A 514,333-nucleotide genomic window follows, 5' to 3' on the forward strand; every position below is an offset into this window, starting at 1 on the left:
TGTCAACAACTGAGAATCCACATATCAGTCTGGAAAGATAAGTCACATACAGAATATTTTCTTTTTGTAACCTAAATATCTGCACTAGTTGACTAGACAATACTGTCAGTTCCTAATTTTAGAGGCCTTGGACTCATTTTTACAGTATAGGCATAAACTAAATATGAGGTTCAAAACAGCTAGCTTTTTTGAGAACATAACTAAAAGTCCCTGTCAGAAGCTGCTTGTTGTTAATGAAAAGCCTGTTGGAATAGAAGAATATAATAAAAACCAACTGTCCTTCTCAGCTGACTTAATTTTTGAAGAAAGCTGAAGAAACACTGACATGTGACCTGTGGTTTGAGAGATTCCCAAATAAACTCCTCGAATGTATTTAGATACAAACTTGACCCTAGGGAGATTTGCAATTTCTGTTTCATAGATATGATGGCTCATGGAAGGATTCATACACATTTTCCTTTGACTGGGACTCTGGAAGTCAGTATGTTCCCCTGTCCTCCATCTGCATTAATCATCTCAGAGCAGCCCAAAAAGATTCTGTAAAGATTCCACAGAATTTACAATCCTACCAGCCCTTTTTTGCAAAGCCCTTTGATACTATTTGCAGACTTTGGGTTCAGAATGAGAAGGCATAGGACATATGGCTTCTTCCTGGAATGTTCATAGTTTTCCTTTTGCTGTTTAGGAATAGGAAGCCTTTATTAATTTAAAGCAAATGTCCACAAGAAGCATATCATCCTCTAAGAAGTTTGGTAATACCTATCAAATTTTTAAATCAGGAGAGGATTCTTGGAAGATGGCAGAGGAGGAAACATCAATGTAAATTTCCCTAGATCCCTTTACAAAAAGAGTAACTAAATAGCAAAGACCACAACTCTTGGAAATATATATGATAAAGCTAGGTGACAGAGTATCTCCATAAACTTCAGAACACTAGCAACAGGGGATGGCCACAAGACCTGCATGCTGTTAACACCTGTGCAGGAAGAAGCAGAGGGTAAGAATAGTGTATCTAAAAGATCTGGGAGCAGGTAAGCTATGAATATGATAGGTATTCATTGGAAGGCACAGTGGGCCGGTGTGATAACAGTGGCTGAATCTGGAGGAATTTCACCCTTTTCAATAGTGGATGAGTGCATGGAGTCCACAGTGAGAAGAACTGAAGGTGGTTGAAGCAATGTAACCCCTATGAACTCTCAAGACTGAAAAGTCAGAGCATCTTTCCAAGGTAGGGCCCCCACACTGAGGAGAAACTTTTGAGAGTAGAACCAAAATTGTGGTTCTACTACTTTTGGAGTCGAACCAAAAATTGGATTAGGATAATAGAGACAAAGGAAGATAAATTTCTGATTTAAAAAGGGGAGAAGAACACAGCCAGACATCTCAGAAAGCTGGCCACTGTGTTTTTGAACACCTCACAAAGGTTACAAAACAGGGACCTCTGTGAAGTTAGCTTTTCTAACTCTGAGCCATGACTTTTTTTTTTTTAAGAGATGGGATCTCACTATGTTGCCCAGGCTGGTCTTGAACTTCTGGATTCAAGTGATTTGATTTTCCTGCCTTGGACTCCCAAAGTGCTGGGATTACAGGTAAGCCACTGCACCCATCCTGATCCATGTCTTTTAACTAAACATGCCCCCAGATAAAAATTTAGGAACACTAATTTTACATAGAAATGAACAACAGAAAAGGATCCAGGTTAAATCCCATACAAATTTTATTAGAAAAAAGAGAATAAGGAGCTCAATAGGGCAAGTCCTCAAATACTAAATAAGATCAAAACTGTAACCTACCGTTTCAAAATGAAATGAAAGACACTAGGAAAGTTATATAACATACGAAAGAATAACACAAATCAAAATTAGAAAAGCTCAGAAATGAGGCAGAACTCAGGAAAGACTTACAAATAAAAGAAAAATTTAGTTCAAAAATACTAAATAAAAAGGAACAAAAGAGCAAATAAATACAACAAATAATACTTTAAAATACATACCAGGCAAAAAGGAGGAAAATCTTTAAAATCCATATGAAATGAAGAAAGAAGTAAAAAGATCCAAGAGAAAGTGAGAAATATCCATGGTAGGCAAAGAAGACACAACATACAATAATAGGAGTCTCTGAAGAAGAAACTCAAAGCATGGGAACAGAATAAATATTTTTAAAAGGAATATTCAGGAAACTTTCCTGAAATTAAAAAGATACCTATCTATCTATCTATCTATCTATCTATCTATCTATCTATCTATCTAAAACTATGTGTAGAAAGAGCACACCATGTACCTGAGAATTGACTTAGAGTGATGAACCAAGACATATTCTAATAAAATTACTGAATATTTAAAAAAAGGAAAAAGTCTTTTGGTATATAGTTCTAAAAGACAGTGACTTGTAAGGGAAAGAAAATTAAGTTAGCATCATATGTTTCAACAAGAACACTTATGTCTAAAAAAATGGAGTAACATATTTAAGATTCATAAGAAAATATGATCTGAGGATTTTATATGTGGAAAAACTGACTTTCAGTTACAAATAATACAAACTGCTATCAATATGCAAGAATTCAGGAAATATTGTTCTTGTGAACCATTCCTGTGTATCTACTGGAAAACAAACTTCAGAATGACTAGAGACACATCAATGTAAAGACTCCTGGTGAGCATTAAATATGTAGAATTAAGATTAAGGCCAGGAGCAGTGGCTCACGCCTGTAATCCCAGCACTTTGGAGCCCAAGGTGGCCAGATCCCTTGAGCCCAGGAGTTCGAGACCAGGCTAGGCAACAAGGCGAAACCCTGTTTCTTAGAAGAAAAAAAAAAAAAAGATTAAGTGAGGGATAAAAGAGATCAAGTATTATGTGTAATGGCTACATACTCTGACAATGTAGATACAGTAAAATTACTCTTAGAAAATAGAGGCAAATGCGGAGAGCAAATTAAAAAATGTATCTCTTAATAATTAAAAAATTTTTATTATAATTTTATTACAATAGAGACAGGGTCTCATTATGTTGCCCAGGCTGGTCTCAAACTCCTGGGTTCAAGCAGTCCTCTCACCTTGGCTTCCTAAAGTTCTGGGATTACAGGCATGAGCCACCACACCTGGGCATAACTCTTAGTAATCATATTGGTTGAGGTACTGCAGCATTGTTGTTTTGAGCCTGTTGCATTTATAAAAACCAATGAGACTAAATTTGAATTGGAATATAAAAATGAATTCAAAAGCTATTTTATATTTAAAAACATATAGGTATTTTTGGGCTGGCTACCGTGGCTCACACCTATAATCCCAGCACTTTGGGAGGCCAAGGCAGGTGGATCACGAGGTCAGGAGATTGAGACCATCCTGGCTAATATGGTGAAACCCCATCTCTACTAAAAATACAGAAAATTAGCCAGATGTGGTGGCACGTGCCTGTAGTCCCAGCTACTCGCGAGGCTGAGGTAGGAGAATCGCTTGAACCCAGGAGGTGGAGCTTGCAGTGAGCAGAGATCGTGCCACTGCACTCCAGCCTGGTGACAGAGCGAGACTCCATCTCAAAAAAAAAAAAAATAAATAAATAAAATAAAATAAATAAAATAAAATAAATAAATAAATATATATATATATATATATATATATATATATATATATATATATATATATGGAGAGAGAGAGGGATTTTCTAGCTCTGGCCACTGAAAAGGCTTAGAAACTGTAACTAACACGGTAATGATGAACATGTTTAGTGCCTGGATTTTGGTTTTGAAATACTATTTCCCATGAAAAGAAATCAGGGTTTGTTGGAGAAATGACAGATTCCAGGTCTGGGGTGTGAGATGCACAAGATGAGCCTGGAATATCTGGTCATGTCAGATAGCAAGGCAGCTATCAAAGGCTACTACAGTCAAATCAAAAGGATTCAAGTGCCAGTGGGAAAGGCTCTCACTATCCAAAGATGGGTCAAATTGAGCTGCAATAAAGATAATGATTGCAATGGCTTAAAACCCATAAAATATGTTGAATGCATGTGTTAATACATACATATGTGAGATCAGGATAACTAAAATGAAAGGTCACCTTTGTAGGATGATAGGAAAAATTCATTGTCTTGAAAACTGGTAAATAAAATCAAGCTTTTACTTTGCCTTTCCCATCTGAATTGTACCACTGATTAAACAAATAATAGATGAAGGGAAGTATCTTTTTATAGAACTATTCCAACTAGTAAATGAAAAAGAAATAATGGAATTGGAATATTCTATAGCCCACAATAAATTAATAAATCCAGACATTGAGCATTGATGTCTGCTAATGTCATGAAGAGAGACAACCAGATGTTGTGTGCCCTTAGAGGTACCACCCATCACTGTCTTGCCAAAGGAATCAAACCTGAGTCTGGTTAAGCCTCTGAATCCAGCTGGCAGGTTGCAGGAAATATGTAAAAGACAGAAAAATGTGTTGAACTGCATCAGGAGTAAGCAACCAGCCCCATCCAGACTGCAGGAAACTCTAGGCCAAATGCTCTAGGTACTTCAACAGATAAGTTGCATGGAAAAGAAAAGTTTGAAGAGGAAAACTGTAGGTTTAAGAGATGTTAAGGACATATCAAAGTTTTCAAAAATGGACAAAACTGAACTACAGTGTTTAGGGATGCCAATTGGGTGATAAACCACACACACACAAAAATAGAAGGAAGTGATTTCTGTAGATGTCAGTATAGTAGTTACTTATAGGGGAGGGAGACAGTTGCGTTCACAGCAGAGCACTTGGAGAACTTCTGGCTTCTTATGTGGCGGACAAAAGTTCTGTTTTTGGCTGGGTGCGGTGGTTCACACCTGTAATCCCAGCACTTGGGAGGCTGAAGTGGGCAGATCACTTGAGGTCAGGAGTTTGAGACCAGCCTGGCCTGCATGGTAAAACCATCTCTACTAAAAATACAAAAATTAGCTGGGTGTGGTGGTGGGAGCCTGTAATCCCAGCTACCTGGGAGGCTGAGGCATAAGAATCCCCTGGACCCAGGAGGCGGAGGTTGCAGTGAGCTGAGATTGCGCCATTGCACTCCAGTTGGCCAGGTGCCGTAGCTCATGCCTGTAATCCCAGCACTTTGGGAGGCCGAGGCAGGTGGATCACCTGAGGTCAGGAGTTCAAGACTAGCCTGGCCAACATGGCGAAACCTCGTCTCTACTAAAAATACAAAAATTAGCTACGTGTGGTAGTGCGTGCCTGTAATCCCAGCTACTTGGGAGGTTGAGGCACAAGAAATGCTTGAAACCTGGAGGCGGAGGTTGCAGTGAGCTGAGATGGTACCAGTGCACTCCAGCCTGGGTGACAGAGTGATACTCTGTCTCAAAAATAAAATAAAATAAAGTAAAATAAAATAAAATAAAATAAATTGATGTTATCTTTCCAGGCAATGAGTTTTTTCAATCTCATGTTTTATTTAAAAACTTTGAGAGTAATTTAAGAACCACCTCAGACTCTGCTTTATGATTTTATGCACTTGTTAGGGATTTTCTGTACTCCTCTGCTTTTCTCCATTGTTCACATTCTTCTCCCTTGCTTTAGAGCTTTTCTTGATTCTTCCAGCATTTGGTTGGAGTATAAGGATCTACTTGAGTACAATCTCACATTGTTTCCATTTTCAACATTTTTTTTCTGACCAGAACTACATTTTTTAATATTATAGTCATTGCTCTGAAAGCTTGTGCATGACTTCCTTTTATTTCTCATTTAATTAAGAAAGAAGGAATATATTCTACTTTGAGAGGTAGGCCATGTGACTATTTTAGTAGTTTCTATTGGGAGAAGACTATTTGCATTATTTTTTTCGGTAGAAATTTTAGATTACTTAGTTCCTTGAACAACATAAAAAAATCTAGATTTAGAAGGACTTAAATTAGAGGGAGGCTTCCTCCCACCCCCCAAGAATGGCAATTCCTTGGCTATATGGGAGAATTTCGAGGATAAGAGGAAAGAGAAGATTTGGGGTACCACTTTACTTTGTTTTCCAAGTTCTGAGAAAGCCTATTTGGCAAGAAATACAAATTGATCCAAAGATTATTTTGACTGAATCAACAACATAGGCGCTCTAAATTACAAAAAAGAAAAAAAGAATAACAAAACAAAAAACACATTACTTTTCCTCCTGAAAATATTTAAATAGAGAAGCAAGGAACAATAGGAAAATGTTCTTAGAAGAACATGGCAATTTCTGTCTTCTACCCAGAAAAAGATACAAGAGATAATGTCAAATAAGTGCTTTCAGAGTTTAAGCTGGCAGCCCGGGACCTGGGTTTTCACTTCTGCTAAGTATTTTCTCCCTTTCCAACTGCAACACAGTCTTGAAACTACAGAAATATTTTTCTTTTTCTGTTTTTTTTTTTTTTTTTTTTTTTTGAGACAGAGTCTTATTCTGTCACCTAGGCTGGAGTGCAATGGCGCAATCTTGGCTCACTGCAACCTCTGCCTCCCGGGTTCAAGCCATTCTCTTGCCTCAGCCTGGGATTATAGGCACACGCCACCACACCCGGCTAATTTTTGTATTTTTAGTAGAGACAGGGTTTTGCCATGTTTGTCAGGCTGGTCTCAAAACTCCCGACCTCAGGCGATCTACCCGCCTTGGCCTCTGAAAGTACTGGGATTACAGGTGTAAGCCACCACACCCAGCCTACAAAAATACTTTTCACCAATCAAACCATAAAACAGCAACAACAAAAACAACTGTATAAGAGATGTTTTATTTTAAGTTTGTATTTTGCTTTGTATTGTTTGTTTTATTAGCAACTCCCAAAACACACATGGCCCCAGAGAATAAGAGGACCACAGCTGAGTTGCTTTTCAGACATCAGACAGCTGTCCTTGTGGATGAAAGAAACTCCTTTCCAACTTTGAAGAAAATGTCCAGGGATCGGGGAGCAGGCATGTGATATTCTTCAAGGTGCCACCAGCCTTTCTCAATAAAACATCTCCAGTGGGAAAACATGGAACCCAGAAAGGGCTGGTGTGGGAAAAATATGACAAGGATGGCCGGCAAAGTAAACCCATGGTGAATTCAACCCTGAGAAAGCAGATTTCCTGGAGTGTGCAAGCTTTGCTTAGGCTTAGTTTTAATAAATAATAAAGAGACACAATTAAACAAACTAAAGGTGATCTTGCCCCGGATGGCTCCTTAGGATCTTTAGAACATGGCAATTCAATTTAAACGCGGAGCCCCTACTCTGCTGGACTGACAGGAAATTGAACTGTCCAGGTCATGACTCCCGTGTATGAAGTGCAGCTGTCCAGGTCACCCCTGGAACATCTTTCACAACCTTGCTGAGGGCCCTGCTAGGAACCAGGCATCTTAAGAAGCACTAGGTCATCTGGAGGCCCTTCCCATCATTAGTTCACATGAGCACGTCCCAGTCTGCATGGTCTCCTTGGGGTTACCCCTCTGCTATTAAATATTTTCTAGAAAAAAAAAAAAAAGACTCTTTGGCAAAGACCCAGCCTCCCTGAGGCACATACAGCGAGGGGGTACCACCAAGAAGCAGGTGACATCCTTGAGGCTTCTGGATTCACAGACCTTTTTAGTTTAGGAAAATACAGCCCTCCTCAAACCCTATTCTTCTCTGCAGGTTTATTTGAAATGAAAGCCTGGAAGTCCAGCCACAAGTCTCTCCTGAGGCTGAGACACAGAGCCAGCCAGAATGAAAAATGGAAAGGGGAAAATACAGAGAGAGAAATTAAATCAGTATCTCAAAGGTTTTCCTCTTTTTTCTAAAATGAAATTCCTTTCATTTTAGTGTTTATTTTAGAGTTGAGGCAACTGAGACATGGGCATAATGACCAAAGGCACACAACTAGTTACAAACAGTGACACAACCAGTTACTGACACCTACTAGTTACTGACAGATACTAACAGCCAACAATAGCTGGCTCTTTCTATTATACCATGGTGCCTCTTCATTTTTTCTGATTTCCAACCTCTTTTCTATTCTAAACTGCCCTTGTTGATAGGCACTTAAGTCTCTGCACCTACAGTCTTAGACATATTTGGAAACTTCTCTTAAGCATGTTGATCCATCCAGGGCTGAATTATCTGTGATCAAAAGAATTACTCCACCCTGGGGCATATCCAACAAGATGAAAGATTCAGAAATAAATTACATTGTGCTCCATTCTTCCTGGCTCTCAACATCTTCCCGCATAAGAAATCAGTTTCCTGAGAGTCTCCAGGCTCCAAAAGGCCATCCTAAGGGATGAAGGCAAAGTCTCATGGGTCCAGCCACCCACCACAGACATCTCTAGGATGACTTTGGGGACCTGATTGTTCCTGTGGCAATGATGCATGTGGCCTGGGAGTTTTGGGAAAGGTAGGTTCATGAGCTATTTATGTGTAGTTAAGTGTTTGGTCTTTCTGAGCATCAGCTGGCAAGGCCATGTCCTCATCCCACTGCCTCTGAGAGTCACTGCTTAGCTGTGTCTAAGCAATGAGGGGAAGAGGGGGTGATATTGTATCTAACTTTGAGAGTAATCATTACTGTGTCAGTGTGCAAATGACAAGTTCCAGTGGGTAGTGTAGAAGGTTTTCTAGTTATTTTGTCTATTATAGGCATGGTCCAATACTTCCTCTTCCTCTTTCTTTTAATAAAGGACTGCAAGAGAAAAGGATGTACTGTTATGCTTTATAATTCAGGCAGACAATACAGGTATTGGCTAACTTGATTTGCCATGATCAGCTGCCTTTTTTTTTTTTTTTTTTTTTTTGAGACGGAGTCTCGCTCTGTCGCCCAGGCTGGAGTGCAGTGGCGGGATCTCGGCTCACTGCAAGCTCCGCCTCCCGGGTTCACGCCATTCTCCTGCCTCAGCCTCCCAAGTAGCTGGGACTACAGGCGCCCGCCACTACGCCCGGCTAATTTTTTTGTATTTTTAGTAGAGACGGGGTTTCACCATTTTTTAGCCGGGATGGTCTCGATCTCCTGACCTCGTGATCCGCCCGCCTCGGCCTCCCAAAGTGCTGGGATTACAGGCGTGAGCCACCGCGCCCGGCCTCAGCTGCCTTTTTTTTTAAGCCAATCTGGCAGAAAAGAGTTGGACTGTTGTGAGAGTTGTATCGGCCCTTCCATTGCTTTTCTGTCCAATCCATTCATTAGCAGCAGAATAGTCAAGGGACCACATTACTTTACTGTAGAACAGAGAGGTCTGTTGTTGTGAGTGGGTTGACTGGGAACAAAGTTCTATCACTCCAATTCTGATTCTGGATTCTGAAGTCATTGCTAAGTTACTACCAGTCCTCATCTCCACAAATCACTTGGTGGACAATTAAAACTAAGTTAAACAAAGTTGAGCCTACTGAATACAATTTTTTCTTGCAGTCGGGGGCAGAGGTATGGTGGGAAGGGGGGCCAAAACTAGACCTAACCAAATAAGTGAAGAGCAAACAGCCACAGTGGAGGTTCTCATGGTGGCTCGGGTACTTCCTCATGCCCCGCCTCTGCACCTGCCATCTCTCTGCAACCAGAGTCCCTCTGAATGCTACCGCCACAGCCACTCTCTTCTGTCACCCTTTGCTCCCTCCTCACAGATTCCCAGGACTTGCCAGACAGAATTATTGCCTTTTCAAATGATTTAAACCTCCTCTCTCAAGGCTTTCCTCCCCAAATTCTCCACCTCCCCTCAATTCCTCTGACTCCCTTGTACATTCCATATTGTTCTCTTTGTCACTTTCTTTCTCTCTTTTTTACCACTCCCATGTCCAGGTATGCTCGTGTATGGAGAGACAACATTCTACTTAGGTTAAATGATCTCCTTTTCAAAAATGTGGAGTGTATTTCCACAAATCTCAGACACTGAGTAGGTAGGATATTAGAGTTGCAAGAATGTTTGGACAGTAGCAACTTTAAATATTGCTTTTCTGTTTGTGGTTCTTTGAGACATATCCAAACAACTAATGGAAACAATTTTTTTTCTAAGTTTTAAGTAAGCTCTGTTGCTTTGGTGTCAGCAGCCTCTACTGCTGCCTCTTGCCAGCTTTCCACTTGGTAGAAGATGCTTCCTAAAGATGCACTTTGTGAAGTCTCTGCAGAACCAGCATAGACCAAGCCAAATCATGATGAAAATTCTTGTTGTCTGCTCCTTCTCCCAGTGCAGTCCTGTGTTTCCACTTGTTGGAAATATATCTGCCTGTCAATGTCTGAGAACGCCAGCACCTTTTCGATGTTACGAACTCACAGTGCTCCTCTTCCAGAATGCCAGCATTCATAATTTTTAAGCCTCAAACTTTCAAGAAATGGAAGCAATTGAATTACACTGCATTTAAAAGTAGAAATGGTACTATTACATAGCTAGAAATTTCTGTCAGGTATGTATTGGCAGTAACATTATTTATGCTTAAAAAATGAGTCCTTCTAAATTTACATTTGTGTGCCAGTCACAAGTTATGTTTCTAGAATGTTCTTTAGCTTCAAACAACTTTCTTTTTGTCCCAGAAATTCTGATTGCTGTGATACAGAAATTTACAGAAGTTTGAATTGAAACAAAAAGTTTCAAAACTCAGCTGGACATAAATTATATTTATTACTGTGAGGAAAACACTTAGTTGTAACCTCTCTTACAGGAAAGTTTTTGAATTTTTAAGATATGACTAATAACGATTTATGAGGTACAACTTCACAAGGAGAAAAAGGATTTGAGTGAAAACTTTTGGAGGTAAAATAGAAAATCACAAGTGTAACTATAGATGAACTCCTATAGAAATCATCTGCTAACTTAATTGAGCAAGTGAAATCCATTAAACTTTCAAAAATCAAACATGCATGATTGAGTTCTTTTTATTTACCTGCAGAGTTGTTTGTGGAATCTATTATTTTCAAAGCATGCTATCATAACATGGGTTGTCAATAACTTGATTCTAGTAATATGGTAGAAAGGGCATTGAATTAGGAATCAGATAACCTGGATTTTATTTTCACCCTGCTATTTACCAGGTTTGTGACTATGGTCATGTCTCTTCAATACTTTGGATCTCTGCCTTCTCATCTCTTCAACAGGAATAATAAATACCCTACACCTCCTTGCCTCTTAATGTTGTTGTGAGGATCAAATAAGGTCCTAGTTGTTAAATAACTTTGAAACTATAAAGTGCTATACAATATAACACATTCTGCTCATTATTACCTCAGAATTCCTCTCAGATTACATTGCCTCAAATGCATTATTTAGGAAAAGTACAAACTTGAATGCCATATGGAGTCCTTGTTGACACTGCAGATGTTGGTTAATTTTAGATTCTAAAAGAACAAAAGAACAGAAGCACTACCAAGCAAATTAGCCTCTCTTTAGCTTTTTCTTCGAAATCTCATATTATACGAATACCAAACTAAAAATGGCAGGCTAAATATTATAGACAATTACATCATTTGAAGCATTGAAATTCTGTATATCCAAGCCCTTTTGCAGAACATGAGTTTATTCCCTCCAAAGCAGATTGCCAATGAATTTAATGCTATAAGATTAATTATGGTTACTCTTTTGAGGGCCAAGTAAAAGAATTTTAATCTTAAACTTTAACTGTAAATAATACAAAACCAAGGAACACTCAAGAATCTCAGAACCACAAAAAGACATGCAATCCACTTTGGTAGCCATAGTCTCTCTTGAGCTAATGGAAAAGTGAACTAAGCTTAGCTAACCTTGGGCCTCTCTGAAAATTTGGTCATATTTACAAGAGGGCATTTCTTTGCAGAAGAACAGGTGTGACAGACGTCCACATATTCATGACAACTGTTTTGATGGCTCCATCAGTTTGGGAAGACCTGTCCTGCTAACATGTACCATCTGTAAGACATCTTTTTGCATCTTGTCAAATCCAACTTCTGCTTACACATGCATAAGCAAGAGGTGTTTTTGTAAAATATATAGATGGCATCTGTCATTCTATCTTTTGTTTGCATACCACCCACTCACAAAATATATGCTAGAAAAAGCTGAGCATTTTGTAAGTGTCTTGAAATTTTAAAAAAATTATGGAAGCAATGGAACAAATGATCCTTCATATCAAAGCATATTCAATAGATTACCTGAAGTAGTTTAAAGTGGTCTATTTGATATTCTGAGCCTATGTTTTTAATGACATTTCCCAGAGAATAATTCTGTCCCAAGACTGCACACTAGGTCTTAAGGCCTTAAGATACTGATGAAATATCACTCTAACTAGAAATAATTTTCAAATACAGGCTATCAATGTTTCACCTATAAAAATCTTGTTCCTCTAAAAGAGGCAAAAATGACAAAAGATGTTTTAATTTATATTTTAGTAACTTAGTGGCCGCTATAGGATGTATTTCAAAGTATGCTCTCATGTGGATTAGAAATATTAAAAGTAAATCCAAAGGGCAGGCTTTATGACACTGCTTATTTTGGATGCAGTCTAGACTCACTTTTTGAAGTGTTAACTATGTTATCAATGTCCCTCTACCCTGCTCATATGCGTTCAGTACTAAAGACCTGGTAAGACAGGTGCTACCTGATTCCATGTTTCCTAGTTCTCTCAAATTGGAATAACATTTTAACCCTCCAAATATTTGTCCCACGTGAAGAATTTTGTATCCGTCCAGATGATTACAGGCCTGAACCAGAAACTGATTCAAACAACTTCATTCACTGCTGAATGTGAACTGCAACTGACCCCTAAAGTAAATTGGCTTAATTCCCTCAGGTTACCATCTGTTCCCTTCCTTCTTTAACTTCACCAGTGGGCTGAGTTTAATCATAGACCTGGAGGAGTCCTCGGAGGAAGGGGAAGGAATTCTGGCCTGGGTTGGTGTTCAGTCCTTGGGCAGGGCTGCAATAGTAGCATTATTCCTACCATGAAAAGCAGACTCTGGGAATTACCTAGAGAAATCATTTGTCAAACCATGGGAACACCATGAGTTTAATTTGCCTAATTTTGCTTGAAGATATTACATCAACTAAAAATCCTCTGCCAGAGATTTAAAAACGTAATCCAAACTAACTTAATGGAAAAGGTGAATTTGGCTGGGCACAGTGGCTCGTGCCTGTTATCCTAGCACTTTGGGAGGCCAAGAAGGGGGGAATCACTTGAGCTCAGGAGCTCGAGACCAGCCTGGGCCACATAGCAAGATGCCCATCTCAAAATAAATAAATAAATAAAAATAAATAAAAACTTAAAAAGGAAGAAAAGTTCAAAAAGGTTAATTTATTGGTTCTTGTAACTGAACAATTTAGGGCATCTGATTGAGGTGAAGCTTGATCTAGGGCTCCAACAGTGACCCAGGACCTGATTTCTCTCTCTCCATTCTCAATTCAGCATCTTCAATATTGGTTCCATCTTTGGGCAAGTTCACCTTTTGTATGCCCAATATGGATGCAAGCTACTCCAGGGACTACTTGCACCTAGGCTCAGACCCAAGTTGACTTTTTCTTGTGAGTCCAGAATGGATTATTGTGACTGGGGGAATAGGACATACTAGATGGTATAGGCCAAAGTCACATGCTTCACCCCTAAGGCAGGCAGGGAAGGATTAGATGTGGGGACATCACTCCCCTTGTCAATCCCATGGACCGTGAGTAAGGGAGGACCATAGTTCCCTGAAGACCATGAGAGTGTGGTCAGTAGAACTGATATTCTCAACAGACATTGGGACTATGTGCACAAATAATTTCAGAAAATACTATTTTTCACATAAGGGGGAATTCTGGATAGATAAAGTCCAAGTCTTACCAGCTGAGGAAGAAAAAAAGGTAATAGGTAAAGGATAGACTGTACCATTTAAAAAATGGAAGATAGTTTCAACTAGAATTGGACTAGATACTCTTCAGAGAGTTTGGACCGTTCTATAATTTGTAGATTTTGTGATTTCTGACGTGCACTGGAGCTAAGAAAAACTTTCTGGATGGTTATTTGCTGTATCTTGTTAACCTCATTTTCTATTTTTAAATACTTTCTCTTATGCTATAATTAAACAAGAAAAACACAAAACAAAAAAACCTCCATACACATGAAACAGAACCAAAGAGAAATTCTATGTGGAAAGATAATTTTATTTTCTAATAATGATAGTGGCCAGGCGTGTTGGCTCACGCCTGTAATCCCAGCACTTTGGGAGGCCAAGGTGAGTGGATCACTTGAGCCCAGGAGTTCAAGACTAGCCTGCACAACATGGTGAAACCCTGTCTCTACCAAAAATACAAAAATTTAGCCGGGTGTGGAGGCACGTGCCTATAGTCCCAGCTATTGGGAGGCTGAGGAGGGAGGGAACCTCGTGAGTTCAGGAGGTTGAGGCTGCAGTAAGCCATGATTGCACCACTGCACTCCAGCCTTGGTGACAGGGTGAGACTCTGTGTCAAAAAAATAGAAAATAAAAAATAAAATAAAAATGATAGTGATGTGGCTGGGCTAGCTTCTTAAGATGTATATATTTTTTAAATGGCAGCTCACACTACCACATCACTCATGCACATTTCTACATCTGTATATATTCTCGCAAAGAACTCATGTAAGTTTAGGATCCTTCTATCCTCATCTTGTATATCTGTAATCTGATAAATAAGAAAAGGTCTTTTGGGAGTAGAGGGGGGAACTAATGTAAAGATAGAATACCTGCTCTACATGGCCCAGTTATAAAGCACATTTACAAAAGTCTACCCACTTCACCAAGCCCTAAAATCTATTTTCCAAAAGCAACTATGGGAAAATGAAAAATTACTAAGGGAAATGAGAAGGAATGCTAATGAAAAATGGTCAAAGGGTATTTGGCCCTGGGGCTAGGGTAGCACTAGAGCTGTTTCAGGTGGGGAATACCTTACAAGTTTTCAATTCCAAACCCATCAATCCTATTTGAGACTTCATTCCAGAGATGCTTCTATATGTTGAATTAAGAAAATGCAAGTTTTCTAGAGGATGCAATTCATTAGCTGGGGCGTAATCAAATTGAATTTTATTCTCTCTGAGTTTTTTTTTTCTTCCCTTTTAAAGCATCATTCCAACTATTACTGGTTGCAGGAGAGGCAGATTAAATATTTTTAAATGTTCCTTATTAGAAAAAATATGGCTGGGTGCGGTGGCTCATGCCTGTACTCCCAGCACTTTGGGAGGCCAAGGCTGGTGGATCACTTGAGGCCAGGAGCTTGAGACCAGCTTGGCCAACATGGCAAAACCCTGTCTCTACTAAAAATTCAAAAATTAGCTGGGCATGGTGGTGGGCGCCTGTAATCGCAGCTACTCAGGAGGCTGAGGCATGAGAATCACTTTAACCTGGGAGACAGAGGTTGCAGTGAGCTGAGATGGTGCCACTGCACTCCAGCCTGGATGACAGAGCAAGACTCTTGTCTCAGAAACAAAACAAAACAAAATCAAAACAAAACCCATAAAGAATGTACAGGGTACTCTTTTTTTTTTTGACGGAGTCTCACTCTGTCACCCAGGCTGGAGTGCAGTGGCACGATCTCGGCTCATTGCAACCTCTGCCTCCTGGGTTCAAGCAATTCTTCTGCCTCACCCTCCTGAGTAGCTGGGATTACAGGCACACGCCACCACGCCTGGATAATTTTTGTATTTTTAGTAGAGACGGGGTTTCACCACATTGGCCAGACTGGTCTCGTACTCCTGACCTCGTGATCCGCCTACCTCAGCCTCCCAAAGTGCTGGGATTACAGGCGTGAACCACCGCGCTGGCCTGTACAGGGTACTCTTAATGAAATGAGAAAGTTAATTCTTGGAAAACTGAGGTTCTAATTTGGAGTCCCAACATCTTAGAACATTCCTTTGGAAGATGTTATCAGTTTATTACAGTTTGGGAGACCTCTGGGGATTTATCATAAGGATATATTTGCAGAGATGTGCCAGGTTATTCACTACAGAATTGTTTGTAAGAAATAGCAACGACTGGAAACAACCCAAGTGTTCGTCAAGAGGGGAACGATTAAATAAACTATGGCACATCATGCAGTGTAACGCCATGCAGATGTTGAAAGAATGAGGAAGCTCTCTTAGTATTGATATAAAAGATCCCCAAGGAACATTGTTAGAAAAGCAAGATACAGATCAGGGATACAATATGCTACCTCCTCTGTAAGAAGGGGGAAGAGAAGAAATGTAAGAATTGCTTGTACTTGTATGAAGAAACACCGAAAGGATATACAGACAAACCAATATAAATAGATAGCTCTACCTATGAGAGTGTGTTAAGGGGGAGAACAGAGTGAAAGGGCAGGGTAGGAGAGAGACTTTTTTATTTTTCATGGCCAGCTCTTACAAAGAAGGAGAGAGACTTTCCACTCCACCTTTTTACAGTAGTCTCCCCTGATCCCCCTTGGGGATGTGTTTCAAGACCCCCCGTAGATGCCTGAAGCTGCAAATGATACTGAACCCTATATATACTATGTTTTTTCCTATAAATGCATACCTATGATAAACTATAATTTATAAATTAGGCACAGTAAGAGATTTGAACAACTAATAATAAAACAGGACAATTACAATATGCTGTGATACAAGTTATGTGAATGGTCTCTCTTTTTCTCTCAAAATACCTTATTGTACTGCAGATTTGAGCAACCTCAGCCTACTATTTTGTTTTCTTTCTTTGAGAATTTTCACCTTTTTACTTAAAGGAGCATTTTTCAGCTTCTCTTTTGACATATCTGAATTTCCAGCTTCCCTACTCTTGTGCTTTGGGGCCATTTTTGAGTAAAATAAGGGTTCTTTGAAGAGAAACACTGCAATACAGCGATGGTCAATCTGATAAGCGAGATGCTACTAAGTGACTAATGGGTGGGTACAGGGATGATTCACATCCTGCTGGATGGGATAGAGTGGGATGATGGGAAATTTTATCACGCTACTCAGAACGACGTGAAATGTAAAACTTTTGAATTGTTTATTCCTGGAATTTTCCATCGAATGTTTTCAGACCACAGTTGACTAGAGGTAACAAATCACAGAAAGCAAAACCATGGATGGGGTTTTGATTTGTAAAATGTGAATGTATCAGCTGGTTAAATATAAATAAATATTAAAAAGGAAAATGCTTGAAAGAAGTCATTAAAGGAGTCAGAGGGAAACTTCACAGGAGCTGTAGTTGCTTTTAAAACCACAACAGAAAACCTGAATCCACCCTCCACAACGAAAGGCATCTTTTCGGTAGGGGTCAAGTTGGGGGCTGCAACAGAAACCCAGACCATACTGATTCCCATTCTCTGAGTGTCCCATTCGCTGAGCACCTGGCCTGTCTAATATCTTCAGTGCACTTGGCTATCTTTTCACAGCTTTCTTTCCTCTAAGAAATCAGAGATTCTGGAAGATGCTGATGACAATGATTATACTTTATTAATATAATAAAGAGTTAAATTAAAGCTTTACTAAGAATGTGGGTTATTGCATATATTCATAAATGCCAAGATAGTTCCCTAGTTATCTTCCCAAGAGGGTGAGACTCCTGGTTCACGTGTCTGGACTGGGTTCCTTCTCGATGCCCTCATGATCACCTGTGTGTAGCTTAGTTATTGAGCTTAAAACATTCCATGGGAATCACTGGGGTATGAGGCAGTCTTTTCCACTAGACTGAGTTTTTTGAGGGCAAGCAATGTGTCTTATTCATTGAGTTTTGTATTCTCAGAATCTATCACAGTGCCTGCCACAAGACTGGCACTCTACAAACTGGTATTTCATCCACCGAATTGCTTAGGCCAAAGTCCTAAGAGTCATATTGAATGTCTTTCCCTCACTCACCCCATTAAATAAGACTTTTCGGTTCTACCTGCAAAACATACATTAAAACCCACTTCTCTTCACCATTTTCAGTGTTACCACCCTAATCCAGACCACTGACATCTGTAGTCTGAACCAAAACAACTAATCTTCCTTCTGATCCTCACTCCCAAAGACCCCAGGATGCATTCTCCATATGCAGATGAAGCAATCTTTATTGTTGTTTTAGAGACAGGGTCTTGCTCCATCACCCAGGGAGGAGTGCAGTGGTGTGATCACAGCTCACTGCAGCCTCAAACTCCTGGGCTCAAGGGATCCTCCCATCTAGGCCTCCCAAAGTGTTGGAATTACAGGCATGAGCCACTGTATCTAGCCCAGAGCACTCTTTTAAAAAATAAGTCATATCACATCTCTGCTTAAAACCCTTCAATGGTTTCCTGTTACAATTAGACTAAAATTTAAACTATTCACCCTGACCTTCAAAGTTCTGCATGATCTGGCCCCACTTGCTTCTTTGATTTCAATTCCTACCACTGCCCCTTGCTTCTGTCATGCCACAAAGATCTTCTTTCAGTTTCTCAAATCTACTTTGTGCGCTCTTGTCTCAGGGTCTCTGCACTCTTCCCTTTGCCTGAAATGCCCTCCTCTTGATTTTCGTATACTTGCTTCCTTCTAGTCATCGATGCTCAAACACCACTTCCTTAGTGAAGCCCACCATGACCACTCCAGTTACATTATTGTTCTGTGCTATTTGTAGCACCTTTAACTATATAGATGAAAATCTTGGTTGGTTTGTGCTTATTGCCCCCACTATCTTGTAAGTTTGATGAAGACTCGTGATCATCTTTGCGTGCCTGATGCCTAGAATAGGGCCAGGTATATAATGCTCTAAAAAGTTTTTGTTGAGTAAATAAAGGCCTGTAAAATTAAACATGGATAGAATATTTATTTAATTTCTTTAGAGACCTTTTTATGTCACTATTTAATTATAAAGGCAATACACGATTATTAAAATAAATGAAGATGTCATGATTGGTTTTTGAAGAAACATTGTAGAAAGTAAGCTAAGAAGCTGGGCATGGTGGCTCATGCCTGTAATCCCAACACTTTTGGGAGGCTGAGGCGGTAGGATCACTTGAGTTCAGGAGGTGGAGACCAGGTTGGACAACATAGGGAGACCCTGTCTCTATAAAAAATACCAAAATTAGCTGGGCATGATGGTATGTGCCTATAGTACCAGCTACTCGGGAGGCTGAGGCAGGAGGAATGCTTGAGCCTGGCAGGTTGAGGCTGCAGTGACCCATGACTGCGCCACTGCACTCCAGCCTGGGTGACAGAGTGAGACCCTGTCTCAAAAAATAAAAAAAAGAAAGTAGGCTAAGAGAGTTAATTAAAGGACTAATTGGGAGAATACGATTCTACAAAAAACAATAATTTATGTCATAAACCAATCTAGGGAGGCCCAGGCACTATGTCAGGTAGAAGGCATATAAAGATGACTGGACAAGCTGGGTGCAGTGGCTCACCCCTGTAATCCCAGCACTTTGGGAGGCCAAGGCAGGTGGATCACCTGAGGTCAGGAGTCCGAGACCAGCCTGGCCAACATGGTGAAACCCCGTCTCTACTAAAAATACAAAAAATTAGCTGAGCATGGTGGCAGGTGCCTGTAATCCCAGCTACTCGGGAGGCTGAGGCACGAGAATCACCTGAACCTGGGAGGTGGAGATTGCAGTGAACTGAGATTGTGCCATTGCACTCCAGCCTGGGCAACAAGAGCGAAAAACGCCGTCTCAAAAAACAGAAAAGCAAAAACAAAGCAAACAAACAAAACAAAGATAATTGGACACTGGTTTTTTACTGAAGGCACTCAAAATCTATCAGGAGATATAGTTCTGTAATTATAATATCTAATATCTGCATAAAGCAAATCATGTTCATATTTATAATTACTTTATTTGATCACCACAAGGGTCCCATGAGGTAAGGTATTACTATGGTTTTATTACAATTTTATATGTGAAATAACCAAGGCTCAGAGAGGTTATGTGATTTGTCTTGGATGACATAGCAAATAACTGAGATTTTAAATTTAAGCCCAGATCTTCTGACTCAGGTCTCCTGTTCTACTTCATCACCATGTCTATTTAGTGTGATAAATGTATGTGCAACCTGTTATAGGAGGTTAAGTGTAACTGAGAGGACTATTTTTATTGGAAAAGTCTGGAAAAACTTTGCCGAGGAAAAGTCATTTAAATGGGGCTGTGAAGGACAGACAGGAGTTTTTCAGGTAAAGAAGGAGTCGCATTTTAAGCAAAGATTTGATGAAAAAGCAGAAAGATGACAATGAACAGCACATTCTATGTAGTGGGTAGCGGAGAGGTCCAGTAGGGAAGGTTGGGGCAATTTTGTGCCGTTTTGTATGCAGTTGGGTAGTCCATGAAAGCGGGGGACTGAAACAGTCAGATCTGGGCTTTCAAAAGAAAATTAGAGTGGCAGATTGGTAGATGAATTGGAGCATGAAGAAACAAGTTAGGAGTTTTTGCGATCTTGCGAGGTAAGTGTCTGAATGAGGATAGTGAAAATGGAAAATACTTACTAAAAAATGTATGTGTGAGTTAGAGTCACTTATTGACCTTGGGAGGTGGCAGAGAGGGAAGAGAAGATTATTTTAGACAACTTCTAGCATATGTGACTTTGATAAATGATGATTAGCTCAACCATATGGGAGAGGACAGAAAAAGTGGTTTGAGAAGGAAATGGTAGGTGAGGGATGGGAGTTTTCTTGTAGTTAAAGCATTTACCATTAGCCATGTTTGGTTTGAGATGCTTGTTTGTAGTATGTAGGTCGAGCAGGTAGCTAAAAATATGGTTCTAGACTTCGAAAACAAGGTTTAAGCTGGAGATCTAAATTTTAGAGTCGTCAAAATACAAGTTTTATTAAAATTCCTACTGTAAACGGGCACAAGGAAACTTTTTGGTGTAATGCAAATATTCTATTTCTTGATTATGGTAGTAGTTACAGGGTTATGTATGTCTCAAAACAGATTAAACTGGTACACTTAGAACGTGTCTATTTTACTGAAATTTAAATCCCTTAGAAAACCCCACTAAAATTAGTAGAAGTAAACTGCCTTGTACAACATATAAGTACTGAAGAGTTTAAAAATTGACAAACATTAAACTATTTAAAGATGAAATTAACTACTTAAGTTATATAGTTAACTAAGTTTAAATTAGCTATATAACTATTTAAGGGGAAATTGTTCTACACACATCAGTTAAAAACAAGTGATTGGCAGCAAAGAAAGTTGCCATGGTTTCAGTTGCTTCAGAAGCCACTGCTAGATGTGCCAGTTTATTGGCCATTGGGGGATCCCTCCATCCAAAGACCTATTCCCTCCCCAAACCACCTGCCTCCACCCTGAGCACACTCTTCCTCAGCCTATGCCTGCCAACTCAGTGCCACATGGGTTGGCTTCCCCATTTGCTGTGGCTGAGACAACAAAAGTACTTGAAGAACACAATGTGACTCATCGCTGAACAAGAAATGTTTCCTTATTGATTAATTTTAGGCTTATGGCCAATTTGGCCTCCTCATTTGGCATAAATCCCTCAGCATCACTTATGAACTGTCCTTTCAATGCTCAGCTTAAACTCTATTTTGTACAAGAAACCATTTTTACTTTGATAGAAAGAGGTAACAGAAATCTGTTACCTCTATTCAGCTACCAGTATGGACATATCCACTATGAGTATACAATCATCAAACTTATATAAGTATGTTGGCATCTTGGTTCCATCACTTACTAAGTCTTTGTGACCTTGAAGAAAATGGGGATAATGAAACCTACCTTGCAGGGTGGTATGAATTAAGTCAGATAGTATACGTGAAAATGCCAGTGGCAGCATTGAGTAGGTGCTCAATACATGGCAAATTTCTTGTCAAACCTGACTATCCTTTCCTGAATATTTAGTCTCTTAAGTTTCTTGAACGTGAAAGCACTCTTTTCTGTGCTTTGTACTTTCACCCTAATACAGTGGGATATATTCTCAGGAGTAATTGTGGAATGATGTTTACAAAGCTAGCAGGTCAAGGATAAAATTGAAGAAGATTTATGCAATAAATAGGTGGATGAGGAGAGATCATTCTTAGGGAATGCAAAAAAGGAATTTGATTCAGAGGCGGTGGCAAAGGTCTTTCTTTACATTTCCTCTTTCCATTCATTTACAATTTTATTTTGCCAAAAAGAGGGGACAGAAAGTCTAATCTTGATGAGTGTGAAGCTGCAGGATGATGTGCCAATACACCTGGTATTGGTTCACGCCAGCTGGGAAAGGAGCTTGGCTTCTCAGTGTTTTACTACTGTGGTTTCCTGGGCTGGGCAGCTGGGTGCCTAATAATGATAAAAACCATAATACTTCATAATTACGCACTGCCCTTTGCCAGAACTTGGATTTAATTATGACTATGACAGAACTGGCAACATCTTGCTCCCTATTGGGGTGCAATACCCAAGGGCCTGGAAATACAAAGTGAAGTGGCAACTGCACCCTTCTCCTGCAGGGCCTATCCTGGCAGTTCACCCAGGGTTCTCTGGGTTTGAAGCTCATCATCAGAAACAAAGAGTACTTTTAAATTGCTTGCATGTACTTGACACTGTCAAGTAAAGTAGCGTTTATGAAGCAACTACTGCCACACATGGGGCACAGGATCATGGAATCCCAGGCCCGGAAGGGACCAAAACAGGTGACATCATTCATAATTCTGTCCCCTGCCCTCAGGCATCACCGCCACTACACTCAAGTAGGCGAGTTCACTGACCTTTTCATTCTGATTTGGGCTGGATATACTTTTGTGGTAGCCTGTTTCAGGTGTCAGGGGGCTCACCAATTCATTCAACACTCGTTTTGTGAGCACCTATTCTGAGCTAAGGCACTGTGGGGGCACAAAGATGTGTAAGATATAATCCTTGACCTCAAATAGCTTATCATCTAGTTGAGGGATTTGTATTCAGGTAGCTGTAATATAAAAATATAAAGATAGAGGAAAGTCCTGGCTGATGAAAGGGCATGGAATCAACACACTAAGTGAAAGGATCAAGGCAATTTCTTCTTGGAGAGTAAGAAGAAAGCAGAAGGAAGGGGGAATGGACATCAGTGAAGAGCTGAGCAACAACTTGGGAAGTTCTTATCGGTTTCCCTGCTTTATTGTCTTCATAATACTTATCATTCCCTGAATTATCTCATTTATTTACTAATGTACTTTTACCATTTGTCTTGTCCCACTCAGGAACTTTGTCTGTTTTGTTCACCACTACATCCTGAGCATCTCAAACAATGCCTGGTGCATAGTAAGGTGCTCAGTTAAGTACTGGCCTAATAAATAAATGATGCAGGTGAGGCAGTGGCAGTGGCAGTAGAAGTGAACAGAAGAAAGCATTTAGTAAATATTACCAACACGATAAAGTTAGAAGAGGTAGGGAGATGTTAGAGCAGTGAGGAAGTGGCATGAAAGGTTACTTCAAGGTTCCTGGCTTGGGCAAATAAGTGGATGGTGGTTATCATCAAAAAAAGATAAGGAACAGATGAGAAGGAGGAGCAGGTTTTGTGAACCTCAGAGGGTATATGAGGTCCCATGTGGAGACATCATGGCTTGCAAGTGCAGATGCCCAAGAGGCACTTATACCTGCAGATCTGGACGTCATTAAACATACATTCAGCTGTTGAGCCATCAGAATGGTCAGATCACCCAGTGGGCAGAGAGAGAAACGACTGCATGCCCACTAAATAGAGGACTGAGGGTCAGATCCTTGGGCGTAGAGTCAACAGAGAACAGATTTAGAAAGGCTAACTGAACAGAAAGACAATCTGAGGGTTTAGGGTGTTAGAAAAGTGGGCTGAGGGGTACATCAGGGAAGAGAAAAAGGCTTCATGTAGTCCACAAAATCCACCGCAGGAGACCAAGCAGGATGACTACAAATCGACCTTTGAACCCGGTCATACGGGTGTCACTGCGAGCCTTAACAGAAGCACTTTTTAGTGGATTAGTTGGGAGAATAACTTAGCCAGTACTTGAGGGATGAATTGAAATAAAGGATGAGAGCTAGACAGTCTCACAGGAGAGCTTTTTGGTTTATTAAGTTGAGGCGCTGGAACATGATCAAGGTTATGTCTAACACTTAAGAAGTGACCGGTACGTTTGTGAACGACGACAAGGTTTCTAAAACACTAGTGGGGCCGGGCATGGTGGTTCACGCCTGTAACCCCAGCACTTTGGGAGGGGAGGCCGGGGTAGGAGGATCCCTGGAACCCAGGAGTTCGAGATTAGCTTGGGCAACACAGGAAGACACTGTCTACCAAAAAAAAAAAAAAAAAAAAAGCCAGCGGGAAGAGCCCTTGCAGGCGTGAACTATGCTTCTCTTCCTCCACCCTTTCAGCCATTTCCAGGGAGGGGGCCCTTCCATATAAAATGCAGACAAAACGACGGAGACCGACACCCCTCCCTCCGATTTGTGAGTCATTTTTGTGGCAGCTGGGGGCGGGGATAGGAATACTTGAATTGCAGGAGGTGCCCGGTTTCCCGTGGATCTTGGAACTTGCTAACTGGGTGGCTCCATGCTGAAGGGCGCTGGAGAGACTCATTCACATTTTCCTACTCGGCACTCACGCCCTCCATTCAGCACTTTCCTCTCCTTCTCCCTAAGACTTGAAACCAGGGACAAAGCTTTCCCCCCACTCCTACTTCAGGTTCACCTTCCACCCACAAGCCCATCGCTTGCCCTTCTCCGACCACGTGACATTCCCCCTCAATCCCCGAGACTCCCCGCCGTCGACCCCTCCCTTCGGGCCGCAGCCCGCTTTACCCCGCCTCTCAGGCCCACGTGACCGCCTCTCTCCCACCTGACTGGCTCCTCCCTTTCCCCGGCCGGACACGGCGCCCGTCGCAGCTGCCAGACTCCAAAATGGCAGCCGCGCAGAGCGCGCACCCAAGCGGCCGGACCTCCCCGACTCCCGGGCCGCCCCCGTCTCGCGCCCTGCCTCCCTCCTTCGGCCTTCACCTACCCGCCTCCGGATTGGCCGCTAGGAATCCCGCCCCTCTAAAGCCCTGCCTGCTATTGGTCACGGTAGGCTGCCCTTCAGAGAGGCGTGCCCCTGCCCGCCCCCCGCCCCCCGCCCCGGGAGGTATTTTCCATTCTGGTGGGGGTTGGGGGGAGGGGGGAGGGGAAACGGGTGAAGAAGGGGAGGCGGCAGGGAAGGGGGTGGGGGCCTGGCGGGGGCATCCGGCGGAGCTGGGGTCCCCGGGCTCCGTCCGGAGGAAGCGACGCTGCGCTCGCTGGGCAGTCGGAGGGGACGGGACGCACCGGAGGGCAGGCGGACTCGCCCTGTCGGTGACTGCGCCGTCCGGGCCCGTCCTGCCTGGCCGCAGGTGCCCTGGATGAGGCCGCCCCGCGCGCCCCAAACGGTGAGTGTCCCCGCGGTCGCGCCCGGCCCGCCGCCTGCTCCCCGGCCCCCGCGCCGTCGTCCGCGGCCGCCTCTCGGTGCCCCAGTGCCCGCGCCCGGCGCATTCCGCCCCCGGCTGTCGCCCCCGCACCGCGGCGGAGGCAGCGCCGGCCTCTGGCTGGGATGGGCTGGCCGGGAAAAGGACTGCTAGCCCGGGCCGCGAGCCCCGTGCAGACCACGCCGCTCACAGTGGGAGCTTGCGCTTAGTAGGCTCTCGATGCATTTCTGTGGAATTGTTTTTCTGGTTGGAGGAACGTGGGGTTCCTAAGGGGAAGGGGGTCGTCCGGGGCCAGTAGGAGGGCATCCGTGATCGGGGTCGTGGTGGGTCGCGGGGAGGCCACCGGAGACTGAAGCAGTTACACAGGCTGCAGGGAAGGGAGCACCGACCAAGTCACTTGGGGCTCCAAGAGCCCGATCTGGGGGTCTTCAAGGTCGAGGAGAAAAGATCCTCTTGGGGATGAGGGAGGGAACCAATGAGTACATATGTGGGAAATGAATTGAGTGCCCCGGGAGGTTTAACTAACCAAGGTGGGTAAGGGATGCGGAGGCGGGAGCTGGAAGACCCCTCTGCAACTACTTGGGCTCCTAAGAGTCTTTGATGTGGGGTTTGGGCATCCGAGTAGCAGAAGCGGAGTGATTTTTGTGGAGAGGGAATTGCATTTAAAGAAGGATGCTAAAAAAACAGTGTAAATACATCTTGGTTTGGTTCCGAACTTTGAAAGGCTTGAGGGATTGGAGTCACAAGGAAATTTTGACATTTTCTTGTGGCATTCCAACTAAAGGGTGCCTGGCTGCTGGACTTTGTCAGTTATCTTTTATTGAAAAATATATGTGTATGTTTGATGGTATTCTATCAGTCACAAGTTTTTCTGGAAATTATCATAACTACACCTTGAAATTCTTGTAGCAACCTCTCTATCCATAGTGGTGGCTTACTTCTTCCCTATTTAACGTTTAGAATGGATTGTGCTATTATGTACTACTGACTTTTATTCTAGAAGACTAATAAGTAATTCACATTCTTTCTTTTCCTTACTTTCGTTTCTCTACAAGATGATGCAAAATTGAACTACGGATTCTATATAAGTTTTAAAATATTTTAACTTGTGTTGACTGGGAAGGAGGTGGTAAGCTAGCAGCTCTATTAAGCAATACTAAAATCAGGTTGAGTTTCTTAACAATTGGTAATCTTAATGTCAGTTGTTTAGTTTAATTTTAATAATTTTTCCTTTATATAGCACTCTTGAGAACATAGAAAATGCACACCGGGTTTAGGCAGTGGTGGTCTCCAGAGTGCACCTCCATGGCAGTCCGTGGCGGTTCTTCATTTCACTGAGATCTTTAATCTTATGAATATTTTCTTAATTTTATATATGTTAGTAATTTTTTACATTTGTAGCGTACTTTACGGTTTACAAAATGAAAGCTGATTAGTACTTAAACATATTTTGGAAAAATTTGTATATCATATTTTGGCCCTTTTATCCATCAGAGAAAACATTTCTGCAAAAAGGTGTTAATATTTTCAGTTGGCACCTTCTTAGTTCTTGAATAACTAATGGATAATTATATATATTTTCTCCTTATTGTCCTTGAATTTTACTATTCGTCCTCAGGGAGAATGTACTGGCTTACAATACAGTAGCCTAAAATATTGAAACCTAACACCTTTTAACATTATAATAGCTTCTACATTATTCACCTTGAGAATCATCTATGGCAAACCAGTGATTAGGGAAGCTTTCCCCTATCACCTTTGTTTAGATTGGGCTGTTTTCTCCTTTTGTAGAACTAAGGAAAAGTAAGACTCACTGGCTGTGAAGTAGTAGTAATAGCTAAACAGAATGAGAATGGGAGGCTTGGAAAAAAGATGTATGTGTATGAGTCACGTTTCTTCTAGAGCTGGAAGGGTAGACCATGGAGATGATATTTTGCAGATTAGGAAACCAAGGCCCAGAGCAGTTGAAGGGATTAAATTGCTATTTAATGGTGGGGCCAGGATTGGTGGGCAGGTCTGTGGACTCCAGTCCAGAGATTGCTTTATCACTTTCACACTGTTTATTTCTAAAGCATTCTCGTGCCAACTGTTAATGGTTTTTGGATTATTTGTGATTTGTTCCCTTCTAAGGATGAAGAAGTTTGAGTTGACTACTTTTATCCATGAAATTTTGTAAAACTGGGTGAGCTTTTATTTAAAAGTTTAAAACAATATGCTGCATTGTTAGCGTTAGTGCTGATAGTTCCCTGTCATTGGAAAGAGACAAACTGTCATTTAGGTGAAAATATTAAATGAATGCCCTAGAGTAGTTTAGCATTCTATAATTTTTATGCTAAAATTAATTGCTTAAAAGATTTTCAAAATTCAGAAGGCTTCTATATTTTGAAAGTAAATTATGTGAACATTATTATTTTCAGTTAGTGTGGCGGTTTTGTTAAAATGGGTTTAGTACCTTTAAAAAGAGAGTAGAATTACATGATCATTATGAATACATCATTCCTATCATAGTTATAATAGAGAAAGACAGGATTTGTATCCCAGCCCCTTCACATGATCTTAGGCAAGTGATTTAACCACTGTGTACCTGAGTTTACTCGTTTGTAAAGGGAGGGTGTTAAAAGTACCTACCTCACAGCATAGTGGTGAGGTTTAACTGTGCCTACCTACTACATAGAAAGGGTACAGCAAATATTAGACATTATTCTCTGTGGTTCGTTAGATGTAAGCAGGCAGTTGTGTGCCCATTTATTTCCTTGCTGTACACGCACTTTCAAGTTACAAAAATTCCTAGAAAAATGCACGATCAAATCATACTCTTTGGTAAGGGGGTACTTGGTACAAATGATGCTCTGATTTTTGGTATTGCTCTCCTTCCTCTGCTTACCTTGGACCTTTAATTAGGTCTGCATATCAAATTAGAGTGAATGTGTTACTGTTTCTGAATGTCATTGGGAGATCCTTGTTGCAGTTTCATTATTCTAGAACAAAAATATTAATAATTGATTTGCAGATATTCCAGTGAAAATACAGTACTAGAGTACTAGAGACCTGCTGGGTACACTTAGGTGAGGAAGTCAGGAATTTATAAGGTCTATTATTGATCTCAGCTCTTCTCTGCCAGTGGAACCATGGGAAAATCATTGAACCCTGTTTTCTATTAAACGAATATTTTGATGACTTCATTCATTAAGCTGTGAGATTTTAGTGATAAAATGTGTGTGACTCCAATTTTATAACATATGGTTCTTTTTAATTTGCTGTAACCCAGGTCCAACTAGTGTCATGACCATGTGTTTTAGCAAATGTTTTTGACGGTGACAGTTTGAGTTATAAGTTATCTCAGAATCCTTCTTAATGGTGTATCACTTAAAGAATGGTGAATTTCTCTTGGTGTTCTGTGCTTCTGCCTTCTCAGGTTTTTCTGTTGCTTTTGTAACAGCCCTTCTTCCATTTGTGGTCCTTTCAACTTTGATTCTCATGCATCTTTGTGGTCTTTCCTTAAGCATCTTTGCCTTCTGTCACAATATGTAACTTCTTATCTGTCATGCAAGAGCTCTATTTTAATGAGTATGTTTTAACATTCATTTTCATTATTTTTTCAATGTATCTCACATAATGTCTTTTAATTGCCCTTATTTGTAGAGTTTCATTGAAGTGAGTATTTTACAGGTGAGGGATTAAAATTAGAAACAAGCTATAGCTCGAAAGCAATGTTACTGTACTAGTAATAGTCTTGCTATTGTTTTAGATCTCAGGCAGGCATGCTGTTGGTGGTACTTCAGATGATAAATACCTGGGCCAGCTATTGAGTCCAAAGTGATGCTAGCAGGGCTAAGAAAGCCACATGTAGCCATCACAAGTTTTCACAGTTTTTTTTTTTTCACTGATGCAGAATTTTAGTGTTTGAAGAGTGACCAATTTCTAATATTCTTTTGGTTAACTCTCATAATAAGGATTATGAAGTTACCACAATTTATTGGACATTTATTGCATTCATGACATACTTTTAGGAATTTCATAGGTACTCTCTTCAAGTCTATTACATAATCTAATCATGTGAATAAATTAGTTAAATATGGTTTTAGAAGGCATGTCATGTTAAAATATAACCAACCATTGCTCATTTTTTCATTAGGTTGGAGTTTTCTTTATACATTTAAAGATAATTATGCCATTGTGAATGGACTGTTATTCATATTTAAAATTCATGGTTATGTGAACTGAGTAGGTGTAGACTGTACAAATTACTTTCTTAGTTTCAGTGCAGTTGTTAGAGAATGAAAGAGGGAAAATATGAATTATTTGCATTGTCCATCTTAACAAATTCTTCATCTGAGTCAGCCAGCTATCCTACTTTCAAGGGGAGTGGGGAGGGCTTTTGAATCTGGTTAGAGCAGAAGTAATCTTGAAAGGGTAATTAGGCTGGATTGTTGACTCATGTTAATATTGGATAAATTTGCATCTTAGTGACCTGAAAATTAGTTGCCTGCCTTTACATGTAGGTGAAAAATTGTAGGGAATGATTTCAGAGAGACCATACTGTATTATGAAATATAATATAGCAAGAATATATTTTCACAGATTCATATGCTGCTTAACACCAAAATTAAATTTACCTTACTCTGATGAGCTTTCATACAGTAATCTTTTTATCAAAGCTAGTAAGAGGAAGCAGTGATGAAGATAATTTTTTTAAAATTGTATTTGAAATGGGCTTATGTGCTCTGGGATTGTCTTTAAATTGACTTCCTTATTTTATTTGAAGATGACCATAAACAGGAACAATGTCCAGTCTTCCTATTCTGAGCAGTATCCTTGAGTTAGAAGTATTTCAAGCAATTTTAAAGGGTGGAAGCTTATTTAAATAATAGATATAGGGAAAATGGAACAATGAGAACTCCAATGATGGAATGGAAATGATACGGGAACTGCAGGTTAGACCTGCGTATATGGTAGGTAGTTGGAGGAAGGGGAGTTAGGATGAGAATCGGAGGCTGGGTAGAGAAAAGTGTTGAGGTAAACTGAATTTTGTAGGAATTTAGCCCTAGTGTAAATCCTGAATACCACAGGTTGGCACGTCTTTGTATCAGGATGTAATACTATTATGTACTGTATACAGTTTGCTTTTCGGTGGTGGTTCCTGGCTCAACACAGGTCTTGTAAGCCTCATCATTTCTTAAGTGACTAGAGCAGAAAGAATATCTTTTGTTGAAGTAGTTGGCCTCTTATCCTTGGTTCCTGAAGCAGCTCTGAAACAGCTTCTGAGCAATAAAGGTGAAAGATAGTCTTTTGTTATTTACAACAAGCCCTTTCAAACACACCTGGGCATATGTTAATGAGGCTATTTTTGGAAAGTCCCTAGGTAAGCACTGTTTGGAGGTGTTGATACTCCAGGGAAATCAGCATTGGGCTCTGAGGGTTGGCACTTTCAACTCCACCTCCCAACCACTGGGGAGAAGAGAAGGGCCAGACATTTAGGGGCTTCCAGGAAGGTGAACAAGAACACATCCATGTGCTGGGAAGATGGCACACTCCAACACCATGGGGACAGAAGTTCCTGCACTCCAGACCTTGCTGTAATTGTCACTATTTCTGACTGTTTATTTGTATCCTTAAAATATGTTTTGTAATAACCAGCAAAAGTGTTTTAAAACACTTTTACTTACTTTACAGTGTTTCCCTGAGTTCTGTGAGCTGCTCTAGCAAATTAATCAAACTCAAGGAGAGGGCTGTAGGAGCCCCAGTTTATAGCCGGTTGGTCAGAAGCACAGGTAAAATAATTGAGCTTGGGATTGGCATCAGAAGTGGGGCTCAGTCTTTTGGGTCTGGGTCCTCAACCTGTGCAATCTCACGCTGTCTCTAGGTGTAGCTGGTGTCAGAATTGGTTTGAATTAGAGGGCAGCCAGTTGGTAGCTGCTTTAGAATTGATTGCTTGCTTTTCGGTAGAGAGAAATCCCTACACATATGTTTTGAGGTCACAAAAGTCTTCTGTGTTGATTGTTGAAGGACAGTGTGAAGAAACTGAGTTTGTTTTTTCCTAGATTACCAGACAGGAAAGCGCCTGAAATATGCTTAACGCTAAAGGATAAACCCACTGAATGTTAAATATAATCTGTTAAGGAGAAGCTCAAGCACTTTCTTATGGGTTAAAATATGCATGTGGCCAAAGGGGTGCTCATTTATCTAATTATTTAGTTTTTGACATTGGCTATTTACATGAGAACAGCAGTCCAACCCCATTATCCTTCAGGTGATCAGTACTGGGATGAGTTTTATTTAACATTTTTATAAATGATTTAAAAGACGGACTGGCAGTGACAGTTGCCAGATTTGCAGCTGACTCCATGTGCTGTTCCAGGTAGTTAAAAGCCAAGCCAGCAAGGAGAAGCTACAGGAATATCCTCTGATGAGTTTTCATGTGGCACAGAACAAGATAATGCATTTAGGGGAAGATATTCCAAATTATATTTATAGGACCTGAATTGTGACCCAGGAAGGGGATCCAGAAGTTATGTAGATGACTTCCTTGAAGGCATTTATTGTGGTTGTTGCCGGGCCAGAAAGTCCAAGAATATGTTAAACATTGTTGGGCATGGTTCTGAAAACAAAAATGATGTTATATAAAAATTATAAAGGGGTTATCATATTTTGACTGTTTATTATGTTCCAGGCTAAGTGATTTATTATGACTGCTCTTTCATTTAATTCTCTTAGTTCAGAAAGGTAGGTGGCATTATCCCATTTTATAGAAGAGCAAGTTTGACACGGGAAGGTTAAGTGACTTTCCCAAGTCAGCCCATGTGTGGTAGAGTTGGGACTAATGTGCTAGTCTTTTGATTGTTAATCCTAGACATTTCCCAGGATATTAGGAGGCAGCACTTAAAACTTGTAATAATTTAATTTAGGGTTTGTGAAGTGCTCTTTTACTCTTTGCTATGGTCGGCTTTGGTTGTCATTTTACCACAAGGATGGTATCTAAATACTTTGAGAGGATTTAGAGACATTCCTTAAATTCTTGATTTTTAAGGAAAGCTAGGAATGTCTTGGTGTACAGTTTTAGTCACCTCTGGTGACCCCTGACATTTCTCCCCTTGACTTTATAAAATGCTGAATGGTTACATTAATAAAAGGAACATTAATTAACAAGGAAAATATCGTTTAATAGAAAAGTCACCAGAATAGGAGTCCAGAGACCTGGATTGTTCTAGTGCTATAAAGTAGTAATGTGAAAAACATTAGGATGGCATGGAAATAAGCATAACATTCTTCTTGCCCTGGAGGTAGAGGAAAGCTTGAACTGTCTTGAGAGATCAGCCGGTGAAGAGGGGTTGTGGATTGCAGGCAGAGGGAATAGTAGTATATTAGATGAGTCACTGAACTTCTTTGAACTTCAGTTTCCTCAAAATTGAGATAAAATATAAGAAAGTACCAACGGCAGCATTTGATTTTGGAATCTCAGAGTGAGATTATAAGGATCACGTGAGTAAGTATATGTAAAAATGCTTTAAAAATTTTTAAATGCTGTACAAATGAGGATGGAGGAATACTGATGTTCCTTTGAAGAGTGGACAAAGAGGATGCAGTGAAAATTTAGGTGGCAGGACTAGCACAGAAGGTAGAGGAGGAGAAGTGGGGAAGGGAGGTGTTAAAGATGAGAGGAAAAGGACAAATGTGGAGAAAGTTGAATTATGGTTCTCTTTGTGCCTGTCAGTCAAAAGGTGGGTATTACATCTATAACGGAAGAATTTTAACATCAATTTACTGTAAAGTGGAAGCTCAGGAGATAGTTGAAACGTTTTAATCATTTTCATTTAGTCTGTATTGACCATGTTAATAAGGCTATGAAAATAAGCTAATTGAGAGTTGGTGTGTTGTCTGATTGTTTCTTCACTCATTACTTCTGTATAGGTTTAGCTAATGATTGTAAATAGTATAAGAGCGCTCATAAAATGAAATAAGCTGGACTGAGTTACTATTTATTGTAGATGATTAGAAATGAAAGGACATAGAGTGTTTAAGGAGGAAGATGCTATTTGATTTTTCTAAACTAGTGCAAAAGAAAATTAGGAAATCAGACTAGGACCGAGGCAGGAGGGGAACAAATTGTGAAGGGTTTTGTATGTAGCCATATAGGAGTTTGGATTTTTATTTAGTTTTATAGATGGGAAGTAACACAAACACTTTTGTGTTTTAGAAAATTGATCATAGCAGTCATAAAGAGAATAGTCTGGAGGAGAAAAGATTGGAGACATTTACCAAATAATTACTGAGCAAATACAAATGCTCCTCGACTTACAATGGGGTTAGTCCTGATAAACCCATCCTAAGTTGAAAATATCATTAGGTCAGAAATGCATTTAATATGCCTAACCTACCAAACAACATAGCTTAGCCTAGCCTACCTTAAATGTGCTCAGAGCACTTGCATTAGCCTATAGTTGGGCAAAATCATCTAACACGAAGTCTGTTTTATAATAAAGTGTTGAATATCTTATATAATTTAATGAATACTGTACTGAAAATGAAAAATAGAATGGTTGTGAGTTTAACCAAATTGTAAGTCAGAGACTGTTTGTAATACACATGGCAAGGTGAGTGAATGAAGCAATTCTCTTTGGCTTGTGGTAGATAGATGACAGTCAAGGATGACATTTAAGGCTCTGCTCTAGTTCAAGAAAGAGACTAATTATATGATGGTCTGAATTAAGGAATTTGTAGTGGGGTTGGAAACAAGAGCACTGCTGATTTCAGAGATACTTAAAAGTTTGAGTCCTCCAGATTTTGTTAATGTTAGAAGGTGTTAGAAGTTGAGTATGAGTCTAAGGTTCCTGGCTTGGCAATAGAATAATATATGCAAGTTTGGGAGAGAGAGAATACTGAGTTTAATTTCAGATAAGTAATAATGCTTTTTAGGTAAGTAATGATACCACAATATCAGTTGGAAATACGGGTCTGGATCAGGAGCGTGGTCAGGATTATAGATATGATTTTGAAGGCATATATTTTGTAGCTGAAAATTATGAAAATAGATGAGTAATGCCCATAATATCTAAATGATAATGCGTTCAGAACAAAAAGTAACTGCCATTGCTGGTACTTAGTTCAAGAGTTTCATAATATTTACCTATTACCCATTGCCACCCCAAACTCTGTTACAAAAAATGTAGAAAAATATTTGCTGCCAGAAAGCCAGAAATATTTGAGTGTCCTTGAAACACTGTACCAGTTGGGATCTTTCTTCCTGCCTTCGGAATCCTGGCTAGCCATCCAGTACAACACAGGATTCTTAGGCAAATGCACTTCCTTATCCCTCAACTAGAGTTTCTTTTTGGAATCCATGTTTGCTTCTTTGGGCTGGTGAAGTGGTCTCTGAACAGATACTGAATCCTGAAGCCTTTTTTTTTTTTTTTTTTTTTTTTTGAGATAGGGTCTCGCTCTGTTGCCAGGCTGGTATGCAGTGGTGCCATCTCGGCTCACTGCAACCTCCACCTCCCAGGTTCAACAGATTCTCCTGCCTCAGCCTCCCAAGTAGCGGGGACTACAGGCATGCACCACCACGCCTGGCTAATTTTTGTATTTTTAGTAGAGATGAGGTTTCACCGTGTTGGCCAGACGGTCTCAATTTCTTGACCTCGCGATCCGCCCGCCTTGGCCTCCCAAAGTGCTGCGATTACAGGCTTTCACCTTCTTTACTATCTATTCCAGAGCATCCCTAAGCAACTAGCACTTTGCCTCTTTGCCTCTTTACCTTTCCAGCCCCTTAGAGCAACTCAAAGAGGGAAAAATAAAAACAGCTTGAGAGAAGAGGCTGTAATCTTTTCAGTTCTCCCCCAAAGGTTCTGCTTTCTAAGCAAAGGATGGAGTTAATTTGTCATAAAGATGAGGTGTCCAATTTCAGTAAAATAAATGTGTCTGTTAGGAGGAAGATCTTCAAGTGCTGAAGGGAATTTGGAAAGAATCTGACTTAGGTGGTGTTTAGCACTTAGTGGAAAAGATGAGTTTTGGGTTTGGTTTTAGAGGAGGTAGAAAGACAAGGCTGTGCAGAGAAAAGTAGGAATAACACTATTAGGAGTTGGGAAAAACAGTACCAAGAAAGTAATAGAACATTAAGGGTGGAGCAGCAGGGGGAAGTGAAGGACCTGGTGAACAAGATTTCCTATCTAAAATGCCTATTTTGAGTTGGGATTAATGAGAAATTTGGGTAGTTAGATGATTCAAGACTAAAATTTGGAATTGCAACTCCCTAAAGCACTGAGTAGAAAATTGAACATGAACAGAGGATACTATAACATAATTTAAATAGCAATTTAGGACTTCAGTGACAACTGTTATAGTTTATGATGTTTGTAGCACTGATTACTTAATTTACATACTATTTTAAAATCCCTTGTATCTTTTTGTTTTCTCCTTACATACTTCTATAACAGCAATTCTTAAACTTTCCTAGACATGAGAATTACCTGGGGCTCTTTTTTAAAATACAGATTTCCAGTCTCCACCCCCCATGCTTGAATTCTGGTTCAGTAAAAGTTAAGGCAAGGGTTCAAGTGATTCTGATATATGTAGTCCTCAGACCAAAGTTTAGGAGATACTGTTCTAGAGGGTGGGCAAAGAGTAAGGAGATAGAATTTCAGTTTTTGGTGGTTGTTTTCCTTTATTTTATTTATTTATTTATTTTTTATGTAGCATCTCGCTCTGTTGCCCACGCTGGAGTGCAGTGGCGCAATCTCGGCTCACTGCAACCTGCACCTCCCAGGTTCAAGCAATTCTCCTGCCTCAGCCTCCTGAGTAACTGGGATTACAGGTGTGTGCCACCACTCCCAGCTAATTTTTGTATTTTTAGTAGAGATGGGGTTTCACCACGTTGGTTAGGCTGGTCTCAAACTGCTGACCTCGTGATCCACCCACCTCAGCCTCCCAAAGTGTTGGGATTACAGGTGTGAGCCGCAGTGCCTGGCCTCCTTTAATTTTTTTAAAAAGTGGAAGTGTAATTTACATATAGTGAAATACACAGATATTAAGTGTATGTACAGTTGCATACACCAAATATCTTTAATAACCTTAAGAAATTTAAATGTCCACTTGTGAAAAAAAACTCTAAGCAAACTAAATATAGAAGAGAACTTCTTCAGTCTGATAAAGGGCATCTATTAAAAACCTATAGCTAACATCATATTCAGTGGTGAAAGACTGAGTTCTTTCTACACTAAAAAAGAAAATTTAAAGATCTAAATAGGGATATACCAGGTTCAAGATGTACCTAAGTTCAAGATTAGTTTTGACAATTAATACATCTTTGTAATTTATGATTTCTGTCATCCAGAAAGAGCCCCTGTGCTCTCTTCCCATTGAGTCCTTGCTGTTTCTCCTTTTCCGTGGCTGCAGTCACTGTTCTGATTTATTTCACTGAAGATTAACTTTGTTCTAGAATTTTTTATAAATGGAGTCATGCAGTATGTACTCTTTTGAGTCTGGCTTCTTTTTATCAGCATGTTTTTGAGGTTCATCCATGTTACATATAAGAATTGTTCCTTTTAGTTGTAGAGTAGTATTCCATTATATGAATATTATTATTGTGGGAAAGATTGTTTCCAGTTTTCAACTGTTAATGAATAAAGCTACCATGAACATTCTTGTATAAGTCTTTTTGTGACATGTTTTCTTTTCTCTTGGGTCAATACATGAAGTGGAATTGCTGGGTTTTAAAATAGGTCTATGTTTAGCATTATGAGAAACTTGCAGAACAATTTAATTTCTGAGATAGTTTTACCATTTTACATTCCCACTAGCAATCTATGAGAGTTCTGTTTCTTATTATCATCAATATTTGGTTTAGTCATCTTACTGGGATATCTCACTGTGGTTTGAATTTGCATTTTCCTTGTGAGTATCGATGTCATGCATTTTGTCATGTGCTTATAGGCTATTTTGCATATCATCCTTAGTGATATGTCTGTTCAAGGCATTAACCAGTTACCAATTTTATGTCATTTTACTGTTAAGTTTTAGGATTTGTATATTAATTGGATGCAACTTCTTTGACACATAAATGTGTTAGAGATTTTTCTTCCAGTCTGTGGCTTGACTGTTCATTGTTTTGGTGGCATCTTTCGATGAACAAAAGTTTTGAATTTAGTGGTCTATTTTATCAATATTTCCTCTTATGCTAGTGTTTTTCTGGGTCCTGTCTAAGAATCTTTGCCACCCCCACAGTTGTGAAGATATTATCCTGTTTTCTTCCAGATGCTTTATGGTGATAATTTTTGTGTATTGAGGTGATAATTTTGTGTATTGTGTATTGGTTAAGATTAGATTTTTGCCCCCATATAGATAGCTAATTGTTCCAACACAGTATACTTCCCTTTCCGCATTAATTGCTTTGGCACCTTGTTAAAGCGCAGTTAATGGAGTAAGTGTGGATCTGTCTCTAAACTCTATTCTGTTCATCTGTTTGTCTTTCTGCCACTATGACACTGTCTTGATTTACCATAGCATTAAGTCTTGAAATAAGGTAATAGAACTTCTCCAGTTTAGTTCTTATTTTTCAAGATTGTTTAGACTTTTTTTAGGTATTGTACATTTGCACATAAATTTTGTAATCAGCTTATCAATATCTACAAAAAAGCCTTTTGGAATTTTTATTAGGGTTGCATTTGAATCTATGAATTGGAGAAAATTAACATCTTAACATGAACATAATATAGCTCTATTTAGATCTTCTTTTTTAGTGTAGAGAGAACTCTTTCACCATTGTATATGTTAGCTATACATTTTTCATAGATGCCCTTTATCAGATTGAAGAAGTTCTCTTTGCTTAGAGCTTTTTTTTTTCCCACAAGTGGATGTTTAGCTTTTTTTTTTTTTTTTTTTTTTTTTGAGACACAGTCTCGCTCTGTTGCCCAGGCTGGAGTGCAGTGGCGCTATCTTGGCTCACTGCAACCCCCGCCTCCTGGGTTCAAGCGATTCTTCTGCCTCAGCCTCCCAAGTAGCTGGGACTATAGGCGCGTGCCACCACGCCCAGATAATTTTTGTATTTTTAGTAAAGACAGGGTTTCACCATATTGGCCAGGCTGGTCTCGAATTCCTGACCTCGTGATCCGCCTGCCTCGGCCTCCCAAAGTGCTGGGATTACAGGCGTGAGCCACTGTGCCCGGCCTGTTCAGCTTTCTTAAAAAATGAGTCTGCACTATTGAGACGCTTATGTGGTATTTCTTCTTTATTCTATTAAGATGGTGAATTACATTGATTGGTATTTGATTATTAAACCAACCTTGCATTCTTGAGATAAACTTGGTTGAGATGTATTGTCGTTTTTTTGTTTTTGTTTTTGCTTTTTGTTTTGTTTCCTCTAGATTCAATGAGGGATTATTCTTGGTCTATAGTTTTTTGTTTGTTTTGGTATCAGAGTTATGCTGACTTTTTTTATGAATTAGGAGGTGTTTCCTCTTATTTTGTGGAAGAGTTTGGATAAAATTGATGTTCTTCGTTAAATGTTTGATGGAATTTATCAATGAAGCCATCTGGACCTGTAGTTTTCTTTGTGGAAAGTTCTTAATTAAGGAATTTAATTTATAAAAGAATGAATATAGGCCCAGCATGGTGGCTCATGCCTGTAATCCCAGCATTTTGGGAGACTGAGGTGGAAGGATCACTTGAGCCCAGAAGTTTGAGACCAGCTTGGGCAACATAGGCAGACCCCATCTCTACCAAAAATTTAAAAACTAGCCAGGCCTGGTGGCGCACACCTGTAGTTTCAGCTACTCAGGAGGTTGAGGCAGGAAGATCCTTTGAGCCTGGGAGGTTGAGGCTCCAGTGAGCTGTGATCATGCCACTGCACTCCAGGGTGGGTGACAGAGTGAGTCTCTGGGTCTAAAACAAATGTAAGACTACTCAGATTTTCTTTTTCTTTTTTATGTCTGTTTTGGTAATTTGCATTTTGGAGAATCTGTTGAATTTATCAGCATGAAAATAAATTATAAATTTTATGAAACAATATTTCCTTTTTATGTCAGTAGGATCTATTCCTTCTTTTATTCTTGAGATTGGATGTCTTTTTCCTTTTTTCCCCTTGATTAATCTAACTTGAGAAAGGAATATCAATTTCATAAATCCTTTCAAAGAACCAACTTTTGACATTGCTTTTTCTCTGTGGTTTATCTGTTTTCTGTTTCATGATTTGAGCTCTTTAATTCCTTCCCTTCTCCTTACTTTGGGTTTAATTTGCTCTTTTTTCCCTAGTTTTAAGTGAAAGCTTAGATCATTGATTTTCGAAACTCCTTTTAAAAAACAATTATTAACATTTAAAGCTATAAGTTTCCCTGTAAGCATTCTTTAGCTGCATCCCACAGATATTGATATGATTTAATTATTATTCCATTCAAAATATTTTTAAATTCCTCTTGGAATTTATTTGACCCATGGGTTGTTTGAAAGAATGTTTCCAAATAATTTTCAAATATTTGGTATTTTTCAGGTATCCTTTTGTTACTGTGTTTTCATTTAATGCCGTGGTGATCAGAGAACATACATACTCTTAATAACTTCAACCAATATAAACTTTTTGATTGTTTTATGGCCCAACATATGGTATGTCTTGGTGAACGTTCAATGTATACTTGAAAAGAATGGTTATTTTCCTGTTACTAGGTGGGGTGTTCTATAGATGCCAATTAGGTTAGTCTGATCTTCTTATATCTTACATCTTTACTGATTTTCTGTCTGTGGTTCTGTCAACTATTGTGAGAGGAGGGTTGAAGTTTCCAACTGCAGTTTTGGATTTGTCTGTTTCTTCTTTCAGTTCCAATAAGTTTTGTTTCCTATTTCAAGCATAGTTTACAGCATTGTTGAGTGCATGCACATTGGAGATTAAGTGTTGTTGATGAATTGACCCCTCTGTCATCATGAAATGGTCCCCTTTATCCCAGGTAGTTTCCGTTGTTCTGAAGTCTCTGTCTGATACAAACTTTTCTTTTGATTAGTATTTACATGATATATCTTTTTCATCCTTTTACTTTTAACCTATTTATATCATTATACTTGAAGTGGATTTCTTGTAGAGAATGTGTAGTTGGGTCTCACTTTTTTTATCTAGTCTGATAATCTCTCCTTTAATTGATGTGTTTAGATCAGGGTTGGCAAACTATGGCTGGCAGGTTAAATCTGGCCTGCCACCTGTTTATGTAAATAAAATTTTATTGGAACACAGCCATGCCCCCATGCCAACCAGTGGTTTAGACCATTTGCACTTAATGTAATTTTGATATAGTTGAATGAAACTGTGCCATCTTACTATTTGTTTTCTGTTGGCTGGTGTTGTTTCTTTTTTCCTTGATTATCTGCCTGTTTTTGGATGGATTATTTTTTATGATTCTATTTTATCTTTCCTGTTGGTTTGTAACTTAGATCTCTTTCAATTTTTTTTTATTGGCGGCCTTAATTAGTTAATCGTGATTTGCCTTCAACTAATATTTTACCACTTAATGTGTAGTTCAAGAATCATAATAGTTACTTCCATTTCTTCTTTTCCATATTTCGTGCTTTTGTTGTCATGCATTTTGAGTTGAAGTGTTCTTTCTGCTTTGTCAGGCAGTTACCTTTTCAAGCAATTAAAAGTGACAAAAATACTGTAATCCCAGCACTTTGGGAGGCTGAGGTGGGTGGATTGCTTGAACCCAGGAGTTCAAGACCAGCCTGAGCAACATAGTAGGACACAGTATCTATAAAAAAATAACAAAAATTAGCCAGACATGGTGGCTCGTGCCTGTAATTCCAGCTACTCTGGAAGCTTAGGTGGGAGGTATTGCTTGAGCCTGGGCTGTCGAGGCTGCAGTGAGCCTAGATCATGCCACTGTGCTTGAGCCTGGGTGACAGAGAGTAACACCCTGTCAAAAAAAAAAAAAAGAAAAGAAAAAAGAAAAATGTCTTTAATATTTACCTTCATTTAACCATTTTTTAGATCTTTATTTCTTTGTATCCATCCAAGTTTGTGTCTAGTATATTCCCTTTGCTTAAAAAACTTCCTGTTACATTTCCTGTAGTTCAACATTCCTCTCATTTTGTTTTCACTTTTGAAAGTTGTTGGTGTGGATATGGAATTCTAGGTTTTTAGGATCCCCTCCGCCCACCATCTTAAAGATATTCCACTATCTTCTTGTTTGTATAGTTTCTGACAAGAAGTTTGTTGTAATTCTTGTATTTGTTTCTCTGTATATAATATGTTTTTTTCCTTTGGCTGCTTTTAAGATTTCGTTTGTATCACTGATTGACAGCAACTTTATTATGTTGAGCCTTTGTGTGGCTTTTTGGAAGTTTATTGAGTTTCGTGGATCTGTGGGTGTATTGTATTCATCACATTTGTAAAATTTTTAGCCATCTATCTTGAAGTTTTTTTTCTTCTCAGGTGTCTTTCTCCTACAGACTCTAATCCCACATATGTTCAACCACTTAATATTAACTTGCAGTTTACTGAGGCCCTGTCCATTTTTCTTCCAATCTGTTTCTTTTTCCTTTAGTTTGGAAATTTTCTGCTGCCCTGTCTTCAGGGTAACTGATTTTTTTGTTAATAGCTTCTTTGTCTAATTTGCTGTTATGCCTGTCCAGTCAATTTTTCATGTCAGACACCCCCCCTTTTTTTTTTTTTTAGTTCTAGAAGTTCTCTTACACATGTTTGGTTTCCACTTCTCTATGAGGTATTTCCTTTTTTCTTCATTGTGTTGATGTTTTTCTTTAGGTCTTTAAACTCTTTTCTAATAGCTGTTATAAGGTCTTTTACTCAAATGTCCTTTACTTACCCCAGCCATTTCTTGGTCCTTATTGTAGTTTATTATTTATTTTTCATAGGCCTGGTAATTTTTAATGGATTTCATGATGTTGAGTGTCTTCATTTTTTTTTTTTTTTTTTTTTTTTTTTTTGCATATAGTGTTTCTTGATTGTTGAGTTTTGTCCTGGCAGGCAGTTTATTTATGGATCAACTTTTAAACATTTTTATTTAATTAACTAATTAATTAATTAAGACAGGGCTTCACTTTTTCACCCCAGCTAGAGTGCAGTGGTGCAAACATGGCGCACTGCAGCCTTGAATTCCTGGGCTCAAGACATCCTCCTGCTTTAGCTTGCTGTGTAGCTGGAACCATAGGTGCACACCACCACACCCAGCTAATATTTTGACTTTTTTGTGCAGATAGGGCCTCTCTATGTTGCTCAGGCTAGTCTTGAACTTCTATCAAGCAGTCCTTCTGCCCCAGCCTCCCCAAATGCTGGGATTACAGGCATGAGCTACTGTGCTTGGCCAATTTTATGAATCAACTTGAACTTTCAAGTTTTGTTTTCAGGGTTTTTTGTTTGGGGAATTTTTGTTTGTTTCCAGACAGATACGGAATAGCTTTTAGTTTAGGGCCTGTTTGGGCCCACCACTGAGGTGTGCACTTTTTTGTGTCTCCTTTAATTTCCCCATGTATTCATCAAGGTTTATTCATCCCAGCTGGTTATTGATCCTGGCCCTGTGTGAACTCTAAATCGTTGGAGAGTGTCCCAGTATTTGTTATTTTCTTGGACGTTTTTCTTTGTGTAGCCTCATGGAGTTACACACCACATGTATGCAGATTGGTATTTGGCCAGAAACTCGAGAAGACCCCTTTTGCATGTTTTTGGAGCACTTTCTCTGTGTAACTTCTTCCTTTGTGGTTCGATGCCCTGCAAATTCTAGCTGTCTCAGACTTTACAAATTCTGAGCTCTGTCACGTCAGCTTAGTGAGACTACTGACTCTATTTGGCTTCCTCTCCCTGTGTTTTGGTTCTAGGCAGAAAGCTGGAGCAATCACAGGGCTCCCCTTGCTTGTTTTCCTTCTTTAGGGGATCATGTTTTCATATTGCCTCTTATCTCGTGTGAAAACTATTGTTTGGTATTTTGTCTAGTTTTCTACTTGTTTGTAACTGCAGGACAATTCTAGACTTTGCTTCTGGCTCATGACTAGAATTCAGAAGTCTTCTGCCTTCATTTTTTAAGGATATTCATGCCAGATAAACAATTTCGGGTTAACGGTTTTTTTTTCTTTCAACATTTTAAGGTCATCATTTCGTAATCTTCCGGTTTATATTATTTCTGATGAGAAGTCAGTGGTATTTCTTATAATTGCTCACTTAATGCAGTATGTATTTTTTTCTCATCCCACTGCTCTAAAGATTTCTCTTTTTATCTTTGGTTTTATGCAATTTTGTAAATTTTAGGGTTAGGTTACCTCTAATATAGAGGCATGCCTTTTCAGAGTCTGTGTTGAAAGCATGGGGTATTCAACAAGGTCTTTTCACTCTAGCTTAGCTGCTAGGAATTTTAATGTCTCCCGGACCTGTGCTTACAAGCTTAGGTAGTTGTTTGGTTCATACTGTTTAGTTGCTCTTTCCCTAGATGTTATTCTTTCACTGGTCTGATGGAGTATTGCGTGCACATGTGCAGCTTAGTCTCTAGGCAAAGATTCCGGAGATCTCTCTAAAGATTTCTGAAACTTTGTCTCCACAGCTCCCTTCTTCTAGTTTTGCTGCTCAAATTCCAGCAACCTTAGTAGCCTCAAACTTCAAGCTCTATTTCCTCAACTCAGTGAGATTCTTGTGTTTTGTGTGTGTGTGTGTGTGTGTGTTTCCCCTGTATGGGGTATAAGCAGAAAGCCAGGGCATTTGTGAGTCTTTGTTTCTCTTTTCTCAGGAATCACAATCCTGTGCTGCCTCTTGTCCAATATCTGAAAATAATATTTCATGTATATTGCCGAGTTTTATAGTTGTTTACCGAAGATCTAGCCCAATACAGTTTACTCCATCATAATTGAAAGTGGAAGTTTAGGAGTTTACTTTTTCTTCTTTTTAAAAACTCTTTACAGTTTTTGGTATATTATACTTTTTAGACTATGGCTTTATTTTTAAAAATCATGTCAGCTCATATTTTAATTTTCAAGTGATACAGAGAGTTACAGAAGAAATTTTTTAAAAAAGGAAAAATAACTCAATATCCCCAAACCCAAAGTTTACCAGTTATATGAACATCATTTTGGGTATCTTTTATTGCACATCTACTCAGAAGGATAATTATTTTATTTTTAAAATGCCATTCATACTATTTCTGATATAAGGCATTTAAGTTTAATTAACAGAGCTAAATTTGTTAAATAAAAGCAATATGGGAAAAACTGCTCAACCACAGATAAATATTTACTACCAGAGATAATACTTTCTAAAAGATTTTTCTCTAGGCTTAAGAAATAAGATTACAGAAAAAGCCGAAGAGCTTAGAGTTATGATATCAATAATTGTGTGCTCCAATAGGTCTCTCACATAGAAAAGAATAAAGTATTGGCAAATATCTTGCTGGTAGGAACATACAGTGATACAGCTTTCTAAATGGCAGTTTGGCAATATTCAGAATCCTTAAAATGTTCATACCCTTTGCCCAAGTTTAATTTTTAGGAATTTATTATAAGGAAATAAGAGATGCACACAAATGTGTATGTTACTTATTCATTACAATGGTATTTATAATGTTGAAAAATTGGAAGCCTCAAATGATTAGGTTATGCTATAGTTGTGTAACCAAATACCATAAAACTATTACAAATCATGTTCTTTAAAATTTTTATTTAGTGTACTGTTCTGATTATAATAAAAATAACTGGCAGGAGATGGAAAATTAAGAGCTTTTGGATTTTGAGGGTTATAAGAAACTGTTCACAATATAGTGAATGATAAAAGCAGGATGATACATGTCCAATCCTTTTTTCCATTTTTGCAGATACTTTAGCTTGAGCTTTGTTGAGCTTTATAACTAGATTTAATGAAAGGAACACTTATTCTTACACTGTACGTGTAATATGTATCCTAAACTTTTTCCAAACTAAGGCAGTCTCTCATGTTTCATAGTTTAAAATTATGAGTTTCTATCAAACAGTTCTTTATGCACTTGAATAAATTTAATATTACTATCTTTCCTTTTTTCTTTTTTTCTAGAGCTGGTTTTAAAGAAGTTTTGATCTTGCTTTCTCAGCCAGTGTTCCTGCCCACTTCCTTGCAGGTGTGGATGTCCTTATGTTAAAGAAAGAATGGACGTCATAGTCTTCGTTTTCTCAGTAAAATATTATGTTTGACGTCTGTATCCCTGGCATCTTAAGCATATGGACCTGGTGCTCTTTAGGAACTCACTGTAGTGACTCAGCTCCACATATTTTGCTATATATAGAACATGTTGGAAACCCATAGCAGAAAATTAATAATTAAAAGTCAAAGCATTGTTGTGGTGAATGAACAAAGAAATAGGTGTGTCCTTCAGGGAAGCATCATTCATACCAGACCTGAAAGAAGAATGACCTTAACCTAAGTGGTCTAGAGGCTATTCCTCGGCAGTCGCAGATCCAGAAACTCAGTTTGGTCAGGGCACTGATTCTATTCTAAACAGATTTATGGAAAACTGATAAAGAAAGCAAAGGTAATTTAAAAAATTTATATTAAGAAACAATATCAAGCTATGATAGTCTGATGGCCCACCTTTTCATTGTAGGGTTATATCTGCTGAAAGGATGTGAGTGATTGGGTTCACTGATCAGAGCATGTTGTTCTGAAGTCTTATTATTTAACCTGAGTCTCAATGTTCTCATCATTAAAACTGTGATAAAAACTTGTACCTCATAGGATTATTGTGAGAACTAAAGATAATCCAAGTAAAGTGATTAGTACAATTCCTTGCACATCCTTGCTGTTCAGTAATTAAGATTGTTTTCTTGTACATCTGAATTTGAAGTCTTGAACTTAAAGGTTCACTTGATCTTGATTCCTGCAGACATTGCTGGGAACTGTACTGCTCTTGGTGTCATAGGATACTAACATTACTTCATTTACAAGAATATTTTTGTTCTGAATGGTAAAACTTTAATAACAAACTGTGATGAGTTTTTGCATAGATTATGTCTTACTGTGAGATCTGGCTATTTTACTACTTTGTGTCTATGGTAAGAATCTCTTAAAGAATTCAGCAGTATTTGCTTTTCCAATTTGGCATTTCTAAAACAGCTTGGTATTTTTTATAAAACCAGAAGTAAAATCCAGGTAGCAAATTTAGTAAGCTGTTTTTACTAATAACTGATAAATTTGTAAGATTAGTGTTCTGTGGTTAGTGTTTGTAATTCATTGTATTTGTAGATTGTGGTATTGTAAGGGATCTGGTCCAATTCCCTGTTTTTCAGATGAGTTTACAGAGAACCAGAGTGAAACTAAGCTAGACAGCTGATGCATCATAGGGGGTCCCTGGGACTGTGAGGTACCAGTGCAGCTGGGTGCAGGACAGTGAGGCCCTTAATATAAGTGTGTGTACTCTGGAGGAGGCAAGGAGAGGAGCCAAGTCTTCCTTTTGGGTGTCAGCATCCTTTCTTTCACACGGTTCTGAGAAAGCAGTATTGAATTAAGCAGCAAGCTTGCTGTCCCGAGGTGCAGACATCCTGAGTGAGTCCGTTCTGCTCCTGCCTGCTCCTGCTTTCTTGATTAGTCAAATCCAAATCAGAGGTGAATGAACAAATGTCCTTTTTGTGTCAGGTGTCATGTCTACTACCTAGACATTACAGCAGTTGAGACTTATCTAAGAGCATTTTCATGGCAGAGCTGAGACTCCTTTGTATTGCAGTGCCTCTCTACTTTAAATGAATTTATTTTCTCTTCCATGGAAGAGATTTATATGGGAGACTTATTAAAGAATGTTTTGACATCTATTTAGATGTTATTCCCTAACTGTACTCCATAGTACTTTATTATGCACAGTCTTGGTGTCTAATTATCTCAGATCTGCATTGTCTCCTTTGCCAAGTCTCTGAGGCCCTGTATCATTTTGATCTCTCTTTTGTATGACCCTTAGGGCATGGGATATTTTAAGCATTCAATAATTAACTTGACTAGTAGGTAAATATTTGTTATCAGTTTTTTAATTGCACCAAATTTTACATTTTAGCATAATGGAAAACATGAAGAGCTGGATTTGCTACTTAAAGCTCATATCCTCAGAAGGTTTAAGATAGAGAAGTTATCTAGTGCTGTTGTCATTTAAAAGGAGCCTAGTGCTTCCACATTAGACTTATATTTAATACGTTAAGAATTAAAATTAGGAAGAGTGAGATAGGTCACTTACTTAAATAGTTTTTAGTCATCTGGTTAGTCTACTAACTTTTATGGCATCATCCCAAAATATATGTAGTTACAAATAATGAATAGCTGTCTTCTTTGAATTATAATCCTCTGTGTGTTTTGTTGTACTGATTTGCTGTGGGTTTATCTTGGAGGAAAAAGAAATATTTCATGCCTTCTTAGGATGGTTTTACAGAGGGGTGCAACTGTGACCAGTCTAAGTACTTGATCCCAGTCCGCATTCAAAGTGCATGTTTTTGGTGTCAGAGGGAATTAGGTGAAAAAAATATGGATAGATTAGTATAAATCTGTAACTGCTATTAGAAAAAACAGGCACATTCCATATTAATAATGGACAGTATTGTCATTTCTATTTCAAGGACCCAATGAATATCTAGTATGAATATATAATCTTTATTTAAACTTCTATTTGATTGTATATACTCTGTTTGCTTTGTCTTAAATTCTCTTTTTTACATGGTGATATTAAATATTTGTGTTTAGTTGATATTAAGTGTTAATAGCCTCTATGGGTGGTTGAAAGATATGCTTGTTTCTCAGTCTAAAGTTTATACCCATGTCATATCTTTGTAAGTAATTTTTTAAAGTCTCCTTCCAGCTGTCTTCATTCTCCTGTTTCACTGATGCACACATGCTCAAAGGATTTAAGACATTTTGTATACATTTGCCAGTCAAGGGGGAAAAAAATCTGTCAACCACGTCTCCAGAGTCTGCTTTTTCAATTAGTCTGTCATTCACATTTAACTTGAGGTATATGTAGGCCAGTAGGTTAGATTAGTGAGTATATTCAAGCTGGCTTCTTTTATTCATCGTAATGTCTTTGAAAATCAGCCAGGTTGTTGTATGTATCAATGGTTGATTCCATTTTGTTGCTCAAGAGTATTCCTTTGTATAGCTGCACTAACAGTTTGTTTATCCATTCACCTGTTGAAGGACATATGGGTTATTTCCAGTTTGGAGCAATTGTGAATAGAACTGTTATAAACATTTATATATGGGTTTTTGTGTGAACACAGTTTTCATTTCTCTAGGATAAATACCAAGGGTTGGGATTGCTGGGTCATATGGCATATGTATGTTTAACTTTATCAAGAGTTGCCAAACTGTTTTCAAGAATAGCTGAAAACAGCCCCACTCACAATGTTATGAGAGTTCTAGTTGCTTTGCATCCTTGTCAGCATTTTGTGTTACCACCACTTTTTATTTTATTTGTTCTTATGTCATTTTGGCTTTAATTTGGATTTCTCTAATGTCTAATAACGTTGAATATTTTTATGTACTCAGTTGCCTTCCATCTGTTCTTTTCAGTGAACTCTGTTCAAGTCTTTTGCCCATTTTTAATGGCTGTTATATGCTTTCTTAATGTTGAATTTTGAGAGTTCCTTACATATCCAGGATACAGATCCTGTGTCAGATATGTCATTTGCCAATATTTTCTCCCAGTCTATACTTTGCTTTTCATACTCTTCACATTGTCTTTCATGGAACAAAAGTTTTTAATTTGGTGAAGTCCAGTTCATAATTTTTTTTTCTTTTATGGGTGGTACTTTCGGTGTCATGTCTAAAAATTCTTTGCTTCACTCCATGTCCCAATGATTTTATCTCATGTTCTGAAAGTTTTATAGGTTGGCATTCTACAAAACATTAGATCTGTGATCCATTTTGAGTTATTGTGTAAGGTCTTCTGAAGTTTAGGTTAAGGTTCATGTATTTTGTCACAATGATTTTATCTCATGTTCTGAAAGTTTTATAGGTTTGCATTCTACAAAACATTAGATCTGTGATCCATTTTGAGTTATTGTATAAGGTGTGAAGTTTAGGTTAAGGTTCATGTATTTTGGTATATGGGTGTCCAATTGTTACAACACCTATTGTTTAGGGAAAGACTACCCTTTCTCCCTTGAGTCATCTTGCACTGTTGTCAGAAATCAATTGGTCACATTTGTGTGGGTCTCTTTCTCAGCTCTATTCTGTTTCGTGTATCTGTCCTTTCCCTATATTACAGAATGTTTTAATTACTGTTGGTTTTTATGATGTTTTTAAACCTTATGATTTATGATTCTTTCAGTTTTATTCCTCATCAAAATTATTTGGCTATTCTAGTTCCTTTGCCTTTGGTTTCAGAATCAGTTTGTCTGTATCAGTGCAAAATATCCTGGGGAGGGGTTGATTAGAATTGTGTTAAATCTGTAGATCAGATGAGAAGAATTGACATCTTTACTGTGTTGAGTCTTCCAGGCCTTGAATGTGGTAGCTCTCTGCTTATTTACATCTTTTCTTATTTCTTTCATTGTGTTATTAGTTGTACTAAAGAAGCTCTTGTACATGTTTTGTTAGATTTCATATTTCATTATTTCAGAGCTATTATGATTGGTTTTTAAAATTTTTAGTTTCTGACTGTTCATTGGTAATATATAAAAATATGATTGACTTTTGTGTGTTGACCTGTATCCTGTGACCTTGTAATCTTACTCTTTAGTTGTAAGAGGTTTGCTTGGTAGATTCTTTGGGATTTCTGTGTAAATAAATATGTCTGCAAATGGAGATAGTTTTATTTCTTTCTAATTTGTCTGCTTTTTTTTTTTTCTTCTTGCTTCCTTTCACTGGCTAGGATGTCAAATACAATGTTGACTAGAAGTGACAAGAGTAAATATCATTGATTCCAATTATAGAGGGGAAAGCATTTTTCCCAACTATAGAGTGAAAGCATTCAGGCTTTCACCATTAAGCATGACGTTAGCTGTAGGCATGTCCTTTTATGTGATTTGGGTTTGTTTTGCTCTTTTTTTCTTCTAGCTTCTTAAGGTGGACAGTTAGATTACTGATTTGATAAGTTTCTTTTTTGTTAATATAAGTATTTAATGCCATACATTTTCCTCTGAGCATTGCTTAACTACATCATACAAATGATGTATTTTTATTTCCTTTTCAGTTCGAGATATTTTCTAACTTCATTTGAGACTTCCTTTTTGACTTGTGGATTACTTATAAGTACATCACTAAATATCTAGATTTTTGGAGATTATTTCTGTTATTTATTTGTAATTTAGGTTCATTATGGTCAAACAACATATTTTATGTTGCTTCAGTTCTTTTAAATTTGTTAAGATTTGTTTTATGGCCTAGGATGTGATCTGTCTTGGTGAACATTTTGCATGTACTTGAAAAGAAAGTGTATTTTGTTTGCTCTTCCTGGGTAGAATGTTTTGTAGATGTCAACTAGATACAGTTGGTTGATGGTGTTCTATCTTCTGGTTGATATTTTTGTCTATTAGATTTTTGTTGCATAGTTTTTTGAGAGGAGGGTGTTGAAATCTCCAACTGTCATTGTAGATTTGTCTGTTTCTCCTTCCAGTTCTGTCTGTTTTTGCTTCATATATTTTGAAGTTCTGTTGTTAGGTGCATACACATTTAGGATTATATTTTCTTGGTGAATTGGCCTTTTCATTATTATGTTGTGGCTCTTTTTATTCCTGATAATTTTCTTTGCTTTGAAATGTACCTATTTGATAATGATATAGCCAGTTCAGGTTTCTTCTTATTAATAGTTCTATGTTATATCTTTTTTCATCCTTTTACTTCTAACCTACTTATCTCATCATATTTGAAATAAATTTCTTGTAGGTGGCATACAATTGGGTCATCCTTTTCAAAAAAATCTAATAATTTTGTCTTTTATTGGTATTTTTAGGTTATTTACATTTAATATAATTACTGATACGTTTAGATTTGGCTCTGCTGTTTTATTATTTGCTTTCTGTTTGTTCTCTTTGTTTATTGTTCCTCTTTTCCCCCTTCCTGCTGTCTTTTGAGTTATTTAAACAGTTTTTAGTACTCTATTTTAACATAAGTATTTTTCCACCTAAGTGAGTTGTAGAAATCTTAACACCATATGTATTTCTCTGCCTTCTTTCTTGTTTGTTGTATTGTCTTTTATATTACATCTACATACATATAAAACCCCATCAGACAATTACATAGTTTCTGCTTTGAACCCAATGGGTACTGTTTTTTTGTTTTTTGTTTTTTTAAACCTCAGCATTCATTGGATGGTTACCATTTCTTTGTTCTTCCTTAATTATAGATAATACATTTTTTCCCTTGATATCATTTCTCTTCTATCCTTTAGTAACTCCTTCAGAGTGGATCTGCTGGTAATGAATTCTCATAATTTTACCTTTATTCAAAAGTGTCCTCATTTTACTTACTTCCCTAGAGTCTGAGTTGACAATTATTTTCTTTCAACCCTTTAAAAATGTGCTGTTTCCTTTCGAACTGCATTGTTTCTGGTTAGAAATTTATAGGCAGTCAAATTACTATTCCCCTATAAGTAATGCGTCACTTTTTTTTTTCTTGCTACTGTCAAAATTTTTCGTTTTTATTTTTTACCTGTTTGACTATGATATGTCTGGGCATGGATTTCTTTGGGTTTATTTAAAAATTTATTTATTTATTTTTTTGTAGACGGAGTCTCGCTCTGTCGCCCAGGCTGGAGTGCAGTGGTGCAATCTCAGCTCACTGCAACCTCTGCCTCTCCGGTTCAAGCAATTCTTCTGCCTCAGCCTCCTGAGTAGTTGGGATTACAGGCGTGCACCACCATGCTCGGCTAATTTTTTGTATTTTTAGTAGAGACGTGGTTTCACCATACTGGCCAGACTGATCTAAAACTCCTAACCTTGTGATCCACCCGCCTCGACCTCCCAAAGTGCTGGAATTACAAGGCATGAGCCACTGTGCCTGGCCCTCTTTGGGTTTATTCTACTTGGTTTCTCTGTGCTTCTAGAATCTGATATACACTGTATCTTTTACTAACTTTGTTAAAGTTTTCAGCCGTTATTTCCTCAAATATTTTTCTCCATTGCTGTCTTTCACTCTCCTTTCAGGATACCAGTGACACGAATGTCAGACCTTTTGATATCCCAAAGGTTCTTATGGCTCTCTGTTCACTATTTTTCTCTTTGTTGTTCAGACTAGATCATTTCTACCAGTCTATCTTCAAGTTCACTGACTTTCCTATGTCATCTCCATTTTGCTTATTAAGCCCATCCAGTGATTAATTTCAGTTACAGTATTTTTCAGTTCTAAATTATTATTATTATTATTATTATTATTATTATTTTGCAATGGAGTTTCGCTCTTGTTGCCCAGGCTGGAGTGCAATGGCGCGATCTTGGCTCACTGTAACCTCTGCCTCCTGGGTTCAAGCGATTCTCCTGCCTCAGCCTCACGAATAGCTGGAATTACAGGTGCCTGCCACCATGCCCGGCTAATTTTATATTTTTATTAGAGACGGGGTTTCTCCATGTTGGTCAGGCTGGTCTCGAACTCCCGATCTCAGGTGATCCGCCCACCTCAGCCTCCCAAAGTTCTGGGATTACAGGCATGAGCCATTGTGCCCAGCCTAAAATTTTCATTCTGTTCTATTTAATGGCTTCTACTTATTTGTTGAGACCAATTTGTTTCAAGAGTGTTTTCCCTTGTTGGAGCCTTCTTTTTTTTTTTTTTTTTTTTTTGAAACGGAGTCTTGCTCTGTAGCCCAGGCTGGAGTGCAGTGGCACGATCTCAGCTCACTGCAAGCTCCGCCTCCCGGGTTCACGCCATTCTCCTGCCTCAGCCTCCCGAGTAGCGGAGCATTTTTATAATAGCTGCTTTAAAGTCTTTGTCAGATAATTCAAATACTGTGTCATCTCAGTGTTGGTGTCTGTTTATTGTCCCATGCAAGTTGATATTTTCTGGGTCCTTCATATTCTAAGTAATTTTAGATTGCATCCTGGGCATCTTCAATATTACATTATAAGACTCTGGATCTTACTTAAATTCCATGGAGAATGTTGCTATTTGTGTTTTAGCAGTCAGTTGAGTCTGTTGGGTTCAACCTTCAAGTTGCAGCCAGCTTTCTGTGGGTGGTGATTTCAATGTCAGTTTGTTTTCAAAGCCTGTAGTGCTTCGCTGTTTGGGTCTGTCCTATATGCAGTATCAGTCTGATACTGTTCCAGTCAGTTCGAGATAGGTGGTAATCTCTCTCTTAGTTCAGTTCTCATAGTTTTTGGTTTGCTGTTTAGGTTGAGATCCATGCCATGTTCAGCTCTGGGATGAAGCCAGGAGTTTATAATCAACTTTATGGATTCACTTTGCTGTGAGTTCCTCCCTCTCAGCAATTTCCTTTATACTTTCTGCTGCCGACCTCTTTTCAGTCCTTGAGAGGAAAAGCTGGGTCTTTTTCTACTCTGCTCACTTCCTGTGATTGCACCCACATCCAGGGCTAAGTGGTAGGAGTACAGAGAGGAAAAAAAAGTTGATGGAGAGAGGTTGCCTACTCTCTTGAAACAACAGCTTCTGGGATAGTGGAGGAATGTTTCCCTCCCTCAGAGTTTTAGGTACCTGTGGGCGCCTAACTGTTAACTGCCAGGATCCTTTTCCCAGTTTCTTAAGCCTGAACTGGAGGGCTTCTCCTGGATCTCTGCATTGATTTCCACTTCCAGGTTTCCCCCAAGTCCAGGTGGCAGGATACAAGAGGAGAAAAAAGTAAACTTACCACTGGTTCCATGCTACCATTGAATTTTGATATTTTGCCATCTACCTCCCACCATTTACTTTTCAGAATCTTTAAATAGCTGCTCCAAGCATTCTGGGGTTTTATAGCTATATTCAGTAGGAGAGACAGGATGGAGTGTTTTTACTCTATCTTGGTTTGCATTGAAGCAATGTGTACTGTTAAGTATGATATTCATTTATTCATAAGCCAGCACACGTAGCTATCATTTGAGTGCTTACTATGTATTGGGCACTTATTACATATATTATTTGTTTAATTCTCCAATAATTTTCCTCATTTTAGGCATGAGGAAATTTAAGGGTAAAACTGTTTACCTGTGTCCATAGATGTTAAATACAAGCAGGGATTTTTATTTCTTCCTTTTCAAGATAGAATCTTGCTCTGTCACCTAGGCTGGAGTGCAATGCTGCTATCTCAGTCACTGCGACCTCCACCTCCTGGGTTCAAACCATTCTCCTGCCTCAGCCTCCCGAATAGCTGGGACTACAAGTGTGTGCCACCATGCCCGGCTAATTTTTGTATTCTTAGTAGAGATGGGGCTTCTCCATGTTGGCCAGACTGGTCTTGAACTCCTGACCTCAAAGTGATTCGTCCATCTTGGCCTCCCAAAGTGCTGGGATTATAGGCATGAGCCACCACGCTGGCCAGCGATTTGTATTTCTGACCCCCAAAGCTTTTCCATTTGCCTCTAAGCCAGTGGTTCTCAAAGTGTGGTACCAGGGCTAGCATCGTCAGAATCAACCTGGGAACTTGTTAGACACACAAAATTTCTGGCTCTACCTCAGATCTACTGAATCAGAAATTCTGGGAGTGAGACCCCATAATTCGTTTTGACAAGCCGTCTGTTATCCTGATACATGCTTAATTTGAGAACCATTTATCTGTGCTGTATAACTTCACAAGCACTATGTGTGGTTTAGTTTCTTAGCAAAACCTTAATATAAGAAACTAGTTTTTCACCATTGTTTGAGACATATGCTATATGCTAAAATCTAATTTTTTACTAACATCACTGACATATAGCTTGAAATTCACACTGTGTTACTCAAGATAACAGTAGTTAAAATATAAATACTGTGACTTAAAAAATTTAAATGTATGCATATAATAGGGGATCCAAAAGTAGCCATAGTTGCTTAACAACAGGGATACGTTCTGGGAAGTATGTCATTAAGCGATTTCATTGTTCGACCATCATAGACAAGACTCACACAAACCTAGATGGTATAGCGTACTATACACCTAGGCCGTATAGCGTAGCCTGTTGCTCGTAGGCTACAAACCTGTATAGCCTGTTACTGTACTGAATACTCTAGACAGTTGTATCACAATGGTAAGTATTTATGTATCTAAACATCTATACACAAAGGGTACAGTAAAAATACAGTATAAAATATTTTTAAATGGCACACCTGTATAGGGCACTTGTTTTGAATGGAGCTTGCAGGACTGGAAGTTGCCGTGGGTGAGTGAGTGAGTGAGTGGTGTGTGAATGTGAAGGCCTAGAACATTACTGTATTGTAGACCTTATAAACACTGTACAGTTAGTCTACACTAAATTTACTTAAAAATCTCTTTCTTCAATAACAAATTGACCTTTAGCTTCCTTTAACTTTTTTACTTTGTAGACTTTTTAATTCTTTATAACTTTTTGCCTATTTTGTAGTAGTACTTGTTTTAAAACACAAACATATACAGCTGTACAAAAATGTTTTTTCTTTATATCCTTATTCTATAAGCTTTTTTCTGTTTTTAAATTTTTAGCTTTTTTGTTAAAGACTAAGATACAAACACACACATTGTCCTGAGCATACACTTGGTTAGGATCATCTAGACATCATTAGAATAGGAGTTTTTCAGCTCTGTTATGATCTTAAAGGACCACCATCATATATGCCGTCTCTCATTGACCCAAACATCATTATGCAGCACATGACTGTATATGTAAAGAAATCAATCTTAGATACGGATTTTGGCCAACAAATCACTTCACATCTGGTAACTACTATGCCATGTAATGCTCGGTATTTTAAGTTTCAGGATATTAATACTGTTTGTCCTAGATTTCAGGGTAAAACTTTTGAGATTGGCTTAGATTAAGATTAGGTTGGCCAGGCATGGTGGCTCACGTCTGTAATCCCGGCACTTTGGGAGGCCGAGGCGGGCGGATTGCTTGAGGCCAGGAGTTTGAGACCAGCCTGGCCAACATGGTGAAACCCCGTCTCTACTAAAAATACAAAATTAGCCAGGCATGGTGGTGGGCGCCTGTAATCCCAGCCACTTTGGAGGCTGAGGCAGGCGAATCGCTTGAACTCAGGAGGCGGAGGTTGCAGTGAGCCAAGATTGTGCCACTGCAGTCCAGCCTGGGCGACAGAGTGAGACTCTGTCTCAAAAAGATTGAATGGCCCATATTTGGAGAATGGGTCCTATTTCATACAATTTTTTCCCATGAAATATTAAATGTATAACTAAATTTAATTTGCATATTCCTAGAAGACATTTTATATACACTTGCTAATTGATGGGAAAAAATCTATCAATCACATTTCCGGAGTCTGCTTTATTAATCAGTCTATAATTCTCATTTACCTTGAAGTATATGTAGGCTAGGATATCGGATTAGTAGGTATATTCAGATATGAAGGTTAATTATGGACCATTGTCTCTTTTGTGTTACATTTTGGGGTCAGAAACACTTGTGTTTAAGTCCGAGCTCTCCTTTTACTAATAAGGTTGGTGGGGGTTTGGAGCACAGCAGGTGTTACTAATTCTCCATTGTAGAAGTAGGCTTTATAGCCATTCTTTTTATATTCGATTTTAAGTCCATTACTCCATTGTGTCTGCATTAGCAAGATGCGTACCATCTGCTGGATACTCTTCAAGGAGTATCAGTACTAAGGTGGAAAGGGCTGCTGTAGACTGAATGTTCGTATTCCCCCCAAAATTCATATGTTGAAACCTAATCCCCAGTGTGATTATATAAGGAGGTGGAGCCTTTGAGAGGTGATTAAGTTATGAGGATGATACCCTCATGAATGGGATTCGTGCCTTTGTACGGAGCTGAAAAGATGAGAGTTCTCCTTCCACCATGTGAGGTTACAGTGAGAAGATGGCCATCTCTGAACCAGGAAGCAGGTCCTCACCAGACACCAAATCTGCCAGTGCTGTGATGATCTTAGACTTTCAGCCTCCAGAACTATGAGAAATACATTTCTTTTGTGTATAAACCACCCTGTTTATGGTGTTTTCGTTATGACAGCCAGAAAATACTAATACTAAGACAAGGACCCTGCCCTCAAGGAGTTTACTGTCTATTGAAATAAACAGGAAAGGACTTACGCAAAAATGTGATTCTTATGACACAGATATGTACAAAGGACTGTGGATGTGGTATGTTGGAGCCAGGTTTGGCCAGTAGAACTGAACTGTTGTTGGTACATATACCACAGAAACCAGCAAAATACTGCGTCCAGTCAGTTCTGCTATAATGAGATGTATACATTCTTAAAAATCACCAAGTGTAGGGAGAAATAAGATTGAGGCACAACCCATAAAAGTTTCATCAGTAACACATTTTTAAAAGAAATAGGAACCTAATAAAAATGATAGCACCATTTTAACAGTTTTACATAAGAGAAACATAAAAACTACAATAAATATGGCACTTTACCTTAAAAAAGACCTGAAGTTTGCATGTGAAGGTAGTCATGGGAAAAGTTGCCTCTTGTGAGATACTGTGAAATGGTGGAAGGACAGTTGCCTAAAATCTGAGGAAAAGTTAACACCAGATGTGGATGGCTGTGGCTGGTAACTTAAGAGATGTACTGAGGTAGCTAGGAGATGTTTGAGGTATATGTGTTGTGTATTCCTATGTTCAGGCTCTGTGGCTGGATGCAGTTTTATTTCATTCATCTAGTGTTAAATGGCACATAAGAAAATGGGATTCATGTGTTCATGTTGTGCCCTAGTGTAACCAGCACATTGAAACAAATTGTAGTTTTCAAAACAAACATTATAGTAGAACTGACTGTATCAGGGCTTTTATTCCATTCCGAGAGCACACCACTGGAAGGAGCTGTCAGTCAGCCTGGAGGAGTCTTGGATGCCTTTACAGGGAAGATGATGAGTGAACTGAGACTTGCCGAATGAGTGTAGTAATGTTTTTGCTAGGTATAGTGTAAGTAGAGGGAGGGCATTCCAAGCAGAGGGAACAGCAGCTTGTGGAATAGCATGCAGAAGGAAGCCTGGTGTCTCCAGAAAACTCCTATGTAGTTTGAACTTGGAAAGAAAAAGAAACACTGTTAATGAAACTTAGTGGTTAGGCAGGAGCCAAATTCATCATGGCCCAATGTGCCACTTGAAAGAATTTACATTTTATCCTTCAAGGGGTAGAGACCACTGAAGAATTTTGAACAGAAACTATTTCCCAGTGCTGATTTATGTAACACTCCTGGAGACAGTATGGAAGATAGTTTGAAGCAGGCCCAGCTGGGCTCTGAGAATCTGGAGGTAAGGAAGAACCAATGTGTATCTTTAATAGGCTTGACCCCTTTGAGAATATTATAAAAGCTATAGATGCTCACTGGCAACTGTGTCCTTTCTTTGTTCCTAGAAATCATTATCACTGTAATTTCATCTCTTGATATTAAGGGCCAGGGCCATGCGAGTTAGTCTTTTATATGGTGATGAGTTAGGTGAATTTATAATCAACTTTCACAATAGCTGGTTTCACTGTTAGCTTTATTCTTACAATGTTTAAAAATCGTGTGGTGAATCATAATTGGAGAGATTTTAACATCTTAATGTGTATCCACTGGCAAATAATTACGTGGGTCAAAGGCCTGTTTACATACTAGATTCCTATTTTTGCCCAAATTATTTTTATTTTATTTATTTATTTTTTGAGGCAGAGTCTCGTTTTATTGCTCAGCCTGGAGTGCAGTGGCGCGATCTCAGCTCACTGCCATCTCCGCCTCCCGGGTTCAAGTGATGCTCCTGTCTCAGCATCCTGAGTAGCTGGGATTACAGGCGCATGCCACTATGCCCAGCTAAGTTTTATATTTTTAGTAGAGATGGGGTTTCACCATGTTAGCCATCCTGGTCTTGAACTCCTGGCCTCAGGTGATCCACCCATCTCAGCCTCCCAAAGTGTTGGTATTATAGGCGTGAGCCACCATGCCCAGCCAGTCCCAGATTATTTTATAATAAAGAATAACTAGTTGGGTGTGGGGCCCATGCCTGTAATTCCAGCACTTTGGGAAACTGAAGTGGGGGGATCACATGAGTCCAGGAGGTCGAGGCTGCAGTGATCCTGGATTGCACCAGCCTAGGTGACACAGTGAAACTGAGACCCTGTCTCAAAAAAAAAAAAGAAAAAAAAAAAAAAAGGAATAACCATTGTAAGGGATGAATAAATAATAAGCAAGTAAAATTCAAGGTTAAAAAAAGCTATAACATTCTTTCAAGCAAAAGTTACAAATAGATACGAATGATTTGAATAACATCTAAATGAAGAAAGCCATGTATCTCACTCTTTAAAAAATCAGTATTTTCCCACAGTGCTCCTTAGCAAGTGTTTTGGTGCCTGTTACAGAGTAAGGTGCTGAGAAAACTCATAATCTGGTTGAAGATACTAATGACACACCAAGAGTAATTGAAAGCAGGAATATCAGGTTAAAACATAAAAACCATGTCCTACAGTTTTCTAGTTAATAAACTGTCCCACACTCCATTTAGGATGTAATCAGTATGCAGTAACTATTTATTAAAAGACTGAAATGTAGTACTTAACGGAGAGTTAGAAAGAAATAATGGAAACGTTGTGGGACTTCTTGGAATTTTCTGATCTTTGACACTTTGGACAGTATAATTAATGGATTATGGATTCACAGAGGCCATATACCCTTTCAGTAATTTGTCTCTGATACTTCTGTGGAGCAATAGTTGGTGCTGTTTTTTATTTTCTTAATAGGACACTGGTGGTTTTTTTTAATTAGAAAACTAAAATTTACAAAAATATTATACAGTCATTGCAGAAAATGAATGCCACTTGTATGAATAAAAATTAAAGCTCTTAATAACCTTTAAAAGCACTGATTTTTCTTTATAACCCTTTGAGAGGGGTCAGATCATCAAATACCAAGTTTCTGGTACTGTTCAGCTATCACTTACTAACCTATGACAGCCATTTGTGAAAGGAAACCTGCATACAGGTATAGGCATATAATAAAAAGGAATTTTATTATTGATAGATGGTTACAGTTATACAATAATTCATTGGCCTTAGTTCACTTTAATAGGCAGATATTTGAATCCTTACTTAATCTAGCCATTACCGAAGTATACATTTATCCATATTCTTCTCCCTTAACTCTCAGAATCATAATCTTTTCTTCATGTCATATTTCTTCTAGTCCTCAATATTTACTAAAATAATAATGTACCCTTCTCTTACAGAAATAAGATTTTTTTTTTCCTGAACCCCTGTCCTCATCATACCCAATCCATACTGCTTTGATTGTCTTCCAGCTGAGCCATTTGGTTCTTCTAGCATATGCAGAGAAATGAAGTCTTAGTCATTGAATAAGACCACATCCAGGAATAAAAGCACCTTTTAAACATGGCATGGAAGACGCTTGAGAGTCTCTCTCTTCCCCACTTTTCAGGTTGCTTTGTCTTTTACTTGACATCATCCGCCCCATACATCAGCCATCTGAATCATTTTCCATCTTTTGGAGAGCCAGGCCCTTTCCGGAGTCCATGCCTTTGCGGTATCTGCCTGAAATTCCATTTTCCACTTGGCACATAGCTATTCAGTCATTAAAACCTAGCTCATGATCACCTTTTCTGCGAAGCCTTTCCTGATCCCCTGCATTAGTTAGGATTAGTTGGGTACGGTAGCAAGTAACAGAGACTTCAAAATAAGGATGGCCTAAAAATGAGAATTTATTTCCTATCAAAGTTCAGAGTTTGCAGTGTAGGGCTAAAATGACAGCTCTGCTCCACGAAGTAATTTTCAGCTCATGGCTTTGGAAGCTCTCAGATTTGACCCTTGTCCTTATGGTTCAAAATTGAGGTGTCTTTGTTTTAAGCAGCAGTATGGAAGAAAAAAGAGACAAAGGGCATACACCAGCTGTTTCTTTAAAAAGCTTCCCTAAAGCCTCCCACACCATGTATCTGGTTGCATCTCATTGGCCAGAACTTAGTCCATGGCCACAAGGAAGGTTATATTATTATGGAAGAAAAGAGAACAGGTATGGGGACAATTGGCAGTCTGCCACATTACTCCAACTAGAGGTAGTTGCTTTGCACTTTGTGTTCCCAGAGCACTCTAATTATTTCACATTTAGGCTATATTGTCATTTGCCTTCTCTGCTTGATTCTGGACTTAACAGAGACTGTGTTTTTCATCTTTTTATCTCTAGCACTTTACATAAAGCTTAGCACATAGTCCATGTTCATACTTGTTGAATGAATGGATAAAGACATTTGGGAAGAGTACAGCAAAAATATCAGACATAAGCAGATGGCAGTATTTAAATACCCATGTGTACAAAGATAATTGCTTATGTAGACATTGATGTCTTTTCTTATACTTAATTTTTTTCCTATTTTCTCCATTATGTGAAAAGAATAGACACAGTCAATAGTAGAGGGCATGCCTCAAAATTGACCACACAGAACATAGAGTTATTTAAAAAGTAATATGATTCTCTGTGTTATACTTTATTATTGTAGTAAAATATACAAAACATAAAATTTGCCATTTTAACCATTTCTCTCTCTCCCCCATTCCCCTTCCCTTCCCTCCCCTTCTGTACCTCTCTTTCCCCCTCTCTCCCTCCCTCTTTTGAGACAGTCTCTCTCTCTGGCTCAGGCTGAAGTGCGGTGGTGCCATCATAGCTCACTGCAGCCTCGACTTTCTGGGCCCAATTTTGTCCTCCTGCCTTGACTTCCCAAGTAGCTGGGATTGTAGGTGTGTGCCACCATGCCCAGCTAATTTTTAACTTTTTTTGTAAAGGTGAGGCCTCACTATATTACCCAGGCTGGCCTTGAACTCCTGGGCCCAAGCGATCCTCCTGCCTTGGCCTCCCAAAGTGCTGGGATGACAGATGTGAGTCACCACACCTGGCTCATTTTAACCATTTTTAAGTGTATAGTTCAGTGGCATTAAGCACATTCACATTCTTGTGCAACCATCATCACCATCTATCTGCAGAACTTTTTCATCTTCCCCAACTGAGACTCTGTACTCATTAAAAACTAACCTCATTTCCTCCTCTCCGCAGCCCCTGGAAACTACCATTCTACTGTCTGTCTCTATGAATTTATTACTCTAGGAACCTCATGAGAAGAATCATCAGTATTTGCCCTTTTATGACTGGTTTATTCCACTTAGCACAATGTCTTCAAGGTACATCCATGTTGTAGCATGTGTTAGAATATCCTTCCTATTTAAGGCTGAATAATATTCCATTACGTATGTAGCACATTTGGTTTGTCCATGCATATGTTGATGGACGCTTGGGTTGTTGTGCTACCCCTAAACACCTATTACCCACAAACACAAGCCACATACAGGTTGGTATCCCTTACCTGAAATGCTTGGGACCAGAAGTGTTTTGGATTTCAGATTTTTTTTTTTTTAATATTTGCATTATGTTTACTAGTTGGGCATCCCTAATGTGGAAATTCGAAATGTTCCAGTGAACATTTCCTTTGAGCATTATGTAGGCACTCAAAAAGTTTCAGAGTTTGGACCATTTTGAATTTCAGATTTTTGGATTTAGGGATGCTCAACCTGTACTCACATAGCTTCTTGAAAGGAAATTTAAGAAAAGTACACTCACCTATATTAAGAACTTATTTTTCTAGCAAGTAATTTATCACCTCTCCCAATCTTAGCTTCTGAAATGTAAACTAAGAAAGTTATGAAGAACATTATCCAGGTGTTAAATCTTAAAAGTAGATCCAAGAGTGGAATTAGAGAAATACAGTGGCCTTTCACAATAAAAGACTAGATTTTAAGAGTCTCTTAATTATTTGGTGAGAGACACAGGACAGTACAATCTGTGAATTTCTATTCTTTTGAACTATGGAGATTTTATCATGACTGGACAATGAGAAGAAATGTTATAGCTGTAGCTTGATGGTTTTGCTTTTATAAAATTCTTCTGGTATTGAAGAGAAAAAGATTATTAATGGGTAAAGTAAGAAAAATTAACTCCATTCCTACTGGGTGACTTTTATTATCAGATAGCAATCTGATAACTGATTATTATTAGTTTGGTGACAATAATTATTTTTGGATGCTTGGTTGCTAATAATTTGCCTGATGCCTAGAAAATTCTGATTTGGGGTCTGTATTCTAGTGGGCATATAGCCCAAATTAGCAATCAGATTCTTCTACTAAAATTATCTGATCAAGCTTTCAGATAATTCATGCATTTACATAGAATACATATCAGTGGTTTAAACAGAATTTCACAGACGCTTTCCCATTGAAGCTGATTGTTTGGCAAAATGGTGAGTCATGCTTTACTGGCCAACTCACACACCAGTTGTTGATATAATCAGTTACCTGAGCCAAGATCAAAGCAGCAGAATAGAAGATAGTACCTTGGCTCTGATACCTTTCTGTCCTTTCTAAAAAAAAAAAAAATTGGGATGTAAATTTCCATCCCTCTCCTATGTGCTTTGGGTTTTAAGAAGCAATATAAGACCATTTTTTATCTTTAGAATCTTACAGTTGTAGAGATAAAATTGATATGCTTGAAATGATCTGAAAAGGTGAGAACAAATTGTGGTGTTAACTATAAACCCTTTTAGAGAAATCAACAGGGAGACATTTGAACTTGATGTAGATGTTAAAATTAGAATTGAATGGTAGAGGGCCAACTAAGGGAGGTATTTCAGAGTAAGGAGAAATTAGTTTGGATAAAGCAGGGCCTGATTATGGGTGGTAATGAGTGAATGTGAGGCGCAAGATGCTCAAACTGTTGAATGTTCCTAAAAGAAACAGAATCTGGCAGTATAATGAGTCCAGGAAGACAGGAGAGAGACTAAGGTGTTGTAGAAATCTAGGAATGAGACAAAAATCTGGACAAAGTTACTGGCAGTGAAAGTAGACAGAAAAGGTACACTGGAGGGACATCTTGAAAAAAGAAACTGTTGAACTAGGTAACATTAAATATGGTGGTATTAAGTGGAGGAAGAGCAAGATACTCTAAGATTTTCCCAAGAAATCAAGTACAATCCTGGTAAATAACATTTCAAGTACAAACCTGGGGAGACATATTGTTAATTTTGGATATAGTTAATTTGAGGTCCGATGGAGAATAGCCAGATTGGGACAGACTTTTAGGCTGTTAGTGGACTGAAGAGTGTGTGTTGAATGTGTGGACCCAAGTGTGTTTCCCATACACATCCAGTTGTATTTGAGGAGGTGAAAATTGGTCCTAGAGAATATTTGTTTATAACTGTAAAGGTAGGAACATATGTTCTCATAGCTTCTATGTATGTGTTAAAAAATCTTTAAGTCAAATAAAATTTTTTTCCCATTAGCATCATTTCACTTGAAGGAACTAGGTTGGTTAAATAGATGAAGTTCATCAATCACATCCAGGAAACTGAAGTTTTTTCCCATACAGTCAAATAAGAGAGCTAGTAAGCTGCATTTTGCTAGCAGTAAGTAAGATGCAGAACCAGGATAAGAACGCAGATTCTTTAAGGAACATCTTGGAATAAACATTGTGGCTGAATAATGTCATATCAATGAGCATTATATTCTTAAATATTGTAAATTATTGAACTATTTAACACGTTTAATTTTTACACCATTTGAAGTAATGTACCAGTAGAAAGTGGATGCTTCATGTTTTTCTTTGGTAGAATATTTAATTGGGTCGACTGTGCCAAATTTTATTTGTGGCTTTCTCTCTCAGAATGGCTCTTTTTGTTAATAGCAAAACATACATAACCATATGGAGTCAAAGAGAAAAAAAACTTGGCAGAAGACTATATCCATTGTTATTGGATTGTAAATTGTCATAAGATGTAATATCTTACAGGAATGATAGTTCGAAAGGTAATATAATTAGAGAAATAATAGTCTTGTGTAGGGGTGAACTATTATTGGAGTTTCACTGAAGGATACCTGAGGTGGTTGTTAGTAGCACTTTGCGAGTGCCTCCAAGTACAAGTACAGTACTGCTTTCTGCTTTCTTTGTTGTCTGTCTTGCGTATGCTGCTTTTTGGTTATTCTCCTTTTCTGTAGTAAAATGTAACCCATATATAAAAGAATAAATACATTATAAAGATACAGTTTAATGAGTAATTATAAAGCATATTTGCTACCCAGATTAAGAAATAGAATATTGCCAGTGAACCAGAAGCCTGCTGTGTGCCCTTTCCCAGTCATACTCCATCTGTCCCCACCCCATCGCATCCCCCAGAAGTAACCATATTCTTACTTTTGTGAACGTCATTTTTTCTTTCTCTTTAAACTTTTACCATCTATATATGCATCCCTAAATGGTATAGTTTAGTTTTGCCTCTTTTGTACACATGTCTACACACATATGTATACATGTCAGTATTCGTGTGTATATTTTTATTTCTCTAATCCATTGTGCATATACTATTCCATTGTATCAATATACTATAAGATATTTATTCTGCTCTACTTTATAATATTGAAAAACGCAGCTGTGACCAGTTTAGGAAATAATGCCCAGGAGGATCTCCTCTCTCAGAGAACTAAGGTATTAACGTATTCAAACGGAAGCCTTTATCTGTAGAATACTTGTTAATATCATGTGGTATACTAGAATTCTAGGGAACATGAGTTATGAAATACTGGATAAGACCTTTTGTTATTACATTTTGTCACTGAGTAATTTCAGTGCCTGCTATTCCTACAATCATGTCTAAGGAGAACATTCACTGAGGGAGTAAACTAAGGTAGCTGTGCTTTCAATCGTGAATGACCTTACCTTACCTGGCCATAGGTGATTGGACTGGCATGGGTATCCAAATTAAAGTCACCAGTGATTGGTCGGCCACTGCCCAACCAGGTGGAAGCACAGAAAGTTGTCTCCACATGGGAATGAGCTTAACCAATCAGGTTCTGACAGGCCTTACAATTGGCTATATTTGGTTAAAGAAATACAGCTTTTGCTTTTAATTTTCTGTCTGGATGTACTCCAGATAGACAAGGTGGAGTACTGGTTACTGTAAGGATACACATGATGTGTATCATAAAACTCACAAAAAGAAATAGAGATTGGCAGTTAAGTATTGGAAGCAGAATTTGAAAAATCAAGAGAGAGATAGGAGGGGCCTGTGATAGATCAAGAATTAGCAAAAGGTATGAGAAAGTGGCACCTGTGAGGAAGAAGAAGAATACAGAGTCTAGAAGCAGAGATACCAGCTGGTGGCTGGAGGTAAATCACATATCTAAAGCTGATACCCAGGGAGTTGCTGGGTCCCAGTAAGAACCAGAGTTCTAGAATGAGGATCTGCCACTGCCTACTGCTCCTCTTGCTGCTTCCTAGGGAAGCTCTGGAACCAGACCCTTCTCAGTCCCAGTATCCTTGAGGCCCAGACCCACTTGTGTCACTGATTTTGTTCTTGGACTTCTGACCTGTTTTCCTTATCAAATCCGTGCTTATTAATCAGGATCCTTCCTCAGCCATACACACCCACATTTGAGTATGTCAGAACCTTGCAACCAGAAGAGACTCATAAATGAGTTGAAATTCATTAGTGATATTACTTACCACTAATTCCTAATACTGTTTGAGAAAGTCACGCTGGCTTGAGTGGAGACCTGTATTTGCGATTCCTTTCTCCATTGATTGTGTTCTCTGCCCCTGTAACCCACCATTTATTTGTGTCTCTTCCCTTCCTCACCGTTGCTTCATCTTTAAAAAGTTTTTAAAATATTTCATTATTCATTTCTTCTGCATTTTGCATATATCTTTGAGTTTATAATATGAAATTAGATTGATCTTTTTCAAGATCGACTTCCTTTTTCTTTTATTTATTTGAAACGGAGTCTCGCTCTACCACTCAGGCTGGAGTGCAGTGGTGCGATCTCAGCTCGCTGCAACCTCCACCTCCCAGGTTCAAGTGATTCTTTTACCTCAATGTCCAAGTAGCTGGGATTACAAGCGTGCGCCACCATGCCGGGCTAATTTTTGTATTTTTACAAATCCCAAAGTGTTGGGATTACAGGCGTGAGCCACTGCACCTGGCCCCAAGATCTACTTCCTTTTTAAATAACATTTTAAAAATATTGAATCTAATATTTTGGAAAGTACAACAAAGAAAAAAAATGAAATTACAATAAATAGAAACTATCCAGAAATAACCACAGTGATATTTCCTAACTATATTTTTTAAAAAATGTTTGTGATATAGATGTGTGTTGAGGTCTGTTTAGTTGTACTATTTTATAACCATTTTTATTTAATATCATGAACATTACCAGAATATTAAATGCCCCAGAAACATGGTTTTTTATGTCTATTATTTCAGCATGTAAAGGCACCAGAATTTATTTAACCATTCTTCTATTCACTGAGCAATATGATTATTGCCAATTTTTTCCTAATATAACTAATGCTATGATGAATATTTCCTGCATATAAATCTCCATCCTTATCTGATTATGTTCTTGGAATAAATTTCTAATTGGGAAGCCTTAGATAGAAAGATGTGCATAGTTTTCAAGCTTTAGTACATAATATACAATTTCCTTTCTGAAACGTCATGTGGATCTATGTTCTCACATTAGTGTGTGACAATGCTACTTTCTCAATACCCATGCTAGATAGTACCATTAAAATGTAAAAGAAATAAAAACAAACTTTGACAGGTTGATAAGTGATAAATTTGTATCACATTTTAATTTGGATGTCTTTGACAAATTCCAAGAATGACCTTTATTGGCCAAGTATACATCTGATTTGTGATTATTCTAGAGATATCCTTTGCTGTTTTTTAATTGAGTTGTTGTGTTTTACCATTTTCTTTGTCTTCTTTTCTTTTTTAAATAGAGACAGGTCTTGCTTTGTTGCCTAGGCTGGACTTTGAGGTCCTGGGCTCAAGCAAGCATCCTCTCCATACCCCCACCCCCACCCCCACCTTCTTAGTAGCTGGTCTGTAGACGCACACCACTGTGTCTGGCATATCTTTTTCTTATAAAATATATATATTAATTTTCAACATATGACAACATTGTCATGTATCATGTCGTTTCCATATGTCATATGTTGAAAATGTTTTATTCAGCTTATCATTTACCTTTGTTTATGACATTTTTTGATATACAGAAATCTTAAATTTTATGTCATTTAGTCTTTTGATCATTGCCTTTTGGTTTATTGCTTCAGCATTTTGCTTAAGTACACCTTCCCATCTTTTATTTGAGAAGTCATAAGTTTTTTTATGTTTACTACTTCTTTTTTTTTGAGACAGAGTCTCGCTCTGTCACCCAGGCTGGAGTGCAATGGCGCGATCTCGGCTCACTGCATCCTCTGCCTCCCAGGTTTAAGCGATCCTTCTGCCTCAGCCTCCCGAGTAGCTCACATTACAGGCACATACCACTATACCTGGCTAATTTTTGTATTTTTAGTAGAGACGGGGTTTCACCATGATGGCCAGGCTAGTCTAGAACTCCTGACCTTGTGACCTGCCCACCTTGGCCTCCCAAAGTGCTGGGATTACAGGCATGAGGTTCCACGCCTGGCCTGTTTACTACTTTTTTAATGGAAGGTTTATGTTTTTACAATCCGATGAAATTCTTACCCATTCATCTTATGGGAACATTTGAGATTACTCAATTTTAGGCCCCAAAGTATAGTTTTTTAGTTTCAGAAAACTTGACTGTTAACTTTTTATGAGTTTTTCATCTACTTCCTCCCTCCTTCCACTGCATATATGTATTATATTCAACATGTTACAGGAAAGGGGTCCCGATCCAGACCCCCAAGAGAAAGTTCTTGAGTCTTGCGCAAGAAAGAATTCAGGGTGAGTCCATAGAGTAAAGTGAAAGCAAGTTTATTAATAAGTTAAAGGAATAAAAGAATGGCTCTTCCATAGAGCGGCCCCGTGGGCTGCTGGTTGCCCATTTTTATGGTTATTTCTTAATGATATGCTAAACAAGGGGTGGATTATTCATGCCTCCCTTTTTAGACCATATGGGGTAACTTCCTGACATTGCCATGGCATTTGTAACCTGTCATGGCACTGGTGGGAGTGTAACAGTGAGGATGACCAGAGATCACTCTTGTGGCCTTCTTGGTTTTGGTGGGTTTTGGTTGGCTTCTGTCATGCAGCCTGTTTTCTCAGCAAGGTCATTATGACCTGTATTTTGTGCTGACCTCCTATCTCATCCTGTGACTTAGAATGCCTTAACCATTTAGGAATACAGCCCAGTAGGTCTCAGCCTCATTTTACCCAACCCCTACTCAGTATGGTTCACATGCCTCTGGCAAACATATGTATACTTGAACATTTAGTATAATGATAATTGATTAAGCGTCATACAAGGGACTGGGGGGCATCTCCAAATATGTCTGAAATTTAAACAAAGGCCTTCCATTTGTATTTTCTGTTGGTAATAGGAAAAAAGGAGACACACAATGAGTTATATTTTTCTCATTTTCTACATAAAGGAAGCATATCAGTTTTTTAAAGAGAAACCTTGGCAGTAAAGTCAAAGAAGAATTTTTTTGTGTGGGTCTTTATATCAGGGATGATGTCTTTTATACTATTTTCTTTCTTTTTTTTTTTGAGAAGGCATCTCACTCTGTCCACCAGGCTAGAGTGCAGTGGCGCAATCTCAGCTCACTGCAACCTCCCCCTCCTGGGTTCAAGCGATTCTCCTCCCTCAGCCTCCCTAGTAGCTGGGATTACAGGCATGTACCACCACACCTGGCTAATTTTTGTATTTTCAGTAGAGATGGGGTTTCACCGTGTTGGTCAGGCAGATTGTGAACTCTTGACCTCAAGTGATCCGCCTGCCTCGGCCTCCCAAAGTTCTGGGATTACAGGCATGAGCCACCACACCCAGCCCTTTGATACCATTTTTATAGAACGTGGAATAATATAAGACCACTTATTTGATAAACTCTTAAGAAGTTGAGAGCATAACATTAAGTTGTAATTCTGGTAAAGTATTTGTGTAGGGAGCCAAAATAATACAAACCACATATATATCTTTGTGGTGAAGTAATTTGATTACAGTTAGAACATAGAAAATCAGTGTGGGTGGTGAGATATTTCCAAACTAGTTCTTTCAAAATAATAAAGACTTTTTTTTTTTTTCTTGAGATGGAGTTTTGCTCTTGTTGCCCAAGCTGGAGTGCAATGGCACTATCTTGGCTCACTGCAACCTCTGCCTCCCAGGTTCAAGTGATTCTCCTGCCTCAGCCTCCTGAGTAGCTGGGATTACAGGCGCATGCCCCCATGCCCGCTAATTTTTTGTATTTTTAGTAGAAACGGGGTTTTACCATGTTAGCCAGGCTGGTTTCAAACTCCTGACCTCCGGTGATCCGCCCACCTCAGCCTCCCAAAGTGCAGGGCTCACATGCGTGAGCCACCGCGCCCGGCTGTAATCGAGATTTTTGACCCAATTTTATTTTATGTCTATTTGTGGTTTCTATTTAGTGCTTGGGAAATAGTTGTGGAATGGTTCATCCATACTAGATCTAAGTATTGCCCCTGGAAAGTTTTATATTTTATTGTGAAAATTAGAAAATCTGTATAACAAGATGTAGAATTATCCCATTTAAGTGGATTTCCAGGATTGACCTGCAAGCAATAACAAAGGATTTTTACCCACTATGCTTCAAACAATTATGATGCAAACTGTTTAATAGTAAGTCTTAATTCATTTCAGATTTCAGAGAATGTCTTAAGAATTTTGGGGATATTAATGTAGCACTACATCCTTATCAAAGAATATTGAGAATTCTGCTTTAAACTACCAGTTCATCTTTGAGACTGTTTAAACCTGCTTTTCTTTATCTGCAAAAGAAGTCTCAATTTTAAGCCATGTTTATGGGAAATGACTATACCTTAAACTGTGTAGAAGTTCTTTTAGGGGGAGACAGGAAAGGGAAAGTTTGTGTTGGAAGAATAGCATTTCTTTGATTACATATTTTTGTAGCTGACACTACATTTACATTGTTTAAATTGAACATAAAATTGTACCTGATCAAAAACATGTCTAGCTATGGAGTATGAGACTATTTAAATAACTCAGTATTATACATTAGGATTTTTCTTTTATTTAATTGGAGAGGAGTATGATCAGAATTAGTTGTAACTGTTGTGCTATGTTAGACCTTAAATAACTGGATTCCATTTGTGGAATGCTGTGCTTATTTTAAAAATTCTAATATTAAAAGAAAAATCACAGATCTTTGAGGTTAGCTAATTGAGTTGCTTGTAGAGGAAGGACTACCTGGGCTGGCTAGAGACAGAGGGTTGTTTATCCTCTTTAACATTTCCCATGAAAGACTCTGCACAAATCTCTTTCGATTGTTTATTTACCTTTTTAACCATTTGAAATTTAATTTTTTCCTGAGAGTTTCTTTGTCTTGGTCTTTAGAAGGATTGAAGAGCGGCCAGTCAGAATTCCCATTTTTAAAGAAAGGGTCTCTGTATATGTAAAAACAAACATTTGATCACCTTCATTCTCCAGATGGCATAATTCCAACTATATTATCTCAATATTCCTAAATTATAATACCGTTAACTGTTGTTTTGCTGTACTTTTTCTTCCCAGTTTTTAAAGGGTGGAGGAGGTAGCCAGACACGGAGCCCTTTGAGTTTTTTTTTTTTCTCTGATGCTTGAAATCCTGGGATCAATATTATGAAGGATGCTCCAGAAGGGAGTGAGGGTGGAGAAAGGTAGACTGTTTAGGCATCTGATTCATCCATGCAAATGATGAAGACTGAACCTGTTAGGGGGCAGTGGAGATGGAGAAGAGGGATAGGCCCAATATGGTTGTGAAGTAGGCTATAGACTCACATTCTTATTATTCACCACTCCCCAGAGTAAGTACAAAGGCAGTGGTAACTCTAGAATATCTAGCATGTTTTCTCTCCTGCCATTTGAATCTTCTCCTTTGGAGTATAGAAATATTCCATCAGGGCCGGGTGGCTCACGCCTGTAATCCCAGCACTTTGGGAGGCCGAGGTGGGTGGATTACAAGGTCAGGAGATTGAGACCATCCTGGCTAACACGGTGAAAACCCGTCTCTAGTAAAAATACAAAAAATTAGCCAGGCGTGGTGGCGGACATCTGTAGTCCCAGCTACTCGGGAGGCTGAGGCAGGAGAATGGTGTGAACCTGAGAGGTAGAGGTTGCAGTGAGCCGAGATTGCACCACTGCACTCCAGCCTGGGCGACAGAGACTCCATCTCAAAAAAAAAAAAAGATCCCATCAGCCTGTCTCCTTTAAGGTTATATATTTTTGTTACATCTCTTTTAATTTTGGTTTCTACATGTTTGTTGTTAGTACGGTATATAGTTATGTAATTGATCTTTGTGTGTTGATCTTGTATCCTGTGACCCTGCTAAACTCACTTAGTTTACTTTTCTTTCTTTTTTAAGATTCCTTAGGGTTTGCTATGTAGACAATCACATCATCAGAAAATGGAGTTTTATTTTCTCTTTTCCAATTTGCATGACTTTATTTCTTTTTTTTTTTTTTTTTTTTTGCCTTATTGAGCTGGCTGTTGCATCTCTTTTGATCTCTTGTTCTGGCCATCAGTGATTACATATCAAGGTTGCTAGACAGATTTGTTTCTTCTGCCTAGAACAGTTTGCATGGGCTGGTGTTTTCCTTGAGCAAAGATTTTAATTACTGATTCAAAGTCTTTAACGGCTACTGATTTTTAATTTCTTCTTGAGTCAGTTTTGGTAATTTATGTTTTTCTAAAAATCTAGTCATTTCTTCTTAGTTTTTAAATTTATTTGCTTACAGTTGTTCATAGTGGTCTCTTACTTTTTTTTGAGACAGGATTTTGCTCTGTTGGTCAGGCTGGAGTGTGATAGTGCAGTCACAGCTCACTGCAGCCTTTACCTCCTGGGCTCAAGTGATCCTCCCACCTCAGCCTCCAGAGTAACTGGAACCACAGGCGCACACCACCATACCTGGCTAACTTTTGTATATAGAGGCAGGGTTTTGCCTTGTTGCCCAGGCTGGTCTCAAACTCCTGGGCTCAAGCAGTCTGTCTGCCTTGGCCTCCCAAAGTGCTGAGATTACAGGCATGAGCCACTATGCCCGGCTAGTCTCTTTTAAATCTGTTTTATATCTCCATGTGTTCCCTTTTTTATGTCTTGCATAATGTGTCCATGTAGTCTGTGGCCCTGGGCTGTTACACTTTTTAAGGTTTCTTTGTTCTTCTCTTCCTGTGGTCATTGTACTTACACGTAGTACTCCTCTATAACCACATCCCCAACCCTTCTAATTTGCAGTTTCTAAGCTGCTATGCCCTTGGTGTCTAGCAAATAAAGTTTGCTTAAATTGAAGGTCAATTTAGAGTAAATAGGCATAGAGAAAGAGCTTTAAATATTTACATCTGAGAGCTTGAACTTTATCGTCATATTGTCCACATGTGGTACTCAGCAAATGTTAAAATGAATATTTAAAAAATCTTTTCAGATTCTGAGCTTTTGATAGGTTAGGTTTAATTTTAGTTGTTAATAAACTAAAGATTTCTTGATTGTCCTATTTCTAAAAACTAAATTTGTATGTTACATGCTAATTGGTAAAACCAAAACTAAGCTGTATTACTTGGAGTTTCTAGTTGATGATTTTGTTCAACATGCTTCTCTACATTTGTTTTCTTACGTGATTAAAAGTTATCCTTATTTGCCTTTACTTCTCCCGATACCCTTCTCAAATATCCTGCTAAAGACTAATTTTAAGATGTTTCCATTGTCTTTTCTCTTTTCTTTTTCTTTTTTTTTTTTTTTTGACACAGTCTCACTCTGTCACCCAGGCTGGAGTGCAGTGGTACGAACTTGGCTCACTGCAGCCTCAGCCTCCCAGGTTCCAGCAATCCTCCCACCTCAGCCTCATGAGTCGCTGGGACCACAGATGCATGCCACTTGGCCTGGCTAATTTTAGAAAATCTTATTGTAGAGACAGGGTCTGTCTGTTGCTCAGGCTGGTCTCAAACTCCTGGGCTCAAGCGATCCTCCTGCCTCAGCCTCCAAAAGTGTTGGGATTATAAGCATGAGCCACTGTGTCTGGACAAATTTTCCTTTTTCTTATGGTGTCAGGGAGGGTAGATCCAAAAAGGGGCACGCATTGTCCTGATCAGTTTCTTTCTTTGTTTCTTTCTTGGATTCATTACAAGTTGTCAAATTATTTTCCATTAGTTTTTTTTAGAGCTAAAATTTGGCATAGGAGACAGTAGTATCTTTTAAGTTTGTTAAAGATTAGTAAATGTATTCTAAGCAGTTTTAGATAAAAAGTAAAAAAGTTGTTATTATCAAAACATTATTTTATTTATTTTAGTCCTTAGAGTCTTCATATTTCTTGTGATACTTGATCTAAACTGCTGGGGTTATAAAGTGGTTATCCTCCCTAGAGAAGGAAATGGTGCAGATTCCATTTGCTCACTTACCATTGGTAACTGAATATTATTTGTAAATTATTAGCAGAATCATAATGAGCTCACTGTTAAGTAGTTCCCCTAATCAGAGACTCTTTTCTGGATTAAGCTGTCTGCTAAATTCCTCAACTGAGAGTTGTTTTACTTTGTTGGTATTTTTGTTTATATTTAACCACCTTTTATATTAAGGGAGATTTGTGGGAAGCATTGATGCCCTGTGCTCTAGTAAGCATGATCAGTAGAGGCAGTGCTGACAGTACTAGTCACATGTGGTTATAATGCTGAGTAAAATGTTATTTACTTTACTAAGTTGGTTTGCCTAACGGAAGTAGTCTCCCTGGAGATGGGATATCAATGCAGAACTGACTCAGCAATAATCTCTCCCTAGTCATAAAACAGCCTTACTTTTTGTTACTGTCACTAACATGAACTAACATGCTTTGGATTGGTTGTATATCAGAAGCTATGATTTTTGTCGCCCTATTATATACTTAGTTGTTTTTACCTTATGTCATGTTATCCTGGAAAGGCCGAGACTTAGGTCTCTAACACAGCTAGTGGGAGCTTGAATTTGATTTTAGGTCCTGCTAAATCTAAGGCTTATGTTGTTTGTGTTATACCACAGTCTGCCAATAATGCTGGCCAAATAAGAAACATTTTGATGAATCGTGTATTTGTTAGTATATTACATAAGATATTTTCCCCATAAGAAAATGAAGCATAACCTCTTAGGATTTTAGGCTTCTCTAGTGTACAGTATCTATAGAGCAAAATTTAAATTGTGGTAGTGTTTTATAGACTAAAAAAGAATCAGAAGCCCCTCCAAATGAATAAGGACTGTGTTCCCGGACCTTACCCAGTACTGTACAGATTAGCTATCCTTAGTTTTTGTAGATGAGCTGTAGAGTCAATGGCTTAGGAACATTGAAATGTCCATAGTGTTTCTTAGGATATAATATGGAAGTTGGAGTCATGGATAGAACTTTCACTCTGGCAGATACTGTACATAGGAAAGTGACATTTGTGGCATGACCCAGAAGAACTGAAAGAAAGAAGTATTTTTTAAAAGAGAGAAAAGCTAAAGATGCTAGATAATACTGGTAACATTTTTAAAACCTCTCTGTCTTTTGAATATCTCCTATGAGCCATTTTATGTATATTATTTCTATCATCACATCCAACCCATAAGGTAGATATTATCGTCATTGTACCAAGGGGCTAATTTAGGTTCAGAAATATGAAGAAAGACATTCAAGGTTATAGGATTCTTAAATGGTAATGCTGGAATTCATCCTTTCTGCTCCTGCCTCCCAAATGTTTGATTGTTTTATTGCCTATCCGCTTTTCATTCTGGTGCCCTAAGCAAAGCATAGGCAGTATCTGTACGTGAGATTTGGGCTTAAGAATAAGATTTCTGCTAGGCTCGGCGTGCCCTCCTACGTGATACCAGAAGTTAGAATTGTGTGGATAAAACTTAGGAACTGGAAATGTAAAATTAAATACTTACTTTTTTTTTAATTAGAAAAAGAAATAGCCCTAAAATTGTCTTTTTTGGAGAGTAGGATTGCAGGGACTGTATCACACATGACTCTTAATTTGGTTCTGTGTCTTCTTTTTTCTTCTTTTTAAAAATGGACCACTATATTAATGTACAGAGAAAAATACAAGAACTTATTAAACTCCATCCCTTGAAATTAGGCATCTGATTACAAAATACATTCTTAACTGACCATATAATTAAAAGTAGTATTCAGAGAAGCAGTAGAACTTACTAATATAGAACCATTTGTTACAATAATACCAGAACATTTCTGAGCGGTATACAGGCCTACACAAGGGTCATGGGTTTAATAGTTGATAGGCATTTAAAGTACAGATACCGAAACATTGTTGGTAGGCCCATGAATATACTTGAGATTCTTTTGGTCAGAGTATTGTTTCATTACAATTAAAATAGAATAGGCTAGAAATTTTCTTTTGAGTATGCATGTGCTACCTCTGTCAACTTTTCATGTTGGAGTGATGCTGAGTTTGTATAATAATTTGAGATATATTCCATCTTTTTATGTTCTCCAATAATTCAAAATATGGATATGATGTATCCTCTGAAGTTTTAAAGAACTTAATGACACTATTGTACTTGGACTTAGAATAATTAATATACTGTTCTAAAATTGACTCAAAAAGAGGTAGAGAAGCTGAATAGACCAAATAATAATAGAAGAAATTGAAGTCCAAGTTGTTATTAATCTCTCAGATATATCGGTTTCTACATCTATAAAATTAAGATAATTATTACTCGTAGGGTTGTTGGGAGAAGTAAAATGCTTATGTCAGAGCCTGGTACATTGTTAGCCCCCAATAATGTAAATTGTCATCACAGCCATTACTGTCAAGATTATTACTCTTTTTTCAAGATTCAGCTTTTTTCCAGAGTTTTATTTCTTTGATTACTCACTTCAAAGAATCTTAGATTTACTGTTAAAAAATGTAATTGCCAGAGGTTTTTCTCTTTTGCTAGTCTGATTCCATCTCTGACATAGTTTACTTAAAAAAAAATACACTTTATAAGAAATAAAAAGGAATGTAGACACAGACATGCAAGTGTTTTTTTTTATTATAAGAGAAGATTATGTACAGGTTTTGCATAAAAGAAAACATGTGGAAAGATACTCACCAGAATATTAACAGTGATTATCTCTAGGTGGTGGGACTTCAAGTGAGGGTTAGATTTTTTAAAATATTTCTGGAGTATTTTAATTATTCTGTGTGTATATTATTTTTCTAAGAAAGTTTTCTATTTTATAACTTCATGCTCTAGTGATCATCCATTTACTTAATGCACTTAAGATGATAATCTTAGAGTATTGATCTTCAAACTGTTCCATAGAATGACTGTTAGATTTGGTAAACATAATCTTAAATGTTTTATGTAGTACATCAGGGGTTGGCAAACTATGGCGTATGGGCAAAATCTGGCCCACCACTGGTTGTTGTATAGCCCACCATGAACTAAGAATGGATTTTATGTTTTTAAATGGTTAATGAAAATCAGAAGAATAATATTTTGTGACAAGGGAAAATTATATGAAATTTAAGTATCACTGACCATAAATAAGGTTATATTGGCATGCAGCTATGCTTATTTACTTGCATGTTGCCTATGGCTGCATTCAGGCTACAGTGGCAGAGTTCAGTAGTTGCCATAGAGACTGTACGGCCCACAAAACCTAAAACATTTACTGCCTGGCCTTTTGGAGAAAATGTTTGCTGAACCCTGTACCACATTAGAGAAACCTATTTAGTTCAGTGTTTTGTTCTTTTTTTTTTTTTTCGGCGAGTATTACCACCTGAGCTCTACCTCCTGTCTAGTCAGCGGCAGCATTAGATGCTCATAGGATTCAGCCCTGTTGTGAACTGCGCACAGGGGATCTAGGTTGCGTGTTCCTTATGAGACTCTTAACTAATGCCTGATGATATAAGGTGGAACAGTTTCATCCTAAAACCTTCCATGAAACCAGTCCCTGGTGCCAAAAAGGTTGGGGACTGCTGTTTTAGAAGTCTCTGAGTGCCTCTTCTAATTCTCTACCCTTCCCCATAATAGGCAACCATTATCCTAACTTTGCTGACATCCCCTTGCTTTTGTATCTTTATTATATATGTATGTATACCTAAACAATATATTTGGGGGTTTGCTTGTTTAAAAGGTAAATTGTTTCATAATGGATATATTCATCTCTTATAATTTCTTTCTCTAAGCATTATGTTTTGAGTGTTACATTTTATATTGATACAAGTAGCTATAGTTGATCATTTCTGCTATATAGTGCTCCACTGTATGAATGTATACTAATGGACTAATTATCATTTACTTACATATCTCCATGACAGCCACAACAGCAACATTTTAAAAATTCAATTTGTTGACTGTCTTCAAACCCCTACCTGACAAAACTGTTTTATTTCGTGTTTTCTCTCTGAAACAGCATCTCTATTCATGCATTTGCCTAAGCAAGACTCCTAGTGTCATTTTCAATACCACTCTCTCCTCATTTCCCATTTTCAATTGATCTTCAATCCTATAGATTTGACATCTGAACATCTCATAGCCATCTCTCCTATCACCATCCTAGTCAGGTGCTTGCTTGGACTCCTGCAGTAGTCTTCAGTGCCATATCAGCATCCACCCTTGCTCTCTTATCATGGATTATGAGGCTTACCTCTCCAACTTCATCTTGACACACTTCCCTTCACTCACTGGGTTGTGTTAACTTCAGCCATTGTTCATGTCATGCTCATTTCTGCTTCAGGACTTTTGCAAATGCTGTTCCCTCTGCCTATAGTACATTGTCCTGATTCATTTCTTCTTATCCTTCAGGATAAAATTTTGAAACATCACCTCCTCAGAAAAGTCTTCCTTGCTCCCCAACCCCGAAACTAGGTCACGTTTCCCTGTTATCTTTAGGACTTTGTTACTTGCTACTCAATCCTGGTACTACTACAAATTTTAATTATGATTGTTAAGGAAGGCTTATCTGATTCAGTCAGAACCAGTTGTCTGTAAAGTCTAATAAAGCAATACATCATAGAAGGGATACATACCTTAAGTAGTTTATTCTAATTTTAAGAATATAACTATGTTCATTTGCCAGTCTTTTGATTAAGAAGCTGTTATCAGAAAGGGGTTCGATCCAGACCCCAAGAGAGGGTTCTTGGACCTTGCGCAACAAAGAATTCAGGGTGAGTCAATACAGAAAAGAGAAAGCAAGTTTATTAAGAAAGCACAGGAATAAAATAATGGTTACTCCATAGGCAGAGCAGCAGCATGGACTGCTTGACTGAGTATACTTATGGTATTTCTTGATTATATGCTAAACAAGGGGTGGGTTATTCATGAGTTTTCCGGGAAAGGGGTGGGCAATTCCTGGAACTGAAGGTTCCTCCCCTTTTCAGACCATGTAAGGTAACTTCCTGACATTGCTGTGGCATTTATAAGCTGTCATGGTGCTGGTGGGAGTGTCTTTTAACATCCTAATGCATTATAATTAATGTATAATGAGCAGTGAGGACGACCAGAGGTCACTTCGGTTGTCATCTGGTTTTGGTGGGTTTTAACTGGCTTCTTTAACACAATCTGTGTTTTATCAAGGGTCTTTGTGACCTGTATCTTGTGCCAACCTCCTGTCTCATCCTGTGACTTAGAATGCCTAACCCCCTAGGAATGCAGCCCAGTAGGTCTCAGCCTTATTTTTCCCAGCCCCTATTCAAGATGGGGTTGCTCTGGTTCAAACACCTCTGAAAGAGCCAAGGCCTTTTCTTTCAGAGTAGGTCTACTAGTTATAGATCCATATTGTCTGTATTGGGGAAGCCATGCCCATAATGTATCATGTAAGATTCCAGTTTGGGTTTTTTAAGTAGAACAAGAATTTAGGCTCTTCAGATGAATTCTTAGCTTAAAATCCTTATAGATCTTTACAATATTTTTTCCATTTCTTTGAACTATTTTCTTGGCCTCTACCTAATTCAGCAGCAGAAGTATTTCACTTTTATTGAGTATTTCAGAGTCATTCAACTTTATAAAACTCCCCACTCTTCCATACTTCATTAGGTTAGTTGACATTTAATTAAATCACATAGTTACACTAATATAAATGGCATGAACAGGTTTGGAACCTAACATAACTAAAAGTGTAACTCACTGCTGGGAACTGGAAGTGTCTGGGTATACTAGATTAGAGGACTGCACCTCTTTTTGAGTGTACATGGTCTACTGTATTAATATATCATGTACACTGTAATAGTGTAACTCTAAGGTTGAATTATATGTTTATTTTTTACCCACAAAATAGCAATTTTATATGGTTCAACCTAATATTAAATAACAGTATAAAGGATAAATGGCCATCCAATTAGATAATAATAGATCCTGTCACAATATGACGTGTAAATAACAATTAAAAATAAATCATTTTTAAAAGGCCAGAGGATTCTTAGATTATTTTAAGAAGCTGTAGTTATGACAGCCACACATTCCTGAAATTCTGGGTCAGTTTTACTGTCAAACGTATTATCTTTTTCTAAAAATTATTGAAATGCCACCAAAATATCAATCAAAACTTGTCTCCTAAACTGCCTCTTGTGCCTGAATTTGATACAGAAATACTTTTAATCAGTCTACCTGTCCCAATTTTTGTTACTGTAACTGAAGGACTTTCTATTGGAAAGGTGTTACAGCTGAGAAGTCTAGATAGACTGAAGAAGAGGAAGGATTTGAGTTGTCACATTCTTCGTCTTTATGGCATTCAGCATTAAGAATATAACTGTTATGTTATAACTGTATATTTTAACAATATAACATAATTAGGTAAGTATAATAGTTCTCTCTCAATGTATTCTTAAAACATGTTAAACTTAATTTATTTCTCATAAAGCATGGGTTAAGTCCCATTGAAATAAACTCCTGGGAATTATTTCAATTATTTTGTTTTGTGTAAATTTTGTAATAGATACTAGTTGGCATTAAGAAGGACCATTGACTGTACTATTTCATTTTTATATATGTAAACTTATGTAGTGATAGAATTTGACCTAATTTTCCATAATTCTAATTTGTAGCTTATCCAGTTAAATATAATTTTTCAACAAAAGCTATTTAACTTCCAAAAGCATTATAAAATCAGTTTTAAATTATTATTCCTTCGAGGAAAGAATAACTTTTTAGAAATTTGCTTTGGATAGTTTTAAGAACAGCTAAGCATGTGTAGAAATGTAAGAGATTGTAATGGATGATAAACTTTTATTCTAGAATCAATGCAATTGAAATTTAACGCTTTTTTTAGCCCTGTATAATTTCATATAAAACCATAAAGTAGTAGAGTTGTAATTTAGATCTCAAAGGGTTTCAGCTCTATCTTAAAAACATTTCTAAAAATTTAACAAAACAAACAAAAGAACTTCGAATCTGACATTGTTAATACCAAGATAGTTGAAATGCCTTCCTGATTGTTATGTCGACTAGTCTGTGAATTACTGTCCGTATTTTTTCCTTCCTAATATTAAAGCTGCCCACATCACATTTCACATGTCAAGAAAAATCAACTATCTTTCTCCATGGAGTAAGATGCAGTCTGATAACATGCTCCAGAATAAGAATAGAGAAATAACTAAATTTCATGCTCTGTGAAACTGAACCAGGGGGTTCAGTGTTAGAAACTGCATTTTGTGCCCTGGCAAGTACAAATGTTTTCTGCATATCACACTAATTCATACAACTTATAAAGAACTATATAAGGAGATGAGTGGTTTTAGGTTAGGTCACTTTTTAAAAGTTATTTTTTGGGTATAATTTGCATGTCAGAGAAGTATCTTTAGATAGCTACAAAATTTATAAACACGGAGAAGAGAGTTAAATTCTTGGACTTCTTGAATATGGCTCTTCTAGTGTCTAGAGTGATGTGGTTTATCTTAAATAGGTGGATTAGGGTCAGTAAACTTTTTCTGAAAGGGGCTAGATAGAAAATATTTTAGGCTTTGCAGACTACATGTGGTCTCTGTCAGATGTTCTTCGTGTGTGTATGTTTAAATGTAAAAATTTTTCTGAGCTGGGATCCCTTCAAAAAACAGGCCACAGGCCAGATTTGGCCTTCAGGCTTTGGTTTGCTGGCCCTTGCTCTACATCAGTAATGTTCAATACAAATATAACCTGAATCACATATGTTACTTTTAAATTTTCTAGTAGCCACATGGTGGGTGGTGCTGTTTTTTGTTAAGAGTCTTGTAGTGACATTTGACCTTGAAACTACAAATATATGAATTAGGTAAAAATAAAAACTAATTTTAAAATAAATGAGAAGAAACTAGGCTAGAAAGGGGCTAGGATATTGGAAGAGAACATCTACAAAGATAATGGAGTCACCAAGAATACGGCAGGAATTCGACTGTATTAACAGGACTATGGGCAAGGAACGGAAATCTTAATTTAAGAAGAAGAATAAATGATAACAAGGCACGTGAAGTTCAAATGGCGTAAACCTCATAAAAAATGCTTACGAGAGAGATTTTTGCAAGACAGAGGAGGCCGTGTTCTAAAATAGACTTTACTGAGATTTAACAGTTCTGTCTAATACATTTTATTCTAATATATACCAACTACTGTACAAACTTCCTATGTGCCTGACAGTGTGCTTTTAATAAAGAATTAAATCATCTGAAAGTACATTTTATAATATCATGGACATTAATTTTCTGTGTTGTGTTTCCATTAGTCCAAGAGCCTTTTCTGTGAGAAACTAATGGGAAGACCTATAATTCATTCTAAGAAAGTTTATTCTCTGTTATTCTCTTATTCCTAGTTAACTTCTTGAAAATATAAGCGTTTATGACAAAAATAATTAGTTGAAGTTATGGCAAGATCAGCTAAAGTTTTCTGCTATCATAATGTGACAAAACCAATTGAATTTTAAGTTTAGGTTTTTCCATTTCTTCTAATGTTGACTTTTAGCTACTGAACTAGACAGTGTGCCTGTTGATACTGTAGTCTTAAAAGAATTTATTTGTAAAGTATCATACACTGCTTTAGATTTTTTTTTAAGGAACAAGAATAAAGATGCCAAATTGTATGTTTTTGGTTTTTGTTTTTGCGAGTACTACAGTATCATAGCCTTTCTCTATTACTTTATTACAGTTTCCCAACTCTTCCAGGATTAAAGAATTGGGAAGTTTAAAGACACCTTTCCTGGCCGGGCATGGTGGCTCACACCTGTAATCCCAGCACTTTGGGAGGCCGAGGCCAGTGGATCACCTGAGGTCAGGAGTTTGAAACCAACCTGACCAACATGGTGAAACCCCGTCTCTACTAAAAATACAAAAATTAGCCGGGCGTGGTGGTACACGCCTGTAATCCCAGCTACTCAGAGGCTGAGGCAGGAGGATCATTTGAACCTGGGATGTGGAGGTTGCAGTGAGCCAAGATCTCACCATTGCACTCCAGCATGAACAACAGAGCGAGACTCCGTCTCAAAAAAAAAGAAAAAGGAAAAAAGACACCTTTCCTAAATATTACATTCTTTTTCTTTCTTTTCTACTCAAACTGCTTCTTCAAAATCATGGATAAATTTGATACATTATAGGGTGGGAGGGAAGATATGGGTTTTTTATAAGTGATGAACACACTGTAAACCTTAGAATTGCAAGGAACCAGTTAAGTAAAATTGGGAAGATTGCTACTAATGAAAGGTTTTTGAACTAATTTTAATGTGTTACACAAATGTTCTAGTTACAACTTTTGAAAAGTTGAATACAAATGTGTTTCAACAATATGGAACATATTTTGCCTTTGTAATATTCAAATTAAGGAAACAGGTTGAAGCACGGGAAAAAGAAACCAGAGTTTAAGAGCGTTTATTTTCTTTCACCTGAGTTCAGAATATTCTGCCTGAAAGGACTTGGGAAGTAATGACTGGCTTGAACAAGGTCAGTGCCTAAAAGGCCCGGTGGCCTTCCTGCTGCCCAACAGAACACACGGCCTCATCACTTCAGCAGGGCAGCGTAGGTGAACGCTTGGCCAGTATCACTGAAATTCTGGACGGGAAGGGGTGTGGGCACTGCCTTAGCTACCTTCACATGCTACTTTGATTAATTTATTTTTCTCTTTTTGCTGTTTTGTCTTTAGATTTTATAATCAATGGATAAAGTGGGAAAAATGTGGAATAACTTCAAATACAGGTGTCAGAATCTCTTCGGTCATGAGGGAGGAAGCCGTAGTGAAAATGTGGACATGAACTCCAACAGATGTTTGTCTGTCAAAGAGAAAAACATCAGCATAGGAGACTCAACTCCTCAGCAACAAAGCAGTCCCTTAAGAGAAAATATTGCCTTACAACTGGGATTAAGCCCTTCGAAGAATTCTTCAAGGAGAAATCAAAATTGTGCCACAGAAATCCCTCAAATTGTTGAAATAAGCATCGAAAAGGATAATGATTCTTGTGTTACCCCAGGAACAAGACTTGCACGAAGAGATTCCTACTCTCGACATGCTCCATGGGGTGGGAAGAAAAAACATTCCTGTTCTACAAAGACCCAGAGTTCATTGGATGCTGATAAAAAGTTTGGTAGAACTCGAAGTGGACTTCAAAGGAGAGAGAGGCGCTACGGCGTAAGTTCTGTACACGACATGGACAGTGTTTCCAGCAGAACTGTAGGAAGTCGCTCTCTAAGACAGAGGTTGCAGGATACTGTGGGCTTGTGTTTTCCCATGAGAACTTACAGCAAGCAGTCAAAGCCTCTCTTTTCCAATAAAAGAAAAATCCATCTCTCTGAATTAATGCTTGAGAAATGCCCTTTTCCTGCTGGCTCAGATTTAGCCCAAAAATGGCATTTGATTAAACAGCATACAGCTCCTGTGAGCCCACATTCAACATTTTTTGATACATTTGATCCATCTTTGGTTTCTACAGAAGATGAAGAAGATAGGCTTAGAGAGAGAAGGCGGCTTAGTATTGAAGAAGGGGTTGATCCCCCTCCCAATGCACAAATACATACATTTGAAGCTACTGCACAGGTTAATCCATTATATAAACTGGGACCAAAATTAGCTCCTGGAATGACTGAAATAAGTGGGGACAGTTCTGCAATTCCACAAGCTAATTGTGACTCGGAAGAGGATACAACCACCCTGTGTTTGCAGTCACGGAGGCAGAAGCAGCGTCAGATATCTGGAGACAGCCATACCCATGTTAGCAGACAGGGAGCTTGGAAAGTCCACACACAGATTGATTACATACACTGCCTCGTGCCTGATTTGCTTCAAATTACAGGGAATCCCTGTTACTGGGGAGTGATGGACCGTTATGAAGCAGAAGCCCTTCTCGAAGGGAAACCTGAAGGCACGTTTTTGCTCAGGGACTCTGCGCAAGAGGACTACCTCTTCTCTGTGAGCTTCCGCCGCTACAACAGATCCCTGCATGCCCGAATTGAGCAGTGGAATCACAACTTTAGTTTCGACGCCCATGACCCGTGTGTATTTCACTCCTCCACTGTAACGGGACTTTTAGAACATTATAAAGATCCCAGTTCGTGCATGTTTTTTGAACCATTGCTTACTATATCACTAAATAGGACTTTCCCTTTTAGCCTGCAGTATATCTGTCGCGCGGTAATCTGCAGGTGCACTACGTATGATGGAATTGATGGGCTCCCTCTACCCTCAATGTTACAGGATTTTTTAAAAGAGTATCATTATAAACAAAAAGTTAGAGTTCGCTGGTTGGAACGAGAACCAGTCAAGGCAAAGTAAACTCTCCGGTCCCCAAAGGTTGTTAACTAGGTCCGCTTTCATGTGCATCAGACAGTACACCTATAGCAAGCACACGTAGCAGTGTTAGGCTTTTTCATACAGTATGTAAGCTTAGTGTTAGTATCTGTCAGATGCTACCTGCTGTTACTTATTCAGATAAACATGGTGCCTATTGGAACAATAGCGGATAGAGCTACAGGTGTTCAGTAAGACTACAAAAACATTTTGCCTATTTCGCTAACAGTTTGGTTTTTAATGGCTGTGGTATTTGAGTGAGGCAACTCTGGGGCATTTGTTATGAAGAATTCTATTTCTTACTGAAGAACAAATTATTAATATTGGATGAGTATTTCAACAGTGTGACTAATGTTTGAAATTATTTTTTCTAAGAGTTTTTCTATAACCTTCCAAAAGTCGTGATGTTTGTAGTTACTATAAATCAAGCTTTGGAAGTCCAAAAAGAATAAAAGACTGCCTTCCTTTTAGAAAAAAATGCAATTTTCTGGCCACAAGGGCATAGTGCAGTTCACTTACGTGTTGATGTAGTTTATAATCAGACGCCTTTTCTCTTCTGCAAAAGGTACTGTTAAGTAAACCAGATTTTCTAAATAGGCATTCTTAAAATTTCAGACTTACAAAGCTAGTAGTAGAATTTTATTGAAAGGCCTAGGTATTAATTTTTTAAATGAGTGCTTTAACTTAAAACAGGCGTTTGGAATAGCTGCTGCAATGTAGTCTTGTGTGTGATTTTTTTTTAAGTTGATGTGCAGTCTAATTGTTGTTTCATAAAAGTTGGATCTGTTCCTATGCCCAGGATGATTTTGTGAACCGTGAAGTACGTGAGACTAGAAGACGCCCAAACAAGTCAGATAATAGTAACTACAATGGTTGCTGATGTTGAGATTATTGTTGAACTATAATTAATAATTTGGATGGCAGAATTTATCTCTTTTTTGTAAACTCTCATAACTGAATTGCTTAAGTATAATTTATAGAATTTCAGTGCAGTTCATTCTTAATGGAAAATCTGAAACCTAAATTGCAGATTTAAAAGGTACTGTACAACCATTATATCTGTAAATAACTTAGCACCTTTTTGTCACTTAGAATAATATGTACTACTACTTGAGTGAGCGCTTTTGGAAGTTATATCAAGTTCTAGTGTTTGCTTCTTAGTAACTGAACTGAATTTACAGTTCTGTCCTAGACATTTTGCACTAAAGTAGCCGAATCCACTCTCATGTCTTTTCGTTAATGTGCTCTGTACCACTGGTGAGTGCTCCATAGTTTCCTTACCTGCTGCTACAGAATGTTATTTTACATCCCTATGGCTATTGCCAAGGCTACAAAAAAGGAAAGCTATATTTGTATGCAACACTAACCTTTTGACTGCTAATGTATGTTTCTGCTTGCTGTGCCTTGTTATGGCTGCTTTTTTTGTGCTAATAAAGTATGTTTGGTGTTCTCCTTGTATATCTGCTGTTTTATACATTTGCAACAATTTCTCTTGTAAATGGAATGGTTTGGGGTTTTTAAATAAGCATTAACTAACAACCTTTCTATAGTTAATGCAGAGTTAATGAACAGTCTAATATTGACTTATCAGAATAAGCTAACTCTAAATTTAATGCTCTACATCTTATCAGTCATAATTATATATACTGTGGAACAGTATCTGTAGTTACTGCAAATTACTGTACAGTTTAGGTTATAACAGAAAACTGACAGAGAAGTAATAAACCTATTGATTTCTCTGCTTATAAATGAAAGATTGAAACTATCCAATGACATATTATAGTAAATGAGTATCTGTAACCTCCCACTGCATCAGAAGCAGGTTAAATGAAGTCTTGTGAATTTGTAATAGATCAGTACCATTTATTGGTTTGGGGACCATCTTAATTAAAAATAAATGCCCAAAATGTAGAACTTTAACCAAAGACTTGTCCCTTTTAAAGCAAAATGGGGATTGAAGGGACTTATAATTTCTGTTGTTTCTAATTAAAGTCCCTGAAGATCATATACCAAAGTGTTTGAGAACTTCATCCAAACCTACTTTAAAGCATTATGTGCAATTAAGTTGTTATGACATAATTATATTGCCTAATTGTTGGGTCTTTTTTCTTGAGCTTATAATGTACCTGGAAAATAAACCTCTTGAGAAAAAGAAAAGTTCATACTGATTATTGGAAAAGGACTATATATGTGAGCAAGATTGTGTTTTAGAGAGGAAACTTGAAACTCCAAGAAAGCACTTGATGTTTTTATATGCTTGTAGCAAATTGATGTTCTAACTGTAGTTTTATAGAAAGTATTAATGCTTTTATGTATTTCAAAACTTTCATATGTTAAATGGAAATTGTTTTAAATGTGTTTGAGTTTATGTAAGCATGTATACACTGTGCTAAAAGTCACATGTTTCAGTTTGTGTATAATATTAATATGCAATTTTTGGTTTAAATTTTTGTCTTAAAATATTAGTGGCTTACATTTTAAAAAAGAAAAATCACCAGCATGAACTTGCACCTAAGTCTATATTCACTGTGTCCTTTTCTGAATCCCATTGTAGCCTGTCAACTAAATTTGAGTGTTAACGGTCTTTTTAAAGTGCATTTAAATACAAACCAGGAATTTCTTTAGAAGTTGAGATACATCTTTATAGTTGAAATAATTAACCCAAGAAAAGGTTGCTTTGATTTGTACCCATTCTCATTCATTTTCTTCATTCCCTTACACACACACACACACCTCTCCCTTCCGCATACATATAAGTGTGTATTATATATTTATGTATGCACATATATACATTTATGTTGTTAATATTACTTTAGATGGCATTTCCACCTGATACAAAAACATTTAGAGATCTTATTCTATAGATATTACCTAAAGAGTATTCTTGTACTATTCGAATTTTATTATCTGCACTAAAAGTTTAGCCTTGCTACTTTAGCCTTGTTTATAATACAGTCACCTTACAAAGAGAAAGAGTTCATCTGTATTTTGTTTTCTGGCTAAACACAGTACAAAATATTTGAAGAAAAACAGCTTGGATTAAATAGTTACTAAGAGTTATAATTAAATTTATGTTTCTTAGACAAAACTTGAGCCCAAATAATCATTCTCCACACACCAGGCTGTTTTTAGCTCTTATGTTTACGTAAGATTTATAATGGCTAGAACCGTAAGAACTGATACTTGAATTTTAAGCTTCATTTGACAAAATCGAAAGCTTAAGAATTTTTTTATTTCACATTTTGATCTGGTTGCTATTTATGTTTATTTCAAAGCTTGCTTTTCTCTCTGGCACTGAACACTAATTTGGTGAGTTTTATTGAGACTGGTCTTAGATCTCTTATTTTTATAGCAAATACTGCTTTTTGGTAGAGCCAAAGAGCCTGTGAGTGAATCAGGACCCTCCTTTTTTTTTGTTTTTTTTTTTGTTTTGTTTTGTTTTTGCGACAAGAGTCTCACTCTTGTCACCCAGGCTGGAGTGCAGTGGCCCGATCTTGGCTTACTGCAACCTCTGCCTCCCAGGTTCAAGTGATTCTCCTGCCTCAGCCTCCTGAGTAGCTGGGATTACAGGCGCCCACCACCACGCCCGGCTAATTTTTGTATTTTTAGTAGTGACGGGGTTTCACCATGTCAGCCAGGCTGGTCTCGAACTCCTGACCGCAGGTGATCCACCCACAGCCTCCCAAAGTGCTAGGATTACAGGCATGAGCCACCGCGCCTGGCCATAGGACCCTCCTAAGAAGGATGCAGAGCCAGGTCTGTCTTTGAGAGTGTTAACATAGAGCAAATAGCACCAGTTTGTTTGCTTACCTGTACCCCAGCACATACAGTTTTACTTTGATGAAATTAGATAGAAATGCATAGCAAGGGCTGACTCAAGGGTGAGAAAGTTTCGAAAGAGGGCAATGCTGCTTGGCCCGTGTGCATACAAGCTACATATTTTTGAGGCTCTGGTTTTGTTTTATAATTTTGCAACAGCTGATCCAGAACATAGGCTTTTAAAATAGTATATTCTAAAGAGGTTTGGGGTGGAATTTTTGTGGGAGGTAGCTGGTTATTTGTGGGGGACGGGAGGAGAGGTTGCTATTGCAAAGTATAGATGAGTTGGAGCAACTGTTTTGTTTTCATGCCCTGGACGCTTGATTGAACATTGAGACTCTCTTCAGCCATGCAGTCAACAAATATTTATTGAAGACCCGTGTGCCACTCACTATTTTCAGTAATGGGTGTACATTGGGGTATAAGACAAAGCTTTACTGCCTTCCAGAGTTTATTGAATTCTAGTAGATAAGACAGCAATGAAATGGTAATTTCCGAAGCTATGAGTAAAATGAGGCAGAACATGGTGGTGGAGGGACTGGGGCACAATTTTATAGGGTCGTAACCTTGAATGATATAAGAAAATTAGACCAAGACCAAAGAACAAACGTTCGAGATGAAGAGAACAATAAAACTAGTCCCCAAAGCACATATGGAATTACTCGCTGAGAAAGAAAGAATGCCAGTAAGGTAAGTCCATTGAGTGTGGAGAATAGTAGGTGATGAGGTTTTAGAGATTGGCAAGGGCCTGACCATTTAGGGCTATAAGCCTATAGTGAGGGATTTAAGATGTTGTTTTGAGTGTGATGGGAAGCCATTGGAGAGTTTTAAGCAAAGGAGATGTGTGGTGTGTTGTAAATTTCTCTGGTCAGTGGAGAAAAGACTAGTGGAACAAGGTAAGGAAGACTTTTACAGTCATCCAGGTGAGAGATGGTGGGACCTTGGACTAGGGTGATAGTCATGGGGAGAAGTCAGAATTGGGGTATGTTTTAGTGGTAAAGCTGATAAGACTTGGCGATGGATTAGATGTGAACAAGAAGAAAAAGATCAAAAGATGACTCCAGTTTTTGGTGTGAGAAGGGTGATTGAGTTTTGAGATTCCTATTAATAATTCTAACAGAGACATTGCATAGTAGGCAGTTGGATATATGAGTGTAGTGTTAAGGGGAGAAAATTAAAATGTGGAATCACTAGGCCAGGCATGGTGGCTCACACCTGTAACCCCAGCACTTTTGGGAGGCCAAGGCAGAAGAATCACTTGAGCCCCGGATTTTGAGACCAGCTGGGGCAATGTAGCAAGACCCCATCTCTACAAAATAAAAATTAGCTGGGTGGGTTGGCATGCGCCTGTAGTCTCAGCTACTTGAGAGGCTGAGGCAGGAGGATCACTTGAGACAGAGCCAGTTCCTTCCTCTAAAAAAATACTAAAAATGAAATGGGGAGTCACTGTATTGATAGTATTTGAAGCCACAGAACAGTATGCAACAGCTAGGGATTTTGCATGGGATTAAGAATTTCTTTGGAGGAAATAATTACGACAACATTTCTCTTAGTTTGTCAGTTCAAGATTCTGTATCATTAGTTGTTTTTAAAAGCCATCTGCTTTCGATAGAGGACTTGTCTTCCAAAAACTTTTAAGATACTGGAATCAAACCTTGCGCTGAATCTTCATACTACCCACATCAAATTTGGTTGTCATGCTTTCCATGTCAAATTTGCTTGTGTATCTTTTTTAGTTTGAGTTTTTATATGATAAATCAAAGTTCATTATGGAATATTCAAGAAGTACTAAAGATTATAAAAGAACCTACGAAAAAATGTTCATACTGTTGACTGAATATTTAGACTCTGACCATTCATTCCACAAATATTAATTTGAAGACCCATGTGCCAGTCACAGTTTTAGGTAATGGGTATATATTGAGGTACATTACTACCACCAACACTACCCCTGCCCTTTCCAACTCCCGTTTTGAAATTTTCCAGAGGTAACTGCTATTAATATTTGGTACATTCTCTTTCATATTTTTTCATGTATTTTTGACAGTTAAAAAAAATCACATGAAAGATAAAGTTGTACATCTTGAGTCAGTTACTGAAGGGTTTTTTTGAAATAGGATTTCAGTAGAAGATTAAGACCCTTAGTTGACTAAGTTTATAAACTGGTGGGGATGTAGGCAATTATGTAAATGTATAGTTATGAGAATATGTGGAAATAAAGTAATTAAGTAAAAACTGGTTTCACTGGTGATAAGGAAAAAACAGAAAAGTGACCCAAGTGGAGTAGGGTTGATTGGGAAGGTATTGGGTTTCTTTTATCACGAGAATGAGAATTTCATTTAGCAGAAGATGATGGAGAGGCCAGGTGCAGAAGTAGAGTGGCAGGTAGCAACAGAAGAGGAGCAGGATTGAGGTGGAGGAATCAGGTGATTGTAGCATACACTGGACTGAACAGTGTGAAATTATCTAGGCTCTGCAGCAAGGAAGAATTAGAAATTATGGCAGCAGGTGTAAGATAGCGTATAACCAAGAGGGATTGGAGTTAGGAAGTCCTGTGAAATTTGCCTAGATCAGGTCGCTAGCACTGGAATCAAACAGGAGCACATGCAGAAGAAAAATCAGCATAATTTTCAGTAAGGAAAAACAAGCAGTTCGCATGCCTAGGAGACTTCTAGTTAAATATGTCATAGTTTCTCCAAATTTAAGCAAATCATAAGCCAACAGTAAAGTAAATCGTAAACTTACAGTAAAGTAAAACATGTATATTGGATATTATGGATATCCAATTATGGATAACATTTTAGAATACATTTTAATGCAAAAAATAAATATTTGATCAAATAAGGAAAACTTCATCACTACTAACTGCTTACATGGAGAAAATAGGATGACTTTTCTATGGATAACATTTTAATTATGGATAACTTTTTAAAAGGCACATTTTAATGCAAAAAATATAAGATTTGATCAAATAAGGAAAACTATCACTGCTAACTATGCTTACGTGAGAAAATAGGAACATAAAAAAAAAGCAACATCAAAAAAACTTTTACTTGACAAAAGTGCTGAGAAAAAGTGGCACAATCTTAAATCTTAAGAGAGAGTTACTGAATTTAATCCCCAAAACACTATTATAATTGTAGTTTTTCTCATTTCTCAATTTTACTAAGTATGAAAACTGCTTTGAATTTTTTTAAAATTTATTTTTATTTTTGTTTTTTTTTTTGGAGACAGAGTCTCCCTCTGTCACCCACACTGGAGCGCAGTGGCATGATCTCGGCTCACTGCAACCTTTGCCTCCCGGGTTCAAGCAATTCTCGTGCCTCAGCCTCCCGAGTAGCTGGGATTGCAGGTGTGCGCCACCACGCCCGACTAATTTTCGTATTTTTAGTAGAAATGGGGTTTCTCTATGTTGGCCAGGCTGGTCTTGAACTCCTGACCTCAGGTGACCCGCCCACTTTGGCCTCCCAAAGTGCTGGGATTACAGGTGTCAGCCACTGTGCCAGCCCTTATATTGTCTTTGTTACCTGGCTTAGAGGGGTTAGATAACTTGTCTAAGGCCATAGAGAATGTTAGACCTAGTTTTCAAACACTGGTCTGAGGCCAGAGCCTAAGTGCTGATCCACTATACTTTGCTCTTTGAATTCTAATTGTATCAACCAAATTAACATTTCTTTCAATGTTTTGTTCTCTTTTATTGTATTTCAAAACAATAGGCTATACATAACTGATAAAAAATGGATTCTAAACCATTGGTAAAAGAACTGAAAGAACTGGCCACTAGAATCTCCTTCATTCATCTTCTGCAGTTTATTTGGGGAGTGCCCCTGCCGATTTCTCCAACCTTAATCTAGTACAACTATCCCCCTTACTCACCACTCTCCTGACACTGGCCGCCTTTCAAAGCTCCCTCATTCCAGTATCTTTCCCACCTCAGGGCCTTTGCACATGCTACCCCTCTTGAAACTGTCATCTTCCCACTGTTCCTTGAAGCAAGGTAGATTCCTTTCATTCTTTACACCTAAGCTTAAGTGCCACCTCCTCAGAGAGAGAGACCTGCTCACGCCATTTAAAGGAGATTGCCCCCTATTCTCTTATCTCTGCCCTGCCTCTGTTTTCTTTATAGTCTGTATTACAAAGACTTGCACATATTTATTTGGGCTTTTGGGTTTTGACTGTCCCTCTTGAGAAACTCTGAGGACAGAGACCATATCTATCATTTGCTGTTTTATCCTCAGTGCCTAGGATAGTGCTTCATACAGAGCAGGTATTTATTAGATTGGTGCAACGTTGCAGCTTTGGCCATTACTTCTAATGTCAAAAACCAGAATTTTGCACCAACCCAATATTTGTTAAATGAATGAATAATTAATTCATTTGTATTTCTCCTGTCTACCCACAAAAGTCATGAAACCCTTATTGCTTGTCCTTCTAAAATCTAGATTGCTTCACATATTTCCACAATCTCCCACTTATTCTATGAAAAAAAAAGATTAACCTGACATGAATTATTCTTGGTGAACCCATGCTGGTTCCTGGAGATTACACTTTCTCCCCTAAATACTCACAGGCCCTACCTTTAATAATCCATTGCAGAATGCTGCCCAGGATGATGTCAAGTTCATCAGTCTGCAGGTTGTGGAACCACCTGACTCCCCTTATTTAAAGATAAGAATCACCTCTCTCTGGTCTTCCAGCCTGCCTTTCATTTGCCTCAGCACCTCTGATGACAACCTGCAGAGACTTTATTTGGAGACTCTTAGTTCTCTGGAAGAAACTAATCCAGGCCAGGATATTGTAACATACTTATAGTAACTGTGTTTTTTTCTAGAATCCCTTCACCCATTCAGACCGTTGATTCCTTCTTGCCAGCTTTTGTTCTGCCTTTTCCCAGAAAAAGTAGAAGTGTAATAGGAATTGGATAGCTGAGCTTTCCATCATTCATCAACATTATATCATTTACCATTTCCTTTACAGTCTGTCTCAGACATAACTAAAACCCTGTGTGTGTGTGTTTATTATCAAAATACTTTCCAAAGGTAGTAAGATCAGATATCTTTATAAGTGCATTTTAAAATGTGCCACAGCTGTCTAGCAAAAACAGGTAATTCTAAAATAGTTCCTCTGGAAAAGCCTGCATTTTAAGATAAAATACAATTTTGTAGCTGCTATAAGTACAACTAGATATTTAAAAGAATGCAAAGTGGTATTTTTCACTGAAGTTAGAAAATCGAAAATTTGCCACATCTGAAACTTTACAAAGTGTTTAGGAATAGGCCGGGCACAGTGCCTCACACCTGTAATCCCAGCACTTTGGGAGGCCAAGGCAAGCGGATCACCTGAGGTCAGGAGTTCAAGACCAGCCTGGCCAACATGGTGAAACCCCATCTCTACTAAAAATACAAAAATTAGCTGGACATGGTGGTGGGTGCCTGTAATCCCAGCTACTTGGGGGGCTGAGGCAGGAGAATTGCCTAAACCTGGGAGGCAGAGGCTGCTGTGAGCCAAGATTGTGCCACTGCACTCCAGCCTGGACGACAGAGCGAGACTCTCTCTCAAAAAAAAAAAAAAGAAAAAGAAAAAAAGTGTTTAGGAGGAGATTTCATATGAAAAAAAAATATCTAGATTGTGTTCTCTACCTGAATATCCAGAATACAGGGCCTGAAGAGTGATAAAATTAAATGGACAAATCTGTTTTTCCTTCTTCACCTGTTTCCTCAATCTTGTTTTCACACTCAAATATTTTTTCTCCTTTATACATTAAGTGATTCTTTTATGTATACATATTCTTTTTCAAATTTCTTTGGGTAATTTCTTGTGAATTCCAACACAAAGAGGGGTGTATGTGTATTATAAATACAAAAATAAAAAGTGATTGCTTTTATACTAGCACCTTAAAACCATTTAGAACTTCAGTAAAACCATGAAAAAGTGCTGCTTTGGAAATGGAGAAATATTCAAAAGTATGGTGTGATGTTTTCAAGTGGATTGTGATTATAGTCTCAATTTGTTGATCTTGACCTCTAGTGGACAGGTGCAGGCTTACTCTTTGTTCAGTCTTAGTAAATGAGGCTCAAGGGAACCCTGTGTTCACATCTGAATGGATGAAATGTAGGTATGGGTACTGTGTCCTCTCTTGCAGTATGGGCACAAAACTGTCTTTAAAAAAGAGACAAGTAGATAACTAACATGTCGATCTTCCTGTGATGAATGGAGAAGCCTGTGGATAATACACAGAACAAATGAACGCTGGAAAACACTAAGGCTCATGTAATTAGAGATAACCGTATCTGTGAAACTAACTACAGGTCCTAAGTTATATGATACTGAAAGTCGTTTATTTATTTTTTAATGAAAAACAATACCCTTGAATAAACCTTGGATGAAGTTTTATGAGATCTTTGGGAGTTGAGGTATGTTGGGGTTAGGCAAATTGGGCTGACTCAAGGTTTGGGGGCTGTCACCCCCATCATCTTGATCAGATCACAGTTTCCAATGACCTTTGTTTCTTCCTCTCATGAAGAAAACAATACCTGCCTACACCACTGAATTCTATTTGGAAATCATCTCAGATAAGAAATGACAGATAAAGTACCAGTGATTAGTTTTCAGAACTGTAGCACTTGGGGAAGAATGGACATTTTGTAACATATGTATATGAATTAATATAAGACAGAGCAGATTTACTTAAAATAATTTTTGAGCTGAGAAGCTGTTCTTTCGGTAACATTTTTCTTCTGAAGAGCTCAGATTTCATCCGTAGCTGTGGAACTGCTGTCAGACTGCCTGGCTTGTGCTCAGCCCAGCTACTTATTAACTGGTGGGTTTCTTAACTCTTCCCAGGCGTGGATTCTTCATCACCTACCTCATCGTGGTGTGGAAATGTAAACTGAATAATCTTTGAGAGATACGTAACCCAGGGCCCGGCATAGCATATGTGCTTGGTAAATGTTACCGTTTTCTTTGTGGTTACATCCATCTATGCATGCTAGTCCATTCGTGGAAATGCAGTCCTGGAATCCAAGGGTCCTGATGAAAATTGCAGTCTTTCTTTTTTCTGCCTAAGCCTTGGCTAAAATATATATTCAGCAGGTAATTCTCCTATATACTATTGGTTTACTGTGGAGTTTTATTGAAGGATGGAGGCAAAATGTTGAAACATTATCTCCAAATCTTCATAGGAAAAAAAAACATCTATGAAACATCTTACCCAGAAAATTACTAGGAAGCAGATAGTATAAAAGCAAACCATAATTCTATTCAAATTTTTATTTTAATACTCATAAAATGTTTTAGTTTTCCATCAAGTGAAAGAATTTATCTTTGGAATCAATAGAAATATAGTTATTATAAATTTAGTTTATGCTTTTACATCCTGGTAGAAATGTAGCAATACACATAAAAATAAAAGTTTCATTGATTTTTTTTCTCCAAATGCACCATCCTATTTTGTAACCTTGGCTATGTGTATAGGACCAGGAAACACACACACACACACACACACACACACACACACGACATGACCTGGGGCATGGCTACAGTAGCCATAAGAGCTCTTGTACCATCTTCTCCCACTAATACTAATCATCACAGGTGTGTCATCTGTGGGAAATCTACATTGTCTTCAGCTGCTGCCTAAGACTTTGAAAACCAGTGTGCTTCCTTTTACAACAGAAATTTCTGGGAAGATTCCCAAGTGTCCCTTTTCATCTAATTTCTGTTGGTCCCTCCTTCCTTTTACACACTTGCTAGTTGTTCCTGGGAGCTCCTTGAAGGCAGGGACCTTACCGTCCTGGCCCTTGCTGCATCCTGAGAGCCCAGCCCAGTGCTCGGCTTATGGTAGGCCCTCAGTAAATATTTGTTGAAAAATGAATTAATTTTCAAAAGTAATATTTAATTATCTACTGTATAAATATTTTAAAGGCATAAAACATGGTCTTTTGCCCTAAAACTAAATCGCTTCAATTCAAAATAATTGAAAGAATAAGATAATATTATCTGCTAGTTTTACCTTGCCTCATGTCAAAAATTTTAATTAAAAGTAATGCTTTGGCTGGGTGCAGTGGCTCACGCCTATAATCCCAGCACTTTGGGAGGCCAAATCACTTGAGGTCAGGAGTTCAAGACCAGCCTGGCCAACACGCGGAAACCCCACCCCTACTAAAAATACAAAAAAATTAGCTGGGCGTGGTGGTACGTGCCTGTAATCCCAGCTACTTAGGAGGTTGAGGCAGGAGAATCCTTGAACCTGGGAGGCAGAGGCTGCAGTGAGCTGAGATTGTGCCACTGTACTCCAGCCTGGATAACAGTGAGACTCTGTTGCAAAAAATTTAAAAAAAAAAGTAATGCTTTATTCTTTTATTCTAACTCTAGATTCAATCACCTGACTACCTTATAGTTAAAAGTCTTTTCTGACCTTATTAATTTTGAAATTGAGACCCAACCTTTTTAGGCCTTATTACTTCATTCTACTGGTTATATACCCCCTTTAAACCATAAGAAATGGGATTCACATCCTTTGATTCTATAACTGCTAGAAGTTAGAAGATCTGTTTTACTTTGAAATGCCTACCATTTGTTGAGAAGTGGGAACTGTTGTGTATCAGGAAATGAAGAAAAGTAGTTCTACCTATTAACAAAGTTTTCCCCCCAAAAAGACAAGAGACAGTGGGACATAGGTAAAAGTCCACATAGCTGTCACTCCTGGATGTTTCTGTTTACACCGGATGGATACCAGAATCATGCTTTCATTCTCTAAGGCAGCATGTTTAGAGTATTGGAATATTGTCCTTAGGACCTAGATGGAGAGGCTTCTAACAGGATGTCCTGAAAACTATATTACACTTATAAGAAATGCCTCCAAACACCCAAACACAGATCAAGTGAAACAAAGTGGTCTTTTGATTTTAATGGTTTGTGACTTCTAGTGCATGTTTGTCCTTAGGTCCTGGTGTGTCACAGGTGCATGCTATTCCATGCAGAGGCACGTATTTCTTCCTGGGCTTATGCTTGTAATCCCAAATTTAGGGAGGCTGAGGCCGGCAGATCACTTGAGGTCAGGAGTTCAAGACCAGCCTGGCCAACATAGCGAAACCCTGTCTCTACTAAAAATACAAAAATTAGCCAGGCATGGTGGTGCACGCCTGTAGTCCCAGCTACTTGGGAGGCTGAGGTGGGAGAATTGCTCAAACCTGGGAGGCAGAAGTTGCAGTGAGCCAAGATCGCGCCACTGCACTCCAGCCCGGGTGACAAAGTGAGACTCCGACTCAAAAAAAAAAAAAGGCCAGTTGTGGTGGTTCACGTCTGTAATCCCAGCACTTTGGGAGGCCTAGGTGGGCAGATCACCTGAGGTCAGGAGTTCAAGACCAGCCTTGTGAAACCCCGTCTCTACTAAAAATACAAAAAGTAGCCAGGCATAGTGGCGTGTGCCCGTCATCCCAGCTACTTGGGAGACTGGGGTAGGACAATCCCTTGAACCCGGGAGGCAGAGGTTGCAGAGAGCCGAGACCACACCACTGCACTCCAGCCTGGGTGACAGACTGAGACTCCATCTCAAAACAACAACAAGAAAGAAAACCAATGTCATGTGAGTTACACAATCAAATCAGAAAAATTTTGAGGAAAGAAGTAAATAATCTTAATCTCTTTATCTCTGATTCTCTGGCTCTTTGGGTGACTAGTTCTTTTAGGTTTAAAAACTTTATATAGTCTTTGATTCTGTGGTAATTTTATTCTGCTATCAAGTGAAAGGATAAAATCTAATGGCCCAAAATATACTTAATTTGAATTTTTTGGTTAAATATATTAAGTGGCTAAAAAAATATCATCCATCTGGAATTTCTGAACCTCACATCTCAGGAAAAGGATATCTCATGCTTGCCACCTCTATGTCCAGTAAATGACTCCTCCAAGAAAGAACTTGGCCCAACCCTTGAAAGCTCTGCTCTAGTCCCCACCATTTGTAACAAGAAACACATTCAGGTGTGGCAGTTACGTGGTCTTTGGCCTGTGCCTTTTTTCTCTTGTCTCTTTCTGGAATTAGGAGGACTCACTTCTTTCCTCTAACTGATACACACCTCAAGTCACTTGAGCCCACTTCTCAACATACCCTAGGTTCCCATCAGTTTAGAACAGTGCTTCTCAAACTCTTTGGTTTCAAGACCCCATTACATGCCATAAAATTATCGATGACCCCAAAACACTTTTATTTGTGGATTTACCTACCAATATTTATCATATTAAAAATTAAAACACAAATTAGAAATATATATTTGGTTATAAATAACAATAAGCCCAACATACATTAACACAAATAACATGTTTTTGGAAAATAACCATTTTGTAAAACAAATGAGAAAAACAGCATTGTTTTAATCTTTGCACATCCCTTTAATATCTGGCTTAGGCTGGGCACAGTGGCCTATGCCTGTAATCCCAGCACTTTGGGAAGCTGAAATGGGAGGATCACTTGAGCCCAGAAGTTGGAGACCAGCCTGGGCAACATGGCAAGACCCAGTCTCTACAAAAAATTAAAAAATTAGCTGGGCATGGTAGCATGAGGCTGTAGTCCCAGCTGCTACTTAGGAGGCTGAAGTGGGAGGATTGCTTGAGCCTGGGAGGTTGAGGCTGCAGTGAGCCATGATTGCACCATTGCACTCCAGCCTGGTCAACAGAGACACTGTCACACACACACACACACACACAAACACACACACACACATCTGACTCAATAGAAGACAGCTGGATATTCTTATCTGCCTCTGCATTCAATTTGTTCCAATACATTGCTTTGGTTAAAGAATATGAAGAAAATGTGGCTTCACATATATATGTAGTTGGAAAATGAGAGGCGTATTTTGATAGCCTTTTCAAATAATTGTGGGTATTCTTCAGTGATATTAGAGCAAAACTTGACAAATCATAGTTTCTTAAAGGCCAGTTGCAAAGTAGAATCTGAAACCCTATCACTGAACTGTGAAAATGTATTACATTAAAATGCACTGGTCTATCTTGTTCTCTGAGTGGATTTTGTAGCATCATGCATTGCATTGGTCATTTAGAAAATACTGGTTCACTGAGTCACACAGTTCTCCCAAATTTTCAGTCATTTCAGTATACAATATTTTTTTAAGTCCTATTTATTAATAGCACCACTGATCTCATCCTTAAGTACTGGGAAACTCATAATATTGGATACAAATTTCCCCCAAATTCCAATTTTTGGTTGAAAACTCAGATTTTATCATTAGCAACAAATACTGTCTATTGTTTTTCTTGACACAGAGTGGTTGGAGTGCAGTGGCATGATCAGCCTCAGTTTCCTGAGTAACCGGGGCTACAGGTGTGCGCCACCAAGCCTGGTTAATTTTTGAAATTTTTTGCAGAGACAGAGTCTCGCCATGTTACCCACGTTGGTCTGAAACTCCCGGCCTCAAGCAGTCCTCCAGCCTTGGCCTCCCAAAGTGCTGGGTTTACAGGCATGAACCATCATGCCTGGCCCCAGGATATTCTTGAGTGAAGCTGGCTTGCTTTTGCTTTTGCCAGGCCATAGCAGTAACAGTTAACTCCTAGTATACTGATTTCATTGATGCTAAGGCATGACTTTTGCTGACAATTGCTTTTGCACCATCCATGCACATTTCAACACAGTTGTATCAGGATAAATCATAAGATTCAAAAAGTTATTCAACACTTTGACTATTTCAGCACATGTGTTTGTTGCCAAGCATTTATGTAATATCTTCAATCATTAAGTGGGGCTGATAAGAACAAAAATAAGAAAAATAACAAATACAGTCATATCTGTAGATGTGTCCATTTTGAAAGTACAAGTGCAATTCTGCAGATGGTATATTAGTCTTCATGTTTATAGTGAAATCCGAAATTTGACAAGGTACCATGTTTTGGGGAAGTGGCACTGGTTTCTTTTACTAACTTGTCCTTCAGCAGGCATTGAGCAACGTCAACTGTGTAAGGCTTTGTCATTCAGCTAGTATATGTACTTTTCCAGCCAATGCAATATGATAACTCACCCTGTAGGATGCTTTGGTGTCTTTTTCATTTCTAGTTTGAAAACATGAAGAAATATTTAGCTTTTAAAAAGCTCATATTGTGTACATTAAAAATATTTTTCCTTTATACTCTTATCAGTCTCAAAATGACAATCTGAAATTGTTTTGTTGCATAAGACACAATAAGGGGAATTATTAGCATCCACAAAGGGAGGGGAAGATATCTTTCATTGTGTTTTCATTTCTTCATCCAGTTTTTTTTTTTTTTGAAGTTGATCCGCCCTTCCATGAGTCAGGGAACTCTGATATTTCAGGTTCAGGTATGTCAGCATCTTATATGTAGATGCTACATGTGGGAATTGAGAAAGCAAGCCTTCTCATCTTTTGTTTTTAAGCCAGTGATCTATCCTTAATGATAAGAAAAATATTGTATAAATAACTTTTCTCTTTATTTTAGAATATTGAACTCTAAAGCAATAACAGTTTTAGATGAATTTTTTAAAACTTATGAAGTTTTGAAAAAAATTTAAAATATTGCAAAACAACACAGTATATTATTTGTTGTTGAGTTTTCAAATAGATGCAAGGGAAATTCGGGATTTCAAAGCAACAATACATTGGACAATAATGAGGTCACAGAAATTATAGCAGGTATAATGAAAGATAGATACTGCAGTGAAAGTATTAAGAACAAACTGAGTTAATCTCCGAAAATGCACATATATATATTCTAAATCTACCACCTTAGAAAATTCTAAAAAACACAAGAATACAAAAAGCACTTGTTGCCAGAACAAAGTATCCTATGTCATGTAGCCTCTGGAAGCTCTACCATATTCTTGAGAAAGGATGAAAGTAAGAAAAACAAATGATGTCTTCATATTATTGTAAAATAGTTTCGACCTCACAGTCCTCCTGAAAAGATCTTAGCGCCCCCTGGAGTCCCCAGGCTACATCTGATGAATCACTGGTCTAGGGAGCCATCAGTTTTAAATGAGTTTAAATTGTCTTAAATATGCTTATTACACTTTCTTTATTTGATGCACCTTGTAGAACCTAAAATTAGATTTCAGGAGCTGCTGACGCTTTGAATGAAGTAAGAGATATCAGAGGTTAACAATTCAAGAGCCATGAATTCTCATTTTGATCCATTAAATCCTTCTACCTTTGCAGCATGAGTCTAGAAGCCCTGATTCAGTCCTTGTTAAAAAGCTGGAAATAGGCCGGGCGTGGTGGCTCACACTTGTAATTCCAACACTTTGGGAGGCCGAGGCGGGCAGATTACCTGAGGTCAGGAGTTCGAGACCAGCCTAGCCAACATGGTGAAACCCCGTCTCTACTAAAAATTAAGAAAAAAAAAATTAGCTGGGCATGGTGGCATACGCCTGGAATCCCAGCTACTCAGGAGGCTGTGGCAGGAGAATTGCTTGAGCCTGGGAGACGGAGTTTGCAGTGAGCTGAGATTGTACCACTGCCCTCTAGCCTGGCCAACAGAGCAAGACTCTATCTCAAAAAAAAAAAAAAAAAAAAAAAAGTTGGAAATAGCTGTTTTGCTGTTGATAAATGAATGGATTTAAATTTCCACATGTTGCTTCTCCAGATCATTTCATGATCATTCAAGTGGAAACCGCAGCAATTAGAAGTGTTGCATATGGTTGGAATGTAATCACTTTACATTTTGAGCGTTCCTTCTAAAAGCAATTTCTTTTGATTCAATGTAAAAATTCATAAGTACATATCAGGCACCCATACTATCCAGGTACTAAAGGGAATACAAAAGGTGCACATCCTACTCCTCAATTATTAATTTTTGCGGCTGGACGCGGTGACTCATACCTGTAATCTCAACACTTTGGGAGGCCGAGGTGGGCAGATCACCTGAGGTCAGGAGTTTGAGACCAGCCTGGCCAGCATGGTGAAACTCTGTCTCTACTAAAAATACAATAATTAGCTGGGTGTGGTGGCACGCACCTGTAATCCCAGCTACTGGGGAGGCTGAGGCAGGAGAATCTCATGAACCCAGGAGGCAGAGGTGGCGGTGAGCTGAGATTGCACCACTACACTCCAGACTGGGATTTAAGAAAATGTGTAGTTAAATATTGCCTAAAATGCTCGAATGTAGGTTATAAACAATGAGAATAGGGCCCATGAAGAGATTTTCGTTTTTCACAGAGGTGAGACTTAAAAAGGCCTTGAAGGATAAATAGAAATAGAAGCAGAGTAGAAGGGTTATTCCAGGAGAATATTAGTTTGGATGAGGGCACAGAGGCAGGAAGATGGAGCTTAGCTTGAGGGAATGGAGGTCACTGGTGCTGTGAATATTTGCAGACAGCCATATCCAGAGCTGAGAGGTGAAAGAACAGACTGGAATAGTTCTTTTCTTTTTCACTCTCCTACCTTATTTGCTTTTGGTTTAGCAAGGAGGATCGAAAGTAAACCAAGAGAAATGGTGGGGGGCAGCAGAGGGAGGTGGGAGGGAAACTCCAGGATGAGTTATGGTCAGCCAAAAGAAGCTGTTGAAATAAAATGACCAAGAGTTAATGCCTTTATAGACGCAGGGATGCACAGCCTAGATCCCCTTCCTCTAAAGGACTTGCTGCCCATCCACTGAAAGCTTGGTCAGCAGCCAGCCCCCAGCTATCGGCTCTTTCAGGGCCTGCCTTGTTGCAAAGGGCCGCCTCCCTGCAAAGAGCTGCCTTGCTCAAAGAGCTGCCTTGCACTAGGTCATGCTCTTCTGGTGGCAGCTTGCATCCTGTCACAGAGAGGCAGGGGTGTGAAAGCACAGCCATCTCATTTGCTCTGCAGGACAATATCCACTCCAGAGTTCCTGCTAGACTGGCCAAGACCTTGTTGCCATTCAACTTCTTTCCCATTCTACTCGCTCCCTCCTTCCTTCACAGGTGTTGAGCCCTAATAAAATTTTGCACCCGAAATTCTGCTTCATTATCTGTTTCTGGAGAACCCAACCTGTAACATTTTCCCAGCCAGGGCTGAATACACACACACACACACACACACACACACACACACGTGCTCTCTCTGTATATATGTTTCTGTGTATGTATATATGTATGTATATTTTTAATTACTTTTCTCCATTCAATAGTATACTGCCTATCAATTATTAGCAAATTGTATTTTCAACCTGTTGGCTTATTTATTCTAAATATAGCCATTTTCCTCTAAAGAGAAATCTTTGTTGCCAAAAGAATTTTATAATGGCAAAATCAGTCATTTTCCCCACTAATCGCAATGTAATTTTGCCCATTTTGAGATGGGCAAAAATCATATGTTCAGAACAGTAAGGTGAGACAGAATCAGCTAATTTACTGATAACTGTGGGCACTACCTGAACTGACGTATCATGCTGCTACGCACTTTAGTACCAGGCTCTCTGGTGGCCAGTTCTTTGCAGGATAACGTGGAATAATGCTTATGTAAAATATGACTTCCAAGACTAATTCTCAACTTCAGACTCCCCACTCCCAGCATTATTGCTTTGGCATTAGTAATGTTAGTCAGAAATATGAGTAATTCTTGGCAAGAATGGGAAGCATTCAACTTGTAACTTCAAAAAGACATTATCTGAAAGGTTGAAAGCCAGTTTCTAATAGTACCTGGTATCTTGGCTTCAGGGCTCACAGCAATCCTGTGGAGAAAGTATGAGTTTCCCATTTCAACAAAGAAGGTGAGGCTTAGAGGGAAAGGAAGTTGCTCAAGATTTGCTCTGGAACAGAGCCAGGATTCCCACTCAGATCTTCGACTCTGAATCCTGCAGGCCTTCACCTGTGCGAGCACTGAGCGCCTGGCTGCCAGCTCCAGAGCTCCTCTGGGGCCTTGGTCAGTGTGGTGTTGTTTATGTCCAGCACACTTTCCGTTGGTCTACTGGAGGACAGTTCCTGTACAGGCAGATGACTTCCTTCACCAAGGACCTGTGACTCTCTCCCTGAGGGCTTTCTCTGACATCATCTGCACATGGACAGCTTAGACTGAAAGTTTCAGGGGTTCGATGCCTTCCAGAGGCACCTCTCTAACAATAAGAGCCCAGATTGAGTGGAAATACCCCAGCTTCCTTACCACTCCAGCCTCCATGCCCTTAGTGGCATGATTCCGAGGTGCATCCTACACTGACTCTTGGTGGCTCCCTGGCCAGAGCTCATTCGCGTGGCCCTCAGCAGCTCTCCTCCTTCCCTGGCTGTCTTCCTCACCACCTCTCCGTGATTCCAGGAATCAGCTCCCGAATAAACGACTTGCACCCGAATCCTTGTCTCAGGGTCTGCTTCTGGGGGCACACCGAGGAAGACAGCAATCCCGTCCTAAGGTTTTGCACATCTGAGCCAGAGGGACCCCCTGGGACCGGGTCTCAGGGCTGAGTTTTGGAGGAGTGGGAGACACTCAGGGTGCGGCTTGAGGAGGGATGAGGTGAGACTTTGAGGTCGGCAGATGGCATTTCTGGCAGGCGCCTAGCATGGAAGGTGTGAGAGGAAGAGGGAGGTTGGGGACAGTGGACATCCTTGGGGGTGGTGGGGAAGGAATCAGGGCTGGGAACCTGCCTCTGTCAGCAAAGGGAACTGTGCCAGTGGGCCCCAGGACCAATGCCAGGGAGGCCACGTTCACCCAGCGGCTCAGCCAAGTCTTTTTAAGGAGTGGAATGGGAAATGCCGTTTACTGGCTTGCTGTTGGCCCAGTATTTATTGTTTTACATTTTTGCCCTGGAATTTCCATTGTCCTTACTCCTTAGAGGAGACTACACTTTTGCAGCTAATAAAATATGTTCTCCAGGTTAAATGGCATTTCAGCAAGTGCCATCATTACATTTTTCAGCACCCAGCCACTTACATAGCTCTTCCATTTTGTCCTGATAAAATCACCCTGTGCAGTGAGCAAGGCGAGGGTTATATGCCCGCCTCTGCGATGCTGGCTAATGTGCTCACAGCGCCCCAGCTATGAGTAGCATGGGTCGGGGGAGTGCACAGAGCCTGTCAATGTGGCTTCACTCCTGCGGCAGGCCCCAAGGGTGACAGCCCTCTGCTGGCGGACTCAGAGCTATTCCAGGAGTAGGCTGGGCTGGCCCCACGAGGGGCAGAAAGCCAGCGCCTATAGATGCAGCTCTCTTCTACCCATCTGTCCTCTCGAGCCCCCACTGCAGCCGGCTGGGCTTTCCAAGTCCTGTTTTTTTCCATTGATTCTAGGGATGGCAACGTTTGGATAGAACATCAGAGCTCGGTTGGTGCCTGGGCAGTCATGACCGTGGGCATGGGCAGGGCAGCATGGTGACGTGGGGCTGGGCTCAGGATCAAATGAGACAGGCCTGAAATCCATCAGAGCCTCTTAAAGCCTGGACAAGTGGCCAGTTCTTTGAAGGGTTTATATCTGTATTGCCTAGTGCAGCTTCCAGATGTGTGGTTTAGGATGTTGAAAGCACTTGTTATTGCTTGTGTTAATATGATGAAAGCAATACTAATAAAGTGTAGTCTCTGAGGCTGATGAATGTGATCTCTGAGGCTGCTTTCCCCAACCTTGGGGAGGTGGGCTGTTGGGTGGCCATGTCAGATTCAGTTCTGGCAGGATGCTGGGGGCCTTCCGGCAGCACCGATGCCCTGGCTCAGAACCTTTTGCTTGTTGCTCCCCAGGGGTGGTCAAGGCCAGGGAGCAGCTCCAAGCCTTCCTGGCAAGGCTAGCTGTGGAGCCGGAAGCGGGGACCCTGCCCCATCCATCCTCCACAGACTCCAAGTCCTTCCAGGCCTGGCCCCGCTGCTCAGTCCTGCTCAGTCCCATGTGGAGGGAAAACTCCGAATCCTAGAGTGGCCTGAAGTCTCCCAAGTGGGGAGCAAGGAGCAGGCAAATTGGTGCCCTTTCTACTGAAATATCTGCTTCTTTGTCACATCCAACAACTCCAGGGAATTATGACCTTTCTTGACCAGCATTTTCCTCTAACCTTTCCATCTTCCTCCCAGGAAAGTGAGGACTCAACAATACAAGTTACAAAACCCTTCTGCTGGAATCAGACCAAAAGGAAGCTCTCTAATAAGAATCTATTGTGAATGTTGTGCTGTTGTGCCTAGATCTCCACAAGGGCACAGATGACTGGGAATTCACATCTCTCGCTCCTTTTAAACCCTCAAGTCTGAGTCTAGCTGCTGCCATACAGAGACCGTTTCCCTGTGAAGCCTCTAGACTTGCCACTGAATTGACCTGCCCTGTAGAAAGGACATTTCTCTTCCCTTTGGATAGAGTATTGTGAGAAGGCTGTCTTTGAAGCCTCAGAAGAGTGGCTTTTGTCTCCTTTGTTCCCATAAGGAAAAAGATGTCAGATGAGAGGCCAATCTTTTGTCACCTTCCCAGAGACCACCCCCATAGGAATCTGCCCCTCCTCCCCTCTTAGCTGTAACTAGCTAGATCAGGGTGCGCTCTGACTTAAGGGTAGCCTCTCCCAAGGCCACTGAGTTGTGGCCTGGAAAAAGATGATCTGGGCCTCTTAAGATTCATCCTTCAGGACGTAAGTTTGGGAAACTGAGCGGCTGTTGACATTTGAAGTGAGAGCCAAAGCAGAAGGATTGTGGTGCAGAAAGCAGGGAAGCAAAGAGAAACAGGTCTTCTCCATGATGGTCATGTGCAGGTGAGGGCATGAAGTAGCCAGGAGCAGAGTCAGGAGAATGGAGTAGATGCTCAGAGAGCAGGGTCAATGCTCCACACGTTCCTGGAAAGGTGGGAATGTGGCCCTAGCCAACTCAGTCTCAGATCCCACGAGAGCCACCCAGGCCAAGGCTTCTGTTCTGAGACACCATCTCTTTAACATAGATCCCTGCACAAAACCCCTCTTTTCTGAGCCAGCCCAAGGAGGAGTCTCTGTTTCTGAACCTCCGCTTATCAAGGGCAGGTCTACTGGCTAGTTGAGGATAATGCTAGAAACCTGCCTTGTCCAGTGCAGTAGCCACGAGTTACACGTGGCTCTCAAGCACTTGTAGCACTATGGCTGGTCCAGACTGAGATGTGCTGTGAGTCTAAAATTCACACTGCACCCTGAAGACTTACGGCCAAAAAAAGAAGGCAAAATATCTCACTAATAATTTTTATATATTGATTATATTAAAATGAGAATATTTTGGATATATCAGTTTAAATAAAGATATTATTAAAGTTAATTTCACCTGTATCGTTTTACATTTTTAATGTGACCACTAGAAAATTTACAGTTACATATGTGGTTCACATTATATTAAATATTTCTATTGGATACCCTGCCTTATACTGAAATACCCCAGAAACAAGAACTGTAGATATTTTAGTAATTACATTAATTAGTTCCAATACTGAAATTGAAGTCTCAAGGAATCAACACACGTAATCTCCTGCCTCCAGGCATGCTGAGCCTCAACAAGTCCAGCTAAAATGGACCTTCTTCTAAAGCCCCTCTCCACCCCAGGGAAACCCTCTCACCTGCCCCCAACAATTCTCTTCATGCCCGTTGCAGCTGCCGTGCCATAGTTGCTGTTAGCCCTAGGTGAGATTAAGTATGTAATGTTTATCATTATAAAGACCCATCACAGATTTTATTATTAAATAACCTCACACTGAATTTACACAAGATGGAGATTAAAAAAAAGAAACAACCTGGGATGTGTCATAAGATCCAAGGACACAACCAGACTCTCAGCCATGGGATGGGGCTCTCTCCATCTTTTATCTGTGTACCTCTTAAAGCACCTGCTCCATTTGTCTCTCTGCCGACCAGCAGCCTCTGCTTCCCCAGGGCGGGAAATGTGGAGACTGCCCCCCATTTGACAGAGTTGACAGCTCACAGCTCCTTTTTTGCAGAGAGACACCAATGCTACTCTAGTTCCCACGTCCAGAGGTCCTGGGGAGGGATTCATGGCCCAGCTAGAGAGAACCACTATGGCCAGGAGCCAAGCCACATAAGAATATGACTGTCCCCCTCCCCCCGAAGCTGTGTAGTGAGAGGATGGGATGGTTCCCAGAAAGTAGGGTGGGGACCCCAAAGAAAATGAGAAGTTTCCATGATATCCATGATTATTAGTGTTTGCTTAATCTGGCCTTTGGTTAAAAAGAATTGTTCTTCCATCCACGGAGGGCTCCAGATGACACCTCCCACTCCTATATCCTCCTTAGAACTTTGCACACCTGCGTGAAAACTTTCACCTCCTCTCCAACTACTAAAATTTGATAATGAAACAATCTGTGAAATTCAACATGGACCTGAGCCATGCAGTCTGTGGGTGGATCACATGAGCAGCAAGGCAGCCATTTGGAAGAAAGCAGCCACTAAATCACAGACAATGAGAGGAGCCCCTCGGCAGTGATGCCACAGATGGTGATGTGGCATCTTCAGGTGCCACAGATGTTGATGCCTTCAGTTGATGATAGGGATGTTTTAGGGAGCCTTATTTAACCAGATTCATGGCAGCACCTGAGGAAAAATCCTGTGCGGGAATGAGTTCATCCATACCTACTGGCTATTTGTGTCCTCCCACAGCCATCTGGCCCTGGCTAAATCACACTGCTTTGGAGTTCATTTCAAAAGCCCAGTCATATGTATGTTAAAGAGGTTCACATATCACTGGCTCATAGAAAGAAAGCCAGTTTCCTGTGTGCTTTTCAAGACTGCCGGAGGGCACTCCCAGCTAACCTAAAGTCATTTCTCCCACTACTCCCTATGGACCCTTCCGCTGACACCCGGTCAGCCCAGATGCTGTCTTGCTCCTGAACACGCTATGTGCAGGTCACCTGAGAGTCTATTTCTGTAGCCTGAAGATGGTCTAAAAAGGTCTAAACCCAGCTCTGCCTGTGACCAGCTATGCCCTCCTTGGAAAGTTTCTTTTTCCTTGAATAAAATTCAAGTAATTATCACCACCTGGCAGGGTTGTTATAAAAATCAAAAAAGATTTAAAGCACTTAAGCTGTATCTGGAATACTTTTGTTCTTTGAAAAAAATTCTGAAGCACATATGGCAAATTTTAACATGTTCACTGGTTGACTTTTCTCCATATTTTTCTATGTGCTTGTAATTTTTCGTTTTCTTAAAAATGATAAATATTATTTTGGGGAAACAGGGACCAAACTTGCCTCCTACCATAACCAACTACAAAAATGGACAAATTATATACCACAACTGTGTTCAGGTATTAGACAACAGTCAGCCCAGGACTATATACATGAGAGAAGAAAAATTAATGAGGTGAACCCTCTAGTTGCCCCAGGTTTCTGCCTGGGGACAGTTTCTGGGACCATGTGGCAGGGAGTAGGACCCTGGGAGAGCATGGTGGTCTTACTGAGTTGAATTATCAGAGATCAGAGTTTGGGGAGGCTGAGTCAGCCAGACTTTGTGTGACAAAGTACTATGAAGAAGAGAGTTATGCTGAGAAAGCTTCCAGAATCTGCAGAGGGGTCCCCTTGAATCTGCTGCTGAACACTAAGCTGAACTTGAGTATGGTGAAACTCCATGAGACTGAGTAAAGAAGTACTAGGCAGATATAAGCTGAACAATTCCCAGCAGTCACACAGGGCTACAAGATACTTGTATTCAACCAGCCGGAATAGAAAGTCCACAATGAGCTCCAGAGTCATTCAATTAGAGACTACAAAAGAGTCACACCTTAGCAGAAGTGCTACCAAAGCTAAAAAACAATCCTCAAAAGGGTCAAGCTAATCTGCAAGTAACTTAACTGCCTGCCAGAGCAAAGATCAACATTCTTTAAAAGAACATAACAAAATCCAACATGGAACAAAATAAAATCCACAATGTCCAGCATCCAAAAGAATATTACAAGGCATGAAAGGAAGCAGGAAAATGTGACCCATAACCAGGAAGAAAATCAATAGATAAAAATTAAGAAATGACAGAGATGATGAAATTAGCACACAAAAACTTTAAAACAGCTATTATGAATAAGTTTATGTAGTCAAAGAAAAATAAATGTAATGAGAAAGAAATGGAAGATATGAAAAAGAACCAAATGGGATTTCAAGAGATGAAATGAAAATTTCACTGGATGAGACTAACAGCAGTGTATTTGACACTACAGAAGAAAATAACAGTGAATTTGAGGACATAGCAATATGAACTTATCTAAACCAAAGAAAAGAAAGAAAGAAAATTTGAGGCGGGAGTAGGGGGAGACAGCATAGCCTTAATGACCTGTGGGACAATATCAAGCAGTCCAGTACCCATGAAACTGGTGTGCCACAAAGAGAAGAGAGAGGAAGAAATAGAAAAAAGCTTCAAAATTTTATAGTGAATTTCCCCCTAAATTTGATGAGAAATATAAATCTATAGAGCCAAATGTCTTACACAAAGATGTTATTAATATATGACCAAATTTCTGAAAAACGGCTCCAAAGAAAACATCTTTAAAGCATCCAGAGACAAAAGAAACATTTTGTACAAAGGAGAAAAGATAAAACTTAATGCAGACTTCTCATCAGAAACAATGCAGTTCAGACGACAATGGAATGTATTTTAAAGTACGGAAAGGAAAAAAGCCAACCCAGAATTCTAAGTCCAGCAAAAATATAATTTAAAATGTTGCCAATAATAATTGTGAATGCCATTATCCTGAATGTCGAAATCCCAAAGATTAAAACCCGGCCTGGCATGGTGGCTCATGCCTGTAATCCCAGCACTTTGGGAGGCCAAGTCAGGCAGATCACTTGTGATCAGGAGTTCAAGACCACCCTGGCCAACATGGTAAAACCTCATCTCTATTAAAAAAAAAAATAAAAAATAAATAAAAATAAAATAAAAAAAATAAAAAAGCTTGGCATGGTGGCACTTGCTACTCCAGCCACTCCAGAGGCTGAGGCAGGATCACCCCTTGAACCCAGGAGGCAGAGGTTGCAGTGAGCTGAAATCGCACCACTGCACTCCAGCCTGGGTGACAGAGTAAGACTTTGTCTCAAAAAAAAAAAAAATTAAAAAAAAATAAAAAAGATTAAAATCCCTAATGTCTAAAATCCTGAAAAATCACAATCCTAAAAGATTAAAATCTCAAACTGAAATTCTGAAAGCCAAATTCTGGAGAAGGGATTAGTGCATCTTCAGTTGTACACAAGATAGTTGCATCATATTGGTTGCAGCATGTTAGGCAGAACTATTACCTTGTTATTGTCTTTATTTGGAAATTAAGTCTGGTGTAAAGAGATGCGTATATGTGCCAAATTGACAAGGGGACTTGTGCACTTAATTTTAGGTGTCAATTCAACTGGATTAAGGAATACCTAGAAACCTGGTAAAGCATGATTTCAGGTGGGTCTGTGAGGGTGTTTCCAGAGGAGATTGCTATGTGAGTCTGAGTGGACTAGGTGGGGAAGATCCGCCGTCGTTGTTGGTATGCACAATTCAGTCATCCAGGGATCCAGAGAGAACAGATACAGAAGGTGAATGAGTCTCTTCTGAGAGCTAGGACAGGCTTTTTTTCTACCACTTTGGACATAAGAGATCCAGACTTGACAGCCTCTAGACTCCAGGCCTTCCATCAGCAGCCCCCGCCTGGGTCCCAAGGCTTTCAGCCTTGGACTGAGAGTTACACCATTGGCTTCCCTGTCTCTGAGGCCTTCAGACTTGGACTGAACCACACTTCCCATATTCCAGTCTCCAGCTGGCAGATAGCCTGTTGTAGGACTTCTCAGCCACTATAATCACATGAGCCAATTCCCCTAATAAATTCCTCTCATATACCTATATACATATCCTATTGCTTCTGTCTCTCTGGAGAACACTGCCTAATACAGATTTGGTATTGGGGAAGCCAAATATCATTCCTTCTTACTGCATTCCTTACAGCACAATGGAAAAGAGCTGTGAAATTGTTTCCTTACAAAAAAAAAAAAAAAAGTGAAAAGTTGAAAGTGTACAAGGCTACTTAACAGTGAAAGGTACAAATTTAAAAGCTAATTTTAGGCCAGGAATGGTGGATCACACCTGCAATCCCAGGATTTTGGGAGGCTGAGACAGGAGGATCACCTGAACCCAGGAGTTTGAGACCAGCCTGGGAAACATGGCAGAGATCTCATCTCTACAAAAAATTTTAAAAATTAGCTGGGCCTGGTGGCGTAAGCCTGTAGTCCCAGTTGCTACTTGGGAGGCTAAGGTGGCAGGATCACTTGAGCCCAGGAGGTTGAGGCTGTAGTAAGCTGAGACTGTACCACTGCACTCCAGTCCTGGGTAATAGAGTGAGACCCTATCTCAAAAAAAAAAAAAAGAAAAAAAAAAAAGTTAACTATGGCCGGATGCAGTGGCTCACACCTGTAATCGCAACACTTTGGGAGGCTGAGGCGGGTGGATCACCAAAGATGAGGAGTTCGAGACCAACCTGGCCAACATGATGAAACCCCATCTCTACTAAAAATACAAAAAATGAGCCGAGCATGGTGGTGGGCACCTGTAATCCCAGCTACTCCGGAGGCTGAGGCAGGAGAATTGCTTGAACCCAGGAGGTGGAGGTTGCAGTGAGCCGAGATCGCGCCACTGCACTCCAGCCTGGGCAACTGAGTGAAACTCTGTCTCAGGGGAAAAAAAAAAAGAGAGAGAGAGAGAGACAATTATTTTTGACGCTGCAAAAACAGAAAATTGCTTAATTGCAACAGCCAAGCAATAACCAGAATTTCAAAAGGACATCATATACTTACAAAATTTGTACACCATAACCACTCTCCAAATGCAAGTTCAATGAGTGTTTCAAAGATCATAGAAGTGAAAATGCAGGCAAAAAAGACAAGAAATCTCCCCTGCTAAATTATTCAATTGTGTGTGATTTCTGCCCCTTCACACATAGCACCAATTTGCTATGCTATGTATTTCATCTTCACATCGTTTCCAGTACTAAGTATAAATTGTATAAAGACTTTTAGTGAGTTCTAATTTGTTTTATGACATTTTTGCAAATGTAATTTCACAAAAATGCATTATCACAGCATTGACTTCGTTGTATAAGTATTGCCCACGTATGTAAAATATTGAAACTTCCTCAGTAAATGAAAAGATGTTCTTTTTGTACATCTGCACTTGAGAAGGATAAAATGTCTCAAAATCTTAGCTCTTTGGGCCACTTCATATACAATGGTGACCCACCGAGGTTTTTGATTAATATCATCAAAAGACTTAGGTTGCCCATCATGTTATTTCAAATGACAGCAGTTATAAAGCTGGGTGCACACAATTACTGACCATACTGATATGCATTTATACATTTTGCTTTTTCACCTATTCCTTTATGAATGTGATTCATCTGCTTATAACTGTTATATCCGTGTGACTGCTGTTAGTATACCTGAGAGTTTATGCTTGTAAAAATATGTATGTTATGATTGCCTATTTTATTGGGTAAAGTATGAAGTGCTCTGTTATGTCTTTATATGTTTCTCAAGTAAATCTCTCTTTAAAAATGTAAATAAATGTCTTTAAAGAATTTTTTGAAATTAGTTTTCCCAAAATTAGATTTTCAGACTTTAATGTTTCAGCATTATGATTTTCAAGACTTTAGGGATTTTGATCTCTTGGAATTTTAACAGGATTATGGCATTTAGGATTATGTCTTTTAAGATTATGGCACAAACCCAATTTAAAAATGATGGTGAAATGATGACTTTTTCAGATAGACAAAAGATGAGAGCACTTGTTTCTAGTAGTACCTGACTTTAAAAAGTATGAAAGTTCTTCAGGCAATAGGAAAATGATGTCAAGTGGAAACTTGAATCAACACAAAGAACTGGAGAGACTAGGATATGGCAAATATGTGGATAAAAAGAAAAGGCCTTTTTTCCTTTTCCTTTATTTAAAATTAGTTTTTAAAACAGTGATTTAAAACAAAAGAATATATTGTGATGTTAATAACATACAGCAGTAAAGTAAGTGTATGACAACAATATAAAAATGAAAGTATATTTTTGGAAAGTTTTTATATTATATATGAATTAGTGTAATATTATTTGAAGGTAGAAGTGATATATTAATTATGTATATTTTAAACCCTATTGCAACTACTAAAAACAATAAAACAAGGTGATATATTTTGCAAGTCAATAGTGGAGATAAAGTAGAATACTAAAAAATGTACAATGAATGCAAAAGAAGACAAAAAGGAATAAAAAGGGAACAAAGAACAGATGGGACAAATAGAAAACAAGTAGCAAGATGGTAGATATATATCTGACTTAATCATCACATTAAGTGTAAATTATCTAAACACTATAATTCATAAACATAGATTGTCAGACTGGATATAAAAGCAAGACCCAACTATACACTCTTTAAAAAAAAAAAACCCTAAAATATAAAGATACAGTTATATTAAAGGAAAGGGATGGGAAAAGATATACCATGCAGTAATACCATGCACAACATTAATTGTTTAAAAAGCCAGTGTAACTATGTTAATATCAAAGTACACTTCAGAACAAAGAATACTGTAGTACTGTGGATAAAGAGAAACATTTCATAATGATAAAGGGGTCAATAGATCAAGAAGACAAAGCAATCCAAAATGTATATGTACCCAATATGAAAACTTTAAAATACATGAAGCAAAAAAATGACAGACCTGAAAGAAGAAACAGACAAATCCACAAAAGTAGCTGGAGATCCCAAAATTCCTCTCAGTAAGTGATAGAACAAATAATCAGAAAACAAATGAAGATGTAGAAGACTTAACACTATCAACTAACTTGACAGAAATGACATATATAATACACTTCACTTGACAATAACAGAAGACACACTTTTTCGAGTGCACATAGAACATTTACCAAAATAGACTATAGGCTGAGATGGAGAGTAAGTCTCAAAAAACTTACAATAATTTAAATAATCCAGAGTACTAATACTAATATGAATGGTCATACTAATTTGAAATTAAATTATAAGTCAGTAACAGAAAGATGCGGAAAATATGCAAATTCTTAGAAATGTAAAACTCACTTCTAATAAGCCACAGGTCAAAGAAGAAATCACAAAGGGGATGGAAACATATTTGAACCTAATGAAAATGACCATACAACATGTCAAAGCTTGTGAGATGCAGCTAAGCAGTGTTTGAAGGATATTTATAGCTTTAAATGCTTATATTAGAAAAGAAAATAGCTTTAAAATCAGTGATCTAAACTTCTAGCTTAAGAGTGTAGAAAAATTAGAGTACATTAAACCTAAAGTAAGTAGAACAAAAGAAACAATAAAGGCAGAAATCAATGAAATGGATTGAAATCAATGAAATGAACAAATAATAGAATAAAATCAATGAAAAAAGCTGTTTCTTCATAAATATCAATAAAAGTAATAAACTTCTAGCTACACTGATCAAGGAAAAAAAGAGGGAAAATATAGATTACCAGTATCAGGAATTCTTTATAAATTAAAAGATCTTATAAACAGAATAATAAGGAAATACTATGAACAATTTTAAATAAATTTGACAATGCAGAGAAAATGAATAAATTTCTTGAAAGATACAAATTACCGACATTGAATCAAGAAGAAATAGAAAATCTAAGTAGCCCTATATCTATTAAAAATTCAATTTTTGATTTACAAGTTTCCATAAAGAAAATATAGCCCCTGGCAGCTTCACTGGTGAAATTCTATCCATCATTTAAGGAAGAAACACAAATGTTACACAAACTCTTTCAGAAAATATAGGAGAAAGGAAAGCTTCTCAGTTCATTTTAGGAGTCCAGCATTACCAATACTAAAGCCAGGAAAATATGTTGTAAGATAATTACCAACCAATATTCCTGATAAACACAGACAAAAATTTCCTGCAAAACATTAGCATAAAGAATCCAGCAATATATAAAATAAATAATACATCATGACCAAATGGGGCTTATCTAAGGAATGAAGAGTTGATTTAACATTCAGAAATTAATCAATGTAGTTCATCATCTTTACAAAGTAAAAAATAAAAAGCTTACAGTTATCTCAGATGCAGAAAATATGTTTGACAAATTTCAGCATCATTTATTATAAAACTCTCACCAAACTGAAAATAAAAAGGAATCTCCTCAACCTGATAAAGAAAACCTAGGGAAAACCTATAGCTAATATCATCCATAATAGTAAAGACTGAATGCTTTCTTCCCAAGAATAAGAACAAGGCAAGGATATCAATTCTCACCACTCCTATTCAACATTGTACTGGAGGGCTAGTCAGTGTACTGGCTGGCTGTTTCTGTGAAGATTTCTTTTTGGATGAGATTAACATTTAAATCAGTGGACTTTGAGTAAAGTAGATTATACACTATAATGTGGGTGGGCCTAATACTATCAATTGAAGACTTTAATGGAACAAAGACTAACCTCCTCCAAGCAAGAAGGAATTTGGGCAGCAGATGGCCTTTGAACTCGAACTGCAACGTTGGCTCTTCTCTGGATCTCTAGCCTCCTAGGCTACTCTGCAGATTTTGGACTTGCCAGCCCCCATAATTGCATAAGTCAATTCCTTAGAATAAATCTCTCTGAATAAATATATGTATGCTATTGTCTAAATGTTGATTTCCCCAAAAAAATCATGTTAGAATTTAATTCTCAATGTGGTAGTATTAAGAGGTGTGGCTTTTAGGAGGTGATTAGGTCAGGAGGGCTCCACTCTCTTGAATGGGATTAGTGACCTTATAGAAGAAGCTATGAGGTCTTGTAGAAAAAGTTACCTTGTAGAAGAAGCTATGAGAAGCCTGTTTGTCCCTTACATCATGTGAGGATGCAGCAAGAAGGCACCATCTTTGAAGCAGAAAGCAAGCCCTCACCAGACACTGAATCTTTTGGCACCTTGTTCTTGGACTTCCCAGCCTCCAGCAATACATTTATGTTGTTTATAAATTACCCAGTCTAAGTTACTTTGTTCCAGCAGCTAGAAAGGACTAAGACATACACATGTGCTCACACACACATCCTTTTGGTTCTGTTTCTCTGGAGAACTTCGATGAATACAAATAATAGTGTTTAAACTGTCAGGCTCCGCACAGTGGCTCACATCTGTAATCTCAGCACTTTGGGAGGCCGAGGTGGGTGGATCACTTGAGTCCAGGAGTTTAAGACCAGCCTGGGTAACATATCAAGACCCCATCTCTAAAAAAATACAAAAAATTAGCTGGGTATGGTGGCATGTGCCTGTAGTCCTAGCTATTCAGGAGGCTGAGGTGGGAGAATCACCTGAGCCCAAGAGGTTGAGGCTGCAGTGAACCATGATCACACCACTGTACTCCAGCCTGGGTGACAGAGTAAGACCCTGTCTCAAAAACAAAAACAGAAAAAAACAGTCAGTTATTCCCAAATTGCTTTATAGATTCAATGCAATCCCAATCAAAATCCTAGCAGGCTTTTGTATAGAAATTTATAAAATTTCTACAAAATTATTATTTTATGGAAATTATTCTAAAATTTATAAGAAAATACTAAAGATCTTAAATAGCTAGGAAAAAAACGAGAAGAAAATACCATTACATAATTTAGATGCCCTGATTTCAAGACTTAATAGTAGTGTTTACTTAAAATCACAAAATGTGTAAGTTTGGAAAGGATAACTTTATTTCTTATAAAGGGTTGCAACCTGAAGACTTGGAGGCGTAGCCTCTGGCAGAGACTGAAAGCAGGCATTTCGAGGGAGGGAGTGTGTTACAGGAGTCTCATGCTTGGTCAATTGGATAGACATACATATTTAACAGGTTACAGGAAGGGCTATGAATATGCATGAGGGGACTTTGCACGCATGCATAGTAAGCAAACGTGTTATGTATGTCCCATGTTCACTTTGGGGGGAAACTTAACATTAAAATGCAGTAAAATTAGGCTGTGCACATCAAAAGTTAAAACGAAGGACACCCACGTGCTCTGTGTGCAGCCTCCGTGGACACGCCAGAGCCAGTCCGTGGTCAGCAGTCTCTTATCAGGAAGGAATGCTGGTTGATTGTTCTGTTGAAACTGAAAGGGGAGGGAAGTCTGGCCAAGGTACCAGGTTGTTGAGTGAGTCTTCTGTTCTTGTTTTCCAGGGCTGGTTTCTGTTCAACTCTTAGGGAAAAAGTCTAATGGTGGTCAGCAAGGGAGAGGGTAAATGAGGCATGACCAACCTCCCATCTCATCATGGCCAGAAAACTTAGTTTTTAAGGTTCTTGGGGGTCTCTTTGGCCAAAAGGGGTCTGCTTAGTCAGTCAGGGAGCTTTGGATTTCATTTTTGTTTCACGGTAGTAATCACGACTATTGGTATTGGCATAAGGACAGAAATATAAATCAATAGAACAGAATAGAGTCCAAATATAGACCCACACTTATTTGGTCAATTGATTTTCAACAAGGTTGCCAAGGCAATTTAATGAGGAAAGGATGTTCTTTTCAAGAAGTGGTTCCAGAACAATAAGATATCATGTAGAAGAAGACAAACTTTGACCCTTACCCCACACCACATAAAAGTTTACTTGAAATGGATTATAGACCTAAATGTAAAAGCGAACACTGTAAAACAGCAAGATGAAAACACAGGAGAAAACTTCAGCCATCTCTGGATGGATAAAGATTTCTTAGATAGGACACAAAAAACACAAACTATAAAAGGAAAATTGATAAATTTGATTTCATAAAAATTAAAATTTTCTACTCTTTAACACCGTTAAGGAGATAAAAAAGCTACAGACTTGGAAAAAATATTGGTAATACATGTATCTTACAGTGGAATTGTATCTTGAACACCTAAAGAACTCTTACTAGTCAATTATTGGTAGGCAAATACCCAATTTTAAAGTGGGCTAATTATTTTAAACTAATTTAAATCCAGACTCTCATAGAAGATATACAAATGTCAAATAAGCACAAGAAGATACTCTACATTATTAATCATCAGGGAAATGCAAATTAAAACCACAACGAACTACCACTACACACTTACTGGAATTGCTAAATTTAAAAAGACTGACAATACCAAGTGTTGACAAGTAAGTGGGGCAACCTGAAGTCTCATACATTGCTGTTGGGAATATAAAATGATTAATGAACTTTGGAAAACAATTCATCAGTTTGTTATAAAATTTTTCACTCATCAAATGACTCAACAGTTCCACCTCTTCATGTTTATCCAGGAGAAATCAAAACATGCCTACACAAAGGCTTGCACACAAAGGTTCATAGAAACTTTATTCATTAACCCCCTAAACTGGAAACAACTCATATGTTCACAAATAGGCAGGAGGATAGCCTTGCAATGGAATGCTACTCAGTATTACGAAGGAACATCTACTGATACATGCAACGACATGGATGAATTTCAGAAATATGCTGAGCCAAACTTGCCAAACATGAAAGACCACTTACTACAGGATTCTATTTATGTGAATTCTAGAAAAAGCAAACCTCATCTACAGTGTTGGAAAGTAGATCAGTGATTGGCTGGAGGGAGGGAGCTGGTGACTGATGACACACACAAAAAAAAACATGAGAATGATGGCATTTGAGAATGATGGAAATGCATACAGTTGTCCTTTCATATCCACCAAAGAGGTTGTTTCTAGGAACCCAGCCAATGCCAAAATTCAGGTCCTCAAGTCCCTTATATAAAATTGTGTGCTATTTGCATATAACTCACCCACATCCTTCTGTATACTTAAACCATCTCTAGATTACTTAAAATAGCTAATACAATGTAAGTGGTATGGAAATAGTTGTTATGCTCTATTGTTCTTAAAATTTGTATTGTTGGGTTTTTTTTTATTTTTTTTTATTTTTTTGAGACAGAGTCTTACTCTGTAGCCCAGGCTGGAGTGCAGTGGCATGATCTCGGCTCACTGCAACCTCCATCTCCCAGGTTTAGGTGATTCTCCTGCCTCAGCCTCCCAAATAGCTGGGATTACAGGCGTGGTATTGTTATTTTTTATTGTGGTTTTTTTTTGCAAATATTTTCTATCTGCAGTTGGTTGAATTCATACAAGGGGAGCTGCAGGTACAGAATGTTGTCTTGTATGTTGATTGTAATGATGATTACACAGGTATATACATTTACCAAAACTCATTGAACTGTACACTTCAAATGTGTGCATTTTCTTATATATGTAAATTAAAACTAAATATAGTTGATTTAATAAGTGAGATAATATGCTGAAGCCCCCAGCACCATTCATGGTACACAATAAATGCTTAGCAAATGTTATTTCTCATCTCACCAGCACCACCTCTTTAATTTCTCTCTGTGTTCCTGCTCTTTTCACACACTCTCAGCGTAATGTGCTTCTCATACCTCTCTGCCTCTCCGAATTCCTCCCATCCTTCAATGTGCAGCTTAAATCCTTCTAGCCTGAATGTTTTCCAGGTTACTCCAGGTCACAGTGCAGAACCCTTAAAGCATCCACCACTTGCTTCTCCAAAATTAAGCATGGTTGTGTAGTAACATGTGTCATTCACAACTTGTTTGATGCATCTATGTCTTGCTTTACCATTGCTTTCGAATTCTGCAGGGATGAGTACTACTTTTTCTCCACTGAAACCTCACCACTGGCTGCTACAATACTGCCAGGAGTTGTTTCTCATTGCCTGGGATGGAGCCTCCCATCTTTGCTGGAACCCTGTAGATCTTCTGCCACTGGACAGAGAGCCCCTGGGGGAAAGAGGCTGGTCTGCAAAGACAGTGTGGTTGCCTTTGCAGCCTAGCTGTCCTGGTTTGCATCTCAGCCCTTCCTGCTGCCTACCTGTGTGGCCCTGGCCAAGTTACCTAGCCAAACTGATCCTCAGCTTCCTCATCCATTTCTTGGGTGGTATTGTTGGAGTGAAATGAGAGAACTGTGTCAGCACCTGGCTGCCATCTGCCGTCACTGAGAGTTGGGTGAATGGGTGCAAGACCAGGTTCGCAGTCTGGCAGGGGGTATGTGAAACTGGTATGCAGGTAACACCTTGACCTGTGTTTTTTTTTTTGTTTTTTTTTTTTTTTTTTTTTTTGCCAGTTTTAAACTAATTTCCCCTGAGAGGAGAGAAACAGGCTGGGTCTCTGAGCTCTGCATCCCTCATAAAAGCTTGGTGTGTTTCTTCAGCCCCGTCCACACATCTGGTTGTACTTACTGCTCCAAAAATGTATCCATCCTGCCTACCATGTTCACATTTCAGAACATGGGGCAGCCTCAGGGGGAAAAGACCTCATAAATACCAAGCATTAAAAAAAAGTAATGTCATGCATTTACATACTTCCAGAAGATGAAGGTCCAGGAACATAACTTTCTCTGCAAGAAGCAGGCACCATGAACCAAGGGCTGACCTGCCAGGGTCTCCCTGGGTAAGGAAAACCCCTCCAAAGCAGTGAACAGAACTTTCTGGCTAGGAACCCAGAAAATAAAAGATTCTTTTGTCTTCCTAGGAAATGCTCACTTTCAACCATGAGAGGAATAACAAGGAGAGGTCAACAGATGAGACACCTGGCTCTGCCTTTCAACTTCCTGGGTGACCAAAAGCATGTCACTCAGCATCCCTGGGCTCTCTTACCCATCTGTGCGTAATTGCTTCTCTCCACTGCAGCTGTGACTCTGTGAACAACTCTGAAGTGAGTGAGGCAGAGATATTTGTCGACGTGTTTGTATTCATGTATGTTCATGATGCCTAGAATAGTGCTTGGCATGTAATACATACTCCACAAATGGTTTTGGGTTTTCTTTTTTTTTTTTTTTTTTTTGAGACAGAGTCTTGCTCTGTCACCCAGGTATGACCTCTGCTCACTGCAGCCTCCACCCCCAGGGTTCAAGTGATTCTCCTGCCTCAGCCTCCTGAGTAGCTGAGATTACAGGTACACACCACCACACCTGGGTAATTTTTGTATTTTTGGTAGAGATGGGGTTTCACCATGTTGGCCAGGCTAGTCTCTACCACCATTCTGCTTGTTGGTTTTGCAGTGGCTGTAGGCATTTCCCCCTTTCTGTTGTCTCTTCTCTCTTCCACCTTCCCACTCCCAATGTGATGGTGTACATCCTGGAGTTTCTCACTCAAGGGTCTGTCTCTGAGGATCAGACCAAAGAGAACTGGCTTGTGTTGTAGTAGAAGGTTAGGTCCAGGCTACAGCTGAGCAAAGGCTGTCAAACTTTGAGAGAAGTTATGAAAATAGGTGGGGAATCTCTCCACAGAAACTCTATTGGGGAAAGATACAATAAATGTTTTCCTCAGCGTGGACTAGCTCCTGTGTTGACACATGAGGAGGGGCATGAACTCTACAGGCCCATGAACAGCTCACAGGCATTGTGATGAGGCCAGTGGGCTCAACTAGAGATGCTCTGTGTGTGACCTGCTCTGTGTGTGACCTGCTCTACACTGACTCACAGGTCTTTGAGGTTAAAGAGCTGCTGAAATGCAGTAGTGTTGCCTGAGGACAGAGTGAAAGAAGCAGAGCCCTGCCTGGTGCCCTGAACCAGCCCAATGCATGGCTTTGAAAGAGAGAATAGAGAAGGGCCCCCACCAAACCTGCTTTTCCATGAGTCCCCTACGTGTCCTTCAGAAACCTCCTTACAACCTTAGTTCACCTAGGGACACATTGGACACTTGCCTGGGTTCCAGCACAACTTCAATGGCCAGGTCAGTTGGGGCCAGGCAGGCAAGGCCATCAGCCTACAACAACCCCTTCTCTCCTTCTGTCCATTTCACTATGGTCTCAGTTTGCAATGGGAGGAGAGTCATCACACTCTCAGCTGAGCCGAGTTTCCTCCAGGGCTTTCCATCAGGGCTGGAGCCTTTGCCAACCATCCCGCAAATTCCATATTCACTAACAAAGCTGGGTCCTTGGACGTTGTTATGAGCACCTGCAATGGGAGAAGATGGAGGTAATGGGGAGTGGATGTCATGATTGCGGTTTGGACAGAGAGGAGATAGGAACCTCTGTTCATGTGTCTTACTTCACTAGCTTTGTCTGTGGCAGTTGGGGATAGGAAGTGATGGTCCATGACTGACAGGTAATATGAAGAGCCGGGTTAAACTGAGCTGAACTGAGCTAAAATGAGTTGAGTAGAGCTTAGTTGAACCAAGCTGAGCTGAGTTGAGCTGAGCTGGGTTGAGCTGAGTTGAGCCAAGCTGAGTGAAGATGAGTTGAGTTCAGCTGAGCTGAGCTGAGATGAGTTGAGTTCAGCTGAGCTGAGCTGAGTTGAGCTGAGCTGAGCCAAGCTGAGTTGAGCTGAGCTGAGCTAAGCTGATTTGAGCTGAGCTGAGCTGAGCCGAGCTGAGTTGAGTTGAGCTAAGCCAAGCTGAAATGAGCTGAGCTGAGCCAAATTGAGCTGAGTTGAACTGAGCCGAATTGAGCTGAGTTGAGCTGAGCTGAGCCAAATTGAGCTGAGTTGAACTGAGCCGAATTGAGCTGAGTTGAGCTGAGCTGAGCCGAATTGAGCTGAGTTGAGCTGAGCTGAGCTGAGTTAAGCTGAGCTGAGTTGGAAAGACAAATCCTACCCTCTTAGAATCCCTGGGGATGAGGCACCCTTTCTGATGCCAGAGATTGAGTTTGTTATTCTCAAAACTGTTTCTGGCAACTGAGAAAGAGTCATGCTTTACTTGTGATGAGACATCCCTGAAAAGCACATCTAGGTCCTCTCTGATCCTCAGAGGAGCACTCTCACGAGTGTTCCTATAAAGCCCCTCCCTCTGGCCCGCCCCTGGGCCGCCCCCTTGTCCTGTGCACCTTCCCACCCCTACTCCTCATCCCCACGTCTCCTCTCTGCTATCACTCCTCTTGTCCCATGGATGGGAATGACTTCCCAGAGCCTTCTCCATGGGCCCCTCAGGAACAACTCTGCTCCAAGAGCTTCTGCATTTACCCACCCATACATTATCTCCATTTGCTGTGTTTGTCCCTGGGTCGTTTTCCCTGAATAATTGTGAGTACTATGTAAGAGAGTCTTGTAATTCTTTTGTGTCTCCCAGAATACTGAGTTCCATATATAAAAGTATATAATAAGTGCTCAATAAAGGCTTACCTCATATCTTATAGTGTACTTTTAATTAATGTATTTATTTGGCTTGGGAAGTCTAAGATCAAATATAGTGTAGTTTTTTTTTTAAAGTTTGTGTTAAAACAGGTATGTCCTCAGCTTATATCTTAAGATGTATTACTGAGAAATGTGTTTTTTCTCTAACTCCAGGCTTGAGTGCTCTGAAGTTAATGAAGAGCAGTGAACTAAGAGTAAGGATATTAAGACCATGACCCAGCCCTGCCACCAATTTGTGTGCGATCTAACATAAATCATGTAACCTTTCTCCACATTTCCCTACCTGTGCAGCAGGTCAGCACCTAGTCTTACGGTGTTGCAAGCATACAATGGCACAAAGTTTTGGATGAGCTTGTTAAATGCTGAATACATGAAGGAGATTATTATTCTAAGTGGCACACGAAGAATTTATTCAACAAAGCTGTATTGATGATTTACTCTCTGCATCAGCTCCTGGGACTGCAAGTATAAAAGTGATTCAGACCTTGCCCTTGGGAAGCCGGGGAGAGACTCAAATAGCTAACAGCAGGGTAAGTAAGCCTTATAGTGAAGTGCCAGGAACAGAGGGGAAGGAGGCAGGAAAGTGTGGGAGAGGGGTATAGAAGGGAGCAGCATTTGAAGAGATATCAAAGAAGTCACCAGATGTCACCAGAAAGAAGGGGAATAGGCAGTAGCATATTCCTGACAGCGTGCTGAAGGCTGAAGGCGTGGCAGGGCAGTGAGTGGTGCCTTGTAGCTGCAGCAGCAATGATCAGGGTGATGAGGCTGTGTGGAGGTGACCAGAGGCCCAAAGAGATGGCAGCAGTGGCTGTGACGCTGCAAGCTCTGTTACTCGAGTGGGGTGTGGTGGGGCGGGAGTCGTGTGGGCTGGGGGAGGTGTCAGAACTCCTTGGGCCTCTGGCCAGGTGCAGGCTCTGGCATGGCCCGGAACTACTGGGTGAGCGGGCAGCCCAGGCTCTCTAGGGAGCTCTGTTGGCCATGGGCAGAGGCACAAGGCCTGGTCCTTCCCACTCTAAGGAGCTGCAAAGACAGAGAAGGCCAGGGGGACCCCGGGGCTTGCAGGTAGGAGGTAGAGAGGAGGCTCAGGGCCAGATTCTTCTCCTGCTTCCCAGGTAATGTGAAGGTCTCTCTCCTCCCGGACTGCACTCGCCTCGCCTTCCCTCTGCACGTGTTGAGTTCTTCCTGCCTCTCCCCGGCTAGGGCCTGGCTTCCACATCACTCTTCTGTGGGCCCTCCTTCCCCCGGTCCTCTTTGCTGTTCTCCATTCTCTATCACAGTTTGTTCCTTTCAGGGCACTTAACACAATTTGTCCGTGTTGGGCTTTCTAGCTCTTCTCTCCCCACAAAAGTGTCAGTTCCATGAGGGTGGGGACTTCATCTCGTCCCAAGGCATTGCCAGTGCCTGGCACACAATGTGTGGCATACAGTAGGTGCCAAATAACTGACTCAATGGTCTGGCCATGCAGCATGACTTCAAGAGCATAGCATTTGGACATACAGTATTGTCTCCGGGTTAAAGGAGGGATCCACATCCACTACAGTAGAGACCAAGAGATTGGGGTCTCACTGTTACTCTGAAAGATAAGTCACATTAAGTGTCAGCTCTCCTCCCCTTCTAGTACAGAGCACTCGATAATCCGGAGTGGATTCAGTCCTAAATCCAGCCTGGTTAAAGGACACCCAGGCTTGCACATATAAGGGTCTCTCAGCGGACCCCAGCCAGCTACAGAATATGGGAAGAACGGGCTTCAATGGGCAAAAGCTGCCGTTTCTTTACTTAGCAATACATGTGTCTTTCTAAATAACAGATTTAAATAAGTAAGGCAAACTGTGAAAATATGTGGTTAAAAATGTAAGGGGTGGGGTGGGAATAGAGAATCTAGCAGATGGTTGCTGTGCCTCCCTCTGTGACAGGTGGGATAGAATCATCTGCATGAGCACATCTCTAAAGGTCTTCTTTTTCATGGGCACATTTATTGGCATACTGTAGAATGAGCCCTGTACATTCAAATAGCAGAGTCGGCCCAGCCCAGAACAGCTCTGGAAAGGAAGACCTTGGCCTTGGCTGTGCCTCACTTATGACAACAGAGCTGTCCCTCATCAAAAAGAGGAAAAGGAGAGAAAATCAGAAATGCCTGGTCAAAAGTGAAGGTGGGGCAAGCAGACCTGAAGCTAGTCCTTGGGGTGAGTGGCTGAGTCACAGCATCCCACACACATGCCACCTCCTACAGCCCCTTGGCCTTCTGCCCATACAGGCTCCCAGCCCACGGCTCACTGGTCACTCTTCTTTCCGATGGCCAGAACCACACGCTGCAGGTGACCCTTGGGAAGACCCCGCCTGGGCCACTCATTGGTTCGTGTGAAGAGGCTTCTGTCCCCAGCCAGACGGTGCCCTGCTTGGAGGCAGAGGCCAGGCGATGTCCTCCAGTGTCCCCGTGGCCAGTCATCGGCTGCCCCTGTCCAAGGCATTTCCACAGGCATTTCCTGCCACACTTGGGCACATTTCCCAACATGCTCATCAGTTTGGGGACAGGCTCCATGGGTGGGGTCACTTCTCATTAGCATTTCTCCCCCTGTGGTTCCCACTGCCTGTCCTGAGCTCGCCCCCTCATCTGTGAGTGCAGAAGCCTGGAAGCCTGAGCTCATCTGCCTGGATGATGGCAGGGCGAGCTCTCCTAGGGACAAATCATGAGCTCAGGGATGCCTGCCATGTATCCTGCTCGTCTGGGCAGGCCCTGCTAAACCCTATGTGTGCACAGTTGTGTTAAAGCCTTACAACCACTCCAGGAGGTGGTGTCGTCATCACCATCCTCAATCTTCATTTCACTTATAAGAAAACAGAGACATAGAAAGACATTGGCCGAGGTCACAGAGTTGGTCATGGTGGGCCAGGATTCAAACTCCACCAGTCCGACCTCCTGCTTTCTGCTCTAAACTCCAACTAGTCTGCAGTGGTATTGTATACCGCACCCTGACCTCACCTGTCTCACAATGTCACAGGCACCTGTGTGAAGGCCACAGGACAAGTGCAGCCTCCAGGCAGGAGGCTGCCTCTTGGCGGTGGTGCCCTTGGTCAAGTCACTGCCCCCTGCTGAGCCTCTGGGCTCTAATATGGGGTTTATGATAGAAGCTGCCTCCTTAGGGGATTGGGAGAATTAAATACGCTCATCTGTGTGAAGGCTTAGAGCAGCGCCTGGCACTGGGAGCACTCAGTAGCACGCATCGTTATCACAGTTATTAATAATATGATTGTTCCCAAGGGAACATTCCAGGTCTGTCTGACCTCCTCTCCTCTCCAGGAGGAGGCATCTGTGCATTGACTACCAACATCTCTCTTTTTAACTAATCGCTCCATCTCATTCTTCCACCTTCTCCATTTCTCCTCCCAACCCTGACATGCCATTGAATCTGTTTAATTCAAGCAAATGCTCAGAGCCCCAGATCCCTGAATGCGACAGATTGAGAGGGTGGGGGTGGGGGTGGAGAATGGAGGAGCTTGTGTAATAGGACATAAATAAACTTGCACATGCTCTTCTTTTTAATTGCAGATTCTATCCCATCGCGGGGCAATTTTTATTTTGCCTTCTCTTGAATAAGTGGGAAGATGTTTTATTCATGTGTATCTTCCCAGCACGCAGCCCAGTAGGTGCTCAATGTGCGCTGAATGATTCGGTGCATTCGGTTCGGCTCCAGCCAACACGTATGCCAGGCGCTGTTGTAAGTGCCTCACATATACAAGCTCATTGAACACTCTGGTGCCGTTTTAAAGTCCTGGAGCTGAGCACTCTAAAGTCCGGCCAATAAAGGAAATGTGTTTGGTAGCCACCCTCTTGATGGACATACCACTGAATCTCCAGCATGAGCTGTGTGGCTCCCGGTTCCTCCCCGCTTGCTTGTGGCACTGCTCCCCTCTAATATTTAGGAAGAGAGTTTCAGCACAAACTTCCAGCTGGGTGAATGGTGGGGCCTGAGGGACGGTGACAAAGCTGAACACACACCTCGAGGGACCTCCACGTTTTCCAGTAGGGTTTGATTTGAACAGTGCCAAGAAATCCCCTCAGATTGCTGGAAACTGCAAACCATGGAGGCTTAACACACCATGCCACTGCCTGGCCAGACAGGCCTGGGTTCAAATCCCAGTCCCACCACGTGTGGAGCCAATTCCTCGCTGAGCCACAGCATCCTCCGGGGTGGAGCAGGGCACACACCCTGCCTCGTGGGGCTGTGGCAATATTACCCAGCTCACCGTGTGACATTTAGTGGGCACCTTCCTCACTCTGACAGCCAGCTGAGCACAGGCCACTAAGGAAAGAAGAATTCTGAGGGAGAGAGAAGAGGCCAAAGAAAGACAGAAAGGATGCCTCCTCCAAGAGCAGTCAGGCCGGGGTGGGACAGGGTGGTGGGCGGAGGTTGGCCGGGAGAGAGCCATTTACCGGCACAGTCAACAAACAAGGATTGGGAATATAAAGCTCGGCATTGTGCTAAGTGCTGAGGAAGTAAAAAGGAATTTTTATTTATAATTTATACCCCACCTACTTCCAAAGAGAATTTTGAAGGTGACTCACAATGAAAACCACATATGCCGCAAGATCACGAAAATAGAAATAGAAAATCAAGTCCATGGAGATGAAGAAAGGAAACCCACATTTATTTACCCCAGGTGCCGTGTCCTTGAATGCACTCCATCATTTAGTCCAGCAACCCCATTTTACAGATGAGGAAGACAAGCAAAGAGGCATGTCCAGGGCAGGCAAAGGTGCAAGCAGGGCTGACTTCTCCAATAGGCGCAGGGCCCAGGATACTCTTAGGGGCCCACTAAAATGTTTTAAAATTTCTTTTAAAATCAGAAGAAGAGAAGAGAACATTGAGGTTGAAAAAATGTTTTAATATATGATATTAATAGATTCGTCTTTATGCCAACACAATAGTAACATATATTTAATTTTTTAATGGAGGAGGGAGTCCACAACTATAAAAGTGCCTGGAGTCTACAAAAGTCACAATCCAGCCCAGGCCACAAACCCAGGCCAGCCAAACTCCAACTCTTGTGCCCCTTCCACACTTGTGCAAGAACATTTGTTGTCACTGAATGTAACATGCGAGTCAGCTCTGCAGCTGAAAAGAGGCCACAATGAGATAAATCTTAGTTTCATAAAAAGGATGTGCAGTGGGGAAACATTTACTCACACTACAATGCAATTGTGGGGAAAAAGTGTAACTTTTACAATTTTCTTTCTTTTTTTTTTTTTTTAGCGATGGGTTCTTGATGTGTTGCCCAGGTTGGACTAAAACTCCTGGGCTCAAGTGATCTGCCTGCCTCTGCCTCCCGAGTAGCTTACATGCCACTACACCTGGCTAAAATTTTCTTTATAATGAATGTCTTCTTATCAGTTTCACTGGGAAGCAGGCGGGTAAAATCCTAAATTGTATCCAATTTGGTAAATTTCAAGCTTGATTTAGTAATCAAAATTGTCTTTCATAGATAACTTGGCTCACTCACGTAAATGTCAGCCTTTTGGAGACTGCTCTCTCTGGCTGCTGAATCCCCGTGTGGCAGGTGATTCCTATCAGAGTCTTGCACAGCCCAGGAGGGAGGCCCCTGGGTTCCCGTGGCATTGCCTGGATCTTCACAGCCTGCTCCTTGAGCTCATGACTGCTATGATGGGATGGCCCCATCTTGCTTTCTGGGGCGCTGTGCCAGGAGCTGTCGCTGGAGCCCATGGTCCCTGCCAGCTTTCCTAGTGGTCACTCAGTCCTGTCACCAGGCCTCTGCCTTTCTGCTGGCACTCTCAACACCTGCTCAGGTGCTGTCTCAGGCTCCCCTACCTCCTACTTCCTGCGCTACCTCCAGGCCTTCATGTGGGTGCTTCTCCTGGACCCAGCGTACCTGGAGAAGGGTGCCTCCAGCCCAGACGCTCCCTGCGGCCTTCAGACATGCTTTAAAAGCATGTGTTTAAAAGCTCCCAACTTTCTAGGTTGTGCCCTGACACACTGGTGGGGAAGGTGGGGAAGGTAATAATGGTAGTGGCAGAGAAGAGCTCTGGTGCCTGATCTACCTGTTCTCTCCCTATCCCCCTTCCCCTTCCCATAGTCTATGAGGATAGAGAGATAAACTTTCCTTCATCATCTTCTAAAATGTAGTCAGTCAGGCCTACCTCTTGATGTGCTAAAAGAGGGTCAAAGGAATTTAGTAAACCTTGACTCTCTCGACATCTAGCTTTCTGTCTGAGACTCAGACATTACCCCAATGTACAAGAAACTCCAGAACAACAAGGTTTACAGGACATGAAAATGTATCTAAAGACAATTCCAGAAAGTATTAATCCCATTGCAGACATATGTTAGTTCAACAGGAGAGACTAACTATACTGACACTTAATTCCAACACAATATATTATATGAATCCTTATGTAGGGAACATCGAACAACACGATGAACACCATCTCAAATATTTATTTGGCAAACCTTCTTCCAATAGCTGTTTGTTCTATCAACCCTCAATAAAAGTAGGCCAGAACATTAGGCACTTCCCTGGTGAAAGGGCCTGATCTTGGTGAGTCTAGTTGTGCTGTATCTGGTGTTCTTACATCTGGATGCAACTTAGACACCCCAGAGACAATGGCGTAGCATAGCACATGTCGCTTCTTTCAGCCAGTGCTAGGATGTGGGAACAAAGGCACAGTCCATCTCTCTCACCCTGAAGAAGGGCAGAGAGAGCTTCAAAAAGGGATATGGGCACAGCCAACCTCTCAACCATCACAATTTTTTTTTTGACTATTAGTTATGATTCAAACTATGAAGCAGAAATGGCTTGGGAGTTTTGAGAGGAAATGACTCAACAAATACAAAATATTGGAGAAGAGATCAGACTCCAGGATCTTCTACATTCAGGCTAGAGATATGCAACTATCAACAGTCTGGATATAGCTGGGTGGTTCATGCCCATAATCCCAGCACTTTGGGAGGCTGAGATGGGAAGATCGCTTGAACTCATGAGTTCAAGACCAACCTGGACAACATGGTGAAACCCTGTCTCTATGAAAAATACAAAAATTAGCCAGGCATGGTGGTCTGCGCCTGTAGTTACTACTCGGGAGGCTGAGGTGGGTGGAAGCCTTGAGCCGAGGAGGTGGAGGTTGCAGTGAGCTTAGATTGTGCCAGTGCACTCCAGCCTGGGCAGTAGTGCCAGACCTTGTCTCAAGAATGTAAAGTCTGGATATAAATTATGATTCTTAGTCTCACTCTAGAAGGCTGTGGGTAGTTGCTTGAGCCAGAAAGAAGATGATTGTGAGGAAAATCAAGATCTTTGCATTGGAAAGAGATCATCTCGTCGAACGAGACTTTGAGGTGGAGAAAAAAATGCATGGTTACTATCACTACTTCTATTAATATTGTACGAGAAATCCTACCCATTTCAATAAAGAAAGAAAAGGACCAGTCATGGTGGCTCACACCTGTAATCCCAGCACTTTGGGAGGCCAAGGTGGGTGGATCACCTGAGGTCAGGAGTTCAAGACCAGCCTGGCCAACATGATGAGACCCTATCACTACTAAAAATACAAAAATTAGCCAGCTGTGGTGGCACGCACCTGTAATCCCAACTACTAAGTGGGCTGAGGCAGAAGAATCACTTGAATCCAGGAGACGGAGGTTTCAGTGAGCAAAGACCATGTCACTGCACTCCAGCCTGAGCAACAGAGTGAGACTCCGTCTCAAAAAAAGGAAGAAAGAAAGAAAAAGAAGAAAGAAAGAAAGAAAGAAAGAAAGAAAGAAAGAAAGAAAGAAAGAAAGAAGAGAGGGAGGGAGGGAGGGAAGGAAGGAAGGAAGGAAAAGAAAGAGAGAAAGAAAGAGAAGGCTGGGTACAGTGGCTCATGCTTATAATCCCAGCACTTTGGGAGGTTAAGGCAGGAGGATCACTTGAGCCTAGGAGTTTGAGATCAGCCTGGGCAACGCATAGAGGCTCTGTCTGAAAAAAAAAAAAGTAGGCAGGTGTGGTGTCACACACCTGTTGTATCAGCTACTCGGGAGGCTGAGGTGGGAGGATCATTTGAGCCTGGGCGATCAAGGCTGCACTGAGCCACAATTGTGCCACTGCACTCCAGCCTGAGCAATAGAATGACTGCCTCAAAAGAAGAAGAAAGAGGAGGAGGAGGAAAGAAAGAAAAAAATTAAGTCTTAAGTTTGGGAAAAAAAGAGAAAAAACTTTAAATATGTATAGACAATATTATTGGGAGAAGAAGGAGGAGGAGAAAAGAAGAAGGGAGGAGGGAAGGAAGGAAGGAAAGAAGGAAGGGGGGAGGGAGGGAGGGAGAAAGAAAGAGAGAGTGAGAAAGCAAGCAAGCAAGCAAGTTAAGGCTTAAGTTTGGGGAAAAAGAGACAAAATGTTAAATATGTAGAGACAACATTATTGTGTAAATAGAAAATCCAAGTTATTAGACCAAGTAAAAGAGTTTAGCACAATTGCTGGGTATAAAGTTAACATGCAAATAAACTTGAGTTTATTTCAATATGTGAACAGTAAACATTGAGAAAATAAAAAATTTTAAAGTGATCATTTATACTTGCAACACAAATGAAGTATTTATGAATAAGTCTAACAAAATGTATGCTAATTTTGTATAAAATATTAAATTTTATTGGGAGACATTAAAGAATGCATTAATAAATGCAGAGACTTACTATATTTATGGATGAATGAGTCTATATTGTAAATATGCCATTTTCTCCAAATTTATATGTAGATTCAATGCATCACAATCAAAATCCCAACACATTTTTGCATGTAGAATTTGGTAAGCTTATTATAAAACTCATATGAAAATGCAATAATTATAAGAAAAAGAAGGTGATGGAATTGCCCTGCCAGATATCATGACTTATTATAAAGGCATAGTAATTAAGAAAGTGTGACATTAGCACAGGCATAGAGAAATAGATCAATAAAACAGAAGAGAGAGCCATGAGCAGACCCACACATATATGGATACTTGATCAATATGACTGACTGCAGATTACAGGGGAGTGGGGAAAAGACTTTTTAAGAAATTATTCCGGGGAGGGAAAAAAAGAGCTATAGGGGGAAAAAAATTGAATCTCTATTTCACACCACATACTAAAATCTCTTTAATTTGGAATAAAGAGCTAAATGTGAAACGTAAAACTACAAACCTTTTAAAAAAAGAGAGAGAAGCACATACCTTTGTGCTCTCAGAACAAGAGTTCTTGAATGAGATATAAAAGTAAAGAAGTAGCTAGGTGTGGTGGCTCAAGCCTGTAATCTCAGCACTTTGGGAGGCTGAGGTGAGTGGATCACCTGAATAAAGCTAGAGGAGCAGAAGTTGAAAAGGTATAAGTGAAACGAGATTGTCCATGAAATTATAATTGTTGAAGCTGAGTGATAGGTACAAGGAGATTCATCATATTATTCTATCTACTTTTGTATATGTTTGGAATTTTATCATAAATTATTTTTGAGAGAGAGAGAGATCAAGGAGGGACTATAAAGAGATGAAAACAAACCACAAACTGGAACTACACATATAAGCAATGAAGGACTAATATCCAGAACACAGAAAGAACTAAAAATCAAGGGGAAAAAAACCAATTTTTTAAAGGTAACAGACTTGAACAGACAAGTCTGAAAAGTGGAAATCCAAATGGTGAAGAAACAAACAAAAAGCTCAACTTCATTAATAATCTGGGAGATAAAATGTAAACCACAATAAGATACCATTTTGTACCCCCCAGATTGGAAAAATTAAGTCTGTAATACCAAGAGATGACAAGGATGCAGATGCCTCTGGGAGTATAAATTGGTACAGCCAATGTGGAAAGCAACTGGACTTGATCTAGTCATGTTGAAGACCATGTCATCCAGCAATTTTATTCCTAGATAAATATCTTAGGGCAACCCATGCATGTGCGCACCAGGAGACAAGAAAGCTTTACAACAACAACATCAGTAAGGACCAAACACTGAGAACAACTCAAATGTCCATCAGCCATAAAATGCATTAACTGTGAGCTTGTATGCTATATGAAATCTCAGCAGTGAAAATATATACAATGAAACTATAGCTATGTCCACCAAATGAAGCAAATCATCAAAGAATGCATACAGTACATTTATTTCCAAGTTTAAAAATAGACGAGTAGGTTAAACTATATGAAGCTGTATGAATTTGCAGATATTCAGCATTTTTCTCTTACAAATGGCATTTGTCATTCACTGTAGTACTGTTTAGGGTGCATACATAAATGGTAAAACCATAAAGGAAAGCAAGGTTCAATCAGACTTTTTCTGATTAACAGAAAAGTCAGGATAGTGTTACCTCTAGGAGAAGGAAGGGAGATTTGACTGAGGAAGGACCTGGGGTGTTGCTGGTGGGGAACTTCACAGGTACTAGTGATGTTCTAGTCTATTTATTTATCTCACGGGTGGTTACAAAAATATTTGCTTTATTTATTTATTTATTTACTTATTTATTTATTTATTTTAGAGACAGGGTTTCACTCTGTTGCCTAGGCTGGAGTGCAGTGGCATGATCATGGTTCACTGCAGCATCCAGCTCCTGGGCTCAGGTGATCCTCCAGTCTCAACCTCCCAAGTAGCTGGTACCACTGGCATGTGCCACCATGCCCGACTAATTTTTTTATGTTTTGTAGAGATGGGATCTTGCTATGTTGCCCAGGCTGGTTGTGAACCACTGGGCTCAAGTAATCCTGCTGCCTTGGCCTCCCAAAGTACTGGGATTACAGGTGTGAGCCACCATGCGCAGCTAATATTTGCTTTAGAGTTCTGCTTTAAACTATGCATATGTTATATGCATTTTAAATGATTTTATTTTTTAAATAAAAAGAGGAAATAAAATTTTACCTGCCAGTTCTGAACTCAGGGCACACCAGCCAAGCAAGAGATCAGGGCACAGTTGAGAGTTAGAGAGAGCAGGCCACCTGCTGCTGAAGGATAGGGGACTCAAATCACAGATGACCTGTAGTGGTCACTCCACACACATGATTTGTCTTGCTTTGTCTTGTTTTTCCCAGATAACAATTGCTAATAGAATTATTATTCCACTCAGAATGCTAAATATGGTAAATTTATTTATCCATGACTTCACTTATAATGCTATATAATAAACTACTTAAGTGTGTTTCCCCAGCAGAGGATGAGCCCCCTGGGGGCAAGAAATGGGACGTTTTCATGCTTGTACTAAAGCAGAGTGCCTGACACTGTAGATCCTCAATTAAAAGGTCACTGAAAGGATGGACTCCAGATGACTGGATGGACAGGTAGATGGATGGATAGACATCTTAATGGTTGCAGGTCTTTGTTAAATAGGGGATTTTATTTTCAGAACTAGCGAAGGGATTTTTTAAGCCTCCCATGGGGAATACAGTGGTGTTATAAAAGTGCTAGTGTGGTATAAACAGAGAGTACAGCATATTTAATGATTTAGTGAATGGGACAACAGATTCTATGTTTTGAGTGCCCCATTATGTCCCTGTCCTATTATGCTGCTGGGATTTGTCAGCCACACAGGGTGTGCCACCTCCTTGCACAGCTCCAGGGCACCTGTTCTCTTTGTGTTTTAGGTAAATAGTGTTCCTGGAGTTGTGCAGTGGGCAAGTTCTGAGCCCACCTTTGCTGGGGAGGCTCTGCAGCGCCAGGCACAGCGATGGACCCAGGATGTGAGGTGAGCGTGCAGGCTGGCTCGACGCACCTCCCACCCCCTTGTCAAGGAGGGAAGCACTCAGATGACGTGTTTTGGGAAACGTTTTCCTTCCTCACTGTTTTTCCTTCTGTTTTCATTTCTTCTCGCCTACTTTTCTCCCTCCCTTTTTCCTCCTTTTTCTCCTTTCTCTCTTCCTCTTTCCCCCTTTTCCCTTCCTTCCCCTTGCCCCCCTCACTTCTCTCTTGGTCCCCTCGCCTCTCTCTGTTCCTGTCCTTGTCCTTCTTTTGTCTCCTTCTCCTTCCCAACCCCTGCACTCAGAAGTGATCTTTTGGGTCCTCTATATCTGTCTCCTACTCTCAGTCGGGCAGCCCAGCAGTAAAGACATTGAAACTTAATTCTGCAACCCTCATCTCCCCTCCCCAAGAGACCAGCTCTGACTGTGGTTTTTAAGAGGCCCAATTTCCTCTGGGACCTTCACCCTGTGCACTCCCCACCCCACTGCCACCCACAATGTGCAGACCCCTTTGGGTGGCCTGGAATCTGCTCCACTAGGTGACCACAAAGCCCCTTTGGGCTGGCTTGGGGGTCCTTTCCAAAGCTGGGGGCAGGAGAGGAACCCTCTTTTTACTTCTAAATTTATCCATCCTTAGCTCCATGAGCAAATGCCCCACTCTTCCTGGACCCCACAATAGAAACACAGACTTTGGCTGCCCTTCTTTTCACCCCTAAGGAGGGCTGCTTTTGCGCTAAGGGGCATTAGAAGATCATCCTCTGCCAGGAATGCATAGATGCTTTTTCTCTGCAGACTCTGCCCTGAGCTGATTTGACCTGATTGACTGGAGAGGCAGGGATTGTGGAGCAGAGCGGGAGGAGCATAGTGGGAGGGGGCTGGGAGAGGCAGAGGGAGAAGGAAAGCTCAAAGTCCAGAATTTTAGAACCGGAGGAGGAGAAGGAAGGACCCTGTAGGATCCAGCACCCCATCCCACCCATTTCTCTGCCAGAGTCACAAGCAGTCTGCCCCCTTCCTGTGTGGGTAATTGGCAAAGCCCGGACAAGCAGGCAAGTCTCCGATTCCATCCCAGCCCAGCACCGCCCACCGTCTTATTCAGGCAAAGAGAGTTGACTGTCTTGGCAGCAAAATGAAACCTTTTGATTTACGAGGAATTCTGAGATATCTTCCAGCTGACAGTCTTTGGAGAATTGCACAAGCCCACACTTTTGTGGGGGCAGCATTTAATGAAATGAACACATGAGTTATTCGTTTTTCATTAAGGATGACATGCAGAGAGTACATATCAGGATGAAAAATAGGTCCTGGCCTGGGGCTCCACAGCCTCATGATCTTGAGTGAGCAGGAGAGCCAGGAGCACCCACTTCCAGAGGCAGGGAACGGGAGGAAGGAGAGCTAACACCTTCGGAGCACTTACTGTCATCTTCATTGTCTCCCGTAATTCTCACTAGGTACTCTTGCTCCAGAGTTACAGATGAGAAAACTGAGGCTCAGAGAGAGCAAGTAACATGCCCAGAGTCACCCAGCTAGTGAGGGACAGAGGTAGGATTTCAATCCCAGGCTGCTTTGGCTCAGCTCCAACAAGCTGTCCATGCAGGAGCAGGAGGCCAACTGTGCAGGGCCTGGGGACCAGTGGTGCAGACGGGACCCACGCTGCAGACGTTCACTCCAGATGGATGCTGAAAGACAGAGGAGCCCTGAGGCCTGGCAAGGAGAACCGTAGGCTTTGGTGGTCAGCCAGGCCCGGCTGGAGGGTGGCTGAGCCTATGAAGTCTGGGAAGCAGTTGGGCCATGAAAGTGATGCCCAGCAGTCTCTGTTTTTGCTGTTTTCCAGCTTTCCAGCCTCCGAGCAACTTGGCATCTGTATGAGAAAACCCAGTCAGCCCTCATCTCAGATGCAGGTGCAACACATATGGCCGTCAAGCTGGGCAGACCTGAGTTTGAATCCTGAGCCTACCGCTCGTTAACTGTTAGACCCTGAAAAAGTGCCTCAACCTCTCTTGAGCCTCCACTTTCCATACCTGTCATGTTTATTTAACAATACCTACCTCTCAGCATTTTCATGAAAGTTTTAAGATGATATTATTATGAGTAGCAGCTGTATAACAGTAATAATAACTCATGTATACTGAGTGTATTTATATGCCCTGTACTATGCTGAGAACTTTACATACATTACCACATTACCTGACTTAACCTTCAAAACACCTCTCTGAAGAATTGCTGTTACATAACAGCCCCATTTTACCTGCAAGAAATGGAAGCTCAGAGTTCTTTGTTGCCCAGGTCACGTGGTTAGCAAATAGAGTCAGGGTCAGAATTTGAACCCTGGTCTGCGTGCGCCTGCAGCCCACCAATATGAGTCTTAATGAACAAAGTACCTACCATACAGTAGACCCTTAACAAATGGGAGTTCGAGTCCTTTCTTTCTCCCCTAAATGCACAGATTTTCACAGTGCCCTCTGAGATTTGCTTTAGAGCTTGCCCACATGGAGTTTTCAGAAAGTCAGGAGAAAGCGAGGTGGTGGGTGCATCCCCCGATCCAGGGACCCCTCCCTCCCCCCGCTCAGCCTTCCTTCCTTTTAGGGTTTGGCAAAGGCTGCTTCACTCGAGGCCTCTCATGGAGCTGGAAACAATGCGAGTTTATTTTGGCACGGCAAAGAGGGCCCGATTCCCCTTCTCTGGACGCCTCTGTGGGAAGAGGACTAGAGAATGTGGCCCAGGCCGCTGTCAGTTCCCGTTACTCTCCCCAGCACGTCCACGGCCGAGTCACAGCCATCACATGTAGCTCTGAGAAGGAAATGAGATAAGAGCTTTCTTTCCACTTCAGACTGATCATAAAATTTCCCCTCCTCTCTCCACGCTCCCCCACAAAAAGAAGTTGAACCAAGGACATGGTGCTGCCGTTAAACTGAATACTCTTAGCAGATCTCTTCTCAGTCCTGTGGGGACATCCTCACCTGGGTATTTGGCTACCTGTGGCAGATACGATAAGCAGGGCCCATGGCCAGTGTGGTGATGGAAGTCATAGACACTCAGAGTGGCAAGGGACTGTCACTGTCCTCTGATCCCAGCCCCTACCTGGCTTAGATTCAGATTCAGCCAGTATTTATCAGATGCCAACCCTGGGCCAAGCCAGGAGTGCTTTTGCATCTGTTATTTCATATTTCAGAATCCACACAACGTTCTTTTTGGAAAGGCCTTACTTTCCCATCTTTACAAATGTGGAAACTGTGGCTCAGAGAGGTCAAGTAGTTGGCTCAAGATCATGACGTGAGTAGGTCAGTGGTAGCGCTAGGATATGGTCTTCCAGCTCTGAGACCAAGCCCTGTCTGTCCCAGGCACAGGAGGAGTCTCTTCTACAACACTCCAGGTAGAAGATTCATCCAGACTTTGAATTCCTTGGGTATTCCTTATTTCTAAGGAAAGTCTCATCTAAAATGTTTTTAGGGGTTGAACTAAAACCTACCTCTCTCTCACTTTCATCTATGGGTCCTATAAGTCCTAAATCTAACTCCAGGCAAAGGGAAGAAAGCCAGAGCTCTGCCCTTGGCCATGTCTGTTCTTCAGAGATGAGAAGATGGCCCCAGATGACCCTTGGCTGCCCCACCCCTGTCCTAGAACCAGCCCTGCCACTTCCTAAATGTGGACTCATTTCTTAACATCTCTGAGTTGCCATCAGATGGGGGCGATGGTGTCTACGTTGCCAGATGGCTGAGGGACTCAATGAGAGGATGTCTCAAATGCACTTCCCCCAGAGCCTGCACACAATTAGCTCTCAGCCAATGGCAGCTATTGTTGTTTTATCGTCAATAGTATTTAACCTCTCCAAACCTTGGTTCCTTTTCTATGGAGTGGGAATTATAATACCTACTTTCGTTTCCCCCATCAACGCAAGTAGGCATTCCAATAATACCAACTTCACATGTCTGGGAGGAACGCACAACGATGCAGGCAGAGAGCGCTCAGAAACTATGAAAAGCAGGTCACGTGCTCTGGCACCCTGGCTGCCTTTTTGGGGAGCCTGTTTCCTGAGCCTTCTGTCCTTCACCAGAATTTTCAGGGTTGTGATGTTTTTCTCTTCAAAAGCATCTCCTCTGTAGCCCACTCCCCACCCCCAACAAACTTTTTTGAGCTAAAGAGAAAAAAAAAAACCATACAAATAGACAAGTGTTTAGTTGGCCAGGTGCAGTGGCTCACGCCTGTAATCCCAGCACTTTGGGAGGCTGAGGCAGGTGGATCTCTTGAGGTCAGGAGTTTGAGACCAGCCTGGCCAACATGGTGAAACCCTGTCTCTACTAAAAATACAAAAAAAGTAGCCGAGTGTGGTGGTGGATGCCTGTAATCCCAGCTACTTGGGAGGCTGAGGTGGGAGAATTGCTTGAACCTGGGAGGTGGAGGTTGCAGTGAGCCGAGATCATGCCACTGCACTCCAGCCTGGGTGACAGAGTGAGACTCCGTCTCCAAAAACCAAAAACCAAAACAAAACCAAAAGAAAAGTGTTTTGTCTCTTTTTTGCCTCTGCATGCACCCTGGGGTCAGCTGGAGTCTTCCCACCCTTTACAATATAACAAGGGTGATTCAAATCCCCTATCCTGGAGGTGGTAAAACTCAAAAGACAGTTGAGGGTAGAAGACGAAATGGCACGCATCTCAAAGACAGAGAGCAGAGAAGGTGTGCAGGTGCGGAAAGGACTGCTAGTGTCCACAGGGAACCCAAGGCCACTGACCTGGAGGGTGGGAGAGAAATGGGCGGGAATCGGAGGATGTTGGGAGAGGGAGGAAGGTGGCCCACACCTCAGCTGGGAGGCCCTATTGGAGTGCACAGGCCCCTTTGCTTGAAATCCAGGAGAAGGGGGCTCCTGAGGCTAGAATTTGTGTAGTTCTTAAAAGTTTTCAGAAGCACATTTTCCCCTGTAGATTCTTTCCTGGAACAATCCCACCAAGCCTGCAAGGTGAGGAAGGAAATTGAACACGCCCCTCCTGAGCTCCTCAGGTGCACCTCGTGCTGCTGTCCTGGGGCCATCTCCCAACTCCTCCCAACCCCTCATAGCCCTGCTCTGGAGCAGGTAAATATTCCTCACGCCAGCAGGTGAGGAGGCTGGGGCCAGATGACAGCTAGTGAGGGAGCAGAGACAAGACAAGGCGAGCCTGTGACAGAGCGAGACCCTGTCTCAAAAAACAAAAACAAGACATGTGAGCTTGGACTCCAGTGTGGAATCCCATGTCCGCTCAGTGCACCTTTCTGCCGCTGAAAGTACAAGAGGAGAGGGGAAACCCACAGGTGGAGCTGACCATGAGGACTGTCACAGGTGAGCTCAGGGGCTTGGGCGCCACCCCACAGGCCATGGGGGGCTGCTGACCAACTCTGGGAGTGACATCATGAGGAATGTGGCATTTTAGGACAGTTGCCTTCTTAATGAAGAGGACTCTGCTGAGTCTGGTGTAGCCAGGGGTGGCAGGAGCCAGCTGACATGGGTATGAGGGCTACTCCCTGACCCTCTCGGGAGGGTGTTACTAGCAGCAGCCACTGCAGCCCTGAGCCCCAGAAACACCATTGTGGAGGCTTACAGTGCCTTCTCGAAGCTACCCAGCTTTCCCTCACCAGGGGCTGGTCCTTGGTTCCCACCTGCTGCCATTCTTCCAGCTTTGAGAGGCAAATCCAGAAATCAGCCCTCCAGCTTCCTCTACCAAGAAGACTGGCGGTTACAACCCTGGCTCTGTGGGGCTTCTCTTGCCCTCTCTTCTGACTGCCCTACTTGGCTCCAGGTGAGGGTGAGAGGAAGCTGGAGATGGAAGATGCAGCTGGGGGAACTCACCAGGCAGGTCTCAGGTGAGAAGGGTGGGTGGGGAACCCGGCCCTGGCCCAGAGCACTGGAACTGTCCAGCAACCCTGGGGAAGGTGAAAAACCACCACTGAGTAGGCGGTGACCTGTTGGGTGTCGGTGAGGGGAGCCCATGGGCTGCAAAAGGCACATTGGGGTCTCCCTCTTCCCATTCACACTTCACCCTCCAGTCACCCCAGCTTGGCCCAGGGCCAGGCAGGGGAGGCGCTGATCAGTCATCAGTAGTGCCGCGATCACAGTTTTCAGAGCTCCTTCCCTGCCTTAGCCTTCTTGATCCCTCAACAGCTCCTTGCAGGAGGGAGGTAGGGCAAGCTTTGTCTTAGTTTACAGATATGGAAACTGAGGCTCAGAGAGCTCATATGACTTCTCAAAGCCATGCAGTTGATGAGGGACAGAGTGAGGTCTAAATGCAGGACCTCCCAAGAATGGTGGACTTTTCCTCTCTGCCTTGTCCCCCCACTTCCTCTGTCAACTCTAGGAAGATTGGTCTGGGGACCCCTGCAAAGGCACAGATGGGAATAAGCACCTTGGTCAAAGGATGATAAGGAAAATGGTGGACAGATGGGTTGAAGAAGGATCGCTTGATTGAATTATTGAGACCTTATTTCCCTGAGCCTCCATCAGGTGATCCTTATATCTGTCCTGGAACACTAGACCACCCAGAAACAGGTGCAGCAACCCGGGCCAGCCCAGGCCGCTCATTCTGCTCCTCCTCTTGCCTCTCCTCCTCCAGGGAACTCTTTGAATAAGAGGACACCAGATCATGCCTGCAGTTCCAGCCCAGGGTGAGGTTGAAACACTTATGCTTCCTATTTAAAGCCACATCTCATTCATCATTTCAGCACCAATCAACAATTAAACCTGATTCAATGGAGCCCTGACAGCTAATTTAAACCGAGCCTCACAATCGGCCTGACACTGGCTATTTAAAACTCTGTCCTGGCCTCTGGGGCCTTTCGGAACCAGGACTGTTTGTCCTGCCAAGAGCAAAGCCCCACCCGCTGTGGCCTGGATCCCCATGTATGTAGTGTGCAGGGTCTGTTCCAGCCATCACTGTCTCTGCCTGGCTCCCTGTAGGGCTGTGGGAGGGTTCTGGGAGAGGTCGGGAATGCCAGGAGGAGGAATTGGTGAAGCAAAGAAAAGGCAAAAGCCCACTGAGAGGTCTAATGAGCCCCAGGTGCACACACTTGTGTTGTGTGTGGCTTTCTTCAGGCCCTGGGCAAATGTGGCAGCCTGGGGTGTATTGGGAGCATCAGAACCCAGGTCAAGTCCTGACTCTGCAATCCATAAACCAGTTCCGTGACCTTGCCCAGGTCCTTCCTTAGTTTCCTCACCAGTGTGGTGAGAATAACAAAGATCTCTTCTCAAACCGTCTCCCTGGGAGTTAAGAGATTCCCCCATATCTGGTGATCCCAGGTAAAGCACATGGAAAACCACCAAGTCCTAAAGCAGAGAAGTTCTGAGCAGAGCAGGCCTGAGCTTGTATGGGGCCTGGTGCTGTGGGGCACCATGGCAGATTCCAGCCTGTGGTCATTATTGGGTTGCCTGGTGTCCCCATGGCTCTCTAGCGCTGATGGAAAACAGCCTTATATCACTAAGTGTGGACAATAACCCCTTCAGGCTGAGAACTTGGTTCAGACTTGTGTAGTCAGAGACATCTTCCTGGAGGCAGTGGACTTGAGCCAAGCTTTGGAGGCTGCAATAATTGAGTAAGTCGGCCAGGCTCACACCTATAATCCTAGCACTGTGGGAGGCCAAGGCAAGTGGATCACCTGAGGTCAGGAGTTCGAGACTAGCCTGGCCAACATGGTGAAACCCCATCTTTACTAAAAATAAAAATAAAAAAAATTAACTGGGCATGGTGGTGGGCGCCTATAAGCCCAGCTACTCGGGAGACTTAGGCAGGAGAATCGCTTGAACCCAGGGGGTGGAAGTTGCAGTGAGCCGAGATCGTGCCACTTCACTCCAGCCTAGGTAAAAGAGCAAAACTCTATCCAAAAAAAAAAAAAAAAATTGAGTAAGCCTAGAATGAGGGAAGCCAAACCAGGCAGAACCACTTAGAGCTAGTAGAGCTTCCACAGCCATTTCCTACTGGATCCTCAAACACTCCTTTTTGAGCACATTGAGAGTTTCAAAGATCAGATAGTTGTAGATGTGTGGTATTATTTCTGAGGGCTCTGTTCTGTTCCATTGCTCTATATCTCTGTTTTGGTACCAGTACCATGCTGTTTTGGTTACTGTAGCCTTGTAGTATAGTTTGAAGACAGGTAGCGTGATGCCTCCAGCTTTGTTCTTTTGACTTAGGATTGACTTGGCAATGCGGGCTCTTTTTTGGTTCCATATGAACTTTAAAGTAGTTTTCTCCAATTCTGTGAAGAAAGGCATTGGTAGCCTGATGGGGATAGCATTGAATCTATAAATTACCTTGGGCAGTATGGCCATTTTCACGATATTGATTCTTCCTATCCATGAGCATGGAATGTTCTTCCGTTTGTTTGTATCCCCTTTTATTTCACTGAGCAGTGGTTTATAGTCTCCTTGAAGAGGTCCTTCAGATCCCTTGTAAGTTGGATTCCTAGGTATTTTATTCTCTTTGAAGCAATTGTGAATGGGAGTTCACTCATGATTTGGTTCTCTGTTTGTCTGTTATTGGTGTGTAAGAATGCTTGTGATTTTTGTACATTGATTTTGTATCCTGAGACTTTGCTGAAGTTGCTTATCAGCTTAAGGAGATTTTGGGCTGAGACGATGGGGTTTTCTAGATATACAATCATGTCATCTGCAAACAGGGACAATTTGACTTCCTCTTTTCCTAATTGAATACCCTTTATTTCTTTCTCCTGCCCGACTGCCCTGGCCAGAACTTCCAACACTATGTTGAATAGGAGTGGTGAGAGAGGGCATCCCTGTCTTGTGCCAGTTTTCAAAGGGAATGCTTCCAGTTTTTGCCCATTCAGTATGATATTGGCTGTGGGGTTGTCATAAATAGCTCTTATTATTTTGAGATACGTCCCATCAATACCTAATTTATTGAGAGTTTTTAGCATGAAGGGCTGTTGAATTTTGTCAAAGGCCTTTTCTGCATCTATTGAGATAATCATGTGGTTTTTGTATTTGGTTCTGTTTATATGCCGGATTACGTTTATTGATTTGCATATGTTGAACCAGCCTTGCATCCCAGGGATGAAGCCCACTTGATCATGGTGGATAAGCTTTTTGATGTGCTGCTAGATTTGGTTTGCCAGAATTTTATTGAGGATTTTTGCATCAATGTTCATCAGGGATATTGGTCTAAAATTCTCTTTTTTTTTGTTGTTTCTGCCAGGCTTTGGTATCAGGATGATGCTGGCCTCATAAAATGAGTAAGGGAGGATTCCCTCTTTTTGTATTGATTGGAATAGTTTCAGAAGGAATGGTACCAGCTCCTCCTTGTACCTCTGGTAGAATTCAGCTGTGAATCCGTCTGGTCCTGGACTTTTTTTGGTTGGTAAGCTATTAATTATTGCCTCAATTTCAGAGCCTATTATTGGTCTATTCAGGGATTCAACTTCTTCCTTGTTTAGTCTTGGGAGGGTGTATGTGTTGAAGAATTTATCCATTTCTTCTAGATTTTCTAGTTTATTTGCGTAGAAGTGTTTATAGTATTCTCTGATGGTAGTTAGTATTTCTGTGGGATCGGTGGTGATATCTCCTTTATCATTTTTTATTGCGTCTATTTGATTCTTCTCTCTTTTCTTCTTTATTAATCTTGTTAGCGGTCTATCAATTTTGTTGATCTTTTCAAAAAACCAACTCCTGGATTCATTGATTTTTTTGAAGGGCTTTTTGTATCTCTATCTCCACTTGCCACTGAGAGCTTAAGACAGCAGGACACTGGCTGGGCTCTCCTGATATCACTTGCTCTGCCCCGTTCTGCCCCATCCAAAGAGCAGGGAATACCAGAAGTAGGGGGTAGGGAAACAGGAGATGGGAAAGTGGAAGGACTCCAGCAGGGGTCCTTCATCTACATTCCTAGTGCAGACCCTTCTGGAAGGAAAAATACATACAAAAGGTGCAGTTGGGAGGCTGAAGGGCACCACCCAACCCTATCACTGCCAGGAACCTGAGCTGCCCCCGACAGAGTGAGAGGGGTCTCATGGGTCCCCAAGCTCTCTGTGTGGCAGGAAACAATAGCCACTTTTCTGGGGCCTCCAAGGAGAGGAGGAGTGAGATCACACCTGGGGAGGGTGAAGGCAGAAATACAGGATATGAGCATCCTCCCAGGGGAGCATGGGGAGCCAGGAGCAAGGCCTGGGGCTGGCTGCCTCCTCCCCAGTGTCCCTCCTTCATCTAGGTTCCTGGGCCACACACTCTGGACTACCTGCCTCTGCTGGGATTCTTCAATGGTCTCACAGACCCAACTAGACTGTAAGCTGCTTGAAAGCAGGTCCACGGCATCAGACTGTGGTTCAGGGCTCGGGTCCTGGAGTAGGGCAGGCCAGAGGCTGACCTACTTACTAGCTGTGTGATTTTAAGCCAGTCCCTTAACCTCCTTGAGATTCTCCTGTGCAATGAAGATAAAAATAGGACCTATCTCATGAGATCATTGGGAAAAGTAAATGAGTTAATCAGAGTAAGTGCTTAACAAAAATATCTCCATTGCTTGTGCCCCCAGAGCAACTAGCACCAGCCTCAGCATGGAGCAGGACTTCAGTTCCAGCAGCGAGGACTGAGATCAGACACAAGAGAAAGCTCCCTGATGAGGAGGGGTGATTCTAAAACGAAGGGCGGAAATTATCTGGGGAATTTCCTTCCCGTGAAGCCTCAGGAACATGCCAGTCCCCCACTTCGGTCTGTCCTGGGGGGTCTCACGCCCCTGTCCTCCTAGAGAAATCTAGATCCTCCAAACTCTGCCTGGGTTCTTCCTGGGGAGTCTTGACCCCTGCCTTGTGGTTGATGTGGGATAGGGGACCCGGGAACAGGGCTGCCTTCCTCTGGCCAAGGCCTGGCAAGCAAGTGTGGGATGGGTGCTGTCTTCCTGAGAGGGACAATAGAAGTGACAGAGCCCCCTAATTCAAGACCCTGCAGAGGTGGTGTGAGATCTTATAATATCAGTCTCTAAGCCAGTGCCTCTCAAGCTCTCTTTGGTGAAGAATCAATTTTTAAAATATATAATCAGTCACAGATCAATGCTTTTGTAAAATGCAATAAAAGTTAATTTCCAAAAAAATCACATACTTGGGTACCATGGTAATGTCAATGTAAAATTGCTGTAAAATTGTTCTAAGTGCTTACTCTCAATGTCTGTGCTCAGCTTATCAGCAACCAGTAACAGTTTGTACCACTGGTTTGTACCACGACAACCATGCTACACTTGGAGCTGACACTTTCATAAAGGTTAATTTCCCTCTTTTCCTTCCTGAAGTTTGACCTCTTCCTTGATTAGATAGGAGGAGGGATTCCGACAGCCCCTCACCATCTGTTTAGAACCTCTCCCCCCATTGCAGGTCCTTCCTGGTCATCTAACACCATATGCCATATGGAACAGTCCTGATTATACATATTCTGTCTCATGGGCAATGTGTTCTGATTTGGGTCTTTTTTTTTTTTTTTTTTTTTTTTGAGACAGATACTCTGTCACTCAGGTTGGAGTGCAATGGCATGATCATAGCTCACACTGCAGCCTCCAACTCCTGGGCTCAAGCGATCCTCCTGCCTCAACCTCCCTTGTAGCTAGGACTACAGGTGTGAGTCATCACCATAGCTGATTTTTTTTTACTTTTGTTATTTGTAGAGATGAGGACTCACTGTGTTGCCCAGGCTGGTCTTGAACTCCTGACCTCAAGCAATCCTCCCACCTCAGCCTCCCGAAGTGCTGGGATGAGCCACCCATTCACACAGGCATGAGGCACTGCACCTAGCTTGATTTTTTTTTCTATTGACTGCCCTACAGTAGATGTGTTCGTGAAAACGTGAGCATAGATTCTGTATTTGATGCAAAAAAGAATGAGGAGAACTGGGTCCCAAGGCAGGCAAGCCCTTCCTGGGATGGTTATAGGAACCAAAAGTGTCCTGCTGAGTGGGACACAGTGCAAAGGCTTCTGCCTGGAATTATAACAACTGCAGTTACAATTTTTTTTGAGCACCTAAGATATGCCAGACCCTGAGCTTCACAAGCCGTATCTCTATCTTTCCCAGCAATTTTGCAAAATAGATATGATTTGTCTAATTTAAAATGAGCTATATCAACTCCATGTGGCTATGCAGGTGCTATGCAGCCTAGAAGGCTTTAAAACGGCATCTTCCAAATGCTGGTCTGGGAGCAGCTTCACAGCATCCTGAGGAGCTTTTTAAAAATGCAGACACCCAGCCCCACATCCTCGATTTTTATTCGAAGCCTGTGAGCCTTCCCCAGGCCCCCCAGGTGACTCCGAATCCTGGCTGGCTCTGGCACTGCGGTTCTGGGCTGCTAAGGGCTGGGGTCTTGTGGGCTGAGGGGGAACCATAGGAAAAGTCCAGGAAAAGCCACAATGGGAAGGGTGCCTGGGAGGGAACTTCAGTAAACTATAATACAGCCATATGGCAGCATACTATACAGCCCTTAAAAATGAAGAATTTGGCTGGGCAAAGTGGCTCATGGCTATAATCCCAACACTTTGGGAGGTCAAGGCAGGTGGATCACCTGAGGTCAGGAGATCAAGACCAGCCTGACTGACATGGTGAAATCCCATCTCTACTAAAAATGCAAAAATTAGCCAGGCGTGGTGGGACACACCAGTAGTCCTAGATACTCAGGAGGCTGAGGCAGGAAAATCGCTTGAACCCGGGAGGCAGAGGTTGCAGTGAGCTGAGATCCCGCCACTGCACTCCAGCCTAGGTGACAGAGCAAGACTCCGTCTCAAAAAAAAAGAATTTGTGATAACATTAGAACAGACATTAAGGGAACAAGACAGGTAATAAATTGCGTATATAGTTTTGCCACAGCTGTATAACAAATGCAAAAGTGCATGTTTTTTTAAAAAAAAGACTGGAAGGAAAAACAAAATGTTTTATTGGTTATCTCCACATGAAGATTCTATGTGATTTTACCTTCCTCTGTACACTTTTCTCCCTAGGGAGCGTGTTACCTTTCTAAATAGAAAAGCGTAAGTGTGTTTTTGAAAGAGAAAAGTCTGTCATCCTCTGTCACCCCAGCCAGCAGAAGTCAACTTTCACATTCTGGAGTTAGGCAGAAATTGCTGGGGTTTTTGTTTTCTTCTTCCCTCTGAGGGCAGGAAATAACTCTTTCCCACTGGGTTTCCTGCTGGAGTTGGAGGCCCAGAAAAATTCTGGCTGAAGACTGGAGGCAGGTATAAACATGCCAGGCTTGCAAGGTCCTCTGTGAGTGGCTCTTGGGTATCTCTGCGTCCCTCTCTCTCCAGCACCTGCTCTGGGAGCTGTTTCTGGAAAGCACCATCACCACTTTTGCAAGGCCGTCCTCTCTACCTGGAAGGCTCTTCCCTGCTCCTCTCTTGCTTAACTAACATCCTTCGGCCATTGTCTTAGGTGTCCATGTTCTAAGGCCCATCTTCCCTGACCCCCAGTACTGAGTCAGGACCCCCAAGAGCTCCCAGAACACCCTGTTCTCCCTGATTTGATTGTCATCATGGGTTACTTCTAAGGCTCCCCAAGGGTTGGGACTCTATATCCGGTGCATTATCAAAGCCTGGTACACAGCAGGCACTCAATAAATGTTTACTGAATGAATGAAGAAATCCTGCCTTGAGATCCAAGGTACCAAAGGAGCTCTGAGAGAGGCAGGTGTCATCCCAAGGAGCTCTGGTACCTGCCTCTCTCAGAGCTCCTTGGAGGAAAGGGTCCAGGTAGTTCTTTCTGCATAAAGCTGTTATGGCTGGTGCCATGTGATTCAAAAACCACCTCCACCACCTGCTCCAAGGGATTAGACCGGAGATAGGAAGGCAAGCAGACAGCGGGCAGGAGGGGGCTGGCCTCCTCTTCAATGGCTTGCTCAGAAACTCTGCCCCATGCAGGGACTCTGTCTAGGGTGGTGGCTAACTGGCCCAACAGCTAGCTTCTTGGGAGGAGGCTCACTGAGGGAAGCGGTTGTCCTAAGGGCCGCTGAGTTTCATCTGGTTGCTCTGGGAAGGATGCGCTTCTGCAAAAGCCCTGGAGGCAGAGCCCCTTCAGCCTCTCCAGGCCTCAGAGCTGAGCCCCGCCCCCCGATGCCCCCACCCATCTGACTCTTCTTGACAAACTAAAAAGGCTGCCTTGCAGGGGAGGGCAGCCACCCACGGTGTCACCCTCTGGCTGCTCACCGGCCACCCTTGGGCCTCTCCTCTGGGCCGCCCTTCCTTCTCGAGTGTTCTCCGTGTGAGGGCCCTGGCCCAGCTGGCCCCAAACGGGATTTGGGCACCCAACCCAGACCGGCAGGTTTGCAGGTGGTTGATGAACTCAGGGCCCTGCCGTTCTGTTTCCAGGATCCCCTGGCCTGGGGTCTAGGGGATGAGGTAATGGGACTGCCCCTGCCTCCCACACATCTCCTAGCGGAGCGAGGGGCTCACCTGGTGCACAGGCCCACTTTGGTGGGGTGGAACAGACCACACAGAGGGATTGCGGGTAAATAGAAACGTGTTACTGGTGCTTCAGAAATGTGCTGGGAGCGGGGGGTCCTGAGAGGGCAAGAGTGGGCTTCCAGAGCCTAGGAGGGACTGACCTTGCGCATCAGAGGGCAGTGACCTGCTAAGGCCAGCCCTTAGGATGTCTCGAGTTCTGCCAGGTTGTGCTTGCCCTCACCCTGCCATCTTCTCCGCCCTTTCAACACTCTTCTCCCTTTCCTTTCCCCTCTTCAGGAACCAGTGCCCTCTGGCCTCTGGCAGCCACATGTTCCAGTCTTGGAAGGATAACTCAGATCTAAAATATTCTCATTGCACATTAGCCCGTGCGTCACCATGCTGTGGCTCCCCCAAAGCCTCCTGCCACGGAAGGCTGGTGGCTGACACACTCACCCACACTGAGGTGCCAGGAACAGGGTGGCTTGGGGCAGACAGTGAGGAAGCAGGGGCAGATTTAAGAGTGGCTCATGGAAAGGAAGACTTCTGCCAAAGGAATGAGTCTCTCAGATGAGGAAGAACTGGTCCAGTGAGAGAGAGAGTGGGGGCTCCACTCAGAGTTGACCACCTTCTCTGCCACAACAGGGAGGTTCTGCCCGGGGCTAAGGGGTGGGGAGGGAAGCCTGGGGATATGAGCTTAGTGAGGGCCACCCGCCGTGAAGATGGGCCGCCTCATCACAGCCGAGGTGGAGAGAGCGCTGAGCTGGGAGCCCAGACCCCTGTCAGTGCTAGCCCAGCTCTGCCTCAGATGGCCCGAGTTTTTGCAGATCACCTATTGGGCCCCAGTTTTCCTACTGGTAAAATGGGAACAAACCTATCCACATCTCAGGGCTGTTGTGAGAGCCATTGAGATAAGACAGGAAAGACATGGGCAAGTCAGACGAGAGACACCATGAGGCAGTGGAAGGGTAGCCAACAGGGCATCAAGAGATGGACCTGGGCAAGTGCCTGCCCCTCTCTGTACACTGCAAGGGTCAGAGCAGCCGATCTCGGAGGACCTGTCAGCCCCAGCCTCTCTTATCTTCCCCTGCTCCAGGGAAGCTTCCTGAGGAGGTGCCAGAGCAGCTCCGGTCACTCGCCATGATGGCTCAGAGCCAGTGCCAAGGGCCTCGCTCCGACACTCACCTGAGGACACGTGGGGAAGCAGGCAGAGGGAGGAGGTGGCCCCACCCACTCCTGCAGGTGGACTTGCTTCTCCTCAGTCCTCACCCTCTGGCTTCTGGTGGGTTTTCCTGTCCTATTTGCTGTGATCCCCTGACAGCCAGCACCCCTACAAACACCACACACACACAAACACACACAGTGTATGTGTGCACAGTGCTGGTGCTAGACTGAGTCACACACACACACACATACACACGCTCATGCATACTCTTTCACATGCAAAAACATATACTCTGACACACACACACACATACACACACACATACACTCACACATGCAAACACACATACATGCACACACACACACACACACACACACATGCACACACACTAGTCCTCTGCCCTGCCTGGTGGCTTCTGGTCAAGTCCAGTCCTGGGTCCAGAACCAAGCTCCTGCAGTCTGGGGCTCCCCAGCAGAACTTGTGTCCTAGGAAAGCCACCTCCCTGCCCCCGCCAGGTCTGGACCCTGGGCACTGCAGGGACTGCTCTCAGGGAACGGCCTGGCCACTGATCTGCTTCAGGGTGAGCATGTTTCACAGCCACCTGGGTCAGGAAGCCCACATTCTCCCAAGGGAAGGCGACTCATAGCTAATGTCTGAGGGTGATCTGAGCACTCTTCACCACCCCGTCAGCCCTTAGCTTTCGTCTCATCTCCTTGCCAACAGCACATAAGTGTGAGTGACTCCTTACTGCCGTCCAGGCAGCCTGGGGGCTACGAGGGGCTTCAGAGGTCCTCATCCCCAGCCTGTAGGCCTGGCCATACTGGACCCATGAGATCAGCCACCCTGTCAGCTGGTACCTCGGGGTCCTACAGTCCTCCTCGCTCAAGCCCTGGTCCTCTAACTCGGAGGTGATGAGGTGTTGGGCTGGAAGAGACAGGCAGCCAGGTAAGAGTGTGGGGAGACACGGATGCCCAGTGGGCAGCTCTGCCCTGGGTGCTGCTGTTTCTGCCTCTCTTGGGATGGGTTGGGTTGAGGAAGGGACCTCTGAGATGGAGGAGGCCTCCATGCCCTTTGCCTCCCCTTCCCCGATGCCCCATCCTCCTCGTCCTCCTCGTCCTCCTTGTCCTGCCTCACTTGCCTCAAGTGCTCTCTGCATTGCCTTGCAGACCTCACCTCTCCATGTGTCTCTGTATCTCTGCCACCTTGTCCCTCTGTTTTCTATCTCTGGCTCCTTTCTCTGTGTCTATGCCTGTGTCCCCAGCTCTCTCTGGGTCCTCATGCCACTCTCTGCCTCCCTCTCACTCTGTGCCTCTCTGTCCTGTCTCTCTCTGACCAGTTCTCGGACCTCCTTCCCCTCCAGAGTCCTCCTCTTGACAATCCACTTTGTAGCAATCTCATGAAAAAAAGGAAAGAGAAGGCACTATGTGGTTTTATCATCACAATAAAACCTGGTGGGCTTGACATGCGGCTGCAGGGTCTGCCCACCCTCACAGCTGCCACCCTCCCTCCTCCAGGGCAGTCTCTGTGCATTCAGCAGAGGCACCAGCCTGGTGCAGCTCCCCTGCCTGACACTTCTAGAGCAGAAGCCCACCAGCCACAGGGCATGTCTTGAAGGGACAGCCAAGTATAGGGACAAAGCAGGAGCCCAGGACCAAAGCAGGTGTCCAGATGGAATTAGATGTCTGCTATGGAATGCATGTTGGAGATTAGGTGAAGCCCTAACCCCCAAGGTGATGGTATTTGAAGGTGGGGCCTTTGGGTGGTAATTAGGTTTAGATGAGGTCATGAGGGTAGGGCCCCCATGATGGGATTAGTGCCCTTATGAAAAGAGGAAGAGAAGCCAGAGTGCTCTCTGCCTTGCCATGTGAGGACACAACAAGAAGGCAGCCAACTGCAAGCCAGACAGAGCCCTCACCAGAAACTGAATTGGCCAGCACCATGATCTTGGACTTCACAGTCTCCAGAACCCTGTGAGGAATAAACCCCTATTGTTTAAAGCCACCCGGTCTACCATATTTTGTTATGGCAGCCCAAGATGACTAAGATGGTATTGCAACCTGATTGACCCCTCTGTAGGAGAGGCAGCAGCCTGGTGAGACTCCAGGCCTGACCTGGACCAAGGTCAACCCTGCCCTGCACTCTGCACCCCTCTACGCCCTCACCTATTGTGGCCTCTGGCTTCTGCCACAGAGACTCCCACAGGAATGTGAAGAAGGCACATGCCCCAGAGGGCTGGACCTGTTCCAGAGTCAGCCTAGCAACCTGCTGACTTGACTACAGTGGGCTCTGAGGTCCGAGGAGTGGCCCCTGGCTAGCACAGGTCACTGACACTTGGTGGTGCTTCCTGGCGGGGGTGGGAGGAGAACGGGCACTGGGACAATCCAGGTCTGCCCTCCCCCAGTTTTTCCCGTCACTGTCTCACGTCCTAGGAGTATCTGTGTGCCTTGTCTGTGCCCCACCAAAGGCTCCTATCTCTCTGCCTGCAAATCCTTCAATCACCACCCACATCCCATGCCCACCCAAGGGGATCCGCAAGTGATGAGCCACCTGGAGCAGGCGTGAGGAAGTGCTAACTCCAAGCCCTCCCCTTCCAAGCTTTGGCCTCTGTCGTGGTAACAGTTGCTTGTTTTTTGAACATCTAAAGTGTGTAGGAACTTGTGGTTTACAAAAGGGCTTCTCTTGCTCATTTCGTTTAATCCTCACAACAGGATTATTACCATGCACATTTTACAGAAGACGAAAGCAAAGCTCAGAGGACTAAGTGACTCCATGCTGATTACACAGCACAGGATTGACCCCCCCGCCTTCTAGGGCTGAGACCCAGCTAGTTACCATCTAAGCATCCCTTTCCTCCCAACACAAAGCCTCTGCATGGCCACTACAACCCTATTAACTGTCAGGCATACCTGTGCCTCCCTGGCCTGGGGCCTTTGGCCATTCCCCTGCCAGAAATGCCTTTACCTATCCTTTCGCTTTTTTACTCATTTTTCAAAGCCCAGCTCATGCCCCATCTCCACTTGAAAGTCTTCCATTGCCTTTATGGAACAAGCCTTCTTAGAGCCCATGTTGTGCTTGTAATCAGCACCATGAAGTTTAACAATTGTGGCAGAGCCAACTTGTCCCTGCACATCTACTCTCCCCTTCCTGAGTTTTACCTAGGCACATGGCTGCCTAGACAAAAGCCTGAATTTTCTAGACGCTATATGTTAGATGTAGTCAAGTTCTGATCAATGGGAGGTAAACAGAGTATCACTATGACTGTGAGAAAGTATTGATAAATGGTGAGGTACCATTCTTCTGCTGTCCTTTTCTACTTCCTTCCAGCTGAAATGTGAACATGATGGCTGGAGCTCAAGCAGCCATTTTGGGCCATAAGGTGGATGCCGTGTATGAGAATGGCAGAGTAATACAACTAAGGAACTTCAGATGCTAATACAGCTAAGGAACTTGAGATGCTGATGGTCATGGAGCTTCCTATACCTGGGCTGTTTACTTCTACACTTTGCTTATCTGAAGGGATAATCAACTTCTCTCTTGTTTACAACATTATATTTTGGGTCTTCTGTCACTTTAGCCAAATACTATCCTAACCGGTACAAAAACAACAACCAACCAATGAGTCTTTATTGAGCAGTTACTTTGTGCCACGCACTGTAATAGGCAAGGTTTTCAAAGCTGTTTTTCATTTAATTTTCACAGCAACCTTAAAACCAGGTGTTAAGACTAATTAAATTTGTGAGCTTCATCTCCCAAATGAATTTTTTGTTCATTTGTTGGCTCCTGCTACATACCAGACATTTGTCAAGGCATTGAGGGTACAGTAGCAAATAAGAGAAATTCCTTTTCTTCAAAACATTCACAGTCCAGTGGGAGAAACAGACAAGTAAGTGGAAATAACAATGCAATGTGAGGATGATAATAATATTATCATTTTAAGGTGCTATCAATTGTAGCATGCACTGTTATGTACTATCAAGAAAAAATATACTGCCATTAAACTGAATTATAATGCCTTAACGATAGTCTCACGTGACACATGAACCAGATACACCAACCTCTGCTTACTTTGAAATCGTTTATTAGCTATTCCAAGGGATTTCACAATTTCTCTGGCCCTTGGTTGCTTTGCTTGGTATGTGACAGGCCATCTTTTCAGACATATCTCAGTAACAAAACATAGCACAACTTCATCTGTTTATATCTTCGTTTCCTGTCCCATAAAGTACCTGATTGTGATTCTGGAAGAGGCATAGACTATGGTGGTGCCTCTGTTGGTGAATATTTGCCTCATTAATATCAAGTTTATGCCCTGCCACTTGGTTTCATGTTCTTCTTCACATTCAACAAATTTTCCTTTCTTTGTTGAGCAATAGCATTCTTGAAGGCAGTTTAGAGGCAGTTAAACTCAACACATAAAATATCTAGGAATGACAAAACTACGCATTCATTTACAACTCATAGCTCTAAAGAGCAAAGACCAAATTTATGCTTATTCAGGCAATGACAACTATGTGGCAACACCACAGGATAAACAATGATTATAAGATTTTTTGGGGCTGGGTGTGGTGGCTCATACTGTAAGCCCAACACTTTGGGAGGCTAAGGTGGGTGGATCGCCTGAGGCCAGCCTGGGCAACATGGAGAAACCCCATCTCTACAAAAAATACATGTGGTGGTACATGCCTATGGACCCAGCTACCAGGGAGGTTGACGTGGGAGGATCACTTGAGCCCAGGAAGTTGAGGCTGTAATGAGCTGCGAGTGTGCCACTGCACTCTAGCCTGGGCGACAGAGTGAGACCTTGCCCTGAAAAAAAAAAAAAAAAAAAAAAGATGTTTTTGATTGTAAGCACTGTGCAATCTCAAATGTTTGAAGAAGTGATTTTTTTTAAGTGTCTTCCAGAGGCTAGGAGAGGGAGGAGTAGGGAATGACTACTTCATAAGAATGGGGTTTCCTTTGGGGATAATGAAAATGTTCTGGAACTATACAGCAGTGATGGCTGCACAACACTGTGGGTGTACTAACTGCTGCCAAAATGTCTGTAGTGCGGGAGGCTGCGCATGTGTGAGGGCAGGGGGTATATGGGAAAGCTCTGCACCTTCCTCACAATTTTGCTGTGAACATAAACTACTCCCAAAAAGAGTCTTTAAAAAATAACTAAATCGCAAGCACTGTCCTTTGTGTTGTTGTTGTTGTTTGCTTCCCAAAGTGCTGAGATTACAGGCGTGAGCCACCACACCCAGCAACAAGCACTGTTCTAAGTGTATCACATAAATAGTCAAATGTAATGCCAACAACAACCATAAAACATAGCTAATAATAATCACTAACATCCATGGACCACCAATCTCTCAGTGACTTAGGACTTTATAAGCACTAGGTCATTTACCTCTCATAACAGCCTATCAAGTTCAGTCTGTTCTGCCATAATGCTTGTTTTGGAAATGAGAACCTATTCCAACATGATTGGTATATCAGGGAACAATATAAGCATAATGCAGATTTTGCATTTGCTCTTGTGTGATTTTGTCAGTGGGAAACACTGTCAGGGGTTGGTAAACTACAGCCCTCTGGCCAGTGGTCTGTTTTTGTAAATAAAGATTTATTGGAACACACTCATTCATTGAACAACAACAGCAGAGTTGAGTCATTGCAACAGATACGTCTGCAAAGTTGAAGGTATTTATTATCTGGACTTTTAAGAAAAAGTTGTGAAGCCCTGTGTTATGGGAAGCCAGAAAATGCACCCAGCTGAACCATATATCACAGACAAAACACACATGTACTTTAAAGAGTTAATCAGTTGTCTTTTCATTTCTTGATGTTATCATAACCACACAATATTTTTTAATTTTAGCATTTAAAAACAGCTTTATTGAGGCGTAATTCATGTACCATACATTTCATCCATTTTAAATGTGCAATAATTTTTAGTAAATTTACAGGGTTGTTCATTACCATAACAATCACCATAATCCAATTTTAGATAGAACATTTCCATCACCTCCCAATAACCCCTTGTGGCCATTTGCAGTCAATCCCTGTTACACTGCCAGCCCCCACCAATCACTGTAGATTTGTCTGTTTTGGACATGTCATGTCAGTGGAATCACATAACAATGTCATCTTTTGCATCTGGCTTCCTTCACTCAGCATAATGTATTTGAAGTTTGTTCACATGGAAGTATCTATCAGTAGTTTGTTCCTTTTTAATTGCTGATTAGTATTCCATTGTTTATCCATTCACTGTTTGACAGACATTTAGGTTATTTCTAGTTTGGGGTAATTATAAATAATGTTGTCATAATTTAATGTAATTGTCTTAGTTAGCTTGGGCTGCTATAACAAAATACCATAGACTGGGTGGCTTAAACAACAGACATTTATTTCTCACAGTTCTGGAGGCTGGGAAGTCCAAGATCAAGGTGCTAGAAATTTCAGTTCCTGGTGAGGGCTCTTGTCCTGGCTTGCAGAAGGCTGCCTTCTTGCTGTGTCATCAAATGATAGATCTCTGGTCTCTTTTCCAATTCTTATAAGGATACTAATCCCATCACATCTCCACCACTGTGACCTTATTTAAGCCTGATTACCTTCCAAAGGCCCTACCACCAAATACCATCATATTGGGAATTAGGGCTTTAACATAGAAATTTACAGTGGGGGACACAAACATTCATCCAATAACAGTAATTATTGATATTATTGGATTTATATCTATCATTTTGCTCTTTATTTTTTACATGTCTCATGTCTGTTTTGTTTCTATGTCACTCCTTTATCGCTTTCTTTTATGTTTAACATATATTCTTCTAGCAAACCATTTTAATTTCATTGTTCATTTTTACATATAATTGTTGAGTTATTTTCTTAACAGTTACCCTAGTGATTACAATATGCATCTTAATGTATCACAAAGTAGGAAGGTAAAATATTTGATTTGACAGTTTGTTAGCTTGAACTATTACTTTTTAATATTTAGGCATTTGGTGTGTGGTCTCCATTTGTACCCCACCCCAGGCCTTGCATACGTTGAGGAAGGCCTGCCTTTCACATATCTGTATGCATGTATTTTTTCACATAATTATATCCATACTATGAATTATATATTCTGAATACCGCAGTTCTATATTCTGCTTTTTAAAGTTAACATTTTGCCACAGGCATTTTTATTTGCCATACATTTTTATAAACTTTTTTAAAGGCTGTATTGTATTCCACTGAATGGATGGAGCAAACTTCAGTTAATCATTTCCCTACTTTAGGACATTTAGGTCATTTTAAATTTTTGCCTTAAAAAAAAAATAAAATGCTGCAATGAAGACTGGGCACGGTGGCTGATGCTTATAATCCCAACACTTTGGGAGGCCAAGGTGGGCAGATCTCATGAGCTCTGGAGTTTGAGACCAGCCTGGCCAACATGGCAAAACCCCATCTCTACTAAAAGTACAAAAAATTAACCAGGCGTGGTGGCATGCACCTGTAGTTCCAGCTACTTGGGAGGCAAGGGGGCTGAGGTGGGAGGATCGTTTGAACCTGGGAGACAGAGGCTGCAGTGAGCCGAGTTGGCACCTCTGCACTCCAGCCTGGGTGACAGAGGGAGACCCCATCTCAAAAAAAAAAAAAAATCGCTGCAATGAGGATTTTTGTACACATAACTCTTTTCACATTTTTGAATTTTTGGCATAAATTCCCAGTTGTAAAATTACTCTGTTGAATATAAAAATATGTTTATAGTTCTTGATATCTTTCACCGTATTATTTTCCTTGAAATTGTAACAATTTACTCAGGTCAGCAATGAGTAAATAGGTTGGCTAGCTATTTTATCACATCTTCATGAGTTCTGGGTGTCAAGTTAAACTTTCCACTTAACTTTGCATTTCTTTGGTGATTAGCAATGCTGCACATTTTTCTGTAAATCTATTTACTAGTTATAACTTGTTTTATGTAATTTGCTTCATTATGCTCCTTGCTTATTTGTATACATATAAGGCTTTTTATGTTTGTAACTATGAGTTTGTATGGACTCTTTATGTAATATATCCTCCTCAAAACATTTTAGGAAAGAGATAGAATATAAATAAAACCAGATTATTTTTAAACTTATCTACCTTAAATGCTGCAAATATTTTTCCCACTTGCCCCTTTTCAGTCTTTTTTTAATACAGAAAATTTACATTTCTCTGTAGTCAAACCTGCTAATCTTTTCTTTGTGATTTCTTCAATCATTTCTAAGTTTTAATAAAAAGACATTCTCCCTCCAGAGATTTGGTAACTGTTCAAGTCTCTCTTTTAGTTTGCCTTGGTTTTTAAAAAGTATGTATTAATAACTTTAATCCATGTAAAATTGCTCTGTAAAAATTCCCTCTGGTTGAAGAAAGAAGAGGATCTCAAAACTTAAGTTTCTCAAACTCAGTAGTTTCTCTTCCCTGGTTTCCTTGCCTGCATCGGACTGGGCCCTGAGCCTGAAATCCCAGAATTTTGAGAGGCCAAGGTGGGAGGGTCACTTGAGGGCAAGAGTTTGAGACCTGCCGTCCATCTGTCTACAAGGAGGAGATAACACAGAATCAGAGCTTGCCTCAACTCGCCAGCGCTGGACCCACATCCAAGGAGGATGGCCCAGAGTGGTGGGAAGAACATGACTTGGAACCCGAGTTTGGACCCTGGCTGTGTGTGAACGCTCAGGCTTCAGTTGTCCCTCTGCAGAATGGGGCAAAGGATGCCTGACTGACAGGGCTGCTGTGAACATAGTACAAGATGATGTATGGAATGTTCTAGAAAAGTACCTGACCCATCGTGGATCTCTCAGGGCCCTGCCTGTGCACTGACTTGGCTCCTGGGTCCCACCTCAAGATCAAAGGTGTTCCTGGGCCTCCTTCTCCTCTCCAAGGAGCATGGGCAGGCCTGCCAGAGCAGTCCAGAGTATCGGCACCTTTAGATGAGGAAACTGAGGCTGGGAAAGGCTAAGTGGTGGAGCAGCAGATGCTCTTACCTGCGCTGACATGCTGCCTCCTCCAGCATCGCTTTCCTCACGGCACCTCAGCCTCCTCATATGTCAAATTGAGCTAATGGCCCTTATTGGTCTCTACTGCTGAGGGGTTACTTGAGCAAATGAAAGGTTCTGAAAAACCCATGGAAAAATCAAGAGGCAAGGTAGAGTCCCTATGGGCTGCTCAGTGTACTCCTCCCGCAGCTCTGGACACAGACGAAGCCTCTGTGTTAGCTCTGAGAGGCTTTTTGCTCCCCACCCCCAGCTCCCCAGGAGAGCCCTGCAGAGACTCTGTGAAGGCTCCTTGTCCCCGTGGCTCACCAGGCAGGAAGCCCGTGGCTTGGCTGAGGCCCCAGGAAGCGGAGTCTGGGAGGTGAACCGTACCTCAGGCCCAGCCGTGTTCAGCTTGGAGTAGCTTCTGAAGTCTCAGAGAGGGAGGGTGAGGAGGAACCTCAGAGGTCACTGGGCCACCCCATTTCACAGATGTAGAAGTTAAGGCACCGAGTGGAGAGCCCATTAGTGGCGGTGTCAGCACTTGGGCTGGGGGATCCTGGCTCCCGGCATACTTTCCACTTGGCCTCCGCTGCTACAGTGGCCTCTTTAGAAGGCTCCCTCTGATCCTTCTAGGAAATTCTCTGCAACCTGATGACATTTGAGCAAAACTGCATGATGTTGAAGGATCAGAGCACTTCTGAGAAGCAGAACAAAGCATTAAGAACAAGGTGTTCCCAAAAGAGGCATGATGGGGTCAGGAGGGAATTTCCTGAGAATAGGACTTTTCAGGGAAGGGAAAAAAGTGTTTTGAGCAGGAGCTTGGCTTTTTCAGAGCAGCTGGGAAAATGTGGGGGCAGCGGCTAGAGGCAGGCAAAGGTGGTAGGGAAATCTGACATCACCAACCCACCCTGCCAATTTAGCATTTAAAATTAAAGTTGCCTTCTCTCTTGGCACTTTTTTTTTCTTAACAGAAGCCATACTGCTGGGGTGTGAGGGGTAACAACGGTTGTCAACCCTGGCTGCACCTTAGAATCCACTGGGCTGCTCTTCCAAACCCAAGCCAATTACGCGGGAGTCTCTGGGTCAGGACCTGGGCATCAGTGGTTCTTAAAGCTCCCCGGGTGATTCTAATGAGCAGCCGAGGCCAAGTGCTTCCAGCCCCTGGATCATTTTGCCGTCTGACTTATGAATCTAAAACGGAGCAAATGTGTAATTCTGTTCGCCACTCACACTTGTCCAGGCCTTCTTCACAGGGAGGCCACAGGAAGAGACGGTGCCCTTCTCTCTCCTCCGCCAGGCTTATCTTACTCTCCTCAGGGCCCTGCCTAAGGCCCACCTCCATTCCAAACCAGAATTATTCCCGTCCTCCAAATCCCTACAGAGGTCAGATTGGGCCACCAATGTACCTAGGGCTCCTTGGCCAGCCTATGAATCTCCCCGGTGGCTGTTAAACAATGTCGGTTGTTATTTCTGTTTTCAGTCTTGCGCAGGTCATCCACCCAACTCGATGTGAGCTCTCTAAGGACTAGACCCCCATACCTTCGCCGGCCCTGGGCTGGCCAGGAGGCTTCAACTAAGACTAAGACTTGTTATCAGGGAGCTGAATATATTCGTTGCATCCACTTGAGTCACAAGTACACATTTAATTCTGAAAATGGCTCTGGGAGATTGGGACTATTTTTTTTTTAATGTCCATTTTATGCTGAGGAAAACGAAGCTCAACCAAGTAAATGGTTTGTATAAGGTCACAGAATGAGGAAGCGGCAATCTGCTGGGTCCATTGAGGTTCCTTTCCTACCACACAGCATTCTACTGCTATAGGGGAGTCCGCAGAGCAGGCAGAGCTGGGCTTAGGGGGAGCTCCAGAGGTCTCTCTCTTCAGGGAAGGTCTGGTCTGACCACCTGGGGAGGCCATCTGTGAAGGCTGCTTGGGCTCCAGTTCCTCAGGCCTTAGGAGAGGGTGTAACATCATGTTAAAACGGAAGTTTCCGCTGAGATGATAAGTTGCTAGGTATCAGCTCCCAGAGTCACTGGAGCAAAATGCAAATTTTATAAGGAAATATTTAAAAACTAGGTTTTTACAACTCTTGCAGCCCCACTTACGGCTGAGGATCAGGTTGTTGGAGATTAAGGGGGAAAGGAATTGTTTATTGAATACCATGTGCCTCTTCTTGCAGGAAAGACAGTGGAAGGCACCTGCCTCTCACAGTAAGTCTATGAGGGGAGCTTCATCAGAACTTCTCTGAAAGAGGAGTCAGGATCCCTGTACTATGGGGCCCCAGTGGACTGGTGCCTGACTTCCGCCTGAGAAATTTAGCTGGGACTACAGGCGCGCGCCACCATGGCCTGGCTGATTTTTGTGTTTTTAGTGGAGATGGGGTTTTGTATTTTTAGTGGAGACCAGGGAAGAGAAACTACTGAGTTTGAGAAACTTATGCTGTGAGATCCTCTTCTTTCTTCAACCAGAGGGAATTTTTACAGAGAAATCCATATTGGTCAGGCTGGTCTCGAACTCCTGACCTCAGCTGATCCACCTGCCTCGGCCTCCCAAAGTGCTGGGATTACAGATGTGAGCCGCTGCACCTGGCCTCCACCTGAGAAATCTAAAGGGCTGGTGATGGCGTGGCCGACCAGCTGCTCAGGGGATGAGCAGAAGGGGAGGCAGCTATGCTGAGTTTAGCTGAAAGCTCTTGAGTCTTCTGAGAGAGAGGATGCATGGAGGTGTCCCATGGGACCGATGAGAGCCCCAGGGTAGAGAGGGTCTGTTGTGGGTTGAATTGTGTCCCTGAAAAGATGTTCAAGTCCTAATTCCCAGTACCTGTGAATGGGACCTTATCTGGAAACAGGGTCTTTACAGAGATAATCGAGTTCAGATGAAGTTATATTAGATTAGGGCGGCCCAGTATCCAATGACTAGTGTCCTTATATGAAGAGGGAGACTTGAAGACATAGAGACAAAGGGACACAAAGAGATAGGAGAGAAGGCCATGTGATGACAGAGGCAGAGACCAAGTGATATGAGAACAGGCCAGGGAAGGCCAAGGATTGCCAGCAGCCAACAGAAGCTAGGAAGAGGAAGGAAGGATCCCTGCCTAGCACAAACCCGCTGACAGCCTCGGTCTGCCCTTTTCCTCCAAAGTCCTGCCCAGGCTCCTCTTGGATTGAAGAGTCCTGAGCCCAGCCTTGAACTGATAACTGCAGCCAGGGAGTGAAATGTGCTGATTTGCTGCCCCAGGAGCCGATGGGGTCAGCCCTGTCTAAAGAACAGGAGCTCAGCACAGGGGAAAGGGCAACTCCCCAAAGGAAAACTGAGGTGCTATTACCAGAAGCAGAAGAGCTGCCACTTAAACAAGCAAAATAACCCATGTCCCCACACCCTTCAGTACCAGGCCCATCAATCACCTTCTAAGCTTACATATATAATGCAGATAGGACATGAGAGAGATGGCAAAGGTTTAGATAAAATGCTGTGATAATTTAGAAACATGGGGGTTTTCCCATATGAAGAGTCAGGGACTGCCTCATGGAGGAAGTAGCTTATGAACTGGACTTTCAAGGAGGAGTGGAATTTTGTGTGTGTATCCGTGAGAGGAGGGCACTCCAAGCTGGGAAAACTATATGACCAAAGGTGTGGAGGAGCAAACTATAAATGGGGAAAAGTCAGTGGTTCCATGTAGCCAGAACACAGGCCCGGCAAGAGAAGCAGTGGTCTATGTGGTAGAAGAATGAGGTGGGGATCAGATCTTAGAGGGCCTCAGGTGCCAGGATAAAGATCTTGGATGGCAATGTATAGAAAGCAGAAAACCACTGAAGGTCAGATTCATGTAACTTAAAAAGAAAAAATTAAATGGAGCACAACCAGGTAAGAGGTTCCTGGAATGGTGTATGCAAAAAAACAAAGATAATCTGAATGCCCTGTTGGCACCTCCAACCCAGCTTGTCCACGATGGAAGCCGGCCTCATTTTTCCCCATCCCTACCTGTCTGCCTGTTTCCCCTGTCCTAGTGAGCAGCATGGGCATCCCCAAGAGTCACCCAGGACTCTTCCCTCTCCCGTATCCCCCACTGCAAGCTCATCTCCAAATCCTGCTGATTATTCCTTCCAGATATTTCTTGAATGTACTTGTCTTGTTCCTCCACAGCACTTACTCTTCAGCCACCATCATCTGTCACTTGGATGGCTCCAACAGCCTCCTACCTGGCCTCTCGCCTCCAGCCTGGCCCCCCTTCAGTCCTCCACACAGTAGGCAGGGTCCTCTGTTTAAGTTATAGCCAGCTGGGGACTCCCTGCCACCCCCCTTCAGAATCTGGTATTTAGCCCCACATCTTCCTGCTCCTGGATTTGGAACACACCAGCCATCCTGAGCTGCTTTCAATTCACGAAAGTAGTGTGACCCATCTCCCCTTTGGCCCTTTGCATGTGCTGTCGCCTCTGCTGCCCTCTCTTTTCCTCACTCCCTGGTTTTGGGGCTGGAGGGCTGTTCCTGGTAGAAAGGTTTTTTAGGAGGCTGGAGAACAAGAGAAAGAAGTTGGGAGAAAGCAGGGAACTCCCTGTGGTGGACACTCATCTCTCATCTGCCCTGCACTTTCCTTCTCCTGGGAGCAGTCACCACCCTCTTGTGGAGCTGCTCCTACACACAGAGGTGTGGTCCAATGGGCGCCTCCATCTTTTTTTTTAAATGGAGACAGGTTCTCACTATGTTGCCCAGGCTGGTCTTGAACTCCTGGGGAGACTCCATCTTTCGTGATCCTTCCTTCCTGTCCCAGTGATGGGTTGTGAGGCTGGCAATCTGACCTGACCCAGACTAGTCACATTCTTCCCAAAAATTGTTCTAAATTGAGCTAAGGAGAGAAGGCCTCTTTCCTTTTCGGGTGTAAGGCTGAAAGGACAGACTGTAGACCTCCATGCTGCTAGACATCCTGCCTTGTGGAAAAAGGTGGTATACAGAAAGGTGGTATACTGAAAATGACAGGCCAAAAGACAGGATCCTGACAAGGCTCAAGTCACTTCTAAGTTCCAGGGTGACTTGTTACTTCACCATCCCCTAGAGCAGTGCTTTTCAGGCTATCTGGAGGAAAAGCCAGATTTTTTTGCCCAATTTGTTATAAAGTAATAGTACTTCTGTGGAATACACTTAAAAACTTAAAAAAAAAAACCCAAACACAGTTTTATTTATTTAATTATTTGTTTATTTTTTGAGACCGGGCCTCACTCTGTCACCCAGGCTGGAGTGCAGTGGCACCATCACGGCTCATTGCAGCCTCAACCTCCTGGGCTCAAGTGATCCTCCCACCTCAGCCTCTCGAGTAGCTGGGACTATAGGCATGTACCACGATGCCTGGCTAATGTTTTTGTTTTTGTTTTTTTGTAGAAATGGGGTTTCACCATGTTGCCCAGGTTAGTCTCAAACTCCTGAGCTCAAGCAATCCACCCGCCTTGGCCTCCTAAAGTGCTGGGATTACAGGTGTGAGCCACCACGCCTGGCCCAAACACAGTTTTAAAATCCCATTTTTTTTCCTACTGTTATAGTCAATAGACCTAATATTAGTTTGTCAATTTGTTATGAAAGTTTGTAAACACTTCTTCTTGATTTCTGTACTCACCTGCTCATTGACTGTGTCGAGTAGCTAGTCCGTGGACCAGACTTTGAGTAGCCCTATCATAGAGGTTGTCATAGAGCTCCACCCTTGCTGGCACCAGCTCTGCATTTCAGCCTGCAGGAAGAGGAAGTTTAGGGCAAGCAAGTTCCTTTTAAAGAAGCAACACAGACCAGAGCGAGACTCTGTCTAAATAAATAAATAAGCAACACGGATGTTGTACATATCACTTTCATTCTATTCCATTGGTAAAAATGTAGTCACACTTAGCTGAAGGAAGGCTAGAAAATGTAGTCTCTTGTTGGGTGGACTTGAGCTATTACTAAAAAGACAAAGGAGAGATGGCTCATGGCAGACTATAGCTTCTGCCACTCACCCCTGCTAGCTGCCTCTAGGGCCTGGCTTTGTACTTAGGGGTGCTGGGGTCTTGGCTAGGTGAGAACTATAGAACACATCTACCACCCTACAGCAAACCATCCCAAAATTTAGTGGATTGAAGCAACAATTTTACTGGCTTGCAGTTTTGTAGGTCTGCAATTTGGCTGGGCTCAGTTGGTGGGTCTCCTGCTGGTCTTGCCTGGGGTCATTCATGCAGCTGTAATTATCTGGTGGTTTGACTAGGGCTGCCTGGTCAAAGATGTCCTCACATGTCTGGCAGTTGACTAGCTTAAGGCCTCAGTTCTCCATGTGGTCTCTCCAACAGGCTAGCTCAGGCTCATTCACATCATGGTCTCTACATTCTAACCACAGCCAAGGAGAGGGTGAACCCCATGCACAAGTACTTTCAAACCTCTATTTGCATCACCTTTGCTAACGTTCCCTCGGCCAAAATAAGTCACCTTGCCAAGTTCGTATTCAAGGGCAGGACAAATAACTTCACTGTTAGATGGGAAGAGCAGCAAAGTCACATTGCGAAGGGGCACATTATGCAGGAGGAATTATTGAGGCTATCTTCATAAAGTGTCTTCCACGGTAACCTCAGGCTGAGGCACCTTTATATAGGATGAGGCATGTCTGTCTGCCCTTGTTCTGGTCAGAATCTAGTGGCCCCAACAAAAAGACTTTGCAAGTGTCTCAGGGAACTTTTGAAGGTACACGTGGCCCTCCCATGTACCTGAAGGGCTGCCAGCAACCAAATCCATCCCTGGGAGCAGCCTGTCTCTCTGGTGGTCTTCAAGATCTCCCTTGCGGCGTCTCTTTCCTCGCTGTGTGTCTCCTCACTCTCCTCTCTGCTCATTGGTTTCTTCTATTTACATCCAGCACCTGCTCCCTCGCAATTTCTGCTTCCACTGGACACACACGGAAAGCACCTTTCACCTTCTGGCCCTGGTGCAAACTGGCTCAGGCTCTTCATGTTTCCCAGCTCCTGTTTCAGAAAGGATGACCCTGATCAACCCAGCTCCTACGCTCAGTCTACACCACATCACAGGAGGCTGGCCAGGCTATGGATGAGCCACCCTGAGCTTAGAGGCTCACAGCCCGTCCAGTCACCTGGGGAGGTGTGTGTGTGGAAGGGAACTGCAGTAGGTTGAATAATGACCCTCCCAGAAGATATGTCAACATACAAATCCTCAAAACCTGTGAATGTGGCCTTTTTGGGGAAAAAGGTCTTTGCAGATATAATTAAGAATCTTGAAACGGCATCATCCTGGATTATTAGGGTGGACCCTAATTCTAATAGCAAGTGTCCTTATGAGAGTCATGCAGAGGAGAAGACAGACACAGAAGAAGCCCATGTCATCAGAGGCAGAGGTTGGAATGATGCAGCAGCAAGCCGAAGAATGCCTGGAGCCACGGGAGGCTGGAAGAGGCAAGGAAGGATTCTTCCCCACAGCCTTCAGAGGAGCACTGCCCAGCCAACGCTGCCATTTCAGACTTCTGGCTTCCAGAACTGTGACAGGAAACATTTATGTTTGTTTTGTTTTGCTTTAACATTTTTTGTGGTGAAAAATACGTACATAATATTAGCCATTTGTAAGTGCAAAATTCAGTAACATTAATTACATTAACAAGGCTATGTACCCATCACCACTATCTTTTTCTTTATTCTTTTTATTTTTATTACATTATTATTATTATTTTGAGACAGAGTCTTGCTCTGTCACTCAGGCTGGAGTGCAGTGGCACAGTCTCAGCTCACTGCAACCTCTGCCTCCCGGGTTCAAGATTGTCATGTCTCAGCTTCCCGAGTGGCTGGGATTACAGGCACGTGCCACCATGCCTGGCTAATTTTTGTATTTTTAGTAGAGACAGGGTTTTGCTATGTTGGCCAAGATGGTCTCGAACTCCTGGCTTCAAGTGATTTACCCGCCTCAGCCTCCTCCCAAATTGCTGGGATTACAGATGTGAACCACCGCGCCTGGCCACCATTATTTTTTTTTTATCATCCCCAACATAAATTCTAGCCATTAAACAATACTCTCCCTTCTGTCTTCTCCCTGTCTCCTGGTAAACTTTATTCTGTTCTGTGTCTCTATGAATTTGACTACTCTAGCTACCTCATGTAAGTGGAATCATACAATATTTGTTCTTCTGTGTCTGGTTTATTTCACTAAGCATAATGTTTTCAAGATCAATCCATGTTGTGGCATATATCAAAATTCCATTCTTTTTAATTGGTCAATAGAATTCCACTGTATATATATACCACATTTGGGTTATCCATTCATCTGGTGATGAGCACTTGTATTGTTTCTACCTTTTGGCTACTGTGAATAATGCTGCTATAAACATTGGTTTACAGATATCTGTTTGAGTCCCAACTCTCAGTTCTTTTGCTTATATACCTAGGAGTGGAATTGCTGGACCTTATGGTAATTGTATGTTTAACATTTTGAAGAACCGCCAAACTGTTTTCCAAGCAGCAGCACCATTTTGCATTCCCACCAGCAATGTGCAAGGGATCCAGTTTCTGCACATTCTTGCTGACACCTGTTATTTCTCAGTTTTTTGCTTTGCATTGTTTTTGTTTTTATGGCCATCCTAGGAGGTAGAAGGTGGTATCTCATTGTGCCTCTGATTTTCATTTCCCTGATGACTGATGATATTGAGCCTATTTTCATGTGCTTATTGGCCATTTATATATCTTCCTTGGAGAAATGTCTATTCAAGTTCCTTTGCCCATTTTTGAATTAGGTTGTTTGTTTTCTTGGTTGTTAACTTCTGTTGCTTTAAGCCAACAAGTTTGTGGTAATCTGTGACACCAGCCCTAGAAAACAAATGCGTTGCCCAAAATCCAGCCTCCTGGGCAGCAGGACCCCACGGTCAGGCAATTTCTTCCAGAAGGCTGATTAGTCATACAGGTGGCATCAGCACCGACTTTATTCACCTGCCAGTGGATGAATTCTTCAGCTCTTCCCTTCCAAGGCCTGAGACCTGCAAGCCAAGAGGGCTTGAACACCAGTCTCCTCTTCAGTGTGCGCATGCACAACTCTTTCGAGAGGTTTGGAAGTAAAAAGAAGGAGTGGGATGGAGCAGCAGTTGAAGAGAGGGTTATAAGATCCCCTCTGTCTTATAAGGAGGTGTTGCTTTGTTTGATTGTTTGTCTTGAAAGGATGCGAAGACCTGAGTACTTGTAGAGGCTGAGAGAAGAAGCCAGGGGAGAGGGAGAGGGGACATGAAACATCACATCTGGATGCCAAGCACGTCTTCTTTCTGTCTCACTAATCGGAGTCATAGGAGCTTAGCCCTGAAAGGGACCTTAGAGTTTAGCTCCTTCATTTTGCAGATAGAGAGAGAGCAGGCACAGAAGAGGACCTGCCCGGGGTACTTCCGCAGCCAGCTGCTTGCTCCTGACATCCCCTATGTCTAGGACTTCATAGTGTGCCCTCTGGAAAGACAACTATTTTTTAACTGCCTTTTTCCATGTCTCCACAAGTTGTAAAATAGCTCTTCTATTTCTTCTCTGTTCCTATGCCCTTACCCGTCTTCCCAGGACACAATGGCATATGAACCCTTTGTTCCTGCCAAATGCAGCCGAGGAAGTGGGAAGGGCCTTTGGGTTGAGCGGACCAGGAGACTATACCCTGCCGATGGGGATGCTGCCAGGCTCGGCAGGCCTCCACTTCCCCTCTGCCTGTTCCTCTGTCTCCCGGGGTAGGGAAATCCTGGGATCTTTACTCCCCAGCATTCCTTTCCATCATGGTTCTAAGTTAGATTTTGGCAGTAAGATGCACTTGCACAAGCATCAGAAGCTGAAGGCGAGAGAAAGCCCTTCTCTGAATTGGCCTGGGCAGATGCGTGGTAGACGGTGGCTTTCAAACAAGCTCCTGCACGCTGTCTGCTTTCTGCTCTGGTGCTGCAGGCAATTGAAATGATCTCCATGCCTTCTCTGCAATCCTGGCACTTCCTGATTCTGTGGGGTCTGACAGTGACTTCCCTGATCTTCCCTAATGCAGCCCTTCCGTCCATTATGAATGCCTCTAAATCCCTTGTATTAAAACCCCGTGTATTTGGAATATCTAGAGCAGCTTCCAGTATTATAACCAAACCCTGACCGACACGCTGGCATAGATAAAGAAGCTACGTAAAATGATGTGTGGGGAAACATCCTGTTCAATCTTCCCGGCAGTGCTGAGGTTAGGCTGTCATTTTCCCAGTTTCATAGATTAGAAGCCTGAGGCTAAAGAGGTCAAGGTTGCCTGACTCCCAAGTCATTCTCTTTCTACTAGATCATTCTACTCTGCTTCTCTTGATAGATAGGGAGAAGCAGGCATAAGAGGGAAAGAGAAAAGCAGCAGGGGAGGACATGACAGAGATGGACAAAGGAAGAGGCAAGGAGAGACTCATTTGAAGTAGAAAGGGAGAGAGAGAAACCCCAAGGGTTCTGGAAAGTTGGAGAAACTTCTCATCACCTCTACTCAGACGGTGCTTTACAAGGTTACCCTTGCTCTTGGGCAATAGCAATTAGCCAAGTAACCACCGTTCACAGCCCTTTGCCTGTTCTTTATTCTCAGGCTTTTGAGACTGCAGTGTGAACAGAAGACACAACAACCCACGGAGTGAAGAATTCTCTGGGCTGCCCCAGCAATGCAGAGCAGTGTTCCCCTGGAGGGTGGATGAACTCAGGCAGAGGGGCAGCCCCAGCCCTGGGCTCAGGGGGAATGGGAATCAGGTTTGCCCTTGCACCCCAGGGTAGCTGGTGAAGGCTGTCTTGGATAATCTTCGGCCTCTCCCTTCCAGACTCTTCTTTAAGCATCCCCATCCCACCTTGGTATCCTAGTCCCTCTGCTACTCCCGTGCTTGCCTTCCTGGGACAGTGATAGTTGCAGTTCCTGCTGACTTGGAGTGCCCCTCCGCTCTGTGTCCTGTGAGAAAGCGGGTAGGTTGATGAGGGAGGGCAGGGGTGGGAAGCTGGAACCCTCCTACGTGACACCCTGTTCACGGTCCCTCTATGTGGACAGGAAAGGCCAGGCCAGAGTTGGGGGGATTAAAGGCAGTACATGAGATCTGGTCCATATCCCACAATAGCCTGGACAGGGGCCTCAGATTTCCTATAAGCCAATCCCTTTATTTTATTAACAAGGAAATCACGGCTCACAGAGGTGAGGGCAGGAGTCCAAGGCCATACCGTCTGCACACTGGCTCAGGTCCTGGCGCCCAGCCCAGCGCCCTTCCCTCACCTTCTCACTGCCTGGCAGCCCTGCACCTCCCCCAGCCCTGGCGCCCAGTGAGCCAGCACCTCGCATATGATTACAATTACCGTGAGTTTGGCCTGAGCCCAGCCGTACTGCGAGCACAACCAGGCCTGGTCACTGGCCAAGTTTCCATCTCAGTAGAAAAATGAAAAAGTTCAAGGGATGAATGTTAATCCCAAACACACGAGTAGGAAGGAGTGGGGTGAGGGGGAGAGGCCCAGCCAGGATCTCTTAGGGCAACATCAGTCCAGCAAGAGCTCCAGAGACCCACCCCAGGGGCAGAAGGCCTCTGGCTGGCCAAATTTAGGCTGCTTTGTGGTTGTAAATGCTGCCGCCTCCAGGGCCCGAGATGGAATTCAGCTGGTGAGACTTGGCTGGTGGTCCCAGCCCTCCTCGGTTGGCTCCTGCCTTGTGTATTGTTCATGACCTTCTTGTTTCTGTCATTTACTTGAGCATCTCCATCTCCTGCCATGGGTAAGGAAACAGGCACAGAGACCAAGGGACTCGCCTGAGGTCAGATAGCCACTGAGGAGTGGAATGGGCTGAAACATAGGCCTCTGGGCAGCCAGGCTGTCAGACAGCCCCTCTCCGTCAGAGCTCTCCAGAGCAGCCTGGGCCTTCCTAGGATGTTCCTGCTCCCTTCTGCCTGCCACTCTGCTCAGCGTCCGAGGAGCTACCTGGCTCTATCTGCCCCACACCTTGCTGCATGGCCTTGGTGAGGCTCTGAATTCCACCCTGGCTGCTGACTTGTGCCCTTCTAATGCTGACATCTCACATCTTTGAGGCTTCCAGGCTGATGTTTTTCCAGATCTTTCTCTCTAAGACTAAGATTCCTTTTTTTTCTCCCAGACTTGAAACATTTCTGAGTAATACAACTCTCCCAGATTGCTCAACTCCCAGGAACTCCTATCTGCAAACTGTGCTTGGTTCTAGTTTCAAGAAGGGCAGCAGCATATTGGAATTTTTGATCAATGATATATGGGCAGTTACCCTAATATGTATTTCCCCCAGGTTAGATAGATATGAGGACAGCCACTGCTCCTCTGCCTTGGGGACAAAGGAGTTATCATTTTGCTGGAACTCTAAGAACACCGTGTAATATTCTTATGGAGAAAAGCAGCCATCAATTAAATATCAGCTGTCAAATGGGGAAGAGCTGTGGCCCCATAGGGAACAACGGACTTTTTGATTGCTGGTATCCCCAGGGGAATCCACTTCCTCAGAAAATGAGTTCTGTCTGAGATAAATGTGCTTATTTACACCAGCTTCTAGACTGGCTGAGGTCGGCCCAGGGCCTGCAGCCAGGTATCTGAGCAATGGAGAGAGCTCCAGAGTGCAGCTTCTTGCCGACTTGGGGATTTATAGGCTTCCTGACAGGCAGAGCAGCCTCAGTTTCGAGGCTAGAAGCGGGGAGCCAGGGGGTTGGCCAAGGTTTTCTCAGAGGCTTTGCAAGAAGCTGAGCCCTTGTTGGAAATGCCTTTGAAGCCCAGGGGTGTCATCTTCCATCTCCTCTGGAGTCAGAGCCACAGCAGCAGGGCATTTTCGGGGGGAGTTGGGGAGAGTGGGAGAAGGGCATGTAGGCAGCGGGTAGGGGAGCAGAACGTGGAAAGAAAGCATTATTTCCAAACGGTCATCTCTCTCTTTTTTCTGCTTTCCAGTGGCCCAAATGATCACTCTGTGTTTAAGACAATCTGGTCTTTTAAAAAAAAATGAAGAAAGGAAAAGATGTTTTTCCAGGTCTAATTATAAGAGTCATAAGGCTGGAAAGATTTGGAGAAAACATCTGTCTCTCGGCTCTGCCTCCACTAGGTACACACCTAAGCCAAGGGGGAGGTGTTTTTCTATGACTAACCGGCTGGCGGACTCCTTGGGTCTCAGGGCACTCCCACCCTCAATCCATCCACAGTCCCATCGCTGGAGTTAAAGTCCACTTCTTCCTTTTAATCCTCATGGGAACTGGAAAGTGGCCAAGAGCCTGGAAGAGCCAGTGATTTGGGTCCTCCTGGAATGTTAGGGAAAGCAGGTTGGGGGTCTCTGTCTGTCACCCCAGGGCACCTAGTCTTTAAAACCTGTGCTGCCCCAAGAAAGGGCAAGTCTCAGAGCCAGGGCTGCCCAAAGGTCTTCTGTCCCCAGCAGGAGTGGACTGAATAGCGTGCCCCTGGGAGGTTTGTCTTCCTAAGCAGATCCAATCGGTCTTCTTGTTCTGATGAAGTAAAACAGAGTGGATATCCCTTGAGTTAGTGCTGGTGGGAGGAAGTTTGGGGATGGAGAAAGAGTCTCATTCTCTCCCCCACCTGTCAAAACTACAAATCTCCAATTCTCTAAGGTGAGGTGGGGGTCGGGGAGGGAACAGGCAGGTGTCTGGCAGGAGTGGCTGGCCTCCAAGGGTCCCTCCAGCTCTGACTAGCTTTGTGCTCTAAGCCAGGCCCTGGTAGGACCCCTGTTCCCTTGCTGCAAGCCTCTCCTTGCTCCCACGGCTGTTCACGGCCCTGACTGCTGAAGATGACATTTTCTAAACACTGGAGACAGAGATAAGAAGCAGACGGGGAGGGAGAAAGCCCGAGAACTGGAGCTGAGCCCAGAGAGGAAAGTGGGCTCCTTGCTGAGAGCAGGCGGAGGCATGCAGACCCTGCCGCCAATGAACACGCAGGCAGGGACCTCTCGCCATTGCTTTGACACAGTGCTGAGTCAGGGTCCAACGCCACCACTAGAGCCTGACCCCTTGGTCCAGCCGGTTGTTCACTGGTCAAAACACATGCTCCCTGAGCAGCCTCCTTGCAGGCACCACCCCACCCTCTGAGGACTCCTTCATTTATACCCAGAAAGGCAGAATGGGATGGAGCTTCATGAAGTGCTGTTCACTGCTATGCCCTGGTCCCTAGATGAGGTCTGACACGTGGCTTTGTGGCACTAGGTAAATATCTATAGAAAAAATAACTTGCTGTATTAGTCTTCCTGGAATGAGCTGGCATTTGAGCTGGGACCAGTTTCCTGGAGAAGGGATTTCAGGAAAAGCAACCAGGTATCCCTCAAAGCAAACACAGAGAGGCTTGATTAGGTACAGATGGCTTGCATGGGGGAATTTGGGTGAGCTGTGCTCTTAAACCTGTCTGGGTGTTTTCGGGGAAGCCATATAACAGTAACAACAACAATAAAACCAGCGCTACCTTTATGCAGAGAGGGAGGGGCTCTTCTGACAGGGCCTCCTGAGAGTGGTCTCAAGGTCACTTCCGGGCTTCCTTGGATCCCTGAAAAAGAACCAGACCAGCCTGGCCTGCTTCTCTGCATCCCAGGGTCCCCAGAAAAGTGAGGGCTGTTTGGGGGTCCTGGGTCAGATCCTCATCCAACTCCTACCCCCTTGAACTCCCACCTCCAAAGGCAATCTAATAGCTCCTGCTGGGATCTCAAGCTCCAAGGGAGACCTTCATACCACGCACATTCTGGGACAATCTTTGGTTCTCCTCTCAGCCTGGACAAGCAGTGAAATACAGCATCCAGCCACTGCCTGGCTCAGTCAGCCATGCTATCTTGGGACAGAAACCTTGACAGGAATCCCAGCTCTAGCCAAGGAAAACATGAGTCAGGCCTGGCTAAGCCAGGTGGCTTCCCTCTCTCCACCTTCCATCCCCACACCCCCAACTCCACAGCCAATGAGCTGTTTGGGTAACCCCAAGACCCCACTCCCACACAGCCTACGGCCAGCAAAGGCATGCAGGCAGGATTCTAGAACCTTGGCCCGGCTTTGGGTTGCTGCCTTTGAAAGTGTAGCAGGTGTGGGGCTCTAGCTCCGGCCCTCCTCAAAGGAGACAGGAGCATTCCCTGTGTCTTTCCGGCCTTCCACCTACCCTGGCCTTCTCTGCACAGGGTTCCCTTTTGGGGCACTGTGATTGTTCTCAAAGGCAGAGCCCACCCTGGCCAGGAGTGGCACAAGATTCTTATCCCACTTGTAGTAGAAGACTTTTCCTGATTCCTCTTCCCAGCCTATCCAGGGGCTTCCGTTCTCCTGCCGGTCTCACCTCAGGCTGAAATGTTGATATTTCCTCGTGTCTGGGGACACTGCTGCTGGACTTTGTGGAAAAACCTTTCCTGCCTTTGTGTGGCTTCTGTTTTGTTTGTTTGTTTATGTATTTATGTATTTATTTATTTTGAAACATAGTCTCACTCTGTCACCCAGGCTGGAGTGCAGTGGCGTGATCTCAGCTCACTGTAGCCTCCGCCTTTGGGTTGAAGCCGTTCTCCTGCCTCAGCCTCCCGAGTAGCTTGGGTTACAGGTACCCGCCACCACGCCCAGCTAATTTTTGTATTTATAGTAGAAATGGGGTTTCACCATGTTGGCCAGGCTGGTCTTGAACTCCTGACCTCAAGTGATCCACCCACCTCGGCCTGGGTGCTGGGATTACAGGCGTGAGCCACCGTGCCTGGCCAGGGCTTCTGTTTTAAAAGCTTCTCCACTCTCTCTTCTCCAGAGGAAGAGGTGCAGGGTCTCACACACAGGGACCTCAGAGTCCCTTGTTTTGTACACTGTAGAACAGCGTTGTCTAATAGAAATATACAGCAAGCCATAAATAAGTCACCCATGCAACCTAGTGTTTTCTAATCACCATATTTTGTAAGAAGTAAAAAAAAAAAAGTGAGATTCATTTTAATACTATATTTTATTTAATCCAATATATTTGTATTAACCCAAATGAATATTATCAAATCAATCATTTAATTCACATAAAAAATTACTAATGAGAAATTTCACATTGTTTTTCCATACTAAGTATATTGCTTCCTAGGGCTGCTGTAATTATCACAAACTGGGTGGCTTTAAACAACAGACATGTATTGTCCCGCAGTTCTGGAGGCCAAAAGTCAGAAATCACGGTGTCAACAGAGCCATGCTCCCTCTGAAGACTCCAGGGAACGTGAAAGCAAAGTAAAAACTTGGGAGCCCAGGCCGGGCATGGTGTCTCACGCCTGTAATCCCAACACTCTGGGAGGCCAAGGCAGGGGGATTGCTTGAGTTCAGGAGTTCACGACCAGCCTGGGGAACATAGCAAAACCCCGTCTCTACGAAAAATACAAAAATTAGCCAGGTGTGGTAGTATGCACCTGTGGTCCCAGTTACTCAGGAGGCTGAGGTGGGAGGATCACTCGAGCCCAGAAGGTTGACACTGCAGTGAGTTGAGATTGCACCACTGCACTCTAGCCAGGGTGACAGAGTGAGACCCTGAAAAAAAAAAAAAAAAAAGCAAGAAAGCAAGTAAGCAAGCAAGCAAGAAAGAATGAACAAACTTGGGACCCCAATTCACTCTGCCAAAGAAAAGAAAAACTTGGGACCCCAATTCACCCTGCTAAAAGAAAAACATATTAAGCTGAAAGCTGAGTCATAGAAGAAGCTGCCTTCTTTTTTTTTTTCCTGAGCAGATAGCTACAGATAAAAAGTAAAATATCTCCACAGTAGCTACTCTGTGTTCACCTTATCTAATGGTGAGCTTGAGAGGAATACATAATTGACCATTCCCCTACCTACTCCTTTTCTCTTGCAACACATGGATTCAGTTATGTGACCTCTTTTCCCTTGAGCCTGCTTTTCTCCTTTAAATATTGAGGCCCTCAGAATCATCCTTGGAGAAAGGCACCGACCTGTCTCCTAGGCATGTGTCCTTAACCTTGGCAAAATAAACCTCTGCATTGATTGATACCTGACTCAGGCACTTTTTGGTTTACGGGAAGCACCCCTCCGTGCCTCCTCCCAGCTTGGGTTGGTGCTGGCAATCCCTGGCTTTCCTTGGCTTGTAGCTGCATCATTCCCACCTCTGCCTTCATCACCACATGGCCTTCCTCCTCCCGCGTGTGTGTCTGTGTCTTTACATGGACTTAGAGAACGGTCATTGGATTTATAACCAGCCAAACCCAGTAAAATCTTATCTAATTACATCTGCAAAGACCCTATTTCCAAATAAAGTCACATGCTGAAGTTCCAGGTGGACAAGAGTTTTAGAGGGGCACTATTCGCCCAGTACAATGTTGGGGGCAGTGACCACTCACCCACCTGATATTTGGCTCCCAAGATCCTGTTCCTGTCGGCTGTTTTCTTTGTTGTCTTTGTTCTTTATTTTCATTCTGGCAGGCCTTGGGGTAGGATCAAAGGTAAAAAGAAGCAGGTGAGATTAATTTTAATAATATTGTTTATTTGACCCAATATATCCACAATATTATTTCAATGTGCAATCAGTACAGAGAATTATTAATGAGATATTCTTCATTTTTTTTCACATCAAGTCTTCAGAATTTTATATGTATTTCACATGTACACCACATGCCAGTTTAGACTGACCACATTTCAAGTGCTCGACAACCACATGGGGCCAGTGGCCACCATATTGGACAGCACAGCTCAGGAAGTTAAAAGAAAGGGGTGAGGCTTCTGACAAAGCCAAGGACCCCTCTGGGGAGGCCGGTGGATCCCAAGGAATGGTATTCACCTGATGGCCTCACCCCCTCTAGGTTCTCTCCTGATTATATTTCATCCGTGAGAGGTGGTCTCACGGTGATGAAGGGAGGAATTCATGCAACATTAGCTCACACTGTATCAAACCAGAAGGATGATACGGTTTGGCTGTGTCCCCACCCAAATCTCATCTTTAATTGTAACTTCCACAATTCCCGTGTGTTGCGGGAGGAACCTGGTAGGAGGTGATTGAATTATGGGGGCCGTTCTTTCCTGCCCTGTTCTCATGATAGTGAATGAATCTCACAAGATCTGATGGTTTTTAAAATGGGAGTTTCCCTGCACAAGCTCTCTTTGCCTGCTGCAATCCACATAAGATGTGACTTGCTCCTCCTTGCCTTCCACCATGATTGTGAGGCTTCCCCAGCTACGTGGAACTGTAAGTCCATTAAACCTCTTTCCTTTGTGAATTTCCTTTGTGAATACCCATTCTTGGGTATTTCTTTATCAGCAGTGTGAAAACGGACTAATACAGTGGCTTTGTTCATTCACAGGAAAAGTGGTGAGCAGCTGGCTGCTCTCTCGTCCCTACATGCAGTCCCTCCCTTTCCTGTAGGCACAATGCTTAAGGAGCCAGGCCTGGGCTTCTGGGCTCAGAACCAGAGCCTTTCCTTACTGAGTGCAAATGATTGAAAATCTCAGGCTACAAAAGTGGGAGGCATGCACCTCCCCAACAGAGACATGCCATTGCCAGTGGGGACACTGGAATCCCTTTCCCCAGGCAGTGTGGGATGGGTGTGGCCGTGTGCCTAGGACTGGCTCTTTTCTACTTCTCTGCTGCAGACCTGACCCCTTCTGACTGGCATCTTTTCCTTTAGATACGCAGGTCTCACTGGCCTGGGCCCCATTCTGTCTCTTTTTAGCATGGCTTGGCCTTTGTCTGCTTTGATTTCTATGTGTCAATTTTATGGTCAAACTCCCAAAAAGCAACCTCATTCCTCTAGGGAATGGGCTCCCTCAGTTTGCTCCCTTGAAATACCTGCGATTCTTTATTCTCCTGAACCCTGCTCTACAACCTCTGTATTTTTCTGAGAAAAATCAGAAATAACCAGAACCCAGACCTGGAAGCTAGACCCCAGACATAGGTCATCCACCTCTCGGGCTCTGGGGCCTGCTCAGGATGTGCATGCTGGGGAGTGGAGCACCCTCTCCATGGGCTGGCCTGTCCTCAGGCCCCACAACAGACAGTGGTCCTGAGCCGGGACAGCAGGATGACAAAGGCTCACATTTGCACTCTGGAGCAAAAACATCACCGGATGGAAATTGAAGTAGAGAGAAAAAGAATGAGTATAGGGGATGAGGAATCTCTGATGTTAACTCAGGGGTACCATCAGTCCCCTAAAGCTGCAAATAATGTGAATCAATCCCTCTCTCTCTCTCTGTCTCTCACTCACACACACACACACACACACACACACACACACACACACACACACACACACTTATCTTGAGAGCCTTCCAATTTTTTTCTGCAATGCACGGACCTCACAAAAAAATGACTCAGCCTTACATAAGAGACGGGAATTTGAGGGGGACCAGGAGTGTGATGACTCATTGCCTTGAAATTTCCAGTGGGATACACATGTTTTCTTAGATGATTTTTTAAACATTTATCTTTAATGATTGTCCAAAATAAATGGTTGGGGAGGCAGAATGGAGTGAGAATCCCACGTCAGGGCAGGAAAGAATAGTCATGATGAAGAGGAGGGGGCAGGAGGCTGAGGACAGGGCCCTTTCAGGTCAGGTCTCAGAATGTTCTGGTGAGAATCCAGAACTCTCCTCCCAGGACCTCAGGGCATTTCAGGAACTGTAATAATACAATCACTTCGTATAGCAAGAATCAGCCCCTGAGGTCTCCAGGAAGTACCTTGATTTGAAAGAGCTGTGACCAACCTCAGTGGCATGTCCAACTACCACGCTGCAGAAGTCTGTGAGGCCGTGGTCCTCAGCCCTTTGCACAGATTAAAACCCCAATCCCAGCCGCACCCCAGACCAATCAATCAGGATCTCTGGAGATGGGGCCCAGGCATCTATATATATGTATATATATATATTTTTTTAATTCCTCAGATGATTCCAATGTACAGCCAATGATGAGCAGCTGCTGGGCTGAAGGGACTGGGGCCATTTTATACCAGGTGAGTAATTCAAGGTGTTGATGTCACCCTGCTCCTTAGAGGACTATTAGCCAATCCCTTGAGTTTCAGATACAACCAGTTATCCCTCTCCAGGGAGCTTGAAATTTTTTTCTCCCTTTTCTGTTATTGGCAAAAAGCAAATCCCTGCATGGAAGCCTGGTGTCTACATAGAGCTGACAAGGGGGCAGCTTGGGGAAGGTGGGCTAGGCTTTGGGAGCGAGTGGGCCCCTCCAAGGAGAAGGCCCTTGGATTCATCTACAGGAAGCCCAGAGTTCTCTGACACCAACCCAACTCTCCCACACCATGCCCTGCCTAGAGGCCCAAGGACTCCAGCAGGATCGTACCAGTGATCCACTGTCAGGGCAGTCCAGCCTATGCCATCCATGGCTCCGCTGGCAACAGGATAAAGTCAAGGGCTTCATGCTGGCACTTAAGGTTATACCCAATCTTCCTTCAACTTTCCTCTCTCCCCAATGCACATGGACCCTGCCCCACCAGGCTGCCCCCCTCCCTGCCCCAAATGCCCAGCAGGTTCCTACTTTCAGACTTTAGTCACACCCAACATTCTCTGGTTTACCAATGTACAAAGGTCTTCATGCATCTCCTGTGGAATGCAAATCCCCCTGGCAAGAAAACCCTCGTGTCAGCCCATACCTCGGGGGGATCTACTGGAGACTGGGTGGAGGTGCAGAGAACAGGTCCTGGGCCCCAAGGGGAGGTGAGAGAAGGAGGCTGAAAGCATCCTGGACACAATTCATCCCCGCGGCCTCAGCCTCACCCCCAGACTCCTGGAGCCTGGGCCTGACTTCTGTGTGTGGCCGCTTGATGCCTGGCACTACCTGTCCCATTACCTGCTGACCTCCACAGGCACGTTCTGCCCTCCTCACCTTTGTGTGAGAACTTAGCCTCCCCTCCAAGAGCTGCCGAAAGGGGGCTGGTAACTGGGCCATATCTGTCCACACTGTCACATACTGACTTTATGTCTGAAGGAAGGGGGTTTCATCTCCCTGAGCCTCCACTTCTTCCACTATAAAACAGAAAAACAGAATTGTAAAAGCACTAGCCGCAGAGATTTGCAGGATGAGGGTGGCCTCATTAATCCAACACTCTAGTTAACTCTCATATCTATGTCAACAATTTTCAAAGGATTATTATAAAGCAAGGACCATCTTTGATAATCGTGATCAAAGATTTCTAGGATCTTAGGGCAATGTTTCTTAAAGTCTATTCCATGGCTCTTGAGCTTTGTGAGATGTTAATTGGTGTTTTATATACATTAAAACTAATAAGTTTGGGAAATATTGGATTTTAAAAGTGAATATATTTAACTTTGGGAGGCCAAAACAGGCAGATCACTTGAGGCCAGGAGTTCGAGACCAGCTTAGCCAACATGGCAAAACCCCGTCTCCTTTAAAAACACAAAAATTGGCCGGGTACAGTGGCTCACACCTATAATCCCAGCACTTTGGGAGGCTGAAGCAGGTGAATCACATGAGGTCAGGAGTTCAAGACCAGCCTGGGAAACGTAGTGAAACCCTGCCTCTTCTAAAAATACAAAAATTAGCTGGGTGTAGTAGTGCATGCCTGTAATCCCAGCTACTCAGGAGGCTGAGACAGAAGAATCGCTTGAATCCAAGAGGCAGATGTTGCAGTGAGCCAAGATTGCACCACTGTACTCCAGCCTGAGCAACAGAACGAGACTCTGTCTCAAAAACAAAAATTAGCTGAGTGTGGTGGCGCATGCCTGTAATCCCAGCTACTCAGGAGACTGAGGTGGGAGAATTGGTTGAACCGGAGGTAGAGGTTGCAGTAAGCTGAGATCGCACCATTGTACTCCAGCCTGGGTGACAGAGTGAGACTCTGTCTCAAAAAAAAAAAAAAAAAAAAAGAATATGTTTATACATGATTCTGAGACTTCACTAAATGCATTAATGGTGGGTAAAGTGTTTTCCAAACTTCCTTGACCACTCAACACCTTTTTAGGGGAGGATACCACGTGACTGGTGTTTGTGCCAGACTTTGGGGAATTCCGCCTTTGTCAGGCTCAACACAACAAGGGTTTTCATTGCTCACTGTCTTGTTACATGAGTTGTAGGATGTTACACAGAAATGCCTGAAAAGCAAGGAGCAGCTATCAGAATGTTTGGTGACACAGCTCCTCCTGTCGTGGTTCCTTCGGCATGGACTTCACATTCAGCAGATCCATGAGGTGTTCCCTTTCGGATGAGCTCCAAGGTCTTAAGAGAGCATCTCTAGTCTGCGTGAGTCCGTCTGAACGACGGTCCTGAGCAAGAACCACCTATAACCATCTGCTCAAAATAACTCAGGGGAAGTCAAAGCTTTCTATGTGGAAGGTGACTGAAACCACATACACAGACCACTGCAGCATTCCTGACATTATGGAACTTGGAAATGATTCCAAACATGGCCATAGCTTGAGTAACATGTTTTGCTATGACAAGAACTTGGACTGTAGTCCTTCCCCCTCTCAAGAATGTGACATCACACCTTATCAGATCCTACGAGTGAGCTACTGACCTCAACCACTGAACTTCAAACTATGTAAAAACCTAAGGGTTCGACAGACACTTTGAGAGCTTGGGCTGTGGCAAGCTACACTCTGTCAGCCTCTCTTCGACAGGGCCCCACCCTGCTAGCCTTTGAACTTGGAAGCATCGCCCACAAACACCAGTGCCACCCTCTAGCCTTGAGGGACCATATATGTCTCTGTGAATCTCCGTTGCATTGGACAGCTTCTCTCCCAAGAGCTGCTCTTATAAAAGAGACACACCACATTTTAATGAGGCTTCGCTCTCCACAGAGGCCTGCTTCCATCCTAATTGAGCAAGTAGACTTTAGTAACTTTGGAACTCACTCACCCCGTGACTAATACACCCTGTCTACCCAGCGCATTCCCTGTGAGATTTGTTCATGTTGTTCTCCCCCTCCTTAAGCATTGTGAACCTAGGAAAAATATCATCTCTGTAGGGCAATAAACCATGTGATTTGTGAAATCATACTTTGAGCATCTCCTAATTTTAACCATACACAATGCCTGAGAACTGGGAAATGAAGAAAGGAGGAATTGGATCTAAAAATGTGTTTAACAAAGTATAAACGCCATAGATATCCAACAACAGGGTGCCTGGACAGATAAACAGAGGCAGGCTACCTCTTCCAAATGTCATAGACTACACAATACATAGAAAGAGGGTCATGGGATTATATGAGGTAAAAAGAGGCCATAATGCGGAAGGAGGAGAATCGCTGGTTTACAAGACGGTGCAGAGTCTCCCACAGAGAGCATCTGTTTGGCCCAGTACTAGGAGGCCTCTTTGGTGTGAAATGTGAAGCCCCCAGGGAATGGCCCTGATGGGCTAAAATGTGAAGAAGGGGGATGGCTACTGAATTAAAAGAAGTAGCAGGAATTTGAGAGACTGGGGGCTGGCAGCTGGAGGAGGCAGGAGCTGCCCAGTAGGACATCCAGGCATCGAGCAAGTGTCTGTGAAGGAGCATTCATGGAGGATTCCTCACGCCAGAGTCTTGGAGGTGCGGGACGTTGTGTTTTAGTCATTTGCTCTATTATCACATAAAGTCATGCCCCTCTTGACCTTCATGCCTTTAGTAAGTGACCAGGGCAGAATCTCCTGGCGAGGGAGAGCTGAACTGGGGGTGGCCCCCAGCCCCACCTCATGGAAATCCTCAGAGCAGCCTGGACGGCTAACATACCTGGGTGTCAGGCAGGGCCAGCAGGAAACAGCACCACTCAGAGTGGATGAGTGAGCAGAGTTACGGAGGGACCATTTTACAAAGGTATGGGTGGGCTTGGGGGAAACCAGACGCAGTGCAGTCCTCAGAGGTGGGAAAGCTCAGCACCGTTAATTCCACCTGGCTGGGGGCAGGTGGGGAAAGAGAGAAAGTGGTAGGGGCAAGGGAGCTGGGATGCTGCCTGACAAAGCTGTGACCTTCTGTCATAGGACACAGCCGGTCCTCAGTGACCCCAGAAGGAGGAAGGAGGGAGGTGATGTTATGGGGCTGAATTGTTCCCCCAAAACCCATATGTGGAAGCCATAACCCCCAGTACTTCACAATGTGACTGTGTTTGAAAATGGAGCTTAGACAGAAATGAATAAGTTAAAAATTGAGGCCCTCATCCAATCTGACTGGTGTCATTGGAAGAAGAGGTAATCCAGACATACTAAGAGACACCAGGGTCACACACACAGAGAGGAGAGACTGTGTGAGGACACAGGGAGAAGGCGGAACTGAAAGGAATCCATTTCTGTTGTTTAAGGCCCTGAGCCTGCGGTCCACTGTTATGGCAGCCCTAGCAAGCAGATACAATGAATCCCCAAACCTCCTTCCTTCCTCCTTATTGCCTCTGGCTGGGGCTCCCTACTGGCCAAACCCCACCAAGGCCAGAGGGCAGGGGTGTGAGTGGGTACAGTCAAGACAGGCCAGCCTCCCAGGTCCAGAGCAGGGTGACGAAGGTGGAGAGTAGGCCCAGAGCAGCAGACAGGGGTGTCTGCACACCTGGGAGGGGTGTGGAGTCGAGGTAATGTATCTTCAGATGGATGACCCAGGCTCCTGACAACACCAGGTTCACAAATAGGACACAGAACAGCATGGTGAAGGCAGGCCAACATCTGGACCAAGATTGGGAGAAAAGGGAAACAATGACAATGGTTGGTAGGACTGCAGCTGATTTGTTTTCCCCAAGCTTTTATTTTATTTATTTATTTTTTTCCGATATGGTTATGTTGTTTTAGACTAAAAAGAGCCAATCCAGAGGCAGACTTTTCAGACGAAACAGCTTAATCTAGCCTGAGGGCAGGGAGGCTGTTGGGGCAGAAGGGTGGTGGACGGGGGCAGGCAGCACCCTTGAATTGCTTAAGCTCCATCAGAGAAGAGATATGCGTGTCTCCTGTGCCCTTCGCCCCTGGGTTCTCTCATGATAAAGGATAGACCAAGAGCGTGACCTTCTGGGTATGATGGGTGCTTCCCCCAGCCCCGGACTCCGTCTCAACATGGGTCCAGGCACCCAAGGCACAGCTCTGAGAGGAACAAAAGCTTGGGGAGCTGTCCTAAGTATCCCTCACCCCTCGCTTCTTCCCCAGAGTCCTGGGGAGACATCATTTGTGACATCTGTTGCCTGGTGTTCTTGCCTTAGGTTCACAGGCATGTGAGTTTCCTCTCTACTGGATGAGACCGGTGGGGCTGTGGGCTGCCTGCCCCAGCCCTTCTCCCTCTCCATCTCTGTGGCTGGAGCCCTTGCTCCGGTGCCCCAGGACTGTCCACCAGCCCATCCTCCCTGTCAGCCCCTGGCCCTCCACACCTTGGTTTTGCAGACTAGGAGGTGCTGCCTGTTCTCCTCTGTTCTCATGGGGACCGCAGGCAGGACCACATGGCGGGGGGTTCTAAAGACATACCCATCCCCCTTTCACAGGGTTGCTATGGGGACACATGCTCAGCTGCCCCCAAACCTTCTTAACCTCTGGAAATTGCTCAAATGGAAACATTAACACAGGACCACCCTCCGCACAAAGCCCATATGAGGGCGGAATGAGAGTCAGGACGGGGCTCTGAGCACAAGACATGCAGGTGTGTCTGACAGACGGGGTGGGGGCAGATAAACCTCAAAGCAACCAGGTCACCAAGTCCTGGGAGAGAGCCCAGCTTTGTGATACCCACATAGTAGCTCACAACTATGCGCCAGATCCAAATGGGCTCCTGTGCCACTTTCTTTAACACTCCTGGCCACTCCATGAGGGACGCTGTGATCTCCACATTGTACAGACAAGAAGCCGAGTTGCAGAGTGATCGCATAAAGCCCAGGGACACGCAGATAGTCATGGTGCAGCCAGGATTTGAACCTAGGCAGATTCCAGAGGCTGCTGTCTGAGTTGCTGGTCTGAGTTTCCTTCTAGCTAAAGGTAGCAGGGAAAGAACTTACCGCCTATAGGAAAACAAGATCTATTTTCATAAGCAACAAGAAGCCCTCATGAGGACGACAGGACTGGTAGTGTGAAGTCCAAAAGAGCTCCCTGCCTTCTCCTGGCTTAGGTCCACCTCTGTCTGCAAGCTGATGAGTCTGGCCCTGAAGCGAGCAGATCTTTCTTACCCCACTGGGGCTTAGCTGGACTCGGAGCTCCTGCAGCCCTGACCTCCCCAGGGCATCTGCGACTCCCAGATTCAGCCTAGGACTTACAGAGCTCCCTAGAAGGAATTAATTGTGGACAGCAGTGGGGACGGTCCATTTTCAGTCTTCCTAATCTTCTCTGGGAGCTGTTTGACTTGAATTCTTTGACCTCCAGGGTTTTTACAGAAGCCTACTTGTTTAGGATGTGTTAATCAAATAAGGGATGCAAGCTGTGAGTCCTCTTGGGCAGAAATGGACTTTTTCTGACCACTGCTGCACTCCTCCCGCTCAGCATCTCAGAAGTGGACATGGGACCAAGCATCTCAGTGGTCTCAGCTGTCTGGCTTGGAGGTGGGGGGGAGAGGGAGAAGGTATAGCCCTTTAATCTTCCTCTTTTTGACACCAGAAAGTATCCCACATTAATCAGTCCCACATTAATCAGCTCCTTCCTCAGGCAAAAGCTGAGCTGGGAAAGTCCCAGATGGGGCAGTGTCCCCATCATTCATTATTACTAAGCCAGAGATATCCAGCAGGGATCAGTGGAGTTTTCAGTCCTCATCTTATATCCAGAGAGCACAAGACATTCCAAGGCAAAACTAGATAGTGGACACTTAATAATTCATCGATTCCAACACAAGCTTGCATGTAACATATCTCATAATACCAAGTAACTCATAAAACAAGCAGTGAGAGACATTTATCGGACAAACACTTCCTCAGATCACTTCATCTGCCTGAGAGAACAGACCTGCCATAATGGGCCTTATCCAGCAAAACAGGCTGCGTGTTGGGAGGGCAAAATGGCTGTTACATGAGCCCACCCATCTTGCCATCAAAGGGATGTATTTGCACCCTGAGTGGTAGCAGGGACAGCTTGCTATGTGAAAGCTATAAGACAATGACACCTCAGAGACCAAGCCACCCAGCTATGGGATCGTCTAGTGTGGGAGAGAGAACATACTTTTCCTACCCCTTTTTCAGTGAGGCAAGAAGCAGTAGGGATGTTTTTAACTGCCATTAACAGAAAACCCAACTCAAAGGGGCTTAACCAATAAGAAATTTATTATCTCCTATAACAAGAAACCGCAAGGTAGGCTAGCTCCAGAAAAGGTTAATTTAGCAGCTCAATGGCATCATCAAGGACCCAGATGCTATCCTCAGTGCTGCTGTCAGCTTCAGGCTGGCAGCTGGATGCCTATAGTGGTTCCATGCACAATATCCAGAGCGTCTCGGGAGAATGAAATGAGAAACCTTCCCAAAGTACCCCTTATAGACTTCTTCTTGAATCTCACTGGCCAGGATTGGGTCACAAGCCCATGCCTAAGCCAATCACAGGTAAGAGAAGTGGAACGGCTCTCATTGGCTTGAACCAATCGGGATCCACCTTCAGGGGCTACAGATGGCCGCAGCTGGGCTAAAGCCCGAGGCTGGCTGGGAGAAGGCGGAAGCCCGAATAAAATCAGTCTCTGTTGGTGAGGAAGAAGGTAAACTCCAGCTGAGAAGACCAACCCCAGGAGCTAACAGATAGCGGGAACTCAATACATAGAGTTATTTTCTTTAAGTGACTTGCCAAAGGGCACAGAGCTATAAGTGGCAGAACCAGAACTCAAATCCAGAAAGAGAACAAGGATGCTAAAGATAAACTGGGCTTAGTTCACAGCTGCTCCCATGACAGTCCCCATGGTGGAGGGGCCTCTTCCTCTGGGAGTCCGGCTGTTTTGTCACCCTGAAAGTGAAGGGCACAGCAATGCTTTCTGAGGTAGGGGACCCCTCCTCCACCATGGCCCCAGGAATCCCTCCTCTGCCAACATCCAGCCAGCCCAGCTATCACATCACAGCTGCATTTTTCTGCTCTTCTCTACAAAATAACTCCAAGGAGGTTGACAGTTTTTCCTCTGTCCGCATTTGATCTATAGCTGCAATTACAAGCTTTCCTTCACAATGCCTGCATGCCAACAGATGTCTTTTGCAAGTCAGCAATGCTGCCATCACAGCTGCTGGCTCAAACTCCCAGCATGTGTGCTACTGAAGACCTTTCCCTCCACATTCTGAGGGATGCCAGGCTCTGCCCCCACCCCCTCCCACACTAGCTGGGTCTGAGCTGCCTGGGATATATCAGAGTTGGGTGAGAGGTTAATGATCTATTTCAACAGAGACCCCAAAAGACAGGAGAGACTACTCCCTCCACCCAAAACCCACCTGGGATGGCTCAGAAAGCAAGGTCTGCAAACACGGGGGATAGGGGTGGGCTACCTGCCCAGAGCTTCCTCCCAAATGAGATCTTTACCATATGTTTCAGTGGGGATCCCATCCTTAAGAACAGACAAACTTGTGGGCCATGTTTGATTAGTTCTCCAACTTCATTTCTGCCCCTTCTTGCTACCTCTTCCTAAAATGGCCACTCTGGAGTCAGTATTTCTGGGTTCAAGTCTTCACTCTGCTCTTGAACCAGTTCTTTACCTCTCTGTGTCCCAAATTCCTTTTGTAACATGGAAATCGTATTTCAGGTTGCTATCACAGAGTACCATCGACTGGGTGGTTTACACAACAAGCATTTATTTCTCACAGTTCTGGAGGGTAGAAGTTCAAGATCGGGGTGTTTCATGCATGGGCAGGTTCTGATGAGGGCCTCTTCCAGGTTGCAGACTGCCAACTTCTCTGTGTCCTCACACAGTGGAAAAAGAACTAGCTAGATCTCTGGCCTCCTTTTATAAGGGCACTAACCCCATTCACAAGGGCTCCACCTTCATGACTCAATCACCTCCCAAAGGCCCCACCTCCCAATACCATCACATTGGGGGTTAGGGTTTCAACATGAATTTTCAGGAACAGAAACACTCAGTTCATAATAGATAGTATCTACCCCATAGAGCTATTTTGAGTGTTAAATAAGATTCAATTTAAGTCCTTAGTTTAGTGTCTGGCATAAAATGCGTACTCTCCCTATGTTGGTTTTTATTACTACTATCTGAGTTCCTTTTTAAATCTGGAGTAACTGCTCATTACCACTTATGGAGCATCTCACAGAGCAACCTGGACACTCTACAGGTTGTCTCCACAGTGATCCTCACAATCACCAGGAAGATAACATCCCCATCCCCTGGGATGAGCAAACGCAGGCTGCGGGAGCTAGGAACCTGTCCAGGGTCTCACTGCTAGGTATCAGGAAAGTGGAAATTGCAACCCAGATCTGAGTCAAGAGCCCACCCTTTTTCACTATGCCAACTGCTTGCAAATTCATTTTATGTGAGTCATTTTTTTTGAGGAATTTGTGGGAATCAGGAATACTCTGAGGTGTGGGAAGGGGGCATCACCAAGTAGGACACAATGCCAGGATTCCAGAGGTCACCAGGCATCCTGGGCCTTCTCTAAGGAAACAAGCTGGGGTCTGCAGAACCCTCCCAACCTCCTGCATCTGTGACGTATGTTGTCTGCTACCTGATTCTCCATCAAGATTTGGGGGAACCTGTTAAAGGAGAATAGCCTTCAAAGTCACCACGTGGAAGCAAGCCAGGCCCATTAGGGCAGGGAGTGCTGCTGTGGCCTTCTGCAGGAAAAAATGTCTCTCTGTACCTTCTCACTGTCTTCCTGGGCCAATTCAGATATCCACTGGGTCACTGCACTAGTGGGTGGGGTCACCGTGCCTGTTTAAAAACCCCAGTGCACATGGGCGTGGCCCCTTTCCTGCTCTGCCAGGGCAGTGCTGAGCCTGGGGCTGGCTCCCCAGCCCTCATCCACTTTGCAGAGTGCAGGGAGGAAAAGCCCAGGGGCTGCTCTCCCTTACAGCAGGTGCTTCTCTGTTGATGTTCCTCCCCCACCTGTTTCCAAGTAGCCCGAGACATGTCTTTCTCGCACCTTCTTCTTCCCCTGCTGCAAGCCCACTCCCGTTCAGACAGCGTGAACCTGAGTCTTTTTCCTGGCAGGCCACCTGGGCCACGAAGGCCCACACATCGAGGCACCTGCTGCTTCTTAGTGCTGGCCTTTGCTCACCTAAGACTCAGGTGTGGCCATAGGAGAAAGAGGTTCTTTGGCGCAAGGCTATGGGGCCTGACAAGCTGAGGAGAAAGGTGGCCACAGCATTGCTTCCTAGGTTGGCGCAGGGGGTCAAAGCCCCAGCTGGCAACAAGGTATCCTATTACTTTGCTTTACGTTTTTTGTAATGGATTGAGGGGTTAGGAAAGATTTGAGTACTTCTGGGTCGTCTGATGGAATATGCATCTAAAGCCATCTCCATATCACCATGACACCTGGAGTGGACAGTGGCAGCTACTGAAAAAAGAAAAGAAATTTTAAAAGAAAAGAAAGAAAGAAAGAAACAGGAGGGTGAGTGGTGTCCTTGAGCCTTTGGAGATGAAAAGGTTGTGTCTTTGGCCCTTGGGAGTGTGCAGTTGAAAGACCCACTTCCCTGGCATGTGGCCACTGACCCTAAAAGCATTTAATTTTGTAAGGGTGACAAGTCCAAGAAAGATAAGAAGCTGGAGGTTGGAGGGCAGATTATGGGGAGGAGGAGCACAGAGCAGGAGAGACAGCTATGTCTTGTGCCCCATGGAGCTAGCAAAGCACCTAGACTCAGATCCAATCCTTTCATGTTCTGTAGACAAGTCTAGTGATCCCAGGGTGGCAGGGAAGGGCTAGAAGCAGCTCCTGACAAACCACCCATGTGTCCCATAGCAGACCAGAGCCTGGTTTCAGGCCTTCGGTCTTTAGGGTGAGGATGTGATAGCCAAGGCCAAAGTCCAGCTGGCCGGGGGGAATGTGGGCCGGGTCCTCGGGAGGGAGGTTGTGGCTGGGGCTGCAAATTTGAGAGCACACATTGAACATACAGTAATGGGTGACTCTGTGTGGGGATGGAGTGGGGCTGAATGGGATCTGAGGAGAGAGAGGTGGGGAGGGCTGACCTCTGGGAACACCGCGTTCTCAGGAAACAGCAGTTCCTGTTGTAAAACCTGGCTCCTCGCCTGTGACAAACTTCCTGATTCTGAACTGTACAATGGCTCTCAGTGCTGGCACCTTCTTGGGAGGAGCAGGAAGTGGGGGTGGCGGGGGGACCTCACCTTAGTGAAGACCTACTGTGTGCTGTCGTTGTGCCTCATGACATTTACCGACTCCTTCGGAAGCAGGTGCTGCTGTTCCCACTGTGCAGATGTGTGAGGCTGATTCCTACCTCGTAGCTCCTCAGACTCAGGGCTACACCTTGGAGGGGTCAGCTTTTTTTTTTTTTTTTGAGACGGAGTTTGGCTCTTGTCGCCCAGGCTGGAGTGCAATGGAGCGATCTTGGCTTACTGCAACCTCCGCCTCCTGGGTTCCAGAGATTCTCCTGCCTCAGCCTCCCAAGTAGCTGGAATTACAGGTGTCCGCCACCATGCCCAGCTAATTTTTGTATTTTTAGTAGAGATGGAGTTTCGCCATGTTGGCCAGGCTGGTCTCGAATTCCTGACCTCAGGTGATCCACCTGCGCTGGCCTCCCGAAGTGCTGGGATTACACGTGTGAGCCACTGCTCCTGGCCCAGCTTGCTTTCTGAGGCAGCCTAAGCCCCAAGCTGGGATTGCAGGGACCTACATTCTTGTTCCGGTTGAGTCACTAACTACCTAGGTGTGCTAGGGCAGGGCCTGTCACTTCTTTGGGACTCAGATTCCTTGCCTGTAAAGAAGGTTGGCCCTCAGAGCCCCCTTGCAATTTTAAGGTTCTAGAATTCCACTTTTGGGACCAGCTGGTGCCCCATGAACAGCTTGTTGTGGTTCCTACATTAGTTTAGATTGGGGTGTCCTACAAGTCCCTGTGGTGAGAAAGGGCAGTCTTCCTCCCGCAGCGAGTCAGAGCCTACCTTGGCAGAGGCGTCGGCCTTCCTAATGGGCTGAATCTCCCTCTGCCTCTGAATTATGTTCAACTCGACAAATACTGACTGGGCCGATCAGCATGCCTGGCTCTGTGCTGAGTGTCACTGAACTCGAGGAACTTCCCTCCAGGAATTCTGAGTCTAGTAGAATAGACAGGCAATGAAACCTTACTGAGAGAAGCGCAGGGCTGGGCATGATGGCTCATGCCTGTAATCCCAGCACTTTGAGATGCTGAGGCGGGAGGATTGCTCGAGGCCAGGAGTTCGAGAGAGAAGGGCAAGAGACAAGGTCCATGAAGGGAAAAATTCACTCCATCAGGGAGGTCAGGGATGGTTTCATAGAGGAGATGGTTCCTAGGTTGGATTTTGAAGAATGAATAAGAGTTCGACAGATTGACAAGGCACGTAAACTTCTCTAGGCAGAGGAAATAGAATGTGCAAAGGCACGTCGTTACGAAACAGCATAGTACAGAGGAAAACTGCAAGGGTCTGAACTGAAATGAAGACAAGAGGAGCACCAGGAATGAGGCGGAGCGGCACGTGGGAGCAAAGCACACAGGTGTCCCTGACCACACGCCTCCTTCCTAGCGCTCTCCTGATGGGATAGTTAGTGGTCCCTCAGCCCACCCAACCCGACCTAAAACAGCTTCCAGGTTCCAAACAGCATCTCTCCTTCTGTCTTGGAGGCCCAGAGTTCTGTTTCCCATAATAAGAAGCAGGAAACTGAGGACCTGGGAGAGATGAAGGGACCCACCCCAGGATCTGCCAGTGCAGCCCCTTGGCTCATCTGTCCTGTGGCTCATCTTCACCTATCTTCCCTTTAGACCCATGGCTCTCAACAGGGGGCACCTTTGACAAAGTCTTGAGAGGATTTTGGTTTTCATGATGGGGTGCTACTGGCATCTAATGGGTAGAAGCTGGGGATTCTGCTTCCTGAAATGCACAGGACAGCCCTCAAAACAAAGAAGCCTCCAGCCCAAAATGTCACCAGTGCCAAGGTTGAGAAGCCCTGCTGTAGACAGGGGTGTCAGGGGTGTCAGGGGTGGTCCTGCCCACAGAGGCCAGAAGGAGCCCAGATGCCTGAGCAGGGCTCCCCGGAAGGCTCTCTACTGATGAGAGTAATTCTGATAATAGCAATAGTTATAGTCCATGTGCCCATGTCACCAATGAGGCTTAGAGAGGCTGTGAACTACCCAAGGTCCCTCACAGGCAGGAGCAGGGCCAGACCTGAACCCCCCGTTTCTGGCCTCCTAGGCCAAGCTCCCTGTGTGCCTCCTGGACAGTGTCCCTGCAGACTCCTGAGTCCTCACTGAAGGTCAGAGCCTGCCCGAGTTTGAGGAGGTCCTTCTCTCCCCCTTCCAGCGTCCCCAACTCCAGGCAGCCCATGGGCTAGGGGATTTTCTTCTTCTTTGGAACTTAGCACATGTTCTGAGTCTCTGACACTGTGGCCCAGCAAGGCGTCTGCCAGGAGCAGCTCCGAAGCCCACCCTCTTCCAGCCTCACTCAGGGCATGTGGCGACTTGTTCTGTCTCCAGGACATTGTTTGTGCCCCACTGTGGCTCCAATTTTATTTGTTTATAGACCAGATGAGGCCTGCATTTGCTGTCGTTTTAACCCTCACCCTCAGCTCTCCCAATTCACTCATCTGCTGTCTGGAGAGTCCCCCTCCCTTCTTCCCTCCTACTCTTTCCTTGCCCCTACTCCATGCCTGTGCCCATATCTTGCCCCTCCCTCTGCACCCTGAAGCCCTGCTCAGCTGACCTGCCTGCCTCAGACCCCCAGGGCCCCTTTGCCTGGCTGGCCTCCCCCAACTCCTAAGCCCAGGACTCCAGGGCACTGATCCCAGAGCCCCAGCAGCGCCCAGCCCCGAGTTTGGCAGTATCTTCTGAGTGAAGGACTTGCTGGCTGTAACGGAAACCCTCCAGCAGATCAGTCCATGTCCAGTTGGAGCACAGGCCCACAAGCTGGGCTGTCTGGGTTGGAATCCAGCTGCTCCCCTTCCTGCCCTGGGACCTGGGGCAAATTCCTTCACCTCTCTGTGCCCAGTTCCCCATCTATAAAACATAGGTGGCAATAGCAGGGTTGTGGTGGGATTCCAGCTGCAAAGTCCTTTGAGCAGTGCCAAGCACAAGATAAGAATGTGTTGCTATTATTATTATTATCATTATTATTATATGCCTTTGTGCTCACTTTTGAAGTCTGAGCACTAGAGTCCTGATCTTTGGCCACCTAGGGGTCCATGCAGGGGTGAAGACCACGCCCTCTCCTGGCTGGATCCCAGGTGAGCATCACTGAACTCCTCCGCCCAAGGTGCATCCAGTGCTGACTGGATGAGAGAAGGAAGGGGGACAGTTTTGATGGCAGAAGCCATTCTATTCCTCCTCTTAGCACATGCACCGCTCCGAGGAAGATCCAAGCAGCTCTTTGCTCCTGGACACGTAGCTCTAGGAAGGGTGAAAACCTGGCCCTGATATTGGTCCACAGAGAGACCATGGAGCTCACTGCCCAGTCCCTGGAGCCCATCTCTGTTCCTGCTCTAAGCCCCTGCCTGCTTCCCAGCCCCACCTTCCCCTCCTCAGCAGTACCCAGCCCCTCTGGTGCCTCAGAAGCATCCACAGCTTCCCACGGGGCTTGTGAGCCTGACTCAGAGGCAGAGGGGTGGGGGCATCAGAATCTGAGCCTGGGGAAGGCCAGCCTTCTGCTCCAGGCTGTGACCGTCTTCACTCTTGCCTTTGGCTGTCCCTGTGTATCTGAAACTCACACAGCTCACCGCAATTTCCATCTCCTGCCACAAGTCCTCCCCCTGGTCAATATACCAGACTTCTACCCCCTCATCCCAGAACTGTGATTCATCTCCTACCCACCCTAGAACCAACTGTTGGGCCCTCTCCCATTCTCAACCCCAGGAGGCGCTTTGCCCTATTCTCTTCCAGTTCCTGCGCTTCCTACCCATCCTCATCCTGCCCACCTCAGCCATCCCACTCCATTCTTTTATTCCTCCCCTCTGCCCTGTGGCTCCTCTTTTATCCCCCAGGAGCTGGCCCCACGGAAGACTACCCATCACCAGGGCAGTACTGGGCGGCCACTTGTAGGGAAAGTGGGGAGTCTAGTCCTTAACCATCCTCAGGGCCTTGACATCAAGCCGTCCAACCTGCAGGCCCTGGCTTTTGAATGATCTATTACTAATGTTGTTTTTGTTGTTTAGCACTCTCTTATCAAAGAGCTCATTTATTCCTTGCAATAACCCGGCAGTTAGATAGACCAAGTCTAAGGCTTCTCTTGTGAGTGGCCCCAGTTGGGAGGAGTGTGAAGTCCTCCTAACACCTGCTCCCAGACCATCTTGGGTTCCTGTTGCCAATTTCAATTAATTGCTATGAAGGATGAGAAACAGGATGCAGAGAAGTTCTATCTTCCCTTTAAGACCGAGAATACCCTGAAGGCATTGCCTGAGGATATCTCAAAGGGAAGGACCACATCTCCTCCACACCAGGACATCCCCAAGCAAGGCCTTGTCTTTCCTTCTATCTTCAGTACTCAGTCCATAGGACTATATTAAGACCCCCAGTTGGTGCTTTTTCTGGGTGAGTGACTAGCAGAGAAACCTAGCACTCATTTCCCCCTCTGTCTCTTTCTCTCATAAAAATGCTTTTATTTCGTTCTGGGGATGGCCTGACAGTGGGGCCCTGGGGCCCATCTGCTGGAGGAAAAAGTCAGTGAGGGACAGAACAGCACAGCTGCCAGTCTGGCTAGACCTCCTCTCTGAACTGGAACTCCTCCGGAGATGAGTATGGGTGTGATGGGCCTGCGGCCGAGGATGTTGAGGGGTCTCCACCAACTCTCCTTTCCTGATCAGGTTAATACTCGAAAACAACTTTCATCTCTGCTTGGCCTCAGCCCAGTCTTTTCCTTCTGCCCTCCCAGCATGAGTCCTGGAGCCTGAAAGAGACCACGGTTGGGAGAAGATGTAAGTAAGGAACTACTATGGCCTCCAGACCTGGTCTCCTTCCAAATCTACTGTCTCAGGCTGTTCCCTCTGGCCCATCTTCCTTATCTAATAGGTCTAAAGCTGCACTGTCCTTCAAAGTTAACCTCAGACTTCACCTCCTCCAGGAAGATTTCCCTGAATCTAGCCATGATGCTGTCTCCCTTCTCGGAATTCCTGAGGTCAATAGAGTCTGTACCAGGAATCTGCTGCACGCCATGTGCTCTGGTTAAGCACGCAAGTTATTAGGGCTGTTCACAAATACTCCAGCCCTCCCTCCTCTGGGCTCTTGAAAGGGGTTACTCCCTGCCCACTTGAAGTTAGGCCGCGCCATGTGACTTGCCACATGAGCGGAAAGGATGAGTGTTGCTTCCAGGTGGAAACTTTTAAAGTCAGCATACTCTTTTCCATGACAATTGTCCAAGTGCCACATAATAGCTGCTTGGCCCTCTGGCTGACTAGGACAGGCTGAGCACCTGAAGATCTGTGATGAACATGTCATTGTGAGCAAAAAAGAAACCTTTGTTGTTTTGAATCAGTAAGATTTTCTAAAGCTGTTTGTGACTTAGCATAACCTGGCCTGTCCTATGTGATGCATTACGTGAGCAACCAGGATCTCCCTTGACAAGCTTGAAGTTCAGAAGAAGTTCATATTTTCTCCTAATTTTCATTCAAATTAGAAAAGCTTTTGATCCTAACCTGCTAAGACTGGTAGGAAGTAGTCTTTCTCCTGGAGTTCTCACTCCTAAGCATTCACAGGCTGTTTAGTGTTACTATAAAGGAATACCTGAAGCTGGATAATTTACAAGGAAAAGAGGTTTATTTGGCTCTTGGTTCTGCAGGCTGGGAAGTTCAATAAGCATGGGGCTAGCATCTAGCATTTGCTCAGCTCCTTGTAAGGGATTTTGTGCTGCATCACAACATGGTGGAAGGTCAAAGGGGAGGTGGACATATCTGAAAAGGCAAAGCCTGAGGGGGATCCTGGTTTTGTAATAGCCCACTCTTCCAGGAACTAATCTGCTCTCATCAGAGTGAGAACTCACTTATTGCCTTGGGAACAGCACCAAGCCATTCTTGAGAGCTCTATCCTCAAGACCCAAACATCTCCCACTAGGCCCTACCTCCCAACACCACATGGGGGATCAAATTTCAACATAAGATTTGGTGAGCACAAATCACATCCCAACTATAGCAGGCCTCTAGGATGGCTTTCATGGATCATTTGAATCTGTCTCCCATTCCTCCTTCTCATCCTCAGTTACATTGGTCTTCCTGTTCGTCCTTTGTTGAATAAATAGTTGCTTTCCCAGCTCCACAACTGGGACCCTGGACAGGCCCATCTCCTGGTGGACATGCTCACCAAAACCACTGGCAGGGCAATGGTTTTGGGACTACAAAGTGCTGGGATTACAGGCGTGAGCTACCGCATCCAGCTGATGATCGCTTTTAAACTGGCAGTTTCTGCTCCCCCTGAGACATTCCTCCCCCTCAACACTCCAATCTTACTTTGCACCATCCATGGATTTCTGAAAAGATGCCAGGAAATAGATTGTGGGGAAATTATCCCCTGTTCTGAATTTCCAGTGAAGAGTGCTGTGTTGCAGCACATGTTCAGTAAATCATCTCATAAAGTAACACCCCCACCACCACCCCATTGCACAGATCTGGTGAATTCCTCTAAGCTCTCCCCTCCCCTCCTAACTGAATGAGCTCTCTCCCTCCAGGCTCCTCTGGGTTGGAGGTGGAGGCCAGGTTAGGGAGACCCCCATCATTGAAGGTTTAAAAGGACAATGATGAGACATTTGCCATGAGGACCTGAGGAGCCGCAGGCCTGTTAGTCACAGGCGATGAGTCACCCTGCATTGTTTGTGCTGGTGATCCTTCGCAGATGCAGGCAGACTGCAGGAGGAGTTGAGTTCCTCCTCTTGCTCTGGGTGTGTGGACTGGTGCGTGCACATGTGTATGCACGTATGTGTGTGTATATGTGTGTGTACATACACACATGTGCTTGGGCCTGCAGCCCAAAGTGCACATGGGACAGCCTATATCTGGGAGATTACTATTTCCTAACACATTTGGGGTAATAATTACTGTCCTTCAATCAGAAGCTTGTGTGTCAAAGATAACAGGGCACATGGGCTGTATAGGCATCAGTTTCTGGTTGGAATCATCCCTTTGAGGTTGCATGGAGATTTAGGGGCTGTCCACTCAGCACCCCACTCCACTCTTTTTCCCTGGGAAATGCCCTCCACCCACCAGCCCTCTTGGTTAGAGCCACAGAGACTTCTGGATCTTGTCCATACAGTGTCTACCTCACCTGGCCACAATTTACAAGGCCAGGAGTGGGCATTAGACATGGAAAATTGGAATTGGGACTACAATTCCAGCCTTGGACCAACTGCGCTGGCTGGAAGCCATGTAAATGGAGGGCTCTGGGTGGCTGTTTTCCCCACTCTGCGAGCTGGAAGCAGAAAAGTGCTGCTGTGAGACAGAATGAATGTCTAGATGCCCAGACACCCAGAGAAACTGAGCGGGCAGCCTCTTCCTCTGTCCATGCCATTTGTCCCGTTTTAACATCCATCCCCCGTCCTGTCTGCATCCTTCAAGATCAGCTCAGGGGTTACCTCCTCAGTGAGGCCTTCCTCTATTTCCCCACGGAGGGCACCTCTTCCCCCTCTGGGTCACCTCCCTCTTTTCTTACCAGTCACGTCAAGGTTATTTTTGTTTCCCCCTAGAATGAGCTCCCTAAGGACAAGAACTCTGGCTCTGTGACCTTTCTACACTTAGCAAAATGCATCGCACATAATGGTGCTCATAAATGCCTGGGGACTGATGAATCCAAACAGCTGTGTCCTACGGCCAGTTTTGACCTTGTCTCTTTCTCTTCTTTTTAGGAGGAAAGAGCCAGGCTTAATCTTGGTCTCTCCTGTCTCTGTGGAAGCCTGAATTCCCCTCGGTTTATGAGGTAAAGAATAGCTGGTCTCCTTCACATGCTTTCCCGACCCTATCCTGGATAAACTGAGGCAGGAAGGCATCTGCTTTCTACTCCAGTGATGTTGCGGCCGGGATGCCTTCTGGGGAACTCGAATGCTGCAGGCAGAGGGGCTAGTTTCTGAATTGCTTGTGACATGTTTGGCTACCAGTGACCAAAGTCCTCTATGGCTGGCATTCTTTAGTTTAAAGAATCGAGGGTGTCTCTTAAACCAGGGATGAGGGCCTTGGAAACCTTCCAAAAATTTTTATACAACGCGGGTACATACAACTTTTTACAAATATGAAATCATACTGTACATCCTTTCTTTTGTGACCTATTTTCATTCAATAACATTTTACAGTTTTCATGTTAATAAACCTAGCTGTACATTACTGGTACATACTAGTTACTGGTACATTGACATTTATGACCAGTTGTGTTTCCATGGTAAGGTTGTGTCAGAGCTGGATGCATGTGCCCTGTTGTTGGATATTTATCTTATTTGTCATTTTTGCGTTGAAACAACGCTATGAATGAATAGTGTTGTAAATGCGTCTGGACTGATCGTCTCTACTGGATAAGTTATTTACAGTGGCATTGCTGGACTAAAGGGTAGACATTTTTTTAAAAAGTTTTCTGATGCATAACACTGTCAAAAGACAAAATTAGGCCAGGTGCAGAGGCTCATGCCTGTAATCCCAGCCCTTTGTGAGGCCAAGGCGAGCAGAGTGCTTGAGGCCAGGAGTTTGAGACAAGCTTGGACAACATGGTGAAAACCCATCTCCACTAAAAATTAGCCAGTCATCGTGGTGTGAGCCTGTAATCGTAGCTACTCAGGAGGCTGAAGCACAAGAATCACTTGAACCGGGGAGGCAGAGGTTGCAGTGAGCCTAGAACATGCTACTGCACTCCAGCCTGGGTGACAGTGTGAGACTGTCTCAAAAAAAAAAAAAAAAAAAAAAAAAAGATAAAATTACATCAAATCTAGTTTAAAGATCTTCATTGTTTTTTATTTGCAATTCATGAATCTGGCAACACCTCTTCTGGAATGAGTGTTCAAAACAGCTGAACAGAGGAGACTGGCTTTATAGACAGAAAAGGGCTGAGGAAAGGAGACACAGTGAACAAAAAGTGGATCTCGGTCATTTTAAAGTTACTCTCCTTATAGGGTTAAAACAGAGGCTTGTTTGGCAATCTGGCTACTATCTTTCACTCTCCTGATTTCTGGGAAGGTCAGATAAACAACTTATTTTTGGCTTTCTGGGGTGGAGCTTCAGCACGAGTGACTCCATTTTGGTTTGGTCTGTCCCATCCTAGCACAGGGGCTCAGTCCTAACCAATGGGCTCTTCTAAATGTATTTGACAATACCTAACCACCAAGAAAAGACTGTACCAGTGAAACTCTTGGGCTCTTCTAAATGTATTTGGCAATACCTAACCACCAAGAAAAGACTGTACCAGTGAAACTCTCGGGCTCTTCTAAATGTATTTGACAATACCTAACCACCAAGAAAAGACTGTACCAGTGAAACTCTCGGGCTCTTCTAAATGTATTTGACAATACCTAACCACCAAGAAAAGACTGTACCAGTGAAACTCTTGGGCTCTTCTAAATGTATTTGGCAATACCTAACCACCAAGAAAAGACTGTACCAGTGAAACTCTCGGGCTCTTCTAAATGTATTTGACAATACCTAACCACCAAGAAAAGACTGTACCAGTGAAATTCTTGGGCTCTTCTAAATGTATTTGACAATACCTAACCACCAAGAAAAGACTGTACCAGTGAAACTCTTGGGCTCTTCTAAATGTATTTGACAATACCTAACCACCAAGAAAAGACTGTACCAGTGAAACTCTCGGGCTCTTGTAAATGTATTTGACAATACCTAACCACCAAGAAAAGATTGTACCAGTGAAACGCCTCCCTCTCCAGGAGCCTATAAGAGTGCACATTCCCTCACACCTGCACCAGCACTGGCCTCTATGATCCTGCAAATGCTTTTAAAGGAGTCAATTCATCCGTCATAAGAAATAAACATTGCCCTCTGCTGCTTAAAATATAGCTTCGCAGGAGAAAATCCAAACTTCCTGGGGAGGGACTGACATCTATTGAACAGATTCTACCACATGTCAGGCACAAGATAGGTCTGCTCTCATTCAGTCCTGCAAGGTAGACATGATTGTTCTCATTCAGATGAGCGAGTGAACGCTTAGAGAAGTTGAGTAATTTGTCCAAGGTCACAGAGCTAAGGAGTGGCCAGAGTTAGGCTCTGACCTCGTCTGAGGACAAGGTTCATGCTCTTTCTCCATGTGGCTTCTGTCTCTCCATCTATGACACAGAACCATCTGGCCCCAACTCCCGTCTTCCAGCCTCACTCCTTCCTCCACCCAGCCAGGTCCCCGCGCGGTAGCCACACTAGTGCCTTAGAGGAGAGTGTGCCCTGTGTTAGCCCAGGCACTGCTAGATGGTGGAATCAGAGAGATTTTAAGATTCCTTATCAGTATTTTCTACCTTGGCGATATTTTACCTATTTAATAAACAAATGGAGGGTTTTTTAAATTTTAAAAAAACCCATTGCCAAGATTCTCTTGGAGAAAAGATTCTCTTGGAGAGTTTCCTGATGTCCCCCAGACACGCGCGTGCACAAACTCTCACACACACACACACCACACACACCCACTCACACACATACACACCACACACACACCCACTCACACACATACACACCACACACCCACCACACACACCCACTCACACACACCACACCCACGCCCACACACCCACACCACACACACCCACACACACCCACTCCACACACACGCACTCACACACACCCACTCCACACACACCCACTCACACACATACACACCACACACACCACATACCCATACACACACACCACACACACACATGCACACACCACACACACACCACATACATTACGCACACACCACACACACACCACACATACACCACACGCATACACGCATACACACCACACACATACCAGACACACCACACACATACACATACACCACACACACCACACACATACCACATATACACCACACACATACACACATAGATGCACACACACATACACAGACACACCACATACACACACATACACATCACACACATATACACACACCACACACATACACACATACACACCACACACACAGTCCACGCACACCACACACCACACACATACACACATCACACATACACACCACAAACACATACACACACACACATACACACCACACATACACACCACACACATACACATGCCACACACACACACACATACACAGACACACCACACATACATTCACATGCCTCTGCCAACACCACACACACACATACACGCCATACACACCACACACTATACACCGTACATACACACCACATACATACACACCACATACACATACACACACTCACACACACACATACACAGACACACCACACATACATTCACATGCCAGTGCCAACACCACACCCACACACACATACACACACCATACATACATACCACACACATACCACACACCATATACACCACACACACCACACACCATACATACACACCACACACATACACACCACACATACACCACACACCATACACATATACACCACACATACAGACATACACACACTCACACATACACGCACACCACACACACATGCACACACATCACACACATACACAATACACACACCACACACATACACATATACTCACCACTCACACACACCACAACACATACACACCACACACATACACATACCACACACACCACACAGATACACACACACCACACATACACACATTCACATACATACACACACATATACATACACACCACACACATACAAACACGCATACACACACACCACACCACACACACACACACACACACACACACACAGTGTCCGCCTGGGCTGGGTGGGCTACAGGCTGTAGGCAGAAGAAAGCAGAGTGCCTCAGAAATATCTTGTGACCCTCAAAGGCCACAAGGGGTAGCTGGAGCCAAGCCCGCCCCAGTCAATTCTCCCACAATAGGCTACTGTCCTTTAAGCATGTCCAAGAGCTACTGCTGGTCTCTGTCCCGCAGGGCCCTGACTTCCCCCGACTCAGGCCAGCTGTCTCCAGCACAGACCATCCACCAGCCAGGCCCGAGGGAAACAGCTGGAACCAAATGACTGCAGTGCCTGCCGCTAAATGACCAGGCCTTCCAAAATAAACAAAGGAAAGTCAAGGGAACCAGGACTGCCAGCATCAACGAGGGAGTCGGCTGAGAGCAGTGAGGTGGGGGCAGAGCCTGGGAACATGTTGCTGGCGGGGGTGGCCAGGGCAGTGACAGGGACTACTCTAAGAAAAGTCCCTCAGCCAAAGGGTAGACATTGGGGAATAGGATGGAGGGCAGGGAACTCCCCCGCTATTCCCACATCCACACACATATACCAGAATGTACACTTTTTTGGAACTTCTGCAATATATTTAAGGCTTAGAGGAAATTAGGCATATATTGGGTGGATATGTAGATGGATGGATAGATGGGTGAGTAGGTAGGTGGGTGGGTGGGTGGATGGGTGGATGGATAGATGGATGAATAGATGGGTGGGTGGATGGATGGATGGATATATGAATGCATGGGTAGGTAGATGGATGGATGGATGGATGGATGGATGGATGGATGGATGGATGGATATATGGATGGGTGGGTAGGTGGGTAGGTGGATGAATGGATATATGGGTGGATATATGGATGGGTAAGTAGGTAGGTGGATGGATGGATGAATGGATGGATGGATGGATGGGTGGATGGATGGTTGGATGGATGGATAGATGGATGGGTAAGTAGGTGAATGGATGGATGGTGAGTGGATGGGTGGATGGATGGATGGATGGATGAGTAGGTGAGTGGGTGGATGGATATATGTCTGGGTAGGTAGATGGATGCATGGACAGATGGCTAAACGAAGCAATGAATGCATGCATTTATGGGTAATGAGTAAATAGGCCCAGGGTTTTTATTTAGGTCAGTAACACCAAGGTGAATCAAGAGGCATAAATTCATACTTGTTGAATCCTTAATGTCATTTTTTAATTATTCAGAAGAAGAAAATTGTTCTGGCCCCAAAAGTTTGCAGTAGCACTGCTTCTAATACAGCAAAATCAGAGTGGCCTGAGCCATGACCTGAGCTGCTGAGTAAATTAAGTTAAAATTTAAATTGTGCAGCTATTCAGATGATGTCTAGATTAGTAGTATAGAAAAGGGAACCACATTTCTGAAAATAATATTAGGTAAGAAAAGAGTTTAAAATGTATAAGTGTGTAGAGCTATGCAGAAAACCAGGGGACAGGTATTTTGGTGGACCAGGGGACACTACAGGCTTGGATATTAGAAGATCTGTATTAAGGCCACTTACATCTCAGACACGTCATTGTAATGTCTCAGCCTTACTTTCCACATCTCTGTGAAATGGGGACAATAAGAAAACCTCCATCTCCTGGTTGTGAGGACTGGGTTAGCTCTTATGTATGAGGGTGCTTTGTAAACTGTAAAGCTCAAGTCACATGCTATGCAAAATTACATATGTTTCTGGGTTGAAATTAGAAGGCAACCCAATAAATAAACTGGTGGGGTGGGGGAAGGGTAGAACTGGTATTCAGGAAAATGCAAATTACAACAAAAATAACACAACATTTCACCCAGACAACAGAAAACAAACAAACAAAAAGTGCACAGAGAATATCCTCTATGCTTGAAACCTGAAACCAGGTTGGGCTGCCTGAACCTTGCTGCCCACCTTGACCAGGCAGAACTGGGTTGTGGACATGGACCATGGAGCCGTGGGATGGGGCATCTGGAGACAGAGGGCTTTGCTGTCTCCTGCTCCCTGGAAAAGAGCCAGTGAATTCAGATTCACTGAGCAACAAGTACCTTCCATGTGCCAGCACCTTCATGGATGTTAGAATGATAGCAAACACTTACAGAGGTTTGCTCTGGGCCAGGGACTTTGCAAGTGCTTTTTATGTATTGACTCACTTAATCCTTATAACAACTCATTGACAGACATAATCAATTTCCAGATGGAAATTTGTCACTTTCCAGAGATAGTCACTTTCCAGATGGGAACACTGAGGCACAGCGAGTTAGCTAACTCTGCCCAAGATCGCTCAGCTGGTAACTGGTAGAGCCAGGCTTAGGAACCCTTCCCACCTCTGCCTAGTCCAACCTCTCACCCCTGCCATGCCCGTCCCATGCTCTCTCCCAAACATGACTGTTTCAGTGTCCTGAGATCACAAGGAGCAGCCCTGAAATCACAATGCAGGTGTCTCTGGTTCCACTCCAGGGCTCTTTCCAGGGAACAAAACTCACTCGTTTGTCAGCAATTGGCCGTTTTTTTCTGGGTCAGTAGGTGTCTGTACTGCATTGGAGCAGTAGACCTGGCCTGGACCAACTCCAGATGCTCGTAGGTGCACGATGCTGTCTCGGGAGGTGCCCTGCTGCCCCATCTCCAGCTGCTACCCTGACCCCAGCACCAGCTGTCTCCTTCCCAGGCTCCATTCCCCCAGGGAAAGGGAGGAGGATCCTCCAGGGGACACCCTGCTCCTGAATGCAGATGGCCCTGGAAAAACACTTGGAAAAGAGAAACTGACTCTGTGACCTGGCCAAATAGCTTACTTCCTCTGATGCATGTTTCCTTATCTGTCAGTACGAAGAATAATAAACATTTTATTCCCAGGTCCAATCCCACACAGGGTTGCAGATGAGGAGGAGGCAGGCTGGGAGTCGTGGGCCATTCAGCCTCAGGTGGGAGGAGGGGCAGGCCTTGTCTGGACTGTGTGCTGATGCTGATGGGTGGACAGGGAGCCTTGGCAGGTCCAGGGCACGGGCTGGAAATCCTGCAACACCAACCCTAACTCACAGCTATTTGGAATTCGGTTCCTAAGCATTTACTCTGCCGTTGCTGCAAATGAACTGTGTGCTGGTGCATGTGTTTGGGCCCCGTGGAGTATGGGGGAGGCAAGGGAATGGAAAGCAGCGGTCAGGTGGCTGAAATGAGCCATCTCTCACTATGCACCAGACTTACCCATTTATTAGTTCACTTAACCCTCATCACAACCTCAAAAAGTGAACATGCTCACCCCCTTTTACAGACAAGGATGCAAAGGCCCATTCTAAACTTCAACCAAGGGATTGGGTCTGGGAAGAGATGCTCACCAGGGCCTCTGGGATCCCGGCTGAGTCACCTGGCCTGGATGTCCATTTCATATCCTCTCTGTTACTCATTGACCGAGAATATGACTTAAATCCCTGTGGGCAATAGCCACTAGGCTCATGAGGAAATGGATAATGACTGTGACGCAGAAGCTAAAAGCCTCAATTACCCTTCATGACCGAAGCGTGGAACTTTTCTAGAGAGAGAAATTTTTGCCTCATAAATTGCACTTGTGAGAAATCAGTGCACGCAGGCTGGTGACCATGGTTACCTCTTCTACAGCCAGAGGCAGCCTGCCCTGGACAGCCGGCGGGGGTCACCTCAGCTCCCACCTGCCGGGAAAGCCTTTGGAAGGAGCACCCGGGGTTGGCCAGAGCAGGATTAGGCCAGGGCAGGCAGCATAAAGAGCCAAGTTTAGGTAAACCCCTGGCTCTCAACCTCAGCTGCTCATTGGCAGCAACTCTAGAGGAAAGGACGGCAGAGGGGCTTTCAAACATCCTGTTGCTTGGGCTCCAATCCCAGAGAATCTGATGTCATTGTTCTGGGTGGAGCATGAGCCCTGGACTTTAAAAGCTGCCCAGGTGATTCTCATGTACAGCTGAGGTTGAAAGCTAAATGGACCTTCCCCTGCCTGGCCAATCAGCCAAGCAGCAAGCTATTAGCAAGAGCAAACTGGGGAGGGAATCAGAAATAGGACAGAGTTCCTGCCCAGGAGAAGCTGACCATGTGGCTTGTGTACATGAAGCCAGATTGCTGACTCCCAGCTCCCATGGGCAACAGAGACCCTGGGAGGAGGCCAGGGTGCAAGGTGTAGCATCTTAGGGAGCAGAAGCTATATCTGATCCAAGCCCAGAGACCCAGAGGGCACTTGGGAGCCACGTGGGGATCTCACTAGTTTTCTGCTCACCACTGTCAGCTTTGGAAGTTGAGGCAATACCTGTTGGCCCAGCAAACCAGCATCTGTCCTTGCCCCTTTCACATGCATTCATTTCTCATTCGCTTAGTTCCTTGCTGGGCCTCATTCGCCAATTCTATTTTTCTTCATAGAACTTGGATCTGTTTGGGGGCTCCCACCATTGCACACAACTGTTGCCCCTCAATGCCATCATCACATGTGCACACGTCCTCTTGGTCCTGCTCTCTTTTTCCTCTGTCATTCATCAAATATCCAAAAGCAGCAGACCTACCTGCCTGAGAATCCCCATTCATTCCATTTACAAACATTTGCAGACCACCTCAGGCATGTGAGGAGCACCAGGATGGTGCTGGGCAGTGTGCTGCCCATATGAGCTAGTGACACAGAGGTAAAGGTGGCTGTGCCTGTGCCCTCAAGGCCACAGTGACTCTCATCACATAATGAGGCGAATCCATTCATTTGATGAGGAGGAGGATGCAGGAAGAGGCAGGGTCTCCCTTTGTCATCCAGGGCAGAGTGCAGTGGCATCCTCACAGCTCACTGCAGCCTGGACCTCCTGAGCTCAAGCAATCCTCTCAACTCAGCTTCCCTAGTAGCTGGGACTACAGGCGTGCCACCATGCCCAGCTATATGTATTTCATATATACGTATATAAACACATATATATATTTACATATGTATATACTAAAATTTATATATACATATGTAAATATATATGTTGCTTTTGTAGAGACAGAGTCTCGCTGTGTTGCTCAGGCTGGTCTTAAACCCTGGCCTCAAGGGATTCTCCTGCCTCAGCCTCCCATAGTGCTGAGATTACAGGCGTGTGTCACTGCACCCAGCCTCCATTTTCTATAATAAAAAAGTCTAGTTCATTTGCATATCAAAGGTCCAAACTCTCACCCAATTTAAACATCGCCCCTGCCGACTCCCAGCCCAATCAGGCTAAACTGCATGTGCTCTGGATTCTCAGGTGTGTTCAGCACTGACTCTCTTGGGAAGATTCGGTGTGTTCTTGGGAGACTCCCCATGGCTGGAGATACCAGCCTACAGTTTCCTGGACTTGACATCTTCTCCTAGAAACTGACGTGACAGGATAAGCCCTGTTTAACATTTCGTTAATTACACAATATTCAAACTTCTGTGGGTTTTTGTTTCTGATGTTGTTTTCTAACAAAAGCATTTAAGGGTATGAATTTTCATCAGAACACTTTTTAAAATTAATATTTGCATCTACTGCTTCCCTTGCCCTTCAACAGTTATGTATGCTCATTGTGCAGTGATTTTTTGAATTCACGAAGGCTTTCATTCGGTCATTCATCTGACAAATATGTATCAAGTGCCTTCTGGTTCTTAGGGATGTGGATACATCAAGAAATACAGTAGTCAAACACCCTGTACTCAGAGAGCTTACAGTTCCCCCCGAGTGTCGAGTGTCGGAGAGAAACTAATAATTATAATGACATGCAATGCAGAAAGTGAAAACAACACAAGTCACTGGTGATCTCAAAGCCCAGAGATGACCATGGTTCACATTTTAGTACATGACTTCCCAGTACCAGCAGTGTGTAGAGCATTATATTGTGAGCATTTTCCCACAGCAGCAAGCATTTTTGAACAAAATGATTTTTTTGTATTTCAAAATGTGGATGAATCATAAATATCTTAATCATGGAATCTCTAAGGCTGAAAGAGTTTTTAATGGGTGTCTATTCTACAGGTGAGTGGAGTGGCAGTAATAATTGGGAAATGGTGGGAACTCTGAATTGCAGTGGCATACTCCTTTAAGAAAGGGAAGGAGCCAGGCACGGTGGCTCACACCTGTAACCCCAGCACTTTGGGAGGCTGAGGCGGGTGGATTGCCTGAGCTCAGGAGTTTGAGACCAGCCTGGGCAACACAGTGAAACCCTGTCTCTACTAAACTACAAAAATTAGCCGGGTGTGGTGGTGGGCACCTGTAGTCCCAGCTACTTGGGAGGCTGAGGCAGGAGAATTGCTTGAACCCAGAAGGCGGAGGTTACAGTGAGCCAAGATTGTGCCACTGTACTCCAGCCTGGGCAACAGAGCAAGACTCCGACTCTAAAACAAAAAAAGAAGAAGAAGAAGAAGAAAGAAAGGGAAGGTAGCTGCTTCTACATTTCCACAAAGCCCAAGGTTGAGAGAATCCACTTTGAAAGCTAACTTTTTCTCTTTTAAAGGGAAGATACTGTCTTTCCTGGAGCTACAAGGCTGGACCCTTTACCACCTTCTTACTATGAAGGCTGGATCTGGCTCAAAGCCCCTTTTCTCAACTGCAGCCCAACTGCTGCTGAATTTCAACTTCACTTAAACTTTGGAAAGGTCCGGGGCATATTTTCAGCTGGGAGAGGTTTTCTTTTCCTTTATTTTAATCAGCTCGTAAGTCTATAAGCAGCTTGGGCAGTAAAGTTCAGACTTTGAGAAACCAAAAACTAAACCACCATTTGCATTCACACCAGGGTGGACAGTCTCAGCTCTCAAGAATTTTATGTTTGTCTTGGAAAAAACTGAGAGGCTAAGTGCAGCCAAGGGAGTGAGAAGGAAATGATGCTTCAGCCTGAGTGCTGCTTTTCTCTACAAAGATGGGGGTGACGATCAGAGAACCATAATGCAGGCAAGGAATCCAGTCAAGGAAGACGGTAGCTGTGCAGGTGGTTAGTGTGAAGGATGTGAGACTATCCTGCATGGCCCTCGATGTGTCTGGGCAAGGGAATTCACTAGCCCATCTGCCAATGGCGACCTCCAGGGCTTGACTTGGTCATCATCCTCAGGAGATTCCCATGTGGGTATTTAAGCTTTCCAACTAAACTTTAAGCTTTGGTTAGGAATTTTGTCGGTTTGGGTATTAGGTTTGTTTTAACACCACCTGCCCACCCAGGTCTCTGTACACAGGCTTTACTGTCATGGGATGGGATGGGGGGAAGCGCAGTTGGCCCTCTGTATCTGTGTTTTCTACATCCGTGGATTTCAGCTAACCACAGATCAAAAATATTCAGGGGAAAAGTGGATCGTGTCTGTGCTGAACATGCACAGACTTTTTTTCTCAACATTGTTCTGTAAACAATACAACTTAGCAACTATTTACATAGTATTTACATTGTATTGGGTATTATAAGTAATCTAGACATGATTTAAAGTACACAGGAGGATGTGTATTGATTATATGCAAATAATACAACATTTTTTATCAGGGACTTGAGCATCCATGGATTTTGGTATCCACAGTGTCCTTGGGGGGTGGGTCCTGGAACCAATCTGCTATGGACACTGAGGGACAGCAGTACATCGAAAGTTTTTGTTTCTGCCTCGTTTAAACACCACATGACTCTGAGCAAGTCAACTTCTATGAGCCTTGGTTTCCTCATCTGGAAAATGTTTGTGGTGTAAGCTTATGCCACATGAAATACAGCTTGTTAAACTGTAAAAGATTACATAAAGTTACCATTATCCTTCCTGCTAAATGCTAATCATCCACACTGAGATTTGAATTTCATCATGAAGTATGTTCATTTCATTTCATTCTCACCCTGGTAAGTTCCTAAGGAGAAAACATTATAGGAAACTTCTAGAGCGAAAGAATAAACTACTAATCACTAGAGCCTAGCACTGGGCTAGATGCTTTCTCATACTTGAAGACTCATTTATTCCACAGCTCTGTGAGGTTAGAAATATAATAATCCCCTTTCAGATGGAAAGAAACAGGCTTGAAGTGAGTTTCAGTGATATCTTCGAGGTTACCCAACTGAAGAAAAGTCACAGTTCTGTGCTGGTAAAGTGACTCTGAAGAAAGAGAGAAAAAAAAGCTTGCCCATTACTGTGGTGTAAATGCTCCCACTGTGGCTGATTTCATGCCCACCGGTATGAGCTAGCCTCTGCACACTACTGGAGGAGCTGCATTTGAATGCAAGCTCAGGTTTCCTAATTTCGGGTAAAGATCATTTCCTGAGCCCAGGGCAGTGACACTCCTCCCCAAGCAAAGAATCCCCTCACACCAGGAAGGACCCAGAGCTGGTTGGATCACTTAGGCCTCCACCCTCAGACCAACCTAACCAGATCCTCTGAGGCAGGGGCTGAGGATCTGCATTCTAGACAAAGACCTATACGTGCACTGTAATTTAGGTACCACCCAGCCCTCAGCACCAAGATCAAAGGCCTCTCCCACTCCTGTCTCCCAAAAGCACTGCAGGGAGGAGCAGACATGTCTCAGGAGACAGAAGACAGCATTCTGTAGCTGTCCCCTGTACTGGAATTCTGATTGGGTTCCTATGGGCTGAATCATGGTGGTAAGCTGATCGCTCTGTCTCTGTCATTAAACTCTCTTTATGCTTATGCTGCTTTTCACCAAATCTAAGATTCTACTGATTGTAAGTCACATCATTACTTTTTTTTTACCATCAAGAAATAAAAACTGTTGTCAAAGATGTTAAACTATGAAAAAGTACATCTAAGAATCATGAAATATGTTATCAGTGGGTGTATATACACTCCTTTATCTCCCAGTTTTACAATAGCACAGTAAATATTCTATTCTTTGAAGCCTGAGGTTGGGTCTTACTCATCTTAATTTATGTCCTCAGAGATCCAGCAGGCTTGGTTGAATGAATACATGCCTAGCAACATATCAAAATAGACAACTTATTAATTAGTCATCAATAAATGCCCCAGGTTTTGCACCAAGCACTTTCTATTTAATTTCCATAACAACCCAATGAAGTAGGTGCCAGACTTTCTCCACTTTACAGAAAAGGTAACTGGGGCTTGGAGAGGCCATGTAACTGGTAAGAACCCTGCCTGGGACTTGAATCCCAAGTCTGAAGCTCCTGATACCATTCACAATATGGAGAGATCCTTGAGGATATTGAAATGTTTTCACCAGGCCGGGTGCAGTGGCTCCTGCCTGTAATTTTGGCACTTTGGGAAGCCAAGACAGGTGGATCGCTTGAGCCTAGGAGTTCTGGGCAACACAGTGAAACCCCGTCTCTAGAAAAAATACAAAATTTAGCCAGGCATGGAAGCATGTGCCTGTAGTCCCAGCTACTTGAGAGGCTGAGGTGGAAGGATCACCTGAGCCCAGGAGGTCGAGGCTGCAGTGATCTGAGACCACTGCACTCCAGCTTGGGTGTCAGAGTGAGACCCTGTCTCAAAAAAAAAAAAAGTTCACAACATAGAATGGTACAGCACTACTATCTTAGTCTGTTTCTCAAGGCTTGACAATAAATAAACCTGTTTGATTTCTCTTTGGTGCTTGTGTTGCAAGAGGATGGATAACATTTTACAAAGCAAAGTTACCTTATTTTCTCACCTCCTTTGGACTTTTAGCTTTCTCAGACTTTTTGAAGAGGAATGGTAGCAGGAGAGTTTTCTCAGCTTTGGTAACTTCTGGAGGACTTGCTGAAATTAAAACTTAAGGATTCATGTTCCCATGGAAGCCCCAGGGAGCAAAGCAGTCAGCGCCCTCCCTCTCTCTCCCTCGGGGTCTGGCCCTTTCAATCTACCCGGTTGTCCAAATTCAGATTGTGTGCCATTGAATCCCACGTCGCTCATCTGCTCATCCCCACACTCACTGCCGCCCCTGGGGTGGCCGTCTCCGCTGGTTAGCCATCCTCATGAAAGGGTGGGGAAAATGCCTTTTCCCGTCTGCTCAGCTGCTACCAGTTTGGAATTTTTCAGGAGGTATTTGTATTGGTGCAAGAAAGCACAGTGGCAAGGGAGCTGACAGGGCGTGGATTCCCTCTCCGAGGTCTAGGTGCAAACTGCTTTGGACACTTCAGGGTTTACAGGGTCCACAGCACCACCATCACCTCTCCCTTGTCTGACCATCACTTATGTTTGGGGAAAGGCTAATAATTCCTTTCCCCAAAGCAGGTAAGTCTGAGCGTTTTGATTCTTTTCACATTCTTATTCATTTTCGAGTGATTTTGGGGTGTGTGTGTGTGTGTGTGTGTGTGTGTGTGTGTGTTGTGGAGTTTTTCTGGTGGCCATTTTATACAGGGAGAGGTGAAGAGGAGTCATTCCTGGCATTTGCAGGAATGAAAGAGAAGTGACACGTAAAAACCCTGGATGGGATACTAAGGCCTGGAAAAGGACATTCTGTGGGACACTGCCGCCATCTAGAGGTTCATCTGTAAATGACAAATGTATTAAGAGAACTAAGGGGTTCAATGATTGTCAGGATTGACAATAAAAATTTCGGCACAGTGAAACCCCGTCTCTACCAAAAATGCAAAAAAATTAGCCGGGCGTGGTGGCAGGCGCCTGTAGTCCCAGCTACTCGGGAGGCTGAGGCAGGAGAATGGTGTGAACCCGGAAGGCGGAGCTTGCAGTGAGCCGAGATTGCGCCACTGCACTCCAGCCTGGGCGACAGAGCCATCACTATTTTGAAATTACAGAGATTGAGCCCAACACAGTGGCTCACTCCTGTAATCCCAGCACTTTGGGAGGCTGAAACAAGCGGATCACTTGAGGCCAGGAGTTTGAGACCAGCGTGGCCAACATGGTGAAACCCCATCTCTACTAAAAATACAAAAATTAGCCAGGTGTGGTGGCACACAACTGTAATCCCAGCTATTTGGGAAGCTGAGGCATGAGAATAGCTTGAACCCAGGAGGCACAGGTTGCTATGAGCCGAGATCCCTCACTGCACTCCAGCCTGGGGGACAGAGTAAGACTCTGTCTCGAAAAAAAAAAAAAAGAAAAAAAGAAATGACAAGAGATTGGTAGACCTGCTACTAGATCTTACTATGCTAATTAGGAAGCACATATATTCTGACAAAGGCTTATAAAAAGAAAAATAATAAGCACATATGTTACTAAATCACTCATTTTTAAATATTTTGATGCTTACATTTCAATATGATTAATTTCTTCGAAATCCTTTGTTTTTTATTTTATGCATTTGAAAACATTGTTCTGTAAGGGGGTCCACACACACAAAAGGTAAAGGATCGCTGCTCTGGAGTCTCAGAGAAGGGACAGGTGACCATGGCTGGACAAGGCAGAGAGGGCTTCCCAGATGAGAAAAGACACAGGACTTTGCACTTTATTAAAAGAGAGCCCCAGGAGCTCTCTTTTAATAAAGAGAGCGGTGGCTCATGCCTATAATCCTGGCACTTTGGCAGGCCGAGGCAGGTGGATCACCTGAGGTTAGGAGTTCAAGACCAGCGTGGCCAAACATGGGAAACTCCGTCTCTACTAAAAATACAAAAAAAAAAAAAAAAAATAGCCGGGCATGGTGGCAGGCGCCTGTAATCCCAGCGACTCAGGAGGCTGAGGCATGAGAATCACTTGAACCTGGGAGGCAGAGGTTGCATTGAGCCGAGATTGCCCCACTGCACTTCAGCCTGGGCGACAGGATAAGCCTCCGTCTCAAGGGAAAAAAAAATTAGCTGGGTGTGTTGGTGGGCATCTGTAATCCCAGCTACCCTGGAGGCTGAGGCAGGAGAACTGCCTTGAACTTAGGAGGCGGAGGTTGCAAGCTTGTAGTAAGCGGAGACTGCGCCACTGCACTCCAGCCTGGGCGACAGAGCAAGGCCCTGTCTCAAAAAATAAAAAATAAAAAAAGACAGCCCCAGGGCAATTTCAATACAGGCCTTCTCTGAGGAAGCAGAGCCAGGCCTTTAATCAAAGTGTAAAAATAGAAAGGTTTCTGTGACTTCTCCTATGTCCAACCTAGAAAGTGGTCTCTTTGGCAAGAATCTGAGAAGGTACTTCATACTAAAGGATAAATGACTAGAAACTTTCATTTCAGGAGGATTTTCATTTAACAAGACTCAGAGCATTTATTTATTTATTTATTATTTTATTTTATTTGTTATTCAGACTAGGTCTTGCTCTGTCCTCCAGGCTGGAGTGCAGTGGTGTGATCACAGTTCAAGGCATCCTCAACTTCCCAGGCTCAAGTGATCCTTCTGCCTCAGCCTCCCAAATAGCTGGGACCACAGGCATATACCACCATGCCTGGCTAATTTTTTATTTTTTGTAGAGACAAGATCTCACTATGTTGCTCAGACTGGTCTCAAACTCTTGAGCTCAAGCAATCCATCTGCCTTGGCCTCCCAAAGTGCTGGAATTACAAGCATGAGCCACCACACCTGGCCTATTTATTTTTTCCCCTGACTCAAAACATTCATGAACACAAAGGACTGGCCCTCTGTGGGGGGCGTTTGGTTGTATGGCAAACTGCCTGATGCTCTGGGCAAGGTCAGCCTCCCCTTGAATCATACTGTCCCCGCCAGACCTGCCCGTGTGCATTGATTAGGTTTTCTTCGTTAAAAGAAATACAGAGGCCGGGTGCGGTGGCTCACGCCTGTAATCCCAGCACTTTGGGAGGCCGAGACGGGTGGATCATGAGGTCAGGAGATTGAGACCATCCTGGCTAACACGGTGAAACCCCGTCTCTACTAAAAATACAAAAAATTAGCCGGACGTTTTGGCGGGTGCCTGTAGTCCCAGCTACTTGGGAGGCTGAGGCAGGAGAATGGCGTGAACCTGGGAGGCGGAGCTTGCAGTGAGCTGAGATTGCGCCACTGCACTCCAGCCTGGGGGACAGAGTGAGACTCCGTCTCAAAAAGAAAAAAAAAAGAAATACAGAAACCAAGCTGGCCAGAGTTAGAAAAAGGCAAGTCAACAGGAGCCTTTGAATCCAAGGGAGCATGGAACCCCACTTCTCAGAGCAGTAGGAACTGGGCAGCTCAGGCCTCTTGGGGATAAGTGTTGTGGGACCTCTCCAGAGCAGAGCTTCTCAAATTTAAATGAGCATGCAAATCACTGGGGATCTGTTGAAAAGTAGATTCTTCAGTCCTGTGGGATCTGGAGGAAAAAAAAGTAGATTCTGACTCAACTGACCTGGGTGGATCCTGATGTTCCACATTCATAAACCCCTGGGTGACACTGCTGGTGTGTGGCCCACACATTGAGTAGCAAGGGCACGGAGCTCTACCACTCCTGTGCCTTCCCATGCCTCCTGCCTGCCGCTGTGCTTCTCAGGCCCTGTCAAATCCCAGGGGAGAGTATGTGTTGGCCCAGCTTGGGTAGGCATCCAGGCCTAGCTCTGAAGCTGTGGTCAGTGAGGCTGGGCAGGTCTGATTTCTTGGAGGGGATGAACTGTGAGAAGAGCAGAGAGGGAGGCACACAGGTGCCCGAGCTGTAGCCTGGAGGCCCCACCTTGAGGCAGGGGAGGTGGTCAGCTGTGGCCTTAGACTTCCCCAGCTGGACTCCATGCAGTTACCATCAGCCTCTGCTCCACCTGCGCCACCTTCTTCCCGTCCCGTGACCTGCTCCAGGACCCCAAGGCTGGGCTGTTGACGAGGTTGTCATGGATGGGTTCCTGGGTTCCCATTAACCCACAGGCTACAAGAATAGGCACTTCCAAAACCCTTTAAGAAAAGACCAGGGGCACCTGGCTTAGCATCCACCACATCTTTGTCCCTTTAGAGACGGTTACCTTGTTCCCTTCTCATACCGGCCAGAGCCCAGGAATTTAACTACAGACACCTGAGACCCCCTCATGGCTAAGCCCTTACTACTTCCTGCACTCTGATTCCCTGGCATGCGAGAGACACAGGATCTCTCCCCAAGATCTCCTTGATTTGCATGCCTGTTGGATCTCTGGTTTCAGGCTTGTTCAGTCCTGTGGGACTTGAGCCACTGAGGCCAACCCTACACCACCCCCTCAAACTCTCCCTCCCCTCCCTGGGCAGCAGGGCTCATCACTCTGGACAGGCATGACCTGCAGTCCTTCCCTAGCCACCCAGGGGGGAATTGGAAATCCATGGACAGAAAATGCCCAGCGATGAGGTTTCCTTTTGATTCTGTCAGAGCAAAGCGAATTCTCTGAAAGCCTCTGAAACAGGCTTTTATCGAGAGCACTACCAATACAGTCCCTGGGGCTAAACACCCAGTAATGGGCCTAGTGAGATACTGTCCCAGAGGGCTGAAGTTTCAAACTGCCATTGTGGTGTTGAAAAGATTATGTTGCCTTCAACACTTCTTTTTAATTTTTTTTAATTTTTAAAAATATAAATAGAAACAGAGTCTCACTATGTTGCCCAGGATGGTCTTGAACTCCTGGGCTCAAACAATCCTTCCGCCTTGGCCTCCCAAAGTGTTGGGATTATAGAGCCACGGCACCCGGCCTTAACACTTTTTTTTAAATTACACTTTTTATTTTGATTATTGTAGATTCTCATGAGGTTGTAAAAAATAATGGAGAGAGATGCTGCATACCCTTGACCTTGTTTTCCCCTAATGATAGCATCTTCCAAAACTATAATACAATATCCCAACCAGGATGTTGACCCTGGTGCAGTCAAGGAACAGAACATCCCCATCACTACAGGATCTCTCCTGTTGGTCTTTGATAGCTACACCCACACCCTCCTGTTCCCACCCCTTCCTTAATTCTTGGCAACCACAAATATGTTCTCCATTTCTATAATTTTGTCATTTGAGGAATCCAGTATGAATGGAATCATACAGTATATAACCTTTTGGGATTGGCTTTTTGTGCTCAGTACAATTTTCTGGAGATTCATCCAGGCTGTAGCGTGTTTGTTTCCTTTCTGCTGAGTTTGCTCCTTTTTATTGCTGAGTAGTGTTCCATGGAACAGATGTGCCACAGTTTGTTTAACCATTCACTGTTTCCAGGTTTGACTATCACAAATAAAACTGCTATAAACACTCATGTGCAGGCTTTTGTGTGAACATAAATGCAATTGCTGAGTCATACGGTAGTTATGTGTTTAGTTTTTTAAGAAACTGCCAATTGCTTTCCAGGGTGGCTCTACCATTTTACATGTGTCGTTTTACTACTTAAAGTGACATATAGAAAACTTACTTTTCTTTACATTCTTTTACCCTCCCCCCATTTAAATATCTCCTCTACATACATTTAGAACATTGGACTATGTTACAATTTTTGCTTCAATCACTAACCATAATTTAGAAAATTCAAGCGGAGAAAGTCTATTGTGTTTATCTGTATTGTTGCTTACCATGTTCCTGATATTCTAAGTCTCTCTTATGTATTGTTTTTCTGCTTAAAGAATTTCCTTCAGTTTGCGCCTTTAATGTAGATGCTAAGAAAACAACAACAACAACAAAACCAAAACAGAACAACAACAAAAATACAATTTCTGGCTGGGCGCAGTGGCTCACACCTGTAATCCTAGTACTTTGGGAGGCAGAGGTGGGTGGATCACGAGGTCAGGAGTTCAAGACCAGCCTGGCCAAGATGGTGAAACCCCATCTGTACTAAAAACACAAAAATTAGCTGGGCGTGGTGGCGGGCACCTATAATCCCAGCTACTGGGGAGGCTGAGGCAGAGAGTTGCTTGAACCTGGGAGGCAGAGGTTGCAGTGAGCCGAGTTTGTCCCACTGCACTCCAGCCTGGGCAACAGAGTGAGACTCTGTCTCAAAAAATAAAAAAATAAAAATAAATAAAAGAATTTCCTTCTGCCATTCTTTTAGGGTACATCTGCTAGGGACAGATTCTCTTAGTTTTCCTTTAATTGAGAATATCTTGATTTCCCCTTCATTCCTAAAGGATATTTGGAATGGACATAGGATTCTGGATTGACAGTTCTTTCAGGCCTTGAAAAATGTTGTGCCACTTACTTCTGGCCTCCATGGTTTCTGTTGAGATAGCTGCCGTCATTCCATTGTTTTTCCTTTATATACGAGCTGTTGTTTCTCTTGCACTGCTTTTAAGATTTTTTTCCTTTGTCCTTAGTCCTCAGAAGTTTGACTATGATGTGTCTTGGAATAGCTTTTCTTAAGTTTACTCTCTTGAGGGTTTGCTCAGCTTCTTAAGTCTATAGCTTCATGTCTTTTGTCAAATCTATGAAGTTTTCATCCATTTCTTTGAGTATTTTTTTTTTCAGTCACTCTCTTTTTCCCTTTCTGGAACTCTGATGACAGGAATGTTAGGTTTCTTGTTATAGGTCACAGGTCCCTAAGGCTCTGAGCATGCATTTTTCAGTCTATTTTCTCTCCGTTGGTCAGACTGGGTAACACCTATTGTTCTGTCACCCAGGTCATTAATTCTGTCCTCTGTCCCCTCCATTCTGCCATTGAGCCTATCCACTGTTTTTCGTTTGTTTGTTTTTGTTTTTGTTTTTGTTTTTTGAGATGGAGTCTCGCACTGTTGCCCAGGCAGGAGTGCAGTGGCATGATCTCGGCTCACTGCAACCTCCACCTTCCAGGTTCAAGCAATTCTCCTGCCTCAGCCTCCCAGGTAGCTGGGATTACAGGCACCTGCCACCACACCCGGCTCATTTTTTGTATTTTTAGTAGAGATGGGATTTCACTATGTTGGCCAGGCTGATCTCGAATGCCTGACCTCCTGATCCACCCACCTCGGCCTCCCAGAGTGCCCGGATTACAGGCATGAGCCACCGCACCCGGCCCCACTGAGTTTTTTATTTCAATTATTGTATGTCTCAGTTCTAAAATTTTTATTTGACTTTTCTTTATATCTTCTTTATATTTATTTGCTGAGATGTGTTGTTTTCATTTGTTTTATATATGTTCATAATTGTTCATTGAAGCACTTTTAACTATGGATGCTTTAAAATCTTCATCGGATCATTCTGATATCTGTTTTCTCAGTGTTGACATCTTTTTTCCTTTATTCATGATCTTCCTGGTTTTTGGTATGAAGACCGATTTTTATTTATTTATTTATTTTTTTTTTAACTGAAACCTGAATATTTTTGTAATATGTTATAAGACTGGATCTTATGTAAACCTTCTGCTTTAGCTGGTATTCTAGGACACCCCTCTGGCAGGGTAAAGGAGGTGTGCCACTGTATCACTGACAGGTGTCCAGGCTCCCTGCTCTGCTTCCAGTGACACTCAAGGAAAGGACTTCTCATTACTGCTAGGCAGGGGTGGGAGTTTGGGCTCCCAAGTGGTCTCTCCTGACACTGTGGTGAACATCACCTTGTTATCACTGGGCAGTGCTGAAAGTCCTGACTCTCCAGTAGGCCTCTTCTGACACCATCCAGCAGGAAGGGGAGGGGAGCCTCCCTATTGACAGTTAGGGGTCCAGGCTTCTTGTATGTTCTCCACTAACCCCGTGGGCAGAAGGGGGGCTCATTACCACCCAGGGATAATCCCAGCTCCTTCCTTGGCCTCCTCTGATGCTACCATAGCAGAAAGAAGGAGGGGTGCCTTGGCGAGGCCTGGTGAGGGTGGAAGTCTAGGCTCCCCACTCTGCTGCCATGGATGCAGGTGGGGCTGCAGCCTTCCTGTGGTGTTTGGTTGGAGCAGAGCGGTTATTATCTAGAAGCTTTCTGTCTTGCTTGTCCTTTTCTTCATCCTTTGGGTAGAGACAGCAAGTTTTTACTGGGGCCTTTCTACATCCTTTGGTGTTTCTGAGCTCCTGCTTCCTTAGCTCCAAGTCTACATATATGAGGCAAAAGGAAAAACCAGGGAACTCACTGCCATGTTGTTGCTCAGGTCGCAAGGTCCCTGGACAGTCTGCTTTATTTTCTCCACTTTTCAGAATCTTCTTGTTGTTGTTTTTATAATGTCCAGGGTTTTTGTTGTAATTTGCAAGAAAAATTAGGGGGAAGTGCCTCTACTCCATCTTCCTAGAAGCAGAAGTCCTGCTTGGTTTTTAAAGATCCAAAAAGTTCAGATATAATGTTCATGGTTTCTGCTATTAATTCCGTGGTTGAAATGATAGATAGATAGATAGATAGATAGATAGATAGATAGATAGACAGATAGATGATAGCTAGATAGATAGATAGATGACAGATAGCTAGATAGAGTTCTTAATAGAATGAATTCTCTCTTGAGGTGGAAATGTGACTTAGCTCTTTTTATTGAGGATGCTATGCAAAAATACATCTGTGTCCTCTGATGAAAATACTCTCAGGGGAAGCCTTTAAGCTGGGCATGGTGGCTCACACGTGTAATTCCAGCACTTTGGGAGGCTGAGGTGGAAGGGTTGCTTGAGCCTAGAAGTTTGAGACCAGCCTGGGCAACACAATGAGACCCAGTCTCTACAAAAAAAAAAAAAAAAAAATTAGAAACAAAAAGTCTTCTTGCTTTTTCTCTTCTTCAGAAGCTATTTAACTCCAGAGCCTAGACGAAAGAAGTTACATGGCAAACACACAATAAATATCCAATGAATGAATCAACAAATAAACAAACACACAACTGAATAAAATGGTAGATATATATAGTGCTGGTGTATACAGCACTAATGTGACCAGAAATTTAAAAGCACTAATATCTCGTTGCTCTATGTTTAGGGAAACACTTGTTGGTATATGCTATGAGTCTAGCTAAAGGAAATAGCCTCTTTATATACAATGTGAATGAAGTTTTAATTAGAGTAACTCTTTGGGACAGCAATTTAGCAATATTGACCAAGGTTTAAAATTGCTCAAACCTCAGTAACTCAATTTCCTCAAAAAATAATGGTAAAAATAGAAAAGGTTTTATGCATGAGCATGCCTTTGATAAAACAAACAAACATACAATTGTATAAATATCACGATTACAAGTATGTAAGAAACAAACAAAATAGAAACAGGAAAAAAACATCAAAAGGAGATAGACCGTAATACAATGGCTATATTGGACAATTGGATTGTATTTTCATCCCTCCTCTATTCCGTATTTTCAAATGATCTTTAATGAAAGTTTTTTTTATAATAAAACACCAGCATTTTATTCCTGTAGCACCAAGAGTGACAGAGTGAATTACAGTTGTGTAGTCAAGCACAGAGTGGGAAAAGATGTCACATTTATACATTTTAAAGAGCATTACTGTAAAAATCAATTACATTTGACATAGAAACTCCCCTCCCTTGAGTTCCCCTGCTAAATGTTCATCCTCACACAATATCCTGTAGACTTTCCCAGTCCTGTTCCCATCTGCAATTCAGCACTCTGGTGCCATCGAATCCTGGGCACAGACCAGAACATGGCTGACCTTCCCGTTTGCCTCCCATCTCATCTCTCATGCGCCTTCTTGGCATATTTCTATTCTCTCTTCCTGGCTATAGGACTTGGGTGGGTGACTTAATTTTTGTAGGCAGACCTTCCCACTTGCTCAGGAAGCATCCCCCTGAAGGGATCTGGCAGTCTCCTGGCTGCAAAGCAGGCACTCCTCCCTACTAAGGAATGCCTGGGGTGAGGGGAAGCAACCCCAGTGCAGATGCTTTGGGTTAAGAAGTAGAGAGGTGTAGATCGGCTCAAATGGCCCTTGCATAGCTGAATAATTTTTGTTTTCCTAAAATGGTTTTAGATGGGATCGTGTCTGAAAACCAGTCTTTGTTCCTGGGAGGTAAGTTTGAGTGATTCCCGGCAGTCAGGGGGCAAAACTGGATGATGATGTGCTGTCAGAAAGAATAGGGAACACAGCTTCCCCACTTGTTGATGGTGGGGGCACAGGCGAGAATACGGTGCCCACGGCCCTCTGGACTGTTCTGCTGAAGGCCCGAGCCTTCCAATACAGTATAATAATGGCCTCAGCAGAGCCATGGAGCCAGAATACCAGATAGCGGCGAGGAAGGAGATTTCTCTGAAAGAAGCAAATAGTCCATTGCCAATCATGCTATGGCATCCCGTGCAGCAGCTCCCCACCCGCCTCTTCCGGTAATTGTACCTGGATTTCCTTCTCTGAAATGCCTCCTCCCCACTGTCAATCATTTTATTACCAGTGGGGCTCCAGCCCCTCACCCAGGATGCAGCACATAACCAAGGCCTGAGCCAACTGGCCCATGTGGCATGGCCCTGGCCTCAGTGATTTGTCCAGGGGTGGACTGGGAATAATAATGCTGGCTGTCACTGAAAAAGTGCTTCCTCTATCCCGGCTTCGTTGTTAGGATTTTACCATGTTAACTCAATTAACCCTCACAGTGACCAGATGAGGTGATACCATCATTATTATCCCTATTGTCATATGAGGAAACTGAGGCACAAAGGCACTAAGTAGCATGCCCAAGCGACAGAGCTCATAAGTGGCAAAACCAGGACTGATACCAAGACAGTCTGACGCCAGAGTTCATTCTCTTAGCACTATGCCATAGAGCCTTCTAGGTCAGCCGTGGCACAGGTGTGTGGCATAGGTGTGCCGTGATAGGCTTTTTCCTGAAGCTGAGGCGCATGCTCTGGAGCGGGCGCCGCCATCTTGCCCCTACGCGGAGCCGGAGAATGCAGATCTGAAGATGGGGAGGAGAGCAGAGCGTGGTGGCACGGTGAGCTCTAGACTTGGTCTGGTCTGAAGCCAGTTCATTATTTGGCAAAAAAATTATTACGTTCCCACCTTCTGGACCCGTTTGTTTCTCATTCCAGGTTGAGTTGGTTTTGGTTACTCTCCTCCCCGTATCGCATTTTGTCTTTTCTTCCTAATAACTCCTATTGATTGGATATTAAATGTCCACGATAGATCCTCTTATTTTCTCATCCATTCTCTGTTATCACTTATCTATTTGTCTTTCTGTTCTGCTTTCTGGGAGATTTCCCTGAGCTTATGGTTTAACCCTTTTAAGAAAAAGCATGGGGGAGGGGTATCATCATTTTTATTTTTAGATTCTCTTTTCCAGTTGTTCCTTGTTTTATTGGCATCTGAATGTTGTTCATGGATGTGATGAAGTCCTACTTCTCTGAGGATACTGATTATAATTTTTAAAAGTTATCTTCTAGTCCCTGCATTATCTCCTTGATGTTTCCTTTCTGTTTGTTTTGATTTCTGCTTCACCTTAAAGCTTTCCTTCAGGCTGGGTGCGGTGCCTCACGCTTGTAATCCCAGCACTTTGGGAGGCCGAGGTGAGCGGATCATGAGGTCAGGAGTTTGAGACCAGCCTGGCCAACACAGTGAAAACCCGTCTCTACTAAAAATACAAAAATTAGCTGGGCATGGTGGCAGGCGCCTGTAATACCAGCTACTCGGGAGACTGAGGCAGGAGAATCGCTTGAACCCGGGAGACGGAGGTTGCAGTGAGCCGAGATTGTGCCATTGCACTCCAGCCTGAGCGACAGTTAGACTCTAAAAAAAAAAACCAAACAAACAAAAAATGCTTTCCTTCAGCTGTCTTATGATTCTAAAGAATCCATTTAGATTTAAGTGTGAGACACTAGAAAGCTGATCTGATGCTATCGGGGCATGGAAGGGCTCAGTTTGGTGGCTTCTCTGCTGGGGGAGGAGGCCAGCCAGATTTTTCATAGGAACTCCTAAATGTCAGGACTTGAAGATCCTTTCCCTGGGGGCAGTTCAGTTTCTCTAGAAAAAGAACATTTAACCTCATTCCTAGGGCGTGCGAACCTGGCTGCTGTGATCACATGTAGTTCATTGCTGTTCTGTTTTCACCATGGTCTCTCATTCCCGCTCTCTTTTGCTTGGTATTTCCAAGCTGAGAGTTTCTCTGGCTCACTTTCTTCAGAGACAGAGAAGTCACCTGTCAGACGAGGTGAACCACAAACCCCTTTGGTCTGGCTCCTATGTCAATACTTTTGTGTTGTTCATTGTACTTGCCGTGACCCTTAGTTCCTCCTTGAGAGAAGTCACTCATTAATTCATCCATTCATTCACTCAGCATTTATATGGAAGAATGTAAGAAGCTGAGAAGCCCCTTTGAACCTTGCCCCTAAAGAGTCATCAATTTCTTCAAAGCCCCTCCATCCCCTAGTTTGCAATGAGGAAGGGGCTCAGGCTCTTCAGCCAGGCTGGGGAACAGATGACTGTTTATTTAGCACCTACTCTGTGCCAGGCACAGCACTAGGTGCTTTATCTACTTTCTCTCATTTTGCTAATCCTGTTAATCCTCTGCAGGTAACTGTTATTATAGTTATATTTTAGATGAGAAACTGAAGTATAGAAACTTCAATGCTAAGAAACAGGCCTAGGATTTCAACTCAGGCATGCCTGAGTCCAAAGCTTGTGCTCTTTCTTCATATAAGGCTGCTTCTGCTGGATATACTTACCTCCATTTTAGAGAAAAGGAAACTGGGGTGCAGCGATGTTCCTTATACATTCTGAAGAATTCTTGAGGCAGGCTGCAAGAAGCCAAGGCCTCATGTGTGGGAGATAGAGGGCATATGCAGGGAAGGGCCCATCATGCTGTGTCCCTGATGTCCCAGGAAACTCTCCCATCAGGAGAATTTTTTATAAGGAAGGGCAGGCAAGGACCACAAAGGCCAGCATGGAATAGTTACTAACAGCAGCCAGCTGTGGAGAAGGAAGGTGTTCCAGCCTTGTCTGTTTGATGGGGTGATTCCACTATCTGAGGATCTGCTTCTCTCCCTCTCCCAGCTGCCAACAACTGGGAGCCCATTCACTAGATCCATCCAGAGGGGTAGTTCTGGATGAAGAAGGGTCAGTGCAAGGTCCGAGGGTCTCAGAGGGTACGGAGGGAGGCAATGATAATTTCCTTTTAAAAGGCAGAAAAAAGTGTGTCTTCTCAAAATGCCAGGGGAGACTTTTTTTGCTTGGGTCTGGTATGTTTTCAATAATGCTATCAAATTAAAAAACAGTCGCCAGACCAGGGGAAAACGCTATGCAGTCTCCTAGAGAATGGTGTCATAATTTAAATTTGACCAGAGAATGAAGATCCAAAAGTGATTTCATTCAGAAGAAAAAATGCCTAAAAGGGGAAAGTAACTTTGAATTCTGAGAATTGACTCCTGCAAAAGGAGCAGGGTATAGCCGAAGATAGTCACAGGAACTATGATAAGAGCAGGCACATGTGAACATTTGTAGTAAACACACCCTGCATGTGGCAGGAGAAGCTGATGTGAACAAAATCAACTGCTCGAGGTTTTGCTTCATCAGTTTTATTGGTCATATATCCAGAATTCATCATATATAAATCTTTCAAAATAATGAGCTATTACAAGAATAGTTTACAAGTCAGCTCTGACTGCACAAATACTTGACACAGGAAACCATTTTTACAAATACATATGTTTTCTTATAATACTGTAATAAAGAAAATAAGTCTGTATACATCCTACGACAAATTTTGTAGTCTCTTTTTCCCATTCAATCATCGTTTCAGGTTTTCTATTACAGAACGTCCATCACATCCAATAAACCAAATTACAATCTGCTGCTTCTTCTCATTTTCAAATACTATAAAGATTCACACTGTTAAAGGGTTTTTTGGGTTCCTTTTCTAATCTTTCCTGATTTGAAAAGAATCCATGTATCTAGGCTAAAAGAGGTAACTTCAACAATATCCCTCTTGACTAGAACTTCTATCTGATTAATCATTGTTTGGTGAATTATCTTTTCACTTCCTACTTAGGCTAGGCCAGGTGGTAGTTTTACCCCTGCTGATAAAGTCCTGACATTCCTAATAGTTCCTAAACTGCAAATAAAAAACCCTAGAAACGAGTGAAATAGAAAAGAAAGCTAAACCACTATTGATTAGAGAACACACTCAAATTCAGGGTCTCTCCCAGGTTGAAGAAGACAGAAAAGCAATAAAGTATAAGGATGTGGCAGTAGTTGTATAAAATACTGAAAATCTGAAAGAGTCATCACTTAAGCCAGTAGTGTATCATTTCCAAAATGTCAGAGGATACAGAATCTTAGACTCTGTGGCTAGGCTGAACTCAGAATCTCAGACTCTGTGGCTAGGCTGACATTCTTATGCTGTGGCTTTGAAATAGCCTAATAAATATCCACTTGCCCAGAGCAAGTAATCATTTAGGCCAGGGGAACTTTACAGAATACTGACCATGTTTGCCTGAAGAGATAGGAACCACCAGGGCAAACATTTGGTATTCACTCCACTTCACTGTTACTGAAAAGCATCCACTTGGCAAAGCCTGTTGTTTTACTTTTCAGGTGATGTGAATTAAAATTAAGAAACTAGCAGTATTCTACTACAGTCAAGTTCCTGAGTACTCAGCTCCAATTATCTAATATTCTTGAAAGGATGCTGATATGGTTTGGTTGTGTCCCCCCACAAATCTCAACTTGAATTGTATCTCCCAGAATTCCCACGTGTTGTGGGACAGACCCAGGGGGAGGTAATTGAATCATGGGGGCCAGTCTTTCCCGTGCTATTCTCGTGACAGTGAATAAGTCTCATGAGATCTGATCAGTTTATCAGGGGTTTCTGCTTTTGCTTCTTCCTCATTTTTTCTTGCCACAATGTAAGAAGTGTCTTTTGCCTCCCACCATGATTCTGAGGCCTCCCCAGCCATGTGGAACTTTAAGTCCAATTAAACCACTTTTTCTTCCCAGTCTCGGGTATGTCTTTATCAGCAGCGTGAAAACGGACTAATACAGTAAATTGGTACCAGTAGATTGGGACCTGCTGAAGAAATACCCAAAATGTGGAAGTGACTTTGGAACTGGGTAACAGGCAGAGGCTGGAACAGTTTGGAGGGCTCAGAAGAAAACAGGAAAATGTGGGAAAGTTTGGAACTTCCTACAGACTTGTTGAATGGCTTTGCCCCAAATGCTGATAGCAATATGGACAACAAAGTCCAGGCTGAGGTGGCCTCAGATGAAGATGAGGAACTTGTTGGGAACTGGAGTAAAGGTGACTCTTGTTATGTTTTAGCAAAGAGACTGGCAGCATTTTGCCCCTTCCATAGGGATTTGTGGAACTTTGAACTTGAGAGAGATGATTTAGGTTAACTAGCGGAAGAAATTTCTAAGCAGCAAAGTGTTCAACAGGTGACTTGGGTGCTTTTAAAGGCATTCCCTTATAAATAAGGGAAGCAAAGCATAAAAGTTTGGAAATTTGCAGCCTGACTATGCAATAGAAAAGAAAAACCCATTTTCTGGGGAGAAATTCAAGCCAGCTGCAGAAATTTGCATAAGTAGCAAGGAGCCTAATGTTAATCCCCAACACCATGGGGAAAATGTCTCCAGGCCATGTCAGGGCAGCCCCTGACATGTGTGTGCAGCCTAGGGACTTGGTGTCTTGTGTCCCAGCCACTCCAGCCATGGCTGAAAGGGGCCAACATACAGCTCGGGCTGTGGCTTCAGAGTGGAAGCCCCAAGCCTTGGCAGCTTCTATGTGCTGTTAAGCCTGCAGGTGCACAGAAGTCAAGAATTGAGATTTGGAAACCTCCGCCTAGTTTTCAGAAGATGTATGGAAATGCCTCAATGCCCAGGCAAACGTTTGCTGCAGGGGAGAGGCCCTCTCAGCGGCAGGGGAGAGAACCTCTGCTAGGGCAGTGCAGAAGGGAAATGTGGTGTGGGAGCCCCCACACAGAGTCCCTACTGGGGCACTGCCTAGTGGAGCTGTGAGAAGAGGGCCACCGTCCTCCAGACCCCAGAATGGTAGATCCACCAACAGCTTGCACCGTGCACCTGGAAAAGCCGCAGGCACTGAACAACAGCCGTGAAAGCAGCCAGGAGGGAGGCTGTACCCTACAAAGCCACAGGGGCAGAGCTGCCCAAGACCATGGGAACCCACTTCTTGCATCAGTATGACCTGGATGTGAGACCTGGAGTCAAAGGAGATTATTCTGGAACTTTAAAATTTGACAGCCCTGCTGGATTTCGGACTTGCATGGGCCCTGTAACCCCTTTATTTTGGCCAATTTCTCCCATTTGGAACAGCCGTCTTTAATCAATACCTGTACCCCTGTTGGTATCTAGGAAGTAACTAGCTTGCTTTTGATTTTACAGGCTCATAGGTGGAAGGGACTTGCCTTGTCTCAGATGAGACTTTGGACTGTGGATTTTTGCGTTAATGCTGAAAAGAGTTAAGACTTTGGGGGACTGTTAGGAAGGCATGATTGGTTTTGAATAGTGAGGACATGAGATTTGGAGGGGCCAGGGGTAGAATGATATGGTTTGGCTATGTCCCCACCCAAATCTCAACTTGAAATTGTATCTACCAGAATTCCCACGTGTTGTGGGAGAGACCCAAGGGGAGGTAATTGAATCATGGGGGCCAGTCTTTCCCATGCTATTCTTGTGATAGTGAATAAGTTTCACAAGATCTGATGGCTTATCAGGGGTTTCCACTTTTGCTTCTTCCTCATTTTCTCTTGCTGCCATGTAAGAAGTGCCTTTCACCTCCCGCCATGATTCTGAGGCCTCCCCAGCCATGTGGAACTGTAAGTCCAAGTAAACCTCTTTTTCTTCCCAGTCTCGGGTACGTCTTTATCAGCAGCATTAATACAGACTAATACAGATGCTTGAAGCAAGCCCTTGTCCAATAAGGTATTTAATAGCACTTAGGGACTATTAGATGTCCCATTTCTCTTCTCTTTCATTTCTCTTATCTCTTCTCACCCCAGTGTAACGAATCGCTACAGGTTTTTACCAAAATGCTGCAGCAGTAGTTGGAAATGAGTTATTTTGCATTACTAAAGTGTTCAATCACATTATCACGGGTCACATTTGTATATAACCAGGAGATGGCCAAATAACATCTACTGCAGTGATTTTGCAAATTCAGCATAGTCAATGTATCCATCATTGTTCTTGTCATCATCTCTCAAAACACCATCTATTATGTTAATCAGTTCATCTTCACTCATTAGTGGTGCCTGTTCACTCCCTTCCTACAAAATACAAATTAGACAATGATGAGTTGCGCATTTTACCGGAAGAAGTGCTTAACTAACGTCCAAAATATCCATGTTCTTTCATGGCACTGTTTATTAAAAAAAAAAAAAAAAAAAAGGAAAAACAAAACAACAAAATATCCACGCTCATATGTGTCCAAAAACTTTCAATGGAGTATGGGGCTACTTCTAGGAATCTAGATATATAGAGAGAGAATATGTATTATTGAGTCAATTTATCATAATCCAGTTTAGAAATTACATTTGCCAGTTAAAAGAAGGCCCTTCAAAATAGGCTTTTGCTTATTTGTTTCATTATGGCTCATTCTTCTTTAATTGGAAAAGTGCCAGTCCTCCTGAGGGTCAGCTCTGTGCACAAATTTGCCTGATAAAATAGAAACAGTGACGAATTGGACAACAAGTTGGCATCAAAACAAGAGGAAGAAGGCACTGCCGATGAGCAGAACCTGTTATGATCTTTGAGGAGAAAGTATTTCCCATGCTCCAAGAGCAGGGTTAGTGGGCTGAGGCTGTTCACATCCTTGGCTGGTTCTTCCTTTGCCACATCTCCCACATTCACCATTCCCTCTCCTGTCACCACCACTATCCTCATCTGCCAGGACTGCTGACCCCTAATTCCTCCGCCTAACACTAGTCTCTCCTCATGTCCTTCAGTCTGTCTCCCACAACCAAGGATCTTCCCTAAACAATGCCATTCTCCTGTGCAAAATCATTCATGCTCCCTGCTGCCTTCAAACCTCACCTGCACTCCTAGCAGCGAATGTAATCCCACTCACCTGGCTAACTTTGCCTTGCTTCCTCTCTATAGAGGGCAGTGTGGCAGAAGGGGAATGACATTAAATGTGGAGGCACGAGGATTTTTTTTTTTTTTTTTTTTTTTTTTTTGAGACAGGGTCTGACTCTGTCACCCAGGCTGGAGTCCAGTAGCACGATCACAGCTCACTGCAGCCTCGACCTCCCAGGCTCAGGTGTTCCTCCCCACTACCCTCCCACCCCGTCACCCCAGCAGCTGGGATTACAGGCAAGCATCACTATGTCCAGCTAATTTTTGTAGAGACGGGATATCACCATGCTGCCCAGGTTGGTCTTGAACTCCTGGGCTCAAGCGATCCTCCTGCCTCAACCTCCCAAAGTGCTGGGATAATAGGCATGAGCCACTGTGCTTAGCCTGGCACAAGATCTTGATTTCAGTGTCTTCACCTAGAAAATGGGAGGGTTTTGTTTGTTTTTTGTTTTCTGAGACAGGATCTCGCTCTATTGCCCAGGCTGGAATTCAGTGGCAACATCGCAGCTTGCCACAGCCTCAACCTCTCAGGTTCAAGTGATCCTCCTACTTCAGCATCATGAGTAGCTGGGACTACAGGCATGCACCACTGAAAATGGAAGTATTAACAATGCCTGCCACTGCCTACTCAAGATGTTGCAAAGATCCAACGAGATCTCTAACCTACTTGAAAGGGCTTCAGAAACTTTGGAGCACCATACAGTATCACACAAGCCCTCAATTACTGCCACGTCCCTGAATCCCTTGGTGTCAATTCACCATTAAACAACTTCTCCCTTGCTCTGCAGTTTGAATACGGTCTGTCTTTTAGGCACTGATTCTCATACTCTGGTGTGTAACAGAAATGCCTGTAGCACTTAAAGATACAAATGCCCAGCCCTGGGACTTCTGCCTCAGCAAGTTATCCTTTGCGGGAAGGATCGTTGGACAGAAAGAGGCAGAACACAGAAGAGAAAGAAGCAGCAGCACCTTTTTTTTTCTTTTCTTTTTTTCTCTTTTTGAGACAAGGCCTCACTCTGTTGCCCAGGCTGAAGTGCGGTGGCATGATTATGGCTCACTATAGCCTCGACATCCTGGACTCAAGCAATCCTCCCACCTTAGCCTCCTGAGTACGTAGAACTACGGGCATGCACTACCAGGCCTGGCTAATTTTTTAATTTTTGTTTTGTTTGTTTTGTAGAGACAGGGTCTCACTATATTGCCAAGGCTGGTCTTGAACTCCTGGCTCAAGTGATCCTTCCACTTTGGCCTCCCAAAGTGCTGGGATTACAGATGCGAGCCATCATGCCCAGTGGAGAAGCAGCACTCTTGGCACATAAGGACAACACAAGTCAACAAGACTGGGGACCAAATTAACAAAGGGAAGCCTTTCTGTGATACAGTCCCCCAAGCCACTGCCAGACCTACCTCCTTATGGACATGAGTGATGGCTGTGGAGAGTTCTAAGCCATCAAGCAAATTATTGCCATCATAATCATGCATTTTGAAGTAATGGAGCTGCAATTCTTGTGGCGACATCTCCGCCTCTGGTTTGTTGATGACACCTTCTAGATGCTCCATGATATGCCTAAAAATCAACAGTCAGGTTCAGGCCAATTGACAGATACTGGGATCATGCTGAAATCTTAAGGACTCTGAAAAGTTCAAGATCTTAAACTTCCTCCAGCTCAGAAAAACAAACACCAGCAGTGGCAGACCACACTCAAGGATTACACAGAGATAGACAAGGCCTTGAGAGGAGCAGGAAAAGTCAAATAGACCATCTGTTATGCTGGCAGGATTAGGGTATTCTTTCCTCTTTATTATTAGAATTTTGTTATAACATTTTCAGGCCATCAATTTAAAAATATGTCCTTTAAAACTTTTTTTTTTTTTTGAGACAGGGTCTCACTCTGCCACCCAGGCTGGAGTGCAGGAGCGTGATCTTGGCTCATTGTAGCCTCAACTTCCCAAGCTCAGTTGATTCTCCCACTTCAGCCCCCCAAGTAGCTGGGACCATAGGCATGTACTGCCACATCCAGCTAATTTTTTGCAATTTTTTAGTAGAGACAGGTTTTCCCTATATTGCCTAGGCTGGTCTCGAATTCCTGGGCTCAAGTAATCCACCTGCCTCAGCCTCCCAAAGCACTGGGATTACAGGTGTGAGCCACTGCACCCAGCCTTAAAAACAAAGGATAACCGAGTATAATGCGTGAGGCTAACTGGCCCAAGACAAAAGCTGCAACAAATGATTCAATGTTTGAATGTGTTGATTTAAAAAAGGTCTTGTTATAGTCAAGAAACCTTAGCTATTTTCTGGATTCTGCTACTATGACTGTGTATGTGTACCTGTGTGTCTATTTGTATGTGTGTGTGTCTGTCTGTGGTGAAAAAAAGGAGAGACCGGATTCAGACAAGTAATGTGCCCCATTTGGGCCTAAAGATCTTCCACCTGTGATACAATGATGAAAAAAGAATACCTGACTTATAGGTGGCAATAAGGAATAAGAATCATCCTTGAAGAATGTCAAGGAGCCATAGAAACAGGAAGAAGGAAAGGAGGACTGAGCATGCCCTTGCCGCTGGCTCAGCTGCAGATGATGGGGAGGCCACTGGACCACAGCCCGGGCTGAATACGTACTCTTGGTCGTGCACTGTGTTCTTATCCAGGCCCATGCTGCCGGGTTGGGAGAAGCTGGCTGCAGGCTCCTCAGCCCTGGCGCCTGGGGCACAAAAGGCCCAGAGCAGGCCACACAGGAAGGGGGTTCTGAGCAGGGATCTCATGGTCATCAATATCTGTGAGATGGGAAACACAGAAGAGGAAGGCAGAGCATCAGAGCAAAGGTTTCGTTCAGGGCTTGACATGGTATGATCCTGGGAAACCTGATGAAGCAGTAAGGTTAGGAAGAGAGCTTGTCAAACACGGCCCAATGCCAGCTCTGCTTTGAGACTGTGGGATGACCCTGGGCACTCCAAGTCACTCAAATGGCAGGGGAAGGCTCACGAGGTTTCCTGAAGTGCCTGCAGAGTGCCAAGCAACACGTGAAAGCTTGAAGGGACTGGAAGATTATTCTTGCCTCCCAGAAGTTATGGTCCCCTGAAAGAAATATTTTCTATCAAGAGCACCAGGAAAGGCAGCCAGCAAGTTATATCAGATTATCAGAGAAAGCGAAAACCCTCTAGGAGTTCAGGGGAAGAAATCTCCTCCGAGTGGAGGAAAATCAGAGAAGGCTGATAGAGCTGGTGACACTTCAGCTGGGCCTGGACAGATATGCAGGGACTGAAGGACCACAGGAATGGTGGGAGCAGAGTGGCAGGTGCCCACAAGCGGGAAAGAAACTACAAGTAGTTCAGCTGGGCTGCAGCCTAGAGGGTAGGAAGCAGACAGGACAGAGGTGGCTCCAAGGCCTAGACAGGCTGTACTGGACAGGGCTTTGCACACTAGGCCAGGGCTTGACATCTCCTGCAGAGAAAGACAGGAGAGTCACTTACAATTCATGAATGGGAGGTGAGATCAGAGCTTGGTTTCAGAATGACTCATCTGGCAGCACAGTGGGGAAGGCATGAAGTGGCAAAAGCAAGACTAGAGGCAGGAGCATGGTAGCCAAGGGAGTGGTAAGGCGGGTCAGATCAAGGTCTGCGGCAGCGGACAAGGTTCTGTACCTCCTGGGTGGTAACAGTGGCAAGTAACTACAGTGAGCGGGCACTGGAAAGAAAAGTTACAGAGAAATCAGGATGCCATCAGGAACTCCCAGGGTTTGGCCACACTTGGAATTGTGGTCAATAAGATGACAGTCAGCTACAGAGCAAGCTCTTGGAGGGCAGGGAGAACTTTAACCCCACCAGTATTACCCGCCAAGGGTCAGGCAGGCCTTTAATAATTGTTGATTCAATGGAAAGTCTTGGTCTGTCCTAGGGCTGACAGACTGACCTCAAAAAGGAAGGTGAAGGACAGCCAGGTGACCTACATACAAAAACAAAAGACCTGACCGAACACTCACTTCCCAACAGGCAAAACAGATTCTGCTAGATAACAAGGCCAGGGATTTCTAACAGGTCAATTGTAGTCCACAGCCCCAAACCAGCAGTGGTAAAGACAAACCATAAGGCACTGGTCATCCCCTTTACATGCTACACACAGGGCTCAGCTCAGAAGCTGTAGCTGTCTTTGTGCCTGGGGCTGAGAGGTAGAGGTGTTATAGTCCCTCTTACCCATCCTAAAAGGCTCTCAGGGCAGAACCCTGAAAGTGTGAGTATGCCACCCTACAACACTTAGAAAAATTTCCCAAATCCGTTTTTCCCATTACCAGTATTGCTTCCCATGGCCCCCTCCTTAAAGGGGACAATAGTCACTGGGATGTCTAACTTCCAGGATAGGCCAGGCATGGTGGTTCATACCTGTAATCCCAGCACTTTGGGAGGCTGAGGCAGGAGGATCACTTGAGGCCAGGAGTTTGAGATCAGCCTAGACAACACAGTCAGACCCCCATCTCTACAAAAAATAAAAAATTAGCTGAGCGTAGCAGTGCACCCCTATAGTCCCAGCCACTCAGGAGGCTGAGATAGGAAGATTGCTTGAGCCCAGGAGTTCAAGGCTGAAGTACACTCCAGCCTGGGTAACAGAGTGAGACCCTGTCCTCCACCACCAAAAAAAGGAAGAAACTTCCAGGGTGCTAAAAAGCACCTAGAATCTAGTCTACTTCTAAACAGTGACATCAAAATGCAATCTGTCTCAGACCTTTTATTTTTTAATTTTTATTTTTTTGAGACAGAGTCTTGTTCTTTCGCCAGGCTGGAGTGCAGTGGCGCAATCTTGGCTCACTGCAACCTCCGCTTCCCAGGTTCAAGCAATTCTCCTGCCTCAGCCTCCCGAGTAGCTGGGATTACAGGTGCATGTCACCACGTCCAGCTAATTTTTGTGTTTTTAGTAGAGACAGGGTTTCACCATCTTGGCCAGGCTGATCTCGAACTCCAGACCTCAGGTGATCCACCCGCCTCGGCCTCCCAAAGTGCTGGGGTTACAGGCATGAGCCACCGTGCCCGGCCACCTCAGACCTTTTATATCTGTAGTTTAAAAAAAAAAAAAAGCAATATGTCATACTTAATAGGAAAGAATGCTCAATATATATTGAATGAAAAAGAACAGGCTGCAAAAAAGCAATAAAGAATAATACACTTTTGTAAAATAAAAATGTGTATTTCCTACACAAACTAATAACAAAGATTATCTTGAGACATGAGATTAGAATTGTGATTTTCAGCCGGCATGGTGGCTCGTGCCTGTAATCCCAGCACTTTGGGAGGCCGAGGCGGGCAGATCACGAGGTCAGGAGATCGAGACCACCCTGGCTAACACGGTGAAATCCCGTTTCTACTAAAAATACAAAAATAAAAATTAGCCAGGCGTGGTGGCGGGCACCTGTAGTCCCAGCTACTTGGGAGGCTGCGGCAGGAGAATGGCATGAACCCGGAGGTGGAGCCTGCAGTGAGCCGAGATCTGCTACCATTTTTTATGAATATGTATTCAATGTAATCTATCCCATAATTTTGTCCCAATACTATATGGATCGGATACAAAAGGAGTTTCCGGTTAATTCTTATCTCCACAAAATAATTCAGAAACAGTCAGAAACTACACTTCCAATTTTACCAAATAAAAGTGCCCAGACCTTGGCCAGGGACAGTGGCTCACATCTATGATCCCAACACTTCGGGAGGCCGAGGCAAGTGGATCACTTGAGGTCAGGAGTTTGAGACCAGCCTGGCCAATGTGGCAAAATGCGTCTCTACTAAAAATACAAAAAAAAATTTGCTGGGCATGGTGGCGTGCACCTGTAATCCCAGCTATTTGGGAGGCTGAGGCACAAGAATTGCTTGAACCCGGGAGGCAGAGATTGCAGTGAGCCAAGATCACACCACTGCACTCCAGCCTGGGCAAGAGAGTGAGACTGTCTCAAAAAAATTTTTTAAACGTGTCCAGACCCTGACAAGGCCACTGCCACTGTACCTGGTACCACAAAACAAGGTTTCAGGTTACTCCTAGCAGTGACTGCCTAGGCCATAGCAGAACAACTTGTTCTGACCACACATCTTAGAGTTCTGGGACAGGAAGGATCAGAGAAGGGAATCAAGCTCCTCCCAAGCCTTTCAGACTCATTTACATCAAATGTCTCTTTCTCCAGTGAGGTCTTTTCAATTCCAAGTCTGGTGTAGGTATTCGTCCTGCAGGCTCCCAAGTGCTTCCCTTCAGAAGGCTCCCGTCCACAGCTGATGACAGCTGCAAATTAATTCTTTTTTTTCTTTTGTTTTCTTGTGTGTGAATGAATTCTTGAAAAACTGCCTGATTACTTGTCAGTGCCCCTTGCTGGATGGGCTTTAAGAGGACTTGGACTGAATCCACATTCCCAGTATCAGGCACAGTGCCTGGAACAGAAGCTGCTGGTTCTTAGCCTGTGTGCCATGGTCCTTGGGGAGCTGGGGGGATTACCACCTTTGCAGATATGCTGCCAATTTTTAATGTCACTGTAACTGAAGATGAAACTTTTCTTTTGGAGATATCTATCATGGAACTCATGGCACCATTTCCTCCAACTATGTGATTGGATGCTTAGTATATCAATTTGGTGTGTGTGTGTTGGGGGTGGGGGAAATTCTATTTAGATAACACCAAAAAGCAACCAAGTGATTAATCATGTAGTAACTATGAGTCCAAAATATCCCTTCTTTAAGGGAGGTGGGATAAAGGCCAAGAATCACTGATTTTGAACTTGTCTCATTTTGGTTTGCTGTTGCAGGTTTCTAATCATTGGAATGCAACAAAAGCCAAATCGATAAACATAAAGAAAAAAAATTCCTCCAAGTGGTACACTGAAAACAGGGAATCGGGCTGGGCATGGTGGCTTATGCCTGTAATCTCAATACTTTGAGAGGCTGAGGCAAGTGAATCACTTGAGCCCAGGAGTTCAAGACCAGCCTGGACAACATGGTGAGACTCCCTCTCTAATTAGAAAAAGAGAGAGAGAGAGAGGAAGAAAGGAAAGAAGGCAGGCGAGGGAGGGAAAGATAGAAAACAGGGAATCTAACTGCCACCTAACAAATTAAACTGCTGACAGTCAAGAGAAAGCATAAGCAACTCCCTCTACCCAAATAACAGGTTGCATCATCCATGCTCTAACTACTTAGCTCAAGGCCATGGGCTAACAGCCTGAAGATAAGCCCCAGCTCACTGGCCTTCTTTAGGAAATTATAAAGGCCAGGCTGAAGAAAAACCCAACGGAGGAGAAATTTCTGCAAAGGGACTTCAGGGCACAACCCATACCTTGAGACAGCCCTCACAAGGCGCAGCCTCAGTCCTGGGAGGGCAGTGCTGGACCATCAGGAGCAGTGCGCCTCCCAGTGCCTTGGCTGTCACAGTGCTCCCCTCCTGCTCTGCCAGCCTCTTCCTGTACCACAGCCTCCGCTCCTACTGGTTCCATCTGTCCATCTCCAACTTCCTTCCAGGACAGGTTCAAATGTCACCTCAGGATTCTTCCAGCCAAGACCAATTGCTCTCTCATCCGACCTCAGTCTGTAGCCTCTCACACTCATTTGACCTGAACATACGATCACAGGTTGTTCTCCTTTTCCATTTTTCTCTTTTCCTCCCTCTCTGAGAGTCAGGACCCTCTCTCCTCTGGCTCTCATTTACCTTACTGATCTCTGCTGAGCTGACCTGGCTCATCGCTGAATCAGGGAAGTGAGTCTTGGCACCTAGGTGTATTGTTCCCTATCCCACAGCGGATCTAGCCTAAGCTGGAACTTCCTTTGGAGGCTTCCAGTGGTTTGACCTGGCCCAACCCTTTCTTCCTGGTGTGTCATCAGTCCTATCAGCACTAAGTTTGGGGCCAGCCTTCCTGCCAGCAGCTAGTAGCAGCTTCTCCCTCAAGGGGCCCTTGGTTAAGAATTCAAACCCAAAGCAGCCAAACTCACCAACATCCAGACATCCTGTACCCACAGCCAATGCCAAAGAAAAACTGACCAGTACTTTGTCACTTACCCCTGTCATGGTCCTGGAATGAAGGCAAGAAAATAACCAACTTCCTAAGCTAAAGAAACCTCTACACGGACTGAGGGTTGAGAATTGGTTCTGAAAAAGCAGGCATTTAATATTAATAACTTGATCTATTTGTTCATCTAGGGAGCCCAAGGAGCACCCATGCTGCATTTATACATTTAATGACCGTACTAACAGCACAAGGTACTGAAGATAGTACTATGACCTCGACAAACTCCTCTCACACAGATTACAACCTGGTAGAAAAGAGAGACCGGCAGGCAGACACCCATGGGGTACCACGAAATCCCCAACTGACACCTGAAATAACACATAAAGGATAAGAAGGATTATTTCAACCAAAGGACAGTGCCTCAGACATAGCGAACATACTGAAGGAACATGTAAGCCCAGAAGGAACTTGTTCTGATCTAAGAACCAAAAAAGATTCAGTATGGTTGAAGACACAGTACAGTCGAGACAAATGAATCTAAAGTTAAAGGAAGACAGGTCATGAAGGGCTTTGCAAGCCCCGTTCAAGAGCTTGGAAGAGCAATGAGAATCCACCAAAGGGTGATAAGGGAATGGGGGGACGCTTCTGGTCACATGATCAGATTTCTGTTTTAAGACCATGGCTGTAGCCTCTCTGTATAGAACAAACTACAGAGGATGAAGAAGAGATGCAGGGATCATCAGGAAGACACCGAGGTAGTCCAGAGAAGAAAAGGTGGCCTGAACTAGGTAGGGCAGGGGGATGGGACTGGAGAATGAACGTATCCAAGACAACTTTGCAAGGGATTCGATGTGGGTGGGTAAAGGAGTGAAGCAAGTGAGAATGATGCCCAATTCTGGCTTGGGCACCCGGGTGGATGGCCATGCCCAGAGAGGGAATACAACAGGAGATCAGCTTCCCCCGCCGGGCCCGACAGGACCTGTGGTCTCCCCGAGAGAGGGAACAAGGAGCAGAGGGAGAGTAAGGCTTCCGGCCCGCTGCTTTTGGGCCGGGCCAGGAGCAGTGTCCACCCGACACAGCTGGTCCCACAGGCCGATCCTCGGGCCCCTAGGGACCAGGGAAGGGGGCGGAGATCTGCCCAGTCGGCCCCGTCTGGCTCCAGAGCCCCCGGTGGGGCACAGGCTTCCGCCCCGGGAGACAGGCCGTGCTCCTAGCCGGTTAAGCGTCCCGAGACGGCCTGGGGGCCCAGCCCGCGCCCCCAGACTACTCCTGCCTCTCATCTTGAGCCCAAGCCTCCAGCCCACAGGAGAGGCGCCGGGATCCCGCCCGCTGCGGAGAGTGCGCTAGTTCACTCACCCTTACGGTCTCCGAAGCAGACGCGAAGCCCTCCAACGTGAGCCTCACCAGCCCCCGTCCCCAAAACGCTCTTCCTCGGCTTCGCCCCGCCCCCCCCCCCCCCCCGACCTGCCCTGCGCACGCGCGCTCCCTGCCGCCCGCCCATTGGCGCCGCCGGGCCCCTCCCGCTGGCGGCGGCGGGCTGTGAGGACGGCTCGCGTGAGTCCACGTGTAATCGGCCCGGGCCCAGCACTGGCGGGACTGACGCAGTTCTTCTACCTGCTTTCCCAAGGGCGACACTCGGCTCCACTCCAGTTGGGCCGCTGGACGCCCTAGGGGCCCGGCAGTTGCTAGGCAACGCCGGAAGCCCTCAGGAACGTAGTTCCACGGGCGACGTAGGATGGCGGATCCGGATGGGGCGGACCCCAAAGCTGGCTCCCAACTCCGCTCACCCCCTCCTATACAGGGCTCTTGGTTCAGGTCTCTTGGTTCGTCCTGCTGCAAGTTGGGAAGAAAGATAATAGGAATGCTAATTCCTTCTTGATGAAACGACCACAACACGCTGGAGCCGGCCTTGGACCCTACGTTTCAAGATTGGCCTGCTTCCAGCGTCTGCCAGCTCCACTGCACAAGCTGCGGCAGCCGCTGTCCCCGTTCGCTTCCACGGGAGTCCCAGCAAGACTATGCGACCCAGTTCAAATACCATCTTCCATGTACCGTTCGTGAAATCAGCAGCTTTTGACATTCAAGAGAGGACAGATTACTTAAAAACAGACTCATGAACAAATAGGGAAACGAATACATCATCCCTGTATCGAATTCATCCCTGTATAATCCTGCCCTTACACCTGTGCTCCTATACAAGATTAACATTCAGTAAGTATCCATTGACCTGATGGATAAATGAGTGTAGGACGGTCGTTTTGTTTTTTTGTTTTGTTTTGTTTTGTTTTGAGACGGAGTCTCGCTCTGTCCCAGGCTGGAGTGCAGTGGTGGGATCTCGGCTCACTGCAACCTCCGCCTCCCAGGTTCAAGCTCTTCTCCTACCTCAGCCTCCCGAGTAGCTGGGATTACAGGCGCGTGCCACCTTGCCCGGCTAATTTTTGTATTTTTAGTAGAGACGGGGTTTCACCGTGTTGGCCAGGCTGGTCTCTAACTGCTGACCTCTTGATCCTCCCGCCTCAGCCTCCCAAAGTGCTGGGATTACAGGCGTGAGCCACCACTCCCGGCAGGACGGTCGTTTTTTTTAAAGCCCTTCTCCCATTTCTGTCCATAAAGGTACATAATCGTTTTTCAAATGAGCCTGGGTCCGGACAGGAAAGACAAAGAAAGTGGCTAAGTAGTTAGATGCCTTGAAAGTTGCCTAACGCCACTGCCATTGACGGTCTCATTCCTTTTCCCACCTTCATCTGAGATTGAAATCTGCCACCCCATCCCAGAGAAAAATCCCATAATCCCTAATTTTTTTTTCTTTTTTTAAAGAAAAGAGTCTCCATGGTGCCCAGCTCGTCTCGAACTCCTGGGTTCAAGCAATCCTCCCACCACCTCCGCCTCCCAAAGTGCTGGGATTACAGGGGTGAGCCACCGCGCCGGGACAAAGAATCCCTAAGTTTTGAGGAAACCCTATTAATTCAAGACCCATTCTTCTTTCCTTACTCTGAACTTTGGATTAGTTTGATCTAGTTCCTCCTTCTACCCTGCATCTGCCATTCATCCATCTCTTCATCCATTCATCCACCCCTCCCTTTGTTCATTTATTCATTCAATAACATTTCTTGAATATCTTCTATGTACTAGGCGCTCTACTAGGAGCTACTAGAGATACAAATAAGACAAATGAAGTGTCAAGAAGCTGGTGTCTGGTAGATGGATAAAGTGTCCTCATTCTAGCCAGTGCTTTCATTTTTTTCCTATGGATGTTATCCTGTGTTATGTCTCTCTTGAATCTACAGTCACTCCCTCTCTACCAGATAATTCCCATCAACATATAAACTTGCTGTATTTTCTCCCCCACCATACCACTGAAACTGCAATCTCCATGCAAATCTAGTGGTCTCTTTGATCTCTTGTTTTTATTTTACTTGCCCTCTCAACACTGTTTTATCAAAGCCAACCACTCTCACTTAGAAACACTTTCTTCTCTTGTTTTCTGACACCACACACTCTGGGTCCTTCTGCTACCTCACTCATTATCCTTTCTTGGGCTTCTTAATTGGCTTCTCAATCTATAATTATCAAAGTGTCCAGGGTTCTGTTCTGAGTCACCTTCTCTATCCACCCTCCCTATGTGAGTTTACCTAGTCCTGTGCTTTAGATACCATTTATAAATAGATGACTCCAAAATATGTCTCTCTGACAATGACCTCTCTGTGTAATTCCTGGCTCCTGTAAATAACTGCCTACTTGATGTCTCCATATGAATGTCAGACTGGCATCTCAAACTTAATGTGTCCCCCCAAAATCTTGATTTTCACCCCCAAACCTGCACCTCTCTCAGTCTTGTGCATTTTAGTAAATGTCACTGGTACTCATTCTGTTGTTCAAGCTAAAATTCTACGAGCTGTTTTTGATTTATCTCATCCCTTTACCTTTAAATCCTTCAGCAAAGCCTGTTGATGCTATCAAAATGTATCCTGAGTCTTTGACTTCTTTCCACCTCCACTAAACCATCTAGTCCAGTAGTAGATGATGCTGCTGGACTACTTGAGAGAGAGCTTCCTAACTGACCGTCCTGCTTCCATTCTTGCCCTACTGTAGTCCATAAGTGAGAAGCCACCTTTGATTAAGCCATTTTATAGGTGGGTGTTCTGTAACTTGTAGCTGAACCCATTCCTAACAGGCAAATAATTTGGTACCAGAAGCAGGATGCTAAAAACAAGACACTAAAATATGGAATTGGCTAACTGGAGGTTAAGGTAGCCAGTGTTAAAAGACTGTATGTCAAACTGGAAAGTTGGTGACCCTTATAAGCCGTAGTGAAACTGTCACTTGCTGGACCTTGGATATAGGCCACATGCCAACCAATGCTATATTTTTGGAGAAATCTCACGAGCAATATGGAACATTAGTGAGTGTTGCCTTTTTTAGTAGCTTTCAGCAGACTCCTTCAAGAGAAGGGCAACTCTACGTTGGAAATAACTGATTTGAAAGCAGAGATTAAAGAAAGTAACGACTAGGTAAGAGAGGATCTCTTTACCTGCAACCAGGAGTCTCATAACTTGGAACCTTGCTGAAATACCCCATTTACTTTGTGTACTCAGGTTGAAACTAGTACAAGTAGAGACAGAGAGGTGGCTTTATCAGGAGATAGGACGGCCATCCCAAGATACCAGAATGGCCTCTAGGTGGCATCTCTTTCCTCAGCTGTTTTGAATTGTCTCAAGACAATGTTTTACCTATGTAGGGGATTCCAGAGTGGATGAGAATAGGGGTGAAAATAAGATTTCAATTTACACCTTTTAGTATTGCTTTGATGTTGTAAACTACATATTACTTATTTGGAAAAATAAATAGAAAAATATTGAATAAAAACAATTTAAAGACTCTAGATAGGCTGGGTGTGGTGGCTCACGCCTGTAATCCCAGCACTTTGGGAGGCCGAGGCGGCAAATCACCTCAGGTCAGGAGTTCGAGACCAGCCTGGCCAGCATGGTGAAACCCTGTCTCTACTAAAAATACAAAATTAGCTGGGTGTGGTGACGCATGCTTGTAATCCCAGATACTCGGGAGGCTGAAGCAGGAGAATTGCTTGAACCCGGGCAGCAGAGGTTGAGGTGAGCTGAGATCGCACCATTGCTCTTCAGCCTGGGCAGCAAGAGCTAAACTCTGTCTCTAAATAAATAAATAAGACTTTAGGTAAGTTATTTGTGATTACTATACATGAAATTGATCAGAAGTCTAACAAATGATTGAGGTAATCCTGTGTCCCTAAAATCTCAAGCCTGGTTAACAACAGTCTCTTGCTGTTGGGCCCTGTGGTAATCTCTGAACCCTGGAATTCCTTCTAACAGGGAGTAGGATGCAAAAGGTGTGCGTTCTGCACAAGTAGAGGAAAAAACAAGGGTGCGGCTTCCAGATTCTCCAACTGAGAACTTAATACACTGCCACCAAAGAAACTGCAGTTTCTTTTGTTTAGAGAAAAGGTCTTGCTCTATCACCCTTGCATTGGATGAGGGTGACCTCAATGGGTTGCATGTTCTAGGCTCCCCTGTCAGCTGGGATGGGGCTTTGTATTTCTCTCTCCCTTATTCATATTTCTGATAAGGGTGAACTGTGGTGTTAAAAGCTTGGAATTTTGGCATGTGTTGTGTTGTTCTGAATTCAGATATACTATAAACTGGGGTGGTGAATATGATGGCCATCTGCATTTGATGACCTTGTTTCTTCCGTCCCTGACTTTATCAAAGCACACATCACTCCTAATGAAAAGTCTGACTGTTGATTTCTTCAAATTCATGTTGGGGGAAGGTATATATATTAATTATGTATACATTAATACATAATGTATGTATTAAATCACATAAATTAGCATTCTTTAGTATCCCTTTTGTCTCGCTCTCCTTTCTCATCATGTTGTTGTTGTTTGGAGTTTTTGACATTAGTTATTCTAGATAAACATTCTCTTCTTCAGTCTTAGCCTTTTTTTTGAGACAGAGTCTTGCTCAATTGCCCAGGCTGGAGTACAGTGGCACGATCTTAGCTCACTGCAATCTTTGCCTCCTGGGTTCAAGCAGTTCTCCTGCCTCAGCCTCCCAAGTTGCTGGGATTACAGGCAACAACCACCACGCCCAGCTAATTTTTTGTATTTTTAGTAGAGATGGGGTTTCACCATGTTGGCCAGGCTGGTCTTGAACTCCTGAACTCACGTGATCTGCCTGCCTCAGCCTCCCAAAGTGCTGAGATTATAGGCATGAACCACCATGCCTGGCCTTAGTCTTAGGCTTTTTTGAAAAAAAAAAAAAATAGATAAATTTATCAAAAATTTTGATCACCCTGACATCCCATATCTCTTGAAATTTTTCCTGAACTTGCCTATCTACTTGAACACTTCCTTCAAAGGCATTTTCATGATGAATTTTATGTGGCAAACTTCTGAGGTCTCCCCTGCCTGAGGATATTTGTATTACTCTCACATTAAAATGAAAATGTGGCTGTCTACAAAACTTCAGAGTTATTTTCCTTCGGTACTTAAAGAAATAAATATATGATCATAAGAAAAACTATATGATAATTTTAAAAAGGCATCTGACAAAATTTAATCCCTATTCATGATAAAAAAAAAAAAAACTTTCAGCAAACTGAGAATAGAGGGATACTTTCTCAGCCTGACAGGGCATCTGTTAAAAACCCACAGTTAATATTCTTAGAGTGAAAGACTGAATGCTTTTCCCTTAATATCAGGAACAAAGCAAGGATGTCCACCTTCAACACTATTGAAAGTGCTTTAGTATATTCATTATACTAGAGCTTTAAGCCGTTAGAGAACAAGATATAAAAGGCATGCAGACTGGGAAGAAAAAGTAAAAGTATCTTTATTCACAGATAATATGATCATGCACATAGAAAATCCTAAATAACGTAGAAAAAAGCTACTAGAGCTATTGATTTAGCACTGTCACAGGATACATTATACAATTAATGGTATGTCTATATATGAGCAATAAGCAAGTAGAAATGGAAATGCTTAAAATACCATTATAATAGCATCCCAGAACATGAAATACTCAGGGGCAAGTCTAATTCAGTTATTGAAAGCATACTTTGTCTTAATAGTCTAGTCATTCTGTTCTCTGAAGTTCTTGTGCTCTAGTCCTGCAATAGTGTCTACTCTTTTGTCTCTTGTCAAAGCATAACTCAAAGACAATAGTTATCTTCATGCAAATGATATGCTCACTTTAAAGAAAATAGTCATTAAACTCTATCAACAAAAAAAGGATCTGTAAGACAGAAATCCCCAACTTTTTGGCACCAGGGACCAGTTTCATGGAAGACAATTTTTCCATGGAAGTGGTTGGGGGAGGGACAATGGTTTCAAAATGAAACTGTTCTACCTCAGATCATCAGGCATTAGTTAGATTCTCATAAGGAGTGTGCAACCTAGATCCCTTACATGCGCAGTTCACAGTAGGGTTCGCGTTCCTGTGAGAATCTCATGCCGCCACCGCTGATCTGACACTGACAGGAGGCATAGCTCAGGTTGGTAATGCTCACTCGCCCACCCAGTGCTCACTTCCTGCTGTGCAGCTGACCCACACTAGTTGGGGGGTGAGGGCCCCTGTAAGAAATAAGGGAGATAACAATAAAAAACTAAAGACATACTGGGAACGATAAGTTTTTGGATTTTTTTGGTTTTATATTTGAGTGGAGGAAAGCTGATTAGCTGGCATCCAGCAAAGAGTCTAGTCTGTGAAGCGTGCCCTTGAGCAGGCTGGCTAGGGTCATCAAACAACAACTTTAGTTACTTATAGATTCTGATGACCTGGAGATTTTAACCGTGGAGTATTTGTGCCAGGCTGATACTATAATGTTGCATTAGGCCTATACCATTTCCTCCTCAGAATTTCTCAGCACTTACTCATGGTTGATTATTTCCTTGAGCGTTTTTATAATTTTTGATGACGAGTTCATTTTTAGTGGGGCTTTGTCTATGGGAGTCCTATGTGGCCTGGGCTGAGGCTATGTTTCCTCAAAGAGCTTTGATGTTTGCTTCTATCTGCCTGCTATACATTTTTAGTTATTTTTTTAACTTGTGGGTTCCTGGTTTATATAGGTAGTATTAGACTAAACTCCAGACCTGAGTGCGGGCAGAGTGTAATTATAAATGCTCAGGGAAAATTTTTTTTTCCCCAGTCAAGGGGGCAAGGCCAAGATATACAGCTTTACTGTGTTTCTCTGTGCATCTCTGCAAATTTTGTTTCTGGTTCATATGTACTTCAATCCCTGAAGGTGTGAGAGGTAGAAACCACTCAGAGTTTCTCCCATTCTCTCACTCAACAACAAAAAACACGGAAGACATCTCTACCAAAATGTGGGGAGGGGCGGGGGGCTCTTCCCACACTGGAGGAAGCACATCAATTCTGCAGCAGACACCAGCTGGGAGGCCTCCAATTCAATTCAATTCTGATGCCATCTACCTAGAGATAACCTCAGAAACCGCAGGTTGAGGGTTCAGTTTTACAAAACAGCCCTCTCTTTCCCACCAGTCGCAAGTCCAAGGCCCCTAAAACATCTGACTGAATAGCTTTTAGATGGATTTCCCAAGACCCCCTCTTTATTACAGTTTATTACAAAGGCTATTTTAAAGTATACGAATAAACAGCCAGATGAAGAGATACATAGGGTGAGGTCTGGAAGGGTCCTGAGCACAGGTGCTTCTGTCCCCATGGAGTTGGAGTGCACCACCCTCCTGGCCTGTGGATGTCTTCTCATTCATCTTCCTGTCAGCCTCCATGTGTTCAGCTCTCTGGAAGCTCTCCAAGCCCTGTTATTTTGGATTTTTATGGAGGCTTTATTACATAGGCACAGTTGACCAAACCATTAGTCATTGGTGATCAACTTAACCTTCAGCCCCTCTCTCCTCCCTGGAGGTTGGAGGTGGGGCTAAGAGTCCCAACCTTCTAATCACACCTTGGTCTTTCCAGTAAAGAGCTGTCATTCTGAATTACCTGGGGGCTGCCAGCCATCAGTCAACCATTAGCTTACAAGAAGACATCACTGTGGAGTCTTTAAGGATTGTAGGAGTTGTATGCTAGAAAACAGGGTCAAAGACCAAATATATATTTCACAATATCACAGAAGGTATAGGCCTTGGAGAGTCCTAGCCATATGTGAAAGTATCAGACCTGTCTCTTTACTCTTTTTAACACAAAATTTCTTCCCTTGTTGCAGTCTCCATTAAAACTCAGAATTGACCAGGTGTGATGGTTCATGCCTGTAATCCTAACATCTTGGGAGGCCGAGACAGGAGAATCGCTCAAGTCCAGGAGTTTGAGACCAGCCTGCACAACATAGGAAGACCCTGTCTCTATAGAAAAACTTTTTTTTTTTTGGAGACAAAGTCTCACTCTTGTCCACCAGGCTGGAGTGCAATGGCGCCATCTCAGCTCACTGCAACCTCTGCCTCCCAGGTTCAAGCAAATCTCTTGCCTCAGCCTCCAGAGTAGCTGGGATTACAGGCGCCTGCCACCACGCCCAGCTAATTTTCTTTGTATTTTTAGCAGAGACGGAGTTTCACCATGTTGGCCAGGCTGGTCTCGAACTCCTGACCTCAGGTGATCCACCCGCCTCGGCCTCCCAAAGTGCTGGGATTACAGGTGTGAGCCACTGTGCCCGGCCTATAGAAAATTTTTTAAAAAATAGCCAGGCGTGGTGGTGTGGGCCTGTAGTCCAGCTACCCAGGAGGCAGAGGTGAGAGGATCGCCTGGGCCCAGGAAGTCAAGGCTGCAGTGAGCTATGATCCTGCCACTGCACTCCAGTCTGGGTGACAGAATGAGATCCTGTCTCTTTAAAAAAAAAAAAAACCCAACTAAAGGAACCAAAAAAAAAAAATCTCAAAGTCCCTGTAAACCAGTAAAACTGTAAACCCCCCAGGGAAGCCTTGGTATCAGCTCATCAACATTCTTCCCTTCTCTCCACTAAGTTAGCTCCTTCTTAATTTTTTGAATATTGAGAATTTTCCCTACTTTATTGTGAGCTTAGCTCTCCAATTAACTGAAAGCTTGGGTTTTACATTTATGGAATATAATCATATTTGTGAAGAATTTATATTTTGTATTTGAGTATAATAATATTCTAAAGAAAAATTATAAAATATATTGAGTATGAGTGTTTTGAATAGAATATGAGAAGAAAACTTGAAGAAAATCTGGAATAAAAATATACCATGTGATATTCATAAGAGTACCTTACTATTCATTGGATATTTTCTTTTTTTTTTTTCCCCTGGAGATAGGGTCTTGCTCTGTCACCCTGGCTGGAGCGCAGTGGTGCGATCTCAGCACACTGCAGCCTCAACCTCCTGGGCTCAAGCCATCCTCCTGCCTCAGGCCCTGGAATAGCTGGGACTACAGGCACACTGCCAGCACGCCTGGCTAATTTTTGTATTTTTTGTAGAGACAAGGTTTCACCATGTTGGCCAGGCTGGACTCGAGCTCTGGGCTCAAGCAATCTGCCTGCCTTGGCCTTCCAGAGTCCTAGGATTATGAGCGTGAGCCAGCCTGCCACAGCCTTCATTGGATATTTTCAAGAGTACTCTTAGTTTTTGGTAAATCATACATTTGGCAAATGGGGTAGCTTGGATACTGAAGTAACTAATCCTTCAACAAATTGGCCTTTAGGGATATGGGCTGCTGCCATTCAGCTTTCAGTATTTTTCTGTAATACAGATCTGTTTGTTGCACTGCACTTGGTTTTCAATTATTTATTTATTTATTTCAGTGATGGGGGTTGTCTGGCTATGTTCCCCAGGCTAGATTTGAACTTCTGGGTTTAAGCGATCTTCCCACCTCAGCATCCTGAGTAGCTGGGACTACCGGCATGCACCACCACACCCACTTGTTTTTTTAACAATATGTTGAGCTGGGTGCAGTGGCTCATGCCTATAATCCCAGCACTTTGGGAGGCTAAGGTGGGCGGATCACTTGAGGTCAGGAGTTCGAGACTAACCTAGCCAACATGGTGAAACCCCATCTCTACTAAAAATACAAAAATTAGCCGGGCATGGTGGTGGGCGCTTGTAATCCCAGCTACTTGGGAGGCTGAGGCAGGAGAATCTATTGAACCTGGGAGGCGGAGGTTGCAGTGAGCTGAGATTACACCACTGCACTCCAGCCTGGGCAACAAAGTGTCTCAATAAATAAATAAATAAATAATATGTTGACACATGCCTGGTCAGAATAAATTAACCTGACTGTATCAACTGACTCATTTGATGTGAAAAGGCAATTCACAAACCAGTTCCTAAGCTGACTTCTCCCCTGCCACCTCCCCCAAAAAAACCCATGTTTATTTTTCATTTTTCCCTAAGCAACATTAATAATTGATTCTGGCTAGGGAAAGACCATGTTAACCCCCGTTGAAAGGGATTAAAAGTCAATGGAAGATAAAAATAAAGTGGCTTTTGTGGATACAACCCATACTTCCTATGTGTTCAGCATACCAGTTCCACAAGATTCCTTTCTTAAAAACCATTCTGCCTTGAGTTCTTAGATACACTACAACAGTGCCACCCAGGTGTCAGCTAAGATCTTATTTTTTGGAGGTCTGGGTATAATGGGATCAGACTTAACCTGGAAAGTTTGGGTTTGTCCGGTAATATCTGCTCATTCTCAGAGACTTACTCACTTGAGGTGCCCTTAGTCTCTTATTTCTGTGTCTGTTTTGCTTCCCACCCTGCCCCCTCATCAGTGAGGATGCAGAAATCAGCATTTCTTAGCATTCCCTCCACAGAAGAATCTCCTCCCACACAGAGCAGTTGTGAGTCGTGAAGACTTTACTGAAGCCTTACCATCTCCTCAGAGTGGAGCAGTGCTAGATGGTCGGGGAGACATATTTAGTTAATTTTGGTTTAGTTCCACACACTGAGTATATGCCATTGCCCAGGTACTGTGCTAAACAGTGGAGATCGGAGTAAGTGATGCTCCCTATCCTCAAGATACAGTCTAGATGGGGAGAGAATGTAAAATAATATGGTAAATGGTAAATGCTTGTTAGAGCCCAGGTCGCCATGGGAGCACACAGTGGGGGCACTTAAGCCTATGGTGAGGATAGGGAGAGTCAAGGAAGACTTCCCTCTATGATAAAATAGAGGAGTGAATAGATGAGCCTTCTCATGGACCACAGCCGAATGTCAATTGGTCTGAGTTGAGAAACTCTCAAGCCCAGATTTTTTGAATAAGGTGATTTCAGATTGGTAGAGCCCCCCCAGGTGCCTAGAAAAAGCAACTGGACGTCCTTTCAGAAGAATATAAAATTATCCTAAGCATCAGATGATTTCTACAATAATTTTTCAAATGCAATGTCCTACACAATTAAAGACAACTAGACATGAGGAAACAAGACAGTGTGAACACAAACTAGAAGAAAGAGCAATCAACGGACCTCCACAGCTTGAGACACTGGAATTCTCAGACAGAGGTTGTTAAACACTGCTTACTATCTTCAAAGAAATAAAAGCCAAATTTAAAAATTTTCACATGGGAGCTAAAAGCTACAAAAAGTAACAAAACATTAGAAAAAAGAACTAAATAGAAATTTGTGAACAGAAAAATATAACGGATAGATTGAACTACAGTTTAGACACACGAAAAGAGAGAATCAGTAAATTGGAAAATATGCCAGAGGAAACTATTGTATCTAGAATGAAGAGAGACAAAAAGATAGAAAATACAAAAGGATAAGAGTCACAGAGAATTCAGTGAGGTCTTACTTGTATGTAGTTGGAGTCACAGGAGGAGAGGAGAGAATGAGCAAAGACAGTATTTGAAGAGATAATATCTAAAAATTTTCCAGAACCAATGAAAGATTACAAGATCAGGATCAAAAAGAGTGACAAATCCCAAGCAAAGTTAATGAAAAGAAACCTAAGCTAAGCACATTAAAATAAGTCTGTAGAAAACCAAAGAAAAATAATATTAAAGATAGAGGAGAAAAAAAGATTTTTTTTTTTTTTTTTTTGAGATGGAGTCTCGTTCTGTTGCCCAGGCTGGAGTGCAGTGGCGTGATCTCGGCTCACTGCAGGCTCCACCTCCCGGGTTCACACCATTCTCCCACCTCAACCTCCAGAGTAGCTGGGACTACAGGCATCCGCCACCACGCCCGGCTAATTTTGTTTTTGTGTTTTTAGTGGAGACAGGGTTTCACCGTGTTAGCCAGGATGGTCTCAATCTCCTGACCTCGTGATCTGCTCTCCTCGGCCTCCCAAAGTGCTGGGATTACAGGCATGAGCTACCGCGCCCGGCAAAAAAAAGATTATTATTAAAGGAGCAACAGACGGCTGACTTCTCACAACAGGAACAGTGGAAGCCAGAAAACAGTATATCTTCAAAGTGCAAAAGAAAACTGCTCACCTAAAATACTACAGCCAGCTAAAATATCCTTCAAGAGTAAACGTGAGAAGACATTTTTAGAAAAAAACTGAGTGATTTATCCACCAGCAGAAACACTAATATTGGGGTTTTTTTGGTGTTTTTTTTTTTTTTTTTTTTTTTTTTTGAGACAGGGTCTCACTCTGTCACCCAGGCTGGAGTATAGTGGCACGGTCATGGCTCACTGCAGCCTCAACTTCCTGGGCTCAAGTGATCCTCCCACCTCTGCCTCCTAAGTAGCTGACCACTGGCATACACCACCACGCCCAGCTAGTTTTTGCATTTTTTGTAGAGACGGGTTTTTGCCATGTTGCCCAGGCTGGTCTCTAACTCCTCGGCTCAGGTGATCTGCCCACCTTAACCTCCCAAAGTGCCGGGATTACAGGCGTGAGTCATTGCACCCAGCCTTGTATTAGTTTTCTCTTTCTGCATAACAAATTACTACCAGTTTTGCAGCTTAAAATAACACCCATTTATCATCTCACAGTTCTGTAGATCAGAAATCTAGGCAGGTTGTGAAAAAACATTACAAAAAAAAGAAAAAGAACTCCAGGCCAGGATCAACTATGTCCTCCACACAGTATCACAAGACTGAAATCAGGGTGTTAACTGAGGCTAGAATCTCATGTGAGGCTCAAAGCCCTCTTTCAAGCTCAGGTGGTGGAAAGGGAAATTAAAAAAAAAAAAAAAAAAAAAAAAAACTTGGGCCATGTGTGGTGGCTCACACTTATATCCAGCACTGTGGGAAGCCGAGACAGGTGGATTGCTGGAACTCAGGAGTTCGAGACCAACCTAGGCAACATGGCAAAACCCTGTCTCTACGAAAAATATAAAAATTGACCAGATGTGGTGACACACACCTGTGGTCCCAGCTGTTTGGGAGACTGAGGTTGGAGGATGGCTTGAACACAGGAGGTTGAGGCTGCAGTGAGCTGTGATTGCACTACTGCACTCCAGCGTGGGTAATGTGAGACTGTTTCAAAAGAAAAAAAAAAAGTCCCACGTTTGAAATCATATAAAGTTTACTCACTGGTATAATGCAGTTACACCAGAGGGGTAGGGGGGGAAGCTTTAAAAGCCACATTTATTTTGAAATTTAAAAACACTTCTAGTCATGCCTGCAATCCCAGCACTTTGGGAGGCTGAGGTGGGTGGATTACTTGAGGTGAGGATTTTGAGACCAGCCTGGCCAACATGGCAAAACTCTGTCTCTACTAAAAATACAAAAATTAGCTGGGTGTGGTGGTGGGTGCCTGTAATCTCAGCTGTTTGGTAGGTTGAGGTGGGAGAATCGCTTGAACCTGGAAGGTGGAGGTTGGAGTGAGCCAAGATTGCACCACTGCACCCCAGCCTGGGGCAATAGAGTGGGACTCTGTCCCAAAAAAAGAAAACAAAACAAAACAAAAAAACACTTCTAGGCTGGGTACAGTGGCTCATGCATGTAATCCTAGCACTTTGGGAAGCTAAGGTAGGAAGACTGCTTGAGGCCCACAGTTCTGAGACCAGCCTGGTCAACATAGCCAGACCCCATGTCTATAGGAAAAATTTAAAAACTACCTGGCTGTGGTGGTACACACCTGTAGTTCTAGCTACTTGGGAGGCTGAGGCAGGATTGCTTGAGCCCAGAAGTTTGGGGCTGCAGTGAGCTATGATAGCGCAACTACACTCCAGCCTGGGCAACAGAGCACGACCCTGTCTCAAAATACATAAATAAATAAAGAAATAAATAGCTCTTCTAAATAACATGTAGGTCAAATAAGATATCATAAAGGAAATGTAAAAAAATTTTTGAACTGAATGTTAACAAAATTTCTGTGTATCAGTGCTTATAGCTAACACGGGGGTACAGCTAACACAGAAATATATATCCTTAAATGCATGTATCTTAAAAATAAGAAAGATTGAAAATTAATGAGCTGAGATTGAATTGCAAAAAGCCAGAAAAATAAGATATGGGATGCTATATTATTATTCACAAAGATTCACTGCCCATCTCTGGGCATTGGTATTAGGCTGAGTCATATTTCTTCCTCTGGTCAGTGGAATATGTACAGAAGTGTTATGTGTCACACCTAGACAGAAGTTTTAAGAATCAACATATGGTTCACCATATCATCTCTTCTCCTTCTGCCATGATAATTGTCAATGTTTTAGACAGTGGCTGCTTTGCTAGCTTGAGCCCCAGAGTGAAGAAATATGGAGAAAAGCCCAGCCAAGCTGGGTGGAATAGGTGGCAGGAGTGAGAAATAAACTAAGTTGGTGAAAGCCCTGAGATTTTGGGGGGAGTTTTTTACTATGTATCATAACCTAACCTTTCCCTACTGTTATTTAAGTACAGAAGAAACTTGAATACAATAAGATAAATGAAATAATAAAGATAACAAAATTAATGCAGTGGAAAGCAACATGTAATAGAGAGGATCATTATAAACAAAAACTGGTTCTTTTTTCAAAAGTAATAAAATTTATAAATCCCTGGAAAATTATCAAGAAAAATTTTAAAAAGAGATAATGCACAAATAATGAATATGAATACCAGTAATGAAAATTCAAATAGCACTATAAATTCTACGAACACTTAAAAGATAAGCAGATTTTATAATTAACTTCATGCCTAAAATGTAAAAAGCTAGATGAAACGTATTCCTAGGAAAAAAAAAAAAAACTTACCAAAAATTGACCAAAGAAGAAATGGAAATTTGAAGTCCTATAATTTTTTTTTTTTTTTTTTTTAGACAAAGTCTCACTCTTGTACCCCAGGCTGGAATGCAGTGGCGCGATCTTGGCTCACTGCAACCTCTGCCTCCCAGGTTCAAGCGATTCTCCTGCCTCAGCCTCCCAAGTAGCTGGGATTACAGGCGCCTGCAACCACGTGCAGCTAATTTTTGTATTTCTAGTAGAGACAGGGTTTCAGCCTGTTGGCCAAGCTGGTCTCGAACTCCTGACCTCAGGTGATCCACCCGCCTCAGCCTCCCAAAGTGCAGGGATTACAGGCGTGAGCCACCGCACCCAGCCTGAAGTCCTATAATTTTTAAAGAAATCCAATCAGTAATTTTTAAACCTTCCCATAAATAGCTGAATGGAAAAATAATGCTTTATATGAACTCTTTGGAGAAAAGAAAAAAATATATATACCCTCTGATTCATTTACAAAGCTATCATAATTTTGATGACCAAAAGCCAATGAAGACAGTTCCAGATGAGAAAATTTAGCCGTATCTCATGGATACCAGAATTCTAAACAAAACATTTTATTAGCAATTCAAATCAAACAATATATAAAAAGGAAAATACATATTGATCAATGTGATAGACAGAATAATGGCCCCCAAAGATGTTTATGTCCTAATCCTTGAAATCTATGAGTGTTATTTATTTAGGAGTGCAGTGGTGCAATCATGGCTCACTGCAGCTTTCAGCTGTAGCTGGGATTATAGGCATATACCATCATGCCTAGCTAATTAAAAAAAATTTTCTTTTAAATATAGACAGGGTCTGGCTCTATTGCCCAGGCTAGTCTCGAACTCCTGGCCTCAAGCAATCCTCTCGCCTCAGCTTCTGAAAGTGCTGGGCTTACAGCCATAAGCCACCATGCTCAGATTGAATGTTATTTTACATGCAAAAAGGACTTTGCAGAGGTGATTAAATTGAGGACCTTGAGATGGGGAGATTATCTTGGATGATCTCCATGAGCCCAATATAATCACAAGAGTCTTTCTAAGAGGGAAACAGGAGGGTCAGAGTCAGAGTAGAGGTGCCCATGGAAGCAAAGGTTGGAGTGATGAGCTTTGAAGATGTAGAAAGGGGTCACCAGCCAAGGAATGCAGTCGGCCTCTAGAACTGATCTTCCCTTTTCATGTTTCTAGAGGCCAGCTGGTTCTTTGGGGGAAAAAACAAAAACAGACAATAATAAATAAATAAATAAATAAATAAATAAATAAAATTGATAAATCCCTGTCAAATCATGAGTAGTAGATTTGAGAAGAAATGCAGCTCTGCCAACACCTTGATTTAGTTCATAAGACCTACTTTGGACTTCTGACCTCAGGAATTTTAAGATAATGAATACATGTTGTTTAAAGCCATTTAAATGTGTGCTAATTTGTTAAGAAGCAATAGGAAATTAATACAACTAAGTTGATTCCAGAAATGTGAGGACGGTTTAACCTTTGAAAATCAAAGTATTTCACCATATTAATGGATCTAAGGAAGAAAAATCATATGACAATCTCAGTAAGTGCAAAGAAGTATTCGTAAAATTCAATTTCAATCATAATGTTTTTAAAAAACCTTTAACAAACTAGGAATAGAAAAAACTTCCTAAATCTGAGAAAAGATATCAGAAAGCAATGTAGGGCTTCTGGGATTCTTTTTTTTTTTTTTGAGACAGAGTCTTGCTCTGTCACCCAGGCTGGAGTGCAGTGGCGGGGTCTTGGCTCACTGCAACCTCTTCCTCCTCGGTTCAAGCAATTCCTGTGCCTCAGCCTCCCAAGTAGCTGGGATTACAGGTGCCCCCACCATACTTGGCTAATTTTTGTATTTTTAGTAGAGATGGGGTTTCACCATGTTGACCAGGCTGGTCTCAAACTCTTGACCTCATATGATCCTCGCACCTTGGCCTCCCAAAGTGCTGGGATTACAGGCGTAAGCCATTGTGCCCAGCCTGAAACCTTATTTATTGACCCTAGTTGATGGTTAATAAGAGTTTGCTGTATAATGATTACATCTATGCACTTTCTTTTGTGTTATTTTACACAACAAAAAATGTTTTTAAAAGAGAAGAAAAAGAGGAAGAAAAGAAAGAGAAAGAAAGATTAATATAGAAGCAGGTGGAGGCCAGGTGCAGTGGCTCAGGCCTGTAATCCCAGCAATTTGGGAGGCCAAGATGGGTGGATCACCTGAGTTTAGGAGTTCGAGACCAGTTTGGCCAACAAGGTGAAACCCCATCTCTGCTAAAGATACAAAAATTAGCCAAGAGTGGTGGTGCATGCTTGTAGTCCCAGCTACTCAAGCAGCTGAGGCAGGAGGATCGCTTGAACCCAGGAGGCAGAGGTTGCAGCAAGCGCAGATCGCACCACTGCACTCCAGCCTGAGCAACAGAGTGAGACTCCATCTCAAAAAAAAAAAAAAAAACAGATGGAGCAAAGATATATTTTAAGGCTCAAAACTGCTATAATCTCTGAGTGGCCAGACACTCAAGGCTAGCCTTAGGAGTGATGGGACTTAAAACCAGACCAGCTAAGCTGCACTGAAAAGGCTCTGAGCCCTTGTGGGTTGGGATGGCTTCTCTCCCTCAGGATGGCAGTAGCTGGGCAGAGAACCAGCACTGGGCAAGATGGAGAAATCATGGGCTCCTGCTCTGGAGAGGGGCCCATTGTAGCAGTCTTGCAAAATGACATAGAAGCCACTAACAAGAATTAAGAGTCACCTGGGACCCCGAGGAACAGAAGGGACTGGGATGGTGGGAGGGAGGGCAGTGCCTGGAGAGATATTGGTATCTCAATCATGAAGTGAGTGGCTGGGGATAAAAAACACCCCAAAGCTCTCATCTCCAAGTGTGGGAAAATCTTCAACATTCTGAGATTCTAAAATTAATATAACAAATAATTACTGAGTGTCTACTATGTGCAAGCACAAAGAATTCATGATTCTGAAGCTTGCCTTTGTAGGACTTCATCTCTTAGCGTAATGATTACATGTAGTTTTTCTGGCAGCTGACAAAGGAAAAGACCATATAGCCAGCTCCTGGCAGAGTTTTAATGACAACATTCTGGGAGGGCTGGTTCAGTATTGAAATTAAGTAAGACATAAGATACCATGGGCAGGATGTGCTCTGAGCCAATGATCATGGTAATGAGTAAAAGTTGATTTCCGAATGTAGCGATCCTGAGCCATGCACATGACTACATAAAGTTGGGAAGGCAGTTGTCATTGTGCTCTACTTCGCATATACTGATGATCTGAGTGGCTGAAATGACTGTTGATCATGAAGCAAATGTTTAATTTATATTTAAATTTAGGATTTCTAGGGTGACAGCAAGGTGGAGTGTCATAAAAAAGTCAGAGCACTGGTCAGAAATCTAGCATGTGCTGGGAACACAGGGCTCTAAGGGACCCCACATGGTAAGTATGAAAGAAGAGGCCAGAGTGGAAGGTGGGGAGGGCATCTCATTAGGCTTGGTGCTCTACTTCTGATGGCTGGGAGCACTTGGTGACCTCCAGCCCAACTACTCACAGCCATTGTGACAACTAGTATAAGAATGATTTGATGAAGGCGAGGAGAATGTCATAATAATCATCCATAATAAATTTTTGAGTCAGTACACAGGAAGAACAGAAACCATCTACACCTAAGGTACTGTTGACCTTGACATGGCTTTACTATTGCAGGAAACTCTTACCCAGGATGATAAAAGTTGTAAATAACTTCACTGTTTTTTGCAGAAGTTTTCAGAAGAAACCATTTAAATGAACTCGATGACTTTTGTTTTTGAGACAGAGTCTTGCTCTGTTGCTCAGGCTGGAGTGCAGTGGCACAATCTCAGCTCACTGCAACCTCTGCCTTCCGGGTTCAAGCAATGCTTGTGCATCAGCCACCTGAATTGCTGGTATTATAGATGCATGCCACCACGCCCAGCTAATTTTTGTATTTTTAGTAGAGACAGGGTTTTGCCATGTTGGCCAGGCTGGTCTTGAACTGGCTGGTCTCCAACTCCTGACCTCAAGTGATCCACCCACCTCAACCTCCCAAATTGCTGGCATTACAGGTGTGAGCCACCCAACCCGGCCTGTGACTTTTCAATAGATAGACTCAAACTGCTTTTTATTCTCTAAAACACTTTAAAAACCCTCCCCTCATAGGTTGCAGTAAGCCTGGATGACAGAGGGAGACTCTGTCTCAAAAACAAAAACAAACAAACAAAAAAACCCGCACTTCAAAACCATCACTTTTGCCCTATCCCAACAATCCCAATCCTGGAATAAGGTATGAAGACTACTGCTCTTTTTTTTTTTTTTTTTTTTTTTTTTTTTTTTGAGACTGAGTCTCGCTCTGTCGCCAGGCTGGAGTGCAGTGGCATGATCTGGGCTCACTGCAACCTCCGCCTCCCGGGTTCAAGCGATTCTCTTGCCTCAGCCTCCTGAGTAGCTGGAACTACAGGCGCGCACCACCACGTCCAGCTAATTTTTGTATTTTTAGTAGAGACAGGGTTTCATCATGTTGGCCAGGATGGTCTTGATATCTTGACCTCGTGATCCACCCACCTCGGCCTCCCAAAGTGTGGGGATTACAGGTGTGAGCCACCACGCCGAGCCCTAAGACTACTGGTCTTTAAGGCCTTTGATTACTAGACCAACACCCCTGAGAAGCGTTGGTCACTAGATGGCTGAAGGCTTGTCCCTGCTGGAAAAGAGCTGTGAAGGGGTCAGGCGTGTGTGGAGGAACAGCTCATTACAAATGTGAGCCATGACAACTGTTCCTCCCCACACTCTTTCATCCTGAGCCCAGGAGTTCAAGGCTGCAGTGAACTATGATACTGTTGTATCATGATCCTTGCCCAGTCCTAATCAAGTCCCGTCATTGGAAGAGCTGCTTTAAAATAAACTCCTTTCTTGCCACTGAGCTTAAGCAAAAAAAATAAAAAAACAAAACAGACCCCAACACTTCATAACTATTCCAACTTTGCCTTCCCTATTCCAGACACTGCTATGACTCTGTCAGGGTAGTGTTCTCCCTTCCTGCCATGAGAACAAGCTAAGCTTTGCGTTATCACAAAAATTGTCTTGATGGTATTTGCTGTCACCCAAATGTGTACATTTACTTTTCTAGATAGCATTCAATTATTGAGGCCCGCAGTGATCCAACTGAGACCTCCTCAACACTGCAGTCCAAGACCCCTGACTCGGAAACAGGGTGATCCTCTGAGGCTCTTAAGCTTCCTGCTTGGAGTTCTTTCAGACTGAAACAATGAGAGATGCAAGTCTTGTATTGGACCCAAGCTCCAATTTCTTTTTTTAATTTTTCTTTTAGGTGTGATGGCTCACACCTATAATCCTAGAGACTAGGGAGGCTGAGGTGGGAGGATTGCTAGTGGCCAGGAGTTTTGAGACCAGCCTGGGCAACATAGCAAGATTCAGTCTCTTAAAAAATTAGAAAACATAGCTAGGGGTGGTGGCGTGTGCCTGTAGTCCCAGCTACTCGGGAGGCTGAGGCTGGAGGATGGCTTGAGCCCAGGAGTTCAAGGCTGCAGTGAGCTATGATTGCACCATAGCACTCCAGCCCAGGTGACAGAGCAAGACCCTGTCTCTAAAAACATAAAAAATAATAAGAAATAAATATATTTGCTTATTTAGCTTCCCAAATACTGAGCTTATTTTCTCTTCTACCAATAAAGAACTCTTTATCTGACCATATTTGAAAATCTTTTCCCCCTTGTGGATATCTGCCTTATTACTAACAACGCTACTACTTGTCTGTGTTCATCCTTGTCATTTTTTTGTTGTGCATCTGTAAGAGGAAAGTTTTTAGAGAAGAAGATAGGTGTAGGTCTCAGTCTGTCCCTTAGCTGGCCCAGGGACAAATTTTGTCTCTGATCAAAACTTTATGAGAACTTTTCTCAGACGTGTCTTATTTTGTCTTTAAGAGTTTGGTTCAGGACAATCTCTCCGGACCCTCTGTCTGCTGGGAACTGTAAATTCATCAGGATTACAGTTGGAAAAGGTCTAGCTATGAGGCTGGGGGGTCCTGAGCCACAGGATACACAAGCAACTGTCAGCTCACCATTCGCAGACTCTCATGGTTCTGTCTTAATATCAACCTGTCTATGGCTTCCTCGGGCCAGACTTCTGCTTCTTGCATGTATTTATGCTGTCACCCAAATGTGTACACTTACTTTTATAGACAGCATCATCATTTCCCCAAAGATAATTTAGAATTGCGGTAGCCACTATGAGGAATTTCTGATATGCACAAAAGTATTCACTTTAGAATGCAAAGTGAACACAATTCCAAACATCCAGTGGTCTTCTTTTTTTTCATTAGCATGAGCAAGCATACAAAAGAAACAGGATTCCAAATTTTTTTTTTTTTTTTTGAGATAGGCTCTCTGTCACCCAGGCTGGAGTGCAGTGGCACGATCTCAGCTCACTGCAACCTCTGCCTCCTGGGCTCAAGCGATCCTCCCACCTCAGCCCCTCAAGTAGGTGGGACCACAGGCACCTGCCCACCATGCCAGGCTAATTTTTGTATTTTTTGTAGAGATGGGTTTTTGCCATATTGCCCAGGCTCGTCTCGAACTCCTGAGCTCAAGTGATCTGCCCACCTTGGCCTCCCAAAGTGCTAGGATTACAGGAGTGAGCCACCATGCCCAACCCCAAAAATTACTTCCTTAACAGATTTCTTGGCCAAAGCAAAATAAAAAGCTGAACTACTTAAAACTATCTTTTAGACCTCCCCTGCCCCAATATCACAGCTGAAACCTGCTATTTCTTTTCCCCTACCCTATGCTCCTCCATCTCCCTCTGCCCTTTTCTCTCCCTCAGATCCACTCCCCTTTCCTCCTGGCTGGCTAGATACCCCAAAGCTCACTTAACTTCAGAATAGAAAAAAAAAATCTCTATGGTGGATTTTAAGCCCTGTTTTCATTTTTAGCTGAAAGCCATTGTAAAAGACTCTTCAAGGCCTAAATGGGACTTCGAATTGTTTTAGGAACATATCATCCAGAGCAGCCAGATTTATAGCAATTCATTTATATGCCAGTAGGGGCCTCAGAAGCAAAACATTGGATGAAAAAGTCAGAATGGAAAACCCCCCAATGATGATTTTTTATTTATTTTGTAGAGACAGGGTCTCACTAGATTGTCCAGGCTGGTCTTGAATTCCTGGACTCAAGTGATTCTCCCACCTCCTTCTCCCAAAGTGTTAGGATTATAGGCACGAGCTGCCATGCCTGGCCCAACAGTGATTTCAAAGGCCATGGATTGCATAGGAAGCTGAAGGGGTTTGGGGAAGCTGTGAACGTTAGTCAAGGTCTTTTGGAGGCTATCGGCAGTCTTCCCTGTGAAAGCAAAATGTGCTGTAATTAGTTCTTTGTCAAGAGAGAAGTCTGTTCAGCAGGTCATGGACTGAAGAAAACTACTGTGTATATATATGTAAAAGAGAGAAGTCTGATGGAGACTTCAGGGCTAGGTCCTTTACTATCTAGTGGCAGAATTCTGGAGTAGATCTTGAAGCAGAGGTGATGGGACTCTTTTCTCTTTTTGTGAATGGCCTTAAACCAGAAATAGGGGATTTATTATGCAAACAAAAACTAGAATGGGAAACAGCCCCATGGCCAGATCTCCAAAACCTCCTTGAACATTTTGAAAGAGCCCTAGAATTAAGAAACTAAAGAAAAAGAAAAAAGCAAAAATCAAGTCACCAATGAAGGTGTTCAATTTCCCACTCAGCCTTTAAACCCACAAGGAAACATTTCTCTAAAACGTAAAGGACAACCTTACAAACTTGATGGATATAGGAACAAAATATCAATCTTAAACTTGATCACTATTATACCTTTTTTTTTCCTTAATATCAGTAAACTTCTTGGGTCATACGCCTATCTAATAATCCTCAACACAACTTCCCTTTGCCACAGCCTAAACCTGTGCCTCGGACCTTCAACCGAGGGGGTATTCTCTTCTACTTTGTGACACTATACTTTAATAACTTAATAGCAAGGGATTCATTGTGTGAATGGAGTTACCACATGACATGCTCTCCTGAGGATTTTTTTCCTTCTAGTCCCTGAGGCCCTTCCTATCCATAATAAGGTCATAGCTAATTTGGATATTGATTTATCAGTACTTTGGTGTGTAAATCAAGCATTAAGTTGAAGTTCTCTTATAGTCAATAAATTCTATGGGCCCTGTGTGGTGGGTGGTTCATACCTGCAATCAAAGCACTTTGGAGGCTGGGCAGGGTGGCTCATGCCTGTAATCCCAGCACTTTGGGAGGCCAAGGCGGGCAGATCATGAGGTCAGGAGTTTGAGACCAGCCTGGCCAACATAGTGAAACCCGTCTCTACTAAAAATACAAAAATTAGCTGAGCATGGTGGTGCACGCCTGTAGTCCCAGCTACTCGGGAGGCTAAGGCAGGAGAATTGCTTGAACCTGGGAGGCGGAGGTTGTTGTGAGCTGAGATCGTGCCACTGCATTCCAGCCTGGGCAACAGAGCGAGACTCTGTCTCAAAAAAAAAAAAAAAAAGTACTTTGCGGGCCAGGGTGGGAGGACCGCTTGAAGCTGGGAGTTTAAGACCAGCCTGGGCAACACAGCAAGATCCCGTCTCTACAAACAAAATAATAAATTAAAAATAATAGTAAAATAAAGTAAAAATTTTACTGATACTCTACAGGAGCTAAACCCATCAAGGTTCAGACTGACCCATCTAAACCTCTACCCAAAATTGTACAATAGCCTCTAAAACAAGTCACTAAGGAAGGAATAAAATTGGCCAGGCGCAGTGGCTCAAGCCTGTAATCCTAGCACTTTGGGAGGCCAAGGTGGGTTCTTGTTCCTAGTTTTTTTACACCCCTGAGAAATGTTGGTCATCAGAGGGCTGGGGTTTTGTCCCTACTGGAAAATAGCTGTGAAGGGGTCCGGCGTATGTTGAGGAAGAGCTCATTAAAAATGTGAGCCATGAAGACTGTTCCTCCCCACACTCCTTTATGCCCACACATACATGAGTATTGGTGACCCCCTTAAAGCAACAAGCAGTGATTCCCTCTACAGTTAGTTCACTAGGTGCTCTACAACCTGGGGGCAGGGCTGGCAAAGGACTAGGAAAAAAGAGGCAGGAAAGGAGGTCTTATTTCTGCCAAGGTCGCCTCCCTCTTATCAACCCTGCTGTTCACTCCCTGCCCCAGGGCTGACTCCCAGGAATGCCAGGCGTGGGGCAAATCACAGTGTGTTCTCGGGTCACCCTAATCCAACCGCTCTCTCCAAGTGAAATCCGGTTCTGGTGACCATCAAAGGCAGCCAAAGGGTAACAAAAAGCCAGCTTGAGGAGTTGACTGGAGTAAGCCAGGAGTTTACAGACTGCTTGACTAAACTGTCTCTAAATTCCAACTGCCAGAGCAGCTTCAGCTTCCCTTCATCTACCTCCTGGCCTCTGGGGGTTCAGAACAGTCCCCAGGTGCTCAGAGCAGCACCCACCGTTAGGAAATCCTGCCCACCAAACAAGGACTGGAGCTGCATTTAGAACCCGGAGAGGAGGGCCTCCACATGGGAGTCGGGGGTCAGTGGGAACAGGAAGACTGTCTTCAACTAATCACCCTGTGTGGCTTCATGTGAAAGGCCACACGGGACTATGCACTAGGAGCCTGGGTTCTGCTTGACATAAAAACCTTCCCTCGGTTACAGTTGTCCAAAAACACTTAGGGCAGTGGTGAAGACTCCAGAGGGAGGACGTGGAGCACCTTCTAACTCTTAGGAGTCTGCTCAAAAGTTTGCCCTGACCCTGCTGTCTTTTGAGTCTTCAGTCTGGACCATACAATGTGTCACTTAAATGCCGGTGGTTTTTGGTTTCGGGTCTTGCTGTGGCTTCTCCAGCACTGGTCTGTGAGCTGCGGCGGCAGCGGGGCCGGGCCCCTGTAAGAGGTCTCCCCCCAAGGGTGGACCTCGGCTGCCCCCGCTAGGCCCCGCCCCGTAGTCCTGTGAACTTCTGGGCACCCCACAGCCCTGGGCTAAACCCTGCTAAGCACTCCATAGAGCTTTGATCACAGTCTTAGACCAGCATGAAGAAATAAATAAATACCAAGGTGGTGAAACAGCCTAAAGCCTTTAAGAAATCCAGGGCAACAGAGATTCCACAGAGGACAGGTCAACGGGTTAGGGAAGTCAAGTTGGAAAGAGGAACTCCGCTAAAATAAGAAAATACAAATGCTCCCAGCAGAGGGGCGTCCAGAGAGTCGCGGGCCTGGGAACGGGCCTGGGTCCTCGCGAGCATGCCTGGCCCGCATCGCAACAGGGCGGGGCGGACAGCGGCAGGCCAGCTCCCGGGAGGCTCGCCGTCGGGGTTGGGGCCTGTCGGCCGGCCTCTCCCCATTTTTGTGACGTGTCAGGGGCAGCAGCGGTGACGGGGCCACCACACAAAGCCAGGTCGTCGGGCAGTGGTCTCCCAGGCTAAGAGCCCCGATGGGATGGGGAGGGGGCGGGAAGCGAGGCGCCCCCGGGCGCCGGGGCTCCGCGCGGGATTAAAGTGAGCTCCGACTCCGCGGCGGGGGCGGCGGCGGGGGGCGGGTACCCGGGCGGCCGCGAGCGCCCTTCGCGCGCCTGGCTGCTGTGGCCGCGCTGGCAGCCAGCGAGCCCGGCTCGCCGAGGCCTCCCCACGCCCCCGCGGGGGTGGAGCCGCGGCCAGGGGCGGGTCCGCAGCTGGCGGCGCCGGGGCCCGGGGCGGAGGCTGTGGCAGCAGCTGCAGCGGCGGCGGCGGCGGCAGCGCCAGGAGCTGCTACAGCAGAGGCGGAGGTTGCTCCTGTACGCGTACGGGCCGCTCGGCCGGAGCCGCAGCCCGGAGGCGCCGGGCGGTGCGCTGGGAGCTGCTGGTGCTGCTGCTGCTGCTGCTGCCCACCCTCCGCCGCCCGGGCCCCCGCTGCCGCCCGGGCCCCGGCTGCCGTCTGCGCCCCCGTCGACCCCGCCCGCGAGTGCGCCCCAGCCAGGACGCCGCCCCCGGCCGGGTCTCCACTTCTTGGCCGCACCTTCCATGACAGCGCCCGCGAGAAGATGGCTGCGAAGGGCGCGCACGGCTCCTACCTGAAGGTGGAGAGCGAGCTGGAGCGCTGCCGCGCCGAGGGCCACTGGGACCGCATGCCGGAGCTGGTCCGGCAGCTGCAGACGCTGAGCATGCCCGGCGGCGGAGGTAACAGGCGAGGCAGCCCGAGCGCAGCGTTCACCTTTCCGGACACCGGTGAGTAAGGGAAGAGGCTGGCTCGCCGGCAGCGAGCGCGCGAAACGCACCGCCTCCTCCAGGAAGCGCGCCCAGACAGTCCTCGGCCGACAGCGGGCGCCTGCCAGCCCACCGTGCTAGTCTTAAGAGCAGCCAGGGCAGTTAGGAAGGTCCTTCTGCCGCGAGAGAAAAATCACATGTGGTTTGGGGGCTTGGAGGGAAGAGAAACGGCTTTTGCTCTGTGTCCTTTAGGATAATGTGGCTAACTCTGTCTACCGTGAAATGGTGGTATCTGCATATCATGAGATCAGTGCATTGGCTGGACTCTGCCCCCCACCGCGGTCCGAGGGTGGGGTGTCCCTAAACTCCATCAGGTGAAGTGTGTCTGTGTCGTCTTTGTCCATAGTTCTCGCAAGTGACGTTGAAAACGGAGCTCCGTCCGAAGCAGACAGGGGCGAGGGTTTGACGAGCTCCAGGGTGGGGTGGTGGAGAAATGGGGAAGAGGCTTGGCCAGCCTCAGTTTCCTCATCTGTGGCGATCTCGGGACACATCCAGCTCTAGCAGTCGGTGGCTTTAGCAGTAGGGCTGGTTTGGCTGGGCCGGGCTCTTGTGCTGGGGCGGGAAAGCACCCTGATGTGGCAGCGGGGAACACCCCGCCCCAGTCTCTAACCTCAAATCCTGTTCCTGGGGCCTTCAGCTTACCCTCCCTGAGTCCTCTCTGTGGGCACAATCACTTAGGAGGCTTTGTGGAAGGAGGCAGGGAATAAATGAATACAGATATAAATAATTTTTAAAGACTGCTCAGCCTGTTGAAGGCTCTGAGAGGGACAGATCGTGATAGTAATAGTAATAGTCAACGCTTACTTCGTGCTTCCTGTGTGCCAGACACTGTCCTGAGCACTTTAATCAACCCCGTGAAGCAGGTACTCTTGTTTGTCCCACTTTACAGATAAGGAAACTGAGGCACAGAGCAACTAAATAACTTGATCAGCTAGCCAATAAGTTGTGGAACCAGGATTTGTGCCCAGGTTTCTGAGTACATCCTTTAAATCACTTGCACTATTACCTCTCAAAGATGTACAGCACAAAATCCTTGCCCTTGAAGAGCTCCCACAGTGAATGGGGAGGCAAGAAAGTGATCGGAGGGCAATTGTTTGTGGGGTTTTTTTGGTTGTCTTTTTGTTTTTGTTTTTGTTTGTTTGTTTGTTTGTTTGTTTTTGAGACAGGGTCTCTCTCTGTTACCCAGGCTGGAGTGTAATAGTGCGATCTCAGCTCACTGCAGCCTCAACTTCCTGGGCTCAAGCGATCATTCCACCTCAGCCTCCCAAGTAGCTGGGACTACAGGTGCTGGCTACCATGCCCGGCTAATTTTTGCAGTTTTAGTAGAGACGGGGTTTCGCCATGTTGCCCAGGCTGATCTCCAACTAGGCTGAAGCATTCCGCCCACCTGGGCCTCCCAAAGTGCTGGGATTACAGGCATGAACCACTGTGTCTGGCCGCTTTCTCTATTTTTTAAATTCTTGTAAACAACCCTATTAGGAGGGCAGGAGTTATTGTCCCCATTTTAGACATAGGGACACCAAGGCCCAGAGAGGTCATATAATGTGTATGTGGTTAAAGCCTGTACTCAAGCCTGAGTCTCTGCCACCAAGTCTCCTAGTGTCAGAGTTGGGGACACGGAGCCTGGGCTGGCTTCACTGTGGGAACTGGCCAGTATAAGGAAGGAGATGGAGGGTCAGCAGGGTCTCTCCTGCCAGTTTTGGGGTCTGTGAATGATTTTTCTCCCAGTTAAATCCAGATACACTATCACAAAGCATGCACTCACACTGGGACACATAGTCATACATGCATATGCACACACACAAACACGAGGAACAAAAAAAAATGCCTCCCAAAGCCCATGCGTAGAGCATTGTTTGGATTGACTGCTGTTTTGGTCCTTTCTCTACAGGGTTCCTTGATCACTCAAGGGATTGAGAGCTTGTTCTTTTTTGGGGTTTGATGCAGACTCCCCTGCAGCCCTGAAGGGAGATTCTTAACATCCCACCTGGCCTGTTTGACTCTTACAAGTCAGTGATCTGAAGCTTCCACAGTTACAGAATTGGGAGAGGTTCTGAGATGGGGTTGAAACCCATTTTACTGAGGCCTTGAGGTCCAGCGGTGTCTGATATTTCCTACAGAAATGAAAAGTACCTCCTACCCAGAGGTAGATTCAGGGAGGCAGAAAGGGAAGATGAGCTGTGGGGACTCTTTCTGATCTGGAGGGATGAAAGATCAGGAGATACTTAGCAGAGTAGGCCCCTGTACCCTTTTCCTGTCTAAGGTTGCTCCTCACCACCCAACCAGGGGTAAGGTGCTTGCTACTGTCTCCTCACTCACATCCGGTCTAGATTAGGTCAGGATGGAGCAGGGGAACCCCAGAGTCCTGCTTGCTGTGCTGGGGTTTGTTCATATAGAAACAAAGAGCCCATCCAAGTGATTAAAAAACAACTTTATTATGAAGAATTTTCAAAACATTAAAGAACATGAAAGAATGAGTCCCTTGTATCCATCAACCAACAGCAGTGATACGAACTCACGAAGTCTCGTCTGAGCTATGCTCAACCCTTTTCCTTCCACATTTCAGTTTTTCAGTATGTACTTATTAAATAAGAACTCTGGTATTTTGGGTTTTTTTTTTTTTTTTTTTTTTTGAGACAAGAACTTGCTCTTTCACCCAGACTGGAGTTCAGTGGTATAATTATAGCTTACTACACACTCAAACTCGTGGGCTCAAGGGAACCTTCCACCTCAGCCTCCTGACTAGAAGGAAGGGCAGACTGGGCAACAAAGTGAGATCCCATCTCTACCCCCTACTCCCCTAAAAAATATAGCTAGGCATGGTGGCACACACCTGTAGTCCCAGCTGTTTGGGAGGCCAAGACGGGAGGATCACTTGAGGCCAGGAGTTCGAGATCAGCCCAGGCAACATACCTCAGGCACACGTCAGCAAACCCAGCTAATTTTCAAATTTTTTTGTAGAGATGGGGTCTTGCTATGTTGCCCAAGTTGGTCTTGAACTCCTGGGCTTAAGCTATTCTCCTACCTCGGCCTCCCAAAGTGTTGAGATTTCAGGCATGAGCCACCACACCTAGCAATAAGAACTCTTTTTGAAAATATAGCCACTGTACCATTATTACACCTTACAAAAATCTAACAATTACGTTTTACAATTAGTTATTAGAGTCAGGATCCAAATTAGGCGACATAACTGCATTTGATTGTTAGGTTAGGTCTCTGTACCCCACCCAACATTTTGTTATGAAAATTTCAAATATACAGTAAAGGTCAAAAAAATTTGCAGTGAACACCTGTGTACCTATTAACCTTTTGCTGTGCTTGCTTTATTACATATCTGTTCTCTACTCATCTTGAGACTTTCTTTTTAATTTTTTTTTTTATTCTTAGAGACAAGGTCTTACTCTCATAGTTCACTTCACCCTGGGCTCAAGTGATCCTCCTGCCTCAGCCTCCCAAATGGCTGGGATCACAGGTGTGTATGCCACTACACCCAGTTAATTTTTTTTTTAGATGGAGTCTTGCTCTGTTGCCAGGCTGGAGTGCAGTGGTGCGATCTCGGCTCATTGCAACCTCTGCCTCCCGGGTTCAAGCGATTCTTCTGCCTCAGCCTCCCAAGTAGCTGGGACTACAGGTGCGTGGCACCACACCCAGCTAATTTTTGTATTTTTAGAGACGAGGTTTCACCATGTTGGCCAGGATGGTCTCTATCTGTTGACCTCATGTTCCAGCCGCCTCGGCCTCCCGAAGTGCTGGGATTACGGGCGTGAGCCACCGTGCCCAGCTACCTAGTTAATTTTTTTATTTTTTGTAGAGATAGGATTTCACTATGTGGTCCAGTCTGATTTTGAACTCCTAGACTCAAGCAATCTTCCTGCCTTGATCTCCCAAAGTGCTGGAATTATAGGTGTGAGCCACCGTGCCCGGTCTTTGAGTGTCTCTTAATCTGTAGTCACCCTCCCCGCCGCCCCACTTTTTTTTTCTTCTTCTTAAGACTGGAGATTGTTTTGAACATTTCTTCCGTTTCAGTTAGAAGGGGTTTGTTTGAGGCAGATGGTCTCTTGCTAGTTTCAGCCTTTTCCTCTTGGCTGTGGTTGGCAGGTCCCAGCCTTCTATAGTCCTGGGAGGTGAGCAGCTGCAGAAACCACTGTGCCCGTTTGCCCCAGCGGGGAAGGGCCTGGTCTGAATCCTGGCCTGGCTGGCTAGACCAATGTTTCCTGACTGTGAATGGGTGGGTTGTGGAGAGGGGATCACTGTCATCCAAACATGGGGTCTTGAAGGGTATTCCTGTGACCTGGCACTCTTGGAGAGGCCGGGAGGGGATGTGAGCTGCAGGGGCTATAAGGAAGGTGGGCACTGAGGCCTTCCAGACACGATGGGGTTGGGAGACTGGGTGGCCAGTAAATGGGGCTTTGGGGCTTTGGGGCTTTGCTGAGGGCAAGGTGCTGAGCAGGGCTGCAGAATCAGCACCCAGAGTCAGATTCACTATCGGTCTGATGGCAAGGTCTTCTTAAATGCCCCTGGGTAGAGAGAAGCTGCAGCATTTCACCAGAACTGGGATAGGTAGTAGGTTTCGGACAACAGGATGATAAAAAGCAACTTGTTTTCCCTTTGGAAGGACAGGGAAGCCTTTATCCACCTGAATTCTTTTTTTTTAATTTTTTTAATTTTTATTTTCTAGAGATGAGGTATTGCCCTGTTGCCTAGGCTGGAGTGCAGTGGCACAGTCATGGCTCCCTACAGCGTTGAACTCTTGGGCTCAAGCCATCCTTCCACCTCAGCCTTCCAAGTAGCTGGGACTCTAGGCGTGTACCTCTAACATCAGCTAACTTTTTTTGTGTGTAGCGACAGAGTCTCACTATGTTGACCAGGCTGGTCTCTAACTCCTGGTCTCAATCAGTCCTACCACCTCGGCCTCCCAAAGTGCTGGGATTATAGGCATAAGCCACCACAGCAGGCCTGAATTCTTGTTTAACAACTATAAGTCTAGAACTTCTAATTCCGAAACATCCTTCAGTTCCATAGACTGAACAGTTGAGAATAGTTGGATGGAAAGAAAAGAGGAAGGCAAGAGAGAGGTAGGGCAGGGAGAGGAGAGTTGAGCAAAGGAGGAAAAGAAAGTGAATTTTTGCTGCCTGCTGAGTGTCTGGCCATGTTTGTTTACCATGGTAAACAAACAACAAGTAGATTGAGTTGGGGGCTGAAAGGGGCAGGCAGAAAGCCTTCTGTGAAGGACCTGAAGTGTCAATCAACAAAGTAGTCTGAAAGTCACAGGTATATGAAGGTAAGGACAGTTCTTATCCCTGTCCTTGGATTTACAACTAGCTTTTAACGTACTCTTTTAAGTTGTTAAGACTGTTGTTTATTTTGAAATTACCAGCAGCTCCGCTGTGCATGGGTTGCAGGAGAGACAGGGTGTTTTTGGCTCTGTTATGTTTTATTATTGTTACTGGCTGTGACCCTAACAATATTGCATATCTTTATTATCATCTATAAAATGGTGATAATACCTACCTTTCAGGGCTGTAGAGATGAAATGATGCTATATAAAAAAGTGTCTGGCCCATACTAAGCCTTCAACAAATATTAGTGCCTCTTTCGCAGCCAGTCACTCTTATGGTTTAGAGATATGTGGTGAAGGATCAATTTTGTTTTCTTTAAATTCCAAATCTGGCCAGGCATAGTGGTTCACATCTGTAATCCTAGCATTTTGGGAGGCCGAGGCAGGCAGATCACTTGAGCCCAGGAGTTCGAGACCAGCCTGGCCAACATGGTAAAACCCCGTCTCTACCAAAAATACAAAAAATTAGCTGGGTGTGGTGGTGCGTGCCTGTAGTCCCAGCTACTCAGTAGGCTGAGGCAGGAGAATCCTTTAAACCCAGGAGGTGGAGGTTGCAGTGAGCTGAGATTGTGCCATTGCGCTTCAGCCTGGGTGATAGAGACCCTGTCTGAAAATAAATTCCCAATCTGTTATGCTCTGATACTTTCATAAAGTACAATAAAAATGAATTGCTAGAAAAATAAAAGAAAAATACACAAAGTACTACCTCCCAATTTTTTAGTATTAGATTTCAACAGATTTAAAATTACTCTGTCAGATTTCTAAGGTGTACTTTTAAGTTTCTGCACTCATCTCCTTGGTATTGGATCACAAGCATGGAGAGACCCGCAGGCCATGGCCAGCCGCACTTGGAGCAGCCTGGGTCCAAAGGGGCGTGCTCTGGGGAGGAAGCTGGTTTCTCTTGGCATGAAAGTACCCAACCAAACAGCTCAACCAAGCGAGGAGCTCTGGTCCGGGCAGGTGGATGGCAGAGTGCACGGGATGGCCACTGATGGTGCCGTATCTGGTGGCACGGTGGCCCAAGGGCACGGAGTCCTGCCAGTGCACAGAGGAAAGGGGGCAACAAGGCGGGGACCAGCTGGGGGACGGGGCCAGCATCCTGAGGGGTGTGTTTCCCTCTTTAGGCTCTGACTTCAAACCCCACCCCTGGCTTTACAGAGGCAAAGCAGGTTAGAAGCAGGGAGCAACTTTCCCCAAGGCCCACAGCTCTGGAATGTGGCTCTGACTGACTGGATCTATGGGGATGTTCAAAAATAATTTTGATGTACGTTGCCAAATTACCCTAGAGGTTCTACCAACTTATAGTCTGCCAGCAATGAATGATAGTTTGAACCAGGTACTTTTTTGACCATTTCCTTAAAATGTTAATTTTAAAAGTCATGAGGTACATAGCAAAGGATCCCATAACAGGTGCCTTCAGAACGAAACCCCCCTGCGATGGTGTTCTTGGGATTCTGGGCTTTAGAACCGTTCTCTGTGGGGAATCTCCCTTACGGTGAGAGATTCTTCTTCAGAGGCATGAAGTTTTTTGTGTTTTTCTAAAGACGAGGTCTCCCTATGTTGCCCAGGCTGGTCTTGAACTCCTGGGCTTGAGCAATTCTTCCACCTCAGCCTCCCAAGAAGCTGGGACTACAGGCTTGCACTACTGTGCCCAGCTAAGGCATGCAGTTTTGGACTAGTGGCTATGAGATGTTAGCAGACTGTGGTATCCTGAGAGTGAGGAGGCAATGGCAGCCCTGTAGATCTGAGAACACTGTACTGGTAGCAAAAAGAGCACTTTGAAAAAGATGGCACCAAGCAGGCATTCCTAGGGATGTTTTTGGATTGGCACTTAACTCTCGATCCTGATGGCTTCGCTGTGGGGTAGTTGAGAGGATCCAATTCACTCAACAGGTATTTACTCAGTGCTTATATTGAATGGTGGGCCTGCTCCTCACCCCAGTTGCTGGGAGGGGCAATGAGCACAGCCACCCAAGAACCATGGTGAAACCATCTTGACCTCAGACCCTGCACACTGAACACCCGGCTCCCATGCTCGAGCCACCTCTGCTGTAGGTAGCAGGAATCTGGTGGTCACAAGACGAGTTTTCAGTGTGGTAAAGGGAGGCAGCAAATAAACCAAGCAGTATATTATCTTTATTTTTATTTTTTGAGACAGAATCTCACTTTGTTGCCCAGGCTGGAGTGCAGTGGTGTGATCTCGGCTCACTGCAACCTCCGTCTCCCGAATTCAGGCAGTTCTGCCTCAGCTTCCCGAGTAGCTGGGATTACAGGTGCCCATCATCATGCCTGGCTAATTTTTGCATTTTTAGTGGAGACAGAGTTTTGCCATGTTGGCCAGGCTGGTCTCAAACTCCTGACCTCAAGTGATCTGCCTGCCTTGGGCTCCCAAAGTGCTGGGATTACAGGTGTGAGCCACTGCGCTCACTAAACCAAGCAGTATAAAACCACCTACCAGGTGGTGAGGGATGCAAATGAGCTACCCTCATTTGCGGGTATACCCTATATGTGAGAGAACTCCAGAAAATGCAGGTATTCAACATGTTCGAGGATTTGCCTTGGCAACAAGTAGATCTGCTTCCCACCTAACTCTACTGTGGCTGCTAGGTTATCCTGAGTCATGTCAAATTACCTTAAAAACTGGATGGTATGGTGGCTGATGCCTGTAATCCCAGCACTTTGGGAGGCTGAGTCAGGAGGGTCACTTGAGCCTGGGAGTGCCATGATCATGCCAGTGCACTCCAGCTAGGGTGGCAGAGTGAGACTCTGTTTAAAACAAACAAACAAACAAAAACACTTAAAAATGGGGAAAACCAATTATGGTTACATAGAAATTAGGAGCATGTAAAAGTACATTATTAAACCACTTCATGTATTTTTTCTCTTCAATCATTTGGGGAGAATTCTTCTTGGTTTAAGAACTTATTATCCACAGCACAGCATATGTATGACTTTGTCCCTTATTTTAAATTCTGAAATTCTGGGAATTTGTCCCCGAGTCCTGGGAACTCTGTCTTCCCAACCATTAAACTACAGCAGAAAATAAATCCAAGGGGCAATTTGTATTGTGACCATAGTAGAATGCCTGTGTCTTTTCTTTAAAGGCTGTTGAAATTTATGAAAAATGTGCCTTTATTTTCTCAGACCTGAGCCATTCATGTACTGGGTATGGGTGGTTGGGTGGGTCCAGGAGTGTGCAACTCCCTCCATTATCCGCCTTGTTCGGGGTTTGCTGCTCTGACCCCTACTTTGCTTTTCAGATGACTTTGGGAAATTGCTGCTGGCTGAGGCCCTCCTGGAGCAGTGTTTGAAGGAGAACCATGCCAAAATAAAAGACTCCATGCCTTTGCTGGAGAAGAATGAGCCGAAGATGAGCGAAGCCAAAAATTATCTAAGCAGTATCCTTAACCATGGGAGGCTCTCGGTAAGTCGTCAGCCTTCAAGCCTGAGACCTCCTCTCCTCGTCTGTCTTGCCTCGCATCTGTCCAGTCCTCCCTGAGTCATTTGGTCACCTGAGCAACAAGTCTCTCTTACAAGCTGCCCTTGCACTTACAGTAGCCACTGGCTGCACATGGCCCCTTGAGCACTTGGAGTATGGCTAGTCCACATTGAGATGTGCTGTAAGTATAAAGCATACACAAGGTTTCAAAGACTTAGTACAAAACAAAGAATAGAAAAGAGCAGTAACTTTTTATGTTGATTACATGTTCAGATGGTATATTTTGGATATATTGGGTTAAATAAAACATGTTATTAAAATTAATTTCACCTTTTACCTTTTTCAGTGTGACTAAAAAAAATCTTAGTAGAAATTTTTAAATTACACATGTGGTTCACATTTGTGGCTTACATCATATTTTTTTGGACAGTGCTTGGTTGACTTAATATGTGCCTGGCCCTTTGGGCTCCTTGGGTCAGGGGGCTCTCAGGAAAATAAAACCTCAGTGAACCTGTGACCTAGTTAGAAACAGGCAAACATGCAGAGTTGGCTAGGGACAGAAGAGCTCCATAACAGGGCAAGCCCATTTAAGTCCACGTGTATTTATCAAGCACCTACTGAGTACAAGACACTGAGGGAGGTAGAGGACCCACCTCTCCCTCCCAGAAGGAGTATGGTCACAACTTTCTCTGGACTTTGCTGCTCAAAATGTGGTCCACCCACCAGCAGTGTAGGCATCATTGGGGAGCTGGTTAGAAATGCAATTAAGAGAAAAAAAAAAAGAAATGCAATTAAGAATTAGAATCTGTGTTTTAACAAGCTCTCCTGGGTGATTCATATGTGCATCCAAGTTTGAGGCTGTGGCTGTGTTAGATTACAATGTATCCTGAACTATAATAGTGGCATGGGTATGTCATTAGAAACTCAAAAGAGGAGGGGGAGGGGGTAAAAAAAAACTCAAAGAGGAAGTGATCCCTCCCTCCCTCCCTTCCTTCCTTGCTTCCTTCCCCTCTGTCTCTCTCTTTCTTTCTGTCTTTCTGTCTGTCTTTATTTTCTTCAGGGTCTCGCTGTGTTACTCAGGCTGGTCTCCAACTCCTGGGCTCAAGCGATCCTCCTACTTCAGCCTCCCGAAGCGTTGGGATTACAGGAGTGAGGCACTGCGCCCAGCTGATTTTTAAAGAGCTATTCCAAAGTAATATATTCACTTCCTTAAACCTTTTATTCCAACGTACTGTGTGCAAGGCATTGTGTTGTGCACTCTGAAGGCAATCAAGACGAATCCAGCATGGACCCTGCCCTCAAGGAGGTTGCAGGTCTCTTGGGAAGATAAGTCCTATCAGCAAGTAAATAGCCTTCCTCCAAGGTAGACCGTGATAGGAGTGCTATCCACGAGGAAGCAAGTCTGAGGGGGATGCTCTTTGGGGATAAGCAGAGAGCAGACTCTGAGTAATGGCAGTACTAGAATTGGATCCTTCTGGGGCTGGATCTAGACAAGGTTGTAAAGGTACTTTGGGGCTAGTAAGGGCAGACTGGAACACCAGGCCAGGATGTGCAGGGCTTATTTTGTAAGGGAGGGAAAGGCCAGGGGAGAGGGGAGTGTGTACTAGAAGTTTAAGGTTACTGCTTTTAGGCTCCTTGACAGGTATTGTAGCACTGGGAGGTTTGTATTGGGTTAAAATAGCTGCCTGACCCTGAGCATGCTTGACCCCACAGACCTTCCAGTTTCTCATCTGCTGGTCAAAAGGGTTGGACCAGATTGGTGGGGTTCAAGCTTTTCCCACCAAGACCGCTTTTCGTTTTAAAAATATTAAATTAATAATTAAATGTTAAATTAAATATTTAAAAATTGTTTTTAAAATAAACATGATTCAGCCTTATTGTAAAAATTCCAGTCAACAAATAAGTAATTTGAGTGATAAATAAAAGTCCCAGCTGGCCTATGGCTCACGCCTGTAGTCTTAGCACTTTGGGAGGCTAAGGTGGGAGGATTGCTTGAGCCAGAAGTTTGAGATCAGACTGGGCAACATGGTGAGACCCCATCTCTACAGAAAATTTTTTTAATTAGCTAGGCGTGGTGGCTTGCACCTGTGGTCCCAGCTACCCAAGAAGCTGCGGCTGGAGGGTCACTTGAGCCTAGGAGGTTGGGGCTGCAGTGAGTTGTGTTCATGCCACTGCACTCCAGCCTGGGTGACAGAGCAAGATCCTGTCTCACACACACAAAAAAAGTTCTTGTTTTCCAACCTCACCCTCATGCCCACACCCATCCTCAGAGTTGAGCACTGGTCAGTATTTGATGTGCATCTCCTATGCCTTTCTTTGTGCATTTACAAACATATATACACACAGATATTTCTTTTCATAGAGTTGTAAGATATATATTTTTCACCAAGAAGTTTTATTTAGAGCTTTCTCCATGCCAGTATTGTCTCATTCTTTGTATTGGCTGAATAGTAACCACATGTATTGTGACAACGGTTTTATTAAATACAAATTGTACCATATTTTGTTAAACAAAGACATATATAGGCACCAATAATGTGCAGAAATTTACTGTTATCCAGGCCAGAGCCAAAAACTTAATGATGATCTGTAAAATAATATATTAAATGTCGTTTGTGGGATTCTTTTTTGAGACAGGGTCTCACTCTGTCACCCAGGCTGGAGTGCAGTGGCGTGAACATGGCTCACTGCAGACTGGACCTCCTGGGCTCAAGTGATCATCCTGCTTCAGCCTCCTGAGTAGCTGGGACTATAGGCATGCACCACCACACCCAGCTAATTTTTAAATTTTTTTGTAGAGACAAAGTCTTGTCATATTGCTCAGGCTGGTCTTAAACTCCTGGGATCAAGCAGTCCTGTCACCTGTGCCTCCCAAAGTGCTAGGATTACAGGCGTGAGCCACCATGCCCGGCCATCATTTGTAGTATTTTCTATCTCACCCGCAAAGATCAGGTCACAGTTGGCGTGACCTTTCTTGGCAGCTGATGCAGTCTCAGGTGGATTCCTGTGCATCCAAGTAGCTCTGCTGGATGAGAAGGAGAGCTGGGAGAGGTGGGTCCTGAGGCCCCTCCTTGGGAAAGCTTGAAACCCTTTCCTCTTGGTTATCTCTCTAAGACCCCGTCCAGCTCAGTTGTGTGGAGATCAGTGAAAACAAGCCACTTGTCCTAAACTCTGTTCTGCTACTAGGTTGAGGCTTTGCACCATCGCATGCAGGCCTCCAAGGAACCTTCTGCAACGGTATTTACTATTAGCCCCATTTCTTTTTCTTTCTTTCTTTCTTTTTTTTTTTTTTCAATTTTTTGTAGAGACACAGTTCTTACTGTGTTTCTCAGGCTGGTCTCAGATTCTGGGTTTCAAGCGATCCTCTTGCCTTGGTCTCCCAAAGTGCTGGGATTACAGGTGTGAGCCACTGTGCCCTGCCAAGCTCCATCTCTTGAGACCCAAGAAAGGTGATCACAACCCAGGCCTTTAGTGTCTACAGCCCATGCTCTAATGCTGTCTCTCATTTCTTGGTACTGCCTCCCAGAGTACTGGGGTGGAAATAAAATAATGACTGGGAAAGTTGGATTCATGTGAAAGATGGTGATCACACCCCCACTTTTATAGTTCCCACGTTAGTCTGTGAAGTATTTCCTCATCCGTTCTTTCCTCATACCTGGATATCTCCATGAAGTCCTTTTTCCCCTTTTATTGACAGGGACAGTGAGGCACAAAAGGAGTAGGTGATGCGCTGATCCACACAGTAGAGGGGATTGTTCCTCTGGTAAAGCGACCTCCCCCGTGGCACCCTCCCACTGGGCAAGGGGTTCCGTTCCCTGACTGTTGTACTGATAGACCAAGAATATTTCACATTCAAATGCATGGGCCCCACAGAGTGCAGTGGACTCTTAATGTTGCCAAGTAAGGACATTAAGAAGCAAAAAATAGCAGCAAAATGATACCATCTTCTGCTCTTACTGTGCTATAACAGAAAAACAGTTTAGCATTGAAAGGGCAAGGTAGATATCCTTTCAGAACTAAGAGCCTTTTTTTTTTTTTTTTTTTTGAGACAACGGAGTCTCGCTCTGTCACCCAGGCTGGAGTACAGTGGCACGATCTTGGCTCACTGCAACCTCCGCCTCCCGGGTTCAAGCGATTCTTCTGCCTCAGCCTCCCAAGTAGCTAGGATTACAGGCGCCCACCACCACGCCCGGATAATTTTTGTATTTTTAGTAGAGACGGGTTTTACCATGTTGTCCAGGCTGGTCTCAAATTCCTGATCTTAGGTGATCTGCCTGCCTCGACCTCCCAAAGTGCTGGGATTACAGGCGTGAGCCACCGTACCCGGCCGAGCATTTTTTTAAATAGTGTAAATGTGGCTTTATAAAACATGCCCTGCATTGTCTAATTTTTCCCCAGCTTGGTGGAAGCTCTGTTGTAAACTGCCACTGGTCCTCCAGGAACCGCCACTAGCCACACCCCATCAGCATGCCTGAAATGTCCTTCTCTGCCTCACTGCCCTTGTCTCCATGTGCAGGATAATGATAAATACGCATACCCTGTATTTATCTTGCTCTTTTCCAAAGAAAAGTTCAAAGCTCTTTTCTGGACTTTGCCCTATTAATGCCTTCAGCATCGCTGTGATAGGCAGTGAGGAGTAGGTGTTATTATCTCTCCCTCACCCACGAGGAAGACGCAGCCCGAGCAGGGAGGAAATGAGCCCGTGGCTTGAGACCAGTGCAGGGAACGCAGAGTCACTGCCCAGCTTGGAAGGACTGTGGGCCACATACCTCTGGGATGTGTCATCTGTGGCCCTGGCCCAGGGAGTGGATGGCCTATCTGGGAAGACTAGCAAATCCCCTCAAAAGATTCAGCTTTGGAGAGTTAATTAATAGAGAGAGCAGGTCAGGCGTGCAGAGGCTGAATGGGCCCATTGGTAGAGGCATTGGAGGAGTTCAGCTGAAGGGAGCTCCCTGGTAGTCAAGGAGGCTTTCAGGAGAAGGTGGGCCTGAGCAAGGCCCCAAAGGATAGAAGAGGACCTGGTTAGGCCAGGGGGAAGGGGACCTGAGGAAGCACAGGCAAAAGAGGAATGTGGATTTACAAAGGCCAGAAGGACCAGTTGGGAAGGTGAATTTGGCTTCCCCAGAGCCTGTCTGTGCCACGCTTCATTTCTCTTGGCTTCTGAGAGGGCAGTAGATGGTAAGGAGTGCTGGAGGCTTGCCCTGGGGTCACAGGGACCCCAGACTCTTACCTCCCTACAGGGAGACAGGGGTAGCACCTTCCTGCCAGTGACAAATGCCAGGTGTGGGATGAGAGCTGCATCTTCGGGGAGTTTTATGGACAGATTGGTGCCTGTGTGGCGGGAGCAGTGCCCAGGGCCTGGCCCATAGGCATTGTGAGCCAGCTGAGGACAGGATCAGAGGCAGGGGGCCAGAGCAAATGGCCTGCAGAGGCGGGAGGTTACAAGGAGAACTGGGGCCATGTCCAAGGTCAGAACTCACGTGCCAGGGTGGCACAGCCCAGGGCCAGCACAGCCTCCCTCAGGCAACAGCACAGGATCCCAAGCCACAGTAGGGGTGATCATGGCTGACAAGACCACTGCAGGCCCTAAGGGAGGCCCTGAGAGTTCCTCTGTGGGATGGAGATTGAGATGTAAGCAACTTTTGAAAAAGGAGGGGAAAGAAAACACGTTTAAATTCAGCCACTCTTGGCCTCCGTGATTCTGCACTTTGACCCATTTCTGATAGGAAGAGGATGGTGACGCAGCAGGCCCTCTCCTCCTCAATCTGTCCCTCTGCCACTGTAGGGGGAGGCATAAGCTTTAGGGTCCTCACAGGCTGTTTCTAAGGCCTTTCACCTAATTATGATTTGCATATACATGTACACAAGAGGACTCCCAAAATGAGAAGCCTGGGGCTCCACAAAACTTAACTCCATCTCTGACTCCCCACTTGTGTTTAGAATAAATGCCTGAGCTTCTGAGTGCCCCCTGGGGCTGCAGTCTTTGGGGGGATTCAGGAGAGGGAAGACAGGGCCTAGTCTGCAAGGTCTCTGGAGTCTTGCTGGGGGCATAAAACGCACACACATGAAACAATTAGGGACTCATAGGAGAATTTTATTGAGAACCACAATGTAGGCTGCAGACCATGGGTGAGAGCGGGGAGCTGTCGGCATGTGCTTGAGCATCAAAGAAGGCTTTCTGGAGGAGGAGGGGAGTTCTGAGCAAGGTCTGAGGCAAACAAGGTCCAGGTTCAGTGGGGGTGTTCACCCCAAGGTAACTTTGGGGCAGGCGCTGGTAACATGTCCTTGTCATTTCAGCCACAGTACATGTGTGAGGCCATGCTGATCCTGGGCAAACTGCATTACGTGGAGGGCTCATACCGAGATGCCATCAGCATGTACGCACGGGCCGGGATTGATGACATGTCCATGGAGAACAAGCCCCTGTATCAGATGCGGCTGCTGTCGGAGGCTTTTGTCATCAAAGGTAGCTGTGGGCACCAGCCTGGGCTCCCCTCCACTGTGTGCAGCTCGTTGCACTCTGACTCCCAGGGCCCTGCTGGGCTCGTGTCCAGATTCTTCACCCCTGGTAGTGCCCATGCCCTGGCACTGGTGTCTAAGGTGGATGCCGGTGGCAACCGGCCATGTTGACATTGCCTGGTGCCTGGGACGTTAGGAGACTCAGATTCTCGCCCTGGCTCTGTCAACAACAATTACCCTACTTTGTGTACCCTTGGGCAATCACCTCTTCACCTCCTTTGGCCTCAGTTTACTTGTTTGGAAGATACGGTTGTAATACCTGACCTCCCAGGGTTACCATGACCAAGAGTCATCAGCAGAATTGTGTAGCAAGGTTGAGAAAGGTTTACAAAGTATGACCTCTCACTGGCAGGCTGGCTCTGCTGACTGGCGCTGGCCCCAGAGCAGGTGCTGGATGCTGTAGGAGTCTGCCACTCCTCAGTTATTTGTCGGGCACCTGCTGTGAGTGGCCCAGGGAGCAGGGGCTGAGACCCAGTGATGAACAGGTCAGAACCAGTTCCTGGAGGAGCTCTTAGCCTTCCAGGGTCAAGGGGTGCTCTGGAGGGGATTTAGGGACATGGGTCAGTGATGTAGGAATTTTATGAGGGGGCTGTGGACAGCCCAGCTGGGGGAATCGTGCCATTTAACTGGACCCCAAATGTGTTCAATGTTAAAGTCATCCTACCCCAAACTTTGTGCTTCAGGCTCCTTCTTCCCTGGATCCCTGGCTGCGGGAGCCCCTCTGCCCAGCCTGCTGTCCGGAATCTTGGATGTTTGATCGTCTCCCTAGTGCAGCACAAACCAACCTCCAGAGAAAAGTCTAGAAAAGATGCCTGTGGCTCAGTGGGCATTTGGTGCCTGGCATTTGTAGACTATGTGACACACTCTATTATAGATAGGGACATTCTCACTATCTTGTGGGGAAACTGAGGCCCAGAGAGGATAACTTGCCCAAAGTTACCCAGATACATGGTGGAGCCAGGATGAGAACCTCCATGCTCTGACTCTGGCCTTGGAGTGTGAGTCCTCCAAGGCCCTGCAACACACACTCAGTTTCCCCTGTCTCCCCTGGGTCCCAGGAGGAGTGACTGTGACATCTGTGGAGGGCACACCCTCCTTGACTCTGGCTGGTGGGACTTCTGAGGGGGTTCGCCCACCCAAGATCCTTGGATCCCTTTTCTGTTGGGTCCACACCATGCCAGGAAACCTGGCAAGATGGTCACTGTGGGTGGTCTTCGTCCTTTGCTCTCTCATCCCCCGCTCTGCGCCTCTGGCACAGGCCAGTCTTGGGGGTGATCTGCATTTGGCATTTGGGTCTTTCGGGTCTCTTAGAAACCCCTTCAGCCATGGACGCCCTGAGCGGAACCCCCTTCCTCGGGCTTCCTTTCCGGGACTTTCTCCTGAGCCTGGCTCAGGATGGATTGCCCCCTGTCTCCTGCTCTCTCCTCTTTCCAGCATGCCTCCGGCTTCTTGGGGGAACACAGTCCCGGTGGTCAGAGGTCCTGCAGGGGAGGTAAGGAGACGGGCGCTGCCGGCGCGGGCTGCTTGGTCTCAGGCTGTGCTAGCTCCCGTTCCCCAGTGACTGCACATGGCCTCCCCTTTGCCTGCCTCCTCTCTGCCTGTCCTCCTCCCTGTCCTGCTGCAGTGACCACGCCTGCTGCCCGGCATGCTGAGGTTTGCCTGACCCTGTGTGTGCTTGAGACCATGCACGTGGCCACCAGGGTGTGCATGATGTTGATCTGCCTGGGTTTGGGGGATCCGGTGGGTCTTCCCATGCAGAGTAGAGGCCACACCCTTCGGGGGCTGAGGACGCTGGTCATTGGTCCTGACTCCGTCTGTGAGCATGAGGGTGGTGGCAGCAGGGGCCACAGAGTTCACAGAATGCTGATATTTATTCAGCCCCCCTCCATGCCAGGTAGGCCCTCGTTGAGCCCCCTCTGTAACCCTCTGAGCTGGTGTTCCCCTCATTCTATGTCGCGGATGAGGAGTTAAGGTTGGAAGAAGTGAGGTGACTCATGCGCGGATCTCACAGGAAGTGGCAGAGGCAGGATTTGAACCCAGGCAGCTGGAGCTTGTGATACTGTTGCTGAGAATCCTAGGATGAAAGGAATCAAGTGATCCAGGCCAAGCCCTCATGTTACAGTTGAGGAGACTGAGGCTGACAAAAAGGAAGCAGCTTACTCAGGACATCAGTTAGCATGTATTTGAACTGGAGTCCTCCTTCCCAGGCAGCCCCTCGGTCTTGGGCTCCGTTTGATGCTGGGCTGCCTGCAGGAGCCTGACTGACCCACACTCAGCACTCCTTGGCAGACTATTAGGCCATGGCTTGACTCCATTTTTCACAGGAGTCTGCTCTGTGGTTCTGTTTGGTACTCTCAGGGGGTGGGCAGTCTGGGTCTCAGGCACATCTGGCTGGAGGAGGAGGACAGGGCCTGTGTGTCACAGGGGAGCCTGAGCTGGTCAGGCTAGGAGGCTCTGTGGGGGCCCCAGTGTGGAGCGGTTCCAACATGGAGCTGCTGTTCTTTTTAGGGGAGTCAGGAGCAGGCCCTCTGTCTCTTCGCCCCCACCCTCAAAAGACATAAAAACATATTCCCCTCACCCTCTTTCCCCATCAGAGCAGAGGGACTTGCACTGTGACCCTGTGAGGCGTCACTCACAAAGGCCCTGCCTTCCTCTGAAATGTGCCTCTGTGTGTTACACCCAAAGATGCTTTCTGATTCCCGGGGAGGCTTTAGACATCAACCCGGGAGCCTGAGTGAAGGGGCAGTTGCAGCAGTCTTGGGTTTTCCTTAGCCAGAGTGCAGACACATCACATGCGTATTTGTGTATATAAGGTGTGGGGGAGTACATAACCTCCACCTCCTCTGAGGGGAAAAGAGTTATTGTCCATGTCACATTTGCTTAGAAACAATAGAAAAACCACATGTTCCCCCACTAAGATAGAAAAATAAGACAACTTCATGGAAAGACCTATTGTTTCCATGTCCAGGTGGTCTGTGCCCAGCCACCAGCATTCCTGGTCCCCTAACATTTGAGTCACACATGTGCTCAGACTGACCAGGTCCAGCCAGGAGTAGGAGACTGGATTTTAGGGCCTCTTGGTAGCACCTGGGAGGTGGGCTGGGCCCTGCTGGAGGCTCTGGAAGAAGAATCACCTCTTCCCTGGTCCTGCCTTCAGCTGCTCCTGGCTGCAGAGAAGTCATCATATTGACCTGTTGCTCAGTAATGCCCTGTTCTGTGGTCAGCTGCTCCCAAGTCACCTATGGCCCTGGACAGAGCCTCCCCTGCCTGTCAGAATCCCCTGTTTGATTCTTCATTTCCCCAGTACCAATTTCCTGAGCTCCTCTGGTATACCTGATATTTGGTGGCATTCCCAGAAACATGGGGTACAGACCCATCCCTCTGGAAGCTGAGCCTCTGATGTATGTCTCTGATGTATGTGCATGTAGGGGGATGGGGGGAAGCAGGATGATCACATGTGCACCACCCAGGAGCTTGCAGGGGCCCTCCCCAAACTCACTGAATCAGAATCTACACCTTACAACTTTCCCAGGTGATGTACACGCACATTACCGTTGGTGAGACACTGCCCTGGAACACTTGTTTAATAAATATTTGTTGACTGATGGTTAACCTTCATCTCTACTCTGTAAATGGGAGGTGGCCATTTTAAGGATGAAGAAGCTGAGGAAGTTCACGCAGCCTATAAGTAGCATTGGTGGCCAGATGGATGTCTCTAAAGCTTGTGTCCCACCTGTAACAGAGGAGCCCACCAGAGGGTGCTGGGAGGCAGATTACAGTTGCCTCCAAGATGGGTCAGACAGATGAGGACTTTCTCCTCTCTGGGCCTCCTTCAGCCCTGGCTTGAGTAGGGGCTACAGCCCTGGTGAAGCCCTGCAGCCATTTTCTTGGCATTTGCTTTCCCAGGGCTGTTTTTGGGTATTTGTGGACGAGTTGTTCAGAAAATTTGCTTTTATATTTCAACCTAACATCCATCAACTTGGTCTAGAGTGGAAGCCCACTCCTCTCCTACCCTATTCCCCAGGCCCTGCCATGGCCCCTTTGTAACTTCCGCCAGCCTACGGACCCCTGACCAAACATGTCAGATCAGGGGAAGACCCTGGAAAGGAAATGTTCCCAGCCGATTCCAGGTGCAGGTGACAGATATATATTCAGATGAAACAGCTCCATTACCATTCTTGTTTGTTTGGTAAAAAGGGAACATCATCCATTTACTCTGTATTAAAAATAATCAGGCCGGGCGTGGTGGCTCACGCCTGTAATCCTAGCACATTGGGAGGCCGAGGTGGGCAGATCACGAGGTCAGGAGATCAAGACCATCCTGGCTAATGCAGGTGAAACCCTATCTCTACTAAAAATACAAAAAATTAGCTGGGTCTGGTGGCAGGTGCCTGTAGTCCCAGCTACTCAGGAGGCTGAGGCAGGAGAATGGCATGAACCCGGGAGGCGGAGCTTGCAGTGAGCCGAGATCGCACCACTGCACTCCAACCTGGGTGACAGAGCAAGACTCCATCTCAAATAAATAAATAAATAAATAAATAAATAAAATAAAAAATAATCTAGGCTGGGTGCGGTGGCTCATGCCTGTAATCCCAGCACTTTGGGAAGCCGAGGCGGGTGGATGACTTGAGGTTAGGAGTTTGAGACCAGCCTGGCCAACATGGTGAAACCCTGTCTCTACTAAAAAAAAAGAAAGAACAAAAAATTAGCTGGTCATGGTGGCATGCACCTGTAATCCCAGCTACTTGGGAGGCTGGAGAATCGCTTGAACCTGGGAGGCGGAGGTTGCAGTGACCCGAGATCACACCATGGCACTACAGCTTGGGTGACAGAACAAGACTCCGTCTCAGAAAAACAAAAATAATCTAGAATGCTTTGGTTTCAAGGCTCTTCTAGGATGGCCTGTCTGCAGTGCTGCCCACTCCCTTGGCAGAACCCTCTGCATTTGACTCCATGTGCTCATGGCTGTGAGCCCTGTCTTCCACTGAATTCCAAGCCTCTTGAGTACAGGTGGTCATTTCTTTTGTACCCTCAACCAATCTCCCTCTCTCCTTTCCTGAAGCCCCACCTGTCTGCCTAATGAGGTCTGCTCCTGGTGTCCAACATAATCTGTGAAGTTCTTCCCTTCACTTCTTCTTGGGACATTGTCCTTGCCTTTTTTCTTCACTCTGCACAAAGCTGTTTCCTTACATTCTCCTCCGACACAGTTCAGTGTGTCCTGTGCTGAGAGCTTCCCTTGGTTGTTCAGCCTGCAACATCGTCTCCCTCCTCCCAGCTCACTTGGACCTCAGCTCAGTATGCACGTCCATTCTACCCAGTTAGGGGTCAGTATGTTCCTCCACCGAGCGTCTGACCTCTTGCAGTTGTATCCCCCAAGGCTCCTGGCCCACCTCCCACAGGAGGAAGTAAAATTTGTCAGCAGTTGATTCAGCAAACACCTGCTGGGAATGCCAAGTTAGGGTCACTTCCTTTGAGGGAGTGGCAGGTGGGTGAGCAAAGCATGCTCCTGGAGGGATGCAGCTAGAGGGGAAGCAGCTGTTTGGAAGACCCCAGAGTGGCTGGTCTGCTGCTCCTGCCATGGCTCATTGGGGCAGTATGGCAGACTTCCTGCCTGGCCATGGTGTCTCGGCCATATGGCTGTCTCTAGTTCTGTCCCATGGGAAGCTCTGCCTTGACTCTTGGCCTTTTGGCCACCAGAAAAGGCCATTTGTGAAGAGTCCCCTCTGGGCTGCTGCTTCTGGGCAGCCCACCCCCTGATGGGAGTGGAACACTTGAGCCTACCTGATAGGTTGAACAGTGCAAGGGCTTGTTTGCCAGGTTTGGGGTCTGTCTGCCTCTACAGCTCCTTAAAACTCTGTAGTAATAAGCCTTTGGGCAATTGCCATTGCATCATCTTCATGGGTGAGAACCTAGAGATAAAGATGGTGTTGACTTCAAGTCCATGGATCTAGATCCAGGCCTCAAGGGTCTGTCGCTCAGCAGCAGGCCTCAGGGCTCTTCTCAGGCACCCACCCCTGGCTCTCTCGCAGTGCAGTGAGAGCTGCAGCAGGGGGTCCTTGTGAGGTTTGCATGGGGAGGGATTCAGGCCTTTCCAGCCTTGTCTCCTAATAGAATCTGGTCCCCCTGTCTCCTCTGGCACTGCCTTCAGCAAGGACAGAGAATTTTCAACTCCATTTATCTGACTTCACTCTCAGCTGTCTTGCATTGTTTTATACAGACAAAGCTTTCTTATTCGGAGAGGCTGCCAGGAGTGCTGCTTGTAAGGCTTATTTTTATAGGGCTTAGCATGGGCCCCAAGAAGCATCCGGCATAGGCCAGTATCCTGAAGTGTTCCACCACATGCCCAAGGTCTCACCTCAAGACAAAATAGGCTGCATTCCAGCCGGTAGTGCTGCTGCTGTCTATCTGGAATTCCAGTTTCTTAGCTTGGAGATGGCAAAGTCCTCACTGCCCCACCTGACCTCAGCCCAGCCAATCCTGTATTTCAGGAATTTTCCCCTCGGACATCATGCCTCTGGGGATCAGTTTCTGCATAACCAGACTTATGGTTATAATAACCAATGTACAACTCCAACTAGTTGGAAAGTCACAACAAAAAGGAGGGACTGGATATTTATGGCCCCTTGTACTAGAAAGTTGTTGGAGCAGCATGGCATCAGGCATAGCTGAATCCGGGGGCTCAGCTATTGAGGTCTGTTGAGGTCTTCCTCAGCAGCTCCAGGAGTACATGGTTCTTGCAGTATGGCACCCACAAACTCAGAAGGAGAGACTGCCTGGGGAAGCTTCTCATGGACCTGGCTTGGTCTCATGCCCACCCTGGAGCCAATTGTGCCCAGCACCTAGGATACTGGGCTGGTGTCAGGGGTGGGATTTCCCCCACCTGAATCTTGTGGACTGAGATGTGGGAATGGTTCCTCAAAGGAAAACCAGGGTACGGTTATGAAAGTAGGTAAAAGGCATGGAGGCAGAGCCCCAGAGCGCAGGCAGAAATGATTCACCTCAGGTTACACCAGTAGTTGCAGGGTCAGGCTGTGGACATCGCTCTCTCTGACTCCAGCATTCAGGCTTGTTCGATTGAAGCACTCTTGCAGAGGGAGGTGAGATCCAGCTAGTTGTGGGGCCTTCACAGGCGAGCTGGGTGGTGAGCCTGAACTTGAGGATGAATCACCTACAGTTGAGGGGAAGAGGTGCCTTCCAGCAAGGGAAGGCCAAAGGGAAGCCCCGGGGGAAACAAGGGGAGGTGGCTTGTTTGGAGGTGCAGTGTAATCATACTTCTTGGAGCCAAGAGGAGGTGTGTGTGGGATGGATTGGGAATGAGTGTGAGGGCCAGGTGGGCCCCATGAGAGGGCCCAGAGCGGAGAGCCCACAGTAAGGCTCAGGGTGTCTCTCTTCACTGGGGTTTCTAGATCTTTGGCTGTGGGTCACCACACCCTGAGGTGCACCACAGCCTGTTCCCCCTCAAATCAGGCTCACCTATGGTTCAGCACTCTGTCTGGGGCAATCTTCTCTAGGGTCTGGAGCTGAGGGGTCTGGGCCCTAGACTAGGATGAAGCCTTTGTGGATCCAGGGTAACAAATCACCCACTTTTTTGTTGGTCTGAGCTCTGAGGGTTATTCCCTGGCTTTGATTGGCATCCAGGATGTTTCGGGGCCTGCTCTTTGGACATCTCTAGCTTTAGCCCGTTCAGCCTCCCCAAGCTCCGGTGGGTCTCTTCCATTTCTCTAGCACTAGCTCAGTGTGCTAAGGGCATGGAGAGTGACTGCCATTTCTCCAGCCATTCATTCTACCTTGAGCCTGGCAGACCTTAGTCATTGGTGCCTAATTTAGGGTTCACTGTGGCTCCATGGATGGAGCACAGGCCCCTTGAGAATGGGTCCTGCCCCCAGCGTCAGCCTGGCCGGCTCGCGTTCTCCTTCACCTCACACCCAGCGCCAGGGAGGTCCTGATGCCCTGACCGTGGTGCACATGAACTGTGCAGTGCAGTGACATGCTAGGTTGTGAAGCTGCTGTGCAAAGTCAAAAGGTGAAATGCCCTCAGCAGCCAGAAGGATTATGATCTGCAGATTCTCCTCTCCCCGCCCGTTGAAGATGGGCTTCTTTTTTTACTGTTCTCTTTTGGTCAGTGCAACCCCAAGGTATTCTGCTGTCACCTGGAATTGTGTGGCTGATTAAAACTTTTTAAAAAGAAAGAACACTACGCTGCTTCCAGGACAGGATATGATAGCATACTTGGTTTTTGTGTTTTTAGCCCTGGTATGGCGGGAATTCACTGTTGATTTTGGCTTCCCTCTCCAAGGGGTGTGGGCTGTGTGCCTCACATGGACAGGAGCTCAGTCCCTGTGGCACTGCTGTCTTGGCCCCAGGTGAGAGGCTGGCTTCCAGATGGAGAAGGAGGAGCAGGCTGCTAGGGGATCAGGCCTCATCCAGCCAGAGACCTGGAGCTAGTCGACACTGATGCTTTTAGCTGAGGGGTCTTGGAATTAATCCGTTTTCCCTGGATTCATTTTTTTTTTTTTTTTTTGAGACAGTCTCACTCTGTTGCCCAGGCTGGAGTGCAGTGATGCGATCTCGGCTCACTGCAACCTCTGCCTCCTGGCTTCAAATGATTCTCCTGTCTCAGCCTCCAGAATAGCTGGAATTACAGGCACGTACTACCATACCCTGCTAATTTTTTGTATTTTCAGTAGAGATGGGGTTTCGCAATGTTAGCCAGGCTGTTCTTGAACTCCTGACCTCAAGTGATCCGCCTGCCTCAGCCTCCAGGAGTACTGGAGTTACAGGCGTGAGCCACCATGCCCCGCTTAGATTTTTTATTTGTAACTCTGGAGAAGGGTTAAACCCTTACCTAAGAGGTTATTGTGAGCATCACTTGAAAATATTTTCTAAGTGCATACTTTTTTTTTTCTTGAGGTGGAGTCTTGCTCTGTTGCCCAGGCTAGAGTGCAATGGCACGATCTCAGCTCACCGCAACCTCCACCTCCCGGGTTCAAGCAATTCTCCTGCCTCCGCCTCCCGAGTAGCTGGGTTTACAGGCATGCGCCACCACGCCTGGCTAATTTTGTATTTTTAGTAGAGATGGGGTTTCTCCATGTTAGTCAGGCTGGTCTTGAACTCTCGACCTCAGATGATCCTCCCGCCTCAGGCTCCCAAAGTGTTGGGATTACAGGTGTGAGCCACTGTGCTTGGCCTGCATACTTTCTACTCTTTATAATATTTCATCTAATTTAATGATCATGGCTACACTACGAGCTAGGCATTATTAGTAACTCTATTTTGTATTTGCGGAAACAGACTTAGCACTCTGTGAACATTTTGAGGTATATCTTTCCAGTCTTTTTTCCCTATAGGATTATATATGCTTTTAAAATGTAAGTTCATACAGTCATGTTTTATAATCTGCTTTTTAAAAAAGTATTTCATGAGTCATTTTTCAATACACCTCTATGTCACTGTAAGTAACTTCATAGCATTTCATTGTAACGTTCTATCCTAATTTTGTGAAGTCCCGTCATTGGACCTGTATGCTAAATCTTTTTTTTTTTTGCCATTATAAATAATACTGAAATGGATATCCTTGAAGCTAAATTTTGTATACATCACTTTTTTTTTTTTTTTGGTGGAGATGGGGTCTATGTTGCAAGGGCTGGTCCTGAACTCCTGGGCTCAAGCAATCCTCCCACCTTACCCTCCCAAAGTGCTGGGATTACAGGTGTGAGTCACCACCCCCAGCTTTTTTTTTTTTTTTTCGAAGATAAATTCCTAGAAAGTAGAATTACTGAATCATAGAGTATACATTTTTTGGAGACTTTGATACAGAAGCCAAATTGCCTGTGTTTTTTGTTTTTTTTTTTTCCGTTAAAAAATTGTGTTGGCCGGGCGCGGTGGCTCATGCCTATAATCCCAGTACTTTGGGAGGCTGAGGCGGGTGGATCACCTGAGGTCAGGAGTTCAAGACCAGCCTGGCCAACATGGCGAAACCCCATCTCTACTAAAAATATAAAAATTAGCCAGGCGTGGTGGCGCGTGCCTGTAATTCCAGCTACTCAGGAGGCTGAGACAGGAGAATTGCTTGAACCCAGGAGGTGGAGGTTGCCGTGAGCTGAGATTGTGCCACTGCACTCCAGCCTGGGTGACAGAGCAAGATTCCGTCTCAAAAAAAAAATGTGTTAAATATACATACCATAGAATTGACCATCTTAACCACTTTTAAGCGTACAGTTCGGTACTAAGACACTGTTGTGCAACCAATCTCCTGAACTCTTTTAACATTTGCATTATTGTGCAACCAGTCTCCAGAATTCTTTTACCTTGCGAAACCAAAATTCTATGCCCGTGAAACAGCAACGCCCCATTCCCTCCTCCCCTAACCCCTGGCAACCACTCTTCTATTTTCTGTTTTTATGAATTTGATTACGCAAGTACCTCATGTAAGAGGAATCATACAGTATTTGCCTTTTTGTGTCTGGCTCATTTCACTTAGTAAAATGTCCTCAAGGCTTATCCATATTGTAGCATGTGTCAGAATTTCCTTCCTTCTGAAGGCTGAATAATATTGTATTGTATGTATGTATATGTGGCATTTTGTTTATGTGTTCATCTGTCAATGGACACTTGGGTTGCTTCTACATTTTAACTATTGTGAATAATGCTGCTATAAATGCTAGTGTACTAATACCTCTTTGAGACCCTGCTTTCTATTCTTTTGGGTATATACCTGGAAGTGGAATTGCTGGATCATATGGTAATATCTATTTTTAAATGTTCTAATTTTAACAGAGTGATCTGTGAGGGTTCTTTCCTACCTGGCCTTTCGGTTTCCCCCCGAGAGCTGAATGAATTGCATTTTTTCGCTTCTTCCCGTGGCTGCAGGGTACCCAAGTCTGGGATTCATCTTCCGTGGGTGCTGCAGCTGTCCTCGTGCCCTTTGACAGGCTGGGTAGGTGGGAGGGAAGGGGTTCTGTTGCTGAGGATGTTTTCTGTTTTCTACCTCTGCATCCAGGGCCCAAGGCTCCAGGGTTCCAAGGGTGGGGCTTCTTGGAAGGGCGGCTGCCTTGGATGTGATGAGTCATTCAGACTGAAGGAGTTGGGACCAGCCTGGTGTTGGGCCTGAGGCTGTGCCAGGATCAGCTTGGCTCCAAATCGAAAGTTCTGAGTTAATGAAAAAGCAAGTCCTCCTCTTGCAAGGGACCTTTCCTAGAGCTGGGTATTGGCACAGAAAGGCCCTTGCCGGTGGGAATCACAAGGCAGTGCCTGCCCTGCAGGGCTGTGTTACAACCCTCCGATGCCTCAAGGACTGGGCGCAGGGCAGCCCACCTTCATCCTGGATTGAGCACTGTAGTCTGGCCGTTTGTGCAGAAGCGCTCACGGGGCAGAAGGTAAAGAAAAGAAACCCAAGCCTGCAGCACCTGGGTGGGCTTCCAGTCAGATGTTTGTGGACAGGAAAATAGACCTTATCAACCAGGGGACAAATACAAGGTTCCCGGCCCCTTTTTATGGGCAGAACTGGGTGACTGGACTGTGACCTTGCTTAGGAAAAGCCACTGCCAGCTCCAGAAACTTTTTGGCCCTGTGTATATTGGAAATTGCTTTATAGAGGACCGCCTCCGTGAATGTACCCCTCTACTTTGAACTTTTATTTCTCTGAATCATGACAGCTCCCTTCAAAAAGGCATTATCTCCATTATTTTTAGATAAATTTTCATATGGTGACATGTACAAATCTTAACTGTATAATTTCATGAATTAGGCCAGTGTAAATATCCATGTGACCAGTACCCTAATAAAGATACAGAACATTTCTATCACCACAGAAAGTCCCCTTGGGCTCTTTTCTAATTGGTCTCCACCCCAGGCAACCTCTGTTTTGTTTTTGTGTTTTTTTTTTTTTTTTAAGAGATAAAGTCTCGCTATGTTGCCCAGGCTGGTCTCGAACTTCTGGGCTCAATTGATCCCCTGCCTCAGCTCCCACAGTGCTGGGATTACAGACGTGGGCCACCACTCCTGGCCTTATTTTCTATTGATATAGATTAATTTGCTTTTTTGAATAAATGAAATCATACAGTATGCATTTTTTTTATGTCTGGTTTCTTTTGCACATGTAATTTTTAAGTAATTCATTTGTGTTATGTGTATATAAGAGTTTGTTTTAAAAAAAAAATCTGGGCCGGGCACGGTGGCTCACACCTGTAATCCCAGCACTTTGGGAGGCCGAGGCGGGTGGATCACGAGGTCAGGAGATCGAGACTATCCTGGCTAACATGGCGAAACCCCATCTCTACTAAAAATACAAAAACAAAATTAGCCGAGCTTAGTGGCGGGTGTCTGTAGTCCCAGCTACTCGGGAGGCTGAGGCAGGAGAATGGCGTGAACCCGGGAGGCAGAGCTTGCAGTGAGCCGAGATCGCGCCACTGCACTCCAGCCTGGGCGACAGTGCAACCTCCGACTCCCTGGTTCAAGTGATTCTCCTGCCTCAGCCTCCTGAGTAGCTGGGATTTACAGGCATGTGCCACCATGCCCAGCTAATTTTTGTATTTTTAGTAGAGACGGGGTTTCACCATGCTGGCCAGGATGGTCTCAATCTGACCTCGTGATCCGTCCGCCTCGGCCTCCCAAAGTGCTGGGATTACAGGCATGAGCCAGCGTGCCTGGCCCAGGAAATATTTTTTAAGTAGAGAGGGAGGAACTCCTTTGGGCTGTACACTTGGCTACGTGAATATGCTCATTCATCTATGCATCCGTCTGCATGCTTCCTAAACCCTAGGCCCTGGCCATCACTGGGGTGCAAAGATCAGTCGGAAATGGGTAGAGAGGATGATGACAATGCAGGAAAAAGGCACATACTTAGGAGATGCAGCCAGACTGTTCAACTGGTTTAGACACAGGGAGGCTTAACTCTACCTGGCAGGGTTTCAGAGAAGAGGTGGCTTTGCTTTGAGCTTTTTTTTAAATTGAAATGGGTCTTGTTCTGTCACCCAGCTGGAGTGCGGTGGCATAATCTTGGCTTACTGCAGCCTCCACCTCCCGGGCTCAAGCAATTCTCCCACCTCTGTCTTCTGAGTAGCTTGAGTCACAAGTGTGCGCCACCAAGCCCAGCTAATTTTTTCTATTTTGGGGGGGACGGGGTTTCACCATGTTCCCAGGCTGGTCTCAAACTCCTAAGGTCAAGCAGTCGCTTGCCTGGGCTTCCCAGTGTGCTGGGATTACAGGTGTGAGCCACTTCGCCTGGCCTGCTTTGAGCTTTCAAGAAGGATGGGATTTGGGGTTCTTGGAGAAGCATGATGGGGAGGCCCCTGCGGGGAGTGGAAGGAACAAATGCCACACAGGGAAGGTGGAGGCCCACAGACCATTGTTCCTGAATTCACAGCTTTGCGGTGGCCAGCCCTCTGGAGGCTTGGGGCTGGCAGCTTGAACTAGCCAGTAGCTGGCATCACCCATCCCAGTGCTGGACCCGGAGGTGTGGCAGGAGGGAGCCCAGCCTCAGCACATCTCTCCGGGGACTACAAGGCAGCTGTGTTGAAACAGATCCACTCCATGTCCCCTGGAATTGGCTGTGCCCTGCCACCTGCAGTTGGTCTCCTGGGCCAGGCCTCTGAACAGTTCGTAGGTTCGCCCCACCTTCCTGCAAGGTGGATAGGCTGCATGTCTGGGGAGCAGGGGCTGGCCTAGCTCTGGCAGTGAGCAACGAGGCCTGCCTCCTTGATTCTTTCTCGGTTCCTCTTCCCCCTTTAGTCCTCTGGAATAAGGATCCTCCCCCTCCTGGTTGTGAGTCATTTGGCAGTCGTTGACACCCAGTGTCCTGGGCACCTGGGTCTTTGTGTTGAGCAAGGACCTTCATGTTCTCTGCCCGCTTTCCTCCAGGCCAAGGCAACCGAACTTTGGATCTGGTCACACCCCAGCCTGGCAAAGGGACAAGGTCACTGAATCTGTGTGCATGGGAATGTGGCTAAGAAAAACAATAATAATTCCTTACCTTATATTTGCAGAGCACTTTGCACTTTGTCAGACATGACCAGGCTTGTGTTTTTTCATCCAGCCAGCAAATGCTTGTCCAGTACCTACTGTGTGCCAGGTGGTAGAAAAGTAAACACGATTAGGTTGATGTCTTGAAGGAGCCTACAGTCTGGGGAAACATATGAACAAATAAGTATAAGAAATGGTGAGTCAGGAATATGTATAGACTGGGGCTTAAAGGAGGAATGTTTGGTTATACCAGGGAATATCGGGAAGGGCTTTGTAGAGGAGGTGGCATTTAGTGGGTCAGAATATGAACAGTAATTTTGGGTAGACCTGGTGGGGTGGATACATTCCAGGCAGGAGGAACAACTTGAGCAAGTCAAGAAGGCATCCTACAACCTAGCAGTTGGGAGCAGGAGGTTAGTTGTGGATATGGCAGGTAAGGTGAGGGATGAGGCTGGAGAATTGATACCAGGAGGGCCTGGTGTGGAGCTTCCAGAAGTTGGACCTTACTCTGTAGCAGTGTGGACCCCTGGAGAGTTTTAGAAGGATCCCCCTGGGGATTAGAGTGAGACTGGAGGCAGGGAGGCCAGTTAGGCCGATGTAGTCATCCACTCAGGAGATAAAACCTGAAATAAGGTAATAGGAAGAGAGGAAGGGAAGGTTTGAAGTGCTGAGGACTTGGTCATTAGGTGGATGTTGGGGCTTATAGGGCAGGAAACAGTTGAGGATTCTTCCATTATACATCTCTTCAGTAAGTTCATCTTGAGCCTCTACTTACTACATGTAAAGTACCTAAAGTGTACTGTGTGGGCACAAAGATGGGACAGACATTGATTCTTCCCGTTGGGAACCAATAGTTCAGAAGGACAGCACTCTCTAGTCAGGTCTATATTAGCTGCAAGTGACAAAAAAAAAAAGAAAGAAAGACAGGAAGGGACGGAGGTAGGGAGGGAGGGAGGCAGGGAGGGAGGGAGGAAGGAAGGAAGGGAGGAAGAAGACATGGGAGCTATTTAATGGCACTCATACACTGGAAATTTCCAGCAGGTAGAGCTTCAGGCAAAGCTGGATCTAGGTACTCCGTCTCTTTAAGAATCCACCCTTCTCTGTCATGTCATGTCTTTTCTCTGCATGGATTTCATTTTTTTCGTGACTAAGAGTTTATTCAATATTTTTCCTGTCTTAAAAAAAAAAAGTAACCTGACGCAAATACAGTTGTTTTTCCATACAGCATTAATTTCTAGTAAGGCTAACAATGCTATATCCCTTCTGTGTTTCTTACAGATTGTTTTTATTTTTTTGAGCTTTTTGTTTTTGGCCTTGAAGCTTTTCTTAAATAAAAATTTTAAATCGCAGTAAAAAAGCCCCATACAACATAAAATTTGCCATCTAAACCATTTTTAAATGTACACTTCAGTAGTGTTATTTATGTTCACATTGTGTAGACTTCATTTTAAGGCAGGTTTTCTCTAACATTTCTAAGCTGATGTCTGGTACCAGCTTAACAACCCCAGTGGAAAGAGCGACAATTCTAAGACTGGTTTTTATTGGCCCAGATTAGGCCATGTGCCCACACTTAGCTGATTGCCATGGCTGTCATGATCAGCTGAGATTGCAAGAGAGGTGGTCAAAAGGAGAGCAAGGTGCTATTACTGATAAATGGGAAAGTGGGTGTCCCCTGCAGGCAGAGACCTGAGCATGGGTAACTTCTGCAGGGAGGAACTGTTGGGTTCCATGGGAAGTGTGCATGTAAAATGCTGCATAACTCGAGCACCTACTATGTGAGGTGCTGTTCTAGGGTTGTGGTTGTCCAAAAAGGTTCACATTTGCCCTCGTGGAGCTTTCAGCTAGTTGGAGAGAGAAGAGCTGGCCGGAGATGACCAAAATATAGTGTAGAAAGTGGTGAGCACCAGGAGGGTGGATGTTTTTCTTCTAACAACTGGAAATGTAACCAAGTAACCCCATCTTCAGGCCAGAATTCACTGTGGCCCAGATGGTATTGGGTCCAGATAGTATTATGGTAAAACATCCTCTTTTTCCTAGTCATGGGCTCACAACTGTATGCTTTTCAATTAACCAAAATGCACCCCGAGGGGCTCTTTGAGGGGACAAAGACCTTGTTGCCCATGTCCAATCCTGTTCCCTCTTTAAATCCAAGGCCCAGGAGCAGAATGGAGCCCCTGAAATTAAGGGTTGTGGAACAGCAAAGTGAAGGGAAGGGGAGAAACTTGTCCTCGCGTTTTATGGAGGAGATAAGAGTATGGACTATCTGGCTGGCTTTTGCAGCACAGCCAGGTTTTCCAAGAGTGGCATGAGAGAGAGAATGGAAAGAGAGAGGAAAAAGTAGAGTGGCAGAAGAGGAGCTCGAGAGCCTTCCAGCCACCGCATGGTGCAGGGAAACCCTTGCTACCCTCATTTATCCCCCGTCAGGGAGGGCCTCAGTGCCGAGTGCGGCGGAGGATGGATCCCTCCCACTGCCGCAGGTTGCCGGTTGAGGTGAACTGTTTCCACCTGGAGGGAGCTAAGGAAAGAAAGAAGCCTGTACACAAAGTCATACATTCACACAAACAAATGGCGTGCTTCCAAACAAAATTCCCAGTCGAGGGACTGAGTGGAGTTCTGAACCCCCTGCCTCAGCTCCAGATACCTTCACAGGCAGCTGAGTCCCTATAGTGACACAAATGTAAATGCTCAAAATGCCCAAATCGTGCCAGTAGCGGCCAAGTCTGCACAGAATGAAGTCCCAGGATACCCAGAAGAGACAGAAAAAAGTCGGGTACAGTCCAACTTGCTCACCCAGTTTCAAGGTTGCCGGCTTCTTCAGAGGTCACTTTCTTTATACCAGTGAAGCATTGGAGGCAGCAGATGTCGTGCCAGGGGGTGAAAGGGAGGTTTCCCCAAAACAAGAACGTTTTGGCAGCTGCTGAGAAATCCCCTTAACATTCCTATCCTGGAGTCCAGTAGCCAGGAGCAGCTGGTGCTCCCAGGCAGCCCCCGCCTTGCCTGGTGGTGAAACCAGGCTGATAGGCTCAATCGTCCAAAGTGTACTGCAGTCCTCATAGGGGCCACCAAAATTGTAACTGAAATGCAGTTCAGTCACTCGCCACTTGCAGAGTCCAATTAACAAGAGCGAGGTCTGGAATAAAGAAAGTGACTTTATTCCAAAGCTTAGCTTAGGGGAAAAGGTACAGGCTCCTGCCTTTAAAGATAACCACTTCAGTTCCTGGGCAAAAAGCAGGGGCTTTTAAAGGGGTACTTGGCATGAATGCCATGCAGAGGAGGGAGCAAGCAAGTGCAGGGTCTGCATGACTTGCCTTGGTGCCTTACCTACCAGGTGGTCGAGCTGGCACCGTCACGGGCAGAGCTAGGTTGTAAAGTGAGCATTGCTTCAAGATACTCTCCAGTTGGGAGAGAGTTCCCTCTCAGTCACACTTTAGGATGTAAATTGACTGTTGTCTCTAGAGGCAGTCTCCTGGTGGGAAAGTTCTGGATCTGGAGCTTCTAAGTCAGCACATGGATAAGCTTGCTGTGTAGGGAGTGTCTGGTGAAGGGAAGGTAAAGGTTATTGCATTTCTAAAGAGCTAAGTAGGAAATGGGGAACTAGGGAAAAGGAGGAAAGAGGAAAGAAAAAAATAAATTTTTTTAAAAAACCTCATTCTCTTTCGCTTAGAAAAATGGGGATACTGCGTTACAGAGGAGGGGTCAGGAGTGGCTTCCCCGGGTAGTTGGGCTGGGGTGATGCACTGTGATTCCCCACGTGCTGTCCCATCGCTTACTCCCAGCCACTGCTAACACCACCGTCGCTTCAGCTTCCTCCCTCCCCTCCGCAGACCTCCGCCTCCTCCTGGCTGCACCAGAGTGTCTGCCCCCTCGGATGAGCCCACCTTCGGCCCATGGGGAGGGCCTGGAGTCAGGGGGCCCGAGCAGGACAGGTCTGAGGCACCCTCTTCCTCCCGCAGGCCTCTCTCTGGAACGCCTACCCAACTCCATCGCCTCCCGCTTCCGCCTGACAGAGAGGGAGGAGGAAGTGATCACCTGTTTTGAGAGGGCCTCCTGGATCGCTCAGGTGTTCCTGCAGGAATTGGAGAAGGTGAGCTGGAAATAACACCGTGGTAGGAGCTGCTCTCTATTGAGCACCTATGTCTATGGATCCCACTAAACCCATAGGTCACCTGTGTGCTAATTAGAAGAAGTCACCTTCTCTGTCCCCCAAAGACACTCTACTTCATAGTTGGAAAACTCATTATAGTATACTGATTCCACTAGAATGAGACTCTTTACTGGAAAATAGTTTGATAAATGAGTCCATGCCATCCGCTAGGATGTTTAATAGATGAGCTTTAGGAGATTGAATCATTTGCTCACCATTTCTTTCCCTGGCAGGGGTGGAGTCTGCCTGGGTCTTGCAGTTGGACATCCTTCCCTGCTCTCGGTGTCCCAGAAGCTCCTCCCTGGATCCTGTGAGGAAGCAGGATCTTGGGACTCCTTCTCCGAGCCTTTCAGAGGCTGGTAAAAGAGTTGGTCGGCAGGGCTCTGGCAGTTTTCAGATCCCCCTCCCTCCCCACTCCCTGTGGTGGGTCTGGGTTAACTGTCTGCAGGGTATCAAGTACAGGTGGTAGCAGCGTTTGCGATAAGTATCCCAGCCCTCCCCCTTCTGGGAGGCTCTGGTTTATTTTTATGTATTTTTTTACTTTTATTTTTAATTTTTATGCATTTTATTTATTTATTATTATTTTTTAGATGGAGTCTTGCTTGCTTTGTTACCCAGGCTGGAGTTCAGTGGCACGATCTCAGCTCACTGTAACCTCCACCTCCTGGGTTCAAGCGATTCTTCTGCCTCAGCCTTTCGAGTAGCTGGGACTACAGGCGCCTGCCACCGTGCCCTTCTAATTTTTGTATTTTTAGTAGAGACAGGGTTTCACCATGTTGGCCAGGCTGGTTTTGAACTCCTGACCTCAGGTGATCCACCTGCCTCAGCCTCCCAAAGTGCTGGGATTACAGGCCCGTGCCCAGCCTCCATTTTATTCTTTTTCCCTCCGCATCTTAATACTATGCCATGAGGGGCCCTTGGTTCAATGCTAAGGGGACAGGCAACTATATTCAACAGAGATCCTGCTAGCCCTTCTTGAGTGCCTGCTTTTGTGTCAGACACAGCTCCAAGCACTTTACATTCATTCTATAATTTAACCCTCACACTGACTGGATGAAATCGGTCCTGTTGTCATTCCCATTTTACAAGTAAGAAAACAAATTTGAAGAAGAGTTAGCTTCCCAGAGTTTACCTCATTAATAAGTGCTATTGGCAGGATTTGAACCCAGGGAGTGTGGCTGTGAATGCTCGTGGGGAAGATATTGGGGATGATGCTCAGGTATTCTGTGGAAAAGATAATTTAACATGTTAGATGGAAGGTTCTAGAGCAGCATAGATTAGGATTGGTGCCCTGAAGGAGGAGGTGGTCATGGGCCGAGAGACTAAGAGCCCAGGAGACACTTGCACCTCGCCTTCCTTGGCAGATGCCAAAATGTCAGTCCAGTACCCGTTTTTGTGATGGGCCATTTTGGAAGAGTCCACCCCAGGCCAGGTCATTTCCCCTAGAGCAGGATTCTCAACCTCAATGCTGTTGACATTTGGGGCTGGAGAATTCTTTGTTGTTGGTGAGGGCGGGGGGCTGCCGTGTATATTATAGGATGTTCAGCAGCATGCCTAGACTCTCCCCACTATGCCAGTAGCACTATCCCCCTTGTTGTGACAACCAAAAATGTCTTCAGTTACTGGCAACTGTCCCCTGAGGGCAAAGTCACCCCCCTGCTGACAGCCACTGCTCTAGAAGATGTCTGCTTGATTGGACTTTAGGAGGAAAGGAGAAATGACCGATGGGCTCAGCAAATATAGGACTTGAGTGCCCATTCTTTGGCAGAGGCCACTTAAAGGCTCAGCATGGTTGAGTTGACCTCCACCAAGGGGGAATGGGTCACTGCTAGACAGTAGTAGTGTTTTAGGAGCTTTTCATATTTGCATTGCATGTGGTTGGGAGGAAACTTTCATGGAAAAGATAAAGTCTGCTGCTCAGCTGGAAGCCTAGGCTTTGGACTTTCAAAAGGGGATTAAGGCGATGAGCTATAATGCCAGGCACTGTACTGTCCCTGTCAAAGGTCTGATGATGATGTCCAGGGCTGGAATCAGTGCCTGGTAGCAGTGGGCAGACAAATGGGACCCTATAGTTGTTATCTAAGTTGAGGGAGGGCAGGCCACAGAATCTTGTGCATCCTCAGAAATACTGTGTGTCCCTCCTGAGACCCAGTCCTGACCTCTGAGGAACTAAGACCTTCTCTTAAATCTCCTCTGGATTCTGAAAGAGGAGGTGGATGCCTCATTGATTTTTTTTCCCCTCAGATTAGACAAAGGAAATGGTATACAGAAGGCAAGCCTGTCTGGTTGGGCAGGAGGACCCTGTTAGAGCTGAGGCTTTTAAGCAACAGCTCAGTTAATGAGGTAATTGTTCCTCAGCTTTTCCTGGAACCAGAGGGCTCTCAATTCTCTGGATGTTCTGACGTTCCATGCTTGTTTGAGAGGGACAGTACGGTGCCTGGCATATAGCAGGCACTTAGATGTTTGTGGAATGAATTAACTGATACATAGTAGAAATAGCTTGGAATCCATACCTGGCTAGGCTTGAGTTTGAGGTCCGGACTGACACCAGCTTTGTGATCTTAGGCATTAAATTATTATTGATGGATTGATTGGGACAGAGCCTCACTCTTTTGCCCAGGCTGGTCTGGAACTCCTGGCCTCAAGCGATTCTCTTGCCTCGGCCTCCCAAAGTGCTAGGATTATAAACGTGAGCCACCACATCTGTAATTGACACTTTTGACCTTAGACATTTTCTGAGCCTCAGTTTCCTCATCTATAAAATGCAAACAAAACCAGCCCTGTAGGACCGTTGTGAGGCATAAGTAAGATTTGGGCTTGGGTGGCAATTTTCTAAGAGTTTCATTTCCCCTTCTCTTTCCTTAACTGGAGGTGGGGCATGGACAGTAGTGAGACTCAGGAGACACAGCTCCTGTCCTGTGGGAGTGAAGTCTGGTGGGAGCTGAGGTTTGCATACACAGAACAGGGAAGCAGTGCTGCGTGAAGCGGTCTCTCTACCATGTGCTCAGGCAGTGAGTGCTGTCTGGTTGAAGAGTGAGTGCTCAGCATGGTTCTGGACAGACAGAGAAGTCCTCCTGCAGTAGAGGGTAAGAGTGGAGAGGGGAACCTGACTGCCTGGCTCCGCCACCACCTGCCACGTTAGTGGCCTTGGGGCAGGAAGAGACCCTCTCTGTTCTCACCGGTGAAATAGAAATGATGACAGTTCCTACCTAATAGAGCTGCTCTAAGGACTAAATGAGCTAATGAATTTAAAGCTCTGTGATTGTTGAATGAATGTTAGGGGCTTAGTGCAGTGGTTCATGCCTGTAATCCCACCACTTTGGGAGGCTGAGGTGGGAGGATTGCTTAAGCCCAGGAGTTTGAGATCAGCCTGGGCAACATAGTAAGACCCTGTTTCTTAAAAAAAAAAAAAGACAGAGGGCTTGTGGGCATCTAACGGTTGGATGGGGAGAGAATGCTTTAGACATATTTTGAGTTAAAGCGAGTTAGATCAAGCCTGGTCTGAGAATGCAACAATGTGCCCCTGAACAACTGGGACTGGGATGGTGATGAGGCCACCTCCTCTTGCTGAGTGACCCTCTGCCTCAGAACTTTGAGACAATGGCTCTCTCTCTGTTTCCCTTCCCAGACCACAAATAACAGCACGTCGAGGCATCTGAAAGGCTGTCACCCGCTTGACTATGAGCTCACCTACTTCCTGGAAGCTGCCCTCCAGAGCGCCTATGTGAAAAACCTGAAGAAGGGGTAGGTCACTGGTAGTTGAGTGAGTGGGAGAACGATTCCCCTGGGCTGAGGCTTTTGACGTGGCCTTAAGGCTGCTCTCCCTCTTCTCTGGCCTGTGCATACGTGCTCTTCCAAGAGGATTGGTGGGAACTGGCTTGTGTCACATCTTGTCAGACAGGAGTGTGCAGAGACGTTCTTAGTGGGAAGGGCCACGCTTCAGGAAGCCACAGAAGCAATAAAGCCTGTGTGTGCTTGGGGGAGACTGCCAAGAAGAGAAACAGGAGTGGGCATTTCAAGAGGGGAGGGTGGAGGGCATCTGGGAGGTGATGTTGAAAAAGCAAAGGACAGTGAGCTGGCCAGTGGGTCTGGTTTTGTCTACTGTTGTCTGCAGTGTGAATGAAGTTATTTGGTTCCTCTGAGCCTCACGTTCCCCAAAAACCCAATGGGAAGGCAGATTCCTGTTCATTCCGGCTTTTAAGGAGTGGTGAAGGACGAGGGAAAGTATGGTAGAAGTGAAGTTCTGGCGTCACGCTGGGGCTGTGGCTGTCCCTGCTGACGAAGCAGCAGAAGTGCTTGTTTTCCTGTGGGTTGTCTTGAGGTCCCTGGAATACTGGCCTATCTGAGACCTAAGAACCATAGTGCCTGGAATGCCTTCCGTAGGCTTTTGCTCCTGGGTGAAGCAAGACCTGCCTTGTTGAATAGTCGAGGGGGTGGCTGGTGTTAGGCCGGGAGTGGTTGTTTCATGGGGTGTGTTGGGTGGTGGCAGGGGAAGGAGAAGATTCAAGATGAGGAGTGCGTATTGGCAGCAAGTGTCGCTTCATGGCTATTCCGCAACTGGTCCGGTCTGCTGGCAACATCTCCACCAGTCTGGGGACTCCCAGGCGGGAGCTGAGGTTTCCTGCCTGTCTCTGCAGCAGAGGCTTTGGGCCCCTTCCTCTGCGTCATTACAACCTTAGACAGACACAGTGGGCTGGGGCTGGAGGACATCACTGACGAGAGGAGCAGACCCATAGGTGCCAAGCGCAGCCGTCCCCCGTGCGTAGTCACGCCCTGCCTCACTCAGCCTTCCATGGCCATGGGTCAGGCCCAGTAGGTGTGACCACCTCCTCACACACAAGGAAACCAAGGTCAGGGTCACACAGCTTTCTTGTCACTGACTGCCTGGAGTTCTCTGAGGCCTGTGTGCCATTTTTAGTGTGATTTATTTTGTTACATTTCACTTTATGCATTCTTTTCATTACATGCTTTTGAATACATGATTGTTGCATATGGTACTTGTTTAGTAGGATAAAGCAAACTTACTGTTTTCTTCTACCCTATACTCTCTCTCTTTTTTTTTTTTTTTTTTTTTAAAGACAGATCTTACTCTGACATCCAGGCTGGAGTGCAATGGTGTGATCATGGCTCACTGTACCTCCTGCGTTCTGGGCTCAGGTGATCCTCCCACCTCAGCCTCCTGAGTAGCTGGGACAACAGGCATGCACCATCACACCTGGCTAATTTTTTGTAGAGAGGGAGTTGCATTTTGTTGCCCAGGCTGGTCTCAAACTCTTGGACTCAAGTGATCCTCCCGCTTCAGCCTTCTAAAGTGCTGGGATTACAGGCGTGAGCCACTGTGCCTGGCCCTACTTTATACTCAATACAACACAGGTCATTTCTGTGACCAAATGTGGGGTTTTTTCCGCGACTCACAACCAGTTCTCTGACACCAGCTGGGTTTCCAACAATTAAATTCACCTCTGATGCTAACCGTCAGGCTTGATCTGGGCCCTGGCTGGGGCAGGGGAAATGGAAGGAGTCTGGGAGGGGCACAGAGGCTCAGTCCCATGAAAGACTGCCTTCCATAGCAGATACCAGTCACAAATAGCAGGTTCCCAGGTTACCAACAACTTCTGTCTCAACTGGCTACAAATCAGGTTCCCACAACCTCTTCTCAGATCCATAAGTTGCCAGAGCAGCTCATGGAACCCAGGAGAGCAGTTTACTTGCTAGATGACTGGTGTGCAGTACCACGTAAAATGGTACAGCCTAGCCAGGTGGAAGAGGCGCATAGGGCTAGGTATGCGGAAGGCATGCGGAGCGTCCAGGGCCCCTCTGGGTGCACCACTGCCACGTGTCCAGCAACCTGGAAGCTCTCCAAGCCCATGCTTTTGGGTTTTTATGGCTGCTCCATTACGTAGGCATGATGTATTATATCATTGGCCACTGGTGATCAGCTCAACCTTCAGCCCCTCTCTGGCCCTTGACAGAAAAAATTTGCTGATCCCCCCCGCCACTTTAAATAATTACTTTAAACATTTTGATACATCTTTCGTGTTTTTCTATGTGTAGATACACAGATGTATTTTTTTTTTTTAACAACCACAACAAAATAGTATCCTAGAGGACACACTGCTTGTAGCTTGCTCTTTCCACCCAGGCTTGGCTGTGAGCCTCTTTCCTTCCTGCTTATCTCCCTTCCCCACAAAGTTGCTCGATGTGGGGGTCGAGGAGGAGGTGAGCTCAGAGCTATGTGGGGCTGGGCACATAGTGGACTGTGGCAGGTCAGGCTTGATCTGGGCTTTGGTGGGGGCAGGCGAAATGGGAGGAGTCTGGGAGGGGCAGAGAGGGTGGGATGAGGCTGAGGATTGTAGGACAGTAGGAATCTGCAGGAGAGGGTCCATGGCCAAATAAGTTTGGGAAACAATGGATTGAAGACCTCTGAGACTCTCTAGAACCGGAGCCTGAAGTGGGTCATGAATCTCCAGGAGGCGGCAAAGGCCCATGAAGCTGCTGACTGTTCGATGTGGTGCCCTTGTATGGAGTGGGTCTCCAGGTGCTCTGGGACTGCCAGGGGAGCATTCTGACCAAAGCACACCGTTCTGGCCCAGGCAGCTTTTCCATCTAGCAGGTATCCCTGCCCAATGGAGCTGCTTATCAGTAACCTTGAGCTTGAGTTCTCAATTGCCTGGAAGAGAAGGAGGTGGAGTTGTTTGTCCAGAATGTGGAACAGGCTGTGGTGAGGTCACTTCCAGGAGGCAGTGGCTGTGATGACTGCAACAGGCAGGTGGACCTGGGCCTTGGGGAGGCAGTCCTGCCCCAGCAGGACCCTTGACCCAGGGGAGGCCTGTGCCCTTTTCTCTTTCTCTCCACCCTGCCCTTGCGGTTGTGGGGACAGGCACGCACGAGTCCCTATCTTCCAAATGGAAAGAATAGGGTGGAAGGAGCTGGGAGCAGTGGCTCACATCTGTAATCCGAGCACTTTGGGAGGCTGAGGTGGGAGGATCGCTTGAGTCCAGGAGTTTGAGGCCAGCCTGGGCAACATAGGGAGACTTTGTCTCTACAAAAAATAAACAAAACTGGCCAGGCTTAGTGGCATGCACCTGTAGTCTCAGCTACTTGGGAGGCTGAGGTGGGAGGATCATCTGAGCCTGGCAGGCGGAGGTTTCTGTGAGCTGTGATTGTGCCACTGCACTACAGCCTGAGCAGCAGAGTGAGACCCTCTGTCAAGAAAAAAAAAAAAGAATAGGTTGGAAGGGCCCCTACTGGGAAACAGGCTGCCTCCCTTTCTCTCCTCATGCCTGGCAGACAGGAGAGTGAGAACCACAGCTGTGAAGTCAGCACACCTGGGAGCCAATCCCAGCTCTTATGACAAGCCTGTGTGTGCATGGGCAAGTCCCTTGAGCTCTCTGAACCTCTGCTTTCCTTATCTGTAAGCTGGTGGTAAGGACCGTGCCTGCCTTCTCATAGCATTGTTGTGGGGATCAAATTATATGTGAACACCCACCCACCCATCCACCAGGGTGCCTGATAGATCACAGCTGCCTGGAATTCATGCCTGTAATTCCACAGCTTTGGGAAGCTGAGGCAGGAGGATTGCTGGAGCCCACAAGTTTGAGACCAGCCTGGACAACATAGTGAGACCGTCTCTACAAAAAAAAATTATTTTTAATTAGCTGGACATCGTGGTGTGCACCTGTGGTCCTAGCTGCTCGGGAGGCTGAGGTAGGAAGATTGCTTGAGCCCAGGAGATCGAGGCTGCAGTGAGCCATGATCCCACCACTGCACTCCAGCCTGGGCCAACAGAGCAAGACCCTCTCTCAAAAAAATAAATAAATAAATAAAATAAAAATAGAAATAAAGGAAAAGAAAAGGAAAATCAAAGCCAGTATTATCATTTGTTTTATTATTTTTGTGTAGTCCACAGCTGGACAGGCTGCTGGCCCAAATATGAGTCACCTTTTGTTTTCTTTGTGTAATTTCTCAAGTGGTAGGCCAGGGAGGTGGTGGTGTCTCTGTTTGGAATATGTGGATGTGGAGGCTGGGAGACCCGAGGCAGTTCACCTGCAAGGGTAGGGCCTGCCATGGAGTCCTGGGCTGCTTGGACCACTTGTGCCAGAGATGGGGCTGAGGACGGCCCGGGGCACTGAGAAGCACAGCTGCCTCGCTCCACCTCCACCATCTGCTTTTTTGATCCTTTTTCGGTTGCTGAGCTTTGGTTTCAGAGAAACGGTGGCCTGGAGGGCTGGTTCCTGTTTTCATGGCCCGGCAGTTGAAGCTGGAGATCACCACTCCCCCACGGCTGCTGCTTGGAGCGCCCTTGTCTCCCTCTGCCAGTTGTGAGCTCCCAGGGATGAGTCTGGGGGACCCAAAGAGAGGCCGTCCTCAGCTGTGCCTGCAGAGCTCTGTCTGCAGAGATTTGGGAGGAGCAGGGGTCACCACTTTAACTCCTCAGTGACTTATGAAGCCCGGCACGGACCTGGGGCAGTTGTGCCTGTAAGGCAGGGGTGGCCTGCCGCCACTTTTCTTGTAAATAAACTTCTGTTAGAACACAGCCATGCCCCTTCATTTGCATATAATCTCACCACAGACTGGAGTAGCTGCATTTGGGACCTTATGGGAAAGTCTGTAAAATTTGCTGTCTTTATTTGCCCTTTAGAGAAAACAGTTTGCTGACCCCTGCACTACAGAGGTTAAGGAGTCCTCCCTCCCTCCCAAGGACCTGTATAGGCACGAAGGCCAGAGGAGCTGTTCTTATCTATGAAAGCTTCCTGGAGTGGATTTCGTGGGGAGGGGACAGTTCTAATTTCAATACTCTGTCTCCTTTATTCATCCATTTCAGGGATATTTCTTAGGATAATGCATGCCACTTAGGAAGGGCTAAATTCACACCAGGCACTTGCATGTCTGTTAGTCCTCCCAGTATTCCCTGAGGGAAGCACCATATTTAGCATCCCTGCTTCACAGATGGGAAATCGAGGCACGGGGAACAAAAATGACTTGTCCTTGGTAGAGCCAGGATTCTGTGCACAGGGCCCGGCTGACTTTCTTAGCTGGCGGTCTTATCTGATAGGCTACACTGCCCACAGCAGGAATCCTGTTACTGAGCTGAGCCCCTGGGGATGCTCACGCCCTGCAGGTGCTGTGTCCCAGCTTCTGGTTTGAAAACTTTGGTGGGTGCCCTCACCATCTGGAGGAAGTAAGGGTGAGGCCCTGGGGTTGGAGGCCACTCTGTGGCCCTGAACAGGTTCCCCCTCTGCCCCTCTAGTTGGCTTTCTCCCCTCTAAGATGGGGCTTCTGTTTGTCCATGTCCCAGAGGGTGTGAGGGTCCAATGAGAGGGAAGGAATGCAAAACACCTGGAGTATTTTCACAGCTGTTAACTTCCTCTCCATTGAGAGCCCCCCGACAGCCACCTCTAGGGGCTGCCTGCTCCCCTTCCCCACAACTGAATTTTCTGCAGGTATGACTTTAATGTGAACATCAAGGACAGCCAGGAGGGAAAGAGGGAGAGAGACCAGTGGCAGTCATGCTTTGCTTCTGCTGGGGGCCTGGCTGAACCATGTGCTTGGTGTACAGTGCTCTGGGAAGGCCAGGTGACCCCATTCACTAGTGAGGGAGGCTTGGAGAGGTTGAGTCACTTGCCCGAGCTTACCCACTGTGATTCCAGCTTCGGGCCTGAGCGGCCTGGAAACTCATGCCATTTCCAAATTTTGGGGCGTGGAAGGACAGCCTGGGCAGCCCGTGGGTGTGTGGGAGAAGCCAGGGCCTAGTGACAGCGGGGAGCATAGAGCTGATGCACGGTGCGCTGACTCCCACCCCTCTGGGACCCTGAATCACCATTCTCAAAGGATGTCTCCTTGCAGGTGGTCCCACCCTCCCTAGAGCCTGCTTCCCCCTGTCTGCACTCTGTGCTGAGGCCACGCATGAGGGTTGTGGGTCAGTGGGTATGCAGTGCTGCAGTGGGTGGAGGTGTTGACTGACCGTCACCCCCCAGAAAGCCCAAGTGCTTTCAGTCACTTTCTGTTCCTGTAGCTCCACCCCCTCCCTTCCTCTTCTTTCTTCCTGAGGCACATGTTTTGGTCCTTACAGCCAGGATCCTGGCTCCACCCTGCCCCAACCTCACCACCCTGAAGAGGGGTAGAAATTGAGTCATCATTTCTTTTCAAGGAAACAGCCCAAACATTTGAAAGTCTTGAAAGTCTTGGCGTGTAAGTAGCAGTCCCAGGACACGTGGCAGTTACTCAGCCCCTGTGTCTGTTTCCTGTGGCCCATCCAGCCCAGAGGAGCTGGAGTTGCAGCCTGTGTGGCTGGACTGTAAATAATTTCTGTGCACCTTTCCTCATAATTGTGGCTAATATATGTTGAATACTTAATACTTAACTTCATGCCAGGTAGAATGCAAATGCCTTTCTGTATAATCCTGTGATGCAGGAACTAATACAATCCCCATTTTACTGAAGAAAGGAGAGGTTAAGTAACTTGCCCAAAGTCAGAGCTCACAGGTGTAGACCCCATGAGCCTGGTGCTGAAGCTGGGTCTGTCCAGCCCATGGCACCACGCCCAGCACAAAGCCTGCCCATGGCATGTCTACATCAGTGAGCCTGTGTAATACCACATTGTCCCTTGGTCACAGTGATATCCTCGTAGGTGAATCATCAGTTTCAGTATTTTTTTTAAATGCATTTGTTGTTAGGAAGTTAAAAAATAATATAAAGATACCTTAGCCCAGGGTTTCTCAGCCTCAGTACTGCTGATATTTTGAGCCAGATAACTTCATCATGGGACTCTGCTATACATTGTAGGTTTTAGCAACGTCTCTGGCTTCCACCCACTAGATGCCAGGAGCACCATCCCCCCACTCGCCCTGGCCAAGTGTGACACCTGGAAATGGCTCCAGACATTGGCACGTGTCCTGGGTGGGGGCACAGTTGCCCCCAGTGGAGAACCGCTGTCTTAGCTTAAGGTGCTAGAAGCAGAATACCTGTCAGATACTGACGTCAGCTCATCTGCATTCGGGCATCTCTGAATGGTCTGTTAAAGGGCTGTGGAGTCAGGCAGCATTTTCTGCTGGTTACATTCCATCCTGCCCTCCTAGCCTCTTGGGTTGTTTGGGAAGCAGGGAGAAACCCTTCTCGGTGTTCAGGGAGCTTACTACCCCGTGAGGGGAGTCAGGTTTAGGTGACGAAGCCCAGAGAAAGGCCCTCAGTTCCTGTCCTGGGTTGCCTCCCAGTGCCTGCTATGGGCCAGATGCCCCGCCCTCACTGCGGGGTTCGAGCTATGGCCAGGAGGAGGTCCCCTCCCCTCGTGGAGTGACCGTCCCAGAGGGGAGCCTGTGGTGGAGACGGTCAGGCAGTGCTCTGTGCTGGGGGGGAAAGAGGCAGAGAGGTGGGGGTGCTGCCTGGGGTGGGGTGGACCCTGAAGGTGTCTGAGGAGCAGTTCGCCCCAAGGGGCCAAGAGTAGAGCAGAGGTGCTGCAGTTCCTCAGAGTCCCAGGGAGAGGGAGGGATGGTGGAGCCTGCTTCCTGCCTGAGCTCATTCCCACATGGGCCTGGGTGGACCCAGCTGCCAGCGAGACTAAGGAGACCCTGCTGAGAACAGGGTGGGGCCAGATGGCCACAGGCAGTGCCCGCCCCCAGAGTCCGGCTCGTCCCTCCCATTGAGGACTTGACCTAATTTAAAGAGTGTGCTGTTGTCCACTGTGTACGGTGGGTGGCGATTGCTGGACCCCAGACGCTTTCCTTGGAGCTTCAGGAAAGCCTGGGCCTCCCTGTCTCTGGCTAAGCCTGAGACTGCTGCCCAGTTCCTCATCAGAATGTCTGAGGGATGTTAATTTCCTCCAGGAGTCTTGCCCTATTGATTCAGTAGCTGATTCCCCCAGATGGCTCTTGCCCCTTGCTCTGTGGCTGATGACAGGGTTCCTAATTGAGCTAGAACTGAAGGCACAGGCCTGAAAGGACCATCAGGAATTGGGAGGCCCCAGTGCAAAAGAGCCCTCGGTGGGTGGGGGTGGAGGGCGTCTCTTCCCCTCACCGCCACTAGAGGGCAGCCGTGGACTCTGGTTGGAGCCTCGCCCCAGGCAGTTCGGCCACCTGGTTGCCAGAAGGGGGCACCTTTCTGACATGTTTTTTGGGGAGGCGGGCAATGGCTGCTGGGGCCAGGGTCCAGACTATGGGGGAGGCTCCAGAAATGAGCTTGGTTCTCTTTTGCATGAAACAGCTCTAGGGGTGAAGCAGTGGGGGCCTGAAAGGGGAGGGGGACCGTGCAGTGCCAGAGAAGCTGGTTGTCCCTGTCAGTGGCTCTAACTGCACTAGGACAAGTGCCTGGGCATCTCCCAAGGACAAGAATGTGAGCGGACTCTGCTCCTTTACCCAGAGTGGGCAAGAGCCCATTTCTCTCTGAGTTGGTTTTTCCCTTCCTTCCGCCTAGACCTGGCAGCACCTATTCTTTGCTCTGGGTCCAGAGTGAGCTTGGGCCGTGCACATTGAACCAGGTGGGCAGCAGGTTTTGTGCTTGTTCTTTTAATTTTGTTTTAATTAGTAAAGCAACATGTGCTCACTGCACCAAAATCAAACAACAGAGAAGGGAGTGGCTGTGTTTTCTAAGGGAGTTCCCCAGGGCTTTGGCAGGTTGTTCAGGCCGGTGAAAGCACTGTCCCTTTCCGCGCGTGTGTGTGTGTGTGTGTGTGTGTGTGTGTGTGTTTGTGTGTGTCACCTTTCCAGCTGGATGCCGAGTTGGAGAGGCAGCAAAGGCACCTTAGAAAGCCCAGCCTGCTGTTTGGTGTGACCCCCATGAGGGGTTCCATCAGTAATTTTGCCTTGTTCTAGTAGCCACCTGGTATCTGCAGGGCTAGGGGAGGACAGGAGTCAGACTGTTCTCACAAATCTGGGGTTCCAGGGCCACAGTCACCGAACAGCGAAGCTCATTCTGAGAGCCTCCTGGTGCTCTGTGTCATGCTTTGGGGCAGAGGGTAACCTCTGAGGCCCATTCCAGCCTCTCTGAATGCACAGCCTTTGTCTACTCTTAGCACTACCTCCTCAACCTTCCCCACCCCCATCCCCGGCCTCACTAGAAAGGAAGGAGCCCGGCACCTGGATGACATCCTTGGTGCCACAGGAGGGAAATGTCACAGCCCTATTCTGAGGCTGGGGGTGAAGAGGAATCCTCTGTTTGAAACAGAGGATTTGGGTCTGCGACAGGGGTGAACAGTTTGATGACCATTTGAACTTCACCTGACCTTGTCCCCTGATTCACCCGTTCAGCTGTTGGGATCTGCCAACTAGCTATGCTCTTCTGGGTCTTTGACTGGTAACCTTTCATACACAGTTAGCAGTACTGGCCCTGGAATGCGGACATCTGGCCAGGGCCATATGCACTAGTATCTGTTTAGGTTCCATTCAGCCATCAGTTCCATGTAGTTTCTCATTCTCTGTTTCAGCTCAAACCCAGTCTTCCCCAAATATTTTTTTAACACTTACTGTGTGCAGAATACTTGGCTAATCTCTATTGTGAACAGAGCTGATGACCAGGCACTTGGTAGGCAGCTGGCACTTTGTAAAGACTTAGCAAATTGAGTCCCAGGAGTTCTGGAGTTCACATGGCCAGGAAAAGAAAATGTAACCATGCTGGGTCAAGAGACAGGTGTTGTCTTTCTCAGGGGTCTCAGGGTGAAAAGAGAGGAAAATCTGAACCCTTTTGTGCTTGCCGTAAGCCTGCCTCTCCCTTTTGGTAAGTGACAGCCTGGAAAGGCAGGCATCTTCCAGGCTCTTTTTCCTGTTGGAACATAGGGATTTATTTATTCAGTGATCATTTCTTGAGCACCTTCTATGCACCACACATTGTGCTGGTACAGGGATAATGAAGCCTGTCTCCCTCACCAGCCTCATTAGAAGCTGCACGGACTGAGTAAGGTAAAGGAAGGGCTCCGCGAAACGTGTAGCACTGCCTGCTGCCACCTAGGGGACTGGGGAGCTTGCCAGCCGCTTGCACATCCCACCCAGAGGCTCCCCTAAGATGAACCGTGTCCTTGACCCATCATCACACCCACATCTGTCTTTCTGTTCCTGGCCAACCAGGCTTTACTTGACTTGGAATAAATGGCTTCCTGGCTTCTCCCCACGCAGGCTGTTTCTGGGCCAGGGTTTGTTTGAGGCCCTGTTTGGATATTGTTAAAAGTGGGCAGCTTTGCTCAGAAAGGTCAGCATGAGAGACAAGAACAAAGAGATCTTTCAAGCTGGCCTCTGGCAGGGCAGCCAGCAATGGCTCGGAAAAGCCCCAGCTCCACCTGGCACTGGCAGCTTCAGAGCTGGGACGGGATTGCTCAGGCTCATGGCCATCTGCAGAGCCCTGGAGAAGCCCCGTGTGCTTTCTCATTTCTCAGAGGAGTAAGCTGAGGCAGAGGGGCATTCTCAGGTCAGTGTTAGCTGGGACCCCAGATCTCTCCCTGTACAGCCCTGGCCACTGGGACCTCTCTATTTTTTTTTTTTTTTTTCTTGAAGGACATTCAATAAAAATTGGGATTTACCCAAAACATGCCTGAGGGTGATTATTTGGTTTGCAAAAGAATTCCTGGGAGCTTACATGCTAGAGTAAAAAGACACAGCTTTTAGATACAGAATCTTAAGATGCATAATGTGCAGTCCTGATTCTTTAATTGCGTGTGTGTGTGTGTGTGCATCTGTGTGTGTGTGTGTGTGTGCATCTGTGTGTGTGTGTTTTGGAGGGGAGTCTGCATTTCTCCCAAGCTTCCAGGTAATGCCACTCTGCTGGTCCAAGAGCGTTGATGATGTAAAGGCTAAAGGCTGAGCTCATTTGGCAATGCAGAGAGAGGACAGTCCTTGCGGTGGAGTGGGAAGAAGGGGCCACAGTCATTCTTGGCTTTGGCCTCTTGGTAGCAGGTGCCAGGACCTGCCGGCCCCCTGTAGGCCACAGGGCCCTAGGCAGCCCCGGGGTCCAGCCCTCTTCAGCCTGCTGCTGTTGGGCCCAGCTGCCAGGGTTGTCCTAGACTGATGTCCCAGAATCAGCCAGTTCTTTTCTCTTCCTGGAGCTCGTTGAGGTCTGTCCTTTTACTTAGTTTGCTGCAGTCTGTCTTTTTCCTGTCTTCTGGTGGTGGCTGGTGCTGGGCTGTCCCCTTAGCTGGCCTGGCCTGTGGCCTGCTCTCCAGCTCTGGGTTATTTCCTGAGACAGAGGCCTCAGTGGAACCGAAGGAGCTTCTTGTGGGGGGCCCGGGCCTGTCCTTGGGCCTGGCTTATCTACCAGGAATCCTGTTCTTCTGTCCTCTGTGGGGCAGAGGGCTGGTAGGCGGAAGGTGGTCACAAAGCCGAAGGGTCCCTGCAGGCACTTGTGTCCTCTCCCCTACTCATGAGCTCCCAAACTTCCAAACTTTAACATAAGTCAGAACATAAGTCATATGATCTTCAAGACCCAAATTAGAAGGAGAAAGGAAGAGAATATTTAATGAACCTCTGCTACATGCCTGAGTGTGCTTGGGGCCACATGTATGTCATCTTCCTAACAGGACTATGAGGAAATGAAAAGAGACTAGGACTTAGGGAGGCTGCCTCACTTTCCCAAGATTACAGACTTAGGGACTGGCTGCAAAGCTGGGGTTACTGTGTCAGATTGTCCCTTCTGAAGCCCGACTTCTTGAACTAGGAGAACTAGAAGACCCCAGGGCATCCCCTAAACCAGTGGTTCTCGACTTGAGTGTCCATCAGAACCCCCCTGGTGATCTGATAAAGCCCAGATTGCTGGGCCCCACCCCAGGGGTTGGTTGGTTGGTTTGTTTTGAGATAGGGTCTTGCTCTGTTGCCCAGGTTAGAGTGCAGTGATGCGATTTCAGCTCACTGCAACCTCAGCCTCCTAGGTTCAAGCAATTCTCCTGCCTCAGCTTCCCGAATAGCTGGGACTACAGGCACGGGCGCCACCACAGCCTAGTTAATTTTTGTAGTTTTAGTAGAGATGGGATTTTACCATGTTGGCCAGGCTGGTCTTGAACTACTGACCTCAAGTGATCCGCCAGCCTCGGCCTCCCAAAGTGCTGGGATTATAGGCATGAGCCACCACACGTGGCCCACCCCAGAGTTCTTAATTCAGCAGGTCTGGGTGGGGGTCTCAGAATTTGCATTTCTAACAAGTCCCTGGGATACGGACGCTGCTAGTCCAAGTACTACATTTTGAGGCATTCTTGTCTGAATTATCATTTCTGGCCAGGCGTGGTGGTGGCTCATGCCTGTAATCCCAGCACTTTGAGAGGCTGAAGTGGGAGGATCACTTTAGTCCAGGAGTTCGAGACCAGGCTGGGCAACATAGCAAGACCTCATCTCTGCAAATAAAATAAATTATCATTTCTTAGAGTGTGGGACAAGTACTTCTAGTGACACACAATGTGGTTTTAAGTGATGTGCACACTAACTTTTAAAAAATACTTCTGTTATTTCTAAGGGAAGGTGAGTTATTTACTCACCTTAAAAGAAGAAGGAAGATATAAGGAAAAGTACGACATAAATAATAATACCGGTGATAGTATTATTAGGACTAATAGTGGTAAACATGGTGAATGAGGTATGCAGTCTACAGAAGTCTGGGAGACACTGAGCTAAGTGAAGTCTTCATTTTACAGACCTCACCCAGACTTGATGGTCTCTAAGGGGGCTGAGGTTCCCTGTCCTGCTTGCCACTCCCAAGTTTTCAGAGCACTTGGCAGGCTAGCGAAGGTCATCGTAACTCTGATCCTACCCCAGGAGTCTCCATTCTCAACTCTGAAGACAAGGGTCCATCTTGCTTGCGTGTCCTGAGGCCAGAGCTTTCCAGAAGGCAAGGGACTTGATCTGCAAAGGTGTCCTTTCATGGCTCCCAGGCCCCAAAGCCCCCAGGAGCCTGTTTTGTGCATGAAATTGAAGAAGGGGCTTATGTAACTTTCTTGGCTGCCAGCTTTGGCTCTTCACCCTCTGTGATCTTAATTTTTCTGAATTCGCCAGCCCAGCAGCCTCTGCTTTCCCTTGTGTGGTGTGATCCGGGGAACCCCCTGAGTGGATGAGCAGGGCAGCCCTTACACTTTCCTGAGCATGTGCTACGTGGCAGGAGCTGCTGGGTGGAGCTTTAGAAACACGGGAGCGATGCGCCTGGCCCTCAGGTGGCCACAGTGTGCGAGGGTCAGACCTGCAGGTAGAAAATGACCTTGAGTGGTTTTACTTGCTTCAGAAGAGGAATTAACAGGCAGGGCAGCATGGGGAGGGGTCTGGGGAGGCTTCATGGAGGAGGTGACATTGGAACTTGCTTTTGAAGGATGAAGTGGGGAAAGGCCACGTAAGGCAGTGGAAGAAGCCAGTGCCGAGACTTGATATAGGGGACTGCGGTCATTCAGAAAGGACTTGCTTGAGTGCTGGGGGCTGAGGTGGGAGAAAGGTGAGGGGCAGGCCCCACAGCCTCAGGAAGCTACGCTGAGGGCTTATTCTGTGAGCCCTGGGGCCACTGTAGGGCTGGACTTGAGAGGATCCAGGTGACCTTCCTGCATCCACTAGACCCCCAAGGCGCAGTGGGAGCAGTTTTTCACATTGTGGGCCACAGCCTGTTAGTGGGAATGCAAGATCTATTTAGTGGGCTGCAGCCAGCATGTTACAAAATGGGGGTAGAGGTAGAAGGAAAATGGAAAACCTCAGTGTTGATTGCACATAGGAGAGATGGGTATTTTGTCGAGAAACTTCGGTTTTATGTCAGGGAAGTGTATGTGGGTAATGGGTTGCCATGTAAGATGTATTTGTCACTATGGCTCACACTTTTAAAAGCTTGAAAACTATTTCAAGGCACAGAGGCTGACTGAAAGTGGCGAGACTGGCTGGTGTGGTCATCAAGGCCCAAGGTGAGGCAGGCCAGCCTGGGGCCATGGTACTGGGGACAGAGAGGGGAGGATGGAATCCAGCATCAATCGGATACAGCAAGTGAAGCTGGAGAATTTGAGACTGACTGAGGTCAGAAAGTCTGACACCAGCCCAAGGCTCTTAGTCCAAGGTCACACCTTGTTTGAGATACTCAATCTTGGTACCCCTTTGGTGGTAAACCGGAAGCCCAAGTTGCTGGGGGGAAAGAGGGAAAGGGACTAGGGGAAAAGGGATCCTCCCTCCTTTTTGTTGATGTCCTGGGCCTCTAAAGTCCTGGTGTTACAACTCTAACTTTTCACTCCAGTTATCGAATGTGTTCAAATAAAACTCCAGCAGTCAGCTCCTCCTGGGGTCTGCTGGTGTGCTGAGAGCATCCTTCTTTGCGAGCTAGGCTGGTAACAAATCTACTTCTGCCGTCCTCCCACCAGGAACATCGTGAAGGGCATGAGAGAGCTCCGGGAGGTGCTGCGGACTGTGGAGACCAAAGCAACTCAGAACTTCAAAGTGGTAATGTGGGGTGCTGGCAGTGCTGGCTTATTTAGGAGTCAGCTTTGGTGGGAGACAACAGAAGTCCTTGCAGGGAGCCTGTGAAGCAGGGGTGGCAGTAGGTCTCCTGCCTGCTTGTGGCAGAGGTTGGTAATCAATCTCAGCATCCTTTCCCACGCAGCCAGGGAGGTGCGGCCTCTTTCCCCCCGCGGCATTGCAGATAGTCCCTCATGTTAAATCAGATTTCAGATCTACTGCCAGCGCTTCCCTGGGCAAACTGTGTTGACAAACTTGCTACCACCACTAGCAAGGTGCTATGCGAACTTTTAGGGATTTGTTTATGATCCTAATAAACAGCATTGACCCTGCTTGCCTGCCCCAACACAGGCCTGCCCTCCTAGTCCTTAGTTTGTCCAAACCAGAGAGCCACAGCTGCTTCTTATGCTATAATTCTCCATCGAATATCAGAAAGGCACCTGAGAGAGAGAGAGCTGCCCATGCCTGTGGCATTATGCTCTTCCCAATACTGCAAGGTCCTGCTGAATACTCAGAGTGGGGCTGGGCTCCAAGGGGTCAGGAGAGGGAGGAAATGCTCCTCTTGTCTAGGAGAGGAGAGAAGAGAAAAGATGAGGTAGGAGCCGTCTGAGGCCAGCAGAGGGGTGGGAGCGCCAGTGTTGGAGGGACTGAAGGAGCAAGGGGGCTCCTTGGGAGTGGGGTTGGGGAGTTTACCCAAAGGGCCGCACATTGCAAGCGGGGCAGATTTAGCTGGGATGGGCAGAGGGCGTTCTAGGTCATGCTGGGGTAGAGCTGACAACTGTGCCTGGGTCCGAGTGCTTCCCTCTCTGCCAGATGGCGGCCAAGCACCTGGCGGGGGTCCTGCTGCACTCCCTGAGTGAGGAGTGCTACTGGAGCCCCCTGTCCCACCCTCTGCCTGAGTTCATGGGCAAGGAGGAGAGTTCTTTCGCCACTCAGGCCCTGCGGAAACCTCACCTCTATGAAGGAGACAAGTAAGTTCTGCCTGCCCTGCTGCACCTTGCCAGTCTCACATCTCACGCAGGGTTCTGTCCCCACTGGTGGCTTCCTCTTTGCCCCATGCTCTCCTCCAGTCTCCACTCAGCACACTGCCAGCCAGCCTCCTCAGTCTCAGCAGGAGCCAGATGAACTAGAGAAGGCAGGTGTTGGGGTCCAGGTTGTGGAGATAATCCTATAAGGCACTCGGAGACCAAAGAAATCATTTAGAAGTTACCTGTCTTCCCAGTAGTCTTGTCTGATACACCTCTCTCTCGCTTGTGCCATTCATCGAAGGTGCGGTCTGTAGCCAACCAGCAGAGCGTAGTTCTGGCTTCTCCCTGCTTCTTGCCCCAGCCATTCCCTGCAGTGCTGGTGCTGGGAGGAATGTTTCCTCCCTGGGAGAATCCGTACTATTCCAGCCCAGCAGCCACCACCCACCGCAGCCTTTCAGATCCATAACTCTGGGGCATATGGTATCCGGTGCCCATGAATTATGCAGGAAGAGGTCACCTTACCGAGCTGGTGCTGACTCTGGGGCAGAAGGCTGGCATGGTGGGTCAGTGGTGCTGTCTGGTGAGGTGTGTGCTCTAGCCAGGCCTGTCATTGGTGTCTTTCAGCCTCTACTGCCCCAAGGACAACATCGAGGAAGCCCTCCTGCTCCTCCTCATCAGCGAATCCATGGTAAGCTCCAGGATGTCCTTCAGGGGCCTCTGGCCCTCTGACCCTGTGGGGAAGGGCTGTGGGGCCCAGGTACAGGCCACCCGTGACCTAGCCAAACTCTGTCTCCCAGGGATACTCCTAAAGTAGATGCTTCTTGGCCCTGGGCCCCCATACAGCAAGTCTTGCTCATTAGGTTTGGAATTGGCTGTCGAAGGCTTCATTTGGAGGCCTGCGTTCTGCCCCCAAATAAGTAGAGACTGAGTGCCTAAGTCCCCACCCACCTCTTTTGGGATTAAAAAGATGATCATCAACAAGGTCACAGTAAAATGTTACATAGCTGTGTGTTGGGTGCTGTGACAGATTTGAGAACATGGCAGGTAGGGAATGGAAGGAATGTGTACTTTGGAGTCAGAAAGCATGGAATCAGGTTCCAGTTCTGCGTGTTAGTTGAGGGCTGGGGCACATCACTTATTTTCTCTGAGCCTCCGTTTTCTCCCCTGTAATATAACAATACTCACAAAGGTAAGTGTGCCTATGGAAGGAGTTCATTTATTCACGCAACAGCTATTTATTGAGCATCTACTTTGTGCCAGACCCTGCTCTAGACACCAGAGATGCCGCAGCAAACAAAATGGAGAAAAGTCCTTTCCCTCGTGGAGCTTACATTCTAGTAAAGGGAAGCAGGCAGTAAATTAATCAAAAACTACAATATGCAGGATGTCCACGCGTGAATGCTATGGGAAAAGAACACAGAGGAGAAGACAAATCGTGCTAGACAAAGCACACATGAAGTTGGCTGTTTAGACTTTTCTACAGGACCCATTGCTCATGTCCTGGGCAGGAAGATGAGGCAAACACAAGCACGTGGATGCACGCACACACTCGTGCTTGCACACATATGGTGGCCATGGTACCAAGGAATGTTTGCCCAGGGCCAAGCACTTTGGGTGCTCAGCAAAGGAGAGTGCACTGTGGCTGTGTGGTTGAGGAGGTGGTAAGATGAAGGATGGACTGGACTGGTCCAAAGGGGGCACAGGAAGAGTGGGGCAGGAGCATCAGAAGCCAAGCACACAGGAGTCATCTACATGGTCAGGTCCAAGTCCTCCGACCAAGGGGCCCATCAGAGCTGGTGAGCTGGGAACCACCAGGTTGAGAAATAGGTTTTTAAAAAAACGACGCATCTGAGAGCAGTGTATGGATATGGAGGTTAAGAAACCAAGATCCCGTGAGCTGGATCCCTGAACAGCCAGAAGTGAATGTTCCCTTGGATGCCTGGGACCATGCGATGCCAGGGCTTGCTTAGATAGCGTTGGTAATCAGATTGCCTCTGGTGCCTCAGGCCTCCCAGCAAATAGGAGCAGGCGCTGGCCTGTGGGGCAGAGGGATTGCATCCTGCCTCAGCTGGGGCTGGTCCATGTTGGATCTGAGAGTTTCTGTGTAGGGTGTGGATATTTGGATGGGAGTGCCAGCTGGCCAGGGTGTTGCCCTAAAATGTTTGCCTGTGAGGTGGGTAAGTGGTTGCCCAGGGGAGGGGCCATCTCGCTGGTTAGCAGCTGTGGAGATACAGGGACCATGTGCCACATCTGATTTTCATGGGAGAACAGTGTGCTTTTTACTTTTTAAAATGGGCCCTTACTCTGACCACAGACTGAATCCTAGTTTTGAAATATGGAACCCCAGATGCAGACCAGTATTCCCATCCCCTCTCCGCCATTTCACCACGTTCACCCTCCAGTGAGACTGCCCTGGAATCATCTGTCTGGAAACACAGAGTTTTTTTTGTGGTGGTTGTTGTTGTTGTTGTTGTTGTTGTTTTTTGAGACAGAGTCTCCCTTTATCGTTCAGACTGGAGTGCAGTGGTGCGATCCTGGCTCACTGCAACCTCTGTCTCCCAGGTTAAAGCGATTCTTCTGTCTCAGCTTCCCGAGTGGCTTGGATTACAGGTGCGCGCCACCACACCTGGCTGATTTTTGTATTTTTAGTAGAGACGGGGTTTCACCATGTTGACCAGGCCAGTCATGAACTCTTGACCTCAGGTGATCCACCTGCCTCAGCCTCCCAAAGTGCTGGGATTACAGGCATGAGCCACTGTGCCCGGCCTAAACACCGGTTATTTTGTGGCCTTTGTGTACTGAGGCTTCCAGTGCAATTTACAGGTAGGTGGTGAAAGGCTGGAAACGGGGTCGTCTGTTAGGTCCTTTCTCAGCTAGGGAGGTTCCAAGCTGATTAGGTGCGCATTATGTTGAGTCATATGAAATTGCCAATTTTCAATTGTTTATGACCTGCAAAAACAACAGTTTCATATAGTTCAGTCTAATACTGTATGTTCCCATCTTACAGATGACAAAAGTGAGGTCCAGGACAGGTATGGCTGTTGGTCAAGGTCATATACTAATAAGCCTTGAAGCCATGACTCGAACATGTCCTTCTCCCTCAGCAGTTTCCAAGCCCCAGGACGCAGGGCTCCTGGACTTCCATCCTGGTACTTCCCTTGCCCACTGCTCTAATCCTTGTTCTTAAGTGTAAAAGGCCAAGGAGGTGACTTTGGGGATCAGAGGGCTTTGTAAAAGGGACAAGCCTGTCAGGGTGAGGATGGTCATAATTTTTCTCCTGGTAGGAGTGAAGCTGAGCTCTGTCTTCCCAAGTCATTTTCTGTAGCCTCTGCTTGATCTGAGTCCTCAGGACAGAGTTCAGATGCCTTTCAGTTAAGGCTGTCCACCCACCCCCAAACCCTCCAAGTGGAGAATGGCCTTTTACAGAAACATGGCCCGTGCTTGGAGCCAGGTGGGTTTTCCTGAGTATGCGATCTCCTCCAAGCAGCTCTTTCCCTTTTGTAAGACAGTGTGGCTGGCAGCCTGCCTCAGAGACTAGGGGTTATGGGGTGGGTGAGTCTGGGTTGGCTGGCCAGGTGGTGTCCTGGGAGATTCCCTGTGGCATAGGAAACAGAGGCACTGCCCAGACGCTGTTTGCACTGAGGCTGGGAGGAGGCACCTCTTGTGGGGTTGGCTGGTTTGTTTCCCCTTACGCACACCCAGCCTGTTAGACATTCAGAAACTTGAGGGATTTGGGGGAGAGTATTGGCAATGAACTTAGTTTTAGTGTTTCATCTGCAGTGACCTTTCCCCCGGCTGCTGGATCTGGCCTCTGTGGCTGGGAATGGTTTCTCTAAGTGGCCAGACCTGCCTTTTCTCCTGCCTTTGTTTTAAATTCTCCTTCCCTCCAATCTCATTCTTGATCAGTGAGAGGACTAGGGTATGGGTTCCACTCTACCAGCCTCCCAAGCTCCTGCCCTGATACCTCTCAGCTGAACCCCAAGGCTCCATGTACCTGCAGGGTTTTCCTCATCCCGCTTTGATGTTGGCTGGGTTTGGCTACAAATGATGGGCTTGGGGAGAAACCTCTAGAACAGCAGCTGGTGACCTTGGCTGCTACTTAGGTTCTCCTAATACCTGCAGAATGCATTATGCTGCAGTGAAAGCTTTTTCCACAGAGCCAACCCAGGAGGCATCATCATCATTGCTTCCACCTCCAGGACATCCAGAGCAGCTGCTGCAGGAAACGGTGTTTGCAGGCCTCCTTGTTTTGTGGTTTGGAACTCAGGAGTGGCTGTGTGGTGTGGGGCTGCTACCTTGGATATGGTTTTTATTACAAGCTGACTATGTGCGATCAGAATGAATGAGGGAGACCTTGTCTTTCAAGAGGTAAATAGAAACCTTACTAATGCTTTCACAGGAATGCAAGGAGGATATAAGATATAACTGGTTGAAGATGATTTCTGTTTTGGACCTAGTTTTGGGTCTTCGGAGCCAAAATGACATTTAAAAATCCACATACTTATCATTGATTCATTCATATATCGATCACCGACCCACTTTACCATTTATCCTTCTGGCCATCTACCCTCCCATCATTTCTGCATCCGCCCATCCTCCTACCCACCATTCATTCGTCCACTTATTAATCCATTCATCTACCATCCATCCATCCACCCATTAATCCATTCATCCACCATCCATCCATCCACCCATTCATTCATCCGTCTACCCACCCACCCACCAACCATGCATCCCCCTACCTATTCATCCATTTATCCATCCACCTCCCATTCATCCGTCCACCCTTTCCTCCATCCATCTACCCACCATTCATCTGTCCACCTATTCATCCACCTATCATTCATCCATCCACCCATCATTCCATCCATCCCCCATTCATCCATCCAGCCACCTACCAACCCTGCATCTACCTACCCATTCATCCATTCATCTGTCTATCCACCCACCATGTATCCATCTAATCTTATTCAAGGAGCTACAGCATGCGGGACCATGCTCAGCAATGTAAAGACAACGATTAACAGTTCAATCATAGTTCCTGTCCCAAATGGACTCCCATCTACTGCAGTTTGTACCCAGGGATGTGGAGGAAACCCTGGTCCCCAAATCAGAAGGAATGACCCCAGCCTGCTGAACCTCAAACGTAAATTCTTGTTTTTGAAAGAACCGTGTATCAAACCAGCCTGATTTTCTGAGACAGCTGGGGAACTAGGAGATACAGGAATCTTTCTTATTTCTGAAATACTGATCTGGGGCATAAAAATATGTGCTAAAGTAAACTGAACCCTTGGATCCCTGTTTCATTCAGCTGGCGAACAAGTTGCTGCTGTTAGAAATGGAAAGGGTACAGAGCCCTGGTGTTGAGAGTGGGGTGGATAGGTAAGTCTCTGGGTCCTGGGACTCTGCAGATTAACAGACTTTGTGCCATGCCCAATGCTGGGCATCTGGCTGTTTGAATCTTGAATTTACCATTCACAATCTGTGTGGCCTGGTTGAGCTTCTTACCACCCTGAGCCTCGGTTTTCTCATCTGTAAAATGGAGCTAATAAGATCTTTCTTGTATGACTTTGGTGAATTAAATAAGAAAATGAATGTGAAGTGCCTGGTACATTTTGGTTGTTCAATATGTCCTGATAAATTTCCTCATTCTGTCCTGATAAATACTTGATTCTGACTTAGTCATTTTTGAAAATGTTCAGGTCTGATTGGGAGATAAACTGGATTAAGGGTGCCATTCAGTTAAAAAAAAAAAAAAAAGTGCTTCCTGGGCTTGATTCCATTAGGGATTCAGCAGATGAGCACAGATTGTTTCAGCTTTTGGGATCTGGTTTGTTCTAACACAAGGCCCTGCTCTGCTGAAGGCTGAAGCGGTGAAGGGTCTGATAACACTGCCAGCTTAGAGCCCTTGGTTCAGTGGAGGTGGGAGAGCCTCTCTCTCTAACCGGCAGAAAGAGCTGTTTTTTCTGCTGCAGGAACCTGACGCAGCAGGAGCTCGGAGGCTGGCGTGGGCCTGGCCTGGGTCGCTGGGTGGATGGAACATGTCACAGAGCATGTTATTTCTTGGCTCTGTGGACTGGCAGCTCGAGAGCCAGTGGTAATTATGTCTGCTGGTGGGGACGACAGCACAGGGGGAGCATGACAGTGTCCTCCAGGGAGGGGGCAGGTGCTGGGTACAGATACTGCCAGGAGACTTGTTTCTGGGGTAGTTTTGCGGGGGCTGAGGGTGGCAGCAACAGGCCCTGAGCCTTGTTCCTTGGCCAATGGAGAGCCTGTTTTTGAGAATGCGGTTGATCAGGGCCTTGGACTTGTTGCCCAGGGAGCATGTTCTTTGCAGAGAAGCAGCACCCAGGGCCTGATGGGAGAAGCCTGGCCTTGTGTTTTGCTTCAGTTCTTTTATAAGCAGAGCCAGCCCAGGGTCTCTTATGGCACGGATGAGGCTATTGGGCACTTCCTCGGAGGTACCTGGAGGCACAGAAGGAGCCAGGAGTGAAGTCAGAATGTCTGGGCTCTAATTTAGGTCCCAACCCCCTGTCTTGTATGCATTGGAAAGCTTACCTGGCCTCCCTTAGTCTTCTCATCTGTAAAATAGGCTGAGAGTACACAGAAGATTATTGTGAGCATTGTGAGATGCCGTACAGAACATGCTCCACATGGTAGTTTCCTTTCCTTCTCTTAGACTGGAGCCCTGTTTATGTCCAGGGTTAGAGAGGAGAAACAGGGCTGGGCAGAGGGAGAGGTTAGTGCTGCCTGTGGCCCTGCAGCCACCAAAGGATCAGGACTAGTCTTGTATCTTACTAGGTTGGAAAAAGCTGGCAGAGGAGCCCCCAGGCAGCTAGAGCTCAGGCAAGCAGCAGCAGTCCCAGACTGGCCGACTGAGGGAATGGGGGGTGGTTCAGCCTCAGCTCCCTGGGACCTTATGCAAGGTAGTTCATCTTCTGGGGCTCAGTGTCCTCATCTGCAGAGGGTGGGGGGTGGTCAGTGGTTTCATCCCTGCCCAGGGTTACTGTGAGGCCAGATGAGACGGTGGATGTGACAATTCAGCTTCTAAAGGAGTAATGCAGGCCGGGAGCGGTGGCTCACGCCTGTAATCCCAGCACTTTGGGAGGCCGAGGCGGGCGGATCACTTGAGGTCAGGGGTTCAAGACCAACCTAGCCAACATGGTGAAGCCCCGTCTCTACTAGAAATACAAAAAAATTAGCCAGGCGTGGTGGTGGGTGCCTGTAATCCCAACTACTTGGGAGGCTGAGGCAGGAAAATTGCTTGAACCCAGGAGGCGGAGGTTGCAGTGAGCCGAGACCACACCACTGCTCTCCAACCTGGGCAACAAGAGCGAGACTCTGTCTCAAAAAAAAAAAAAAAAAAAAGAGTAATGCATGTCACACGCATAGGGCTGGCTGTTTGACCAAGAGTAGTCCCTGCCTTGGGTTTCTCATGGGCCAGCCTGCCTGAGGCCTTTCCCTAAGGTCCCATGTTTGCTTCATGGATACTTGGTCAAAGACCAGAAATGTGTTATGCTAGCAGTGCTGAGCTGTTGGGTGATGGGTGTATGGGGACTAGCGTTGTTTCTTTGGCTTCTCCTCTTCTGACCTGCCAGAAGGCTTGCAGTGAATGTTCTTTAATTGAGGAGGGGCTACCCTAGGAGAACAGCCGGAAGGACAAAGGCTAGGAGCAGGACAACTACACAAGCCCTAGGTTTAAATCCTGGGATTAAATGCATGGATTAAACGGAGCAGTGCATCCCCAGCGCTGGGCAGCCTTGGGGTGGGTGTGGGGGTTATGGCAGTGCACACTAGGCAGGGAGAAACCAGAGGAGAACATTCTGCCATTATTCTAAGAACAGTGAGGAAGAGACGGTGAGAAGATTTAATGTTCATGTATTACTTTAAGGGTCACAAGTGCATTCACATCTGTTACTGCATTTGATCTAGAGGATTTTCTAATGAAAGAAAGCAGGATTCTGAGGCCACTTCAATGGTGGAAGGGAAAGAGTGTGGCTGGGACTAGGTCAGAGCTACTCCCAGAGCATGGGGGTACACCATGTGGCCTGAGGGCAGTGAGCCAGGGAGGAGGGAGCAGGACAGCTGGGGGTGCTGGGAAGGAACTGATGCTCCCATAGTGTCTGAGGCCCTGGCCTCAGAGGCTAGCCCTGGCCCCTGAGCTGCACATTAATTCTGTTCTGCTGTGGCTTACCCACCAGCCCCCATGCCTGCCTTTTCTCTGTCCCATTTCCCCCTACCCCTCCCTGTTGCCATGGTTACACACACAGGCACTGCCCAGCAACCACCAGGAATATTTCACTTCGGCCCTGCCCCAAAGCCATAGTAACCACTCAGCCCACTTCTGCTTCTGGCTGGGGAATCACAGCCCTCTCTTGCACAGGCCCCAGTTCGCACCAGTCCCTAGGACCCCCAGGGAGCCTTCCTGGCTGCCTGCCTATTGAGGGCCTATCACCAGCCTGAGGATTTGTGCTGCTGCTGCTGCCGCTGCTGCTAGTATGCTCCTCTCTTCTGTTCCTATTCTTCTGACCTAATTAACGCCCGGTTCTGAAAATCCACCCCTCCCTCTGCCAGACACAAATTCAGACACTGTTCTCTTAAAGGTCAAGGTCTAGGGTGGACAGGGGGAGGTTTCCACTCCAGGCCCAGAGTCTTTCTCTCCTGAGTGTCACACCCTGCAGGTTGAGTCAAGTTCTGTGCGTGAGGCTGTGCCTGGGGCCAGGAGTCTAGCCATGAGCAAGAACTGGTGAACCAGACGGGGGCATGTGAGCTGAGGCATGGGCTGGGTTGGGGGAGGACAGGAGAGGCCTGACCTCTCCTGGTGAGATGAGTTAGGGATGGTGCTGTAAGAGGGTGGTCCTGAATGGGGTTGTGAGGAGGTAGAAGGTGTCCAGGTTGATAGAGGGAACTGCAGCATGACCGAAGATGGGCCATGGTGACTGTAGGGACCAGCAAGGGGTTCCATGTCACTGGAGAGAAGCCCGCCAGTTAGGCTGCCCCAGAAAGGAGTTTAGATTTTATCCTGATGGCCATAGTGATGGCTCGCAGCCCACTATCCCCTGAACAAGATTGGTCTGCACAGACAGGCAGGAGGGTCCCCAGACCCTGGATGTGCCCAGCCAAGCTTCTTCCCACCCCTGCAGACTGCCTGGCTCCACCCGCTCCCATCATAACCTCTTGCTTCCACCAGAATTCCAGGTCAGCCTCCACTCGGGGATGTGCATCCTATAATGCTGCTCCTTCCTGTTCTCCCCATGGGCAGGGCCTCTGTGCCCCCGTCCTCTCACACCCGAGCCACTCTTGCCTGTTGGAGGCCGCCCCTGTGGGTCCCCACCCTGGGTGGCCAGAGCTGGGGAGCTGCTGGAGGTGGTGGAGTGGGTCAGTACATCGCCGGGGACAGAACGAGGGCTGTATTCCTAGTTGGCTCAGGGGACTAGCTCCTGCCAACCCTCTCCCTAGAATTTCTTCTCTCTTCCTGTTGGTGGCTGTGTGGGTGGACTTCACTGGGAAGGAGGGGGATTTCTTGGCACCTTCTTTCTCCACTCCTCTCCTTCAACCCTTTGGAGCTCCTGAGTGGCTCCTGTTCCACAGGCTGACTCCAGAGCTCAGCCTTGCCGGGATTTCCGGGCATCCCGGCACCCTCTCCTGGGCCATCTAAGTCCATGGGGGCATGGGCAGCACTCACCAACTGTGGCAACAGGGCAGCCATCAGAACCCCTGGCCACCAGTCTCTCAGTGACTGAGCTGTCCCCCAGGGTGAGTCACTTCCTTGGGTCTTGGAGGTGTTTTGGCTTCCAGAGGCTTCTGGGAGGACTCCCTCCAGCCCTGCGCTGCAGGACACACCCAGAGCCTGTGGTCTGGAGGCCTCAGGGGCTTGGGCTTCTGCCTCCAGCGCCTCACCTGGAGGAGGGGAGAGCAGTCCTGCCCAAGGGAAGCTGTGAGGCCCACTTGCTGCATAGGAGGGATGGGGTAGCTCTGATGAGGGAGATCTGGGTTTTTAGGGCTGGCAGCTCCTTTTTATTCGGTTAGGAAGGCTGAGTCCTTGGTCTTGAGGTCCTGTGTATGGAAGCAGAGGAGGGCAAGTACTATTGTACAGAAGGAGGCTCAGACAGAGGGAGGGAGATGCAGGAGAGAGCCCCATTTGGCAGAGGGGAATGAGCAGGAGAAGGGAGGATGCTGGGGGCGGCCCCCAGCAGCATCTGCCCAGAACACAGCTCTGCCCAGCTCCCGCACAGCCCTTGGAGTGGGGGTGGATATGTTACCATTTCTGGCCCCAGAGTGTCCTCTGCCTAAGTCCCTGCCCTGTGGCTGCTTGGAGGCCCCCATGACTCCTGCAGCTGAGGAGCTTCTCCCTTTCCACCTTTTGCCCCCAGCCTGCGTGTTGCCCCCAGGGTATAGAGGTGGGCAGAGGGGTGGGACTATCTGCACATACCAAAGAACACAAGAGTCCCACATCCTTGATGGGGAGCTTCTGGCTTGGTGATGAGGAGCTCCCCTCTTGGAATTAGACAGAATTTCCCGCTCATACAGCACCTTTCCCTCTCCTACCGCCACCCCCAGCAGCCATCTGGCAACTCTGTGAGCTACTGAAATCCTCGGCGCTGGACGCCAAGAGCAGAGTTCTTGAGTGTGGGGAAGCTCTCCCTGGGGAGGGACGGAGGAGAGTTTCCATGGTTGGAAGGAGCCAGGAGAGGGTCCGGGCTGGACACAGAGAGGAAGGGAGGGGGGGGCTCTGGGAATGTCGTTGTCAAAGCTACTTGAGAGGCTGAAGAGGAAGAGAAGAGGGCACTGGGGGCCACAGCCCAACCTCCCCACCAAGAGTCAAGCAGCAGAGCCACCTACCCAATCCAGGCACTTTCACATCTTAGCCAAAACTCTTGCTGTAATTGTGAGAATTGCAAACACACCAGGGACTGTTCCATAAAACGACTGGCCTGTGCTCCTCAAAAATGCCAGTGTCATGAGAGAGAAAGGTGGAGGGCCGCTTCCAGATACAGGGAGATTAAAGAGACATGGCACCTGAATACAAGGTATGATCCTGGACTGGATCCTGGACAATAATAGTTATATAGAGAGAGGAACATTGAGGAAGGGTTTTCGGTTATGAGACTATTCTTGCAACTTTTCTGTAGGCTTGAAATTTTGTAGAATAACAAATTGAATACCAGAAGCTTGACCCCTCAGAACTGCTCCCTCACCTAAACTGGGCTAAGGGTGAAGGATTTTCTCTCTTGGAGAGGGCCTTTGTGGAGATAGGAAAAGGCCATTTCTGGGAGTGTGGCCATCTTTCTGGCTTGGGGCAGTGGCAAAAAGGTGATAGCGGCTGGGCCAGCAAGGTGGGGGCCCTGCGAAGACAGACACCTGCTTATCTACTCTCCTCACTCTTTCCCAAACAATGTCCCACCCACAGGCAACTCGAGATGTGGTGCTGAGCCGGGTGCCGGAGCAGGAGGAGGACCGGACAGTGAGCTTGCAGAATGCCGCAGCCATCTATGACCTCCTGAGCATCACGTTGGGCAGAAGGGGACAGTACGTCATGCTCTCGGAGGTACGGCCGGCCATGCAGCCCACCCCACTCTCCGGAGTCAGGTGGTCTGTAAAGGAAATCAGACAGAGCCATTTGTCCCTTCTCCACCTGTCATTCCCCTGCCAGGCTGCTCTGCCGCTTTGACCTCGGCAAGTTGTACAAGTCTCAGCTTCCTCATTGGTGAAATATGGGTAGTTAGAGAACCCACCTGACAAGGTTGTTGGGGAGAGTGCATGTGAAAGGCTGAGAACAGTGCCATGCACAGTAATAATAAATGTTCGCTGCTATTTTTATTACATGTCTACGTTTTGAAAGCACTTTCACAAATCTTATTCCATTTGCTCTTTGCCATCACCCTGTGAGATCATTCACATGTTAAGGAGGTGAACTGAGGGCCTGAGAGGGTGAGAGACTTGAGTAGGGTCACACAGCAAGCCAGGGGCAGGAACTGGGTTTCGGCAGGGTGTCTCCCAGGAGCCAAGTGCGGGCCTCCTGCAGCCTCCCAAAAGCGGTGACTTGGGCAGTAACTACCCTGGAAGGGTGCGGATGGCTGGGGTGGGAGGACCCCTGGTGGGTAAATGCTGACTATCTCCCCTCCCCAGTGCCTGGAGCGAGCCATGAAGTTTGCGTTTGGAGAATTTCACCTTTGGTACCAGGTGGCCCTCTCCATGGTGGCTTGTGGGAAGGTAAGGCCCAGGGGGCGCTAGGGGTTGCACACTCACCCGCAGGGGGCTCTGCTGAGATGGACAGAGGGGCTTTTCTGGCCAGGGGAGTGGGTGGGTATTATCCTGCCGCTGGTTTGAACCTCCGGGAGAGTGAGGGGCGTGGGGTGGGCCACACAGACACCTTGTGTGAATTCCTGTCCACGTGCGAGCTGTGAGTGTGCCGGTGTGCTGGTGTGAGTCTGTGGATGCTTTTCTCTGAGCGTGCGTACATGCATGGGAGCACTGTATCCTCTGTGCTGAAGAGCTAATAATGTGACTGCATGTGGTGGATATGAGGTGCATCCAGGTGAGTGAACATTGTTCCACGTGGGCTGTAGTTCTCATCCTGTCCACTGAGCATAGCATCAGGAAATGGCCTGCTTGTGGACTGGAGACTTGCCTCGGAGGGGAAGCTTAAAGGGCAGAGCAGAACAGCAGCACCCACAAGGGAGTTCGGAGGGAGTACTGCATGATGCATGGGGCTGGGAGCACCTGCATGGGGACAGGGCCTGGCGGGACGCTGCCCGGAGCAAGGAGCACCGGGCATGAGTTCACTCTCTATCCACCCAGCTCCGGTGCCATCACCCCTGCTTTTTGCTCCGATCAGAATTATACTTACATAAGCCTCTATTTTAAGCAGTGACATGAAAGGAAAACCTTTCTGGAGCTGAGTTCTGAGGGTGTTGGGGCTGAGGATGCTATGAATGCAGGAAATAAGGTGGCATGAGCTTGCAGATTGTTCCAGGAGCTGTAAATATCCAGAGCCCTTTCATGGGGCTGAGGGAATTCCTCGCCCCCCTGGCCCATCTGTGCCACGTTCCATTTCTGGCCCCGCAGCCGTCTCTGAGGAGGGCCCTCCTGGCTTGCCAGTGCCTCCTCCACGCATCAAGGGCGTGCCAGCCAGCTCGGGGCCTCGGCAGCCGAGGCAGGCCAGGCCCTGGCAGGGAGGGGGAAGAGGAGCAGGTGCTGCAGCCTGAGTGCGGGGAGAGGCTTGCTGGGGAGCCTTCCCTACCCCCATCTGCTGGGCATGTGTCTTTCCAAACCTCTCTCCTCTCCCCCATCACATCGGACACCTCACAGAGCATCTTGAAGTCACAGCATGATCTCCTTGGCTCTGTGCTCAGCAGGGTCTTGTCAAGGCTCAGGGAGAATTCAGAACACAGGGCAAGGCCCTGGCCCTCCAAGGGTTAGAGAGTGAGAGAAACCCTCCTACAGAACTGCAGGCAAAGGAGACAATGTGGGCAACGGTGAAGGGGCTGGAAAAGACGAGCTGGCCGTGGGGATGGGGACAGGAAGGTGTTGAAGGCACCGGTCAGCCTGGGGTAGTAGGGACAGGGCCGGGAGGAGGTGGGGCTGGATCTTCCATGGAGCCTGGGGAGACAGCTCACAGTGGCATGGGCAGGTTCTTCCTACCTCTGGGAAACACAGAAAGCCCGTCTAATCTTGGGACAGTGAGTACAGGTGGGAGAGGCCTAGGGCCAGAGCAGTGGTTCGCACCCTTCTGTGGGTCCTGGACTCCTTTCAGGAGGTAAGGGAAGCTGAGGACTCCTGCTCAGAAAAATTCACTGCACGTGCAAGTTAGCTTTAAATCCGAGAGAGGCTCCTAGACGCTCTCCAGGCTCAGTCAAAGGTGTCGTGATAGCCTGGGAGGTAAGGAGTCTTCTGCCTCTGACTAGCTGGACTCAGAGAGATCCAGACACAGCCTGGCACCATCCCAGCATCCAGGGAGCTGGTTTCGCGACTTGGCTCCTTCACAGACCAGCAAGGTGGCCCCGGGAGTGGGCTTGCATCAGGGAGTTAAGATTGGCCAGTTGCCCATGCATGAGGCTTCATGGGCTGGAGACACTGTGTGTTCGGTGCAGCAGGAGATTGTTCTGGAAAGCATTCTCCACCCCCCTTGGGAACCCTGCCCACCAAATCAGTCTGCCTGATTGTCCCAGGCAGCCCTCAAGAGTGGCCAGACCTTGCCTTTGCTGAAAGCCTAAGGTGGAATCAAGGGCCTGTATCTGTGATTATGCCCGAAAGGCCTTCCAGAAGGTGAGTCTGGGTAGTTGAACCTGCAGGAATAATGGATGAGTTCCGTGACATGATTTAGGTCGTTCCTTCTCTTGCTCTCTGTGCGGCAATTGCATTGGCTGTGTTGCTAGGTAACCAGCATGACAAAAAAAAAAAAAGCTGCTGCTCCGGCTGCTGAGTCCTCAGATGGCTCCTTAAATAGCAGCGTTTTTTGGTGTACGTGGGGGTGGGGTGGAACGGGGTGGAATGCAGAGGGTCAGGGTTAGAGAACCCTGTGTGGCAAGGATCCAGAGTTCAGCAGCCATGAGAAGGAGGCCGAGGAGAAGCCTGAGGCTTGCTGGGGTGTGGATGGAGGGGCCTTGGGGAGGGACTTGGAGTGGTGTTCCCAGGGCAGGGCCTCAGGAGGAGGTAGATAGCCTGACAGTGCCTTCAAGCCCCTCAGGCACCCTGGCACCCGCCCACTCTGGGCACCCTGTGGAGTCTCCCAGCCTGCAGGAGCTGGTCACCTGCTAACACCCTCTTGTGCTTGGCCTCCTACCCTCTTGTTTCCAGAGAGAGCCATGGGGGTGGTGGCCTTTTTTGTCTCTCCCACCCTTTCTGTGGGGTCCTTTGAGGAAAGAGCCATGACCTCATCCCCTTTCCTGAGTGACCGCACAACGCCTAGCCCAGTACTGGGTGAGAGCACACCCTCGGCAAAGACACCCGCAATTAACCTAATAAGTCTGAGCCAAAGCCCAGGGAAATCTATCACGTCTGGGTTGAGAAAAGCTCTTCCTTAGATGGCGGGGAAAAGGGGAGGCCAGCTGGAGGGAGGCGGGGTGTCCAGGGTGGACATAGACCATTCGGATCATAGCTGTGCACCTGCCAGTTGCTCATACCCTGCTGTAGACAGGCGAGCCTTCCAGAGCCTCCGTTTCCTTCTGTACCTCCAGAGTTGCTGGGGGGATATGAGAGCTAATTAATGGGGGGTTGCTTGGCCCACAGTAGGGCCCAGTACATGGGAATTGTCATAGTTACACACAGGTACCTGTAAACCTGGAGGTCACACAGGTACAGGGGTGTACACACTGGGAGGATTACTGCTGAGTTTCTTAGAAAAGGTTCCAGCCCAGAAAGAGTGTGTGTGTGTTTTTTTTTTTTTTTTTGGTGGTGGGGGGGACAGGGGAGGGGGCGCGCAGGGAAACAGGCCGCCTTTCTGGCCAAGGTGCTTATCATAGAGGCAGTGTAGGGTAGTGGTTAGAGCCAGGCTACGTTCAAACCTCAGCTCAGCCATTCATAGGCTGTGTGGCTTTGAACAAGTTACCTGACTTCTCCGCATTTCAGTTTTCCCATCTGTAAAGTAGAGTCAGAGTATCTGCATCATAAGATTGCTGTAAAAATTAAATCACTTGGTATTTAAAATGCACTTAGAACAGGGGTCTCCAGACTCTTTTCTGTAAAGGGTCAGATAGTAGACGTTGTTGACTCTGCAGGCCCAACAGTTTTTTGCAACTATTCCACTCTGCTACTGTATCAGGAAAACAGCCATATACAGTATGTAAATGTAATGCACATGGCTGTGTTCCAGTAAAACTTTATTTACAAAAATAGGCAGAGGGCCAGATTTGGCCTGTGAACTGTTTTGCCAACCCCAGACTTAGGACAACGCCTGCACATCCCAAGATCTGGATAAGTGTTTGCTGCTGCTGTTCTTCTCATTACTGTTATTGGTAACATTCGTGTCTGGCTGTGGCTGCCCCGCCCCGCCCAGCCCTCCTTCACACTTGGCCGTCCTCAGCAGGTCCAGTCTGAGTCCCTGAAGCCTGGGGGGATCCTCAGATTACTGTCTGGAGGTTCTCTCCGGCTCTGCCAGTTTAGAATATCTCCCCTTCCTCTCTGCCAGCCTTTATACGACCCCCAACCCCGCCATTGGCCATGCCTCCAGAGTCCTTATTTATTTGTTTGTTTGTTTGTTTGTTTGAGACACAGTCTCACTGTGTCACCCAGGCTGGAGTGCGGTGGCACAATCTCGGCTCACTGCAACTTCCACCTCTTGGGTTCAAGCGATTCTCGTGTCTCAGCCTCCTGAGTCGTTGGGACTATGGACACACGCCTCCACACCTGGCTAATTTTTGTATTTTTAGTAGAGACGGGGTTTCACCAAGTTGGCCAGGCTGGTCTCGAACTCCTGAGTTCAAGTGATCTGCCTGCCTCGGTCTCCCAAAGTGCTGGGATTGCAGGCGTGAGCCACCGTGCCCAGCCCTCATTTAGAGAGCCCCTTTCTACCTCTAAAATTTCTGTGCTTGAAATTTGAATTCCTTGGGGAGACCTTCCATTCGTTTTCATGTTAGCTGTCATCATGTTACCTAAAGAGCAAGGGTCACAGCCTCTAATCTTCAGATGAGGAAACTGAGGCCCAGGGAGGGATTTGCCTGCCGACACTGCCTAGGCTTCTCTGCCCTGGACCTCTTCCTGGCTCCTGAGAGCAAAGGGATACAGAGCAAGGCTTGGTTGTTTGGGAAGCTCGCCCCACTGTGGGCCCTTGAGATCCAGGACTGTGAGTGACAGTGTTTCCTGCTCTTTTTTTCTGCAGTCAGCCTACGCTGTGTCCCTGCTGCGGGAGTGTGTGAAGTTGCGGCCCTCGGACCCCACCGTGCCCCTGATGGCCGCGAAGGTCTGCATCGGGTCCCTTCGCTGGGTGAGTGAGCTGTGAGGGCAGGTCCCAGAGGCCTCCTGTGGGGAGGGTGGCAGCAGCTGGCTGTGCACGTCTTGACGTGTATGTGTGGGTGCATGCCGAAGGTGGAAAGGATGGGAGCTACCAGGCAGATGGGCCTGGGCAGGGAGAAAGTCTCTGAGGAGCTGCCAGCCTCCAATGGCAGGGTCCCCTGACTCAGGATGGTGTCTGGTTTGGCAGTTCAGCCTTGAACTGTGGCCTCCAGAGAGTGAAACATAAGGAAGTAGAGGTGTTCCCCACCTGCCCAGCAGCAGAGTAGTAGGTAAGACCTTGAGTCACCTGGACCAGCCTCATCATTTCTGAGGCTTCAGATGACCTTAGCATCCAATCTGCAAGGGCCTGCAAGGCGCGATTCTGGGGGCAGAGCTGCTCTTGGCGGAATGGGAAGTTGGTCTTTTCTGTCAGCCCCTCTCCTTCCTCTTGGCTCCAGCCCTCCAGGGCCCTGCCCTGTGCTCCGCTGCCTGCTTACTGCTCTCTGCAGAAGCAGCTGAACTGTTAGGAGGCTATGGCTCCAGGTCTGCTCTTTCCCCAGTTCGAGGCCTTTAACCCCCCAGTTGGGGGTTGCAGGCTCCTGAAGACTCCCATGAGATCAGCAGCTTGGAGTAGTGAAGGAGAACAGTGCCAGGAGCCCAGGTCCCCCGCCTTGCTGTAGTCCTCCTGCCCTGGGCCTACTCGGATGCTGCTCCAGGCCTATGGGGGCTCTTGGGCCACGGCACTGGGCCCCAGCAATGGGGCCTCTGTGCAGGTATCTCTTCCGACTGGGGGCCCACTTCTGGATAATCTTTGCTTTCTTCAGTCCCAATCAGCTTGCTGATGTCAGCCTCCTATTTCTACCCTCTCAAGCAACACAGAGCAAGCGCATTCTCCCTCCCACATGATGGATATCAGGCCCTTCTCCACCCACATCTCCCCAGTTCCTTCATCTGCTCTCCAGGCCCAGGGTCTCCTAAAGTGGGCACTTCCCCTGGAGATGGCCTCCCTGTCTTCCAGTTGGCCTGACACCTTCGGCCACCCCCTCACCATTGTGTGCCCAGCTTGTTTTAAGGCAGTGGGGGCCAGGCTCTGGGTGCATGCAGCAGGAGCTTCATAATTAGCAGCCTTTACAACTCTTCTTGCCACTTTCCCTCCTGTACACAAACAAATCATGGATTCTGGGGAGGGAGGCAATGAGCTTTCCACAAATTCCATGTTCCAACCTTTCTTCCCTGGGATTGGAAACTGGCCCCATCCCTCTGCTGGGTCCCCGCCTCATCATCGCAGCAGGGCTTGCCTTCTCTCTGCTCCAGGGAGTCAGTCCTCCCAAGCACAAAGAGGCTGGGTGAAAAGAGCACCTTTCCCCTTTTCCACCTGGTTCTCAGATCCCTGTGTCTGAAGTGCCCCATCCCCTCTGTGGCTGATCAGGAGGAAGGGAAAGTGTGGCATCTGGCTCGTGTTCTTTATGCTGTCATTTAGGCTGGGGAGAATTACGTGAGATCAGTCCTGTAATGGGCTCTGGGCTTTGGAAGGAGCAGTGTAATGAGGTAGTTAAGAGTTTCACTGCCCACCCACTGGGTACCCTAGAGTAAGGCACCTAACCTCACTGTGCCTCAGTTTTCTCATCTGTAAAATGGAAACAGTAAGTCTCCTCGGGTGGGACATAAATGACCAAGTAGGGAGAGGGCTGGACGGGTCAGGGAGGCATCATGGAGGAGGCAGCCTCAGACTGAACTGAGAGGGCAAGGGAGGATACAGGAGGGCCAAAACCAGGCCCTTGCATCACAGCTTGCTTTCCCCCACCTCATGAGTATCAGGGAACCCTTGGTTCCCAGGTCTTTTGGGGAAGACAGTTGGCACCCAGAGGTAGGGCGACCTTGTGAGCAAGCACTTCAGATACAGGTGGCCCATGGGTGCTGAGCACGTGCAGCAGAGGGTGGAGATATGAGCCAGAGTGTGCAGAGCAGGTGGGCTCCCCGACCCCAACTCAGGCCGCTGCTTGCTCCTAGGGCTTCTGAGAGGGGCCTCAAGCTCATCTCTGAGATGAAACCCAAAATACCCATCTCTGAGGGGGTGTAGCGGGGGAGGGCATCTGTGCCCCTCAAGGCTGCCAGCTCTGAGGTAGCTGTGGGTCCACCCAGCCAACGGCCGCCCTTGCCAGGAAGCCCTAAATTTAGGTCTTCCCACCATGCAGGAGCTGTTTCCCTCAGCAGCATAATTACAGTAATTATGTGCATTCAGATTACATGGTAATAAAATTAGGATCAAATCAGTCCAAATTGAAATCAGATGAGTTAGGAGCAAAGTAATCAATGACAACATAAATAGAAAAGCCCAAAAGGAAACTTAAACATGCAGACTTGTCATCAGAATCGAGGAGAAGGGTGAGCTGTTTAACTTCAGCTGAGCAGCATATTTGGGTTCAGGGGCTAGTTTGAGCCAGGGTTTAAATCAGGCACAGGCCAGAGTGATGTCCCATGGGTGGCCCGAGAGTGGGCTCCTGGCAACCTTCCCTGATCTGGAAGCTTCACCCCCTGCACCTCCTACCTGTCTTGGATACAGATCACATCACATTGTGATCATCTGTGTTTCTTGAGTGCAGGAATTATCTGTCTCTTCTTTGAAACCCCAGCCCAGGGTTCAATGCCTGGTGCTCGCTGGATGGATCCTTCTTGCCGATGGACACATTCACTTGGCAATGAATTCTGTCTTATGTGGTGCATGACTTCCCAACTAGGTGGGGAACTTGCTCACTTGCCATGTCTTGCACTCTGACCCCCTCTCCCCCACAGGAAGCCTACATATAGTAGGTGCTATACTAGTAACTGACGAAGCGACACACATCCCAACCTGCCAGGAAGGGACCAGATGAGGGATCTGTATTTGGTTTGGGGGTTCTCCCAGCACTCTGCACCTAATTCTTGCTCCCTAGGTGGCACTGTAAAGAGAGCAGGCTGTGGGATATCCAAGGGTTCTGAGAAGGGAGGCAACAAGCTCCCCACAAATTTCGTGTTTGAGCCCCTTTTTCTCAAGGACTGGAAACTGGCCCCATCCTTCTGCTGGGTTCCTGCCTCACCATCCCTAGTTCTACAGGGAGGCCCAGAGTGGGTCAGCCCTGTACTCTCTGTTCCTGAGGCTCACAGTGAAAAGAATGGGTCTGCCTGGCAGGCAGGGGGTGTTCGTGCATGAGACAGGGCACAGATCCCAAAAGGCGGCTCACACCCCCTTCGTCTCCTGCCTTCGCAGTTATTCTGGCTCACGTCAGCCCCCAGCAGGCCCAGCCAAGCCCCATGAGCAGGGGACAGAAATCTGGGGGTGGTCAATTTGGCCTGGGTTGCAGAAAGGGAGGCTGAAACTAGGACATTTGGAAAACGAGTTGTGCTGGGTGAAGCTGGACTGGGTGGCCATGTGCCCAGAGGCGGAGCACCTGCTCTTCCCACATCCTGTCCTCATGCCCAGAGCCACTGTTGGACACCCCATACCGGGTCTGGGTCTGAGAGCAAGGTTGTGTCTTGGGGATTGTGGCAGGCAGAGGGACGTGCATGGTCACGTGCTGGCTGGCTGATTCGGGGGTTTGCACCAGGGTGGGAGTAGCTGAGCAGGTTTGGGTTTGGAATGGGAGAGCACTGACCCTGGGGCTTATCTTGAAGTTCCCCTTGGTGAGGGAGGGCTTCCCAGGCTCTGACTCAGTGACGCCAGCACTGAAATCAGAGAGGCCTGCATGGCAGCCTTCTGCCTTGGCATGCCCAGCCTCCTGCCAGGGTCCCTATTTTTGCAGCAGAAGGAAAGAGAGATGTAAATATTTTTTTGTATCCCTCCAATTATTTAAAATTCATTTAACTTAAAAAGTTGAAACCTTTACAGGAGGCAAAGAGGAAAGGCTATGCATGTGTGGTGTCACACAGACAGCAGAGGAGTTGCAAAATGGAAACAGGGCATGCTTATCTTTGGAAAGGTCTCTGATGCCATCTCTCACCTCCTTCCTGAGGAGGGCAGCAGGGGGTAGTGGAAAAGTGCATAGGCTTTGGAGGCAGAGATGGTAGAGTTCAAATTTCTGCCTACCCATGTACTCCCACTTACTAGCTGTGTGACTTTGAGGGAGTAATTTACCCTGTCTGTGCCTCGGTTTCCTCATCTGTAGCCTGGAAACAATCATGTCCGCCATTATGGGGTAGCTGTGAATATCAGAGATGACATGAAGAGTGCCCCTGCTTAGCACACTGCGGGTACCTGCATGGTTGCTATCACCGTTACAGCCCCTTGAAAATAGCAGGCACACAAAAAGGATGCGCCTTGATGTTTTTGACTTCATTTTTCAAATTCAGGGGTGGGCAGAGCCAGGAAGATGGATTAAGTGTTGATGAGGCAGGGGAGAAAGAATGCCAGCCCTCCTGCCACCAGCTTGTAGAAATTGGAAAGAGTGCCTACTACTCCTCCCAGGGAGAAAAAAAGGGGATTTTTCAGTAGAGCAGCTAACAGCAGGTTCCGGGCTCGTGGGAAGGAACTAAGGAGAAACTGGAGGTGCTGTTAAAAACTCTGCGGGCTCAGAAACGAACTTTCTGTAGTTCCCAGAAAGAGAGGAACGAGGGTGAAGATTCCGAGGGCAAACCTTTTTGGCTCACTGCAAGGTGAGGTAACCCTTGAAATGGAAGGCAGTCCTGGGCATTAGCAGAGTGTGTGAGCAAGAAGCCAGTCTGTGTAGGGACCAAATTCGAAACACTGGAGAGACAGAGGAACTTGTAAAGTCACAGGAAATTTTCCCTTACTTATGTAACACAAAAACAAAGGATCAAAACATTATGTCCTTCAATGCATCCTTTTCCAAAGGGTCAGAGAGGAGAAAAATGAAACCCTCCAGAGGGTAGCTGTGAATCAGCATCAGGAGACTGGGGTTGGAAACAGTTCTGCTACTTCCTAGACAGGTGACCTTGGATAGGTCGCTTCAGCTCAGCTCCCTGTGCCCTCAGCGCCTTCTGCTGTGAAACACCAATGCCATCAGGTAGCTGTGGTGCTGTGAAAATGCCAGGGGAGCCCCTAATCACTCTAGAATTGCAGAGGACTAGGCAGGGAAAGATCTTCACCTGGGTTTTAGTGGCAAGGTTCCATGGCTGCCCTAGATAAACAAGGCATTCAAGAGCAGTGTATCACTGGGAGAAGGAAGGTTGAAGAGAACTCTGGAAACTCACCCTAGAAGTATTTTGATGAGCAAGGAAAGCCCGGTGCTGTAACCTGAGCTTGCTGCAGAAGCAGCAGCCTGGACTACAGAGCCACCAGCTGTTAACTTGGAGGCCACAAGGAGGAAGTGTCTGGAAAGGGCACATGAGGTGCTAGGCAGGGAGGAAGACGTCTGGAGTAGAGCAGAAGGGCAGGCGCTGGGCCAGTCTGCAGCCATCTGATTAGAGCAATTTTTCCAGATCGCAGGTGGGGCCCATTAGTGGGCTGTGAAATAGAACTCTTAAAAAAAAAATTTGAGGCCGGGCAAGGTGGCTCACACCTGTAATCCCAGCACCTTGGGAGGCCGAGGTGGGTGGATCACCCGAGGTCAGGAGTTCGAGACCAGCCTGGCTAACATGGTGAAACCCCATCTCTACTAAAAATAACAAAAATTAGCCAGGCATGGTGGCGGGCACCTGTAATCCCAGTGACTCGGAAGGCTGAGGCAGGAAAATCGCTTCAACCCAGGAGTCGGAGGTTGCAGTGAGTCAAGATCATGCCACTGCACTCCAGCCTGGGCAACAAGAGCGACACTCTGTCTCAAAAAAAAAAAAAAAAAAAAAAAAAAAATTTGAGACTGGGGTGGTAGGTCATGCCTATCATCTCAACATTTTGGGAGGCTAAGTGGGAAGGGTCGCTTGAGCCCAGGAGTTCCAGACAAGCCTGGACCACATAGTGAGACCCACCCTGCCTCATCTCTACAAAAAATAAAAATAAAAAGGTAAAAAGTCAGCCTGGTGCAATGGTGCGTGCCTGTGGTCCCAACTACTTGGGAGGCTGAGGTGGGAGGATCGCTTGAGCCCAGGAGGTCAAGGCTGCAGTGAGCTATGGTCATGCCACTGCACTCCAGCCTGGGTTACAGAGCGAGACCCCATCTCAAAAATAAAATAATCAAAACCTTGAAATAGACTGTAGATTATCAGAGAATAAGATAGGAAATACTCCAGTGTATTACCCACAGTGGGGTGAGTGGACCCTGGATAGGGGATGGAAAGCTCGACCAGCTCAGCATAGTGGACTGTGCGGGCCTGCGGAGGTGCCAACTTATGCTCATGTAGAGTCACTCCTCTGTGGCTAAGGATCTGGCTGAGAGACAAAAGGCAGGCAGTAATGTCTACTCTCTGGATTCCAGAGGGTCTTTGATGCCACTTCCCAATTTGTCATGTAGCTATGAGGAACCAGGACTATACTCAGATGACACTTGCCATCAGAGACTTAGGCTGAGATATTTTTAAAACCATGGAAGATTAATTGTATAATACATATACAAAATATGGATATATATATATTAGTATATATGAGTAGTTGTAATTGATATACATATATATATGAACCTGGCTAGCTGCAGTGGCTCACTCCTGTAATCCCAGCACTTTGGGAGGCCAAAGCAGGTGGATCACTTGAGGTCAGGAGTTTGAGACCAGCCTGGCCAACATGGTGAAACCCCATCTCTACAAACAATACAAAAATTAGCCGGGCATGGTGGCACACACTGGTAATCCCAGCTACTCAGGAGGCTGAGACACAAGAATCACTTGAACCTGGGAGGCAGAGGTTGCAGTGAGCCAAGATCGCACCACTGTACTCCAACCTAGTGGGTGACAGAGTGAGAGTCCGTCTCAGAAAAAAAAAAAAAAAAGCTGGCCAGGCACAGTGGCTCACACCTGTAATCCCAACGCTTTTGGAGGCCAATGCAGGTGGATCACCTGAGCTCAGGAGTTCGAGACCACCCAGGGCAACATGGTGAAACCCTGTCTCTGCTAAAAATATAAAAAAATTAACCAGTGTGGTGGTGTGTGCCTCTAGTTCCAGCTACTTGGGAGGCTGAGGCAGGAGAACCATTTGAATCCCAGAGGTGAAGGTTGCAGTGAGCTGAGATTGTGCCACTGCACGCCAGCTTGGGATACAGAGTGAGACTCCATCTCAAAAAAAAAAAAAAAAAGCTTATATTATTATATCAAAGCTTATATACATATAAGAAAGTAGATATCATATATGAAATATACAGTTATATATCTACATATGTAAATATATAGATATATAAATTACAACTATTAATAATAGTTATTTTTTTTTAAGCACTGCTGTGAGCATTGCCCCATCTTATCTCATCCTGTCCTCCCAGCACCTCATCCAGGGAGAGACACTATTGTTATCCCTGTTTTACAGAAGAGAGAAGGAAGCACAACAAAACAAAGTGACTTGCCCAAGGTTAGCAAGTGACCAGCCTAGGATTTGGACCAGGGTGTTTGGCCCCAGAGCTTGTGTTCTTAGCTGCTAGACTGCCCTGCCTCTTTGCATGAAGTGCCTACTCATGGATGTGGGGCTGATTCCGGAGTTGGGTGGGATTATAGTAACTCAGAACAGAGATGACAAAGTCAAATTCTCAAGGGCTTTAGGATTTACACTCTTGTGACATTATTCTCCCCTTTTGCCAGCTACAGTACCCATGTATATTAATACTGTGTGCTATTGTATTGTATATTGTCATACTTAATAGAATTGATCATACTTTTTTTCCTTCCTAATCACTGCTATGACTCTGCATGCAAAAAGCCTGCCTTGTAGTATGGTAATAGAAATCAAAATTATGGCCGGATGTGTTGGGTCACACCTGTAATCCCAGCACTTTGGGAGGCCGAGGCAGGAGGATTGCTTGAGCCCAGGAGTTCGAGACCAGCCTGGGCAACATAGTGAGACACCATTTTCTATTTTTAAAAAAAAAAACACACACAAAAAGAAATTAAATTATGTTGGCCATATAGGGAGATGGTACATTAAGCCTTGGGATTTTGATTTGAGGCAAATGCTGACACCAGGCTTAGAGACGGTTTTAAACTACGTGGACAATGCTGGCAAGTACTGGACAAGGAGTGCTACTAATCTCGGGGTCAGAGTGGATCACAAGTTGGACACATTAAGGATGTGTGTCTTCACTTTATAAAGCTAAAGGATGATTAGCTCTTTTAATCTAGAATATGATGTATATGAACTGGAGAACAGATACTTTGCCAGTATCTGCTGAGCCGTATTCCTGGCACCCTCTCTGCATGGGTTGCAGGAGCTGAAGCTGGCATTTGCTGAGCAGAAGGACATGGCCGTGTATTCATGGAGTGCAGCGGGTGTCTGGATTCTTTTTATAACTTGTGCTTGGTGTTTGTAAGAAAGCTTTTTCTGTTTGAATGGAGCCTCATAATGCCTGAGATAGTGTGTGAGATGAGCCTCATTAGCCAGGGGTATATTAGGAAGAAAAGAGCGTGCTATTTGCTTACTTTCCCCTCCCTTGTTGCCTCCTTTTCCACCTCTGCTGCCTCCTGGGGTAACCACAGCCACCTGATAAGCTCTTGGAGTTCCAGTAGCCCTATGTCAGCACCACACAGTGGGGCCTTAACTAGGGGCCACCTGGTCCTGCCAGGTGTGTGCCTCCTGTGTCAGCTCCTCCGCCAGGCCTAGCACAGGGCCTGGAGCTACAAAAACCTCAGTGAAGGGCTGTGGGGAGCGGGGAGGAGCGGGGGTCCCACCTGCCATTTTGCAGATGAGGACCTTGGGACACAGAAACTGAGCCCCACAGCTGTCAGGTGCTGAGCCAGGAGTGGAGCCTGTCTGGGGCTTGTCTTCCAGTGCTCTTCTCACCATGTGGCTTTGGCTTCAGGCCCCAGCAGCCCTCCTGAGTCCTGCTGCCACGTGGCCTAGGAGACAGATCTTAGCATCTATAGCCTTGGGTCCACCTGGCCGGCTGAGGCTGAGCTGTAGACAGCTGTGGGGTTTCCCCGACTATGGCCTCCCATAAGCCCTGGGTTCTCGGGCCTATTGGTGCCAAAGACAGAAACCCAGCTCCCCAGACACCCTCATCCTTCCAGTGGCCAGCCCAGCAATCAGGAAGCAGCCCACTGCCCCGGCTGGCAGCTTGAGCTCGCCCACAAGGTGGCTGTAGGGCTGCTCTGGTCAGCTGAGTCGGGCATGGTGGGCAGACAGCCTCTCCCGCCGTCTCCCTCCAGGCCATCATGCAGCTTTCTCGGCTTCTCTGTGCCTTGCCTCTCTGCTCTTTCAGTTTGCACATAGCTCACCCTGGCTAATAGCCTCTGTCTCATGATCTCACTTCCTAACTCCAGGGAGAGAGAATCCACTGCCCCTCTTCCTGTGTCCAGTGGTCAGGCCCAAGATACCCAGAGCTGCCCATCTCCTGCTAGCGGGATGGGCCTGAGCAGGGATGGGGGCCGGGCAGGGGCAGCACTGGCTTTGGGGCTAGAAGCCAACTTGGGTTTGAATCTCATTCCCTGGTCTCCTGACTCTGTGAGCCTCTGACCAGGAGAAATGCCCATGGCTTGGGGCTTTGATGTCTGGGTGGCACTGAAGGGTTTGCACATGGCATTCAGTCTCTTGCTGTGGGTGGGTCAGTGCCAGTCTTAGTGACAGAGGAAGCATCCCTGCCCTCTCTGGAAACTGGCGTTTTCAATGACATGAACTTGGGCACACTACCACACCAGGCATGCCATTTCCTGGGTTGGATGGGAGGAAGGGGGCCTTTCTTGGAGGCATGTGTGCCATGAGTGGGCATGACAAAGGCCCCTGGCTATCCCTTGCCCCCTAAACCGGCCTGACTCCTATGGGGGCCCAGAGTGTCCCCAGGCCCACCTTGTGCGTGCCCCTCTCTTTGTGTCCCATGTCATGTGGTGATGTGTGCACATGTGACCCATACGGGTTGGTCCATTTCCAACTGGAACAGTCCCTCCTGCTTCCAGGACAAAAACAGCCCCAGGCCTTTTTCCCCTGAAAGTTTGAGCTCCTTGTCTCAGAGAGGGAGCGAGCTCATGGACGGGGCCAGAGTGGCTGCCTGCCTGCTCCATGGGGCTGAGGACATCCAGCAAGGCACATGTTCCTGAGGCCCAGCCAGAGACCCCTGCCTGCCCCGGCCCTGGCTTTCCTCTATGTGCCGAGCAGGACAGGCACAGACACAGGCCCCTACAGAGGCCATGGGAGGAAAGGAGCTGGCCCAAACTGGCCCGGTCTTGGGTTCATGCTCTCAGCAGAACAAAATTTGGGGAGCTGGGATCTCTGGGGCAAGGGAAGCTTCTCCCTGTGAGAGTAAGGCCCTGTGACCTTGAGCACAAGGCTTCTGTTTCGGGAACAGGTCCAGGGAGTCATTCACTGGTAGAGGAAACTCCAACCCCACCTCCATGACCTCTGTCTCTCCTCTTTGCAGCTAGAGGAAGCAGAGCACTTTGCCATGATGGTGATCAGCCTCGGAGAGGAAGCCGGGGAGTTCCTCCCCAAGGGCTACCTGGCTCTGGGTCTCACCTATAGCCTGCAGGCCACCGACGGTGAGTGCCAGGCCCCAGGAGGCCTCTACTTGGGGATGGCTCAGGCTTCCTAACTGCCTCAGAGGCATCTTGTCCTACCGGCACCCCTCCCCTCAGGCCATGCCTCCATAGACACCATGCACTCCTCTGGGAGAGATGCCCATGTGTGCACACATACACACGTGCATACACACACGCGCCCCTCAGACCCATTTCCACTGTTTCCCCCAGACTGTCGCCACCCTCAAGCATGCCTTCCTCTCCCCTCTTCATGGGCCTCAAGGCCCAGCCACAGCTCCAGCAAAGCCCATGCTGATCTTCTCTGTGGAACTCCTGCTTCCTGTCTGTAATGCGCCATCAGCCCTCCACCTCACAATGCTTCCATTCTGGTTCTCATAGGCCTGCCTTTAACCTCAGCACTGCTATGATCTTCTGGAGCCTTTTAAATCCCCCTCAATACGTGGCATAGGGCTGGGTACGCAGCAGGTGCTTAGTAACTACTTGTGCTCGGCTAATGGATTCTGCTCCTTCCTGCCCCACACCTGGCCTTCTCTTGCCAACCCTGCCAGCTCAGCCATGTGTCTTACTCCGTCTATCAGGCAGCCACCTACTTTGATCTTGTAGCTTGAGGGATGGGGAGTGACGGGCCGCCACCCAGACCAAACCTGGAATAGTAATCAGCCCATGCCCACCTCCCCCAAACGCCAGTTGCTGGGAGCGGCAGTCACGGTGACATCGGGTATAAATGAGCCCTGTATAAGGAACACCTGGGTCTGCACATGCTGGTCAAGTGAGGGAGTCATCAGCCCCTTTGTCAAAGTCTACTTTGAGCAAGACACCCTCCTTGTCCTTTTAACTCTACAAATAGCGGTTGCTTTCTAAGCTTTCGAATCCGGGGAGCTCTGACAACTGTCAATGCTTGGTCCTCGCCAGTGGGATTCTGATCAGGTTTGGGAGGGGCCTGGATGCAATCATGTTAAACCTTCCTGGGTAGTTAGTTAAGTGTGCAGCCAAGGCTAAGAACACCTGCCCTGCTGCATTTTAAATGGGATGCAGTTTACCAGAAAGGTGCCTGGTTTGGGTTCAAACTTCCTAGTGGGTCAGGAAGCCTAGGAAGGTATGTGGCCAGGCAGAGGTGGTGGCCCCTCTCTCAAGGCTTGGGCCTCCTGGGTGGGGTGCCCATGTCGTGGAATGCTTGTAGGCATTGGCCTTTGAAAGGGTTAAGGTAGTTCAGGCGGTGGAGAAGGCAATGCAGTAGAAGCAACTGGCATGCCAAGGAATGTGCTAGAAGCCAGGGCATTGGCCCAGGCTGCTGGAGTTTGAAGTTTGCCAGATGGGACCCTGGTGGGGCCTTTATCTGCAGAGCTGTGTGCTTTGAGGATGGTGCAGGGCTGGGCCGGCACCCTTCAGTGACCCCTGATGGCTCAGTTTCTGTCCTGTCCCCTGCAGCCACCCTGAAGTCCAAGCAAGATGAATTGCACCGGAAGGCACTGCAGACGCTGGAGAGGTGAGGAGGCTCCCACCTGCAGCAGAGGCCCCTCTTGCCTTTGGTGGCAGATTCACAAGCTTTACGTCATCAGACCCTCTGATGTGGGCAGAACAAACATTTCTATCTCCATTTTACAGATGAGGGAACTGCACACAGCAAGCAGGGATAGGCGTTGGGGATTGGGCAGGCAGCCGAGCCCTGCCTTCAGCTCTGGGGGGCTCCAGCAGCCACAAGTCTCGGTTCCTGCTCTCCCAGGGCTCAGGGGTCTAAAATGGGTATAGTAACCCATTGCTGTTGTAGTAATTACAGAAGATAAAGCAGAAAAAGCACCTTGCACAGTATCCTATGTGTAACAGGGGCTCAAAAATGGCATTCACCTCCTTCTAGCTCCTCCCCAGCCACCCCTCCCACTAAACCCACCCACCCCTTCCACCATCCCCAGCCCCTACAGGGATTTCCTGGCATATGCTCAGAGCAGTGAGGCTAGCTTCTCTGCCCTGGTGCCTGACTTGTCACTCCCTCTCTGCCCATGGGTTGTATATTCATCCCATCGTCTTTCTTCTTTGGGGTCTGTCACCCCAGGGCTGCCCTCCCAGATGGCCCCTACCTCAGTGAGTGCCAGCCCCCTCAGGCCCACCGTCCCTGCCTTGGGCTGCCTGTGGGCCGCCTTCCTTGGTCTTCATCTGCCAGCTGGATGCCCCTCTGAGGCAGAGCCTGGCAGAATCCCCCAGGGTATTGCCTCATAGCGCCCAGCACAGGGCTGGCATGCTGGAGGCCCGAGTCACACGTTGGTCACTCAACCCCTGGTGCCTGACTTGTCACTCCCTCTCCCCACACAGGGCTCAGCAGCTGGCGCCCAGTGACCCCCAGGTCATCCTCTATGTCTCGCTGCAGCTGGCCCTCGTCCGACAGGTGGGTTGTCCGTGTTCCTAACCCCCGGGTCCTCGGGGGCTGCTGATCTTCTCCTGGAAACCCAGCTTACCAGCTGTGTGACCCTCTGCAAGTGACTTTGCCTCCCTGAGTTTGTTTCCTTATCTGTCATGTAAGTCCTTTGAGCCCTCATCAGAGGGGCCAGTAAGGATGAGGTCAGGTAATGTGGGTAAAGCCGTGGTGGGTACACAGGAAGGGCGTGTTCTCCGCCCTCACTCCCCCTACAACATTTCAGTGGACTGAGATGTTGATGAGTGACCACCTGTCACTCATTTATTTGTGTCCTCGCCTTCCACTGGCTTTTCCCCAAGGGTCTTGGGGATGGAGTGATGGGCAGGCTCATGGAGCTGTTGCATGTTGGGCTTTCTCTGTGACCCCCAAGCTACTCCTTCACTGTGTGGACACCACCATCAGGCCTTGGCTTCTGGGGCCCCATAGGGACCTCCTGTCTGCTGACTACCTTAGCCCCAGGACCACCTCCACCATGACTCTGCAGGCAGACCCGCCTTTTCCCCAGGGGTGCTGAGAGAATGCTGGTGTGTCCAGGACTCCCCACCTCAGGTCCTTCAGAGCCTCCTTTACTTTCCTGTGGCGCCTCAGCCTGCAGGCTGGCGCTCTGGGCATGCACACATCCTCCAAAACAGGACCTCTCAGGTGGCTTGACCCTGATGCCTGCCGATGCCCCCACCTGACTGCCTGGGGATTGCAGACAAGCCTTTGGCTCTCACAGTGGAGCTCTCCTTGCCGGAACCACCCAGGAAATGGGCTGAGCTCCAGGCCGGCGGAGGGAAGCCCGAAGAAGCCCATGTATTTGCTGTCAGGTGGAGGGCAGCCCTGCCTGCTGGGGATGGTGCTGTGTCCCCCATACCAGCCTGGGGAAGCCCTACCTTCTGAGGAGCGGGCCACAGCAGTCCCATTTTTTACCGGAGGACACCACTGAGGCCGAGCCAGCATAGAACCCAGGCCTCTCTGATCCACAGCCCACGGGGTCTAGGTACCCCGCTCCCCTGACCCTTTTGGAGTTGGGGCCCTGAGAGCATGCTCACCAGCCGGGGCTTGGTCTTATGGTCACTTCGGCGGGCTGCATTTCTCCTGCCTCTGGGGCAAGCCAGGCTCTGCCCTGCGTCAGCCTGGCTCCTCCTCTCGTCACAGTTACTCTCAGTGCTGGGACCCCTTCCCTCTCACCCCATGCCTAGACCCTTGTCCCGGTGCCTGTGTCTGTCCTGACCTGACCTGAATTGTCACTCTGTTTCTGAGGCATTCTGTCTCCCTCTCCAGGTTCTTCTGTCTCAACCATTTTCTCCCCAACGGCCCTGATGTCATCCTGGCTGTTGTTTCCACTGTCGTCGGTGGCTTCGCTCCCTTCCTCTTGCACTGCCCCTCCCCCTGTGACTCCCTCCATCCTCCTCCACCTCTAGGCTGCGCCCCCACCCTGTCCCCACTCCTCACTCCTGACCCCAGGTCCTGGACAGGCACGGGGCACCTCTGTGCCCCTCCAGGAGCATCCCTCCCCTCCCAGGAATACCAACTTTATTTTTAGTTCCCTGTAAAAGAACCAGTGCTTTTCTTGCTAATCTAGTGAACGATAAACCTTTGGTGATGCATTTTTTAACCTGTTCAGTTATTCATCCCTCTCTGATGAATAGCATCCATCCTCCTAGAGAGATGGCGGGCCAGGCCAGCGGAGCCAGTGGAGCCTAGGGCCCAGTTTCCTTGGAGACCTCATTTTGGCAGCCTCAGGGAGTTGAGAACTCGAGAACTCCCTGAATGGACTGTAAGCTAGAGTCCTAGCCTGCCTGGGTCTCTGAGGCCCCCAGCCAGCCCATCCTGCCAAGAGTACATCTGGCTGGCCGGCACAGTGATGGCTGTGGATTTGGATACGTAGCCCAGGATAATCAGGTCTGCTCTAGCAGAGTCACCAGCACAGGAGCAGCCTTAGGGCCACCGACAAGCCGAGCCAGTGGCCCCACTGATCTTAGTGTCCTCCTCGTATGCTCCTTGACCTATCCACAAAGTAAGGTGCCCGGGGAGAACTCCGGGCCTGGCACTGGTGCCCACAGCCTGCACAGAGGCCAGGCTGGAGACCAACACAGAAGCCAGGCAGACTGGGGACCCAAGGCCCCGCGAGAAGGGTGGAAGGCTGGGTCTGAGGTTTGGCAAGGAGCAGGACTCTTAAAAAGAGACTCATGGGGTTCCTGCAGGGATGGAACGCTGACATGGAGTCAGTCACAGGAGCTAACGCAGCTCCCAGGCCTGAGAGCACGTGCCTTCAGGCTGGAAGGAAGGTTCTGTCCTATTCCTTAGTTTTCTGGCTTTGGGGCTTGAAGAGGGAAACGCACACTTTAAAAGTGTTTGTTCCACCAGTACTTTGCAAGGCATTTTTCATAGTGTCTCATCTTCATGGACACTGAAATAGGTTTAACCATTATCCTCGTTTTGTAGCAGAGAAACTGCAGCTCAGAGAGGTGAGTCCTCTTGCCCTAAGGTGCCAGCTGGGAAGTGGCAGAGCCAGGAGCCACACCCCAACCTCACCCCAGAGCCTCTGAGCAGGAGAGGGTGTTTATCTGTCAGCCACACATCAGATTCTTTCCACATCACCGCGTGAACATGTTCAGAGGGGAGGGCCTCGTCAGCCCTGGGTATGTAGCTGGCAGATTCTTTATCCCAGGGCCAGGCCTTCCTGGCCCTCCACCCTCCAGCCTGCCGTAAGTTTCTCTCCCAACCCTCTCTTTCCAGACCTGGTCACAGCCTTTCTACAGGGTGCAGAACCTCAAGCTAAGGGCACTGCTCAGTGAAGCAGCAGTGTGTGGGGGAGAGGATTCCCTGCATCCTGGGGAATCAGGCCAGGTTGGAGGTGCTAGGAATCAGGGATGAGGAGGAGAAGGCCAGCTGGGCCCTGCCGTGCGCCTGGACCCACAGCACAAGGAGGGCTGGCCTTGACCTGCGACAGCTTTGAGGCCAGGCCTGTCACTCACCAAACACAGGCTTAGCAGCCTGCATAGCTCACACAAGAGCACTTGGCCTGGAGTCAGGACCCCCACCTGGGAGCGCCTGCTCTGCTGCTAACTTGCTCTGCTGTGTGAAAAGAATGGAAGGGATAGAAGATAGCATTTTTGCATGTACATTAGCTCTTTGAACCCTTCTGTGGAAAAGCATATGCCTAATTTGCAGATAAGGGAACTGAATTCAGAGAGAATGAGGGACAAAGGTGAGTGAGCGGCAGCACCAACTCTAGAACCCAGCTCTTGTGTATTCACAAATATAGGACCCCTCCACTTGCCAAAACGAGCAGGATCAATCAGCTCAGATGACAGGCAGCAGGTGGGGGCTGCCTCAGGCAGGGCATGGTGCAGGGGTGCCCAGCAGGGTGCAAGGGCCAGGGACTCTGGGGTGTTTTGTAGAGAACGAGGAGATGACGTAAGGGGGGCAGCGGGCCACCTCACAGGTCACATGGGACTGCGTAAGGGGCTGCTATAGTCACCAGGACTGGCAGCCTCTTTTGAAGAAGAGAGTTTATGTTGGTAACTGCCGGAATTCTTTTTTCTCCTTAATGCTTGTGGAAACATTCCCCAGACCCTGTCAGGAGTGCGCAGGCCAGGGCCCATGGGGTGGGGAGCTTTTTCTCTGAGGGTAGTAACCTCCACAGCTGAATGTAGATGGGTCTGGGGAGGTAGAATCGGAGGCAAGGAGAGGGGCCTCGGGTGTCTTTTGCATCCAGGGGACTCTTGGGACCCATCCTGGGGGTGTTGTGTTGTGCTGAGAATGGTCTCTTCAGGAAAGGGCTCCTTGAACCTTCCATATCCTCCCATAAGTCCAGCTATGGGCAGAGACCCATCCTGGCAAGGTGGCAGGCAGCCAAGCAAGTGTGTGGTCTCAGCCCTGAAATAGTCCCCATAGGATGTGCTGGGGCACTGACTGACCCCATAACCCTGTTACCACTTGCAGGTGGGGCCCTGGCCACAGCTGCAAATCACCCGTGCCCTCTGCAGCCAGATCCAGTAGAACATTGGAGTCCTGCCTGCAGGGTTGGCGGGAGCAGTAGAAGGTGCCCTTCCATGCTGCACCAGCCCCTCCTGGGCTCACTGACTGGGCTACTGGAGCAGCTGGGGCCTGCCCTCTTTCATGCAGTGCTCCGAGAAGGGAGGCAGCAAACTCAAGCCAGTGAAAATTGGGACCCATGGTGACCTCTGGTCTCCCCACCACATGGAAGGAAAGGCTTTCCTGAGGCCACATCCAAATCCAGACCCTTAGAATGTGGCTTTCCTGACCCTGCATAATCTGGCCTCATCCCATCTGTCCAGAACCAGGCTTAATAAATATTTGTTGAATTGAAAACAAAACACAAGACTAGAATCTGGATTCTAGTCCCAGATTCCCACTGTGCCCACATTAGAGGCCAGTCTCCCCATCTTCTAGGCACTTGCCTCTGCACACTTCCCTTCCTGTGGTCAAGCTGCACCCCCTACCTGGAGCACCCCATTTTCATCATCTCCTCCTGGAAGGCAGGGTCTCCTGATACATCAGCAGAACTCCAGGGTGACGTTTCCACACATGGCTGCCTCACCCTGTGGCTTCCACTCCTCCCATTTAGGAAGTGCTTCCTGGTGGCTGCCATGGTCCTTTGTGCCACACCACAAACCTGCTTCTCTTCATTCCTGAGTGTGGCAGCAGACCCCTCCTCGCCAGGCCATCTGGGGCAGGTGTTTTCTCACAGCAGCCTCCCTGCCCCCAGTGCCTGGGGCTCCCTTGAGTTGAGTGTGAGTGCCCTTGTTGACTGGCACGTGGCTCCTGAGTCCCAGGGCAGCATGTGCCTGGGGAAGGCTAACCTGGCGGGTTCCTTCAACAGATCTCCAGTGCCATGGAGCAGCTGCAGGAGGCCCTGAAGGTACGCAAGGATGATGCCCACGCCCTCCACCTGCTGGCACTGCTCTTCTCTGCCCAGAAGCACCACCAGCATGCCCTGGATGTTGTCAACATGGCCATCACCGAGCACCCTGAGAACTTCAAGTGAGTGCCCTGGGAACACTCTGGCAGTGGGGGAGCTGGCTGGCCTCTGCAGCAGGCGCCCATGCACACCTGCCCTGCCATGGTGTCAGCCAACACACATGAAGTAAGCACCCGCTGCATGCACAATCCCTGGTGGAGAGACAGGGGTGAGGACAGGTGGGGTCAGCAGACAGCTGTGGTGCTCTGCACCAGGAGGTGCCTGGTGGGTAATGGGGTGCACATGCTGCTCCTCAGCCCCCATGAGGTGGGGTCTGCATGGGCCACAAAGGAGACTGCTTGAATGCATGTGTTTGGGCTGCTTCTGCCTGCCCTGGGCTCTGCATCAGCCTCAGGATGACAGTAACTTGTGTAAGTTAATCATAGCCCTGACACAGTCAGCCAAGGATGGGATTCTAACATGAGCTGGGCTGGCAGCTGGAGACGGGTTATGGCCCTCCAAGGTGGTCCTGCTCCTTCATACCTCCCCACCTCCCTCATTTACTGCATCAGCCAGATGTCCCACTTCTTGGAGCAGGGTTTAAGTTGCACTTGGCCTAAGTGGTGGTAGGACACAGAGGACCTGCTGCCACCCAGCCAGGACACTGGGAACAAGGCCGTGCTGGGCCACCTGAGGTGAGAGGATGTGTTGCTCTGTCAGGGGAGTTAGGGGGAGTCTTGATTTCTGCCTTCTGCCCCTAAGGGCAGGTGACACTGAGTGTAACAGGCTTTGTTTCTCAGAACCCTGTGATCCCAGATGAGGGACCCCTAAGTAACCCACTTCCCCCTGTTCCACCTTAGGGTCTGAAGGAAGGCAATTTAGAACCAGCCCAAGGCTGTCCCCCTGCAGACAGCAAGGAAGAAGCTAGAGTCCTGGCTGCCCTGATAGGTGACTCACGCTGTGTAAACAGGTTCACAAAGGATTAGGAAAAAATTGCTGGGTGATGAAGGGAAGCTTCAGTGGTGCCAGCCTAGGGAGGTTCCCATCACTGGGCTTTCACCTCTGTCCATCCCCAGCCCATCAGAGGCAGGGCTGACCACAGGGGTGGGTTCAGGTTTTCCTGCATCCTTGGCCTCCTTCAGACGACAGCACATAGTTCTGCTTGTGGCCTTTGCCAGCGTGCCGAGCACTGCTGTTGATGGCTTCCTTCTCCCCAAAGCTAAAGAAAGGTGCTTTGGGAGTGGCAGTGTTTCCTAAATATAAACCCCATAATGTGCCTCCCTGAAGAGGGGAGTCCCAGTGGCCAAGGCCAACAATGGGTGTTCATCCTGCTGGTCAGCCTGGTCTGCAGCCCCAAGACCCTTGAGCCTTGACCTGCTTGCCCTAGTCCACACTAACCCCTGCCCCGCCTGTTCCCCCTCCATCCTGGCCTAGGCAGGTCCCCACTGCTCACAGCCAGGTGTAAGCAGAGTGTGTGGCCAACTTGACACAGCCTGTCTTTTATGTTCGTGGCCGGCCCTGATTCTGAGCCTTGCCTCAGCAGCATTCAAGAGACTACTAAAGGCCAGGCGCAGTGGCTCATGCCTATAATCCCAGCACTTTGGGAGGCCGAGGCGGGTGGATCACCTGAGGTCAGGAGGTTCAAGACCAGCCTTGCCAACATGGTGAAACCCTATCTCTAATAAAGATACAAAAATTAGCTCGGTGTGATGGCAGGTGCCTGTAATCCCAGCTACTCATGAGGCTGAGGCAGGAGAATCACTTGAATCTGGGAGGCAGGGGTTGCAGTGAGCCGAGATTGCGCCACTGCACTCTAGCCTGGGCGACAGAGCGAGACTCAGTCTCAAAAAAGAAAGAGAGAGAGACTGCTAAAATTCCAGTCACTTCACCCGCAAAGGCGAGTAGCTTAGGAAATCCTAACACAGAGAAAACAGTGTGTGGACAAGGGATTAGTTGCCTTGTCTTGTTAATCCCAAGTACAGTACAGTAATACAAGGTAAGAACATTTTATTTTTAATGAAAATGCACAAAAGATGTAGGTTCCCCACTCCTAGTGCCAGTAACCTTGCTTTGATCCCAGCTCCATCTGCGCACCTCTCTGGCAGGGTCTGACCCACTACCGCTGGCCTGCGTGCCTGTGTGTGTTTACACTTCAGTTAGGCTTCATCGGAAACCGAAATGGCCAAGCAGAAAGATTTAGAATCTTAGGCTGGAGAAAGGAAAGGGCTCTTTGTCCACCCTGGGTCTGTGGAGCATTGGAGAAGCAAGAGGCCTGCCTCAGCTCGGCATCAGAATTTCCTAATGAAATCTTCCTTGGAAACTGAGACTGTGATGCAGGCGGGAGCACCGCTGCTCTGATGGAGCCAAGGAAGGTGATTTGTACCTGCCCAGTTCCAGCTGAGGGGGCCCCTCCATCCCAGCACCTGACATCTCACCCCTCAGCATCTCTTGCTGACTTCTGAGCTGATTGCTTTCTGCCAGGCTAAAGCAGCTCCCCTGGCCTGCTGTGGGGAGGCTAACTCCCTTTTTTGGAAATCTGGCTGCAGCCCAGGCTGTGTGAGGTGTGGCAGAAAATGGGGTCTGCCCAGCGTGGGGGACCCACTCGTGGCTCCCCATCAGCTTCCTTGACTCTCACCCCAGGGGTGCCTCCTGCGTTCATCTTCCCAGGCTCTTGGACTGGGCTAGGAAGCTGTCCCTCTCCCTGCGGGCAGTGTGTGCCCCTGCTGCTGCCCTGCCTCAACACGTGCACTTTCCACCCTTCCCTTCCTCCCAAGCTTACTCAGGTGCTGACTCCTTCCCCAGGAAGTGCTCCACTCACTGACAGTGCCGTTGGTCAGGGGCTGCCTTGAGGTTGGTGACTGCCCCCAGGAGGCCCAAGGGTGGACATCTGGGTCTCCAAGAACCCCTGGACCTGAACTATGACATTTTGTGCATGTGAGCCTGAGTCCATGGAAATGGCTTTCAGCAGATTCTCAAAGGGAGCCCGACCTCAAAAAGGTTGAGGAGCCCTGGTGCAGACTGTGCTGGTTGTCAATGTGCAGAGTAACTGTGCCCCTGTCTCGGGTGCTTCCCCAAGGCTTGCAAGGAGCTTCCTGGAGAGCAGTGTCTGCAGGCAGGAACCTCTGCCGTGGGAACAACTCACCCATGCAGACATCGCAGAGCGACTGCAAGGGCTTCAGGAGCTGTGGAGGGTGGGGCCTAGGGGAATCAGCTCTGAGGTCAGAGCAGACTTTCGTTCCATGCCCTGAGGGATTCTGGAGGTTATTCTGCAACCTGTCACTCACCGTAGAGTGTGCTGCGAAGCATTTGGGGATCTGCAGGCCCCACCCCCAGTAGTGCCTCACTTTCCTTAGTCTGCTTGTCCAGGGCTGTGGGTCTAGGGGGAAGCAGCAGTAGGTTCTTCATCTTGAGCCACCATGAGCTCCTCACCTCCAGGATCCCGAGGAGCTCTGTTTTGATCCAGCTGGCCCTAAAAGGCTGCAAAACTAATTGGGAAAAAAAATACAGGGACTTTTGGCCTCCAGAATTGTAAGAGAATAAATCTCTGTTGTTTTAAGCAAAAAAAAAAAAAAAAAAAAAAAAATTGTATCTCTATATACCATTTATAGAGATATAATACTATATATATGGCTGGGGTGGGGCTGAGAAGTCCATGTACCGCCAGACTATGGTGAGTGACCATAGGGTATGACCATTATCTCTTTGTAAGTAAGTCAATACTGTTCCCCACAGATGAAACCTCAGAGCATAGAAACCCATGGATTAGCAGGAAATGTCACTGAGTCCATTACAGGTCAGGGATCACTGAAAAATGTCATTGCTCTTCGATTGACACTGCTCCCTGCTTCCTCAGCTGCTCTGCATTTGAGGAGAAGCCCTGTGTGCCTCCAGCTGTTGCCAAGGCAGTTAATTAAACAACCGGTCCGGTAAATATCACTGCAGCAAAATAACAAAAACCAAACTCCCTTTGTCCTGACCTCATCGTCCCCAGTAAGATCTGTATCCACAGGACACTTAAAGTCACCTTACAGAGGGCTATCCCAGTGCCTGAGGCCTATTAGAGGCGTCTCTTTTCAGCCATCAGTGTTAGAGGCCATCTGCATGGGATCCCAGAGCCTGCCTCGGGAATGGCAGAAGCTGGCTGGTGCTGGGCGTGGGCTTTGCCTGTTTCACTGCTTTCAGGGAGGCCTGCCACAGGGGAGGAAACTGGTGGGGGAATGGACCCCTGTCCATGTGAGCTGGTCCTTGTGTGAGAGCCACAGTGAGGTCCCAGCCCTTGAGTCATGTCTGTCACTGACCTGTGCCACCTGCAGCAACTTACTCCTCTTCCCCTTGCCTGTTTGCTCATCTGCCAAAAGACAGACACCTGCTCTCTCTCCCCTGGCTTGGGAGGTTTATTGTGAGACTCAGGAGAGGGCACACAGTCGATGGACAGCCGTGTTTGAAAGGTGGCAGTAGGGAGGGGAGAGGAGGCTGCCCACCAACAGCGTGAGGCTGTATCCTGGGTCCCCAGGGCGGCAGTGCCTGGGGAAGGCCAGGTAGTCCAGGAGGTGCTGGCAGCCGAGGCTGGGCCCTGACAGAGGCAGGGAAGGAAGCTCTGGGGAAAGGTTAGTGAGCTCCTTGGCTGCACAAGAAGTCGCCACTCCCATACAGGCAGCCTCTAGGCTCCCGGAGAAAACCCGGCTTTCGTGGAGTGGAACTTTTGAAAAGCCTTCTGAATTCAGGGGTTAGAAAGCACAGCAAAGAGGATCTTGATTTCTGTGCTGTGGGATGACCTTTAGTTAGTGGAGCTTGGGTTTAAAAAGGCAAAAAACGTGATGAGGCAGAGACAGACAGCCCCACAGGGACAGCATAAACCTCGCACGGTGGGAACCAGACACCCCGAGCAGCTTCCTGAAATCCTGTGGGCTTCTGACTAAGCCCTGGACACATGTGCCAGCCGGGCTGTCCCTGGCCAAGAGGCCAGGCCTGCAGGGGGCCTCAGGGGGCAGCAGCTCCCTATCCAGGCCTGGGTTTCGGGCCAAGCCGCGGAATGTGAAAGGTCCCGTGCACGCTTGGAGATGCCTGTGTGAGTCCTTTCTTCTTGTTTTGGGTATGAGAGGCAGCTGGGAGGCCCGACCAGGGAGGGGCAGGAATATGAGGTGAAGGGGAATGGGCCACTGATAAGCGTCCTTCCTGAAGCCATGGGCTCTGTGGGGCGATGGTTTTAGGTAACAAATTCCTTGGGCTTTAGTCAGGCCGCTTGTAGTGAAGGTCACCATAGTAACCAAACAAAGTTCCTCAGCTCATGATGGGAGCTTTCCAATAACCAGCCTGTCACGGCTCCCGTCCCAGGCCTGGCAGTCTGCCAGGCTGGTTTTGAAAGCCCAGGCCATACATAGGTCAAGGGAAGAACAAACAATTTCCCCTTCCCCTCTCCACAGTGGGCAAGGCCACCTCTTCCCACCCCCTGGAACCTCCGTCGGTCAGGGTAGGCCCTCTTGGGAGTTTCTGCTGGCCCAGTACTGGTCCCGGGGGACTTGGAAAGTCCTGGGGGAAGCTTTCAGAGCCCCGGAGACCCTCCCCAGTACAGGAATAATATGGGCTTCCCGACAAGCCAGAGCACGTGCCTGTAAACAAATGGAACCACACAGCCTTCTGCCCCAGGAAACCTAGACTGTTTTGGAAAATGTTTGAGCTGATAACCAGGCATTAGCTGGAGCCATACCTTGACTGACTTCAGCTAAGGCTAACGTTGGAGCTCAAGGGCACTCCTGGGATCTACCTGGTGTGCCTCACCTTTTTTTCAGGTGGCGCTTGTTGTATATTTCTCGTGGTATATTCCAATGAGCAGGGGGGATGAGTCCCGGGGCTTCTGTTAACATTCCTGACTTAAACCCAGTGTGTTTATTTGATTGTTCTTATTAAGGACTTGTAGTACATCAAAAGGATGCTTAGCATACCAACACTCCAGTGAGGGGGTGGAATCAAAGGTATTAACACAAACATAGTTTATCACTTTGCTGGGTTCATTAAACACGTTTGGCTGCCACAGCCCCTGAGGAAGACACCAGCCATGGGGGAACCTTGCAAGCCACGTGGCAGAGGGAAGTGTTAAGCCAGTCATAATCACTGGCAGCGCCGGATCCTTCCCCAAAGGTCAGTTCCTCATTAGCTAAGCTGAGTTGACATTCAGCATTTCCCTTCGTGGGTTGTCCCGTGAGAACCTCTGTGGCCTTGCTCTGTGTGACATGTACAGGTGAAAGTTGATGGTCATCATTCTCCAGTTAGTGGTCTGCCTACATTCAGACTTCTAGGGTAGATGACACAGGTTGTTTTGTTTGTCTGGGGAAGAGAGGAAAGAAAGGAAAGAGGAAGGAACATAGATACTTTCAGGTTTTGTTTTCAAAGGTGATGGTAACCCTTTCCTTCTGGTACTTGTTGCTTTCTCTGCTTGCGGCAGGGGCTGGAGGCAGGAATTGTGGCCCAGGGCACATGGTTCTCTGTAGCAGGGGAGGCCCAGCCCCAAGACAAAGCCTTTTTGCGCCTGGGAGAAGGCCTGTGTCCACAAAGCAGAGCTGACCTCTCCTCTGCAGTGGGAGATCTTCAGGTCCCTGGGGGTCTGACACAGGGCAGAGAGACCAAGGCAATTGCTTCTTTGTGTCTCAGCCCTGGCTGGGAACCTGCCTTTGTTCCTAAGGTAAGAAGAACCTAAGCGTCTTCTTTTGGGAAGTTCTTCCACCCCTGAATGGCCATGAAAAGGCACTGTGTGGTTTACATTTAAGTCTTTCAAGATCAGGAATTTGTGTTTGGGAAGTCCTCTCAAGGTAGCTGGAGGTAGCTGCAGGGAGGGAAGCCGAGACCCGGAGGCCAGTTGTGTCAGCCCAGAAACAGATAAGAATGCCATGTAACCCTGCAGCCAGCTGCAGGGTAGGGGCAGGCTGCTCTCAGAGCAGCCCTGGGGCCCTTCACCAGGTCAGGGACAGTCTTTGAAGTAAGAAGGCACTAACTTCAGGAAACCAAAGCTTTCAGGCTGTTGATTTTTAAAGCTTCAAAGTGAGATCACGTTAAATGAATTCATTAAGAGGTGGAGGATCATCATGAGCCTTATAAGATTAGAGGACATGGGTCAGTCTAATCCTCCAGACCGAAGGAAAAATAATTAGTTTTAGGGTTAAGAAGAGCTGCTAAAAAATGTCCCTTCTGTGTTAGGGATTAGTCTCTGGGAAGGTAATAAAACTGGGGCTGACTGTGGCCCTCCCCCTTTCAGGGAGGGTAAGGCCTGTTAGAGTCCTTTTAAAAATCATACCCTCTAGGCTGGGCACAGTGGCTTTGGGAGGCCAAGGCAGGAAGATCACTCGAGGCTAGGAGTTTGAGAACAGCCCTGGTAACATAGCAAGACCTCGTCTGTACAAAAAATTTTAAAAGTTAACCAGGCGTGGTGGCACACACCTGTAGTCCCAACGACTTGGGAGGCTGGGGTGAGAGGATTGGTTGAGCCTAGGAAGTTCAGGCTGCAGTGAGCTGTGATCACACTATTACACTCCAGCTTGGGTGACAGAACTGTCTCTTTAAAAAAGTCCTGAGCATGTGTTGGATTTAACATGGGTGAGAGACCATGTGTCTGGGAGACCTAGATCACTCAGCATATCCCCCGCATCCTGGCCAGGGTCTGGGTGATCACACTTGAATGGGGGTGAGGGGCAGGCTGGCTCCTGCTCAGAGGGCCCTCCCTGCCCCATCCTACTGTGCAGGTAGGGTATCCATACCTTGTCAGGCTGGCCCCTCTCTCCCACTATAGGCCTTTGTCTGCCCTTCCTGCCCATCTTCAGAGGACCCCCTCAGGTCCACTTTGTCCCCGGAGCCCCTGTACTTCAAAGCTGAACCACTCATTTGAGTACCAGATTCTGTTCTTGTTGTGTTTCCCAATGCGTTGGATGTCTTGTTTGAGTTTGGAAGTACCTTTGGAGCAGAGACTGGCCTCTCCTCTGCCTGCTTACCCCCATGGTAGGGAAACCCCCACTAAGCACAAAACACACTCCAGTGGACTCTCCAGCTGCTAGACAATGGGAGGGAGCTGTTTTGTTTTTTGGAAGGAAGAGAACCATGCGGGGATTTGGGGATCTCACAGCCAGAGTACTGTCACACCCCTCACCCAGTTTGGTTGTTTTGGTTTGGTTGCTCTGTTTTTTGGTCTTTACAGCACCCCTGTTTTGAAGATGAAGAAACTAATGTGAAAGTTAGATGATAGCTCAAGATCACATAGCTGATGAGTGGTGGAGCAGAGGCGAGAACCCATGCCAGCTGATTGGCAGGACCGCCCTGGTATACTTGAACTCCAAGAGCTTCAATAACAATAACAATGATGCACCCAGTGCTGGCTCCAGCCGGGCACTGCTGTGGGCACCTTGCTGCATTAGCTCTGTAATCCTCTCAGCGCCCTAAGAGGGATAGAAACTCATGATTCCCCTTTTACAGATGAGGAAACAGAGGCACAGAGGACCTAAGTAAGCACCTGCACGTAATGGGGATTGGGGACTGAGAATGAAAGTTTGGGCAAACATGTATTGAACCCTTTCTGAAGTGCCAGCCCCTGCTGGGCCTTTTATGTGCACGATGTCCTGCAGCAATCCTCAGGGTAAATAGACGCTGTCATTCTCATTTTACAGATAAGAAACTGAAACTCTAGGCTGGGCGCGGTCACTCATGCCTGTAATCCCAGCACTTTGGGATGCCGAGGCGGGCGGATCATTTGAGATCAGGAGTTTGAGACCAGCCTGACCAACATAGTGAAACCCCATCTGTACTAAAAATAAATTTAAAAAAAAATAAGCCAGGCGTGGTGGCGCATGCCTGTTGTCCCAGCTACTCAGGAGGCTGAGGCAGGAGAATCGCTTGAACCCAGGAGGTGGAGGTTGCAGTGAGCCGAGATCACGCCACTGCACTCCAGCTTGGGCGTCAGAGCGAGACTCCATCTCAAAAAAAAAAAAAAAAGAAAGAAAAAAGCTGAGGCTCTGTGACTTGCCCAAGGTCACATGGCTACAAGGAGGGACACTTGGGTCATCAGACTTGGACCCTGCTTTTCACCACTGAGTCCGACTTGGTGCAGCCCAGGCTGGGGACCATTTACTATGCAGCCTCTGGCCTCCTGGCCAAGGAATTAGACTTTCCAGAGGCGTGGCCACCTGACTCAGAGAATAGCCTGCTTTTTCACTCAATTATGTGTTTTCTATAAAAATAGAACTCTTCATTAAAACAGCTCAGCACAGCCATCAGCTGCAATTACTAATTACTGTCCTTTTAAGAGATAATGCCCCTTTCTATGCATTCACTACACCTGCTGCCACTTCCCACCCACCCTCCCCCCACCCACCCCCCCGACACACAGAGGGTTCCCAGAATGGCCAGGAGCCAGAGGGATCCGGAATTGCTGCCCAGGGCCCAGTGAGCACACATGGGACCAGTAGCACCTGGAAGAATGGAGAGTTTCAGGAACGCCCTGCAGCTTCACTTCCTTGGAGCTGCTTGGATCCTGGGAATACCCACAGTGTTCCAGGCCTTGGTGAGCCCTTGTGACTCAACTTTCCTCTTCCGTTCTTCAGCAATTTGTTGAGTGATATGAGAGCAGGCACCAAGGATACAAAGATAAGAAAGACCTAGTTCTCCCCCAGATGAAGGAAGGATCTCGCAGGAAGACAGGTCTGACAACAGCAAAGATGACTGAGAATGACAGCTAACCTCTCTTGAGGGGTGACATGCGCCAGGCACAGGCTCTCTTCCCCTTAGTTCTCCCAGCAACCCTCCTGGGCAGTACCATGACTGTCCTGCCTTGCAAATGAATAGGCACCATCAGAGGTGAAGGCACTTCCAGGAAGCAGCAGAGCCTGGAAGTATACCCACATCATCTGATGCTGAAGGCCCTGTCTCAACAGGGAAGTGGCTCCCTTATGTACATGGTGGTTACTGTGTTCAAGTGTTCATTGCAGGTGCTGAGTAACTACAGGGAGCTGCTTTCAGGAATATGAAAGTAAAAATGTGCACCCGACGTGCTTGCTGCCCACACAGCCTGTGTGTTTCCGTGCAGCCAGCTCTGCTCTGCCAACTTCCCCCACCAGCAAGAGTGGTGTGCTGGGGTGAGCAGCCAGGGAGGGGACACAGGGAGGGTGAGGATTGGTGCCCCCAGGTAAGGGGATGGAGATGACCTCTGACCCCAGGACTGTGCTTGGCTTAGCCAGAGACACCACAAAAATATCCCCTATCTACAAGATAACTATTTTTTTTTAAGTTTTTGGAAAAGCCATACTTACTCATTTCTGAGGAGTCTCACCCTAAGAGCTCTTTATAGCAGTGGGAAGAAATTGTTTCTCTTTGCCTCACATGGGAACAAGTCCAAGTCTTAATCCTTTTGACAAATAATTAGCAGTGTGATCCTGCCCTAGGAGTGCAGGTGAGGCATGGCTAGGAAGAAAAGGAGGAAGAGGAGGCAGATGCCAACATTCTCCTGGGAGCCTCCATCATCAGCCTGAGCTGGAGCGCTTGGGGAGATTGGCAAAGCTGGTGGCCTGTGGCATAGCCATTTTCTAACGGGGAACAGAGACACCAACCTCACTGGTCTCTAACTTCCTCCACAGAATCAGTGCTGCCCTAGACATACAGACCCTGTGGGCTGAGATGTCCCCTGGTTCAGCAGGGGCTGACTCTGTTAGGTCACCTGAGTGCCTTTCTGTGCCCCTGGGTGCTGCATCATGCTTGCAGATGGCATGGGAGTCGGCAGGTCCCAGTGGTTAGGATGGTGGGTGAGGGAACACCGAGCCTGGGTGAGGGGTGGCCGGTGTGGTCTACTGAAGGCTCTGGCAGCATCCTGACGAGGGCATAAGCACATAAAGAGGGGGCTTCTGTCTGCACTGGGCTCCCCGCCCAGACCAGGGCCTGTGTGCCACGTGGCCTGGATGGGGCTGCAGAGAGTACCAAGGATGGAGCACATCTCAGGACCCGGCCGTCCTTCCCTAGCCCCAGGAGTGTGACCAAGCGCATGGGGTGTTTACACTGACCCACGCTCCTTCCCCTTTCCCAGACAGAACACTCACTTTCATATCATCCTTCGATGCCGATGGCGTGGCAAGGGCGTTCGGCCTTAAAAGACCTCAGTGTTTACTTCACATGGGCTTCCACAGCTTAAACAGGAAAATGCTTGCAAGAGGGGTCACAGCGAGCATGCTTTGCCCAGAGCCCAGTTCCTATAGCTTTATGCATCTCCTTCCATCGTCTTCCTGTCATAAGCCTGTCTTAGGTCCTAGGAGTGAAGGGCCTAGTTCAACAGACCAAGAAGCTCAGGGCTTTCTGGGAGCCTTCAGAGGCACCTGGCCTAGAAACTTGCTTCTTGGGATCGGGCCGGCCTGCGGCTTCAAAGCAGGAGTCCCTTCCCTGTGTGCTGGAGAGCTGAATGCAGCTGCTACTTAGAGGTCATCACAGTTCAGCCTGGTGGAAGTTCGTGGGACAGGTGACTTTACTCCTGTTGTACAGGTGTGGGACCTGTGACATGCCCAGCTGGGTGACCACAGAGCTTGGACTTTGGCTTGGGTTTCTAATTCCTGGGCCAGTGTGTATTCACTTTGAGTAACGACACAGTGTGAGGCTCGAGGACAGTACTGTGACCATTGCTCTTCTGGAATGGCTCTTGTCGGAGGGCATAAATGTTGAAAGCTGCTGGATTTCGGTATTCAGGCGTTTCGATCACAGAGACTCTCCTCAGTGATACTTTTTGGCCTTGCCCAGTGACTGTCCCCTGGGATGGAGGCCCTCCACCCCCACCCCAGTCAGGAGGAGCCAGAAGATTCCACATCTGGAGCCCACTGTTCCTCCCCAGGTCCTGCTTTCACAGGGAGGAAAACTTTGCTTCTGGACAGTTTGGAATGGAATTGGCCAGCGCTCTGCTTGTCAGCTGTGGGAGTCCGGCCCACACTGCAGCTATGGGGAATCAAGTAACAGGCTCCAGGACTAGGCAGATACTGTGTGCTCAGCACTGTGCCAGACGCTGGGGGAGGGCAGCGGGGCCCTGCCTGCAGGCACTTGCAGACCAGGTGGGGACGCACGATGAGGCACAGGACAAGATAAACGGTGGTTTCACCATCCATAGGCCGGGCTGGCTGCACACTGATTCTAGAATGTCTGACATTAAAAATGCTTGATACGCCAGTCGCGGTGGCTCAAGCCTGTAATCCCAGCACTTTGGGAGGCCAAGGTGGGTGGATCACCTGAGGTCAGGAGTTCAAGAACAGCCTGACCTACATGCAGAAACTCCATCTCTACTAAAATACAAAAAATTAGCCGGGCCTGGTGGCGTATGCCTGTAATCTCAGCTGCTCAGGAGGCTGAGGCAGGAGAATTGCTTGAACCCAGGAGGCAGAGGTTGCGGTGAGCCAAGATTGCGCCATTCCACTCCAGCCTAGGCAACAAGAGCAAAACTCCGTCTCAAAAAAAAAAAAAAAGCTTGATATGAGTTTACTATTAAACTCTTAAGCCTAGGTGGCAAAAAAAGATTATATACATAGTAGGGGAAGGGAAAATGGCTTCCCTCCACCCTTCTAGGGAGGAGGGCTTTGGCTGGGCTACAGATTAAATTGAAATGACAGATTAACGGGAAAAAAAACGTATTTAATTATATACGTATGCACAGAAGTCCCACCAAGTATGAGATTCGAAGAAAGACGGGATGATTGAAGCTTAATAGCATCTGGAGCTACAGAAAGGAAAAGGGGATTGGGGTTCCTGCGGGTGGTAGAGACAAGTTATAGGAGGGTGACAGAGAGGAGATGATGAATAAAGGTCCTTTTGTTATGCAGATAAAAATCTCTCGGGTGATAGAAGTTGTCAGGAACAGCCCTCTTCTTTATAGATACTTTTACTAATGTAGATTTCCCTGAGAGGTGGAAGTTTCTAGGCCAGGCAGTGTGGCTAATGCCTGTAATCCCAATGCTTTGGGAGGTTGAGGCAGGAGGATCATTTGAGCCCAGGAGTTTGAGACCAGCCTAGGCAACATAGTGAGACCCCGTCTAACAAAAAATTAAAAAACTAGCTGGGTGTGGTGGCCCATGCCTGTTAGTCCTAACTACTCAGGAGGCTGAGGCAGGAAGATTGCTTGAGCCCAGGAGATCGAGGCTGCAATGAGCTATGATCACGTCACTGCACTCTGCCTGGGCAGCAGAGCCAGACCTTGTCTCTTTAAAAAAAAAAAGGAAATTTCTTTTATAAAAGGGCAGCTTTTCAGAGCTACTCTGTGTCTGCAGTTTCTCGGAATAACCAACTCAAAATATAAAATATGCCAAAGTATATTTTGGGGTGGCATATTCTGGTCTCAAACAGTCATATTTTAGGGTGGTGTGTCCTGAGCCCCAAGTGTGTGTGTGTGTGTGTGTGTGTGTGTATATATATGTATAAAGTAATTAAGTGCTAATGGAACACAGTGCCAGACATTCAGAGAAGGACAGCGTGGTCACATAGGGACATCTTGGAGGAGGGCTGGAGCCGTGGGATTGAAATAGTTTTTTTAGTCTCAGAATCCTTTATTCAAGTGGTGTTTTAGGCTCAGTTGGTTTATAAGACAGGTAAGCAAGGGGAAGGGGAGCCTAGGCTTGCCTACTCTATCCCCAGCCCCGACTGCCAGCAGCCTCCCCCCAGCTTCCCCCAGGAGTCACAGCGTTCTGGTGAGGCTGTGGCCACAGCTTCGATTCCCCCTGGCTGTGAGGGCCCCAGAATGTCACCCACCAGTCCTGACGGCATGCCAGGGCTCCGCCAGGCTTCCTGAAGAAATGGGCTAAGCATTGATAGGTGGGTGAGGAGAAGCAGCTACCCGTTGCAGTGGACAGGATGGAGAGGGGGCCTGTGCTCCTTAGTCAGAAGAGCAGCTGAGTTGCTCCTTCTGAGGGAGTGGAGTTGTTTGCTGATCCCTGTTGGAAGTGGGAGAAAGTTCTGCAGTGAACTAGAGGCAAGCCAGCAGAGGCACAGATAACCACATCCTGACATCAGGAAGGCTGTCTTAGAGGGGGTTGTGCACAGCCCCCATGGGGATACAGAAAGCCAGAGGGCGACATCTGGTTAGGAGCTGGCTGAATGTCAGAGGGGAAAGGGTGATCTCAGCAGAGGCTACAGCAGAAGCACAGCACGGATGAGTCCCGGAGCCTGTTCCGAGGCTCAGGGAGCTGCTAATACCCATGTGATCAGTGTACCAGCGCCCAAGGTCATGGGGAGGATGGCAGGAAGGGAGGGTAGAGCCAGAGTGGGAAAGCTGTGAAGGCCATACAGAGGCACAGAAGGTGAGGACCACAGGTCAGGGTTCTTTGTGGAAGAAAATCCCTCTGGCAGCGCTCACCTGCCAGCCCAAGGAAATCTCAGGAGCAAATCTGGATCCTCCCAGGATCCTGGAGTGAAAGATCAGACCAGAGTGACTGGTGGAGCACTTGCCCCAGCCCAGAAAGGATGTGGTCGGGTTGAGAAAATCCGCTCTGGGCCACTCATGCTAATGGAATGTCAGCAGCTGCAAAGGTACAGCCTGCCTTTGGTAGAACTTACTGTGATGCCAGCTCAGTTTTCATCCACTTCTTTGCCAGGCACATGGTGTGGTCGGGTCTGCCCTAGACCCATTCCGGCCCTCAAAGATGAAGAAAATGAGAAGGGGGCTCTGGCAGAGAGAAGTGTGATGCCTGCAGAGGGCCCGGGGAATGCAGCAGGGCTGGCCTGCCCAGGGAGCTGTCCCCAGGGAGCTGTCCCCAGGAACCAGCCCAGCCCAGGGGACTTGGCTGACTGAGGGAGGGGCTTTCCCACCTCACTGACACCTGCTGCTTCAACCAGCTGCCCCACCCTCCACACCGGAGCCTCTTCTCTCTCCCTGACTCCCAGCCAAGTCCCACTCCACCCTGCTTTTCACCAAACACCAGCTCCAGCAAGACCCCTTTCCTGTTTCTTCCCCTGTACTGAGTCTGATCCAAAAATTCAGCCCTTGATTCTCTGGGCAGTGTGTCATTTATAGCGCTCTAATTGTTGTCTCGAAGGCAGCCATTGTGTTTTCTTCTTCATATTCCCGAAAGCACAGGCCCCTGATACTTATGGAGTGTTGGATCCTTTGCAAACCTGCGGAAGGAGAGTACAGTGGCAAGACCAGTTGTCCCCAGCAGTTGCCCACTGGGGTCATTCCTACTCAGGGCTGTGTCCTGCCAGCTGTGCACTCAGGTCCGTGCAGTCCATGCTAGGGGGATCCCGGTTTCTGCCCTTGGGACCTGATAGGCAAGCCAGGTGGTCGTTAGTTCTATGTTCCAAGATGGGTGCAGGGCATCCTAAGAATTGAGAGAGGTGGGATTTAAAGCCAGGCTTGGGATGGATGAAAATGAAGAGGAGAGTTGGTATCTGGGGGGCAACCCGTGTGCAGGGTCAGGAAAGGCATTTTGGGGATGCAGTGAGGAAGAAAAATACTTGTCCAGAAATCCCCTCTTCTGAAAATCCTGGGGCAAATTCCACCCTCTTCATTCTCTACCAAGTTGCAATCTAAGAGACAAAGTATGGAAAGATGGGCAGAGAGTAAGGACATCAGAGGGCTTCATGAAGCTGGGAGCCCAGGTCTTAGGGCAGAGGCCCAGCTGAGAGAGAAGATCAGAGGGGCAACTGCCAGGGGCAGGCCTGGCCTCACCGGGTGGCACCTGCAGCCTTCGCAGTCTGGGTAGGGACCCTCCGATGGAGCAGGCCTGTGTGCTACCCTCAGGTGGGCTGGTAGAACCTCCGGGCAGTGATCAAGTGCAGGCCCTGACAGTACCGTGGTCTTGCTCATCAGTGATACTGAGAAGAAAGGGCCTCACTACTCACCACTGGTGAGAACCGGGAGGTGCTGCCGTCTGGCCCTCGGTGGTTCAAACTCTTCGCAGGCTGCCCAGGCAGCTGGTTGGGTGAAAATATGACTGGACTTCCATACTGGTTGCTGTATAGCCACTGCCTGGACCCCTCCAGAACCCCCAGACCTCCCCAGCATCTGAAGGGCCAACACCAGTCACAGCAGGGCCTCCAGGGCTCCACCCCAGCTCTTGATGAGCAAGTGTCATGACTGGCCTGTGAGAAGCATTCTGGCTGTGCCTGCTGTGTCCAGGGTAGAGGGAGGGAGCCAGCCATCCCCGCTGAGGTCCTGCCTCCAGGTGGGACCAGCTCTTCTTCTCAACCATTCTAAGGGCCACTCCCCACACTGGTCTTACCTCAGAGGACTTTAGGTTTTCAGGTCGAAAGAAATTCTGAAGTTGCTTGCTCTCATTGCACGGTAACTGTCCCTAAATGGTGATTGAAAAGGATTTCACGTCACTTTAATCCTATGGATTATATAAGGGGAGCTGGCTATTTTGGGAAATCCAAGGAAGAATCCTTTGATAAAGCATAACACCGCCTTCTTTGTGTATCTCCAGGGTCAGGAAGCAAACTTTGCAGTTCCACTTAGGAGGCGTTGCTTGGGCACCTATACTGTTGTGGCTGGCAAGGTGGGAAGTGGAGCTCTGTCCTTAGGGGACCTCCTTGCCAGTTCCTTGCTCTACCTTCACTCACGGATTCTAAGTCACTGTCTGGATGGGTCTCTTATCCAAGGTCCCATGCTGGGCCCTGTGGGGAATGTGAGTGTAAGCCTGGTCCCACGATCATTAGGCACAGGGCGTTGCTTAGTGGAGGATGTGGGTAGGAAGAGCAAACCGAGCAAGACCAGGACTCACAGAACAGTGCTTCAGAGATGGGCAGGATGGCACATGGTCAGGGGACACGGGGCATCAGCAGTGTGGGCACTGACAATGCTTCATGGAGTGCTTCATGCTTTGGCAGCAAAGATGGGGAGAAACTGAGGCACACAGAGAAAGCAAGCGGTCCAGGGGCATGGCAGAGGCTGCTGCCCTCATGGCACTCTGCTTTCTGCGAGTTAGGGAGGTGAGCATGTGGAGCCGCCCTGGTGGGGCAGGATCCCCAGGTGAAAGTGGGCCCTTGCTGGGGTGTGCTGATGGCCACTCTCCGTCCCCACAGCCTGATGTTCACCAAGGTGAAGCTGGAGCAGGTGCTGAAAGGCCCAGAGGAAGCCCTCGTGACCTGCAGACAAGTGCTGAGGCTGTGGCAGACCCTGTACAGCTTCTCCCAGCTGGGGTGAGTGGCCGTCATTGTCTCTTGGGTTGCCAGAGGGTGGTTGCCAGGGCAACAATCCACAGCTGGGTGGCCACCATGCCTGCCAAGATGGGGAGGAGAGTGAGGCTTTTGAATGAGAGCGTGGAACTTCCTGCCCACAGAGCTTTCACATCCATAGTCCAGTTTGAACCTCCTGACAGTCCTCTATGAAGTACATAGAGACCCTACGTAGGACATTGAGGTTCAGAGTGGTAAGAAGGAAGAGAAATCATTCTTGAGCACTGGAGCTGGGTGCTGGGCTTGTTCCTTTATCTTACACCTCAGCTGCTTATAGCTTATGCATTATCAGATTTTATTCCCAGCCCAGTGAGGAAACTCAGACACAGAGACTTTATATATAGCTTACCAGAATCACTCGCCTGGTAAGTGGTAGTGCTGGGACTTGAACTTGGGTCTCCTGAGTTCCAGCCCATGGAGCCTGTCACTTCTTTCCTCATTCCATTTGGAGGCTAGAAGAGGAGGAGGAGGTGTACTCCTGAAGGGCCACCCCTTCTTCCCTAGTCACCCACGGTCTTCATGCCTCCTGTCTCCTGCTGGAGACCCTGGCCTGGGACCTGGGTCTTTCATGGGCCAGAGCAGGGCACTCTTGTCCAGGCTGAATCTGCAGGAAGTCTTTGCTCAAACCCAATGGGATGCCTAGGCTTAGCCTATGTGGCCCAAAGGGAAAGTGGGCCTCCTTCAGGTCAGGAGCCCTGCCTCTTCCTGATCCTCTTGTCCTTCTTTGGGATAGCTGGCTGTGTCATCTCCCTGAGGCCTCAGGGGACCCCAGTCTGGTGTATATTTGTGTTTTCACAGAGACTTTAGGAGCCCAGAAGGCTTCCAGACTCCCCAGAGGAACATCTGTAACAGTGAAATTTACAGAGGAGGGTAATCAGACAGAGTAAAACACCTTGGGCAAAGTCAGCCCTCACTTTTCAGGCCTGGGAGACCAGGGCAGAGGAGGACCAGTGGGCGGAAGCTGCCAGAAGGAGGCTCTGGGGTTGAGGGACTTTTCAGAATGAGAATTTGAAGCCACCTGGCAGCTGGATGCATGAAGCCAAGGGCCACACTCTGGGTGAAGGGACCTGCATTCCGATGGCCTTGTTTTCCTGCTCACTGGCTGTGGCCGCACAAGCAGGTGCACAACCTGGCTCCCTTCCTGCAAGGGGGTTGCTCCAGAGCTGGCCGCTCTGTTCCTGCATCCTTATCTGGATGGCTGCTTGTCTCTTCCTCCAAGTGGTCAGTCGTGGTGGGACCCCTCTGAGCTGCAGCCTTGTCTCCCAGCATTGAAGACCTGGCCTATGCCTCCCTTGGAGCAGCAGAACTGCAGGGCTGGGGCTTGTCACAATGGGAAGCCCCTAAGCACCTCTCCTTGGCTGCCCCAAACTAGATTTTATAAGCCCTGGTTTCTGATCTGTGGCCCCAAGTTTAGAAAAGAATCCTCCCTGTCTCCTGGGAAAGCCAGGAGGATATTGGATCCAGGCTCCTGGTCCAGATAGCCCTGCCCTACACTGAGGGTAGAATCTAGTTTGGAGCCAAGGATTAAGACCACAGCCTGCAGGTCTGGCCTAGCAGACCTTCACTATCAGCCGCACCTTCCACTGAACTCCCTGACCCCCTTCCTCTGCTCTGCCTGGGCCAGCCCCACACTGCTGGTCTCATGTTCTAATTGCCCCTCAGGCCCTGTCCAGATGCCCCTCCTTCATGGAGCCACCAACCACCCAGCCTCTAAAATGCTTCATTCAACCCTCTCATGTGGGTTTTTGCTAACTGCTCAACTTGAACGGTCCCTTCTCCCCATCTGGGCTGTAAGGTTCTTCAAGGTAGGGACCATGCTGTACATTGGCCTAGAACCAAGTGTAGTCCTGGAGATGGACTCTTTGTGGAGCCCTAGGAAAGGCCCCTTCACGGGATGGGAGAAAGAGTAGGATGGGAAGCTGCACCCAGCCCTGCTCCATGCCAGCCCTGCACCAGGATCTGCCCATGTTGTCTCATTTGCTCCCCACGACCACCTTGTGTGATGGACATTCTCATGACCATTTTCAAGATGAGAAACCTAAGACTTAGAAAGGTCAAGTAGCATTGCCAAGGGTCACAAAGCTGAGAAAGGTGGCCCATGATTCCAGCCTAGTGTTTCTGGCTTTTTTGTTTTGTATTGTTTTTGTTTTTTTGAGACAGGGTCTTGCCCTGTTGCCCAGGCTGGAGTTCAGTGGCAGGATCACAGCTCACTGCAGCCTCTGTCCCCTGGGCTTAAGCAATCCTCCTGCCTCAGCCTCCCAAATAGCTGGGACTGCAGGCACCCACGACCATGTCTGGTTAATTTAAACATTTTTTGTAGAGATGGGGTCATACTCTGTTATCCAAGCTGTTGTTGAACTCTTGCCCTCAGGTGATCCTCCTGCCTCAGCCTCCCAAAGTGCTGGGATTATGGGCATGAGCCTCCATGCCTGGCCTGTCTCTGGCTTTTTTGCACCACACTTTGTGCCTCCTGGGAATGGGAAGGGGTGGGAGAGGAAGGGAGCCAGCCCTGAGCCATTGTGGTTTTATAGATGGTTTCCTCTGATGCCCACTAAAATTCCCAGACCCGAGTTGAAGCCAGGGTGAGCCTGAGTTACGATGGCAAGGACACCCCTGGTATTCATTGTGGGATCATCATCTTGGTGCTTCTCTGAAGGAAAGAAACCTTCTTGCCCAGGCTTGGCCTGCCTCCTCCTCTCCTGTGCCTTCTGCTTCTATTCTCTAAGTTTCCCCAGTCAACAGGGTCAAAGGTTGTGGGCTTCCTCGGCAGTGGGAATGTGCTGGCTGGGGCTGCTTGTGCCCCAGGATGGCCACGGCGGGCTTAAGCTGGAGGCTATTTCCTGGCTCCCCGCTGCCCCCACTCTGTGAAAAGAGGAACCCCTCCCCCCCGCCAGCAGTATAGCAGCAGGGATCTGGGAAATTGGGGACAAGGGTTGGGGGACAAGATGGGATCTCCAGGGGCTACCCCTGGAGATCTGCCACCCCAGGGGCCTCCGCTGGCTCTTCTGGGGACCCCCTGGCAGCCCAAGGAATGGAAGCCTGAGGCAGGGGGTGACATCCGGGCCCTTTTTCCATAGGGGTTTGGGGGTTGCAGCACTTCTAGTGCCCTATGAAGACCAGGCTTTCCTTGGCAGTCAGTCCACAGTCCCCACTCTCTGCCTGGCACTCTGCTGGATGTTGCTCCCCCTGGCCTGGGGAGCTTCTGGCCTTACCCACTTCAGAGAAGATAGTAGGGAGTGTGGGAGAGTTTCCAGGTCTCAGCCTGTGTGGTATGCGACCCACGTTGATCCCTCCTGCCTCTCTAGTGATGTTGGTGACTTCAGCTCTGTCTTTGGGCCTGAACCCACAGCCCCAGAGCCTGCCTGGAGTGAGGCTGTCCCATTCTCCCTGCCAGTCCTTGTGATGCTGGCCCTCTACCTCACTGGGCCCTGTGATGCTAGCCCTCTACCTTACCGGACCCTGGCCCTCTTTTGCCTTCCAGAGGCCTAGAAAAGGATGGCAGCTTCGGTGAGGGCCTCACCATGAAGAAGCAGAGTGGCATGCACCTGACTTTGCCTGATGCCCATGATGCAGACTCTGGTAAGAACGAGCTCCTTGGGCCACTGTGTGCATGGACCCACAGCTCACACTCCCAGCTTGAGAGCACCAACACAGAGAGGGGCCGGGCCCTCTCCCAGCCGGGCCAAGCCCACCACTGGCTCCTTGCCAGCTCGGGCAACTTCTGGGGCTGATCTTGGCTCTGGGTAGGGGCTGGCTGCTGGTCCCACAGTGGGCAGTGGGCAGGGGAGGAACCCTGCCTCCTGCATGGGGGTGAAGAAAGAGGAGCCTGGCTGAAAAGGTGGCTGTGGAGCACAGAAACCGTTTCCCCTTAGGCTCAAGCCAGAGGCCACAGTCCACGTAATGTCCTTGGCAGATCAAGTCAAATAGAAAGGAATGGACTGAGCTCTTTACAATTCTAAGCTGAAAGCAGACTCTTTTCTGGAAAAACTCATCCTGAAACCCATGGCTTGTGAAATTCAAATGAGTTCAGGAACTGCAGACTTAACATTTTTTAACTGAGGACCTGCTTAAAGCAGAACACCTTCATCAAAAACACAAGAATTAGTCATGGGAAAGAAGGTGTGAGTGGAGTTGTATTTAGTGGAATTGCTCAGTTTTTTCACTTCTGTAGACATGAGCCTTTCTGTGGACAAAGCCTTGCACCTTTGTTGTCAAATGACAGAGTTGATTTCAGAAGCCAAACCTAGCACCCAACTTTAGAGGCACATCTCAGGGGTGTATGGCTGTATGCAGAGCTTCTGTCTCCCAGGAGGGAATGGTTAAGGGAGGGGAGAATGGTAGCTCCCTTGCAATTAAAGAAGGAAGAATCATGAACAAAGTTATTAGGACTCCAGGTACACTTGTCTCATAAACTGAAGTCATCCGTGGTTTGCCGTGAGGTCTCCTGAGTTTATTGGAGCCTTTATTGCGTCTATGACAGAGAGAGAGAAAGTGCTCACATTTCACCTGCATGGGAATTATAAATGTCAACAGCTTATATGTCCTGAACCGGAGCCCATGTCACCCAGAACTGCCACTGAGAGAGGTTTTCCAGAGGGCAGTGTTCTGACTTGAGCTGCTATCCAGTCCTTCACAGCACAGCCTTGAATGGGTACCTTTCTACAAACAAATGAGAATATGCACTTGTGAAAACAGAAGGTGAAAATAGCCAAGGGAAGAAAAGAAAAATCATTCCTAATTTCACCACTTAGACCTTAATAAATGGCCTTTCAGACTTTTTTCCATGCCCATATTTCTTTTTTATAAAAATGTGGTCCTATTCTTTTGTAACTTGCTTGTTTTCACCTAACTATATAGTGCGAACATCTTTCTACATTGATATCTGTATTTGTATTTTGTTATTTTAATGATCGCAGAGTCTGGGATGATTATACCCCCACTTATTTTTAATCAATCCCTATTGTTGGACACTGAGGTTATTTCTGTTGTGTTCACGTAAAGAGCATCTTTGCTGACATTATTGTTTTCCCAGGAATAGATCCTAGTGGGATCTCTGCCTGATTTTCCTCCAAAGAGCTCCCCTCCCCAGCTGTGGGTGAGAGGACATAGTGGGCCCTCCCTAGTGGGTCTGTGAGCTGCTTTCTGGCTGCCCAGCCGCACCACCCTACCCTGATTCAGGGTGCCCTGTCTCCCCATGGTGCTGGGCAATGACTGCTCCTGGGGCCTGCAACGTGTGGACCTCTGACCACTGCTCGGCTCGTGCCCTCTTGCTCTGCAGGCTCCCGGCGGGCTTCGTCCATCGCCGCCTCCCGGCTGGAGGAGGCCATGTCAGAGCTGACTATGCCCTCTTCGGTCCTGAAGCAGGGCCCCATGCAGCTGTGGACCACGCTGGAACAGATCTGGCTGCAGGCTGGTGAGTGCCCTGGTCCCAGTGACACACACAGCCTGTCTGCAGGCCACCCATGCTCTCAGAGCCCTGTCCTGGAGAAGGGAGTGTGGGGAGGTGGGGACACCTTGCTAGGCCCACGCGGGTTACAGAGTCCTCGCCTCTGGCTGTGGGTCTCCTTCTCTGCCCAGTGGAGATGGTGTCTGCCTTCCTGCCTGGGAGAGCTTCTCTGGCAGCAAGCCCAAACGTGAGAGGATTGGAGGTCCTGAGAGGCCACACAGATGGACAGTTGTCTCAGTCTCAAAAACAGGCTTCAAACCCTGGAGAGCTCAGAGAGGGGAGGTGTGGAGGCCCCAAGAAAGAGAGGGCTGGGGGTAGAATTCATTGAAGATGGAGGAAAGACTGGTAACTTTGAGGTTGCCATTCAGGTGACAGTCCCTCTTGGTAACTAAGTGATACCATTGCCACCAGGCGTCTGAAGGCCAGCCAGTGTTGGGGAGGCAGGCTGTAGGAAGCCTGGCTCCAGAGTTCCACAGACCTGGGTTCTGAAAGCAGCCCACAGCTGGCTAGCCCTGATCTGAAACGAGCCAATGTGTGACACAGTCAGGGTGGCCATTACAAGTGCTCAGCAAAAGGTGTTTGGCTTCCGTCTCGTCCATGGCAGTCATGGTGGAGGAAGAGGCAGCATGGCCCCACGGACAGCGAGTGTCTTAACACCGGCTTATGAATGCCCGGGAGGGACTCGCTGCCAAGAGTTTTGAAAATTTACCCTGACAGTAGTGTGAGAGGTAGATCAGAGTGGAAAGAGAGAGAGCCAAAGCCAAAGATGACAAGTGCCTGAATGAAATAAAATGGCAGCAGAAGACAGAGGAGGAGGATAGGCTAAATGGACCCCTAAAGTACCCCAGGCCAACACAACCCCTTGGCCTAGAGCTGCCCACGTGAAGTTCTGGGCCCAGGAGTACCTCTTGCATTTTCTCTGATTACCCTCCTCTCTGCTCCTTCTCCATCATGGGGGTGTGCTATTGTCCCCAGGGGGGGAGTTGGAGAAGAAACCGAAAGTTGATGATCTCTTACTGGGACATGGGGATTTGGTAAGTCAGAGTCCGAATATGCTTGTTAGCTGAGAATCTAAGGTTTCCCACTGCATGTTCCTCACATACGGCACATTAGTATGCAGTACGCCCCCACTCTCCCCACTGTAGGTTCTGAATCTGCAAAAAACATTGGATAGGATTCACAGGAAGGCTAGACATGGGAGCACTTTAACAATGCAGAAACTGTCCCAGTTAGCATCTCGGGGTCCCTTCGGATGCTGGGGGTGGGCGGAGGCTGCACTTGCTCCACAGTCAGCTTGTTGGGTTTTAAGTAGGAAGAGGGATGTTGAAAAATCCAGAGGAATAATAAACAAGGCCTCGCCTTAGGCAAAGGTTCCCGTCGTCTTCTAAGATTCTAATGACTTCTAAGACTAAAATAATGACTTCCAACTTCCAAGGGGCCGCATGGAGCCCCAGCCCCCACAGCTTCGCACCCATGATGGGGGCTTCACCAGCTTTAAGGAATGCAGCGTAACACAGTGATCAGATTCTGCAGTTGTGGGTTGCCTGTACCAGAGCTCCCAGGCCTTTGTTTGAATGATTTGCCTTGGTTTTGGTGGGCGGGTTTTTGGTGGGTTTTTTTGTTTGTTTGTTTGGTTGGTTGGTTGGTTGGTTGGTTGGTTGGTTGGTTGGTTTTTTGAGGCAGAGTCTCACTCTGTGGCCCAGGCTGGAGTGCAGTGGTGCAATCTCAGCTCACTGCAACCTCCACCTCCCAGGTTCAAGTGATTCTCCCACCTCAGCCTCCTGAGTAGCTGGGACTACAGGTGTGTGCCACCGTGCCCGGCTAATTTTTTTTGTATTTTTAGTACAGACAGGGTTTCACCATGTTGGCCACACTGGTTTCGAACTCCTCACCTCAGTGATCTGCCCGCCGTGGCCCACCAAAGTGCTGGGATTACAGGCGTGAGCCACTGCGCCCGGCCTGATTTGTCTTGTTTGTTTACTACCATCATCACAAGCTTGCTTGCAGTTCTCAGGTTGTATATTGCTTTATACTAGGGATGTTAGCATGTGCTGATAACTCCAAGTAAGGTTAAAGGCCCTCCTGAAGCCAGTAATTAGACTTGGGAATGTCAAGAGAAACACATGCCTTTCAGTCATTTGCACATGAGCCTTTCTTCTTTGGTCATTGTCTTAGATATTCACTCCACAGAAGAGAACTCCGAGAACAGCATCTGAATGCTTTGAATGTGGCGCTGCATCAGGGTCAGGCAGTGTAGTATTAGGAGACCAGTTTGGGTGCATGTAGCAGATCCAAAATAGCAGTGTCTTGCACAAGGTGGGTGCTTATTTCTTTCTCATGTAACAGTTTACAGTTTACAGATGACAGCCTTGACTGGGACAGCGACTCTTCTGTCCCTAGGGTATCACTGTCGTCCATGTGGTCCAGGATGGCTCTCTGCCACATTCACATTCCAAGGCAAACGATTTACAAGGAAGAAAGGCACCCCCTTCCCTATAAGGACATGTCCTGGAATTGGCACACATCACCTCCCCTCATGATCCATTGGCCAGAACTTAGTTATTTGACTGCCCCTAACTGCCGAGGGCTCTGGCAGATGTCATTATTCTGGGTGTCCCATTAAAAGTCAGGGGATCAGGCCGGGTGCGGTGGCTCATGCCCGTAATCCGAGCACTTTGGGAGGCCGAGGCAGGCAGACGACTTGAGCCCAGGAGTTCAAGACCAACCCAGGCAACATGGTAAAACCCCATCTCTACTAAAAATACAAAAAAATTATCTGGGCATGGTGGTGCATGCCTGTAGTCCCAGCTGCTCTGGAGGCTGAGGTGGGAGGATCACTTGAGCCTAGGAAGTCGAGGCTGCAGTGAACTGAGACTGTGCCACTGCATGCCAGCCTGGGCAATGGGAGTGAGACCCTGTCTCAAAAAAAAAAAAAAAGTCAGGGGATCTATCCTGCTAGAAGAAGGGGAGAATACACTGGTGACTGGTGCACAACCGCCACGGCCAGGAAAGGAACATGAGAAGGTGTCCTAGTTCTTTCATTCTGAGCATGAGAGAATTCCAGGGTAATTTGCACCCCCTGAGCCCTCTCCCCTCCCCTGGCTGCCATCATCACTAGCAAGCATCTACCAAGCACCTGTTGAATGGAGGGCTGCCAGGACCAGATCACCAGGGCAATGATCTCCCTAAACCGCCTCCCCCACCTGACCCAGGCTAAGAATACAATCAGCATCCCCCCGCCAAACCCTGCCTAATGACTCCACCAGCTGCAGCAAATTTGCAGGAAGGGAAAAAGATGCCTTGATCATTTTGGAAGGAGCTAATCCCCCTGGTTTGGTTCAAGATAAATTGCATCCCAATCTGTATGGCAGTAAGTTCCATCGTGAATTCACTCTTTGGTTGAATTCAAAGAGACTGTCGTAGCCTTCCTCTCTCAACTCTTGCCCTCCTCTCCTCCCTTCTTCAAGCCTCCTTCCAATTCCAGTCCAGTGCGAGAAGCTGATGAATGGTACCCACTTGAGAGACGGGCTGCAGGGCAATGCCTCTTGGGCAGCGGGTCTGTGTGAGAGTGGGAGAGGCACAGAGTCCCATAGATGCTCCAGGATCTGAGTGTTGAGAGAGGTGCTTTCCCTAAAAGCAAGAACTACCCCTTCATCCCCCATGACCCCCATGATCCCAGGTCACGGCTCTGGGAGCTGACAGTGGGCCAGAGCAGGAGACGCATGTAGGGAGAGTGCCCCTACCCTGGAGGTCCAAGGGCTCATGGGTAGCTCTGGGCTTTCTCCAGGTTTAGGGGAAGCTGGCCTGAGTCTCAGCTCCCCAGTGCCAGACTCCTGTGGTCTGGTGCCGGTGCTCTGGCCCGCAGTTGGAGGCCACCCCAGGTGTCTCCTGGGCAGACTTGGGGGGCTGGGGTGGGGTGGCCAGCGCTGTGGCTGAAGCGGGTGTTTATGATGAAGCCATAGTCCAGGGAGAAGCTGGCGCTCACCCTTGGTCCTACATGCTCCTCTACTCTTTGTCATCCTTCCTGCCCCCCTCCTGTCTTCATTCAGTGCCTTCTTCCCACGTCCTCCTCTTCCCTGGCTCCAGCTTTTTCTTCCCTCCTCCCAGCTTCCCGAGTCAGCGAGGCCACTCTCAGGACAGGCCCATGCAGCCCCTGACTGCCTTGTGCCCTCTAGGTCCCAGGGATGGAGGGTCTCAGACCAACCTGAGAACTCCCTGGAGACCTTTGGATTCCCTGTGTTGGCCTGGGCGTTCTCCATTCTAGTCCCCTTGATCTTCACTCTCCTTCCTCCCTTGCCCTCTCCCCACCTTCCTTCTTTTTCTGGGCATTTATATGCTCTGAGTGTCTGATGCTTATTTCCTTTGGGTCACCCAAATGGCCCCCACTGAGGGTCAAGGCTAGCCATGGTGAATTCTTTTGGGGGGACTAACCTATTTCTCTCCTGCCCTGTGGCTCACCTCTCTGAAGTCTGGGGGAGGGTCTCTGTAGGAAGCACACTCACCTGGAGAAGCCCTAAGAGGCCTTGGGGGTGGGCCCAGGCTCTCTGTACCCTGCTCATTAGCACAGGGCCAGCCTGCGGGCAAGGCCCTCCCTGCAAAGGGGGTGTGGAAATAGCCCATGGAAAGTGGGCCCATCCCCCTGCCCGGGGTGGGAGAGCCTCGGCTTTGGCAGGAAGACTGGAACCAGCTCTGGGTGCAGGGTTAGACCAGGATGCCTCAAAAAAATAATAAAAGGGCCTCTTGCAAAGCTCCAGGGAACAGATGTTTTCCATTTGTAGCCTGCCGAGAGAAAGCACAGAGGAGAGGGGGTGGAGAGAGATGGAGGGAAGAGGAGGAAAACCGGAGACAGACAAGCAAGAGAAGAGGTCAGGGGGTAGGCAGGAGGATGATGAGAGCAGAGGGAAAATCAGAAAGGGGAAGACAGCATGAAGGAATGGAGGGGCCCCTTGACGCTGAGGGTGCAGCAGGGGCACCGTGTGCCCAAATCTCTGACCCCTCCCCCCCATCCAGCCCCGTGTGCTGGATGATGACCTCGACAATGAAAATTCAAGGAAAATGTGGTGCCCTGGCCAGGGGATGCTGGGATGGATGTGGGCACCACTGGGTCCTGGCAGCCACGGCCAGGCTGGGAAGGATCAGGGCCGTGGGTGGATGCGGCGCCCCAGGGCTACTGCAGCTATCTGACCATGGCTAGCAAAGCGTCGAGCAGGAGCCGAAGGCATCTGCTCAGGGACACTGAGACTAGCAAGGGGCAGTGCATTGTCACCCCAGACCTTTGGGCCTGTGTGCAGGTCAGAGGCCTACCCTGGAGGCTGGCCCTGCTGGGCACTGTCTGCCAGGCTGCCAGAAGCCTTCAGGAGGCTTCCCTGCTTGGGCTCTGGTCTGTGTCTTCTGGTTTCCTGTCTAACTGGGAATGGAGCCCATCAGTGGAGCAGCCCTAACGGTTCTTCAGGGCGTGCTCTCTGGTGTGTGGCCAGCCCAGCAAGGCCCTGGCCTCTGGAAGAACCAGGGCCCCGAGGCAAGAGGGATTGGGATTGGGTGGGGTACCCTCTAATTAAAATCTGTTGATGTGAATACACTATGAGGGGTCCCCAAGGGAGGGACAAGGGGCAGCCTCTGGAGACAGCGCAGCAAGTTGTAAACAGCTTAATCAGCTGTGCCAGGGCCAAGTAGACCAGGGGAGTGGGGAGCTTGACTCCTGGGCCCTCAGCTAAACTGAGCTTCTGGCGATGGAGGAAGCAGCCACCCTGCAAAAGTCACACCCACACACTTCCTTCTGCTTCTCCTCTCTCGTGACCCTGGGGGATTCTGCCACAGTGGAGCCCAGCCCATCTTCCTTGTCCTCTTAGTCCAAAGGCCTCTGCAGCCTTCAGGCTCCAGCTCCAATGCCTCCTCCCTCAGGAAGACTTCCCTGACCACACCAGCAGCATCGACCTAGCCCCTCTTGAGTGCCCATAACACTCAGATGTGGCACTTGTCATTCCACTGTCCTGGTCTCTGAAGTGGTTTAGTGGCTCAGCTGCTCCCACTCCTGTCCCCACTCTTTCTCCTCCTTGTGGGGAGACCAGGCACATAGTCAGTACTCAAAAGTTGTATGTTAAGCACTCAGTTATGAGGGCAGCCTGTTCAGATGCCCCAGCAGCAGCTCAACAGCAAAGCGGAGAGGGAGAGCTGAGGCTGAGAGAGCCAAATCTCTGACCCCTCCCCCTACCAGCCATCTGCCCCTGGGTTCAAAGACCCCATTTCCTCTGCTCTCTGCCTTGGGAATCTCCATTTCAGGCTGTCCCCAGGGACTAGAGCCCGCATTTCTCTCCCATATCCAGGAAGCCTGGCTTCTCTGTGTTTAATTCTCTGATCCTCCCAAGTTCTCATCTCCACTAGAGAAAAACCAGAGTCCTCTCACTCAGAAAGCGTTGTATTTTAGGATGTGGCAGGCTACTCGGGTTGCACAATGAACCTTAGGCAATGCTCGTGCTAAGTACCCCAGTGCCTGTGTTGCAGTCAAGGTTTTAGTTAGGCCTCTCCTGCTGCCTACTGGGACAGGAAGAGGGAATGTCTGGGCCTGGTTTCTCCACCTCTTTCTGGGAGCTTCCCTTGGGCATCTCTGTTCTCTATCCCACCCCAGACATAATCTGAACTAGGGTAACCTCAGCTGTCAGCTTTTGCTAGGCAGGGTTCTTGGCAAAACCACAAGTCAGACTCTGCTGGCCCTTCTGCGTTCCTCATCTGTGTCTTGATCCTTCTGTGCCTTCAGCATAGGCTCAGCCCCAGGAGTGGGCAGCCAAGCCTGGGGGCTGCTTTGGACAAAGGCTGAGTGCCCAGTGAGGCCGAAGAGCCGCGTCTCCTAAAGTGCCTACCGTGGGGTGTGCCTGTGCCACGTGGGTCTGAAATGTGTGTGTGTGGGGGCTGGCCTGGGTTGGAGAAACTGCCCCATTTCCTACTCCTCTGGTTGCAGGACAGATCCTCCCCTGCCTGCTGGCCCAAAGGGGTGTGTGTCTGCTTTGGAGGGAGGCCACAGAACTGCTTGGGAGTCCAGCCCTGGCTTTGCCCTTTCTCAGTGAGGGAATGGAGTGGGGTCCTCACCTCCTAAGCCTGCTTTTTTTTTTTTTTTTTTTTTTTTTTTTTTGAGATGGAGTCTCACTCTGTCGCCCAGGCTGGAGCACAGTGGCGCGATCGCAGCTCACCACAACCTCCGCCTCCCAGATTCAATGAACTCTCTGCCTCAGCCTCCCAAGTACCTGGGACCACAGGCACCCACCACCATGCCCAGCTAATTTTTTTGTATTTTTACTAGAGACGGGGTTTCACCATCCTGGCCAGGCTGGTCTTGAACTCCTGACCTCGTGATCTACCCGCCTTGGCCTCCCAAAGTGCTGGGACTACAGGCGTGAGCCTGTAGCCCAGCCACCTGCATTTTTTAAGTATGGATTATAGCACCTGCCTGCTTCCAAGACTTGCTGTCAGGATTAATGAGAAAATGTTTCCCAAACCTGGTGGGGCTTGGCCCATCAGCTCTCCATCAGGGCAGGGGTGGTTTCTGTAGCTGTTACCAACACTGCCTGGTTTGTGCCCTCCTTTGCCCCTGAGCTGCTTCTCCCTCATCCTCCCACCCCATCCTTGGCAGGGTCATTTGGTTCTCCCTGGCTCTGAGCACACGCCTACCTTCAGTCAGCCCCTGCCTGGGAGACCAAGGGGCCCAAAGAGAGATCCCTGGTCTGCTTCCATCCCCTTCTCCCTGGACATGCAATGAACAAAGTGAAGGAACACTGAAAAAGAGGCTGGAGTCACCTGAGCAAGCTCTTAGCTCAGGGGACGCCACATCCCCACGCGAGGTTCTGAAGTCAGACAGCCCAGTGCAAACCCTGTCTTCACCACTTACTCCCACTGTGGCCTTAGTCCCATGCCTTGACCCCTCTGTGCCCAGTTTTTGCCCCTCTAAAGTGGGGTAATAAAAGTACTTGTGCAAGGTGCGGTGGCTCATGCCTATAATCTCGGCATTTTGGGAGACTGAGGTGAGAGGATCTCTTGAGCCCAGGAGTTCAAGACCAGCCTGGGCAACATGGCGAAACCCCATCTCTACAAAAAAATACAAAAATTAGCTGGGCATGTTGGCACATGTCTGTAGTCCCAGCTACTCTGGAGACTGAGGTAGGAGGATTGCTTGAGCCCAAGAGGTCAAGGCTGCAGTGAGGCCAGGCACGGTGGCTCACGCTTGTAATCCTAGCATTTTGGGAGGCTAAGGTGGGCAGATCACTTGAGGCCAGGAGTTCGAGACCAGCCTGAGCCCCTCTACCAAAAATACAAAAATTAGCCAGGCGTGGTGGTGCGTGCCTGTAACCCCAGCTACTCAGGAGGCTGAGACAGGAAAATCACTTGAACCCAGGGGGCAGAGGTTACAGTGAGCTGAGATCGCGCCACTGCACTGCAGCCTGGACAACAGAGGGAAACTCTTTTTCTAAATAAATAAATTAATTTTTTTTAAAAAAAAGGCTGCAGTGAGCCATGGTCATACCAGTGCACTCCAGCCTGGGTAACAAAGGATACCCTGTCTCAAAAAAAACAAAAACAAACAAACAAAAAATGCTTGTTCTACAGGGTTTTTGTGAGCATTAACTGGGACGATCTTGGTGCCATTGACTGGCACTTAGCAAGGTGCCTGACACAGAGGAAGCACTCAGAAACCGTTACCTAGTGTTCCCACTACATCCTATAGTCAGTGTGTCCCATGCTGTGATTTGGTGGGATAGAGTTTGTCACCTAAGACTAGTTCCCTGGCTCTGAGGATGCAGGGAGGGGGTCAGGATGCCTCTGACTCCCCACCACTCACACCTCCCACTGCCCTTCTGCTTTTGCAGCTGAGCTGTTCATGGAGCAGCAGCACCTCAAGGAAGCAGGTTTCTGCATCCAGGAGGCGGCGGGCCTCTTCCCCACTTCTCACTCAGTACTCTATATGCGGGGCCGGCTGGCTGAGGTGAAGGGCAACCTGGAGGAGGCCAAGCAGCTGTACAAGGAGGCGCTCACGGTGAACCCAGATGGCGTGCGCATCATGCATAGCCTGGTGAGTCAGAGCCCCCCGCGCTCCCACCACCTCCTCCCACAGCCTCAGGGCCCTTATCCCGCTTTGTCCCTCCTTGTCCCCATACTCCACTGCCTGCCTGTGCCTTGCTACTGCTGTTCCCTGGTGTCTAGGGGAGGGGGCTTCCCTCCTGCTCTGTTGGAAGAGACAGTTCTTGGGATACTTAGCCTTCTCTTGTAGACACAGGCCATTTCCCTTCAATCAGGGTCTGTGTTGATGACAAAATCTAGAAGGTTTGGTTGATACTCTTTGTGACTTCCTTTTGCTGTAGGGTTCCGCAAAGGGATCTAGCCCCAAAAGGCTCTCATTGTTAACCATCAGACCCTTGCCCTGAAGGCTAATCCAGACTCTAGGTGGTTACCAAAATGCTTTTCTTTCTGGGAGTCCCCAGACCCTCCCTGTCTCCTCCATTTCCAAGGAGTTCCACATCTCTTTGGTGGGATTCAGGGGGTTTTCTGGGGTGGGCTGTCATGTCAGACCTGTCTCAAGCACACACTGAGAATGGTCCCTGGGGTGCTAAGAGGATCCAGTAGCCCCTGGTCCTCATTCATGGGCTCAGGACTTGGGTGTCCAGGGCACAGTGGCCTCCCTGTGGGAAGCTCAGAGGCTGGGGAGCAGGATGCTGATACTCTTGTCCTGGCCTTACCTCTACCTGGTGATCATGGGTAAATCAGCCACCTTCTCTGAACCTTAGTTTTAATTATCTGTCCGGTGGATATCCTCTGGTCCAGGCAACATTTATTGAGCACCAGCTCTGACAGGTGATATACTAGACCCTATAGATTATCATTTTTTCCTGCTTTCCTTTGCTGCTTCCAGAGAACATGTATCCGGATAAATATAGTGATCTGGAAGCTTGCAAGCCTGCATCTGCACAAGTGATTTTTGAAGGATAATCTAGGAGCCCACAGTTAGCAACAATCTTTCCCTCTTAGGGTCTGGGTTCCACCTTGGATGTCCCCCCTGTGAGAGAGTGTTAAGGAGAACAGCCATTAGGGTATCCCTGACGTCTTCTGGCACGTAGAGAGCACAGAGGCATCAGGAGAATGGCTCCAGATGGCTGAAGAGTTGGCATTGCCAAAAGGGGGCTGATTTGTCCGTGAGGAGAAGCTACAGGGAGTTAGATTTCAGCCATGTCAGGGAAAACGTTATAACTCCTAGCATAGTCTAGGCACATACTCAGTAATCATCTGGTGAGAGTGTTGCCGAGAGAATGCAACGTCATGGGGAGGAGCCAGACCAGGTCATCTTCATCAGGTCCTTTCCAACCTGACAGTCCTTGAAAAGGAAATACAAAAGAAATTCCCAGCTCAGCTATTACTCCCGCTGCCTGATTTCTATAGATTTCTAACTTAGGTCTGTGTGAATGTTCAGCCTCAAATGAAGAAAGCCCGTGCAGCCACCATACACCCTTGTCCATGTTCCTTCCCACATGGCTGCATTGCCTTCCAGTCAGCTCAGCAAATGTTTGCTTTCTGCAAGAGGCTTCCTCCTTCCTCCCTCAATTTAGACATTAGCTTCTTTGATAAATGCCTCGCCAGAGGTCACATCCAGAAACTTGATTAGGGCAGTGGGAGGGAGGGTGTGGGCTATATCATTGGGCCTGCAGCCAGGCAGAGATGTCTGCCTTCCACTGTGTTCACGGATATAAGCCTGCAGGCTCAGCCCTGAAAACCCAACAGAATCCAATAACAAGTACAATTTGGAAGTAACAGTGTACCATTTTTCATTTATGCTTATTATTGTTTGTAGCTATTTTCCTGAAATTGAAGCAGTTTCCAAGGGTAGGTTTCCATGGTTACTGAATAGCCATCCAGAGTGGCTCCCTGCAGATGTTTCTGAAATGGTCCCTTTTTCCTTCCTGGGGTGCCTTGCTGATTTGATGAAATTAGAGCAAGTCAGAGCCAGGCCTGCCCTCTTTTAAAGTTACAAGCAACCAGAGGGGCAGTCGGCTTCTGCGTGGGCAGCCCATCCCGTCTACAGGCTCTGTTCCTGCCAGCATCCCACACATATGCATAAAGAATAGCAAATGTTCAGCCTGGGGAAGATTTGCTAAGCGCTCATTTTCTAAAGACATTTGAACACTTTAGTGAGTCGATCTCAAGTGTTCACAGATCTAAGTGTCTTCCCTGTGCTGGCCTGAGGCTCAGGACATCTGGGATCTAATCCTGGCTCTGGCCCTGATCCACTTGGGGGACTTAGGAAAAGACACATTTAACTTGCATGCTCCTGGTGTCCCCTTTTGTACATAATAATCCTCGTTCCTGGGCCATAGTGTTGTTCTAATCAAATGAGGTGATGCATGTGAAAGTGTAAATATGTGCAGTGCAATCCCAGAGACGGCAAAGCACAGCATGGAGTATCTCACCCCCCTTCAGTCCCTCACCAGTGTCAGACATTGCTAAGCAGTCACAGCACCTTTTTCCCACTGAGCAAAGATGTGATCTTGGAATCTTTTTCAACGTGAAACAACATGATAGGAACTACTAGCTGTCATTCTAGGTCAGTTTCACATTTATGTAAGGGATTCATTGTAAAAATAGTAGAGGAAAGATGTCCATCAGTCATCTGAGCCTTTGTGAACTCTGGAGGTTGGTACAGCCTTAGATAATTACCAAGAGAGGAATGTGGAAGGTATCCCTGCTGTGGAGTCAGGGCAGGCCCCCAGGGAGGACACTCTGGCCTTACCATGCCACTGTGACTTTATGAGGACGTTGGCCTCTGATCAGTACAAGGGGAAGGAGAGCCTTCCCTCCCCTGAGGGCACAGCCACCCACAAGCCTGGGCTGGAGCGAGCCCTCTGAGGTCGTGGGTGAGTCCCACTCCCTGAGGTCTGGAAAGTGGTCGGTGGAGGTATTCTTAGTGTGCTGTGTGGGTGCTGGGTTTGGCCCTGTAGTCCTTGGAGTGGGATTGGCAAGTGCCAAGAGGCTGAAGAAAGCCCACTGGGAGTTGAAGACTTTGCTCTTAGGGGCTGGGGACCCCATGTTTCTAAGAATATAAGTTTTGGCCAAGAGCAGATTCTCTACTCTCCCTGTCCCCCTGTCGGTGCCCTAGATGCAATAAGGGATGTTTCTGTGGTTCTAGCCCTGCTCTGGGTTCAGCTTAGGGTTTTCTACCCAGACCAGGCAGGAAGGAGATGCCACCTTGGCAGTTCTCTGCTAGGCAAGAGAACCAGCGGAATTTGTCCCAAGTTTGTCCATCAGGCTCTGGTCCTGCTGGCTGCCGTCTGTGCCAGGCTCAAGGATGGCCAGGGGCCTCCGGGAAACTGGCAAGTGTAGAAAGAAAAAGAAGTGTGCTCTCTGCAGTGGAAATGAAATCACAGGAGCAGGTCCTGACAGTCTGCCAGTGTGGTCCCAGACTTCTCTCCAGTAGCTGGAAATCCCACTCAGCTGGGGTATTCAGAACTGAATTCACTGGCAGAAAATTCTAGCCAAGAAGGGGAAGACTGAACTTTGCCTGCCTGCCAATGGGGAAACGTGAGAAGGAAGGCAGAGGCCCTCCCAGAATGCGCAGGAGTCGCTGGTTGACACTGCTCTTCAGAGAGGGCTTCAAGGCTTGCCCAGGAAGGGACCCCCGGCAGCCTGCACTCCTCTTGGAGCTTATCTCTGCTCTGCCACCTCCCTGGATCCCCTCTGCACCAGGCACTTCCAAGGGCAGAAGAGGTACCTGAGGAAACCAGGGAGTCCCAACAGTGACTGGTGGAATGGTTGGGTCATTGAGAGCCCTCCCAGGAAGGGGGTTCCTTTGAAGTCACCTGACCTTCATGGTGGGAGGGTCATTGGTTGGTCATGAAGCTGAGATTAGAGCACCTCAGGGAATGACTGGCTTGACTTGGTTTCCCAGTGTAAGGAAGGAAAAAACAATTTTCCCTCTACCTTTCTGAGTTCTTAGCTGGGACCTTGGTAACAGGAGACAGATTAACAAGGAAAAACAAACAGAACTTTATTAACATGTATAAAATGTATTCATGGGAGATACTCAGGGAAAACGAGAAAAGCTTAAAGAAGTAGCTTAGAGGCCCAGCTCAGTGGCTCACGCCTGTAATCCCAGCAGTTTGGGAGGCCGAGGCGGGCGGATCACGAGGTCAGGAGATCGAGACCATCCTGGCTAACACGGTGAAACCCCATCTCTACTAAAAATACAAAAAATTAGCCGGGCGTGGTGGTGGGCGCCTGTAGTCCCAGCTACTCGGGAATCTGAGGCAGGAGAATGGCGTGAACCTGGGAGGCGGAGCTTGCAATGAGCCAAGATCACGCCACTGCACTCCAGCCTGGGTGACAGAGCGAGACTCCGTCTCAAAAAGGAAAAAAATGAGGTAGCTTAGAACTGTGGCTTACATAGCATTTTCAACCAAGAGCATACAATTTAAAAGAAGCAATGAGACAAAGAAAAAGGACTTGGAGTCTCTGGGGATGGCAAATTGTGGGAAGACAAATCAATGGGAAACTAATGGTAGACAAAGGCCAGTTAGCAGCGCTTGTTATGTAGATTCCTTTGTGCCATCTCCAGGCTGATAAGGTTCTAACGTTGTCTTCTGTGATCAACCTTTGTCCTTCCTGGTTGAGAGGGGAGGAGGAACACCCTTATAAATTTATATCCTGCTTTTAGGCAAATAGGGGGAGGGCAGAGAGCTTTTCTTTTCTCTGCTTCTTCTCAGTTGCCTTCAGCTCAAAACAGTCCTTACGCCCAAGTGACATATTTGGGGGTGGCATGTTCTGCTATCCTTCAGCAGCCCCTGAAGAAGGTCCTAGCCCTGGCCACAGAGCCACCCACTCTCCCTGCCCTCAGCTTGGCTAAGGAGAGTGTGGACACTTTGGTGCAGCTTGTCTGCACTGCAAGAGACAACTTGACACCCTCAAGCATGAGTGGACAAGCGAGGTGTCTGGGTGGCACTCTGCCCTCTTCTCCCAGGGGCAGACTCTGGAGAGGAGGAGTTTCCTGGTCCCTCCCCTTCCCCAGCCCCTCCCCTCCTCATGCTTTCTTCTTGGTGAGGGAGCTCCAGGCTCTCCAGAACCTCTCCCTGTCAGGCACCCCAGCAGTAGTGGGGAGATGGCTCTGCATGAGCTTTGGCTAATTTGGTAATTCCTGGGATGCAGTTACTGAAGCATTCCTGGCATGTGACCCAGCTTCTTCTCTCCCCAAATGCCCCTGGAAAGACAGGAAGACAGTGTTGTTATCTGCATTCCTCTTGATGACAGAGTGACGATGAATGATTTCCCTTTATTGGTTCCCTCTTGCTGCCAGTGTGGAGCAGGCCGCCTCATTCTTTAAGTGGGTTTGCAGGATCAAGAGCGTGGGTATGGCCTCAGAGCCTCTCATCCCTCACCCCAGGCTGTGGCATGAGGGGGCACATCTTAAATCCCCAGAAGCTCCCTACTGCCACCCCTGGTACCTCCCAAGGCGGGACCTGAGTCACTGAGGGCCAGAGCTCTGCCCATCCAAGCCCAGAGCCTTTTTAGGTGCTCTGGGACTCTAACAAGAAGGCTCTGGTCTCTAAGGCCAAAAGGATGAACTCTCTGGCCACACAGAGCTTCACCCATCACCCCCTCCGCCTGCTGGCTGGCCCTCTCCCCCATCATGGAGGGTTGGACCAGATATGAGAGGTGACAAACCTAAGACAAGCAGCCCTGCGTTATGGGGGCGCTTGAGGGTTACTTTCCTCACTGGGTGTCTCAGTCCATTTTGTGTTGCTGTAACAGAATATCTGAGGCTGGGTAATTTATTATTATATTTTGTTTTTATTTTTTGTAGAGACAAGGTCTCACTATGTTGCCCAGGTTAGTCTTGAACTCCTGGGCTCAAGGAATCCTTCCGCCTCAGCCTCCAAAAGTGCTGGGATTACAGGCATGAGCCACCATGTGTGGCCTTTTTAAAAAATATATTTTTTATAGTAATTTACAATAAGCAGAAACTTTTTATTTGGCTCACAGTTCTGGAGGCTGAGAAGTCAAAGATCGAGGGGCACATCTGGCGAGGGCCTTCTTGCTGCCTCATCCCATGGCGGAAGGTGGAGGGGCAAGAGAGTGTGAGAGAAGGGGAAGCCGAACTCATCCTTTTACCAGGAACCCCCTCCCAAGATAACAGCATCAATCCATTCAGGAGGGCAAAGCCCGCCTGACCTCATCACCTCTTAAAGGTCTCACACTTCAATTCTGCTGATTGAGGCTTAAGTTGCTAACACATGAATTTTGGGGGACACATTCAATCCATAGCACTGGCTCAGTTTTTTCTGCTATCAAATTGGGATGATAATCTAGACTCTCTTGTGACTTCAAGGAGCAGTTTTAGGGCTCAGGTGAACTGAAAGCTGTGAAAAGATAAGTCAACGTTGGGCATTTTTATCACTATATTCACATAGATGACTTGGTGGCACGTGGCCTGAGCCTGAGCCCCACCTGGGACCAGGCTGGTTTCTGTTGGACCATTCTTAGTGTGGGATGAGGGTCTTTGGCCCACATTTCCTTGTGATGCCAGCAGGGTGCTGAGAAGACAGGGAGGGAGTGCCTGGCAGAGACAGGGACCTCCAAGATGCCTTCGAGGTTCTCCTACGGTTGGTTGGCTGGGATGGTTTTTAAAATGAGTATCAGAGCTGGCTCTGGAGGAGGCACCTGCAGGTTGGAGCAGGGCCTTCAAGTTCATCTGACCTGGACCTGAGTCCCACTTTGCCTTCACTCACTGACCAGGTTCTGTAACCTCTCAGAACTTCAGTGTTCTCATCTGTAAAACGAGGCTTGCTATACCAAGCACCTAGGGCTGTTGTTAGAATTAGGTTAAATAATTCCATAAGTTAGTGGCCCAGTCATTGGGATTATTTTTATGTTTTTCACTTTGAAGCATAGCTGCCGGGCCATGTTCAGATGCTCTTGGTTCTCGGGGGGGAGTGGAAACCTGGTGCCAAGCCCCAAAGACTCATTGCAGTAAAGCCACTCCGTCCTCTCTGAGTCCACAGGGGAAGCTGGCCAAGGTCACAGACCCTAGCTGCCTTGTGGACAGGACAAGAGTGCACACAGTGCAAGGCCCAGCCTGACCTTAGCTACGGGGAGGGCAGCCTGCTTTGCGGGGGAGAATGAGCTGAGGGACGAGGGAGATACCTTGGGTAATCTGTGCCCGTTGGGGCAGAGGCTCTGTGGTGGCAGGCTCCGGGGAGGCCCTGACCTACCGCCATGCCGGTTCAGCATCTGTTTTCTGACTTGAAGGAGGAAGGATGTGCCGAGCAGCTGAGGAATGACACTCAGTGCCTGGCATTTTGGAGGTGCCCTGACACTGGGTGGGGCTCAGTGCACAAACAGCAGGGTACCGGGTTCCTGGGGCCAGTGGCCTCTGCTGCTTATGCCCCATGTCTCAGGGTCCAGGACGCACCACCAGCTCTAGGCTTCTTTCTCTGTGTTCATTTCCGGAGCTGTGGCAGGTGGCTTAGAGGGGTCTAGGCCATGAGAGGACATGGAATCTTGCTTCTGCTTGGCAGGAAAGTTCAATAGGAGCGTCTTGGCTCTGTGACCTCTGATGAGATGATTTTATTGTGAGCTTTCTGTTCACCCCTCGCCAGTGCTGCCTGAGGTCACATTCCCTGATGGGAAAGTAGAGGAGACGAAAGTAGAGGGTTCTGCAGGCCCATGGTGTGGGGGGTATGAGGGTGTGTCCCCCAGCACCTGCTCAGTGGGGATCAGAGGCCCCTCCCTACCCACCTTATCCCTGGGCTGGCACAGCCCCACACACACACCCTGAGCCCTGGCTCAGGACTCTGGGAAAACCTTAAGCTGATATAGGCTCCTGAAGTCCATCACCAACCCTGATGAGGAAGCCTGTCATAGATTCAGATCAGAATGATACTTGAGCACTGCTGGCTTAATTAAGCTCCAGAATCAATTTTTTCAAAAAAAAAAAAAAAAAAAAAAAAAGAAAGACTCACCCTACATGGAGAGAGAAGGTAATGCGGCCCTTTCTCCCTGTCCAGCAGCCCCCTCCCCAAACTGTCCTTTACTGTGCCTTTGGCTGTACCTCCTGCCCAGAGAGGGGACCTTCTGTGACTGGGCCCCCTTCTCACTCCCCATCACGGGGACTCACTTCTAGAACCCGGGATCCAGAGGCCTAGCCACAGCCTCTTGACTGACCTGGAGGGCTGGGCCAGGCAGTGCTCCAGGATGGGTAGAGGCCCCTACAGACCTAGAACCTGATACCAGCCCAGGAAGGGGAGGAGAAAAGGCCCAGCCACTGGCCAGAGGAGACGGCTGGCAAGGAAGTCAATTTCTTGGAGGTTCGTCAGGCTGCAGAGTCCCCCAGGATGTGACCCATCGGGCCCCTGGCCGCTGGTCCCTGCCCCTCTGAAAACAGACAACCCTTAGCCCCAGCTGAAGAGGCCTACTGGTGTTCTTCTACATCTCACTTGTAAAGGACCCCAGAAGAGAAAGGGACAGGTACTCACTACCCCAGGAGACCCCCACCTAGGTTGGGCTCCTTGTGAGTCTGGGCTCTTCTCAGCAGGAGCCTCTTCTTTTGAGGCCCAGGGGGCTCTGGGGTGAACACATCCCACCCCAGCACTGGGTGGGGCTGGAAGGGTTTGCTCCCCTCCCCACATCAGGGAAGTAGGACCCTGTGGCTTTGGAGCTGCCCTGGCTCCAGGAGGCCTGTGGTGATGGGAGTGGGAGGTTTTCAGCCTGGAGAGGCGCCTCCCTCCCTCCCGTTCCAGGTCTGGTTGGACAGGTTGAGGCTGACACACCTGAGAGAATCCGGAATGCCAGAGAGCCTGGAGCTGGGCTGGAATGCCAGCCTCCCTGGAAGGGTGTGTCTATGTTCCAGGGTGGCGTTAGGGAGGGCCCTTTCTGTAGAGCAGGCTCCTCCCAGCAGCCCTGGTGTCCCCAAACGCAGGCTCCAGGGACCAGAAGGCTCCTGCAGCTTCCAGCTGATTCCTGGCTTCCCAGCTGGAAAGGCTGTTACAGAATCCCAGGAATGTGCCCTGAGCTCAGAAAGAAAATTCCCAAAATAACTTCTATAAATACTTGAGGGCAGGGGTGGGGAGGGAGGGCTCAGCCTGGCCCACAGCTGGCCTAGCGCCAAGGCTGCTTCCCAGGGCAGGCCCCCCTCAAAGGAAGAAGAAGCATGCACACCCCTAGACCTTTGTGCTGCTCTGCCCTTGGAGGGCATCATCAGGCACTGAACTTATGGGCTGGGATGGTGTGCAGTGGAATTCTGAAAAGGCAAGGCCCTTTTCCCCTCATCCCCTCCCAGGCCACAGCCCCTGGCCACACACTGTGCCTCTGCAGATGACCTGGGTCCCACAGGGAGGCTCCCCACTGAGTGTGAGCCCAGACCCTAGCAAGACCTTAGGCCCCTTAGGTTCTGCACCTGCGTGGCCGTAAGAGGCAGGGCTTGCCAAGCTCCACGTGGGCAGCATCCCTGATCGGAGGTCCACATCTGTGTGTGTGTGGGTGTCTCTGGGTTCCCTGGCTCTGCATTTGGGCTACATCCTGAGCTCTGAGCCTTGTTGAGCTGCTGTCCTTTGGGGAATAACAAAGCAGGCAGGAGGCTGGGGCGCTGTCCCTCTCAGCCTGGGGAGGGGCAGGACAGGGATCACATCCATGAGCCCCACAGTAACTAAGCGTGACCTTGAGGCGGTTGTGTGGTCAGGAGGAGCTCCGCCCTCAGGGAAGGCTTCCTGGGAGAGCAGAGTCTCGAGCACTTGAGATGTGGCCACACATCCCCACTCCCTGAGATCCAGGAAGGGAGAGAAGGAGGGTCCTGAGGTGGGAATTTCTGGGGACTTCCCCCAGAGCCCTGCACCTCCCTGGAATCATGTCTGTGGCTATAACCAGCCCAAAGCGCCCCCTTGGAGGTACGATGTCTGATCACCATAAACAACTTGGACATCACTTTCGAATCCCTGTGGGCTGGCAGCACAGCCATGGCATCTCCCAAGGGACGGTCAAAAACTGGAAGCCTCTCAGCAGATCTGGTCTCCTCTCTCAGCGTGGGGCACATCCTCACCAGGATGAGGGATGGGGGATTCACTTGGGACATTTGGATGAAATTGAGATGTCAGTTCTTGTTCCCACCATCTCCCAGGAGGCCTGTTCTCTGGGAGGGTCGGGGTGCCAGGAGGATTGTCTGCAGGTCCTAGGTGCAGCGCTGGGCTCAGGGCAGAGTAGGTGAGACCTCGCATCTTCCTGGGGCTGTGTCTTGCCCAGTTGTCAGGCAGCAAACAGCGCTGAGTTGCTACCAAACATGAACTCGGCTGGTGTCAGGGGCAGGTGGCAGAAGATCCTGTTACAGGCCCTGGGCCTCTGGGCCCCAGCCTGACCCCAGCCTGGTGTCTCCTTTCAGGTTCTAAGGTCAACATCCCAGGGTGGGGGGACATGAGCCAACCCACCCTAGCCTACAGTCCTCCCCCACAGAGAGCCATGCCCTCTCCCAGCTTCTAGAGAGATCAGTCACTCCACCCGCTCCCCACCTGGAAGGACCCTCTGCTCATCTTGAAGGCGCTGCTGTTTGCTGTCTGCCCCCGCGGTGATTTTTCAAGTTGATCATTGCAGAATCCTCACAAGAGCCCCGCGAGGAAGGACTGTTTCATTGCTTTGGTTTACAGATGAGGAAACCACAGCTCAGAGAAAGTTGGCCATTTGCCCGTGGTCACAGCACTTGTCAGTGGCAGAGCTGGGATTCCAACCTGGCCAGGGCTTCCGGCCAGCAAGCCCTGAGCTTTTTCCTCCCTACAGACACACACAGGAAGTTACTGCAAACCTCCGAAACTGAGAATACACACACACACACCAGCCTGCAGACACATCTGGCCCCTTCCCAAACACCCACATACTTCTTGATATCAGGGGTTTTCAGACTTGTTTTTAGCAGTTGAGCCCATTTTTCAAACAGAATCCCATGTGGAAGCTCAATATAGAAAACTTAACGTGTGGAAGCCACTCCGGCCCTGGCCCTCTCTGGGAGGCCTTGCCGGCCTTTCCCTTCTGTCCTGTGTGGCTCCCTCCTGGGCAGAACTCACAGGGCTCAAACCCTCCATTTTTGGTGCTTAATTTTGTGTCTGGCGGCCCGTCGGCTGGCCTCCTTCCCTCCTCCCTGTGGGCCGTGTTCCATTGTGAGCTGCTGGGGTCTGGCCCTTGGGTCTGGTGTGGGTGGAACAGCTAGGCCTGGTGCCCTGCTGGCCAGCCTGGCCACTACCCTTGGTCCCAGGCAGCCCTGAGTCAGCACCGCTCCCATCTGGCGAGAGCGTAAGACCCTGCCTGAGGCTCCACCCCGCCTGCAGCCACCCTGTCCTCCCCTGGCCTCTGCACGCCTCATCCGTGTGTGTGGTTCCTTGCTACGGCTTTGCCCAGGGCTGACAGAGGCGCTGTGAGGACAGCCTCTTCCTCCCCCGCCCCCTGGCCGCAAGATCTCCAGCCAGCGCCTCTGGAGAGGGAGAGGCCTTTCCTAGGGCTTCCTGAGCGCCATCTTTCACTCCCACCGAACTGGTTGTGTTCCAAGCTCTCCGAGGACTTGATGAAACCAGGCATGCGCATCTTCCCCAGCGCGTCTCCATAGCAACAGAGGGCCTAACTCTGGGGAGCTCGCTGAGGAGGAAAATGTTCCAGCTAAAAATGTACATGGCCGTCAGTGGGCGGGCACCGGAGAGGGGGCTCCAGGCACATAGAAGGCAGCTCCCCACCCCCACTGCGGCCCCCGCCTGTCCAGGAAGTCGGTGGTGGGCTTTACCTCCCGTCTTGGAACAAGAGAAGGGCCCCCCGTGCTGTCATCTCATGCCACCCTCAGGGCTGAAACAGGGATCAGTGGGACGGCATGAAGCAACCTTTGTGGGACCTGAGGCTGAAAGGGGGCCCTGCCCTCTCCCTCCACTCACTACCCTGTCCACCCTACCCACTTCCCAGTGTGGGTAGAAGAGGATGTAGAGGGGACAAGGTGCCAGTTTCACTTCCCAGCCTCTTCTTATGACTATTCCTGTTAGTTCCTCTATCTCTTTGGTAACAGGGTTGTTTGAGCCAAACAGCAGGGCCAAGCTTCCCTGTGCGTGACCCAGACCCCCCAGGCCTTTCATCTTTCAGCCAATCCAGCCCGTTCACCCAGCACCCCATCCCCCGCCATCTGACTCTCCTCCCATGACCCTCTCCTGAGGAGCCACCGCACACGCACACGTTTGAGCTTTTCCTCCCTGGTGGCAGTGGTGAAGGCCTGTAATGCGTCCTCCTCCGTCTCTCTGCGTCCCTGGAGTGAAGGGCAGCTCTGGGCAGCAGGAAGGACTGAGACGCATGGCCCCACTGAGTGAGAACACACTCCTGCCAGACACTTCTCAGAGCTTTACACCTCCTGACTCCTTTCAACCTCACCGCGCTCTCGAGAGAGATGCTGTGATTTTTCCCATTTACAGATGAGGAAACTGAGGGCCAGAGAGCTGGGATTTGCCTAGGATCCCCCAAACAGTGTGACACAGCCAGGTCTGTTGACTTGAAAGCCAGTTCCTCGGGACCGGCAGGAACAGAGCTCCTGCAGTGGGTTTCCCAGGAGGCTGGGGTTAAAGCAGGGCTTGGGCAGGGCCAGGTAGGATTTGTATGGGGAAAGGCACAGTCACTTAACAGTGCCCAAGCCAGAGACGCGGGAATCCTCTCGAGCTGATGGCTGCTGCCACCCGTGCACCTGTGCTTGGCCCAGTTGCCAAGATGCCTGTGCCATGGGACACCCCTACTCACCCTGCCCTGTGCTTCGTCCACAGGGTCTGATGCTGAGTCGGCTGGGCCACAAGAGCTTGGCCCAGAAGGTGCTTCGTGATGCCGTGGAGAGGCAGAGTACGTGCCACGAGGCGTGGCAGGGCCTGGGCGAGGTGCTGCAGGCCCAGGGCCAGAACGAGGCTGCCGTTGACTGCTTCCTCACCGCCCTTGAGCTGGAGGCCAGCAGCCCTGTACTGCCCTTCTCCATCATCCCCAGAGAGCTCTGACGACGCTGCAGCCGCAGGGAGGGAGGGGCTGGCCAGAGGGAGAGGCAGCAGGGAACGTGGGTCAGGGTGGGGCAACAGTGGCATCAGGTGCGGGGCCTCAGGGAAATACATCTTTAGTGAACGCCTCTGCAGCTGCAGCCCTCGTTCTCTTGGCTGGGCCAAGAGGGCCTTCCTGGATTTCTTTGTTGGTGCCTTGGGAAACAGTCTGACTTGAACCCTAAGTGCCTTTGGAGAGTTTTGTGGTGACCAGACTTGCTCCCCAAGAGCTGGGCAGCGGGGAGCCTCACAGCTGTCCTTCACCCTCACCCATGCCTCTGGCTTGGAGTCTGGGTGGGGGGTTCTCACTCCCCACTCTCAGCACAGTACAGACTTCTGGATCTCTCTCAGGTCTTGCCCAGGGCGGTCACAATGTGAAGAAACTGCGGGCAAGTGGGAAGACTATGAGATTTCTGGGTTCCCTTCTCAGACTTGGAGTTAGTAGATGATTCCTGCATTGCCCCTGCTTGCCCTCTGAGACCAGCTGGGCCCCACCTTGCTCTTTCCCCCTGCTACCAAGTGCCTTTGGGGTCTGACCAGGGGTACTGAGCACCGGCCCTAACACTTCCATCTCCACCCACCCCATCTCCCTGGCGATGTGCTCCAGCCCAAGCAGCCTCCGTAGGCTTTAGATCCTGTGGTTGCTAGATCCAGTCCTTTCTAATACCCTGAGTCAACACATTACTCCTGCAGGTCTTAGGCTACAATGCAGGTCCCTTGAGGGCCACCAACATGGAGGTAGGCAGTTTCTAGGACTGTCCCCAGTACATCTCACCACCCACAGCCCTTTTTTTGCCTTGATTCGAGCCTCACCCTGGCCTTTTGGCTTCCCCTGCCTGAGAGAGACCTGAGGAGGGGACAGAGCCCAGCCCCTCTCCTGTGGCTGAGCAGGCCTCTGTGTCCATGACACCTGTCTTCCGGGCCTGGGGGCTGTGGGTGTATGTCCTCCCTACTGGCTTCCCCGGCCCCTGCTGCATGATGCTCTTGGAACTCTTCTCCAAGGAGTCAGTCCCCCAGGCCTATCAGGGGATCCTTTTGTATCTGCACTTTGGGTTTTAGTTTCAAAGCTCCATCAGGTACAGCTTGCATTTCAGGATGTGTGGAAAGCTCGGGTGAGGGCTGCCCTGGTTCATCATAGCTCCACCTTCCTCGGAAGGAGTGGGCTGTTGGAGACCCCCCATCCATGGCACACTAGCTCAGCACTGCATTTCCCGAGATGATTCCCAAGACAGCTGGTGCCTCCTGGCTTTCCTGTGCCAGGCCAAGGGGCACCACAGAGGACCCTGGATCCTTTGCCTCTTCTTGGTTGAAGGATCTCTATGTATGTGTGTATATAAATATAGTTTTTTATCTATATATATAAAATAGAGATCTATTTTTTTTCTGGAATTCTGTTAGAAAAGTAAAGAAAAAGCAAATGCTGTTGGTTTATCTCAGGGTGCCCAAAGTGGTTATAGTCAATTTTTGGTACTAGGAAAGGCACCCAATGCATTTCCTGACTTTTAAGCATTTCCTTGTTGGAAGCAGCAGAGGGCCAGGCCAAGTTGCTGACAGTGACTTTGCAGGTTGAATAAAGAAACCCTTGGAGGGGAAGCAGGCTTGTCTGAAGCAGCATGTATATTCACTGGGCATGTAGCTCCCACACCAGCCTTGAGCCAGGCCCTGGACAGGAGGGGCTGTTGCAGGATGAGGGAGGCCAGAGAAGGCATCGAAGCCAAGACCTGGGCCCACCTGGGGAGGGATGTGGGAAAGGAAGGATGGGAGGGAGGACCCTCTGGGAAAATGTGGATTTGAGCTGGTGAGAGTGTTGCTAAGGCTGGGCTAAAGCCTGGAGAGGGTAGGAGGAGGCAAGAGGGGTCCAGGCAGGGCTGATCCTGGCCTCTGACCTGTCCAGGGCGACCCCTGAAGCCCCTGCTGCCTCTGGGCATTGCTGGGAGAGGCCAAGGCAGGACTCACGTCTGAACAGAGATCCCCTCGGGCATTGCTGATGGGCCACCTTCAGCTGCAGGGAAGAAGCCTAGGAGAGGAGGCATGGGAGGGACCTGGGCCTTGTTCAGATTGGCCACCTCTGCTGAGAAGTCCATACCAGTACACCCCTAATAAGTTATGCCACATACCAACGTACTGTGGATATTATAACCTGCATTAAAACAACTCTAAAGAACGCTGCTCATTTACACAGAAGCTCTGTTTCTTCCTGTACCCCAGGGGGTCACCATAGCACCCCCAAGGCTGCAGCCACCTCATTTTGAAGACAGCTGCCCTGAGGCTTCCCCTCAAACCCAGGGCTGTTCTTGGCCGTCTGGACTCTTCCCTCTTGCCGCGCCTCCCGGCGGCCTGGCCTCCCCCAGTGCCCACCCTCCGCGCCACGCTCAGCCAGACATTGCTGTCCCCATAAGGAAGGGCTTTGCTTGCAGCCTTTGGGTGCCCAGCTTCTCTTGCTGTGGCCTTATTTTAAGGTAACACATTTACAAGCTTGAGTGATTGAACACTTGGTATCAAACTTCTTGTCATGTACCCTAACCCCCAGCTGATGGCCTCCTTGGGCGAGAAGTACAGGCCACCTTAGGTGGCAGGGGGTGTCTGCCAGCCTGGGGGAGAGGCTTAGAAACTCATCCTGCCGGGAGGGGAATGGAGGGAATGTGGAAGGAGGGAAGGCTCTGCCTTCCTCTTCTGACGGGAACAGGGTTTCCCAAGCTGACCTTAAGTTGGTCGAATGTTGGAGAGTCACGCAGCGGTGGAGACCTGCTCAGGGCCCCAGGCACTGCCTTACCCCATTTGCCCATCTGCAGGCCCTGTGCTCACAAAGAAACCCTCACTGGAGAGTGAGGCACCTGGCTCCTGTGTCTAAACACACCATGCTGGGACCAGGGTTAGAGTCTGGGGACAGACCTCAGACTGCCTCTCACCCCCTCAGACTTCCACCCACGTGCCACTTTCCAGGACACAGCTCCCACTTGTGCACTTACATATGAATAGTGTTTCCTGCAGGCACAAATATGAATGGCATTTCAGCCGCCACCACCCAGACTCCTTTCTGGTACCAAAGTGCTCATTGTTGCACTCCTATCCCCCACCCAGCACTCAGATGTCGTCACTGTGCAAATATTTCTTGGGCTTGGGAAGCCTCTGACTAACCAAACCTCCCCATCCGCCTAGACTTTGATGATGACCCACGGGCAGGGAGCCTCATGCCTAAGTGGCCTGTGAAACTGACCCATGAGGTACTGATCCAAAGGATCCTGAGAGGTCAGGGAGTTCCTGACTCGAAAGGATCCCCCCACCACCCGTCCCCTGCCAGAAACTTCTTAGAATTTTCATCAAGCTCTTTCAGTTGCAAAGAACAGAGACACCCTGAAGGTAACTCAAAAGATAAGAGGGAGCTCACTGGAGCCCTAGGGCAGGAAATGGAGTGCCCAGGCCTGGGGCCAAAGCAGCCACACACCGTGAAGGAGACAGCAGGGTGACACTGCAGTCACCAGTCTGAGCTTGAAGGTGCAGCTCTACCACTACGAGCTGTGTGGCCTTGAGCAAGTTTCTTAATCTCTCTTCAGCCGTTTCTTCATCTGTACAATAAGAATGGTGGTATAGTGCCTGCTCTGTGGATTATGATTAAGTGATCCTAGAACAGTGCCTGGCCCATAGTAATTGCTCAATACACATCAGCAATTATCACTCAATACACGTGAGCAATTATCTTCTCTGCCTTTGCTGGCTCCACCCTCCTCTTCCCGCTACTGACTTCACGGAGAGGTGCTGCTCCCCTAGAACCATATTCAACACTGCCCTGGCCCTCCAGCCCCACTCCTGACTGACCTACCACCTACAGCACTTTGGCCACTCCCCTCCTAATGGCTAAATCTTGAACGAGAGGATCTGATTGGTCCCACTCATATTTCCATGGGTCACTAGGCAGCCCGCAGACTGATTTTCCTTGGATAGGTGCCTTCTCTTGATCCAATCAGCTATGACCAGGAGCCATGGGCCTCAGGACACATACGGCTGCTTTTGCAGCTGGAGTGCTAAGTGGGCAATGCCCTGGGCCCTTCTGGTCCCCTGCCTGTGTCAGCCCATCACGCCATGCCATGTCCTTTCTGGGCAATGGGTACAATGCAGGTCCCTCTAGAGAGGGCAGACAACAGAACACAGCCCCTTAAACACCCTCCTTTCTCCTTCGCATCATCATCACCTTAGGGTCCATCCATGGAGGGGCTCCTGTCCTGCTTCTGGTCTTGGAATGAAGATGACAATGGGAATAGTAACATGCCTCCTGCACTGTACTGCTAATACGATGCTTCACTTACCAGTGAACTCTCTTCTAATCACTCCTTTGATTGGGAACCTCTCCAATCGACAACCTTGGGAGGTGGGTTTTGTCCCCAAGAAAGGTGAAGAGATCACGGGGCCTCCACTCTCAGTGACTTGGTACAGGGCAGGGCCTGGGAGCACAGGGCCTTGCCCTTGGAAGACACTGTGTAGTGCCGCCTCACCCATTCTGGGCAGAGGCAGGAGCCTCCCCAAATCGCCGGAGCAGAAGGACCCCTCTGGGATCCATGGAAATTCGCATCACCAGGAGTCCTCTACGGGAGTGCCCAGGAGAGGAAGATACATGGGTCCAGGGGCCTCTTGGGTGCCCGGAACCCCCACTTGCCAGCCCCGCCCCACCACCAGCTTCGCCCCACTGGCTGCAGAGGAATGACAGTGCTCTGCGATGCCTACTACCCCAGCTCCTCTGCAGTGGGAGTAGAGGACCCTTAAGCAGCGGTCACACAAGAGGCTGGACATTGCCCCAAATAGGGTGTTCAGAAGATGCCCGAAAGCATGGGCAGCCATGGGAACTGCGTTGGGTCGTGGGGCCCCACGATCCTAACCACTCGCTGATGGCATCGTGGCTGGGTTCCAGAACCAGTATGTCCCCCATGGGCTGGCCCACAGCCTCAGAGATGCTGACACCCCCACATAGGGGCCCCCAACACAGGTGGGGGCTGTCATTGTTCTCTTGTTCTTGTTCCCGCTCACCCTCAGTCTCTCACTCTCTTAACTGTCTCTGGAATTTGGCAAGAAGTCCTTGTGGACTTCTTTAAAAACACGTATCATTGTTTCTTGAACCATTTGAGAACAGGTTGCATAAATGGTGCCCTGTTCCCCTTAATACTTCAGTGTGTGTTTACCAAGAACAAAGGTCATCCCTGTATCTAACCACAGCAGAGTTAACAAATAGGACATTCAACACTGCCACTGTGCTCTTATCTAATCCACCACCCCTATTTCAGGTTAGGCACTAGTTTTCCTTAGAGTGTTCTTCTCCAGCTCAGGGTCACACCCTCCATTTTACAGCCAGCTCCTTCTGCTCCTCTAATCTGGAAGAGCTCCTCCTCCTCTCCCTTTGCCTTTTGTGATGCTGACATTGCCGAAGGCTGCAGTGGCCTGGCCTCTGCAGTGTGACAGTGAGGTAGGCAGAGGGAAGCGGGGGCGGGGGGGCAGCAGGGGGGGCCAGGGGGAGCAGAGGCTAGAAAGCAGCTGAAGCCAAGGGGCTGAGAGAATGGAGAATCATTGATTGGTAGGAGCTAGAAGATAAAAGCAAAACTGAAGGGCAGGTGAATCTCTGTGCAGGCAGAGCTCTGGAAACAAAAGAAATGGCCACCTACTTGCAAGGTGCATAGAGATGATGGAAACACTGGAGCTCCATTCCGTCCTGAATGAGCTTTCCAACTCCTGCGGCCTAACTGCGGGCAAGAGTCCCATCTGCCTCCTCTCCTTATACGGTGGCCCCCATGAAGACTGGAGGGACCCTGAGTGTGAGTGTGTCTGTTCCTGGCAGCCCTGCACATCCCCAGAGAGAGGCTCACTCTGCTTCCCTGCACCATCAGACAAGCGGAAGCGGGACATGTTGCAGAACTTCACCGATTGCTTTTGTCTGTGGCACCCACACCCACTCAGAGAGCACATGTGCCAAGCTGGGAATGGGGCAGGCATGGGAGACTTCCTGAAGAGCAGCAGCTCTGACCCCTGAGGTGGGGCCCATCCCCACGTGAAGGTCAGGAGCACAGACGGTCTCCCCAAGGGTGCACACAGCTGAGCAGTCTCCTGCCACCCTGACTGTGATCTCTCATTTCAGCCTGGGCCCAGAAGGAAGAGGCCATTGCAAGCTTCCTCTCTCTTGTCTGTGCCAGGCCTGAGCCATCTCAGGAGCACACAGCTCACTCCCCAGCCCCCACGCAAGGGCCAGGGCTCAGTGGCTGTAGTGGTGGCATCCTGCCCAGCACACACACTCCCCCCCTAAGAACACCCACGCCAAGGGTACAGGGCCTGGTGCAAGCTGGGCTGAGCCCACAGAGGCCCCTCCTGTCCTGGGGGAGCTAGGAGAAGGGCTGGGTGCTCTCTCCCATGCAGAGAACTTTCTGAGCTGGGAGCCCCACCCTTCTAGGTGCTTGTCTTCTTTCCTTTCTCTTCTTTCTTCCTTCCTTCCTTCCTTCCTTCACTTGTTTCTCTCCCTTTCCTTTCCTTCCCTTTCCTTTCTTCTCTCTCCCTCTCTTTCTTTCTTTCTTCTTTTTTTTTTTTTTGGAGACAGAGTCTCGCCCTGTCTCCCAGGCTGGAGTGCAATGGCGTGATCTCAGCTCATTGCAACCTCTACCTCCTGGGTTCAAGTGATTCTCCTGCCTCTGCCTCCCGAGTAGCTGGGAGCCACCCTCCACCATGCCTGGCTAATTTTTTGTATTTTTAGTAGAGACAGGATTTCACTATTTTGGCCAGGCTAGTCTCGAACTCCCGACCTCAAGTGATCCGCCGGCCTCAGCCTCCCAAAGTGTTGGGATTACAGGCATGAGCCACTGCACCCAGCCTTTCCTCTTTTCTTTTCCAGTCCATCAGGCCTCCTGTGGCCTCAAAGAGCCATGCCTCCCATGCCCACCCCACACCCTGCAAGACGCCTTTCCAGAATGCCCACTCCTTGCTTGTGCCTTGTCCTTTAAGATCCTTCCCACGCCTTCTAGAAGTCCTCTGCCAACTGCCTCCCACCTTACGGGGCCCTTATGCTTTGGCAGAACACCCAGAGGCCAGCACAGCCCTGTGGGTTCTGCTTCTTGGGTTGGACCCCCACATTCCACATACCCGGGCTCAGCCACACGTGTGGGTGCCCCCATGAATGGAACGCCAAGCTGGGTCCCAGGAGGCGCCCCTGTGGCTGGGAGGCTTGAGGTACAAATGTGGAGTGAGGCCGCCATGTCCCCACCCACAGGCTGACCTTGGCCTTCTCTCTCTGCCCAGATGGACTTGCCCAAGCCATGCACCATCCCAGCTCTGTACCCTGGTGGTGTCTGGGAGGGGACTTTACACAGAAGCACAGCCCTCCTGAGCCTATTGTGGCTGTTCAAGGGCCTGTAATTGGTCCCAAAGTCATTATATTTTCTTAATAAAGTTCTACATATGTTTAATCCTATTCTATAAATTACTTTATAAATATGCATCTTTACATTAGGATCTTCTGGGACACACGGGCCATTGAACACAATTTTCAGAACTTTCATATTCATGTCTATGAAGATATTTCAGATAAAGCACTTTAAAAAGTCTTGAATAATGTGGCCACCAGAGATTTTATCTGGAGCCATAAGTACCATTTATAAAACAGGAGAGTTCTTCCCATCGCTGACCCCATTCTCCATAATGCAACTTTTAACTAGATTGCTTTTTAAGTGATCTACAAAGAGCGTGTTGTAACATCTAACATGAGCAACCATAAAATCAAACCTCTGGGGATGATTTATAAATCAGTTCTAAATTTCTTTACTACTTTTTTTTTTTTAATTATTTCATCAGATGATTTCCATCAGCATCCAACACCAGCAATGACTGAGGTTATTCAGGCCAAGAGATCTTCCCTAAATAGTATTTTGTGACTCAAAATAATCCAAAGAGCCTCCCCACACTTCAAGGTGACTTTCTACAAGGCTTCTATTTCCTGATAGATCATTGTGAGGGATCCAGAGAAAGGTTAGAAAGAGAAAGGTTAGAAAGGTAGTGTGGTAGGCTGAAATGTCCCCCCAAAAGTGTCCATGTTCTAACCCCCAGAACCTGTGAATATGTTACCTTACAGGGTAAAAGGGATTTGAAAATGTGATTGAATTACGAATCTTGAGATGAGGCCAGGCGAGGTGGCTCACGCCTGTAATCCCAGCACTTTGGAAGGCCAAGGCGGGTGGATCACTTGAGGTCAGGAGTTTGAGACCAGCCTGGCCAACATGGTGAAAACCCATCTCTAGTAAAAATACAAAAAATCAGCCAGGCGTGGTGGTGCCCACCTGTAATCCCAGCTACTTGGGAGGCTGAGGCAGGAGAATCACTTGAACCTGGGAGGTAGAGGTCTCAGTGAGCTGAAATCGCGCCACTGCACTCCAGCCTGGGTGACAAGAGTGAGACTCCATCTCAAAAATAAATAAATAAATAAATAAATAAATAAGAATCTTGAGATGAGGAGGTTATCCTGGATTATCCAGTGGGCCCAATATAACTACAACAGTCCTTATATAAGGCAGGCAGGAGGGTCAGAGTCAACAGGGGGAGATGTGATGACGGAAATGAGAGTGGAGCGATCGGAGGAAGGGCTGCAAGGAAAGAAATGCAAGTGGTCTCGAGAAGCAGAAGACAAGGAAGCCAACTCTCAGAGCTTCCAGAAGGAACCAGCCCTGTCAAAATCCTCACTTTGGCCAAATAAGAATGATTTTGGATTTCTGACCTCTAGACCTGTAAGGTAATAAAATTGTGTTGTTTTGAGCAACAAAGTCTGTGGTCATTTGTTACAGCAGCCACAAGAAATTCACACAGAGGGTTGAGTGAATGAGCTACCCCAGCACAGATGGGCACAAGGGCTCAGGGAGGCCTTTGTCAACCTGCGCTTTGGGGTATTCTGCAAGTCCAGCTCCCATGCCCAGCCCAGGAGGGGCTGAGGATTAGAAGCCTGAATAGGCGTGATCCTGCCTGGTATATTTCCAAGTGTCCACTCTGACGCTGTTCAATCGGGAAAGCTCCAGCAACTTCCCTCCTCCTTGATGGCGCTCAGTGACCATGCAGGGCCTTGGAGCCCTGGAACTTCAGAGCAGGGAAGAGGGGGGCAGCGGCCAGCCTTCATCAAGCCCTGCACTCCACCTGTGACCAGCACAGCTCCCAGCACATTGCCTTGCTGTCCCCCACGGCCTCCTCCCAGGCTGCTAGGCTGCAACGGGGTGAGGTGAATAGAATGCTTGTCAGTACCTGCCTCTGCCCCCACTCAGCCCACTCTGGTGACCAAAGACGCAGTGTCATAGCCTGAGTTAACTTCCTGCAGTCACCCTGTCTGCCTACAGTTTTCAGGAACTAAAGCACACTCCCACCAAAGCAGTCACGGTGCTAGCTTGCTCCCATGCTAGTTAGACCCCTTGGAGCCCCTACAACTGTCTAGAAGGATGGCACCTTTTTCTGGGCTCAAATATGGGCAAGGCTGTTGTTAACAAGACAATTGAGGGGTATGTACTGGGAGGCCTTCCCCTACAAGTCCATCCCCAGGAGCCCCTTCTCTTGCCACTCCGTCCTCCCTCCTCCCATCACCCATCTCCTGCTCCTTCCTTCCTCATGCCCCCACCACCTCCCAGCCTCCCATGGTTCCAGCCTTGGCCCCTCCTGCTCTCCAGAGTTGCCTTTTCTCTGAGGAGGCTGCAAATAAGCCCAGCCAGGGTCTGGGGCTTGGGCACTGGCCCCCAAAGCCCACCCAGCCCTGCTAAGAGGAGGGTGGGACGGGCAGGCCATGAGGCCCTGAATCCAGAGCCCAACCCCTTCCCTTTGAGCCTGGCAGGTTCTATGCGCCTGCAGCCCTGCCCTTGGCCAAAACCAAGGGGTCTGTAGGGACCCCAGCCAAGAATCAGACCAGCAAAAGCACATGGGTTCAGGCCCTTGCTTGTCCTTCTACCCAGAACAACTGTCACCTGGTCATGGTCAGGCACTAGCTTTCCCCAGAAAATCATGTAGGAGTGCAGTTGGCCGGCACCCCAGGGATCAGGAAGCTGAGATCAGCGAGAAGGAGGAGGGTCAGGGGCAAGGAACCCTATCTGGGCAAAAGCCCAGAGCAGGAAGAAGCATCTGCTGGGGGAAACGGAAGCAGCCCAGATGGCCCTGCAGAATCTTCTCCATGGGTTCCACCTCCAGGGGAAGTCTCTGCAGGCCCCCACCCTCTTCCTGCAAGCTGGTATAAACGCTTTCCCCTTATGATTCCGACAGGGTCCTCATTCTCTCCTGGGATGCCAGGGAGCTGCCCTCCACCCCAGTTACACGCACCTCACACGGGCCCCCGCAGCCGTGCCTGCAGCAAAGGTCTGGGCCCTTCTGACCACAGCTCGTGGCCCAGGCGCAGACCCCTGACCCAAGCTGGCCAACTGGATTCTCTCTCCTAGGAATTGGAGACTTGAACCAAGGAGGTGCCGGCTCTATTCTTTTAGAATGTTGACTCAGAAAGTGATATGAGGAGAAGCTGAGGTCGCCGCATTTGATCCTCTACATATAAAGAGGCAGTGAAAGTCAGCCTCCAGAGGGAGAAAAAAGCAGGCCTGAGAGAGGCGGAGGGGAGACCCTGAGGCCTGAGAGAGAGGAGGAAGGTAGACCAAGAGGCCTGAGAGAGGCGGAGGGCAGACCATGAGGCCTGAGAGAGGCGGAGGGCAGACCATGAGGCCTGAGAGAGGCAGAGGGGAGACCATGAGGCCTGAGAGAGGCGGAGGGCAGACCATGAGGCCTGAGAGAGGCAGAGGGGAGACCATGAGGCCTGAGAGGGTGAGAGAGTGAGAGCAAGAACACATACACACACACACACACACACACACACACACAGAGAGAGAGAGACAGAGAGAGAGAGAGACCTGAGAGAGGCAGAGGGGAGACCATGAGGCCTGAGAGACAGGAGGGAGACCATGAGGCCTGAGAGAGGCAGAGGGGAGACCATGAGGCCTGAGAGAGGCAGAGGGGAGACCATGAGGCCTGAGAGAGAGGAGGGAGACCATGAGGCCTGAGAGAGTGAGAGCAAGACACACACACACACACACACAGACACAGAGTGAGAGAGAGAGAGAGAGAGAGAGAGAGAGAGAGAGATGGTTCTTGCCAGCCCCTGGTTTACACTTTTGTCGATGAGATGCCTCTAAATCCTTACAATCTGACCCCCTTCTTCCCCTTGCTAGTTTGAGGGGTTTCTCTAACCTTTCTATCAATGAGCCTTGGCTAAGATACACGTGGCCATCTCCCGCCTCTATCTCATTCTAGAACAGCATCTCAGTGCCAGGTGCTGCCTGAGATGTTGCTTCCTAGAGAAAACACCCTCCATCAGAATGTCCAGCCATTACTTTCGATCATGCAGGGGACTTTAGCCCACTTGGAGAATAAAATTGGAAACTATCTTCCCTGCAGCCATCTTCTCATCAAAGGGGGACAGGAGACACTATCCTGAGACATCAGTCTGATCTTCCAAGTGTCTGTTTTCTGCTCCAAAGGAATGTAATTGTAGGGCGTTTATTCCACAAATGTGAATACATTCCAGGAGATGATGGCCTTCCCTTTCGCCCCTCAACAACCATTTTACAAGGGCCTGTAAGTCTAGGGCTTTGTTGCAGCCAAAAAGAGACATTCCCTTTGTTTGGAGCCCAATTCACAGGGCAGTTGTGGGAGGAGGGTAATGTGTGTGTGGGAGGAAGAGCGGGATTCTCGGGGGAACCAAAGCGGGGACCTAGAGAAGCCAGCATCATAGCAGTTAATGGGGAGGGGCTGGGCTATTTACTAAAATATAACAAAATGTAAGCATTTTATTAGCTCTTCATTTTATTAGCTTTTTAAAAAGACCCTTTGCAATGATTTATTAACCACTCTGGAATCTCCCTAGCCTTTGCTGAGACACCACTGTCATGCATAGGATCTGCCTAGCTAGAGCCCCTTGGGCAGAAAGCATGTGGTCCCAGCCTTCTGAGGACCCTCATCCCCTCCCACACCCTCACTTGCACCCTCCACTGTCATTGGTCCAGACTGCCTCTGTTCCCCTCCAGCAAATGTTTATTCCTGCCCTGGGCCTTTGCCCAGATAGGCTTCCCCACCCCTGACTCTTTCCTCTGCTGATCACAGCCTCCTGATACCTGGGGTGCCGGCCAATCTACCCTCCTCCGTGCGGGCCACCCCTTACCTCCCAGGCTCAGGCCACACTGCCTTCTCCTTCCTCTGAATGCCTGCGGCCTTCCTTGTCACAATGGCTCCTCTGTGCACCTGGTGCAATGATTTGGCAGCTTCCTGAAACTACAGCTCGTCTTCCTGTTGGAACTGCCATCCACGTGAGGGCAGCCCCTTAGCTTCAAACACAGGGCAACTGGCAGGAGATCCTTGGCACAGCTTGTATGGCCTTCCCCCAGCCGGCACTATCCCACACTCCATTTCCGGCACAACCCTCCCCAAACTCAGTCACGTGCCTCATTCATCTTTGTTTCAAGACTCCACTCTCCAACCCCAGCTCAGCACCTTGCACATAGCAGATACTCAAAATGTTGTTGACTTGAAAACACAAATATTCATCAGGTTGAATCAATATTGTTCTTTTCAGGGGATTCAAAGAGAGAAAGAACCAGTTTTGGGGATGCTGTGACGCTCAGCTTGGCCTCTGATTAATGCTGACCGCCCACGGAAGTCTTCAAGAGGGCCATGAGGCCTTATAACCCTGATGCAGTTGAGTTCCAGCTAGAGAGAACAAGGCCACACAGAGCAGAGACCAGACATCTCAGGGCCTGTCTGAGAGCAGCCCGGGGCACAGTCTGTCCGAATCTGCTCTTTGGTAATAAGCATAGTGAACACATAATTTATTGCTCAGACCAGGACACTTTTGAGAGAGAACTGGTAATTATGCTGGGACTATCCCAGATAAGCAAGCAGGACAGTCACCTCAAGCAATCAATCATGTTTTGTGGCCAGACCCCTCCAAGGAATAGACAAAATACAGTTTTCTAAACATGAGAACGTACTAAACCTCAAAGTAGAGCTTGGTGCCAAGATCACTTTATTTTAAAAGCCAATTGTTGTTGTTGAAGAAAAGGCTATGCTCTTGGCCCATTTTGGCTATGGTCGGAGACTGCTTAGGGAATTGTCTTAAAGTTGTATATGCTCCTGGGCCTGGGGTTTTCTGAAAACAGAGCAGAAAACAGGGACTGATGAGACAGTGAAACCAAAACCCTGAGGCTCCTGTGCCTAGCCACTGGCTTGGATGTGGTGGACAAATTCCCCAAGGATGAAGACCAGGGCCACACCAGCCTGGGCTGAAGCCTGGCAGACCCTCGAATTGGAGCATGTCCTTGGAGCAGAGGCTGCTCCTGTTAGGGGCTCATCATGAGGCTGGAGGGGGGCTAACAGGCCAGGCCAAGCCAGGGGCCACCTAGAACCTGCTGGGAGAGGCGGGGTCACATGCCACCTGCATCTCAAGGCACACCTTCTCCCAAAGGGCACTTGGCCCAGGCAACTCCTATCCCGAGGAATGCCATCATCTTTCCCCCGGTGACCTCAGCCTAGCAAGAAGTGAGTGAAGAGAATTAATTCTGAACCTGATTGGTCTAACTCAAAAGCCCAAATCGCCTCTCAAACTCGGGTTGGGTTTTAGTTATTGACCCAGAGTTATTAAAGTAAGGTGTTTCTCAACCAGGGTCCATGGACCCCAGGGTCAGAAGTGTTCTCAAGGGATCCACGAGTTCTAATTTTTAAAAGTCATGTTTTTGTTTTTATAAAATGCTTGAACAAATATTATTATTTATTTATATATTTTTTTGAGACAGAGTCTCGCCCTGTTGCTAGGCTGGAGTGTAGTGCGCGCTATCTCGGCTCACTGCAATCTCTGCCTCCCGGGTTCAAGCGATTCTCCTGCCTCAGCCTCCCAAGTAGCTGGGATTACAGGTGCCCGCCACCACCACACCCAGCTAAATTTTTTTGTATTTTTAGTAGAGATGGGGTTTCACCATGTTGCCCAGGTTGGTCTTGATCTCCTGATCTCGTGATCCGCCCACCTCCGCCTCCTGAAGTGTTGGGATTACAGGTGTGAGCCACAGCACCCAGCCGGGGTTTTTTGTTTTTGTTTGTTTGTTTGTTTTTGGTTTTTTTTTGAGATACGGTCTCACTCTGTCATCCAGCATGGAGTGCAGTGGCAGGACCTCAGCTCACTGCAACCTCCACCTCCTGGGCTTAAGCGATTCTCATGCCTCAGCCACCTGAGTAGCTGGGATTACAGGGGTGCACCACCACACCTGGCCCTATTTTACCAATTATTTAAACAAAGCTTCTCTTCTGCAGTGATAAAATACAAATAAATGCCATTTTCATAGACTAAGACTTCAATTTCTTAGGTCGGTGTCTTCCCATGCTGGTGGCACATGCACATATTCTTGAAGTCCGAAGGCATTTGAGACACCAGTGTAATGGTTAAGATCAAGGGTTTTAGAGTCCAACAAGCCTGAGTTCCAGTCCTAGTCCCACAACCAACAGCTCAGTGGGAGCCTGGGCATGGGCTTCCCATACCTTACCCATCAAACGGGGCAGAGTACCTGCCTCTAGGGGGCTATGAGGCTCACTGGTGTCTCTCTAAGACAAAGAGGCTTGGACAGGCCAGCAGTTAGCTACCACCACTATTATTTTTTACTATTATCACCTACTTGTCATTTCCACCCTGCCCTGCAGTTTCTTATCTCTTCAGGAAACAGCAAGAGTGGAGCAGAGCAGTCAGTCCAGAGCACATGAGATCAGCTGCCTGCAGAAACCGCTTTAAATGACAGGATGTTTCCCTTGCCAAAAGCAGAGGAGCAGCCTGGAAATCTAATCAAGTCCTAGCCAAACGTCAAAGGAAGCTGAAGCCTTTATTATTGCTATTAATGAGGGTTCAAAGTGCATGTGGAGTCCTGGGAGGCCAGGGCAGAGAAAAGAAGGTTCAGGGGGCCTGCATCTCACAAGGCCACCCCTCGGGAGGCTGCTGGTTGGGGTTCAGCCACCTTGAGAACATCAAGCTCAGTTCCCCTCCCCTGATTTCACTGCCACCAACAACCTTCTGGTTGTCTTCAGCTTCCATGAAAATTTTCTATAAGGGAGAGACTCCACCAATCAGTGCTCCAGTCACCACGCCCGTATGGTGAATGCTTAGAAGTTAACACTACATCTTCTGTTGCCTGGGAGTTTGGTTAGCATGACTCAGCGTTCCTGAGAATGCCTGACCCCGTGGGCTCCGACAAACATGTTTCTGGATCATGGTGATGCCACTAAGGTGTGTGGATCCCCCAGCCTCCTGCTGTCAGTCTGTCTGCAATTTCACTGGCAGGGCCTCCCCATTATCACTCTAGATAAAGGCTGTGCTACCTTACTCTGCTGCCCAGCAGCTCTGGGGCAGAGATTCTGCAGGCCATGGCCTGGGATATAGGCTAAGGAGGGCTACGGGAGGTGATTTGCAGCCCAGGCAGTGGCAGTACTAGTCCTCTCCTACCCACCGCTCCAACTTCTCCTTCTAGCCCCTTGACTCCCCTGGGTGGGCCCATTTTCTTACAGGCAGAATTTGTATTTCTGTTTCCCCAGCCATCTCAAATGAGTCTACATACCAGCAAGTCTTGGGGACTTTCAGACCGTATTGCAGACTGAAAGCAACAAAGCTATGGGAATTAAAACTGTCTTTTGACATTAAAAAAAAAAAATCCACTGTTGGTAAACTTCACATTATGCTTTTATAATCTTTCCTGGTCTTCTCTAGGTTTGGAGGAGTCCTGTATGCTCCCAGGATCCACTTTCTTTGTATCTCTCCATGGACTTGAGCCTCTTCCCTGTCTGTCCTGAGTTTTTGGGGGTGGGGTGATCGCTAATGCCTTAATGGTCCCATTTGGGTCAATAAAAATGTTTCTGCTTCAAATTTTGCTTCCTTGGGCTCCCAGAAGCCACACACACAGAGAACAGCCATTCTGGCTGGCAGGAGGCAGCCACTGCAGGTACCCCCAACAAAGCATCTAGTTGGTAACATTGATGGCTGATTAATGTGCTGCTTCCAACTGGCCCCATAATTCAGCCACAGATTTTGGGCCTGGAGTCACTCTGAACCTGAAGTTGGTTGAGAACATCCAGGTATTTGAGGATTTCACTCCTGATTGCCTTGACAGGCAACTGTATCTACCAGAACTGTACACACATGATCATTCCCCCATCTCACCACCACCCCGCACCTCCTACACACATAGAAACAGAAAACCTACCACCATAACCATACCCCTAGGGGTGGGGGGCGATCTGTCTTTCCGAATACTTACTGAACAGCTGGGCAAGAATCGAGGGACTCTGGATTGAAAACAAGAAGTGACAGAGCTTGTTGGAGGCATTTTCACATTATAATGACCTGGACCAGGGCCTTCATGCTATTGAACATTTAAAAAATTGCTTCATTATTATTGTACATTTGATATATTTTAAGGCTTTATTTGCCTTCTACAAATAAACATATGAATCACTGTGATATAGTAGAAAAATCCCATATTTGGTCTCGAGAGATCTCTTTAAGGTGTGAGCTGGGACAAGTCATTGTGAAACGGGAGTAACTCCTGCCTCACCTTCCTTGTGCACGATGGTGAGGAGTGAAGGAACGTTAGGTGAGCAGTACCTGCCTCCCTTCTCCCTGCCAGGGTCCCTGATGCCCCCAGGCTCCCAGCCCACACTCAGGTCCCCCGTTCCCTCACAGCAGCATGCATGCCTCATGCCGTACTTCTCCCTCTGACTGTTAAAGGTGACTTGCTGCTCCAAGCTGTTAGCTTTATAAAAATGCTTATTCTTTCATATAAATGTCATATATGTTATCTCAGTCCAAAAAAGTATTCATAGCAATTCACTGATATAAGCACAATGCTATGAGATAAACATAAATAGGTGAACACAATTTTAAAAAGACAATCACTCCAGTAGGAAAATTAGCAACAGGCCATTCATGAAGAGGATATACAAACGTTCAATGAGCAAACTTTGAGGAAGGAGGGCTTTAACCTCATTTATAACCAAATACATTCTAATTTAAAAAACAAACTTCCTTTTTTTCCCACGGGGTGAGGGGAAGGGGGTTCTAAAAATTAAAACAGGTTAAGAAAGAACAGAGAGAGGAAGGAAGAAAGGGAGGGAGAAAAGGAAGGAAAGAAGGAAGGGAAGGGAGGGAGGGAGGGAGGGAGGGGAAGGAAGGAGAGAGGGAAAGAAGGAAGCCAAAGCTTTAACAACAAGCACAAGCACTCCTTATGATGCTGGCAGAAGCATAAATTCGCTCAGCCTTTCCAGAGTGCAATCTGGCAAGATATGAAACAGCTTAAAACATATATGCCTATCCAGAGAGGGAGAAAGAAGAAAGGAGAGTGGTTATTGGTTGTTGCAGGAAACCAGGAGACAAATGATGAGTCTTCAGCCTAGAATGTGGCAGGGAAAATGGGAATAGCCCAAACACCACACTGGATAATGCTAACATGATGTTCATCTTTTTTTTCCCCTAGTAATTCGCTTTTTTCCCCCCTCCATTTTCAAATAGCTAGGGTTCCTTGCCTCAGGAGTGGGACAGGGCAAAAAACAGAAATAAGTGTTTTTCTAGCATGATGTCTTAGATCTGTTTCTAAATAATGCAGGAGTTAGGGGAAGTGGGTGGGAGTATTAACCCAAAACACTGGCCTAAAATTGAACATTGTTGAATTGTTGACTAGGTATATGAGGTTTCAATACAGTATTCTAAGTTGTATATGTTTTTCAAGTTTTCACAAAACGGAGTTTAAGATGACATATATTTATTATTTTGACCCAGCAATTCCAGTTTTAGGCATTCACCCTAAGAAAACAATTGAGAATGTGTGCAAATATTTAGCCACAAAGACTGTAACATTGTTTCCAAAAGTGAAAACTGGGAAATAAACTAAATAATGGATGATATGTGCCTGGTTCAATAAATTACAACGCTTCCATCCAGCAGTCCAGTGTTGATGAGTTTTTATAGACGTAACAACTACTCCCAAATGTCATTAAGTCAAAAATGCAAGCTGAACAAATGTGCATTAAAAAAACTTGGAATGAAATTATCTCAGAATGTTCATAAACAGTAGTTTTCTTGGGGTAGTGGTGTGTTGAATAAAAAGCAAACAAAAAATTTTTTTTGCTTATATGCATTTTCTAATTTTTCTACAATGAACACAAGTACTCCTAAAACAAGAAAAAAAGATACTTAATGTATAGATAAATGACTATGGAAATTAGGTAAAGAAGAAAAGAGGCCAGGCATGGTGGCTCACGCCTGTAATCCCAGCATTTTGGGAGGCCAAGGCTGGTGGATCACTTGAGGTCAGGAGTTCAAGACCAGCCTGGGCAACATGGTGAGACCTTGTCTCTAAAAAATATAAAAATTAGCCAGTTGTGGGGGTGTGTTCCTGTGGTCCCAGCTACTTGGGAGGCTGAGGTGAGAGGATCACCTGAGCCACAGAGGTCAAGGCTGCAGTGAGCCATGATCATGTCACCGCACTCCAGCCTGGGAAACAGAATGAGACCCAAGAAAAGAAAAGGGGAGGGGAGGGAGAAAGGGAGGGGAGGGAGAAGGGGAGGGGAGGGAGAAGGGGAGGGGAGGGAGAAGGGGAGGGGAGAGGAGGAGAAAGGGAGCAGAGGGGAGAGGAGGAGAAAGGGAGGGGAGGGTAGAGGAGAGAGAGCCAGCAGTAAGGTCATAATAGGGACATGTATCTGTAAGATCCTTATAATAGGTAAGGCTGGCCACAAATGAGCACCACAGTTTTCGCAGAAGAAGCACTGCACTGCAGACCCTCCACGGTTCTGTTTTTTTTTTTTTGAGACAGTCTCACTCTGTCACCCAGGCTGGAGTGCAGTCACGCCATCTCGGCTCACTGCAAGCTCCGCCTCCTGGGTTCAAGCGATTCTTCTGCATCAGCCTCTCAAGTAGCTAGGACTACAGGTGCGTGCCACCAAGCCTGGCTAATGTTTGTATTTTTAGTAGAGATGGGGTTTCACCATATTGGCCAGGCTGGTCTCGAACTCCTGACCTCATGATCTGCCCGCCTCAGCCTCTCAAAGTGCTGGGATTACAGGTGTGAGACACCGCACCCGGCCCTTCCACAGGATTTAAAGCAAGGCTTTCCCATTCTCTCTGGCAGGTGGCACAGCCATGTAATTGGGGCTGCCATTCTCAATTACTCCACCATGAATGGAGTCTGTTATTATCAGCCAAGCACACATCTGATAATCAAGGGATAGATGCCCCTCATCATTTTTACAACTCATGGCAGAGAGATGAAAACAGTCATGTTTTCAAACTGATGTATACGTGTGACAGAGGTTGCTGTCAGGGTGAGGCTCTCTGTGTGGTGTGAATTCTGTACTCACATTGAAGAAATCTAAGCCCTAATAAACACAAAGAAGCAAAACGCCAAGAAAATCTGCACAGGAACAGTTTGTGCAGGAGCCTCTCAGTTTGGCCATAAAGATGCAGTGCTCTGAAGCCAGATGAGTAGCTGGGGCAAGAGATGATGCTGAGTGTGCGACCATTGATTCCACACCTATGATGGCCATCTGCAGAATGGCTAAGGAGCGACCTGCCCCTTTTCCCCAGGCCTAATGCGGCTTTGCTTTCTAAAGCTTCCTGGTCTCAAGCTGCCTGGGAGTCCAGGCATGAAGGCTGATGAAGCATGATGCATGGCCATCCCATCCAGCAGTTTCCTTGCATGGACTTGGTCATCTGAATCACAGGGACTAAGATGTGCTGCAGAAAGAAGTTACTGAACGCTATTCCACATGTGGCAGATGGGATCTTTAAGAGGGAGCACTGAGGAAGTGGATATAAGCCCAAGTTCATATTCCAAAGCCACAGGCATGCTGCGGCAAAGCCGTGACTATTCTGAGACTGCTCATGGCCGGGCCCTGCAATGGCCGGGCAACAGCTCTAGCAGAGTCCCCACTGCTGCCCCATCCGAGGACGGCTTGAGTGGACAGATGGCTCGGGATGTGCCATTTCTGAACCCAGTTCAATAGGAGGGTGTTTAAAACAAGAGGGACATTTGAACCATGTTCTCCTCTTCCTTAAAGCTGAGCACTCTGCTCTCTCCTTTACTGGGGATCCTCAAGTGTGATCTAGACCTTGGGTCTCACATTGTGTATGATACGTGTGCAGAGGGAGGCCTCGGATTCACCAAGCAGCACTAAGCATCTCTTCCACAAATCAAATGGGCCATTTCTTAAACCTTGCTTTTGTCAGGGTCATGCTTTGGCAACTGTGGGTTTACCAAAGCTAAGCCTTTCAAAGACCACTGACAAAAATTCTGTCTCCAGGGGAGAACAGAATAGTCACCTTCCTGGAGTCCTAGAACTTGATGTCAAAAGAAACAACAGGGAACCTTTACAGTATCTATTCCTCAGCTCTGGTACATGATTACATCTCAACCCTCCTGATGAGAATATCATTCTCTTCCCTTTGAAGAAGCCCTATTTAATTGTGCTTTTATTTGAGGGCAACTTTAACCAACGGGAGCTGTAAGGATTATTACACAGATGAATAAAATACTCTCTTTGGCCTCTGGGGAGTTTGGAGTCCAGTGAGGGATATAGGCAGAACCAAACAGAAACACCACAAAAGAATAAACGGAGATAGGAGGGGCTGGGGTGGTGCTGAGCAAGAGCTGAGCTATCTGCCTGGCTTTCAGATGCCAAACCAGGCTCTGGTGTAACAGGGCTGTCTTGTTAAGTGTGATCCCAGTGGGTTACGGGATGTCGCCAAGGCCAGGAGCTTTCATCTTGCTGCAAAAGACTCAGACTTTCCTGGAGAGCTCCTAGGTCTCTGTCATACCGCGAAGAAGCCTGGCTTATTGGTTCCAACTTCTGATGGGTCATAATGCTGTATAACATTACAGGCCTTTGGTAAGCCTGACATTTCCTGCCTGCACACACTCCTCCCCAGGGCTGGGAGGCTGGGACTGGTTAATCTGTATCATCAATACACTCCTCTGGAGTGAAGACGTGTATCACTCTGGGGCAGCCCAGGGCAGCCAAATGCCAGATGCCTCCTAGAGAACGTGAGAGTAGATGAAACTGTCCCAAGTTGTTAGGCATCAAATTCTATACCCCCCAATCATAAGTCCTGTGAATTTCCATTGTGTTGACATGGCTTCCATGCTGAATACTGTCTCTCCCCAGTTTTTAAGGTCTTATGAATTTGGAGTTCCCGGTACCTCAGTATGGGACCTGATTTGGAAATAGGGTTGTTGCAGATGTAATTATTTAAGCTGCAGTCATTAGGGTGGGGCCTCGTCCAACATGGCTGGTGTCCTTTATTAAAAGGGGAAATTTGGATACAGAGACATGCTCACAGGGAAAACACCATGTGAAAACAAAGGCATGGAACTCTAAACCGAGGAAGACCAAGGAATGCCAGCAAGCCACCACGAGCTGCGAATGAGGCATGAACAGATTGTCCCTCACAGCACTCAGAAGGAACCCACACTGCCAACACCTTGGGCTGGGACTTCCAGTCTCCAGAACTGTGAGACAACACATTTTTCTTGTACTGGGCACAACAAATACCCAGTCTGTGGTACTTTGTTATGGCAGCCCTAGCACATGAATACATCAGTGTTCAGCTCATGTCTTTATTCAGCCAATATACATTGTTCCAGGCCATGGGCTGGAAGCTGGGAATACAGTGATATATGACTGTCTCCTAACAGCTGCTCTCTCTTCATTTCTTAGTGTTAGAACAATTTTTAACTGGGCTCATGTCTACCCAGAATAAGGATTCACTTTCCCAGCCTCCCTGGCAGCTAGGTGTGGCTGCAGGACTAATCCTGCGCCAACAGGATGGAGGTGGCAAAGGTGCATGCAAATTCCAAGGGGAAGCCTTCAGGAGAGGGCATATTGTGTTTCTTCCCCACGCTCCTTCCTGCCCACTGGGCCCCTGTTCCCTACTCTCTGGGACCATGAGGATGGAAGCCATGCTCAGCAGAACAGCCCATAGGAGGAGTCTGATGCAGTAGAGTTACCACAAAAGCCCTAAACTGCCGACTGCAGAGACTGTATACAAGAGAGAAATCAATTCCTATCTTGCTTATAACATTGTTATTTAAGGTCTGTGTTACTGGCAGCAGAACTTAGTCCTCATCGACCAAGTAGGCGTGGATTTCCTATGCTCATCAGCCTCACATCCTAGCAAGGAAGGCATACCTTACCAAAAATAAATAAATCAATCAATCACAGTGTGGGGAGTATCACACAAAGGGATGTATAGGATGCTATGGAGAGCACCTCAGAGAGTAAACCCATCTGGTCCAAGGGGTCCGAGACGCCTCTCAAGGAAGTACATTTGAGGCTGGTGGAAGGGTTTGTGGGAAGCTGTGTTGGGAAAGCTAGGCCAAAATGGGCAGGGCCTCGAGGACAAGCCTAGAGAGAAGGATGTTATTCACTTTAACCTTGCTGGGACAAATTCACTGCATTGCAAAAACAAAATAAAAAGTGTTAACTGGACTGTGCTGATTTAATTAGTAGAAAAGACCAAAGAACAGATGATTAGTGGTCGCCGAGATATCTTCATCTGTGTGCAAGTTAACAGTAGGAATTCTCTTCCATTCAACTTTCTGAACCATGAATGTCCCAGGGGGTTAGGGACTGCTGCTGGGTTGAATGTGTCAAACCTCATTAAAACCAAGCTTAAAAAGTCAAATCCACAAATATTCACTGAAACCTGCTGTGAGCAAGGTATTTAGGCCAGAGATTCTGGCAGATGTTAAAGACATTTCGTCTAGGATCATTGACTTCAGGGTGCCTACAATCTAGTTGTGAAGACAAGGACAAAAATCTAGTGAAAATCCCAATATACGAATTAAGGAACCACCACCACCACAGCAACCAAAAAGCAAACTGTCACAGAATAGAATTCAATATGAAATGAGTGAGTATACCAACTCGGAGGGCTTATGGTGAGTTCACAGTGAGGGGAGGCCACGGGGAGAGGCAAGTGATATGAGGAAGCTCCAGGGAAGAGGCATCTGGAGTAACCCCTTGAAGATAGGGAGGACACAGGTGGACAGGGAGGGAGGGATATGAGGGGCAAAGGCACGGAGCAAGCAGGTAGAGACTGGCGGAGTGCACTCAGATTCATGTGCAAAAGGGATTTTTAATCATTACTATGTTACAAAATTTAATTTTAAGTTGTTAAGACAAATGAGATCATGTAAACTCATGAGGAAAATAAACCATAGAGCAAATCCTTTAATATGAGATATGACTCAATCTTACTCCATAGTAACCAACTTGAATTTGCTAAACTTACTTTAAAAAAATCATCCTTCCCCAGAAAGCGCACACGTTCTATTTCCCAGGTGAAGAATCTCTGTGCTCTGCTATGGTCTGGATGCTGATGTCCCCCCAAAATTCGTATGTTGGAACCTAATGGCCCCTGTGATAGTGTTAAGATGTGGGGCCTTTGGGAGGTGATTATGTCATTAGGGCTTCTTCCTCAGGGATGGGACTCCTGCGCTTATAAAAGAGGCCTGAGGAAGCTTGTCTGCCTTCCTCAGACAGGAAGGATGCTGCTTTCTAGCTGCATCCTCTTATGGTGGAAGCTTCTGCCCTTCGCCACGTGCAGATACAGCTAGAAGCACCATCTATGAGGAAGGGGCCCTCATCAGACACCAACCTTGATCTTGGACTTCCTGGCCTCCAGAACTGTGAACAATACATTTCTATGGTTTATAAATTACCCAGTCTAAGGTATTTTGTTACAGCAGCAGGAATGGACTAAGTGGACCAAGAAACATGTGGTGTGTATTCACAGATGTCTGCATAGGCTCCTGTCAAAAAATGCACTGAGGGGCTGGATGCAGTGGCTCACGCCTGTAATCCCAGCACTTTTGGAGGCCCACGTGGGTAGATCTCTTGAGGCCAGGAGTTTGAGACCAGCCTGACCAACATGGTGAAACCCCATCTCTTAAAAAAAAAAAAAAAAAAATGCACTGAGGGACCTGAAATTCAACTTTCTCAGGTTAACACCTTTTTGCTTTTCACGTGTGTATGAACATGAGAATGGTTTTTACAGTCTGATGGCAGATGTAAACATCTAAATGTCACCATGTATTTCCAGTTTCTGCAAGCCTTCATTCTGAATTCTCGTTTACAGACAGGAGCAGATTAAAGCCCTTTGGGTGCTGGTCTTCCAGGCCTCCTCTCTAGCCTGACCCAAAACGGGTTCACCAGGCAGCCTTCACTGCTGCGCACTGACAGCTCCCCACAGACCGGAGAGCCAGAGTGCTGCCCCTCCCTGCAGCCATCTCTACTTCACAGCATTCTTTCATACACCTACTTTCATTTCATCCTCATGCCAGCCTGGTGCAGGAGGTGCTAATATCTCTATTTAACAGATGAGAAAGTGAGGCTCAGCGGGGTTAGAAACCAGTGATTTAGCGTTTCAGCTGTGGGAGCCAGAACCAGTTACTGGCCTTGCTTCTCAGGGCTGGAAAGTATCAGTAGTTAGTTCTAAGCTGTTTTTCTTTAAAATCGTAAAGCTAAAGGGAGTCTAGAAAGAGCACACAATCCACTCCCATTTATCTTAGCACAAACAGCTTTCAGTTGATATATTGAAAAGAGAAAGGGTCAGAAAAAAATTATGACCCCAAATATCTATATATATCCATGCATTAAATACAAGTAATAAGCAGCATAAACTGAAATTACTACATGGGGTGGTAAAAATGATCTCCCCAAATTTGGTGTGTGTGACACACTGCTCAAAAGAGGAAAAAAAAAAAAAAGCCCCTCAGCAAGGAGGACAGAATCCTGTGTGGAGGTGGGTACAGAGAAAAGCTACAGCCACCTCTCTGGGCACTCAAGAGGTGGTGTGTGGCAGGGCCTATGCAACTCAGGAAATTCTAGAATTCTGTCAACATTGGTCTACAGGTTCCCAAGACAAGGGGGTCATATACGCTGGTGGATGGGGTAGAAGCAAACCTGTTAGGGGCCAAAAGTTATTCACATTTGCAAAATTAGTAATTGGCGATACCTCTGAAGTCTACCTTGGTACTGTTTATTTCTGCAAAGAGAGAAAATATGACGGTCTGGGTTTCTAGTTAGGCTGTCACATGGGAGGGGCAACACCAAGTGATCACAAACCTGCCCCACCTCAAGGTGCAGCTTTCACAGGAACACACATGCCAAGGACGCCCAGGTAATTCAGACTGGCTGTAGGTGTTCACTGCCTCATCCTCTGTTTTCTTAGGAGGCCGCAGGAGCAGAAGGCAACCCACAATGGTTTGAAATCTGAGGCAGTTCTGGCCTCAAACTTGGACAGGGCTGGCAACTGCCCTGAACCCTCTCCTCCCACTTCCCCAGGCTGCTGCCCCAGGTGTGAGAGCTGCCCTGACAACGCAAATGGCTAAAGCCTCAGCACCGGCAGGAGCAGGACTAGGAAGTTCTCTTACATCTCCCAGATGCTTTGCTAACAGTAGGAGAAGCAACTTCAGACAAGTGAGGCACCAAAGGAATGAAGGGCATTGAGAAGAATGGAAATCTGGAAGGCCATCTTTCTATTTTTGAGAGGTGACAGCGTGCTGGCAGTCCTCAGAGCCCTCGCTCGCTCTCGGCGCCTCCTCTGCCTGGGCTCCCACTTTGGCGGCACTTGAGGAGCCCTTCAGCCCACCGCTGCACTGTGGGAGCCCCTTTCTGGGCTGGCCAAGGCCAGAGCCGGCTCCCTCAGCTTGCAGAGAGGTGTGGAGGGAGAGGCGCGAGTGGGAACCGGGGCTGCGCGTGGCGCTTGCGGGCCAGCTGGAGTTCCGGGTGGGCATGGGCTTGGTGGGCCCCACACTCAGAGCAGCTGGTGGGCCCTGCTGGCCCCGGGCAATGAGGGGCTTAGCACCCAGGCCAGCAGCTGCGGAGGGTGTACTGGGTCCCCCAGCAGTGCCAGCCCACCAGTGCTGTGCTCAGTTTCTCGCTGGGTCTTAGCTGCCTTCCCAAGGGGCAGGGCTCGGGACCTGCAGCCCACCATGCCTGAGCCTCCCACCCCTTCCATGGGCTCCTGTACAGCCCCAGCCTCCCTGATGAGTGCCGCCCCCTGCTCCAAGGTGCCCAGTCCCATCGACCACCCAAGGGCTGAGGAGTGCGGGCACATGGTGCGGGACTGGCAGGCAGCTCCACCTGCAGCCCTGGTGTGGGATCCACTGGGTGAAGCCAGCTGGGCTCCTGAGTCTGGTGGGGACGTGGAGAACCTTTATGTCTAGCTCAGGGATTGTAAATACACCAATCAGCACTCTGTATCTAGCTCAAGGTTTGTAAACACACCAATCAGCACCCTGTGTCTAGCTCAGGGTTTGTGAATGCACCAATCCACACTCTGTATCTAGCTACTCTGGTGGGGCCTTGGAGAACCTTTGTGTCAACACTCTGTATCTAGTTAATCTAGTGGGGACTTAGAGAACCTTTATGTCTAGCTCAGGGATTGTAAACACACCAATCAGCGCCCTGTCAAAACAGACCACTCGGCTCTACCAATCAGCAGGATGTGGGTGGGGCCAGATAAGAGAAAAAAAGCAGGCTCCCCGAGCCAGCAGTGGCAACCCACTCGAGTCCCCTTCCACACTGTGGAAGCTTTGTTCTTTCGCTCTTTGCAATAAATCTTGCTACTGCTCACTCTTTGGGTCCACACTGCTTTTATGAGCTGTAACACTCACCGCGAAGGTCTGCAGCTTCACTCCTGAGGCCAGCGAGACCATGAGCCCACTGGGAGGAATGAACAACTCCAGACACGCCACCTTAAGAGCTGTAACACTCACCACGAAAGTCTGCAGCTTCACTCCTGAGCCAGTGATACCACGAACCCACAAGAAGGAAGAAACTCCGAACACATCCGAACATCAGAAGGAACAAACTCCAGACGCGCCACCTTAAGAGCTGTAACACTCACCACGAGGGTCCGCGGCTTCATTCTTGAACTCAGTGAGACCAAGAACCCACCAATTCTGGACACATTTTGGCGACCCAGATGGGACATTTGCCTATCACCAAGCGGTGAGACAATCGCCAAGCGGTGAGACCATCGCCGAGCAATGAGACCATCACCTATCGCCAAGCAGTGAGTACCATCGGACCCCTTTAGCTTGCTATTCTGTCCTATTTTTCCTTAGAATTCAGGGGCTAAATACCGGGCACCTGTCAGCCAGCTAAAAGTGACTAGTGCGGACACCGGACTAAAAACATGGGTGTCAGGCTTTCTGGGAGGGGGCTCTCTAACAACCCCCGACTCTTCAGAGTTGGGATCATTGGTTTGCCTAGAACCAGCTTCTGCTTTTCCTGTACTTCTGGGCTGAGCCGAGGGTTGACAGAGAGGAAAGCCATGCAGCTCCAGGGTCCCGACAACAAGTTGGTTGACCCTGCGGCCATGAGCAGAACTCTAAAAGCATGTCACCCAAGCGAGACTCACCCATCTATCCTATCTATCCTGACCCTTGCCCCCTGGGTCCTAAGGCCTGCCACACAAACTTCCTCTCACCTCTCTTCTCTGAGGTTAGTCCCGCTTCTAAAAATTGCTACCTGTCTCTGGTGCTTTTTTAGTTTCTCCTATAAGAATGATTTCTACTATAAACTCCAGGACTCTGTTACCTTCTTTAGGCACCCGGGTTCACCAATCAGAAAGACATAATTTTTGCCCAAAGCCCCATCATAGTGGGGACTACCTGGAATTTTAGGATCCCTCCTCAGACTAACAGGCCTAACAAAAGCTATTCCTGAAGCTAGGATATGGGGAGCCTCAGAAATTGTATCCTTCCTATTCATGAGCAAAGGTGTCACTCTTCCAACCCTGAAGATCCCTTCCCTCCCTCAGGGTATGGCCCTCCACTTCATTTTTGGGGCATAACATCTTTATAGGAAAGGGGTAAAGTCCCAACACTAACAGGAGAATGCTTAGGACTCTAACAGGTTTTCGAGAATGTGTCGGTAAGGGCCACTAAATCCGATTTTTCTCGGTCGGTCCTCCCTGTGGTCTAGGAGGACAGGCAAGGGTGCAGGTTTTCGAGAATGCGTAGGTAAGGACCACTAAATCCAACCTTCTTTGGTCCTCCATGTGGTCTGGGAGGAAAACTAGTGTTTCTGCTGCTGCGTCGGTGAGCCCAACTATTCCGATCAGCAGGGTCCGGGGACCGTTGCAGGTTCTTGGGCAGGGGTTGTTTCTGCTGCTGCGTCAGTGAGCGCAACTATTCCAATCAGCAGGGTCCAGGGACCATTGCAGGTTCTCGAGCAGGGGAAGAAACAAAATAAACCAAAACTGCGGGCGGTTTTGTCTTTCAGATGGGAAACATTCAGGCATCAACAGGCCCACCCTTGAAATGCATCCTAAGCCTTTGGGACCAATTTGACCCATAAACCCTGAAAAAGAGGCAGCTCATTATTTTCTGCACTACGGCTTGGCCCCAGTATTCTCTCTCTGATGGGGAAAAATGGTCATCTGAGGGAAGTACAAATTACAATACTATCCTGCAGCTTGACCTTTTCTGTAAGAGGCAAGGCAAATGGAGTGAAATACCTTATGTCCGAGCTTTCTTTTCATTGAGAGAGAATACACAACTATGCAAAGCTTGCAATTTACATCCCACAGGAGGACCCCTCAGCTTACCCCCATATCCTAGCCTCCCTATAGCTCCCCTTCCTATTAATGATAATCCTTTTCTAATCTCCCCTGCCCAGAAGGAAGTAAGCAAAGAAATCTCCAAAGGACCATAAAAAACCCCGGGCTATCGGTTATGTCCCCTTCAAGCTGTAGGGGGAGGGGAATTTGGCCCAACCCGGGTACATGTCCCCTTCTCCCTCTCTGATTTAAAGCAGATCAAGGCAGACCTGGGGAGGTTTTCAGATGATCCTGATAGGTACATAGATCCTATGTACCTATCAGGTCCTACAGGGTCTAGGGCAAACCTTTGACCTCACTTGGAGAGATGTCATGCTACTGTTAGATCAAACCCTGGCCTGTAATGAAAAGAATGCAGCTTTAGCTGCAGCCCGAGAGTTTGGAGATACCTGGTATCTTAGTCAAGTAAATGACAGAATGACAGCCGACGAAAGGGACAAATTCCCTACTGGTCAGCAAGCCATCCCCAGTATGGATCCCCACTGGGACCTTGACTCATATCATGGGGACTGGAGTCGTAAACATCTGTTGACCTGTGTTCTAGAAGGACTAAGGAGAACTAGAAAAAAGCCCATGAATTATTCAATGATGTCCACCGTAACTCAGGGAAAGGAGGAAAATCCTTCTGCCTTCCTCGAGCAGCTACGAGAGGCCTTAAGAAAATATACTCCCCTGTCACCCAAATCACTCGAGGGTCAATTGATTCTAAAAGATAAGTTTATTACCCAATCAGCCGCAGATATCAGGAGAAAGCTCCAAAAGCAAGCCCTGGGCCCTGAACAAATTCTAGAGATATTATTAAACCTGGCAACCTTGGTGTTCTATAAGAGGGACCAAGAGGAACAGGCCCAAAAGGAAAAGCGAGATCAGAGAAAGGCCACAGCCTTAGTCATGGCCCTCAGACAGACAAACCTTGGTGGTTCAGAGAGGACAGAAAATGGAGCAGGCCAATCACCTGGTAGGGCTTGTTATCAGTGTGGTTTACTGGGACACTTTAAAAAAGATTGTCCAATGAGAAACAAACTGCCCCCTCGTCCATGTCCACTATGCCGAGGCAATCACTGGAAGGTGCACTGCCCAGAGGATGAAGGTTCCCTGGGTCAGAAGCCCCTAACCAGATGATCCAACAACAGGACTGAGGGTGCCCGGGGCAAGTGCCAGCTCATGTCATCACCCTCACTGAGCCCCGGGTATGTTTAACTATTGAGGGCCAGGAAATTGACTTCCTCCTGGACACTGGCACAGCCTTCTCAGTGTTAATCTCCTGTCCTGGACGACTATCCTCAAGATCCATTACCATCTGAGGAATCCTGGGACAGTCTGTAACCAGGTATTTCTCCCACCTCCTCAGTTGTAATTGGGAGACTTTGCTCTTTTCACATGCCTTTCTTGTTATGCCTGAAAGTCCCACACCCTTATTAGGGAGAGATATATTAGCCAAGGCTGGAGCTATTATCTACATGAATATGGGGAACAAGTTACCCATTTGTTGTCCCCTACTTAAAGAGGGAATCAACCCTGAAGTCTGGGCATTGGAAGGACAATTTGGAAGGGCAAAAAATGCCCACCCAGTCCAAATCAGGTTAAAAGATCCCACCACTTTTCCTTATCAAAAGCAATATCCCCTAAGGCATGAAGCTCATAAAGGATTACGGAATACTGTTAAACATTTGAAAGCTCACGGCTTAGTAAGGAAATGCAGCAGTCCCTGCAACACCCCAATTCTGGGAGTAAAAAAACCAAACGGTCAGTGGAGACTAGTGCAAGATCTTAGACTCATTAATGAGGCAGAAATTCCACTATATCCAGTTGTACCCAACCCCTATATCCTGCTCTCTCATATACCAGAGGAAGCAGAATGGTTCATGGTTCTGGACCTCAAGGATGCCTTCTTCTGTATTCCCCTGCATTCTGACTCCCAGTTCCTCTTTGCCTTTGAGGATCCCGCAGACCACATGTCCCAACTTACGTGGACAGTCTTGCCCCAGGGGTTTAGGGATAGCCCTCATCTGTTTGATCAGGCACTGGCCCAAGATCTAGGCCACTTCTCAAGTCCAGGCACTCTGGTCCTTCAATATGTGGATGATTTACTTTTGGCTACCAGTTTGGAAGCCTCATGCCAGCAGGCTACTCTAGATCTCTTGAACTTTCTAGCTAATCAAGGGTACAAGGTGTCTAGGTCGAAGGCCCAGCTTTGCCTACAGCAGGTCAAATATCTAGGCCGAATCTTAGCCAGAGGGGCCAGGGCCCTCAGCAAGGAACAAATACAGCCTATACTGGCTTATCCTTGCCCTAAGACGTTAAAACAGTTGAGGGGGTTCCTTGGAATTACCAGCTTTTGCCAACTATGGATCCCCGGATACAGTGAGATAGCCAGACCCCTCTATACTCCAATCAAGGAAACCCAGAGGGCAAATGCTCATCTAGTAGAATGGCAACCAGAGGCAGAAACAGCCTTCAAAACCTTAAAGCAGGCCCTAGTACAAGCTCCAGCTTTAAGCCTTCCCACAGGACAGAACTTCTCTTTATACGTCACAGAGAGAGCCGGGATAGCTCTTGGAGTCCTTACTCAGACTCATGGGACAACCCCACAACCGGTGGCATACCTAAGTAAGGAAACTGATGTAGTAGCAAAAGGCTGGCCTCGCTGTTTAAGGGTAGTTGCAGCAGTGGCCGTCTTAGTGTCAGAGGCTATCAAAATAATACAAGGAAAGGATCTCACTGTCTGGACTACTCATGATGTAAATGGCATACTAGGTGCCAAAGGAAGTTTATGGCTATCAGACAACTGCCTACTTAGATACCAGGCGCTACTCCTTGAGGGACTGGTGCTTCAAATACACACCTGCGTGGCCCTCAACCCTGCCACTTTTCTCCCAGAGGATGGGGAACCAATCGAACATGACTGCCAACAAATTATAGTCCAGACTTACGCTGCCTGAGATGATCTCTTAGAAGTCCCCTTAACTAATCCTGACCTTAACCTATATACTGATGGAAGTTCATTTGTGGAGAATGGGATACGAAGGGCAGGTTATGCCATAGTTAGTGATGTAACCATACTTGAAAGCAAGCCTCTTCCCCCAGGGACCAGTGCCCAGTTAGCAGAACTAGTGGCACTTACCTGAGCCTTAAAACTGGGAAAGGGAAAAAGAATAAATGTGTATACAGATAGCAAGTATGCTTATCTAATCCTACATGTCCATGCTGCAATATGGAAAGAGAAGGAGTTCCTAATCTCTGGGGAAACCCCCATTAAATACCACAAGGAAATTATAGAGTTATTGCATGCAATGCAAAAATACAAAGAGGTGGGAATCTTACACTGACAAAGCCATCCAAATGGGAAGGAGAGGGGAGAACAGCAGCATAAGCGGCTGGCAGAGGTAGGGAAAGACCAGCAAGAAGGAAAGAGAGAAAAAGAAAGAGAAAGAAAGAGAGGAAGAACCAAAGAGGGAGTCAGAGAGAAAGAGAAAGAGACAAAGGAGAAGTCAAAGAGAAAAAAAGAGAGATGGAAGTAGTAAAGAAAAAACACTGTATCCCATTCCTTTAAAAGCCAGGGTAAATTTCTGTCTACCCAGCCAAGGCATATTTTTCTATGTGGAACATTGACCTATATCTGCCTCCCCACTAACTGGACAGGCACCTGCACCTTAGTCTTTCTAAGTCCCAACATTAACATTGCCCCAGGAAATCAGACCTTATCAGTACCCCTCAAAGCTCAAGTCCGTCAGCGCAGAGCCATACAACTAATACCCCTATTTATAGGGTTAGGAATGGCTGCTGCTACAGGAACCGGAATAGCTGGTTTATCAACTTCATTATCCTACTACCACACACTCTCAAAGGATTTCTCAGACAGTTTGCAAGAAATAATGAAATCTATCCTTACTTTACAATCCCAAATAGACTCTTTGGCAGCAGTGACTCTCCAAAACCGCTGAGGCCTAGACCTCCTCACTGCTGAAAAAGGAGGACTCTGCACCTTCTTAGGGGAAGAGTGTTGTTTTTACACTAACCAGTCAAGGATAGTATGAGATACCGCCCGGCGTTTACAGGAAAACGCTTCTGAAATCAGACAATGCCTTTCAAATTCTTATGCCAACCTCCGGAGTTGGGCAACATGGCTTCTCCCCTTTCTAGGTCCCTTGGCAGCCATCTTGCTGTTACTAGCCTTTGGGCCCTGTATTTTTAAACTTCTTATCAAATTTGTTTCCTCTAGAATCGAGGCCATCAAGCTACAGATGGTTTTACAAATGGAACCCCAAATGAGTTAAACTAACAACTTCTACCGAGGACCCCTGGACCGACCCACTGGCACTTCCACTGGCCTAGAGACCTCCCCTCTGGAGGACACTACAACTGCAGGGCCCCTTCATCGCCCCTCTCCAGCAGGAAGTAGCTAGAACGGTCATTGGCCAAATTCCCAACAGCAGTTGGGGTGTCCTGTTTAGAGGGGGGATTGAGAGGTGACAGCGTGCTGGCAGTCCTCAGAGCTCTCTCTCGCTTTCAGCACCTCCTCTGCCTGGGCTCCCACTTTGGCGGCACTTAAGGAGCCCTTCAGCCCACCGCTGCACTGTGGGAGCCCCTTTCTGGGCTGGCCAAGGCCAGAGCCGGCTCCCTCAGCTTGCAGGGAGGTGTGGAGGGAGACGCGCAAGTGGGAACCGGGGCTGCGCGTGGTGCTTGCGGGCCAGCTGGAGTTCCGGGTGGGCATGGGCTTGGTGGGCCCCGCACTCGGAGCAGCTGGCCGGCCCTGCCGGCCCCGGGCAACGAGGGGCTTAGCACCCGGGCCAGCGGCTGCAGAGGGTGTACTGGGTCCCCCAGCAGTGCCAGCCCACCAGTGCTGCGCTCGGTTTCTCACCGGGTCTTAGCTGCCTTCCCAAGGGGCAGGGCTCAGGACCTGCAGCCCGCCATGCCTGAGCCTCCCACCCCCTGTATGGGCTCCTGTGCAGCCCCAGCCTCCCTGATGAGTGCCGCCCCCTGCTCCATGGCACCCAGTCCCATCGACACCCAAGGGCTGAGGAGTGCGGGCACATGGTGCGGGACTGGCAGGCAGCTCCACCTGCAGCCCTGGTGCGGGATCCACTGGGTGAAGCCAGCTGGGCTCCTGAGTCTGGTGGGGACGTGGAGAACCTTTATGTCTAGCTCAGGGATTGTAAATACACCAATCAGCACTCTATCTAGCTCAAGGTTTGTAAACACACCAATTAGCACCCTGTGTCTAGCTCAGGGTTTGTGAATGCATCAATCCACACTCTGTATCTAGCTACTCTGGTGGGGCCTTGGAGAACCTTTATGTCTAGCTCAGGGATTGTAAATACACCAATCGGCACTCTGTATCTAGCTCAAGGTTTGTAAATACACCAATCAGCACCCTGTGTCTAGCTCAGGGTTTGTGAATGCACCAATCCACACTCTGTATCTAGCTACTCTGGTGGGGCCTTGGAGAACCTTTGTGTCAACACTCTGTATCTAGTTAATCTAGTGGGGACTTAGAGAACCTTTATGTCTAGCTCAGGGATTGTAAACACACCAATCAGCGCCCTGTCAAAACAGACCACTCGGCTCTACCAATCAGCAGGATGTGGGTGGGGCCAGATAAGAGAAAAAAAGCAGGCTCCCCGAGCCAGCAGTGGCAACCCACTCGAGTCCCCTTCCACACTGTGGAAGCTTTGTTCTTTCGCTCTTTGCAATAAATCTTGCTACTGCTCACTCTTTGGGTCCATACTGCTTTTATGAGCTGTAACACTCACCGCGAAGGTATGCAGCTTCACTCCTGAGCCAGCGAGACCACGAACCCACGACAAGGAAGAAACTCCGAACATATCCGAACATCAGAAGGAACAAACTCCAGACGCGCCACCTTAAGAGCTGTAACACTCACTGCGAGTGTCCACGGCTTCATTCTTGAAGTCAGTGAGACCAAGAACCCACCAATTCCGGACACATTTTCATGCCTCTGTCCTGGAGATTCCTTTCACTTAAGATAGCATGAGCACCCTCTTTTTGCAGTCCAGGTAGTAGGTAGGTGTTGTCCCGCTTCCTGGCATTCTTTCCCTAGTCTCTGTTTAACTAAGGTCACTCCCTCAGTGTGGGTAGGGCAGAGCACCTCACACCGCACATAGAGATGGGTAGGGGACCTAGACTGACCAGAGGATCCCCTGTTCCTGATTACAGTGATTGGCCCAGGGGCAGGCACCTGACCCTAACTGGCCAATCAGAGGAGCCTGCCTTTTCACATTCCCTGCTAAATGGGCAGGGTGCGGCCCTGGGGCAGCCATTTTGCCTAGCCCAAGGGATAGCACGTGCAAAGTAGGAGAGAGATGAAGATAAAACAGTACCTAACGTGCCAAGGTTATAGGCACCAGTACATTCCACCCCACCTTTATGTTTTTATTTTTTGCTTAAGCTAATTTGGAAGGTTTCTGTCAATCACAACTGAAAAAATTCTAACCAATACATTCACTCTTCTGTTTCCAGTCAAGAAATTGTTATAAGAAAGTACAGGAAATTCTTCACGCTCACAGCTGGATGGCAATACATGACTCGGCTGATGTTAACGCTGTTGGAAAAGCAGCACAGATTTTTTAAGAAGAAAAATTGCCAGGATAAACATCATTTTCTTGAAAATTCAGGCACAGGCCAGGCGCAGTGGCTTATGCCTGTAATCCCCACACTTTGGGAGGCAGAGGTGGGCAGATCACCTGAACTCAGGAGTTCAAGACCAGCCTGGCCAACATGGTGAAACCCCATCTCTACTAAAAATACAAAAATTAGCTGGGCATGGTGGCAGACGCCTGTAATCCCAGCTACTGGGGAAGCTGAGGCTGGAGAATCACTTGAACCTGGGAAGCGGAGATTGCAGTGAGCCGAGATCCTGCCACTGGACTCCAGCCTGGGTGATAGTGAGACTATGTATCAGAAAAAAAAAAAAAAAAAAAATTCTAGCACATCTATAAGCTATATTTGAAATGTTATATTTTTCCCAAAATGTTACCCACAAGTAAAACATATTTGAGGAGGTTGAGACTGGGACCTACTTAAATTATCTTAGCTTCCAAATTCCATTCAAGCAGAAATCAATTTTCTGGTTTACTCAGCCAGACTGTGTTTATTAATTCTTTTTCTGTTCCCCTTGGAATTTCAAACTATCAGCTTAGTTTTTAATTGAATTCATTCCTTAAATGCTAAAACAGTTGGAATGATTCCGCAGCGTTTCACAATGCTGGTTTGAGGGCATAGTCTATGCCACAGGTCTGATACTTTCGAACTTTTAAAGGTGACTGAAACAGATCATGTAACGACCATTTGTATCTGTACAGACTCCTGGTTGTCTAATCCTTTCCTTATTCTTTATAGGCCTGTCAGGTTTTAAGAAATACAGAAACGAAATATTTCTGACATCAAAGAAACCCACTTTTTTTTGTTCCCACTATCAGGAAAGATGTGTGTGTCTCATTTTTTCACTATATATACAACTAAGAGAAACAATAACTGCAAAGAATCTGCTTAGTAAATCACTAGAGACCCCAAACATCATACGAATGACTGAGTCCTAATTAAGTAGCAGAAAGTGGGACTATTTTTATTTAATAACAAAGTGTTTTCATCTTAACCATATTGATGGCTCTTTTCCTCAAACACTGCCTGTTTTCTGCTTTTAAAAATTATATTTTGGGCTGGGCACGGTGGCTCACGCCTGTAATCCCAGCACTTTGGGAGGCCAAGGTGGGCAGATCACTCGAGGTCAGGAGTTTGAGACCAGCCTGGCCAGCATGGCAAAACCCCATCTCCACTAAACATGCAAAAATTAGCCAGGCCTGGTGGCGGGCACCTGTAATCCCAGCTACTTGGGAGACTGAGGCAGGAGAATTGCTTGAACCCAGAATGCAAAGATTGCAGTGAGCCAAGATGGCACCACTGCACTCCAGCCTGGGCGACACTGCAAGACTCCATCACAAACAAACAAAATTATATTTTGAAATACTGTGAAACCAATTGAAGAGAAAGAAATATAAGCAATCACCTTTAGTCACTGTGTCTCAGCATAGCCATTAAAAGAATTTTAATGCATTTCCTATTTTTCATACACATGATTTTTCTGACATTAATCACAATACATATCTCAATTTGATCCTGCATTTTTCACTACACATTAGATCATAAACATTTCTGGTGCTATTTTAATAATTTTCCCAATCATTGTTTAAAATGGCTGCCAAATATTTTTTGGGTGGATACATAATATTCTTTTAAAATGATTTCCCCTCTGCTATTAAATTGTTGCTACTGTTATCTTGCTACTACAAATTATACCTTTTAAAAAAATTAAAACTCTTATAGCCACATTTGAGCAAATTATCCCTTGATCATATCTTTGTATAGGTGAATATTTCTGTATTTAAGATAATTACTTTAGGAGGGTTTTCTTAAAGTAGAATTTATGGGTGAAAAGGCAGTTTTTATACCTTAATACATACTGCCAAACTCCTTTCAAAGAGTTGTATTAATGTATACTCCCACCAGCAATAGACAAGAAAAGCACTGAGTCTGTATAGTCTCAATGCCAAGTAGATGTTGGTGGTGGTGGGGAGGGGTGGTCTTTAGAAAAAGAAAATCTTCTCACTCTTCTTTATTCTAATGGGATTAATAAGTAGTCATCAAAAAGTAGCCCATATATGTTCAAAGAAGTAGTGCAGAGTATCTGATATCCTTAATGCCCACATTTTGAAACACATTCAGGAGGGAATAAAATCATGCAGTTTTAAGGTGGATCAAGAGACTTATTTAGGTCACTTATGAAAGCAATAAAATCAATTAAAGGGGAGGAGTGAAGGGAGGAGAAACTACAAATGAAAGTTTTGCTTTGTCCAGTTCTCTTGGATGAAAATGATTAGGATTTGTTCCTCTTTAAACCATGCTGTTGTGAGTGAAGCACACATTTTGGTCTTGCAATTTGTGAGGCTTGGTCCTTATCAAGGAGCTAAAAGTGAATGGTGTCTGGTAGAAGTTTTCAACACAATGTTTCTCTGTGGGTAAAAAAAAAATGGCCCTTTTTACTTATGGTAGAATATGTCCTCTGGCGTCTACCCCAAAAGGCACATGTAGATACTCTCCTCACAGACTTTCCTATGGACAAAAAAATGATGCTGATCCATCACCAATGACTCAGTTATTTCGAAAATAACGTAAATAGCCAATAAGTATACAACTTTACATTGGTAATGTGAAGATTAAAAATCATTTTCCAACCAAATTCCTTACCAGTTGTTTCTCCACCTACACTGGGGGACAAAATATAATTCACCTGAATCCCTGACACAAAGAAGGCTGCATGTTTTGTTTTGTTTTTAACAAGTGAGAATAGCTCCTCTATATCAAGAGGCCTTCGGGCACATAAGATCCTAGAGCATTTCTAAATTCAAACTTAATGTACTTTTGATAACTAAAAAACTAAGTAGTAATCTGATATGCCTTCATATGGTCATTATTCATTTTTTCATAGGTTAACCTTTGAGATTTTGTTGTTGTTGTTTTGTTGTTTGTTTTTGAGACGGAGTCTTGCTCTGTCACCCAGGCTGGGGTGCAGTGGCATGATCTCCGCTCACTGCAAACTCTGCCTCTCAGGTTCAAGCTATTCTTGGGCTTCATTCTCCCAAGTAGCTGGGATTACAGGTGTGCACCACCACACCCAGCTAATTTTTGTTTTTTTTTTTAGTAGAGATGCAGTTTCACCATGTTGGCCAAGCTGGTCTCAAACTCCTGACCTCAAGTGATCTGCCCACCTCGGCCTCCCAAAGTGCTGGATTACAGGCGTGAGCCACTGTGCCTGGCCTAACCTTTGAGATTGTATGTATAAGTGACTAAAGTATTTCAGCGAGCTCATTTTCACTGATCATGTTAAGAAAGGAAAGATGGGTGCCTGTTTGTATCTTTTATAACTAGCCTCATTCTCAAAAGTATTTGAAGAGACTAGGTGAATGTCTATAGGTATCTACTATATTGCACCAGATCTACAGCTCAGATTTCTGGTGATTGTAGGTTTCACATATATCAACATTGAGGCAGCCTATTCTAAGTCAACAGGGCTCAAATGACACTACCACCTTAGAATGCAAAACACATTTCAGAAGAATTAGAGAATTAAAACTTTTTTGAAAATCAAAAGTACCAGCCTGGGCAACATAGTGAGATCCTGTCTCTACCAAAAAAATTATCCAGGCATGATGACACACACCTATTAGTTACTCAGGAAGCTGAGGTGGGAGGATTGCTTGAGCCCGGGAGGTGGAGCCTGCAGTGAGCCAAGATTATGTCACTGCGCTCCAGCCTGGGCGACAGAGCAAGACTATCTCAAAAAAAAAAAAAAAAAAAAAAAATCACAAGTAAAAATTAGAAGAAATTAAAGTGAATATGTCTCTGGAGGGAATTTTTTAAGTAGTAGAAGAAATAAATAAGGGAAAGATACATAGATCTCATTCATTAATTCAACACATTTTTTCAGCACTATATGAGGTAGTGGGCATTGATAAATAAGGCAGACAACAGTCCCTTCTTTCATGGGACTTACATTCCAGAAGATGATGACGAACTACCTCATTTGATGACACAGACGTTTTAGATTTTAAACTTCTGTATAAATAAAATACAAGCAAAAGGAAAAATCCCTGAAAAACTTCAACAAATATAAGTGCTAATATCTCTTAACTATATAGAGTTTAAACAAATCAACAGAAAAGAATACTAAAACTCCACCCAACAGATAACTGGGCAAAGACCATAACCAGAAAGTGTACAGGAAGGGCCACAAGTAACTGGTTAATAAACACTAATTAGAATGCATAGCCATAAATCAATCAAACATATTAAAACAACTAATATGTTAAAAAACATATTAAAACAACAGTCATATTAAAACAAATCAAACATATTAAAAGAACATTTTTAAACTATCAAATTAATGAATATTTTAAAAATAACGATAAACAAGACATACAAATTTGGTGAAATGAGTATGCTCTTGATTGCTGAAGTTCTGTCAAAATTTATCAACAACCTGTACATAATCTTTAGTAAATCCCATTTGTGACAATCCTTAAAAAGTGATGCCCAAATTTAGGCCGGGCGCAGTGGCTCATGCCTGTAATCCCAGCATTTTGGGAGGCCGAGGCAGGTGGATCACGAGGTCAAGAGATCAAGACCATCCTGGCCAACATGGTGAAACCCCGTCTCTACTAAAAATACAAAAAATTAGCCAGGTGTGGTGGCGGGCGCCTGTAGTCCCAGCTACTAGGGAGGCTGAGGCAGGAGAATGGCGTGAACCCAGGAGGCAGAGCTTGCAGTGAGCCGAGATCACTGCACTCCAGCCTGGGCGACAAAGTGAGACTTGTCTCAAAAAAAAAAACAAAAACAAAAACAAAAGTGATGCCCAAATTTAGAAAAGACTATGCATTGGGCTGAGTGTGGTGGCTCATGCCTGTAATCCTAGCACTTAGGGAGGCAGAGGCAGGAGGATAGCTTAAGCCCAGGTGTTCAAGACCTGTTTGGACAACATAGCAAGACCCCATTTTCAAAAAAACATAAAAATAAGCCAGGTGTGGTGGCTCATACCTGTAATCCCAGCACTTTGGAAGTCTGAGGTGGGCAGATCGCTTGAGGCCCGGAGTTCGAGACCAGCCTGGCCAACATGGTGAAATCCCATCTCTACTGAAAATACAAAAAAATTAGCCAGGCATGGTGGCAGGCGCCTATAATCTCAGCTACTCGGGATGTTGAGGCAAGAGAATAACTTGAACCCAGGAGGCAGAGGTTGCAGTGAGTCGAGATCACATGACTGCACTCCCGCCTGGGTGACACAGCAAGACTCTATCTCAAAAATAAAAATAAAATAATAAAAATAAAAGACTATGCATCGTCTTATCACAGCATTTGTTTTTTATCTGAGCATTGAGTACCAATATTCTTGCATGACAAAGTTGTGTATGTAATCAAAAGTTATAACACAAATTATCCAATGAACTGACCACTTATAAAATTATATTCTATTCAAATATCCCTTCCTGCAGACAGGTTCATGTCTTTGTGAGTCAGTTTCACTCCCTCATTCTTAAACGATCATCCAACAATACATTTTTTTATTTTTATTTTTTTTAAGACAGAGTCTTGCTCTGTCACCCAGGCTGGAGTGCAGTGGTACGATCTTGGCTCACTGAAACCTCCATCTTCCGGGTTCAAGCAATTCTCCTGCCTCAGCATCCTAAGTAGCTGGGACTACAGGCATGCTCCACCATGCCCAGCTAATTTTGGCATTTTTAGTAGAGACAGGGTCTCACCATGTTGCCCAGGCTGGTCTCGAACTCCTGATCTCAAGTGACCCACCTGCCTTGGCCTCCCAAAGTGCTGCGATTACAAGCATAAGCCACCATGCCTGGCCTATTTCTTTTCTTCTACAGCCTTTTGTTTTACCTGGAGTCAATTAGTGCCTCATTTTTTTTCACTTGCACATTTTGCTACATATATTTTCTTCATTTTTCCCCATCATATCAGCTGTTCTTGTGCCCCTTTTTCTTTTGAAACATTCCTTCTAGAGTTTCCTATTTTCTTTTTCTATTATATTGATTGGTTTCTCTTTCAGCTTGCTGCACAGTGGTCAACCTGGGACATTTCCTCACTACTCCTCTCCCAGATTGTATCTACTTTCTCCTGGGTCCCATGCCTTCCTCTTTCTGGATCTGCTCCTTTGTTTTGCTGTATTTATCACCAGCGGCATCTTTTAAAATGGTATTTGGGAGGTAATTTTTATGAGTTTTTGCATGTTGAAAGTCTTTGTTTTCACAATTCATTGTTAGTTTGGCTAAATATAGAATCCTAAGTTGAAAATAATGTTCCTGTTCTCATCTTTCTGAGGATGCTAATTGTATTTTTAAAAAATCTTCCCCTTCTATTCCCAGAGTTCTGTTTTCAACCAGGTTTCCATCCTTCTGTCTGTTTATCTCCATCTCTTGTTCACATTAAAGGCTTTTTTTTTTTTTTTTTTGAGACAGAGTCTCGCTGTGTCACCCAGGCTGGAGTGCAATGACGCGATCTCGGCTCACTGCAACCTCTGCCTCCTGGGTTCAAGCGATTCTTCTGTCTCAGCCTTCCTAGTTGCTGGGATTACAGGCGCACGCTGCCATGCACGACTAATTTTTTGTATTTTTATTAGAGACAGGGTTTCACCGTGTTCCCCAGGCTGGTCTTGAACTCCTGAGCTCAGGCAATCCACCTGCCTCGGGCTTCCAAATTGCTAGGATGACAGGCGTGAGCCACCAGGCCCGACCTAAAGGATTTTCTTACTTGCATGGTAGAAACTGTGGGTATGTGGCTAGGATATGTTGAGATCAGACAAGTGAATGGCAAACCCAGTCTTTTTCCTAGGGTTCCCTAAGTGTTGGGATATAGTGTTCTTTCCTCTGGGCTCATTGAGTTTTTCCAGAGGATAAACTCCACCAATCTTTTGCCCAAGGGGCCTATGTCCAGTGGCTGGCCTATGCTATGGTTTGAATGCGTCCCCTCCAAAATTCAGGCATTGTCAACGTGATAGTATTCAGAGGTGTGGACTTTAAGAGGTGATTAGGCCCCTAGGGCTCCCTGCAGATCTAAGGAATAGAAGGATATTCAAATTGCACAAAATAGCGGTTTATCCCACATAAACAGGAGCTCCATTTATTTAACATTCATTGTTGTAGAGTTTCTCTGAAACTATTCTATTTCACATTTATGTCAAAATTGCTCATCTTATAAGAATCGACAGACTTACGTATTTTACTAGTTAAACATCTGTGAAAATTCCCAACATAGCAACTCTGTAAATTTTATTTTTTCTTATTTTGTAGACGGTTTTACGGAATTGTCTTAAGGCTACTGTCTAAAAGCATAGCACACGTGTTCCATGCACTGAAAGAACAGTTAATAAGGACATAAGTGGGACACTGTCTCACATTTCTCCCTCTTTTCGGTTCCTTTTCTTTCTCTCAGATACCCTAATTCTTGTCTCATTTATGTTCCTGGGAGCATGGCGGAGAAGGGGAGAGAATCTGATAGGTCACTAATGCCTTAGTATGAACTTGATCAATATTTTCCTCATTTTGGGAGCTTATGCATTTAGAAGAGGACATGTGAAAAGGCAAAATCCTCCACAAAACATTTCTCAACAGTTAAATCAAGGGTGGTATATGTCAACTCTTGGGCTCTCATATCCTACCTGTGGAGTTTCAGGCATTGCTGCAGTGAGTGAGAAAGATATAAATACAAATTTCCCTTCCTGGGCCCCTCAACTAATGAATACCTTATGGAAAGGCTCTTGGACCCAAAAGCTGAGAGGACACCTAGCGCTTTGGTTTATTTGATTTTTGCTTAGGATGTAGGCTCCGAGAAATGGGTATGGGTGCCCCTTGCCTTAACCAAGCTTTCTCTTCACCCATGCCCTCTTCTCCTTCCTCTACCTAGGGTCGGGCACTTGCTGGGAAGCTTATCAAGCAAATGTATTGCTAAGTTTTGGAGGTGGCTGTTGGAACAAAGAAGATGCATGTGGTTTTTTGTTTTTGTTTTTTTGAGAAGGACTTTCGCTCTTGTTGCCCAGGCCAGAGTGCAATGGCACTATCTCAGCTCACTGCAACCTCCTCCTTCTGGGTTCAAGTGATTCTCCTGCCTCACCCTCCCGAGTAGCTGGGATTAGAGGCATGCACCACCACACCTGGCTAATTTTGTAATTTTAGTAGAGATGGGGTTTCTCCATGTTGGTCAGGCTGGTCTTGAACTCCTGACCTCAGGTGATCTGCCTGCCTCGGCCTCCTAAAGTGCTGGGATAACAGGCATGAGCCACCATGCCCGGCCCAACAGATAATGTTAAATTGAGTCATCAGTGTCTAATTTGGGGCGCCATGTTTCAAGTTCCCACATTAGCCAGACACACACCTTGTGAATCACAGACTCTCATTTAATATGTATAAGTTTGTGTGTGCTTGCGTGTATACACATTGGTTGGATAACTGACCTTAGACTATCCCTGCCCTGTTGAAGCACAAAGAGAGCATTGATAAAATGTCTCACTTGCCTTTGTATCAACAATGCCTACTTGGCATAGGGTGTCACACACATAAGCATCCAAAATGATTTCTGGAACAGATGAAAGAACTTGCATATGAACTCATTCTACTGCAAAGGGGTCAAGTGGGGAAACCTGGCCTCATGATCAAGCCTCAGTTATCAGGGGGAAGTTGTCACTTTAGAGATAGTACAACATATATATATATATATTTTTTTTTTAATAGAGATGAGGTCTTGCTCTGTTGCCCAGGCTGGTCTTGAACTCTTGGTCTCAAGGGGTCCTCCCACCTTGGCCTCCCAGCATGTTGGGATTATATGGTTAAGCCACTGCACCTGGTCTGACAGCACAATATTGACTACTTGGCTTTAGGTTTTAAGCGAGTTGCTTACGTCAGGGTCCCCAACCCCCAGGCTTCATAGGAGGAGGTGAGGGGTGGGCGAGCAAGGGAGTGAAGTTTCATCTGTATTTATAGCCACTCCCCATCACTCGCATTGCTGCCTGAGCTCCAGCTCCTATCAGATCAGCGGCAGCATTAGATTCTCATAGGAGCAGGAACCCTATTGTGAACCGCACATGCAAGGGATCTAGGTTGTGCACTCCTTATGAGAATCTAATGCCTGATGATCTGTCACTGTCTCCCATCACCCCCAGATGGGACTGTCTAGTTGCAGGAAAACAAGCTCAGGGCTCCCTCTGATTCTACATTATGGTGAGTTGTATAATTATTTCATTATATATTACAATGTAATGATAATAGAAATAAGGTGCACAATAATGTAATGCACTTGAATCATCCCGAAACCATTCCCCACTCCAACCCTGGTCCATGGAAAAACTGTCTTCTGTGAAACCAGTCCCTGGTGCCAAAAAGGTTGGGGACCGCTGCACTAAGTGGTAAGACAGCTCAAAGCCCAGCTTTTGAGGTCACCAAAAAACTAAGCCCTGACTCTATCTCTTAATAGTTGTGTGACCTTGAGCAATTAATGGCCACTTCCTGACCTGTCAAATAGAGATGATAAATTAATACTATCTCCCCAAGTTATGAGGATTACATGAGACAGTCTATGTCAGTCACTGAACATTGCACCTGGCACCAGAAGACACTAAACGGGTGGTAGTCAAGATCATTATCAAAGTTAACCCTACTACATGCTGTAGTTGATTTATAAAGTTTCTTCCAGTTTTAACAATCCTTCACACTTCCATAACTATGAAGCTAATTTTTAGAACAATTAAACTGAATGATAAAATCAACCAAATGAGTTTTCGTATAAAAGCTGAATGGCACATTATAATGTCCTAAGGATTACAGCATTTATCACACGAAGGTTTGAGACATTGTTCTCTCAGCAAACATTGCTTCTTTACCACACCCACACTGCACGCCACCATCTCCCACTGCTGGGATCAAAAGAGTTTCCTCTCTGCAGTTCACAAGTTTGTGGATCTAAACCAAATCCATAAGTCTGCTCTGGGAATGCATGTTTAAGACAGACATGAATCACAGCCCTGGGCTGTTACTTTGCCTTGGAACATTTTCCATAAAAGTATTCTTTTTACTTTTTCAAAGGACAGGATGTTCCAAATCAGTGAATCACTTTTATTTATAAAATGGAATGGATGAGGTGATATCAGTAAAAGTGGCAGAGTAAGCATCTCCCAAAATCTCCTCCATAAAAGCAATAGAACAATGGCAGAAATGGTCACAATCAACTACCTTCTGCTATTTCACATACCAAGTAGATTGTCCTGCCTGAATTATTTTTCAGTTGTTCTGTACTAATAGTAAACAAATCATTATTAACTCACAGCCTTCATTTAAAAGCATGCATTTCAAAGGAAATACAATATCATGCAGTGGAGAAAAAACTTGGTGTCCTAACTGCTTGCTTCCAAAGCCAACTGAACACATGCATTTATCTCCATTCTTTTCCCATCAAATAAAAAAAGACGTAACTATTGTAGAACAGACTAGGGGCTGCTCACCCAGTGCAGTAAGACCAGATACCTAAAGTGAGGTTTGTAGTAGAAAACGGGAAGGCATTTATTTGCAGGGCACCAAGCAAGGAGGGCCAGACAGCTAATGTTTAAGTCCTGACCTCCGCAGTGGCTTGCAGGTAAGAATTTTTAAGGGTAGGGCTAAATGTGGGGAAAGCAGACATTACAGGCAAAATTGTAAATTATATATGGAGGTTATACATTGGTTTTATTTAGCCTAAAAGGGTGACATTGCATGAACCAAGGGCTTACAGGTCATAGGTACATTTAAAGATTTTCTGATTTGCAGTTGGATAAAAAAGAGGCTTGGTTTAAAAATTGGGGGCCAGGCCAGGGGCGGTGGCTCATGCCTGTAATCCCAGCCCTTTGGGAGGCTAACGTGGGTGGATCACTTAAGGTCAGGAGGTCAAGATCAGCTTGGGCAATATGTTGAAACCCCTTCTCTACTAAAAATACAAAAATTAGCTGGGCGTGGTGGCCCACACCTGTAATCCCAGCTACTAGGGAGGCTGAGGCAGGAGAATCACTTGAACCCGGGAGGTGGAGGTTGCAGTGAGCCGAGATTGTGCCGCTGCACTCCAACGTGGGCGACAGAGTGAGACTCTGTCTCAAAAACAAAAACAAAAAACAAACAAACTGGGGACCAGCAGAAAAGAATGTTAGCTCTGGCTTGTGGGTGTGACTTTTTCCAGGTCCCACCTGAAAGAAATTTAGGATAAGAATGTGGTCCCAGCTATTCAGGAGGCTGAAGCAGGAGAATGGCGTGAACCTGGGAGGTGGAGCTTGCAGTGAGCTGAGATCACGCCACTGCACTCCAGCCTGGGCGAAAGAGCAAGACTCCGTCTCAAAAAAAAAAAAGAATGTGGTTAGAGTTTAGTCCCAGTTCCCCCTTATTTGACATCTATGGACCTGGCACATTCATTTGGTGGGGGTCCGGGTTTCAGTCATATGTTAAGAGGTCATAGGGGTAGCAAACATCCTGTGATTTTAGTGTTCTTGGCTATTGTTTTTGGCTACTGTTATCTTTTTTTTATTAAGTTATTTACTTCTCAGGGCTAGCTATCAATAGGTATCTGAAAAAATTTTTGAAGGAATTTAAAATATAAAAAACATTTATGTTTGGTGGGGCATCCAGGTCCCTAAGAGGGGGTTCCTGTTCTATCTCACCCTACCCCCGCAACACACAACTATACATACACATACACAAAGAGCCAAGAGAGAGACAGCAGTCAACATGAGAGAATGACATATTTTTGGAAGATGTGAAGCAGTTTGGAGGAATAGTAGCTGACCTGGCAGTGTAGAGAAGGCAGAAGCGTAAATCCTTGCAGAGGACTTGCGAAGGAGAAGCAAGCTGATTTGCTCCACAGAACACAAGAAAAGCTGGGGAATTTAAGGCATCAGGCACCTGTGCGGTGGGGGTGGGGGTAGATCTGAAAGCAGAAGGTCTGGTTGAATATTTTTACTTCAGGTCCGTCTCCCCTCACCCCTAGCTGTCAGGCAACTCCCCTTCCCATATCCCTACAGGAGACAGGGAGTTTAGTTCTGAGGGGACTGCACCACAGATCTGGACTCAGGAGCCCCAAGCACTGTGAGGATGTGGGCCTTTACTGAAAACTGGAATTAAGTGAACTTCTACACACTGAATGATGAGACCACAGGCCCCTCCCTCCACTCAGCTCCCAGAACACTGACAGCTGGCTTAAACCCCAGGCAGGAAGCTGATGAGTCGTTTTGAATCAACTGACATATCCTAGAAAAAAGACCTACAGATACGGATATTTATGGGCTATCAAAGGAAAAGCCAGGTCCTTATCCCACCCATCCAGTATGAAACCCACCTGGAGATAATCCCCACCTGTATTCATTCACTATGACTGCTATAACAAATTACTACAAATTCAGTGTCTTAAACAAACAAATTTATTCTCTCATAGTTCTAGGGTCTGAAGTCTGAGTCAGTTTCACTGGGCTAAAATTATATGTCAGCAGGGCCATGCTCCCTCCAGAGGATCTAAGGGAGAAGCTGTTCCTTACCTCTTTCAGCTTCTAGTGGCTGCCAGCATTTCTTGACTTGTGGCTGCACCACTGTAATCTTTGCTTCTATATTTGAATTGCCCTCTCCTCGTGTGTGTGTGTGTGTGTGTGTGTGTGTGTGTGTGTGTGTGTAATCTCATTCTTCCCCACCCTGGAGTACAGGATAATCTCCCCATCCCAAAATCCTTAGCCACATCTGCAAAATCTCTGCCATGTAAGGTAACATCCATAGATTCCAGGCATTAGGGCATAGACATATCTTTGGGGGCTATAATTTAGCCTTCTATACCACCCACATACAGAGAGCTTTCAATCAGCCTTTTAGTCTCTCACACACTTAAATGTTAGTGAGATCAAAAGATTTTTCACCTTGTAATCTGAATTTATTTATGAATTGTCTATTTATGTCCTTTATCTGTTTTACTTTTCTGTTGTTTTTCCTATAGATTGTTATGATAATTTTATAGATAATGCTATTAATCCTTTATCTGTTAGGAATGTTGAAAATACTTTTCCTAGTCTACATTTGCCTGTTAACTTTGTTTGCAGTTTGTTTTCTGATATACAAAGCATTTTTAATGTTATATAATCAAATCTAGTATTTATTTTCCTTTGAAATTTCTTCCATTGCTATTATCTCAGAAAGTTTGCTTATCCTTAGATATATACTAATATATTTTCTCCTGGTTTAATGGCTTCAAAAGTATCAAATTTTTTAATCAATATGAAATTTATTTTAATGTGTGCTATGAAGTGAGAATCTAACACCTTTTCCAAGTTATTTAATAATAAGTTACCTAACATATCTTTTCCTTTCCCTACTGACTTGTCATACCATCTTTATCAAATATAAAAATCTTGTATTAATAAAAAAATCTTGTATTAATATATTCTAGGATCTGTTTCTGAGCTCTGTTCAGTTTTCTCAATTTTTTTTTTTGCAGATGTTTGCTATGCGGTCTTTTTTGATCCTGAGTTTGTAACTACAAATAAATTATAGTGCATCAAACTATCCCAAAACAATTTTATATTTTATTTCTGTTTTTTGTTTGTTTGTCTGTTTGTTTTGTTTTTGTTTTTGTTTTTGAGTCTGAGTCTCACTCTATTGCCCAGGCTGGAGAGCAGTGGTGTGATCTTGGCTCACTGCAACCTCCGCCTCCCGGATTCAAGCCATTCTCCTGCCTCAGCCTCCTGAGTAGCTGGGATTACAGGCGCATGCCACCACGCCCAGCTAATTTTTGTATTTTTAGTAGAGACGGGGTTTCACCATGTTGGCCAGGTTGGTCTCAAACTCCTGACCTCAAATGATGCGCCTGCCTCAGCCTTCCAAAGTGCTGGGATTACAGGCGTGAGCCACTGTGCCCAGCCAATTTTATATTTTCTTATTCTTTCAGATGATTTATATAATTATTTATTTTTTTGACATCCTACTGACTAGCTATTTATCTAAAAGAGTTCATTTTTTATCATAACTCATGGTCATGCATTTGGAAATATTTAGAAATAGAAAAGCATTTTCATATCTTTAAAAGGAAAGAAACAGAGAGGTGCTTCCTTTTTGTTAATACCATGATCTATTGAATATCTCTAGCGATTTAATTAATTAATTCACCAAATACTATGTGCCAGTCACTTGCCTAGGTGCTAGGTATACAGGAAAGAAATCCCTGCCTTCATAAGCTTACGTTCTAGTGAGGGGGAAAGATAAAAACAGAGTAGATACATTTTAAAAGGTATTGTGTCTGACAGTTATGAATGCTATGAAGTAAAAAATAAACCAAGGAAGGGGACAGCAAATTTGAATAGGTGACTTGGGAAGACCTTCCTGAGAAAGTGGTATTTCAGTCAAGACCTAAAGAAAGTAAAGGAGCCGAACATTTTCTTCTACACTTTGCCACAAATTGGTTACTCATTTCTCGTATATCTTCAGATATACTTTATGTATATCTTAAATCAATTGCATTAGTCATTCAGAGCTTATCTACTATGATGAGCAAAATGTTAATCTTACTATAGCAAAAGGATTCATAGTATATTTTATTTTGAAAAATGTTTATGGCCACATAGTAGGTATATATATTTATGGAGTACATGAGATATTTTGATACAAGCATACAATGTGTAATAGTAACAGCAGGATAAATGGGGTATCCATCACCTCAAGCATTTATCATTTCTTTATGTTACAAACATGCCAATTATACTCTTATTTTTATTTTATTTATTTATTTATTTATTTTTTTGAGATGGAGTCTCACTCTGTTGCCCATTCTGGTGTGCAGTGGCGCGATCTCAGCTCACTGCAACCTCTGCCTCCCAGGTTCTAGCAATTCTCCTGCCTCAGCCTCCTGAGTAGCTGGGATTACAGGCGCATGCCACCACAGCTGGCTGATTTTTGTATTTTCAGTAGAGGTGGGGCTTCACCATGTTGGCCAGGCTGGTAGGCTGGTCTTGAACTCCTGACCTCAAATGATCCGCCTGCCTCCCAAAGTGCTGGGATTACAGGTGTGAGCCACCGTGCCCAGCCAATTTTTAAATGTACAATAAATTATTGTTGACTATAATCACCTGTTGTGCTATCAAATACTAGATCTTATCATTCTATCTAACTATATCTTTGTATCCATTAACCATCTCCACTTCCCCTTTCTCCATCCTCCACTACCCTTCTTAGTCTCTGGTATCCATCCTTCTACTCTCTATCTGCATGAGTTTGATTGTTTTATTAATAATTTTTAGCTCCTACAAATACATGAGAACATGCAAAGTTTGCCTTTCCGTGCATGGCTTATTTCACTTAACATAATGACCTCCAGTTCTGTTCATGTTATTGCAAATAGGAGGACCTCATTATTTCTTATGGCTGTGTAGTACTTTGTTGTGTATATGTACCACATTTTCTTTATCCATTCATCTGCTAATGTACACTAAGGTTGCTTCCAAATCTTGGTTATTGTGAACAGTGTGCTGCAACAAACACCAGATACCTCTTCAATATACTGATTTCTTTTCTTTTGGGTATATACCCAGCAGTGAGATTGCTGGATCATATGGTAGCTCTATGTTTACTTTCTTGAGGAACCTTTGTACTGTTCTTCGTGGTGGCTGTACTAATTTACATTCTCACCAACAGTGTACAAGGGTTCCCTTTTCTCCACATCCTCGCCAGCATTCACTATTGCCTGTATTTTGGATATAAGTCATTTAAACTGGGATGCAATGATATCTCATTGTAGTTTTGATTTGCATTTCTCTGATGATTAACGATGTTGAGCACCGTTTTATACACCTGTTGGCCATTTGTATGTCTTCTTTTGAGAAATGTCTATTCAGATCTTTTGCCTATTTTTTAAACAAATTATTAGATTTTTTTCCTATTGAGGTTGGGCATGGTGGCTCATGCCTGTAATTCCAGCACTTTGGGAGGCCAAGGTGGGCAGATCGCTTGAGCTCAGGAGTTCAAGACCAGCCTGGGCAACATGGCAAGAGCCCATTTCTACAAAAAAATACAAAAATTTGCTGGATGTGGTGGCATGCACCTGTAATCCCAGCTACTTGAGGGGCTGAGGGGAAGGATTGCTTACACTAGGGAGGTCGAGGCTGCAGTGAGCTGTGTTTGCATCACTGCACTTCAGCCTGGGTGAAAAAGCAAGACGCTGTCTCAAAAAAAAAGACCTTTTTCCTATTGAGTTGTTTGAGCTCTTTATATATTCTGGTTATTAATCCTTTGTCAGACGGATAGTTTGCAAATATTGTCCCCCATTATGTGGGTCGTCTCTTCACTTTGTTGATTGTTTCCTTTGTTGTGCAGAAACTTTTTAACTTGATGTGATCCCATTTACACATTTTTGCTTTGGTTGCCTGTGCTTGTGGGGTGTCACTCAAGAAATCTTTGCCCAGACCAATGTCCTGGAGTTTCCTCAATGTTTTGTTTTGATAATTTCATAGTTTGAGGTCTTAGATTTAATTTTTTTTTTTTTAACTAGAGACAGGGTCTCCCTATATTGCCCAGGCTGGTCTCGAATTCCTGGGCTCAAGGGATCCTCCTGCCTTGGCCTCCCAAAGTGCTAGGATTACAGACGTGAGCCACCATACCCAGCCAGATTTAAGTCTTTAATCCATTTTGATTTGATTTTTGTAAAATGGCAAGAGATAGGGTTCTAGTTTCATTCATCTTCATATGGATATCCAGTTTTCCTTGCACCATTTATTGAAGAGACTGTCCTTTCCCCAATGTGTATTCTTGGCACCTGTGTCAAAAATGAGTTCACTGTAGATATATGGATTTATTTCTGGGTTATCTATTCTGTTCCATTGGTCTCTATGTCTGTTTTTATGCTACTACCATACTGTTTTTGCTACAATAGCTCTGTAGTATAATTTGAAGTCAGGTAATATGATTCTTTCAGTTTTGTTCATTTTGCTCAGGATGACTTTGGCTATTCTGGGTCTTTTGTGGTTCCACGTTAAGTTTTAGGGTTCTTTCTTCTTTCTTTCCTTCCTCTTCTTTCTCTTCTTTCTCCTCTTCCTCCTCTTCCTCTTCTTCTTTCTTCTTTCTTCTTTCTCTCCTTCTCCTTCTTCTTCTTCAGACAGGGTCTTGTTCTGTTGCCCAGGCTGGACTGCAGTGGCACACACATGGCTCACTGCAGCCTTGACCTCCTGGGCTCGAGTGATCCTCCCACCTTAGCCTCGCTGAGTAACTGGGACCACAGGTGCATGCCATCATGCCCAGGTAATTTTTAAATTTTTTGTAGAGATGGAGTCTCTCTATGTTGCCTAGGCTGGTCTTGAACTGCTGGACTCAAGCAATCCTCCTGCCTCAGCCTCCCAAAGTGCTGAGATTATAGGCATGAGCCACTGCACCTGGCCTCAGATGATTTCTTGTTGCTCATTAATGTCCTTTCCTTTCAGAATTTGAAGAACTCCTTTTAGCGTTTCTTGTAGGACAGGTCTGGTGTTGAAATGCCTTAGCTTTGGTTGTCTGGGAAAGTATTTATCCTTCACATTTTAAGGATTTTTTACTGAATATACTATTCCAGGATAAGTTTTTTTCTTTCGGCACTTTAAATATGTCATGCCACTCACTCCTGGTCTATAAGGTTTCCACTGAGAAGTCTGCTGTCAGATGTATTGGTGCTCCATTGTATGTTATTTACTTCTTTCCTCTTGTGCTTTAGGATCCTTTCTTTGTGCTTGATTTTTGGGAGTTTGATTATTAATGTCTTGAGGTGGTCTTATTTGGGTTAAATATGCTTAGTGTTCTATAACCTTCTTGTACTTCAATATTTCTATTTTTCTCTAGGTTTGGAACGGTCCCTGTTATTATCCCTTTGAATAAACTTTCTACTTCAATCTCTCTCTCTATCTCTTTAAGGCCAATAACTCTTAGATTTGCCGTTTTGAGGCTATTTTATAGATTTTGTAAGCATGCTTCATTCTTTTTTCTTTTGTCTCCTTTGACTGTATTTTCAAATAGCTTGTCTTCAAGCTAATTCTTTTTTTTTTTTTTTTTTTTTTTTTTTTTTTTTTGAGACAGAGTCTTACTCTGTTGCCCAGGCTGGAGCGCAGCAGCACAATCTTGGCTCACTGCAAGCTCCGCCTCCCAGGTTCAAGCGATTCTCATGCCTCAGCCTCTCAAGTAGCAGGGATTACAGGTGTGCACCACCACACTCAGATGCTTTTTGTATTTTTAGTAGAGACAAGCTTTTGCCATGTTGGCCAGACTGGTCTTGAAGTCTTGGCCTCAAGCCGTCTGCCTGCCTCAGCCTCCCAAAGTGCTGGGATTACAGGCATGAGCCACTGCACCCCATCCAAGCTCACAAATTCTTTCTTCTGTTTGATCAGTTCTGCTATTGGGAGACTCTGATGTATTCTTCAGCATGTCAATTGAATTTTTCAGCTCCAGAGTATCTGCTTGATTTTTTAAAATTATTTTGATTTGTTTGCTAAATTTATCTGATAGAATTCTGAATTCATTCTCTGTGTCATCTTAAATTTTGTTGCACTTTGTCAAAACAGCTATTTTGAGGTGTCTGTCTGAAAGGTCACATATCTGTGTCACTCTGGGATTGATCACTCGTGCTTTATTTAATTCGATTGGTGAGGTTGTGTTTTACTAGATGGTCTTGATACCTGTATATGTTTGCCGATGTCTGGGCATTGTAGAGTTAGGTGTTTATTGTAGTCTTTGCAGCTGGTCTTGTTTGTACCTGTCCTTCTTGGGAAGGCTCTCCAAGTATTCAAAGGGAATTAAGTGCTGTAATCTGTCTTTGGTCACCGTAGCTGTGTCTGCATTAGAGGGCACCCCAAGCCTAGTAATTGCTGTGATTCTGGTAGACTTGTAGAGGTAATGCCTTGGTAGTCTTGGATAAGATCTGAGCGAGTTCCCTGGATTACCAGGCAGAGACTCTGGTTCTCTTCCCTTCCCTTCCCCCAAACAAACGAAGTCTCTCTTTGTGCTGAGATGCCTAAAGCTGAGGGACGGGTGACACAAGCACCTCTATGGCCAATATCCCTGGGACTGCACTGGGTCAGAGCCAGCATGGTACTGGGTCTCACCCAAGGGCTGCAGTAACTACCGCCTAGCTACTGCCCATGTTCACTCAAGGCCCAAAGGCTCTTCCCTTCAAGGCAGCATGCTGCCCCCTGGGCCAAGTGCAGATCAGAAATACCATCTGGGAGCCAGGGCCTGGAGTCAGGAAACTTAGGAATTTATTGGGTACTCTATACTACTGCAGCTAAGCTGGCACCCAAGCCAGAAGACAAAGTTTTTCCACTCGTCCCTCCCCTCTCCTCAAGCAGAAAGAATCTCTCTATGCCACTCAGGCCTGTAGCAAGTACTGCCTGGATACCACTAATGTTCACTCAAGGCTCTTCAGTCAGCTTGTGAGGAAGGCTGCCAGGCCTGGGTCTCTCCCTTCAGGGCAGTGGGCTCCCCTCTGGCCCAGTGGGAGTCCAGAAATGACATCCAGGAGCCAATGCCTGGAATTGGGAACCCCAGGAGCCTGCTTGGTGCTCCACTTCACTGTGGCCGAACTGGTACCCAAGCTGCAAGACAAAATCCCCTTTACTCCTCCCTCTCCTTTCCTCAAGCAGGAGTCTCTCTCTGTGACCACTGTAGCTGGGAAAGTGCTGGATCACACCTGAAGCAGCACAGCACTGGCTAAGGCCTGCAGTGAGTGTTGTCTGGCCACTGCTGGTGTTTATTCGAAGCCCAAGGGCTCTTTAGTCAGTAGGTGATGAATCTTGCCAGAACTGGGTCCTTCTCTTTAAGGCAGTGGATTCTCTTCCAGCCAGAGATGTGTCTAGAAATGTTGTCTGGGAGCTAGGGCCTGGTATGGGGGCCTCAGGACTCTGCCTGAGGTGCCCTATTCTGCTGTGGCTGAGCTGGTATCCAGATTCAAGACAAGTCCTCTTTACTCTCCCCTCTCCTCCTCTCAAGCAAAAGGAAGGCCTCTCTCTTGAAGCTGCAAGCTGTGCTGCCTGGGGCTGGGGGATGGCTGCTACAAGCACTCCTTTGGCTGCCCCAGCTGGTGTCTCACTAGGTCTTGTGTACCCTAAGTCCACTGCCTCTGAGCCCAGCAGAGCACCTGAACTTGCCCAGGAACTGCAGTCCTTGTGGCCGAGACTGCCTTTCAAGCTTATTTAGGACCTCAGAGCACTTCAGCCCACAGTGGTAGGGAGAGCTGGAACTCAGTATCGAACGGCTGGGATGGGCAATTCCTGGCTGGCTAGTGCTGGTCTAAATGCTCCCTCCATGGGCACTAGCTGAATTCTGTCCTGTGTTGCTTTCCCTGTTACAGGCAGCACGGTGTTCCCGTGCAAAGTCCCCCCGTCACGGCATTCCCTCTTCCCCAAGGGCAGATTCTCTCTTCATGCCACGTGGCTGCTGCCAGGGGATGGGGGAGGGTAGTGTCAGTAATTCAAGACTGTCTTTTCTACCCTACCCTCTTCAGTGCCTCTTTCCTTGATACAATGTTAAAACCTGGTATTGCGATCCCACACTTGCTTTTTGGTTCTTACAGAGGTGTTTTCTTGTGTGGATAATTGTGTGGATAATGGTGTTCCTGCTAGGGGGAACGATCACTGGAGGGTTCTATGTGGCCACCTTGCTCCACTCCAGAAAGCACAGCGTATTTTAAACATCAAATTCATCATGAGTTAACTGTCTACATTATACTTACGGGAATAAAATAGGTTGTTGGGAATCTTTGAACTGTTGAGCGAAATACACAGCTCCTATATTTCAAAATAAAAAAGAAAAGTGATTTTCTAAATCTATTTTTTAAAGATCTTTGTTAACTTATTCCCTACCTTTCATTAAATATTTTAAAATGTTAATTTGCATATGAGGTGCATAAATGAGGTTTAAAAGCCAGGAGTATTGGCGTGTAGGTATGTAAACAGAAAGGCAGCTTATTTAATAAGTATATAATTACCTGGAAGCATATTTGGGAACTGGTGCAGGAAGCACGTTGTATTGCCCCGGAGAAAGCTGAAGTGACTGCACAGAATGGACAAGGACACCAATAGATTAATAGAGGTTGTAAACTCACTTCGTTATCTGTCATTCGTAATCTTTTATTTTATGACCATACAACATTGGATAATTCCTTCTTTACTTTAATAGTGGAAAAGGAAAATGTACATTTCCAAAGGTGGAGCTTCAAAACATTTAACATAGATTCGGTCTTCATGGTGAATTTTATAGACAGCATACCTGAGATGCTGCATAGGAAAATGTCAAATTGATCACAGTTTTTCTTTTTATTTTTTTGAGATGGAGTCTCGCTCTGTCGCCCAGGCTGGAGTGCAGTGGCGTGATTTCCGCTCGCTGCAGCCTCCGCCTCCCCAGTTCAAGCAATTCTCTGCCTCACCCTCCCGAGTAGCTGGGATTAGAGGTGCACACCACCACGCCCAGCTAATTTTTGTATTTTTAGTAGAGACAGGGTTTCACCATGTTGGCCAGGCTGGTCTTGAACTCCTGGCCTCAAGTGATCCACCTGCCTCAGCCTCCCAAAGTACTGGGATTACAGGCATGAACTACCGTGCCCAGCCACATTTTTTTTTCTTTTTTTGAGATAGGTTCTCTGTTATCCAGGCTGGAGAATGATATGGCATGAACATAATTCACTGCAGCTTCAAACTCTTGGGCTCAAGTGCTCCTCCCACCTCCACATCCCAAGTAGCTGAGACTTCAGGTGTGTGCCACTGCACCCAGCTACTTTTTTATTTTTTGTAGAGACAGGATCTCACTATGTTGCCCGGGCTGGTCTTGAACTCCTGGGCTCAAGCAATCCTCCTGCCTCAGCCTCCCAAAGTGCTGGGATTACAGGTGTGAGCCACTGTACCTGACCTGATCACATCTTATTTTTATTTATTTATTTAGGGACAAAGTCTCACTCTGTTGCCCACGGTGGAGTGCAGTGGCGTGATCACAGCTCACTGAAGCCTCGACATCCCAGGCTCAAGTGATCCTCCCACCTCAGTCTCCCAAATAGCTGGGACCACAGATGCGCACCACCATACCTGGCTAATTTTCTTGGTCTTAATAGAGACAAACTCTCACTATGTTGCCCAAGCTGGTCTCAAACACCTGAGCTCAAGCAATCCACCCAGTTTGGCCTCCCAAAGTGCTGGGATTACAGATGTGAGTCACTATGTCCAGCCGTGATCACACTTTAAATATTCTAGATTCAACAAATCAATTCAGCCATTTAGTGAGCCTGCTCTGGGGTAAAGCGCAGCACTAGTACTAGGGAATACAGTGGTTAAGAGAGCTACGGTCCCTGACCAGCAGGAGTGAGAGGCACCTACAGAAACAATCCTAACATAAACCACTGTCATCAGTGCTAAAAGACAGATTGAAGATATGGGGGTAGGAAGAGATTAAATCCAACTGGGTGACCTCAAGATGACAAAGATGATGAGATTTGAGGGAGGCTTTTAAGAAAGGCAGGACTTCCTCAAGGAGCTCAAGCAAGGGTCTTCCAAGAAAGAGAGGCCTCACATCTAACACTATTTCCATCAGGAAATTGTTGCAAACAACCCGGGTGGCTCCATTGCCCCTGGGTCTAGGGACATTAGCCCACAGTTATGATATAAGAATGTCAGGAACTGGTTAAAATAGACAGGAGAGGCTTAATGCCTGTAATCCCAACACTTCGGGAAGCCGAGGCATGTGGATTGCTTGAGGTCAGAAGTTCAAGACCAGCCTGACCAACATGGCAAAACCCTGTCTCTACTAAACATACAATGATTAGCCAGGCGTGGTGGTGGGCACCTGTAATCCCAGCTACTTGGGAAGCTGAGGCACGAGAATCACTTGAACCTGGGAGGCGGGGGTTGCAGTGAGCCAAGATCGTGCCACTGGACTCCAGCCTGGGAAACAGAGCGAGACTCACTCTGAAAAAAAAAAAAAAATAGGAAGATATGTGAAGGAAGGTAGGGAAAGAAGGAAGGAGAATGAGAAGCCAGGAGGAGAAGATCATCCAGACATCCAGAGCTGGCAGGGAGGAGGGGAAGAGTTATATTATAAAATCCTAGGACCTGAAGTGAATAATCCCCTCCACTCCCTATTATTTTTATGTCAGATTTTAAGAAACAATACCGCTTTTGTTAAAAAGGCATCTACCTCCCAGCACTCGCTGGCACATGGAAGTTCACTACTATATTTCACCCTGCAGCTGTCTTTCCCATATTAGTACACAACTTTGATTGCAGAAGCAGCTTTTTGTGGATAGAGTGATGATAACAGTCAATACAAATTTAATGGTGAAATATATGCATTTTCCTGATGCACCTGTGCTGCTTGAGTGCTCACTTGACATCATAAACACCAAGGAAACAAAGGTATTCTTGTGTCATTCTTGTGTCTTATAGAAGCACAGAAACACAATTTGAACTGGGCATTCCTGGGGGCCAGCAATGTCCTATTTCCTGATTCTGATGACAATTACGTGGATGTTTGCTTTCTGTTTTTAAAATGTGCATATTTGCTTTATGCTTCTTTCTCTCTCTCTCTCGCACATACACAGATATAAACAGGAGACAAAAAAAGAAAACTGAAAAGGGGAAAAAACCTCTTAAAGCAGTCATTTATTTATCTATACTGAGCAATCCATGTAAGATTTCCATAATGAAGTGCTCATGGAAAAACTATTAGCATTACTCTGGAAAGGAATATTGGTTACCTGTAACATCTATATTTGTCCTACTATACTTGGCATTTACCATTCTTTGCTACTTAACGTAATTGAAAGGGGGCTTTTTTTTCATAAAGTGTTGAATAGTCAGCTGCTTTATGTAGGAGACTGTTTTCCTGTTCATTGCTAAACTTGGTTCCATTTTCCTTGGGTCTAATGGTATATATATGTGCATATATATATTTCTAACTCCAACATATGCTTCTCAGTTCTTTTTTTTTTTTGAGACAGGGCCTTGCTCTGTCACCCAGGCTGGAATGCAGTGGCGCAACCATAGCTCACTGCGCTTCAACCTCCCAGGCTCAAGCGATCCTCCTGCCTCAGCCTTCTGACTACCTGGGACTATAGGCATGTGCAACCACACCTAGCTATTTTTTAAAATTATTGTAGAGTTGAGATCTCACTATGTTGCCAGGGCTGGTCTCAAACTCTTGGGCTCAAGCGATCCTCCCACCACAGCTTCCCTAAGTGCTCAGATTATAGGTGTGAGCCAACATGCCTGGCCAGTTCTTCGTTTTTAAGGCTTAGAGAATCTAGGCAAGATGCCAGTAAAAATATCTGATTCTCACTAATTAATGTTTCAATCCATGCTGATTAGGCACTCAAATCTTTTTTTTTTTTTTTTTTTTTTTTGAGACTGAGTTTGGCTCTTGTCGCCCAGGCTGGAGTGCAATGGCGCAATCTCGGCTCACCACAACCTCTGCCTCCCGGGTTCAAGTGATTCTCCTGCCTCAGCCTCCTGAGTAGCTGGGATTACAGGCATGCACCACCACGTCTGGCTAATTTTGTATTTTTAGTAGAGACAGGGCTTCTCCATGTTGGTCACGCTGGTCTCAAATGCCCGACCTCAGGTGATCCACCCGCTTTGGCCTCCCAAAGTGCTGGGATTATAGACATGAGACACAGCGCCCGGCCAGGCACTCAAATCTTATGAGAGCTTGAATGTGGCAGGATGGTATTAGTATGGATATATAATTCAGTTATGTTGCACCAAACACCATCAATGTCAGAAAACTGAAATAATGTGAAAAAAGCCAACCCTACTTACTAAGCTCTTGGTGTGACTACATATACACATACATATACATATACATATACATATACTTGACTTTATTTAGAACAGTTTTAGGGTCATAGCAAAATTGCAAGGAAAGAGATTTCCATATACTCTTTGCTCCCACACATGCGTAACCTCCATTATCATCATGCCACACTAAAAAGGTACAGACGAACCTACACTGGCACATCATTATCACTCAAAGTCCATATGTTACATTAGACCTCACTCTTGGTGTTGTACTTTCAAGGGTTTTGATGAATGTGCAATGACATGTATCCACTATTATAGTATCACAGAGTGGTTTCACTGCCCTAAAAATCCTGTGTTCTCCCTAATTATCCCTCCCTCCCCTCAACCCCTGACAACCACTGATCTTTTTATAGTCTCCATAGTTTTGCCTTTTCCAGAATGTCATAGAGGTGGAATCATACCATATGCAGCCTTTTCAGATTGGCTTCTTTCACTTCGTGATATGCATTTATGTTTCCTCCATGTCTTGTTATGGCTTCATAGCTCATTTCTTTTTAGTGCTGAATAATATTCCATTGTCTGGATGTACCACAGTTTATTTATCCATTCATCTACTTAGCAACATCTTTGTTGCTTCCAAATGTGGGCAATTATGAATAAAGCTGCTATAAACATCCATGTGCAGGCTTTTGGGTGGGTGTAAGCTTTCAAGTCCTGTGGGTAAATACTATGGAGCACAACTGCTGGATCTTATGTAAGAGTATGTTTAGTTTTTTAAAAAACGGCCAAACTGTCTTCCAAAGTGGCTATACCATTTTGCATTCTCACTAGCAATGAATGAGAGTTCCTGTTGCTCCACATCCTTGCCAGCTTTGATGTTGTCAGTGTTCTGGATTGGGGCCATTTCATATTTGTGTAGTATCTCATTGTCTTAATTTGCATTTCCCTGATGACATATGATGTGAAACGTTTTTTCATATGCTTTTTTGACATCTGTATGTCTTCTTTGGAGAGGTGTATATTAAGGAGTTTGGCCAATTGTTTAATTGAGTTGTTTTCTTATTGCTGGGTTTTCAGAGTTCTTTGTATATTTTGGTCAACAGTTCTTTCTCAGATATATCTTTTGCAAATATATTCTCAGTTAGTCACTTGTCTTTTCATTCTCTTCAGTGTCTTTTGCTGAGCAGAAAATTTTAGTTCCAAAGAAATCCAATTTATTAATTATTTCTTTCATGGATCATGCTTTTGGTGTAGGATCTAAACTCAAAGTCGTCTAGATTTTCTTATGTTACCTTCTAGAAGTTGTATAGTCTTGCTTTTTACATTTAAGTTTTGTAATCAACTTTGAGTTCATTTTGTGAAGGGTTTAAGGTCTGTGTCTAGATTCTTTTCCTCTTTTTTATTTTTATTTTGGAGGAAGAGTCTCACTCTGTCACCCAGGCTGGAGTGCAGTGGGGTAATTTCAGCTCACTGCAACCTGCACCTCCCAGGTTCAAACGATTCTCCTGCTTCAGCCTCCCAAGTAGCTAGGATTACAGGCACCCGCCACCACGTCTGGCTAATTTTTATATTTTCAGTAGAGATGGGGTTTCACTATATTGGCCAGGCTGGTCTTGAACTCATGACCTCAAGTGATCCATCTGCCTCGGCCTCCCAAAGTGCTAGGATTACAGGCATGAACCACCACGCCCAGCCTCTTCTTTTTTGAATGTGGATATCCAGTTGTTCCAGCACCATTTGTTGAAAAAACTATCTTTTCTTTGTTGTATTGACTCTGCTCCTTTGTCAAAATTCAGTTGACTATATTTTTGTGTGTCTATTTCTGTATTCTCTATTCTGTTCCATTGATCTATTTGTCTATTCTTTGCCAATATAATACTCTCTAGATTACTGTAGCTTTTAAGTAGGCCTTGAAGTCAGGTAGTGTCAGTCCTCTAACTTTGCTATTCTCCTTCATCATTGTGTTGGCTATTCTAGGTTTTTGCCTTTCCATATATACTTTAGACTGTTTGTTGATAGCCACAAAATAACATTCTCTAATTATTATTGGGATTGCATGGAATTTAAAGATCAAATTGGGAAGAACTGACATCTTGACAATATTGATCTTCCTATCCACGGGAAATCTCTTCATTTATTGAGTTCTTCTTTGATTTCTTTCTTTTTTTTTTGAGACAGAGTTTCACTCTTGTTGCCCAGGCTGGAGGGAAATGGCGCAATCTCAGCTCACTGCAACCTCTGCCTCCCAGGTTCAAGCGATTGTCCTGCCTCAGCTTCCCGAGTAGCTGGGGTTATGGGCGCCTGCCACCATGCCCAGCTAATTTTTTGTATTTTTCAGTAGAGACGGGGTTTCACTATGTTGGCCAGGCTGGTCTCAAACTCCTGACCTCAGGTGATGCACCCGCTTTGGCCTCCCAAAGTGCTGGGATTACAGGCATGAGCCACCACGCCCAGCCAAGTTCTTCTTTGATTTCTTTCATCAGTTTGTTGTTTTCCTCATTTAGATCGTGTACATATTTTGTTAGATTTATACCTAAGTATGTCATCTTTCGGCGTCCTAATGTGAAGTCATTATATATGTGTGTGTTCTTGACCTTACCAGTAATATTTTATTTTATAATGCAAATAATCCTTCTATCATCATGAGTTTTGACACACGTAGTTTGAGAAGGAAGAGAAGTAAATTCATTTCATCTAATCTTACAATTTCTAGCCAAATGTTTGGTCAATGGAAGAGAGAGAAAGGCATGCTTTTTGAAAGCATGTGTTTTAAAATTCAAATTCCACTTTTTCATTGCTGGTATATATACCAGTATATAGAAAAGTAATCGACTTTTGTATATTAACCTTTATCCTGCAAACTTGCTATAATTTGTTACTAGTTTCAGGAATTTTTGTTGATTCTTTTGGATTTTCTACATAGGCAATCATGTTATCTGTGAACAAGGCAGTTCTTTTTCTTCCTTCCCAATCAGTATACCTTTTATTTCCTTTTGTTGTCTTGTTCCATTAGCTGTAACTTCCACTACAATGTTGAAAAGGAATGGTGAGAGAGGACATCCTTGCCTTTTTCCTGATCTTAGTGGGAAAGCTTCTAGTTTCTCACCATTAAGTATGATGCTAGCTGTAGGTTTTTTGTAGATACTCTTTATCAAATTGAGGAAGTTCCTATTTCTAGTTTACTGAGAATTATTTTCATAAATGGATGTTGAATTTTCTCAAATGCTTTTTCTGCATCTATTGACATGATTATGTGACTTTTCTTTTTTAGCTGTTGATGTGATAGATTATTTGATTTTTAAAATATTGAGCCAGCATTGCATACCTGGGATAAATCTCACTTGGTTGCGATGTATAATTTTTTAATACATTGTTAGACTTAATTTGCTATCATTTTGTTGAGGATTTTTACAACTATGTTCATGAGACATATTGGTCTGTAGTTTTCGTTTTTTGTAATGTCTTTGTCTGGTTTTGGTATTATGATGACACTGGCCTAATAGAATGAGTTAGGAGGTGTGTCCCCTGCCCTCTATCTTCTGAAAGGGATTAGTAAAGAATTGGCATAATTCCTTCCTTAAATATTTGATAGAATTCACCTGTGAACGCATCTGGGCCTAGCAATGTCTATTTTGAAAAGTTATAATCACTGATTCAATTTAATAGATATAGGCCTATTCAGACTCTATTTCTTTTCATGTCAGTTGTGGAAAATTCTGTCTTTCAAGTAATTGGTTCATTTTATCTAGGTAATCAAATTTGTGGAAATAGGGTTATTCAGAATATTCCTTTACTGTCCTTTTTAATGTCAATAGGATCTGTAGTGATGTCTCCTCTTTTGTGTCTAATATTAGTCATTTGTGTTTTCTCTCTTTTTTCTTAGTTAGCCTAGATAGATGCTTATCAATTTTATTATCTTTTCAAAGAATCAGCTCTGAGTTCCTTGATTTTCTCTATTGATTTTCTGTTTTCAATTTCATTGACTTCTGCTCTAATTTTTATTATTTCTTTTCTTTCACTTACTTTGGATTTAATTTACTCTTCTTTTTCTGGTTTCCTAAGGTGCAGACTTACATGATTAATTTTTGGTTTTTCTTCTTTTCTAATACATGCATTCAATACTATAAATTTCCCTCTAAGCATTGCTTTTGCTACATCCCACAAATTTTGTTAAATTTTGTTTTCACTTCCACTTAGTTCAAAGTATTTTAACATTTCTCTTCAGACATTTTTCTAACAACACAGATCCATGTGTTATTTAGAAGTGTGTTGTTTAATCTCCACATATTTTGGGGTTTTCTAGTTATCTTTGTGTTATTGATTTGTAGTTTAATTCAGTTTAATTCCATTGTGGTCTGAGAGCAGACATTGTATAATTTCTATTCCTTTAAATTTGTTAAGGTTTTTTTTTTTTTTTGGAGATGGAGTCTTACTCTGTCACCCAGGCTATAGTGCAGTGGTGTGATCTCGGCTCACTGCAACCTCCACCTCCTGGGTTCAAGTGAGTCTCCTGCCTCAGCCTCCCAAGTAGCTGGAATTACAGGCACCCGCCACCATGCCTGGTTAATTTGTTTTTTTAGATGGAGTCTTGCTCTGTTGCCAGGCTGGAGTGTAGTGCCATGATCTCAGCTCACTGCAACCTCTGACTCCCTGGTTCAAGAGATTCTCCTGTCTCAGCCTCCCAAGTAGCTGGGATTACAGGAACGTGCCACCACACCCAGCTAATTTTTGTATTTTTAGTAGAGACGGGGTTTCACCATGTTGGCCAGGATAGTCTCGATCTCTTGACCTTGTGATCTGCCTGCCTAGGCTTCCCAAAGTGCTGGGATTACAGGCATGAGCCACTGCACCTGGCCAATTATTTTGTATTTTTAGTAGAGACGGGGTTTCACCATGTTGGCCAGGCTGGTCTTGAACTCCTGACCTCAAGTGATCCACCTGCCTTGGCCTCCCAATGTGCTGGGATTACAGGTGTGAGCCACCGCTGCCAGCCCTGTTAAGGTATGTTTTATGGCTCAGAATGTGATCTCTCTTGGTGAATGTTCCATGTGAGCTGGAGGAAATGTGTATTCTGCTGTTTTTGGATGAGGCAGTCTATAGACATAAATTATATCCTGTTGATTAAATGGTGCTGTTGAGTTCAACTATGTACTGACTGATTTTCTGCCTGCTGTATTTGTCCATTTCTGATAGAGGGGTATTTATACTGAAGTCATCTATTTCTCCTTGCAGTTCTATTAGTTATTGCCTCACATATTTTGACGATCTGTTGTTAGGCACATACACATTGCCAAATATAATTATATCTTCTTGTAGAGTTGACTCCTTTATTAAGTAATGCCCCTCTTCATCCCTGATAACACTTATTGCTTTGATGTCTGCTCTGTTTGAAACTAATATAGCTTCTCCTGCTTTATTTTTTTTTTTTCAATTTGAGAGCAGGTACTGTTTATTAACTGACCAGATTAGAAAAATAATCATGGTAGACACCTTAGTTCATTCTTCTAATAAGCCTGTTGATCTGGTCCCCCCTGTTGCCAGCATCTCCACCTTCTACAAAATGGGTGGTCTTTTTCTTCATTCCATCTCATGGAAAGGATAATTTGAAGGGTCACAGGAAGTTATTTGCTTCTTTGAAGAATTTTCCAACAGTATAGATCTCACGAATCAGATCCTCCACGCAGATGATGCCATATTTACCAAGAGATCAAAAGTGGGTTTCTTGTAGACAACATACAAGATTATGCTCTGACAATTTTGATTAACTCCGACAATCTGTCTTTTAATTGGTGTAGTTAGACCAATTAGAGTTTGCATAGTATATCTTTCTCCACCCATTTACTTCTAAATCTCAGCCCACTGCACCCTCCGCCTCCTGGGTTCAAGCAATTCTCCTGCCTCAGCCGCCTAAGTAGCTGGGACTACAGGCGCCCACCATCACACCCGGCTAATTTTTGTATTTTTAGTAGAGATGGGGTTTCATTCTGTTGGCCAGGCTGGTCTCAAACTCCTGACCCTGTGATCCGCCCGCCTCAGCCTCCCGAAGTGCTGGGATTACAAGCGTGAGCCACAGCACCCAGCTGCAGTATCAGTCTTTTTCATGAGTCTCTACCTCTCTCTGGTATAGACTCATGAAAATCTGTGACCATCTGTACTGTGAATTTCACAAGATTTTCTCAGCTACCTCCTCACCCTTAGGTGGCACAGGATGACTAAAGCTGGCTGGAGTTGGGTATTGCCCTTCCCTCAGGTCAGTTAGGTCCTGATTGAATAGTTTCTCCTGAGGGCAGGCCTTGTTAGTAAGAGAGTGCCTGACATATTTCAAAATGGTTCCTTTTCCTCTCCTCTGCCAGCAGCAGGGGCAGGATTTCTCTCTGTAAGAACCTGGGAGAGCTCCTGCAGGTAAACCTCAAAACACGTGAGGCACCCCCTATGATTAGGTCCTCCTGGAGCTTTTAACTCTCAGATTTGCCAACACTTAGCCTCCAGCAATTCTTCAGTTGTAGTTCAGGTGTTCCTACCCCAGCCATGGTTCCTGCAGAAGTTGGTATTTTCTGCCCTGGTAAATTGTAATTCTCTGTATCCTCCTGGCCATCTCTCCAATTTTGGGGATAGTCTGCCCTGTGACCTCACTTCTCTTACAAGTCTAAAATAATTGTTGATTTTTCAGTTTGTTTAGCTTTTAACTTGTTGTTAGGATGGAACTTCAACTTCCAAGCTATTTACATGCAGAACTGGAAACTGGAAGTCAGCGTGACACCATTTTGAGAACCCAGACCCATAAATAGGTGGGTCAGAAGGCAACAGATTTCTAATAGGATTTCTACACCTTTAGAATCCCTATTAGAATAATCATAAGGTGAATGCAGCCAGAAGGCTGGCAGGTACCATATTTCCAGGTACTTTTTTTTTTTTCTTTTTAAGACAGGGTCTCACTCTATCGGGGAGGCGGTGGTGTGATCTCGGCTCACTGCACCCTCCACCTTCCAGATTCAAGCGACTGTCCCGCCTTAGCCTCCCGAGTAGCTGTGACTACAGGTGTGTACCACCACGGCCAGCTAATTTCTGTATTTTTAGTAGAGATGGGGTTTCACCATATTGGCTAGGCTGGTCTCGAACTCCTAACCTCAAGTGATCTGCCCCCCTCGGCCTCCCAAAGTGCTGGGATTACAGGCATGAGCCACCGCTCCCAGCCATTTCCAGGTCTTGATAGAAATTTCTTTAAGTGTCTCTTCTCTCTCAGAAGTAAAGCCTCTTGTGTCATATGGAAACATTACTGACTCACTGCTCAGATTTCTTTAAGGTCTGAGAAATAAACAACATGGGACTTTCTCAAAAAAAAAAAAAAAAGAAGAAAGAAAGAAAACATATCCAATGATACTAATGATATCCTTAATTTCACCAATATCTTGTAATTTTCACTGAGAACTACAAGTGAGTGTCATCCCTGAGATAAATTCTCTGTATCCAGCTTTCAAACTTCACTTTTGTTTGCCACACTCTTGACATATTTTAAGTGACAATCACTGCATTACTTTGCAGGGGCTCTTTGAGAAGTCCTGCCTCAAAAAAAAAAAAAAAATCTGCTAAATAAGCCGCTTGACTAACCACTTTGAGTGCTACTTTTTTTCATTTAAGTGAAGAATGAATTGTTTCATCTTTGCTACATTATGCTCTTTGTTATCCCCACATTTAACTCTTGGGTTCTCAGAGTGACTGGCACCCTTCCTATGGTTTATAGCTATATAGTAGTGCAACTGTTCAAAATCAACACACACTTCAGGTCTAAAATGAGTGTTCAGATCACTGCTGTTGTTTGTTGTTTTCTAAGTAAAATTTATCATTTTACCACTTTAGTGAACACACTGAACACCTGGGGGAGGGCTGTACATTCGGCGGGAGGATTCTCTGGGGATGCTGTGTGGCTACTGAAGGATCTAGGATGCCCCACTCTGATGTTCACCATTACTGCTGCAGTGTGGCTGGTCAGCCCTTCTGTGGGCACAAACTTTGGTTGATACCATGCTCAAGGAAAACCATCCTGTTGAAAATCCCTTCAGTAGTCATTTTACCATGGAGCATTCTGCAAATTAATCTATTTTCAGAGATATCCTCATCACAGCTATAAACACAGCTAGCAAAGATCAGTGAGTTAACTGCCAGATTTTTCAACCTCTCTCTCAACTAGTTCAAGGATGTATTTTGAACATATTCAAATGGATCCTTTGATTCATTCTCTAATTTAATGGGGCGCCTTTCTAGCCTGGCTACCTCTTTTTGACCAAAAAAAAAGATACAGGGGCAGGGAGGGAATAGAATTGCCAAATTTGTTTCATTTTCCATGAGCTCCATCTTCCAAGGCAATGCTAAAGCTAACCTTTAAATTGAAATTTCAAATTTCAAATTTCATTTGCTTAACTGTGATTTTCATTGAAATGTTCCCAACCTAGGAAATAAATAAGAGAATTTTTTTAAAATGGAACATTTTAAGAAAGAAAACAAGAGAACAAAAATGTTAGTTGGAAAAAATTTCGAGTTACTTACAAATGGGCATGATTGAAAGAGTATCATTTACACATTGAAAACAATATCAACAGAAAGAAAAAAATTAATAGTCTCCTTGCTCCCTATCTAACCTCTACTTTCCAAATGGAAACCACTGTTGGTGATTATGAAAGTATTTCTCAGGGGAAAAAAGTATGCATTTAACATCACATATATGTACATTTGTTTTCATGTATACAAATGGGATTATACTCTAAATATTGACTTGTACCTTCATTTTTTTTCATGTAGTAACAACTTAGAGATGCTTCCATATCAACACATATAGATTTATCTCATCTTTTTTTTTTTTTTTTTTTTTTTTGAGACAGAGTTTTGCTCTTGTTGCGCAGGCTGGAGTGCAGTGGCGCGATCTTGGCTCACAGCAACCTCCACCTCCTGGGTTCATCTCCTGCCTTAGCCTCCCGAGTAGCTGGGATTACAGGCGCCTGCCACCACACATGGCTAATTTTTTTGTATTTTTAGTAGAGATGGGATTTCACTATTTTGGCCAGGCTGGTCTTAGGTGATCTGCCTGCCTCGGCCTCCCAAACTGCTGGGATTACAGGCGTAAGCCACCGCACCCGGCCAACCTCAACATTTGTAATGGTTGCACAGTATGTCATTTGTATGGGTGTATCATTTTCTAACTGGCATTGCTGAGTTTAAGGCTATGTGCATTTAGAATGTTGCTAGGTTGCCAAATTGCCCTCCAAAATATTTGCACCAGTTTGTATTCATATAAACAACGTGTGAGAGTATCTGTTTGTGTATCTCCTTTGCCAATATTGGGTATCAATGTACAGTACTTATATAGTTGATCACCTGATAGGCGAAAATTGTGCCTCACTATTATTCCTCTGTAATTATTTATTAGTTGAAGCCAAGCATCACTTTCTTTTTTAGTAATTGGTGTGTCTCTTTGTGAATTGCCAGCTCATGCCCTTTGCTCATTTTTTTTTTTTTTTGAGACAGATTCTCGCTCTGTCGCCCAGGCTGGAGTGCAGTGATGTGATCTTGGCTCACTGCAAGCTCCGCCTCCTGGGTTCACGCCATTCTCCTGCCTCAGCCTCCCGAATAGCTGGGACTATAGGCGTGCGCCACCACGCCCGGCTAATTTTTTTTTGTATTTTTAGTAGAGTCAGGGTTTCACCGTGTTAGCCATGATGGTCTCGATCTCCTGACCTCATGATCCGCCTGCCTCGGCCTCCCAAAGTGCTGGGATTACAGGTGTGAGCCACCGTGTCTGGCCACCCTTTGCTCATTTTTAACCGGAATATTTATTACAATTGGATTGTAAAAGACCATGACTCATTTTCACCATTTGATACAGGTGATAAAGCCAGTTAGTGATCAGCACTTTCTGGAAACTCCCTTGCATCTTCACAGTGGTAATACTCTACATTTTTTTGCATTGACTGACCTTGTTCAGTAATGATTCACTGGCTACAGGCTGAGACAGCATCACCATCTTCTCCCTGTCCCACTAACTGTAGATAGATTCTGGAACCATGTTCTGACTGGCACAGTTTAAACTGACTTCAGGTTGTCCTGAAGTTACCCTAGCATGTTGATTTCAAGCTTATACTTTAAAATCCTCCATTTAAGTCACTAGATCCATGTTTCTAGTTGAAAATATAAATGATGCATTTCAAATGGTAATGGACTTCTACTCTGCAAGGTAGACTTGCAGAATAGGACAACCTTTCTCTAGGACTTTGGACAATGCATCTCGAAAGACACAGACTTCAACATATCCTTTCCTTAACAATTCCACTCTATGACTAACCACAGGGGATGGCTGAATATATTAGGATATGTCCATATACAAGAAAACTATGCAGCTATTAAAAATGTTGTATAGACTGGACATGGTGGCTCACACTTGTCATCTCAGCACTTGGGGAGGCTGAGGCAGGAGGAGGACTGCTTGAGTCCAGGAGTTTAAAACCAGCCTGGGTAACATAGTAAGACCCTGACTCTAGAAAATAAATAAATGAACAAATGTATAAATACACAAAAATAAATGATGTGTAAAGAATACATGAAAAAGATTAATAATATATTTCTAAAAAGAAGAAATTCTGGTTTCTGCAAATGACATGCTAGGTTATTTATTCGGGCGATTAACCTTCCCACTGCTGACCACTAGAAATGAAAGATAAAATATTAAAAAAAAACAAACAAAAGAGTTTTTTTGTTTTTTGTTTTTTGAGATGAAGTCTTGCTCTGTCGCCCAGGCTGGAGTGCAGTGGCGCAACCTCGGCTCACTGCAACCTCCGCCTCCCAGGTTCAAACGATTCTCCTGCCTCAGCCTCCCAAGTAGCTGGGACTACAGGTGCGTGCCACCATGCCTGGCTAATTTTTTGTATTTTCAGTAGAGATGGGGTTTCACTGTGTTAGCCAGGAAGGTCTTGATCTCTTGACCTCGTGATCCGCCCGCCTTGGCCTCCCAAAGTGCTGGGATTACAGGCGTGAGCCACCGTGCCCAGCCACAGAAGAGTTTTTAAAAAGATATGGAATTGCCAACAATATAGTAGGAAATTACATGATCCTAAACTAAAAGACAGCAAGAAGCCAAGGAGGTAAGTGGCTTAATTTTGTCTAGAGAATGTTTGCTGGTCCAGACTAAATTCAACAGAACACAGCTGAGTTTAAAGGAACTTCAGAGCCCTGGAAGAATCCAGGGGTCAAAGTCTGGGCCTATTCATGATAAAGGGAGGAAGGAGTCTAATGGAAGATACCCACTGGAATTTGAGACCCTAGAAAGGTACTTCCTGAAAGTAAACTCTCCCACCTCACTCCACTGCCAAGGGGACTGCAGAGAGTTGCCTAAGCAAGAACTGAGAGGGAGAAGAAACCCGTCCCTGAGAGATTATAACCATGGGCTGTCCCTTTCATGAATTCCAGCCCAAATTCACAATGCTAGGGTGATCCAAGAAGACATAAACACTGCATTTTGAGTTGTACCAGACTGGTGGCTCCCCTATATATTAACAGAAGCCAAAGCAAACCTTAGGCCTTGGGGAATTCACAAAAATACATTTTCAAGAGTAACGAGCAATACACAGTTAAAGACAATCACATACACATAAGAAAACAAAATGAGTAAGGCCCAGTCAGATTTCAGGTATTTGAGTAATCATTAATTCATTCACAGGTTCAACCAATATTAATCATCAGACACTGTTCTAGACAGAGATATAATAATGAGCAAAACAGATAAATATTCATGTCCTCATGAAGTTCCATTCATGGGAGAAGGCACATTAACAAATAATCAATGTAAAGTGCAAGTAAATTATATAGTACACTTGATAGCTATAGATGCCAAGAAAAAAATATAAGAGCCAGGTAGGGAAGATCTGAAGCGTTGAATAGTAAATTTAAATGGGGCTCATTGAGAACATGACACTTGAACAAAGACTTGAAGAAGGATAGAGAGTAGGCCATCCAGATATCTTGGATAAGAGTATCCCAGAAAAAGGGTACAGTGAAAATACCTTGAGGTAGGAGTGTGAGTGCTAAGTTCAAGATACAGCCAAAAGGACAAGTGGGTCAGGAAGAGAGTGACAGGGAGTAGTAAGACAAAGTCAAGAATGAAGCCAGTTCACAATATCCCTGCTGGCCTTGAGAAAAGCCACTCAGAGATCACACTCACTATCATACCGCTTTAACCTAGTGGTTCTGAACCAGGAGCACGGCAACGTCTGGAGACATTTTTGGTTGTTACAACTGGAAAAGTAGATTGCTAATGATACTTAATGAGTAGAGGCCAGGTGCTACAATGCACAGAACAGCCCCCCGCCCCACCCAACCACAACAAAGATTTATCCTGCCCAAAACGTCAGCAGTGCCAAGCTTGACAAAACCAGGATTAGACATACAGATGTATAAATCAAAAAGGGAATTGGCCGCAATGGCTCACTCCTGTAATCTCAGCACTTTGGGAGGCCAAGGCAGGAGGACCACTTGAGCCCAGGAGTTTGAGACCAGCCTGGGCAACATAGTGGGACCCCATCTCTACTGAAAAAAAAAAAAAAAGGAATTGGATATACAAGTTTGGAATTCAAGAAAACTATCTAGGTGGCAGATACAAATTTGGTAATCACCAACAAATACATGGTGTTCATAGCCTTGAGTGAGACTGGATGAGATCACCATTCAGAGAATGAGCAGAGATGGAGCAGAGGTCTGAGTGCTTGGGGCACTCCAAGATGGAGATGAGGGAAGAGCAGAGATGGCAAAAAATGGCTGAGAAGAAAAACCAAAAATGAGGATAGGGGAGGAAGTGTAGGAGGTTTGAAAAGAGGGGAGAGTGGCTGGGTGCGTGACTCATGCCTGTAATCTCAGCACTTTGGGGGGATGAGGCAGGAGGATCGCTGGAGCTGAGGAGTTTGAGACCAGCCTGGGCAACATAATGAGACCGCCTCTTCTAAAAATTTAAAAAATTAGCCAGGCATGGTGGCTGGTGCGTGCTTATAGTCCCAGCTATTCAGGAAGCTAAGGGGGAGGATTGCTTGAGCCTGGGGAATCGAGGCTGCAGTGAGCTATGATTGTGCCACTGTACTGTAGCCTCGGTGACAGTGTCTTAAATAAATAAATAAATAGGATATACAAGATAAAACCACCCAGGAGAATGGCAAAGTAAACAGACTAGAGAAGTCCATTCAGTGCCCATCAGAGGTGAAGAATTTAGCATGAGAGCAGTCATGCAGCTACATGGATGCAGGTATTAATACAAAGAGAGACGTACCCAGGGTTGTGGCTTTGCCAAACAAGTAAAAGATGAGCAGTTAGGGGCAAGGGAATTGACAGTGTATGCAGGGAATAACTATAATGATTAACTATGGGATTGGAGCTTTGCAAGGAAGAAGGGAGTTGAGAGGTAGCGAAAAGGTGGGACAATCAATAGATTAGGATTGTAGCCTGCAGGGAATGGAAAAATTGTTAGGGTTGGGATATTAGAGAGTGGGATTCATGTAGAGATTGTAGAGAGTTGAAATTCTTGGTCTTGAAAAACATCTAAGGAGTGAGTGGCTGAGGTAGCAGAAAGTTCAAGAAACTGAGAAGCCAGGTTGTTGAAAGATCATCTATGTGTGTGTTGAAATTATGATATGAGTAGTGAAAAGAGTGACAGTGAGGGAAGGGGGCTAATATCAAGGAATAAGGGGAGTAACCCAGGGGTCAGTGGAGGACTACAACACTAGGGGAAATAGCAGGTCATAAAATTGTACATATGGAGAAGGTGGTCCCGTTTGTGTACATATATTCTACAATGTGAATATACTATTTATCTGTTAAGAAAAAGGTTATTAGAAAAATTACAGAGCTACCTCAAATCTCCTTTGAAAAGGGCCAAATATAGATAAGTATATGCATGCACACACACACACATTCAAATATGTATATACATATTCCTTTTTTTTTTTTTGAGACCGGGTCTTGCTCTGTCGCCCAGGCTGGAGGGCAGTGGCACAATCTCAACTCACTGTACCCTCTACCTCCCGGGTTCAAGCAATTCTCGTGCCTCAGCCTACCAAGTAGCTGGGATTACAGGCCTGTGCCACAATGCCCAGCTAATTTTTGTATTTTTCTTATAGTAGAGATGGGGTTTCACCATGCTGTCTCGAACTCCTGGCCTCAAGTGATCCACCTGCCTCGGCCTCCCAAAGTGCTGGGATTACAGGTGTGAGCCACTGCACATAGCCCCTATATATATATGCCTAATAAGACTGTTCAGTACGGGTGAAAGGGTTGAAAAACTAACTATTGGGTACTAATAGTTAGCCACTCAGCACTTGGGTGATGGGATCAATCGTACCCCAAACCTCAGCATCATGGAATATACACGGGTAACAAACCTGCACATGTAGACCCTGAATCTAAAATAAAAGTTGAAAAAAAAATAGAAAGTCTCTCCAATACAGATTCTCGAGTTGAGTTACATGCCTCAGAATAAAGATACTAAAAATAGTGAAAACTTTATTTATTTATTTATTTATATTATTATACTTTAAGTTCTAGGGTACATGTGCACAATGTGCAGGTTTGTTACATATGTATACATGTGCCATGTTGGTGTGCTGCACCCGTGAACTCGTCATTTACATTAGGTATATCTCCTAATGCTATCCCTCTCCACTCCCCCAACTCCACGACAGGCTCCTGTGTGTGATGTTCCCCTTCCTGTGTCCAAGTGTTCTCATTGTTCAGTTCCCACCTATGAGTGAGAACATGTGGTGTTTGGTTTTTTGTCCTTGCGATAGTTTACTGAGAATGATGGTTTCCAGCTTCATCCATGTCCCTACAAAAGACATGAACTCATCCTTTTTTATGGCTGCATAGTATTCCTGAAAACTTTATTACAAATAAAAAGCAGCCACTGAAAGATATAAAATGAATATTCTGTGAAAAATTATAAAATTTGAGAATGCTATTCTAGCTTAATGTATAACAATAATACATACTATATCTACCCCAAATTCAAAGTATTCTGAGTTCTGCTATTAAAACAGAATTTTGAATTTTACTGGTGACTAAACAATGTTTATGTTTCCCCTTGTGAATATATATATCTTTGAAATAGAAAATTAGAAAAACACTGAATTTTTCCAGTTTCTAGAGTTTAATCCTTTGTGGGAGGTGGAGAGGAAAGAAGAAAGAAACAGAAAAACTATGTTTTCAGAAGGTTTTATCCATCCTTCCGAGTAAGCCTAATTCTTTTGGTCTTTAAAAACTTTAAGTATTGTGTAACTCCATCCTTGTACGTTTTCTCCTTTCAACACTGGGCCTTTGGCTGATTTTCAGGGACTTGTAAAAGCGAGAAGAGAGGAAGCAGAAAAGAAAATGGCAGAAGAGAGTAAGAAAGACTTTGCATTTGAGATAGCCAGAACAATTTCACACATAGCCTGGTTATCTGGTAGCAAGCCATAAAGGTGCTAGTATAATTTAGAGTTTGTATGCATCCACTGAAGCAAACAGGATAAGATATACCTAATGAACACTTATCATTCTGTTCTGTTTCAAAGCTACAATTTGTAAAGTAGTAGAAAGTTTGGATTTGACATGTGTTCATCCTGCTGAAAATTTTGTGTCCACTTTAGTAATTACAACCCCTTGTACTTAATTCAACCTTCAGCTGCAATACATTTCTCTCAGGTTATCACAATAATATTCTGATGAAGTTATGAAGATTGATACTGTTATTAGCTTATTTATAAATGGGAAATATTAATGCAGAGAGAACTGAGACAAGTACCCAAAGTCCCAAGTAACAAAGTCCAAGTCACAACTCTTATCCCTTGAACAGACCACGTTCCTGCCACTTCCATGCCTTCAACAATGCTGTACTCCTCCCTCGGAATACCTCCTTTGGATTCCATCTACCCAAACCCTGCCCCTCATTCAAGGCGAGGGGCACATGGTAGACTGGAAAGAGGACTAAATTTTGGTGCAGAAGCCCTCAGTAAAAAGTGCTGCTTCACCTACTTAAGTATTAGCAATGTGCCTTTGGACAAGTTATTTAGTCTCTACTCACCTTAGTTTTCTTGCATGTAAAATGGAGTTAATATCTGTTCTATTTCAGAATGCTTAAGAAGGAAGCAACTAAGAGAATATACATGGAAGCCCATAGTAAACCATTAAGAGCCACATAAAAGACATGTATTAGTGAAGGTCCAGTTAAGTTCTACGTAAGCCACGGAGCTTTCCAGCCTTTTAATCCAGCCTCCTTTGGCACTTGAACTCTCCTTTGGCATTTCCAGCTCCACTATTTATCTGAGCACTTGATAAACTCTGTCCTGTATTGTTGCTTAAATACCTCTGGGTCAGGAACATCTTCCTTCCGCAGAGCCTAGTGCAGGGCTGTGAGCTCAGTAGTGCTCTTTATTATCAATGCTACAAATGAACTGGTGGAGCTGAGAGTAGAAGCTGACCCTCCTGGGACCACATGCTCACTTCTTTTCTTTTTTTTTTTAATTAAAAAAAATATTTTTAGAGACAGCATGTCACTCTGTCACCCAGGCTGGGGTACAGTCATATAATCATAGCTCACTGCAGCCTCAAACTCCCAGGCTCAAGGGATCCTCCTGCCCTGGCTTCCCAAGTAGCTATTTTTTTTTTTTTTTTAAAGAGTTGAGGGCTTGTTATATTGCCCGGGCTGATCTACAACACCTGGCCTCAAGTGATCCTCCCACCTCAGCTTCCAGAGTAGTTGGGACCACAGGCATGCACTACTACACCCGGCTATTTTTCTTTATTTTTTGTAGAGATGGGTCATTTCTATAAGAAAAGTTTTTAAAAGCTTCCCTGTGGTATGTAGTTATATTTATGCTCTAATAAGGATACTCCCCGAGAGGCAGGGTTTTCTCTTTAAAAGAAGAGGGTTCACCACATATACTGCTTGAAGAGATAAGAGCATAGCCCAATGACAGATAAGATCCCAGGTGCTCTCCAGGCTAGGGGAATCCCACCAAGAGTTGCCCAAGAGGAAAACATTTCTCCCCATGTACTCCCCTTAGGTTAAGAAGATGTTATAGGGAAAAATCTTACTGGAAACATTTGCAAATCAGGCAGTCCTTGTTTGATTTCTACGGGAAATAAGACATCTTAAAGGTTTTCCATTTCTCCTGGGGGAAGATATACTCTACGTATAAAAATACTTTCCTCAGGGGCTCTTAGTAGCTTTCCCACACAAAGCAATCTGCCAGTAGCGCTTTACCTGATCTTTGTCAACTAGTGTGCTGGGGCTTGGCCGTGGTTTGTCTTTGAATGAGTAAGTAGCCACTTGCTTCTTTAACAGGTCCAGGAAGTCAGGAGGCATATACTGCGGAAGATCATTTAGGACTGGATTGTTTCTTTGCACAAGAGGTGGCTTTTTCCTTCCTTCGTTTTTAAAATTGTAGGTTGCTATCACTGGATTTAATAGGGATTCTTCAATAAAAGTTTTCAAGTGGTAAGTGCCAGGTATAGGAGTATCCTGTGGAAAATTGACATCAGTTTTAAGATTGTGTAAACATGTAACTTCTCCTAAAACACCATTCTTGGATGGGAAGCTCCCAAGTAACATCTCTCTTTGTTTTCAAGTTTAATGAAATTATATCAAATACAGTAAACACTCTTGACAGAAGAGTATTTCAAAATCATGATTATTTCCTTTCTGAAATAATTGCTGAATTAAAGCAAACGGGTTAGAGTTGAAATTTAACTTTTTTTTTTTTTTGAGACAGAGTCCCACTCTGTCACCCAGGCTGGAGTGCAGTGGCACAATCTAGGCTCACTGCAAGCTCCGCCTCCCAGGTTCATGCCATTCTCCTGCCTCAGCCTCCCAAGTAGCTGGGACTACAGGCATCAGCCACTACGCCCGGCTAGTTTTTTGTTTTGTTTTTTTTTTTTTTTTTGTATTTTTAGTAGAGACAGGGTTTCACTGTGTTAGCCAGGATGGTCTAGATCTCCTGACCTTGTGATCCGCCCGCCTTGGCATCCCAAAGTGCTGGGATTACAGGCGTGAGCCACCAGGCCCGGCCGAAATTTAAGTTTTTAAAAGGCAACTTCGGTGATTCAACTTTGGGATTCAAGCTTGACTATGAATTTCAGACCTCTAGTGAGACCACTCAGGATAGTCTCTTGGCTAACTAGAAGCTATCCTACATCTGCTTAGCCAATGTAGGATGTTTCTCTCTAGCCCTCAAGTGGGAAGCTGAAGGATAATGACATGACACCAGGATAAACTGGCAGAGCATATGGCCTAGTTAGTCCAATAAGAGGTTTGGTACTTTCAAATTACAACCAGTGTGGCTGAATGGCCAGAATTGAACGTTTAGTCACTGCTGCTTTTGTGGCCATCTTTCCACTGAGCACTCAGCTCAGTTCTGCCTTTAAAATTACTGCAATTCCAAGAAGGCTTTGACCCATGAAGTCCCTCTATTATTGAAGGGCATTGACAGAAAATATGTCTGTAATATAGAAACTCTCTGGTGAGGGGGATCTTCTGGTCATTTTTCTTCCATATATTACCATTTTGCTTTCATATATTGACCATATTAAGAACCATTTGCAGAAGGTCTTTACCATATAAGATAAAAACTGAAACCAAAACACCTTTCCAGAATGTATGCTTTTTTTGTTTTGCAATCTCACCCAGATCATAAGAGCATAGGTTAGCCTTATCTAGATATTCTGTAAAGCACCTAGATTTCTAGAATTGTTTAACTTTCCCAAGCTTCTATTGCATTCAAAATTAAAAGTTAGTTTCTTATTCATATGCTGACACTAAAATTTTAAGTATGACATGAGGTCCATGCAGATCTGAACAATCACTGTTTTCTTACAATTTAGTGTTAGTCTTAAAAGCTATAATTGATTAAAATATTAATGGAATAGGAATAATGTGAATAGGAAAGACTGAACAATGTACATACTGTTAATGCTATTCTCCACCATCCTTCTCTTTCAAAAGAGGAAGTCTTTTGGGCTGGTTTCTGTTAACAAACACAAAGTATGCTTATTCATTTGAGAGGTGATCCCTTGAAATTAAATATAATTTATAAAACATTTGCTTGAAGAAATTCACACCCATACCCAACTGATATGTCTTCATTAAAATAAAAGCTACATAATAATAAATTTGCCCATATTTCCTTAAATTGTTATTTTATGGTCTTAAGTCCTTTCAAATAACTAAATTCCCTTTGATAAAATTAGAGTAATAAACACCCCCATCTCACAGAGATGTTGTAAGTATCTTAAATGTGACAAAATGTGGTGTCCTTAGGAAGAAAAGAGTTAGGCTTGAAGCCAGACCGACTTAGGCTGGAACTCAGCTCTGCCACTTACCAGCTAGGTGCACTGGGTGAGTTACCCAACCCTCGTGCTTCCTCACAGTAGTATAAAAATAAGGCACTACCAGAGTTGGCATGAGAATAAAGCATTGTATGCCAGATGTGGTGGCTCACGCCTGTAATCTCAGCACTTTGGGAGGCCAAGTTGGGTGGATCTCTTGAGGCCAGGAGTTTAAGACCAGCCTGGCCAACATGTTGAAACCCTATCTGTACTAAAAATACAAAAACATTAGCTGGGCATGGTGGCACATGCCTGTAATCCCTCCTCAGAAGGCTGTAATCCCTACTCATGAGGCTGAGGCACGAGAATCACTTGAACTCCGTAGGCAGAGGTTGCAGTGGGCCGAGATCACATCACTGCAACTCCAGCCTGGGCGACAAAGCAAGAAGCCACCTCAGGGGGAAAAAAAAGACTAAGGCATTGTACTTATAAAGACTTGCATATACAATCAGTGCTTAATAAATGGTAGCTTTAATTTTTAACATCCCATTTGCCAAGTTAAGAAGCTGATTATTTTGGTATTCCTCAGTTTCCAAGGAAGCTTTTGTCTTCATATTTAGTACTCTATACCCATTCATCCATTATTATTTCATATTTATTTCAGCCCATTGTCCACAGAACACAACCGTTTAGTATATTGCTGTTTGTCCTAGATAAAATCATTAAAATGTTGAGTTCTCCTTTCATTTATAATGCCTTTATTACTATAAAATATAGGTCATCAAGCAGGACTGCATTAAAAGTAATAATCAGTAAAACTGATATAATTCATTCTTCCTGTCTAGTAACTTAAATCTACTGTACTTATGAGTACCACTGGGCTTTATTTTATTATGAAATATGTTAATTTCTTTAAAAAACATTTTCTCATGACACTGCTAAAGCTGAGCTTCTTCTTTGATACTTCTTCGCGAGATTTATGTTGAATCTTCTCTGTTGCACTTTTATAGTCACAGAAATACAACTTTCTCAGGCAGGTCAAGACAGGCCTCCCACCCCTACCCCAGAATAAGGAAAATGAGATGGGAAGGAGAGAGAAGTAAACGCGATCAATCTAATGGAAGACAATTGGCAGCTGCTGTTTTGTTTTGCCCAAGACAGGTGATCTAAATTCCATCTATCTACCACTTTAAATTCACTCTAAGGGGAAAGATAAAAGATTAGGTTAAACAACCCTCACCCACATTTATTTTAAAATGTAACAAAGGCCAGCCATGGCGGTGCATGCCTGTAATCCCAGCTACGCGGGAGGCTGAGGCAGGAGAATCCCTTGAACCCGGGAGGCGGAGGTTGCAGTGAGCCGAGATCACACCGCTGCACTCCTGCCTGGGTGACAGAGCGAGACTCTAAAAGAAAAACGTAGCAAAAGTAGCTTCAAATATTTTTATAAATATTAAAGTAGGAGGCGGAGCAAAACGTGTCTAGTAAAACTACAGAAGGAAAAACCCAGTCTTCCGGCAGATGGAGCGGAAAGGGAAAGAAATCCAATCACCATATTAAAGCAGTTGTCCAGTTTAATTAGTAGTGGGAAGAAGGGAAAAATACAGAAAACAAAGGGCGAAGGAGAAGGAAAAGGGAAGAAGCAAGGGGAAAAGAAATAAAACAAAGGAAATGTCCAATAAAGACCAGGAAGGAAGGTCCGCAGGTGGAGACGTGCGTGAGGGCAGGGAGAGAAGGGTAGGAAGAGGGAACGAGAGCGGCACGAAGGCCTGGGATTAGAGAGCGGTGGGAAAAGGGTAGTGGGCCTGGTGAGGGGAGCAGGAGCCAGGCCGGCAAGGGGCAGGCCATCTTACCGAAGCTGTGATGAATGATTCTCCACCCACCAGGTCTTCCCTTATTGAGGTGGAAGCGGTGGCGACGGCTGGCTGGTCCATGGTGGCCTCCTCTCTCTCTAGGCTGAACCTGAGCTCCGGTTGCTAGGAGGCGGGTGTGGCCCGTGGGCTCCCGAGCGCGCGCGCCTGGGACCGCTCCGGGGGACCCGCCAGGTTTGTCTTTAGTGCTGCAGGGAAGGGAAGCGGGCACGCACTTTGAGGTCCCGCGCGAAGAACTGCGCAGAGGAAAACCCTCGAAAAGAGACGGTTATGAAAGCTTGTGAGAAGAAAATCTAGAGGGCTCTGGAGTTGCTAGAGAGCCCTCGGGTAAGGATCTGCGAAAAGGGAGGCTTGTTAAGGGCTTGAGCGTACCCACAATCTCCATTAGTTCCCTTCCAATCCACCACCAATCGCACACCCCAGACAGGGAGGCAGTGTGCTTGGTAGGCATACTTAAGAGAAATCTGCCTTAGCACCCACTTTCTAAGATTGTTTCTAAGCTCCTCCAAATAGAAACTCTGGGGCTGACTTCTCTTGCTTCTGACTTGCAGAGTGGAGTGAGCACCAGACACAGCCGGTTTCACTAGCTGTGAAACCACAGACCACCCCATTCTTCTCAGTATAGACCCTTTTTATTGTCAGCCTCTCTAGGCTGTAGCTTCTTCTTAACCTAGGAACATTCTCACCTTTAAAAACAAACCCTCCACAACCTTAATTTCATTTTATACAGTACCTACTGTATTCCAGGGACTTCACACACATTAGTCTCATTTAATCTTCATACCAACCCTACAAAGTAGGTATTAGTTTCATTTTCTGGATGAGGAAACAAAGGTTTCCTTGGACGTTTAGCACAGTTCACTCAGCATCACACACAAATGGCAGAACCAGAATTAAAATCCAGACCTGACTCTAGAGCTCCACTGCCCTATACCATGAAGTTTCTGCTTCCCTTTACAAACTTTCAAGAGTAATATGGACTCTTTTCTCACTTCCCATACTTTCCTTAAAACATCTTAATCTGGCCTGCACACAGCTTTTAATTAAAATTGCACCTGAACTCACCAGGGATCCAAGTGCCAAATCCAGTGGGGATTTTCAGCTCTTATGAAACTTGGCCTTCAATTTTCATTGCTGCATTGATTATTCCCTCATTCTTGAATCACTCTCCTCCCTTGACTACCAGGACTTGGACGCTGGTTGCATATAATGACTTATTCTGTGCTTATTTCCTTGTCTATAGAGAAGGGGATAATAAAATTGGTACCTATCCACATAGGTTATAAAAAAGATTAACTCGAACTGTTCACAACCATGTCTGGCACAGTGCAGTCAGTAAATGTGAGCTGTCATTACCTTTAGGACAAAAGCAACATTTACAATCCAGTCTCTCGCTTCTCTCTTTTTTTTTGAAACGAAGTCTCACTCTGTTGCCCAGGCTGGAGTGCAGTGGCGCGATCTCACTACAACCTCGGCCGCCCGCCACCATGCCAGCTAATTTTTGTATTTTTAGTAGAGACGGGGTTTCACCATATTTGTCAGGCTGGTCTCGAACTCCTGACCTCATGATCCACCCACCTCGGTCCCCCAAAGTGTTGGGATTACAGGTTGAGCCACCACACCCGGCCACTTCTCTTATTAGGATGGCATGCTCTGCTGTATCATGCTTGCAAAAACCCCAAACATGCCATCTTCACATTTCTATTTGTCTCCACATATGCTAGCTCTTCTGCATGAAATGCTATTCTTTTCTTTGACCACCTGGAAAATCTCAAGGGTCAGCTCCTCTGAGTAGACCTCTAAGCCTAATCCACTAAGTCCCAAAGGACCCTGTGCCTATCATTGTTGGAAGATTCATTTTATGACAAATCGTTTCTCCTCTAATTTTAAACACCCAAAACACGGTTTTTAATTGACCCCTTTGAACACAAGGACTAAAATATTTGTTGAATAAACCACTGACTAGTTTTCCCCTCTAAGTAAATCCAAGACTAGATTACAGCAGTGCTTTTCAAAAATTGATATGCATACAAAATATCTGATGATCTTGTTAAAAAAACAGATTGATTCCAATTCTGGGGCAGGACCTAAGATTCTGCATTTCCAACAAGCTCCTGGGTGATTCTGTAGGTGACTTTTTGAGGAGCAAGAGACTAGAGGACTTCATCTAGTTTCTTAAAATACTGGGATTCTAAATTCATTTAACATAGCCTTGAAAAAAAAAACAGGCACTAGGTTTAAAATGAACAACTGAAATTAGAAAGTGAAGAGGCAATACCAAAGTTCTCACAAATGTTAAGAGATTAATCAAGTCCATTCCCTGTGCCTCATTTCATTTTCTTATTTTGGCTGAGCCTGTAAAACTGGCTCAGCAGACTAGGGACTGGTACCCTCGAGACTAAAAGAATATGAAAGGTACAGAGAAGTCCAGAAACCCATACAAGGTGTGACATTAGAGATGGGAACATCTAGATGAGAAAATAGTTTAAGTATCTCAAAAATAGAAACAGCATGGGTCAATGATTTCAAGGACTATCCACAAAGCAGATTAAGCACGTAGGATAAACATAGTGTTCCTTTAAGAAAACATTATCTTATATAGTATCACTGAGATTTATTTCCAGATTATTGTAAGTTTCAAAAAGGGGGAGAGGCATTTCTCTTGAGAATACATATCTATAATTGAGCTCAACAGTGCCTCTGTTACATATCAGATCTTTAAAATTGTTGCCGTCTTCTAAAAATTTTAGGAAAATACGTTACACCAAGGGTGATATTTAACTGCAATAGTTGTTTATTGGGAGAATCATCTGAGAGCAAACATGCCAGACAGTATTATGGTTGGTACAATTACCAAAATCCTATTAATATAACACTAATAGTATGGTTAAGACTTGAAGGTGGGGCTGGGCGAGGTGGCTCACACCTGTAATCTCAGTACTTTGGGAGGCCGAGGTGGGCGGATCACAAGGTCAGGAGTTTGAGACCAGCCTGGCCAACATAGTAAAACCCTGTCTCTTCTAAAAATACAAAAAATTAACTGGGCGTGGTGGCGGGCGCCTGTAATCCCAGCTACTCGGGAGGCTGACGCAGAATTGCTTGAACCTGGGAGGCAGAAGCTGCAGTGAGCCGAGATTGCGCCACTGCACTCCAGCCCAGACAACAGTGCTAGAGTCCATCTAAAAAAAACAAAAACAAAAACAAAAACACAACTTGAAGGTGATATCACAGTCCTGGGTTCCAATAGGATTATGTTGTAGGAAGCATTGGAACAGATTTGAACCCAGCTCATTATGACCACAGTTAAATTATACAATCATTCTACTCGTTTCCTGTAAAATCAAAATGCCAAGACTTCGTGACTTTTGTAAAGATTTCAACAATAGAAATGACCAATTATGACATAGAAGAGCCCAAAAAATGTTTCTCCTACCTTTGTTGTCCTTGTTAATTATACCTTGATATCAATTTATATAAACCTCATTGTTGACGCTGGAAAAACACAAATTGACTGCCTAAGTCCCTCATTTTTCAGGGTCATAACTGGTTTAATAGCACAATTAATGGAACACTTAATGCAAATGCCAAGGACAATGTTAAGGGCCTTACTTTCATTATTTCACTTAACTTTTAAAAAAGCCCCACTCATAATCCCAACACTTTGGGAGGATGAGGTGAGGGGATCACTTGAGCCCAGGAGTTCAAGACCAACCTGGGCAACATGAGTCCCTGTCTTTACAAAAAACAAACCTTGTTTGGATTTCCTTTCGACAAAATTTACTACATCCAATTAAGGGGAGTAGAGTGCACATCTAAAATCTTCCTATTTAACTGATTACCCGAGTATGTGATACCATTAGAACTATCAATGCCTGTAACTTCCCTTGCTCTAAAACATACTAATAGTAGTATTAAGATAGTCAATGGGGCAGTAACCTGCCAAATAATGAATTACCCCTGGGAAATTAAAGACCTTGTAGCTATAATAACCAGGTAACAATTACACTCAATGTTTTAATCTTGGCTCTGGTTTGCTATGGAATCTTTCATTAAGCATTTAAAAGGTACTTTAAAAAAATAAAAACCCTGATAACCACCTTTGGAGTAGCTCAAATTATAGAGAAAGCAATGATAGAAGCCAGCAAAAACTAAAACAAGGTGTAGTCATTGCCAATTTACTCCTAAAGACATCTTTTTTTGCAAAATGTTGCAGATGGGCAAGCTGAAAATTCTCATCTTATAGAATTAAAAAGCACAATGAATAAAATATTAGTTAATAGAAGTAAAACTATAAGGATGCTCACCCCAACTAGATTTGGTTTTTTTTTGAACATGCAAACATTTAAAACATCACTGCACAGCTTAAGTCAACATGGACAAATGCCAAAGTTGAAAACTATAAAGGTAGGAAACAGTAAATACCTACTTTATGCCAATTCCCATACTAGGTACACTTAAGTTTTTGAGTCTTTCATTGGGGCCTTTTGAAGTTGTCAAATACAATCTGGATAAAGAAACAAAACAAAAAACTTGCCCCTCTTTTCCCATGACTGCCACCATCTTGTTCTGTGGGCAGAGGCAACTCACAGGTATCCTGGATCTAACACAGTAGCACAGTACGACACACATGGTGGTGGAGGAATGTTGTGGGCACGCATGATGGTGGCCCCCAAAAGGTGACTACACTAAGCCAGCCCCCATAGATCCCCATCTTTTCGGCCTTCCTCTTCAATCTCTCCTTAGTTACACCCCTTATTTTGTTCCTCTTATTTTCTGTGCTTCTCTCCCTCTTTTCTCACTTTTCCAATCCTTTTCTCCTTCCTTTCCCACCTTCACTATTTCTGCCACCCATCTCCATATGCTTCCCCACACGAGAAAAAATTATCTAGACTATACCAAGCAGAAACCAATGCCATATTTTATTTTCAAAATTATTAGACTTCAACAGTTAAATGACTCAGATGCAGAGCAACCATTGGGTAAATTGTAATTTTTTTATTGGAAAACAAATATACAACTTGGAATGGATTTTGAGGCAAATTGTGCCATAAGCAGATTTTAAGTGGCTAAACAAAGTTTAAAAAGCAAGTAACAATAAAAGAAAATGTTTCTGGTACAGGACCAGCAGTACAAAAAAATAGTGTACGAGTACCTGGATAATACACCCGTTTTGCAATAGTGCAACTTTTAAGTACATATTGTTGACTGTCCATAGTCCACGCAGAGTTACAACTCCACACTTCAACAACAACATGCTGACAGTTCCTAAAGAAAACTACTTTAAAAAAGGCATAACCCAGATGTTCCCTCATTTGACCAACTCCATCTAAGTTTAGATGTGCAGAAGGGCTTAGATATATCCAGAGTAAGCCACATGCAACATGTTACTTGATCAATTTTCTAAAATAAGGTTTTAGGACAATGACAGTAAGATAAGGGAAGAAAACATGGAGGAATGAAGTCCTAATTACTATACATGCATATTTTTTTGACAGTAGGGAGAAACCTTTTACAGATAAGTTACAAACAAAGAAAAGGCAAATAAACAATTTTGTACAAGAAATTTAACACATTCTGTACAAGGTCTTCACTTTGCTGTCATCATTTGTACAAACTCTGAAAAAGAAGAAGTACACAAAAAATGAGTCAATAGCAAAAGACCAAAAAAAAAAAAAAAAAAAAAAAATCACATTTACTCAATTACTGAGTACTCTTTCCATTCCTCTCTTTCCTCAGAATTACCATTAAGTACAGAGGGAAGCTAGTTTATTGCCCAGGCTGGAACTTCATTAACCATAACTATTCAGGTTTATTAGTAAGAGCCAAATTAACGCTTTAGATAGGCCAATATAAAAAAGAGCATTCTTGGCTCTTAGTTTAGACTTGAATTTTAAGTCTGCTGGATTACAAGACAATATTGTAAATTCAATGCTATGGGCTAGGTTTAATTTTTATAACATTACATTTTATGCTCTTTTCTAAGTTAAGTAGTTACATCATGAAAAAAATACAGAGTTTTACTCAAAATCCTTCAGTTTCATATGCCTTGCTTCCTGATATGGCCATCTTAAAAGTTAGTAGATACGATACTTTTGAAGCACATGTAAACTTCAGTTTCAGACTAAAGCCAATTAAAGAAAAAAGACAATACAGTGCGGGGAAAGAAAGTCACATTAATTTCATTTTAGGAAACTTGGAATAAGTTTGCTTTCCACATTGTTCCACAATCACACAAACACTGAACAGTGCTTCTCAAACTTTATACATGAATCACCCAAGAATCCTATTAAAATGCTGATTCCAGGTGTAGGGATAGAACCTGATAGTAAATATTTCTAAATTAAGTTCTCAAGTCAGAGCAATGTTACCTAGTCTGCAGACAACACTCTGAATTTTAAGAAGGTTAAATGTAAGTAACTGTTTTAGCAACCTAATTTCAGGGGAAGGGTCACTAATTTCGATCAGTTCCCTAACAAAGAGCCTCTTATCTTAAAAATCAAAGTGAAGAATGAGGCGTGAGACTGAAACATTTACCTTCATAGTTTACTTGACCATCACCATCAATATCTGCTTCCCTGATCATTTCATCAACTTCTTCATCTGTTAACTTCTCTCCAAGGTTTGTCATCACATGGCGAAGTTCTGCAGCACTAATATAGCCATTGCCATCCTAGCAAAAAATTTAGTATAGTTTCTGAGTCAAATTACAGACTTGAGAGTTGGAATGGAAATTTATTAAGTTTACTACTAAATTTCACATTGGGGGAAAAACATACTTTAGAAATGCATACAAATCTACACAGTTGACCTACAAATGTCATTAAGAGCCAAGCAAAATGTCCTACATTGAAATCATTATTTCCTAGTCCCAAAGTCAAGTGACACCTCCTTTGACAAGATGAACGCAATACATATATTAGAAAGTCTATACTGAATTCTTAAAAAGCTTTTGCTTGGTAATTAAAATATGTTGGTAAATCATCAAAAAAAAAAAAAAAAAAAAAAAAAAAAACAACCAAAAAAACACAAGTCTTCATAATGAGTCCTGGTATCTTCATTTCATCCTCAAAATTTAACATATCCAGTCCTTGACGTACCTTATCAAACACACGGAATGCTTCTCTAATTTCTTCTTCACTGTCTGTGTCTTTCATTTTTCTTGCCATCATTGTCAGAAATTCAGGGAAGTCAATTGTGCCATTACCTGAAATGGTTTAGTGGAAACATCAAAGCTTTAGTGGAAACATATAAGCAAACAGCAAAGGTTTAGTGGAAACATCTAAGTATCACTTCTTCAACCCCTCCCAGCCCCACAAAATTGAAGACTTACCATCAGCATCTACTTCATTAATCATGTCCTGTAACTCTGCTTCTGTGGGATTCTGCCCAAGAGATCTCATTACAGTTCCCAATTCCTTTGTTGTTATAGTTCCATCACCATCTTTGTCAAATAGTGAAAAAGCTTCTTTGAATTCTGTTTGAAAGAAAGACCACAATCCAAATACACAGATTAATAATAAAATGTAACCTAAATGAAACGTATTAACTCTTAAAGCCTACTCAGTGGTGGGATCGTGCCAGTGAACAGCCACTGCACTTCAGCCTGGCCAAACTGTAAGACCCCACGTCTCAGAAAAACCCAAAAACTTTTAACGGAAAAATACCAATGGAGGTAGCAATTGAAATGTGACTTTGACTCCTAAAGATTAACCAATCTTTATGATACCTTATGATAATATTTCAAATATATCTTTGACCAATCATACCACTGTACTTTCATGCTGACCTAAGTAAAATTATCCTAGGTTTACAGAGGAAAAGAACCAAATCCCCAAATGACTGGCTCCTCTGTCACTGAAGCTGCTCTGTGGAACATAATTCAAAATTACAGACCTAACCTACACTCACAAAACAAAAATAAGACTACTGGTACCCAAATACGTATTTCTACAGAGTAATTAAACTGTTTCTGTATACTGTGTTTAGAGTTAGCCACTATGTCTAAATCAATCACCTACTAAATTAAAACAGGCTACTTTCCCTTTCTAGTAAGGCAGGAGAAGGGACTATATAAAGAGTCTATAACAATGGGCTGATCAAGATATAAATGTCCAGTTTTAGCTAAATGCATGTCACTGAGAACAAAGATCATTTTGAGCTTTCTTTGGAATATTAAAACCCCAACCTTATATAGTGAAACTGATTATTCCTCAACATCTTGTTGTGATAGTATGTTCCTTCCTGCTGTTGTTTTTTTTTTTGAGATGGACTTTCGCTCTTGTTGTCCAGGCTGGAGTGCAATGGTGCAATCTCAGCCCACCGCAACCTCCTCCTCCCAGGATCAAGCAATTCTCCTGCCTCAGCCTCCCGAGTAGCTGGAATTACAGGCATGCACCACCACGCCCAGCTAATTTTCTATTTTTAGTAGAGATGGGGTTTCTCCACGTTGGTCAGGCTGGCCTCGAACTCCCAACCTCAGGTGATCCGCCTGTCTCTGCCTCCCAAAGTGCTGGGATTACAGGGCATGAGCCACTGTGCCCGGCTATATGTTCCTTCTAATACATCACTAGATTACATGGAAACCTCCTGCTGGTGCAACACTCCAGACTACCTGGCTTCATTCACCATTTACAGATAAACTAAAACAAGCCAGGTGCAGTGGCTCACACCTGTAATCCTAGCACTTTGGGAGGCCAAGGTGGGCAGACTGCCTGAGCTCAGGGTGAGTTCCAGACCAGCCTGAACAACAGGGTGAAACCCCGTCTCAGGCCGGGCGCGGTGGCTCAAGCCTGTAATCCCAGCACTTTGGGAGGCTGAGGCGGGTGGATCATGAGGTCAGGAGATCGAGACCATCCTGGCTAACACGGTGAAACCCCATCTCTACTAAAAATACAAAAAAATTAGCCGGGCGTGGTGGCGGGCGCCTATAGTCCCAGCTACTCGGGAGGCTGAGGCAGGAGAATGGCGTGAACCTGGGAGGCAGAGCTTGCAGTGAGCTGATATTGCGCCACTGCACTCCAGCCTGGGCGACAGAGCGAGACTCCGTCTCAAAAAAAAAAAAAAAGAAGAAAAAGAAAAGAAACCCCGTCTCTACTAAAACACACACACACACAAGCTGGGTGTGGCGGCGTGTGCCTGTAGTCCCCCGTCTCTACTAAAACACACACACACACACACACACACACACACACACACACACGCTGGGTGTGGCAGCGTGGGCCTGTAGTCCCCCGTCTCTATTAAAACACAAACACACACACAAGCTGGGTGTGGCGGCGTGCGCCTGTAGTCCCAGCTACTGGGGAGGCTGCAGCAGCAGAACTGCTTGAACCCGAGAGGCGGAGGTTGCAGTGAGCCGAGATCACACCACTGCACTCCAGCTTGGGCAACAGAGTGAGACTTGTCTCAAAAAAAAAAAAAGAAAGAAAGAAACTAAAACAGACTAACTTTGATACTGCAAAGTTATACCAATCAGTAAATAATAAAGCTAGTATTTTCCAAGTAAGTCATTTCCCAGAAAATATTAGACCCTATCAGCAAATGAATACAAAAAGTTTCCAAGTTCATTGGGCCATTAAGCTTTCCCAACATAGCCATACATTTGAAAATTTATGTGACACATGTGTAAGAAATGGTGTACCTTCTTTACGGTCCAAGGCCAATTTATTCCCTGCCTGCTTATCCCTAACTCCAATTCGCGTACACCTTCCAGTTTCATTCCGTATTACCTCTTCCCTGGACTCAACTATTCTTCCACTAATTTGCCCATTACCACATAAATATCTTCACATCGCTTAGCCTAAAACTAAATTGAAACCTTAGTTATATTTTAAATGCTTGCCCTTATCCCTCCCCAAATTTTGGAAGGCACTACTACTCATACCAATTTCCTCTCTCCAAACAATCCACTATTTTAAAATGACATCCAGCTCCAACTCATCACCTGAAAATGCTGAGTTTACCAATGACTACTAGTCAGTCACCCAATCCATCAAGCATGCTTCAATGTGAAGCCATATGGCATAGAAACTAAAATGAGACTTTGTAACTTGACTACTGGGTTAGAATTTCCTAGCTCTGTTTCTTCTTCTGGCAATGCAATATGGACAAGCTACTAAACCTTTTCTGCCTCAGCTTCCTCATTTCTGTGAAATGACATAAATGTGCCCAGTAAGTGGGGTGACACAGTATACCATGCCCACAAGGGGTATTCACCTGGTCACCCCCCATAAAAAAATTAGTATGTGTCAAACACTTAGAACTATGTCCAACAAATACATACTTAATAAATGTCAAGATAAAGACTATCTCATTTTTTTGCAGCATCCAAAACTGCATGGAAAAACTCTCAAAATTTTTCTTGGCCTTCGTAACAGTACTTTGATTTTCCTCCTACCATATACTGCCAAAGGCTCTTACTCCTGTCTCTTATGTCTAGATGTGACCAATTTTATCCTTTTTTTCCACTCCTTGGCCACTTCATCTATACCCACTTACAACGAAGATATCTTTAGTCTACCCATCTCGCTCAATAAATGTCTTTATTTCTGGCTGTCTACAGGATATAGCTCCCCTGGCTGATGACAAGCAAAACATATGAAAATGAATTCTATACTCCCAGGCAACCCTAAAGGTACTAGCAAAAGCCCAAGAGCCACTTTTAACTCTTTCAGTCTGAAATCTGTCAACAGGTCTCGAATTCTATCATTTAAATACTGCCTGATTTTTCCTCCATCTCTACAACCAGTATTTTGGTTCAAGGCTCCATCGTCCTTTGCCAGGGCTATTACAATTGCCTCCTAACTGCATTCTTTCTTATTTAAATATTACTGGTTTATAGAGGAACTCATCTAATACCAATCAGAAGGTTCATACCACACTAATTGATTTTATGAAGATAGTATACAGTGCTAACCTAGATCAACCTAATGACAAAAATAGATCAGGGAGTCTCCACCTACAAATAGCACAATTGATAAAGACATTTCAATTTTACTGTTTTTAAACAGAATGTAGAAATATCTAGAAATACATATATTGGAGTTCAGACACATTGCACCTTTCACCTAATTTAGGTTACAAGAAAATTAAAGGACTTTGAGGTATTTGTTTATATTACATTCTCTGCTATGGGTATCTTTTAACACCACCATTAGGTGCATAAATTCCCAATGTTTAATTAGCAGTAATCACCTTTCTATTACATGATTTAACAAAAAGCTAAATACTGGAAGATGCATAGTGTAAGACTATGTATAACTTTCGAGAAATTTAAAAATCTAATAACACTTAAAATGTTTGCTAGAATAAGTAAAATGCAGAAAATAAAACCGTATCTATGCTAATACCATTTGTTATTCATTCAAGAAAGGAACAAATAACATTTCTTTTAAAGGTCAAGGTTTATTCCAAATTTTTACTTGTATTTTTATACTAAAGAGTAAAAAATACCTGTAAAAACTCAAAATAATAAACCCCAAAGTAAAATTTTAATTCACCTGCCTTTACAGTTTTCCTGTACTTCAGAACTAGCGTAATCTTTATGTATAGAAGCATATAATTCTAAACTGTAACTCCCAGGAATGACCTGAAATTAAATCCAAGAGTCAAAACCTAAACACACAATAAAGAGAACAGGTCCTGAATGCCACAGAACAGCTATCTTCTACATAATTGATAGATATAAGGAACCTACCAAAATCCATTTTAGCTGACCAAACTGAAACTTTCAGAAAAATCTATTACTCAAGTTTTATTTGTTCATTAGCAACCCCAAGGCCCTTCCCTAATTAGTTTATTACCTAAACATATAATTTTATTAAAATAACATGTTTTAAAAATTTTATTAAAATAGGTTATCACAAGACAATTACAAAACAAATCAAATGACTGTTTATTAACTTCTATTTCTTCACAAAATTCTGAACTTAATAATCCCTTAAAGATCATGTACTGGAACTCTTTTGGCGCTTCATGCAGTTGTTGCTATACATTGAGTAATATTAATATTTTTCTCAAACAAATTTGGACCTTGAAAATTTAATGAAAGTTTAGGTACAGACTTCTTAAGGAAAAAATACTGTACATTTTTCCTATCAGTCTTCCAAAAGTCAAACAGCAACAACTAATGACATCATGGCAGAGTTATCAACAAAATGAAATTGTTAGTGATGTCATACTAGACTGGAATGCTTTATACGACCAAGTAATATAAAAAATTTTAGGCCGGGAGCAGTGGCTCATGCCTGTAATCCCAACACTTTGGGAGGTCAAGGTAAGCGGATCACCTGACGTCAGCAGTTCAAGACCAGCCTGGCCAACATGGTGAAACCCCATCTCTCCTAAAAATACAAAAACTAGCCGGGTGTGGTGGTGCACGCCTGTAATCCCAGCTACTTGGGAGACTGAGCCAGGAGAATTGCTTGAAGTTGGACAGCAAAGGTTGCAGTGAGCCAAGATCATGCTACTGCACTCCAGCCTGGGCAAGAGAGTGAAGCTCCGTCTCAAAAAAAAAAAAAAAAAAAAAAAAAAAAAAAAAAATTTAGTAACTTCATCTACACAAGGATGTTAGCGGTCACCAGCACTTACAACTAAAAAAAAAAAAAAAAAAATTTTTTTTTCTTTTCTTTGAGACAGGGTCTTGCTGTGTTGCCCAGACTGGTCTTGAACTCCTGGGCTCAAGCAATCCCACTGCCTCAGCCTCCCAAAGTGTTGGGATTAGACATGCGCCACCATGCCCAGCCACCAACAATTACAATTTACCAGATTAAAAAATTGCCTTCATCTCAAAGGTAAACACTGAAATATACCAAATTTGGGAGGAAGGGACTTGGAGAGTAGGCAGAAATCTTAGGATAGTAGTGCTCTAGAACTTTTTTGTGTTACACACTCATTGAGAATAAAATTTATTCAAGGAATATTCAATGATTACTATGTGGCAGGTACCGGGCCTACAAAGTAGAACAAAAAGGTCCCTGACCGCACATGATTTTTATTTTAGTAGCATAGAAGTTTTGGTTCCTCTGCCCTAAATCTTAACTGAAACCTGGAGGTCCAAGGAATGGCTTTAAAGAAATCTGTGGTCTAGGAAAAGGCAGGATAAGAAGAGAACCTAAGAACAGATTTTTTTCCCTCTACTCCCATTGGAAACCTAATTTTATGATGAAAGCCAAGAAAAGATAGGATTTAACTTAAAGACAATAAAGAGAACAGGTCCTGAATGTCACAGTTTTGATGAACTACAAGTATTCTTTATAAGAATTCTACCAGGCCAGGCATGGTGATTCACACCTGTAATCCCAGCACTTTAGGAGGCTGAGGCGGGTGGATCACCTGAGGTTGCGAGTTTGAGACCAGCCTGACCAACATGGAGAAACCCCATCTCTACTAAAAATACAAAAATAGCCAGGTGGTGCATGCCTCTAATCCCAGCTACTCGGGAGACTGAAGCAGAACAGCTTGAACCCGGGAGACAGAAGTTGAGCCACTGCACTCCAGCCTGGGCAACAAGAGTGAAACTGTCTCAAAATAAATTAAAAAATAAAAATGCTATCAATCACTGAAGAGGGATCCTCTTATATTCAATAGACACAAACTTTTTTTTTTTTGAGGCAAAGTCTCGCTCTGTTGCCCAGGCTGGAGTGCAGTGGCATGATCTTGCCTCACTGCAACCTCTGCCTCCCAGGTTCAAGTGATTCTCCTGCATCAGCCTCCTGAGTGGCTGGGATTACAGGTGCACGCCACCATGCCTGGCTAATTTTTGTATTTTTAGGAGAGATGGGGTTTCACCACGTTGGCCAGGCTGGTCATGAACTCCTGACCTCAAGTGATCCGCCTCGGCCTCCCAAAGTGCTGGAATTACAGGCGTGAGCCACTGCGCCCGGCCAACAAACTTTCTTTTCAAAGAGTTGTTTAAGAGAGCAGACCATCAACTATGCAATGGCACACTGAGTAACGTTTTCTACCCTAAAGTGAACATGCTGTACTGCATACAGTTGGTACCTGTACCTGACTGGGAATATTAAGAAATGTATTACAGAAGGTCAGAGTTTAAGAGTGAAAGTATTAGACAGCCTGAGACAATTTGGGAAGGAGACAGTATATTTATAAAAAAAACTACTTCAGAAAAACATTTTGACGATACATTTACTTTGTAGAGATGGGGTCTCACTATGTTGCCCAGGCTGGTCTCAAACTCCTGGGCTCAAGTGATCCTGCTGCCTCAGCCTCCCAAAGTGATAAGATTACCAGCCATCAGGCCCAGTCTATTTTTTTTGAGGAGACATGAGATCAAATAGGTGATACCTTTAAAACAGTGTAACTCAACAAAAAAAAAATTATTCCCAAAACTGTTTGCTTTTTGTTCATAACAGTCAATACATGTAATTTACCAACCTCAGAAAGTAAAAACTAAGTTTAAGTCAAATTACACAATAAATAAAAATAAAACCTGCTTAAATTTGTCTTTAATACTAATAGCTTTCTACCTACAGTCCTATCAAATAGTATTTGAGGTGACTAGTGTAATTCTGGTATCCCCCAAACTTCTATATGCTTATGGAAGTGGGGAGCTTGCTTTAAATGGGCTATATAGTTCCAACTGGGCTTCTCAGTTTTCTCCAGCCTAAGAAAAAGTGCTCAAGTGCTTTTGAGCTCTTATCAAACCCTTCCTGCTTACTGTGAAAACTGTGGCAAATAAACTGCTTGGTGCTCATGCTAATAAAAGTGTCTAATGAAAACAAAGGAATAGTTTGCAAAGCATTTCAACACTACAATAAAAAAAAAAAACAACTCCGGCAAGGGGGGAAAAAAAAGTTTCCCCAACATTGACATTAACCAGCCATCTCAATGTACAAGGATAAATCAAAAGTATTAATGTTCTATGGCATGGCATAAAGAGAACATGACATCAGGTTTTATGTAATAATTTTGCATACTTCCATAGCAAACTAAAAGGGACAAGATTTAAGCGGCTTCATTTCAACAGCTGTCACTGTTTTTTAAGAGAAAAATCCACATTGCTACAGTGACATTTATAGAATAGAATGCCAACTTCTTAAATTTTTTCACTTGAGAAATGGTTATTCCCTGACTGATTATATATGCAATTCTTAGGTTAAAATGTTAGCTAATTTTAACTAGGGTAAATTCAATTGTTCCTTTTTTGATTCTCCATTTCAAGTTGCCTTAGTTACTTCTTGGCCTCCTTTTCTAGCGTGTTAGCTAGCCCAGAATTCCTGTTTTATACTAAGGTAGTCTTCAGAAAACAAAACAAAGACCACCACTACACCACAAGGCTCCAAAGTATATCCACGCAGACTAAAATACATGTCTTTAACTACAATTAGCCCTGCACATCTTCCATCGGCAAGTTTACAATCCCACTTGCCAAAGCAGGTTGAATTACTGTATTATATTATACCCATATGTTAGTATCCATGACATATACCAAAGTCAATTATTTCATACAAGTCTCTTATTCTGACGTTGGCTATTCAATTTATAATAAGAATCTAATGGGTACAATCTAGCTGAGTATTTCTCACCTGCAATCTGCTCTTCAGTCAGTTGGTCAGCCTACAAAGAGATCAAAGAGGAAGGTTAGTGACTTGAGAGTATGTAGATTAGCAGTTACAGAAACAAGTTTAAAACCTTTCAAGGGTTACCATGTACTGTTTCATTTAGTTCCAGCAACAAACACATCTGGATAGAAAATGCACACATCTAGTTTCTCTTATCTTCAAAGCTAAGCTGTCTTAACTCCAAGTTTAAGATATACAAATACTTCAGAATATTTTTGAAAATATACTTTAGAATCCAATAGAAACATTGCTTCCTTTTTCAACGTTAGAATAGCTAAACTTAAGCTCACTTCTATTCCAGATATAAATCACCAGAAATTCCCACTGAATCAAAATGCTTCAGGCTCACAAAATGAAAATTACTCCCACAAATGGTTAAACACATTGTTTTGAAATTAAAGTGATTAAAAAAAAAAAAAGGCACAAACTTTTATTCCTTCTCACCCAGCAGGCAAAATGCAAAGAATCCAGAGCTCTGAACTACAGTACTATAATATTTACCAAATGTTTGAAAGTTCAGCCATCCATTTTCTCTTGGTTTTTAAAATCCCAAAGTAAGCCCAAGGCTTGTGATGTTTTTTTAATAGCACTTGGTTTTCTTCAGAAAATATTTTCTGCCATTTGCTAAAACCCATTATAAATTTTATCCTTATTCAATCTTAATAATAACCTTACAGTGGTATTATCCCCTATCTTACAGATAAGGAATGAGGCTAGGGTTAAGTGGGATTGGGGCACAGAAAATTAGTAGAACAAAGATAAAGCACTAAGGTGTCAGACATACCCAGTAACTTTTAGCTTTTAATTCAGAGCACCGTAATATATAAAGATGATTGCAAAATATCCAGACTCCTTGTTGTATTCTTTGAACATGCACTTTCTTTCACTGCTTATTAGTATATACATCCATGAAGCAACTGCTTATGGGGTATTGAGAAGCACAGACAAGAAATAGCCTCCTATCTAAAATCCCTACCAACATGGGAGTCAAGTATACAATGATTAATCCATTCATTTATTTATAGGTAAAAGAAAAATAAACATTGCCTGGCTTCATTCTTTTTAAATGAACACACCCCTGGAAAAAGTAACACCTTAATGTGGAACACATTTTCTCTAGGGCACATGAGAAAATTCAAGAAGGAATCCAGAAAGCAGTTTATTTTCCCTGCTCAACAATTTTTGTTTGACCATGATGTAAATCAAATTCATTAAAAAAAAAAAAAAAAAAAAAAGCTGGTAACGTAAAATTGAAGAGCCAATAATTAAGTTCAAATACAGAGTTTGTAAAATAAAAAATGTATCCACTTTTATCCCTAAAGTCCAAATCCTCCGCCAACAAATATTTGGTGTGAAGTCAGTCACAGATTGTTTACCCAAGGAATAAGGTTTAAAATCCAGTAAATCTGAGTTATTTACTTTGTATTAATAGAAGCTACATTACTTCAGTTTATTGCATTTTGCAGGACTTCCACCATTTCTGAAAGGAAGGGCAACCTGGCATGCGTGGCGTGGGGGGAAAGCATCAAGTTCTGAGTCACAGGCCAGTATCCCAGCCCTGCCATTTAATAGCTGTGTGACCTTGGACGTGGTACTCCTCCTCTCAGTCAACTTCATTTGTAGCACAAGAATAACAATACTTACCTTGCAGGGTTGTTGTGCAAAGTGAGATGCTATGTACAAAGCTAACCTAAAGAGTTAAATGATAACCATTATTTCATATAAATTAACAAAGAACCTACAATGTTAAATATCAACCTGACTAGCTCAATTTCCACACCGAATGTAGACATGCATGGCATTTATTAAGCCCTTTATGGTAAGCTTACTCTATTCAATGTTAACTTTGTTTAAGCTGAGAAAATTTATGCAAACTAAATCCACAAGGTGCAACCCAGCGACAGATGCAGCGGACATCACTTTAAGGCTAAAAAAAAGTTGAGCTAAATGTGTGGCAGACACTGCAGCCTGTGTGAAAGTTGAAGGATCCCGTACTCTGTACAGGAAGGGAGACAGGTTCGTTCTCTCTACATGGGTTGGGGGGGGGGGGGGGGTGGGAAATGGGACTTTGGGAAGGCTACTATATATGAAACATGAGAAGCCTTAGGAAGAAACGAGGATGTTAGCAATTTAGGAACCACTGTCCAATTTTGCTTGGAAAGTCAAAATTTAGGGACCTCATACCATCTTGTCTAACTCCCTACCTCCAAGCAAATGCAATCTTGGAAGAGATCACAAAAATGAGCTTCAAGGAATGAATTAAGCACCCAAGAGACCAAATTACTCACATAACCTGAAAGCTCTCAATTTTGCTTGGAAGGTTGAGAAGCTTTTTGTATTACTTATCCAGAGTTCAGGTTTTAGAATAAACTTTTACCAGCAATATCCAGATTAAAGCCTACTATAAATCAAGAAGACTTCCTAGCACTAACTTTCCCAACTGCTACAAAGGCGAATAAATTTGGTTCTTCCTTGTTTCCAGGGAGTGCCATTTTCTTAGAAGAACCAGAAGAATTATACTTTTGGGAAAACTCAAGCTCATTAACATGTATGTTTATCTCAGTAAAGTGAAGAAGAATTCACTAGAGAGATGACTTGTTCTTACTCCCTTATTTCTGTAGCTATTGACATAATTCTTCCCACTGCTCTTGCCACTCCAGAGAAAGTTCCTAGGCATTAGTATACTCTCAGGTTCCTCCCTAGACCTCCTGTACTAGAATGTTCATTTTGGAGAACCATAGGTGATCTGTCAACACTAAGGAGCACGACCCCGTATTACATTAGTGACCTGAAGTGAATACATTATGTACCTATCAAACATTTCCTACATGCCATTCAAAAGTATGCATGAATACTGTTGGAGTTTATCTAGTGAAAGGTGGTGTTCTTATCTGAATAAATGTGTGAGCCCATAGGCTTGAAATGGAACGCAAACTGCTATCCTTCATCCATTCCTGTCTGTTCATTCCCATCAGGTGCTACTTTGATACAACAAGGATTCCTATATGAAGTTTTTTCTACAATTATGGAAGCCAGGATATTTGTTTTACCTGTATCAAAAGCAATCTAAATTATTTCATTAGGGTAAAAAGACACCTAATTCTGAAGAATAGTACTTACATAGCATCTCTCACCAAAAGATCACTGGAACAAAATGGCTTCATAAAAATTAGGGCTATTACTAAAGGCCTAAATTCTAGCTGAAGCTAGAGCTTTCTATATTTTAAAAGAGCCAAATCCTTTGATCTTCTGAGCCTAACAGAAACAGGCGTTGGCACTTATAAGAACAATTATTTAGACTCAAGTGACAAAAATTTTCTACCTTTTTACATCTTTTACTTACCTAATCACCCTGCACTCAAAGTCCTCTTGAAGCAATCCCGTTTTCAATGAGCATATGTTGATTACATGTAAACTCAAGAGTTACATGAGCAATCTTACTTTACTTCCGTATAAAATTTTTTATACTTTAACTTGGGGTCCTAATTTTTTTTATTTTTTGAGAGACAGGGTCTCACTCTGTTGCCCAGGGAGTGCAGTGGTGTGATCATAGCTCACTACAGTCTCCAACTCCCGGGCCCAAGATGATCCTCCTGCCTCAGCCCATTGACTAGCCAGGACTACACGCACAGGCCATTATGTCCGGCTAATTTTTTTTAATTGGATTCCTAATGTAAAATCTCAGTCCTCTAATTATAAAGTTATGTGAAGGCAATTTTCAAATTTACTGTATCTGTCACAAATAATGATATCTGTCAATTTTTATTAAGATTTTTTTTTTCGACTTTGTCTCTTATAGTAAGAGCTGTCAATTTAACAGAAAACCCCCAAAGCACCAGTGATGCAAACAGTAACTACAAAAGCTTAACACTGGGCAAGGGACCACAAATGCGTAGATACCAACTCTACCAAGAAAAAATCTATTCGAATTACTGATTCAATTATCAAAACTGATTAAAGAAAACTTTACCCTTCGTTTATTTAAAAAAAAAAGCTTACTCCACAACTTGTAATGTTTATTACATATGCCTGTAACTACATCTTTAAGAAAGCAAATGTAACCAGCACATTCAAATTCAGAATAACATTTGAAGCATCAAGATGAAGCAAATCCATCAAACGTCAATGAACGCTAGTTTTATTTAAGGTGAAATCGTCTCCCCACACCCATACAGGCTGGAGGTTTCAGTTGGCAAGGATCCCTAACTCCTGTTTAAGATGTCACCTTGCCTCCTGGACACACCCATCGCTGTAACCACTTGGCAGGAGGAACCACAAAGTAAGTATCACAGATCACCGCCCTCATTAGGTGTTTTTTTTTTTTTTTTTCAGGAAAGAACATGATCTCCCAGTCTGAGGTGACCGGAAAATGCTTTTAAAAATTCCCTGCTCCTCCCCCGCATACACTCTTCCATCACAGTATTTGACAGACAAACATCATACAAACGAAGTGTACGTCAAGACGACCTGGCAACTTCTACACGGAATTTAGGGGTCGTTTTCAAAGCAGCAGAAGGGGAGCAATGTTTTTATGTGGTCGTGGTTCTTGAACATTAGGACTGCACGCTGTTTTCAAGCATAGAATAGGGACAGGGGCTCTTCAAAGGCATCCATCCAATTGTTACAAGACCGACTTTCAGAAGGCAGTCACTCCGGAGCCTGCTTCCCTCCGGCGGTGAACAAGAAACGCCTTGTAGAACCCTAGCTGGAGCCGAACACTTTCCCTAACAAGATGTGTATTGCGAGGACGCGCCCCTGACTTCAAGGGTAAGACTAATTTCTTTCAACGACAGACACTTTAAAAAGCAATTTTTTTTAAAGCATCCGGCCTGGGTGGTGGAAGACGCCCCAGGGCCCAGATGGAGAAGGAAGATTAGGGTTGCCAGAGGGGGATGGGAAACCGTCGAGGCCCCCCTCCCCCGCCCATCCCCGCCAATGGCCCCGCAGCGCCAAGGAGATCTCCGCAGTCCTGCAGGTGCCAGCAGAGCAGCTGGAGCTCGAGCGGGGCCGAGCGGGGCGGCGGCTCCGGGTCCCGCGAGGCGCTCGCCCGCCCCGCCCCCACCGGCCGCTCCCTGCGCCGCGCGGGCTCGGCCCACACAGCGCGCCGCCCGCCCGCCCGCGCGCCCCCTGGATCCCGGCACGCGGAGGACGCGGGCTAACTGCGACGCCGACGCTCGCCCCAGGGCCCCGCGCGCTCCTCCCGCCCCCTGGGCGCATGGCGGCCGCAAGCGGACAAAGGCGCTTCCTGGCGCCCGCACTAACCGTCGGTCGGGTGGATTGAATTCGCCCCCTGCTTGACCTTTCCAGACGCCCGACAGAAGGCTCTCTACGCTCCCTCTCTCCCTTCCTTCACTTTCTCTCCTTCCCGTGCACTGGGCTGTCCCTCATCCCGGACCCATCCTCCTCCAGCCAAGCCCCCGAGGAGCTTCACCACCTCGGGAACTGTGCGTCCGGCCCTCAACTCACTAGAGGAAGCCCCCCTGAAGAGAATGGGGGTGGGGGAGCACCTGCGACACAACCGTCGCCGGCATCCCTGGCCTCTTTCGCGCCATCCCTCTGGCAGAAACCACTCCTTGAAGGTGTAAGGGAGGCGAGTTTCCTTTGTTTAGTCAGTTCGCTCCAGTCTCTTCCCCCCACAGGCCCAGCGCCGGCAGCTCAGCGATGCACTCACCATGCTGCAAGCGCTACCGGTTTCCGAGACGCGACCACACAACCACTCAGCTCGCTCTCTCCACTCGGACTAATTCGCCTCCTCCGCCCCCAGCGCCTCATAAACACCTCCCTCCGCCAGATCCCTCCGCCGCATCCAGATAACGGAACATCGCAAACGAGTCCCGGCCAACCCCCTCCCCTCAAACTCTTCTCGGGACCCCTTTCTTCACAGTTATTTGGTCGATGAGGCAAGAGATCAAGGAAAGTGGGCGAACGGATGACGTAAGTGGGTTTCATTTCCAGCGAGCCGTTAAAAGGCCGGTGGAGCGGCCCCTGAGGGGCGCTACTTTGCGGCGCGGAGGAGCATCGTGGCGGCGATGCGTCCCCCGTTGGTCGTTGAGCCTGCCTCTGATTGGCTGGTTTGTACCTGCAATGCGTCACTGGGACTCGCAGCCGCCGCCGGGACGCGGTGCGGCTTCTGCCGTTGCTGCTCGGGCCGCGCTGTCCTGGCAACTGCGCCAGGCGGCAGAGTCGCCTGCTTTGCGCTTGGCTGGAGAACCTTCCTCTTCCACGTATCCTTCCCTGCCACACTCACCCACTTTCCCGCCCCTTATTGAGGGGTAGACGAAAACACCTTAAGCCGATAAAGAATGAAGCTGAAAGATTCCGATAAACGCGTACCCTGAACTCAGCTTTTTAACCTAGTGTTTTGGCCTCATGGAAGCCGCACGTTCTTCATTTCACGCCCTCACAAAACCCATGTAAATCTGGACACGGGCAAATGTAGCTGTTCAGCTGACAGGCTAATCTCAAAGGGTATTTCGTTTATACTTCCTCTTCGCGTTCTTTGCCAAGGGTAATTTACCAGAAAAGAAAAGTAACTCAAAAGTCACAGTATCCGAGCTTCAGTGGGATTAGTATCTCGAAATGGCCCCTTGTTATCGTGGGGTTAAAGGGTTCTGGATTGGACAGAGCTGGGCATGAGTTAGTTGGGTCCCTCTCTCAGGTGCAAGACCTTGGGTGAGTCATTTAATTTTTAGCCTCACTTGTAAAATACAGGCAATAAGACCTATCTCGAAAGAATATTGAGGAAATTAGAATTATGCAAAGATTAGAATTAACAAAGTGTTAAAGTACCTGGCACAGGGTAGGACTCCAACAATTGGTCACTATAATATGCCTTCCCCTTCATAGGAAATTTGCCCTTTTGGATTTCTAACTCCACAGATTTAAATGAATATTTTAAAAACCACATAAAAACTAACTGCTTGGTCCCATCCAAAATAAACAAAGGCGTACATACCTGAAATATTTAACAGGTGGATAGTGAACACCTACTGTGTAAACTCGGTTTGATTATAATTGTAACTATAGAAGGGCTTACGAGATGCAGAGGTGAGGACCTTAGTCCTCTATAAGAGGTTCCAAAAAGGGTTCCTAGAGAAGGTAACTCCTAAATTGTCTAATGTTATAAAATGGGCTAGGAAAAAGCAGGGAGGAAAGAAGGGAGCAAGTTCTGGGTGAAGTAAGTAACAGCAAAGGCCCGGAGGTGTGTAATTGCGTGGTATGATGGAGGAGTTGCAAGGGGATAGGCATTACTAAAGCCCAAAGTAGACAGCCAGCCTCGTTAGGCAGAGAGGACGCTGGGAAATTAAAGAGGAATAAGGTTTAAATCTCAAAAGGCAGTTCCTTAAGAAGATTGTTGGTAGAATCCAGCTCAGAAAAAAAAAAAAAAAGAAATCATCACAGGCCATATCAAGGTCTGAGAATTTTCCAGTAAAAAGCACAAGCATGTAGACCCTTAAAACCCAGTGAACAGCATTTTTTGCAAGCCAAGGTGAAATCTTGCCTACTGAAGACAGCTCCCTAGAGAACATTGCCCTGCCCAGCAAGACCATTTCTGATGCTAACAGCTACCTGCATCCACTTGGAAGGCTTCAGTGGAATTTAACCTCCTTTAGCCAAGTTAGACATTTTCTCACACCATCAAAAATCTTTTCTTTGCCAGGCCAGAGGTGGGTCCTCTTTCTTTCAGTCATGCAAACCAGGCATTAAATGCTCTTCCAATTAGCATTGGCAACCCTGTGACCTTCTTTTCAGATGAATGACCAGTCAGTGCAAACTCAGGACCCTGTGCTTCTATTGTCCTCGCTAATGTGGTGACGTAATGATGGTGGGGGGAAAGGAGATTTAATTAACTTTATCCTGTGAATGGAATACCATCGAGACAGAATGTTACTTAAAAGCGGACACCTCTGCTTCAGAATCTGAGCTGAAAACGGAGCCCTAAGGCCTCCGTTTCATTACTCTGCATTCTGGTAGCTTCCAGGTCTTTCCAAGGTATTCCTCAGAAATTTGTCTCTGATTACTCCTCAAATCCTCAGATGGAAGAGCCATCAATGATCTTTTCTTTCAACTTAGTCACTAAAAATACTCTCTTTACACAGTACCCCATTAGTATGCAGTGATTTTACTGCATGAAATTTTTAATGATGGGAAATTGAATGACAAAATGAATAATCACCTCCTCTAGAAAATGAATTTTTAAAAAGATGGATGTCTAGCATATAACAAGTGCATCGTTAAGTCTGAAATACAGGTGCATGCTCAGAGATGTATGTATCCATCTCTGGAGTTTAAAGCCTCCAGGAGCTTTTAAACAAATATTTAGGTGTGAAATATGTTTGTTAAAACAGATACATAAAAGTCCTCCCAGGTTTCTTAGGTTGGATTTCCGTAAAGCCTCTCTTGCAGAACTTTCCTTGCTGACCTCTCTTAGAAGAGAAAGAAAATGAGAAAAAAGTCAAGAGTTACATTTAAAGCCATTGTGGTTTATGTGTATTTGAGACTGTTTCAAGTCAATTTATTTATAGAGCATTTGTCTTCCACAACATGACATACAGTGCTGCCTGACTTTGGCAATTGCCACTGAGAAGGTTGGTGATGACCAACATGCCAAGGCCAAGAAGGTGGTTGTCCTTGAATTTTCCTGTCCTGACTGGTAAAACCTTACAGCTCTCTGCCTTTGCCCATGTTGGGAAAGTGAGAATGTACTTCCTCTCCACACCTCTTCCTCAATTTGCAGGTCAGAGATAACACAAGCCCTATCCTTTGACACTTCCTTCCCATAGCTTCCCTCCTCCAGCCATCTGTGCTAATGACCAAGGTGAAGGGCAAAGGGACAATCACAGTAGCTTTTTTTTTTTTTAAGACAGGGTCTCATCGTCACCCAGGCTGGAGTACAGTGGCGTAATCATAGCTTGCTATAGCCGCACTCTTGGGCTCAAGTTATCCTCCCGCCTCAGCTTCCTAAGTAGCTGGAACTGCAGGCACAAACCGCTGCGCCCAGCTAATTTTTTTTTTTTTTTTTTTTTTTTTGAGACAGAGTCTCGCTCTGTCACCCAGGCTGGAGTGCAGTGGCACAATCTTAGCTCACTGCAAGCTCTGCCTCCTGGGTTCACACCATTCTCCTGCCTCAGCCTCCCGAGTAGCTGGGACTACAGGTGCCCACCACCACACCCGGCTAATTTTTTGTATGTTTTAGTAGAGACAGGGTTTCACCATGTTAGCCAGGATGGTCTCGATCTCCTGACCTCGTGATCTGCCCACCTCGGCCTCCCAAAGTGCGCCCAGCTAATTTTTAAAATTTTTTGTAGAGACAGAATCTTGCTTTGTTTCCCAGGATGGTCTTAAACTCCTGGCTTCAAGAGGTCCTCTCTCCTCAGCCTCCCAAACTTCTGGGATTAGAGGCATAAACCACTGTGTCTGGCCCCCAGTAGCATTCTTGATTTTAAGGCCTATGTGTTTCTCAACAGATAAAAGAAATAAATCCTAAATATCCTAAGGCATTGAATTATGTATTGAATCAACTTCTATGCATCTAGAATGGTACTAGTTATGTACCAGCCTTGAGAGAATAGTACTGAAATCAATTTCTTGTTCTGTGGTTCAGATAAAGAGCCCTGGTTCAGAAAGTTAAACTATCCTTCCTCCAAGATTATGGGAAAAAACGGAGCTGGGTCAGGAATCCAGCCAGGTCATGTTTTGCTGAGATGGGAGTTGAAGAGTACAGAGAAGGAAATGAATCCCCCAGATACCTTGAATGGGTTTCTGCTCACATACACACAGGAAAAATTGGGTGCCTTCAGCTTTGATATTAACAATCATTTATTTGCTCACTCAAAAAATTTCAGATGTCAGTTTAAGGGTGATCAATCTCCTGGATTTGCCTAGGACTGGAGGTTTTCCTGGAATGCTAGACTTTCAGTGCTAAAACCAGACAGTTCCAAGCAAACCAGGGTGGTTGGTGGGTCACTCTGGAAACCATGACCACTCATTCTATAAATACCAGTAGCCTATGAGGTGCTAGAAAGGTGCTGTGCTAAAGATGAACGTGGGAGACCATGGAAGCACATGGTGACAAGCTAATGGGTAAGTAGGGAGCTTCCTAGAGAATGTGATCTGTAGAAGTTTGGGCAAAGGTGGAGAAAGAGAAAAGAAACACAAAGGAACAGAGACATCATCATTACCATCTCCATTGTCAACATCATCCTCAGGTCCACTCTCCACACTACACCTACTCCACAGGCCCTGGAAGCAGGCTCTGGGCTGTTTGAACAAGGAATTCTGTGGTCCTGGGGACCTGGTATAGTCTAGAAGGGGTAGGAGTGTGTGGGCTCTGCGTGAGGAAGTCCCCTTGGCCTGTGTGTGGAGTACACCTGGAGGAAGGACAGAACAGAGTCCTCTAAAAGGAGGCTAAGGGAGCTTCTCTCTTACCCAAGTCTATAGACAGTGCTGAAAATGCCTGCTGGCAACACCTCCTAGAGGCCCTCAGGCATCACATCCAAAACTGAACACATGATCTTTTCACCCAGACATCCTCTCCTCTATTCTGGTCTCATTAAAAAGTGCCTCCCTCACTCTGTCACCAAAGCTACACTGAACCACTCCCAGGTATCTGGATGTGCTGTGCACTTTCCCACTCCCACATCTTTGCGTGTGCTGCTCCCTCTGCCTAGAAAGTCTTTTCCTCCTTTTCCACTGCCTGCTGAACATCTGCTTATACTTGACCCAAGCATCACATCCCCTGTGATGTCTTCCTATCTCCACCAGTGCCTCTCCTTGTGACTCAAAGTGAAATAATCATTATCTCTCAAAATATCCTTAAAGCTTGATGGTACTATTTTCTTACAGGTTGGTTGCCCCAACTAGGCTGAGCTCCTTGAGGGACCTTATTTATGTCTGTACCCTTACCACCTGGCATGATGCTGGGACATAGCTAATGCTAAATACATTTTGTTGAATGGATAGGTAGATGAATGAACGAAAATATTATCATTTTGTACATGCCTTTTTCACATGGCTTTTAATATTCAGATAGTGTTTACAAAGCATATGTTGTCTTAAAAATAATGAAAAAATTTTTTTTATCAGAGAAAGTAGCCAGCAGGGCAATTCTAATCTTCTTATGGAAGTTACTATTTAAATCAATTTGAAAATGGTAAATACGCTGGGCACGGTGGCTCATGCCTGTAATCCCAGCACTTTGGGAGGCCGAGTCCGGTGGATCATGAGATCAGGAGTTCGAGACCAGCCTGGCCAAGATGATGAAACCTCGTCTCTACCAAAAATACAAAAATTAGCCAAGTGTGGTGGTGCACGCCTGTAGCCCCAGCTACTCGGGAGGCTGAGGCAGAGATTTGCTTGAACCCGGGCAGTGGAGGTTGCAGTGAGCTGAGTTTGTGCCACTGCACTCCAGTCTGGTCAACAGAGTTAGACTCTATCTCAAAAAAAAAAAAAAAAAAAAGAAAGAAAATGCTAAATACATACTTGTTCAAATATAGCTTTCATCTTCTTTGGGTTTTTGTATTGTACAATAATTCTGTATACAATTTTTAAATTGTGGTTTTTCTCATCTTATTTAGAGAATTTATGGTTCAGACCATATTAGCTTCATGAAATTATGAATTAAAGCAATTAACCACCAAGTAATTAAGCTGTAAAAATGTTGTGCTTTCACTCTGAATGGTTTCCAGAAACAAGGTGATTGATATTTTGGTGTATTGTTGGCAGCATGGAAGGCTATATGGAGGTGTGAATTTTTGCAAAGGTACCTCAAAGTGTAACTTCATTTTCTTCATATTGGCTTGCTTTTTTAGTATCTTTTGGCAAGTTTGACAGGTAGAAATTGGGATGCCCATTCTCAAGGCTGGGAATTTGGCGTTGCTGAGGACCTCTCTGTCCTTTTTCACGCTGTCTTCCATTCCCGTTTAACTAGCTAGTCAGTATTTCTAGGCTCTGCTTGTGGAACTTGGCATAAATCATTGTCTGCTTTGAAAGATTTTTTGGATGTTCCAAATAAACTACCTACCCATCTTCTTTCTCTTCTCCATATTTCAATATTCTTTGTTCTGTGCTCAGGATCACATTATCTATTTTATCTTCCATGGAACTCTTGGTAACAATGTCAGTTTGGAAGCTCATCTGCCATTTTTGCTCTCTGTTTGAGATGCACTGACCTCTCTTCTGAAGGGAAATCAGGAACCAGGGACCAGACAGTCCGAGAAGGCAGCTGTCACCTTGATGAGGGCATGGGATCAGATGAGTACCCTGTTAAGGCTGGATTGGAAGGGTATGGATTAATTCCTGAACACTGTAAATCCCTCATGTTATTCGTTTTTATTTTTGATGCTCTGAAATCACGTCAATACAAGAAAGAGAGTATATTTGCTGGGGAATTTTCCCCTCTTGTGGCTTCAGAATATCTGCAGAGAGCCTTTCCTGGAAGGGAAGAGCTTAGTTTCCCCTCTGTATGAGGAAATAGGAGTCACTTAGGGAATATATCTTTCTTCTTTACAATAACAGGATTGATTAGGAATGAAAGAGCTTATGTTTTGCCAGGAGTAAGTTTTTTTCTTTTTTTTAGATGGGGTTTCACCATATTGGCCAGGCTGGTATTGAGCTCCTGACCTCAAGTGATCCGTCCGTCTTGGCCTCCCAAAGTGCTGGGATTACAGGTGTGAGCCACTGCACCAGGCCAGGGGTAAGTTTTTAATTTTTTTTATTTTTTTTGAGACACAGTTTCACTCTGTTGCCCAGGCTAGAGTGCAGTGGCACAATCTTGGCTCACTGCAACCTCTGCCTTCTGTGTTCAAGCAATTCTCATGCCTCAGCCTCCCAAGTAGCTGGGATTACAGGCACACGCCACCATGCCCGGCTAATTTTTGTATTATTAGTAGTGATGGGATTTCGCCATGTTGGCCAGGTTGGACCCAAACTCCTGACCTCAAGTAATCTGCCTGCCTTGGCCTCCCAAAGTGCTGGGATTACAGGCATGAGCCTTTGCGCCTGGCCAAGGGATAAGCTTTTTAATGACCAAATATTTCCTTAGAAATTTCATTTTCAATTTAATTTGAAAGATTTCAAATGTACAAAAAGTTGAAAAATAGTATCTTAACCACTCATATACTATCCACCTAGGTTCAGCAATGGCTGATGTTTGTTACATTTGCTTTACTTTCTCTGTCTCTGTCTCTTCCTTTCTCTATACACACATACACATACACACCACATACAGACATGCAGATTTTTTTGAAGTGAATCATTTTAAAGTTGTAGACATCATACATCAGCACCAAATTCCAGCATATTTCTCCTAAGAACAAGGATATTCTCCTGTAAAACCACAACACCGTTATCAAACTGTTTAAAAAATTGCGTATCAGCCGGGCACGGCGGCTCATGCCTGTAATCCCAGCACTTTGGGAGGCCAAGGCGGATGGATCACTTGAGCCCAGGAGTTTAAGACCAGCCTGGGCAACATGGTGAAACCCCATCTCTACTAAAAATACAAAAATTAGCTAGGCATGGTGGTGTGTGCCTGTATTTTCAGCTACTTAGGAGGCTGAGATGGGAAGATCACCTGAGCCTAGGAGGCAGAGGTTGCAGTGAGCTGTGATCGCACCACTGCACTGCAGCCTAGGCAACACAGTGAGACCCTGTCTCAAAAAAATAAATAAATTCCACATCATCTTAGATCTCATCTATATTTAGGTTTCCCCATTTGTTCCCCAAATGCTTTTATAGCTGTTTTATTTTCTCTAACTCAGATCCAACAAGAGCCATACTTTGCAAAGTTATATCTCTTTAGACTTTTTATTTATTTATTTATTTAAGAGACAGCCTTGCTCTGTTGCTCAGGCTGGAGTGCGATGTGGCATGAGCCAAGCTTACTGTAGCCTCGAACTCCTGGGCTCAAGTGACTTTCCTGCCTCAGCCTCCCAAGTAGGTGGGTCTACAGGCATATGCCACCACACCTAGCTAATAGACTCTTTTTTTGTTTTTTTTTGAGACGGAGTCTTGCTTTGTCACCCAGGCTGGAGCACAGTGGTGTGATCTCAGCTCACTGCACACTCCACCTTCCGGGTTCATGCCATTCTCCTGCCTCAGCCTCCCCAGCAGCTGGGACTACAGGCGCATGCCACCACGCCCAGCTAATTTTTTTGTATTTTTAGTAGAGACGGGGTTTCACTGTGTTAGCCGGGATGGTCTCGATCTCCTGACCTCGTGATCTGCCCACCTTGGCCTCCCAAAGTGCTGGGATTACAGGCATGAGCCACCGCACCAGGCAACTCATTTTTTTGAGATGGAGTCTCTCTCTGTCATCCAGGCTGAAGCGCAGTGGCATGATCTCCGGTCACTGTAACCTCCACCTTCCAGGTTCAAGCAATTCTCCCGCCTCAGCCTCCCGAGTAGCTGGGATTACAGGCATCCACCATGACGCCCAGCTTATTTTTGTATTTTTAGTAAAGATGGGGTTTCACCATGTTGGCCAGGCTGGTCTTGAACTCCTGATCTCAAGTGATCCACTCACCTCAGCCTCCCAAAGTGCTGAGATAACAGGCATGAGTCACCACGCCCCACCTAGACTCTTAATTCCTTTAATCTAGATCAGTTCTCCCACCTTTGCTTGTTTATTCATGACACTGATATTTTTGAAGACTCAGGACAGTTTTCTTTTAAAATGTTTACATTTTAGATTTGTCTGATTGTTTCCTCATAGTGTCATTTAACTTGTACCTCTACCTCTGCATTTCCTATAAATTACAATTTAGTCTAAAGGCTTGACAAGATTAAGCTTGAAGACTTTTGGCAAAAATACTTCGCAGGTAATATTTGTGTATTTCACACTGCATAATCTCAAGAGCATCTAATAGCAATTGTTCCACTATTAGTGATGATATATTTGATCACTTAGTTATGATGACATTTACCAGACATCACCATTGTAAAGCTACATTTCCCGCTTTAATTAAGTCATCTTATAAAGTCATCTGTGGGGCAAAGCTCTGTCTTTGTGTGAATATTCTGTTTCCCCAAATCTTTACCTAGTGATTTTATCACCCATTGATGATCCTTGTCTAAATCAATAATTACATTGTAGGTTGAAAAATTATGGGTTTTCTATTCTGTAATCCCTTCTGCATGTACTAGCTAGCATTCTTTTTGTAACGAAGTACTTTCTTTTCCCTTTCTCTCTTGTTGTAAGCATTACTATTGACTGGCAGAATTTTTTTTTCTAATTCAGTGTATTATAATCAGTTACATTCACATTAATTTTTGGTGCTCAAGTTGTCTCATATTTGGCCAGTATGGACTATTCAAGCCGCTCCTGTGTCCTTTTATCTTTTTGATATTTCTCCATCCATTTTTGGGTACTTTCTTGCTTTCTGGCACAAAATGTTCCAGACTCACCTTGTACTTTCTCTGCTTGGACCCAGGATCAGCATTTTATTCAAGGATCCTCAGAGACTTTTAATGCATCCTTTTTTTTTTTCATTCTAAACTTTAAAAAAGTCACCATTTTATATATTTTGCACTCATCCTGTCCATAAACACTTCAATGGCTCTCCCTAGGCCTTCAGAAACATTTCCTCTCAATACAGCCTTTATCCTGAACCCTTGCTCTCAGCACTCAATTCTTCATGCCATCTCTGTGTAGCTCCTTCAGTTCTTCCCCAAGGTGTCATATTTGGGGGTGTAAAAAGTGAGCACTGGATCAAACTGGAATATGGATAATATCATAAAGCCCACTGGGAAGCGGCAGGTGAAAGGTTGAGATGGGCAGGGCCTGGACAAAAGAAAAGCATGGACCCTCAGCCAGCAGGATGCAATTATAACTGCCTTTGGCAGAGAGACCACATCTTCCCACAGCCCCCACTCTGATCCTTACACTTGCTGCTGCTGCTGGTGTTGCTGCTGCTTTGTGCCGCCTTTCTGGGAGGCAGAGAAGCCTTGGAAAGAACAGGAGCTTTGCTTTATTCTAAGAGTTCAATACTTGGTCTCCTTAGGGAGACCCCAAGGTCAGGAGAGAAAAAGAGTGACAGCCATTGCCCCAGTTCCCCATTCCAATATTCATACAAACCCATTAGACTATTATTTGGACTGTTTGTACCCATGTTAATTTTCTCTTGTGTTCAAGTTTCTTTATTTGAATATATTTTGTCTTATATACAGCCATACCACCCTGAATGCACCCAATCTTGTCTGAATATATTTGGTCTAGGTTTACTGTGTCTCTTAGTAGTAAATAAAACTGGAATAATTTTACTTGCCAGTGATTCTTAGTTAACTTTATCGTATTAAAACTTTTAGTTGTGACCAAAAGCTCTCCTTCAGCAGCGTCCTTCTGTGTCAAGTGAAGTTATCTCCAGCAAGCCCTGCGTTCTGTTTCCCCTCCCCAGCAAGCACCTCATGGGCTGTGCTCTCTTCTGTCTCCGAGTCACTTGACATTGTATAGGGGACCCCTTGTTGCACAGGGACTACTCAGGAAGTAGGGATTTGCATCCACATCACCACCAACTAGCTCTGTCATCTGGAATAAGCCCCGCATAGCCTCTCTGGGCCTCAGATGGCAAGTCTGTCACATGATCTCTTGATTTAAAGGAGATTAGTAAAGTCCCTTTGGATAGTAAGAACCAGCATAATATTAACTTTTCTTGCTGTCACTTAACAATATGAATTGGTTTTGTTTAAGAACCAGGTGCTCGTTGGATTAAATTTAGAAAATTGGCCTGCCTGTGATCTTTCTCTTTCTGCCTCTCTCTCTCTCTCTCACCCTCACTAAAAGCAGCACATGCACGCTGCTAGGAATCCTTTCCCTCAAGTTATAGATCGTTTCAGTGGGAAGAGATTTCAGAGGTCATTTAGTGCAACCCTCTAATGAGGAAATTAAGACCCTAAAGTTGGGGTGATTTGCCCAAGATCCTGCATAGTTGGAGAAAGAGTCAGATCTAGAACCCATTTCCCTGGCTCCAAGCTGGTCTCCTATATCATATGAATGACTGACTCCCATTGCTACCCTCTTTAAAATTCTGCTGATTCTCTAACCCAGCCATAGCAACTGCGGTAACCCCCATCTTCCACCCTTATCACCTCTTCGTGTGTGTTTTTATTATTTTGTTGTTGTTGTTGTTTCTTGAGACAGGGTCTTACTCCAGTTGCCCAGGCTGGAGTACAATGGCATAATCTTGGATCTTGGTTCACTGTATCCTTGACCTCCTGGGCTCAGATGATTCTCCCACCTCAGCCTCCTGAGTAGCTGGGACTACAGGAGTGCAATACCACATCCGGCTAATTTTTTGTATTTGTAGTAGAGACGGGGTTTCGCCATGTTGTACAGACTGATCTCAAACTTCTGGTCTCTCTGCCAAAGGCAGTTATAATTGCATGCTGCTGGCTGAGGGTCCATGCTTTTCTTTTGTCCGGGCCCTGACCATCTCAACCTTTCACCTGCCGCTCAAACTTCTGGGTTCAAGCGATCTGCCTCTGCCTCCTAAAATGCTGGGATTACAGGCGTGAGCCACCATGCCCAGGCTGTGTGCATTTTTAATCACTTCTCATTATGCTAATAGTAACTAACTTTTTCAAACACTGTATCCACTATGTTGTTGGAACTGTGCTAAGCATTTTACATTTAGTGTCACATTGAATCCCCATGTGACTTATAGGGGCAGTTCTGCAACCATTCAAGTTTACAGATGGAGTAGCTAAGGCAAAAAGGATTTACATAATTTGCCCAATGTCACACAGCTAGTAGGCCTCAGATTTCTAACTAATTTCTGCCTGAATCCCAGACTCAAACAGTGTGCTTTTCTGCTTGGGAGTACTTGTTTTCTCATTCACTCATTCATTAATCACAGGTTCTTCAGT

At 45.6% G+C, this 514,333-nt stretch overlaps 5 protein-coding genes and 5 long non-coding RNA genes across 39 annotated transcripts, besides 66 other annotated features; 6 read left to right on the plus strand and 4 right to left on the minus strand.

Annotated features, from left to right (window-relative positions):
• Window positions 7,150–7,344: a silencer, noted in NCBI's record as "fragment chr2:46908587-46908781 (GRCh37/hg19 assembly coordinates)". NCBI's record gives its function as "represses an EF-1alpha promoter that drives an FKBP-Casp9 reporter gene in an ReSE screen in phorbol 12-myristate 13-acetate-treated (for megakaryocytic differentiation) K562 erythroleukemia cells {active_cell/tissue: K562(+PMA)}" and the evidence as "EXISTENCE:reporter gene assay evidence [ECO:0000049][PMID:32094911]".
• Window positions 24,438–24,527: a silencer, noted in NCBI's record as "silent region_11453". NCBI's record gives its function as "represses an Ori minimal core promoter by ATAC-STARR-seq in GM12878 lymphoblastoid cells {active_cell/tissue: GM12878}" and the evidence as "EXISTENCE:reporter gene assay evidence [ECO:0000049][PMID:35858748]".
• Window positions 24,568–24,617: a silencer, noted in NCBI's record as "silent region_11454". NCBI's record gives its function as "represses an Ori minimal core promoter by ATAC-STARR-seq in GM12878 lymphoblastoid cells {active_cell/tissue: GM12878}" and the evidence as "EXISTENCE:reporter gene assay evidence [ECO:0000049][PMID:35858748]".
• Window positions 24,639–88,831, plus strand: SOCS5 (suppressor of cytokine signaling 5). Of its 2 annotated transcripts, none has more exons than NM_014011.5 (2): window positions 24,639–24,813; window positions 84,221–88,831. In NM_014011.5, exon 2 carries the CDS (start codon window positions 84,233–84,235, stop codon window positions 85,841–85,843), a length of 1,611 nt encoding a protein of 536 aa, NP_054730.1. In that variant the 5' UTR covers window positions 24,639–24,813; window positions 84,221–84,232; the 3' UTR covers window positions 85,844–88,831. The 2 variants fall into 2 exon arrangements, with proteins under 2 accessions (NP_054730.1, NP_659198.1); NM_144949.3 differs by lacking the exon at window positions 24,639–24,813 and adding an exon at window positions 24,997–25,151.
• Window positions 24,693–25,209: an enhancer, noted in NCBI's record as "H3K27ac hESC enhancer chr2:46926130-46926646 (GRCh37/hg19 assembly coordinates)". NCBI's record gives its function as "activates a minimal SCP1, AML or CMV promoter by ChIP-STARR-seq in naive H9 embryonic stem cells {active_cell/tissue: H9 hESC(naive)}" and the evidence as "EXISTENCE:reporter gene assay evidence [ECO:0000049][PMID:30033119]".
• Window positions 24,693–25,237: a biological region, named in NCBI's record as "H3K27ac hESC enhancer GRCh37_chr2:46926130-46926646".
• Window positions 24,718–25,237: a silencer, noted in NCBI's record as "silent region_11455". NCBI's record gives its function as "represses an Ori minimal core promoter by ATAC-STARR-seq in GM12878 lymphoblastoid cells {active_cell/tissue: GM12878}" and the evidence as "EXISTENCE:reporter gene assay evidence [ECO:0000049][PMID:35858748]".
• Window positions 25,298–25,347: a silencer, noted in NCBI's record as "silent region_11456". NCBI's record gives its function as "represses an Ori minimal core promoter by ATAC-STARR-seq in GM12878 lymphoblastoid cells {active_cell/tissue: GM12878}" and the evidence as "EXISTENCE:reporter gene assay evidence [ECO:0000049][PMID:35858748]".
• Window positions 74,752–75,046: an enhancer, noted in NCBI's record as "tiled region #6790; K562 Activating DNase unmatched - State 5:Enh". NCBI's record gives its function as "activates a minimal TATA promoter and a strong SV40 promoter by Sharpr-MPRA in K562 cells {active_cell/tissue: K562}" and the evidence as "EXISTENCE:reporter gene assay evidence [ECO:0000049][PMID:27701403]".
• Window positions 107,452–107,746: a silencer, noted in NCBI's record as "tiled region #14701; HepG2 Repressive non-DNase unmatched - State 19:H4K20". NCBI's record gives its function as "represses a minimal TATA promoter and a strong SV40 promoter by Sharpr-MPRA in HepG2 cells {active_cell/tissue: HepG2}" and the evidence as "EXISTENCE:reporter gene assay evidence [ECO:0000049][PMID:27701403]".
• Window positions 128,892–129,186: a silencer, noted in NCBI's record as "tiled region #15480; HepG2 Repressive non-DNase unmatched - State 13:Ctcf". NCBI's record gives its function as "weakly represses a minimal TATA promoter and a strong SV40 promoter by Sharpr-MPRA in HepG2 cells {active_cell/tissue: HepG2}" and the evidence as "EXISTENCE:reporter gene assay evidence [ECO:0000049][PMID:27701403]".
• Window positions 128,892–129,186: an enhancer, noted in NCBI's record as "tiled region #15480; K562 Activating non-DNase unmatched - State 13:Ctcf". NCBI's record gives its function as "activates a minimal TATA promoter and a strong SV40 promoter by Sharpr-MPRA in K562 cells {active_cell/tissue: K562}" and the evidence as "EXISTENCE:reporter gene assay evidence [ECO:0000049][PMID:27701403]".
• Window positions 141,628–141,892: a silencer, noted in NCBI's record as "fragment chr2:47043065-47043329 (GRCh37/hg19 assembly coordinates)". NCBI's record gives its function as "represses an EF-1alpha promoter that drives an FKBP-Casp9 reporter gene in an ReSE screen in phorbol 12-myristate 13-acetate-treated (for megakaryocytic differentiation) K562 erythroleukemia cells {active_cell/tissue: K562(+PMA)}" and the evidence as "EXISTENCE:reporter gene assay evidence [ECO:0000049][PMID:32094911]".
• LINC01118 (long intergenic non-protein coding RNA 1118) lies at window positions 142,370–148,362 on the plus strand. The gene is made up of 4 exons (NR_034099.1): window positions 142,370–142,614; window positions 142,950–143,135; window positions 143,882–143,933; window positions 147,803–148,362. It is a non-coding gene; the product is annotated as a long intergenic non-protein coding RNA 1118 (long non-coding RNA).
• A 5,203-nt stretch (window positions 148,363–153,565) lies between these two features.
• On the plus strand, window positions 153,566–184,708 carry LINC01119 (long intergenic non-protein coding RNA 1119). Its single transcript, NR_024452.1, has 3 exons — window positions 153,566–153,786; window positions 181,625–181,692; window positions 183,788–184,708. It is a non-coding gene; the product is annotated as a long intergenic non-protein coding RNA 1119 (long non-coding RNA).
• On the minus strand, window positions 174,785–179,228 carry LOC107985880 (uncharacterized). Its single transcript, XR_001739449.2, has 2 exons — window positions 179,096–179,228; window positions 174,785–176,303 (listed from the first exon to the last, which is right to left on the minus strand). It is a non-coding gene; the product is annotated as an uncharacterized LOC107985880 (long non-coding RNA).
• Window positions 175,512–175,806: an enhancer, noted in NCBI's record as "tiled region #12526; HepG2 Activating non-DNase unmatched - State 4:PromP, and K562 Activating DNase matched - State 5:Enh". NCBI's record gives its function as "activates a minimal TATA promoter and a strong SV40 promoter by Sharpr-MPRA in HepG2 and K562 cells {active_cell/tissue: HepG2 | K562}" and the evidence as "EXISTENCE:reporter gene assay evidence [ECO:0000049][PMID:27701403]".
• Window positions 184,709–189,235: 4,527 nt separating the features above from the next.
• Window positions 189,236–201,022, plus strand: LOC124906004 (uncharacterized). Of its 2 annotated transcripts, none has more exons than XR_007086310.1 (2): window positions 189,236–189,315; window positions 200,545–201,022. It is a non-coding gene; the product is annotated as an uncharacterized LOC124906004 (long non-coding RNA). The 2 variants fall into 2 exon arrangements; XR_007086309.1 differs by lacking the exon at window positions 189,236–189,315 and adding an exon at window positions 191,331–191,958.
• Window positions 197,652–197,946: an enhancer, noted in NCBI's record as "tiled region #4552; K562 Activating DNase matched - State 5:Enh". NCBI's record gives its function as "activates a minimal TATA promoter and a strong SV40 promoter by Sharpr-MPRA in K562 cells {active_cell/tissue: K562}" and the evidence as "EXISTENCE:reporter gene assay evidence [ECO:0000049][PMID:27701403]".
• Window positions 197,652–197,946: a silencer, noted in NCBI's record as "tiled region #4552; HepG2 Repressive non-DNase unmatched - State 21:Repr". NCBI's record gives its function as "weakly represses a minimal TATA promoter and a strong SV40 promoter by Sharpr-MPRA in HepG2 cells {active_cell/tissue: HepG2}" and the evidence as "EXISTENCE:reporter gene assay evidence [ECO:0000049][PMID:27701403]".
• Window positions 199,102–199,601: an enhancer, noted in NCBI's record as "H3K27ac hESC enhancer chr2:47100539-47101038 (GRCh37/hg19 assembly coordinates)". NCBI's record gives its function as "activates a minimal SCP1, AML or CMV promoter by ChIP-STARR-seq in primed H9 embryonic stem cells {active_cell/tissue: H9 hESC(primed)}" and the evidence as "EXISTENCE:reporter gene assay evidence [ECO:0000049][PMID:30033119]".
• Window positions 204,315–204,815: an enhancer, noted in NCBI's record as "H3K4me1 hESC enhancer chr2:47105752-47106252 (GRCh37/hg19 assembly coordinates)". NCBI's record gives its function as "activates a minimal SCP1, AML or CMV promoter by ChIP-STARR-seq in naive H9 embryonic stem cells {active_cell/tissue: H9 hESC(naive)}" and the evidence as "EXISTENCE:reporter gene assay evidence [ECO:0000049][PMID:30033119]".
• Window positions 204,816–205,316: an enhancer, noted in NCBI's record as "H3K4me1 hESC enhancer chr2:47106253-47106753 (GRCh37/hg19 assembly coordinates)". NCBI's record gives its function as "activates a minimal SCP1, AML or CMV promoter by ChIP-STARR-seq in naive H9 embryonic stem cells {active_cell/tissue: H9 hESC(naive)}" and the evidence as "EXISTENCE:reporter gene assay evidence [ECO:0000049][PMID:30033119]".
• Window positions 216,006–216,190: a silencer, noted in NCBI's record as "fragment chr2:47117443-47117627 (GRCh37/hg19 assembly coordinates)". NCBI's record gives its function as "represses an EF-1alpha promoter that drives an FKBP-Casp9 reporter gene in an ReSE screen in K562 erythroleukemia cells {active_cell/tissue: K562}" and the evidence as "EXISTENCE:reporter gene assay evidence [ECO:0000049][PMID:32094911]".
• MCFD2-AS1 (MCFD2 antisense RNA 1) lies at window positions 224,977–234,380 on the plus strand. The gene is made up of 2 exons (NR_199007.1): window positions 224,977–225,016; window positions 232,586–234,380. It is a non-coding gene; the product is annotated as an MCFD2 antisense RNA 1 (long non-coding RNA).
• MCFD2 (multiple coagulation factor deficiency 2, ER cargo receptor complex subunit) lies at window positions 227,572–267,557 on the minus strand. 7 transcript variants are annotated; one of them, NM_001171506.2, is made up of 5 exons: window positions 241,425–241,570; window positions 236,482–236,575; window positions 234,725–234,879; window positions 233,512–233,671; window positions 227,572–231,296 (listed from the first exon to the last, which is right to left on the minus strand). In NM_001171506.2, the coding sequence occupies exons 3-5, from the start codon at window positions 234,871–234,873 to the stop codon at window positions 231,165–231,167; spliced, it is 441 nt and encodes a 146-aa protein (NP_001164977.1). In that variant the 5' UTR covers window positions 234,874–234,879; window positions 236,482–236,575; window positions 241,425–241,570; the 3' UTR covers window positions 227,572–231,164. The 7 variants fall into 7 exon arrangements, with proteins under 7 accessions (NP_001164977.1, NP_001164979.1, NP_001164978.1 ...); NM_001171508.2 differs by lacking the exons at window positions 236,482–236,575; window positions 241,425–241,570 and adding an exon at window positions 267,274–267,557; NM_001171507.2 differs by lacking the exons at window positions 236,482–236,575; window positions 241,425–241,570 and adding an exon at window positions 241,683–241,814.
• Window positions 241,495–241,574: a silencer, noted in NCBI's record as "silent region_11457". NCBI's record gives its function as "represses an Ori minimal core promoter by ATAC-STARR-seq in GM12878 lymphoblastoid cells {active_cell/tissue: GM12878}" and the evidence as "EXISTENCE:reporter gene assay evidence [ECO:0000049][PMID:35858748]".
• TTC7A (tetratricopeptide repeat domain 7A) lies at window positions 241,568–401,825 on the plus strand. Of its 18 annotated transcripts, none has more exons than NM_001288953.2 (21): window positions 241,568–242,279; window positions 242,886–242,979; window positions 276,065–276,228; window positions 282,541–282,709; window positions 300,675–300,805; window positions 304,494–304,609; window positions 319,152–319,230; window positions 320,059–320,216; window positions 320,838–320,901; window positions 331,624–331,761; window positions 332,343–332,426; window positions 337,033–337,137; window positions 347,564–347,681; window positions 349,110–349,167; window positions 349,989–350,061; window positions 354,926–355,086; window positions 372,017–372,133; window positions 375,651–375,748; window positions 377,448–377,582; window positions 386,471–386,673; window positions 399,404–401,825. In NM_001288953.2, the coding sequence occupies exons 2-21, from the start codon at window positions 242,898–242,900 to the stop codon at window positions 399,623–399,625; spliced, it is 2,475 nt and encodes an 824-aa protein (NP_001275882.1). In that variant the 5' UTR covers window positions 241,568–242,279; window positions 242,886–242,897; the 3' UTR covers window positions 399,626–401,825. The 18 variants fall into 18 exon arrangements, 17 of the variants coding, with proteins under 17 accessions (NP_001275882.1, XP_047301104.1, NP_001275880.1 ...); NM_001288951.2 differs by lacking the exons at window positions 241,568–242,279; window positions 242,886–242,979 and adding exons at window positions 266,926–267,427; window positions 372,968–373,039; XM_047445148.1 differs by lacking the exon at window positions 242,886–242,979 and having other exon boundaries at window positions 242,188–242,279.
• Window positions 241,578–242,552: an enhancer, noted in NCBI's record as "H3K27ac hESC enhancer chr2:47143015-47143989 (GRCh37/hg19 assembly coordinates)". NCBI's record gives its function as "activates a minimal SCP1, AML or CMV promoter by ChIP-STARR-seq in naive H9 embryonic stem cells {active_cell/tissue: H9 hESC(naive)}" and the evidence as "EXISTENCE:reporter gene assay evidence [ECO:0000049][PMID:30033119]".
• Window positions 266,460–266,529: a silencer, noted in NCBI's record as "silent region_11458". NCBI's record gives its function as "represses an Ori minimal core promoter by ATAC-STARR-seq in GM12878 lymphoblastoid cells {active_cell/tissue: GM12878}" and the evidence as "EXISTENCE:reporter gene assay evidence [ECO:0000049][PMID:35858748]".
• Window positions 266,610–267,139: a silencer, noted in NCBI's record as "silent region_11459". NCBI's record gives its function as "represses an Ori minimal core promoter by ATAC-STARR-seq in GM12878 lymphoblastoid cells {active_cell/tissue: GM12878}" and the evidence as "EXISTENCE:reporter gene assay evidence [ECO:0000049][PMID:35858748]".
• Window positions 268,130–268,209: an enhancer, noted in NCBI's record as "active region_15716". NCBI's record gives its function as "activates an Ori minimal core promoter by ATAC-STARR-seq in GM12878 lymphoblastoid cells {active_cell/tissue: GM12878}" and the evidence as "EXISTENCE:reporter gene assay evidence [ECO:0000049][PMID:35858748]".
• Window positions 280,832–281,126: a silencer, noted in NCBI's record as "tiled region #4700; K562 Repressive DNase matched - State 5:Enh". NCBI's record gives its function as "represses a minimal TATA promoter and a strong SV40 promoter by Sharpr-MPRA in K562 cells {active_cell/tissue: K562}" and the evidence as "EXISTENCE:reporter gene assay evidence [ECO:0000049][PMID:27701403]".
• Window positions 282,726–283,225: an enhancer, noted in NCBI's record as "H3K4me1 hESC enhancer chr2:47184163-47184662 (GRCh37/hg19 assembly coordinates)". NCBI's record gives its function as "activates a minimal SCP1, AML or CMV promoter by ChIP-STARR-seq in naive H9 embryonic stem cells {active_cell/tissue: H9 hESC(naive)}" and the evidence as "EXISTENCE:reporter gene assay evidence [ECO:0000049][PMID:30033119]".
• Window positions 293,652–293,946: an enhancer, noted in NCBI's record as "tiled regions #1272 and #3994 (exact overlaps); K562 Activating DNase matched - State 1:Tss". NCBI's record gives its function as "activates a minimal TATA promoter and a strong SV40 promoter by Sharpr-MPRA in K562 cells {active_cell/tissue: K562}" and the evidence as "EXISTENCE:reporter gene assay evidence [ECO:0000049][PMID:27701403]".
• Window positions 299,868–301,067: an enhancer, noted in NCBI's record as "CDK7 strongly-dependent group 2 enhancer chr2:47201305-47202504 (GRCh37/hg19 assembly coordinates)". NCBI's record gives its function as "activates an origin of replication core promoter dependent on BRD2, BRD4, P300/CBP, MED14 and CDK7 cofactors, with strong dependence on CDK7, by STARR-seq in HCT116 cells {active_cell/tissue: HCT116}" and the evidence as "EXISTENCE:reporter gene assay evidence [ECO:0000049][PMID:35650434]".
• Window positions 309,027–309,256: an enhancer, noted in NCBI's record as "active region_15717". NCBI's record gives its function as "activates an Ori minimal core promoter by ATAC-STARR-seq in GM12878 lymphoblastoid cells {active_cell/tissue: GM12878}" and the evidence as "EXISTENCE:reporter gene assay evidence [ECO:0000049][PMID:35858748]".
• Window positions 309,297–309,436: an enhancer, noted in NCBI's record as "active region_15718". NCBI's record gives its function as "activates an Ori minimal core promoter by ATAC-STARR-seq in GM12878 lymphoblastoid cells {active_cell/tissue: GM12878}" and the evidence as "EXISTENCE:reporter gene assay evidence [ECO:0000049][PMID:35858748]".
• Window positions 310,117–310,176: an enhancer, noted in NCBI's record as "active region_15719". NCBI's record gives its function as "activates an Ori minimal core promoter by ATAC-STARR-seq in GM12878 lymphoblastoid cells {active_cell/tissue: GM12878}" and the evidence as "EXISTENCE:reporter gene assay evidence [ECO:0000049][PMID:35858748]".
• Window positions 310,547–310,596: an enhancer, noted in NCBI's record as "active region_15720". NCBI's record gives its function as "activates an Ori minimal core promoter by ATAC-STARR-seq in GM12878 lymphoblastoid cells {active_cell/tissue: GM12878}" and the evidence as "EXISTENCE:reporter gene assay evidence [ECO:0000049][PMID:35858748]".
• Window positions 313,133–313,633: an enhancer, noted in NCBI's record as "H3K4me1 hESC enhancer chr2:47214570-47215070 (GRCh37/hg19 assembly coordinates)". NCBI's record gives its function as "activates a minimal SCP1, AML or CMV promoter by ChIP-STARR-seq in naive H9 embryonic stem cells {active_cell/tissue: H9 hESC(naive)}" and the evidence as "EXISTENCE:reporter gene assay evidence [ECO:0000049][PMID:30033119]".
• Window positions 313,634–314,134: an enhancer, noted in NCBI's record as "H3K4me1 hESC enhancer chr2:47215071-47215571 (GRCh37/hg19 assembly coordinates)". NCBI's record gives its function as "activates a minimal SCP1, AML or CMV promoter by ChIP-STARR-seq in naive H9 embryonic stem cells {active_cell/tissue: H9 hESC(naive)}" and the evidence as "EXISTENCE:reporter gene assay evidence [ECO:0000049][PMID:30033119]".
• Window positions 328,275–328,440: a silencer, noted in NCBI's record as "fragment chr2:47229712-47229877 (GRCh37/hg19 assembly coordinates)". NCBI's record gives its function as "represses an EF-1alpha promoter that drives an FKBP-Casp9 reporter gene in an ReSE screen in HepG2 liver carcinoma cells {active_cell/tissue: HepG2}" and the evidence as "EXISTENCE:reporter gene assay evidence [ECO:0000049][PMID:32094911]".
• Window positions 330,092–330,804: an enhancer, noted in NCBI's record as "H3K27ac-H3K4me1 hESC enhancer chr2:47231529-47232241 (GRCh37/hg19 assembly coordinates)". NCBI's record gives its function as "activates a minimal SCP1, AML or CMV promoter by ChIP-STARR-seq in primed H9 embryonic stem cells {active_cell/tissue: H9 hESC(primed)}" and the evidence as "EXISTENCE:reporter gene assay evidence [ECO:0000049][PMID:30033119]".
• Window positions 332,018–332,914: an enhancer, noted in NCBI's record as "H3K4me1 hESC enhancer chr2:47233455-47234351 (GRCh37/hg19 assembly coordinates)". NCBI's record gives its function as "activates a minimal SCP1, AML or CMV promoter by ChIP-STARR-seq in naive H9 embryonic stem cells {active_cell/tissue: H9 hESC(naive)}" and the evidence as "EXISTENCE:reporter gene assay evidence [ECO:0000049][PMID:30033119]".
• Window positions 346,205–346,705: an enhancer, noted in NCBI's record as "H3K4me1 hESC enhancer chr2:47247642-47248142 (GRCh37/hg19 assembly coordinates)". NCBI's record gives its function as "activates a minimal SCP1, AML or CMV promoter by ChIP-STARR-seq in naive H9 embryonic stem cells {active_cell/tissue: H9 hESC(naive)}" and the evidence as "EXISTENCE:reporter gene assay evidence [ECO:0000049][PMID:30033119]".
• Window positions 350,968–351,467: an enhancer, noted in NCBI's record as "H3K4me1 hESC enhancer chr2:47252405-47252904 (GRCh37/hg19 assembly coordinates)". NCBI's record gives its function as "activates a minimal SCP1, AML or CMV promoter by ChIP-STARR-seq in naive H9 embryonic stem cells {active_cell/tissue: H9 hESC(naive)}" and the evidence as "EXISTENCE:reporter gene assay evidence [ECO:0000049][PMID:30033119]".
• Window positions 358,688–359,547: an enhancer, noted in NCBI's record as "H3K27ac-H3K4me1 hESC enhancer chr2:47260125-47260984 (GRCh37/hg19 assembly coordinates)". NCBI's record gives its function as "activates a minimal SCP1, AML or CMV promoter by ChIP-STARR-seq in naive H9 embryonic stem cells {active_cell/tissue: H9 hESC(naive)}" and the evidence as "EXISTENCE:reporter gene assay evidence [ECO:0000049][PMID:30033119]".
• Window positions 358,688–360,638: a biological region, named in NCBI's record as "BRD4-independent group 4 enhancer GRCh37_chr2:47260876-47262075".
• Window positions 359,439–360,638: an enhancer, noted in NCBI's record as "BRD4-independent group 4 enhancer chr2:47260876-47262075 (GRCh37/hg19 assembly coordinates)". NCBI's record gives its function as "activates an origin of replication core promoter dependent on BRD2, P300/CBP, MED14 and CDK7 cofactors, and independent of BRD4, by STARR-seq in HCT116 cells {active_cell/tissue: HCT116}" and the evidence as "EXISTENCE:reporter gene assay evidence [ECO:0000049][PMID:35650434]".
• Window positions 359,548–360,407: an enhancer, noted in NCBI's record as "H3K27ac-H3K4me1 hESC enhancer chr2:47260985-47261844 (GRCh37/hg19 assembly coordinates)". NCBI's record gives its function as "activates a minimal SCP1, AML or CMV promoter by ChIP-STARR-seq in naive H9 embryonic stem cells {active_cell/tissue: H9 hESC(naive)}" and the evidence as "EXISTENCE:reporter gene assay evidence [ECO:0000049][PMID:30033119]".
• Window positions 371,507–372,007: an enhancer, noted in NCBI's record as "H3K4me1 hESC enhancer chr2:47272944-47273444 (GRCh37/hg19 assembly coordinates)". NCBI's record gives its function as "activates a minimal SCP1, AML or CMV promoter by ChIP-STARR-seq in naive H9 embryonic stem cells {active_cell/tissue: H9 hESC(naive)}" and the evidence as "EXISTENCE:reporter gene assay evidence [ECO:0000049][PMID:30033119]".
• Window positions 372,008–372,508: an enhancer, noted in NCBI's record as "H3K4me1 hESC enhancer chr2:47273445-47273945 (GRCh37/hg19 assembly coordinates)". NCBI's record gives its function as "activates a minimal SCP1, AML or CMV promoter by ChIP-STARR-seq in naive H9 embryonic stem cells {active_cell/tissue: H9 hESC(naive)}" and the evidence as "EXISTENCE:reporter gene assay evidence [ECO:0000049][PMID:30033119]".
• Window positions 375,320–376,293: an enhancer, noted in NCBI's record as "H3K27ac-H3K4me1 hESC enhancer chr2:47276757-47277730 (GRCh37/hg19 assembly coordinates)". NCBI's record gives its function as "activates a minimal SCP1, AML or CMV promoter by ChIP-STARR-seq in primed H9 embryonic stem cells {active_cell/tissue: H9 hESC(primed)}" and the evidence as "EXISTENCE:reporter gene assay evidence [ECO:0000049][PMID:30033119]".
• Window positions 377,349–377,555: a silencer, noted in NCBI's record as "fragment chr2:47278786-47278992 (GRCh37/hg19 assembly coordinates)". NCBI's record gives its function as "represses an EF-1alpha promoter that drives an FKBP-Casp9 reporter gene in an ReSE screen in K562 erythroleukemia cells {active_cell/tissue: K562}" and the evidence as "EXISTENCE:reporter gene assay evidence [ECO:0000049][PMID:32094911]".
• Window positions 381,302–382,250: an enhancer, noted in NCBI's record as "H3K4me1 hESC enhancer chr2:47282739-47283687 (GRCh37/hg19 assembly coordinates)". NCBI's record gives its function as "activates a minimal SCP1, AML or CMV promoter by ChIP-STARR-seq in naive H9 embryonic stem cells {active_cell/tissue: H9 hESC(naive)}" and the evidence as "EXISTENCE:reporter gene assay evidence [ECO:0000049][PMID:30033119]".
• Window positions 383,551–383,640: an enhancer, noted in NCBI's record as "active region_15721". NCBI's record gives its function as "activates an Ori minimal core promoter by ATAC-STARR-seq in GM12878 lymphoblastoid cells {active_cell/tissue: GM12878}" and the evidence as "EXISTENCE:reporter gene assay evidence [ECO:0000049][PMID:35858748]".
• Window positions 392,090–392,648: an enhancer, noted in NCBI's record as "H3K27ac-H3K4me1 hESC enhancer chr2:47293527-47294085 (GRCh37/hg19 assembly coordinates)". NCBI's record gives its function as "activates a minimal SCP1, AML or CMV promoter by ChIP-STARR-seq in naive H9 embryonic stem cells {active_cell/tissue: H9 hESC(naive)}" and the evidence as "EXISTENCE:reporter gene assay evidence [ECO:0000049][PMID:30033119]".
• Window positions 394,338–397,995: an enhancer, noted in NCBI's record as "VISTA enhancer hs1967". NCBI's record gives its function as "enhancer in: somite[9/9] | heart[8/9]" and the evidence as "EXISTENCE:transgenic organism evidence [ECO:0001131][PMID:17130149]".
• Window positions 395,097–395,953: an enhancer, noted in NCBI's record as "H3K27ac-H3K4me1 hESC enhancer chr2:47296534-47297390 (GRCh37/hg19 assembly coordinates)". NCBI's record gives its function as "activates a minimal SCP1, AML or CMV promoter by ChIP-STARR-seq in primed H9 embryonic stem cells {active_cell/tissue: H9 hESC(primed)}" and the evidence as "EXISTENCE:reporter gene assay evidence [ECO:0000049][PMID:30033119]".
• Window positions 396,810–397,667: an enhancer, noted in NCBI's record as "H3K27ac-H3K4me1 hESC enhancer chr2:47298247-47299104 (GRCh37/hg19 assembly coordinates)". NCBI's record gives its function as "activates a minimal SCP1, AML or CMV promoter by ChIP-STARR-seq in naive H9 embryonic stem cells {active_cell/tissue: H9 hESC(naive)}" and the evidence as "EXISTENCE:reporter gene assay evidence [ECO:0000049][PMID:30033119]".
• Window positions 405,666–406,443: an enhancer, noted in NCBI's record as "H3K27ac-H3K4me1 hESC enhancer chr2:47307103-47307880 (GRCh37/hg19 assembly coordinates)". NCBI's record gives its function as "activates a minimal SCP1, AML or CMV promoter by ChIP-STARR-seq in primed H9 embryonic stem cells {active_cell/tissue: H9 hESC(primed)}" and the evidence as "EXISTENCE:reporter gene assay evidence [ECO:0000049][PMID:30033119]".
• Window positions 406,444–407,219: an enhancer, noted in NCBI's record as "H3K4me1 hESC enhancer chr2:47307881-47308656 (GRCh37/hg19 assembly coordinates)". NCBI's record gives its function as "activates a minimal SCP1, AML or CMV promoter by ChIP-STARR-seq in primed H9 embryonic stem cells {active_cell/tissue: H9 hESC(primed)}" and the evidence as "EXISTENCE:reporter gene assay evidence [ECO:0000049][PMID:30033119]".
• STPG4 (sperm-tail PG-rich repeat containing 4) lies at window positions 412,693–481,010 on the minus strand. 2 transcript variants are annotated; one of them, NM_001163561.2, is made up of 7 exons: window positions 480,873–481,010; window positions 478,659–478,718; window positions 476,960–477,217; window positions 455,898–455,962; window positions 455,643–455,697; window positions 415,972–416,076; window positions 412,693–412,832 (listed from the first exon to the last, which is right to left on the minus strand). In NM_001163561.2, exons 1-7 carry the CDS (start codon window positions 480,951–480,953, stop codon window positions 412,710–412,712), a joined length of 747 nt encoding a protein of 248 aa, NP_001157033.1. In that variant the 5' UTR covers window positions 480,954–481,010; the 3' UTR covers window positions 412,693–412,709. The 2 variants fall into 2 exon arrangements, with proteins under 2 accessions (NP_001157033.1, NP_775920.1); NM_173649.3 differs by lacking the exons at window positions 412,693–412,832; window positions 415,972–416,076 and having other exon boundaries at window positions 454,150–455,697.
• Window positions 414,623–415,822: an enhancer, noted in NCBI's record as "MED14-independent group 3 enhancer chr2:47316060-47317259 (GRCh37/hg19 assembly coordinates)". NCBI's record gives its function as "activates an origin of replication core promoter dependent on BRD2, BRD4, P300/CBP and CDK7 cofactors, and independent of MED14, by STARR-seq in HCT116 cells {active_cell/tissue: HCT116}" and the evidence as "EXISTENCE:reporter gene assay evidence [ECO:0000049][PMID:35650434]".
• Window positions 481,528–481,687: an enhancer, noted in NCBI's record as "active region_15722". NCBI's record gives its function as "activates an Ori minimal core promoter by ATAC-STARR-seq in GM12878 lymphoblastoid cells {active_cell/tissue: GM12878}" and the evidence as "EXISTENCE:reporter gene assay evidence [ECO:0000049][PMID:35858748]".
• CALM2 (calmodulin 2) lies at window positions 485,784–502,638 on the minus strand. 4 transcript variants are annotated; one of them, NM_001305624.1, is made up of 7 exons: window positions 502,143–502,325; window positions 498,116–498,161; window positions 496,436–496,466; window positions 488,221–488,364; window positions 487,988–488,094; window positions 487,425–487,560; window positions 485,784–486,506 (listed from the first exon to the last, which is right to left on the minus strand). In NM_001305624.1, exons 1-7 carry the CDS (start codon window positions 502,241–502,243, stop codon window positions 486,478–486,480), a joined length of 594 nt encoding a protein of 197 aa, NP_001292553.1. In that variant the 5' UTR covers window positions 502,244–502,325; the 3' UTR covers window positions 485,784–486,477. The 4 variants fall into 4 exon arrangements, with proteins under 4 accessions (NP_001292553.1, NP_001292555.1, NP_001292554.1 ...); NM_001305625.2 differs by lacking the exons at window positions 498,116–498,161; window positions 502,143–502,325 and adding an exon at window positions 502,551–502,638 and having other exon boundaries at window positions 485,786–486,506; NM_001743.6 differs by lacking the exon at window positions 498,116–498,161 and having other exon boundaries at window positions 485,786–486,506; window positions 502,143–502,213.
• Window positions 500,636–500,725: a silencer, noted in NCBI's record as "silent region_11460". NCBI's record gives its function as "represses an Ori minimal core promoter by ATAC-STARR-seq in GM12878 lymphoblastoid cells {active_cell/tissue: GM12878}" and the evidence as "EXISTENCE:reporter gene assay evidence [ECO:0000049][PMID:35858748]".
• Window positions 500,636–501,341: a biological region, named in NCBI's record as "NANOG-H3K27ac hESC enhancer GRCh37_chr2:47402112-47402778".
• Window positions 500,675–501,341: an enhancer, noted in NCBI's record as "NANOG-H3K27ac hESC enhancer chr2:47402112-47402778 (GRCh37/hg19 assembly coordinates)". NCBI's record gives its function as "activates a minimal SCP1, AML or CMV promoter by ChIP-STARR-seq in naive H9 embryonic stem cells {active_cell/tissue: H9 hESC(naive)}" and the evidence as "EXISTENCE:reporter gene assay evidence [ECO:0000049][PMID:30033119]".
• Window positions 501,236–501,285: an enhancer, noted in NCBI's record as "active region_15723". NCBI's record gives its function as "activates an Ori minimal core promoter by ATAC-STARR-seq in GM12878 lymphoblastoid cells {active_cell/tissue: GM12878}" and the evidence as "EXISTENCE:reporter gene assay evidence [ECO:0000049][PMID:35858748]".
• Window positions 501,365–501,515: a silencer, noted in NCBI's record as "fragment chr2:47402802-47402952 (GRCh37/hg19 assembly coordinates)". NCBI's record gives its function as "represses an EF-1alpha promoter that drives an FKBP-Casp9 reporter gene in an ReSE screen in K562 erythroleukemia cells {active_cell/tissue: K562}" and the evidence as "EXISTENCE:reporter gene assay evidence [ECO:0000049][PMID:32094911]".
• Window positions 501,365–501,745: a biological region, named in NCBI's record as "ReSE screen-validated silencer GRCh37_chr2:47402802-47402952".
• Window positions 501,416–501,745: a silencer, noted in NCBI's record as "silent region_11461". NCBI's record gives its function as "represses an Ori minimal core promoter by ATAC-STARR-seq in GM12878 lymphoblastoid cells {active_cell/tissue: GM12878}" and the evidence as "EXISTENCE:reporter gene assay evidence [ECO:0000049][PMID:35858748]".
• Window positions 502,306–502,425: an enhancer, noted in NCBI's record as "active region_15724". NCBI's record gives its function as "activates an Ori minimal core promoter by ATAC-STARR-seq in GM12878 lymphoblastoid cells {active_cell/tissue: GM12878}" and the evidence as "EXISTENCE:reporter gene assay evidence [ECO:0000049][PMID:35858748]".
• Window positions 502,476–502,645: an enhancer, noted in NCBI's record as "active region_15725". NCBI's record gives its function as "activates an Ori minimal core promoter by ATAC-STARR-seq in GM12878 lymphoblastoid cells {active_cell/tissue: GM12878}" and the evidence as "EXISTENCE:reporter gene assay evidence [ECO:0000049][PMID:35858748]".

This window comes from Homo sapiens, chromosome 2 (assembly GCF_000001405.40).
Source record: "Homo sapiens chromosome 2, GRCh38.p14 Primary Assembly".
NCBI lineage: Eukaryota > Metazoa > Chordata > Mammalia > Primates > Hominidae > Homo > Homo sapiens.

What these genes read in the sequence shown, in the direction of transcription:
- SOCS5 (NM_014011.5), top strand. Translation starts at nt 84,233, where the DNA reads ATGGATAAAGTGGGAAAAATGTGGAATAACTTCAAATACAGGTGTCAG.
- MCFD2 (NM_001171508.2), bottom strand. Translation starts at nt 234,873, where the DNA reads ATGACCATGAGATCCCTGCTCAGAACCCCCTTCCTGTGTGGCCTGCTC. An exon ending in AACACAGTGCACGACCAAGA is followed by an intron (nt 233,672 to 234,724) that starts GTACGTATTCAG and finishes GTTGATTTTTAG; the next exon opens with GCATATCATGGAGCATCTAG. An exon ending in TCACTCATGTCCATAAGGAG is followed by an intron (nt 231,297 to 233,511) that starts GTAGGTCTGGCA and finishes TGTATTTTGTAG; the next exon opens with GAAGGGAGTGAACAGGCACC.
- TTC7A (NM_001288951.2), top strand. Translation starts at nt 267,244, where the DNA reads ATGGCTGCGAAGGGCGCGCACGGCTCCTACCTGAAGGTGGAGAGCGAG. An exon ending in TAGCCTGCAGGCCACCGACG is followed by an intron (nt 347,682 to 349,109) that starts GTGAGTGCCAGG and finishes TGTCCCCTGCAG; the next exon opens with CCACCCTGAAGTCCAAGCAA. An exon ending in TGCCCATGATGCAGACTCTG is followed by an intron (nt 375,749 to 377,447) that starts GTAAGAACGAGC and finishes CTTGCTCTGCAG; the next exon opens with GCTCCCGGCGGGCTTCGTCC.
- STPG4 (NM_001163561.2), bottom strand. Translation starts at nt 480,953, where the DNA reads ATGGACCAGCCAGCCGTCGCCACCGCTTCCACCTCAATAAGGGAAGAC. An exon ending in AATCATTCATCACAGCTTCG is followed by an intron (nt 478,719 to 480,872) that starts GTAAGATGGCCT and finishes GTTTGTTAACAG; the next exon opens with AAACCAGCCCAAAAGACTTC. An exon ending in GATTCTTGCCCAGCTGTTCA is followed by an intron (nt 412,833 to 415,971) that starts GTAAGTATTCGG and finishes CTCTGTTTTCAG; the next exon opens with AAAACCCCAGGCCCAGGAGC.
- CALM2 (NM_001305624.1), bottom strand. Translation starts at nt 502,243, where the DNA reads ATGAGGCGCTGGGGGCGGAGGAGGCGAATTAGTCCGAGTGGAGAGAGC. An exon ending in CCGGTAGCGCTTGCAGCATG is followed by an intron (nt 498,162 to 502,142) that starts GTGAGTGCATCG and finishes TTAACTCTTTAG; the next exon opens with GTTAGCTTTGTACATAGCAT. An exon ending in TGGTCAAGTAAACTATGAAG is followed by an intron (nt 486,507 to 487,424) that starts GTAAATGTTTCA and finishes CTTCTTTTTCAG; the next exon opens with AGTTTGTACAAATGATGACA.